General features: G+C 29.1%; 2 protein-coding genes and 2 non-coding genes across 5 annotated transcripts; 2 read left to right on the forward strand and 2 right to left on the reverse strand.

Annotated features, from left to right (window-relative positions):
• Positions 1–116,752: 116,752 nt before the first annotated feature.
• Positions 116,753–116,825, forward strand: TRNAF-GAA (transfer RNA phenylalanine (anticodon GAA)). The gene has a single exon. It is a non-coding gene; the product is annotated as a tRNA-Phe (tRNA).
• A 144-nt stretch (positions 116,826–116,969) lies between these two features.
• Positions 116,970–117,042, forward strand: TRNAF-GAA (transfer RNA phenylalanine (anticodon GAA)). The gene has a single exon. It is a non-coding gene; the product is annotated as a tRNA-Phe (tRNA).
• A 32,927-nt stretch (positions 117,043–149,969) lies between these two features.
• On the reverse strand, positions 149,970–407,941 carry sif (guanine nucleotide exchange factor still life). Of its 2 annotated transcripts, XM_088184510.1 has the most exons (40): positions 407,831–407,941; positions 401,640–401,787; positions 397,191–397,375; positions 390,179–390,297; positions 389,727–389,854; positions 388,127–388,194; positions 386,707–386,865; positions 385,723–385,862; positions 381,979–382,182; positions 381,739–381,832; positions 381,372–381,573; positions 379,436–379,679; positions 379,205–379,370; positions 379,081–379,137; positions 378,898–379,018; positions 378,718–378,789; positions 378,275–378,328; positions 376,524–376,778; positions 376,329–376,461; positions 241,257–241,405; positions 213,836–214,115; positions 211,802–211,933; positions 194,111–194,293; positions 190,279–190,479; positions 177,403–177,627; positions 163,529–163,715; positions 159,799–159,913; positions 157,993–158,144; positions 155,248–155,348; positions 154,937–155,116; positions 154,670–154,864; positions 154,254–154,362; positions 153,997–154,176; positions 153,789–153,926; positions 153,553–153,710; positions 153,237–153,424; positions 152,969–153,161; positions 152,679–152,901; positions 152,449–152,605; positions 149,970–152,377 (listed from the first exon to the last, which is right to left on the reverse strand). In XM_088184510.1, exons 2-40 carry the CDS (start codon positions 401,744–401,746, stop codon positions 151,384–151,386), a joined length of 6,948 nt encoding a protein of 2,315 aa, XP_088040636.1. In that variant the 5' UTR covers positions 401,747–401,787; positions 407,831–407,941; the 3' UTR covers positions 149,970–151,383. The 2 variants fall into 2 exon arrangements, with proteins under 2 accessions (XP_088040636.1, XP_088040635.1); XM_088184509.1 differs by lacking the exons at positions 379,436–379,679; positions 381,372–381,573; positions 381,739–381,832; ... (7 more) ...; positions 401,640–401,787; positions 407,831–407,941 and having other exon boundaries at positions 149,973–152,377; positions 153,553–153,713; positions 378,907–379,018; positions 379,205–379,364.
• A 71,165-nt stretch (positions 407,942–479,106) lies between these two features.
• On the reverse strand, positions 479,107–512,449 carry LOC148236022 (protein lin-28 homolog). Its single transcript, XM_088184130.1, has 5 exons — positions 511,920–512,449; positions 489,636–489,784; positions 487,844–488,016; positions 487,245–487,365; positions 479,107–483,193 (listed from the first exon to the last, which is right to left on the reverse strand). The coding sequence occupies exons 1-5, from the start codon at positions 511,957–511,959 to the stop codon at positions 483,080–483,082; spliced, it is 597 nt and encodes a 198-aa protein (XP_088040256.1). The 5' UTR covers positions 511,960–512,449; the 3' UTR covers positions 479,107–483,079.
• Positions 512,450–544,270: the final 31,821 nt, after the last annotated feature.

A 544,270-nucleotide genomic window follows, 5' to 3' on the forward strand; every position in this document is an offset into this window, starting at 1 on the left:
AATAATAAGCCATCTAGATAATACTATCACTAATGGGCGTTAACTTTTAGCGCGTGATTTGAAGATCATGCGATTGTTTCTTTTATATACGTTTGCCATTCGTCAAGAAATCCTAAAAGCATATGTATAAAAATCAATTAGTTACGTTCACACACGTTCGCCATCGGAATTTTACGAGTTCTATAAATACCGCAATTTGTTTTGATATTAATAAATACTTAATAAATAGCTGTAGCATGAAAATTTATGTTGAAAGTTTTATTTACATTCGTTGTACAATTGTATTTGAGATGTTAAAAAAATATAGTAATACGTCAAATTAATAATAAACTGTTGTTTGAAAACTTTCATAAAATCAAGTTAGATTGGGTTAATTCGCTAAGGTTAGGTTTTTATTAAAGCAGGAAATGGACATTTTGCAGCTGTAAAATTAAGTGTCACTAGCACTCATTAGTTAATTATATGTTTGCTAGTAGTAATATAAATCTAGCGGCAAAAGAGTACTTAGATATAATTTCACTAAAATGTCAGTGATAATATACCTTCACTTAAAAATATATATTATATATAATAAATTAAATATAAAGTTTTGTATGTCTGTTTATAGGTATAAGCCCTTGGAACAAGCGATTGGGTTAATTCTAGTATTCCCGGATTTTGAAAAGGAAGTTTTATTATTTTATTTCAATGCCATAAAAACTTTTAGGCTTCGATGTAAAAAACGAGTTAAACACCAATACAATACTTTCAACTTGTGTTGCATCATTATTACCACATATGGTCGCAGGTTGTTATGAAGAGAGACAATACACTTTCTGTTCATCAGTTTAAGTTTCATAACTGTTCACATCAACGTTAGGTTAAATTTGATTGCTATACAATTTATTAAATATACCACCAATCACAAAGAAGCCCAAGTTTAAAAACGATCAATTAATTTTGCAGCTGACAATTGCTGAAAAACTTTAACGTTGCGTCTTGATACCTGATTGTATAATTATGAAATTGTATTCGAATATGCTTCAACTAAAACGCAATTGTTAATATAACTTCACTAGTAATACATATAATATGATATTTTATGTTAATTAAGTATTACGTAATAATATAAAGTTATTTTCTAACAACTTCATATTACGTAATATATTATTATTTTATTTTTAAGCAAATGTATAATTTGCATTCTTTTTAGTTAAAATAATTGAAAACCCTACTGTATTTTTAAAATATTAAAAATATTTTTTTGCATATATTTTTCGTTACTAACGATTAAGCCTAAATATTTTTTTTGTATTGTATTAATTCAGTACATTTATATACACAATGAAATCATTTTAATTGTATACGTGGTATTACACACGTATGTAGTATATACACATTTTAAAATAAACGTACTTACATTTTCATTAACGTTTCAGTAAAGGAATTTGTAATTATTTACTAGTTCAAACCTATTCCCTTTATGTATTCACTTTAATAGTTACCACATGTCTGATTTATTAAAAATTTGTATTCTATATAATTTTGTTGTTTGTGCTAAGTATAGATTATATATAAATAGTATAGTTTGTTCTAAAGAATATTACTAAATAACTACGTAGATATTTATTTTAATATAATTATTTTACTATTTCTTAATAAATCAAAAATATTATTTTATCGCAAAAGATTAGGGGAGTTTAAAGTGATAATTAAAAAAAAATATAACAATATGCTTAGCAGCAAATTTTAATATTAATAAATTATTCATTGCAAATAAATAAAAATCTTACAACTATTATAGTCTGAAAATACGTATTAGTTTAAAATATAAATATAATAATAAAAACATAATAGTATTTAATTAATTTATTAAAAACACTCAATATATTGCATATAGTAATTGCAAAACAAATAAAACAGTTAGGCACATTTTGAGGTAAATATTTTATTAACCCTCCATTTTACTATATATGAAAACCATTTATAATGATCAATTAAAAGTGTATAGCAGTTTTATATTAAATTGTAAAAATATAAAAGTTTCTGCCTTTAATGTGAACAAATAATAAATCAATATTGTGTTATATTAATTTGGGTAACATAAACTAAGCTTGCTTGTTTTACCCATAATTAAAGGACAACGGTAACATCTGGTTTAGTAACTAATTAACCATGAGCCAAAGTTCTTCTAAATTGTACTTTGTTTAATTATTAACGTATTTTAGTGAAAACCCACGCTTTTCAATAATCAATACAGTAAACTAAATAGAACGCATGAGTATTAAAGGTACATTACAGGAATATTATACCATACGTTTCGAAATATATTTTGCTTTTCAAACGGAGTAATATATGTGAACTACAAGAGTCCAATGATGCATTACATTTAGGAGTAAATTTCTTTGAATGTGAATGTAATACTATTTATGTGGCTAATAATATTTATATAGATATGTTTTTCTATTTTTAAACTCACGATTTAATAGCATTATTTAAAAAAATTGTTAGCACAAAAAATATTGTTTAATTTCTTAGATATCATTGGTAAAATTTACTGGTCTTGAAAACTTTTTATTTAAGCTAAGTAAATCGGTTTTTATTATATTTAACTGTTATATAATAATTTTATATTAATTTAATATATAAAAATAATTAAAAAATAAATTGTAAGAGGCTTGATGTGTCGAGATTGAGACTGTCTTAAATATTTGTATAGCTTTGATCAATTTTTGATTTATTTTTGGTAATGTATAAACAACATTTACAAAATAAAAAATAAGAATAATAATAAGTTTATATCTATTTTAAAATACTACAATGCTAGTTACTAAATAGATATTATAAATTGAAAATAAGTTTATTGCAAAGTAATAGTGCAAACTTCTTTAATGAGTTAGTAGTTTTCTTATTATTGTTTCAGCTTTGACTTTATTCCTACCGAGTTCTGGATAGTGCAATATTGCACTGATTGTATAATTTGCGGACATCGTGCAACTTTCTGAAATTATTTTCTTATGTTTTGGACAATAAAATACAACGAGTGAAAAGTAATTTATGTAACTGCCGAGTAACACGTAAAAGCATTTATGACTGGGATTTTAATCGAGTCCTATGCATTTTACACCGCATAGTGCTTATTTAAAAGTTCTATTTAACAGTTAACGCATTATACAATATAATGTTAGAAAATATATTTAGATTTTGCAATAAGGCTTATTTAAATACATGCTAAATAAACACAACTCAGCTTAATGTATGATATTATGTAAATTCATCGCTATGTTTATTATTTCAAATGGTTATGTTTAATTAACCGGCAAAAATATGAATGTAATTCTATCATAATTTAGATTTTATCGCGGCAACTCGCCTTTTTATTTGTGTGTTCGTAATTTGTTATTACGATTGTATACACTTTTTTTACATTTTCTTAATGGTCCAGAAATAATAACAAAATTCGATCGAAAGACGATAAACAGAATTGGGGTAATGTGAACATCGCTTAAAAATGTTTTATTCAAGAACGTCGCTGTGGCTCACTTTATTCGTGAGCGTAATTCCAAATTTAACCCTATAATTAAACACGGCATAGATAATAAATTATTTCCTTTGAGAGCACATTAGCTGAGCTTTAATGGATTGATAAACTTAATAACACAAATAATTAATTAATTAAACATAGTATAAAGCGATCGCCGGGTTGTAATTAGTTTTGCAGGAAATTTTGAAGAAGCTACTACACTAATTAAGTTAAAATGCGAGATAAGAAATCGCAACTGCTTTTGATTTAACGATGTTAGCTTACAAAAGCTGTATGTGTAATATATATTTTTCATTTTGCTTTTATAAAAAATATCCAAAGATTCACAGTGTGTATTAGTTTTATAAACTGCTTATTTTAATATATAAAAATAAATAATTTAAAAATAATATAATAAAATATTAAGGTACTCATAGTCTTACATACACGCTTAGACAACTATAGATATTATGTAGAGCGTTGCACGACATTATTGGTGGCATACACGCAACCATTTGTACGTTATTATTGATTATATACATACATGTTTCCAACGTTTTATACACACTAATCAAGCAATTCTTCATTGATGTAATTTCCGTCAATGCACGGAAAATAACAATTTAATATTATTTATACAATATAATATAATATCCACTAAAACTATTTTCAAAAGATATTCGAAACTCAATAAATTAGATTTTTACACAGTTGGTAACACTGCCATTTCAGTTAGGGTGCACGTAAAGTGCCAAAGATTTAGCAACTTCGTGTTTGAAGTGTGTGCATAATATAGTCATTTAATTTTATTTATGCTTCAATATATTTTAGATCCGTTTCTCTGTCTAGTAGGAAACTGTTGAAATGTTATTAAATTATTTAATACATACGAATAAAAAAAAAAATTTAATTTGCTCTAAAAGTAAGTTTGTTATATTAATACAAAAAAATAAAACAAGTAGAGCATAAAAAATTTTTTTTTAAGAAAACGTTTAAAAATTACCAATGTACATTCTAATTAATATTTATATTTTGATTATTATAAATATTTATTAAATTTTATTAAATAATAAAAAAAAATCCTGGGGCGCTTTTTTTAGTGTGACCATTATTAAAAACAACAATTTATATTAATATGTATAGATTACATATATAGATTACAACAATTAATATATATAGAATCTTAGTTAAAGTGCTTAATAAAATCCGATTTTTTAATGTGCGGTTCAATTTACCATATTCATGAAAAAATATTTTGTAATTATACTTGTATGAATATTAAAATTTTTTGATTTCTCTGTGTTTTTTATTTTTACTTTTAGATTTTCTCAAGAACTTCTGAGTCATTTAGATACATAATATATGTATAGTATGTTATTATAATAATATTTCAATATTATTGATGAACAGAGAACTGAATGATCGTTGAAGAGAATATGTTTTAATTGAATGATGAATTTTTATAATGGATGTGAATAATCGTAGGACCACAACGGATCGTTCTACCTCGATTGGTTACAGAGCATCAAGTTACAACAAATTTTTGAGCTTCTGTATTTATATCCTAACCGTAAAGAAATTTGTAAATTATTTTAAACAATAAAAAACATGAAAAACCTCTTTAAAATATTAAAACAACGAGGTATATTTTATGGCGTAACTTTGTGAAAAGCCACATATTTTTACAATCTGCCGATTCTCATGCGGAGCGGTTTCTACTTATCTGAATAAAAATGTAGTTTTTAGATTACCAAAACAAAAATAAGGCCTATTAATGTAGTTGAGAAAATCCGAAACCATTTTTTGGCATTCAAATACTGCCGATCACTATTAAAAGCTTCTCTTGAAAGTATTCATGTTTTCAAACATATGGCACAGATCTTTTATTTTTTATGCATTCGTATAAAAAATTCAGGTAATGTGAAACATTAAAACATTTGTAGAAATTTTATTTTCGACAAAAAAGGCTCCATAAAAATCTAGAGTAATCACCAAATTTCTCGAGAAATGAGAATTGTTGATATACAATTTTACACTAAAAATCCTGGAGTAAAAACAGTAATCAGTACGATATACCATTGTTATATGTCTTGAATAAAATAAAAAAAACTAGGTTTGAATCTCATATAGACCTTAATTTATATAGTTACAACATATATTTTGTAACTATTATACATAAATTTCGACGTTTTATCTAAAAGTCTACACAGCTCAGTTATTTGCATAAATATAGAAAGGGAAGAACTCTACGCATTTTCACTGTTTAATTTAATAGAGAACTTTGTGTTTTAAATAGTATTACTTTATTTTTGATATGTGAAATTTAAAAAATATATATAATAAACTGTATTTTTATAAGAAAATAGCAATTTATCAACAAATGTATTTAAAAATTACAACAGTAATTAACAGTAAAAAAAACAGTTTATTAGTAAAATATTTTTATTTTTACTGTTAATTTAGCGTTGAAATTTTCTGTTCAAATTACTGTTTATAAGTGATATAACCCTCATTTAAAAATGTTGTTTCTGATTCACGTACTAATATTTGTCACATATGTAAGTTAAGTATGTTATAAGCATTTTTAAAATATATTTTAGTAATATATAAATCTTATAAAAACTATCTACTACAAATACAATATTTTAAATGGCCTTACTTATATGTTTTAAAAACAAAATTACGGTTGTGAAACGTACAAAATGAAACATATTTATTATTATGTTACACATAAGGTCAAAATAGCGTAGTCTGTAAGATCTAGACCGATAATACAGAGGTCACGAGTTCAAGCTACGAAGGCAGTCTCGAATTTTTATTTATAAAAATACGCTTTTAATAAAAATCGGCCTCAGTTTGAAAGTGACATATTGATTTTTAATTAAAATACACATATTTCTTTAATTATTTATATATATGTCATTGATAAAAAGACATAAGTATGATTATGTCTTACTTCGTTCAAACGAATGAGTTATGTTCGCCTGACGTAGAACACTATTTTATATGGACATTCTTTTAAGTAAATTAAAAAAAATATATTAAGAACACGGTCGTACGTTTAAATAGCGCTATATTACACAGTCGTTTTATTAAGAAAAGTTTTATCCAAGTTTGCCGTATTGCGACTTTTGCAGGTTGAAAGTAGAACCGTGTCACTTTTCATCAAGCCTGAGCGGAAAATTCACGGTGTGCCACCAAGAAGGCGACAAGCGAGTGAAGGATTGTTGCTCCTATTAAACCAAACAAGGGTCTAATTCCACAAGGCCTTAATGCGAAATCCATGACGCGAAAAATAATATATACTCCGTGTTCCAATTACGTTTTCGCAATTTGATAATTACACTTGCCATTCTCTACTTTTGACTCGGGTGGTATCTTGGGCAATCTCGGGCCGGTCGGAAAAGCCCTCTCGATTTTATGGCACATTCGCAGCCCACGCAATCGACCGAGGTCCAATCGTGGGGTCCCCCCGGGGCCTGAACATACATATTTGAGAATCGCCAACGAGCCAAAAATTAATTTGAACTTCTACACGGTTCTCGCTTTGAACGTAAGCTTTTTTGTGCATCGTTCTTTTTTTCAACAACAAATAAATAAATAAATAAAAAAGAGGAGAACAACATATACTGAAACAATTCGTGTTAGCTCAAGCCCGCTCTTATGAATATTAATTAAATTAAAAAGCAGTAGCGATTTCGTATCCCTCATTTTAATTTAATTAGTTAGCTGCGTGTCAGTGCTATGTAACGCAATTGAAAAAAAAAAATCTACTTAGGTACATAAGTTTTCCAGGTATTTCCTATTCCAAACTTTTTTACATTTGGAATTAAAAATAATAAGAGATGAAAAGAATTTTAGACAATTTTGTATTATAAAACATATGATCATTATTCAACTATTGCTTACATTTTATAATTTATATTTTTAATATATGTATATATTTTTTAAATTGCGGTCAATATTTTTTTTATTTAATGCAAAATATGTTTTGTTGTTTAATATAAGTCTTAATTTAAAATAAGTCAACAGCCAGTTCTATTAGGTAATAAAAAAAGTTGAAATGCCATTATCACATTTCCCAAGAGTGAATAAAGCCTAATAATAATTGAGGCTATACATAAGGGACGTTTTAAGACCATTGTATTGAATTTTTATAATTAATTAAAATTCACAAGAATATTCTTACTTTGCAAACTTTTTTTGTTTAATATTTCTTTCAATAAAATGATTAAGTATAAGTAAAATTGGGCTGTTTAAAATCAAATAATACATCTTTTCGAGCAATAAAATTTATTCTAAATTAGACCAGATAATTATTATTTGCTTCAAATATATAAATTTAAATTAAATAAAACTTTGAGATAATTATGATATTTATTTGGCAATAATCCAAAATTATATGTTTTTCACTGGTCACTTTTAAGTAAAACCTTAGGTTTACTAGGAGTTACAATATAAAAGCAATATGGATTACTATTGATTTTTACTAGATATTAAAATATTTAAAAAATACATACATATATATTCTCACTATTTAAGTGCTTTAAGATTATTGATCAGGTCAATAAAAAAAAGATTTGAGTACTACGCTCTTTGGATGCTTCGCCTTTTGGGTGCATTGTGCAAATTGGTTTACCTGTGGAGATATTGTCTTCAGGGACCCAAAGTATTATACTCCCCAGGCAAGGTTAGCAAACTTTTGAGTCTGAAGAGCTTAATATTATAATCATAACGGGAAATAATTATCTCTAGAACCTTACTACTATATTTAGAATTGTTATAGGCACGCAGCGCCTATAACAATTTGTTTGGGTAGTACCCTCTTCATGCATTTTTTGAACCGTTCTTAAACTTTCGTTTGGCAGCACAGTATAAAATATTTAGAAATTTTTCTACAAAATAAAATTTTACATAAATAAAATATTAATCTGTGTTTAGCCATTAAGTCAATTTTAGAAATTTGATAAAAAATTGCTAGAGTGCTAAATAAAATTAAATTTTATATTGCGGATTTTCATTTACTACCATAAATAATGTTTTACATTTACCATTATGATTATGTATGTATTATATGTATATATGTACTTTTTAATTGCTTCAATCAAAACATTATGTCAGAATCAATACAATTGCCAGTTTCTACAAACTAGGTGTACATTATATACTCATTTTTATGATACAAATGTAGCAATTAACCTGTTTTTTTCCATTGAGAATCAATATAACTATGTATGTATTAATCACGCATTATTAAATTGAAATTCATTATTGTAAGTATCTGCACTTAAAACTAAGTTTCTAATCAAATAATTTATTTTCTATACTTATGCAAACATGTCAATGAAGTATTGTTATATAATGACCCGTTTCCTGTGTGTAAGAATGTAAAACAATGTAACATCTAAATAAAATATATAATAATTATATTTGTTTGTACATTTATTATTTAACTATATTGGCGGTTATGTAATATCAACTGCTATGTTAAATTACTCAAACATACATGATTCATTGTTGGTAAGGTAAGCGGTATTTGTTATATTATTTTTGAAGCCATTCATTTAAACTGCTCTCGTAAAATTATTTTAACGCTAGTATTTGTAAAACTATAGATAATGAGGTAATATGTTTCGTGTTTTTGCTTTACGAAACTCCTGTGTGTATAAACATATATATATATGTAATATATATAGGAACATACATATTACAGGAGTTTGGCGTTGAAAGGGATCGTTTTAAACGTTTATCTTATACATTCGTTTGTATCGGTATAAACGAGTAGCAAGTTTTATCAGGGAATAAAATCGACACGAACGTGCGAAACGATTAATATAGTTCGTTTTAAAATCGGACTCATTGTCGAATTCTCGCAAATCATCGTATCGATTGCGATTCTTCCATATAATGGAAACGGTGAATTTGCGTTATTCATGATCGTTTTTCGAGCAAACCTAAACTTCATACGTAGTACTTATACGTACATATGTACGTATCGCAACACAGCGCAGTAATGTGAAAATATTTTTTCAATCAATCTTAATTATGGATGAGGTCTGGCAGTAAACCATAGACGTGCCTTAATTGCGATCATTACTCATCCTGAAAAAATTATACCCACACTTTAGTAATTAATTTTTATGGTCGTCCTTTATATCGCTTACACACGACACTGCAAATTGGAAAGCGGCCACTCGAAAATAATTTAATGACACATTTTAAAATTATATTCCTATTGAAATAATAAATCACATATGCGCGATTTCTTTCGATCAAATTGTATAGGAAACGGATTTTTATAACCGTTTATTTTGTAAATTGATATGCATTTAAAACGCAGATATTACTCACTAAAATACCATTAGTCATTTTATTTAATTGTACGATTAAATTAACTGATTATATATTGCGACTCACGAATATTTATACAAAAAAATGCGAATTTTTATTGTTTAAAATAGTATTTTTAAGATATTTTCTATAACGCATCTATAACTTAATTTAAATTTTACACAAATTAATTTCAGGTAATCTTGAAATTAATGTTGTTTTTTTTAATGCAACAAAAAATAATTTTATTTTGATGATTCAAAATGTTCATGCGGACCGTATGCCCTTATCTCTCACTCACTCTCGTCACTTAACACGCGAGCGAGCGAAAGGGAAAATATCTCACCGCACGCGCCTAATGTACACTATATTTAATGTATATTAATCTTCAATAGAATATTAAAATTAAAAATATTTTTGATTGTGATTGTATCAAATTTTATAAAACATGTACATATAGAGAAAAAAATTATATTTGTAATGATTTAAAAAATATCTATGCAACGTGCATAGGAATCTAAAATTGTATATTAAAAATAAAACGTTTGAGAAGCGCTTTGTGATGATTGCAAATATTAGATTATATGACACATATGTCAGTTTTATTGCGTTTGATCAAATAATCAACATATCCGATAGTCCGAATAGCAAACATTGCTATAGTAGTTGTACTAATTGCTGACTATCTCAGCTTGCCAATAAGACGATTGACATTGTATACAAAATCATACGAAGGGATGTTTTAATTTTATATATATATTAGATCTTACATACAAGCAATTTTAATATAAATAGATGACCTAGCAATACGAGTTGTATTATTCAATAATGAAGCAGGTGATATGTAAGTACGAGATAATTTTTTTATGATTAATGTTATCAAAAGCTAATTTAACTAAATTATATATTTTTTAGAGTAATTTTCTGTAATCACCCTGTGTGTTTTATATACATACATATATTGTAGATCTAATTATATAGGGTTGGTTAATTTTGCGGATTATCTTTGCGCTAACAATGGTATTTAAAATTATGTACGCGGACGCTTCATCAAAACGACAGTAAAACGCTAAATGGAGAGTTAATTAAAAACGGCAGGTCCATTGTTGGTTTTGCCAAATGTCCTGTTGTACACTGAGATTATGCACATTAAGACGGGATTGAATGCCGCTCTGCATTATCTTTATCTATTTTTATCTCTATTGTTGCGGAACATCTCAATGGGAACTCTTCAAAAGTATTTTAATAGATAAACTGAGAGACAAAAGGAACTCGCAGATACTGAGAGCAGTGTTTCGTCCTTAAGCAGAAAGCAAAGTTCGAGCGATGATGAATGTATACGGAGATATAATAAAACGACAGAGATTTTTCAACAGATAAACATAGATAATTACAAATATATATTGTATATTTATATGTAAATCGTTGGAGAAAATATTGGGCAGAGGGAAAACATATTTTTTAGTTCAAAACATCGTATTTTATTGAGATTCATAACATAGATAAAGGATATCATATACATTTTACTTTAGTGATAGTTGTTGCAAAGATCTTTACTATTTTATAAATTATGATAAAATACAATGTTTGAAATAGATACCACAACAGTTGTATCATTGAAAATAAAAATATACGTTGTGTTTGCAATGTATGTTTAATGTAATTTTTAATCCCTCCAATTGCAATATACGTTCAGTGATCAGTTTATTTTGTGAGAAAGAAATTCATCATAAAAATTCTGTTTATGGCATAATACAGTGATGGCGATATGATGACACACGTGTTAAATGTGACACGCCAATACATCTTAGGTGACACGTCGTTTACAAACGTACTACGCCAGGATTCACAGGATAAAACGATTTAATGTCACGTGTAGTAAACATAGTAAATTTAATAGCTGCTCAAGCCATTCACAAACAAGAATTTTCTGCGCTTTTATAGGAAGTTAATTCAACCAACAGTGGACTGCTAATGTTCAATAATATGAGGTAGCTGAGCCAAGCAAAAGTACTTAAGTGAGTTTTGAAGTGCTTTGCAGAAATTAAGATATTTCTTGAGGATAAGAATCTGGCAAACTTTTCTTAGCTCAATAAGCGGGTCAACACATTCATGTTTTTTACGGATCTCTGTGTTCATATAAATTAAATAAACCTAAAATCACAAAGTTTTCGCAAAAGTATTGACGTTATGTTTGAATATATAAAGGATCTTTGGAAGTTAACTTAAAATTTAAAGTATTTTTTGTAAAAGAGTGCATGTAACGTTCCAGCATACTGTAAACTTGTTACTTGACCAGTTCGGCGAAAGATTTGATCAATTCAAAAGCTTGGAACAGACAAATAAAATACTTAGGTATCCGAATATAGTAATGGATGCAATTGATGACTTAGAGATGTGACTTGTAGAATTTCAAGACAGCATCTGGTTTTAAGAATTGTTTGACTTGAACATAAAAATATGAAGAAGAAAGAATAGTGCCACAACGAAGTGCTTCGAATCGATTACTGGACACTTTTGGCATCATGAAAAATTCAGCAATCGCTTCATTTAAAAAAATTTTCTCTACGTACTTTTGTGAAACCTAATTCTCGGCGTTAAGTAATATTAAAACCAATAAAAGAAACCGACTCATATATGAAGTTAGTAACACTGCTTACTATTTGTTATCATTATTTTAAAACATGTAAAAATATCAGTAATGGCAGATGTTTAACAATTATTTAATTATATAATTATTTTTTATGAAGCAAAAAATTGGGCTATCAAAGTATAAGTTAATATAAAAATAAATTGCATTATGAATTTATTTTGAGTTTATATAAAGTAAAGTAATAGCATAAATTAAAAATTAATAATAAACTAAAGAATATCGAAATTAAGTCATTATAAAACAAAACCTATTATTAATTGGTTATCGGAATTATAAGCTTTAAACCTACGTCGTTGCACCCCCCAGCCGTCTTACGATAATTTTGCGTGATAAAGAGTGATCAATATTATGCAAGAAAAGTAAGGAAATTGGTTTAATTAAAAAGCGTTCTGGAATATATAGGTTGAAAGTGAGTAGTACATTTAGGTCGAATTATATATGTTGTTCCTACGAGAACGTTCAAAATTTTGTTACCTGTATTGTTTCCCCTGGGATTTTAGCCTTTATGTCGAATTTATTGTAGAATCGGGGCATTTAGGCGTGTCAGGGAATTTCATACAAAATTAAACAACGATAACAATCGCAATATGGCCGTATCCGAAGATTGCGATCGAAGGCGAAACGGGCGCTGAAAATTTTGAAAGCACATCAAACTGAATTGAACGAACGTAGAAACGTATCTACGAAAACTTTCAATTTTCCTTGACAGTTAAATACAGAGGTGTATTGCAAAAGAAGATTGCAAATATTCTCAAATTTAATTTGGTTTGAAATATTAATTTAAATGGGAAAATAAATAATGCGGCCCCAAGTTATTTTATTAAGTAAGATAACGATAAATTTACTAGTGAAAATATATTTACAATCTTACATATGAAGAACATTAAAAAATATGCAAAATAAAGAACAGTTTACAATGACCGAATATTTCGAATATTTAATAATCAATATTGATTATTAAGTGTGTTTATTCGTTAAACATATACAAAAGTAACTAAGTCTTCAATTTTTAAGCGAGTGACAGTTGTATGGCCTTACCCTCATTTATTTAACATAAACGTCACTAGTTTACCCTTTTTACATAATTCAGTAGCAAAAAAGTTAGTTAATATATTTTTCTGTTATTAAAAAACTCTAAAGCTCGACTAAATAAATACTTAAATTATATAAAATGATTAAATTAAGCAAAAAATGTTGTTGTCAATTTATTTATTTTAGATATTGTATTTTTAATTTTTAAGGTATAGAACTTTAATGTTAGAGAATTTTAAATACGTGTACTAATCTAAAATGTTGCTTTCTATTTTAATAACGTATAAACTATTTAATAACAAATATTTTAAGACGTTTATTAAATTAAAAATACTCATCTTATGATGAAAACTCGACTGATGAACAAACCGATTGAACAAACTAAAACACTGCAGCAGCTTTCGCGCTCAAGGGAATTATAATTAAGGAAAGCTCTTGATCCACTTACCGTAGCGTCGATAATTAGATAATAAGCAGTCGGCATTCGAACTGGTAAATCGACTCGACTGCTTATAAAGTATTGCTTCATTAAACAGAAAGCTTGTTTAAAATTATATGAAACATAAGCTTATACTGCCTTATTATGCAATAAGAGATGACGTAAATAAAAAAAATGCAATTCACCCTAGATCATTATTTTTTATTTGACTTTTTACTAACCACTTTTATTTAAAACAATATTTTGTATTCAACCAAATAAGAAATCATAAAGTTACTCAAGCTAGTGCAAAGCTTAAAAAACTTGAACCTCTTTGTACATTTTGTTTGTACAATCAAAGATACATAGTAGTCAAAACATATAAGGTCTAAAACAAAAATTGGTTTGATCATCATCTAATGCAAAGCTAATTAAACGGTGATCTGTGGATTGCCACATGCTTTTCTGCATATTGTTATATTAAATTAACTACTACGTTATATATATTATATTTTTAAACTTTTATTTTATGAAGCATTTACAGACGAAAATCTGCGTGCGTTAGGTGCCGATACATAGAAAACAGACGCAATAATGTAATAAATAAAATCATTGCTAGGTTCAATTGAACCCAATGGTGTCTATATTGAAAAATAAAGAAAAGGTTGTTTATAAGACCCGAATAACACAATTGAAACATATTTTATAGACTTAATTACTCATAAACCTCAAAAAACAATATTGAATTATACGATTGTGCCGATTTTGCAAGCTTAAGAGTAATATAATTCGGAATCTTTGCAATCAGAGTATGACCTACGACACGCCTTTTGCATATAAGATTACGGATTTTTTTTAAACACAGAGTAGCATACGTTACACACGTGAGGTAATAATAAACCTTAACACGCACAAAACAACCTTAATTAATTAAAGTTGATAGCGGTCAAAGATTGGGAAAGCGGCCAAGGCTCTGAGAAACCAAAGCTTCGAGCGGAAAGGGCGAAAGAAAATGGCAGATTGAAATTTTGATAGGTCAATTGAAATGTAAATTAAAATTGAAGGATGGGTTTGTATATACGTATACTGAAATATATTTTATAATTAGTACGCTCGCATAGATGCCTAAGGTTTTAATTAAATATAATAAAAAAGTACATTAGCATTGTTAACAAACGAAGCAAGCGTTCAAGTTTCATTAGCAATTAGCAACAAAATATATTATGGTGCCTATGTATATAAAGATTTTAATGAAGGTACAGGGAGTCTCCTCAATCTCTTCGCTATTGAAGAAAATATTATTTACGACTTACTTATTGTTCGGAAATGCGGTTTATCATCCATAGAACGAGTCGTAGAACATTATTAAATATTAAAATACTCGTTAAAGTCTAAAAACAAAGGGACGGAACGCCGTTCCGGTTGATCACTTGCTTCGGATTGAACGCTTTGTCATTCAGTCTTTGATTCCTCGACACTGATGATTTATTTTAGTCGTTCTACGAATCCTTTTGCAATAAGAGTTTTTCGATTCTCTGATTACATTTTTTTTTCATTCAAATACCTTTTTTGGTACTACAGTTTTATTATTGAGCAATACATTTTTTCATCAAAATAAAAATGAGATACTTCCATTGAGACAATAATAAAATATAAATTGCTACGATATTTATAATGTTTTATTTTGCGATATCAAATATAATGCATCGTATATATTCACGATACGAAGCATGAGATATTTCAACAACTTTTAATAATTATTATCAGTTGTTTCGAACATTTTAGGGATAAGCGCGGCAATTAAAGTTTAAAGGAAGTGCGAGGGCGGAATACGTACATGAAGGGGCCGGATCATAATTTTGAAAAAAGTTAAAGACTTGCAAAATAAAATTATAAAGTTTTTAAAATCGAGTTAATCAAATTTTACTGCTTGCGTACTTTATATAAATTTATATTTCGCACGCATTTTAGACAATCGATCATAATTATGTATATGTAGATAAAAAAATATTTATGGGTCGTTAAATCATCTACATCAGGGGTCAGCAATTTTTTCAGATTCGCGAGCCGTATACATCGGTGATTTTTGTATATTTTATTTTTACTTAAGAGCGCAAGAGGTCTTTGTATATATATATATTACAGGCCGCTGGTTGTTAAACCCTTTTATTTTTAATATATGTACTAGTTTGGCTAAATTAAGTTCTCAATTCACAAGACAAAGGTTTTCTATACCCTTATAAAAGTGGGGTCGGTAATAATGCAGTAGACAAAAAATCTTGATTCTGTATTAAATATTTAAATAAAATAAAAGCAGCAATATTTTTTCTAAAAGGATAACTATAATTATATACTTTTAAATATGACAAAGTTTTCAATTCAAGATTATTGTTATGTATTTCGAAAGTTATTTTAGTAAAATATTATATGTCAATCTATATTATAAACTTTACTTAAATCTTTTATATAATTTAAAATGATAAATATGTTATATGGTATATTGAATTTATTCCTGTGTTCTACAAAAGTTTGTTTCTCACATATTCCATTAAAATATTCTCTATAATAAAACATGATAAAGAAACTACCATGCATAATTTGTTTTCTCAGAAAACAGTTCTCTGAAGCATTCGATCCATAAGAAAATGATTATAATGTATTAGCGATTACAATTTATTTTATTTAAGAATAAGAAAAAATATTATTACATAGTAACTTTTTCTTACGAAACGAAATATTTTCGAGATTTTGATTTAACTTTTATAATCACCGCCCTTTGTAATAATAACAAAAAGTCTCATAAAGTTTAATAGCTCTAGAATATAATTAATATTATTGTTATATAAAGTAATTTCATTGCCTAGTATGTTAGTGTACATTACTTAAAAATAACATAAGTAAAAATAAAAGATATGATATAAAGTAAATTAAAACTACAATGTAAGTAGAATTGATTTAAAAGCAACTATATAAATTAAATTAAATTTAGGCATTAATGCTACTAATTAGTCCACATAATTATAAAAATACATCGCATTAGTTTATTAAAGGTATACGCAAATAAAAATATAAGAAAATTGTTTGTAAGTTTGATCTAATGAAGCGTTTGTTGAAAAAGTTTTACTAACATTGACAGTGCGATTCGATACTAATTATACAGGTATGCGTGTGCGTGAGTGTATGTTTATATATTAAAAAGGTAAAAAGTTACGTACGGTTCCATAAAATGTCACTTGGCACGAAAATGTATTATTAAAACGTATTAGCTCGAGGTTTAAAATGTTTTTAATTTATGTAAGGGAAAATGTCGCTCTCTTTTCCGACACGCCTCCGTAGCCGTCACAGGTAGTGCTACCCCGCGACCAACCCCTGCGGAGCTCGAAAGAGAACTAAGCGGCGAACCCGCTACACCCCCTGAAAATGCGCCCCTGCTTGCTTGCCTGGCCCGAAGGCGGTGGCCAAAGTTTGGAACGCGTGCCACTTGTGGCACCAGACGGTGGTGTGTATTTCGTCTAAATAGACACGCTAAACTCGTTCGGAAAATGGATATGATTGATGAATGCGGAGCAATTCTGGTGTAGGTGTATGTTTTTTATTGAAGATATAAAGTGTATTTTTATTTTATAGGTTTTATAGAAAAAAAGATGTTCGAAGTACATTAATGTCGCCGAAATGGATGGCTTATCCCATTAACCCTACTTAACTATCCAAGCATATAAAAGTTTTAGAAAATGTGCTATTTCTACATAGTAAATCATTTATATATAACTAGCTTTCATACCTGCCTTTGCACGCGTTTTGTACCTAGTTATATCGTATCCTTCAAAACATGACCATAGATGATGTTTTTTTGGTTATTTTTATATACCAGCTTAAATACATGTACAATAAATATAAATTGGAAGGTATGACTCTCGCCTTGATAAATTTCGATTATTTTGTGTTATTTAAACATATCTGAGTATATAGTAGATCTTTGTATGTTTTTATCCCCTCTAATTCAGATTTATTTATTTATTACGACTGAAGTGTAAATTTATTAAAAATTTAAGCTTCTAAAAATGAAGCAGAAAATTGGAAAATAGATTCTGGAAATAAACACATTCAAGCTTTTAATTAGTTAAGACCGATACCTTAGTCATACATGTGTTTTATGCCTTTACGTTTATGCGACGTAATATGGCTTACAAATTTAAAAGTAAGTTTGTGCTAAAGTAATCTAATACAATTCAAGGAATCTAAGAAGTCTACTGATTAATTAGTAGTTTATTTTTTGTACAATATCTTGTAATTCAGATGAAATGAACGTGCTGTAACAGACACAATTTCTTCGAAAAATTTATTTCATAGTTTTTCTGAAACGATCGAACAAAATAATAAGTGATTTTTAATATTTGATAGTAATAAATATCTGGGTGTTTTATTAATTCAAATTAATTAAAGACAATTTTAATGGTTCTCGAGTTTTAAAATTAAAATATTTCATAAATTTTCTATAATTCGTATATATTAAAAAAAATATGCGGTATATATGTTTTTTTTTTAATTTAAAATATTTTCATGAAAAACGCTACGATGTTTATGTAAAATAAATAATTTATTATTTCGATATAACATTAAGCCAGTTGAGCCAATTTTGATTGAAAAATGTTTTCTTATGTAACACATGATTATTGGGTTCTTTTCCCAAAATCCTCACATTTTTGAACTCGTCAACCTTAAATAAACAACTGAAAAGTAATTGAAAGGGAAAAAGTTGTCGAGATAATACATTAATAATAAACGAAAAAGTAAATCGTGTGGAAAAAATTCAATTTGTGCCGATCTATTTTTATACGCAAATTCTCGCCCACTTTTGTTACACGGATGAAATATAACAGAAAATTCTCCTCCATGCATAGTTTTTCTCCTATACGTGAAAACACACAAGAAAGAATACATTTCTGATACGTATAACGGATGTGTAACAATTTGTTGAAAAGAAAAACGTGGGAGAAAGGATCAAATCGGCGCTGTGGCAGAAGCCGATGGTTTTCTTGTGTTACACTATAAAAATATATCAGAAACACGAAAGATAAAAGAAAACTAACATTTTCTGTATTAATACATCTGGTCCGTTGCTTCGTAAATATTAAATTATCTCTTAAATCGTTTAAATTTCTTAGACGACCGTTTTCATGTATTTTTAAGCATATTAATTTTTCGTTATATTATACATGAAATTGTTTAATTTAATATCTGTTTCATATTTAACAACGTTATTATACTAAATATCGTGTAACGGGAGTAATGCTTTTTACTTGTTGAATTTTATTATATAACAAGTATAATAAAAAAAAAAATGCTTAATTGCTATTGGGTACAGTATTCTTAGATTTAATTTCTCCAGACGTTTCAAATTTATAAATTATGCGTCTGAGTTGCAGATTCGCGAGAAAAGCTTTTTAGTATGCTGATTTTTAAAGTAAGTAAGATATCTATGCATAATTTAGAATGCGTATTATAAAATTACCATATTATAGTTTGTGAAAGTGAGCTTATTATTTGTGTTTTTGTGGACTAAATTGCGAAATAAAATATAGCATTTTTATTTGTGCATATAATACAATGTTTCTGTTTATGTTTGGTTGTGAATACTTAATGTTTGGTTGGTCTCCATATTGTTATGCTTTATATGTTGAACTAATTTAACCGTTAATTTGAGAACTAATTTAAAATTATTTTTAAGTAAGCCCTTGGATACATAGAATTCGCTACCCTTTCTCTAAGCATACATATATAAAATACCTGGTGGCGTGTATCATTTGGAGTCCATAAGTTAATGGGGTCGAGCTTCTCGTTCGTGAATTATTCTCACGTAACACCTTCTTTGCAGCCTCCGCGGCCGTTTTTCACCGGCATTAGAAAATAAAGCCGGCTTATGGCCTTTAGTTTAGTGCACTCGTAGCATCTAAGACACTCGTTCGCATTTTTTACGACGTTATAAATTTGTGCCGGGAACAGAGTCGTTACATTACATAAAACGGCAATATTTGCAACGCGCCTCTGGCGATTATGTAAAGGGAAAATATTGAATTATTTACGATTATGATAATCGTCGGCCATTAAGAGAAAGGCAATCCGGCTTTGTCGCCTCTGCCCCGGTGCTGCTGTGAAATAAACGAAAGGCACATACACATTCATATAAATACCTATCGGAGAAGCGCGAATAAAACCGGAGCGCCTTCGGCTCGTAAGACAAGATTTATACGAGTTCAGTCATCGGAATTTAAATTTATACGCGATCGATTATTTTAAGCTCACGCGAACAGCTTTCGCGTATAGATATGGCTTTATATAAAGTAAACCTTAGGAAGAGTTTGGAGCAAAAAAATAGGCGCAAAAAGTTGATTAACCGCTACCAACTAAGAGTTAATTAAATACAGCGATTGTCTCGAACTTTAGATCGAACAAAGGGTACCTATTTATTCGCATTCAAATACTCTTTTATAAATTGCGATCAAATTAAATCTCTTATTCGAAAAACAAAGTTTGATCATTCCATGATTATAAATAGAGCCGTGTATTTTATTCCCGCAGACGAATCAAATTTTATTTATATTATAAATATTAAGACAATAGAAATGTAAAAAAATACTTTGAGTTGTAAAGTAACACGACTAGAGTTAAAAGTTGAATTTATTTACTTATTTAATGTATTATATGTCTTCTTTCGCAATTTTACGGGCGTTAGTACAGTGCGTTACAATGAGGTAAACAAAATAAACAACAAATAAGTAAGTAGTAAGACACCATACTAAAATCAAAGTCAGTGACATTGATTTTATTAATTAAAATCTATTATTACAGCCTTAATTTAATATATGTCAATGCATAAACTAACTCGATTTTAATTTTAATTAAATAACAATAAATATCCCGCAATCTAACAAAAAAAGCTTTTCGAGTCTAACCACTATAGCAACATTTAAACCATCGCGAACGAATACCACAATAAAGATACGTTATATATTAAAGAAATAAGAGATCTATTACACCCGATATCATTTGAAATGGTCATAGAATTTATTAAGAGCTACGAATTTCAACTTGAAATATACAAAAGTAGTCGAATCAATCAAAGTGACATTTATTAGCCTGAGAGTAGGAACCGCTTTCACTTTAAGCACCCGCTTTGGTCCAACCAAGCAGTCGTTTCAAATCTCCAAGAGTTAACCTAATCTTCAAAACGACGAATGCTTGCACTACAATCTCTGGAAGTTGTCCGGCAGCAAATTTCATATGCCGTCCAGACGGCGGCCGTGAGCGACGTCCGCACGGCGACTGCTGTCACGTAAAGCTGGCATATTTGCGCGCGATCGAAAAATGTGCCAAATAATCGCAATTTTTAAATTGTCATATTAATAAAATTACGCTACTGATAATTATAAAAGTTTGTGTGGGCACTTACCAATACAATATCAGTTAAAACTTTTCGGTCGTAAATATTCAATTTACTCAAAATCTTTGTCGGCTTTTGCAAAATGCCATAAGGAATAAAAATGATACTTCAGAATACAATTATCCTAGAATTTGTCGCCATCGATTCTAAATAAAAATTCGTTATGGTGTAACATTTATATAAACCGATCTAGGAAAATACATATGGATATTCGAAACGATTTTTTTAACAAAATCAAGTATCACTAATTGTTTTTTAATTATATAATTTTATATGAAAAAAAATATAATAACGATATCTGCTAAAAGAATATACTATAAAAAATATAATTAATCCCTTTTGGTGCCCTAAAATATTCAAAGATGTCAGTTAGAGTCTGTTGAAGTACCCGATAAGCATGTGCTATTATAACTTGACCACGTGACCACAATGCAGCGCTCGTCATGCGTGTTGACCATAGGACGCCTACGCGCATACTGAAATTGAACCGAGCTACTCGTTCTATCTCAGTTTGCGAAACACCATATCATTATCCCTCTCACTCTCGTCACTTAACACGTGAGAGAGCGAAAGGGGAAGTATCTCACCGCTCGCGCTCGAAAGAGCAGCTCCGACTTCGGTCCGTTTGCCGACAATGTTCGGAAGCGCTCGAAGCCGGCCAAGTCGACTGAATTACCCCCACTTTACCTCCCGTTCTCGGTAACCTCGGACAGCTTCCGAGAGATTTTAGAGCGGGCAGAACCGAACTCAACCGAAGTAGCCCCAAAGTAACCCACTATATTCTCCGTCCTTGGCCAACCTTGGCCAACTTCCAGAGAGTGTAGTGCAGGCATAAGAGTCGATAACGATTTAACCATCATCAGAAACAACATATATATTATTTTTTAATAAATTATTGCATTTATTAAAAATTTTAAATGCGCCAAAACAGGAATAATTATATTGCAGGTTTTAAATTAAGTATCGGTAATAAAGTAGTTTAATTTTGTATCAAATTATTGTTGAATTTATTTTGTATTTGTATGTAAATGTTTTAGCAATAATAATTTATTATAATATTGTACTATTATTTGAGTTTTACAATAATAAGTTAATTTTGTTCATAATCCTATTTAATTAACCATTTATAATTAATTAAAAAAACAATTATTGCGAATTTAAATATAACACTATAAAAGTAAATTTTATTGTGAAATATGGAATTAATTATGGGTTAAAATTATCACTTAAAAATATTACATTGAGAAAAAAAATCATTATACTTTTATATGTTTAAATGATTCATACTTAATTGTATTAATTGTAATTGATATTTTAAAGCTTATTGTTTTTATTTCTAAAAGATTTATAAAGCGCCTTTAAGATTTTATATACTATATTAGTTTAGAAGTTTTCTACACAGAACATAAACGTGTTACTTGGTTTACTTCAATTTAAAATTAAAATAATTTATAAATTGTCATTTTCTTGCAAACCTAGCATTTCGAAAAAATATACTTTTTAAAATTCAAAATCTCTTGAATAGCAAATATTCATAAAAAAATAAATTTTGCTTGGATGAACTGATTGTAAAATAATATAAATCAACTCAATAATTTTTAATATAAAACTATTATTTATGCTATTGTATTTAAAATAAACTATACAGTTTTATGTCTTGATTACTTTACTATAGTAAAGTTGACATTTATGAAGCTAGACAATTTACACTGAAAGCTATAGATATGCATTTAATAATTTATAACTTTTATATTAAAAATATTCTCTGTTTATTTTTCAGGTGCGATGCTAGTAATAAATATTTGTGTATAGTATAAATAAGGCATAAAAGAAATATTGCAACTGTGAAAATATATACCTATCATTTTTATACACGTAATATTTAGTTCATTTTAACTAACTTTTACCGTTCGGGACGATGCAATCTCGGAGGACTCTAGATTTTTATATCTTTTTTCGCAAAGCTGCAGCTCGACGTTCGCTCAGAACCCGAGCATAAATTATATTTTCGTTCAAAATGAATTTTCGCTAGAAAAGTGTTATTAAAGGTTTCAAAGCGACGATATTAACGCAATGTATGAGCAGCAATTTTAGCAGTTGAATATCAGATACACAGTTTTCGGTCATCAGCCTTTTTATTTGTTTGTTTGTTCTTGTTTCAATTTAATATTTTTACATTAGTTTTCGGGTTAGAATCGACCGTGGAAATTATCCCAGCAATTATTCTAACGACGCACGGTATTGCTGTTTTTATGAAAGTTTTCGGTCGGTAGAAATTTATTTTGGATTTGACGCAGTTAGAAGTTTCAATTGCCGTCGATTAGTTTACCGAGTCAGGGTACACCGTGCGCCAAAATTATTACATTACGTTTTAATTTCGAGTGCACACACATGTAGGTAGGTAGTATATAACGCGCGCGTGAATCGTGTTTAAATTTCAATATAGCAAACTTAAGATATAAACTTGGGCCTTTGTTGCAAAAGGAAACTCTTACGTGTGGGCCGGGTATTGTAAAAGGACCCTACCAGTTAACTGGTGCGGAAACGCCGTTGTCGGATTTATATTTCAACGGCTTATCAGAGGTCAAAAATGATCACAAAATTCAAATGCCTGTCGAGTGTTTTGTTTTTGATTGATCAGGGGAGTGAAAAATGAGTTATTTACATAGAAAAAAATCGAAGCTAAGTAATATCAATACAAAATAGTAGCAAATTCAGATTTATGAATTATATAATAATATATATAATCTCATTTAAAACTCATTTGTACAGTTAAAATATATGCATTTCACATAAGAAATTTGACAAATTAAGCAACCAGATTATTTGTTCATTTTATAAAACGTTTCATACAAAACCATGATAAAACATAATTTTATATATCATATAATAAATTTTATTTTTTTATAGTCATGTCAATATGATACAATATTAATTATAATTAAATACTACAATTAAAAGAGCAAAACTAGATACTTATTTGAGTAAAATAAAAAAAGTAGAAATAAACCAAAAATCATGTAATAAATCCGGCACCTATGAAATGTGTGCTTTTAAACCAATATATGCTTTAATTCTAATTCAATATTCAATATTAATTATTAAGTGTGGATACGCGAAATATTTTTATTTGCCATTAAGAAAATAACAATGCTCTTTATTAGTTGGAATCTTTTACTTATTATAAAGTTGTTTACGGTTCGAATAAAGAGGTGTGTTATAATTGCGGTTGACTTTTTATTCTTTAGTACCTAACCTTTATATAAATTTTTATATTTATATTTACTCGCTTAAGTGTCTATAATAGCTTTTTAACAGGAAGCACTAACTTTTATTATATTATCATTAAAATAAAAAATTAGGGCAAATAAAAAACCGCATTAAAAAATTTAAAACCTAATTTTTATTTATTATTTTCTGTATACAAAATTGCTTTTGTAATTTTGAAAATTTATTTTCACTTATGTATTATCGATATCTTTTTTACGTAAAGTACAAATAACGTACAATATTTTTATAGATCATACATCTTTAGAATTGCATATAGTGCATCTTCTAAGATTATATTATTCTATTCATTTTCTAGCCCTCTAAATTTCTTTATGTGTAAGAAAATATTACTGAGCAGTGTCATGAAGCTACACAAAGATAATCCATTATTATATAAGGCTATCATAACACTTTTTTTGCCTGTATAACGTCATTGTCATGAACATTTACAAATTACAGATGTATTACCCTAATACCCCTTTTAACAATACCAAAGTTAATCACAAAATTTCATAATTGATAGCTCGTTTAATGCCTAATAAAACTTGCTTTAAATTTACAGCACTATTGTCACATTTTGTTTCTTTGTCATTGATATAAAAAGAAACAAGTTAGAGATAAATTACAGCAAAAAATCCTTTTTGAACACAGAAGAAATTCTACACATTTTAAATACACACTAGAAGCACATCTACAGATGTGTAAAAATCGCTTCTGTATTAATTATAATTGTATCTTTAATAAATATACTTATTATTATGTGATTGCGTTAAGTAGCTTATTTAATTAAAAAATACTTAACATCGAACGGTTAATTGGAATCAATATATGAAAATATGACGTTTTAAATAAGCCACTGAGAAAATTCGTATCTGGTGAAAATTGAATTTATTCAACAAAATTACTTTCAGTTCAAGTTTTCCATCCGCGTGTAGTATTTTAATTTCCGTTTTTGCCATTATTCACATCACAAATACACGAATATTATTTGCATGAGAAATTTTTGTATAACTAACCAGATTAAAATTCACAATGAAAAAATACACATTGTGAATTATTTACGACTCTATTCTTTCACTGTTATGCCATTTATATGTTTGTAGTTTGACCTTAAAATAATAATAATAATAAAATTATTTCATAGCTAATTCATTGCAAAAATAAATATTTACCAATACAATTTGAAAGTTTATAAAATCAATATGTAAACTTAAATATTGTTTGCAATTTGAATATATATAAGTTTTATATCTTTAATAAATTAAAGATATTAAAATGTTTAAATTATTTTTTATTTATTTTACAATAAAAACAAATAAGTACTTTTTATTGTATATAGAATTTAGCTCTAAATTAACGCTCAAAGGCGATTTATGTTACAAAATAGTATTGGGTTAATTATTTGTACTTGCATTTTTAATTCAATATAGATTCTGATTAAATATCTTACGATACAAATCCTTCATAAGCTTAATTCTGAGTAACATTTTAAAAATATAACGTAAAATTTTCCTATTTGCTGATACTATTTTACTATCATTTAATTGTTGTTTAGAAAATGTATAGTAACATATATACAATTAGGGTGCAGCTCTACATTTTTACCAATTTATACAATTTTTTTATAATTTATAGATTTATGTTTCATGCGTCATGAAAAATTGAATTTTGTAAACAATTTATTTCTGTTTGCAATTATTATTATTATTTTTATTATCACGGTGACTAACAAATCATGAGCCTTAAATCTTTAAAAATGGACAATCTAATGTTCAAAATATAACTAAACATGTGTCATCGAGATAGTAATATTGTATCTAATATTATACATAAGAAGCAATAGAGTTTATTAACAACATATTACCGTACATTATGTTATAGGTTAAGTGCCATTATATTTAAATATAAAACACATAAAAGTATACAATTACTAATATTAAATCGCAAATTTTGTCGTATTTAGTATTATACATTTTATTGCTCGATGTTTTTAATTAAAGTCAAATTTAGACAAATAACGATTTTCTCTGACAGTTTCAATGGATATTCACGGGCGCTGATTTTGCAAGCGAATTTCGCGGTATTTATTATTTCAGGTCGAATGTTATGACATATAAATTTCAATATTGCATCCATTCCGTTTGCCGTATTATATTTCAGTATTTAGCGGATAAGTAAGACGAGGCGCACATACACGAGCGATAATCAATGTTTATTTCTGATTCGGTCCACAGCCCCCTAGAGGCGGGGGAGTGTTTTATTTTCCAGGTTATATCCGTTGGGAATATAGCCAGCCCCCCTTTAGCCCGAAATGCCCTCGACGGCTTTTGTCTGCTAACGATTGTAATGAAAATTGTTTTCCGAAATGTAACTGGACAAGTTTTACACTGTGTAGAATTTTCTGGGACGCCTATTTAGAAGGAGGGACAACGAACAAATTGACGCCCTAACTATTTGGGTTAAACCAATGTTAAATCGATTTTTTATATTTATATATATTTTTTACAGTTTCAATGAACTCTTTGCATCGAAATAAATGGTGAAGCATTTAAGCTTACATTTAGAAATTCATAATAAAAGTAATGTTTCTATCTATTTTTTCAAAACGTTCGAGACATTTGTGAATAAATGTGACCTTAAATTATCAACTATTTTGGCGATGCCTAGATGGAATCCTTAATCAATTTAAAGCAGATAAGATTACGACATTTATGCTCTGGGACAAGTTATCATTTTATATCAGGAATGGCCAGACTTTTAGTCCCCGCGGGCGACTTGCTACTGAAATAAGTGATGGCGGTCTAGCAGTGGCGGAACAAATGTAACCCCTGTGGATATAAAAAAATATACAAAAAAATCTTTGTTTGTTTTATTTTATGTAAATATTATCATAAAAAAATAATTTACATTAATTGATAAAAATTGCTACATAAAAGTTCTCAGGCAATTTAACACTATTGATATAGTTCATTTTTCATTTAATATAATATCTGAGTTTATGAAACCGTGTAATGGAGAAAATGGAATGTTTTTCTACTAAACCGTGAAAAGCAAAACTATTTTTTTAATTATTTTTTCATCTATTTTAGGGGTAGCTTAAAAAAGCCTTGAATAATTAAAAGGTTTTGTTTTCCTAATGTAAATATTAAATTTTTGTAAATACCGACACTTTTTTAGGTTTATTTTATTTAGAAAATATTGCCCTGCATTAACTAACGTATAATTGTATATTTTTTGATTATTCAAAATGGCTTAAATTAACAATTAAAAGTTTTAATAATTAATTTAGAGACTGCGAAAATGACAAATGTCTTTAAACAGCAAAACATAAATCTCAAAGACGACAATAACGTTGTCATTACTGTTAACAATATTTTCACGAATTTCACGAGACTTAAGAAAAGGCATATCTTTGCCAGATGTTTGAAAATATGCATACTTTTTTTAAAGCTTTTAACAGAGGTCGAAAGTATGTGAATGACAAATTTTTTTTAAGGGGCCGCAATGCAGAAGTACTTTAATGATTTTGTTTGCAATGAATCACTAGCTGCAAATCATTGTTTCTGCTTAAAACTAACTTTTCACATATATTTGCGGAAAAATATTAACTTGTTCTTTGTATTATATTATATTTTATATATAGTTATATTAATAGTAATATTAAAAAAAACAGATTTATTATTATAATTGAAAATGGTAAAAGAGCAATCAATTACTGGCTTCGGCTTAGTTCCATCGCATGAAAGCTTTACACTCATTCGACTAATTTAACTAGCCGCAATTAAATGGGAATCGATTATGTAAATTATTGTTAACAGATTTTATCAATATTATTTTTCACCTTTTATTTACGTATTTGCAAACCGTACCGTTTAGTACGCACCGTAAATGATGAGCTTTGCTTTGATTTATGACTTTTTGCTTATCGTTTTTTTGTAGAGGGGAACAAAACCACCTACGGCTTGAAAAATGATAGCCGGTATACGTTCGCTATATAAATATTTATCGTCTGTCTTTATTCACTAGTGACCCGATGAAAAATCTTGTCGTGATTAGCGCCATGATTAATGTAGTCCGCGATAATGTATCTAATATCCGACGGATGTTCGGTTTGTATCTTTTAACGTAGTTGTCCGACACGAATTCAAGATATAGCTTCTTCAGATTCACATCGAATTTCATCGCTCATTATTCATCCGATAACAGATCAGAATTAACAAGGGCGGCCGCGTATTCAGCAATTTTTCTTTTAAGGAAGTAAATTGGAGAAGTAAATCTGATGTTGTACAAAGCATTGCTGGTTTATAGCAAATAATTTAAAAGTATAAGGTTAGAATAAAATAAAATCATATTGCATATTGAAATAGAGATTTATTTTTTTATTTCAACACAGCAGCTGCACAATCGTACCAAATTTCTAATTATACACAATGTAAAAATATAGTATTAAAACCAAACACCCAAAAGAAAACATCAAACAATAATAATATTAATCAATTCAATAATTACATCAACACAATGTTGAGCGAAAAATAAGATTTATGTGTAAAATTACATGCTGATGTACAGATTTTTTTACAATATTGTGTTGCTTTTTAATAGACAATTTATAATAATTTTGTAAAAAATTATCATTTTTTATTTCTGGCAAAATACACTTATATACAAATCATGTTTGTAGGGACCTATTTATATTTGTATATATATTTATTTAAATTTCATTATGGCCAAAACTTGGCGGCATTCTAGCAACACTGGCGTGACGGATTCTCTCGACTGGCAACCTCCAGCGAGGCTCGCACAATTGCGGGCCCGCGACCCTTTCAATCGTAAATAACCATGTACACTTTATTAATTCCCAATAAAATACTACTGCAGCGGCTCAATCTGTGTCTAATTGCCACCAGTCACCAATTTTTAAATATTTTTTTGTGCTTTATTATAATTTATTGTATATATATGTATATAATATATACTTCATTTAAAGTGTTTGGGATCTAGATTAGTATTTTTCTCGAGAAATTTGGGATAACTCGATGTAAGTATATTTTTAAACGTTTTACAACTATTTTTATACCGCTGCATAAAAATAGGGAATCCGTGCCAGATGTTTAAAAATATAAATTTGATTCTTGGAAGCTTTTAATAGAGGAAATATTTGAATGAAAACAAATGTCTTATACTTAAGAAATCTAAGAAGTCATTAATTAATATTTGACAAATCTAGAGTATTTCACCAATCAAAAGAAGAATGACTATATTTTTAAGTCAGAAATGTGTAAGATAGGTAAAGACAATCAGTTCATGTTATTATATGACTCTAAAGATTCTATGGACTCCTCGCGAGTTATAGAAAAAGTCCACTAAAGAAATCAAACATTTATCATTAGTATAACGATTTTTAAAATAAATTATATCGAGAAAACTTTTAAAATATTTTAAAGAAAGGTTTGTTTAATGCCCTGTTGTCGATTAAATCAACATTGACGGAAGTTCTAAGAAATCTTTTCACGGCCAAAAATTTTTAAACAAGAATTTAATTAAGTTATTTTATATTTAATTGCTATGAATAATATAATTTACATACCTAAATATTGGCAAAAACTATACTATTATAATTAAAAAAAAAGTTATTACACATATTTTTTTATTTATAAAAATTTATTGAGAATTATTTAGAAAGTCGAAAAGTGATAAAACAAATTATCTTTTCTCGAGAAATGAAAACATCGAGCAACTAAAATGCCTAATCTAGATTATATTATAATAATATATTCGAATAGATAAATATGTTGTATACTATAGAATAAAAAAACTGGTACTTAATTAGTCGCTATATATTACTGTTAAGGCCAAGATAGAAGTTTAACGGTTACAAGTCCGTTGTTGTAATCGGCTCTCTTTTTTTTCGACCATCTAATAAAAGTTACAACGACGCTTTTGAATTTCACTGCCCTCAAAATCCGACATGTAGGTGTGAAATAGTACGCTGATTTCAAATATGTTATTATTATTTTTTTCAAGGGAGAAAAAATTAAATATTGTTTTGTATTCTTTAAGCAGAAAATATAAGTTGTAGTATATTATATAATATATAAAATATACCGCCTCGGGCTGAATGGGCTGGAAATCTGTCTTGAATGAAAGACTCGAAACATGCAAAGGGGTTAACGAGAATAAACCTGAGAGTAAAAGGAGCTTAGATAGACCGCTGTGTTGGTTGCAAGGAGTAAAGGATGGATCAAGCGCAGATAAAGCCATTTAGGTTAAGGATGATAATTGGTTAAACTATGGTGAAGAATTTTTATATGGTGAATTATAAAGTAATTGGAGGACTATTTTTAGGCGTATTTTATATATGAGGAATCACGACTTTTAGTGATGTATAAAAACACATTAAAGAAGAAAGAAATACTTGAAGTCACATCAGGAAAAAATTATTTATTTAATAGGTTTTACTGCATAACAATACAAATGCAAGTTATTTTGTCAATAAAAAGCAGTATAATATTATGTGGCATAAAGCATAAATAACCCATATGTGCATTCTAGAAGCGGTCAAAATATTACTACAGGCGTTAAACTACTAAAGCAATCATATTATTCGACATAAAACTGCACCACGTAACTCATGGCTATAAACGAGATTAAAGCTTACCGAGGAGTGATACGGTTATATGACTATACTTAAAAAATATCAAATAAAAGCGCTAGCCACATTTTTTAAACCACCAATGGTAGTTTATGAAACTAGCGCACTTCGCAAACTCAATCTTAAGTTTGTAACTCTTCAACTTATCCAATAACACACATGACGCAATTATTTTTATTTTCTTCCTTTTCGACGTGTATGCAATTATGAAAAGGTCGTATGAATACATTATCCACTTAGCCGACCTTTTTAAAGGGCGTACAAATGTACGTATGTATATATTTTTCAGGTGCTAATATCTAATTTTAATAATCTAAAAAGCAGAATTTAATCATAGTATTGTAACGCGACAAAGACGAGTTGTTTAGCTGTGTTTAACTATGAAAGTTATAATTGTGTATCAGGTGTGGTCTGAGCGCGGGGCGTATACGATGACCTAATTGGACCCTAAATGTGATCTAATTACGGATTAAGTATAATTTTGGGCTTATGCTAGCACAGCTAATTATATGTGACTCAATTACGCAAAGGCCTAGCGTTGCATGCGCTACGGGTTAGGAGTCAAATTTAATTATAGCCGCCGGCTAACTATTTCGACAGACGAAGTTAACAATGGACATTTTTAAGTTTGCCAAAATGTGCAAGAACACTGACATTTAAGTAATTTTTTAGTAGTCAAATTGGTAAGCAAGCTATTTCGTTTTACAATAAATACCAGGACTTTATTTAACTTGACAAAGCGCTTGTTAAAAAGTAATACATTTATATTCTAAAAAAATATATAAAGCGTCTTTGACCTAAATTATACCAATATTTTAGTATTATTACAATGACTAGAACATTAAAATAATAGTATTTAGTATTTATTATATACTATGTAAAGTAAATAAAAGCATTTCTATATTTTTTAAACATAATCCTTGTTTTATCGGCAAAGATCGAAATTATGTGGTATTGTAATGATTTATTTATAATATGAAATAAATCTTAATGATGATAACGACTTTTGTTTGTAGCAGATAAATATAAAAGTGTAGATATTTATATGTTGCTAGAGATAGGCTTTCGATTAAATAAACTAATATTATATGTTTAACTAATTATAGCAAAGCAAATTAACTGCAATTCTCCTTGGGAGCAGAATGTATAACTTATGGTTAGATAATTTCAAAGCTTTTCTCATATACATTAATACATATATTTGTATGTGTATATGTGAAGTTAACAGTGATGAAGAGTATTTGCAATTAAAACTATGTGTGTCATTAGCAACAGATTTGTAATAAAATAAGTTTTTTTCTAATTTTGTAAAAATTAAAAATCTTTATCTACACGGACTACGTAGCTTTTAAACGTTGTAAATATTAACTAAAACGAATTGAAAAAGTGTTATTTTGTTCGACTTAGAAAGTTGCAAACTTATTCAAATTTTACTGGATAAAAAAAAAATTGTATCTAACTCAAGTTATATAAAATTTATAGAGCTCATAAATTCCCCACAATTTTAAATAATGGTTAGTATCATATAAAATTATTTATTAATTAAAAATATATAAAAATTGTACAATTTTCTCAGAAATAATTACACGTTCATTACTTAAAGTACTAAGTGAATTTTGTTTGTGTACTATATTTATGAATTCAAAAGGATAGTATTAAAGTGGTTATTAACTCATTATCAATTAAAAACTTTTTACATTCATAAAGAAATTGAACTACTTACTACCTACGCGAGTTAAAATCATTTAATACAATACGGTTTTATATAATTGAGCTCCACTTAAAGTTTTATCTAATGACTATTACAAAAATTATAATTTTATATTAAAAAATATACTAAATTCTATGAAATTTTCAGTTATATCATATATGAATATATGTATATAAAACACAATAATAAGTGATAAGTGAATTGAAAAAAATTCTACTCATTCTAAAAATTAAATAATGTTTTTTTAATATCATAGTTATTCTAAAATATTTTAAATTCAATAAAATTATTTTTTAGTATTTGAATATGACGGTTAATCTAACAAAATTATTATTGATTTTCTAGGATCAAATATTAAAATACAAACAGTAGTGACTTGGCAATAAAAGGTATACATACCAAAGATAATTAAGCATATTACAATGGTAGTAATAATAAAAAAAAGAAAAACTCACTTTTCGGCCTCGGAGCTCGTCGACAGGAATTCAAAATTTGAAGATTTCAATACGAAGGTTGTTTTATGATTGTTAATCTAGTTTATTAAATGTATTCTTTTAATCCTTACACACATTATGTATATATTTCATTTTCATAGTTATAACATACCTAGTTAATTTGTAATCCGATTATTTATATTCAGTTAAATCGAACAACGCACATCCCAAAATAATGAAAATTATTGTCGCGTAGCAAAATTATTTACAACCGTTGTCACGTTACTGTCGGCCATCTTGTTTTATATTTAAAAACGACAACAAAAGAATACATCAGCAGAGGTTCGAAAATCATCGTGCCAACTCTATTTTTATTTTAATTATTATAATTAAATATATTTCATTTGTTTACGGGTATTATTATACACCGTTCATACAAAATGATACGATTTACAGAGTAAAAAATAAACGAAAAATTGATAAACATTAATAACACCTACAAGCACATAATTATTATAATATTTATATATTTTAAATAAAAAAATAATTTTAAGGAATAATTCTCCAGAAAAAATACTTACTAAAAGACGCATCTTTTAACACACCCATCAACTATTAAATCAACATTCGTGAGCATTGTTGGTATAAAATAAATTACCGGCAAGTTATCTTATTGTCTTTATAAATGAAAAACATCTTTAAAATACAGAATACAGAACAAAATCAAAACAAAATCGTTTCGTTTCACAAATGCGCCCAAGCGCCCTAAATTTTCCCCTGGACCCCGCAAGCTAACAATGCTGCAAGGGTACCTCTCTGTCAAGCTCCAAGTTGACATTGTCGTGGGGGTCTCTCTCCAGCAATTGTTAAGATACAATTCATTGTATTCTTGAAACAGAGTATACACAATGAAGCACTTTCTGAAGTTACTAAGGGGTGGCTTTCACAATCCACCGATGCTGGCGGTTGTGTTCTTTATTCCTGGATGTCGCATACAGGATGTCACTGATTGAGAACTCGTTCGATACAAAGATGTTTTCGGGGATATTTATAAAGAGCTGGTTTCATTTTTATAGAATTTTATTAATAAACATTTTTTATATGATTGTGTATAAAAAATACAATAAATTAATATAATACAGAAGTAAAGTAATAACCACTTGTATTTATTATGAACACCACAGAGATAGTATTTACAATAATCACAAAATCTCTAAATAATAAGCAATATACCTTCAAAAGCAGCAGTTTCACTCTTTTCTATACAATTGCAGATCGATATGTTATTCAAAAATAAATAAAAATAGGTTTTTACTCGTCAAAAAGCGTATACGTATATATAATAGTACGCGATGTTGTGTATGTGAACACAAGTATGCATACAAACGATCGTATTTGCGACTCCCTTCACAGACGCGCATAGGTCTTCTGCGCGAGGATTCTGGCGACAATGGCAGCAACCATAAATGTTCGTTCTTTTCACAAAAAAATTCGCATATATAAAAATACGCATATTTGTGTGTATAATAATATAATAAACCCGCACACTCAGTAGTCGTACGCAATACAAGAAGCCTTATCGATTTTCACCGCTGATAATGTGTATGCGTGAAAAAAAATTGAAAAAGAAAATCACCGCTTTCCTCACAAACACAATCGCGTTGAGTGATTTTCATGTTCAATAAATCAAAATTAATTATGGTACCGATACCATCGGGCATATTTCCATATACTATACACACACTTGATATACGTTCCATTAATTTCGAGTGTGTTGATAGCTGGCACGTAAAATTTCAAACTATTATCACTCTTGTGTATGTGTTTTTGTGCATTATTTATTACCGCGCGATATTTTATTCCTCGATTGATTCGCATGCAGAGCGTCTCGCTTCATCCGGTTTCGATTTGGTATTGTTTTGTGTATTTTACGGCGTTTTTATCGATTTCGACGGTCGTTTCGGACACTCGAGGACATTAATGGATTATTCATGACGATAGTGTTGGAAAATGAGAAAATGTATAATGCGGACACGGCTCTAACGACATGAATGAATTATATAAAAAATAATATCAAGTAAAAAACCAACAATCGCATGTATGGGCACTTTTTACACGCACTAAATTTTCATAATACAAAGTCTAATAATAAAATATTCATCGAAAGTAATTTTTACTTATATCATACAAAAAGCGTCATTTAAAATGCTAACTACGTTGTAATGGCTAGGCAGTTTACCACGATTCGTCTATGTAATGTATATTTATAATCTTTTTTGTAATAATGTTATGTATAAGGCTTGTTGACATTGTGAGCCTTAGACTGATCTTTGTGTAGTTATTCATTTGCAGTAATTGCAATCAAAGCCGTGCAAAGAAGAAGCTGCGCCATGGGAAAACCCTGAATTTGTTTCTTTCCCTCAAAAAAATAGTACTGATGTATATATATATATATATATATATATATATATATATATATATATATATATATATATATATATATATATATATATATATATATATATATATATATATATATATATATATATATATATATATATATATATATATATATATATATATATATATATATATATATATATATATATATATATATATATATATATATATATATATATATATATATATATATATATATATATATATATATATATATATATATATATATATATATATATATATATATATATATATATATATATATATATATATATATATATATATATATATCCCAGCTACAGCAGGTCGTAGAAGAGGCGCTGCAGGCGATTCAGAGCTGGATGGCCCGAGTTGGGCTCGCACTCGCGACGGAGAAAACAGAAGCTGTATTCTTTACGCGGAGGCGCAGGTTACAACCGCCCAGGATAGCGATCGACGGCTTTGAAGTGCCCTTCAAGAGAGAAATCCGCTATCTGGGTGTCCAGATAGACGACAAGCTGCGCTTCGTCAGGCACGCCGAGGCGGCGGCGGCGAAGGCGGCGCGCGTAGCGGAGGACCTCGCCAGGCTGATGCCGAACATCGGAGGGCCGAGGCAAAACCGGCGACGACTGTATAACGAGGTCGTCCACTCGGTCCTCCTCTACGGCGCCCCGATCTGGGCGCAGGCCATGATCATAGAGAAAGCCAGACTCAGCCTCGCGAGGGTACAGAGAAGAAGCCTGCTGCGTGTAGCCTCCGCGTACAGGACCGTGTCCGAGGACGCCGTTCTCGCTCTATGCGGCACGCCGCCGTTGGATCTCCTCGCCTTGGAGAGACAGGCGATCTACAACGGCTGCGAGAAGGTGGCTGCCAGAGCTGCGACCGTGACGGAATGGCAGAGGAGATGGGACGCGTCCACCAAGGGCCGGTGGACGCACAGACTCATCGGCGATCTGTCGGCCTGGGTCGGCAGAAAGCACGGTGAGCTTTCGTACCACCTCACACAGGGAATGACCGGACACGGATGCTTCGGTATTTATTTGAAGAGGATCGGCAAAGTGGCGAGTGCCGAGTGCCTCCATTGCAACGCCGGAGAAGACGACGACGCTGAGCACACACTCTTCGGATGCTCGGCGTGGGCAGCGGACAGGATCGCGCTAGAAAGGATCATAGGAAGGTCTGCCACAGTAGACACTATGGTCCAATCTATGTTATTGAACCGAAGCTGCTACGAGGCATGGACGAACTTCGTGTCGGCCGTGATGCGGAAAAAAAAGAGCTGAAAGACAGTTCAAGACAGCGGCCCTAACGGGACAGAGTCTCTAAACTGGACGAGCCGAAGTGCAATATCGGAAGATAGTACCGGCCGTCCAGGAGAGGGCTGGGGAGAGGTTTTAGCCGGTAGGTCGCTGCTTGCAGCGGAATCCGGCACAATCACTAGCAATCTGGACGCTGGTGAAGTCTTTAGAAGATTTCCTCTCCTCACAACAAAAAAAAAAAAAAAAAAAAAAAAAAAAAAAAAAAAAAAAAATATATATATATATATATATATATATATATATATATATATATATATATATATATATATATATATATATATATATATATATATATATATATATATATATATATATATATATATATATATATATATATATATATATATATATATATATATATATATATATATATATATATATATATATATATATATATATATATATATATATATATATATATATATATATATATATATATATATATATATATATATATATATATATATATATATATATATATATATATATATATATATATATATATATATATATATATATATATATATATATATATATATATATATATATATATATATATATATATATATATATATATATATATATATATATATATATATATATATATATATATATATATATATATATATATATATATATATATATACATCAGTTGTGTGGAAAAAATTACATTGTCAAGTAAAAATAAAATGAATTCGAATATGAAGCTTTTAATAGTTATGCCGATTTAAATTTTGGACCTCGAATAGAAATATAAGAATTTGTAAGATTTCTGTAATTAAATAGTAAAAGCTCGATTTCCATAAGCTACCTATTCATAATGCCTTTTTGTTACGATCTTCAAATTTAAAATAATTTATCACAAGGAACCGCAAAACAATATTTTAATATCAAATGTTTTTTGGTTTGGAGAGTCATCTGTAACAAAGAATTTACTTTATTTTAAAAGTTATTTTTTCTCTTTCAAGAAGGAAAAGTCGTCTATAATTCAGTCTACATGTAATTTGTGTTTTTAATATAAATAATACACAAATTACTGAGTCTAGCATGAGCTATTAAATATCTTAAAATGTTGTTGACAACTTTAAGTTTACTGAAGGATCTTTCTGCTAAAACGACAGTTACTGGAATAGTGAAAATTGTAAATAGTTTGCTTTCGTAAAATAAATTTCGGATTTTTAAATGGTTCATTTTATGAAAATCTTCATCCAAAGATTAGTTTTTGCACTAACTAGCTCACTTAAAAATCTGATTTGTTTAAGTTTCTCGTATATTTTACCACAACGTCCATATAATGTCAGATCAGCTCAGTTTCATTTAACGATAATATATTTGAACCAGTAAAAATACCAAAATCTTGTAATACCTTTAAAAGCGAATCTCTAGTTTATAGTATATAAATAATATATAAATTGCCATAATAATTAAAAGCATTATATTTAAATTGCTTAAACATTTTTCGTTTCCTTTTTTCGTTAAATATAAAATCTACATCCAATGACTTAGCTAAAAAAAAATTCTTAAAATGATTATTGTATTTTTTTTTGATTTTTCATAGTGAAATATTGACCCTGTTTTTTATTACCAATATGTGTTTTCACTCTGTGAAGCTGCAGAGATAATGAAAATATTTTAGTTGCCTTAATTTTTTTGCGCTCCTAATTTTTCATTTTTTCCTTATTTTTACAAAGTTATTTTAAACATTAAAGATACTTAATACCTGTTGAAACACTCTAGATACAACTTTTTAGACGACTATTGAGTATTGCAATTTATTTAAAGACAAAGGTCAATTTTACATGCGTATTTTCCCTTTGAGTAAAACAAGAAAAAACAAATTTATTTTCTACTGTGCCAAAAAATGTCATAATTTTAAACTCAATGTTACGAACAAGTTATAAAGTACGTAAAAATTTATTCGATTCCATAATTTGAGGTTGGACTTTTTCATATTTTATAGCCACATGACACTGAGTTCTGAAATATTAAACATTAAAGTTGTTAGCCTGCAATTTGTCCAAAATTTATTAAGCCACTCTCTTTATAGTATGCTGTTTTGATATGATATAATCAATGAACCTTTCTGCGATGGAATAATTACCATGTTTTGTAATTTATAGATATATTATAGTCTGAGACATTTACGAACTGTGAGCACTCTGTAGTGCAATCAAAGAAAATATAATCGTCCTTGTGAATTTCATTTAAAATATTTTTCCTCACTTCACTGGCAAGTAGAGTAACTACTTAATTTTAAATATTATTCTAAGTAAGTTATTTTTATTTTTGAATGGTTTTCTACTTACACATGGCAGTCTATTCATAGATAATTAACAATTTAATTATTAATTTTAACAAAAATGCCGCAATTTTTACTGGCAATACTATTTGACGGTCAATAGTGTTTATTATTGCCTGAGTCTTCAAATGGTGACTGTTCATTTGTGACACTTGTTCTTTAATATTATATTTTGAAGAAACCACAGATGATATAACCTTTCATCTTCAATCTTAGATGTATCAGTCGAATTACCACGTCTTTATTTTATTAAAGTTCCTGTCGTGTCGGCCGGGCTCAGGCATCTGAGTAAAAACAATATACGCCATCACTATCATCCACATCAGGTGCGATAATATAGTTCTTATTTATCACCCGTCTGTTAATATGAGGTCAAACATGTTTGATTTTTTACGTGGTACACCTATTAACCGCAGAACACTGGTGCTCCGCGAAACATAGTTTGGGAAACCCCACTTTAAACATACAATATATTGTGGCTAGAAATAATATATTATTTTATGTACCATGCTAGAGAAATATTTTGTAAGTACATAATATAAAATTATTTTTATATACTTGCAAATTTATTATAAGCTAAATTTTGTTGCAAATATTAAATACGACTTTGATGAATACTAGTACCTGTGTTTATTTTCAATATATAATTATAAAAGTAGTAATAAATTATTTCATAGCGTTTTACGTTATATGTAAATAGTGTATTTTAGAAAACGTTTTTTATAACTTGTATAACTAATGACATACTATTGTATAAATATAAATTAAGTATTGTATGAATTTGGTGTGTAAGGACTAGTGTAACATACAAACAAGATTACTAAAAATATATTATGGTAGATTTTTTATTAAGCTTCGTATACTTATGTGGTATGTCTTTTTGATGAAATTATTACTTTATGATTTCACTTCGATAAAAAGTTAGGTCGCACGGTCAAAAATAATAGGCGAAAAAGATATTCGACCCCAAAAGGTCAACACAAAAAATGTATGTATGAAATAAGCTTTTCTATTGCGGCCAAGTGTTGCCACTAGAAAAATTTAGGGTTACACACGTAGCAAAAAGCGAAAACCTGAAATTGGATAACATAAAAGATGCATCCATAAAAATGTTTCCAACCAAATGAATTTTTTCCCGATGAAATACTGCAAGGTTCGCAACTGTTATGTATTGGCGACCTTTTTGTCCGTCAAGAAGAAAAAAATGTTTATTGTCGTAGCTGATCTATCACCGATACACAATTTATGAATAGATCAACAGATGTATAGAATATGATATATTTTTAGCATTTCTCTGTTACACAAAAACTTATACGTGTAACTTCCCAGAAGTTTTATTATTGCAGAGGTCTTTATAAAAATAAAATACAATAAATGTAAACAAAATTAAATAAACATAAAAGCCACTATAAATAGAGAAATGTTTACTTTTTCATAAGAATTGAGAAATATAATGTAAGTGTGCTAATTTTAATTTCTATTTATGAAGTATTAAGATAGCGCATAGTGAATTTATGTTGTCCCATTATATTGAAACGTTTTTATGATTTCCTGTTATTTAAAAATATTTTTATTGCATAACACGTAATAAATTATAATAAACGCTAAACCAAAATAATTTATTATTTTATGGACTTTATCACTAATATTGTTCTGGGAATTGAGCAATAAACCAGTGTTTATAAATTCACGCAGTATCTCTATAGTTTGTTCACCAGTCTTGGTGTATTTTGGGTGTATACATTGTCTTCTGCGTATTGACATATAGTTTTATCTCTTCAGACACCTTCTGGAGGTCATTAAATGCCTCCAGTGCAGCTTGTTTTGAGCGTCCTATAAATAATTTATATTATTCAACTCTATCATAAAAAAAATATATAACAACTTAAATATACATAATCGTAAAGATTTCCTAGTAAATCTCGATCGAAAATCACAGGATAGTATTCCTAATACATACAGACCATTTATAGGCACATTCGCGTGCCCGAAGTAAAATAATGGCAGTCACGAAAATTGATTAAGGAATGGTCGTTTGCCGTCACACCAAGTCGGGCAGCAAAGCGGGGGCAAAGGCGTTCTCGTCTATTGCCGGTCATAAAAAATAGAGGAAATTGCCAAAACAAACAGAGAAGCCAGCCAGCACCTAGAGGGCGGGGTACTGTCGTAAAATTTTCACTTTCGACGCGGAAAATCGGCGCTTTGATGAAAATTTCGCTTATTGGCCCCAGGGATGGCCAAACGCGGCGCCCATACTGATTGACGTCGCCGTCCATGCGATAAAATTCAATTTGACGTCTATCCTCATAAAACACCCGATGCATGTATGTATGGCTATAGAAACACGCCCTTATCATTTATATACATGTATTTTTAAATATGTTCGCAAACTCGAGTTGATAATTTGTTGGTAACTAAATTTTGCCTGTAATGTATCAAAACTGCAAGTATACTTATTTTTATCACATAGTTATTAATAATTAAAAATATTTATGTAATTATTTATGACAACAGAATTAAAAAAAAGCACTCACTATTTATTCTAAGATTAGCTATAACTCTGTTTGTTTGGTATATTTAGTATCAGCTTTCCTTGAATACTAAAAAGAAGTACGAAAGTGTCTGTGAATGTGAAATTGATGCTGCTTTGAGGCTTTTACTCCTTTTCAGTCACTTTGTTAGTTTTGTGGTCGCAATGAATGAAAACATTTCGGTATTTAATTTGACTTATACACAAAATAAACCAAGACATTGTTTTAGATTTTATTGATGTCGTTAATATTTCAATACACACTAAAGAGATTAATCTTTTTCAATTTTAAATGTTTTGTTTTTCTCGAGATGTAAAAAAATATGATTTTGAGTATTGAAAAAATATTTGTAATATATCGTATGTATTTATATTATATATATATATATATATATATATATATATATATATATATATATATATATATATATATATATATATATATATATATATATATATATATATATATATATATATATATATATATATATATATATATATATATATATATATATATATATATATATATATATATATATATATATATATATATATATATATATATATATATATATATATATATGAAAAATATTATAACTGATTCAAATTACAATTTTTTGAATCAATATTTATGCATGTAAATTATATCATATATAATATTATAATTGTTAATTAAGATATAAATAAATTCGAAGAATAATAAAATAATGCGAAAATCACTCGACAAACACGCCAATTTTATTATGAATAAGAATGCGGGTCTTTTAATGTTAGGTATAGAAAAAGCTTTCGACATAGTATGACATGACAGTTTGATTGATAAACTATACAAATACAATACTCCTGACTATCTGCTACGCTTAACACGCTCATACCTGAAAAGTAGAAGCTAATGTTTCACTAAATAATGAACGTTTCATAAAGTATCAAACAGGTTTAGTTCCTATACTAAATGTGTTCATATTTTTTTTTGAAAAATTAACGTGATTAAAGCATGGTAATGCTATATATGTTAGACAAAATAGTACTAATTTTTATTTATGAAGAGAAATTAGTGTCTTATGGAGTACCACAAGGGTCTAAATTAGGACCATTGTTATTTGTTTTGTATATTAATGATATAGTTAATAACGTGAAAAAATGTAAAATTCATCTATTTGCGGATGACACATTAATGTATTGCATAGGTGATAACATTAAAGAAATTGTAAGTAATTTAAATAATGAATTGGGTATATTAGAAATATGGTTAAAGAATAATGAACTTAAATTAAATGAGAATAAAACTAAATGTATGTTTATTAATTATAAAAATGTGTTAGATAATAGTACCAAAATAGTAATAAATAACTCTAGTATAGAAATAGTGGATAATATAAAATATTTAGGAGTAATTGTTGATACAAAATTAAATTTTAAAGAACATTGTAATTACATATTAAAAAAAATTAGTAGAAAAATAGGTTTATTATCTAGATTAAGAAATATATTAAGTATAAATACAAAAAAAAAATTTACAATAGTATAATATTGCCCCATTTTAATTATTGTGCAACACTATTAAATATGTTAAATAAATTAGACAAACAAATGTTGCAAAAATTACAAAATGGGGCAATGAGAGTAATCTCAAATAAAAATAGATTAACTAATTGTAAACGTAGGATTGAAAGATTAGAATGGTTGAATGTTCAAGAAATATTGAGTATGAATGTTTTAGTATTTATATATAAGTTAGAAAATAATATGTTACCAGAATATTTTAATAAGTATTTAATAAGAAATAAAGATGTACATAAATATAATACTAGAAATAGAAAAAATTTAAAGATAATTAAGTATAAGAAAACGAGTACGGCTAGGGGAATTATGTACGGAGGTTTTGATTTATATAATAGTCTTTCAAGAGAAATCCGAAACAGCAAAAATATAACGGGTTTCATAAATGGAATAAAAAAACACCTTCGTACATATAGAAATAAATTATAATATTAAGTCTTTATTATTGTATATCTTTATTTTTTTCTTCTGTTATGTATTTTTTATATATTTTTATATATGTTTACTAAATTTGTTAGATGTAAAGATTAGCTATTAAGCTAAATAAATTAATAAAATAAAATAAATAAATATATGTTAAATGATGCGGTCGAGAATGTCCAATAAGTTTGCCAGCTCTGCTTGAGAGATTTCTTTTTCAGAAGTTTACGTTCTGTATCTAAGTTTTTTCCTCACAGTTAGCACATTGTTCCGATTTATATATAACATGGCATCTTATATCACAACGAATTATAGTAATTTATTGCGATATTAATGGAGTAGAGTCTGCAATATAGTTGATTTTGGTAAAATTTTACCTGCACGTCTTTGATAAAAAAAAATTATCATAAGTCAATAAATTAATTTAAGCAACGCATATTACGTAAACAACGCATAGTCGTTGAAAAAAGTACATATTTTAATAATTGTTTATAGGGTTGGCACTATATATTTGTTAAATAATTTGTGGGTCAAGGGTTGAAATTAGTAATGATTATTGTTACTATTGCAATTGATCATTTAAGATTATGTTTTCCTAATTTCAGATATTGTTATTGAAGTAATTAATTAAACTTAGCTATGTATACTATAAAAGTGATTTAACAAACAACTATATGTAGTTTACCTTTATTAGTGTAAATCTATCCTATGTTATTATTAGTGTAAATGTACCGTTGTAACATGATAAGCGCTAGCATTACAACGTAGTACCAATCAACATTTACGAGTACGTGTTAACATACATACATAAATACTCGCATTGTGAATACCAGACACCAGACTAAAATCTGGAAATCAGTGACATCTAATTTAAGTGGATTATTGTATGATTAATAGTCTCACAGATCTGGCATTTTATCTGTTTTGACAAGGATTGAGGCCCAATGTTTATTTATGATTCAAATTTAGTAAAAGGTTACTTGTGACCAAAATCGTCCTTACTCGGATACCCTTAAATTATGTTATTCACACTCTAAGTAAAGTAAAAAGGTAAAATATGAATATAAAATAAATAAAAAACCGTAAAGGCAAATCTGTCATAAACTTTCTAACAATACGTGGGTACTCATCAATTTTTAAGATTTACGTTTCGGTGTTATTCGGGAAAGGTCATCATGAAAATGTCATTTATTAGCGTAGCGCCGCGGAACGACAACGCGTCTTTTTCAGAGATTTTTTTGTGCCCCCCCATCATTTTTTAGAATGTCGTTTTTCGGCGCTTGCCAAAAGAAAAAAAATGAAAAATAGGCAAAACGGCGTCGCGACGACCGGTATGCTATGGCCACGAAAGGTCATGATTGATGGCCTTAGCTCGTGCGTGCGACAAAGCAGCGTCACGAACTTCTTGCAGCACACACCTTCATCCACAATGGAATCTTATCAAAAATATCATTAAAACCCTGACCGTAAAACCAGGCACCGAATGACCTGTCGTGCGGGTTTTTATGACGTATGCAATTACAGATTATATATGTATGTATTATATGAACATACATGAAATATACTCTCCAGTCAGATTGCAACGATTCTTACCACCTCATTCTAGATTGCAGCGATTATAAAGGTTTTAGCGTGCAATAGCGATAATCTACATTTTTATACGTTTTTGTGGCGATTCAATTAAGCGCTCTGCTGCCTTTTGATCAAATATCATATTATCTACATAAGATAATTTTTTTATATGTATAATACTATATATAACTATTTTATAAATATGTATAATAACGACTAACTTCGATTTTTGCGAACGTTTAGTGGATCTCTCTAATTTGTAAGTATTTATTTTGACAAATAAACCAATAAAATGCAAGATTTTTACATACCTGGAATAAAACTGAAAGTGTTACTGTTGATATGGCCTGCAGAACGTACGTACTGGGTGTTTAATTAGGCAGAAAGGGTGTGACTTTGCAATCAAAATAGACGCCGGAAAAGCTGTTAAAAGTATATTATTAATTAATACAATTTATTAAAGCGAAATAGTGTAGAGTTGTAAATATTTTGTAGACCTAGTGCTAGTGATGAAGTGATGTCTTCTGAATAATCCGCTGAGGTATCTCGTGTTTTGTTTTTATTTATTTGTTCTCGGTCTCGGTCTGGTTGTCTTTCGTCTCGATGCGTGTGATTGTTTCTGACCCTTTCGTCTCGAATCGCTTAATTGTATCAGGTATTTTGCAATCATGATTCGAGCCGTTTCTGTAAAATCACAAATGCTGATGATGTTCCTTGCTCAATTGCATCGCTTGCCTATTTGATCAAAAAAATGTATTTTTATATATTTGAATAAATGAAACTGCAATATGGAATGATTTCTAAGGTCGTTAATGCAAGGGGTAGATTACAATAACGGTTCTTATCTACGTATCCTTCAGGCACCAAAAAGTTGTACTTAAAAAGTATTTTTAACGGTATTTTTTAAAAATAAATCTGACTACTTTATTATATTAATATACATTTTAATATCTTAGTTTAATTAATATTTTCTAAACATATTTTTTTCAAATTTATGTGATCATTGTTAATTGCTAGATTTTTTAATACAGGCGCAGTTATTGCCGATAAAGTATGTTTCTGGACCTACATAAAACATAGCTAAATTAAACACCTATAGCATTTGAAAGCACTTGAATAAAAACAAATCAATATAATCAGACACTTCAGAAGTTTAATAGCCGTTCATTCAAAATACTTGAAACAATACTCGAAAACGCAAGTGTAATTAGGTGGCACATAAAAACGAAAAAGCTTTTCTCAGAATTTTCAGCCTAAATGTTATGAATCATTTATTCTGGGTACACTTCTGTCAGATAATCTTAATTATGGAGCACATCGCTAAGTTCATGTTTTAAGATATTCACTTGGAATATTTTCTTGGTTTATATAATTTACAATTCTAAGTCAAAATATGACAAAACTGACATTTTAGATTGATATATTTTATTGCGAGGCCATCAGTCCTTAGAAGGGCAGCTACAAGTTTATTTAAAGCACAATTACAGTCTAGTTAATCACATATAAATTTTATAAAAAAATAATATCACAAAACCTGTATATCTGATATAATAATTCACATACATCTCCGTTCTTTTTTATTAAAGTATTTTTTTGAATCTCCTACTTTTCGTACATACTAGTAGCAAACCTTGTTTCGTGAAAATTTTATTATAATAAGTATAATTGAATATGTATTGATTGAAGCATGATGAGCTTAATTTCCTTATAAAATTTAAAATGTTAATAATTTAAACGTACCTAAGAGGTTGTAATTTATAATATTAATTTATATTATATTATATATAATTGTTTTAAGACGTCGCTGTCGCTTCCGCTTCCGGACGCGCAAACCCCGTTAGCCAGCCGAACTGGTATCTATTGTGTTGTACGTTAGATTAATAATTCTAGTTCATTTTCTCGAATGACTTGCGACGTTTTTGAACTAGCCAAAGCGATCCACCAATAATATTTTATTTTATTAAATACAATCACTTCGTACACGGCTTTCGGTCCAGTGATGTACTGTCATTTCAATAAAAACGCTCGAATGTTATATGATTAAAAACATAATTTTATTGATTAAAACTGTAAAATATGCAGATATAAAAAAAAATTCAATTAATTAAAAATAATAAATATCTAATATAATTAATAGTATATAATAAATTTATTTAATGTTTTGAATAAATCATGTTTTACCTATTCAATTTATATGATACGTTTGGAAGCGCAATAAAAACATGTTAAAGGTAATATTACAATAATATAGTATGCTTGGCAACAAAAAAAAATTAAAAAAAATTCAAAATGATATTTTCTAGAAAAAGAAGGCGAAAACTTCAAAACCACAAATATTTTTAAAGCACAAAATATCCCCGCTCACAAGTATTTTTTTGCCTGGATTTTTAGAACAGGTAAATAATAATAACAACATTTTTTAACATCTATAACAAACAAATTAAACGCTTTATATTAACCTAACCAGTGAATGTCGATAAAATATATTATGTAGAAATGCCTTTATTTCATTCATAATTCACCATATTCAGAATAGCTAAAATATATTTTAAATATTTAATATCGACAATTAAAAACTAAAATATATATAAAAAAAGTCAGAACGAATCAAAAATAAAATAAAAAATTCAAAAACTTGAGAGCCCGGTATATATACACACTCACTAGCTGCGGTACCTCACGATAGTGAGATACCAACAGCTAGTAATTTTAAATCTGATCGATTACATCTAGAAAGGTAATTCTATTTTCACAGAAAAATAAACATGTATATATGACTTGTAAATTATAATACCATAATAAAGCCAATAAAAAAGATGAGTCGCCATAAGATGTATGCCTTTAAAGCAAGAAAATATTATACATTTACGTAATCCATAGTTTACATAAAAAATTTTATGTTACGGTTACTAAGTAACCTATCATGTAGCGACAGATGACGGTATCCTAATAAAATAAAAACATGTAGTTTAATGTCTGCATTTCTCGCAAAGATGCAAAGTTTATTCTTTCGCTAGATTTCCCTATATACTCACCTTACCTTTTATATGATATTTTAGTCATTCCATCCTCGTCCTTTATTCCACACGTCCAGGCCATCGTAACATTATGTCTTTCGCTCTCACTATCACACTTTTCCTTATACAAAATTTAAATTATAGCTACGTACGCTGATAAATTCATACGTATAAATTTTATTGCTAAGCATATATTTTGGTATGATTTTTTAATTTGTGAGTGCTTTTTACTTTTCATAAAGTACAAAACTTTTTTATTTCAAGGTATGTTTTCTTAGGAATCGATTACAAACTTTTACGGGTCTGTAAACAATACATAAGTCGGAATTTAGCGGCTCACAAACTTTTTATTAAATTAGGTTTACAATCTAAAGTATTATACAAACAACACTTAACATTTTCTTAGATAGGCAAATATATTAAATCATCTATATATTTTAATTATGATTTCCAAAGTTTATCTAAAATAAAACGTAATACTATAACACATATATATATATATATATATATATTTATATGTATTGTAAATGTTTTCGTATCTAAGGTGGATGCTATCTACACTAAAATTGTCATGAATATGCCAAATAAATAAATTCACTGACACGTTAAATATTCCTAAGCGACAAATCTTGTTATAAATGCTCTTTTTTATTTTTAGTATTTAATAAATAGATTAAGCAAGTTGCAGCAATTAAACATTGATATTAAAAGCAGAGCTTTCTATAAAAAATTTAGTGAATCTGGTATTTAATACAATACTTACTCAGTTAGTACAGATTTACTTCGTTGTAACGCATTAGACTTACGTCTGTCAGGTTACAGGAAAAGATTAAAAATAAATTAATAAATAAATGTGTCTGATTACTGAAACTAAATTATATTTAAAGAGACAGATCTAGGTAAAAATATTGTGTTTATATTATAAAATTTGTATGTGAGTGTGTGGAATTTATGTTTTATGAGCGGTTGACTAAGCCGTTGCATATAGATATTTATAAAGAAATAAATACATATATTTCAAATGAATCACTGAGTGGTTGAATATGAGTTATCTAGTGAGTTTATTCCCACAAAACCCTTAATGGCTCCATTAAGGCCGTCCATAAAATTATAATACAGTGACCCTTGAATCTTATCGCGGTCGTTCGATAAATTGATTGAAATAAAACGCTTATTCGTCGCAAAGTCGACGGAATTCGGGGCAAATTCGTCGAAGGCACACACAGGTTGCTTTATTAGACACATGGCGCTTTTACAACCCAATTTAACCCGGCGAATTTGTCCGAGGTGAAAGGCGAAAAGGTACTCTTTTGATACTCTCCCGGGGCAGGAATCACGGGCAAACTGTGTGAGTGGATCGCACTTTTAGAGTCGGACCCAGATTTGGACCTGTATAATTTGGACGGGCAAATGGCGCACCCGGTTTACTCGGGGGTTTGTAAATTTGGAAAAAGAGACCATCGTTACGCTTATCGCGGCTTCGGATAAGACTACGGTATTGGCGACCGTTACAGCCGCTGTCGGGAAATTTATATATAATTTCGCGATCGAGCCGTATCTGTTGGAAAAGTTTTCGCGTACCCAAGATAAAAAAAACTGTATAAACCAAATAGTAACATAAAACTAACTTTATCGGATGTTTGACGCAGAGCTGAATAAATTTTAATTTAAATATTGTATGAAATAGTGTGGTTGAAGAATAGGTATTGTTTTTATAGATGGCGTAACTCAATAGTATATTTCATCAAATATTATCATGAAACGAAAAGCAATGGATTATTGATGCTCCATGGTAAAAAACCTTTGATACCGTATGGCACGACGGTTTAATATATACATTATTTAAATATAAAGCCCCCGATTATCTTCACCACATAATAGGCTTCTACCTAAAAGGTCGAAGCTGTGTTGTTTCGATAAATAATGAACTCTTGATATCGTCAATACCCATTTGAAGTCCGCATTGAGGTTTTTCTCTTCATTTTATAAAATAATGATATATATATATTTTAAATACTGATTAAACAATGTAGCCCAGCATATTATCCATTTTAAATTGAATTACTAAATATATAATAAAAAATATAAATTAACCAAAATAAAAGAGGACAATAATTTAAATGAATAATATATAAAATATTTTTTATATAAAACGAATTGCTTGTGCATTACTGTTGGACAGATGTGCGAGCGAGCATTGATCAGAACAAAACAGAGCAATGGTCAGAACAGTAAATAACTTTCTGTAACGAATCCTTTTCAGAAGAAAATTATTTAAGATTTACCTTATATAAATGCACAAAGAGTTTATTCTATAAAACAAAGTATGTATTTAAATGCACATATAAAAGCACAAAATAGTTCACCGGTAAATCGCATCCAAAAGAAAATAGACAACATTTACTTTTGTCGGCTATTATACTGATATTTAACAGAATAAGTGTGTTATAAAGAAAATATTAAATTGTAGTAGAGCAACTGATGATAATACCGATAGTAAAAAGTATCGCTAGTTATTTACTTGCGGTACTGTATACCGTATATAGAGTTTGAAATACCGGTATTGAGGCCAAAATCAATTTTCGATACTACCGGTATTAATAAATGAAATACTGGTAGTACCGAAAAAATCTATTTTTTTCGTAAATTTGTAATTTTTTTTGTTGAATACAATATTTTCATGGCTTAGAATTACAAATATATTAATTAAAAGCAGAACATGAGTAAAAATAAATAAATATACGATAAATCTATAAATAAATAAAAATACGATTTCTGAATCCTTAAATTTTTTCGCAAAATTCGCAAACATGTATGAACATTAAACAATATATTACAACATAAACTTAACAATAAAACATTTAGTTTGACTTTTAATGAAGCTTATCTAAGAATATTAACTACACCGATATACAGATCTAAATCACGGGGTCGAATAAGGAAAAGTTCAGATTGATAGTGTAATCTGTGAATTTGGAAAAGTAGTGGTATCTAGGTTGCTTGTTTTTAGCTTTTATATAATCTAGGGCGTTATTTGGACTTTATCTTACTTAGTCACTACAGACTCCTCAGCTTCGTCGTTTTTGACTCGATCTTGTGTTTTATTATATTTTCGTTTGTTTGTTACTAAGCGAAAAACAAGTGTATTAATTTTCAAATTGCGTTGTTTATATAAATTTTGTTAAGATTTTATTTAGCTTGGTAACCGGTAACCAAGCATCCGAAATTGATTCCGCGTCGTCTTTTTTCCTAGTCCTATTTTTATTTTAATTGCTTCTCTAAAATTGTTTACAATTATGTTTTTAATTTTTCCCAAAGTTTTTATAGTATTAAAATTAATATTGTGATTTTCACCCAAGAATTGTATTGCGTTTTTTTGTTCTATTTTTATTTGTTAAATATTACGGTTTGTTTGACCAATGTAAATTTTGTCACATTTGCCACAAGAAATTTGGTATACTCCTTCTGATTTATTATTAATTTTGTCTTCTCCATTCAATAGAATGGTTCCTATTTTATTATAATATTTAAAAATAGTTTCAACATCCTCTTAGCAAAGTACCCATTTTTTCCGATATCCCTTGAACGTATGGTAAATGTAAAATACAATTATTTTTTTTCATTTTAATCTATGTATTTATTATAAATTTTCTTTTACTTACAAATACTTGTAAAGCCATTTAATTTTAATGCTTTTTTGATATTTACTTTTTCCTTAAATTTATGTTCACTATTTTGTATGTTTAAAGTTTGTCTGCTCTATGAAATAGGGTAGCTGTATTAGAGTTTAGTTGTAAAGAATGATGGCGAGAATTTGCGTTTAAATGGTATTCGTATGTGTTTCTTCCCTATGAATTGTGCATTAAGTAAGTATAAATTAGTCTAAAAATTGTAGATTTGTTTTGTTAAATTTTCATAATTAATGTTGATTATTAAAAAGATTCAGAAAAATGTTCAATTCGTCAAAAAATTGCGACCATATAACAAATATTTCGTATACATAGCGGAGCCAAATGTTTTATTTAAATTCAGATTTTTTAGCACTTTAGTTTTGAAATTCTCCATTAAAAAGTTAGCAATTATCTGATAAAGATGCTCCTTTACTTTGTTTATAAAATTGTCTAGTGTAAAAAAAAATAGGTTAAATTTAGACAGTGGTTTATGAGATCTAAAATAACTTTAGATTTTTATTTGCAAATTTTAACTGTTTCTGAATATTTGTCAAAAGTGAAGTTATGGCCAAACTAAAACATCTTCATTTAATCATTTTTTTTTGTATTTTATTTTTATTTTTATTTTTATAAAAAATTTTTTAACTTCTTTAACAATCCAAATTAAACAAATTTTTTTTAGCTGTCCCGCTTTAGAGCTTCACAATTTAGGTAAAGACATCAGTCACATTCATAATTTAAGCTTCTTGCTTTTTTCTGTGGTAAAAGGCATAATATTTATGTAGAAAGTTTATATGCTACAATATTTTCTTAGAATAAAAAAACGCTCTTGATTTAGTCCCCACTTCCTAGTTTATTTTTTTTAAATATTCAAGAAAAGATTGGTAATATGTTTTTAAATATAGTTTGAAATATAAAACTAAAAGCATAATTATCGAAGCCTTAAGAAATTTGTGCAGTCACCATATTAACAGCATTTTCAGCATTCAATCCATAGTTAAGCAGTAAGTGTTACAATATTTTTGTTTCTCTGGTTCTTTTCTTGGATATATTTTTAAATAACACACTCAACGTTTTTTCATAAAGCAATAATCACTATATTCAGTTTATATAATTGAATGAAAAAAAGTTGTTTGCACAGCAAAACTTGATGGAAACGTTTCCATTCATTTTTCCGCGCAGCCGCTTATGGTGCAGACAGGGCTGATTGAAAACAAACAGGGGTGGGAAAGTTCACACTACTTTATGGTATTCGCGTAGGAGGCATCGGGTTGGTTGGGAGGGGAGGGGTATTTTTTCACCACCCCACTATAAAATACATATAAATTGGACGCGTGACAAAGACGTCGAACGGGATTATCTTTTCGTGTTATTTTTTTCTCTCTCTCCGACCCGGAGACCCGCTGCAAGTAAGTGGAGTCCCAAAATCGGAAGGCGACTCTTCACCGACATTTGATTCGTTTTCGAAAACGATCTAGCTTCTTGCTTTTTCGTAGTGTCATTTCGCTCTAGCTGCCATATGTGTGTCACCTCGCCTTTGAAGACAGTTTGCGAGAAAGACATGCGAAGTCAATAAAAATATATGAATTAACTCAAAATGCTTCAATTGAATATGATATTAAATATGGAACATAATGTTTCATTTAAAAAAAATTATAAGTATATTTGCTCTTAATATAAACCACAACTTAAATTGTTAAAACAATTTAATTTCAAAATGTATGCAATATATGAAAGATTAAAACGTTTTAATGAAATTCCTTGGAATCATATACCGTTAATATAATATATTCACAATGTAAGCATTTAAATACAAAATACCTTATTTTCTATTTAAATTAATATGAGATTGTTATTGAATAATTTAAATATCAAACTTTAATATATAGTGAAGAATGAAGCAAAGGTACGCAAGTTTTAGATACCATATATTATCCTTGTAAAATAGCTACAGCCTTAAGATATATTACATTCATGAACGCTTTTATTTATATTTAAAATACATTTAATGTAACATTTTTCAATAAATGTCAAAAACGGATTATTTTTCTTAAAGTACAAATGTAATATCAACCAGCATTTTTTTAATTTTTTTTTATATCGAATTTAAACATATTCTGTTTCTTTATACATATTTATTTTAACTATTTTAGAAATAAAACTAAGTGAAATAAAATTTTCATGACCTTATGCGACTTATATATTGAAAACCACTGATAAATTATTTTAACACATGTTAGTATTTACAGCAAATGGACGTTTGCATTTCGTCAACTAATCCTAAAAACCAGATTTTTTATTATATTTTATTTATATTGACAGTATTACGTGGCAGGCGCTGTGATACTGAGCAAGTAACAAACAAAATAAGTTTAAGACCCTGATTATGATATTGCATTATTTTATGATGCTTTTCATTGTAATTGTGTTTTCTTATTTAAAATAGAGATATTATGATATTCATTAATATTATTGGTATTTAAAAATTAGTATTATTTCTTAATTTTTTCTAGACTTATGTTTTTTCATTGATTTAGGTAATGCATCATAATTTAAATTTTAATTAGCAGTGAAGATAACTTTAGAATCGATTAAACTCTGACGCGCTGGGTTCGAAGTGGGGTGAGATCGCGTGTGTACTTTTCCCCACCGTGATATGGAACTTTTGTCCCATGAGACAGTTTCTCAGTTATCGGAAAATATTGCCATTATGATTTTCTAAACTAGATCATATTTAAATACCAGTATATTTTAAAGATTATTTAAATAATTTAAGTTTTTTCATGATTTATTTTAATTTTTCACTTACTAAAATAGCTATTCGAGTTTTGAAATGGTTTATGTAACTTAATTGCGATTTATTTCAGACCGTTATAACGGTTGTTTTGTCAACGTATATTATTAAGTAAGTAGTTTTTAAAACGGGAATATTATTAGTATGTAAAATGAAAAGGTACGACCCGAGAATACTACCTTGCGGGACTTAATAAATATAGAAAGTCATGCGGTATCAAAAGTTTATTATTTAATGAAACAACATAGCTTAGAGCTCTCAAAAATAAGCGTATGTAATAAGTAGTTTTATATGTATATAACAATGTGAAAAAAATGTCTATTGTCAATCATAAATAATCTTATACTGAAATTAACGTAAATGTGTTCATTTTGTCTTACAATCTGGTGGGTAGTTGAAATTGTTTATGATTTTATACCTGAGAGATCATTTTTGCAAATATTTTACTAAGCGAAGATAATAGACTAATAAGACTAAAAATAATCGGAATGCATTTTTTTAATCGGATGAATTTTGACTGTTTTACAAATGGTGGAGAAACACTTGATAAACACCATTAATTATTTTAGAAAAGTAGTGCAAGTTAATAATAGTCTTTTTAGCAAAATGTAGGCCAGAGATTTTCTAATAATCATTTTTTGTTACATAATTAAGAATTTACTACGTCAATTATCTGATTATCTATCACTAATTTGTTAATTTTACGAATCACACGTGTGACTTTTTATGCGTTTGCGGGTGGGAATGATTTTATGTCAATGTATATATATATACTTTAATTTTTATCGATGATACGTATATCAAAGACTTAATTTTTAACTTTTATTATTTATAAATAATAAAGTAATTATCAGGTTGATTAAGTTTTTTTTATTTTTTTTAACCATGAACATGTCGTTTTTTATTATTAAAAGCTAATATATATAGTCAATATTTATTTATTACAATCTTTAATTTCTGCTTTTTAATTAAATTTGTAATTAAATTTCATGATTGATTTGTTAGTAATATTTTATTAGAATTACGATTATAAGTTTGAACAAAAAGAGTTGAGTTTCTACGTTATTCGTTCAAATCTGCTGTAACTTAATCTGACGGCAGTGTCGCAATACATTGCAGACTAAACTACATGGAAACAATTTAATATATATTGCGCACTTTTAAGAACTTTCTTTATAACTTAAATATAACGTAGATAGATGAACAGATTTTTTTTTTATTTTTAATAATTTTTTTTTTTTAATGCCTACGTTTGACTAGAAATATATTTTATTTGTGTGGAATGAATGTTTGAATCATTATATTATACGTAATGTGCGTTCAATACACTAATTGATAAAATACTGTGTAATTATGAAAATTTACAATATTCGATTAATTCGAGTTTTATAACGACACGTGTTCATTATAAGGCTTTCTCTAATTTTCATAAAAATTCATTTGCAACAAAGGAACAATGCGATATTCATCGCGGAACGGATAAAGTTTTGCGAATCAACTAGGGACGGTGTAGTCTCTTCCGGAATGTGTGACTTGGGATTGGAATCCAGCCGTTTGGACTCCGTCAAGTGGGAAATAAAGTTTTCAACGTAGCGCGAAAACGCTTTGTTACAATAAGGACTTTCTAGGCACCATTGTTTAATTATTACAAGAAGTTCGCCAATAGTGAGAATATTTAATGGATAACGTCGGCACGAAACGTTTGCTCGCCTCGTTGAATGGTTAAAATTTTCGAGAGGCCCTTGGCCAAGTATCGAAAATCGATATGCGGTGAATTAAATTTTTACCAGATGTAACTAGCATTTAACATACTAATACATTTAGAATCAATATTTCAAACGTAATTATAGATACTTAAAATAAATCAGAATTCATTAAAAACATTACGTATTTTTATTTGTGTATAAGAAGTGATATAAAAATATATATTTTAAGATTATTTAATTTATTTTTATTTTGGGATTGTTTATTTATCGCAATGCATTTTGTGATCCTTGTAACTAATATTTATTTTTAAAAATTATTTCTTAAAGTTTTTTTGAGAATAATGCTAAATGAGAAATTTTCTTTCTTAACAAATTTTCGGAGGCTTTTATTGTTAAAAATTGAATTTTTACAAATTTTTATAACACTGAATGCATTTTTATATTACTTCACAAGAAATTATAGGTCCGTGCTAGGTGCTTTAAAATATGCACGCTTTATTGTAAGCTTTTAATTGAGGTTGGAAGTATTTGAATGGCAAAACATTTTCTTAACTACTTGAATTGTCCGTATATTTGCTTTACTAATCTAAGAACTACAATAAAAATCAAATATAAAGAAATTGCTCCACAGAATTTCGCCGTGAAATTTGCTTATCGGAGAACTTAAATCTCATTTTTTCAATAATCATTTACAAAATATAAAAAATATAAACAGCTAATACTAACATAATTATAAATACAGGAGCCCGAGATTTTTCATATCTCGACGCTCTGTAATCAATCGGAGTAGGTCGATCCGTCCATGAAAACAAATAATCATCTTATCGTCATCTTCACTGATCATCGATTTCTCTGTTCATTAAAAATGTTAATACAATAATGTGATGTATTGTTAAAACCACATATCATATATATATATATTTTTTTACTTTATTAAAATTTTCCAAAAATTCTCGAAAAAATCGAGTAGTGAAAATGAGAATTCTCATTTTCCAAAAAAAAAAAAACATTAATAAAGCAAAATATCTACAAGTACCGTCATAAAAAAAGTATTTGTCTTGTAATTAGGTACATTAAAATATTTAAAAATATATTTCTTCTTGTAAAAAAATATTATAATTATTATTTCAAACTTATAATATTTTATAAAGAATCATAACCTTAAACATAAAAAATATTTAATTTAAAAAAAACTTTGTATCTTTACTTTCTAGATAGATAATATGTATACAAAAAACATGAATTTTAAAACTGAAATATATTTTCAGAATATTATAATACGTTTTTTTTAATAATCTTTAATACATAGGTCTTCCACGACTCTTTGTAGTTATTATACCCTTTATGAATTTTCGCCTGTAAAGAAACTACTGTATGCATAATATAATTTTCTTATAAATATATATATGTATAAAATAGGGAAAAGCATAGGTAGATACACTAAGAGGCTTTAATTCAGGTAGAAAAAAATATGGAGACGCTCTTTACGCTCGAGATATTATTATATTTTTTAATATAATTTCACATAAAAATCGTGCAAATATATTAATTTGTGTTCAATTTTTTTATTGTGTATATTTCACACTACAATTATATATTGCTGTTTATATAGTTTATTTTTTAGAAAATGCGCATTAAAAGGAAAACATATTTTTTTTCTATATAAACAACTAATAACATAAGATCGGTAATATTATGTTATTACGTGTTTCAATTTTTACTGAGCTCCAAGTTATTCAATATATATGTATATATAAATGAAAAAAAATAATAAAAACACACCTTGCTATACTATCGTTAAAAAACATAAAATAAATTTGTAATGCAATTAATTAAATAATATTGTTAATAATCATACCGAAAAGTACTTTTGCAAGACCATATTAATCCACTTATTTCTAGAACGACAAGATCACACTTAAATTTAAGTATATTTATAAAATGTCTTAATACATTCCACTTTCTCAATATTAATCTTAATATTTAGTGAAGAAAATAGTTATAATAAATAACTATTTGATGTATTTTTAATTTACTTTGTAAAATAATTTTGTGTTTTTATAATTTATCTTATCTTGTTATTACTATAAGAAAATGGTTGTAAACATTTTTAAAACATAGCACAGATGTATAATGCTTAAAAAATATTTGGTTAGTTGCTTTAGTTTTCATTGAAATGGTAATAAAAATAAATTGTGTTATATGGTATTTAAAACGATATAAAATGGAATGTAAGGCAAAGCAAAATATGTTAATGATTATTTAATTATAATTTATTATCAGTGAAAATACGGAAAGTATTTATTAAAATTTAATGTTATATTTAAACTAAATGCAAGTAAAAACGAATTTATAATTAATAATTATAAATTCTGATGGATAACAATGTTGAAATATATGATAAAATTAAACATTTAGATACTATGTTAATAATTTAACAAAATAAATACATCATGGTTAGTAATATATTGAATATATATATTTTTATATAGTAGGTATATCTATTCAATTTCATTAAAAATTAAAAAAAATAATACATACTAATTAATTATATTTGCTTTTTAGTGATGCACATAATTAACCTGTATGTACTTTTACTGCCCTCATTTTAATATATTACATACATACATACTAGATACCTTTCATAGAAAATATGTACATTAATAATAAGGTACAATCGATTATTAAATAAATGTAAAGTACGTCTGATTTTTATAAATTAATATAATAAGATACATTTTTATTTGTAATATGTTTTTGCATATGCTACATATGTTGTAAAAAATCCTATAAGACGTTAAAAATAGATATTCAGACATAAATTTATTTTCTCTAAAATGTAAAAATCTATATAATAATTATCTAGTATTAGACAATTAGTTAAATATACATTGATTTATTTGCATTAACTGCAAATCAAAGCAATAGTATATGTAATACTTGTATTAGTGTTGTCTTTGTGGCTGTCCAATCTTCGACATAAAACTTTTACATTACATCACTTCAAAAGACCGTTTGACTTTTTGACTCGTCTTTCATTAAAACGAGCAAATGAATATGTTTCATACATTTTCTTATGTGTTTTAGGTTTAATATTTTATATATTAATAGTAGACATATACAATATATCGGCTATTATTTGTTTCATATTATTGACGGTTCATGATATGGCAATATTTGAAAATAGTTTCAGATCTAATATTATTTTTTTAATAAATTGCCCTTAGACTTGAAAACATTCACGAAGCAAATGATTTTTAGCTTTTAATTTTATTTTAATAATAATGTTTCTCAACGCCTGTAAAATTTTCTGAAAGTAACAATTACCTAATAGTATTTTTAAACATTATTTAAAACTTTTAATATTCCAAACAACCATCTTTAAAAAATAATAAGAATTATTAATTGACATTTTATTAATAGATGTAAATTTAATAAAATACTGTATGTATTATTTAATAATAATATGAATAATTATCATATTGAAAAAATAAAGTAAATGAGCTTATCTTTTAAGCATAAATTAGTAACTCTTCGTTTTATTGTGGATGACGCCATGCGAAATGGAATCTGAATGCTTTTCCGCTTATAATATTTTGTTTAAATTCAAGATAACCAGTCACACAAAAATAAGATGAGACAAATGTTAATCGTGTCTTAAGTGCGATTTCATGTAGCTCCGTGAGTTATATTTACACTTTGATCCATAAACAGTCAGACAAAGTTGCACATTAATTTAATTTTTAACCTTTATTTAACAGCCAAATCAAAATAGCTTATCTTAACAAGTAATATCGCCATGCAATTATTTTTTTCATGAGATAAATAAATGCCTGATACCAACCCGAAAGTGGGACAGCAGTTTAGCTGCAAAGTAATGTATTATTGTATGTTATTTTAAAAGCAATTTATATTATTAAAATTTTATTCAGAAATCTGCGGCAATGGATCATTACTTTAGTACTAGTATTTAAAATTAGTAACAACTGCTGTTTAATTTTTTGCTCTGGAAGGCGATGTTGAAGTCATCCCTGAAATATTTTTTGACTACGGAAGAGCTGACTGGAAAGGTTTTAGAAGTTTCATTTAATGTCGTCTACACGGCGCTCCACAGATATACACTTTACAAAACACCAGGCAAATTGACGATGATATTAATTTTTTTACAAATTTAATCGAGCAGGGTAAACTATCATTTATACCGACGCGTAAAAATATACCAAATAAAGTAAAATTAACTCCAGAAATTATCGAATATATAAAAATCAAAAACAGAATGAAAAAGCTATGGCAAAAAAATAGATCACCCCAGCTTAAAACTTTATTAAATAAATTAACCAGTGATATCCGCGTAAAAATCCAAATAATTAAAAATGATTCATGGTCGCGTAAACTGAAAAAACTAAATCCAGCAGATAACTCATTATGGAAAATCGCTAAATCAATTAAAAATAAATATTCAGACATTCCGCCGTTAAAAAATGGAGACGACATAGTAACCTCGAACATACAAAAAACTGAGGTATTAGCTAATGCATTCTCTTCATCCTATGTGCTAACACAAAATTATACGCATCTAAAAACCCAGAGTAAAGTTGATCGTTCAATTCAAAGACTTGATAAAACTAGAATAGATAAGAAAACTATTAACGAAATTACCCCGTTCGAAATTTATAACATTGCAAAATCACTTAAAAATAATAAAGCTCCGGGAATTGACCGATTAGATAACATCTTAATAAAAAACTTTCCATTTAAATGCTTTCATTTCCTAACTAACATATTTAACTTTTGCTTATCTATTGGGTATTTTCCAGGTATTTGGAAAGTTGCAAAAATAATTCCGATAAAAAAACCCGGTAAAGCTGATAGCATCCCATTAAATTACCGACCGATTAGCTTACTACCGTCCCTAAGTAAATTATTTGAAAAGATTATCTTATCACGTTTAAAAGAGTGTCTAAATAGTAAAATCATTGACGAACAATTTGGCTTCCGCGAAGGACACTCAACAACGCATCAACTTAATAGACTCACGGAGCACATTTCTGCGAATTTTAACAGGAAAAAAAGCACAGGATTTTTAATGTTAGACGTAGAGAAGGCATTTGATACTGTGTGGCATGAAGGGCTAGTATACAAACTAGATAAGTACAAAACCCCACACTATCTGATACAAATTATCCGATCATACCTCCAAGATCGAAGCTATGTCGTCTCCTTAAATAACGATAATTCGACACCGCGTAAAATACCAGCCGGGGTTCCTCAGGGGAGCATACTTGGGCCGTATCTTTATATAATATATACAAACGATATTCCAATTTTAAAAAACACCAGTCTCTCTATTTACGCGGACGATACGGCCGTTTTAACTAGTTCATATGGTCTTAAACCAATAGCAACAAAACTACAAAAATCTTTGCATAACTTAAATAAACATTTAAAAAAGTGGAAAATAAAAATAAACGATGATAAAACTGAGGCAATCATTTTTACGATGCGCCGGCAACCGTTGCCTCCGCCTTTAAAAACCGAGCAGGGCAAAAACATTGAATGGAAAACGAGTGTTAGGTATCTGGGTCTTCACTTAGATTCTAAATTAAAATATACAAAGCATATAAAAGAAGTACGGTCTAAAGGGCTTGCCGCCATTTCAGCTCTGAGACCCATTTTTAACAGAAAAAGCGCGTTGACGATTAAAAACAAAATTTTACTATATAAACAATTAATACGACCGATATTAACATACGCTTGCCCAGTGTGGAGTAATACGTGTAAAAATAATTTTAATAAGTTACAAGTAATTCAAAATAAAGCTGTAAAAATAATTTATAACACCCCATATTATACTAATTTAAAGAAACTCCACACTCGATATTCTATACCTACAATTAAAAATCACATTATTACTAATACGATAAATTATTACAAAAATATCTCGCGTGAACATAATAATAAATTAATTGCAAAAATTGGTAACTATGACAAAGTCACACTAAATTTCAAGTATAAACATAAAATGCCTAAGCACATAATGCTTTGATAGCAAATCTGTAACCACGACTTCAATAGCCCCAGTTCGTAAGTGTTATTTTTAATTATGTATCTTATATTTTATTTATTTTATTTTCTTTTTCTTATTGTATAAAGGTTTTAGTATTTTCTCCTTAAATTTTACTTATTAAATATTGCATATTGTTGCCTCTATTTTTATTTAAACTATTGTAATTTCGCTTGTAAACATGATAATGGCTAAAAGCCAGAAACATGTAATTTATAACTTGTATAAAACTAAATTATTTTTGAAATAAACATTTAAAAAAAAAAAAAAAAAAAAAACTGCTGTTTAAGTATTCTGGTTTAAATGATACTATTATGATTATAAGTTATTATATTTTATTATTAAAAGCAAGTCTTTTAAATATATATTAAGTTTTAGTACAGAATTATTTAAAAAAATACTTTAACCATAAACATTTGCCACTGTTGCTCCACAGTGAGTAAAATGGCATAATATGAACAGAAATATAAACCATACACACCCCTCAAATGTCTGAGATCTCTGCAGTAACTACGTACTATGTATTGCATATATGTATATACATTGTTTAGTACCGTATTTTTTAATATTATTATTTTTAATGTAAAATACCATATATGATATTTTTTTAATAATAATAAAAATATAACCTAATATTATTATTAATAAATTTATAATTCAATTTTACATAATTAAAAATTTATGTGTACACATTTACATTTAATATATAGTTTTCAAGGTGTCGTAGAAAGTGCTTGGTTTGAGCAAATTGTACTTAACACTTAAGCGACGAGTTGGGTAGTACCTACACATACTCGTCGTGTTTGCTGTGGGTAATCTACGAATAAGGTAGAATCAACTTTTTTTATCTAATCTTTAACCAAAGGTTATGTGGTATCTATCCACAACAACTAAAGCTTATTGTACTATCATGTATGGAATGAATGTTTAACTGTATGAATACATACATATATTACGACTATATTTTATAATGCAATTAAATATGTGCTTTAAATATTATACTACAAATGCGATTTTTTAATTATTGTTAGGTCGCTATATCGTACATAGTTTTTTTAGTATAGGGTCTTGATTTGAACTGTAGAAACACAGTGAAAATTCGGTTTACGAGCATAATTCGTTCCAGAATCGTGCTCCTTATTCAAAACACTCAAAAATAAAAAAAATCATAATCAATATTGAAAACGCAAAAATATTTATATAAAAATGATTAATACAAAATACAAATATAATTTGTATATTTTTAATATCAAAATTTACTATATCATTATTAAATTTATTACTTATTATGTTGGGACCATACTGGTTATCGTTTGTGGGGATCTTATTCTTGAAACTCTTGAAATTACTCTGACCAAAAGTGATTATTTAGATAATAGTGCGATCACACAAGACCTCTAAGAATTATCTACTGACAACATCCCTGCGTCAGCTTTTCCACCACTGTTCGGAGAAGCTGGCATATGTAATATAATCAAATATAATTCTCACTAGTTTCCAGCAGCGACTTATTGGCTGCGAAGTCATACCCCTTAAGGTTATCAAAACCATAAAATTATATCACTGACAGCTCAATTAAATCTTTTTAGTAAAAATTTGGTAAACGTGTGAAATGACACTGTCATGAAATAGATAGTGCTTTTCTAGGATTTTTTTACTTTCTTGTACATTTTACAGATATCCTTAATTTAATTTGTGAAGGGTTTCTCAGCTTCTTTCCCTTCCTTCTCATACAAAATCCTCTCTGTAGTCTTGTGCTGTTGCTCGCGATGCAGATATATTAGTTCTTCGGAGGTCAGCTTCCTCCACAAAATCTTGAATATCGTTCTCATTCACCTCAAGTCGCATGTTCTTTTCTAAGAACACATTTTCACCAACAACTGGCAGCTTCTATTCACGGCTGAAATATTAAAATATATATTGTTAACTACAAGTAAGTTTGCTAGACAAGCAAGCAATTTAATTATTATAAAAAATGAAAAAAAAATAGGTAATGTTGAAAATATTTAACAGTATATTACATTCATATGTATTACTATATATTACATCCGTATCATCCGAATTAGACCTTTTCGCCAACGAGAAGCGACGCTTTCATATAATTTATTACGCAACACTCTGATCTGGCCTAAGCTTTATTACCTTGCCCCCGTTTTAATGGGTGCTTTTTTCCCGTCCGCTTTTAAAAAGTATTTTAGAATGATTTGTGCCGAAAGGAGGTCCCCCGGAACCGTCACACCGGTTCGCCTCGTTTTCCAGCGAATCGATACCCCTGGAGGTCCGTCCACTACATTGCGAGTTGCGTGTATGGCTTTCGACTTTGGAAAACCTTTGGAAAGCCGGCGGAGATGTAGCAAGCTGTTACGGCATTAAATAAGCATAAAACAGCGCCGGCTCACCCCGGGAGATACATTTGTTGCAATAAAATGCTTTCTCATATTTGGCCCCGACCACATTTGTGTGCCTGGCTATGCAGCAGCGTACGTACATAGTTACAGCAAACTCCTTACGTATTTGCTGCCTGCCGGTCTCTAGGCGGAGAATTTTTCCGTTATGGTGGCGGGCGTGTAATAAAGAAGCTGGAAAATGGTTTTCGCACGAGCTTCAAATAAATCGTAGATACAACGAAAAAACATCGTACGTAAGGTGTTTGCGTAGCTTCATCGTTAAAGCGTCTGAAGTAATATAATTGTTTTTGAATGTACTCCAAAAAAGAGAGCAAATATAATCAAACAATGTGCCGTATACATATAGCTAAGCTACTAAACGTTCGTATTAGAATAAATTAAATTACGAAAGATGTTTACATAATTAAAGGAATCTGCTTGTAATTTTTCAATTTATTGAAATTTCTTCTAAATAAATATTACATTTTTCAATGTAATTCCTATTAAAGAACATGCATTATTGATCTTTTTAAATTAGCTTTTTTGAAGTAATGTTTTGTATTATATTATATTATATAATACTTATTCATTGCATCGTTTAAAGACGTACAATGGTCGCTCCACAGTGTTTTTTCATTTATTCTAATACGATGCAGTATTGTATTATCTAGCTGCATTTCAACGAAAGGTGCAAGCTTTCATAGCGTTTTTCTAATCCCCGATGTACATTTAATACATTTTTTGTTTTAAGATTAAAATAGGGTGTTAAAGTTTAAGCAATAGTGATTCAACGTTATCGGATTTTCCGATTTGTTCTGCGCAACGAGCAGAAACTGCATTTACTCTGAAATGATTATGCATAAACTTTTCTAGAACAAGTGCTACTTCATTTAAGATTTTTACACATGGTCACTTTAGCTGAAGCAGCAATATTTTCTTGGTTAATTTAATTATTTGGTCGACCGTTGCGCTGCGCTCATTATCTTGTTCTACTACTTTTAAATAAATCAAACCATGGTACATTATATTTTTTGATTTACCCGACCCAAAAAAAAGCTAAATGATTTATGAGATTTGAATCTTCTTTAATAAAATAAAATTTCTCTTCCCTAAAATTTAGATTTTCATTAGAATATTTATAAAACAACTGGAGAAAATTAAATTATATTCATATTTAGTAAACACTGATATCGAGTATGCCAATATGTTTTGGCTGCGTATCATATATGTATTTTTAAGTGTAATGATATATTCATTAGTAGAAATATAATTTTCTTAACTTGGCCAGTAGACATGTATAAAACAATTGCTTAATAATTTCACTAGTCAATATCAGTAAAATTATATTGTTACATGTTCGGAACATTTTAGTCCTAACCAAGTGATGTGTCGCTGGCCCTTCCTAGATATAAATACGCCCTCTGAACCAGTGGCGTAGCTAGGGTATGTGCCGCCCAGGGTGATCCTTAAAAATGCCGCCCTCCTGCCATACATTTTTTGCAGGGTCATAAAACCAGCATTTTTTTAAAATAATAAATTGGTTAATATTAAGCTCTTATTATTCGTGGATTTATATATGTTTTAGTGCATTCAGGGTTAAGAACCACACTAGACGATACCATCGCAAATATACCGCCCACAAGCAAGTGCCGCCCGGGGCGGCCCGTCCCCCCATAGCTACGCCACTGCTCTGAATCAAAACTAATCACCACTAAAACAATGTGTTCAAAAATATCAAAGCAATAAATAGTAGTAATAAATAAATAATTTTATTATTTTTGGTATGTATAAAAATATTAGATGGGACCCAGTCCAAATGGCTACTAAAGACGTGCTGCGCCTGGAGCTATCTGTTACATATCTTTTTTATCTGGTATATCGTAGATTGTTTATTTATAAAACTGTGGCGACCACCTATTTAGGCACATTTAGAAGGGCGATTGTCTCATTGTTAATGACTGTGACCAAAAACGTTCATTCATTAACAAGAGACAAACATCATGGCACAAGAGGGATTTTTTTTGACCACACAACACGGGTCGTTAAGAGAATCCCTTTTGTGACAAAACGGTACGTACTTTCCTTAGAGCCAAGCAAAAAACTGGCTTTCAAAATACACATCCGATTTTTTAAATTCTTGGAAGCCACTGCAGCGATTGGTTAGGAAATCGATGCACAATCGCGATTGGCCAGCTAGCGTCCATCCCTCTAAAGGATATAAGCCTGGACTCCGATGAGGAGAACGCAGACGATCCGAGATACGAGACGGCTCAAGGCAGACGGTCAAGAGACGGCCCACGGAGACGGCTGAGGCACGAGACAAGAGACGTCATCAGCAGAGCCAGCGACGCAATCAACCAGAGAGCCAAGATCTACCAGCAGCCATCTGGAGGAACCAGCCACGCGCCCTCACCGTACACTCGCCGTACGCAGCCACAGAGCTTTGAGACATCATCACATGTCACGCCGTTATCGTCCATAGTTAAAATTGTAAGTATAACTTAATAGACAATCTAATATGATTCACCGAAGAGTCTCATTGGCCGCGAGGTCAACCACCCTTAGGGCTACGCCTCTTTAAAAAACTAAATATAGCACAATTAGGTAATTTTTAATTAATAAAAAAATAAAAATTATGTAAATTAGATAATAATAATTATTGTTATGTAATTTACATAATTTATATTTAGCTTAAAATTCTGCCATAACGTAACAGTTTACGTGCATATATATATGTTCATAAATTTTTATAGCAGTATCACACTTGTAGCCGTCAATGATAAACTATATATCTTGTAAAAAAATATTTTACAGTCTTATATATATCACTAAAATAAAAAAAAGATTAATAACTATTGAAAACTTATAGTTATATTCTAGAGCTTAAAACTCAGCTATAACGATATCAAATATATGTTGGGTATTAAGGGTCTATCGTAATACAATATACAATAGAAGTATATTTTAAAATATTTCGCACATTCTTGTATATATGTATGTATATAATATATATTGTCAAAGCAAAACTGTTAAGACTAAAAAAAATATCAAAAAATAAAATCTGTTTTATGCATAAATAAAACGAAACCTTATAGGAAAGAAAAATAATATTTATATATGATTTTACATATAAATTGAGTTATATCATTCTTGTGGTAAAATATTTCATATTATTCCATATATGTATCAATTTAGATGATAAATCTAATCTTACTGACAATTTGTTTGCTGATTTCAAGATTATCGAATAACTATTCGATCGAAAGGCAACGTATTGGAAAAATATGATTCTTCGATCGTATAAATGCTAAACACATACTAACATATTTTTTGTACGTATAACCGAAAATTCATGGTTTGCCTAGGGCGCCAAAATCCACAAAACAGCCTTCTATATATCTTACAAATACACGTACGCAAAACGTTTATATGTGTAGCAACAAAAAAGGGGGATACATTCAAAGTTGTAGAGCTTCCGCGACGCCTGAGGGAATTTCGCCGATGATGAAAAATTACAACCACGAAAGTTGTAAACTTTTCCACATTTTTACGATCTATGGAGTGTAAAGAATTGCTTTGGGAATTTCGAATTCGACAAAAAAAATAAGATTTATATATTTTGTACGTATGTTTACAAGAAATATTTGAACTTAAATACCGGTATACGTGGGTGCATTTATTATGTAATAATGTTAATATACTCGTTTTTAGCCCGCAGCCAATTTGAGCACGAATGTGTGTTAAAATTTTAATTTTCAATTTTTCCCCTTCGGTACACAGAAATAGCGAAGGTTAATTTTCGCATTTCCAATACGATACAGTGTTCTCGGGTGCTTTCACCCGTTTCCTCAGGTCATGTGTAAGCCATTAGCAACCCTTGAGTACAATTGCTTCCTTTCAGTTATGATGGTCCACTGCCAGTCCACTGCTCAATCTAAGTCATCCAGGATGGATGACCATGATTGGTTTCCAGATTCAGAGCAACTGATGGTATTCCGGCATCATTTTATTTTGTTGGAGACGGAAGAATGAATAAAAATAAGGGGGGTAGGGGTAAAGGTCAATGGGATGGTCGCGCTCCGTTGTCCTTGTGTCTCTAATAGACGTTCACGATTTTGTGCACGTATGTGTGAAATGTTGTTCTTGCAGAGGGCAAGCTATGGACAAATAAAAATAAAGGGAAAATTTGTGAAACAGAAAAAAACTCGTTTGTTAAATGATATTTTTTTCAATACTCATTCCAAGGAAGACTCTTTTAGATGGCCTTGAACGCAGAAAATTAGGTAAGGTTGAAAATCTATATGAGAAGCTCATCACGAAATACCTTACCTTCATGTTCAAAACTACTAAAAAAATCATGAACGATCGTAATCTATATCTATGTACGCTAACGACAGCTATATTAATGATACAGTCTCAAATAGCAAGTAAATTACAGATACTCTGAATACATTTTAAATAATTTAAATTCATTAAAGTAATTTATATTACAATTATTTAAAATAACATATGCAAACGATTACAAAATACTAATAATATAAAAAATATTATATGCAACCAAAATAGCAAATTTAAATATAAGCCCAGTTTAACATTATATTCCGATTATTTTTGCTGCTTGCTCATGTTTTTTTTATATTATTTTATAAAGTACCATACAATATCTAACCTTAAAGTAGTTTGAATTCGGCCATTTTTGCTACTACGGTCAAGTTTGTAGCGCGCTCGGCGCCAGAAGTTCAACGCAAGAAAAGCCGTAGGTTAACGATAGTGTTTAGGGTTGTGCTAAGAGTACGACGAGGTTAAAGTTTATCTTAAGTCATTAAGCCAGCCTCGGGGAGTATTTAAGACGTCCGTAATGAATATGGAGATTTATTAGCCGCGGAGGGAGGACGCAAATGCCATGTTTAACGTCTAACTCCCCTAGGAGCTGGTCTGAGTCGGCTTAGGCCAAGTAGAGATACGGCCCTGTGTGGATTGTTTGATTTCCTCGTTTAGGCTTGGATTTTTGTTCAGCCACTGTCGCCACACGCACAAGTGCGGCCCATTAGCGCATTAATATAGTACTATTGCGAAGTCGTTCGAGCGGAAGACGACGCCTGAAGGGGTTAACCATAAGTTGATATCGAAAGTTTTGACGTTTCATTTCGCTTTGTTAAACTACTTGATGCGGCCACAATGAAACTAATCTTAAACTAATATTAGAGCAAGAACAAAGTATTTACTCGTTTTTACTTATTTGGGTAATTAAAGTAAATTTAACATGAAAACTATATTGACAAAATTATATAAGCATAAATATGGAATACTAATTATCAGAATTTGGAAATCGAGACTTGTCTCGATTTCCAAATTCTGATAAATATAATTTTGTCAAATCAATGTCAAGACATTGATTAAATCACGAGAAATCTTGATAGGGTAATATAATACTATTGTATATTATATAAATACATATGTATATCATCCTTGATATTAAACCTACTTTTTTGGATTATGTACTTACAATGGTTTTTGAAATTTATTTGTAAATACCACTAAATATTTTATATTATCAACAATTTCTTTAAAATAGTTATTTATAAATGATTATCTAACATATTTTTATAATTAATAATTATACATTTATTTTATTTTAATTTAGTTAAGGTACATAATTTTCTATCAATCTTTCTATTATACTTAATTCGTTATTTAAGTTAACTGCAATTTTTTAAACACTATCACATATGCAATAAATTAAAGTGTCGTCTGTAAACTGATGTATTCAACATTTTTCTATATTAATAATAATATCAATAATTGTAAAAAACATATGGGGTGCACCGGGAGATATTTGTTCATTCTATTTAGAACAAGCATAATTTATTTTAATTTTTTGCTTTCTCTTTTTAAAATATTTAAAAAGCAATTTGAAACATTTTCACTTATACCTATAATTAACAATATACTGATATTCCCTGTTCCAAAAGATTTTCTGAAATCTGAGAAAACTGCTCTAATGACTATCTTCCTTTTCAACAACTAATAATTTATCACTACTTGTAATGCAGTTTCTGGGAAATGTTTTTCTCTTAAACCCGATTGTTGTTCACACATAATGTTTTGTGAAACAATAAAATCTTTTAATTGTTATATTACTACTTCTTCAATCACCTATTCTATATAAGGCAAAATGTTTTTTATTATTATTTTAATTTTAGATACGGGTATATTAGTAGCAATCTCTATAGTTTCAGATATTTCTCCTTCGGAAAGTACTTTATGACATACTATATAAATACATATTATATAATATACACTCTTGTAGTAACGTGTTAAATTTGTATGTTATAAGCTTGTGAATATTTTTGTAACTTACTGTAGTTATATGGAGAATAAGTTAAAAATAAAAATAATAATATTTTCAATATTTTCTATTTCAATATAATTTAGAACTATAATAAAGCTATAATAAAGCTATAATAAACCGGTATTGTATTTCGAAAATATAAAAATACTTTTATTAAAGTATGTACCTGTAATTAAAATAGCAACGCTGATTGACATTTAAATGAAATATTTTTTTAACATTGCAAATATTTTTGTCAATAAAATTATTTAAGAGAGGATTTTTTTATTGCTTTTTAAAAGCTAAATTAATACATTTTCAATTATGTTTTACGATAAAAAATATAATTAATAAATTGTGAATTTTTCTACATATTAAATATAATAATCATTATGATTGGTAGTAACTTAACCTTATATAGCAATTTTAATGTATAAATATATTTTCTTCTTACTCATTATCACTTAATATTATATATTCAAATAATTTGAATACATAATTGAATTACTAATATTAATAAATTACCTTTAAAAGTATTAAAAGACTCGTCTGTGCTAAAGATTCTAAAGACTCGTTTTTGTAAAATATTTAATGTAAAATTCTTTAGCGATCTGCATATACGTATATATATATTAATATAACAAATGAATGTTGAAATTTATATACTGTACATCAGAGGTCACATGTGACAATGAATTATTTTGCAATATCGTTTTCTATCTTGTTAAGTTAAGTTTCATTGACATAGCAATTACAATACGTACGTATGTAAATACTAAGTATTGTGCTCTTTGATGTCACAGTGTTTTCTATATAATAAATATAGATCCATTCATCTCTAGAGTAAAAATATATTATATTAATTTAATAAAATCGACGTTTCAATGGTATTATGATTAATCATTTATATACTAATTTGATACGTAAGCAATCGTCTTTTCGCATAAATTTATGTTTTATGTTTTGGGTTTCTCTAAAAGGTTTTTTATTAAAAGTCATAAATAAAAAACACGCATTGTGAGTATAAAACCATATTATAAAACAAATAAATGATAGATAGGTGTAAACTCATATAGATCTATAATTTTTAAAGCATGTATCAAAATTATAAGCTTGTTGTAAAATATATAAAATAAGCTTAAATAAAAAGCTGTATTTTTTATGACAAATTAGACTCAAATTATAAATGGAGACAATCTGTTTATAATATGTATATAATATAATATGTACATAATATAACGCATAAAGAAGCCGCGAGTGATATATTGTATTTTAACTATGTTCGTGAATAACTGTAATGTTTATAAAATTATGAAATTTAATATTAAAAGTACATGCGTGTATATTGTTTATTTAATGACGTATTGTCTGATTTTTTAATATAAAATAACACATTATTATTCCCTTTATTAGGTGGGATTTTAGTATGAAATACGACAAGATCAATATTAACGATTGATTGATAATTGATTGAGATTAATACATTTTAAAATTAAATTAAATGTTTTGTCTAATATATAATATTTTTCCTAATTCAATACTTTTATGCACTCTCCGTTGATTCTTTTACACGTGCTCTTATTAATTACTTGTACTAAACAATACTTTTTTTATTTTTTGCTTATAGATGCTTACAATATATATAAAAATCTATGTGTAATAATGTAATAATAAATAACATACTGTGCGATTTAATATTATACAGCAATATTATTTTTACTCGTGGGTTGATTAAAAATATTTTCTTAATAAAATATATAGCAATATTTGAGCAGTTGTTTGCTTTTAATATGTATAATGAATTATGTATATTCTTTAATAATATAAACTACAGTTATATACAAATATTTTTTAACGAATGTGTTTCTAGTCATATTTAGTGTGTGGTGGAGTCATAAATGGGGACGTCCGGCTAAGAACGAAAGATTGGCGGACTCAATCCAACAAGCCATGGGTTTAAGAGACTGGCTACAGGATCAAGAGTAAGAAAATAGTGATCATTATTTAATTATAATTTTTATTGATCATCATAGATTAGGTATTCGTGAAATTTGAGTGAATAATTGTGCATAGTGACATCTACTGATTGTGTACTTTAAAATTAGTTTTTAATTAATAAAATATATGTGATTTATTTACAGACTGTAATTGATATAAGTCTGGTGTTTCACTTCTAATTTGTGAGCGAATGTCACGCTGAAACGAAAAATTTACAAAAAATAATATGTTTATAAGATAAATATAACACAACTAAGCAGTGAAAGTATATATACATAAAGTTGCGATTTTTTGAATGATTAAGATATATGTATGCATATGGAAAAAATAAATTATATTTCCTTTATAATTCACTCTTTCTTCGTCAATATTTTCTCAGAAAGAAAAATCTAATCACCATATAGAGAACTGAAAAGCAATGTCATTTATGTTTCATGCAGCATCCAATAACAAAAATGGAATATTCGTACGCCCGCATATTAGGGGTCGAATCGAATTTATCTGCGCATTTTCGGATATGACCGCGGAAGACAATCCCGGCTTATCCGTCAAATTTGATCGAAACCAATAATTCGAAGGAAGTGTCGCAGAGTGGGGCAGGTTGCGGGAAATCGATTAGGGAACACCAGGACTATGGAATTTCGAAGGGGCCAGGCGTTCCTAAAATTTAACAACGAGCGCCCAAAAAAATGAGCTGCGTTAATTTAGCGTTCCATAATTGATTTGCATTTAGTTAGCCCTCGCTTTTGTACTTTGCGCGAACTGTTTTGAGAATGCCTCCCACCGGGTGGCTTAATTGCTTATTTCACAGTTTTGTAAGCAAGGTAATTTAGTGTAAAAAATATGCAAAACACGCTCGTGCGAAAGTGCTACGCGACGGGCTCAATTGGAAATTGCTATTTGTCCTATTAATTATCTATTGTGATATAGCTAAATATAACATTTGGAATTTAATAGAAACATTAATAGACGTGGTAATGAAAGCCCATATTTGTATGTAGCTTTTATTAGAACGGCAAATATTATACTTCGTAGGCGAGAAGTGATAATTAAAAAAACAATTATTTCTCGATGGAGAATGGTCTAATATAGAGCGTAATTATTCATAGAATAGATTTGATATCATATTTAACTTAAGACAATTAAGTATGTGGGTGCATTTATTTATCGTTTTCATATTTTCTAAAATATTCATATATTGTATCAAACTTACACACTTTTATATTCAGAAATCTTCCTAATTTTTTAACCTTTTTGTCGGACGAAATTTGTAAACTTGTAAAATTAATATTTTAAGAACTAAAACAAAAATGTACCAAGATTTAAATTATATTCACATTGAATTCCTGTCAATTTATGGTAAAAAAGCTTATCAAAATTGGTTTAATAAATAAAACAACGTCTGAAGCAGTGCATATACATAAAAGAAATAAACTTTGAAGGCTATACGTTGTAAATAAACATCAAAAATGTATGTAATAAAAGTCCGAAAACTTTTTGAGCAGCTCACGTACATATATTGCCACCTCATTCAATCGAAATAACATTTATTGACTTTTTATGTTGATTTGAACTTTTGCTTTTAGGTAGCCATTTTTGATATACAGGTGCTGTCAAGGGACATAACAATTCTCAAAGTAAGTAAACGAACAGCTACTCGTATGTACACTAGATAAATGCTTTTATTTACATTCTAAAATTTAGAATTTCGCCGTGTTAGCCGCTCGTACAAACACGATACTGTTTATTTTCCGCGCATATCGATAAAAATATATTTGCTTTTCGCTATCGGCTTTCGTTCAGATATTATTAAACGAAAATTATATCGGCCTTTTCTTATTATATATACGCTGCCCGTAAGTAATGACGTCGCATTATAGCCGCATTGTACGTTTGCCCAAGATTGAAGAGATAAAAACTGTGTAACCAACCCTTCCCTTTGGATGTTTTGTTCGAGGAACAATCTCGGTAAAAAGTCAACCCCTCTCCGAGGGCATTACGAGGGCAACGCCGGTGCCGCTTACAGGGTTGAATTGTTTTCCAGTTCACGCTAAGGTTACCCCGCGGGGTCAAAATGGCATCTCTCCCCGGAAAAGCTGTCTGTCCAACGGTTAAACTCAAAGACGACACAAAATAACACTTTTTGGCGTGTCTTTTTTTTCATTTTATTTCATCATGTTGTTCCCTTGTCTAAATGCTTTCGTTTAATTATTTTCTGTTCTGGCATTTGCATTGTGGTTGCCGCATTTGCGTGACATTCAAAAATTGTCGCAGCTATACGTTTCAAAGTGTCGCGGTCAAGTAATATGCACGCGTTGGGTATAATATAACTATGAACGATAAACATAACCATAAAACGGTTCGTTTGGATTAATACGTAACCATATACTATATAAGCACATTTTTTCGCGTGACGAAATTCTCGTGAGTTGTGTTTATGTTAATTAAATTTCAAGCGTAATCGGGGACGATATGTGAAACGAGAGTGTGTTGAATAATATTGAAGGAGCGATAGAAAAATCTCTAAAGCTTTAGAAAATATCCTTTCGAAACAGTTATTATATTTTTTTATTAATTAATTAATAAGAATATTATTTTTCTCCATTAAAAATATTTTTAATATTTTACAATGTGTAAAATGAAAGTAATAAATACAATTGCCAAAACAGAAATTATTGAATAATATATCATAAAAATTGACAAAAATGTCACATGTATGTATATGCTTTCTATTGTAACATACTTAACAAGTTGTATAGAATTTCTAACAGGTAAAAATATTTTATTGATACATTATCAATACGTTTACCGAAGATACAATAAAATAATGTATTGATTCGATAGAAAACGTTTTCACGTCACACATATGTTGACCTACAAAATTTTTAAGTGAATCCATTAATTAATAATACGATTTTAAAATAAATATATAATTCACTATTGAATTAATACATATAGTAATAAATTATTAAAAAATGCCTCTGATTTTAATCAGAGACATTTCTAAATAATTTATTTAAGTTGGAAATCAATACATTAGCTTTATTGTATATTTTGTAAACGTATTGATAATAATTTAGCAACAGAATATTTTTACCTGCTACGAATTCTATACAACTTATTACTTATGTTACAATAAAAAGTATATATGTGGCATATTTGTTGTTTTTTATGATATATTATACAATATTTACTGTTTTGTCAAGTGTATTTATTATATTTTTTACTATCGCTATTATTTTAGTCACTATTTTTTTAACTAGTTTTTCCTGGAATTTTGCTTTTAGCACGTCATCACTTCGAAGATTACCTACTTTTAATTTTAGGTAAAGTGAAAGTTTCTAAATTATACAGAAATGTATCAAATATCCAAAAACGCTGCTAGAAATAAAGTTGAAACTTTTTGTAGAAATAAAGATTTTTTTAATTTTTGCTACAAAAGGAAAATAATAAAGCAGTACATCAACGCCATTTGTCGTCAAAATGACTGCATTGCAGTGTAAGTTTCATATATAAACACTGTTTTTCATTATAGTTTTAAATCTGATTTGCAATGCAATTCAATATTTGGCATTAGTAGCTAATTTCGTTGAGAAAAAAATTAATTGCGCCTCTTATTATTGAAAAAAATTATTAAAACATCATCATGGTTGAGACTGCTGTACAGTATATTTGCAAGTAAGGATATTCAGCTTCCATTTCAGTTAAAAAATGTCACGGAACTGACGGTTTAGTAATCGTAACTGGTTCAATAGCACATGATAGATTGAGATGTTTCCCACAAATTTCCCGATGGTGAATAATACAATCAATAATCAGTGGCTACAAATTTTTCACATACATATTTTAATCACCATCAGATGTGACACACATGAAACTTACTTAAAAACCCATTTTTTACATAAGCATCTAAAAATGGTTACATACTACAATTTTACCTAACCCGTCAACTATACAAAGTATCTGCTATTTCGCAAAATGCACTTATAATTTGATATAGCGCGCCTTGGGAAAACCTGGATTTAATTTAAGTCTAAAAAAATTGAGAACCATTGGACAAAGTCAAAGAAAATATTTTACAATCATTTGCTTTGCTATTAAATTGGCTCTTGATGTTACTCACAATGTACTAAGCAGCTATTCTCACCGAAAGCCTGATTGATTGAAATGAGGTTGCAACATTCATATATGGCTAGATTAATTTACCTGCGGTAAATTAATTAATTGTTTTAGATAATAAATGAGCTACTTTAGTATGAGCCTTATTTTTATTGTTTTATTTTAGTGAAAAAATCCGTTGTGATATAAAAAAATCGTAATGTTAATAAAAGTCTAAATGTTTATATTTTATGTGAATATGTCATCTAAGCGGTTTAGAACGAGATAATTGCGTCTTTCGAATAATATTTACAGCACCAACAAATAATATGGAAAATTCTCGATTGAAGCTATTTGGTAATTTACTAATTCTTTATTTTAAAAACTCAGTTAATTTTAATTATTATTTAATATTATATTTTCATAATGTACCGTTTCGTAAACAATTTATTGATTCTGATTCGTAAATAATATTTAATTTATTCATAATAACCAAACAAAATTCAACACGACAAGATAACGACGCGATGTAAATGTAATTTGAATATTTGACAGTTCGATGTACACACAACGAATATATATTTTCTGGGATGCGCCATGTACATTGTACATATACATACACATTGCTATATAAATGTATAGATGTACGCATTGCTTCAAGTACAAAAATTGTTTGTTTTTGAAAATTCAATTTGTGTATTGACTCCAATTTGACGGGCGCACGTTGAATTTGCAATATGTGGTGTGATTGTTTTTATATGAAGTCAATTATGACGTACGTCAATTACGATCTGCCCTACATACTTTTATGTGGAATCATTATTAAAAGCTACCGGTTTTTATATCGTGTGTTTTACGATTTACAAATAATTTAAACACGGGTTGTATGTGTATACATGTCAACAAATAATACAAAAAAATGAAAAAGATAGTACATTTTGACATATTAAAAATCCAGTTATATTGTTTTATAGCTTAATAGTGTTTATATATTTTTTTATGAATAAAAAATATTTAGATATTTAACATCAATTAAAATAATGAGGTAAAAGCAATAAAAGTGCAATAATATCGCATTATATTACATAATTACATGTTATTGAAAAATAATATTAATTCCTATTAAGTTTTTTCCAAGCAAAAAGTATTTTTTTGTCAGTATTTATGGAGATTAACGTCTCGTGATGGATGTGCTACCAAGTGGTCCATGCAATATTATCAATAATAACGCAATTGCTTGGTTACATGATCTCTCTTTCATTGTTGTGAATATATGTGTGGCATGAGACTTTTAATTTTTTGTTTCGTTGTTCGAAATAAAGACCGCTAAATTATAACTTATTATGCTGGGGTTAAGGCTACGTTTTGAAATATGTTAAATAAAATCTACATATAATCTATTGTGATTTAAATACATTGAAAAAAAGGGGTTTTAATTATTTGTATTGCATAAATTTGTTTAAAAATTTTTTTCTGGTAAAACTTATAAAAATAAAATATCACAGTTACAATTTTATTTTGTCAATTTTAATGCTAAAAGGATTAGTTAAAACTTTACATCAAAAAATATATTATTAATAGCCCATCTGCTCCTATTTTGATATATAAAGAAATTAATATAATACAATTATTTTATATTTTCAGATTAATTCGGTTTTGGTTTTAGTTGAAATTTTAAAAGGCGGCTTCGCTTCGTCTCTATTACATTTTTACAATTTTGTCAATCAACTCTATTTATAAAATTTAAAATAATATTTCATGTAAATAATATATTTAATGGTCCTTACTCTTAATGATTTGTATAAATAAATATAACGAATCCGGTATTAAATAAACAAAATAAAGACAGCCTTTGTGAATATATTTCTATAATGATCAAAATATCAAAAGGATTGATAGATTTTTTAAAGACCGTTATTATGCGTTACCGGCTAGCTTTTGATATCAATCTTTTATTTATTTAAGATCCGATCTTAAATCTGGCGTTCTTTTGTATTAAAAACACATTAAGACGATCAAACAGTGACGAGAATTTTCTCACTCATATTGAGCTCCTGGTGTTTGCAAACACGCGACCCCCTGGAAATAAACAGCGGCCGGGGAGGATTTTCATTTACGTTTTTGTGAAATCTCTATTAAGCTCCGTCAGACGCAAGCGGTTCTCAAACTTTGCGGGAGCACGCACCCATCCAACTACTATTTTTCCTCACTGTCAAAAACTTCCCCTCAAATACGAATTTGGGTGGATATGGGGGTTGAAAAAAGAGATTTTTTTATAATATCCATCCCAATGGACACATATGGTGGCCTCGATTGGTCCCTAAAACTTTTAAGGCTTCGGCGCTGAATATATGTGTATGTGCGTATTTGTTTTCAAAATGTGTATTTGTCTTGAAACTGACGATTAAATATATGAAATTTGAAAAAAGCATTGTTTTTTCGTGTGATAAAGATTCCGAAAATATAATATATTCCTTATATTTACAATTTTAAGCGGCGATTTGTATCATATGCTTATAATAAAAATTGTTTATTATTATGTAAAAGAGAATTTATTAGATGTGTTGCCTCTGCGTTTTATGTTCAATTCTGAGAAGCTAATTTATCTTGTATCGCAAGGGATGAGTTTAAAAATTCAGTTTTCATTACATCAATCCGATTTTCGTTAAATGTTAAACATGTAAAAACAGTTTGCAGCATAAATTATAAAATAAGGTTGTGTTGCGTTGTATATATACGACGAGAGGGATAATCCTCGAGATATATCCTTAAAGCTCCCACGTTCGTAAGTTCATAGGTCAGACAGCTTCCAGCTACATGACCGTTGTTTACCCCGGCGTGTTTATATTTCTAAGATAATTTGGAGGTTTCCTCTCTCATAATTAATTTTAAAGAAAAAACACTGACACATTTTGAGAGGAGCTGCTTGAAGAGATATCATCAGCAATCAGCCGAGAGACAACCGGGAGAATGTCTATCTTGAAGTTAAACCGGAGGACCCGAATTCTATTCAAGTTTAGGGGTGATTTTTCACGTGAATTCGCGCCATTCACGTGAATTCCACATTCACCCCGACCATAAAGGGGATCTCGCCATTCAGGATTTTTTTTGAGGAATTTTTCACACTTTCTATGGCCTGTTGAAAAATGTCACAACACCTCGTAATAATCACGCGTTCTTTTGAACACTGTCTTTTTTAAATTATATTTGCAAGAAGATAAATATGAGTTTAATTTCATCCGCTTTTCATGAAAGCTCTAATGCAATTAGCGGTCAAATAAAATAAATTGACGCCTTTGTGAATTTGACCCCAAGGGTAATTTCGTTCGAAATGTCTTTGTTCGCGACGAGTTTTTCGATTGTAAGCTTCAATTTATCTTTATTTTTTCAAATTGTGGTTGATTATTACATTACATATAAGTCTTTCAATATCAAACAATATTTTTCGTATTGGTATTTCGATGTGTTTAAAATAATAATTTAATTAAATTAAAATAGAAAACAATGATTTACTATAAAATGCTAAAAAGCTATATTAAATATATTTTTTTGACACATTTAAGATTGAAATTATATATGTTAATCAAGTAGTTAAAATACTACAAAAAACGAACAGTAGATACAGTGTCAAAATGCAATAAATCAAGCAGTAGGAAAGATACCCCCTGCAGAGAAGATTGGATTTTTTCGATGAAGAATGTGCACAATAACAAACCAAAAATACATTGCGCACAAAAAGACGCTGTGAAGTCATTGCACCCAAGAGAACTATCAAAATAAACGCAGGAAAATACACGAATACAGCAAAGAAAAAAGAAAATATTTGCTAATATTGAGCTAACGATTTTCAGCAATTAAAATTTAATAATAAAAGCAGAGCTTTCTGTAAGAAAGTTATTATAGCTCGCCGCAGTATCAAGCCAAGAATATTTGCATGCAGAGTGTTAACAGTGACATTTTGAATGAACCAAAGAATTTCATAAACATTTTAGATTTACCCGTTTGTTAAAAATCACTAAAAACCTTGATAAAAACAGTGCTGACCTTGATAAGCCTGATAGTGCTGGAAAGGAAAATTGTGAGGTAACTATTTGGCCCAGTAAGCAAACATGGAACCTGGCGATGACGGTACAACCACGAGCTTTTAGAACTAGACATCGTCGGGTTCATTAAAATCCAAAGACTCGTGCTCTATGAAAGCTGAGCGGGACACGTAGCCCGCATGGAAGATTTAATAATACAGAATCATCTGAGATTTACCAAACCTGATGGTCGGTGAAGAGTGGGTAGGCCAGGACTTGGGTGGCTGTACGGAGTGTGAAGACCGGTTGTCCTGTGCCCTTCTTCTCAGGCTCTGGAGGAGAAAGGCACAGAACAGGCTGGAGTGGGAAAATCTTCTGTAGCCGGTTAAGACCCATCCAGATCTGTAGAGCATAGAATAACCAAAATATTGTTGTATTTTTACGCTTTCAGTGTTGTATGTTATTGTAATTAATCAAATCAATATAGCTAGAAGTGTGAAAAAATATGAATACTGATGTAATCTTAATTTAAAAAAAAAGCTTTGACCTCAATTTTTTTATTTTCATTGAGGGTAGGAAGTAACATTTATTTTTCGAGTTTTTAATAATTGACTTGTAATTTAGAAAATATATTTTCTGAACACAATATTTTTATTATTTAATGATTTTAATCTATATAATCAGATCTATACACAATCGTTTGGTTATGTAATATTAAAATGCGAATAAACTTTGTCTATCGCAAATAAAAGGCGCACGGAATATATAAATCAATAATATTATTGCATTTCGAGTTTACTTGTCGAACCAATTATTTATTAACTAAAAATATAGTATATTAAATCGTTATCCTGCAGTTTATTATATTAAAATATTTTTGTATATATTATCAAAAAATATTTATTTTTAATAATATTTTAAATATTTGATTAGGCTACATATGCTTCTTCCTTCAAGTTATATATATAAGGATAAAGGATAAAGAGACATGAATTATATATGATCATACTTTTTTTTTATGTATTAAAAATATAATATAAAATATATTTATTGGTATAAAAGGAAAAGTAACTAACGAGTCTAAATAATTATAAATAAACTGTTATTATTTATTTATAAAATAAAATTTAAAGTAGAAAGTATGCGTATGGTAAAAGTAATATTTTAAAAACGTTGTGGGGTCATATTATTATGAAAGTCACTTTCATAATGACAAGACCCTACAACGTAGCTTTATAAATGTATGTATATTATACATGTATATAATATATAAAGCAAACTATTATTAGTTCTATAGATACCATGGAAAATTTAAATACTATTCTAAAATATACACTAAATATATATTTTAAAACTTTCTGCTAGTACACATTACATATTTTATTTTTAAGTAATACAAAACTATAGGCATTGCTTGTTTCATACAACACTGCAATATGGATGTAATAAATAAGTTTATTACATTTTAACGTTTTTTAATAAAGTGGGATATTAGTAGGATAATCATTAAAAAATTAAATAATTACTAGTTTATTTGGCGAAAGCAGAGTAAGAAAATATTTTTATTGAATTGTGACTAATTTATATTTCTGATTAACCCTTTGAGCGGTATCGCCTTATATGTACAGTGGTCGATATTTTACTGTTTTGAGGTACCCCAGATATTATATTTACGTATATAATAAAAGAAATATGTTGAATAAATTAGCGAAATTTATAGAATAAATTAATTAAACATACTAATATAAAAAAATAGTAAAATAAATCAAAGCAATAAAACGTTGAAAATCACTGATTTTTTTATAATTTACCATTTATTTAGTAAATTTAAATAAATAATAAGTATGGAAAATTACATTATATAAATCACTGACAAGTGCTAACAAATTAACAAATGTGTATAAATGAATTCACTATTCAAAGGGGTAATGTTTGGTGACAAAAATGAGATAACGAAGTTTATTGGAACCAAATTTTAAACTGATATTAAATGGTTCTTTATACTATTTAAAAACTGCTTTTCGAGAATGAAAGCGTTGACTAACTATAAAAATATATATAACGGAGCCAGCTTTACAGTATACTACGGACTAAAATATTATACATATATGTACATATGTTTATAATTTATTTAGGCAATATAATAGTATATTTTATATGATATGATTATTTTTACTATATCTATAATAATATTTATATTTAACACAAATGATAATATTGTATGCATATTTGATAATAATGCATAAATAATATTAATCCATAGCAAGAACATATTAAAATAAATATCTTACAAATATATACATTTATTTAGTCAGCTTTTCAGTTTATTTAGATTTAAACACAAAATATATAAAATTATTATTAATTATACGTATGTGTATATAAGAATTTTTATATTATAATTTAATTTAAAAATAAGTAAATATTAATTAAAATAATAAATGTGTTTAATAATACTAATCAATATTTAATAAAAAAATCAAATATTCTCTCGACTGAGAATTAATCTGGAAGACCTATACAATAACCTAATTATTGCGAACGGAAAATTAAATTAATATTATGATTCCTCGTATAATATAAAGTCGGTCGGAACCGCATTACATCCCATTAAATATTCAGACCCTAATTTAATTGATAACGGCGTTTCGTCTCAATATTAATGAAAGCGTACTATAGAAAGTTATATTGAAAAGAATAATTAAAAATAAAATATAGTACCAGGTTCAAATCAGTATATAAACAAAATTCAAGTGAAATAATTTACCTAATTGGTAATACTGACATTTTTGCTTTGATTTGCTTTTATGGTGTTTAAAATGTGTATGTTAATGCTTATTTATTTATCACGTAAATGATCGATAAATTAGCGAATAACGATACGTTGGCACCAATCAACTCATTGAAAAATTAAAAAAAACTTTTAATGATCCATGTACATTATTGGTAAGGTCAAAAATAGCACATAGCTGTTCTTTATAAAACGCCTGTCAAAATATTGGGTTTTTCAAAACTGCTTTGTTTTAGGCTTAGAAAATGCTTAAAGTCCGTGATGACTATGTTGATAAACTATCGATTTTGATTGATAATAAATTTATTATTGGTATTTGCAACTTTACTTTCTGAATATCCATTTTATAAATTATAATATAGCGTCGTATAAATTTGATATTATAACGTATACATTTCATAAGGAGTATCGAATATACCTGAAAAAAAAATCATTTTATTTCGCATTGAGACACCATACTTAAAAATAGATGAAGGGAAAGCGATCCTTGCTTTCTTTTTTTAATCGTACTTTAGGTCGTATTTCAAATGGTGTAAAATAATATATAAGGTGTATAAGATAATAAGAGATCTCTATACGCGTTCTTGTTCCGAAGGAAGCCCACCTCCTTCAGTGGTGAAATTGAGCGGAAAATTGAACAGGCTTTATTTGGCTCGCGCAGTTAAATTTGCACGCGCATTGCGGAAGTTGTTTATTGCGGTATCAACTAGAAGAACGAATGTCGAAAGAAACAAGGGGTAAATCTACCGAACGAACCGAGTTTACCAAAAACGGCCAGACATTCGTCTTTAATTTGCGACGTTTGTGTTCGGCGAATGCCAAACTTTGACGTTTCTCGGCTCTCGCGGATATTGCTTTGAATGTTTATTTGCCGTACGCTTTCTTTGACTTTCAATTTTCGAGTGAAATATAATAATGCCTACGATTTACAATAATATTGGGTAATTGCTATGGTAAATATATTAAGATTCATAAATATGTAATCAATGGAATAAATTTTGTATTTAAATTGTGTTTTTGTTATTTTAGGTGTTCTGTTTGATAAATTAAAGCTTTTATCAGTAAAAGTATACAAGATAAATATTTATTGAATCGATCAAAAACAATATATTACTCAGAAGTTTATACAGAATGGCCACAAATTAACTTAATAATTTTCATTTCAAATAAATTGTATAAAACAATAAATGTTTATATATGATATGTACAATTGTACATTGATATATACATACATAAATAATTTATTAAATCTTTCAATTATTTCTGTAGGAAAATGTCAGAAAAATGACACCATAGAAATTTGGGTTATTTCAAAAGCATTTCTCTCAACTTTTATTTTTAAAATCAGGCGATATTTAAAATCAGACAGACAAAATGGAAACAAGATATTTCGGTGTTCCGACCGTTGACAATAAACATACTAAAATATCACGGACTAAACTTTGAATTTAAATCTTTAACATTAACAATTCACATTATGTATTATTACATGAAATTATATATATTAGACATATCAATATAGTTAAATACTTATTTCGTGAACCTCGTCATCATATGGTACTGTTAGTAAAAGTATAATCCATCGATCAAGAATGATGGATGGAACACATTGGACACGCATATATAATTCTATGACTTTTAAACGATTAAATAGTGCAAACCAAAGATAATTAATTAATTAAGGATGTATAAAGATGTAATATGTTTTATCAGTCTATATGTCATTTGTATAATTATAACGATATTTTTTCATTTAAAAAAATTTACACAAATTTTGTATTACCCGATAGGATTTGATTTTACTGCATTACTTCTGTTTAGTAATCTGAAAAAGAGTAATATGAAAATTTCAGTCACTCCTCGTTTCATAGATTTATTAAAAAATCATTTTAAATATTTTATTTGTGGACGTTATGTCATTAGACCAAATGGCGTGTGGACCATTTGTCGCGTGGAGCTTTTGTCATGGACGTTAAGTCATTGGATCAAAAGTCCGCGGAGTCACGTCTGAATCCACATTGGTATTTCCCTACTATTTTTTATCCATAGGGTTGTATGCGGCTCCCTAAAATATTAAATAATATTTTATATGCTGTATGTAATATTTTTTACTACTGTAGTTTGAACATATCAATGGGTCACCCTTCTTATGTATTGAACATATAATTTATTTATTCTAATTAGAGGGTATGTTTTCATATTACCCAATATTTTTAATAATTTTATATATGTGTTGTAAAATAGTTTCTCTGTCTATTTTTTGCATCTCTGCAAAAATATTGTCTGTATCTGGTGACTTTTTATTTTTAAAATTGCTTTGTATACTTTCTCTAAAGAGGGTTCATCACTACTTAAGATATTTGTTTATCTCTTAGTAATAGTATTTTTCTTGTTCTGAGTTTCTCTCTATCGTTTTACACGTTATCGAAGTACTTAACCCATCTATTTATATTTTTTTCTTTTTAGTTATAATGGTTACTTCTTTATCTTTACAGCAAACTCTCCAAAGTTGGTTAAGCTTACGGTAACATAATCTATTGTTATTAATCTCTCTTAACTGTCTAATCTCGTTCATTATGTGTTTTTCGCTTTGTAATTTTCTCTTCCAGTTAATTAGTTTTTCCTCCATGCGCAGTAATTTGTGGTTTTCAAAAGATTTTATTTTATATGCTAAGTTTTCTTTTTGGTTGTTTTTTCGCATTCTGTATCGAACTATTTAATTTTTCCATTTCTTAATGCCTGCCCTAAAACATTTGCTCCCGCTGACGTAACAACATTTTTACAGTTTTTATATATTTTAATATGCTTCTGGTTCTTCTTGTGAAAACTCTCTTGTATTTTTTTTATAAACTGTATTGCCAAGTCTTCATTTTTTAATAGTTCAATGTAATATTTTCTACTCTGCGTTTGATTCTCTTTTTTGGTTTAGTAATGGTCCATAGTGAGCAAAATAAACGCATCACCTTAAAAATTATCATATTTTGTGTACAACTAAAATGTTACATTTTTAATAAATTTGTATTTTTTTGTAAATCTTTACTTGTTTATTGTGTAACAAATAAAAAGCCATAAAAAACATTTGTTTAAATAAATGATAAAACAGGAAAGTTTGCTTGGGCCTTTTCATTTTATCTTGTCTACGAATAATATCCTAAATCTACATACCCTGAGGGTACAGCTGCTTAATCGCGAATAAATTACAGAATTTTTTTTAAATTAAAAAAAAATATTTTAAGAGACTAAAATTTACCGCTAAATATCTAGGTTTACACCTGGACTTCAACCATAATGTATTAAGCCCATTTTAATACTTCGTTTTAAAAGAAATGCTACTTAGACCAATATTTATTATTAAGAGCGCGCTGACCACAAAAATAAAATCTTAATATTCTAATCCCTAAAACTTTATAATAGCCTCAAATATTTACAATTAAAGAGCGTTGATATTTTTATACTAGAAAATACTATCGTGTAACTCATTGACTCACTATTTTTGTGTATCGGAGACTACAATGAAAACAACTTTTAATTTTAATATAAGGTCAAAATACTTCAGTACCAGATAAATAAAATATCACGTGTATAAAAATTGATCCAAATTAAAATAGTGGTTGATATACTTTATGGCCAACCAGTAAATAGCAAAAGAATAATTTATTGTAAAATATAAGAAAATATATACAATTTTCTCAAGGATTTTATGATTTTTTTTTAGTATGTACATGTAAACTATACTAGAATAATAATATTATTATAATTTGAGTATAGTTTCATAATATACAATATTATAAAATCAAAGAAGTTGAATAATTTATTATATATATTGTAGGAAAAGGTCAATCAAAGTCTACGTACCGTATAATATAATATTAAGTTAAAAGGTCAATGGATATTGTTTGCAAACTATTATGTCAAGTTCAAAGACTGACGTTTTATTCTCAGTTTTGAAACTTTAAATTAATTATTAATTTTCTTTGCTAAAATAACGTATTAAGTAGGTAAATTAAATATGTTATAATACGATTAAATAAAATTAAATGATGAAATATACATATAATGACCAAAGATATTTTTTATCACACAATCGTTACAGAAAAGCGACGTATATTTTTATATAACAAGGCATATTTTTGTTCTTCTTAATGTAGAATTTCTTAAAAAAATAACAAAAAAAACATTATGGATTAATTTTTAAGCTAGGTCTTACAATTTAAAGCTCTTTTGGAAAATATATATTTTGGAGATTCAAATCAACCTTCTGAGGCGCGATGGAGAGCAAATTTATCGTTCATATAAAAAACCCTCATAATCCAAAAATTTAATTAGCCTAATGTCATACAGCTTTAATATAATAATATAGAAAACCAATAAAAGCTAATTATATACAATAAAATAGCAACTAGAAATTTGTCAATAAAATACTGCCTCGAAGCAGTCGCAAATAGCATTCAAAAGTTTGAAATTACACTACACAATTACTAACACTGAAGTTCGAAAGGCTTAGTTCTATTCAGTCGTCTTTTCACATTGATAAGATTGCCAGCCTTGATATTTCGTTAAAGTAGAAAAAATATATGAAATACCAATTAAATAATTTATTGCATGAAATAAGCTTGTAGCACAATAAATAAAGTGTATTATTGAATTTAACAACAAAATGCAAGATAAAAAGAATAGACATGTTGACATAGCAGAGCCATTGCAAGCCAAATATAATTGCTGTCATTCATTATATATTGGTCAATGTAAGCCTATGTTAAATATATTTATATCAATAAATCATGATTTCATCATCAAATCTTTGATTTTATTTTTGTACATATATGAAAGTATCTATTCTTAAATACTTGCATTTACGCTTTTTCAAGGGCCAAGGATCAAGAAAAAATTGAAATGCTAGCATTTTCCTTTTATAAAACGAAGAATTCAATGCCTGTAGTTTTAATGCATATTTTCTTAAACTCTAATCATGATCGATTTCACGTCAAACAATAAGCAGCCACTTTTGCACACGCGACACGATTATCTCTTGTCGTTTTGCGCACCGAATCCGAAATGAAAATATATTACACATCCGCCCGCGGGCAAGCGCCCGGGGGCGAAATTGAATGAGACGTGTTTTTGACAACTGAATACGTTATTCTTTTTTCACCGAACCAGTAGATATACAGTGTGGTAAAAAGTGAACGTAATTCTTCAAATGCCGATATCTCACGAACCGGCAACGAAAGAAAAAATATGTGTTATGATAATGTCCATTTCAATCATTATATTTTTAAGATAAATTATTAAGTCAATATTAATTTAGAAATTAAGTTCAAAGCTAATCATAGAAAGGCAGTGCAATGCGGGTACGTGGAAATCGGACATCGCAGATCATATTCGGATAGATTTTTCATTCAACTCCGAATTAAATTGGGTTTAACTCAAAACTCTATCTGCATACAGTTTTATCTTGTTTAATGGAAATTGTTAAAATATCATTGATATTTATTACCTAAAATTTTTTTCACATACAAACATCTACATTTTTTAGTTATATTTTTTACGGCTTAGTATGAAACGTTACCTAAAATAATAATTTAAGATTGAACTTAAAAAATATTTAACTACAAATATTTATTTTAGCATTAATGCACTTATTTCAAAACTGTCATCTTGGCATTTATATTTTTTTCTAATAATCAATTTTATTTGTATGCATTACTATACGTTTTGTTTAGGTTTAATCTCAGCAAAATACTGAAAATATCTAGATTGTATCATACAGACAAAGAAGAAAACTGGTTCTTTGAAAGCCACAAATAAATAAAGCAATTAATTTTATGGGCTCTAGTCTCTGCGAATAATTTCACCACAATAATCTGGGATGTCCCTAGAGTATATAATTTATTTGTATTGAAGATTACAGATCATTCAATTTTACAGTCACCCTGTGTATGTTGTATGTATTTGGGTTCTCGGCTCACGCGTTTGACGTCGGAAGAGACGTGACTCGCTCGCTTCGAAATGAAAGCGTTCGCGAAAATGGAGCCAAGAATGCCTAACCATTGAAAGCACATTTCAATTTAACGCACGGAATCACTCACGGGACATTGATAGGTGAGCGCATTCAATTAGGTCAACCAGTGGATCCAATTAAATTTTGGAACGGGGGCGCCACACTTTCAAAGGGCGTTCGAGAGAAAAAGCATAGGTAATGCGATAAAAAAAGAAGCGGAGGGGTCTGCCGCGAATTTCACGGTAATACTGATTTATTTAGAGATTTTAATTAAATCGATGATAGCGCGATTTATTTTTTCGTTTTGTGATACCTTGTATGTACAACATTATTGGTAGAATACAGCGTGATTCATTAATGTTAGATTAAAAAAATAAACATAATACACGAAGAACGTGTCGACACAAATAGAACTTTCTGAATGTACATACATATATTTTCCTACGTTTGCCAGGTTTTAGTTGGTTTTTATATTTATAATTAAGGCCCGGATCGCGAATGCTTTTTCTCAGAACGCGGGTGCTTTTGGGTCTAACGGTGCTTATACCTGGCTAGAATTACACAATTCTTCGCTCATCTAAATCCGGTAATATAATATATTATTTTTATAACATTAATTAAAATATATTTATGCAATGTGTAAAAGACGACAACATGCAAAATATCTTAGATATAATTAAAACAGTAATAAGATTTTTCGGGTGCCCTATATATTAAAGAAACCCAATTTTACAAAAATTGACTTAAACCAAAAATGATCCACAGAAAAGCAATTAATAATAAATATATATTTTTTTTAATAATTTTTAAGTCAATATTAAGAAAAAAATATTTTCTATTTATGACAATTTTATCGAGAAACTGAATGATTAAACATTGACAGTGTTGAAAATGCCGGAAACGCTTAAAACTTGTCAGATGGCTTTAGTTTATTTTATTGTTAGCCCCGGAAACTGATAATGAAAACATGATATAAAAATAAACTAATATATGTATCTCTAAAATAGATAGGGAACAATTATGTAGGAGCTGTAAAAGCTGAAAGAGATTTAAAATATACATATCCTAATACAAAACATGTTTGTCCAGTTGGGCTAAGGCCATGATCCTATAAAAAGGGTTTCTGAAAAAGTACGGTTAAATTATTTCAACGGAAATAGCTTTATTAAAAATATAAAGTGTTTTTAAAAGTCTTCGGTGACTTACAATATACCGAAATGATTGTTATTTTAACAGCTAACTGATATTTAAGCTAAATAAATGTGCAGCGGGAAAGAAATAAAAACCGATGAAAATCAGCAAATATATTAAACAATTAAAGAAAATGGTTGAGATATAAACAAATCTTTTTCTAATTTTAAATAACTATGAATTATTTTTGTAGCGTTCTTTGTGGTTAAATAAAGCTATTGTACAATATTAGTTAACTATTTTAAACATACATAAAAGTATTACAAAAGGAAACAGTTAATTTTAGAATGAATGAAAATTCGCGATCGATTGATCTTTATGACCTTTTGAAATATGCTACATTAATATCTGTGGACGTAGAACGTTAATTTTCACATATAAAATAGATTTCATTTTCATTGAGACAGAGAAATAATTTAGAATAAAAATTCATATTTTTTGAAAATGCACACAGTGGAAAAACAATAAAAGTAAATCAAGTTTTATTCTTCAATACATTTAATATAAGCTAAAATTTATCACATAAATTGATAATACACGATAAATCGGTGCCTGATACCATAAAGACCTGGTTTAGAATCTCATATAAATCCTTGTATTTTTTTTAATCTCTATCGTGTGATCGGAATAAAAATTATTATATAATTTAAAATTAATAAATAAATATTGCGCATTGTCATCTTTAAAAAATTAAATTTAAATTTAATATTTTTTTTATGTGATACTTTATTTATTTATAATATTAAGTACCTAACCTACAATAATATAATCTACAATACAATATTTTCAGTCTCTTAAAATTATAATCTTAGTATAGATTATTATTATTATTAAATATTTTCACATTGTCATCTTTAGTATATTTTAATAATATATTAAGCTAAGTATATAAAAACTATTATATTTCCAAACCGACTTTCCAATTATAAGGGTCAATGCTTGTTAGTACAAATAAACTAAAATAAAAACCAACCAAAAAAATCAGAATCAATAGTTTGATTAGTATCAAAAGCTTCTAAAATAAATATTTTATAAAAGCATATCGACTACTTTCCTAGGTCGAGCAAAAAGCCGATTGCATATTTTATTATATCTACTGTATAGTACAGTAGAACCTTGGTATACAAGTATAATTCGTTCCGGAAACGTGCTCGTATTTTAAAGCACTCGTGTATTAAAGCAAATTTCTCCATAATAATCACTGTTAGCTCAATGAAATATTTTTATTTTCGTGGAAGTTTAACTAGGTACCGATCCCATGACATTTGCTTTGGCCTCTTCTTGAGAATTTTGCGAAAACGTGACATTGTATTATCATTGAATACATTCATAGCTCACATTGCTATAGCTTTACTAGAGTGGTACTTTTCTACGAATTTTTATACTATTTACCACATTTTAAAGATATCCCCAATATAATTTGAAGTTAGGGGTTTCTCAGCTTCCTTTTTTTCCTCCTCAATCAAAATATTCTCATCCCGTCAACACAATAAGGTTACAGTTTCCTACAAGCAGAATTGATAATTCTCCTATTAACCCAACCCCATGCCTTATCGACGATTTTGAGGCAGCTCACGTCGTGGAAATGATTTTTCCAAAATTCTCTGAGGGTAAAATTTGTTCTTCAGTCACTTGGTGCACAGTGATTTGGTGTACTGATACTTTAAAAGTTCAAAATGTTCCGCTGATCTTTGAGCTAAAGTAATGAAATAGTGTTGGGAGGGAAAAACCTTATCTCAATGAACTTTAATTTCTCCAGTAAGTCGTCTTCAGTGTCTGGGGCATGAGCTGAAGCATAACCATCAATTACAAGACTTTGAGTGGCAAATTATTTTCCAAGAGAGATATATTTCAGTCATCATTGGTGGGTGAAAATGAAGCAATACGCACGTTTACAAGTCAAAATTTAACGAATTTTTGCTCATATTGCGAAACACATATTACTTGAAATCCGAGATTCCACTGTATATCATATTACTCGAAATCCGAGGTTCCACTGTACTTTAAATAACGAGTTTAGCTTTATAACGTAACTATGGACTCTGTCGAATACACACATATTTTTCGCAATTTTCAACAATTTTGTCAATGAAAAAACAAAAATTGTAATCTCTAGAGCAGGGTTTCCCAAACTTTTTCAGCGACGGAACACTTCGCAAATCCGAAAATTTTGGCGGAACACTTAACTTATTTTTTTAGGCTGGGTAATTCATATTAAAATAAAACATGTTATTAAAGAAATGTTATTAAATTTATTTAATAAACATAAAAATGCAAATAAATAAAACTACTAATGACATGATTTTGGGTTTTTAAATAACAATTTTTTTTTTAAATCAGGCACAATTTTGGTTAGTTGTATTTTCATATCTGCCGTGGCGTGGAGTCTATTTTTGTATTTTGTTTTTGTTGCAATATACTTAAAAAATCCCACTTCGCATAAATACGTCGTGGAAAACGGAAGTAAACAAACCAGAGCTTGTTTTGATACCTTGGGAAACTATTCAGTCAGACTCGCCCAGAAATCATTTAATGGCTGATATTTTTGTTTCAAATCAGAGTCATTAACTAAATTCTCATAATCTCTTAAGCCCACTGGTTTTACTGTCACGGAAAATGGATTCCGAACCCAGGAATCGTCCTTACTAGTTTTCGGAAAATATTCCGAAAGAGTTATTTTCAAGTAATATAGGTGTTCTAAAAATACTTGTGAAACTTTTTTATCTACTTGAAAATTCAATTCATTTAAACATTCATATCCAAGACAGGAAAACAATCAAAAGTATTAGATTCAACCGATAAAATCTGAAATTGTAATTTTTTATCATAAGATTAAATTTTATCTCTCATATTAAAAATTGTAATACTTTTTTCTTGTAATTATAAGTTAATATTATTTCGCTTTGTAAAAATATCCGCCAGATATGCAGATGTATCAACCAGGAAGGATTTGTTAAAAAATTTATAAAATGATGTTGCAAATTATTTTGTGCTTTCAAGAAGAATAATAATTCATTTTGAAGTTCATATAGTCTTAATAGTACTTTTCCTCTGGATAGCCATCTCACTTCAGTATGTAATAAATGTGCTTAATGTTTACTACCCATTTCATCGCACAAAATTTTAAATAATCTGGATTGAAGTGGTCTAGATTTTACATAGTTTATCATTTTCACGGCTACTTTATAACATTTTTTAAATTTGTGGAAATTTTTTTAGTCAACAGTGCATGCCTATGCAAAATACAGTGACTGCTAGTAGCATATCTAGTCACATAAATAAAATTCGTATAACAAACACTAATATCGTGTGATTAATTAACAAAAAAAATATTGTTTAAATACGATAAAATTTTAAAGTTAAAAAAAACAACACCGACTTATGAAACTTTTCCCTCCAGATTTTATACACATCAATGTTGAATATTTAACACATATTTTCAAGCTTTTTTGTCAGATTTATGAACAATTTATATGTATTAGCAAGACTAACAATTTTTTTAATCTACTCTAAATTTTTGTGAAATATCTATTTAGGCTCCGCGGAACATCTATTTTGGATCCGCGGAACACCAGTGTTCAGCGGAACATAGTTTGGGAAACCATGCTCTAGAGCCATGTCGACCTTTAATAATAAATATCATTATTATGTTACATGATTTTCGTAGATATAATGCCACCGTTACTTTAAATAAATTAATTAACATTTTAAAATATAAAATTATTAGGCACAATCATATGGTAAATTAGAAGTTGACAATTCATTAAACTATTACATGCTTATAAATAAAGAGGCATGTACATGTTTTATTAGTAAATAAAGTAGTTTAAAAAATAACATTAAGAATATTAAATCGTCAATGATACTTGAAAGTTAAAAGAGTAAAAATAATTATAAATTTGTTAGTAAAAATAAACAGGAAATATTAGAAAAACACTTTTTATTATTTATAGTGCAATTAATGTCAATTAACGAATATTTTGAAATAATTTGGTTTGGGTGTTTGCAGTCTAGGTCGGGTTATTAGGTTGTGAAAGTATAAAATATTTCGTATTTTTGTGGACTATTTGCATTATTTAAAAAAATAAAAGTAATGGTTATCCAAGGTATCATTTTCGAGTCCTGCAGCGTAATCGATTTTTATTAAAAAAATCATTATAAAATATTCTTAGGCAATGGAACAGTTGAGTACAACACCTTTAAGGATTTATCGGTAAATGCAATGTTTATTTATATATTATTTTTTTCCTCTGCGATATGGCAAATATCTTCAGGTGTATTGAGATATAAGCAGACTGCGTCGCGGTAAAGTATAATGTGGCTATAATATAGAAATTTGTTATTCAAGAATATGGATTCAACATCAGATTAAAATATTTATGTTATATATTTTGGAGATAATTTACATATTTTTTTTATTTTTTATAAGAAATATGTAATACTAAAGTTACAAAAGATAAAAACGACAAATGTGAACCTTAAGCGAAAAAGGTCGTGATGAAGAACGTTTGAACCATCAAACGAGATAACCGATCCAAGATTTATTTCATTTGTTAAAGCTTTCTGGATTAGAGCCTTGTGCTAAGATTTATAGAATACATTGTTATGTAAATAAATAATATTTTCTAGCCTGTATTACTAGTAAAAATACTATAAACGAATTATTAAATAATAAATTATAGGTATAAGTACAGAGCGCGAAGAAGTGAGCAATTGTTTTGCAAATTAAATATTTGTATCCGTTCGGCTGTCTCGGCAAAGACTTTTTCTTGTCTACGTCGGGATTTAATGAGATCGCATCGAAACAAAATTAATCAACGTAGGATTAATTATACAGATTCTCCGAGTTTCGGAGTTTGCCAAGCGTTTTGTGTTATTAAGTAGTGGGAGAAAGAGAAGGAAGGAGAGTGAGCGAGAGAGTGATTGTGCTGGGATTGTTGTGTAGAACGCAATTTCCCATACTATTATTTTACGCGAAATTTATACGCGGTTCGCGCAAGTTTACAGCGCGTCAATTTTTTTCCCAGATTCTTTTTGTTATTTTGCAATTTATATTGTGTAATATATTTTTTTGGTGATTTATGGCGCTGAACTAGGAAAAAATCCCTTTACGTTACGAATGGCAACTTATTGAAAATCGTGTTGCGATTTATGCGTACGATTTTCCCGTAAAACGTATTGTAAAATGCTTTTCCTGTACGTGAATTTAAAAAAAGAGGCAATATTACGTTATTTGATATTATACTGTGATATTTTATAATTTAGTTTGTGGAGCTCATAATATGTTAGCAAGGTACAAAGATAAGTGCATATTTTACGTGCATCAGTTAACGGAATAATGTGTACATGCATGACATAATAAACCAGAATAATGGAAATAGTAATTGTGCAAAGTAGGTCATAAAAAATAGACCGGGTATAACGAAATTATCGGCATAAAATACTGTTATTGATAACAAAAGCCTGTCGCTGCCCAGCGTACTGAAAACTAAATAAAAAAATCCGGAGTGTATTTTAATGAATTTTCATAGTGTCCTTTCACTGAAATTGTTATGCAAGTAATCATTTGATTACTCAGGTAGTTCTGACTGTCAGATCTCACTTTGTGCAATAATAAAATAATCTCAATAAGCCATATAAATTCAATCTACTCTTTAATATGGGTGGAATGAAAATAATGTTATTAACATAAAACTAACGTTCTGACAGTCATTTAAAATTTTTCGGTACAAAAATTGGTTTGTATTTTTTCAAAAATTACAGGGACCGGCTAAAGAAGATAACTACATTTTAAACAAATGGTTAGCAACATATTAAACAACACGTCATTGACCGTAGACCAGCTGCTTCCAGCTCACAGACCGGTTCTGGTCCACGGACCAGGATTTGAGTAGCACTGCCCTAGTACTTGATTTAAACTACTAGTGTTTCATGCAAACGAATATCATCCGTTTTAGCTATATGCACTGCTCATTTCAACTGTCAATATAAGCACACTAATTTAATGATTCTCTCTTGGAATTTATTTTTTAACTAAAGTCACACCATCGTCATGTTAGCATGTCAAGCTTATGTAGCTTTCAAGCAATATGTCAGGCTAATTTAAAGTTAACCGCTTTGCAGGCTTTTATATATTCAACCCATCTAACGACATGTGAAAAAACGCAGCTTTAAACTTGTAAAGTTCACTCTAAGTTTCCATATTATAAAAGTAATCATATTAAATAAATACAAATATATTTAATAGTGCCATAATTTTATAATATATCTGTAACTCAAAATTAGTTAATAACGTAATAAATAAATTTAGAATTTAGCTTTGTTAAAAAAAATGCATTAAAAAAATACTTATCATTAAAAAAATTACATTTTTAAATTTATCCAATTATATTAATACAGAAATACTAAATTCCGTAAATAATATATTTTTATATAAACCTAAAAAGTATAATATTTATTTCTAAATTAAATGTTTGCAAGAAAATCATGTGATATTCCATAGCCTTTCAGGAATCCTGACTTGACTCCAGACTTTTTTCTTTGGGGATAATTAAAGAGTCAGGAAAAACCTGTTGCGACAGTCCAATTGAAAGATAATATTCAAGAACAAATGGCTGCTATACAACGCGCAATATGCCAGCGAGTTCTTACAAATTTAAGGTCCAGATTTATACAGTGTTTGCAACGCAATGGTGCACATCTGAATAATGTTAAATTTAAGATATGATTTTCCTAAATGTGTACTTTACTATGAATTTAAAAAAAATTCGAAACGATTTATAGTTTTGAAAAAAAAATATTCTAAACCGCTCATCTTTATTGCCCACCATTATAAATGATCCAGAGCTACGTGATGACAATCTGCGCGGTCTAATATTACTTTATTAATAGATTATATTAACCTTACTTTTATAAAATATTAAATCATTTTATATAGATGGTTATTATAAAAATTAATCTAATAAAACAGTAGCAATTTTAACATTTGCCAAATTGTTCGGACATATATCGCACAGAGAGAGCGACAATATGAAACGGTTTTTCATTATTGAAAATGTCGATGAAAGATTGCGGAAAATGTTTTTTTTTTTTATAAAAGTTTATATCTTAAATAGACATAGGTAAAATAGCATACAGATATATTAAATGCACAATACTGGTTCATAACCATTTACATTGTTTACAAATTGTTAAGTTATACAATAACATAAAAAAAAATAATAAATTATACGAGAGTATACTAAATTAAAGGAAAAATACATAAAACCTTTTACAAATTAAAAAATCAAAAAAAAAAAAAAAAAATTTTGGAAAAGAATGAAGCAGATGAGAAAAACAAATTATACAAAATACATAATATACAAAATAAAACACATACAAAGGTAAATAAACCTAGCCCTGTAGACCTGAAACTGATGACACTGCGATGAGCTTAACTGCATCAAAGCAATATGTGCTTAGGCATTTTATGTTTGTATTTGAATTTAAGTTTTGCTTTGTCGTAATCACCGATTCTTGAAATTAGTGGGTTTGCGTGGTCTCGCGAGATTTTTTTATAGTATTTTTCGGTTTGATAATAACAGTATTCTTTAATGGTAGGAATTAAATGTTTGGTGTGGAGTTTTTTAAGGTTAGTATAAAACGGTGTATTATAAATTATTTTTATGGCTTTATTTTGGATAACTTGAAGTTTAATAAAATTACTATTACTCGCGTTACTCCACACTGAACAAGCGTAAGTTAAAACAGGTCTGATTAATTGTTTATAGACTAGAATTTTATTTTATATTGTAAGCACACTTTTTCTATTAAATATTGATTTTAGAGCCGCAATGGCGCCGAGCCCTTTCGACCGGAGTTCAGTTATATGTTTATTGAATTTAGGCTGGAGTCCAGGTGTATACCCAGGTATTTAACGCTCGCTCTCCATTCAATGTTATGCCCTTGTTCACTTTTAATGGGTGCAGGCAAGGGTTGTCTACGTTTAGTGAATATTATAGCTTCTGTTTTGTCTTGATTAATTTTAATTCTCCATTTCATAAAATATTTTTTTAAGTTTTCAAGGGATTTTTGAAGTTTGACTGCAATAGGTTTAAGACCATAAGAACTAGTAAGGATTGCGGTGTCGTCAGCGTACATTGAGAGTTTAGTATTTTTTAACATTGGAATATCATTAGTATATAGAATGAAGAGAAACGGGCCAAGTATACTTCCTTGAGGAACACCAGCTGGTATTTTACGCGGCGTCGAAAATGTATTATTTAGCGAAACAACATAGCTTCGATTCTTCAGGTAAGACCGTAACATGTGAATAATGTAATAGGGAGTTCCATATTTTAAAAGTTTATACATTAATCCATCATGCCATACTGTATCAAAAGCCTATTCCATATCTAATAATAAAAGACCAGAACTTTTTTTCATATTAAAATCGGCAGATATGTGCTCTGTTAATCTATTAAGTTGATGCGTAGTCGAGTGATTTTCGCGGAAACCAAATTGCTCATTAATGAGTTTGCTATTAAGAGATTTCTCTAATCGAGATAATATAATTTTTTCAAATAATTTGCTAAATGCGGAAAATGTTGAAAACGATTGTAGACAAGGGCAAGAAAAATAAATAAATACACTGATGATAACTACATAAACAAATACGCCGCTCATTTCATTTAAATGAAGCCCCTATACTTATCTAAACAATATATGATTCGTTACACATATGATGTTGAATGTAACGTCATTAACCATGATAGTGACGATTGAAGAAGCCGTCGAAGAAATCAATTTCGCAACTGTCGTCGGAATTTGTCTTGCAAAACTATTCTAGTACAGCACACTGGCCGCATAATTTATCGGCCTTGTTTTAAGACTGATTTATTGCCGAGGCCCTTTCAATTCTTGGGCTGGTGGAGTCCTTCTTTCATTGGGAATAGTTGCCGTGATATATGTAAAGCAGCAGACAGCAGACTTTAGTGCTTTATGAAAACATTTATCAATCCCGGACCGGGATTTGCCTCGCCCATATTTCATTCGGACTCGCTTTTTAATTTTGCCCACTGAAAAACAGACTCGGGTGTCACACGATAAATAATAAGCGACAAATTAGACTGTTTGGAAAATGTTTTATTTGTTAAAGTATGTGTTATGCGTACTTTGATACAGTGAAAGGTCTTACAATGAATTATATTTTATGTATATACAATTGTTGATAATTAAAATAAAAAAAAGATTATTTTAATCATATTATATTATATGAATTCTTTGATACATTGAAATAAATTATTAGTAATTTTAATGTCACACATCTAAAATTATTGGCAGATAAGAAGCAGCAAAAATTAGATTTTCGAATTTAAACAATTTTTTTCACAAATTATTATATTTTGGTTTAAAAAATAAAATTTTAAATACAAAATCAACTTGTATATACAAAAAGTATAAATTCATTAGTAAAAGCGTAATATTATACATTCTTGTTGAATCATGTTTCAAACTTTCATCAGATCATTTGCCGATACTTATAAACAAATTTAATCAAAAAACAACAAACCTCGACCATATTTATTCATAAAACTGATTTATTCAGAGAAAACTTAGACCAAATTATTGAATTGAAATAAATAAGCAGATCAAACAGTCGAATACTTAACAAAGAAAAGCCGCACCCAATCTAAATACAAATAAAAAAATATCACTCCGTAATATTAGCCCAAAAATATCGAAATAATCTAAGCTACGCAAAACATAGCAACATTCAAGATTTCCAAGCGACAAAACAAAATTCCATTCAAAATTACTTGAATAACTTGTCAGCCTCAAAAAACAACGATTACACGCTATAGAAATCCAGGAAAAAGCTAAAGTAAGCCATGAAAGACTCGCTGCCAATCAGAAACAGAAACAATAAATAGACTAGAAGTGATAATGAAAAGGCTGATACATTTGTAGCTCATTTGAAGGAGATATTCATATAATACGATCCTGCGACATAAACAACAATAGGTGCGATAGAAATCGCAGATTATCTGAAAGCGAGTTCAATAATTTAGATTTGAAGTTAAAAAAATAATACGAATAATACTAAATCAACAAACTAAATCCAAAAAACAACTCCGGGATTTGACTTAATATCAGAAAAATTACTAAAATAATTATTGGAATAAGAAATTCAAATTATTACAAAAATATTTAACGCCATACTAAAATTGGAGTACTCTCCCTTGTCCTGAAAAAAAGCAGATGTAATAATGATACTAAAACCAGGAAAACAACTCGAATAAACCAATTCCTGTGAAGACAAAAATATTCGAATATCGGTTACTTCGACGAATATTTAGGAGAAAATATGGTCAAATATTACAACAAAAAGAAGAGGGCAAATATATTTACTAAAAGAAAACAATTTGGAATTTAACTTCGAAAAATGCACTGATTGGTGGTAAAAAGTTCCCAGATAACACTGGAAAACAATATATTAATGTACAAATCAATTATCAAACCATGATAGACATATAGGATTTATTTTTGGGGTAATGCCTGTGGTTCCACCATTGCCATCATCCAGAGATTCTAAAGCAAGGTTCTACGACCGATAGTCGACGTTTTATTTTATGTTCCTAATGACATTATACATGATGACTTTAAAAAGGAATCCATTAAATACATACAGAGACATAATAAAAATCCACCCAAACGAAATGGCAAATGAATATATGATACATGACAATAGATCTGACGATAGCAGATGACTTAGATTTAGACCATCTAACATTTCTGACAGACATGGCTATTAATTAATTAAAAAATTAGCCATATTATTTTTATATAAATTATTAACTGTAAAAAAGTAGACAAAAATAGGTTTATCGTTCTGCTGTTGTGCCTATTCCAAAGATTTTATCATTTGAAAATAGTGTATTGAACTTATCTTTGTTTGTATTTTTCCATATGTTCATTTATAAATAATCTTTTGATAAAGTAGCAGTTCCGTAAAAATAAAAACTTATATGTAAATACGTGAGCATTTTTAAAAACATACATCGCCATATCAAATATGTGGGGGAGTAAATAAAGAAAATTTCATCTAGCTCTCACGTTTCAAAAAAGCTTTTGTGATTTCAACAACGTTGGGCGAACTTTGACTAAAATAAAACTTTTTATATAGAATTTAATCTCATACACTTTTATACGATTTGTAAAATAATATAAATTCTAGAATGTTTATGCTGGGCGTTTTAAATTTAGAATTAGGCTTTGAGCAAATAATTGAATTCTCCGGCGAACAAACACAGACGAATTAGTATTATAATTTGTGTATACAACACATACATATGTCGGTTGAATACGCATAAGCTTAAAATTACACACATGTATTTTACATACACATGTGTGTTATTCAAAATGTAATTTGAATAGATTGCCGTACCGAAGATTTCGAATGGAAAACAATTGTGAAAAATCTGTCATAGCGGCATCGTAAATCATGTCGAAACGTCACGAGGTAAAATAATCAAAATAAAATTTTTACACACAGTGTAGAGTACACGTGTGTGAAAATATGTATATAAATATATCGCTATAGTGGGAGATTTATTTTGATTCTTTTTCGTACGTAAAACAGAAACGGCGCACTAAAAGTATGGCTGCACGTGAAGCCATTATATATCCATTTTTGTGTACAAAAAAATTATATTATATATCTTCATACCCATTTTCTGACACGAACTCCATTGTGTGCTTTATGTGTCAATCATAACGTGATTGTGTTGTTGTTGTTGTCGCTGGTGATGTACAAAATGTTATACGTATATTATGAAATCGGGGTCGTCAATTATAACGTCGATATCTGATATAATTTTATAGTCTCAAAAGTAAACTGTTTAATATTAGTAGTTAATCTGTATATTTAATCCTTTTAACAAGACTAACTAATTGGACCCACTGGTACTATAAAAGTCCACAAATTTCCGACAATATAGATTGTTCATACAGTAACTACTTAAGTAAAACGGTCACGTTCAAAGAAGACACTTTAAAAAAATAATTACGAACTTAAAATTACGCAATTAAATCTTAGGTTAAATTTTCAAAGCTAAATATAATTATATGTAACCGAATTTTAGTTACAAAATATTATTTTATAATTTACTAAATTGCTTCCAAATTGTCGACTGAAAATATTAATGTTTTTAATATTTAAGTTGTAGGCAATTATAGTTATTTTAAAAATAAATATAGCAAACGAAAATTGATGAAATAAAAAATATGATTCTGTTTTTGATTATATATCATAATAAAATGAAATGTGGTTAAAAATATATTGTTATTACAGTATAATAAATTTTAGTAATATTTTATATTGCAATAATATTTATTCTTAATTATGTATATTAAAAATTCAACATTAAAATTGAGTTTACAGTAACAATAAATAAAATTAAGGCGTATCGCTTTCTTAGGGCTCTGTTGTTGTTTTTCCATGAATTTGTTTGTAAAAGATTTTTGTGAATTTTCATAGCTTGGAGAGCTCAAATAAAAACAATTCTAGACATACTCTCAGATTTCGTAATAATCAAGCCTGAGTGTATCAATATCGAAGCCTTTCGAAATTGACTCAATCTTTGTGGTTGATTTTCTCAATTCACATGAAACAACACTACATACGTAGTATATCTACAACACATATATAATAATAATATATTTTTAATACATTTTATTAAATACATACATATAATCAAATTTTATATTATATTTTTAATTAATTAAACTAATACTTAAACCATGAGCAGCATTTATATGTCGCTGACATTAACTAGTCTAAAAATAGATAATATTCGAGCTAATTATACTGCTTTTTTCGGGTAATGAGTTGATCTTTCATTAGCGCGAAAAATTATGTCAAGATTTGGGTAGCCAGGAGACTAATTTAAGTGTTTGTTCAAAGAACTGCACTCAAAAATAAATTATAAGGACAACGGGAAGCATTTATACAAAGACAGTGCAGTGTCTTGATCACTATATAACTAGTGTATATTGTTTTTCTATACTTAATCATTACGATGTCTTTGCCTGAATAATATATAAAATTGAGTTGTATCAAGAGCCTGACATCGTTAAGTATATGAAAATTTAAGGTCTCCTGTGGGCTGGACATCTGTTCCTCATGGATGACTCAAAACTCAAGGTTGACCGGATAAAATACAGAAAATTCACAAATATTTTCCAAGACACAATATATTTAGGAATATTTTAGATGAAGTGCTGTGGGGGCTGAATTATTTGGCCATAAGTTAAGCGGCATACTGGCAGTACTAACGTGGCAGCGGCGAGAACAAAATCTATATATTCGCTAGTGAAAAGAAGTGAGACTAGAAAGATAAGTGAAGACTCCTTATCTCTCTTCCCGGTTGAATTTTGAAATTATAAATTGCTAGGAATGAGCACCGTAAGAGGAAATTTATTTCATTACAAGCTTTGCGGATTGTGGCAACACTGACGTGGTGGAAGCAAAAGCGACCTCTCTTTGGTTTTCCATGACGAGGAAACGACGACTGGCGGCGCTTCGTCCACCGATATCATTCATAAGAATCAATAAATATGTAGCTATTACCTATAAACTATAATAAACTTCTACGGCAGCAACTCAAATAATAATAATTTAAAGATGGTATTTAAATTAAATTAAAAGAATTTCAATTCCTATAGTATTGAAAATATTATTTATGACAACCCTTACTCTTGGTAATTTCTCTATCGCTTATATATTATTCATTACATTAACATAGTATTTTCTGGTCTATATAAGAAAAATATATATTATATCATAATAGTATAATTTTTCATAGATGATATAATATCACCTAACTAAGAAAAATAGTAATTTTATATAATAATATACTAGAATTTTTAAAAGTGATTTTAATTCAGAAATTTTACTTTTTCTGCATATTTAAAAAAATCAAAGCCTAAAAACAAGCTCTTAATAAATTAAACGACTGTTTGTTTACTAAGCAATATAACGTTTTCTGTAATTTAATTTTTAACTGCCTTCCTATGTTTCTACGTTTCTTGGAATTATTTTTAAACTATTTTTAGAGAAATATATCGTTATTATAGCATTTAAAAAAAGATAATGTGAGTTTATCAATTGAAATTTTGATAGAAATAGTTTCACGTATCTGAGTGCTTTAATAAAACCCCCTTCCTTACAGTGAAATAAATAGTTTTGAATCATGTCAGGCAGTAGATCTTAGGTTGTCGTTCAGAACAAAGAAGTGATTGCACTTTATTTTTAATTGATCTGACGCCAGGTTTCTTTAAACCTTCGCCTTGTCAGGCCATCATTGCAGGCTTATAACAGACGACCATTCTAGTAAACCACCATGCTCCAAGTCTTTGGCTTGCCGAAGGTCGTTTTTTGCTAGCTTTATGACAAAAATTGAAAACTTGTTGTTTAATGTAATTACTGTTAAAAGCATCGTCGACACAGTGTTATATTAATGGACGCTAAAACAATGTAAATTTGTCATGCAATATAAAAGTTAAAATGCAAGACTGTCGTCACGTGCAAATTTTAATAATATTATATCACGCCGCAAAACCTCATCAGTGCAAAAACGCCAACAATCATATACGGAAAAAATGGCACCCATACGTTAAAATATTTTAATCATAATTTCAACAGCGCGTGGGTTCAAAGCGACGCCTTAAATTAATGCTAATACACGTACATACATAACTCGCTCGTTAATTAGACAGCTATTAATCGTATCGTTTTGCACGAGTTTAATAATTCTAATTGAGCCGCACGAGCATAATCTTTGCCTTTCTATCTATTACAAATCCGGATAATGGAGGTCCATTAAATGGTTTGAAAAATTGTTCGGCGTTCGGCTAATCCAACCTCGCCGTCCGCCGCCCCCTTTTATACCCCAAAACCACCTACTATCGCCAACCCCCGGGACACAGCCTCGCTACACAACCCCCGTTCGTGGCCAGCGGTAACTGCAAGTTATAAATGGATTGTAACAGGAGCGATCTCTTGCCAAATAGCTTGTCCGGCCTCAGCCGGGGGTTACAGCCTCCACGATATCCGTGCGGGAATTTACCGGGCACGAATTTGACCTAGCACTATGGCAAAATCACAATTTTCTCTACAAACCTAACAAAAACGTGTATACGTACAATCACTAATGCAATTAAGTAGGACAAACCAAAAGCCAACGGATGGCTTTATACAATTTAAATATAATACAAGGTGTCACGTAAAAAAATCATTATTGTTTCCGTTATATTTTTATAGTCAATGTATCTAACGCATTAGTGAACATTAGTGAACTAAAATATACATTTGATTCCATGTAACAAATATAAGTCAATAATTATATTATTATAAATAAGCAGCAGTACACATTTAAAATGCTATGATCTTACTATTATGTGCTGGTGATAATGTTCAGTCTTTCATTTTGCATAGAATGACAACGAAGCTATTACACAAAAATTTATTCATTTTAATAAAAGCAATACGACCCTATTCTATTATAGTGGTACAATAAAAATAGACGGGTGTAGGATTCAGATAACTGGTCTACGGTTTTGGCTCATAGAAATACCTTATTGTATTTTAAAGTAACATTTAAAAAATATCATATTACTGTTAAACGCTAAAATATTTTATTCAAACGTATATGATATGGAAATATGATACCAAGATTTACATTGCTAAAGATAGATTAAATTATATCAAAAGTGAAACAGCATTTATTTGCTGAATTTTCGTTCTGCTATGCTTATATTACATTCTCTAATGAAACTCTAATGAATGATGTTTTGCGCAGTGTTTGATTGAAATAGAACGAATCTAAGCCATTTTCAGTCAGACCTCTCGTTATCGAAAATTATTTCAGAAATGACATCGATGTCAACTTCCATTGTAAAAAAAACACTGAGTGTATTAATGACATTAATTAACCAACCGATACTTTACTTAAAGCAGATTACAGATTTAATTAATAAATAAATAAAATTATATAAATTTTATATATAAAATAATTAATGAACATTAATTTAAATTACAATTATTTATTTTTAATAAATATTTAATAAATGTAAAAAATTAATAAATTTAATATTTATATTTAAGTAAAGCTTTCAATATATTCGAATTTGTTCTTCGCTGGTATTTTCAACAAAAGAGCTTAATAATTTGTTCATCTTGATAAAAAATATTTAAAATAAATTTTTAAAATATTTTATAATAAGAACGCAAATACTTTAATTTATTTTCAAGGTTTGCAAAATATTTGATATATGAATCTCTAGAGTTGCGTCGTCGTGTATATCTGAAAAATTGTGTACCACATAACTAATAGTGCTCCCATCTTACAGTATTGTTTTTATGAATGTTTGCAATGACTGAATTTTAAAGTATTTCTTTAATATAATCTGTTAGAAAGTGTTAATATGTATTGTGGTCTAATTTTTTTTATATATTATATAGCATATTCTTTTTGTCTTAAAACTACATAATAGATAGATATTACCTACTTTTATATAAAATATGTATTTTTAACACGATCCAATACGGATTGTTGGAAACATTGAGAGCTCAGAGAAACGGAAAACGAACACATACGAACCGGTCAGAATTTACTCGGTTTCGGCCAAAACAGAGCCGCAATTTTGCTTTAAAATAGGTAGCAAATACTTGGCGTCTCCTTTTATTTTTGCCCGGGAGCGTTTCGTACGATGTAATTTACAACTGCACTTTGAACAAATATATTGAAGCATCCGGCTCTTCAGAAATTCGACGAAGACCACCGCTGTGTTTACGAAGAATTTTATTACGGTCATTAGCGGTAGTATTTCGTTGGTAATCTCTTTTATATATTTATCCGAACAGTTTCCCACGTTCGTGTGGAAAATTATAATCAGAAACATGTCCCTGTTAGAATTAAACAGTATAGAATATAGACCTAATATATGGTTATGTTATGTGTAATAATGCGTTTCATCGTCACGTGTTTGGGATTAGAAATACGAGTTTTAGGACAAGCATTATTGTCGCATCAGTAGATGCAAAAGTCGCATAATGTTATGCATGAATTTTCCGGTTAGTTGGAAAGTTCCAACATAGCTACCGCAATGCACCCGCCACCTAGCGATCGTGTCATTTATCTTTTCACCTAAAACCACCCTCTATAGAACTCCCCTCTCTTGTTTGCAATAAACTGTGCTTCGAACTGTAAATTTAACGTTTGTCGAATTTAAATAAAGTCATTTTAATTAATGGGATAACTTATTATAAAAAATAATGAGACAATTTATATTAATAAAGGTATAATATAATTAATAATTGCATCACTTTTTTTTATGATAATTTTTCATTTATTCTAAAAAAAACTACTAAGCTTTTTGATTTTATACCGTTTTTATGAAACATATTACTATTGAGCATGGGAGGACAGTGATAACAACAATATTATAATATAATATATAGTTAATAAAATAACTAATACTAGCGAAATCCACTCAACACGTTATCGCCTCAACTGGCTAATATAGTATATTCTCCGGTAATTAAAACATAAATGCACATTGTTATTGCTGCCGAAATATAAAATTATGACATCTAATAATTTTCCTTCATTTTATACTACGATATGTTTAAAAAAATATTACTGATTTATAAAATGACGAAACCATGACGAAAAAGCTAGCATAACAATCTCATTGTATTCGAATGCAGAATATATTCACCTTTTTTTAACTATTGATTATTAGTTTATATTTGTAGTAAAATATTTAGTTATTTAAAATTTCTAAAATATAGTATTAACTTTAAATGCATAACTATTTTAAATTTTTTCCTTAGATTTGCTGCTTATTTTTTTACAGCCCAATTGTACCATCATTTTTTTATAACATATATTTTTTTATGTTATTTATATTAGCTATAGCCATAACAATTAATAACCAAGAAACATAATAATAAAATTTAACTCATATTGACAGATTAACTCTTTACATTCCATGTACGTCATATGGTGACGGGTAGTGAGTCTGGTCACCAATGCGAAAACCATCAATATGATTGGCTCGTAAAATCATACGTTTAATAATGAAATTAGCTGAAGATACTTGTCCATATAAGCTTATTTATAATGATTATAAAGTCATTCGACTTATTTGTAAACGAATTCATCATCATCATTATTATAATTTGAGATTGAATAATGTAAAATATAAATATGAAGTGAAGCATTTATTTCAGTGGTTCGAATGTAGTGCGAAAAAAAAGGACGTCACCGTGTTGCGTCACTTGTGACTGCCACAACAAAATTGTTACAAACTTATCTGAGATATTTACAAGATCACTTTATAAAAAAGTGATTATGCAAATACATAGATGCAAACTGATTTATTAAAAAAATATGGGCACCGTTGACGAAATAAATACAATGCTCTCTCTACTTTATTCGCGTTAACACAGTCAGTTAGAGAGCTATCCATTTCATCATTATTCATAATTGAGAAAGAGAATGCAAATTTGGGTTCACTAACTTAATCGGAGTTGAATCGAAAAAAAAAACGATTTATATCGGTTCGGTCCATGTTAAATATTTGAAACAAATTTTAATTTTTAATATAATGTTAATTTTCAGAGGAAACTCACATAAATATACGAATTTGCTTTATTTACATTATGTTTCGCTGAATAAATTATATTGTTATCATGTATAATATGTATATTATATAATTGTAGCTCTAATTTTTATACCTTTTATTAATTAATTTCTATTATGATATTGTGGTATTAATATATTTTGCTTTTAAATAAAATGTAGAAATTATTTTTTTAAGCAAATAAAAACATTTAAAAAATAATAACTTGGGGCTAAAACCTAAAACCGTGAAAACCAATATTTATTTCAGAACGAAAACTGGATCCGAACCGTTAAATATATTTTTATTGAACCGGAACTAAAACTAGAACGAAAAAAATAGCAGTTCAATCCCCTGGGTAATAATTATACATAATTAAAATAATAATTAGGCATTATATCAGATTGTACCATTCACTGGATAATTCGAATATTGCTATTTTTTATTCGTGTCATATTATTTATAATACGTATCAAAAAAGTTTGTGTACAGATTTATTTCAATTATATATATTTCTAACTTTATAATTTTTGAATCATAAAAATTTATATTTTAATTTTAAAAGCATTTTAAAATATTTTTCTCTAAAACTCAAAAACGATGAAATAGTCACCGCGTTACAGGACTAAAGGCCGAAATTGAGTGCGGCGTGGAAAAGGTTAATATTTTTCAGCTGTGGACTTTCTCAACGGCTGATATTGAATTTTGTATCTCTTCTAAATCAATGCGAATAATTTATAATGGCAATATTTTTTGAGTCTACAGAGCTGTAATTTTTTTATTTTAGTAGCAGGTATAATTGAAATTAAACATGAAATTCCTTTAAAATAAAAATAAAGTTTTTTTTATGACAAAATTATGTATGTACGAACCAGTATTTAATATTAAAACTGTTTTTTATTAAATATATTTAAATATTAAAATATTTTATCGTTTACTATTCGATATTTAAATAATTGAAAATAATCGATAATTTAACACTCTAGTAAGTAAGTACAATTTAAATGTGAAATATGCCCGAAAAGTCGATGTTTAATTTTATCAAGCAGACAATATTTTTGTATTTGTTGTGTAACGCTATACCAAGTATTTTCAGTGGGCCCAGAAAAGTCGGACAACACTCGTGTGCAAAAGTAGAATTACAATGTCTGGTATATCACGAGTGCTCCTTAACTTCATAGTGAAAGTTTTACGAATTCAAGAAGCTCGGGAAGCTGCCACTCGAAATGTTTTATAAAAGCAGCAGGTAAAAGACGAATAGAGTTCGCTCAATCCGACGAGTTAAATCCAGACGCTTAATTTGCCCGGATAACGTGTAAGACGGAAATCTGGATGAATAATTTAAGCGTTGAAGTAGCAGGCTGAACGGAGTGGATGACAGGCCGGCGACAATGGCGCATTGTAAAAAGTGACAGTTGCAGATTGGATAGGCGCACAAGATTAATCTGTCGTATATCAGGTTAAGCAGAAGTGTCTGCGGCAATAAAATATTAAGTACGTATTTCTCACGTGTTTACGCCGGGGCCGAAAAGCCATTTTTCCAGCTTTCAACTAAGAGACGTGAAAAATGCTCCCAGGCCGAGGGGAGGAAGGAATTGGGGAATTGGCGTGGAGTGGGCCCCAAGAGCCTCGCCCTGCCGCATCTGGGCCGAGTAAGTGTTGCGCATTTCTATTCATGATAAAATTACCATAAAATTTAAACGACTTCAAAGCGTCGGAATGAATGTAAACCGTAAGACCTTAACACCTCCATGCTGGAGCACTCCTCCCGTCGAAGCTCTTAAAAGCCCTCCACTGCTCGAGCTCGAGGAGAGCAAAGGCCATGTGCCCGACTAAAAATTTGTATACATGTGGTTTTACAACATCCGACCTTAACGTTCTTAGCGCCGCGATAAACTTCCGCCTCCTTTCGCTTTCGTCTGGTGTATCATTTTATGGCCGAATTTATTTGAGTGCATCGTGTTTATTTACTCGCTTTATGGACACACGCACTCTTTCTGAATGAATAATTGACAATATAAAGAAAATCAAGATTATGAAGATTGAGAGTTGAATAGAAAAGGTACTGAAGGATTCATATTATATTTTATTTAAGAACATTTGTTCGAAATAACATCTTAAAAATTTATGTCGAACACTTAGCAAGCATATATAACTCACGATTTAAAACAACGAAAATATTAAATTTTAATGCCGAGCTCTGAATGGTAGATACTACATCAAATAAATTATAACATATTTTTTTATTAGCGAAGTACTTAAAGTGAGATTTTCAAAATTAGCTTTTGAAGAAAAAAAAACATTTAAATCAAAAAATTTAATCAAAAACATGAATAATAATAAACTTGGTTTCTTATATTGGGTAAAAACTTACAGCTACAAAATATGACAAGCGTTGTTTATTTTCAAATTCGGAATTAATCAAACATAAAAGCCCTATTTAATTTTTTCATTATTAGTCAAACAACCAAAAATACTAGAAACACCAGAAAACATCAGGATCAAGGATCAATGCGGGCCCTCGTGTCTGATGCATAGGAGTCGCTACACAAATAACTTCCTTTTTTACAGAAGCAATCAATATACTCACATCAGATGCATTATTTTGTCATTAATAACTAGTTCGTCAATCCTAAGCATAATCCTAAGGCATAATTTGAAGGGCAAATAATAAACTTTTAATTTTAAACGAATGAGTCTTAACGCGCCATGAAACTGTAGAAGCCGAAAAGGCAAGACAAGAAAATTGCTATGGTAAAGAAAGTTCGCTAAAACCTATATTAATAGCGTCTAAAATAGAGGGTTTTATTCAATCTAATCCCATTTGGTATGATACTTGGCATTTAGTAATTCTGTTACAAAGGATATATGATTGTTTAATCATATGACATTCGCTTATAATTAAATAATTTGCAATTGATAAAGATTCCTATTGCTTAAAAAGATCGGTGTCTTCGTTTGAAAATCCAGGATGAAATGCTAACATGTGTTTTTTTAAATAATGAAGGTTTCATCGAATTATTTGAGAACATGCTGAATGAATACTCCTTAACGTATGCTATTGGTAAATCCATATTTTATAAAAGTTGAATTATATCTTAAAATTAATAAAAAATCAATTTTAGCTAATAAGAAGAAAATAATCCAAACAAATTAGAAGTACATAATGACAAACAAACCTCCTTTAAGCAGTTTTCTTTGGTTCCGTATTAACAAAACTATCACTTTCTATTGATGTAGAAGAAAAAAATTGGTAGTTTATTTTCAATTTTGAAAAAAGTCACCATGAAAAATTGTGAGAGTACCGAATCCAAAGACAGTTTTCTGTTAACTGATACAATAAAAATTCGTACTACAGTATTGCATTGGCATTATTTTTGTGAATGCATTGTTTACGTATACAGATGTATGTGAAGTAGAAGCGATAAATTCATGTAGGAATATTTGTTATCTCGCTTGTTTTTGTTGAAGCGGTAATGCTCATTTCAAGGTTTTTTGTCTGTGTCACATCCGGATGTAAAAAAAATATTTCGCAAAAAATAAATCAAAAACTAATATACAAGTAATATCACAGTAATTGGTTGTCAACTCCCACAGTATGCTTGTGTTAGTCCAGCGTACATGTGTTTTGGATAAAAAGTGGAAGCTGTGACGTTCACTGATATATAGTTTGTTTGTGGTATTTTTTGTAAATTGAATAAAAATTTAAACTTAATGCTCTTTTTTAATTAGTCAAGAAGAAATATGAGTAACTAAAACAAATAAATTAAAAAAAGTATATTATATGAGACGTTAAGAATAATAAGAACTAACTAGGCTCATAGGCCTAATCAAAATATATCACTCGTTGCGTCATTGTTTGTTTTATTTATTGTAAGTCTTTCGTTTCAACATTATGACAGGTATAAGCCCAATGTGCTACAACAGGGTAAATACAGTTAATACCTATAAGTAAGATGTGAAATATCAGACTAAATTAGTCACATGTATTTGAATAATTATTAACTAATATTACAGCTTATAATCGATAGATGACACTATGTACGATTTAGCTTATTTTTATTATTCATTACTATATTCATTCGTGAGATTAGAAAAATTAAGGAAAACGGTTTATGTGACGGTCGATCGGAATTATAATTACTGTTTTAGCTTGAATATAACGTGATCTAGCAAAATTTGAAGCAAGATTTAAAGGAAAAAATTAAATACAAAATAAAAGGTAATGACAATTTATTGCAAATTTTTTTTCGATTGAATGATTACTATTCGAAGTATAAATGACATTTTCCCTTTTCTATAAAATGTCATCTTCACTTCCATATGTATTGTTTGAGGTGATCAGATTATTGTGCAAACGTAAATTGCAAACTCGAAAATTCTACATAGCACATTAATTAACAAAGTTTTTCTACCTAAAATTCTGTGTAATATTGCAAAATTAAAAAATAAAAACGTTACGATATATGTAGATAAATTAGATAACACAGTAATCAAAAAACTGGGTGATGGTTATTTTGAAATTTACTCACTATTTGGAAAACCGCAATGATTCACAGATTAGGAAACTAAGGGAAAAAAGCTACAATTCGGATAAATTATCGCCGTATTAATTTATAGCCGTCAATAAATAAAATATTTAAAAAAAAATATTATTGCGCTTAAAAGAATCTATGAGGAATTAAATCACGAACGAATATTTCGTGTATTATTTTCATTCCTAATATAATATGTATGTTTCAATTTTTTGTTAAAAAGGAATTATAAAAAATATCCATTTATATTATAATATAATTTGCACTCACCAAATTTTACGGCGTCCGTTTTCTGCACACAACTGTCACAAGCACATTTATTTTCATAATTACACTTATAAACTACACTATATCCTTATTTTTTATTTATTTTTATTATTAACACTTTTTTATCTTTATCAATATACAACTGTCACAAACACATTTATTTTCATAATTACACTTATAAACTACACTATATTCTTATTTTTATTTATTTTTATTATTAACACTTTTTATCTATTTCAATACATATTTTTTTGAGTGATTCGTATAAAAACACTAGTCAATATTAAGAGTAATTTCACAACTTCTGCAAATGTATGCTGTACCTTTCTTTATTTCACGTACGAAACAAACACGACATTTTTTTCTCACATATTTCTATCCACTTTTTATTTTTATCGGCTAATGATTTTTAAGCTTATCCGAAAGCCTTTCTTTTTTTAGAAACCGGTGAAATATCCTCAGAATCGATATATCCAACTGAATTCTGCATACATCCTTTAGCCTTACTCAAAAGAAAGTCTTTAATTAAATTTTACTGTTATGATTTAGACTTTGCTAGACACGGAACGAATTAAACAATGCGTATGAAAATAAATAAAAAACTACCTTTTTTTTATTTATTCCATTGTTTTTTGAAATATGTATTTGGTAACTAGGTATCGATCGACGCAATCAACAAGTTTTCATATATTTATTATAGTCCATTATACATTGAGGCATATATATTGTAGGGCTGGTCGTTCTGTTTCTTTTTCTCGTGTCTATCATCTGGCTGTTTTGCATTTTGAAATTTTGTTTTCCGAATTTGGATAAACATTTCATCTATTCTGGCATGTTTCATCTGCAAGGGCCTTAATTTAATTGCAGTATAGTTCCACAAAGTTCTGTTTTCTGTGAAAATTAATATTTTGTGAGTAAAACGTTCCATTCATATTTAACACAATGATGCTATTTAACTAGAAGCAAAAATGCGACTGACCACAAAAATGCACGAGTATTGATGTTGTGGTTAGTTAAACCTTTTTGTTACAACACATTTGATTAAAATAGAGTATTGTTTTAATATTTAAAGAATTATATAATAAATAAAATTTACATAATAAAATTTGCTTTTTATCAAGAAAGAATTCTTTAAAAAAAATGCTAGTTTGTGTACAATTATTTTATAAATCTGGGCTTTTGAAATGCAAATATTTATATTGCATACAACTGTGTCACTAATCGTACAGTTGAAACATAAATTCAATAAAATATTGAATTTCTTTGACTATGAAATTAAGTCGATTGATTTAATAACACAGTATAATAAATATTTGATATAAATAACGTCATAAATGAACGATTAAAATAATTACTAATGTGGTTCGTACCTTAATCCACGTAAAAAAGTATTGTTTTATTTCTCAGTATAACCATGATTATTTTATAACTTTCTGCACCAAAACTTGTTAATTAACTTAATTTCGGTATAAATAGTTTATTATCAATTTTGATTATTAATACGACTCATTGATAGTTGTTAGTATATTTTTAAATGTTTATCTCTTTGATAGTAACTTTTATCTACACGCTAAGAAGTACAAGGCTAACGTGTGTCATTGTGACTCTTATTTTAGAAAGCAAGACCACCAGCCGAAATAGCTCAGTTGGGAGAGCGTTAGACTGAAGATCTAAAGGTCCCTGGTTCGATCCCTGGTTTCGGCATATCTTTTATATATATTATTATAAAATTTATTTTGATTCTTTTTTGTGTTCAATAATATTTTGAATTATTATTATTGATTTTTTAAAAAAAAACTAATAATATTATTGTGATTCTCACTGCTATTTTACGCTTAACTCTGACCGGCCGAAATAGCTCAGTTGGGAGAGCGTTAGACTGAAGATCTAAAGGTCCCTGGTTCGATCCCTGGTTTCGGCATTTATTTTTTTATTAGTAAAGAAAATTGTTTTAATAATATAATTATATTGCAATAAATTTTATTTTTGCCGCTTTGTCATAAATTATTCTAATTTTCTGAACCTACACGCATGCTACGTTGCATAATATAGTATATATACATATGTTCGCATACGCACAGTGAAATATTGTCTTAATACTGAAGCATCTGCCGGTCGGAGTCGAGTGCTCCTGACAAGCTATTACCAGTAATCCCGCAAGATGTGGAAATAGCTCGAGTAAGTAATCTTTACGCTATCTCTAAAAACATTGAACTGTCGAAGTGTTTTATAATGATTATTGTCTCGAATTAGTATTTATTCGTTAATACTACCTTTATTTTGTGTAATATACATTATCTATAAAAATAAATTCTATTTATTAATATTGTGAATCATTGACCGGAAAAACGGATTTCCGCACGTAAACATAAATTAATTAAGTAACACTCAAAAGGTCTCGTTTTGTATTTGAGGTATATTTATATAATAAACAAATATACCTATTAAATAATAAAATTATGTTATATAATATAAGAATTTATCGAAACAAATAATTTGGAGCATAATATTTATGGTTATACATTTGTATTATATAGCACGTGCTTCGTTTTATTGTTAAGCATAAAATATAAATACTTATATTAGCTAATGTATTTACAGATACGTAATAAAATATTATATTTTAAACAGTTGCCTTTCCCATAATTATGTACGAAAAGTATTACGCTAAACTTTGAAACCCTAGAACTAGTGAGAAATATTTTTGGACTACGTTTATTTGGATTAATTTTGATTTTTTTTGATAGTTGTTTTTATTTATTAAAAATATATAATATAAAACAAATATGCGATATCATAGTGAAATAGTATTAGCACACCTAGCGGCACATACACACCTGGCGGCGAGCGGCATAAATAAATATATAAATAAATTTGTATTACATAATTCTTATGTTAGGAAAAGAACGTTGTTTATTAATATTATTGGAATGTTAGATTTTTACTTTATTTAAAATATTTAAAATTGACGATCATAATTACCGATTCTTTTTAAATTTTTATTGTTCAACAAAATATTGAATCCCAATGACAAGAAAAGAGAGTGGAAGCACTGCATTATGAATATATACCTCCACTGTAACGATGTAACAGATGGAAGCGTCGCGTCGAATAGAAATACGTATTTAAGTATTTTTTTTCTATTTATTTTATTATTATTATTATTAAATTAAAACATTTTTATTTCACAAAATATTTTTGTAAAACATACGTCTCGCCAGTTCATTAAAAAAACAAATTATTTGCATTTGTTTTACACATATGTGCATTACATTATGCATTAAAGTAATGGAAATATTTATGACACACAAGTATCTAAATGTATTTTAAACGATGACATCTAACGCAAATATATACCATGTTTTGGAACAACTATTGTTCGTTTGCAAACAATTGTAACATTTTTTAATATACGGCATTTACCATTGAAGTTTCATTAACTCTTATTGACAAGAGGAGAGGATTTGATTTTGCGTTATTATTATTAGGAAAGATAGTCAGAACTTGGCGTCAAACATTCAGTTTAATAAGATCAAGTGCAGACAATCATTATGTACAAAACGTTATCGGCTCACATAATAATATGGTAAAAATTAAATCAAAAACGACATGTTGATATTGCAAATTTTATTACTAGGTTTTATTTCAAGAAGACTGTTTCATTTTATCTTTGAGTTTTTAAATGAGTATACATTTTTGTTGTTAAGGGTCTAAAAATGCTAACTTACCCTAAAGTTTAGGCTGGAATTATCGAAGGCGTGGGTCATAAGATTTTTCCCTGGGGAGATTTAAAAGCAAACATTGTAAAAACCATTGACTTAGATGCTTAAAACAAATATACTATTAGTGGATTGTACATATATATTTACTGTTTTTTTATTATTAACATAAAAAGTTTATTTCTGATTAGAAATATTATTTTAAAGTACCTGGAATGTATGATATTTTTTATTACATAGTAAATAAGTATATATTATAATATTGGATCGCTGTGGTAATTACCAAATTCACTCAAATTTGCCATTTATCGCAATCGGTACTTACATACTACATTGTTATCATGAACGTATCTAGTAATCTGACGTGTAATCAACTAGCGCCGAATCTGACCTAAAAAGCCGTTATATATTATATAATATACATAATACAACCACCCTACATATCTGCATAACCTAAAATCAACACACGATTTCGCTCCGCGTCATATTTATTTAATAAATGTTCTTTATGAATGCATGTATATTTATATTATATATAATATGTACGTATACCTACGTATTACGCAAATGCGATCGCATATCTCATTAAACATGACCTTTAAAGCATTAGTCGGCAATTTTCTTTCACAGTATCTTGTCTTTATTACCGTGTTAAATTTGTTTAGTTTATTTGCATAATATACATTTTCGCTTGAGTAATTTAATAATATTTTTTGATTTAATTAAAATTATTATTGCTAGCGGCCTACGTGGTAAATGTGCATTTGCAGAGTGTTTCTCCATTATAACTTTGATTACTTTCGATTCGAGCGGATATTAATGGCTTCGGATGCGGCTGTATGTGGTTATGGCAAGTGAGAGCTTTCTTACACAATTGAACCGCTTCAGTAACTCTGATTAATGATATTGTTCGGATAAATGGATCCGGTTAATGGACTAAACTTTCTTCGCTACCTTGCATTAGTTTGCCGGTAGGTGAGTTTGGATACTTTGCTAGTTTATGCACAGATGCAATAGGTATACAACAAAATGGACGATGCCAAACTCACGCTGGCTAACTCAAGTACTTATAATTATTCAAGTAAAAGTATGCAGCTTTAAATAATTAATGAAAGTTGCATTGGAGTTGGAAAATATATAAGTATAAGTTTAAAATATAACATTTATTTATTAACAAACTTATGTATTGTTTTGTAAAATTTAATGCTTTTTTTTAAATTAATTGCTTATAAATATTGAAAGAAGTTTAATCAAGCATGTATGTATAACCATTTTGATCAATTAACTTATTTTTTTCTGATACTTGAAAATCTCTAATTAATGCATAGTCTAAGGTCTTCATTAAAACGCGTGGTTAGGCATTGTATTGGTGAAACACAATTGGCAGCTTTTTTATGTAAGTTGCTTGTTTCAGTTGGGCAATAATAGATTCAATAGTTTGATTTGCTGGTAGCATTTCGTAGTATACGATTCTCTTCCAATTCCACCATATATGTACATAAAATGACATTCTTTAGTTACAATCCAGCCTATACTGTGATTTGTATTGGCTAACCCCTACTGTGACAATTATATTTTTTGACTAACTATTTTACTGAACCCTAAGAAAAAACTTGTTTTTATTGCGTTTAAGTAATGAATCATATGAATAATTTTATTCTACTACATTATTGTTGTTTTGTCAGGTTCATAAATTGAACCACTCTTCTATTCACATTAAAGTGATAAATTAATGCTATTTAATCATGAACAAAGCCAATTTGGCAGGTAATAAAATATTTGAACCGTCTAAGAAAAAATAGATTTCTTTGTTAAAGTGCGAATCCTTCGCGCAAAAACTTTTGATAGATTAAATTAAAAGATACTTGTAATACATCAGAAAAGACTAAATTATCCGTCGCATTGAGAAAAGATAACGCGTGCATTCGGGTTTTCCCTCAAAACGGCCGTTCGTAATCTGTTTATCGGGCAGTTTAAAAAGACTCGCCACTCTTTTGTAATTGGTCATTTTAAAAAAACAACTTTCACTCAAATACTTTGTTTGAGGACTTTCTATTAGCACTTTCTTTCATACATTTCGTCTGAGAGCTCCTCTGAGACTTTCTCACAAACATTTCTACTGTAATTTACACTTAAACATTCGCTTTGGAGTTTAAAGCATCAGATTTTCAACCTATCCTTCCACTGAGAGAAGGCCAACTTAGTTTCAGACCAAGATTGCAGAAGCTTTGCATCTAGACTACAGAAATCTAAAGTTCAACCTACACTTGAAACACTACGGACGCACCCGCAACCAATACCTTTTAATTGTTGCGCAACATATTAAATAATGATCCATATCCTAATAAAAAATAGACCCTCCTGGACAGAAAAAAAGGCACCCAAGTATCAAACTTGACCATCTCAAGTTTTTGTAATAGTTTCAAAACATTAGTAGCAGTAATGTTTAGTGATGATCGAACAATAACAAGTGTCTTCAAATGGCATCTTAATCATATTTGCGGTGAAATTTTACTTCTCCAAGATGCATATTTGACGTCAAAATTTCCCTCTAATTTTTGTACCATTTTTTATTTTTCGTTACTCATGACCGTTTTTTATAAAAGGACCATTAGTACGGTTTAATGTAGTTGTCTATTATTTATAAAAAAATAATTTGGTGGAACTTAAAAATGATAAACAAATATTTATATATGAAACTGATTTCGGCTTAAAAAATACGCTTAAAAAATGGCAATGCTTTTAGTTTTAAGGTCATAAAAATTGTTCCATTATCACGGAATCCGTATAAAAAAAGTTGAACTTTGAGATATGAGTTGTACGTTAATGTTATAAAAATATTAAAATAATGTCTGTATCAAATACTTTCCATATTATTATATTTCATTTTAATATAATACAACGCATATAAATAAGAATAAGAACAGCTTCTTAATATGTTTTATACGATCCTTTTAGTTTTGAAAGGTTATTTATAAAAAATATGATTTATTATAAGAAATACTTTAAACACAAATCAAAATAAAGATTTTTTATCCTATTTTTTTTAATGTATCATACATTAGAATAAATTGTATTTTTACTCACGTAATTGCCATCTTTCGCATGTCATTCCGTCTGATGCCAATTTTCGAGAGACGTTTGTCGAATAAAATATACATATATGAACTAGATAAACTTTTTCTAAAATCAGATGATTCTATGTATAAGTAATGGAATTTAAAGTCGAAAGATGTGTATTGACAATTTAAATATTGTAAATGTCATTCTTATTAAAATTTAATATTTTCACATAGTAAATAGAATACAAAAATATTTGGTATCAATCAATGATAATTTTATATTTTAGAGACAACTAAAAATATTTATTTTATTTACAAATTGTATACTGTCACAAATATATAGTTTGTTTTTTTATCACTTAATTCAATTGCGAGCTATGGGATAATTTAGCGATTTAACTATCAGTTAAGAGTATTAATATTTTTTTTACGCATATTGTTTGTCTATTATAAATCAGATTTTTAATATTACGTATTTTGCTTACGTTAACATTTTTTCTAAGTCGGTCTCATCGGATTTCTGCTATACAGCTTTTAGCCTTTTATGGTAGACCCAATGACTTAAAAAAATACCCTAATCTAAAAACTTAATATGGTGATTAAATTCCTGATTTTATTTAATTGTTAATATTTAAAAACACACTGAAATAACTTTACAGTCCATTACTTCTAAACATGCATTTGCTGAGTTATCATTTAATAATCCTAACGCCTTATATAATATAATAAAAAATATTTTAAAATTTTAGCGCAAATAGTAGTATTTCACAATTGTAGTTAGGTGAAGTTATAATCTATAATAAAACAAAGATTGCCTTCAATCGAAATTCGGAAAAAATCAGATACATTTTGGTTATTCAGTATTTTTCCTGGACTGTTTAACTATCAACTAATCAGATTGCATACTGGACTTATTGTATATTATGCGTTCTATATGAGAGTTATAGCTGATATTGCTCATCTTATTTCACGCTGCGCCCGATACGTGCAATCTCTGAATATAATATATGAAAATGATACTACCGAAGGAGAGACTGCTGCGGCTGCGACACCTAAGCCACCCTCTGAACGGTCGTGGGTGGCTGAACGAGCGGGTGGCTGGTGATGAATCACTTTTTTGTTTTCTGCTTTCATGATGAAGACGGAAATTAATGCCGGCGAGGGGCTGATTTATTATTTTATACAATAATGGCGGGACGGTTTCGTGTAACCGAACGGGCTGATGGCGAAAAATAAATAACGAGGCGGCGGCGTCCGTCGCCTAACTTAATTATGAATCAAACGATGACAAAACGCGAGTAATGAACGATACGCTTGTTGCAGATCGAAGGGGATTAATTATTGTGAACTGGGGTTTTGGATTACGGCATAGGATTGTAGTTGTGCGCTCATCGGTGACTTGTTTCGCTGCGTTGGACGAACTTTCACGTCGATGGGTTTTGCGACATCTAATGTATAGTATATTAATTAATTATAAACGACCTCAGCCAAAATACTAGAGTACTCTGACAAATGCTTAATATTTTATATATTATGCATTTTACAGCAGTTTGGAATACTTACGGGATCTCAACAGAAACAAATTTCTTTACTACATAAATTTGAGATTTAGATATATCTGTGTGCTGTATGATTTAAATTTATCAATCTCAGCAAATCGTATAACAAAGTTTCTGAGAGAAAGGTGCTGAAATACAAGAACGGATAATAAGCAAATATTCTCATATAAAGATATCTCAAGAACCTCTTCTGAATATTTTTGGATTAAGACGAGGGATTTCAAATCATAAATCATGATTCAAGAATGCTGTGAAACAAAGTTCCATATAGGAGATAAATTAATGACGGATAGTCAAAGTGAAACGCGTTCCTTATAGCAAAGTAAAGAATCTTGAAAATTTTTTACTTGTAGAAGAATCTCCACTCGCTCTCAAAAGTAATTCCAAGATCTTTAGTAAAATTTTCTCCAGATAGGACACTTTCTCTATTATATCTACATGGTAAAATAACCACACGGTAAAATGTCCACATAGTAAAAGGGTCACTCGGTAAGATGTACACGGTAAAATAACCGTAAACCCTTCAAGATATAGTCTCAACCAGCTCCACCTGGCGAAAGAAAAAAAAATAAAAAATAAAATATTTATTATTTACATACTTTAATTTTGTTTTAACTAACACGTATCGCAATGATTCATCATTTAGGTAACAACATAAGGTACCTAAACGTATTTTAAGAGACGAACTTTCAAATAAGTTTAATGATCTGTACCCAGGTGATTACTACTGTGATACCTGTAAGTCTCAATGAGGAAAGTTAGGGGTTTAAATTATTGCATTAGTAGCGATTTCAATCTTTGTTTTATTGCTTTTTTTATGGTTGCATTTTCAATTTATAGCTTTTAAATATGTGTACGTCGAAGATTCAGATGAAAATATAATATATAGCTGATTGCATTACACATAAGGTAAAATTGTATTTTAAAGTTGAATTTAAAAAACAAGGATGTTGAAAAGTAAGGTTTGTCATGTCAAAATATATGCTTATTTGACCGCAAGAACTTTCGTATATGGTTAATATTAAAAACATAGTTTTATAAATAAACATAATAAATTAAATTTAATGGTTACTGTTTTTATTACAATTCAGACAGCAGTCTAGTCAAAACCGAATTATTACAGTTTCTGCAACTCTAGTGAGCTGATATGCCATCAATTGGTAAAATTAGAAATAAAATTGAAAAATAAAAATAAATATTTATTTTTTAACTGTAGAGAGTTTCCTATAAAATAAGGCTTTTAAAGGTTGTTTTTTTTCTTTACATCATGGCTTGTATAGAGCTTTGTAATCTCAAAATCTTGCTTCCTTAATCCTTCTACTAACCGTTTGTGTTACAATGGATTGCTCCCATTTTTACCAGCCAGCTTTGAAAATGTCTTTCATCGGTTTTTAAGAGACCCGCAATGTCTCCCTAGACAGTTGGCATTCGCTTTCTTCCAGTTTCAGGTCTAGTCATGTTGGTAAAATATTCACAGAGACATTTTCACGTATTTATAATAATTAAACATTATTAATTTGCGGACTGGTATATTAATCAATTTTTGAAACAATTAGCGTGAAAAAAATTGTTATGCATTTATTATTTTAACACATACCTATAAATATAATAAAGTCAAGAAAAAAAGGCAGAAGATATTTTATTTGGAATTTATACTTTATATTTTTAAAACTAAATATATAGCCGAGGGTCAATACATAAATTCAATACCGATACGGCACGATATCTCATTTTATTCTCCAGGGCGCCTTACGTATTATACACACCTATCCGCTCGACACGTACTTTGTTAACTATATCTGGAAAATCGTTATAGGAAAGATTATTCGCAAGTCAACGGGTTATCGATGATATCCAAAGGACGCCTTCAATATATGTCCACGAGTCTATGATGGCGAAATTCCCAAGGTACGCTCTCAATACATTTGAATGAAACTCATTAAAGAGAAATTGCCTTTGGTAATCTCCAAGGAGTGCACCTCTTTACTTTCTCTCGAAATTATGTTCGAAACGATGCCATGCCGAAGAAGATAAGGTGAGACTGCGGCTACGAGATCTCCACAACCACCCACTTGCTCAAGTGGGTGGCGGTGATGGATTACTTTTTAACTCTCGTCCATATGCAAGAAGCTTGTATAAAAATATTTAATAAAATAAAATAAAATTCGTAACACCAATTTTAATGAAGTATTGATTTCATTTCTAAGAGCGTTGTTTGACAAAAAAAAAATCAAAATTTTCTCCTACAAAATTATTCTTTTCTGATATAACCAAGTCTTGAATATTTTTGCAAACTGATTTTAGGAGTTTTATTGCGATATATTTGATCGATCGTAGACACTTTGTAATCTATGAAATAGTATTTTATCTTTTCGGGGGTTTCTCGATATTTCAACTTAACTCTTACTCTTTGCGTTATTTATTAATGAAATAAATACTACAATTCGTGACCTCATTTAATGAAGATGAACAAACACAAGCTAAAATATTGTAATTTGGATGCACCCTTCATACTGATTATCATTTATTCAGGGTCATTTAAAAGTTGTTTAGATAATAAAAAAATTTAAAAAAGGACACGGTAAAAAAGCTCTTAATTTTTTTCATTCAAATCACAGAAATTAAAATTAATTTGCATGAATAAGCTTCTAGAAAAAAGAGAGTTTTACCTTTAAGGTTTTGTAAGACTAAGAAATGTACCTTCGTAGCCAGTGAGACGCAGGTGAATATGGTTGGAGTTTTATCAGATTATATTACAATTGCGATAAACAATATGTTTTTTCCGAGCAGTGGTGGAGAAGCTGGCGCAGAGATGATGTCCGTGAAAGATCCTCAGAAGTCTTGCCCCTTGCTGCGATGATTGTGTTTGGGAATCTTAGGTCACCTGCCATACGCATTGCTAATAGCTTATAGTGCTGTAATTAAAAATATGCAGAAATAACTACAATTTAGACATTTAAAATGCAGTTAATGGTCTGATAGCTTCGACGCTATGTTTGCTAGTAAACGTATTTTATCTATTCAAACCGATCTATAGAGTTTGGATACCACAGCCTTAATTCATACCTATTGTTGAAGGTTTCGATTCTTACAATGCGTATTTTTAACTTAATTTTCTCTAAGGCTCCTCAACCCCCACATTATGAACTATATAATCCAAAATTCAGCTCCATAGGCTTACGGGTCGTATTCCGTTCAAAAATATGTTTTGATGCCTGGAACAACGTTCGATATTCGAGCTCGGGATATTTCCACTCTCGACTCGTGATTTACGAGCGTCGTATAGTCGGCGAGCGTAACGCATTGTCGTCCGTCGAAAATTTCCATGAAAAATAACCACGGCGAGGGAGAAGAGGTTTTTAGTTGTTACAGGGTGTTCCCGGAGTGTCCCCGCAGAGTGGAAGACGTTGTTAGCCGTAAATTCCTATGTGAACTAATAAACATTTTTACGGCGTTGGCTCCTCATTCGCGGGATGACATCATTTGGATTTATGTCGCGTTTCGCACTTCTCCGGGCGCCGAATGGATTTTCGGCGTAGAGCAACGCGGATCGGCGGATCTCTTGCCCTATCCTTCTTATGTATGCGTATGTATATTTTTCATAATATATCGTGGCGGTGGAGCATATTTCCATTCTAAAAATTCGCCAGGATAAATTTTTGACAGCTTTCTTCGACAAATCCACTCTCGAAAATGACGAGACACCGTTTTTCCTTCACCCCGCTGATATTCATTCCACACGTGAGTTTACTGTCGAAAGATCTGTCAAAAAATATTATTTAAGCTAACACAACCGTGCAACTATCGTGAAAAAGGGTAAATTTCAATATTAGTGATATTTTATCAATATAGTTTTATTATGACACAAAAGTAATAACAATTAATTTTTATTGTAAGAAAAACGTTTTTTTAAGAATAGCAAAATTAAAAATATATTTTGTATGAAATCGGTATGTATCAGGAATATTTTTTTTTATTTTTTATTACAAATCTAATTGATTAATTAAATTAATAGGTTTTCTCAAAGTGTCATGATATTTGTTTTACAAACAATAAAAAAACGCTAGAGTTATAGCTGCGATATGCTAGAATAAGGGACGTGATCGTGACTCTCTAGGACAATTTAAAAAAATATGATGTACACCTAAAATATATGATAACCATCTCACTTAGGATTTTTGTGTCGAGCTGAATGATGATATTCGCGATAGAATTCAAAGCGTTAAGAACGAAACGTTATCACGTTAAATGAAAAGCTAAAACCAGCAAATAATTTATTATGAAAAGTAACTAAATCGCTTAAAAATAAATACACAAAAAACTGAAAATATCATAGCTGACACGGATCAGCGTAAGGCTTTTTTTGTATTGTACGAACTTTAAAATGCTTTAAAACTAAAAACGCAGTGAATATATCGATGAAAAAATAATTTTTAATATTATTTTCAAGTAATAATAATATTTATTAATACTACTTAAAAATAAAACAAGTCCTGGATTAGATAACACCTTCTTGGAATTTGCATTCATTACTGAACAAACGCCTACTTATCATTTGGGTATTTCCTAACCGTTTAGAAAACCGCTAAAATTCGTCAGTTAAAAAACAGATAAGGATCCTGCAAATATGATTGATTATCAGTTTATTACCATCATTTAGTAAAATATTTGAAATAGTAATTATTTTGCGTTTAGAATAATCTTTGGGGAATAAAATTATTAACGAACAGTTTGGTTTTCACGAAAATCACTCGACAACATTTCAACTTAATAGTTTAACGAAGCATATATTCGAAAACTTTAATTTTTACTTTAATTTTTACGGGTCTTTTAATGCTAGTTAAAGAAAAAGCTTTCGAAACAGTACGGCATGACAATTTGATTCAAAAACAAAACCCCTGACTATCTGCTACGCTTAAATGGCTCATACCTAAAAAGTAGAAGCTGTTCTTTCACTTAATAATGAAACCTCGTTCCCGAATAAAATTCCAGCTGGAATTCCTCAGGGAAGTTTGCTCGGGCCGTTTCTCTTTATCTTGTATACAAAATATATTCCCAAAATACACGTTTATTTATGTACGCTGATGATACAGATATTTTAACTAATGCTCACGATCTTAAAGTAATCGCGAATATATTACAAAAATCTTCTGACATCTTCAATAAATATTTTGAGAGGTGAAAAATTTAAATGAACCGAATTAAAACAAAATAAATTATTTCCAGAAAACGTAGACAAACTCCGCCACCACTTTTCCTAGATGAAGAGACGTTAAATATCTGGGCTTACACTTGGTTTAAATTTAATAAACATATTTAGTTACTTCGCTCTAAAAAGCTTTCTGCCATTGCGGCCTTTAAACCGATATTAAACCGAAATAAAGTAATATAACGAAAACATATTTTATATTTATAATTTAAAAAAATATTTGAAACCTCTGTATCGACATAAAAAATATCTACAAATCCAAATAATATGTGAAATAAATTAACGAAAAAATAAATATTAAAACATACTTATACAAAAAAGTAGTAAAACAAATCAAAGCAATAAAAAGTTTAAAATTGCTGATATTTTTTCTATACTTTTTTACTAATGCAAAACAAAAATAATTATGAAAAATTAACTTACTTCCAGGTGTATACTAACAAATTAACAAGTGTGTAGAAATTAAGTCACCACTCAAAGAGTTGAAGCGATGTTCCAAAATGTGTTTAATAAATTAAGGCTTGGAATTCAGGTGTGCACTCAGGTATTTACCGCCTAATTTTTGCTTTATCCTACTACCTTGTTTACTTTGATAAAGCGTTGGTATAGATTTTCTATGTTTATGTAAATACGATTGCCTTTGTTTATTCCTTATTTGCGATTACGTAAGCCATTGTTAATATGACTGTTGTTAGGGTATGTAGATAATAACGTATTATTTTTAGTTTTGAAATTTCATTAGTGTATACAATAAAATATAACGATACAAATCTGCCAGAGAAACTCCAACTTTAATTTAACAATGTAATTGTTATTAAGGGAAACGAAATAGATTTCACAGGTATAATCATAGACAGGGGTCTTATATTTGTATAGTAAATAAAATCGTTAATAATTATCAGCAGAAAATATTGAAAATAAAATTGACCCAATTAAGAATATAACCCAGCACTAGTGTTGTACATACACATCTAGCCGTATATTAGTATTATATTCAATTCACACAAATTCAATATATGGTTTTCAGTAATGAACGCTCCATGAATAGCATAGCGAGAGCTCTCCGTCGGCTCAATTGGGAAAAAATGCTTCCCCGTTTTTCATTTACCGCTTGAATGTTATCTTTTATTAAAAGGTTAAGGGTCTGCACGCATTCGAGATGCACAAATATTTGCGGTCGGTCCCGTATCGCGACTCATTAACCGGCCCATTATAGAGATGCAGGTCGACTTGTTTGATAAGGGGCGCTATCTCTGGCCTGTTTGGACTGTAAACACCACTTTGCCAGAGTGCACATCGCTCGCGAGAAATACCGAATGCGAAATGCGCCTCTTAATATTCATCTGTGAAAAGCGAAAAAGAGCTGGTGATCGTTTGAGCTGGATTTGTCAATTTTCAAGTGATGAAAAATTTATGTTGAATCATATTTGAATGAGTCTTAGGGCGGGTGAAAACTTTTCTTTTGACTCGAGTATAACTCTTAAAAACAGTGTAACTTGAGTATCGCTTTTAAAAACAATGGTTTTTAATATTGTGATTTGAGACTTTTTTTGAACGATAGACTTTCGCGACTAAAAGGTTATGGTATCTTCTGAAATCTCAAGGCGAAGATCAGATTGTCTACGTAAAATTTAAAATTTTCAGCAATGATTCAAAACTATTAGGCTGAAAAATAATTTAAGGTGAATATGTTATTCCAACTAGATGGTTTTGCATAGGTATTATGGTTTTACCATGTTTTAATTTTTTGAAAAATAAGAATTCTCATTTTCAATTATCGATTTTCTCGACAATTTTTGAGACATTTTGATAAATAAAAAAATATCCGTTATATTTTTTTTACCTTTTGTTATTACCTGACAGGCCTCATTAGCTCAATGGATTACTATCTGTGCCTCCTGGGTCAATGAGACATAATGAATACCTACAAGTTAGTATTAACCACCATAGTTTTTAGATAGAGAATCGGTGACATTTATATAATTAATTATAAATTATTAAGTGTAATATAATTTATAATCAAAAGTTGTCTCTTTGAATCATGGGACGGTTTTTAAAAATAGTGCATTTTAATAAATAAAAATTCGAGTCTGTTCCTGTGGCTCGAACTCACGACCTCTGGGTTACTAGTCTGAGACTTTACGAACTACGCAAAATTCTGACATTATACAGCATTATATGCTGAAACAATTCAGGGGGATGGTAGCAAGTTTGGGTGCAATTTCATAGCTAACTAACAATTGCAAATATAAATAAGCAAAGAGTAAATAATGCCATTAATTAAATATTTGCAAAATAAAAAATCTGTCAAAAATCAATAAAATAATGACTTTTTATTTTTTTTAAGGGAAAATGTGTAAGATTGGGAAAACAACTTTTATCAGAAATTTTAATGACTATGAAAGATCATAGAAATAAAACCTGGCGAGTTCATAGAATATTTAAAATACATTGATTTCACTGTAGAAATCTAATATTTATAATCTAAGAAAACCAACATCTTGCAGATTATTGGAGAAAAAATTCAAAATATTTTAATCGACGATAAGAAAAAAAGCAACTGTGCTTATTTAGTGAATTGTTGCAAAACAAAAAATCCTTTTCCACGGCTGAAAATTTTCTACCAATAAAAAAAATGGCCTATTTCACTTGAAATTTAAATCTTATTATTGTCAAAAAATCATTTTTACATTAAAAACAGTAATTTTAAATAAATTAAAATGTATTATGATAATCACATAGCAGCTATCTGTTATTATTTTTTAAAAATGATTTTTGCTCTTTATTAAAACATAATTAAATATAAAAATAATGTATTTTATTTACATTAAACTTAAAAATCAAAACGGAATATGTTTAATTTATTATCTCATAGAATATTTAAAATACATTGATTTCACTGTAGAAATCTAATATTTATAATCTAAGAAAACCAACATCTTGCAGATTATTGGAGAAAAAAATTCAAAATATTTTAATCGACGATAAGAAAAAAACAACTGTGCTTATTTGGTGAATTGTTGCAAAACAAAAAAAACTTTTCCAAGGCTGAAAATTTTCTACCAATAAAAAAATGGCCTATTTCATTTGAAATTTAAATCTTAATATTGTCAAAAAATCATTTTTACATTAAAAACAGTTATTTTAAATAAATTAAAATGTATTATGATAATCACATAGCAGCTATCTGTTATTATTTTTTAAAAATGATTTTTGCTCTTTATTAAAACATAATTAAATATAAAAATAATGTATTTTATTTACATTAAACTTAAAAATCAAAACGGAATATGTTCAATTTATTATCTCACTATATATACATCACTGGTATAAAATTTATATTTTTTTTTATATTTGCTGGTTAATTAACTATAATGTATAATTTTTAATTTTGTTTGTTTTAAATCTTTTGTATTAAGAAAATTATTTTATTAAATAGTTACGATTTAATTTATTGAATTAAATCTTAAATATTTAAATATTTTTAATGACTACATGTTTTTGTGATTCAATATATTAAGCTGCATAGTAAGTAATTTATTGATCTATTACGAAAACCGCTAATGTATAGAGGAATATGTATACGCAACGAAATATTCCAGAAGTTATATTGTATTTAACCTAAATATCACGATATACTCGTAAGATATTCGCAGTTGTGAATCTTATATATAATTGGTAATTACTCTGCAACATTCATTGCTTACCCAAATGCGATACTAAGTGAAATATTTCGCAATAGTTGCACGGTGGTATTTTAAATTACTACTGACTTCAAAGGCGCATTCTGAAGCGCAATCTACATAGAGTAACAAATTGCGCTAGACATTTACAAAGTTGATACTGCATTTAAACGAATTTATTATAAAACCGCTATATTAATTATTCAAAGCATTTTTTAATTTTAATTAAGAATTTTTATATCAAAAATATACTCTCTTGTATTATTGTTTTTTATACATCCTTATACAATTGAAATTCCTTCCATGCGTGAAAGTAAAAAGAGTATTCCTTATGCAAAGTTGTTCTGAAAAAATGAGAATTGTTTCTCGTGTTCAAGTTTGTAACAAAAAATATGCGAAACATAATCTCAGACTGAGCAGGTATTTAAATTTCGAAACGAAAAAAAAGTTCGCATAGCTAAGTATCACAAATAAGTTGTGTACGTGGGTATTATGAATCTTTTTTTCCATGTCGGTAAAAGGAAAACGCGTTTTGTGCGGTTTTAAGCCTGTTGGGCGCGTTCTAGGAGAATAATAGTCCGGATTAGACGGTAGTTTTGCGACGGTGAAAAGGAAGTATACAATGTCTTTGTAGTGGAGTGGACAGAGAGCGATGTCGCAAAAAGAGATTGCACAATATAATGTCTGGAGGGATTTTCTGGGGAATGTGGGAAGACAGTTTTCCGGCGGCCGCTGGAGGCGCAATTTTCAAGAGGAAAACTCGGAAAAGTTTTAATGGTCCGATTGACTAAGGACAAATGACGGCTACGCTAAAAGCCAACCTAGCTGGAAAATCTAGAAAAGCCAATTACAGTCGTTGAATTATGTCTCTCAAAATATTATTTTAAACAGATAGAGGATAAGATACCATAAATAAACCGACTATATCTTGTGATATCTCATGAACCGGTAATGCAACAAGAGAAATGGATAATTATAAAATAAAGGTAATTTTAGCTTATTTTATGCATAATGGTTAACAAGATATTATTAAGTTATTTTAGATATGTTGATAAAATTATTTATGTTGATGACAAAAATAAAAGATTTTTTACATCTATAAATTTCACATAAATTTAAGAAAAAATACTTTTGTAAAAGCTTAAATTAAAAAACCTTGTTCTGAAGTATTTTTTCTTTTTCAGTAGTAAACAGAGTTAAATATCTGTATAAATTATGTCAAAAATTAAATCACCTAGAATAATTTTAAACCAATTTTTAAGAAAATTAGTAATGATAAAATATTATCGAAAATACACAAAAGTAAAATAAATTAACAGGAAGCCTAAGATATTTGTTATCCCGGTTAAATATTTTTGTATTACACACATATATACTTTACTTTAAAATTAAAAGTAACTACACAAATGTTGTAATTTATAGCATAGAGCAATATGAATATATACTATTTTTATCAACAAACAAAAAAAAAATACTCAGTGATTTAGCAACCATCTGAAGTCTTCGAATTGAAAATAACTTGTACAAGATCCGTTATACAAGTTATAAACATCTAATAGATTCTGATGCAAAAACGGTATTTTAGCGGAATACTAAAAAAAATATTAAATGCTATAGACCAGAAAAATATTTTTTCCTGCGCAATTACCAATAAAACACGATATTTTGTGAACGGCACATGTAAAAAAATATTTGGTTATTTTTTAATAATAGGTCACCATTACTCAAACATAAAAGTTATTAGTGAGTTTGTTATGTTTATATGGTATAATAAGTCTTTATTAATCAGCTAAATTGAGCTCATAAAAATATCCCATATTTATAAAATAAGAATCCATCGCCAAACTGTTCTACCGAACAGATAATCACACAATTCCTAGATTTATAAAAACCAGATGCAATTTAAAAATAAATCATCAAAAATAAATTATCAGCTTCAAATCATCCATGATTATTCAAGGACTCGGGAACAATAAAGATCGTTGATCTCCTCCCATTTCCCCGAATATATATCCTATAAACCAGAACTCTGCCATAGAAATACTACTTCACAGACTTTCACTACTACTATGACCAGAATTAGTACTTGGACTCTTACTAAAACCATTAAAAAAAGCCAAAAAAATATTAGAATAAAACATTTTAATATCTTTATAAATGTCAAAAAACAGTACGTTAATGTGTATTTCTGAAAAGTATTTCATAATAAATATAGATGTACATAATAATTTGATAAAAAAATTTAGATAATTGCAAGTATGGTAAGTAGGTGTATATTTATATATTAGTATCTTCAAAATAATTAAAAAAATTAAATAGATTTTGTAAGAGAAATAAAAAATAATATTTTTGTGCTTAGTTGTTTATTTTTTTTATTTTGCTGTTAAATTTAACAATTAGTTATAAGCTTATATTAAGTGGTACAGTTGTTACTATTGGTCGTAATTTTCTTTAATATAAAATATATTATTTAATATCCTTGACATATTTTTAGATATATGTATGTATATTTTTTCAATAAAGCTTTAGTTCCTTCGTTCATTTTATTATTTGACATACTGTATGTTCCTTTGAAAGCTTTAGAATAAAATCTGAATTAGCCAAGAAGGGATATTGATAATTTATGTCCATTACGAGCGCCTTTATGAAAATTTGTGATTGAAATGAAAAACTGCTCAAGCTTATCTAGATTTATGTAGGATAACGCGCATATTATCGCCGGTCGAGATCGATTTGGTGGATAGAAAAAAGAAAGCAACACACATAGATAATAACACGAGTGTAATCAAATAGAAAAAGATCCGGCTGGTGGCAGTGGGCCTTGAGAAAAACGGTCGTTATCCTTCATAAAAAAAAATCCGCTAAATCGTCTTATGGCGCTTGCTGGAAAAGCAGACCGAGATCTAATGCTGTTTATGCCCAAGCTCATGACAAAAAAGGTCATTCAACATTAGAGGCCAAGAGGAAAAGGTCAGCCTGAGCTTATCTATCTTTCGAGTTTTGCTTTCTCAAAAAGCTCACAATGCGTAATGGGCGATACATAGATTTTTTAGATATTATTCCGCGGGTGTTGGAAGCGATGTATTTTTGTGCCTATTAGGATAGATTTTCATATAATATAAATAATATTTACATTTATATAAACAAATAAATTAAATATTATTATTTTAAAAGGCAAATAATTATTACATTTAGCTCATAAGCGGTCAAACGGAAATCAGAAATGGTTGTACGTCGGATATATTTAGATCTAGATTTACGTTCGCTAACTAGTTTAGCATGTCCGGGTTAGAATGCAAGTGATTCGTAGATAGCAAATAGTATTCAGAGTAGTCTATTCACACAGCGGAGTACTAAGCCCTTCGGAAGCATCAGAATGAGTACAAAGGGATATATCAACGAGTAACACTACGTCGGCTCCCATGCGAATCACAGCTTCGTTGCTTTATCAACCTTATGTTGTCTTAACTACATATGTACGCATATGTATGTTCATATTGAAAGTACAAAAGGACATAATTGTTTAATAAGTAATGTGGAGCAGTAGAATCAGGAGTGTGAGATTATTACGTGGAGCTTAGTAGCACACGAAATGTATGTATAATAAAATTTTAGCACTAAATATTTTATATTTTTAAATATAGTATTTTACACTTAAATTTTCAAAATATTCAATAAAATACTTATGATTGACGACCTTTATATTTATTACCCTATCATACCTAATAGATAACAAAACCGCCAGATACCTGTTATAAAAAACTCAAGAGGGATTATAATAATTATCAAGCAACGCATGTATAAAGCTTGAGTTTTCTTTTTTAAATAATTTTTGCCTTGGTTTTAAGACAGAATTTCCAGCAAATTATAAAATAATCTAAACCTACCTGCGAAGCAGCATTTTCAGTGTAAAAAATAATAAAATAAAAATATTGAGATGAAAAACTCCTGAAAACGTTGAAGATGCTCTATGTACTGCAATATATTCAGCTCATTTTTTTATGTAAGAAAACAAACGTATCCATTACATTAGTATGCAAATATTTTTTAACCTTTAATATATAATTAAATAATAAATATCATAGAATAAATAAAAAATAAATTACTTAATTAATAAAATTAAAATGTGTAACGCTAACATTTTTCTAGTGAAAAGAGGTTGCGAGTGGAAAAAGATTAAAGCATAACAAGTAAAGCACGTTGTAAAAAAAACATAGAATCTGTTTAAGATAGCAATAATAATGTATTTTTTATTATATCATAATTAATATTATACTAAAAAGTATACCTAGTAAAGTATTTTATTTGGCTCATTCATTTTTATGCTTAAATTGCTAAATTTAAAACTATATATGTATTGTTCTCTTTTAGATAGAAATCTTGTAGATCCCTCATAACATAATTTATATAAATAATTAAAATAAAGGATAAAACAATATGGCCATTGTCACGGAACGATTCGTGCAAAATGCATATGCAGCATGCCATAGTGCACTCGTCCGAAACACCAAAACCTCAACGCAAACTAGAACACGAATGAATATTCATTTGACACGCGCACAACAGCTGAGATGTTCAAACTATAATTAAATGTTTGCTGAATAAAATTAAAATATTAATAAAACATAAATTAGATTTTTTATTTATTTTTTTATTAAAAAATGTCGCTTTCACGATGATAAATAAATGTATAAACATACACTTAAATAAAATACAATATATTTTTTTCTATCCATTATTATGTTTACAACATAAATCAAGAAAAAGAAAACTTTATTTTTATAAATTTTAAGGGGTTTCATTTATTATATAAATAAGAGAAAGAAGAAAACAGTACATTAAAACTATTTAAGATATATTTAAATAGAGATCTGGAACCATGGAATGCTTTTTTAAGGCAATATATATTTTTAAGAATTAATAAAAATAACATTTAAGAAGTCTCCCACTAAATGCTTTAAATCTATTTTTGGGTGTGAATTACTCTGAGCATATAATAATATCTCAATTATCAACTGCGATTTTTATCAAACTCATATTTAATTAACTTCAATCGTGCTTAAGAAGCAAAGTGAAAAAAAAATATATTGAAATGTTGTCCTGTGTTCTTAAAGTGCTTAGGTCAATAAATATTTAAATAGCTAGGCAATCCGTTATCCAAATTATTTGACTATTAGTGAACTGCCAGTGAAGGTTAGTTGCTTTAAAAATCGTTAAATTTTATTTCAAAATATATGCTATAATTTATATATAGATGCTCGCTCAAATTGACAAGAATTGAATCAAAAGATGAATGCTCGTCTCGTGTTTTTTTTGTGTTGGAATGTCAGAAGCAGAACACATGAATAGAATCCAACAAAACATTACCATAGATATAACTGGCAAAACCGGATACAATAACTAGTGTAACATTAACATGTTTTATACATACAACTTTGAGTGTTGTATAGATAATAATATTATTAAAATAATAAATGGTTGTATTAATTTTGCAGTATATTACTGAACTGTTATAGTGATCGTGTGAAATATGAAAGTTTATTTTACGAGACATACATTTGGAAACTAGCGAATTCCCATGCCAATAATTATTAACTCCGACTTAACACAAACCCACACAAATACGTTACCGGCTCTCATGGAATTCTAAATTAATTAATGAACATGAGCAGGTATTATTTTAGCGATAAACTCAACATCGACGCCGTTTCCCGACTAAACAAAGCAAATTTATGTAATCGCGATTAAAAATTATCGACCGTCTCGTGCAAAGTTGGTGAAATAAATCAAAGGAATACAGTGGGCAGAATATTTATTATTGAAATATAAATTTAATTAAAAATATATATTTTTGTGTACTGTTTATTAAATTTATTAAATCGCTGTTTATTAAACTGTATTCAAAATAAATTTAAAATTATTTAAAATATAAACAAATATGATCATAAAAAAATTAAATTAAGATACGTGTTTAACAATAGCTGCCAAGAACAGAATAGCTCTACAAAAGCCATTAACAATTTGGCTGAATTAGTTTGATTATATATATGTACATAACAATATAACTATGTCATTAATACAGAATTTAGTATAAATCATTTTAATTATGAGTCTATACTGATTGATTAATATTTTATGATGAGACTTGAAATTCTACAATATAATCGATTTAATAATATTAAAATATTTTTTTAAGCCTGCTATAATTTATTGAAAAAAAATGACAACAATAAAGAGAAGATAAATATTATTAAAAGTTAATTTATTAACCTTTTTTATGCTATCCAATATCGTCTAAATACTTTTAAAATGTAAAAAATCTAGTTTTGAGGCTAAAGGAGTTTTGCAATCAAAATAGATATTAGTAAAACTAGTAACAGTTTATTTAAAAAAAAATATAAATAACTAGATGTAGATGCAAATATTTTATTGTGGTACTCTTTACACTTAAATGCTTTAAAAATGTAGTTATTAAAATAATTTATATTTTTTTAATAAGCACTTCATAATAAATCACTGTTTATCGTTAAAATTTCATGCACAAATATATTATAAAAAATATAACTACTGTACAATACTATGCTTTGTAACATACTTAGTGACGAATTTATTTTACTACATAAGAAAACAAATATTAAGCTCAAGGGATATTCAAAAATTAAAAACATCAGACTAGTGAAAATACAGTAACGCTATTATTTTATTTTTTATGTTTTGAACAAGCAAAATGTGGCAAAATATTTATTGTAAATTTAAAGCAAAAAGAAATGTGGTTTATTATTTTTATTACTTACTATGAAACATATGGTGAAAATACATACAATGTCAGTAAAATAAAATAGAAGTAAAAAATGAACGAAGTAGTATTTTAAAAGCGTACATTAAAAATAATTTTATATAAATTGCTTTAAAAATATTTTATACTTTGTAGTTGTGTTTTTTAATGTCCCACTGTCACATTGTAATCTGTACCATGTACAGAATAATCTCGATTACAAAGAGTAAAGCGGTATTTAAAGTAATTATTGGGCGCCAAACATCCGATTGAAACGCTCGGGGTCGGTTGATTAGTCAATAGAAAAGCTCTTGAATCCTGCCCGGGCAATCGGTGAAGTGTGTGTGTGTATCAGGGATTTATGGCCGGGCGAAATGTATTTATGCAGGCCGATTGATAAAACGCCGGTCCAGTGTTTCCCAAACGATGGATTGCCGGGCCACGCATAATGTTTGCCTAAGTGGCCGAGCAATATCGGAGAACCGGAACCGGCAAACAATGCGGCCTGTGCCGACGCTTGATTGATGACCCTAATCTAGGCCCATTGTCTTGATAAGTGGTTGCCTCCTTTTTACTACCCCCAACACAACACTACACACAATAAAACGAATTTACATATCAATCATGGGCGTAAAGATACGTGTATTGTGCGAGCACATCGATTAACCGGGCCGTCCGAGGGGAAAAATAGGCAGGTCATTTTTCTGATGGTCACAATACACGCTTTAGTAAAAAAATCTGAAAATAAAGGTATTCAGAATATTATGGTTCAAGCACAATATAAATATTTATAATATTTTATACAATAGTTAACTGGCTGCTTATATTTTAAATTATCCCATTATGTAAAGGTTGTTTCTTATGAAGTGGCTGATTTTTTTACTGAGATATGAAACGCTATATTTTTTAACTACAATTTTATTAGCTAAAATATGTTCCATTAACAAAAATAGCCTTTTACTAACGATACATATTTAACTCTGATTATTAAAATTGGTTTATCAAGAAATAATTCTATTTGTTAAAAAATGTAATAATTTGTAGAGGAAAGGAAAGAAGAGTATAAGGAATTAGGCAAAATTTTCATCCCTAATTCGTCTTATTTTATAACAGTAATTCGTGAAGTATGAGGTATTGCATTATCATGGAGTAATGTCGCTCCATGTCTGTTTATCAAAATCGAATGTTTTATGGTAGTTTTTTAGGCATACTTTTAATTTTCCTATAATATGATTTTGCTCTAAAAATGAATCAATTAATATTTCTTTTAGAATACCAGCAATGGTTTATTACAAAAAAATAAGTACCGGAACGCTACTCCCGTTTGTATGAACCTGGAGATGATTACCCTAGTTATTTTTTTTCTTGTATTATATTTAAGTTGTACATGGTACAGTTTTAAATAGTGCTGTCAGTAATTATTCAATACATTTTGATAGATATTATAGCAAATTGTACTGGTCCCACTACATTACTGAATACCACAATACTATCGCCATATTTTTTTCGGGCGAAAACTCGATTATGAAGCATTTTTGCTGTCTAACTACTGTCCTTACATATTTTGGCTATCCTAAATAGTCTATTTCTCATTGTAGCTAATGATTTTCTCTAAGAATGAATGTCTATTGTTTCTTAGAAGTAACAATACTAAGAATTTCCGACAAGCCAATCTTGTTAATGGATCTTTTTTATCTATTTGAGATCTACTAATATCTTTAATTGCCCGATCTACTTTAGTTAGCGTTTTTTGGTCAATGTAATTTTTCGTAAGTTAATAAGATGTAGAAAAAGCTTCAGCTAAAATGTCGACCTTCTCCTGAATTGTGTCAGCTACGCTGTTCCCGGTTTTAAAGATGGTATATTTGAGTTTTTATTTTTAAGCGATTTCATCATTCTCTATTTGGAATTGTCTCCCGATTTCAATTTACGTGACTGCAAAGCGTTTTTAAAGTCTGACTGAATAAATAATTAAATTTAAAAAAATCACAATCCAGTATATTCTTAAAGAAGTAAAAGGATATCAACAACTGTTCGTGTGGCTTCTTTCTTTGACCAATCATATGTGATTGAGGTTGTAACTGGAATTACCTTTTTTATAGCATGATTGAATGAAATTCGTTGCAATGACGACACAAATAGCCACAATACGACGAAATAAAAATTTTAAGTATCAAAAAACTGTTTATTTAACACTTATCCTAAAAATCTCTTATGACTCTGGTATCAAAAAACTTGTTCTATGCTCACCAAATGCACTTATGTTGGTTTATAGTGAATATAAAGACAAATAAATAAAGGTATTATTTAAAGTCAAATCTCAAATATAGTGCTTTTATAATTTTCTAAATGTATATGTTTTTTTACTGATTCAATCGTATTACACATTAATCCAAGAAATTTCACATTAATCCAAAAAATTACATTTGAAAATCTTTAAAATTTAAAATTTTTAACCTTAAACTGATATGTAAAAGATACAGCCAATTTAGTTTTAAAAGTATGTAATAAAAAATAGCCTAACGTAATTTTATTAAGGTTTTAGTAGGTTTAGCAGCACAGCGTGAAAAACGTAGTTAGTTGAAAGGCGCTAATGTAGTTAGAATGACACTTTGATCCAACATGGGATGAATTTAATTTTAGTATTTAAAATTTTAAAACGAATTTCCGCCTAATGTATAAAATATTAAATAATTCAGTAGTATGGTTAAACTATTCCTTGATTTGAAAAAGTGAAAATTGCTAGATTAGAATAATAACCTCTCACTTATCTGACTACGTTCGTTGACTACGCAACCATAGTCAACGAACTACTTACTAGTTTTTAAATATGGTTGTCTTAACTTGAATTAAATTGCAAAACTTTTTTTTTTAAATATTTAATAAAATAATAAACAAAATTAACATTATTAAAATAAAAGTCATATTATTTTAAACCATTAGGCAATTGTGCTTATACATCTTATATGTGAACTGGATATATTAATAATGTGAAGAGCGAGTATTCACAGAACACTTCAATATATAATTGAAGTTCGATCTTAATAATATTATGGCTGATTTTTAACAGAAATTTTTTATCATTTATAAACAAGCATTTTTTAGACCAGTAACTTAGGCGTATGTAGATTAAGATCAACAATGTTATGATCTCTATGACCTGGGTTCGAATCCCATACGAACCTTAGTGTATTCTATTGTGTTTGGGAGATCGGAATTAGTGATTATTATATAATTTTAATTTTAATCTATCATCACATTTTAGGTATACCTAGATTTCCTAATCTCACGGATGAATATTGTGGTGATTAATTAAAATCGAACTAGGTGGTACATATTTGGTATTGAAACTTCTCTAATAATGAACTAATACAGCTCATAGAGAATATATTATATGTATTAAAAATAAAAATATAAAAAAATAATTGTCAGCTACAGACAGATGACAAACCGATCCTTAAGTATCATCCCAAAAATACACCACGACAGATCCCAGCTGCTCCTCAAAATCACAGCCGGTAATAATACGATTTGACACGCCAGAGAAGACTCTTTGACTTTCAAGACCTGTCATTTCAACTTCAACCACCTGATAGCGTCATCTGAATTTCTCTATATATGTATGTATGTTCATAAAGTAAATTGTTCTAGCCTTTTTAAAGCCTATTTTTTCCGCAAAGTCACACCATAATGCCTCATAATCCAAAGGTAACTATTATTATTTAATGGTTGAAATTCGACATAATATTTGAGATTTTAAATTTTAGGAAAAATGGTTCAATCTATAAAAAACTACCTAACATTTTTAGTGCATTTAAAAATAAGTTTACAACTTAGCTACATATTTTCAGAAGATAACATTCTATATTATTTAAAGTTATATTTAAAACTTATATATTAAATGATAAAAGTCATTTAAGATTAGGTTTAAAACTTAGCTAGATAACAATAAAACTAAACATTATACAGTGAAATCCCAGTATAAAGAAGCTCACGCGACCGAAAAAATTTTTTTATAAAAAAAAATTTGAGGGTCTGCGAAACACATTGAATGTCGCATGTGAACACTTTCGGAACACGGCAAGTCAAGGTCGAACTGAATTCGGAAAAATATGAGTATAAATAAAAGTAGGTTTAGAGTTTAAATAAATAATAATAATAAATAGCATCGGCTACACATTCGCTCAAAAATATGATTAAAATATGTCAAATAAAAGTCATTAATTGTGTTTAAAGGGCTCGTTTTAACGTTGCATATAACACAATTTAACATAAATTAAAATTTTTGTAATAAGAAATTTTTTCAGTTACACTATAAGTTACTTTATAATTAAAAGAGGTTGTTTGTATGTTTTATGGGTAAATATAAAAGTCAGTTTTTAATTACATTTACGAATTGAAAAGAAAAAATAAACTGAAAATATTGAGCTCTTAATCAGTTACTTTAGACCAAAAGTGAACAGTAAGCACAATATGTGCTTTAAAAAATTTAATAATTTTGAGACTTTTGTCTATTTTTATTAAAAAATATTTTGCAGTATTTATTTTTGAAGTAAATGTTTTTTACTGCGCAGCATTATATATTTTAATAATTAATAATACTTTTATTAGCATTTATACGGTTTGATCGACATTAACCTCAATCTTAATACGTATAAAGTATATATTACATGTTCACGTTTAAAACGTACACGGTTCAGTCAAATCTAACGTATTTGTGCATTAAATCGGAAGCAATGATAATGTTTATGTATTATAAATGGAAAAACTCACTTTGCGGCCTCGAAGCCCGTCGACAGGAATTCAAAATTTGAAGATTTCATTACGAAGATTGTTTTATGATTGTTTATCTAGTTAAATCAATGTATTCATATAATCCTTACACACATTATGTATATATTTCATTTTCATAGTTTTAACATACCTAGTTAATTTGCAATCCGAATATTTATATTCAGTCAAATCGAACAATGCACATGACGAATTAATGAAAATTATTGTCGCTTAGCAACATTTTATTAATAAATAATAACTATTTAAAACTGTTGTCACGTTGATGTCAGCCATTTTGTTTTATATTTGAATGCTTATTTTTCATTGGTCGAAACAACTGAAAGCATTACCGGCGGCTTGAAAATCAATCGGAGCAAATTCAAAGTTATGAGCGTCTGGAAGCGGCTTATATTATTGATACCTTAAAATTACTTTAAACATGCAGTTTAGGTAAATTTTCATTATTATGATTATTGCCTAGAAACTTACGGAGTACGCTATTCTGACTAATATTGTATAATACTTGTCTTTAAAAATACTAAATATTTTTAGAGACATCTCTGTATAAAAGTGAAAATTAATATTGAAATGTAAAAATATTATTTATTTATTATTAAATATTATGAGGTTCGATTATCGGCTTTTTGAAAGCATCAAACTTTAGTATCGGTCATTATCATTTTTAAGTATTGTAGATGTTTCTTCAGACTATTTGATTCGATGTTAATTAGCAGGTAAATTCCAGATGGCCCCTTTCACAAATTATTTGTATAAGAAATGTTGTTAATGTTTAAATCACAATACACGCTGCATCTGGTACCAACAAATTATATTTTTTATGTCATTTAATTGATAAAGTCGTAATTTATGTTTATTTATATATATATATATATATATAAGGATTTTTGTATATTATTATGATTACAAACAAAAAAAGGTTTAAATAAAACTTCGGTTAGTTCGATATATTTTTTATTTGTTAAAGCTGTAGGTACACCCATACAAACATACACACAATATTTACAAGTCTTTATTTTTAATCAGTTGTCACACAACCATTTTATTTATTAAATATAAATTAAAAATTGCATACATTATTATATCAAAACATTCCATTAGCAATAATTTCTAGTGATGAAAGTTCTAAAATAAAAAATCCATACAATACCCATTCTAATAAATGATTTTTAAGTTAAGCAAATAAAATTATATATAACACTTCCCTCTCTGCCTCACCCATTAGTATGTGAATCTGAATTTTAATTTTTAACATATTCTTTAACTGAGTAATTTGCTTAAGTGAGTATTTTAGAGTATAGTAAATTGTACTCAATTTGCTTTTTTATATTTACATGGAATATCATGATATAATAATAAACTGAATTAATTATATATGCATATACATATTTATATATACATACATAATATTTAAATAAGAATTATAGAGTAAATAAATAATATACATAATTTGAAAATGGTTATATGATCGATTTTATCGTTAGACTGTATTGTTAAAAATTAAAATAATTATATTAAAAATAAATCGAAATATAACATAATAAATTATTATCTTCTGATACTAATTTGCACGTAGGTTGTTTTATACGCACATAATAATATCAGAGTTTAATTTTAAAGATTCACATTTTAATAGAACATAATTTTCGCTTAAACAATATTGGCACAATCACCTCATTCGTATAGTAATATTCAATATACATTTCTTGATGCACATATGTTGTTTTTTCTTTAGTCTTTAATATGCATCTAGTGAAGATGGGAGTTACAGTTAATAAGGGAAGATATACATAGTGGGCAAAAAATATCACTAGTTTTTGTATTATCTCAAATAATAATGTTGCAGTTATAATATTGTTATTTTATCGTAGTTTTTAGAACGACCCATAGAAAGGCGCTAAACTGTATGTATACTACAAATATTCTTTTATATAACTGATACATTATTTTTAAGTATATTTTTTAAAAACAAGTGTCGTTTTTTGTCCACTGTCGTATAAATATATATATATAGTACTATGTATACTTAATATTATATATATTTGTATAATTATAAGTATAAATATATACAATACTATGTATACACATTTATAATTTAATATATAATTTATAAGGCTACCATATTTTAATGGACAAAATAATTGTTAAAACTGTACCCACTCGCAGTAAATTGTGTATTGTTTTATATAATAAAAATAATGAAAAGAAAAAGATTGCCACCGATTTTATAATTATTTGTGACAAGGGTTCCAAAACTAGGCATTATGGTAGCCCTATTATATATATATGTATATATATTTTATATAATTCATCTAAATTGTAAACATTACATATGTGAATATTTTGGGCATACAGTAATAGTGTTTACTTCAAATAGAGTGCAAACATATATGGAATATTTAAAATTATTAATACATTTTTAATGACAAAATTGAGTATGACAATAAAATCATATTGTTCATATTGTATATACAATTTATTGAACTAGATCAACGTATTGAATATAATTTTTTAAACAGCAACTGTAAATATTTTTTTGATATATGTATTTTTTAAATTATATAATAAACTCTTTGTATATTAACATTGCTGTAAATGTAAATAAATTGTGTATATAATATTTATTGTAGACATTTAAACCAATTTTTATTATATATCAACAAATATAAATAACGTATCTTGAATATAAATGAATGCGATTAACTTGTTTATATAAGAGGATTGAGATACACAGTCAGATAATACATTAAAAAATGAAGAGTGCGCAAATTGTGCTAACATTAACGACTAAAGTAAACACTTGTATAATTTTATATTGTTTATTATTTTTTCGTCAATTCAATAATTTAACTATCACCCTTGTCATATAAATTTTATAACAATATTAATTTCGACTCGGCCATCTTTTCATTTTCAATATAATGGTAGATAGGCAGTCCCTAGTAAATTTATTATAAATCATCATAAAATTATCTAGTTTACATTTCACATTATTATCTAAAACTAGAGCAGCACTCGTGTGCTTGTTGACTTTATTCATACTTTAAAGAATTTGAGCTTTAGATCATATTCAAAATATATAAAACGAGGAAGAAAGTATATAAAAAGATTACTGCTTCATATAAGCAGAGCTTATGATGTTTTTGTTGTTGTAATTATTGGTGTTATTGATGTTCAATTTATAATATATAATATTTAATCGATCGTAAGTAAACTTATAAAGTAATTAAAATTTAATTTTAAAAACAATAAATTAATAAATGCATCGGATAGAAACACATTGAAAATATTTAATATGTAATAACACACTGAAAAAAGCAATTAAATGTATTTTGGTCCAATTACTAACTTCCATTTGATTTGGCATCGAATAATACGAACTTGCTACTGGTCAGCAGTCAAATCTGAACTCAGTAATAACCCGTTTCATTGTGTCTGTAATAAATTATATTTACTAAAGTAATTAATAAAAATAGCATAAATTAACAAAGGCAAATCAAATTGTATAATAAGAAAAATTAAGTTATTGAACGAATATTTATTATCATCAGCATTTGTCAGTCAATTCTAACTAAACGATACAAATCATATCAAATGATTTAATAAATTAATAAATAAAATAAAATACATTAATATATTGATTGAACGATTATTATTTTAGTTAAATTTTAAACTTTTTATTTATTTATTTATATAAATTACCTTTTTCAAGTGCAGAACTTTGGCATCAACAATTTAGTGTTTACTGTAATTTTCCTAAAACCTTACATTAAAGTGAATAAATATTAAATATCTAACTATTTATCGTTATGGAATATCATGAAATTTTCTAAGTGGAATCAAGAGAACGCCTGAGAGTCAACGTTTCGTCGCACGCAGATCACTTTCATAGATAGATTTTCGCATTTTCACAAACATTTCTGTCAACATTCGCAAAAAAATAATGCGACAACAAACAAAAACTTTGCAATCTCAGCCGCCCTCGGTTTATATAAAGTGCATCATAAAGGTACAATATTTTTATGGCTTTATTTATGAAAGTATTCTATTTTTTTTCGTTCGATTGTATTCCTTAATGTTACTAATTTCATATTTTTATGATCTTTATAAATCAACCGTTTCGGTTATAATCTCGCTATGCTGCGCATAATCATTACGACGCAGTCTCTCAGTATATTCTTAACCTATAAACTCTAAATAATTGATTGTGAATAATTATTATTAGTAGTATGATAGTGTATAACTACATAAATAAAAAATTCAATAGACAATACAGAAATATCTCCCACAAACATTCTCTATGCAGTAACGGCAAAGCCGTATTTTCAATCAACGGTTCTAAAATAACGCTCGGATGATAACATTTCATTAGCTGGAATTCGTTTTTGTGTAATGAGTGTTTGATATGAGCATTGAGTCAATGTTCTTTTCATAAATGGAACATCGAAGAAAACAATTGTCAGGAATATATAGTACAACATCAATATCTCATATGTATGTGTTAAATTATTTAAAATGTTGACACATTCTATAAAATAAATATACATAGATCCATTTCAAAGAATAAACATATTGAGCAAAATTATTTAATATGCATATTTCGAACTACACATATCTATAATCGAATACCCAAAAAATTAAAACTGAAGCACGCCCATTCAAAATCCACAATTGTTTCTTTAAACTCTGTGTTTAAATATTACTTTAATAATGCGAATCTTTACTCAAATGTTTTGGTTAATCTGAATAAAAACAAGAACTTACAATCTATTACCCATGTGAAAAAAAACAATACGGTATTGTCGCTTATCTATCAACATGAGTTATAGGAATTAAGCTATGATGAAAGTGGTTATTTATTTTGGTAGATGAACTTTGAACGTTAGGCCAAATGTGATAAAATAATCATTTAATCATTTATTCATTGTGTAGCTTTTAAGTGTAGAAATTCTCGCACTACCCTTTCATATCCACAATTTAATTAAATCAAAATGTTATCAGCGTTACTATTTGAAACAATATTTTTTTTGTATATATATAAATTAATATATATATATATATATATATATATATATATATATATATATATATATATATATATATATATATATATATATATATATATATATATATATATATATATATATATATATATATATATATATATATATATATATATATATATATATATATATATATATATATATATATATATATATATATATATATATATATATATATATATATATATATATATATATATATATATATATATATATATATATATATATATATATATATATATATATATATATATATATATATATATATATATATATATATATATATATATATATATATATATATATATATATATATATATATATATTATCGATGAAATGCTATCATTATTTGATATTTTGTAATCAAAGGTTATTCAATCTAAACGGTATACAAATTGAAGTTTTTATTTTGATAAAGCAATGATATACCTTGTAATGTAAAGTTGATTGAGCTTTAAATCACAGTTATTGTGTTTTTTTTTCAATATCACAAATAAGGTTGTACAAAATTATGATATTATCATCTTAACGGTTACCAACGTGTATCTATTTTATTTCGGTTTACAGTTATAAAACGTGTACACAATAATAAAAAATGTTAATTTCATTCGATTACGTCTCGAGATCATAAGGGGGTGTCAATTAATCATTTTAATAAATCTATCTAAAAATGATGTTACGATGGAGTTTCAAAGTGGTGTTTTTTTATACTATATTTTTATAATTATTTTTTAATATTAATTATTTAATGAGTGAAAAGTGGATGTTTGTGGATGAATATGGTTGTTAATGATGGTCTGGCTCTAGTGACTTGCGACCGGCCGCCATCTGCTGATTAGGTCTTTGGCTCCGTGGTAGAGTGGTAGAAGTTGTGGGCACGATGCTATCGCCCATCATGTCTCGTGGTTTCCACACGGGTGAACCTACAACACACAAACACCAAACTCTTTAGTATTCTTTTAATAATTAAAAATTTTGTATTAATTTTCAACATTCGATATTATCTCTAAACAGAAACCAATCCATACATTTATATTATTGTGACTTTTTGCACGATGCTATTTTTTATATGTAACTCGATTTATCATCGTTTTCTTTATTTTAATAATACAAAGAGTTGAATGTTTGTTGATAATCGGTACCATCTAAATATATATAATATATCCTTCGAAAATTTAGTAGATGCATAATGGCTATTATTTTTTATTATATAAATATTTAAAATCTAACGTTTAGATGCTGGTTAAATAGGACAAGGGGCATCTAAAACAGATATCTACGATTGTGTTAAATATACATAGCCAATAAGGATGTGCGTGTGTAAACCATTAGACATTCAGGGGAAGAGAGTTTAGTGATTATTAATTTCCACTTTGTCACATATTTAGTTTTAGGAAAATTAAATCGAAAAAGATGTGCAAATCGGTTACGTACTTATCACAACTAACATGCAGTGACTTATTATAATATTTTATAATATCCTCAATTATGTACAATTATATTCTATAAATCTTCAATACAACCATTATATCTTGTGAGTGTGTGATTAAATGTGTGTTAGGGTGAATCCTAGGGTGTTAAGCATCTGCAGTGGAATATAATATACATGAACGATGAATCAAGGTGGGACCAATTACAGTGCAATTGTGCTGTTACATGTGGGAATTAACAGATTGCATAATCCAAAATTTACCTAATTCAATTATCCAATACCAGTTGTATACTTTCCTCAGCAATTCATTATGCATATAATAGTAGTAGTATAATTTTAATTATAATATAATATAAATGACCCTGTTTTAAAATAATACATGATAGACCTTGTGCTCAAGTGATTTGGACAGATGATTTATTATTAAATAGAGTATTAGATAGAAAGCTTTGATATTGATTTCATTGCATTTAAATAGAATACACACATACAATTATATTATTCAAGTGCATATAATAATATTTTTGTGAATTAAAATTATCATTCTATATTATTACAGTGCGATTGTTTTTTTCTTTCTTCTTTTACATTAAACGTTTTATATCACATGTATGTTTAACTTATTGTGGTAATAAGTATCATCAGTTCGATTGTGTTTAAGTTAACATTTAATTAAGGTACACGATCAACAAATTGTCAATTCAACTCTTTTTTTCGTTTAGCTTGCGTGATTTTAAATACTTTGTTTTAACATCCATTTATTTTACTCACTATGATTTACACGTGTATTTCTTCGAAGTCACTCTTTTCGCTTACAGTTCCTCTCATATACTCGAACTTTTCGTTTTCCATCTGGCAATATTCGCTCTCTAATGTTTCGACGCTGCACCGATCTGAAGAAGATCTGTTTCCGAAGGTCGCCTTCTTTTTATTTTTGTGCGAACGACCCCTGTTCGCACAAGCCTTATGCTAGGAATTAGTGTCTTTCTTTTTATTCGTAAGGTAACACTGGACGCAAGTGGGTCTTTCAATTACCTTCGCTATAGACTCCGTCGATTTAGATACTACGATGCCTAATTTATAAGCTTTATCTTCATACCCTGCCATTGGAGAATAATGCGACGCCCTGTCCAGTGAATTAGTGCCCAATTTAGCAAGTCTATCTTGAGAAGATTTGGAATATTTCCTTGCTAGATTCGGCGATCTGTTAGGCGAGCGTTCGAAGCTAATCTGAGGAGACCTCTCGCGCAAGATTCCCTTTTTCATGCAAGATTTAGACGGCGATTTAGAACGATCGATACTGCTATGAGGCGATTTTGAACGCCCGTTGGGAGACTTGCTCCTATCGATACTAGCTTGAGGAGATTTCTCAAAGCTCGATTTATTATTCTTTCCTTTATCACTAGTTTTCGGTGATTTAGATCTGCCTCCCTTAGGGGAACGATCTCTTTCAATAATTTTAACAGGAGATCGTTCTCGGCTTATAGATTTCCCTTTATCGACGCTTCCCCTGGGAGATCTATCTTTATCGATGCTGTTCCTTGGAGATTTGTTCCTTTCAAAACTACCGTTTTTGGGCGATTTACTCCGATCAATAGTATTTCTCGGAGAGACGTCTTTATCGATGCTTTTGCTCGATTTTAGACTGCTCTTTCTTGGCGACTTGTGAATGATCACTTTTGTGACGCAGTCTTTATTTTCGAAATAGTCACCGTTGTTGGTTTTATCAGGTGATCGCTCTCGGTTGATATTTCCGCCGCTGTTTGATTTGATAACTTTGACTTTGTGCTCAGGCGATGTAGTCAGATTGGAGTTTTTGTTTTCTGGCGTTCTTAGCGAAGGAGACGAATGTTGCTTACCTAAATCTTTCACTAACACTGGATGATACGTTGCTGGTTGATGAGAAGATTGAATGAGACGTGCTTGACTACCGGTACTGCCCGCGCTTAGCGTTGATGTAGTACTGAAAATATTTGTAAAACAAAATAAGTACCTCAATAAAAAAATATAATAATTAACAGTGCAAATACGTACCTAAGAGTAAGATGATTTGGTGTTCTACCTAAACCTTTTTTATGAGTTATGGTTGTAGTTTGCGAATCATCTTCACCCTCCGACTTCGTACCAGGATCTGAGCGCTCTGGTTCAGTAGTTCGCTTTGGTTCAGCAGTGCTTACTGTAGTTTCAACACCTTTTAATTAAACATATACATACATATAAAACACATGATTTTGCATTAAATAATTTTTTTTATTAATATTTACTTTTCCCTGCTGTGTCTCCAAACGTTTTACTTCTATTCCTAAATGGATCTTGAGGCATTTGAACCGTTACATGACTAGTTATCTGTTCTGGCACTTCTCCATCTTGAGAATTTCCTCTCGATAAGCTCTCGCATTCAATATTACCAGCTGAATGACGCTGACTAGGTTGTTTACACGTCTTTTTCGTTTTTCCTAGCGTATGAGATCCTTGCATCACTTGTACCTATCAAAATACACATGTGAGTACACGGTTATAATTTTAGTAATATATTTTATTATTCAAGACAAACTTGTGGTTGCTTTGGCCTTTCTAAAGTGTGACTAGAATGATGGGTATCTTTGTGCGCTGATGAATGAGAATGTCCCGAACCAGATGAGTGCAGAGGGCCTAATCCTTTCGTTGAAGGGATAGACATATTGCGAACACTCTCTCTGATTATTTGCCTTATAGTTTTAAGGAAAGCATTTCTAAAATCGGCGGTACTGAAACACATAATAGATTAAGATTCACCAAGATAATTTTGCTTAAATGAATAAAACATGCATAAAAACTCATACCTGTTTGATAAAACATATACTTTTTCAGACCTCCTTTGTAATTGCGATCGCAAATGTATCAATTCCCATAAGAAATGACTATCCATATCTTTGGCTGAAGATGCTCTTACTTGAACTTCCGTGACTGGTATCAGCACTTGATATCGTATGATTTCAACTTCGTTAGAGTTGCTCTTTGATGACACGCCCTTAGTAACAGATTAAAAAAAATAATATTAGCCTATAATTTTCATTTTTATTATTATTTGCGGACTGTATTAGTGATAATTTAAATATTATTATATAGTAGTGTAATTAATAGTTAAAATCATTATACCATCAACTTTTTCTTTTGTCGTAGTCTCTCTTTGCATAAGAATACAACTGCAGATTTGAATACAAAGCACATGGCATGTAACTCTAATCCTTTCTTGATCTTTCCGAGAAAATCTGATATATTTAACCATTCCACGCCTCCATAGTACAAAAGATCACCTGCTTAGATACAAATATATTGTAAATATAATAAACTTAAATATCTAGTATTTAATAAATAAAAATAATGAATCAGACCTGGACTTAGATCAATTGGTTGCTTACAAGACTTCTGATGCTGTCTGAACAAATGATCGAAAATCGCTCCGTACTCTTCGTGAATTCGTTGCATTTCATTGATATGTTCGGCTACCTTTTCCATACCCTTCAAAGCCTCTGTAGATGATAAAAATATATTTCAGAACACATTATATTATCGAAATATTGTATTTTTCAGTATACATACCTATAAGATGCGCATGCTCGTCTGAATTCGGATCGGTCAAATTTCTCAATTGCTGTAAAAGTAGTGGATACTTAAGTATACGCTGAATCGGTTTAATTAGATAAGACTCTAATGTGCTAGAATGTTGTTGTCTCGGATTTCTTGCAGCCAGGAACTCTTGCAACGCTTGGTTGCCTTCGTCTGTAAGTAATGAAACAAATTTTAATTAGTGTCTTAGCTATGATATAATTGAAAAATTACACAAGTTTCCAACTCACTCGGATGTAAAACTTTCTGTGCTTTACTGTGACTAGCACAAAACGAACTGTACAACTTGAAGTGATTTACATAATATAAAAATGCGCTTCCGATTGAAAACAGTACATTCTGTAAAATACAATAAAATATAAGTTTTATATTAATATTATATAAAATACATATATAAGCTAATTCCATAATCGTAAATTTTATAGATAATATTAATTTAACTGGTTTCTTTCAATCTTAAGTTCTTCTAGGCTTTGATTTAAATGAATTTGTTAAGTTTTCTTGACAAGATTTTTTTTTAAGATATCTTGTAATTTTACGGATGTATAATATTTTCATAGCATATTTATTAATTTTTACTCAAAAGTGAAGTTAGCCAATTTACACTTAAAGGCACCTATAACTAGTGAATGCATTTATATAATACCTTATATTGACTAGAATGTTCGAATTGATGGAAATTGGGCTCCATTTCGATGGCTTCGTCTAAGTTTTGTAAAAATTGTCGCTGGAACGTGACAATTTCGTGTATATTACCAAATAATGCATTTATTTCAGCATTAGATAAGAACGTTTCTCGCTTAAGAGGTTCTAAATAGTTTTCTAAAAGGCTATTGAGGTGCTGTAAAATAAATATAATCGTTAAAGCATTTCGAACTGTTAATGTTATTTGATCGTTTAAAGACAATGTTACCTTAACATAGGTTCTTTCCGTATCAACAAGCTCGAGAATTACTTTTCTAAGTTTTTCTGCATCAGTTAGATGTCTACTTGGTGTTAAAAGAGCGGCACTGGCACTCGCCACGCTGCCAGTTGGTGAAGACTTTCTGGTGTCTTGTGGTGATCGACAAAATCCTGTAACTTGCTCAGCACTCTAAAATAGATAAAGCAAGATTAAAAAATATTATTATTAAACAGTATAAAAAAACCCTAAAAATATTATTATTAAACATTATAAGAAAAAAAATCTTATTATTAAAAAGTATTAGTTGAAATATATATTACCTTTAACAAATTTTCAATTTCGAACGAATTGGTGCGGGATGAAACCTTGGCAGATGATGATCCAGTATCGTTTCCAGAACCAGCACCAACATCACCCCCCTCTGCAAAATTGTATAAATTTACTATTTATTATATAATAATGAAGAACTCGTATATCATTTTGCGCATTATTAGTCTTTTGCGTGTACATATCTATTACTTTTACGCTATATAAAAGAAGCAATTTATATCGCAAACGATCTAGTTATTCTTTTATTTTATTTATTACAAACTCACTAACAAAATAAATTCGCTGAAAATATATTCAAGTAAACCACTGCAGTCTTATTCCAATGTACCTTTCTTTTGAGCGTTTTTACGCTCGGTAAAAAACCACTGCTCTCGACGGTGAAAATTGTAGTTCTATATAAGTTTGAGTGTTGTGTTATTTATTCAAAGCGAGAATCGCGGAGAAAAATAGCTTATTTATTCCTTCTGGCTTGTTTCTGAAGCTTTAACGATTAAAACAAAAACTCTATGGCAAAGCATCTGGAAATTTACCGGGGCAAAGTTCGAAATGAATAAAATGTGTTGTTAAAAAGTAAAGAACCTTCTCTATCGAGTAAATTAAAATAATATTGTGCTTATTGTATGTAAGTATATAAGCATGTGCTTTTTGTGTATATTTATAATTGCATAAAATTCTAACTAGGCTACAATTGAATTTTAATCAATATATAATATTTATATTGTACTACCGGTTACTTTACGTATATAACGTATTATATATAATAGAATGACACGTTTTTAAGAAAAATCACACATATATATAATCATATTTAACGTCAAAACGACAGCGAGAAATAGCATAGAAATAAAAATAAAATACTGACGGATCATCAAAGTGAAAAAGCGAGCATCTTGAAAGATTTTTGCAGACGTCGTTTACGTGTAGAGGGAATCTCCATTTACTCTCAAAAGTGATTTCGAGATCTTTAGTGGAAATTTTTCTAGCCATAAAATTTCCAGCGGGAACGTAAGAATATTTTTATGGTGAATGGGTTCGGAAAAAAACATAACTTAACATTTTACGACACTAAAACGCAGACGACACTAAAAGTCAGAGGCATCTACTGTCAAACAAAGACCCATCATTACAGATAATCAAAACCACTATTTATAGAGACAAAGTTTGAAACAGAACGAATGTATCTGAACAATTTATAATTTTCGGTATACAAAAAAAAAATGGAATTTATAACTGCCGTATTTATGTCATTAATGAATAACGAGAAGAGCACAGGATCCACATTGGACTATTAAGGAATTCCCAAAGGGGTGAAAAATTCTTTCGGTAGTCGACCACCATAGGTTTCGTATTATCTACGATCGCTCAAATAATTGAGTTTAAGCATCTGAGCAACTAAGGTCCAACAATTTTGTTACTAATAACGCATGATAAATCTTTTTTAAAATAGGTATATTTAGCGTCTAATTCTATTCCCAAATCAAGAAATGTCATCGCTGTTTTAGTGAAAGTGTAACGGGTGAGATTAAGTTTAAAAAAACTTGCTGAAAATGAATGAAGATGTAATAATAAATAATTTAGCAGGATCTGACAATACTAGTCAATAATTTTTCATGCACAATTTGAACCCTTTTTATGAATAAAGTTGACTAATGAAAAAATAATAAAATCTGGAAAATCAGATAAAAAAGGAGTAGCGAGACTGATTTCGCAGCCTTTCTAAATTAAATTGGGAACCAAATAAGACCCTAAAAGACGTTTTGTTTTCAGTTTCTTATATCCATATGTAAAACGTGAGAGCTTAATTTTCTTGATGGTCAATACTGAAAACTATAAGCGGAAGGAAAAATGAATTAATCGAAAACAATACAAAAATATTACGCGAAACTATTTTGTAAGCCGTTCAAAGTTACATAAATTTAAAGTTCTTAATATAAATGTATATAATTGCATAGTAAGTAATGTCCAATTTCCGCCCAAAAAATATTTATAACTCCTTGCTGTTCGTATCTATGGCCAAATGTCGTTCTCTGAGTAAGCACAGATTAACGTTCTTAAAAAGATTAAAAGGTCTCAGTGGTGGTCCGATAAGTTTAATGAGCAAAAGTGCTAAGATTGTCTTTGGAAATGGTATTCAGAGTCGGTATCAAATACAACAGTTTTCTGTTTTTTCGAGAATATATTCAGGGAATTCGCGAATCATTTCTATTTAATTTATTTTGATTTTTATAATTTCCATTTCTTAAAATGTACCTTCAGGCAAATGTTTTTGATCAAGTACTCATAGTTTTTGTGTTTTTTGTAGACAATGTGATATTTCCTTATGGACCTTATGGAGAATAATTTCATAAAAGATCTTGGGATTTTATTTAAAAATTTTTATTAAAAAGTTTCATATGAGCAATAAATATAATATGGTCTCAAAGATGCTGGAGTTTTTAATGTAAATCAAACTACTATATACTTCAATGTTGTACCTACATTTTGCATGATATAAATAATGCTCTGAAATATAATATGTTTTTTTATTAAAACAGATGTAGCATTTTTAAAAAATATTTGTATTGAAATAAATATGATTTTTTAGTATTGAGGCAATTCCACAGGGGTTAGAGAAGCATCATGCATTATATTTTTATATTTTTTTCCCAAACACGTTTTTACGTTGCGCACACTTGACACGCACTCCTTCTAGTATGTCAAGGACGCCATTTGGCCTATGTATTATTTTTACTTACTCCATCCAGGCGCAGGCACTATGAGTCCGGATATCATATCTTCCGAGATGAGGGCCGGATCTCCCGGAGGTGGAGGGCAAACCAGCCTCTCAATGATGTCATCTGTAGCGCGAAGCAGGCCCGCCAATTCTGGAGGCTCCGTCCTAGACGACCTGTGTAAAGATCGAAGATTAACTTAAGAATTCATAAAGTTTCTTTGATGTCCCGGGAGCTCCACAGCCGCGGTAAATTTTTAATCACAACGACGCAAACTTGCGTGTTAATATGAAGTTTGCATGTGGGTAGGGCTCGTTAAATATTCAATTAGATTCGCCTCCCTTCATTTTGGTTTCGTTCGCGCGGAAAAATTCGATTGTCTGCAATAAACTCTGCGCTGGAGAAATTTGAGAAAACGTCTAATTGTTTGCTTTCGGTAACTCTAGAAGCGGTTCGATGTGATCCGTGCAAATTAGGCGAGTTTGCTAAGGGGCCTTTTGGTGTTTTCAAAGGGAAAGGTTAACGTCTTAGCGCGTTTACCTACGTATTGGAGGGATTTGATAATCTGTAGTTTTATTGCCCGACACCGCAGAGAAATTATAAATTTATAGCCGTAAGTTTGTCGGGATATAACAAGCAGACTCGATGGCACGATCTGTTTAATCTTAACAAGAAATACTTGTATATAAATTATAAACTAAAACAGAAGCAAGTTTAATTATAATTCAAGTCACTTTCTCCGTGAATGTTTATTACAAAGAGAAATGTGAATAATATAATAATATTTTTCATAACACCAATGTATAACAAGATTTCAACTGTGTAATTATTTTTTCTATATAATAAACTTTGCAAACTACCAAATATAATTTAAATTGGGAAATTCTCAGCTAACACGCGTAAAACTTTCTTTGAGTTTTAATCTTTTAAACCGCTACTTTAAGTACAAGTAGATCCATGTATTTATAATATAGTATATATGTATGTATAGATACAATTCAAATATAATACATAATTTTATTTAAATATAAAGGGAAAGCATAAGTAAAAATTTAATCCACAAAGATTAAATAACTTTTTATTGACTTTTTCTAGAATATATACTTTTTTTGTCGGAGCCGATTTTATCAATAATACATAACGCTGTTAACGAAAAAAAAACACAAGTTAATAAATAACTAATATCAAACACAAAGCTTAAGCATACATATAATAATAAAATAAAATTGAATTTATGAAAAAAAAACTTTGTTAAAAACAATGTTAAACTTTACTAGGATAATATGTGTTTTTCACTAGAAGAATTTTACGGGATTTTTTTCGCAAAATATTAAAAAATACTATACATCTTTGACGTTTCAAGGCCAACTAGGTTACCGTACTTGACTGCTTTAGGCTTTTATTAATAAGAATATTAAATATTTAATATCACCATTGATCAAAGAAATTGGAATATTTACATTTATTTTTGTAACAACATTCGTTATTATTCTATGTATTACATATTATAGAAATCCCTTAAAATAAAATAAATACCAGAAAGGTAAGCGTTTAATTCAATATTATCAAATATAATTATTCAATAATAACAATTAGCAACATTTTAATAATTTGAAATTCCAAAAAGTATAACTTTAAAACAAGAGAGAAATCAGTCTATTTGAGAGTTTCGTAAAAAAAACTTCTCGCCGTGGAAAGTTTCTTTGTTGAAGTTTATCGTACTTCTTCTCTGTAAAACTCTCGCGCTCTTCTCTCGAGTGACCCAGAAATTTTAATCGTTGCATAGCTTTTATATTTAATATAGATAGGTATTTAGAAAAATATTCATACCGCATCATCATGCAAAGCGACTGCTCTTCCTGTAGTACCGATTCCAAATACATCATGTCCAGGTCGGACACTATAGCACCATTTATCACCATTATCTCGTCGCCCTTGATTATACCTGAAATTTAAAATAAATATCAAAATTATATACATAAAATAGCTTCCTAATAAAAATTGGTTGCAAAGTGCTCCATTAGCAGTCGGCCAAAAGACGCTCTTATCTCCATCTCTTAATTAATAAATAAAAGCAGCGACAATGGCCGGCCATTACTGTCATGGCGTCGCATAAAAAGGCAGGGTCTTTATTATCCTTTATTAACCCTACACCGACCTTATTGGCAATAATATTTTTATATTTTGTGAGAAGATATATATTTATATAGTAAATGTATATTATTATGTTTACTACGGGTACAATGCGTCTTGTAATTTTGTCATTCTTCGATAACTTAGTTCTAGAATCAATATTAGCTATTTTGGATAATCAGTATCTATTGGAGTCTAAAGTTTAAATATTTTAATCAGACAAATTTTATATCTTATTTTTAAAATCGTATGCTACTTAAAATGTAAATGTATCCCATAAACAATTTATAAAAAAATAATAAATAAAACAACAACATTGCATAGACAAAATTTTGATAGTTGACGCTACTATAATACTTTTGATTTAAACAAATATTTTATACATTAAGCATCAGTAAAGAAATTGGTTAAACAATTTTCTTTATTTTTTTAATGTTATGTAGCTTATTTCGATTTTAATTTTATATTACGAGATTAGGCTAGTTAAAGTGAGAGTTCTGCTTTAATTATTTTTCCGAATTTTATTTTGTGAATACAGAGCCTAATCTGTTCTTGTATCTTAGCGCCTTTTTTTTAGGAGCGTTGGGATACGATTTGATGAGTTCTCGTATAAAAATATATATCGCTAAGCAATTTTTAAACTATTCAAGGATTCTGTCGAAAAATATTTTTAAGGAATTCTAATTTTGGGTTCCGGATTATCTTCGAAAATTACGATCGCAGCTTTTTATGATGTTTTTTAGATCCAGGACGTCTGCATTAACCGACTCTTATGGCTGTCACTATCCAGCTCCTCGATACGCTGGAATTGCACATCTGGTCCGGTTCGTGAAATTTCATTTTAATATTTTGTGATTTTTTACTTTGCATTTGTGTTTATATAATATTGTTACACATATTTATTTTTAATAAATAAATATTAAACAAAGACAGATTTATATCAGTCTTGTTCCTTAATACTTGTATATTTTGATATGAAATAACTGTTTTACCCCGTTATAACACATTGAGCTCATGCATGTTATGTTTCAACGAAAGAGCAAAATAAAATAAAAATTGTTACATTGCTGATATTGATTCTAGTTTTTTAATATTAAAATGATAATTTAAGTGTATTGGGATACGTAAAGCAAATATAAACAACTAAACGATTCTTCAATGTTTTAGCAGCATTACTTACAAATTTACGGTTAAAACAATAAATTCACCATTAAAAGTGTGTTGAAACATATTTTTATTTAAAATATCAATCAATACTGAATTTAAATAAATTTAACTAGATATCGCGTATGATTAAATTTGAAATCAAATTCCAAATGTAATATGTCGGGATGCATCGAAATTGGGTAACTACCTATTGATTTACATAAAATTATTACGAATAGTCGGATATATTCAGTTGAATTGTAATTTGAGGGTGTATTATACATACAATATTATTTTTCGATATAGTCCCCACACCCAAAATATAATATAAAAAACGAAGGGAACGGATGCCGACGATGGGCTTTATGGCCGAAAATGTTTTAATTAAATTTCTAAAAGGTTTCAACGCGCGCATTTGTATTCAACGCGGCCGCGGTTTCTGAATAAATGAGGTCAAAAGAAAAGCAAAACCCCACCGGGCGCCTTTTTTGACGGGGCCCGCCCGCAAATTTATGCAAAGTCTGATCTTCAAAAGATTTGTACGGATAATGTCTTAATTTTATTGACATCAAAGTAAGTGCTCTTGTCCGTAACGAAGAAACGGCTGCGATACAACGCCCTTTCGCATACATTATTCAACTTGTAAGAATATATGCATTGTAATAAAAAATAAATAAATGTATGTCCATATAGGTATATTTGCGTGAATTTTAAAGTAACTAGAGACCCTGAGAAATGGAAATGTTAACCGATATCAATGTCATTTTGAAAAGTTTAGACATTTGCAAATGGTTTTATATATTATTTATATTAAAAATACAATGTTTTATATACATATAGATCAAATATTAAACAAAAAGTTACAACAAAAAATGTCTGGTTAAGAATAGGTAAGTTATATTTTAGAATTTTTTTATTGACAAAAATTAAATTCAATTTATTCAATTAGGAATAAATTTATTGTAAACATGCATTTTAGTTAAGAACTCTCATTTTTTTAATTTAAAAATTCTCAAAAAAAAAAGATAAAAAATATAAGTAATATTATAAATTCTTATTACATGTGATTTTAATAATACAGTATATTATTGTTTAATAGATAATTGAATGATCGTTCAAGAGAACAAACTTCAGCAGGATATTGATTTATTATAATGGACACATATAATCGAAGGACCAACACGAATCGATCGATCACGAGGGAATTTAGGGCTCCCGTATTTGTGTGATTTAACAGGGAATTAATGTAAGAGATATGTGCATTTGAATAAATACTTTGTTCCATAAAACAAATTGGGCATAAATCTTCAGAAGGGGATTCGTTCATATTGTATTCACTGTTCTGACCAATGCTCCCTCGCATCTAAACTGCACAAACAATTTATTTTATGGAACAGTTATTTTATATATTGCTCATTTAAATTGTCGTCTTTAGTATTTATATTCAAATCATATTTCTTGTCAATAACAGCTTTTGCTACAAAATAGAGATTTAAGTTCGCCGACTGGCAAATTTTATGGCGTAACTCTAAGGGAGGACAATCTATCAATTCCTACGTAGAGCTGTTTTTGTTTAATCTGTTAATTATTGTGGTTCTTAGATTAAAATAGCATAGATAAAGCCGATTAAATTAAACATTTTTTGCCATTAAAATACTTCTGACCTCTAATAAAAACTTTCAAAAAAGCATGAATTTATTAAACAAGAGTTATTGAATATTAATATTTTATCACAAGCAAAATAAACATATTTATGTATAATATTTATATAAATAAATAAAAGCTAACAGTATAAAACTATTACATATTGTAAAATAATAATTAACTAACTAAAGTTATTCGTCATTTATTAATAATTAAAAAAAAAATAATCATTCAATCTGAAAATAAAGTAATCTTGCATACTTTTTATATTATAATTAAATTATAACATTAATTTTATTTAGCAGAAATTTTCTAAATTGGAAAGTAATACACTCTAAACCTTACAAAAACGATCCCAATCCCAGTCATAATATTATGTAAATTACGCCATAAAATTTATTATGTATATAAAGACCATTCAAAATACATTTATTTAAATGAGATATATGTAAGGTTTATTATACATTGAAGAATAGTGAAAGATTGAACAGTGTCGTCGTTAGCGCAGATGGCTTTTCAAGGCGCAGGTTTTAATAAAGCATTAAAGCTTTAACATTTGAGAAAGGTGAGCTTTTAACGTTACTGTTTCGCAAAGGAGGCATATAAGGTAGACGTGTTATTGTTTTTATCGACTTACCGTTTTGCATGGCGACGCTCTTGTCTTCGACTCGACTTACGTAGCAGCAAAGCTCGTCTTGGCGTTCAGCGTTCTCAGTAAGCTCAGCCTCCACACTGAAGCCCCACATTTGTTCCAGAGCACTACGGTGGAGTTCCACTTGATATAGGATCTTGGCGCATACTTCCACGACTTCGTGTGTGTGTAACTGCAACAAGTCGAAAAAGAACGAGCTTTTACTATTATGATGAAAACGGCGCTTTTCAAATGAAAACTTGCAACGGCCCTTCTGTGTATATACATAGGTTTTTGTTCTTTGATCGTGTGCGCGTTCGAAAACAAACGAAAATTTCTTATTACAAACAAACCTAAATACGAATGTGGGTTATGTGACGTAAAAATAGGTAAACAATGAATGTACTGCGGTTATTACGAAGAGCTTTGTCGACACAATGCTAAGTAAAGCTAGGATCGAATATTGGAAAAAATGTCAAGGCAGATCACTCTACAAAAGCTGCATTCATATTTTATTAAACATGTTTTTTATGTACAATATTTGTATAAAAATATTTATGTGTAAGTTTTTATACATATGTATTTACTATATTGTAAAATTAGCAACCGTAGCAGCGATCAATATTTGTCTGTAGCTATCGACGTGCAAACTAAACCACTCACCTTAATTATCATCACATGTACTAGGTTAGGACGTGTAATTTATATGGACAACCTTAACCTGAGGGCAATTGTTTAGTTGAATATAAGAGCGTGTAAACAATTTAAATTGCGGTGTGTTTTATCTATATTTACAATTCATTATCGTTTATGAATAATCCAGCTATTACCGAACGTTCGTGCATAATTATTTATGTTTGTCAGGATCAAAATCTATGTTAATACTCATTGAAAATTTAATCAAAAATATTACAAATGTGTACATGTAAATTTATATATGAATTTACAGTATTCGTAAGCAGAAGTTGACCATAAAGTTGATACACGTTTACGGTGATATGCAAATAAAAAATATATACCACAAATAAAAACCAGCAATAAAAACATGCAGATAGAGCGTTTGCAGTGAGCGTAAAAAATATATTACGTCTGTTTATATCTTTTGTATTCGAATCACGTAGTGCAAAAAAATAAATCTGTGATGAACGGTGAGCTTTTCATGTGAAATATGTACGTTAAAATTTATAAACATTCTTTTACTATTCATATGGTATACATGTGGGATATATGCTTAGTAGGCTTTGTTAGCGTAAGAGTGAGTGTATAAAATAAATGACCGTGGCCTACTTAGTGGCTTTGCGAAAAATTTCCCTTTAAACCAGCATCCGCCCCCTCAATAACACTTTGCTCAACGAGTGCTATTTTGAAGCTATAATCTCTCGGACGCCGATGTGCACTTAACGATAGAAAAATATACTAGGTATGATAAAAAAATATAATTATTTATTGTATCGGATCAATTTGACCACTGTTTAGTAAAATAACGCTCTTTCAAAATATTTTTTTTGTTATGAAATATTCAACAAATCTTAAAATTTATTGTTATTGCTAAAGAATAAGCCATTTACATAAATATCATAAACATTTTTTAAAAATAACTAAGCTACTTAATTTTTGTATTTCTGGAAAACCGTTTATTGTCCTAATATGTAATAAAAAGAATAATATACATTCGTCCTGTTTATTAAGTGTTCTAAAAACCGTTTATTTATGTATTCAAAAATGAGTTTATTTAATAATTAATTTTTTTGATTCCTGATTTTTCGGTGAAAAACTATATTAAGTAGTTTTAATGGAAAAATATATCTTGGTCACTTTTTTTTATTTTCTAAAAATATGTTAACAATATGCTAAAAATATTACACTATTTAAAAAAATTGTATACTTATTGTTGATTTTTTTTAGCAATGCAGATATGTAGAGGATGTAAAACGTACAGAAATTTTACGAATTAAAATATATAACATAAATATTGTGCGCGTTTCGGCGATTGCTGAAGAAAAGTCAGAGTCAAGAGCTTGTAAATTATTACAGATTTCTTGACGCAAGCTGCAAAGCAAGCATTTATTATGTACCGTTGTTTGATCCAGTTGGGATAATAATTTTATCTCAAAGTTTAACAGTTACGTTTGGAATACTCTCGGGCTATATTAAAACATCGCAGAAAATTATAGGTGACGAGGCACAGCTTCATTTAAATGCTTTCGTGAATATGTAAAATTATTCTGGGGTGTTATAAATCAATGACAACTACATAAAAGATTTTAGTGATCAAAAGTGTGCCATTAAAGTTGAATGCAACTTCTTTTTATAAAGCAAATCTTAAACCAAGTTCATAGAACGGCAATTGAATAATAAGTAGCTGAACTGAAATCAAAATCTGTAAATCAGTGACATATCTTTAATATGTTACAAACTATTAAAGCACCCGAAAGCAATGTCGTTTTTATTATTTAAATTTAGATAACATTTTTCAGTATTTTCGATTTTTGGCTATTTTTTAGATATGGTCTCTTTTCACTCAATGCAATACTCAATTGAGTTAAAAGTTTTCCATACACTTTTGGCATCACTGTTTTACCTTGTTTTAAGATTTTAAAAACAAAGTAAAACTTTCTGGGAGCAATTGAATTGCTTTTTTTACGTGAGATAGCCACTATTATTTTTAGTTTGAATAAAGGACCCATTTTTCACCACTAGTGTTTTGATTTTTGTGAAATGGCATACAGTTCAACAAGATTAATTTAAAGATACTAAGAGCAATGAGGTTGTAAAAATTAGTATGTTTTACTAATAAACTGGTATTTTTAAAATAAATATTGATAGTTTTTTTGTAAATTGCTATTTTTTACTTGCAGATCATAATTTTTTACTTTTATATACTTTTTGCATACTTTTTGTATACTTTTTAATGAAGATATTGTTATAAAATTTACCATTATTTTAAAATTGATGTTGACGTTTAGCCACTGTCTCATTGAGATTACCATTATTATTTGTGTATATCTAAAAAAAAATATACCTATAAAATATCATTACTTTTTGCAATAATTTTATTGCCGAATTTATTTTCAATTACTTAAATGTATTTTCAAAATCTAATCTTGTCTTGAATTGTAAATTAATTTTTACATGCCATACTCGTAGGCTTTCAATATGATGAAATGAATTAGATTATTCGAAATCATGTTTGATTTATGAGCATCCAAATTTGAACATGTATGCATTAGTTGTAATTTAAATCTGCTTTAATTTTTTTACAATCAAAGTTTCAAGTATTCAGCAAAATCTCTTAATGCCTATGTATTCAGAACGTACCGAGGTCACAGCACAATAAAAAGACAACAATAAAAATGCAGGGTATCGATGTAAAATTGCTCTCGAGTGCAACGCTCTCTAGGGATTTCATGCTGCTCTAGAGCAGCAGCATCCCAGTGACGTCATTCGAGCTGGGATTTAGGGTTGGGAGATCTGAAAATGGAACGGGGTGGCGAAGATGGCTTCGTATACCACTATTTTTAGATGGGGGTAGTCCATCCCTTCTCGACGCCTCGTTGCACAACGACTGGTATGTGTCTCTGTCATTATTGTTATCGCGTACAGACACTTATACATGATGTGCTATACAATATACACGTAGACTATAGATTGTGCGACTAAGAATATCTAGATCGTTATCAATTAAACTGTATAAAAATATGCTTATAATAATCAATGACTATGTGAGATTACAGAACATGGTAATTGTTCCATTGAGGAAAAGTTTATTGATTTTCTCGAAAGAACACAGAACACTGGAGAGGGACCAGCACAATGAAATTTTGGCAAACTGCACGCTGACATCTTGGATATTCAATATTTCAGACTCCAAATGAATTTGCGTATTATTTATCATTTTTAATCATGATTCAAATAATGTAATGCTGCTAGCGTGTCACCAAAACTTGCCCAAATCTGTCCAAAACTGATTTGATTTTTCTTTTCTTTCAGATGTCAAATTTACCTGTCTTAAAAAAAAAATACACAGTGGTCATCTAAAATGCTGTATCTACAGTGTACAAAAATGTGTTAAAAATCTTGAATATTTAATAGAACCTCAACATAACAATATAGATTAAATGATAAATTTAGAGAGCAAAAAAATAAAGCAACTAAAATATCTGCAGCTTCATAGTGTGAAATGACGTTTTGGAGGAGATAGACAAGAGCAATATTTTACTACAGACAAATAGAGCTAAGTTGTTGGATGTACATAGAAAATATATTTATGGAAAAAGGAAAACGAAAATTTTCTAAACAGTGTGTTAAAGTTGTTTAAAACTTTTGATGAATATGGAAAATTAAATGAAGTTGAGAAATTTTTCAATAAATACATAGAAGCTGTTGACACATAACCGAGCAACTAATCTGAAGATTCGGAAAAATACAGAAGGTTTAACAAGATTTTAGTATTTTTTACTAGTGCAAATATAATATCACTAGATGAAACTAAGTTGAGTAGATATTCTATGGATCTTGTGATCAAATATACGTGAGATTTGAACGGATCTGAATTTTTAAGTAAGATAGTTGTGAGAATTTACAAAAAAGTAAATATTTAGAAATATTACAATTTAATTTAACAGAAATTAACGATTTAATTTAGCAGAAAACTTTAAAAATTGTAAAATAGAATATAGATTTTTTATCATTTCAGACACCGCAGCTTTAGCGAGAATATCCTTCTATAAAACACTTTTTAAGATCTTTAATAGCTCATGACAGACTGAGAAATTTTATGTATATTTTCAATTGAAAACAAAGTAACACATAATAAAGGATGATTTTTTCTTTTAAGTTAGTATTATTTATTAATATAGAGAAAGATTTTGTAGTGAAAAGTGATTTTGCGTGTGATAAAAATACTGTACTCAAATTTTAACAAGAAGGCCTGCAATAGATAAATTATAGAAATATACCTTATATAATGGATACAGATTGAAAATCAGCTACATATTTATTATCTATATGTGGAAATAAAATTAATGGACATTAACAATTAGTTGCTTTTTGTGCTTAATAAAATATTTAAATTATTTATTCACAGCTTATTATAAAAAAGTCAATAATAGTGATGAAAAGCAAAACTATTTGTAGAATATTCTTAGACTTTCTAAATATTTTAAGTAAATTTACATAAAGATATGTGAATTTAATATAAAATATTATTAAGTGTATTTAAATGATTGAATTTATTTTTATTTTGCTGTAAATAAAAAAAAGCATATTTTTATGACGTAATTAAATTGATTCCCATTAATATATATTATTTACCTGAAAATAATGAATAAATATGTAAATATTTTGAACCAAAAATTTATTTACATATGTTTATGTTATAAGTATATTGTAAACATGTTTTTCATTACAAATAAATTAATTCAATTTATTTTTGAGTTAAAAGGTAACTTGAGCAAACAGTTTATTTGTTAACTGAAATGGACAATATTGTCTTTCTTACATTATATTTTGAGCTTGTGTATTATATGCCTAATTTTTATAATAAAAAATATAAATCTACATTAAATCACTGCATAATATTTATTATAATTTAGTGATAGATGATATTACAATAAATTTAATTCAAAGTAAAGTGTTGAAAAATATCCATCCATTTATTTTTTCAACCTATACGACCATTCCATAAACTTTTATGTCACATTAAGTACACGCGATACGTAAAGTATGCATACGTAGAATTTCACGTGACTTTCAGCAGTAGATATGATTTATCGTTGGAAAGTGCGACGACCCAACTGGAAAAATCGAGATAAGGGATGCAAAAAAGACAATGACGTCGCTCGACTACCTCAAACATCGACGGAGCAGCGAAAAAATATTATTACAAATAAAGTCTATGTAATATTATAGTATATTATTAAAATCTGATGTTAACGTACCAAAATGTATATTAATGTACATACATTCATATAATATTTCAACTCCGCTTACAAGAACAATGCTTTCAGTCGGATAATGAAGCTCATTCGGGCAAAAATAGTATTTTAAAAATATAATCAACATCAATGCGGTTTATACATTGATATCAAGTTACATGTTCTGTATTGTGATTATAAAAATTAAAATTAATCATAAAACTAGGTTACATTTGCTTAGGTTAATAAATATTATAGATTTCAATTATAAACTTAATAATATATAAAAATATATGTGATGTAAAAAAAATGTTAGTCGTCATTTGATAAAATGGTGAGTCCCACATTATTTGATCGATTTACTCTCGATTAGCTTTTTCCTTTTTTCGGTCGCTAATAGGAAGCGATCGGATAATTCCATCAATTTTTGTGAATTACCTCCAATCAATCAAATCCCAAACGAATCAGATTTCCAAGCTTATTCACTTCAACAAAAAAATATTATGGATGAAATTCGTGGAATAATTTCACAATATTATACTACATCATTACCTACCAATTAAAATGCCAACATGAGTATCAAATTTTCAAATTGGAGATCAAAATTACCAATTAAAATAGATATTATTACATTATAAGCAGTTATTTTTATAAATAGTTAAAAAAATATTATATATACATCGAAACAACGAAGCTAATAAATAGTGACTGTTTCCTATCTAGTTCATCTAATATTGTAATTGTGTTTTTTTTTTATATTTTCAAATAGGGACTTTATTAAGTACGATTATTTAAAAAAAAACACAATGCACGCGTGGACTACCAGAATATTTCTGTAATCACTGAAAAACAGTGATTTAGAACATAGATGGCCAAACTTTTAAAAATAATTTAAAATTAATAAAAACTATTTTCTTTAAATTTAATACAAAAACATTTTTATTATATAAATAAAAATAAATCACATGTTTGTAATACTTTAAATGTTTTTTTATTTATATTTAAATTTTTAGTGATAAATTTATGTAATTCGATGTAGGTGACATTATCTTTAAGCATAAATGCATCTTCCTTTGGCTTTTAAGTATGATTTATTTTAAGGCTTTCGCTATATAACTAAAATATTGTTAATCATTCTGTATAAAAAAAATTGATGTTAAATTTGGTTTGTTGATAAATAATATATGCATTAAATGTATCTTTGATTTTTGTTTCAACAATCTATAATATGATTCAATACGTAAATTGATTAAATTTAACAATTAAACCACCTGTCATTGCCAACTACCACACTATCACGAATACAGCGTATTTAACATAGCACCACTACACCTAATTTGTTTCTAAGAAATTTATATATAGATTGAGACGACCAAATGAAGTAAAGCATAACGCATTTGAAATAGCAATTAACCGATAGTACATCCTACCCAGTTCAATCCTAATTCTTAACGCTGGTCTCCACACCGAGTAATAAATACAACACACGACCAAATTGAACGCTATCGCCGTCGAGACAGATCCTTTGGCTCGACCAGCAATTTAGTTTAGCGAATAGCAACCAGCAGCATCCAGAGTGCAAACAATGCGGACGTGTTTATCGTGCACAATTCAGCTCGACCGTACAGATTCGAAGCTTCCTTCGTCCTAATTGGCCTCGGGCCGGACGTCGACCGTTAATCCTCGGGGTGTAAACTGAGCCCTTAAAGTCTTGGTTTGTCGTCATAGGCGAATCGATATGAACGATTCTACCATACGTGTATACAGGCTGTATCCCTAGCTTAACTTTTCTGCTCAAATATATTCCGCTTTTGCGGGAATCTTATAAAATGTCTTCATCTTATCTTAGAATAATGTGAGTCCAATTAAGTAAAGTATTTCGGGAGACTATTTGAAAGTAAGAGAGAGAGAGAGAGATGTTACAGGGTCTTGGGAATTTTGTTAAGCTATTTGAACAAAAGTACAATCGAATAATTATTGACATGTTTGATTAAGGACATCTGTAATTAAGTTTGCTTTAATCGTTTGCATACTTATGCAAATAAAATTTTATGCAAAAAAACATCAAAGACGCAGGAAATTTATAATGAACAAGGAAATAAGATAGCAAAACCTCGAAAATCATTAAATATTTATAAGCTGCTTGTAAAGTCAATAACCATTTATTGTAGATAAAAAAACAGCCTTTAAGACATAAGCGCAGCGGTAGATTTAAAGCTGCAGTCAACGAAGAACATTTAATGGCAATAATGGATAATGCAGGTTATTTATTATTTGGGTAGCATCATTTTTTGTAAATATTGGTATTTTAGGATTGTTAAGTAATAGTGAGTGTTAAATAACTTCTGAATTAAAAGAAAATTACTAATCTGATCTACTTACTGTGCCAATATATAATCTGAGCTAGAAGCGATCAGGAATGTTGCACGCATAGTATTAATTTAACTATTAGAATAATAAATTTAATGCATTTTCAGCTTATTATTGAATGAAAAGAACGATGAAATATATAAAAGTTCCTTTTGTAAAAAATGCATAACCTTAATCAATGATTACGCTGTAAAATATTGTTTAATTAAAATTTTATTATAACAAAATAAATTGTATATAGCTCGCAAAATCTTTAACTTTATAATCCCTATTTTGTGCTTGCAAAATTCCAAAATATAATTGGATCATTCGGTTCTAGGGATTCTTTTTATTAGAGCTTGATAAAATTACATTTTGATACATCATGAGACTTTCCAGAATTTAAAATTTACATATGTACTTTATATCACATAAATTAGGATTTTTTATGTGATTAAGTGCAAGAATAGATTTTGCGTTTAATTTTTGTTTCACTTCATAATTCATAAACATAATATTATTGTAATATAAATAGAGATACATATTACTCAATGTATATTTAAATTATTATTCTAAAAAATATATTTGATAGTGAATACACTCTTTATACATTAGTATCATATACTATGTGTATTTCTCTATGTGTGTGGTCTCATTGCAACTACGTGCCACGTTCCAGACCACTGGACTGAGGGCGAAATTGCCCTCGAGCAAAACATACAAAGGTCGCTCTTCTAGGTTCGTGGATACATGTACATATGTATGTAGGGCATGCGTGTCCGATTGATCCCTAGAGACGTTGGTCATCAAGGAAGGTTTTGGAATGGGTGCTAGCCACGATGTATTTATCTACATTTGTATGTGAGCGATCGATTAGAGTATTAAGTTTATTTACATCTAATGTTTGTTAAAACAAATAATACAAGATAATTAAATTATTCGCATAACTTCATCAAGTAAATAATTACAAATTTATTGATAAATAAATATGATAGTTTAATTGTAATTGCTCAGAACTAGGTCCACGGTTTAATCAATCGAAGCAGGTCAAATCGAGTTTCAGCTCAGATTGCTAGCTAGCACTATTATAAAGTAAATTAATATTACATCATGCTTATATCACAGAAAATATGTGTTGATGCGTAAGTAATTGAATTAAATAACTATGTTTGACTCTTTGTATATATAGTGTGTTAACTAAACATATTTTATATTTTTTTTTTATATATTTATTAACAACAGTTGTATGACTAAACAAATTAATATAACACGAATTAGTATATGAGCATATATTTTATTTATTTTCAATTACCATACGAACATAATTTTTAACTTTAATAAAATATTTTCTAAAAAAGTAAATGGTGCTTTAAATATTATTTACATGAATCTGATCATAAAAAGTTCGTCTAGAATTACTTTATGTTTACAAGTTTGGAATGAACTAGAATCCGACATGATTTGACACCTGCATGTAAAGTCATGTGCTTTGATACGTATTCACTTTAGTCAGGTTTCTGGATACTGGACGAAATGTCCCACACTCTGCCAATTGTCTTGCAGATGAAGGCTAGTAAACTTGATATATCAATGGTATGTATATACTATATATAAACCACGAATGCTTGTGTCGGTGTATTACGCAAAGCAGTGCATCCCATATGGAAATTCGAGGGGTGCTGTCGAGTTATGCTGTTAATCAAATTGCTATGTAGCATCGCAATTAGTGACTGCATTCACATGGTTAACCTATTGCGGTCATATCAATCTTTGTCAAATTTATTCAATTTCGAAATATAGAGTTTTGATTTAAAGTAGTTGATAACACGCATGCATACCAATGTTGGTTTATGAATTTAGCAATTTATATTAAATCTAATATTTAAATGTTAATAAAATATTACAATTTAATAAATTCATATAAGTAAGATATATTTGATAATATAAAACAGTCTCGTTATTGTTTATTTTTAACCCAATTGTTGTTAATAAACGAAGCAAATCACTTTGTTGTTCATATTTGCCAAAAAACTATCAATAATATATTAATGTAAAAGATTAATATATTTTTTAAGTTTATTTATAATTCATTGTTATTCTAAGAGATTTAAATATAATTACCTTTATACTTTTTTCTATGTTAATTTACAATGCTAATGATAAAAAAAACCCTAAGATACAAATACAAATACGACTAAGTACTTTTCTTTAGTTGCATTCTAGATAATGGAGCAATATTTAAGAACGCTATGATCTAACGTGTCGTACAGAACGCGAATCGCCAACATATTATTGAAATGACACTTGGAACGTAGCCGAGAATTCTGGACGCCTTATCAGAAACTTTGTCGATGCGCATAAAAAAATCTCCACTACTGCTCGAACGTCACTCACACATCATCGACAGTATTTCTGCTTAAAAAACCTCAGCCGAAACCGTAAAATAGTTCAGGCGGGAAATAATTTGTGGCGACTGTCGACCACCATGAATAGTAATGGACAAAAAAAGGGCAATTGTCTCATTGTTAATACCCGTAACCAAGAATGTTCACTGTTAATAATGAGACAAACATCATGGCACAAGAGGGATTTCTTTTGACCACACAACACGGGTCGTTAAAAGTATTCCTTTTGTGACTAAACGGTGCGGATGCAATTAATCATCACAACAGCAAACCCTTTCCGTAGAATTCGAAAGTCGGAGCAAGCAAAAACTCGCTTCCAAATATGCAACATCCGATTTCTCGAATTCTACGTAGCGACTCCAGCGATTGGCTAGGAGATCGACGCACAAGCGTGATTGGCCAGCAAGGGTGCATCCCCTAAAAGAATATAAGCCCGGACTCCGACGAGGAGACGGCAGTTGATCCGAGTTGATCCGCAGTTGGTTCACAAGACCTTGGTAGAGGGCCCAAGGCACTTAATCCACGAGAGTCAAGCAAGAGACGAGTCGCCAGAGAGCGGAATCAGCGGCAAACGACGACCAGCAGCCTTCCTGAGGAACCAGCTACGCGCCCCCAACTGACACTCCTGACACCTGTCGCATGCAGCTTGAGCCATCCTGAGCATCATCAACTGCACGAACTCCGACATCACGAGAAACGTCACGCCGTATTCGTCCATAACAAACTTGTAAATATAAAATAATAAACAGTCTAATAGGATTCGACCAAGAGTCTCATTGGCCGCGAGGTCAACCACCCCTAGGGTTACGCTCCCTAAAAATTAATAAGCTAGATATTTGTTAAAAATTTAAAATAGTCTGTTATGTCGATACTGTCACTACTTCGCTTGCACTAAAAAGAACAACGAGTATCGACTAAAACGACCAAAGCTTTGAAAAAGCAGCCACTTTTCAATTCCACGTCACACTATACAGTCACCTGAATTTTAAGAGTTATACCAAATCTTTAAGGCATTTTAAATAAAGTCCAGTTGCAAGATTATAAGTTATCTATTTTTTATATCAATCAGTAGATAAGAACAGGCAACAGATAGATAAGATTAGGTCTAATGAACAAAATGTATTTAAAAAAATGATTCACGTAATTGATAATTAAAATAAGGCGCTATTTACATCAATAAAAAAATGTGTATTGACATACTTGCGAATACTGCTTTTTTAACATATTTTGCTAATTTATAGTTCATATTATATTACTATGCGACAAGCGGATATTAGAAGTATGTATGAGAGAATATCAACAAACCAATTGGATATTTTTTTAGAATTTCGAATGTATAAAACGAATTGACGTCACAGATTGAGCTCGATTTTCCTCGTCGTGTATTCTTCAGTGATTTGCGAACGCCTTTACGTAATTTTCAATATTTACGCGAACGGACTTTCTGGGTCATGACCCAAATAGAAATCCCCCCTTTTCCTGTGACGCTTTTCAATTTTATTAATTATTTGTTTACGTATCTAAAACAACCATAACATTTCTCGGAGCAACAATAAGAGCCAGTTTATTACAGGTGTACATTCCATAAAATAATTGTTTATCGCAACTCTTTGTATGTAAAGTAATTTCTAATTCAAACATTTTTTTGCTATTAAACATAAATATATTATAAAGTAACTTAGTTTACCGTATAAGGTTAGTGCGCTCTCATGGTTTATTGAATCGGATCTTTGGCACGGTATCATACATAATGTATATGTTATTTGAAGTTTTGCTTTAGGCTTCCGGATTAGAAGAAAATAATGACAGACACACCCTTCGAGACGTGGGGTCAAACATACTGTCGCAATATTTTCCGTGATTTATTTATTCGAACAAATTGTTCGTTCCTCAGCAAGGCGTTCTGAGAAGGTGGTCTCATTATGCGACGAAGAAAAGACATCGTTATTCTATTTTTGGCAACTTATTAAATGCATCAGTGTTTAAATCCTCAACGTATCATATTATATATTTCGGTATAAATATATCATATATGGTTGTATTTAATTGGATCGCTGCACACTGTATAAACATGTACATACATACATATGTACATTTTATGTACCTATGTAGACTACGTCAATAATCCGAAAATTTAATTTTCGTCGGAATTTCAATGGTTGAAAAACTCGGGAAATAACGAATTTCGTGTTCAAGATAAATACTGTATGATGAATATATTTTTTAATATTAAATTTATGTTATTCATTTTTCATTTTAATTAAAGTATTTCAATACATATTTGTTTATTTATTAAAATGCAGTAACACTTTAGCAAATAGCATAAATTATTTCTTATTTACTATGTTTATTAGATGTTGATATAATTAGACGTTGAAATTCATTTAGTTTTATCAACCTAGAACTTTTTATAAAAAATTTTGATTAATTACAAATAAAAACTTTGTTAAATTGGCTACAAAATTATTTTAGTAAAATATAGACACGAATTACAACATTTGATTATTATGAATTTACGATTGAACGTTAGCTACACTGATTTAATGTGAAAATAATTATATTATACTATTCGCTTTGATAGATCAGTTAAATATATTGCAATTAATTGGAAAGATTTCCCATTAACCTAGAAAATAGTCAATTAAATATCTGAGTGGTTTAAATTTAAATGAATAATTATCTCTAATCGACCATTCTTATTTGCTTTTACTAGCTGTAAACGCAATTTAAAAACGATTACTAAGCAATAGAGCTATTAAAATTACATTATATAAATATCAATAAATAGTTATAATATTTATATTACACAATTCCACGTTCTTAAAATATCTCTCAATATTCTTTATATATTTTTTTTCGAGTAGAAAGCAACACGAGAAACCACTACGTTATAAAGCCATTATCTAGTATGCTTACTGTGTTACTGTTACAACGTAAGTCGTCTAACATCTTGTGACTGGTGACAACACCCACTTAGAGTTATAAACTTAAGATTCACTGATTGAATTCTAATGAATTATTCAAAAGTTTATCATAAATTTAATAATGGTTTACATTCAAAATAGTAATTAAATAATTATATTAGTTGGTGCAAAACCCTTTGTTATTAAATTGTTTAAATTTAAAATTTAAGGGTTCATATTTTGATTTGGTTAATACATTGTTGCAAAAGCATATATCTTAAAAATACACAAAATAAAAATGTACTCACATATGTATCAATGAGATCGCTACGATGAGGCACGAAATAGTTATGATCCTCCATATCCCTCCGCTTTTTCACCCTTACGAAATGTTCCATAGGGGCCAGCCCCTTCCTAGCACAAGCTGCAGCCAGGAATTCTTCGACACTCATAGCTTCCCTCAGAACGACTGCAGCATGAGCGCTCTCTGGCAAGGACACTTTGATCGTCTTCTCAGAATCGTCTCTAGACATCTAAAAACAAAAAAAGAAACGAACAAATTAAAGTTGCGTCAGACGCTTCCCTTTTATGCATCAATAGCATTGAGGGTTTTATATTCTCGTTTGAGTATTTATGTTTTTGTTTTTTTTTTTCCAGTAAGACACCAATCAGGCAAAGTGCCACAGAGACCCATGGGCTTTTGTATCTCCTTAAACACGATAACGCCCTTACGATAAATTCCCTGCTTGTTTTGTGTCCCAAAATAAATTTTATGTATAGTATATCTACATATGTATATATATATATTTATATATTTTATTAATAAATTCGGAAATGTAGCTTTATCGGTCAATCAAGAAATAGTACGACATAAAAATCTTTATTAGGCTGATGTGTGTAAAGATTTTGAAAGTAATTTGTATAAGCAAATATATTCTACATACCTATTATTGATTTTATGTGTTTTATTTTTGTTAGAGAATAAGATATACTGAATGTAGCAAAAGAATAATATGATGTTCGTATATAAGACACAAACCTAGTTTCGAATAATACGACGATAATCCCGAGGCAATTATCCTTTATATTTACACATATAAATATGTATCATATATCCTATATACTACAACAAATATTTATCTATAAATTGCGAGAATTGAAATTTATTAGGGTTTATATAATACTTAAAAAACATTTAATTCTAAAGATATTTCCTTCGATTAGGATATTAAAATTAGGAATATACATAGAATTAAAGTATATAAAATATTCAAATGTCATATAATTCAACGATATATACTAACACTAACGGGCACTAACAATCAATTACGACAGATTTTTATTGACTTTTAAATACCGGCTTTAGAATAATAATTATTTTAGATGTAGATGTAAGAGGCGGTAAAAAAAACAATTATAGATATTTATTATGAGACAAAATGTTTTATAATAAACTTGATAAAACATTGTTAATTGAGAAATAATATCGGTGAAGAAATTAAAATATGACTCTTGACAATTGACACTAACTATGTATATATATACATTATTTTTAATTTTTTTAGTGTATATGATCTTTCATATAGTGTTATGAATAATAGGGAATATTAAAGAAATAAACTATATTAAAATATAATAACAAAGTAAAAATATAACCACAAAGCACAATTTATATTTAACCGCGAAAGTCCCAAACACGATATAAACCTAGCCTTTGAAATGGTACAAAATTAGACTCTTTGTTCGAAGTCGAAAATAAAATTAGAATATCTATTAAACAATAGTAAATCAATTACTAAAATTGGCTATTTTTTATTATTATGTTTTCACATGTCTCAGTTTTCTTATTTTTATCCAAAAAAAGTATTTTTATGTACTCTTATAATTTAGTGTATTTTTAAAACTGAAAAAATAAATATGTTTCTAAAAAAAATTAATTTCGGTTTTGTGTGATTTTGCTTACTAAATAGGTTATTGAAAATTATTTTGAGCACAAATTATTGCATGGCCTTTTAATGGCAAACATTGCGTCGACGAGTTCAGAATAAACGTATTTTAATTAAATCTACTTCGGCTGGTTGATAAACGCACCCCAAAACGATATTAATTGTTCTATTGTTCGCGCCCTGACAAGTAAAAATTCTAATGAGATTACTACCGCCTGTCATATAAAAATAACATACATATGTCTTGTATGATATATCATAAAAATCATATTAATATTAATATGTGTACGTATATCAAAGAAAATTTAAAAACTATATCTTCAAGACGCTTACATAATGTTGCACTGTTATGTGTGGTTGTCTTTTGAAATTAAATAATATAGTAGCTAATCAAAGATCAATAAATAGTTTACATAATACTATTGTAGTTGTATACTATGAAACAATATTCAAATAAGCGATTATCGGCTCTTATTGAAATTTACGCATTGCTCATAGAAAAAAAGCGTTAAAAGCGTAATAAATAAAATGCCGCTATTCTTTACAACCCGCCATTAATTTACCTTTACCCAACTTGGGACCTGATAGAGTTTATCTTAGCTTACACCAAGTGGAATTATGGCACACAAAGACTTTCGAGAAATATAAATAAAAATATATCTTTGCGTCAACTAGATTTTTTACATCATAGCTGGATGTGCAAAATTTATAAAATAATATTTATACGTCTCTAAAGATAGGGTTTACCTCTAGAGGTAAACCCTATCTTTATTATAAAAAATAATAATTTTGAGCGTTGTTTCGGAAATTTCCAAGCGTTGTTTCGGAAAATTTCAATTAAACCGTTTACACAAAAACAACTTGCGCTTCAAACCATCACTAATGAAAGAGCACAGTTACGAACCAAAAAACTTACTTCAACGAGCCATGGTTAAATTTTAATCGTAGCAGCGCCCAGTCAATTGTCAAAGTCAGCAATTTAATATCATATTAATGCTAGTGTAACTACGCGGCAAACCGTAACATGGTCACCTCATATAATATATTCCGGATATCGGAAACTTTGTCGCTAATCCTGTCACAAACAACCGTCCCCTCGGAATATTGAAAGTTTACTTTGGTGCCGTAATAAATGACGCTTGTTTGCTTGTGTGTATATCATGTGCGATTATGATGTAATTCCGTGTTTGCAAATTGGGTTATTTAGTTAATTACAAGTATAGTGGCAATTTTCCGATTATTACCAATTGAAAATAGACACGAGAGACATAATAATGCAAATGTGTACACATCACACGTGTTGTGTAAAGTTTATAATTATCTGTGTTATGCTTAATAATTGCTTAAAGATACAGGTTACAAAAATATGTATGTACAATAATTGTTTATTGTTATATATTCTATAAGCTAATATTGCTTTATAAAGATTCAATACAAAACTTGTACGGGACGCAGTGATTTTATAAATATATAAAAAAAAATGTATGATAAACTTAAAATCAATAAATATTTGATTAAAATGAACAAACCTTTTGTCTGTTCGTTCAACACTGTATCCTTTCTTCCGACAAAGGGATTTGTTAAATTTAAATATAAACTATTCACCGTGAAAATTTATTGCTTTTAATATTCGTACACATAATAATATGTTTTCCTATGAAAATTTATTGCCTCATCCCCTGTGTGTGCATGTAAACGTATTATATTTCACAAGTATCCATATTGTGTTTTGGAATAATAAATTTTTCGACCGTCGAAAGAACAGATTGTACATTAATAAGGACATCCACACAAAAGGGGTCCTTCGGCGCTCAGACCCCAGGGCTTTGAGGAATTATTATTTAAGGCTGTTTTCGACGCCATCTTAACTCTTAGCTAAAAAGGAAAACATTCCGCCGCGGGCCACAATAACTCGGGAAAATTCATCGCGATGTACTATGTGATGATTTGAGCATGAGAAAATTCAATGTAAATTTTTTACGACGCTCTCCCGGATCCGAACGTGAACGTAATTTGGCTGCGTTTCCGTTCACGTTCACGTTATCGCGTATTATTGTTGCGAAAAGTAATAATGTACGCCGAACGCAATTTTGCACGGCGTTAACGATTGTTATAAAATTTGCACGTCACTCGCGTTCCCGTGTTCTGTGTTTTGGAAAACAAAAGTTTCGATGTAACAGGGTAATAATATTTTTATACGTATTGTTTCATGTTATAAAATTTTATGTGAATAGGATATTAATAAATGTATACAAATTATTATTAATAAATATATATATGATATATATATATTTTGGTTTGCCTCATTTAGTTAATTTCGAGTTAATTGAGGGATCATGTACAGTTTTTTTAATTTTCTGTTATAATCTTACATACGTAAGCCCAATGCGTTACAGCGGGGTAAATCTTTGGTAACTGGTTAAATTAATCAGACATAATGAATGATTTTATGTAAGTATTAATTAGACTTTTAAGCCCAGGAATCTTTGACATCTAGTGAATTATTATGTCATCGCCTTAATTTTTTAAGTCGTTTTTTTGATATTATTACGTTAAATTACAGTAAATAAAAATAAGAGTTTAAATTAATAATTTTTATCTATACGTAATTAAATAAATGATTTTCCTAAGCTTATAAATAAATAAACAACAGCGCAAACGCTTAAAGTTGTAAAAATATATGCTAATAAATAAAAATTGAATTTAATCAAAGTACAATTGAATTAACAAATAAAATTTTTTAATAAATTTAATTAAAAAAATCAAAATAAAATACATTTTTAATTACATAATGTACAAAAAACGTATCTATAGACATATACAATCCAAAATATGGCAAATAGCTGATATTATTTATTACTATATAACTATTTTATTCATCGTGATTATATATATAAATTAATTCAATCCTACAAATTTAGATTTAAGAATAAATTTAATAATAATAACTAAATCTATACTAAAAAGTAAAAATCACGTTTTCCAAGTAACCACGAACTTTCTAAAGATACTAGAAAATTAACATATTTTTTTTATACCCTTTTCAATTTTTAATCTTATTAGCTAATAATAATATTTTCGTTTAATATTTTTTACTTGAATGCGCATTCGAGTTTATATTAAATCAGTTAAAATACCCATAAATACAAGTGTGAAATGTAATGTCATAATCCTTATAATGAATCCTTATAAATTTTATTATATATTTTCGTCAAAAATGTTAAATAAAAGAATTGGTCTATAAAATTTGCACAAACAAGAAAAACTAAAACGAGCTTAATAGACAATTTGGCTTTATGTTTAAAAAATTGAAACTCCTAAAATAATCGATTTTAACTAGCAGTTATTTAATTAATCTGCTTTTTTCTATAAATTGTTTTCGAGTATTGTATAATTTTTTCGTATACCAAGTATACACACATGTGCTCCTTTGTAACTGTTGTTATTATTATTGTATTACTAGATTCACGTAATCAGATATTTATTAAATCCGTTTATTTTGTTAAATTACCTATTTTAAACGCAATTACCAGGAAGAAAGGAAAAAATATGGTTTCACATTATTGTTAATTTAAATTTTGTGTACAATTATTGCACATTGCATTATTATGAGAGACTTTTATAGCTTAGATTATGTCAAAAAATTCGATTAATTAAATTTGCTTGTACATAAAACAGATAAAACGAAAAAAAAACGTTATATTAAAAAAAAGGTAATAAAACGTAATAGGAATAATAGTTTTGTTTAATATTATCCCAATTGGTGTAGAATTCGTGGGATAATAGAAACGCGAATCTCCTTCTATTTCTATAATTATTTATTACTTCTCAAAACATAATATGTGAACAACAATCGGGATTCAGAGAAAAGCATTCGACTGAAACTGCATTACAAGTAGCGATAAATGATTGGCTGTTGGCTAAGGATACAAACAAAATCATTGGAGCAGTTTTCTTGGATTTCAAGAGAGCCTTCGAAACAATAGACAGAAAAATAATGTTAAAGAAATTGGAGAGTATAGGTATAAGTGATATAGTTTTAAGATGGTTTAATAATTACTTATATAAAAGAAAACAAAAAGTTAAAATAAATAATGTATATTCTGAAGAGAAATTAGTGTCTTATGGAGTACCACAAGGGTATAAATTGGGACCATTGTTATTTGTTTTGTATATTAATGATATAGTTAATAACGTGAAAAAATGTAAAATTCATCTATTTGCGGATGACACATTAATGTATTGCATAGGTGATAACATTAAAGAAATTGTAAATAATTTAAATAATGAATTAAGTATATTAGAAATATGGTTAAAGAATAATGTACTTAAATTAAATGAGAATAAAACTAAATGTATGTTTATTAATTATAAAAATGTGTTAGATAATAGTACTAAAATAGTAATAAATAACTCTAGTATAGAAATAGTGGATAATATAAAATATTTAGGAGTAATTGTTGATACAAAATTAAATTTTAAAGAACATTGTAATTACATATTAAAAAAAATTAGTAGAAAAATAGGTTTATTATCTAGATTAAGAAATATATTAAGTATAAATACAAAAAAAATAATTTACAATAGTATAATATTGCCCCATTTTAATTATTGTGCAACACTATTAAATATGTTAAATAAATTAGATAAACAAATGTTGCAAAAATTACAAAATAGGGCAATGAGAGTAATCTTAAATAAAAATATATTAACTAATTGTAAAAGTATGATTGATAGATTAGAATGGTTGAATGTTTAAGAAATATTGAGTATGAATGTTTAAGTATTTATATATAAGTTAGAAAATAATATGTTACCAGAATATTTTAATAAGTATTTAATAAGAAATAAAGATGTACATAAATATAATACTAGAAATAAAGAAAATTTAAAGATAATTAAGTATAAGAAAACGAGTACGGCTAGGGGAAGTATGTACGGAGGTTTTGATTTATATAATAGTCTTCCAAGAGAAATCCGAAACAGCAAAAATATAACGGGTTTCATAAATGGAATAAAAAAACACCTTCGTACATATAGAAATAAATTATAATATTAAGACTTTATTATTGTATATTTTTAATTTTTTTATTTCTGTTATGTATTTTTTATATATTTTTATATTTGTTTACTAAATTTGTTAGATGTAAAGATTAGCTATTAAGCTAAATAAATTAATAAAATAAATAAATAAATAAATAAATAATCGTATATAAATCACAAGTCTGCCACAGGAGACTTTTAGTCAGCATTTAGAACAAAACTACCACTAATATATTACACCATTTTATCGACTAATTGTAGGACTATATTATAAACTTTGTAATTTTAACTAAAAATAAACACATGTATGGAGATAGGTACCACACAGTTAAAAATGTCATATTTATTTTTCATTATTTCTATTGCCATTCAATGTGATAGGAATTTTAGTTAAACTATGAATGCTTTTCCTAAGATTAATTATACACCACAGTGTTAAGAGCAGAGCATTTCAAACACATATATAATATATATGTACTAGAAAAAAACACATCAACAAAAAGTGTCTGTTATTAAAAGATATTATATAACTAAAAGTGAAATATTTGGTCAAAGCTAGTACTTATTATAAAATAAGGATTATTTGTATATAATTATTTTTACATTGAAATTTCTTTTAATATTTTTTTTATGTTTCATGTTTCTTGTGTAAAATCGAATTTTTTGCTGTTGAATAGTAAAAGTTCGATGCTGTGCTGATATATCCCATTTCCGGGCTTTACGCTCTCTCGCGTCCGACACGCTTCTTTTTCGCTTCGTTAAGGAGTGTTTTTTTATATATAAAAAATTGAAAATAAGCCAACTTTTACGATGTCCTTTTGCGAGATAACGGTGCGCGTTCATAGAGAATATTTCATCGCATATTTAAAAAATACCGTATCAGAATGTCGGAAAGAAAAGGGAGAATACAACGCGGAGTGGTTGAGAAAAAAGAAACGTTGCCGATAATTTACACCTTCACAAAAGGAGCGGCGAGTGGTTGGTTGATATACGCAATAATATAATACACATAATATAATACGAGGGGTCTCCGGGAACAAAGTTGCGCGCGGAAAGAAATAAACTGTGGCGAAAATAACGACGGGATAAACAGGGAATAACAAACGTATAAATAAAGTGGAAAATCTTTTGTGAGCACTGCTTGCCCCCCTCATCCACTGAGACTCGACGCCGTATATAAATAATATAAGCCGAAATGGCATCGTTACGGGATTTTCAAACGTTGCGACACACAACAACTTTGCGGTTAATGTCAAATGAATAAACTCGCTCTGGGGGAGTGGCGCCAGTTATTCTTATCGCGATTATAATGTAACAGCCGAACGAAATGCATTCGGAAATGGGGCTTTGACTACAAAATCAGCAGGTGTAATTATTTATTAGCACGATGAATAGGCATGGTCTGATCAATCTGGAAATTTTGTATTAACAGTTACACATTATTATTCATGCACATGTGTCATTTAAAAATATACAAGTTGAAGAGCATATTAATAGAAGATATTTTTTTCTTTAAGCAACATAATAAAAGAAAGATAATTTAGAAAGCTTGTATGAATAGTATAGTTATCGTATGATGCTAATGAGTATATTTTGTTATTCGCTTTTTTAGCAGTAATTTTATAATTGTTTTTAAGAAAACGAAGATTACGGTTACGATGGAAGTAAAAAAATTTAAGTCATATATTCATGAAAATCTACAAAAAAATATTAAACAAAGATTGAAGCGTTCTAGTCGTGGGTAGTTGCTTAGATGTTTTCGAGTGCGTTGATAATGATTCGTGAAGGACGCTTGTACAGCAAACTATAGAAAGTGACCCTTCTGAAAGGCGTCAGTGCTTGTCCTGTAGGTGATCCGAGGTCGAAGGTGACCTCACTTACAACACTTAGTGAACCATCCCCCATAAACACAAACGCCCACAAGCTATCCTAACCCACCAACTACCAATCACATTTCCACCGATTGCCTTAAATCCAATCCAACTTTAATTTAACAATCATCAATAATCAAAGAGCCAAAAACACTAGGAACACCAAAAAACATCAGGATCAAGAATCAAGGCGGTACCTAAATCTGGGGCATAGGAGTCGCTACACAATTAACTTTCTTTTGTACAGAATCAATCAATATCGTCTTCACACACCAGATGCATTATTTTATCATTAATAACTAGTTCGTCAATCCTAGGCATAATTTCAAGGGCAAATAATCGACTTGCTTTTAATATATCGATTAATGGACGTTCAATATCAAATGACAGAGTTTTAGAAGCGGTAGAAGCCGCAAGGACAAGACAATAAAATTGTTGTGCTAAAGAATCGATAGCGTCTAAAATGGAGGGTTTAACTAAATCTAATACCATTCAGTATGATACTTGGCATTTAGCAATTCTGTTCAAAAGATATATGATAGTTTAATTATATTAAATTTACCTATACTTAAGTTATTCCTAATTGAAATAAATTCCTGTTGCTAAAAATAATTGGTGTCTTCGTTTGACAATTCAGGATGAAATGTTAACATATTTTTTTTAAATAATGAAGCTTTCATCGAATTATTTGAGAAAATACGATGATTAGTATATCCATATTTTATAAAACCAGAATTATATCTTAAAATAAATAAAAAAACAATTTTAGCTAATAATAAGAACGTAATCCAAACAAATTATAATTACAAATAAATCTTCTTTGGGCAGTTTTCTTTGGTTTTGTTCCAACAAGACTATTATTTTCTAATGATGTACAAGAAGATTGATAGTTCATTTTCAATTTCTGAAAAATCACTATGAAAAATTGTGAGAGTACCGAATCCGAAAAAAGTTTTCTGTTAACTGATACATTAAAAATTCGTACTGCAATAGTGCATCGGCATTATTTTTGTGAATGCATTGTTTACGTATACAGGTGTATACGAGGAAGAAGCAATACATGCGCGTAAGATAATTCGTTGTCTCGCTTGTTCTTGTTGAAGCGGCAATGCTTATTTCAAGGTTTCTCCTTTGTGTCACACCCGGCTATTTAAATGAATATTTCGGCCCATTTCGCACAAAATAAATAAAAAAATAAAATATATGTTTTATGACAGTAACTGGTTGTCAATTCCTATAGTACGATTGGGTAAGTCCAGCGTGTGTATGTTTTGGATAAAAAGTGGAAGCTGTGACGTTTACTGATTTATAGTTGTTGTTGCTATTGTATGGCAATGTATGCCCAACCGCAAGCAGGCTATTGAAGAAAAATTGCTCAAAATGATATTTTCTTTCCAATTTTTTGAACTACCCAAATGATAATCATACATAAAATATTTCAAATATCTAGAAAATGCTAGTAATTTTTTTATCAAGATCTAACTAAACTAAAATATTTTTATTTTATTGCTACTTAATTTATTGTTTACTGTGCCAACCACAAAACTCGAAATAATAATATATATTTAAAATATAAAACATTACCCTATTTATTTAGTTATAAATTATTAAGAAGTTTTATTAATATAAATCACAAAAACAACTGCTTAAAGCTTAGACATCGACAGTGCCCCCCCGCTCGGGCTCATGAATCTTTCACAGGTTATAAATCAACCAGTAGTTCATCTCCGATATACCAAAACTTGTTTCGCTACCACAATAGGGTACTTTACACGCCACATACTCGTTTCGGTTACTTTCAAGCAATTCACAACATAAAATATTATTTTTATCTGTACATAGAAAACTAAAATATATAGATAACGTAATTAATTATGTATCAAGTTATGGTAATGAATAGCAAATTTAATTATTTTATTTATTTTCGTATACCTTAGTAAAAGTTTTTTAAGCCAAAACCGCCACTGTGTATACGCTCAGACACGCATAAATTACGTGTTCGCATAACGTTATGCAAATGCTCAGTTCTCATATGGGCTTTGCTTAATGGCTCGCACGCACAAGCTTTCGAAACGCAAAAAATGTATGTAACTGTTTTATTAACGAAGCGTCGTATATTTCACGCGGAAAAAAAAACGCGTCAAGTAATTAAATCATTTTTTTAAGGGCGTTAATGTGAATTTTCGCAGCACACAACGGAGAAAAAAGGGCGTCTTTAAAATATTGACGTCGTTGGGCCGAAAGTATACGATCGTTCAAGTGCTGGGAGAAAGGTCGGTTCAACACAAAAGAAAAGTGTTCCGGGGCGTTCAATTTATTCGAAATAGCAACAAAAGGGAAAATTAGCGTCGTCGTGTACACGCCGAGCAAATGTGCCGAACGGCGTTGCGGGAATAATAAGGGCTGGTGAGGCCGGGACATAAATTAAGGGCATCGGCTGAAACAACGGGACGCTGGATGCTCATATGGAAAATTATAGCCCTTGGATGAATTCAACGCTCGAATGTTTTTACAGCTGCTAATTATTTTTAATTGGGATGAACTACATAGGACGTTTGTGGCTATTTCTTTCTAGCAACGGACTAATAAAAGTTGTACGACTTTTACTAAGTGCGTTTAGAGTTTCTTAATTGCTTTTAGCTCAATACACAGCGTATCTTAGAGAACCATTTAAAAATAAAAATAAAAGTCTTCCTTGGAGTTTTTTTATATTTATATACAAAGAATTTTAGTAGTAAAGATACAAGCCCCAAAAAATGGTAACAAAGCTTTATTTTGAGATTGAATAATATAATTTGGCATCCCGAGTATTATAATACTTTAAATTGAAAAATTCATAAAATGTTTTTTATATCATATTTTGTTATTATTTTTTTGTATCACAGAACATTTATTTTTGGAGCGTTAAGATACGATTCTCGCAAAAGGTTGTATATCACTAAGTATTTATTTAAACTACTGAAGGGTGTTGTTTTAAAACACATTCAGTTTTGGGTTCTGGAACGTCTTTGGTTGACATCATACGATAACCTAAGTATACATTAAACACATAACATACCGTTGACTCACTTACGCGTCATTTGTAATTCTAACGTTAATTATCATGTAATGCATACTAATTTCATTCAATTATGTCAACGTTAACATGCCTATTTTTGATTTATATTATATAATAAAATTTATTTAATTCGTCATTAATATTTTATAAACCGCATATGAATACAATGAAATGTATATATATTTACTCTCTACACTATCCTTCACCCTTTGACCGATTTAATTCATACTTTTTAGGACCCTGCTCAAAACATTGGTACTCTTCCCCACCCTAAGCCACCTTACCCACTTTCCCTAATATACAGGTGTTTCACATTGAATGTGAACCGTTCCAAATTTTTCTCATCTGTACTTCAGGACCTTTATGAAAATATAGTCATCTCACCCCACCATTGGACATTTCCCCCTAATTTCGATTTTTGTTTTTATTTCTTTGTTACATCTCTTTGACGCTTTGACGTTGAGTAAGGTTAAATTTGTATTCTCTTTTTAAAGAATCACCCATGCGTATGCAAATATACAAGAATGCCTCTATCTTTATATTGATTGATTATTTTTTTTTTTAAATTATTAAAAAAAGAATAATCATTTAAATATGACTTTCAGCTAGTCCTTTATTAAACCAATATCTGTATAACTCATCTTTTCTTTACAACCGGAAGCAATATATAATCATAGATAATCTAATACACGAGACCAACATACAAAACGATGCCTTTGTTAAGTCTCACAGTCATAGATACCCCTAATTTATTCATGGTAGCAAATTAATTCTATACAACCACAACACACAAAATGCGAGAGAGAGAAAGATTGTGGGTTATATCGCCGCTTTTAATATCTGACCGCATTCGTATCATAAAAGAGCCCTTAAAAGGTAACCTGGAAACTGCAGAGTTAACTTAAAGAGAAAAGTGGGAAGCGCTAAAAGCCACTGCGTACTACAATTACAGCTTCTCCGTTCTGAACTATTTTTATTACAGCTCCATCACAATACAGAAGATTGAATTAAATTAGTTTTTATATTTCAATCTCTTTAAATCTCGAGCAATATTTGAGAATGTAGTAATAGAAAAACGACGAAAAGGTAAGTGCTTTGAACTAAACATGGGATACAATTAAAATTAAAGTCAGGCTGTCTGAAGAGAAACCATATCATAAATCAGTTAATTGACGTAATAAAACTAATTTAGAGAGTTTAAAAGACTAATGTCACTCGAATAAATACAAGGTTCATATATTTTTGTATTATAAATTCAAGACTCACCTGCAAAGATCGTCGGCTTGATCCGCTGTTTGAGCGAGACAGCATCGGAGGACGTCTCTTTGTGGCACCTCTGCCTGCGAGTAAGTTGTTCAGCAACGATGGACTGCGGGCGCATATGAAGGCGTGGAACGACGAAACAGTGAACACACCTAACTTATTTAGGGTATTCTTGGTGGCTCGAGACACGTGAGTTAACAACGACTGTAAAAATAAAAATTTGTGGTTAAGCATATTGTAAAAATATGGTTTACATAGTTAAATTTTAGTGTATTGTACAAGTTAACAATTCAATCAAGTGCCATACACATAATATGCAGCTTTAGCCATAATAATAAGACATCCTTAAATATTTTGCGTATTAAACGGAAACTAAATGAATGCGAATCCCTTAGAAAACACTGAAATATTTGCAAGAGGAAGACAAAAGTAGTAGCTTTAAGAACATTTTTCGGTGTAAAAAGTATATAAATACAAGCGCATGGCTTGGACTGAGGAAAATGCGTCAAAATATGTAAAGATGATGCTGTAAGCATGACTGAATATCGCTTGGGTGTAGTAAAAATAAAAACAGTTGCTCATCTAAAAATGTTGTACATTTACAGTATGATTTACAAAGAGCACATAGTTGCAAATAAGTTTTTTCTTGGAGTAAAAACAATAATAAAGGACGTCGTTAGGATCATAAATAAAATTTACAGTCGAGTCATAAACTCTAGGCTGTTTGCGACACTGTACAATATTATAAACTTGCAACACCAGCATCTCCTTCTACAAGCAGGAGTGTGCGATATGCTGAATTTTCTGAGGGAGTAGAACTCGGCTGTAAGGGCTTGTTAGTTGTTAAATGTATGCCTGAACTTGCATAGTACATGGCAGATATGTTTAGTCTTCTCAATCAACTTATTATTTCTCTCTGGGGATTTTTTATAAATATTTTTATATTGAGAATTAAGATAAATTCGTTTAAAAAAGACTTTTAGATTTTTTTTCAATTGCTGCTAACGCAAGCTGGACATTTAATTTAAATACAAAACATAGTTGCTTCAAATTTAAGAGCTTTAATTATAAACGTTAATCACAATCGCCCTGATAATTAAAAGGCATTAATTTATGTGCACTTAATGTCTTTTAATGCCACTCATGACATGAAATAAAAAAATGTCTTAGTTTTAGATAACACTGAAAATATAATATACATATCGTAGTTACAAAACCAAAAAAATGTTGTCTTTATTTTCAATATAGACTCTAAGCCATGTCAGTTATAAAACTCAAATGAATGCAGCGCAAATAATATATTAGTATGTAAAAGTAATTCTATCTATAATAAAGATTTCTGAATAATTTGCTACTTATTAAATAAACATGAAGTTTGAGTTTTAAATTAAAACTAAATGAATAATTGTTTGTGAACTTTATTTCATATTTATTTAATTAATTTAGCCACTTTATTGCGATTCAATCATTTTCAAGCAACTTATAGAACCATATATATTTCTGGCAATTTAAATATTTCTTACTGCAATGTTTTCTTTAATTCATGTTAATAAACCTGTATTGTAAGTAAGTAATACTAATCGTGAGTACTTTAAGGATGCTGGTCAATCATTATATTTCTAGAATAAACAAATTATTGCAATAATATAAATTTACCACAGAATCTCTTTGAGCATACAAAAAGGATATATATGAATAATTAAATCGCTACGTTTATGGCGTTAATATACGCATACCCCATTATCCTGAAAGCTGATGGAGCCAAATGACGGTTACGTTTATGATACGCAGAATTATTTATTATACACGAAGAGTAATCGTGTCACAGATCTAAATAAAACCGTATCAAAATTCTTAACGATCAATTATTTTTTTATATAATATTTTATATTTGTCCGTGATGTCTTAAGCGTCACACCGGTCGGTCCCATTTCTGTTCGCCGGTCTTGAAAACAAAATTTAAATTTGTAATTTTAAAACGCTTTCCGTGTCGGGTGTATGTACACGTTTTATTTCCGTGAAAGCTACCAGTGAAACGAAATCAATTTGTCCCGGGCCGATTCGAACGAGAGTGGAAATAATATAAAAATAAAGATTTTAACAACGCACTTGTAGATGATGATAACAATGGAGAAGAAATCCTATAAGGGTTTCATTTGTCATTATCTCTTGGCGTCCGAGCACTTCAAGGAGATGATTAATTCATCAGAATGAATTTTTAACGCGACGCTTTTTATATTTCGCCACGGATGCATGTATTATTTATAACCGAATAGATATAAAAGCCTCTCTCCCGTCAAGGCACTCTCCATAGTAACTGTGGCAGCACAAAAATACATTAACCTTTAAAACGTTAGTTTAATAGCTCGTTTCGGGTTACGCCTACGAGTTTAGGGCGCGAGACGTGGGAAGGAATTAATTTAACAAAGGTGTGTCTAGCGATATGTTTTTGTGTACCTATATACAATTAATTGATCAGTATTGTTTATATAAATACAGTGTACTATCAATTACTATTTCTAAAAATTAATGCTTATTAAATTCTAGATGTTCTTGTGATATTTTCAAATATGAATGTCATGATTTTTGTGACTACAATCAACAAATTTTATACCAGAATTAAATACATATATTATAGATTCTGTTCCAGTATTTCTTTTGAAAAAATCTCGAGAGAAGGGTTTTAACGATATATTAAAAATAATATAATAAGCAAATCAACGCGAGGTAGTTTTTATATTATACGAAATATGTTAAAGTTTTGATTTGAAAATTTTTCAGGAAACAACGAATCCTACGAGTTCATGTAATGATTTATTTATTAATAATACAAATTTTAATTAGGAAAATAAAACGATTGTCAAGAAGTAACATAGTACAATTTTGCAACAAATAGTAACTATGTTATGAAATAATACAATGTTGGGTTAAGGAAAGAATATCAAATATCGGGAATAATTGGATCACGCACCCGTATTATTAACGTCTACGGAAAATAAATGTTTATTATCCACGGCAGATATATTTATTAAAAAAATAAGATGAAGACCTCAGCTATTTCATTAAATTTGTACTAAATGTATTTATGTACTGTAACTATGGTATGTAAAATAAATTTGATGTTTGCAGGATTATTTATTTGTTTAAATATATAAAAAAATACATAGAACTAGCATAATTATTATTAAATATTAAATATCGGTATTTTTGAGAGAAAACTAAAGTCCACTGCATAAAAAAACTACGGCATAGTAGAATAAAAGCGTGATCAGAAGAGTCAACAAATAAATTGAACAGGCTATCAATACCAAGACGGGACAAATTATTTAGTATAATAAGTTTTAATGTTTTTTTTAATACATTAGTATTGATTGTGTTCTATAAGAAAGTTTCTCAAATTTAACTGTGAGAAAAATTGTAGAAAGAAAGGTGAAACTTCTCTGTGTCCATTTATAAGTCAATAATTAATAGTATGCTAAAAAGGGTGATGCTTTTTTAAAGCCAAGGTGGTAACTTAATGTATATTAATGGTGTACTTTAAATTATTATTCTGAGATATAAATTTTTTGTCCAATGCTGCATATGCTCATTATTTTGGAATATAAAAGCTGAATAAGGTGAGCTTTGAGCATATAAATCGCAACTGCAATAGTGTTAAATCAGCATAAAAAATCTAGCTAGTAAAATACGTTTTTATATACATTAAGGCGCTTAACAGCGAATATGTATGTACATATGTTAATCTACAATATATTTAAAGAAATGTTTGCCCTTGTTAAAATATAAATATAAATAATATAAAATCATATAATACCTACACGTCGGTCAAACTTACTTTTGGATTCGGTAGTTCACCGCTCTGCAAACTTGCCATGTAACAGCGTAGTCTAAATTGCTCGCAATGCAACCTCTCCAAGTTTTCCTCCCATTGGACAACTTGAGATGTCATCTGTTGTCTAGCTTCGGCGTCGGCCAAAACGCTCTGCTGAAGTTCCGCCATATGTTTCAATTTGTGATCCTGTAACAATGAAAGAAAATTGTGATTTAATCTCGATACGAGCTAATTTTGAGTTCATAACACGAAGTCGAGCCTAACGATCATCACACACGAGTTAAACTTTCTAAACTTCACACGCGCATTAATTAACAAGTTTGACCTGACATTTAACGTTAATGCTGCTAAAACTGTTAGAAATTAATTATTTGAAAATTTAATTACGGTCGGCTAGAGTAAATAACGAGTCAGATTAGTCGGAAACTTAAATCATTAATGACAGGCGTCTAAATAGAGGGTGGTATGAAGATATGTCTATTGCCCCAAAGAAAACTATTTTAATGTGTACTTTTTAGGATCATTTATACTCCGGCAATTCAACAGTATAGTAATAAAAATAACACTTTTAATAATAAAATAAATCATATTTTAGTTAAAAAAGTCTTAATTTGATTTTCATGTATTTATTTTTTCAATAGTATTAACGGTTCATGAGCAGTCAAATATTTTATTTTTTGGGCCACCTTTTTATATACTATGTACATACTACATACATATACACATATGTATATAAAAACAAATTTAATTAAAATAAACATTACCATATTTTTGTATATAATGTACTTCGTAAAAAATATTTGTGTTTACCGGTTCTGCGGTACAATACATAAATTTAAATAAGGGAAATTTTCGCTTTACGTTCGCTTAAGTAAAATAAATCAAATCGTTAACAATGTGTGAGACACGGTACTGAGAAGGACCATAAATCACCTGACCGCTTTTGAGTGTAACAATTGTTTGGGGATGCAAGATATATTATATTTTCTTTTTTTCGCAATAAACCCGCCTCGAAGCAAGTAATATAGCATTTTTTATATTACAAAATTGACGTTTTGCTCCTATTCGAATTTGACGTCGCGTCGTGAGATTTTTTCATAAATCAATAATTTATTATAATCTAAGCATTTTTATTAACTTACAGTTAACATTATTAGTATCAAGTCAATTAGACTGCTTTATTTCTAAATTTGGTTCATTTATTTTGATATATTGTTATACATATACCTATGATATTTGTATTTTAGGATTGACTTATACTACCTTTAAAAAACGCAATTTGATTTTTATTTTAACATATTTAACCCTTTCAACATGAAGTTCGTCATATTGCACACTTAATAACAGGTTTAATACCGTGTGTGTTTCGTCATTCAAACACCTTTTAATAAACTACGATTTTACTGTAGTATATTTATTTAGTCCTTAAGATATTTTTTTACTTATGTATATCATAACTACAATAGTTAAAATATTATCTTTTTTGTCTCTATGTAATAAGCACATATCTAGTCCCCTTTTACAAATTTAAATCATATTACCATCTGTCAGCCTAACTATACCCATTCATCAATTGTTTAGTTGCTAATACATAATTAACACTAAAATGGAAATGACACATTTAAAGTAGGTCAGTTATATTAGCACTTATTTATTTTATTCCACAGTTTGACTTTTACTGATTTTACCATTTAAAATAAACATATTACAGTCATTAAAAAATGTATTCTAAACTTTAAAAATATATTTGCTCCTAATTATCGCAAAGAGTCGCAGTATGCAATATATTAAAAAAAACTAAAAGGTTAATATAGTCTTTACAAATTAGTTTGACTAAATGAAATAAACAAATTTAAATAAAACAGCCCTTATCATTGTAGTTGTGCGGTTGGAGTGACATTTTTGATTCTGTCACATTATTTATAATACAATTAAATAAGTTTGTTATACTTTATTATATAAACCAAATGTTGTTTTTACTACCGTATTTCCCCGAAAATAAGATCCGGTCTTATTTTAATTTTTGCTTCAACATATTGATATTTCATTCTTTTTATGGGATGACTTATTTTATATGTAAAATAAACAAAAAATATTACAGTACAACAATCTACATTTATTGAAAAATGGTCATGTCATTTTCCTATGAAACATCATCATAACTCATCTATTGATGAATTGGGACCAGATTTTTTGCAACTCTATTTCCTATAGAAACGTTGGTCCGAATCTTTTATGTCCAACAATATAGCTCTTCTCAAATGGGTACTTATTATCCAAGTAGGCTGCTCGTATAATGTATTTGTAGCACTACTGTCAATTCTTCACTTGTAGGCTAGCCTTCACAAAGTTTCCACCCAGATTTCCATGCATAAATGTTTTGATTTCCATGCATAAATGTTCATTGAATGGCTTATTTATAAGCTGAATCTACTCTTGGGGTACGAGCTGAATCTCGATGAGTCAAACAAGCGTCGCGGTAAAAGGGTTAAAAGTCGCGTTTTTTATCGAAAATTATTGCTTGAGAATCCCTCATGAATAATGCCAAATCAATATTTTTAATTTCACAATAAATTTCTTCAATTTTATACAGTATTTTTAAGAAAATTTTATAAAGCATAAAAAAGGATCTTTAAAATTATAGATTTGCTTGAAAAATGTCATAATATTTTTTTGAGTTAGCATTAACAGATCACGAGATATCAAAATTTATTAAAACCGTTTACGATTCACCCTTTGTACAAGATAAACTCCTTTATTTTCTCTTTCTTATATCATGCCTTATATAACAATGTTTCGTGGCATTGCATGACCCAGTGAGAGCCTGTCATATTCTTGTCAGATTTCACGAAGAGCTTACGAGGGTAGCTTACGCGAGATCAAGATAAAATTGCCAGTCAAACTTAAAATGTACGAGACGGCGCATAAATACCTCTGTTGCCACCGTTTGACAGCCGCTATGTGTAATAAAAATTATTTCCGTCGAGTCACGGTACAAAAATAATAATTTGTTACACTTTTCATAAAATATATTGCGTGCGAAATGTCACTTTTCATCGTCGTTCCATCGAGGGTTTCAAAAGCCTTTTTACTTCAGTAACTACCGATGACGTGCTTTGAGTCGTAATATTTCTAGAGATTGTAGACGTATGTTTTGTGATGTGTTTTTTCTTCGAGAATTAATGGACATATGACGCTTAGCAAACCGTGGAAGCGAACATTTATCATTTCTCTGCAGGCTAACAAAAAGCTCGGGACGTTTCGAGGAAAACTTCGATAATCAAGCGCAAATGTTGAAGCATATATTATGTTGTGAGTGATGCAATATCTCATAGATATGTTAAAAAATACCTATTTTTCAAACTAATTGTGATAAAATAATAAAGCTCCAAAAGGATACAAATATATATAGATACATTAAAAAAATATAAAATTTTAGAAATTATTTTTCATAATTAAAATAATAATACTATCAGCAAATATATTTGAATATACTGAAAATATTTATACAGTAAAAATACAAAGCTGGATTCTTTGCTACAAAGACATTTTTTCTAAGAAATCGTAGTAATGTGTTCTTTTAGTGATCTGTTTTTTCTCTGCTTAATAAAAAAAACTGGCAATTTAGTTTATGTATTTATTTATGGAAATAACAGTATTTACAGGCAAAATGCTGTCGTCAATATAAAAAGCAGAAGAGAGTAACTGACTATCCATTTTATCTGATCAACTTTACAAACAATATTAATATCAAGATGTTTGCAGGACTTTATTTAAAAAACGCATTTCCATGCTCAACGAATGAGTTAAGGCATTTCAATATTAATTGTATAGTTTTACGTTGATTTTATATTATATTAGCATATTAAGTCTTATTTCAGATAATAATAAACTCGTAAGGGCATTTTTTTTGTTAACATAAAATAATATATTTGATATGTTCAATAACCTTTGCTAAAAGCACTATGTTTCTATTTAACTTTTTGTATCCATTGTGTGTGAGACATGCTTTATCTATTTCGATGATATAAAATATCTTTATATTTGTGTAGTGCTGGCAAAAGTCTGGTTTGGACATAAAATGATTTTATACAAAAAAAATCCGAAAGATTTTCAAATATTATCTTATAAATTATTACTATTGAAAAAAATATCAAGCATAGTGTTAATATACTTTTATTATATAATATTAATTTTACTTTAATATATTTAATTTATACATTTAAAAATTACTTGAAATTTTCATCCTTGAATATATACAAATCCATTTCAATTACTTTAAATAACCTAACCACTTCAGATTCAAAGTCGGAATTGGAATTGCAAATGTAAAAGCATCGCTTTCATTAACTATCGAAATAAATTTATCTCGGATTCGATGTATCAATTTACAACACTTAAAAGCAATTAGTGGTCAAGGGTGAAGCTAGATTTAGTAATTGATTTAAAAGGTAGTTTTTCAACTAAAATATATTTAACATCTGCTTCGTATTTAACTGTAATTTAGTTGTAATTAAACGTATAATTTTATTCACATTCAGAGTAGCTTGTTATAGAACAAATATTTCCAACAAAGAATATTCTGAAAATAAGGATACAAGATTACTAAAAAAAAGTGAAAGACCATCCATTGTTACTAATGAACTCATTTAAATCGTTTTTCTATGCGTTTAATTAACAATGAACTTTATGAAGAATATTACTGAAAAACATTTTTTGTAAATCGAGTAAATGAGGGAAGGCATAAGACATATTATATATTAAATAATTTTAAGTCTCTCTTTCAAACTTGAGAGGTGTCATCAACTGCTTAGTAAGTAGTGAGACAGCAAACTAAAATAAAATATGTACATCAGCGACATTTTGGGTTTTCGATGTTTTTTATTGCTCGAGAAATAATAATTCTCATTTTTACTTCTTGATTTTCCAGATTTTTTTTGAGAAATTAATGAACAAAATAAGTAATGTGATTTTAGAAAGTCGTGAAAAGTTTGCTAATAATGGATCTTCCATTAGTAGTCTCGATTGTGTCACTTTATAAATTTAGGTTATCAATGATAAAAGTATTTACAGCGATCGGATCAAATGAAGAGCGTTTGGTCGCAATATTCCTTGCGACGGAGGTCTATCCTTATCTCGTAAGGCGATTTCATGGCTGGCTAGCCACTTTGATGTACTATGTGTGAATAGGACTTATATGTGGGGCTCTGACACGTAAATACACGACAAGCTTATATTTATTGACCCTGCCTTCCCTTTGCGGCCCTCTTTCGTTTAACAAATGCTACGAAAAAAATATTCAAGTCGTTCCTTTTTATTGAGACGAAACGTGCTTTCGATTTGCTCGACTGTTACGTTAAAATACTTTTTACAATTTTATAAAACAATAATAATCATTGCCATAGGTAAAATACAGTTCAGAATTTATTAATTTAAGCACTAGTAATACTTGTATTAAAATATATCAATATAATGTAAATCATGTTATGTGATATAATGTATGTAGGGCTGTACTTTCTCATCAAGTTATTATTATTATATTAAAATAGTAAATTTAATCCTTTAGGATACATATTATATTTTGTTATATGTAAAGCACTCATGATTAAAGGGTAGTGAATTACACTATCAAAATGCTGAACATTTCCAAGTATTAAATATTTAAATTACCTATATAAATAATATGCAATATATCCTGCCGTTTCTAGATATAACTATGGTACAAGTTGAAAGTATGGTACGCTCTTGGCGGAGCTATTAGTTTTATCTTGAATCAAATAGTAATTTTCCGTAATAATACTCTCGAGGCAAGGAATTAAGTTTTTATGTCCGGAGCGCAAAATTAATCAACCCTAAGGGCCGTTGCGAAGATTGCGATTTAATATTTGATATAAAAAATATTGGACAGTGTGTGATCAATGGTTATCTTAACGTAATTACAAGTTAGCGTTAAAGTTTCACGCCACGTCATTCCTTAATCACTTTGGCGTCGGTCCCCGAGGAAGTGGCCGATTTAACCGGATCTTCGTCAATCCTGCAGACACTTATAAAACTGTAATGAAATATCAGGTATCTTAGAAACATAGAGGAGACGGAGAAGAAGAAAAAAAGCTGACGATTCGCTCCGACAGAGGATAAAGCCGACTAAGATAAAACGGAAGGGTCGGTTTCCATGTCAGATTGGATAGGTAGGTTTGGGGCAGCACTGGAACATATTGATCAAAGTGTCACTATATCGGGACAAACAGTCAATATAATAAGATCGTTTAAAAGCAATGATCTTGATTTACCTTGACATAAAAAACGCATCTCTTTAAACTGAGAAAACGACAACTCACCCCTTTCATATTCTTTTAATCTAACATTAGATACAACTTGAATAAGTGTTTTAAAGGCTCGCTTGTTAACTAATAAAAAGCTTCTTGCCTTTTTTTTCAATATTATATATATGAAATTTTGTTGATAATGAAAATAAACTATTTCTAAATAAATTCGATAACAAAATCGTTTTATTATAAATTAATGAATCGACTTTCATATAACTTTGACCTGTAGTTAAAGTATAGTTTATTTCATAAATAGATTTGTTAAATTATATGCACAATATGCTGTCTAAAGAAGAAAGATAGGCAATCTTTTTTTTTATTAAATGTTTTAAATCGAATTTAATAAAAATATATTATATATAATAACACATCTTTATAATCATAGATTATTGAATAACGAGTCGGTAAACATTATTAAGCTCAAATATCGTTTTCCTTTTACGAATATTCTCTTTGAGTGTTCATAAAGTACACAGACTCTCGTAAATGCTTATCCTACGTGAATAAATGCAAATATTGTGTTATTTTCAATATCTAAAGAGTGAATTTCTTCAGTAAATATCCTGACGTTAAAATAATAAATACTGTCTCACATATACAAAATAGTCAATGCGCCATTTGCTTACAATGCTAATGGATAAACAAATTTTAGCTCTAGCTAATGGATTGTTAAAAATAATAAATATCTTTCACTTTTTAAAATTAACCGACAAATAAATCTTATAATAATAAACATATTTTTCGTAATATTATATTAATTAGCGAGTCCCTATTTTGTATATATGTACAATGCAGAAACCTTTGCGTAAAAGCAAACAAAAATGTAGTAAAATCCTTATTCAAGCGTGCTTATTATAACAAGCGGCAATTTCGCACAAGGATTATTTTTACATAAAATATAAAGTATACGTACATATATTAACATCTATATTTGATTATGCGATTTGTATATAATTATTTTTCTTCCTTTTTTAAAAATATATTTTCGGTTAGGTTCAGATTTGCATTGTAGTAATAAATAATTTGCCTATTTACTATAATACATATCAAAAATATATGTAGTATATTTTATTATCATATCGAAGCCTTTCAGAATAAAGCTTAGAAAATTATTAAAATTTTAACAATTATATCACAATATTTATTTTATATAACTTGAAAATATTTTCGAGCAGTTGAATGATATTTATAATAAATAATAGCTTACATTATTAGTTATTTACTTTTTTACTCATTAGAAGAGCATACAAAATTTTATAAATTATATTTAAATGTTTGACTAAATTTCATTATTATGTCCTTAGATTATATTTTTTTATTAAAATATAATCTGTCTATTTGCACAATAATCAATTCTATTTCTATTCTTTCTCTACAACTTCTTTCAAGAAGTAGGCATTTAAGAAAGAAAAAATAAAATTAACATGTGTGAAGTCTCCCCCTGGAGGCTTCCTTAAAATAATTAACGTAAAAATTAGATTAGTAGTGTCTATCTTTCAGGATAGATACTTAGAATTTTGTTATTAAGAAAAAAAAAACTTTTTGTAGAGTTGTCCAGAGTGTCACACTTTGTTAAAAGCCTGAGTTAAGAAATATTTGTTATTTTTAGCCTTCACTGATATTGCCAACATTGTTTTTAAGACACTGATAAAAATAACCTTGTGAAGCTTATAATTTTAGCTACATTGTAGTAAAAAACAGATAATATACATAAATAATAATATATTTTTATCACCATGTATATTATAGTATAATATATATATTTTATTATGAGTAATGTTAAAAGTTTCATTGTTGAGTCGCCTTTTTTATTATAAAATTAAGCATCTGCCTGTGCCTTGCTATCTCGAGCCCTCAGAGTTGTTAAAATTGGATATTTATATTTCTCCTAAATAAAAATATTATTTTATTAATTATTAAAATTATTAGAACATTAAATCAATCTCGCAGATTGAGACAGAATTATTATCTATCAAATTATAAAAATAATAATGGAATTCATAGCTTAGATTCGCAATCTATAAACTAAATACCAAATTCAACTATTCCTATGTAATTGTGGCTTATTTCTTACAAAACTTCAAGCCCGATGAATCTTTATCGTTTTCATTCAGCGGAAAATAGTCCTGCGAAACGTTTCAGCGATTTTGCACAGAATCCGTAATCTAATACCCGTTATTAACCTAGTTGTTGCGGGAGAATTGCATAAATTACAGTCGCTCTTTTCAACGCCGGTCGGTTTAAACGTTTCCCAATAAAAAGGCAATATGAAACAAGATTAATGGCGTCGAAACCGGACGGGGGTGATTTATTATTTCGAGCCGGTACTTTCGGTTATTTAATTACCTCTTACTAGAGGAGTGGGAGGTACTGCTCAATTAAACGTTCGATGTATAAAAAAGTCCTTTTCGTCATTTTTTATCTCTATTGGGTAATGGGCGCAGAAACGGAGGTATTATATTAATTATTATATTATTGCAAAGTATAATAATTATGCACTTTTTCTAAAAGGCTAGATTAACATATGCAGAATTTTTGTAAGAAAATTTAAAGCTGATATTTGAAAAATACTACTCAAAAGAATGAGAGAAAATCACTTTATACAGCCAAATAAATAGGTACATTTAAACATGTCTGCTATTAAAAAAAAATCGTAGCTAATTTCGTGTAACATACACTTTGTACAAAACTCAGTATGAATACACACAATGTGTTATGTAATAATAAAATAAAAAAAACATAATGAATCGTTTTTTGTATATTTTATGATAAAAGTGTTAAAAGAGCAATAAATTTGAGTTTTCAGAAAAAAATTACAATGTGTAAAAAACTTACCTATTAAAAAAATAAAACAAACAGACAAATATAAATATATAGTGCTACTTAAAATTAAGTTTACGTTTCTACAATTATTCTTGAAGATGAACATATTTATTATTATTCACCGCGTAAAGCTGTTACGTAAACGTGTATCTCGCGGGATAACGAAATGTAATGTTAAATAAAAATATATATGCGTATATGAAATGCGAGGATCTTCGGTATTAAGAGTACGTAGACGAATAATTGGAACGTGAATTGGAGTTAGGATAAAGTCAACACAACGGAAATGCTCCAGAAAACGGAAACTTAAGCGGCAACCAAATTTAATATTTTACCCAAATTATATACGATACAATATACACTTTTGGTTCATACCTACATTCGTTGTGTAAATGAATGATCGTTTTTATTTTATTTTATTACTTTCCTACTTTGGTGAATAACGACAGAAACGGGGATCGTAATTAAAATTAATGTAAGAAAATTTATTGCCAGCGCAAAAATAATTTAGCCCGAGGCGTAAAAGAAGCGCGCTTGTATAAAATATGAATCCAATTAGTTTACAGGTTGGAAATTTTCCACATTAATCCCGATACGCGGACATCAGTAGAGAAATTTCTCGCGAGGATTCTTTCCACGGAAATTGTATTACACAAGTTCTATGACAAAGGAGGGTTATTCAATTTCACGAAACGAAAAGTTTCATAATATTATTACGGCGTGCGATGATATTGCTTATTTAAATACAACAATGCGACTGCCTACTGTTTTCTTTTGGCACAGAGTGAACCTAAATAACTAGAAGTGATTTTTAAATGCTAATACCTAAAATAATATAGTACAATTCAAATGTTTGCTGCCATTGCGACCCTTAGACCGACATTTAAATAAAGAGCGCGCTTACCACAAAAAATCAAATCTTTATATAAAATTATAATATTCTAATCAGACCCATCTTAACATATTTCTGTCCGGTGTAGAGTAGAGTAGCACTATTAATACTATTTTTTCTGAAGTACAAGACATCCAAAAAAAGCTATAATAGTTTTTTAATAACAACAATCGAAAACCATTGTCATTTTCATATTAAAAATACTATAAAAATAATACGCGTAAATACACTATTCCACTAATCTTATGTATCGGAGACTACGACAAAAACAAACCTAAATTTAAATAAAAGATTCAATTGCTTATTGATTGATTGATTTTATGAACAATGTTAAAAAATGTTATTTTTGATTCAGAATTGGTAAAAAAGAGAAAAGGTGCAAGTCTTATATTAAACGATATATTAATCAAGAAATTAGTTTCATTGATTATGTTTAGAAATACAAGTAAAAACATATTGCGTAACTTTATCATTAACTTAGATAGTATCTATATATTTACCAATTAAATTGGTAATAATCTATTTAAATAATTCATTTCAATGGGAAAATTGATTTGCAATTTATTTAATTTGTGACATATAAATATATTTTTTTTGAAGTTTAATATAAATAAATATTTGCACTGATATTTTTTTACTGTCTCATCACTTAACAAGTTACCTATATCGACAGAAATAAAATTCATGAGAAAATATTATGTTTTTTTTTGTGCGAGCTATACGTTTCCATTAGATTAACTGTAAAACGTATCGCATAAAAGTTTACTACCGTTTTTATGAAAAAGGCCTTGGAAGTCATTGGCAAAAGTAGTTGTATATAATATAAAATATTAATAAGTTCAATGCAATAATTCGTTATCTATGCTACAATTTTTTAATAAGATAAATTAAACAGTTTATTTATATTTACTTTTATAATATAATATATAGTAATAATTTTTATTTCATATTACAAATATCAGTATAAACTTGACCTATTTTTCCTGCCTCGCACATGCACCGTTAATCAGTATTTATTTCGGAGGTTTCATATATCTTTTGTATTAATGCATTTGAGAATAAAAAGTATATATGAAAATAAGTATCTTATTTCTTGAAAGCAGTTTTTACTAACATATAACAAATATTGTAAATATGTACTGAGCTTATAGAATAGAATGATAAACTAGATTTTAGTTTAGTTGCTCAAATAAAACAGTAGATAAATCTGCTTTCAATAGAATTTGAAGCGTGTACTAAAATATGAAAAGACACGATTATAAATTTTCACAACAAAACAATAAATTTATGTACATTACTCTCGTATTATATTCTGGTTTATTTTGATCTTATTATGAGCACGATAACTTTGCGTCGAGAAAAACTTTGCACTTTAACAAGATTAGGTTTCATATTTCGTCTTAGAAGTTTCGGGTTCAAAATTTGCATATCAACGCCGTTTTATTATACACTTTGTAATTCAAGTGAAAAAAGAAAATAGGCGTGTATATTATATTATAAGATACATATTATAAAAGAACGATGGCAGCCATTGTTGCGAGCGATCGAGTTTTTCGTCGTGGTAGCATCGATCCGAATCCTATAAAAAGCAGGCAGTAAGGAGCTTAAAAAGCCTTCGGTTCGTAGTCTCAAGCTAGTTGTATGGCCATCGCTTGAACTACGGGGAAATAAAGGAAACATTAAGCTCGACGAATAAAACAAGTGGCAAGTTACTAGAACTAAACTTGCCTCTAACAACCATCGCCCGAGTACCAAGATCCTGGAGTAATTCCGAGAAAGTAATTGGAACTTTTGTAATGACGCAAAATAATGCAGGGAACGGTTTCAGCACGTACGTATGCAGCAGTACGTAGAGGTATGTTTGCATCTAGAATCCGGGAACACTACAATTAGAATGCTTCAATCGCAGATGTAGACTTCCTAGCTCGTTGTATTAAAACTTGAGTTTCTCGACACATATTTTACGGGCGACGCAACAAATAATGGGTTTCTGAGTAGTTTAAAAAGTTATTTTAAATAATACAGTGAACGGCTTGAGTTGTTGTAATAGTTTAGTTTGTAAAAACAGAAAATATAAAATTAAATAAAATTTGGTATAACTTACTAAGCAGTATTAATTATTTTATTTTTTTTATACTAATTTAATTTAGATTATATTGCTTTTTACAGACTACAAGGACAATAATATTGTTAAGTCCGGTGCAATCAGAGAAATGAAGTAATGGTAAAATTTTGTCCTTTTTATATATAATAAATCACCTGATTAAACCAATGAAATAAAAAAAAATATTTTCATATGATTTTTTTAATAATGCCAAGTGGCTAGTTATTTATGGAACAGGTACTGCTAATTTGGCTATCATAAGCTTTTGAAATGTAAAACGTGCTCATAAATGCATTTTTGTGAATAAGTTAAAAAATAAATAAACTAGGACTATAAATATATTATAAAATAATTTTGATATTTTTTGCACTTAATATACGTTCACAAAGAATTAAATATATTATTCATTCATTTACGTATCATGTGTCACACGCTACATAAAAACCACATTCCAAAAATCTAGTGATCTGATGATTTAAATATAACTAAAACATAAACATAACCATTTTCTAATGGTATTTGAATATTAAAAGTACTTCTATATACTTCATGTATATTGCGAAACGTAATAAACATCGCCGTAAAAAATCAAAATTACTTCTCCATCATTTTCACGTTCGCCGATTGCCGCCCCAATATAACTGCCTAATTTAAAATTGATTGATATTTTATTACGATTCGCTCCCAATTCAAAATTGCTATTTCTGTAAAGTATACATCATACGATTCGAAATCAATATATAATTACCGCTGTGTTCGTACTACATAAATACACACAGCATCTGTCCGATACGGTAAAAAAGGTTCCAACTAATCACAGAATCGCTCTTCTTCAATACGTCCGTAAATTTTCAATTCAAAGTGAATTTTTTTAACATAACGACTTCCTGCCGAAATTCCAAACGTTCCGGATCCGTTTAGGACCTTTCCCGTATTTCACTGACCTCTATCCCGAAACCGTTACTTTTTACTGCTAGTCCTCGAAAACCGCTCGAATCTTTAGCGGTCGTGCGAAATCTTGACAAATTTATTTATATATCCCGCCCGTTGAATATTATCGCAGATATATTTTTAAACGCAGCTAATACCGGCTTTATGACACATTAAACCGAAAAAATGTGCGCTTATCTCTCATAAGCATTCGCATAAAAGCGATTTAGAGCAAAAGCCAACAATGCGTTGGGCTTCGATATGAATTATATTTAAAACATACAAGGAAACATATATGCTATTTACGATAAAATTATAAAGAGAAAATATTATTAATAAAAACAAGTTTGATTCGAGAACGCTTTCTTGATAGTTTGTGTGATTTTAATCCAGCTTTTGACCCCAATACGCCTGAGGGATTCAAATAGAAATTGAGAAAGTTTCTGAATGTCGGTTTGCTACTCCGTTTTGTTTTGTTAATGTTTTTTTGTCTTGATTAAAGTTAATAGTTTCTTATACAATTAGAAAGTAACTAAACTATGTGCTAAAAATAAACTATTAATTGAATTATTTATATAAACCGTTTCGGCTTAATACGCATTTATTGAAATTATTTTTATATTCATAGCAGTGATGCTTGAAACACATAAGGCGTATTAATCTACTTGCGAAAAATATTTTTCATAAATCCAATAGAAAATGGTACTACTTTGTATTTGGCGACGAAAAAAATAATCGTATTTTATAAGCTTTATGCACCCAAATGTATTTGAAAAGTAAATAAAAAAAATATTTTCCTTAAGAAAATGGGTTATTTTTACAACGATTTTATTTTTAATACGATGCTATTTTCAACTTTTTCTTTTTAAATATTCGTATAAAAACATCATACTCATTTTTTTAAGGTGCAAAAATGTATAATATGTTTTAAAGAGGGTAAATATTAAATTATTATTAACGCTAAAGTAGTAAAGTTACATACCTTTACTACTTTAGCGTTAAATAATTGAAATAACTTTTGCTTTATGTATAAAATGTATTTCATTTGCAATCGTTTTACGTATTTTTTTCTGTCGATAAAGATTATTTCAGAGAAATGGAATTAATATATATTACACAGGCTGCAAAAAATGTCTGATAATAAAGATCTGAAGAAAGACGTTATAGATTCGTCGACAAGAAATAATATATTGTAATATAATTTAAAAGCAAGACTTTGAAGGAGTTTTTGTGCCAATCTCTAAATATGTATGTCTCCAAGAATATGAGAAACAACAACATAACGACATATATATAAATGTGTGATATAATCAAAGCAAAATCCAGAAAAGTTTTACGAATTAGTAAAATTATTAATGAAATGGTTTTTTATGTATCTGTGGTTAACCATTTTAATTCGCCCTTAATAAATTCAAAAGTGATATTGCTTTTGTAGGGGATGCAAACATGAATTGAATAGTTTTTAAAAGTGGAGAGCATAAGCAGCTATTGTCAATATATAAACACAAAAGGTTTTAAAAAATATTTTTAATATAAAAGAATATTCAAATTAATTAGATGTTTAATTTATAAAAAAGAATAACTATAATATTAAGAGAAGTACTTTGCTAAGATGGATGAACTAAATTAAAATTTAAAAATTATGTGACATTTTGAGGGTAGTAAAAATGGTCGTAAAATCAGATAGAAAATTATTTTTTTCAACTCACGTTTTTTTTCTAAATATATAGTATGTCGTTATCCACGATCACAAACACAGATTTATGAGTTGTTTTTTTTATTACAATCAATACATTCGTACACCTACGATAAAAAATATATTTCAGATATTTTTCATCATATTTTTTCCCATAGACCCTTCCAGTACATAACTACAACTACGAATCCACTCTACGAGTGATCAAAAGCGGTCGCGTTATTGCCGGTTAACACGTCACACTTTTACGGCGCCGTTTCGCAAATCATTTTCCATTCCGACCCGTAAATCGACCCGACACCGAAAGTGTCCCCCAAAAAAATACACGGACCCATGCTAGACATTTCCAAATTTCACCGGGCGATCTATAAATACAATATATATTTTTTTCGCATGTTTACACACTGAGCCGTTTGTTTACATTACGCGAAGTTTATGTCCCATCGCCGGATGGAGCGGGGAAAATTCGATACCACCGCCTGATTTCGAAACGGTGCAGATTTATTGGGGTAACCCCGACCACCTAATTTATGGACTCGGCTAGAGAGAGGAAGCTCCGGGAAACTATTTATTCGGCGTCGCGACGCTGCGGCCTCGGATGTTCCGGGGTGCGTGCGCACTATCGCCGACGCCGCGAAAAAGTTTTTCGAATGAAAAGTTTCCGAGTAAACAAATCTCAGCACAAAACATAATATGTATAATTCATATTTAATTATAGAACTATTTGGAGTTGCTGTCCAGAAAATAAAATATTTCTAAACTACAAAACAAATATTACGTTACAGATCAACTCGTTACTTATAATAAAATAACATAAAATACAGTAAAATTGTTGTGTATGAAAATACTGTTTTTAACATTTTATTTCAAATAGGAATCAGGTATTTGTTTTTTTTTAAATTATTTCATGTATTTTAATGACACTTTTTAATTCAGATTACCATTTTATAATTTAATTAAAATCGTCATTTACTAAGCAAAAAAGTTCAGAGTTTGATGCAATGAATTGTCACAATTTCTTAATTGACAGGCTTGTGTGATTTTATATAATATATCACATAGAAGAGATCAGTAAATTGGTACTATAAATCATGACATATTTTAATTAGTGTAACATACCATTTTTTTGCTGTTTCTATTTAAGATAAAATAATAATATTAGCACAAGCAGGCCTATCATTAAATTTCATTTAATAATCTAATACTATTTTTTTACTGGGACATTTAAAGAAATCTGCGATTTCTAAATATATTGTCCACTGCAAGAGTCTCGAAAGAGAGATGAAATAATTACGGCTGAGATAAACGTATAAATGCGTTATTTAAGAAACAACAATATTTTTATTCTTTTAAAATAATAAAAAACTACACATCGCCAGACACCATTATTTTTGTTAAAAAGGAGTTGTTAGAATTTTATTCTACATAAAACGTTTAATTTATAAATTTTCATATCGTCAAAAAAGAGTTATATATTATGAAGTTAATCAAAAAGGAACCAAACTTTTTCTAAAAACTACTGCCTTTTATTTATTTACTCGATAATCGTAAAAATAATATCACATATTAAAGTAATTAATGTGAACCTAAAAAATATGTATTACTTATGCCAAGTTATAATATATATACAAGACAACAATAAAAATGAAATTATTATTTTTAATATAAATTTACCACTAAAAAAACTATAATTATATTTCTACAATTAATACTGCAGTAGCCACAATAAAATATGTGTGAAAATTTGATGAGATATGTGTGTAGTTGATTTTAATAATGGACCAAGTATTATATACTTCTGGTTTTGGGATAAATCGACTTTTGTGTTTCAAAACATATTTTAGTAAATATTTATTGCTCTCATGATCCACGTTTATAAAAGTTATTATGAAAATGTGTTTTTTAATTGTTGTTCTTAAAAGCCACATTATTTATATTTAATATTTTGTAACAATAGTAATATTTTTTTGTAATGTAATATTTATTGTATAAGTTTTAAATATAAAAACTATATTTATGACAAATATAAATGGAAATATTAATTAAAATATAATATTTTTTTAACTATTAAATAGTCAGTAATATTTATAATATTACATAAGAGTTAATAGGAATTTAATGAAAAATATATGTGCAAATACTTATTTATAATAATAATTTGTATATTATATATTTAAATAAAAAATAATATATTGAGCAATGCTGTATTTGCAGTGTTGCGTTAAATTAATTTACTGTGAATTAAAGTACTGAAAAGTGCATTTTAAATAAGTGTTACTAACTAGTTAAAAATTACTATGCTCATGAATTGAAAATAAAATTATTTTCTATTAAACATAAATAAATAAAAAATGAAATTTTCTATTGCACAGATACTAAAAAAGTGTATATTTGGTATTTTAATTAACCTATCAAACCCTACTTTATTATGTATCATATATTTTATTCCAAGAATATAAAACCACGAGGTAATAATAAAAACTAAGAAATTGTAAGCTAAAATTTTCTATACAGAATTTATTCTCTCAAGCTTACTATATAAAATATTAAAAACATGTCACAATTTTTTCAGATTGTTGACTGTATAAATAAAAATTAAAATCATATTAATTTTTATTTATTTATTTTCTATTTTACCATTGCGACGACTATGGCGCGCAAGCACCTGATTGAGCGATATATTCAGAAAGAGATACGTCACTATAAACTGTTTTCCACCCTTTTAGGTACCACCCTGGACCGTTCCCCACATCCGCATTGCACTCTTTTCGCCCTTTTGTGTGAGGTCAGGATGTACCTATTGTTCTCTCTTCGCGGTAACGATTGATAACCCCCAAGCTTTTGTTTCCCACAGATAATGCTTAGCTATTGCCTGAGAGAGTTTTTTACATATATTTTTATTAAAAAAAGCATGTGTACTTACAGACTCTATAGACTTTTCCAGGCGGAAGATCTCCTCCTGCAAGAGATGCAGAGTGCCCGTTTTGCCGCGGTGTCTCGCGAAAGCGGCGGCGCAAGCACTATGAATGCTGTTCACCCAATTTTCCAACTCCACCTGAGAAAATATGTTATTTGAGTACTTATATAATGTCATATTACATGTTTATTAATTTTATGGAAAAATGTATTGCTTGTTTGGTAGTCGGCAGTTGGTTCTGCCTGCGTGTAAGCAAATATTTGTATGTAGTTGCGTTTGACGTGTTCATACGTTTTTTTATAAGCAAACATGAATGTATAGAGTTTTTACCATTTGTAGCTAAAAATATTTGCTCAATTGTCTATTATAAACGTTTGTTATAAATAACACATGTTGCTTAGTAATGATTTTTGTTTAATAATCAATAATTTTCAAATTATGTTACTAAAAAACTAACAATATGATTTGTAATAAAACGTTATGTAACATATAAGATTAGTACTTAAATAATTATTCATACTATTTTAATCTAATGCTCGCAGAAATATTTTAATTTTATTTTTTAATCGTTAAAAATATGTTTCCATGATAAATTAAAATATATAAATATAATACTTGAACCAATGACTTATAAACAAACAATATTTGTGGATGTGATGTCTGTTTCAGCCCCTTTATTTTCCTCAATTGACGAAATAATGGATAAAGGAAAAACTACATGTTATTTAGTTGTGTGTTGCATCATTGTATACTATTTATTGTGATAACGCAAAATAATCATATTATGTTGCTCAAGAACGTAATTCAGATTACGATTTTGGATCTAGCTTATTTAAAGACAGGAAAGTGTTTATTCTTATATATTCTAACGATTTTTCAGCTTCAAGATTTACATTCTTGTCTTTGCAATAAAAATAAATAAGTCACTCAATATGACATAAAATGTTTTAAGATGCTTTTCTCATGTCAATTTGATGTCCCAAAGCACATATATAAGCTGACAGGTAAACGTAATTAAAAAAAAAAACATCGTCATTTAGCAAGAACAAATAACTTGAAAGTTAGTTTATTTGTATAAAGTAAGTATCGAAAATTTAAGAAATAACTAACTTGCCTATATACAACTGAGCTAACTGATAATTTTTATTCAATGTCTGTTGTTTAAAATGCATTTAAAAATGATGTAAAATTGTTTTATTTAAAGGGGCCGATTTTACTCAATCGAAAACGAGACATGATTGGAATAAAAGTGTTCTTTACTTTTCTTGTAATTTGCAGACATACTTTTTTTAATTTTTTTGGGCCTCGATGCAATACGGTGTTGACAAAATATTAACATTTTAACTTTAAAAATAAGCCTTTTAAAAGACGTATATCTGCTGATGATAAAAATATTAAATATCATTGTCGAAGAAAAATCACAAAAAAAACTGTTCGGAAACTTGTCGCATACTTATAAGTTTCTCTCAAAACCGTTTAACGGCATCTGGGTGACATAGGAAAGTTTAAAACAATATACAAATGTGTACCACATCAACTAACTGAAAGGTATACATAGAAACGTTATTATATGTATATGTTCTATTATTATTGATCGTTGGTTTCTTAAATTAAGCGAGAGTTTTTATTTAATATGATATATTTGTTATTTATGTTTTTCATTCTAATCAAAAAATTTCAATATTTAGATATAAATTAATAACTCAAAAGATAATGTAAAATGTCTGATTTTGACTCTAGACGTCACAATTATGTATTTCATAATATAGGTATGTAATGTATATCTATTATTATAAACATAACTGTCGTACAGCGACAGATAAAAATTAGTCTCACGTCACTTCGAAATATTAATTAACGCTGAAATTTCAACCACAACAATTTCGCCAAACAGTTGTAAAGGGATGATAAACGAGCGTACCGACGTGAGAAGGATTTGCCACGCCGCTCTGTATAACAACAGTATGCTTTATTACGGTCAGCAAGGGTTAAAATTTAATTTACATTTTGATACGGCTGGTCTCGATAAGTGTTAATTACCTGACAAGGAGCTTGAAAGAGGTACGCGTCTCCAAAGGCGGTGCTGAGGCAGAATATATAGTCCCTCTTCGGATGTTCCGGTATCGGTTGCATGATGGCTCCGTCGACGATGATGAGATGCTTCGGAGCAGCTTCCACAGAACGACCCTCCCGGGAATCGCAAGGGTAGAACAGAAGGGTTGTTCCTTTCAAGCATACCCAATATCCTTTCCAGCCGCGCTTGCGGGCCAGTTCGATCTGATGTTTCTTTCGCAGCAGCCATTTCTTCACGCTCAGGAAACTGTGGAAGATATGAAATAATAAAATTAGATATATGGTTATGTTTTTTTGTGAGTTTATCTCATATATATATAAATGGATTTAAATTATTTATATAACAGTCGACTTTAAAAAATGATGAATTTAATGATACTATATTATTTATTTATTAAAATTAAGATTTTTTAGATGTATCTACTTATCATGTGTCTTATGTGGTTTTTACAGAATGTTTATAGAATTTTATATTGTAAATTACCTAAATTAAAATGGTATGCCGATGATTTTAAATAAATTTTAATAAATTAGTTGTATTAAAAAATTATCATGTAGTTTTTTTAATAATATTTTTATTGATTTATTTCAATCTAAAACACTTTATTTTAATTAGAATATTCTATTATCGGTCTAATGAACTGTAAATATTTATTATTTTATTTATTGCAGATTTTCTGTTGCAACATCACAAGCAACATTACTAAGTAAATAATGAGACATCAAAATCAAAGTCTGTATAATATATCTATTAGCGACTACTAAGTTTATTACCTAAGCAGCTTTGCATAGGAGAGATATAAATTATATACTCATTATAATTATTTGTATTTATTCTGTTCTTACAAATATATTTTAATATTTGACTTTATATCGTACAATATTTTTAGTCTCCTGTCTTCGCGTATTGCAGTAGCACGCAATCGGTCGTCAGCACGTCATTGTGCATCTTAAATTTTAACTTAAAAGTTAAAAGTTGAACTAGAAATACCAGTCAGAAGTTCTTGTGACGTTACACAAATATACAGACGCATGTAATTCTATTTTATTTTTAGAGCCTACATATAATATATGTCACTATGTACGACCTAGCTCTATTTTCTTTTATTTTTTTATCACAAAATTCATCCCCGATATTAACAAATCTAGGAAAGCTTTTTCTGTGATGATAGTTAAAATTAAAATTATATAATAAACATTGATTTCGATCATCCAGATACGATAAAAAGTAAAACTTATAGTTCTGATCTTTAAAGTATTAGACATTGACTCATAGTCCTGTTAAATATCAGCTTTAATTATGCAATAGCAGCAAACTCTTTTGTCCTTTATTTCGTAATATGTTTTGTTAATTTAAGCTCAAAGTCCAGATGTACCTCTTTTGTGCGATTTAATTATCAGAGACCATATTTTATGCACATCTCAATCTCCGGGTCTTTTCTAGAAGGTGAGCATAATTGAGTCTCAGATTTTTGCAGCGCTTTTCCCGGTAATTACGTTGATTGTAATTGTTGCAGCGTAACGAGAAATTACGTAGGGAGGTTTCGCTTCGTTCATGCCCTCGAGCCATCGCAAAAATAACCAACCTTTTTCGCTAACCCCCTTAATTACCAATTAAGTTTTACAAGCTTGGAAGACCCGCGGAATTCGAAGAAAGTATACACAGAGAAAGAGAGAGCGAGAGAGATAGTTGTATGAAATATTTTTTTATAAAAATATAAATATTATGCAAAAGCACGACCGTCATATTCTTTTATTACAGAGACATATTACCACTAAATTGTCAGATAATGGTTGTTCATTTGCATGGAAATAATTTGGCAGAATTTCAAGTGTGCTTGTAATATAACAATAACATTTTGTTTAGATAAATATTGTATGAGTGTCCATGTAAACAAGAGTAAGTAAGATTAAAAAATAAATATTAATTTAAGCAAAAGTAGCATATTTGAAAAGTTAATCTAGAAGGCAAAAAATATATTTTTTATACTCAGCTTGCAAAACTTTAATTTCAAGTTAGAAAAAATATAAATTTATCTTAGCTTTGTATCAATAGATCCATTTAAAAAAAAATTTAGTCGCCTGGACAGTTCTCACTTATGCAACACCTAATTATTAACATCAGAGAATATTCATTATAAATGTTGCAGATGTAAATGATATTTAACTATCACAATTACATAAAGTGTAGGAATTATATGTCGTGGAACACTTTAATATAACTTTTAAAGGCATATATTTATAACACTGAGCTATACTTTTTTTCACAGATAAGTACTGATTAAAATATATAATACATGTCAATACCGGCAACTTAATGTTTCTATTTGATTTTAATTCATCAAAAAATCAATCATATAAGTACATTTTTTAAATCATTACATATTCAAAAGAAGAACTGACGTTTAATAACAATGGAGAATTTGATTTATTCTTTATTTGTTGCGGGCAATTGTTAACAAAGGGTAACAAAAGGTATTGAGAGTATCATCTCTTTTGAGATAAAAGAGAGAACCCTTTTCATTGTACTTCATCACTTTTTTTACTTTAATTTTAGTCTTAAATATTTCTAATCTACGAATGTACTTAAATATAAATTGATGCCTTTAGAATGTGTGACATTTAATTAGCTGCTTTGATTCATTAGTGTTAAATAAAATCTGTAGCGTAAAAACGGTACTGCAGTATTGTTTGTCATTCATATTCGATAAAAGATAATGTATAAATCAAATGTGATGCGAATGTGATTTGTTTTTCCGTCAGAGCACAAAGATAAGATTTGTGCTTTGTTTTCGTCACATTTGATTGGATGTAGCATTATGATATTAACACAACATCTGTGCTGATATTTTTGCTTATGTCTCTTATTTGTGATATAAATCATGTTTGGCGTTAATCCATTACATATTGTAAACTGCCGCGAACCCTTTGCTTATGATATGTTGTTTCATATATTTTAAACAAAGACCAGGATGATTCGTTAAAAATTCGTATTGTATTTTTCAACCCGGCCCCAGGATCATAAATGAAATATTTATTTTTCATAAAACAACCCTTGACCTAATATAATAATAAGTACTGAGACGTCTCTGGAGGCGACACTATAAATTAAGGCTACAATGAAAAACTCATTAGTGTGAAGCTTCAAAGGATGACAATTTTAATATCACGGTATATATAAGCATTATTTTAATTAAAATATAATAACGTAGTTTCATTATTGTGCTATATTATCTAAAGGTATCGATACTATATAATATTTAAACGTCGATTAAATATGTGACGTGAAAAAAATGCTTTACATTTTTTTTAATATAATAATTGTATTAAGTTTTTTTCTCATTCTCAAATAATGTATCCGTCTTATATGTATCAAGTTGCTAATAATACTAAATACTTTAAATAAATAATAAAAACAGTGAAGCTTCTTTTTATCTGTATCTCTTATATGCGGTTTATATTTAATACAATTTTTTAATAGTAATTTTTTTATTTATTTCTCTTTTTGTTATCGTAAAATTAAAATGTTTATTTTGCAGTTCTTAATTGCTTGTCTTTGTATTATCATAATCACTGGGTCAATACGGCTCTATTTACTAAATAAAACACTATTAGTAAAAGATATGTACTATATAAAGCAGAAGGGTTTTGATTTTTAAATTTTATTCATTTTTGACAATGCATCAAAAACTGCATTTGTGTTTCTACCATAATTATTCAGCCATTTGATAAAAGCATAATTGAAAAAAAATAAGAGGAGCACATATAGATAACTAAAACTAAGGCATTAACACTAACTGACTTTTGAAAACATTTTCTATTTTATACTGCTTAAATCATGTTTTAAATAAGACCACAAACCCTGGATGTCAATGAAACCATCAGAGCATCAAAAATATCAGCATAAATCATTAGTTTGGCGAATAAAATTGTTAACAAAAGTTCTGATAATTATAGCCTAAATTATATCGAAGAATTACTTTCAGCTATAGACTTAATTTATTAATGTAACTTTAGATATCGGCAACGAACCAAAAAACGATAATAAAGCAAAAGAGAATTAAGTACCTTTTACTGCACATATAATTCTAGACTAAAAATAGATGCCATTTAATGATATACCACGAATCTTAATGAAATCAAAATATTAAAAAAAACGACCACTGACTAATCGCTTTTTGCCCCACTGAAAAAGCTGAAATGACGTACCCGGTCTGAAGCAAACTTATAAATTATGATTTAAAATACTGGTGTATATAAAATTAGCACTGGCCTGTCATTCTTAATCATAGATTTGTTTCCCTTTTTATGTGTAGGAGTCACGTTCATAATTTGTCATACATCAGAAAAAACACTTTTTTTTCATTGAACGGTTAAATTAAATAATAAAAATATGCTATAAGATCTCGCAATTATTTATGAATTTTTTTACTATTTTTTCAGATTTTTTCAGACTTTCCTAAAATTATACGGAAGGGAAAATTTTTTTATGACAATAAAATTATGAACAGGGTAAATATGAAAACATTGCGTCATTGGTTTAAATCTTGATAAAGTGACATTTACCATGATAAGGGAATAAAAATATTAAAATATATTATTTACCTTTTTTTAAAAAACTGTTACCAAAAAATTTGACTATCGACAAAAAATACTTTTAGAACAGCCTTTTACAATTACAATACAATGCATTGTGATTGTAAAATACTGTTTTAAAAGTATTATAATTAATCCCAAAATGAAATGCTTCATAAATATTTTCTAGGCACTGTATTCTCATTTTCTGAATAGCTCTTTTATATAGCATATATTATATTATAAAAGTAAGCATAATAGAAATTCACCAAATGTCGACCGTTTGCTCGATAGTTATTGGCACATATTAATGCGATGGCGCACTCGTCAACGGATCGATGCTTCTTCTAATACAACTGTTTGTTAAAGAAGCCGAGGGAGATCAAGTGCCCTTAGTGTTCTTGGAACAAATTAGATTATTGGAGTGAAAACGATTCTCGGGCTCGAGGGCCAAACGTTTCGTAGCGCAAGCGCCTTCGCCATGGTAAATATGTACCCGGTTAATGTAGGCACCCCCCGGGCGTCCGTGCACTCTACGCGCTAGTTTCGTTAAACGAAATATGAAAAAAAAGCGTTCACTTCGAAGCTTTTAACTTAATGTTATTAAAAGGCAGAATAGTGCCAACTCATTTTTTTAGGCAAGTACTAAAAATATATATCGTTCCAAACAATCGTTTTTATCATCTAGTAACGATTGATATGTAATATAAACTATTTAATAATAAAGTTCACAATAATTTTCTCTACATAATTTGATTATAATTGGAAAATAGGAGCTACGTTGTTTTGCTAAATAATTAATGATTTAGCTAAAGTTGAAAGAGCTAATAAAATATATACTGTCCTTTTATCTTTATTTTAACAAATATTTTTTTGGATAAAACCTCACTGTGATTTATAAACGCTGACGACACAGAATTTTTAAATATGGTTCATATAAGTCTTAAAGCAATTTAAATTTAATTATAAAAAAAATTGAGAATAGAAATATGGGTATAATTCACAAAAAAAATTTCAAAGACAACCAAAAACAACTATAAACGATTTTTAAAAGTAGCAGATAATATTTCAGTGATGCTCTGTGTTTCTTTTAACCAACGTATTACTAAGAGCCGCGTGATCAAAACCAAGTATAGTGAAACTTCGACTGACGAGCATAATTCATTCTGGAAGTTTTATATTAAAATTATTAATACAAAATACACCTTAAACTATTTTAATTTATTATTTATTCATATTGAAATCACTGTTGTCTACCATAACTTATAGCTGGCACTGTTACTGTCCTACTCGAGTGGTGCTTTTTTTCAAAAAATTGCACTATTTCCAACATTTTACAAATATCTCTGATCTCATTTAAAGTAAGGGTTTTCACTGCCTCTTTCTTCTCCTCCTCCTCTGATAAAATCTTATTTATTTTTGGTGGTCGGCTCATGGCCATGTTCCTCCATCAACTTTTGAATAGCGTCCTCATTCACCTCCAGTCCCATGTTTTTCCATAAGGTGGCAATTTCATAGACAATTGTCAGTTCCCGTTAATGAGCAAGTAGGTCACAGTTTTCTAACCCCAATCCATGCTTTATTGATGATCATGTGGCAGCTCACAACGTAAAAAATCAAAAAAAAATGCGTCGTGCTGCTTAATACCAATTTGTGCGAAATGTTTATGAAGAAATCCAAATCAGTCTAATTTTATCCTTTGAATAATATAACACCTGACTTTTTCTCCACCCTTTTATTTTTTATGCCATTCAAGGTTGCGTCCATATTAATATTCTTTCAGCGTTTCTAAGACTGTTCATCGCACGAGAAAAAATAAGTAGCTCTGACATACATGACACCATTTTGGGTTTCATGTTCAAAAAAGTACGTAGTATTTTTCTTATCTATTATTAATGTATCTATCTATCATTTTATATATAGCACACTCATTTCTTGCTGTATATATTTACTTATAGCCATTCACAACGGATACGTACATACACAATTTTGCAACTGTCGTGGAAATTTCATATAGCCGAAACCGGAAAATAGGAACACGGTTTGGGGGTATTGAAAAAACCGTTTTTCATCAACTCTTGTTGAATTGGGTTGGACTGCTTGACAGGTCGAAAGGAAATTTTATTATGAGAAGGCTCGGCAATGGCGCTATCCGGTCGTTTATACTAAACAATATAAATATAAAAAACAGTCATGTTTGACCTTAAAATATTATTTTGGGAAAATATACATACACAAAAATGGCATCAGGTGTGCGTCGAGTTAAAACTCTTGCAATATTCAGATGGACATCAAACGTTTAACGGCGAGTTTTCAGCCCCTATGAAAATTCCCTTAAGGGGATACACATTTAAAAGCTGGTATTTTTTACCAAACGAGATCGTAGGTAAAATGTCAATTCAACGGGTACTCGTGATATATCCCAGGTGTCGCTTTGTACAAATGTAGAAGCGATGTCGCCCGCGGAGCAGGTGGGCTTACGGGTCGCATGCCAATTTATACACTATATAAAAAACATACGGAGGGGTGTTTGAGACACCCCCATCTCTGTGAAGAAATCGTGCAAATGGAAATGATAGGTCGTAAAATTGAATGGACGCATATATCTGGGGACGTTTCTCTCGCTTTAACGGTGCGGTCGTTTATAGTACACGCTGCGTCGCCTTAGGGCAGATTAATCAACCGAATAATCTTATTAAAGTAAAGGCTATTTGCTAAATGTAGTACATTTGCGATTGCTGCTGCCACTCTCATCTGCTCTGCTGAATTTCACCCGAAAGCGTCGTTTATTACGCTCGATTTGCCACTTTGGACACCACTGTGTGTGCTTTAAGACTTTTAAATGTGTATTAGGGGGGTTTTTATTTAAGTTTTTCAGGTAATAAATTACTTTTAATAGACATCGATAAAGTCGCAATAATGGGTGATAAATATAGGCTGTCCAAAAACTTTCTGATCTTTTATTTAATATTTTTTTGGTACTCAGTATAACTTATCAGTTTTACCGCCTTTGTAGTACGTTCGTATAATATATCAAAGCCCTTCGTACATAAAATACGAAGGGCTCAAATTTATAATTAAATTTAGTGTCAAGATTTTATATTTTCTATATTATACTCATTAAAATTATTATATTTTATCATCGTTATACCAAACTATAATATATATCTACATGGCATATGGCGTAAATTATCTATTTTTACTGGTCGGTATAATAATTTACATCTCCATTGTCACGTAAAATAACACTGCATTGTGTTTAGGAATAATTAAAAAATTTTATTTTCGGACCTTTATGAATTATATAATATTTTTGGATAAACTGATAAAATTTTGGCTTGGTAAAATATTTTTTTATTAATATTCTTGCATTTAATTTTACATGTAAAGATTAAAATAGACCACACCGTTAGGAAAAATAGTTTATAAAAAAATATTAGAACGAGTCGGTGTTATCGTTATAATTATTTATATATTACTATGCCTAATATAATCTACATGTAATAGATGTCACTTTGCAGTTTAAGTTACAAATCTAGACTTTGCAGGCTATTATTAATAATTATAAAAAACATACAAACAACAAATATTTTTATAATATAAATTTACACAGTTAAGAATATGTTTTTTTATAAGTCACCTAGATAAAAAAATGTCGAAATTTTTAGCATAAATTCAGTACATACATATGTATGTTTTAAATATTTATATATATATGATAATAATATTTTATAAACAAATATAATTTTACAATCATATAATTCATCCATCAATACATATAAAAAAATGTGAATACTAATTTAAAAAAAATTATTTAGACATCAATAATGTATTATTAATGGTTTAAGTTATCGGTACATATGCTTGGCAATATTTTGTAAATCGTTTATATTCTGAGAACGTTGATAAATGTAAGAAGCGTTACACGCTCTTAAAAACCCACAAATAATTTGATTGCTTTAGAATGATTTTTAAGAACATCGATTTTTTTATTTATTATTCTGATTTTGAAAGACACATAATATGCATCGAAAGAAAAATATTAAGAGTAATCATTAAAAATGTTAATTTATTCATAGTAATATACATATGAACATACATAAAATTAAATTAAAAAGATATATGAATAAAAAACCACAGTGAGTAAGAACCGTACATTTATAATTGCATCGATTATTGGCTCTCCAAGGTTAGTTACGAAGAGCGTTCGGAAGCCAGAAGGAAAGTGCTACGAATACTAATGCGCCAGTCACCCTCACCTTCGTTTCCTTCGGTCAAGAGAAACGAGGAACTTCCATCGCAAACATATGCCACACTAATTCCAACAACCCAAAACTGTGATATATGCGAGAGGCGCAATCGTAAATTACACCGTCTCTCAATCGAACACCCACTACCACCTATGAAACATTTATTCACGAGCTAACGGTTTAATTAAAACACGTATATTCTACGTCACCACATTTACCAGAAAAACGAAAATTTATATTTAAATATCAATTTGAAAACAATCATTATAACCATAAGATGGTATGTAACTATATATTTGCACTTTGCCCCGACGAACAAGTTGAACACAGTTTCGATAATAAATACTAGGACATTCTGTACGTTTTATTAAAACCTCATACAAAGGGAAAAGTTGCGCTCGACCGAATTGTTTGTCTGAATTATTGCGGCTTGCGTCTCTTTCATACGTTTGCCTTTCAACACACACGTATGTATCTTTTATGTATAATATATAGATAAGCTCTCGGAACTGTGTGAATAATATAAAAATACATTTTTAAATTAAAAACGCAATACACAAAATACCTTTGGCATTTCGAGTGAAAAACGTGTATCTATTACAAATCATCCTTTCAAAATCTGTTCATTACGTTTGCTGGTTATCAGGAAAAAAATTATAAAATTAATTTCATGTAACAATCTATTTATTATTGAGTATATTAAAAAAAATAAAGATCTAAGAATATCTTCTTAAAAGTATTTTCTAATATAATTGTTATATATCTATATATACATTTCCTACCCTTACAATAAATTGCTGTAGCTGTGTAAAAAAAAGTTCGTGCTCATTTTTGTAAATGAGAATGTTTTACCTCGGTCATTGAATAATCATGATTTCATGTGAATATAGTATATATTACCATAACTAATATCGTTATTCATAATAACTTATATCTAGCAATGAATTATTTAAATTAAACTTTGGTTTGTATTTTTTGCAGTTTTTTGAGTTATAAAATTATATTGTAGCAGAGTTTATGACGTTTTCCCCACAGAGCTGATAAAAAAAATATAGTAAAAATACATTTAGGACAACATATATCTAAAGAGTGAACCTTAAAAAAATTGTAAAAATTAAACGTTTTTGAAGAAAATATTAATGTAATAAGAAACATATTTTTGCTACAATGAAAAGTTTAGCTACGCCCTCTTACACACTAATTTAATATTTTTTAGCATGTCTAGTTTTTTTTAGCGACAATATATTTATAATATTAAACTTTGTATAATAAATAAAAATGGATTAAATTAATATTATATGAAACAGTTATTAAAATAATATTTTAGTTTCATATTATATAATAATAAGTAAGATACTAATATTTCACATTTCCAAAATACTACAGATTGGCGTATTTTATACTTAGTCATATTCCTTTGACGTCAAAATACGATTTAGCTTTTTTTATCAAGTGTATATAAATATTTCATATGAATCTTTCTTGGACTGTCATAAACAAAGACTTTGTAGTCGATATTCGCTATAAACGAAAACCGGTTTATTACGAAACGTTTGTTGTATAATATAAACGTTGACGTTTTCGTTATAGTTTTCCATTAAAAATAAACCCAATGTTACATATTTACTGTACACATTTACCACAAAATATGTAAAAATATTTCAAATTGAATATTCACGAGATTGCCTCAAGTACCTATATGTTGTTGTACCTGAAATGTATCTCTTCGTGCGATGGTCATGTATGGATGTAAATATAATATTTCTCATATTGGAAAGGGATATGTGTATACTGAAAGGGTTTCCATGTGTTAAGAACCTTAAAAATACACCCAAAAACCTTTTCTTATAAATATTTGCTCACTGGGATAAATCAAATTATATTTTGTCGCATAAAACGGCCCGCGCGGAAGCATTGCGACAGCAAATCGGCTTTTTTTGATTATACATATACAAAAAAAAAATATGTGCCGCTATATTTGTATGTAATACATCCATAAAAGAATCAGTGTATTATTTTGAGTATAAAATAATCGATGGAATGTTATATTTAGTATACTTTTGTACGGAAGTGCGGTCAATTGAGATGATCAATTTACGTTGGACTCAAATTGAATTTCCTCTTATTTCTTTTTTATGTTCATAATGCGAAAAATCTTTTATCCGTAGCTTATTGTAGAATTATATTACTTAATATATTATTTTTCTGTTCAATTTATTACGCAATTGATTAAAAAGTATTTTTTAAATACAAAATTCACAAATATAAGTTGAAATAAACGCTTTTTGTCAGCATTTAAAAAATGCATACCTCTAAATTTATTTTTAAATGGTAACCGAACAGCTTCAATAGCGTTTTAAAACCTCAATAAGAAATCCAGAGGGTCAGCTTGAAAAATAGCCTCTCGCTCAATATTTATACCCTTCGTCGCTCGTCGTTAAGCCGAGCAAAAGTATATTGCGGATTAAAATCCGCTTTTTTTCCTCTGACGTCCATATTTTAGGATTATAGGTGCAAAAAATTGGGTCAAAATGTACACATGAATAATGTATATCCAGATGAATGCAAAAATATGTATAAGGATCTGACGAAGAGGGTCGGATTCTCACTACAGTGGACATCCCTTGGGAAATATGCAGTGCCATTGAGTGACTACGGGGGTTGATGATACTGCAACCCTTTGCTGCATGCACCATTGACGTCAAACCACTCGAAACGATGCGCATAGTGAGACCTGACAAATTTCATTTAACTCTTAAATGAAGAATGTAGGTCTCTGAGAGTATATATTATTTTCGTTTGATCAAGTGTTTTTATCATTAATTTAATTACTACCTCAGATTTAAATTCGCTAATCTTATCGATTGAGCTAACATTTAAATTGAAATGGCGTTTCGTTTACAAATCCGTTAGCTTGTCAAAGAAAAGCTATGCGCAGAAAATGAAAACCAAATAGAGCTACCGGTAATACAAATAAGAGGATGATAAACGAGAAATCAACAGAAAAAAAATTCAAGAGAAATGAATAAAGAAGCGATTGTGTATCTTATATTGACGTAAAAATATTATATGATATTACGAGTGATATTCTATAGGTAAAGATACAATAGTAATACATTAAAATAAATCATAAGCAAATTTTTACTTTAGCAGCACGGTTTCTGTTAAGGTCCGCGAAAAGGAACAGAAAATACAAGACCCCAGTTTCAGTATAATTGTACTTGCAATGGGTATTCAAATTGTTTGCATCGATTACAAATCCGAAAAAGTGCGAGGTTTATTTGCTGATTTTATTTTCTTAACATGAAAAAATAGGGTAGATAGACATTTACTAATCAAAAAACTTACTAATAAAATAATTATAGTGTTAGGGTATCTGCGCGCGTTAGGTGCCAAGAAAGAAAGAAAACCCGAGATTTTTATGATTCATTCCTGTGCGAGAACTACCGAAGAACCACACCCCTAAACAAAGGATAGAAAATACTGTCATATATACTTTTCGACAGACTCCTACTTCACACCTCCTCGATTTTATGAAAATATCAATGCGGACAGATGTTTGAAAATAAAACATGATTGAAATATTAACACTTATTATTTGTTTGTGTATTTTAAACAAGCATATAGTAATGTAAAGAGAAGCAAACTCTATTAGGTTCGTATTCAGCCCTTATTGCTTCTTTCCGGTAGCAGAAATGCTGTCAAAAAAAAGTCTTTATACTTTTTACTGGTAGCATACCATTTGATTCTCTCTGATATTTTAATGTTTTTTATTACTATTTGATATTAAAAGATTTTAAAAATATGAATATTTACTCTACTTCTTAGTATAATATACAAAATTTATACAAAACCTATTTAAAGTAGCACCCTTTATTATATAATTTTAAGCTGAACTATATTGTATATTAGTGATAAAGCTCTCCTCAGTATTATTAATAAAAGCATTAATATTACGTTAAGGGTATTTGAATTATATAAAACGGTTTTTGATGTACGTTAAGCAAAGTTTATTATATTAAAGAATGTAAATTTAACGATGTCTAAATATGAGAAACGGGTTTTAGGCAACAATATGACAATTCAAATTGCTCGCTACTATAAACAATTAGCAAAATAAAATATGATAAATGATAATAGGTTTACTGACTAATGGTAAATGTATATTTGCTTATTTGTTATAGAAAAATACGTCACAATATTTGAATTAACCTTACAGTATAATATTATTAGACTTTCGTTTATTACTAAATAACATACTATAGCCTTTTATAAAGTGCTTTTTAGCTCATTTACAAAATATTTTCTAGCCGTAGTGTCTCAAGTATATATTTGAATACTGTACCATAAGAACGAAAACTGTCTCTAGTTTTGCTAAAAATATCCACAGCTTCGCTTAAGGTTAAAACTTTGGTGTGTATTAGCGTGCACGAGCATTTCCAGTGCGAAGTTAGAACTTTCCGGTTCCGGCGGATGATTACGTCGGTGAGACATTTACGATTGGCAAACCTGCCATTTCACGGTTGGATATTGCCGAGTTTGACGGTGAACCGCAAATAAACGAGGCGAGGCTAGGGAAAATGTTTCGCAGAAACAATGGGCCGCAGAAATGAAAATTGACACACACAAAAGAAGCTGTGCATAGTACAATTAAGTAATTCAAATAGCGGTTTTGCTTTGAAGCTTAGTCATACAAGATACTATAATTATTATTGAAACTTATTTGATAACAAAAGTTGCAAAATATGAATGTATAATAACGTGATATTTAAGATAAATATATAAAAAGATCGTGTTAAATTATTGAGATATAATTTATTTAAATTAATCAAGGATTAAATATTAAATATAAAGAATTATATTATGTGTCATCAAATTAAAAGCTTTTTCTGAATGCAAAAAACTGTAAGATATTTACCGTCTATTTATATCTATCGGTTTTCCATTTGTAGATTTACTAACACGAAATAGACTAAAATATTTATTCCTAATGTAGAAAAATGTGTGTTTGTATAAGAGCGAATGTTTGCGAACACTTTCCAACTGTCGTCCCACGGGACTAGAGGACACTTGGCTTCCCATCGTTTAGTTAATCCCAAACGGGATATACTTCTGATGGGATTCGTTCAGAATCCCGACTGCTCTGAGCACTGCAAGACTCGCTCGCATCATACGAATTGCATCGAAAAATCTCGACGCGAGATAAATCCCTGCGTATAAAATGTGCAATAAATATAAATACACGTAGTACAGAGTTTACCATAAAAAAATATACATAATATATTAAAAATATATGTATATGTGGACTCAAGTATCTATTATAAGCATTTATATGTAAATAGGAGCTGGTTTAATTCCAATGGTTGGATGTCTTTGGTATCGCCAAAATTAGTCTTATTCAGAAATATTTTTATTAAGTAATTTTTCATTCAGTCAAAATATTTAAAAAAGCGTGATTTATTTTCTCTGGTAAAAAGAAAACAATAAATATAATATTACGCTATTATATATTAAGAAAGATATTCGAAAGGATTGTTTTTTTATTAAAAAATATTTTTCAGTACGAGTCTCTGATTTTTCACAAACATTTTATGAAGAAAAATTTTGCCCGCTGTATTTTTAGGTTCTGAGGTCAAATAGGTGTGACTTTGGAGCCAAATAGACATCGGAAAAACTAGTAACATTTTATAACAAACATATAAATTAGCTCATATATAGAAAAATGTAAATGTAAATGCAAAGAAATGGTTCAGATGGTTACTGAGAAACGGTTTAGATGTAGTCCCATTTTCGAGAAAGGGTTGTTTGTTCAAAAGATTGTTAAGGTTATCTCTAAATTGTAGCAAATTCTGCTGATAATTGATATTACCACAGATACAAATCAATTGTTAAACAGTTATCGATCTTTTTATAAATTAATATTAGTTTTAAGTAATGGCTTTTCATTTCTACTTTTCACATGTCACAGTTTTTCATTGTCAATAAAAATACTAATAAACCAATCTAGAAAATTTACACGGTTATTTTAAACACACACAATATCGTTTATGCGGATCTTTAGTGTTACCTACCAAGTAAAGCAAATCGGTTCAATTTTACTAGTCATATATATTTTTCTCTGCGAATATCCCTCGTATATATGTACATATATTTTCTATATTACTCTTTTGTGTATACAAAAGACTACCAAAGAATTTTGCTATATGAATTTTTCAAAAATACAAGCCCCAAAAATATAACCACAATCGCAAATGGAAATTTAATCTTAAATTTTCACCGAACCCGGCACTTAATCCGACCGCAGGAAATACCCTTTGAAAGCATTACTTATTACTCGTGCCTCAATGGCAAGCCCTCGAACGTAGCGAACGTTTAACTTATCGTTTTTTTCACTTCTTCGATTCATAATAAATATTTTTTTCACGCGTTAATTCTGGTGACAAATTGTTTTCAGGTTGACTTCCATTTGAGCGTCGCGAGTGGAGTAGAGTAGTAGTAGCAATAATATAGAAGGCACAAAGGCGTCCCTTTCCTTTTCAGGCTGCTGGAAAAAGCAATTATTGTAGCTCGGGGCTCTTTACTTGCGGTGAAATGAATTTTAAATAACGCATACATTGTGTCGTCCCCTGTCACACTGCACTTCACCACACTACACCACACACTACATCTCGCAAAGGTATACACGGAGAGCTCAGCCAACAATAATGATCACACTGCTACATAGCTGCACTATACTCCATATTATCTAGTCCTCCATTCAATATATAATTCAATTTTCCTTTTCACAGATATAATGTACATATGTATATATGACAATATATGTGTAACGGATGGTAATTCGTGATGGTCTACTAATTGTACACCTATATCTGAGCTTTTTTTGATAATCTCTATCAACAAGAGTACTGGGATTATAGACAATGCAGCTATTATCAAAGACGCTACGAACTAGCTAATCGTATAAAACGCGAAATGGTCATCAAATGTTAAAAAAAAAGTAAAACGCGCTCCGCATAACAAAGCCGAGCATCCTTGACGCTTCATCACACACTTTAGCGATTTGAATAAAAATCTTCATCTGCTTAAAATACTTTCACGTATATTAAAAAAAAATCCGGGCACGGAGATAAAATTGACTCAATAAATAAGAAGTTGATTAAGAGTAAATATAGGTGAGAGATTTTGTGCCACACTTAAACGAAATACCATTTTCATTTAATTTTAATACCACCATTTAAATTAATATATACTTATATAAGTTCAATATTTCATTTTTATTGAATTAAATATAACACATAAGCACGACTGGCCTTACATCACGTTACAACACAGTCAAATATAAAAGCTATATAAGATCAGTTACTAGCAGCTTGGCAAATAATGTGATTGATAAAGTCACAAGTGCAAGCTTTATTTTATCGGTTGGTGTACGTAGTAATCACCCGCCGGCTGATATTTGACATCGTACGGAAACGCATTAATTATGAGTCACCCCAAAAAACGGTTCAATAATTATTAAATAAATACAAATATCACTAAATGAACACAAAGTTAAAAGCAACGTCATATTTGGGTTTAACTATTAAATGAAATATATTTTGGTCAAATAGCACTTAAGATATATAATGTTAATTTATAACTTTCTCCAATGATTAAGTTATTCATCAATAGCATTTATTTTTAATAGAATTATTTTATCAAAAAAATATCTGTATCTTCTGATTTAAGACCATGTACTTTATATATTAAATTATGTACATATACACTTATATACAATATTTATTTATAAAAAGTTATTTGTTTATATTCACTGTGTACTCTAGTTTTATGTTCATTTTTAGCTTCCCTTTATATTAAAATACTCATGTTCAATATCTTTTGTATTATAACAAAGGCATGTATCTAGGGAAATTAAATAAAAATATAAAGATTTTATCGCTGTGTATGTATGAGTACGAATATAATATAAAAAGTATATAATTTTATATAAAAATATTACAAGAATATGTAAAATCAAGATTGTAATAATAAATGATTATTGTTTAAAGTTAGTCTATGTGTCTATTGCCTTTTTAAAGAGCTTCCGTATATTTTTTTAATAAAAATTGAAAGGAGCTGATTTTAAACGTACATGACACATTTGAAAGGCTTGTGCATTTTTTTTTATCTGCTCCTTGTGGCTCTTTACCGAGATCCATGAATCCAAAATGACTCCTGGGAAATCTTTGCGAGTTATTCATCCATCAGCGCCGACGTCAAAACACATTCCTTATCGTTCGAAAGTAAAAAAAACGAGCGCCACTTTTAGTTACACAAACGAGAATCACTTTCAAATAAAAGCAATGGTATCGAGTAATATATTTATGTAGTAACAGTGTACGTCACATTAAATTCGCCTATCGAAACTGAAGCGGATTAATGAAATTTCAAAGCGTCCGTTAAAAATTGAGTTTGCTTAATCTGGATTAGCAGTCAATTTGTATTTTAATTAATGCAATTGTAAAGCTCTGCTCCGCTCTATAGCTTTCAACCCTTATACGTATATACGCCTTTAATTATACACCACACAAAACTTATCCATACAATTTCCTACAGAATTCATTGATTGGACCCTACGAAGGGCTCAAGTAATTTTAATAATAATTATATTAAACACGATACCCTAATATGATTATTAAACGTAAATTTTGTCATGTTACATACGACCCGAGCGGTAGGAGCTTTGAAACTTCGACTTAAAGCGAATAAAAAACGTGTCGCACTCGAGACAAGCCGAGCTTTCCTCAAGTCGGTCTGAAGCTTTGCTTTTTCTTGCTCTAAGCTCTTGATTAAATTCAACAACAGAGCGGTATAGTCGCATAAAATACCATTTTATATTCCAATATAATAACATGAGTTTTTAAACGTTTGTTACGTAAAACAATATATGTCAAACATTTAGGGTATACTGCAATACGTCTAATATTAATTTGTGGGAATAATAAAAAAATGAGAAGATTACATTAAGACTTGTTTTAAATCTATTGTTATCTCTTAATATATGATGTAAAAACATATACACAAAAATTCGCGGTAATAATAATTTTTGTATGATTTTTATTAATAAAATTTTATTTCTCCATTAAAGCAAAAAATAAACAGACCATAAAAGTCTACAACTCTACGACACTACAATTTTAGCTTTTATAGACCAAAAATGAGTTGATCTGTGTAAAAAAGTACAAGTTAAATCTAGATTTTGGTAATTTAAAATTAAAATTCATAAGCTCTACATTAAAAACTTTGCAATTATCAGATGAGTATTACAAAATTTTATTTGATAGATGCGCTTGAATGTGCTTTTGCAAAACTTACAATTTTTTCGAAGCTCTGCAAGTAGCTATATGGAAACTTCGATTATATATTGTGCTTAAAGCAATGCAAGGTGCGACAGAGGATCACGATTTAATGAGAAACTAAAATTAAACTGCCAATTTTATATCACATTTATGATTTATTAGCGCAATTTAAAGTATAGAATATGCAAGCCGCATATAAAATTTGCCGCTTAGCTGTCGCAGCCGTTTGAAAACGTTATTAGGAACGAGTTATGTCGTTTCGGATGTCGGAAAGTTTTAACTCTTTCCAACTTGAAAAATTTCAACTCGGTTACGTAGTTATTTCATTATGTGCAAAGTTTTTAATGTGGGCATAAAATTTTCTGAATGAATTCACAAACTCAAGGAGAAGTCGGTCTTGCGTTAGTAATCTGTGAACTGCTCAGAAACCCCTGTGTAGTATATATGCACGGCTAGAAAATGTTCCGAACAACAATTATTTATGTATTCCAAAATGATGATCGACTTTTGAGAGTTTCGACGAATGATGTGTTTCAAACTCAGCCATGTACTAAATCAATGCTTTTCCCTCACGCAAAGTTCAACCTACATAATCCTTTGTATGTTTACAGTTAAATTCGATATGTCGAACACATTTGCTTTCCACTATTTTAACCAAATATAAATAAATGTATATTGTGATGTAATATAAGTTAGATTGATTAAACTTTATATTTATTATTAAATCAATATTTGACATCGATGAGCAATCTATTCGTAATTGAATTTCTTCGTTATTTCTGAGTATTAAACTGATGTTCGCTTGAAACAATTTTGAAAGTATCAGAATCTGAAATCTTACATGATCTAAACTTTTGTAAAGAATAACAAACATCACAGAGTATTAAATAACAAACCGTTTGGAGAGTTTCCAAGACAACACAAATATGAATAATGGTTATAACCTAACGTCGATCTTATAAGAAACATTTTAATTAATATATTTTATGTTTTTTAATATTTAATAACTTATAAAAATGCTTTTTACAAATGTATGTTGTACATATCAGGGAGATTATATTATCAAAAAATGACAAAGAGAATACTTAGAAATAGTAGTATTATTGGATAGCATGTTTATCCCAAAAAATGCTTACTGACTTATCGGTGAAATAGAACACAGCCACAATGGATTTAAACGGAAACATAATTTAGATAATCCGCAGGCTCAATGCGGAATAATGATCGACGCTATTAGATTGTAGGTCGAAAGTAGGTTTCGCGACTGTCCGATAATCCTGGATGGCAATATAAAGGCACCCTCGTGGCTTAGGCTTAACAAATCCTCAGTAATTGACGGCAATCTCAACTCGAACCGACGGGCTTAACGACACTCGAACAATACGTCACAGTTCAAACACTTTGCATTTCGTTATAGATTGTATTGCAAGATTAGTTATGTCTAAATTTAATCTGAATACTGCTACCAAATGAGCAAATTTTATTGAAAGGCAATATTGAAGATATATTTTTAATTAGAAATTATTTAAAAATAAATTTTCGCAAATAGAGTAAAAATTTACATTTAAGTGGTTGTGGAGCCAGTATTTTAACTTACGCTTTTTGTGATATTTCTAAAACAATCTCTCATTTTTTCTAAAATCGATTTACTTTTAGCGACAGTAGAATAAATGGACACCCTTAGGGAGATAACGATTGCAAAGTCAGCGATTCTGAAGCGTTCGATATGCCTTTGTGACAAGAAAAAAATACATAGATATGTACACACAAATATATTTACTGACAAGCAATTTTTTACAATTTAAGGTAATACAATTATGCTAAAATTAAATATTTTATAATTTATTTTTGCAGAATGAAAAATGAAACCAATTAATATAAATATTAAAAATGGAACACGTAATATGATTTATGTTTAGTAACTAAATTTAGTCTCTTGAACATTTCTAAATTTTTTATTATTTATTACACGAATGCGTTTTTTATGTGTTTTTTTTTCATTACAATCTATAGGACTATCACAGCACGAACTAATCATTAATATGCTGCTAAAAAAATATTATTTACATAATCCTATTGATACCTAACGATTGGTTTTCACTTTTTTGGGAATTATTTTTGCCATGATGCTAAATAAGTCATAAGTACAGTCGCTTATTGTGACAGGAATAAAATAAAATAATACTTTTTTAATAAAAAATTTCTGTAGATACAGTGTGACAGATTTTCAAGAGTAGGGTTCGGTAACACTATCAGGCTCACGATCCATAATTGACTTTAGATTTAATCATTGGGTCTCGAACGTAAACAACCAAAACCAGACAATCCTTGCGATATGTGTTAGTGTGTCTTTTAATTTATGATTTTAAAAAATTCCAGAGAGAGAATGGTGGATATTAGAATAAGAACATCTTTGTAATAAATTGCCTGTCTAACAATAAATCTTTAATATGATTGAATCAACTTGTTAATAAAGGTATTAGATATTTAATATATAGGCACCGGTGTGCGTTTCGTATGTATAATTTTATATGGTTTGCTTGTGGAAAACCAGAATTTGGGCTGTCACAATGTAAAGCGCCTCTACTTCACATTGTGACAGGGTATTTGCTTCCACACGCAATAAACCACACATTACCCTCGAGAGGATAGCACCGACCACCACCGCCGATGGAAATTGTGACGTAAAACTCTCATTCCGACCTCGCATAACATTACCCCCGACAAATTAAAAGAGAGATACTACCGTTTGAATAAAGTGATACGGACGATTTGCTGCAAAAAATGCTAGTGAGAGAGAATTGAGAGCGAATCTAAAAAAAAAGTTTAGACCACCAGATAATACAATATATTTTATTCATCTGAAAATTATATAAATTACTATATACATACATATTAAAAACAAGTTACTATTTTTTATAAGCATAACATTTTTAATAATATTAACAAACAGGTTTCAGCAGAGTAACTAATCATTTCTATGTGCCATTTTCAATGCATATTATAATTTCCAACAATCTGCATATTTCAGATATATCGCTTGCGTTAATTTATTCATAATTTAACAAATCTATTTATACATTAGTAAAAATGTTTATTATTATTATGTCAAATGTCGTTATTTTACCCTAAATATCGATCAAAACATTGTCATTTTCGGCAAGAGTTTTGTGAATATCAGCACAATACAGCCATTTTATTAATGATATATTACATGCTTGAGTTAAACTTGTAACATTAGACGGTAAAAATTTTGCAACCATAAGACCGTCGCTCGTTTTTAATGCTCATTTTCATAAGCATGGATGGATAATGATCCATCCATGCTTAATTTTGCTTATTTTTTTATTTTAGTCCCCTTCTTTTACTACACCGCTTGTTTCATATGAAACAACAGACGCGCATTCTTAATAAAAAAATGAATTTATTTTAAGTGCGGGTAATCCGTACCCAGATAATTGAAAAGACACTGTATTTATAAATACAGTCCAAAACTTGGCCCTTACTATCATACAAAATTTCTGTACTAAGTGTAGATTAGCTAACCTATAATTAGTGGGCATTTTCATATAGTTCTATTGATTTTTTTACTGGGAATATATTTTTTTAAATATTGTATACTTATCGGAAATTTGAATAAGATAAGCACATCTGTTTTATATCTAAGGCAGATGACAATTTTTTAAATCAAAGTTTATAAACTAGTGTTAAGAAAGATTGCTCTATTTTATTTATAAATAAAACCAGTAAAAGAATATATATACACAATTCAATTTCAAATATGAGTATAAATATATTCATACTTATTTATAATTTTTAATTTGTAAAAAGTCTTTAACTAGAAAAATAAATAAAAAACTGCGTTGCAAGCATTTATAGTCGGTAAACGAAATATAAAGAGGAATAAATTAGTGAGTTAGCAGTACTCAATAAAAAAATTCTGAAGCAGATTCAAAAAAGTCTTGTTCGGAAAATACAGCACTTGGATGAGGATAAGGTTGAAAAAAGTAGTCAAAACATTAAATAAATGAAAAAATACGGGCAAATTCCTAGATTTTTGTGAAATTCCTTGTACGTTTTATTTATGCTTTGTATCAAATTTTGACTGTAAAAACATTATTATTATTTTAAAATAATTTAAAAAATAAATACTAGTACAGAACATTTTCTCAGTACTAAATGCTCTAGTGTAAGGATAATTTAGTCATTTTATGTAACCAAGGAGCTGTTAAGAGATGTACTGATTTCAAAAGCTTAAGAAACCCAGCATATGCTTTTTTTTAAATAAGCATTAAGGCGAAATAAAACCATAAATGTTTGAGAAACTGTCATTAGAATAAAGAAAACATATATTTTTCTTATATTTAGTAATTTTTATGTATTATATAAACATATAATTAAACAATATATTTTTCAATCTTAAGGCTTATATATTATTTTTATGCATATTTCACAGTTACTTTTATATTATATCATATTATCTATTATATATGATACTCAAATTAAAATATCTATAATTATATTTCTAAGTTTTGTAATGGAAAACTTATTTAAATTATATTAGTCATTATAATATATCTATAAGAATAGGAAAATCTAGGAAAAAACAATTTAAAATGATTAGTCAAAATTTTAAATGTTAACAATAATTACCGTTGATTATCCAAACGCGATCAAAATTTTTTTATATCGCAGGTTTTTTTAGCATTTGGACCCATAACCTTAAATTTATTAGCAATTTCTTTCATAACTGCTTAATTATCTGTACTATGTACCTTACTTAGTGAGGTACATAAGACAGATAAGTAAGGCTTACTATACATATTTCATTATTACAGTTATTATTGCATGTCACAAATATTAGATTGTAATGCATTATTCATTTTCCATGTATACGAATACTATTACATGTATGTAATATCAAATAAACGAATAAATGGACAATATAAATAATATTTAGATATGAATATCGAAAATAAATTATTATATCATATACGAAACTAAGTGTGTTAATTAAATCAGGATAGTGCGTGAAATTCATTGAGTTTCGCAGGTGCGGATATCTGTTCAAATGGATGACCCTTGATAATTCATCGTCGAGAGATTTATTGGAGCTATTATTAAAGTATTGAATCATGCGATTAATATAGAATGATACAGTAATATATATATATACTACAATAAAATATCGCTTAAAACGAGAGAGGCTCAAGAGGGGAAAATATTATTGAAAAAATATATTGCAAATTAAATTATTTTATTATTACAAATAAGATAATCTAATATTTGTATCTTATTGCTAATTAATTGGTAAATATCAACATAAAATACAACTTCTAATAATATTAAAATTTCCATATAACCCCAAAAGATCAATACCGTTTAAATTATTCATAAGAACCTCAGGTGCAGCCAGGGTCGACGAGCAGCCCTTTTGAAAAGCCAGGAGACTTTTTTACATCCAACAAAATCGGATTCCCACCCACGTGTGTCAGGGGTGTCAAAGGGGCGCCGTCTGCAAGTGGCTCTCAACCCGTTCGGTGCTCGGTCATGCATATTCAACAGCGTCGGACATTGTTTGACGACAGCTGTCGCTTTTCACGTGGACCCCTTTCCTATCGGCGAAACAGTGGCGTCAAGTGACTGATTTCCCTAGATTTTTCCGAATAAATCAATTGGAGCGAAAGTTAATTTTTATTTTTTAACAAAAGGTCGAATACGGTGTGCGAATGGCGACTAGCGAATTATTGCTTTTTCAGCATATTGTGTCCAACAAAATTTAAGTCAAAAACACTCTAAGCTCTATCAGATTTAAATCAAAATAAAGTTTAGCCTAATGATGATATTAAACACTCATAACAGTAAATATATCGTTATTAGGAATTTTCTGTATAATAAATTGTCAGCTTTATTGGTAAGACAAAAATGTGGTAGAATCAAAGATGTTATTCTTATAAGGCTTGAGGCGTAAAGTCGACCTAATTATTTCATATAATGACATCGTCTTAAATAACATATTTTTGTTTATATTTTTATTTTTCTTTGAACTCTGAACAAGCTCGGTATAATTGCGAGTGTAAAATTTCTGGGTATTAACATCGAACGCGGTGCATGCGCATTTTCAGTTTTATTAAATTTGCTTATATTAAAATAACCAAGCACGAATTAAATTTTCGTTTCAAAAGAACAAAAGGGCTTATGTAAACATTAATCTGGGTTTTATATGAGCATTATCAACGGTGATTGCTCTTTTTTATGTACAAAGCTGGCAACAGACGTCATTCAGTGTGTAAGTAAAATAGGACTCGGTGAAGGCAACATATTGCTTCATCACATTAATATACTGTAATAATTTCTTTGAAGGAAAGCAGTAGTAAGTTTTTAATTTTAAATGTAAATATATGTGTTAATGCAAAAAGTAGAGACCTTTAATTTATGATGGCAGAATTTTTATCAAGTATACAATTTATACGAAATTGCATGTTACGGTTACTAAGTGATACATTATATATCCAAAAAAAACAAAGATGAAAAATTACGATATCCTAGATGTGGAAGAGCAGCAAAAATAAACCACGGTGTTTTGTCTGCAGAAATATTAGTATAAATTACTCAAAATATAAGTGTATGGGTTCCAAATAAAACAAGTCGACTTATATCGATGTATCCCAAAAGCTTCTGGATCTTAAAGCTGAGTCATTCAAGTAGAAAAAAGTATCTCGAAACCCGGGTTCAGAGTACAAAAAGTTATTAGTGAATTTGCAAAGGGAGTGTGCATTACGAAACTCTTGAACTTGGCCAAATAATAACAATGATTTTCTATTTTGATCAGCTGGATCGTTTGAACAAGGAAGTAAGAAATAGGGCTATACTTAGCAACGGAAGTTTAATAGTTCTACAACACGACAGTGCGCGTTCCTATGTGGCGAAATTGACTCTCGAAAAAATTAAAGAATTTGGCTGAAAGGTTTTATTTCATCCTTCTTATTCTCCAGACTTTGCTCTTACTGACTACGTTTATTTTAATCAAATTAAAACTGTGTAAATATCGGAATATTTTGAACCAATGTGTCCAACATTTTATGCTAATGAATCAAGTGTTGGGTAAAGGTTATATATTTAAAAATAAATTTTATTTTTAATTATTAGAAAACACAGCAGTAAGTGATATTTAGTCATTCAAAAAACAAGGTCTTTTCAAAATTACCTAATATATTCGTCAGTAAAAATATAATATATATATTTTCCTTAAACATTAATAATATTTTAAAAAGACAAGTCAAGCAAAATAAATTTTAAACGATAAATTTAAATACATTAAATAAAAATAAATCAGTAGTATTTTTTTAATTGTGAAAAAGACAAATATTTGTTATTGTTATATGAATTTTTCTGAGAAATATGTAAATGTGACATATTTGATTAGAGATATTACAATTGTCAATTACGAATATTAAATAATATAAAATGCATAAACAATCATATATACCCAACAAAAATACGCTGTCAAAATTACCTACCAGCTGCCACTCAACCAGTCAATTTAAATATATAACAACAACAAAAATAATCAATGACCTATAAACCTAAATATTTAAACAAATTGATTATGCTATCTAATATCAAACATTTTGACGAGTTCTATATAATATACAAACAAATCGTTATGTATATTTTCTCTAAACTATGTACTGAACCGCGATTTCAATCTAGCGTTAAAATAAATCAATTTTACTAACATTACCTTGTAATATATTTTAAGAAATGTGTTTAATAAATGCAAAAAAGTAAAAAGTAGGTATTCTGTTTTTTTAGATATTTTTTTCTTAAAAAATGCGAATTATCATTTTCACTATTCGATTTTGCTATATAAAAATATATATAATGCATAATATGAGATAATAAAAGAGTATAAATTGTTAAAAATTATACTATTATTGAACAGAAAACTTGATAATTGTTGAAGAGAGCAAATTTTAATATTTAATAACGCAAATAATCGAAGGATCAGACTGGATATATCTATCTACATGATCAATTTAATCGATTAATGATAAAATACGCGTTGAGTTGCGAAACAAACTTAGGCTACTGTAGTTATACTTGAATCGTAGAAAAAATGATTTATTATATCTGTTGCTATTTTTCATAATTCGAACAAGATAAAGCTAAAAAAACGCTTTCGATTATTAAAAAAATGAGATTTAATTTCGCCGACTAGTAATTTTTATAGCGTAACTCTGTAGAAAGCACACATACATTTTTGCATTCTGTCGATTCGAACGTTGAGCGCTTTCTACTTATGTGATTATCAATATAATTGTTTGAAAACCAAAGCAAAGAAAGGGTCAATTAGAGTAGTTAGGAAAATCTTAAAAATATTAACGACCTTGATAAAAAGCTTCCAAAAAGTCATAAATATTTGCAAATATCTGTTTTATGCAGCAGTTTAAAAAATGCAACACTGATTGTAAAACATTTAAAGATTATCATACAAATGTAATTTGTAACAAAAAGTCGATGAAATTCTCGAGAAATCGCTCAAGAATTTCGTACAGAAATGAGAATTCTCGAATCGACAGTTTACTCTAAAATTTTTCTACATATAATTCTCGAAAAAAAACACTAGTTTTAATGAGAGTTCAAATTAAGTAAAAGTAGTTACTCCAATCTTTAAGAAACTTTTTCTTATGGTATATTGTACAAAATAAATTATTAAAATACTTTGTTCTAAAAAAAATTAAATTTAGTAATAGTAGTTAAATAAGTTTTTAAGAATTTTTTTTGTATGGTATATTGTACAAAAATTAAATTTTGATAATTTAATTTAAAATATAAATGTATGTTTTAAGAAGAGATAAAGGTTAAAATATTTAAATTGGATAAATATTAAAGTTTAAAGGTTTTACCAGAAATAAAGAAAATATTACAATTAAGAAGATACAGAATTGTCTATATATATTATATATTCAATAACCGAGTAAGTAAATACAAATTTCTGGTAAATATTTTTGCAAAGATACAAAAATATAAACAGGATAGAACCTCTGTATATATAGCATATATTAATATTTCATTTTAAGTAAATACTAATAGATCATAAATATATTGAAGCTATATTTATAAAATATATAAATAAATTAGATCACAATCTAATCTCTCTTTTGTATTAATAGTTTTGATTTTTCACATATTTAATATAAATAAAAAAAATATTGTACTCACCCGGCCTTACGCACGGCACCGGTGCAATTGAAGGATGCTGCTGCTGTTCCTGTTTGTTTGCCCTTATAAGGCGAGTTCATAGCGCTCTCGCCACCGTCATCATCATCGGATACGGCAGTCGTCAGTGACATGCGATCATCATCGGAAATCTGCAAGAAACGAAAAATACAACTTAGACGCGATGTCATCGTGACAGCCGTAACAAAAACTGATGTTTCAACATAACAAAACGAAGTTGGCGCCGATTCATAGACAGTTCATACGAAAATATACCTTAAGTTAATAACAATAAGGTCTAAGATTAATTAAAATGTTATAATGTATATTGTTACATTGATATACAATATTTACATACATTGTTATAATTATCGCACAGATCACACACTTTATCATTACACAAACATAAAGAACTATAAAATCGAACCGAATGTAATTTATTTATAGCTGCTAAATAATTAATATTTTCTTTCGTAAATTCAATGCTGATATCCGATTAATTTGATGATTTGAGAACATTTTATATTATGTTTCGATTTTAAGTTGATATTCGATGATCTATTTTACCATTTGTTATATTTTTTAATTAAATAAATATATATAATTGTGTCTTTGGACTGAAAAGTGTTAACACAACTCGTGTTAAAAGTTTTCTAGTTTAAACTCAGCAAACTTTAGTGCACGTTTTAAGAGCATGTGAAGCCACTAAAAAGCTTTTACCGCACGAGGTGATCTCTGACAGAGTAATAAATTGATTTTATTGTCTGATTTATTTCGCAGTAGTATTTAATGTTTAAAAAGATAAAATTTTATACATTTTTTTTATATATTACCTCTTCTAAATCTGCTTTAACGGTTATCACATAAATAATATTTTATAGACGCATTTTCAAACTAAAATAATAATCTAAGATTTATATAAATAATGAAAATCTCTTTTAAAGACGCTTAGTTCTATCATATTTCACATATAGAAATATTTTATCTCTATTATATTAAATATGTGTCTTTGCCAAAGTATTTTTTGCTTTCTCAATAAACGCATTCGATTCAACGTTACTATGATGTATCGCAGTTATAAATCAAAAATATATTGCTTCAATAATAAAACTTTACGGTAAAAGTATATTATATATTTTTAAATTTTTGTAAATTATTTATGCACCGTATTTTTCGCTTTTGACATCAAACGTCCCATAATGGGACTTAATCTGAGGTCGTTTTTATTTTCCACACAAAACCGCCCTTTGCAAAACTCCATCCCAACGACTTCCGAACAATAATAAAAAAGAGTCCCGAATCTTTACACTTTATGCCGTCAACGTGGTGAACACTGAAAATAAAAGTGGATAACTTGTTGAAAGTTAGCCCCTTAGCCGAAGGAAAACTTTTGATTACGTTGCCTTGTTTTGCGAAAAAAGGTAAGCTGCAATTTGTAGATAAAACGAAATCAATCGATAAATTGGATAAATATATTTTCTACCATTTCGTACAAGAAAGAACGTGTGGTTTTATGTGAAATATTTTTATTGTTTCTATTAAATAACAAAGTAAATAAATAGACTATCATATCTTTAAATTAAATTTCACTAAGCTTAAAGTTAATGTATATAAAAATGAATTTCTGCTATTGTTGATTAATGTTAAAATGATTTATTACTACAAATTCTATAAGCAGTATTTCAATAGAGTGATGAATTGATTCGCTCGTTTCAAGTTCCTTTATATACCAACTAAATCACGTTAAAACTACACAGTTTATATATTTTTATTAAATCGTTTGCATGAGATGCAGTTTAATTCGTGGACTAATCCAAGAAATTAACTGCATCTCATGTACAATTTATTAATATACAATTTTAATATTTTTTTATTAGCTACATTTTTATAATAGAATATTTTTTCGGACAATAAAAAGCGTACGATTTATACTGCAAAAATCCTATTACCACCAGTGTAAATTTCAGTTTAGCGAACAGTAAATTCGCTGTATTAACCGCTGACAATTTACACATACCGAATTTACATAAATTACATTTATCTCAGCGCCGTACACACATATATAAATCCGAAGCGCATATTCATCAGCTTGTATTTTCACAGCTCTACCAAGCTAACGGATGGATGATATTATAGTCTACCACAAACCGTTCCGAACTGAAGGTTTCCATCTTCAACTCTTCGTGGAACCTTTCTATTGCAGTACCGGTAATATTTTCCCCATACGAATCCCTTATTCTGTCCACGGCAAAGCTTTATCCGGGGCGCCGAGGTTTTTTCCGGTACGCCTTCTCAGGAAAATATTATAGGTGAGCGCCTTTCTTCAACTCTTTCAATGTGTATACACACACAGCAAATGTATATATGTATGAGTATAGTGAGTCGTGTTTTAACGTTTCCTCGGCCGGTGATAAATCTCGGCGAAGGGGGAATATTCGCTCGTAATGGTGGGCGCATATGCTGTATTTATAGATTTAACCCCTGCGAGAGAGAACTCATCCCTGAGCGCAAAATAAGAAAAATCTCCGTTGAAGAGGCGAAAAAACACGTACTATAAAAACTTTTGCGCATACCAATGACGAATGTGAACTATTATAAAGAATACGCGTCATGTTGTAATATGTTAAGTTAAAGATACTGCTTAAAACAGTATAATTTTTGGTTTATTTTTTTCGAATCAAATTTTAAATAATAGAAGGGCAAAACAAGATTTGTTTTAAAATATCCTATTCAAGTTTTTAAATATGCAGCAAAATAAAATTACTTAATTCATAGTTCATATTTGTCTATAGAACAGTTTAAAAATTCAGTTGCACACAATATTTTTATATGCTTAATACTTATTAGTAAACAAAGCGATCTTTGTAATAGTTACAATATAAAAACTGCGTTATCATGGGTATTTTTTAAGTTACTAGATATTTAAAATCACAATAAAATCATCTTTATTTTTATTTTTTTGTATTTATTAGAAACTTTTATTCTACGTAAAAAATATTATAGCTTAATTTTTTACAATTTCTGCATTCTAATTTATTAAAAAAAATACTCGTAAAACCTTATTTTTTTTTATTCAATTTTTGAATTTGACTTTTGTAATTTAAAATCGCCCTAATAGACTCAATTTTAATATTTATTGGTATGAAATAAAACACCCAGAATAAGGAAAAAAATATCATTATTAAGGAAAAAAATATCATTCTCTCTGATCTAATTAGATTATTACTTTTTTAAATAAAAAATAATATTATTATATAAATCTTCCTAAAAATGTTTAACTAATTTAATTGATTTTTTAAAGGGCACTAACATCATAATATTAATGAATATATTATTTTGTGAAAAAATTATTATTTCTCTTGTAAAAAAAAGATAAACATTAATTACATATATAATATAAACTGATTTTGCACTAAAAAATTGTTAGGTCCTATTTTGTATTTGTATACAAATATTATTCACGATGCAAAGATCTATAACTATATATATAGCTGATCTTGCCATAAATTATCTAATACTTTTTAGACGGACTTTGGTATTATTTTTGTTTATTGTGTAATTATAAAAGTTTTATAAGATATTCTCTAAATATAAAACAAGCTAAGGTTATTGTAAAAAAATGGTATTTTTTTATTGGTATTGTAAAAAAATGTACATAAGCATGACATTTGATCAGTCACTCGAACCACTCCTTATTTTCCACATACACAATCACAGACGATGGTTTTGAAGGAAGTGCAAAAATATATTCTCATTTTGGAGGCTGTGTATTTCAATTTTCAAGAGGGAAATTCGTCGTTCAGATACGTGAAAAGAGCGACTTTCCGTGTCCAAGGCGAGCCCGGATGCTAGCCACTTAAAAGTGGGACACTCCTGAAAGCAGATCATACCCTTTTGTGTATATATTATACATATATAAAAAAAATGCGTTATGAGACCTTGTGTGTAAAAGAATGGTATTAAAGAAAGAGCTACTCTATTCAGTAGGCATAGATACAAAATCGAAATGTGATTCTGTTTAGTTTCGGCCTGCTCTCATAATTTAGATGTAATTTTGCGCCAAAAATAACTAATTATCGAAGTTGCCCACCAAAAACTTTGACGAACTACGGGGTGAAACTTTAGAGGTCACTTATTCCCTCGTCACATAGACAACAAAAGGGAAACAGCGTGACAGCTTCTGGACGAGCGCACAACGACCTTTGAATATTAAGCGTCAACATGCTACATGAAGATGTTCAAATTACCCATTCATACTATTTAGTAATAAATGTCGGCAGAAAAAGAGCAAACATTTTTATGGATACATATAACACAAGTAGTTAATGTAATGTACGACACGTTTAAATACATATTATATATGAAATGTTCCATTTCTAAAAAAATAATTTCACACATATATATTTTAGATACATTTTTAGTTATTAAATGAAAAATAATATTCTATAACATTTTATCTCATCTAGTATAGGTTTACATGTATATTAGATGTGCGCCATAGCTTTTCTTAAAAAAATTAATCTTATAAAAAAATATGTAATTATAAGTTTCTATAAATATGGCGATTACAGATTTTCTGTAAAATTGAACTATTTATGATGAGTATATGAATTGAGAAAAATATTTTTTATCCCGTTGGGTATAAACATATTTTTTTAAATAAAGACAGGGTTACGACAAAAGGTCAATATCTATACATAAAATGTTTTTCAGTTCAAACTTTTACTTAAAGTAGCAACAAAAAGCAAAAAATCTGAATCAATCACCTGCTCAATTTGTTATAATTTAATGGTAATTCTAACGATCATTTGCAACAAATTAAACGTGATATCAACCTGTCTAGAAATCATTTTTAAAACACAGTATATTCAGAGCAATTAAATTAAGATCTTATAACCAAATAATTGCGTTAATATTGGAAATAATATTACACGTGTCACATTCATCTCGAGACGGTAATATAATTACAACTCATAAGTACCAGCAAAAAACACACTATTTGTTTGGAAAGGACGCACGCTAGACAATATATTCTACCTCGCGCATATTACTATGTTTCTTCAAACTCTTTCGTTACCAATTGGACGAAATACCCATATGGTCCATTTTCTCTTTAATCTGTAAGCACATCTCGGGGGTGTGTTTAATAAGCGATGCATTTGCCCCGAAAAAATTTCAAAAAGTTGTTCAGAACAACATTATAAAATATTTTGCACTTGCTCACAACGGGAGAAATGCCAGGGAAGCGATACGGAGTTATATCAGCAAATACGAATCGTACAAAAAAAATATTACGAGAACCCATCACGACAGATCCCAGCTGCTCTGCAAAATCACAGCCGATAATAATTCAACTCGGAACGCCAGCAAAAACTCTACGACTTACGACAAGACCTGCCATTTTAATTCCACCTCCTAATAGCGGCATTTACATTATATTTATATATATATATATATATATGTTTATAAAACAAAGTTTTCCGGCGTCTATTTGGTTGCAAAGTCACACTAATTCCGCATCAAAACCCCGAAAAAAAAATAATATTATTTAGCTAAAAATATTTAATTATATATATTTTTTGCCATTAAAAATAATATATCTATTTATACTTTGTTTTCATATTATTAAAAGTATTGACAACACATTTTCTATAAATGAACACAATTTTAGATTAAATCCTTTATAGGCTATAATTTTTATACACGTGTAACTTTATACAAATTATATTTTTAGAATATCAGAGCATTTTATCCATTATTTTTAGATTTTATTTCGCAGAAAATCTATCTCTTTCTTATTTGCGATTTTTTCTATTTCGTTTCGCTTGTATTCATCAACATACAGCTCCAACTCTACAGAAATAAACATTAAAAATCTCACGCATTTAAACATCGCATGTTAGACTTTGTATGGTATATATTTATAATATTTAAACCATGCATTTTTTCAATATCTCAGTTGAGCGCACAATAAAAGTGGATTTAGATTTAATTTCCAGACTGGTAGTTTCGCGCCTTATACTTTGAACATTCTTACACCTGAGTGTAATTCACGAAAGCACAAAGGATTCGCCGGCTTCTATTGTTCAGGTGAGACAATAGACACTCACCACCATTATATATACATACATTTTAAAATAAACTTATATTTTTTAATAAATTTCACACGTGAAAAATATAAACAAGTATCACTTTAAAACAATACTACAAAAAATCGATGTTTCTAGCTTAGTCCTAGCAATAAAGCTCCCACGCAACATGATGGATGGTGCGTTATCAAATTTTCTTTCTATGAAACTATCCTTCCACACCATCTGACAAGACAGATAACCGTCTTGATGTATGGTGTATACAAAACGTTTTGTTCATTATTTTTATTGTATACATATATTCCATCTAAATCGGCTCGCTTCCGCGATGAACGCTTACGTACGTGAAAGTTTTATTTCAAGCTTTAAACTTTGGATTCACAAAAGATTTACATACTTAAAAGTCTTGAATAATTACCATATCAATGCAAATTTTAACTAGCTGTATAATAATTATAAAGCAATCGATGTTAGAAGCAAAAACACACACTCAAAAGCAGGAAGCTTTATTCCGTTCGTTATTTTCGCCAATATCGAAGGGTTAAAGCCTAACAAGCGGTAATTTAATAAACGCTTATATACGATTCAATGGGAGTGCTTGAAGGGAAAATGTCTTTGGCCAAATCTTAGAACAAACAAGGGTGGAAAAAGAGATTTTTATTTTATGTGCCCTAATGTTCTTTGGCTCTACCTATATATTGTGTGACTCCGTTTCGATTCGCTAACAACGCTACGCTCTAGTATATTTTGACCTTTGTTTGTAATTGGAACTGGTTGCAAAAATAATAATATCGCAATTTTGAGTTTCTGCTCAATTTATATTTAAAATGTCATATCAAAACATTATTCTGTAAGCTGACAGTATAATTTCTAATGATTTTTAGAGTATATATATATATATATATATATATATATATATATATATATATAATATAGCAGCAATGTTGATGGACCTAGCCTTTTTAATCTGGACTTTGCGAGTATCTTCCAATGGGTTCTCCGACTTTTTTCGCCCGTCAATTAGGCTTATAAAGCTTTTTCGGGCTTTTAGTTTTTAGATGACATTTGGGCACCCAAATTGAAGGTATACGGGGTTCGTCCTAAAAGTACTAATAATGCTTTTTTACGCTCCCCAGGTAAGCTTCGTATGGAATGTGGGGTTCGTGGTAATCGGGGGAGAATATCATATATACATAAATATATATATATATATATATATATTTGGTAGAAATTCCATGGTTGAGTCCGAGCCTTTAAAACGGTCGGTACAATATAGAAGTGCACCCTCGATGTTCACCCTCATCACGGACGCAAATCTAGAGGAGCCTCGGGCAACGTTACGCAATTAAAATTTGCGTGAAACTTGAATAAACGATATAGATGTTGGAGAGAGTGTATGAGGAGGCTATGTTGGCATATCAAGTTTTCAGGTAATTCAAGGCCTTAAATTATGGACCTTTAACGTTAAATATGGCCGTTATCAGTTATGTTTTAAATAGGGATAAATTTTAAATGCCATATTAATCCTAGATGAGAATATCAAATATTGAATGCAGATATGTTTGTAATTTTTTTCTTAAAAACTTGCCAAATGAGCATAAAAATAACCGTTTGACTAATTATAAAGAGCAGTTGGATCACGTCCGGCTGTTTGCATAACTAATTAACATCAAAAGCCATATGAAAAACAACACTTTAGTAATATTTAAAGCATCTAGATAAACGCGTTGAAGGCTTTGAGCTATTTCTCGGCTACGAAGAATTACAGCTTTACTGGAATCATTTTGTTTAGTCACAAGGGATTTACTTATATTATATTTCACTGCGGTAAAGATGTGTTATGGAATCTCTTTGAATTGCAGCAATGTGCCTTCGTTAATTTTAGTTATGGTCCATTGGTAAAAACTTGACTCAATATTTTTGGCAGTATTTTAAACCGCTGCATAATAAAGAGTAAACAGATGTTAGCAAATATGCATGCTTTAGAAATATTTTATTGGCAAAAAATTGTTTATGATTTCTTCAACTACTCTAATCACATAATCAGATAAGAAAAAACTGCATCACGTATAAATTAGCGGATTGAAAAAATATATGGGGACTTTTCACAGAAATATGGCATACAATTTGACTATTGACAAATTAATATATTCATTAATCCGAAGAAGTTTTATTTTTATCTTGTTCAAATACATAAAAAATTAAACAAGACATTTTTATCTACGATTTGAGTATTTTCACAGTTTTATCTATGATAAAGGAGCCCAAAATTTCTTTTAACTCGCTTTATAATTAATCGAAGTAAATCGATTTGTTACGGTCCTTGAAAACAAATCATCATTTTATGAAGTATGTTCTCTTTAAAGGATATCCAATTATCTGTTTATCAATAATTTAAAGATATATACAATAATATATTGTATTATTATATTCATATACAATACATTATGTATATTTTTATTTAACAAAATTTCTCGAGTATTCTAAAAAAAAACCGAGAAAGGAAAATAAGATTTTTTCTCGAGAAATGAAAAACAACGAGAAACCAGAATTCTTAGTACTTTATTTAATATTGGTATTTCTTTATAAATTTTATACCCAAAGAAATCATTTTAATTTAGAGGGCATATTAACTCTATCCTAAATCTGTGACACACTTTCCCCGTTTAATTTCTATTCTAGCTGATTAAATTAGCAATAGCGTCTCTCAATGATAAATACCCTTATTAAATATAAAATTGTTTGATATGACAATGCACGCCAGTCACCTTTACAAGTTTACCTAAATGGAGTAGGAACTTCGTGGTATGTGCGAGAATCTTCTCGATGAGATTAGGTATACTAGAGTCGATTACGATAGTTGAGGACTTTAATTGAACAAACTTTACGTCCAATCCGTAAACTGTTTAACCTCTAAAAGGGAACTCTAAAATTAGGAGTAAGCTTTAATAATTTACAATTGTGTCATCCTGTAGCCGTGGGAGGCTGCGCGCAGAGGTTCGGTGACTTCGCTTGCTTTTCACCGGAAAATAATTAATATTCACATTGTTTACGCAATAAATCCTGAAAACTTGCGACGTTCAAAATTGCTGCTACAGTACGTGATTTGAGACACAGTCTCGTAATTAAAATAGCAGATACACACACGCGCTACGGCGTAGCTTTCGCTACTACAGGCGTAGTCAATATAACCGCCGCGTCCGATAGAACGGGGTTTTTGGGTGTTTTCTTTGTAAATTACGCCAATTTTGATGGTAAATTGTGTAAATTGCGCCCTGGTCGCTCCGGATGAATATTTATGATTTGTGCGTTGGAATAAAAAAAGCTATGTAGACATAACGAAAGTGTGCACACATTATTCGTTTTATTATTCAGAGCTGTGACGGTCACCAATTTGAAAGAAAATATGTGATTTTTATATTTGTTAATATTATCATATACAAAAATAGTATTATATATATTTTTATTATTTACTTTTCGATAATGTTTATTTACAACATGTAGAACGTTTTAATATGACATCAACTACAAACATGGTTTTAAAAAACAATAAAACAAATATTTTTGTATATATAAATTTAGCTATAAAAGTTAATAAAGGACGTTTATTTTGTATTGCATGCTCTCAATTTAAATTGACATCGCTTTGGCGTTTTTATGTGTATATATAAACTGAAAAATAATTATCTCGTCCGTTTTCCAATAGAGCTTTTTTCGTTAGCGAAATACCGCTTACACCTGCTTATGTACGCAGGTTTGGATATCAATTGAGTCAAAAACGTCGCATACACATGTGATGGGTTCGAAAGCCGTAATCGATACGTTCTCCGTTGGGATTTTTGCACGAAATTGTATTGAAAGGTTTCAAAAATACAAGCACCTGAGATCCACCCTCTTGAAATGGGAATAAGGGAAGCATTTAAATTCGTATACAAAATACACCAAACTTAGTTCGAAATATATTTTTTTAAATCAATTTTGCATTTCAATAAAATATACTCAATAAAGGTGAATACCGTAATGCGATATTATGTGAATGCGTAAAGTATATTCGATTCCTTTAAAGCGAGTTTAAGTTAACTGACTAACCATCCAATGATACCAGAAAATGTTAATATGTTATCTTTTATATTGCACCTAAATATATATTTAATTATAGTATTATGTTATAAAATGTTACTTTATTTAGCAAATCCGCTCGCCTCTGAGTCAACGTAATTTAAAGTGTAATATAACAATTTTGTAACGTAAAATCTTAAACGCGGTTTATAGCGTTTTATCACTTCTTTTATTACCAGTAAAATTGAATACTACATTTTTAATGCGAAAGTCTAAGTAAAATTGTTTGTTGAAGGCATACAGCATCCTCGAGAAATCGAGATACGAGTCAATTAAATATCCAGCTATCTCTCGACGAGGGTGGATCGTTTAATGGAGCCGACAAGGTGAAATTACATCTGATAATACACACCAGACGTTTAACATCTTTGTAATTATAACTTTTTAAACAAAAAATATCCTCTTTATTCGAGAAGAAAAATTAAATATAATTCAGTACTAAAAAACATGTATAAATTACATCTAGGGCGCTTTATACTCTGAATAATTACTGAATTTAATGTTTAAGCGCCAAAATATTATTATTGTATTTTAAGTGTTTTTTTCAAACGAATAATTTGTATGTATTTTTTGGCTCAACCATAATTTTTTTTTATATCCTTCGCAGATTGATTATAGTTTTATTTATAACTTGTATATTAAATCATTATTAGAAATATTTAAAAACTATTAAAAAAATAAACATGAATAGCAAACGAGGGTTAATTTCTTTTAAAACATTATAGTCTTAAATGCTCATTAAATTATATTCAACGACAAAAATTATTAAATTATTTAATTGAATCTAAAAACAGACAGGCTTTTTATATACTTAAATATATAATATAATTATATTATTGCAATAAATGTAGGAATGTAATCAGTAATAACATATTGTATTTTACAGATTATTTATTAGCACCTTCTCTATGTACCCTACATATGTGACGTAGGACTACTTTCTTCATTATGAAACCGTTTTTTGACCCCTTTAGTGAAAAAAATGTTGTCTATATTTATTACTAAAAAGTCCTGTTCACAATATTTTTTTTTTAAATGACTATAAAATATTCAGCCGTTGTAAAACATTCGTACAAATTTAATTTTTAACAAAACATGGCTGTAATAATTTTTTTAAGAAATTTGCTAATTTTTGAGATTGAGATTGATATTTTACAAAATACAATTTATGAGTTAACTCATGCATGACCGGGAAAGGGTAATATAATTTATGAATAATATTAGGTAACATACAGTGACATACAAATTTTGATATTTAAAAATAAATTCTGAACAATAACGAGATATAGGATTTGTTAATGTTAATTGACTTTTGATTTAGGTATCTATGGATGTAATACATCTATCAAGAATGATCTGATTTGATATTAATATTCCTAATACACAAATTTGCTTTTATTTAAATTACATAATTTAAATAATTCGCTTCTCGGTGAAGATAAAGCGAACCAGAGAGAAAGAGGTTCGACGCTCTATAATAATCAAGCGTTTCAAGGGCCTTTATTTAAATAGTCCGTATTTCGTTATCATTACGTATTCCAGAGTCATTCCGCTTGTCCGGGACAGATAAAAAGCAACCATTAATTATTATTTCACAGCGATAATTTTCACTTGCTAGGGAATATTCGTCCGTGTGACTCCGCGTTATTTCTTTGATCCTCCGACGCCTTCGGAAAAGTTCATCTAAAAGCTTAACAAATCGAAGTTTTGCGAGGGCACAAATGGGAGTGCCATTTTTCATATTAATTGGACAGGCCATGGGCGGGGAGGCTCGAGAAAAATTCGACTTTATGAATTTACGATTCGTATCCGAAACGGCTGTGACATACTTTTGAATCTACATAATTATTATTAACGTAATATTTTGTATTTCTAATTAAATAACAATTAATTCAATTTGAATAAATTATTAAGAAAAATATTGAAATTTGTTTGATAGATGAAATTCACAAAGACAACAAAAATACAGTTAACGCACTTCAATTAGTTAAAGTTAACATGATGATTAATGCTTATTCTGTATATTTTAAATTACTTTACGTAGTTATGATTTCAAGATGTTTTATTCAGATAAAAGTATTCGCTATTTTGTTCAATGTTTCGGGTAGAATAAAAACTACATGGTAATCGCTGCGGGATAAAAGTTTTACAATTTTCTTCAGAAACATTGACCTCAAAGGATATTTCTTTACGTCAAACTATCGGCAATTTTTCCCAACAATAGTATATCAAACTATATTTAACAAACAGGATCGTACTTTTCGAAAAATCAACAAAAAGTTACTTAGCGTACAATAAGTATCGTTGTCAAAAATGTTTAGTAGAATAAAATATATTTAAGAAATGACAAAGAAAAAATTTAACTTTTAAATGTTAATATAATGGTTACTGATTTTCTGTATTTATTGACAGTAAAAATATATTATCTTTTTTAGCAAGATAACATTTTATTATTTTGTATTTTTAATTCCCGATTATCTATTAAAAAACAACGTAGTTAAAATGTGACTCAAATTAAAAAAAGTATATTGTATATCCATATATTTTTTAAATATACAAATATACTATAAACTAATGTAAAAATGTCCTAGTGTTATATATATATATATATATATATATATATATATATATATATATATATATATATATATATATATATATATATATATATATATATATATATATATATATATATATATATATATATATATAAGCGACTTGTTTTGTCACAATCTATAATTTATTTTTTTATTTAACTCAAATAATACGATCGATTACTTTAATTAATATTGTTAAAATACACTTCTCTCTCTATAAAAAAATATATAAAAAAACTTCTTGCGGTAACTTTGAAGAACAAAACCGATTATTTCAATCTTGGATGCTCACTTTTTAACCACCCTCTAGGTCCCCTAGCGCAAATCGTTAATTCTGGAGCTGGATTGGTGAGATTTTTTCCTTAAACACGTTTACGGCCCCATCGATCCAATAAAAAGCTGTGTTCTTTGAGCGTGAAGAACCAACCAGCAACGCGGTGCGAAAATAATAATAAAACCCTGAAGCGTGACTTTTCATTTAATGAAACAAAGAAACGGAATGTATGACGACGACGCTTCGAACCGTGAGCGCTCCATCTCGACTGATTGAACCTGGTACGAGCGCGATTATTACCTTTACTACGTGAGAAATTTTTGCGATGAAAAGAGAAGAACCACCCTAAAATGCCCCTGTTTCGCAAATAGAGCATTCGTTCTCATGACGGCGACGAGGAAAGTATGTGTATGATGAATATATGTTGGCATAAAAGTGACGGACGTGTGTGGATGCGTGATTATTTTTTCAGGAACTAGACATATTAAAAAATAAGCTGTCAATCGAGCGATTTTTTGTAGTAAATTTTTTAGTTAAAAACCTACAAAGGGTATAAAATATATTGTGACACATATTTTTTTTGAAAATCTAATAAGCCTTTGACGGCTAAAAGTATAATGTGACTGATATTTTAAATAAAAAACTAAAAGTATCGTGTTATATAAAGGGTGATTTAGTACGAGATGCAAATTTATTTGCCTGTCCTGTGCTATTCAGCGATGTTTATTTTGCTAGCAGTACGTTTCATATTCTAGTAACAAAATTTTGAAAATAACATGGCTGTTAACCAGTATTGTATATAATAATGGGTTTCTAAAATTTATCATATCATTGAAATCAACGTTTTATAAAAAATATCATGCATGATACTTTTTTAAGTTCAATAATTTACTACTTGTATTTCTAGAACGCTAATAATTGGCATATTTTCGGGAACCATCGACTTAGCAACCCTTAATATTGAAACGTGTCGGTCGCAGTAAATAATTTAGCTATAATATTTATTTATCCTAAAAGTACTTATTATACTATTTTAGACAAACAACTAATTTTATATTAAGCACAATAAAGTATAATAGAAACAGAAGTTTTAGAATAGATACTTGAAAATTAATTGCGAGAAAGATCTTACTTTGTTGTAATTTTGAGAGAGCTGAGATTTTTAATGAAGGTACCTTTATATAAGTTTCAAGAAACCAAATTAAAAAACTGCACTGCTCCTAAAATCATAAAATTAAACGAATTTTAATTAAAACCACCTTTTATTTTTTCTTCAAATATTAAAATTTAAAAATCCAAATGAAAAAACCAATTAATAATTAGAGTGATAATTTAAAACCCTTTTAGCTTTTGCAACTAAAAAATATTTTTTTTATAGATAAACTAGTTTTATAATAAAACTTAGATCATCTAAGATATTACCATGCTTCTGAAAATCATAAAATATCTTAATAGATATTTAGCTGACAGATATTTTTAATTATTATATATTATTGTAATTTAATTAATCTTAATCTGTAAATGATTATCATATATATTGTAGTTATAATGTACCAATATAATAATAGTACATATTATACTGCCTCGGAAGGAAATAGTGGTTTTTATTATATTGAATTACTTTTATTGCCCACACAAATATGATACAATAATTTTTATTTTTTAAAAATAAGGAAACTAATAAGATTTCAGATGCCTGTCCAATACATTGCATTGACGGGAGGTAATGCGTTTTATATGTAACAATCAGAACCCATATATTACATACATAAAATCTTATTAGGTACTGCTATAGCGAGCTCACGCTTTAATAAACTTTTATATAATATACTTCAATAGTGATATATAATAAAATTAAAAATAATGAATCTGATATTAGAAGATAATGGGTAGGACAAACCCAGGTGGTAAACAATTGAACATCGATGACATATGTTGTGAAATATAAGCCGCCAAGTTCAGATCTTATAACACAAACTTGATATATTACATTTTCTCTACGCCTTTCTATTGAAAGGAAAAAGCATTTTATCCACCCTGTACATATGTCATATTATCTGAAGAGAGAGAAAAGGGCTCTCAAGCTCAGATTTTATTTTCTCTTGTATCAAATATTTTGCGGCATAGTGTGAAAGAATGAGCTTTCTCCATCGATCGTTCGATACCAACTATGCTTGATATTCGGGTCTGGTCATGGCCGAAGATGAAATAGGACTCAGGCGAGCAGGTCCTTTGTCAGGGACAGGGCCCAGGGTCTGCGACATCTCGTCCCCGAGTGTCTGTGGCGTAAATTAGTGGCTTAAACTGCTTTCTAAACATCTTTGAGACCGCCATCCCTTATGTAATTTAACCGAAGCCTTTCAGCTGCAAACTCCCACGTTCCCTCCAGGCCGGAACGTAGTGGTACTTTGCCAAATTATTTCGTTTAATTTCTCATTAATTATGCGGTAATTCGGCGGATAAGCGTCGGGCGAAGGCGTGTTTCGTATTCAATAACGCGAAATTTTCTGGCGCGTTCCTGCCAAAAAATTATTAAAGAGGAATTTCGTACAAGATTTACGATCAGCGTTTTATAATTATAGTTGGACCCTGAGAGAGATATTATTTTTGTGTTATACAATCAAAGGCTATTGGTATCGTTTCCAAAGTACACACATGAAAAGTGATTGCATGTGTACACAGCAAATATCAATCTAAATAATACATGTATCATATTGTCAATATTTCTAATAAGGCATCTCAAATTCTACGGCTTTCTGAATCAAATAGTGAGGCAACTCCAAAATATAGTGATTATATGATTGCTACTTATCATATTAACATATTGATCGGTTTTATGTAAACCTAGTACGATAAAATAATATATTTGTATCTAATGTAAATTATTATTCCACTCATATACTCTATATTAACCAAGCCTTACACATTAAAAAATCGCAATTCAATAGCAAATTGTGAGAATTTTATAAAAAAAAAACATTTAAAATGTTAGTTTCCTTTCATAAATATATAAAATTTTGACTGTATACGAAAATCATTTGGGATAGTTAATACGTGAAGTTGTTTTTTTTTGTTATACTAAAAAGAAAACATTTACTTTACCGTCAGGGCAAAGGCCAAAAATGAAATTCTCTAAAATAAATTAACTTTGTATTTTTGTACAAGCGAATACCTACGTATTGACAATTTTGAACAGTTTTCTACCTTATATTTAAATTTCTCAATATTATTTAAGAAAGATATACATATTATATTGAATAATATTGAGAAACTTAATTTCTCAATATTGTCTCATACAAAAACTAAAAAACCTGATATAATTACTAATATAGACTAATAAATAAGGGTAGCTATATAACATAAGAACATCCTGATTTCTTGATGTTTTTTATTCCTCGAAAAATTAGAATTCTCATAGTTAATTTCCGATTATCTCTAAATTTTCATATAAAAAAAAATAGCTGTAATGTATAATATTTGAATACAATAGAACAGTATATTATTGAAGACATATATGATATTGATGAACATATTTCTGTATGATCGTTAAAGAGAATAAACTAATAGGATGATAATTTGGACGCAAATAATCGAAGGACAGAACGGATTAATCTTCTCCGATTAATTACAAAGTGTCGAGTTACGAAGAATTTCGCACTCCCATACTTAAGCCCGAATCATAAAAAAATGTTTAATAACAGCTGTTGCTCATTTACATTTATCATAATTGAAACAAAAAAAAAATACCTCTTCAGATTTTTGATTTTTTTTAAGAAAGCTTTTAAGAAAACATACATATTTTCAAACAATTGGCAAGGACCTATCCTTTTCTATGCTTCGATTTAAAAAAATGTAGCGATTGTTTAGTACAAATTTGTTTTTTAACAAAAAAAGTGTTTTATAAATATATGAATTTTGATCTTGGCATCTTTTCGAAAAATTTTTGAAAAGAAACAATTAGTTGAACGTTATTAACCCAGCTTTCTACAGAAGGTTTATAGCCCATTTTTCTAGAGACACATTTAAATTTTTTCGTTTTGTGTTTACTAAATTTACATATTTTACGTGTATACTATTATATGATATATAAAAAAATGTTATATTTATATACATATAACCACAAAGAGAGAACTACGCAATAAAAATCCACATCATACATTTTTATTAGTAATTATTTATTTGCATACGTCTTTGACCAAATATTGTATTTAAAAAAAAAAATTTACTGTTATGTAGTATGTAATCTATAAGTTCAAATAAAAAATATACTCATTCATATTTGAACCTTTAGTAATATATTTACGGCTGTTTATTTAGATTAAAATTGCTAAAAAAAATTTTTAATTTATAGTTCATATTAATAAAACATAGCATTTTTCTATTTATAAATATTATAAGGCGAAAACCTCAATCTTGATAATGCACCACAGGATCATTTTATGCCTTCAACGGGAATAAGTCTCCGATGAATGGCAGTCGTTTATGAAAAGAGTGAATTAGGCGCATAAAAGAACACTTTTTATAATGACTACGACCCCCGGGTCCGTCTCTCAGAGGTATGGGGACACCAGGAGTATGAGTCGGAGTATCGCCGACAAAAGAATGATAATTACGACGAATGTCGTCCGCCTGCGCAAAAAGTCGGCCATTTCTCGGGTGTGTCAACAAACAATTCGATTCCGATTTAATCTGGAGCTAGGGCCGTCTCATTCGTCAATCAATAAACCAAAAAATAACATAACCTAAATATTTTATGGGTAAACTTCCCTACACTAACACTGCAAATTTTCTTCTCGAGGGAAAATTATAATTTGGACCGTATTATTCTAATGAACGTATTCTATCGCTTTGTGAGCAATGTTAGGAAATATTATATAAGTCGGCGCTGAGTGTGGCACGTTGATTAATGTACATATGTGGTAAATGTGTACATAAATATTTTTATGGATCTGATCCTAAATTATAAGGGTGATGATTCATTGCTATATAGTAGCAGTGCTACAAGTTATAATCGTATTAATGTGTAATGATTAGGATAAAACAAGGTATTTTTGTTTTACAGAATTTATACTAAAATGTTTGTAAAAGTCTCAAATATTTTTTTTAATGTTCAGTGCAATATTAAATTTGTAAAAAAGGTAATGCATTTTATAGATACTAATATGTAGTAAAAAAGTTTACATACACTTCAAATATAAATCTGGATTTTCAATTTGTTTTACTTATAACAATAGGTTATTGCAGAAAAAAAAGCAATAGTAAAAATATATTTACACTACCGTTTCATAAATTTAGAGATAAAAAATACTGAACATATAAGTTATTTATCATTAATAATGCTTATCACAAGAAAACCATATAAATTTAAATTAAAATTACATTACCTAATTTCTCTGCATTTAGAAAAACTCGTCACATCAGTTTCCCATTTAATAAAAATAATTATATTTTGGGCAGTAGGAAAAAACTTTATATTTGGAAAAATAAATATTTAAGTAATACGTTTTAAATTCTAACGTTCCATTTTTTTATTTTGAGCTCTTAAATAGTTTTACTTATAATTAAAGCTAACAATATTTTTATAAACAGCAACGTTAGCTTCACACAAAATCAGAAATATTTTCTGTTTCGGAAAATTTAATTGTTTTGAACTTTTGTGATACAAATAGATAAAAAAAATTCTACAATATGCTACTGAAAAAAATAATTAATAAATTCGTTATTGTCTCATATGATTATATATTTATATGAGTTAAAGATTTGTCTATTCGCAATCTTTTTTTCACAAATTTAGATACGATCACATCGTCTAAGTTTAGCTTCAAGAAATATTTGGTAAATGTACAGCTTGATATTAATTAAATATTATAAATATAATGTGTGAAAATATTCTGAAAACTACACTTATTATAAAAAAATATATGCTATATTAAAATAACAAAATATTTTATAAGATATTATGAATATAAAAAAATAAATATAAAAATGACATCATCATCAACAAAAATATACACAACGACTTTATGCTCAGCTACACGCGCACTTTGCGTCCAAATTGTGAGCACGAAATTTTTTATATACAGTTATAAAGTTACACAGTGAAAAATTACACGACTCGCTCGATGTTTTCGCAGAGGAAAATGAAATAACAATGAAAAAACACGCATTTAAAGACCAAATGAGCTTAAAGCTCTCGGCGGAGCGCACTCGCTTCGAAGACGGCAATTTCCGGTTTGTTTTTCACTACCAGACAACATTTTAAACTCACTTTTGCCGAGACGATTATGAAAATTGCTGACGATTAATCAAATAACTGTGCGTGTGTAGACACTAGCCGCCACTTTGACTTATGACAAACGATTACACGCGTCATTTATCCGGCAGGCGAATAAATCCGTCCGCGAAATTAATACACTAGCATTAATTTAGTATGACGAAAATCTTGTTCGCCCGAATGAAAAACGATCCATTACGCAGGGTATTTATCTTGTGATTTAATATAATATACTATCGTATAAATTTACCCTGAAAATCCATCTTCTAATATATGATCGGTCGAAAAATCTATATATTATAATTATTATATTCTTACTTTTTTAAATTGTAATACTAAATATGGTACGCGATTATGCACACGCAAAAAACAACTTAATGAAATCAATTTCTGTATTTAGTAAATGATTTGATGCTCGTTGATTTTATGCAATTTATAAGATCCAAGAAATCTATCTAAGACACTGAGCACATTAGTGATTGAGGCTAATATCCTATGTAGTAATTTGATTTTTGATTCACATAGCATTGCATTTTGCATTTGGCATTACAAATAATAAGTCACAAAAACTGTCACTTAATAGGTCATAAATAAACTCCAGACACAAATGCTACTCCCATGGACTAGTTTATTAGAGAATACGACACTTGAAACGATAGTTATTTTATATATTACATCAAGCCGATTTTTAAAAGCTACTCTTTTATAAATATATTTAAGAAAATGTAACTAACAAAAAATATTTAAAGGTTATAAAAATAAGGTTAGAGTTTGCAACAAAAAATATCCATGGGCTTGTAAATGTAAATTGGGTTACTGCACATTTAGATTGCAAAAAGTCTGAAATTTCAACTATTTTCATAATGAAATTTTTCAGATTTTCATTTCAAAAAAGTCTTGGTGTATCATACAATGAACTAAATAGTTTGAAAAAATACCAAGAATATGGTACCATAATTTATATTTAATAATTTTATAAAAGCAATATTGTTTTTTCTATTTAAATACAATGCGGTATATTATTTATAATTGTTTAAAAGCTATAAGACACATACAAAATATAAAAAGCAAGTTTTATTATGTTTTACTTAATAGACAACGATTCCAGTTTTTAAATGCAACCATTTAGCCGTTAAGAAGAATTTATGTTACTTTGCCATACCGTAATTCCGACCCCATTACTAATTTAAAAGATTTTTACTTGATACTCAAAAATCCAACTACAACAAAGCTTCAATACTAAAATAAAAATTAAAAACAAAAATATGTTTTTTTTTTGATATTTTGATTATTTAACCTTATTCTGATACTTAAACAGTCTTAAGAAAAAAATAGTTCAATCGTACTAAGGAGCAACTAAGATTCGTAATTCAATTTTTCAACCTGATTCTAAAATTATTTTGTACAAATTTGACGAATTTTTCGTAAGATACTTTTTCATATATACATACTTTTTACATACACAAATTGTGATTATATAAATAGCTACAAAAAATATATCACGTGAACATTTAATGCTAATGAAAAGCAAAATGTTTTTCGAGCATTATGTATATATAAAATTTGTATTATCGCTTTGACATTTTTCCCAGTACTTTATTCAATTTCCGCAATTTTGATTTGCGTAGACAATGCAAATAATGACTAATTTTGTGTATTTTTAGGATACAAAACATGATTGTGATATACAATATATAGTAAATATTTTTAGTAATATAATTTAGGATTGTATGAAATCTTAAATTTCAGATGAATCGCCTCGTAAAATACTTTTTTTGACATATGATTTATGTTTGCTTTGCATTGTTTTAATTTAATTTATAGCCTACCATATAATTATTTTAATGGCGATACACACAATATTTTGTTTTACGATATACATAGCATATTTAAAAAGTACAGATACAATTTTAAGATAAGAATTTTAAGGCATTTAATTAGAACAGGATTTTAATGCATTTTATTAGCTTGGAAACGAGTATCTTGATTTAGATATCATAGAAATGTTTCCGTTTTTAACACCTTTTTGGTATAGGGTTTTAAAACTTATTGTTAGATCATAAGATCATAGACAGGTAAACGATTATCAAAAAGTCACAACCTACGGTATTCTACCCCCCTTTTGTTTTTATATTTGCATATAATGATGTATATAATCATCAAAATTAAAAATTGAATCGGATGTTTTAAAAACGCACTTGAAGCACAACATTACTGCGACTATAGCCTGAGATTTTAATGATATAGAGCATATTTTTTTATTTTTTCTAACATCGTATACCTTTAAGAACATAATTGGAATAATAATTAATTAAATTTATTAGGTATATATTCAATTTAACCATTCCTAAGTAGCAATAACAACATATATTATATAAACTTATATGTATTTTTATAAAAAAACGACTCAATGTAATAATACATCGCGATTTACGTCGAATTTTTTTTCCATCATCACTTAGCAAGACTTTATAAAATAATGATGTTGTAAAAAGTACAACATTAAATTTCTGTTGTTTTCAATAACAAAGATGTTCATTTTTTTCTTTATGTAACCTAATTTCTTATATATAAAAAATAAGGTATATCCATACACATTTTTATTTGTCAAATTATATATACCTATATATAAATGCCTAATATATCGCGTTATCTTGGAGAGGCAGTATAAAAAAAATCTTTTTACTCTCTCGCAACAGATCTAATTTAACTTGAGGCTCTAGGGAAAGTTATAATTTAGGTATAACCGACAATGTGAATTTTACTGACGCTTTCATTGAAGCTATTTTAGTTTTTCCCAATGTCGAATTCGAATCGATCATTTTTATGTATGTGTGCTATATTGTTTATGTGAAAATTTAGTCGTGAGAGAAATTTTTGATTTTATAGATCAAAAATTTATTTATGTAAATCTTGATGCAAGGGTGTAAAAAAGAGAGATGTAGAGTATCCCTTGTGGCGCTTTCGCAGAGGCGTCGGCCCAAGATTTGTTTTGTTACTTTTCGTTCGAAACAATTCCAGACGCGAGACAAAAGGCTTTATTATTAAAGCGAGGGAATTCTCCAAGTTTTATGCGTCTATTTTTGCTTTGCCATATTTTTTTAATTAACATCCGAGTGGCTTTGGATAAATTGCTTCGGCCTACCGCTTCAGGGCTAAAATCGTACTTTAAAAAGTCAATAATTCTACTTAATGCAAAGCGCATTAATTTTCCCAAAACCATCAATCTCTTACTTATACGAGTCCTTTTGTGAGGATTGTAAAATCGTGTCGCAGCAACGAACGCGTAATTGAAACGGCAGACGGATGTTCGTATTCAGTCCTAAATAAATAAATGGTACTGTTTGACGACTCGTTTTACTATGTATGGATAATTTACGTTTTGTAAATACAAAATAGTCATACACAATTGTAACAAATAATATACTTTAAAATATATTTCGAATATATAATTACATATGCATGTTATGTTCTAATTTAATTAGAACATATACATGTTGTATATTATGCATATGTTTTTAATTTGATAATATTAGCGCATTCGAGTCAAAACAAGATGTTTCAATTCAAATTATATGGTTTACAATAAGCGTACGTCTATTAAAATATGTAATAAGATATGCCTGTCTCATTCAAACTCTAATACAAGAATCACCACATCAATACTAATTTGCTAAAATATTACAATAAACTAAAAGCTCAATCTATATAAAATAAAGATGAAAAAAAGATGTAATTTGTTTTCTCTAAAGATATATTAAATTAGGATGACATAAAATTATCCAATTGTGGCATTATATATAGTGATGTTGCTAAAAAAATGATTTTTATATGCTAATACGATGTGGATAAGTTCGCAAAATTAGGACAAAGAATTCAAGTCCAATTCAAAATTAAATAATGTAGGATACAAGGTGAGTTTTGTAATTCAAGCTATCGAGTGTTCAGAAAGTAAATATGTGTATTCGAAATTGAGAGTCCTTAAACCATTGCGGAAAAGCCAGTCGTCTACTGGGACTGTGTTTCTTTTAGAAACTTAATCTTCAAGCGATTTTAACTCATCAAACATGGACGGGATACTTTAAGAACGACTACCGCTCTAAAAGTACTATTTTTTTTATTTCCTAAATAATATCTACCAGATACCTAGAATACTTAAGACATTTCAGAAGCAACGCTGAGTAAGTTAATTTTGGAGTTGGGTCAAGCACATCCTGGCAAAAAATAAATTTAATATTGGTTTAACATAAAGAAATTGAATTTGAGTATTATATAAGTTAATGCTGTGGCACAGAAGAAAGCATCATTAAAAAGTTAAAACGTTCTTGTCACATATTTTTGGAAATTAGAAAGCTCCTGTTATTAAATAAGTGTAATATTAGGCTAATCTGTAATTACACAAATAAGACTATACATATTTATTATAAATTCCAAAGTTAAATCGATTAAAAACGTAATTTATCATCGCTGTTATCTTATTAAAAAAAAATATTTCAAAAGTATCAAAAATAGCAATAGAATAAAATTATTATGAAATTTAATATGTAATAAATAATAATTACCTAATAAATTAAGTATTTATGTGTAATGGTGTTAATAATGTATGTATGTATATATTTTATATACACATATGATTGAATCATTAAAACATTTATTTACTATGGAATTAAATAATGCCTGCGACACTGCAAATTTTATAAATATGATTTTATGATTTAAATTAAACTCAATTAAATACTTTTTTCCTTAAATAATAGATTTAAAAGTTTAAAGATTAAATATTAAAATAATTAAACAAAACTTTGAAGTTTACTGTAATATAAATCAAGTGGAATCATTTTATTTAAATGTTGATAAAAAAAATATATCCTATAAAAAATATGTATAATTAAGAATTTCTTTTAAAAAATACAGATAAATTTAAAATTACATTGGGGAAACTAAAAGCAAATGTTTATTAATAAATAAAAATAAGAAGAGGGGAAGGGCTCGTAAATTTCAACTGTCTGACTAAAATTTTGATTAAAATTGATTACAACGGCGGATAAATTTATTGTTTGTTACAAAACTATGGATGATAAATTTATCAGTTTTAAGACATTTGGAAAGTAACGGATAATCAATTTGCTAAATTTTATTACGCCGCAGATGAAAATACTGTAATTTTTGTAGTATTGTATCTAAAAAACGGTGTAATTTTAGTCAAAATATATAAATTTTAGAATTCACAGTCAATGTTAAATTTTGTCATAAAACCAAAGTAAGCAAAAAATATTTTAGATTCACTCTTGTTTTGGGTTTTTCCGTAGCGTGAGACTATTTTAATATATGAATTCGATTATCGTAAAAACACGTTGAATAGCTCACCCGTCCCAATATATTGTTGACAGCAAAAATGTGTTTCTACTATGAGTCAAAAGATTAAGAGACCAAAGTTTGACTCATGAAGTGTCAACCATTGTGAACTCTCGCGGATTATAAACTTGAAAGCATTATAAAATTATGAATAAAAACTGTATAAACTTCTATTTATGGATCACTTAATTGTACACTACATGCAGAATTTGCTTTTTTATATATGAAAAAGTGAATAGTAAATATGTTTAATTACTTCTTGTATGATAATAAATATTAATTATATAGTCAAATAATTTATTTTATGTAATTAATATAAAAATTGCATTGGAAAAGTTTTAAAAAATCTGTGCTCACTATCAACCGATGAATAACGAACGAGCAGGACTCAAAAAATCATAATTTACTGACGGTAATTAATAACAATAGACTTAAATGTGTTTTTGTGTACGGTCGTCCTCCGATTATGCCGTGTTTATTTTTTGCAAATACTCGCATTTTTTTGTTAAGCGGCAAATATTTAAGGATGCCAAAATGAATTGTGTCATAAAACTTACATTGAGAAATAATACTTTCGGACTGTTAAATGGGGATTTTCTGTCCCTTTTTGATACATCGTTCTCACTAGCCATTTAATCTCTAAATAGGTTTTGCAAAATACAAGAATAGCCGGAAAATTTTGCATTTTAAAAATTGTGTGAGATATATATTTCTTATAAAGAAATGAAATATCACATTGAAATTAAAATGACCGTTAATCCATTGCATTAAAAACATTTATAAACATAAATTAGTAAATTTTTTTGTAGAAAACGTGAATTTTTACTATTTAAAAATGTGTCTGAAATTTTTCTTTAACTTAAGGAGGAGCACCAATAATATACTGCATTAAAGATCTTCAAATATCATTAGAGGAATACGGGAAAGATAATTTTGGCTAAAGTTGCCCACGTGTAACTTAGAGTTAGGTACAAATGAGTTAACGCCTTACCTTTCTTAGGAACATTTCGTTGCACGCCTGTGCTGTGCCTTTCCAGTGTACATGCCTATACCGAACATTGCCTAACAACTTAGAACCGCTCAATATAGACACGTCGTAAACGATTCTTCTTATATTTAAAATGTTCGTCCTCATTTTATACTTCCTAATCTTTTTTCGGTTGGCTTCCCTCTCATCGGGCTCCGAGTACTCTCCAGTGCTGGTCAGGCCTTCCTCCGCAGCCCAAGCACTGAGCACGCTCTCTATGAAGCTGAAGAGCTGCTGAACGTTGGGTTCCAGTTTGCTGGGGAAGCAGAGGTAAGGCGAGGGGCTGGCAGACTTTTTGGTCTGTTTGACTGGTACGATGGCCTTTGATGACGAAGCAGAAGACGGATGAAGCGGACACGTGTGTATGTGGTGGACGCTGGTGGACTTTTTGGCGTGGCTCAGAGTTTTGAGCGGCTTCTTGCCCTTGTCCTTGTCGACGGATTCAGCTCCACTCGAGTGGGACTGGGAGTCGCTCCTGGAGTGTTTGTGGTGTTGACGGGAGCGGTGTGTCGAAGGCAACGTGGTCGGTGTGGCGGCAGTCTGTGAGGAAGGCAGAGCAGGTAGAGAGGCTTGGGCCAGGCAGCAGTGGTGGGCTAGACAGCAGTATCTGGCGCCGGGGCTGCGCCCTCCGCGGGGCTCGTGGCAGAAGCTGACGTCCGGGAGGCGAGGACCCAGAGCAGCCAAATGAGCCCTGTTTGCGCACACCTGCATCAGCAGATTCTCGCCGAAGTGCACGGTTTTGTGACGCCGACGACGCCCATGCAAGGACAGCGCCCCCGCACCGGTGGCGCCCCCGACGCCCTGCGCCTTCGTCATCAGGCTACGATGGTGCGCTGAAGCCGAAGAGGTGCGCGAACATTTCGGCAGTGACGCGTGGTTTGATTCCACCATTATTCCACCACCGCGCCACTCCCTGTGTGCTCCCGTGTACCGCGATTGTGGCCGCTTTTGCCACAGCACGCGCGCATAACTCGCGCGCGCACCATCGCTAGCTCACCGTGATTTTCTTATACGATATTATTGTAGCGATTCTTTAATTATTATTATTATTATTATTATTGTTGTTCCTCAAGATCATTACGAATGCTTAATAGCATCGCCGCACGGATGAACACTTTTTGATACGCTCGCATGCCAATGCATGTGTGCTTTTGATTATGAACTAATTATTAATTTTATATATCACAAATGGCCTTGACGGTGATTAAGTTGTATACATATTTTTATGTTTATTTATATCGATAATGAACACATAATTATTATCCTAAAAACTGTAACGAGAAACATGGACTTTAAAACACAACGAGATGAACCAGATAGTCACGCGTGAGCGTCATGGACACTTTAATTAGCACTGGATACAATTTATTGAGTTAATATAACTTATTTAAGGTAAGCAAATGGTACTTTTATATTCACATATCTATCCTATACAATTAAAATTTATTTCGCACTGTACAAAATAAATAAATATTAGCCATTATCAATTAATAATAATACCAACATATTGATTTCGAACCGAATAATATTTTATAAATAATATTTAATTCATCATTCGCAGAATCAGATACGCTATTTCATGTATTAAAATTATCAATACGTCGTAGTAAAATTATCAATATGTCGTATTAAAAGTATCAGACTATGTTTGATTCTCTCATAATCACGAAATCAATAAATAAAATAACAGGTATTATAAGAAACATACAGATCCCTGTAAAATTATGAACAAATAATATATTATTAATAATGTTTAAAACACTATTTTTTTAATATGTAGATCTATACATATTACGCGATTACATAAGTTTGTGCCCGATTTGAAAATAAAATTCAATATTTTACATTTTTTCTATTTTTTCATTAATATATTTATTTTTACCACATATAAGATATTCTCTATGATCTGTATTTGCTGATTATTAGAGAATATTTAATAATATGTATGTACGATTTTAATCATTCATCACGATATTCAACCGTGAGATTGAGAAAACCTGGGTAAATCTAATCTATGATAATCGATCATAGTTATATAATTATAGTAACTACATTCTAGACACGATAGAAATTTAAAAATACTAAGATCCATATGGGATTCGAAACTTATACAACTTGTCTATTGTGCTGGTCTATTCACTCGTCTATTTTCATAAAAAATGTTTTATTAATTAATTATACAGTCACCATCATTCTCTACAATTACTTTCCGTCGATTCCATTATTGTAGAAAAAGCTTGGTTTTTTACAGCTTTAAAAAAATTAAGATTTTTGCCATTTAAACTATTCTGCAAAGACCGGAACAGGTGAAAATTTTAACTCTTACAGTTTTGGCAGCGTATTTGCAAAATAGTATGAATGCCACAGAATCTTAATTATGTGGACGCTGAACACAATTTTATTTTTCAAGAATAATCAAGCTACAAAAATAAAACTAACAAACTGAAAATATTCTTATAAAAGAGTGGTAACTGTATAACTGATAAATAAGCCTGTTTATATCAATATATAACTTATTTAATTTTATTTTCAAATCGGGCAAATATGTATTTATTTATTTGCAATCTAAGCATGATGATTTTAAAGGTTTTTGATGTACCGTTATGGAATGAGGAAATAAGCGACAAGTACAATAGATCACATCACCAAAACCACTTAAATAACTCGAAAAAACAACTGACAACGAACAAACTTTATCTAATGCTTTTTAAAAGTCGGCGTAAACGATATTGACCTAGATTTTAGTATCAAGAGATTTTGTCAACACCTTTAGGAAACATAAAAGATTAATGATGAAAATCTTGTTGTTGATTTACTAATGCCTGTCAACGGTGATTACGGATATACTTAACGAATGTCAAAGGGATAGCACCGGTCTAAAGTTTTATTTAGACCAGTGTAGATCAAAATGATTTTCGCGCATCTCTACCAAAGTAAGACACACAGTTGTCAGTGATAAATTAAAAATATTTTGTAGAAGAGCTCTTGATAAAAACCGTTTCTAATTATAAACCATATTTAAATACATAGACTATTTAAGTATATATTGACAGTAAAAAATATTTTTTTTGAGAACATATGATACGATATTAGTGTTCAAAATAAATAAAAATATAATAATGCCTTAGACATAACAGCATAATAAATAACAATAATTATCTATTTTAAAAGTATATGTTTATTCATATTTTTTTATTATGCAGTCTATAATAATATAATAGGGCAATATAAAATAAATATTTTTTTATGGATGTAAATAATGTTACTTTTTCACCAGAAGGATTTTGTAAACACCTTCAGAAGCATAATTGATTAATAACGGAAAACATGTTGTTGATCCACAAAAACCTTCCAACAGTGATTATAGATATATTTAGCCAAATGCCAAAGAAACAGCAACTGGTCCGAAGTTTTCATTAAACCAGTGCGATTTGTGGTGACTTTTCTATATTAATACAAATAAGGATACATACACAATTTTTTAAAAGAGCTTGACATGACAAATCCTAATAAAAACTGTTTCTATTAAATTACACTATTTATTTTTTATACGATAGTGAAAAAGATAAATATTTAAGAAAATGATTAAAAATATTCAGTACGATCAAAGTAATTAAATATAAGAAAAAATATATTTAACTTATCTATATTGATTATTGCTACGATGTTAACGACTTTTATATTACAGCGGTAGATTTACAATAATAAAACATTAAATGGTAATCCATTTCAGTATTTGTGTTTTTTATTATTTTTTTATGCAGCCTTAAATTTAATAAGGCAATATGGAATAAATATGTTTTATGGATGTAAGCAATGTTACTTTTGCTTTAAGATAATTATCAATTTGATAGAATTTTTAAGTAGACTTGTGAGATGAAAGCAAAATGTAAAATAATTATTCATCATTAGTACGAAACAAAGAGTTCAAAAGCTTATTGTATACAGGAACCCGCCGTAACACTGCCCCAGAAGCTCTTTCTTAATAAATTTATCCAAAATTGCGTTCTTAAACATTGAGGTTTCATTCATAAATTATTAGTTTTAATTGAGACAAATTATTTACTTAAATATTAATGATGATAGTTCAAAGGTTACACTGGACTACTACTAGTTAGGCAGCCATGTACGACACTAATGTATGCGTAGATAAGGGGATGCGTCGTTTCGTGCCGTTAGGGTGCTTTTTACGATGACGTAACTGATTAACGACTGCAACGTATTTACACTAGGGGGGTCGATTTAAGTCAGCTGCACACGAACTACGAGAACTGGATGGAGTGTTTGCAGAGTGTTCGAGTGGAACGATCATAGAGAAAAGGGGTTGCAGGCACGAAAACAAACGAGCATCGTGCAAACACCCTCGCGTCGGACAGCAACCCCCGTCGTCGTGTCATAAAGCAGTGGTAGGCGACTTTTTTGTAATTAACCCAAAATAAATTTGTATTAGAGTAGAGGCGGAACTTATTTTTTTCCCCAACTTTAAGCAATTTAGATATAACTATCATCGATATTCAATCGATTGTTATAATTTGTTTTCAAGTTCATATCTTTAAGTCCCTATTTTGCATTTTTATTGCCAATATATTTGCATTTTTAAAAGCTGCCACAACTTTAGATTTTACATGTTCTGTAATTAAATACGTGCTTCATTGTTAAAGCGAAGTTCAAGAATGTATTTATTTAGGCTTTTCTACTAAAAATATATCCATTCAATCAAGGACTACCAACAGTTCTAAAACACAATGTGCCTGGAAAAAAGTTTTATTTAAATAGACTGTTATTATTTTATTTATTAATGTTACAAACAATTATAGTCTATATATGCCCAGTGATAGAAATTAAAAGTTTTAAGTAGCCCGTGAGGCTGAAAAGGTTGTCAACTGCTAGTATAGAATATTCTTATTATTTCCATCATGACGTCGCACTCGTCGTCCTCGTAAAGGCGACACAGGAATCTCATTAAAGTGCAATTTGTTAGGTTTAACGGGTGCATAGAGGACCCTTAGCGGAGTCAAATCAACAATTATTTAATTAACGCTTGGTTTTGTATAACGGGATACAAACATATGTAATTATGTTAATACAACGAGATTGTTACAATTAAAAAGAGATACAATTTTTTATCTTAAGGAACAAAGCTTTTCCTTAAAATAACTCGAAAGGCGTATTTATCATACTTTTTTTATTTAATAATTATTTGATTTGCTTTTAAATAATATTATTTCTATAATTTATTTAACAAGTATATATTTAATCATAAGTTATGTTCGTACATATATCATAAAAAATTAAGTCACTAGCTAAAATACATTAATGAATAATCAACTTTCGAATATGTATTGGAATAAATATGCGAATACACTCGCTTTATCACAATTAAAAGAGAAGAAATATTGTTTATAAAATTGGACACTTTCATTATTAATTATAATGTATCTGTGCGGGTTTGGGTTCAGGGTTTCGTTATTATTTTATAAAAGGAATTTCATCGTAATTTAATTAAGGAGATACATTTTATGGTCGATCGTATCTCGATTATGTTTTATATAATTCTTTAATTTGGGTAAGCAAAATAAATCCTTAAATTAAATCTTATTTGGAAAACCTTTGACAGATCTATCAAATATGCCATGTGTATTTTATTGAAAAAATCTGTGACGAAAAAAAAACAACACAACTCCTATTATTATTTCATACATCCAAGTCTCGCTAAAAAAGTAAAAAGTTTTGCGGAACTTTCACATAAATTCTCATTTCTTTCGCAACCCAACCGATACGTTAAGGCATCAAGGGGAAATTTCTGAAGAAATAATAAATAATACATATTGGATATACACAGAATTATATGCGTGGGGGGTAAAAAATTCACAAATTTTCTTCTCTTTGTTTCATCAGCCAATCTTGGAGAGAAAACTTTTACGTTAAGGATATAAAATGAGCGTGGGCAGTACGTGAGCCGTAATGTCAATACGTGCCAGTTTGCAATAGAGACAAACCGTATCTGCACTGACAGGTGCGAAAACCACAAGCGTGCACCTGCTCACGGAGGTTGAAATTTGCTGCGGTTACTTCCGGTGACGTCACACGTGACTTGACATGTTTCGAGGTATGTGACTATCGTATTAGAAATTTATATTAAAGTGCAGATAGGAAATTTCTAAGCAACCACAAGACTAGAAGCGAGGAAAGGTAAAGAAACTACACTGATATTTATAGAACGAATAGCTTCAAACTGGAGCAATACTTGCGGTAAACGAATATTATTTTCGATTTAAGAGATACTGTAGTACATTAGTTGTATTTAATTAACAAAAAAAGATACAAATTAATAATATGACTACATAAATACCTTTGATCTTAATGGGTTAACACTAAGCATATTGCAATGAAACGAGGTAAATTAATAAACATTTGAACGCATGTGTGTTTGAGGCAACGATCTTGAATAAGGCAATAAATCCTAGAATTGCATTAATTCTGAGCAACTTTCCTTTTTACTTCAAGCGGGTCCATTGATAATTTGTTAAGTCAAGACCAGAAAAACAAGTTTTGAAGGATATATATATATATATATATATATATATATATATATATATATATATATATATATATATATATATATATATATATATATATATATATATATATATATAGAGAGAGCAAAACCCAGAAAAAATTTAGTTCTAAAGCTAGTTTTTGAATATTAAGTTTGTTAAGAAATTTTTGCTTAAATAATTTAAAAAATCTTACTAATGTTATTTTATATTTTAGATTATATCTGAATAGTAGGAAAGTTAAAAGAGTTAAGGAACATTTAACTTTAAGAGATTTCCAATTTCCGAAGCATGTACAGTTGTTCTTTTATGTGCAAAAAACCGATTGAAACCCTATTGTTACGTACTATTACTTTAATCTTGATTCTATTTTATTTTATCAATCGCTCACATAATGTGAATTTTAACTTAGAATATAAGATATATTATTTAAATAAAATATTATCACATTGTTTAGTACTTTGATTTTTCAATGCTCATTTTTGTGTTTATTTAATTAAAAATATAATTTTGCCACACTGAAAAGATCAAAAAGCAAATATAATTTGATTGACCTAATCAATATTATTAATTCATATAATTATTAATATCACATATGAATAACATGGTGAATATGTACATAAGACTAACCTTTTAATGTTATTGTCAGTATTCAAAGCATAATGATAAAAAATGTGACTTCGAGGATTCAATGCCCTTTCATTACCTGTGTCTTTAAATAAAATTAAATTTACATGTCAAAAATTAAGTAAGATTTGAGGCTGTAAAGAAGTAAGTATTCCTTATTGAGAAAAATGTCAAATCAAGAATTCTCATTTCTCGAGAAATTTACTTATATCTCGTGAGTTTTCGTAAAGATTTTTTTTAGTTAAGAATTAAATTTGTACGAATATTTTTAAATGTTTTACAACAGCTTCATTTTTTATACCGCTGCATAATATAGGGTGGGTCCGTGCCAGATATTAAAAATATGTATGCTTTTTTGGAAATTTTTATAGAGGTCGAAAGTATTTACATGGCAAAAAAACATTTTCTTCATTCAAGTAACATATTAGTTACATTAATATTAATAAAAAAAGCTTCGCGTGAGAATCGCCAGACTGAAAAAATGTATGAAGGCTTTCCATTGGCCTGTTATTTTATATTTATTTTGTTAGAAATATGAGGAATCTAAAGTACAAACAGCTGTTATCAATTGATGTAGATCGATCTAACTATCGAACTATCATCAAGTTTTCTATCATAAGCACATGCTATAATGTTATATATATGTATTATTTTATTATCAAATTTTTTCAAGAAAATTAAAAAGTAAAAATAGCTATTTTTGAGAGATGAAAAACTTTGAAAATCCAGAATACCTAAGTATTTAGTAGTAAAGATAGGAATCAAGCTCATGTGCGAGAATCTGATGAATACTACGTATAAATCGATGTCAAAGCATTCCTATTGCATCAAATACTTATGTATCTTAATGCAATAAAACATTTGTGGAATATTTTAAGAAAGATGGTTTTCTTTTATAACCGTAAATCACAAATTTAGCTACGATAGAAAATAGATGTAATTTAAAAAATATATTATTCATAAGTTAAGAGTATATCAAAAAGATGTTCAACTCTATTCATAAATTTGGATCTATATTTTTTTTAAGTAAATATAAGGTTGATTATTTAATTAAATAATAATATTTTAAATTACATACATTATACGCATTTACATTATTACAATGCAGGCTAACATAAACACGCACAACAGGAGAGAGACAAGAAGAATGTTATCCGAATGCTAAAGTACTTTTTGCTAGCTCAGGAATTTGGCAAAACAATACCTTGCAATAAAAACCGAAACAATGTTGTATATTTAAATTTAATCCCCGAAAAATTCCATCACATCATAATAATCTACCTTGACCAGAATTTTCCGGGATATGCCCGCATATTATATTTTGCACACATATATGTATATTATTAATGAGATTAGCAAATAAGCAACCTTGTTTGTTTTAAAAATGTATACGATGGAAAGTTTATAAGCGCACATGATGGAATTAGGATCACGGCGAAAAGCTGTAAATATTTTATATTCTGCTAAAAGGAACTTTTATTGTAATACTATACATGTAACTAGAATCAGATGGTCTCAATAAGAAATTCATGTATAAATAATTGAATACATTGACGCTCTCTGATAAAAAAATTGTTAAAATTATACGTTACAGTTAATAAAATTGAAAATTATTAAATCTTATAATAAATTCTTATTCACCATATTTTCGACATGGCAAAATTTATACATTATCCGAGATACGCTACGGTTCTTCGATCCAGGTCAAAAGAATACACGTCGCGTGAATCCAAAGATCTCGTAAATTCTTTATCTGCTAACACCTCAGACTCTTTTGAATAGAGCTCCCTTTATAAATTATCGCTTTTGCATGGAAATAACTTTAGTGGTTGAAGATTTTGAACGGTGTTTCTGTGTGAATTTCAGCGGTGGCTTATTTTTTCGCACAATTCGCGCACATTTCACAAATGTTAATATACCTACGTACGCCTACACACATAAACAATATTACGTATTTAGATGTATATATAATAGATTCCTGCATACCCGAGAGTATTCTCATGGCAAAATTCTTGCGAACATAATTATTATTATTAAAATATCACGTAATCGAATTAATTAAAACTTACAACCGTATTGCTCTTTTACGTAGTCACACACACGGGCGTAAAACGATTCAACGAATGCGAAACGTTATACGGTATTAATTAAACGGAACTTCTTGCCCTAATACCGGCTTATTTTAAGCTGTTAATCCGATTTGTGTCTTTACTCTTTCATAATTTAAACCAATGCCCAAGACACGATTAATTTTCGATTTAGCGTCGTTTACCGCATTTTTTTATAAATATCTCCAGATATAGTGTAAACATTGTGATAGGTATATAAATATGTATACAAAATAAATATCACGTATCTGGGCTTTTAATATCATGTTTAAATCAGTCTCAATGCTCACTAGAGTGTGCACCAAAATCGACCGATCTCTAAATAATGGCCACATAAATTAGAACTATCTGGTGTGCCTTTGTTTGAGTGCACATGAATCTGCGCTTCTCGAATATATTCTATATAGCGAAACCCTAATTAATATTAAATTTCACAAATTCATAATAAATATGAACAATATAAAATTTGGAATAGTACTATTATAGATATATAAAATAGCGTATATAGATATATAAATCTAGTAATCTTCACAAAAATAATTTTAACAAGATGATTTTAAATATATAAATAATTTTGTAGTGACGATTTTTTTATTATTAAAATATACAAAATTTAATTAAAAAACTAAAAAGCAGTTAAACTTTATATCAAGAAATATCCGTTTGAATGAGCCATAAAAATTTGTATTACGTTATCCCAAAACGAATGCCTTTTTTAATCAAACAAAAAATCATTTTTGTATGTTTATTTTTATTTTATAAATTTAAAATATAATTTTATTTTCAAGATATAGCATTCTCTCACCTCCCATTTATTTTTTTAATATCATTAGCATAAACTGTGAAAAAAAATTTTTATTTAAAATATTTCAATAGCCCTTTTTTCACATCGTCTGCATTTTGATTTTTTCCCGTCTAGGTAGTGTTGCATGTAACGAAATAAATGGTAGTCGGAAGCAGCAAGGTTCGGAAAATAAGGTAAATGAAATAAAACGACTCAGTCAAGTTCCTTAATGTCATCAACAGTCAATTTCGTAACATGAGGAAAAGCACTGTCTCCCACATTCAGGTATCGTAATTATCTGTTCAATTTTTTTTAATCATTTATGACATTCTCTGAAATTTAAAGAATCACCTACCACATTACAAATGTTTTTAATGGCTGTAATTGACGATTTTTTTTAGGAAATTCATAGGCCATACAATTTTGTATAAATTGTTTACATAGTAAAAATTCTACTATCGTAAATTTTAAAGCCAAATTTTTTAGCCCAATATCGGAATGTGGAGTCTAGATTTGCATAACATAAATATAACAAATCATGTACGGCTACAACATGACTGACAGAAAAAACTCAAATTTTAGAAAACATCATTCATTTCAGGATTACCTAATAATTCATATTTTATGTAGTAATACATTTTTGAAACTAAATAATTATAATATAAAGGAAAAAGTTATTTTTGTTATAAATATATTGTGAATTTTGTATTAAATTCAAATTATAAATAATTTAATGTAATAAAATAGTAAATTATTTATTAAAATAAAATACTAATAAAAAATATTAAATTTTGAGTATTATGTAGAAAAAATCTTTTATAAAGTTACTAATATGATTTTAGATTTTTAAGATATAAGAAAAAAATCTTACATACAAATTTAAAAAAGTTCTTGATTGAAATCCTTTACTATTAAATTTAATTTAAATACTTTTTTCCCTCTAGTTTGAACTCTTTAGAGTGTACATATTTTTTAATCAAAAAAATTCTGAAACTTGTCCCTTACGAAAGTTTATATTAACCCTTATATTTTGTGAGTCGCATGAATAAGATTTAATCAAAAAATCTTATAGGCAAGATCAAGTTATGTCATAATAATTTAATATTTGCCTTTATATTAAATTTTGATACTCCAAAAATAGCTCAAAACTAATTCATCGTTACATTAAGAATGTCTTAAATAAAATATTAAAATAATTAAATATAACCGTCTTTGATAATAATTACCTAATAATTATATTTTTTGATAATATCAGATTCACACGTGCCTATTAAAGAATTACTAAGATCAATAGAGAGTTGCGTCATAAGCTGTCAATTTAAAGGCGATCAATAAACAATATCGAGCGTGAATAATGAAAATTTAACTATTGTAACGTACGGTGCTCATATCATTATCCATAATGTGTAAAAATTCACTACGGCCGAATGGAAGAAGTTGGTAATGAATATTTAAGCAGAAGCGTTCGAGCCGCGAAATAACGAAGTAATCGAAAAAAAACACTTTTCCCCTGATGTGATCGAATACGTAATTTATCCGCAATGGGTTGAATCGGCCACCCCTTTACGTCTATTCGGCAAACGAAACTTGACGGGCAATATCCTGATTTCGTTCGTGACAAATCCATCGGTTGGCATTAATTTAACGCCCCGGCTTATTACCTAAGGCCTAATGTTCGGGATCAACGAGTAGCCATAACAATATATCGCTGATGACACGTGCGCATGTGTGTATATATTATCTGAGCATATGCCCAGATAAATTTGCCTGTTAGAGGCGTAGAAATGGCGAACAATCAAATTTAACGAGTGGGTATTCGCAAAATAATTATAATAAGCCTTATAATTATATATGTTGTGTACTTAAACAATAAAAACGGTTGCGATAGCGTTAGAATGGATATGACTAAAACTCATCTTGAAGGTCTCATTTGAATAAGGTTTTAACTTTGGATTGTGTTTGTTTACGTGAACTGAAATTATAGCTTACTTTATGTTTGAGATAAGGATATATCATATGTATTTTATATTAATATTGTAATAAAAGCGACTAGAAAACGTTGTATATGTTTATTTCGATAAACTAGTTATTATTTAATTTATTCTAATTAAAATATACACTTTTTGTGGTACATATGTTTAAATCAGATGACCAAAAAACAACCCTTTGCAGTCAAATGTTTTTTTAATGAATTTAAAAAAATGAGGGTTTAAATTATATTGACATTTATTTGACAAATTAGGAAAATAATAATACGTTTACAAATAATCCACAGAAAGATAGCCAAGTATTTTTTCACAAGCTTCGCAATATTACGACGATTCTCGTCTTTAATATTTGCTACATAAATAATTCCCATATTAAAGATTACTCTAAGAAATTCTCTCGTTCAACTTTGGTGATATTCGTCAAATTAATTTAAATATAAAATTTATATATTTGTTTTCTAGCTATAGTTTTTTAGACATATAATATGGTTACTTCATAAAAAAATTTGGGTGCAAAAAAAATGTATTCTAGATTGGTAATTTTCTTTATATGTTAAAATCTACCAAATGGCACAATGAGACAGACTAATTATTATCTTCACTATTGCTTGAAAGATGCATTATATTTCTTAGAAAAACTCTTTACACAGATTAAAATCCATAATATATGGCGTGGATAAAAGTAAAGTTAAGTTAGTTCTATAAAAAATATCTTAGGATATTTCATACTGTTCTAAATCTTTATCTAAAATATTTTAATAATAATTATCATCATCACTACATATAAACTTCTTTTGGAAAAAAAATAAAAAAATAATACTTTATATTAAAAATTAAACAGGGATAAAACCATTAAAACAGAGATGCTAAACTTTTAATTATTTAAAGCCGCGATGCCTGTAAAAAAAATGTCAAAGGCCACATATAGAATTTATTAATTTTTTCAGTGTATCACCAATTGGTCGATAATAACCTTACTTTCCACAAAGAAAACCGTTACATATTATTTTTAATGTAACCACTGACGCTTGTTTTTTTCGTACCAATACTTGTCGTATATTTTGCCTTTTAGTTTAACTAGTTTTATTAAAAGAATATTAAAATTGTATTGTTTATTTAATTTTTAACAGTATTGATACGCACCGCATGAGCGGGTCCAAATAATAAAGTATCACTCTATAAATATACAAGATGTTCTTGGTAATAAATCGCAACACTATAGACTATTGTACAAATTAAGCCTCTGCTGCATCGATTAAGCAACCTTAGGTGTACTATTTGCTTAATTTCAGATGTTGATTAAATGTGTGTTTGGTCGAAAAATGAAACAAATGTGGCTTTCTAAACGGAAACCTGTAGTTTTAAATGAACAAAATATCAAAACAGCTCTAAATTATTAAAAAAAAGTAGCTTGAAAAATAAATGTCGATTCCACTATGATGGCAACGACATAGAAGCTGCTGGTAAAAACCGATGTCGTGACCACCTCGACATAAACCTATGTATATGTTGGCAGATAAAAATATTTCAATAAAAAAAATCGATTATGGATATAATTTAACTAGGAACAAATATCAGGCGAAAACGGCTTCGAAATCTAGTTTGCTAATCAATGCATAATAAAAATTTACATTAATAATCTTAAAGCACTAAAAAAAGTCAATTGATCAATTAACTAGTCTAATAATTAATAATTTAGCGTGTAATAATATCTGACCGCTTTTGTCTTATCTGAATTGTAAAATTTACTTCTCAAACTAATATCGTTCGATTGCCTTATCGGATGCCTTAACTTTTATTTTATTACGGGGCTAAATCGAAAATCTAAAGATATCCCTAAAAGCTTTTAGCAGAGGGCAAAAATTTAAGCTCGGCTATTACGGCCGTCGATTTGGTTACAATGGGGTTATTAATGTGCCGCACTGAAGATGATTTTGAGATATTAACCTGGTCAGCATTTTGAACGATTGCCATAATCGAATCAATTAAATTGTTACGGGCCACTGGACTTTCGGCCAACTTTGTCATGTGAAATTGAAGCGAGAGCTTGCACGAGAGATTTATCTGGGGATTACGGCTCTTGGCAACCTAGTACCAAAAAACACGTTTGCCTATTTTTTACGTAAAAATCCGAAAAATAAATAATAAAATACGTTATAAATTATTTTAGTATAATATACATATATGTATATTGTAAGCTAAACATGCAATAAAAACGACTTTTGTAGCAATATATCTGTCTTATCCTTTCTGTGGTTTGTGATATATTATATTATAGTTATGCGAAAATGACAGTATATCAGGTCAACCATACATGGTCTGTTTGTTGACTTAATTTTCACCCCTTTCCGACGTCTAAGCTACAGTTATCTGGTACTATGGAATAAGATGTCTCTTTAGACGGTGGCACACTTTGGCATGTTTGTGAACAATTAATCATCTTTGTCGGACAAGTTTTACTATGGGGATTATCTATATAGATTAAAGTTGAACAAAGGTGTCAGTCGTGTTTGTTTTCGCACTGAACTTACAATATTTATATAGCGAGAAATTTAATATCTGCATAAAAATGAGTTATTTCACATCTGAAATAAAATTATAACTTTGCGCCTGAATGATAAACGACAAAGAAAGAATAGCTATCGTTTTATATATATGTAAATGTATTGTTTCGCATAAAATATCAATCGAAAACTTTTTCGCTACGCTAACATTATATGAATTGATAACGCCGATTGGAAGTCTCACGGTCCCTATGACTACCGATCGTAAAAAAATATTTGGTTGACGATCGCGCCGTCAACTGCAAATATTGGATATGACACTTATCCAAAGCTCCTGATCTTCCTAACTGAAAAAGAATAGGAACCCTTCCTTTCGGAATTGGACACTCGGCAGGGTCGGCGCAAACCGCTCCCAGAAAACCTATAAAACCAATAGTCCGAGAATGTAATCTATACACTCGACATGAATAATTTATGGTCGATTTCCTTTCCAGTACGAAAAAATGCCAAACGATATAATATGTAAATCTGAACAGCAAATTCGTCTATTCATACTTCCTGACCGGTTGACTTAATGATACGTACAACGCGAGCACTGTATTATATTATTAATTATGATATGCCAACTAATTTTAGTAACATACAGCATACTATGTCTATAATACTAAAAAACATCTCACTATAAGCCCTTTTAAATGGATTTGTATATAATTGCTCATGTATTAGAATGCAATCAAAGTATTTCCCTTCGAACAGTACGTTCCATTTACGCAAATTATTGAATAATTTGATTTCGCTACCGAACCGAGAATTGAACTTAGGACCTCTCGTACCATAACAAAATCAATTATTCACTGTTCTATTGCCGTCCCAAATATTTCCCTATATTCGTTACTAATAATGTTATAATAATATTAATATTTTATATAACATATGGCTCAGCACGATCGCAATGTTGTCACTGCCATTAATTATTATTTGATAGTTTGCTGACAAGGTTAATGATCTCGACACACACTTCATTACCAACAATTAATTATGTACACGTTGACAGTTAGACGTCAATGCTTTAATTAAAATTCATAGTAACATATACACATTATTGTATTTTTATACTATAAACGCAGGTAATTCGAGGAATTTTCTCGAGCGTCCGGCGAATTATCACCGCGAAGTTTTTCCCGGGAATCGGACGAAAACTAAATGTTGCATTGCAGATCTGGTCCAGAATATATGAATATATTACTGGCAGGCGTCCAACTGTTCCTTTGCCTATATAAAATCCAGTTTTGAACAACCATCGCCTACGGTGGGTATGCGCCATATTCGCCACCATACATACATTTTATTTTTTACAATATTATTCCAACGAATGAGATTTGTTCGCCTTTTCCGAGGCGTCTATCCTTTTGCTAGAGTTATGGAATTATTCATGTTTACTCGAGCAACTTTTCGCCGCATCTATAATAAATTGATAATTCGATAACTGAGCTTTTAGTTTCAAGCTCCGTGAAATCGATTTAAGTAACAAAGAGCATTCATACAAAATTAACAATATCACAAAAGGATTAAAACACGCGCATGCCAAATAATACAAGCCCCGCTGTTCTCTTGCGGTTCATTTAATAATTTAACAATGGTGTGATTAATTTCTTATTAACCGAACAAGCTTTATAAAATAAACATGCTTAATTGATCACAGGGTGCGTTTTGTTGTTAAATCCATTCACTTAGTAATTATACATTCATATTTCAACGCAAAATTGAGCTCACAAACGATATTAAATATTATGAAACTGCAAGTTTCTGTTGCGAACATATTTGCTTGTAAATTATTGCGAGCGAGCTTATCTCTGAAATACTTTATTATCTAATTAATTTCTTGTTTATTCAAAGTAATTTTCAATTAATTTGCAAACATACATTATATTCTCGTTTGCCGAGGGTTTTAATTGAATTACGCTGTTCGTTGGCATAAGCTAACGAAAATTAAAGAAGTAAAAGTTTAATTCGCCTCGCTTCTATTGATTTTTTAAACGAATGGAATAAGAAAATATTTTAGCAGCAGAAAATTATTTAAGGAAGTGTATAGTGTTTTAAGTTTTAATATTTAATAAATATATTACATATCGACTTAATGTATAATTCATAAAAAAACAATAACATTTTTCTTAAAATGGTTATTATTCTGAAGATGACAATTAAATATTGTTGCAACAAAATTTTTTTTTGGGAATGAAAATAGAATTTTTTTTTTCTCAATGAATGAAAAGCGCTGAGAAGCTATTATGTCTATTTACAATGAGGCGAGACTAGTTTCTACATATGGATATAGATGTTTTGTTGGCAAATATTAATTTGGTTAGGGTTATATAAATCATTACCTACGTTAAATCAGCATATATTTACTTTAAAACTTAAACATTTGACCTGGAAATTCACCTGATCTTAACCCAATTAAAAATGTGTCTGTAATTTTGAAAATAAAATTAAAGGAATAAATAAATTCTAGTAAAGTATCTCTTATTGATATTTTTGAAACAAAATTTTGCATAAAAGCATGTGTCCCTAGTCTTTACAAATAAAAGCCATTATATATTATACATGAATAAAAAGCTTCACTACAAAATATTATTCTCTATAAAGTTTTTTAATCATTACTTATAATTTTAATATATTTTTTTATTGATTTTTATATATTATTTGGTTTGGAAAAATATACTTATAATATATTTAGTAGGTATTGTGTATTAACTGACAAGATTTGTATATGATATTATTTAAATTATTAAACTAATAACTATATACCAAATTCATGCTTTAATATACATATTTCTCAGTAAAAGTGTAAATGTTTATTTATTTTATTAAAATTTAGAAAAACCTCTTGCGTCATATTGTTAGGTTGCCGTTATTTTTGTATGTCGTTTAACGAGCGCTCGTTACCAGAGCCGGGACGCCGTTGTTAGCGTTCCCAGTAGGTCGTTATGGGTCTCGCGTGACCTGTCCACAGCTATGCCTTATCATTGGGCTTCGATTGTCCCTTCCAGGCCGATACAACAATTATACCACAAAAATCTATTAATAACTGGGAATTTGAATAGTGTGGTAAAGCAATAAAAATTTAATCTATAGTATACTTCTTAAAATGTTATTATGTTTGAATGATATTTATTTATTATTATTAATATTTAGGCACTTACAGTGAGATACATTCCCTTTCGCTCGCTCGCATGTTAAACGACGAGAATGAGTGCGTTACATGCGTTCTGAACCCTTATCGCTCACTCAGTCTCGTCATTTAACACGCGAGCAAGCGAAAGGGAATGCTTCTCACCATACGCGCCTGGTATTAACCCAATGGGATAAACACAATTGACGCCTATTAAGTAAGTGATGAAACACCAGACTGCAATAGGCGTAAATTAGAATATGAAATTCATCTCAAATGAATTAACCAAATATGATGTATTATTTATTATAAATCTTCCGTTGCAACATGATTGGCGTGATTCCAATACGTTTCAACGAAATTAACACAATCAACAACTACTGAGAAAGTAGAGAAAAATTATTATGTCAGCTTACAATCAATAGGTGGCACTTTATTGGATTTTATTTGAATTATTTATCACGATATTCATTTGCGAGATAAAGAAAACTGAAAATTTTATCAAATGGAATATATAATTACTAAATTTATAACTGGATTCGGATTATTTTATTTTCAACTTCTAGCTTTAAACAACTAATTATTAAATTATAAATTATAAATTTAGGTATTTCGAAAATTTTGATCACAACAAGTAGATATATATAAATATATAAAATCTAGCTTTCCAAATATATAATATTTTTTGTAATAAATTTATAAGCAAAGATACTTGCGCTATTACATATATAAGTTATCGATTTAAAAGAAAGTTCATTTGACCCAAATAGTAAGATAATGGACTAATAAGAACTTATCAAGTAGTTCAGTTGAGTTCTTAATTTTCTGAATTTAATTTAATACCAAAGTACTCAATAACTCTCAAGCGTGATGGCTCTATTTTATGGTGGTAAGAAATTTGGATCTAGAACATTACTTGGTTAAGTAATGCTTTAATCGCATTTATAGCAGATGAAAATAGATTTTTAAAAACTAGGTGCGAAATCTAAATTTTTTAAACTAAATACAAGCCGTTATCATTCATTCAATCATCTAATATCAATATAAAATTTATTATAAATCAGCAATAAATAAAATAAATATATTTATTAACCATTAGTGCTACATAAAACAGAGAAATAAGAAATAGGGGTTCAAGTATTACACACTTTTAGCAAGTTCACACAGTATTTTAAATAGCTAACAAAACGTAGTATTAGCGGTTTCAAAGATATACATACATAATATTATTATAATACTTTTTCCTGCTAATCGAAATGTATTTGGAATTAAAAACTATTCATTAATAGATAGACATTAAAATTTTTATGGCCCTCTTAATATTTTTTAACATATTTAACGTGGAATTCGTTATGGAAATAACGTCAGAGAAATCTCAATTTTGACATTTAACTTGCGCGTAAAATTTACAATGACCTATTTTATTGTTAACCATTCCATAAAAAAAGCTTCTACCATACAATTTATTAATTGTTGTTTGCCTCATAGTTTTGTCTGTTTATAACGCTGTTGTTATAAGTAGTAACAAGTTGGCGATAAACTTAAAACATATTTTTCTTTTACACAGTAAAAACACGTTAAGTTTGACAGAATCAGGAATTGATATCTACATTTGTAAGTGATACGTGAATATTAACAAAAAAGCAGTGAGTTAAATGCTTGTATATATACTTTCCAAATATATTTCGTATTTTCTATAGAATACTTATATATATATATATAAGTAACCACAAATATCTACACACAGATGCCAATCAATATAATTTAATTAACATACAGAACAATGAATTGTTGGCGTTTGCCACACGTCAGATACGTTTGGACACATATAGTAATATTCATCAACATCAGATAGAAATCATGAGTAGCATAGCTGATTCAACATTTAACAACAGTTTACGTAGAAGCTCATCGATCGCCATACCACAACACATACACGTTTGACTATTTCGCATATAGCTAAAAGCATTCGCGCTGCGGTCGTGGCAGATTTCCAGAGTAAATTGACGTAGTTTAGTATTTTGAATACGTTCACACGTTGTGTGATAGAACTTTGAATCGGGCCCCTCGCTCGTTCGATCTGAATGCAATCAATTGCAGACGCCATCGCAATTCGAGACTCGCACTCGCATTTTAGCTCGGCATTATATTAATGAAAACGTCTTGTGCGGGTCGAAGCCCAACAATATTATGATGTTTAAAGTTATCTAGACGTCATTAGCATACGCATACTATGAAGCCGAAGATAAATCTATAGACTCTCGCTTCAAAGCTCTCTCTCTATCCCTCCCCCACCCTTCTCCCCTAGGTTAATTGAAAAGTTTAAGGCGGAGCGTTTAACGTAATTTCAGTTTTGGAAACTGTTAATCCTATTTGTTTAGTCCATTTTTTTACTCTGCGAGTCTGCGCGAATAACCTAATATTGCTATTACAAAGCAGCGTCAATGTGCGTGTATAATGTATTATGCAAAAACTTGTATTTGTGTTACTAAATTAATGTATTAAAGTGGTTGATGTAAACAACATATAGTATTCTGGAAAATAATTATAAAATATGTATTAAAGTGTAACATTTACTTTATCATGTAATAAATTCAAATAAAATAATCTATATTAATACATTTAAATATTACAGTAATGAATAAAAAACGTTAAAGCTTATATTTTAGACAGATCTATAGAAATAATACCCTTTGTAAAACGTAAATATACAAAACATAATAAAATCGTAATGAAATATCAAATTTAAGCATACAATATATCATATAAAATTTGTATTGCTTCAACTTTCTTAGAGATTCTGTGTATGATATTTTTAGTTACATTGGATTGATATAATAATTATAAATTCAATTATAATTATATAACTTCTCATCTTATTTTATAATATTACGGTTTAATTCCGAGATGGTTAAATGTCAAACTAGATCGCTAAGAAAATGCGATGCAAAGCAAAAAAATATATTTAAAAAAATCACTATAGAAAATAGGTAACCATTAAATTGTAATTTATTTCTTAATTCGTTTAATGTATAACTGTAATTATTAAAAATTATATAACGGGGCAATATTTTGATAAAATATTCCAGACAAAATTATAAAAGGCTAGACTTCTGTGTAAATATATTTATTTGTATAACAGTAATATTCACAAATGCTCATATTGCGGGTTTGAATACCGCATGAGTTTGTAAATCAGGGGTGTCAAACTCGCGGCCTAAAAAAAATATTATTACTTAGCTACGCTTCTACGTAAAAATGTAAAATATACGACAAAAGAGCGTGTCATAAAAAAATTAAGCGATTTTTTCAATGAAAGAAAATTTTTTGTTCAAAGGTATTTTTGTCTCAACAACTATCCGAAAAATGACTTCTCATTTATTTAAGGCAAGTTATGTGGTAGCAAATTTAGTTTATATATAAAGCGTAAAATGGGAATAATTTATTAAAGTACGTTTAAAAGCATAGCAGAAAAAATCTGTCCTATAAACTTACAGATAATAAGTCTTATTCCATAGCTTTGGATGAAAGCACTGATGTTACTGATACGGCTTATCTTATTTAACAGAATTTACAACAAATTTAATATTACCAAAGAACTGACTTTTCTAGCTACCATTACAAACAAGATCTTTGACATATTTGTAGCACATGTTTGATAAAGAAAAAACTATCGAAACTAGTTGACAACGATGCAAAAAAGATCAATCATTACATTCTACAATAATAAAGTGGCGTTAAAAATGAACAATAATATAATCATCGTCATTTTAAAATTAAATTGAATAAAAATTAAAATAATTAAACTACCATTAATTTTAAATTATTAAATTCTCTGTTTAATTTACTGCAGTAAAGTGACTAATTCAAAAGGAAAATCTGCATTTGAATTTTAAAATGGCTGATTAACCATTTCTTAAGCATTTCATCATACATTTAAATGAATTAAACATACATATTCAAGATAAAAATCAGGTAATAAATTAAATGTTTCAAACAGAATTTGCGTTAATCTAAACATAAAAACAATAACTGAATTTAGTTAAAATGAAAACAGAAAAAATATACAGTTTTAATTTTTATTTAATTACATGACTTTTAAATTTTAGAAGACAGCTGTATTTCAGTATATTTGCTACTCTGTTTTTAGTTAACATCGATAAATTGCATGCGAATTTGCAGATATTATATATCTGAAATCAGATATGTAATTTTTGAAAAAACAGCTGCAGTGATAATAAGTATAATATGTAAATTTTTGACGTAAAAAGTTAAGTTGTATTCGATTTATTGTATTATAAAAAATTAATAATTAATTCTATATGCGGCCCTTGATAATTATTATTTTGAGAAAATTAATAAGCTACGGTATGATTTAATTATATATTGTTTAATATACAAATATTCATATCCATAATGTATCATTTAAATTTATTAAATATGTATGCAATAATTATAGCACAGTGCAAAATTATAAATTTAATGTTTTATTCAATAATTTACTTCAGCATCCGACTCAATTAGTATCGTATTCCTGATTCAATTTAAAAAGCGACGTGAAGTTCCGTGCCACGTCATCAGGATTTCAATCAAGTTACGTCACGGGTATCAGTTACGTTCTTTCAGAGCTTACGGTAGATAGACGTTACACCAATTTAACACTGATAAACGATAGTGCAATCTGTTTCGAGCAGCACGCCAAGACTCTACCGGGTAGGAACTAATTCTTTTCATTCAACCCAGGCAAAACACGTCGGATCCCTTAGTTGATAAGTTTATCAGTTTTTCGCTGTTGGAGAGTAAGTACAAGTTTAATTTGGAAAAGCCTCTTTTTCCGTGTCGGTGTGTTACGTAAAGTTTCGCCGACGAATCGCGCTATCAAATTACGTTCATTATATGAGCGTTCGTGCAACTTCAGTTATTTGATTAAATATTAAGGTGGCGAAGATGTAACAGCAATGAAATTTGGATAATATAACACTAAGTTTAAATAACTTTAAACGGCGATGCACCGACTTAAACTGCAATTTATCAACATATATGTAAGTGTTCACTCACATGTATTAGCTGAAGTGCACTATTAGAGGTAGAAATACTAGAATAGTTTTGTTACTATAGCATTTACTCAGTAAATGAATTTCTGTTTATCTGAGAATCCAAATTGAAGTTGGAAGACCTTATAACAAACAAATATCATAAACAGAATCAGTGTATAAGATCTAGCGTTAGCAATTGAAGTTTCTATGCCGCACTCTTCCGAGAAATTCAGCAAGATGAATATTAATCGAAATACACAGATAATAAGAATTTACAATCGTTTTATATAGTTATTGTACAGGTAAATTTTATATTTGCTTCGACAGTTACTGCTCTAGCTCTTTGTGGTATATTTTAAATATGTTTTATCAATAATAATATTGCTTTCGGAAAATAACACTATACGACAAGATTTATTGCAAAAAGTATATTGTAAAACACTTGAATAGTGTAAAATACTTGACTGTAAAATATTGTTTTTATAATAAGCATATCTTAAAAATATATATGACACTAAATCAGACCAGTGTGAAATAGTACCAGTAGCACTATTTTTACCTGAAAAAATAAGCTATGCTGCTTTACTAAATAATGAACACATGATACCGCGTAAAATTCAAGCTGGAGTTCCTCAAGGAAGTTTTCTCGGGCTGTTCTTATTATCTTGTATACGAACGATATCAAAAAAAAATAAACTGTACGCTGACGATGCAATTGGTTTAGTGATTACACTCTTAAGCTAATCGCTAATAAATTACATAAAAATATATTTTTTCAAGTGTGTAATTAAAATTAACTAGAATAAAACAAAGTCAATTATATTTACGAAGCATAGACAAACTTTACCACCGCTTCTCCAAAATGAACAGTGCAGTAAGATATAATAGAAATTTAGCGCTAAGTAAATGGGTTTACACTTGGACTTTAAACTTAAATTGATAAAACCAAATTGGAACTTCGCCGCCGAAGACTTGCCGCTATCGCGGCCTTTATACCGAAATTTAATAGAAAGAGCGCGCTTACAACAACAAATAAAATATAAAAACCTTTACACAGGCTTTTATTAACATATGCTCGTCCAGTGTGGAGTAACACTAGTAATACCATTTTTTCTATATAGCAAGTCAACTATAATACAGCTATTTTTTTATTATTGCTTGATTTTCTACAAAAAAGTTATAAATATTTTTCGGAACTATAATATATTTTGTTAAAAAAATAACTAATCCAAAGCTTAAATTTTATAAATATACACATTAATTGAGCATGTACTTTAAGTCATTTAAATAAAATATCTGCAATAGTTCATCGTATTTTTAATTAAATATGATATATGTAGATCGATAACGTACGACAAAGCTTTTCTAGGGATCTCTAAACAATTTAATGAAAATTGCGATGCTGGGTATAAAGTATGGCTATTATAAGTCATTGTATCATTAACTAAGGTCTATGTTTTTATATTAAAAAAAATATATGTTGTAAAACACATTTTCTATATATTATTAATTTATATACAACTAAGCAATTAAAATATTTCAAAAAAGCTGTTTACTAAATCATCTACTACACAATATATCAAGGAATATTTTACATAAAAATATGTATCAAATGCCATAAAAGGTAAATTATGGTACCGTATTTTAGAGAGAATTTTATTTTAAAGATTGTCTATGCAATAAATTTATACATAAAACAATTATTAAATGTTGACTTATAAGAGAAAACCAATAAATATATATATATATATATTACCGCTTAAAATATATAAGTATCCAGTTAAGTTTATTCTTAAATTTAGTATGTAATATAATCATAAGATTATTTAATCTCAAACCTAATGTCGGATGTAGAAAATAAATGTCAAAGATGATGAAATATGTCAAAAAATTAATTAATATTTTCCCAATATTACTAAAAAGCAAAATTGCCATAATACATCATACCGAGTTTTGATCAAACACTCGCAGCGCGGATGCTACATGTAAAAGTATCATATAAAAAATAAAATATTTTATCATCGGTCTCAAATGAAAATTTGCATGATTTTTCCATTAAAACGGTATCAATACGAGACCGTTACGCAAATGCGTCAATTATTAAAAAAGTATTTTGGTTCACATACACAACATTCGTTAGGCGAAAATTCGTTAAGGCTTTGTAGAAACCGGTCATATATAACGAGTCTTTTTGTTCGTAATTAACGAAATTAAAGTACGGGACCCCAGAACAGTTTACGTCGCGGGGGCGGGATCGTCAAAAACCTTTTTGTGTTAACCACACCTGCAAAACGGCCCGAACAAAGTATGTGAATATGTTTTTCGGGGAAATTCGTTTAGAATAACACACGTACGGTCACACGTGTGTCGGCGACGAATGTCGAATTATATTGCATCCGGAAAATGTCTTGTAACACACGACTTTAGTGCGCATATGTACATAAAGGACTTATGTATGTTCAAATGCTCATATGTTTTATATGTACATAGCACAAACGGGCATATCCATAAAGTCTCATCTATTTTATAATCATATGACGGACATAATGTATTTACAATACGTGTAAGACATTATATACAACGTTCAAGTTGTGTAAGAGAATGTTTAACTATGTGTATAATATGCAATAAATTCAATTAAGACGTGAAGCTAACTAAGAAACAAGGCTAGTTAAGTGTAGGTGAACTTTATGGTTTTATGTGCTTTTATATATCATATAATACATAGACTGAGGATGTGCTATAATACCTATTTTACCTACAATTATTAGGAATTTAATTTTATTTTATACGAAATGTTCAACCGAAATTCTCATTTTTAAATTTAACTGGATATACTTGTTTATTATTTAGGGATAGGAATAAAATTAATTTAATGTCCTATCTTAAGAATCACGGTATTTCATCCCTCTTCTAAAATGTTTTATGAGCGATTTCATTAATTTTCAGGGTTTAAAGGCAATAAAGTGCTAATTTTAGACTTTTTAAGCCTATAAGCAAAGGCAAATAAAATAAAAAAATAATAAAAATTACCCGAATGGTTCAATAAAAATTGAACAAGTATTTTAGGTGTTGATTTATTAATTTTCATTAAATTGTACTCTATATTTTTTGGCAAAAAAATATAATTTTAGTATTTTTTTGGTAGTAAGTTTATTTATGTTTAAGACTTATAAAATTAACGCATATAATAATAACAATATTAATCAATTCTTTAATCTTTCTCGACTCAATAGGATAAAATATATATATATATATAGAACTACATCATTGATAATTAAAATTGTATTTAGATTTTACACACTAACTTATTTTTTACAATGAAATTCACTTCTTGTAATTTATTTTAAATTGATTCTACGTCCTTTGAATATTATATAAAGGCAATACAGATAGATACGAACAAGGTCGTATACACATATAAAAATTGTTCTTATAAAGATATATTTGAAAAGCTTATAGAGATATTTAGAATACGATTTTTTGCAATATTTCACAGAAAAAATGCATTGAACAGACACATATAAAAAACCATAGATTAGTATAAGTTAGTTTATATTTTTTTTTTTACTTTAAAAAACTGCTTTACTTTTATTTTAAGCTTAAAATTTTCTACGCGGTCGGAATTGCTTACTTTAATATTTAAAGAATATATGACTATACATCTAAATTGTCAAACTATGCATCCAAATTGCTAAATATTACTTTAATTTTAAGAAAAATATTTAAAATTAAGTATCGATAAACATTTAGAGTAAACGAAAAAATCATTGTACGTGTGTTGATAAATGTTCATTTTGGATATGATCGAGATCGACACAAAGGATTATTCCACACAAACGCTTCGATTCCAAACGCATTTCCATCACAATTGGAAGGCTCATAGTCAAAATTAGACCGATGTGTGCTTTTTCAAGCTGGCTTATTAAAATTAATCATTGTAAGCGTGTGTGCTTTGGCGCTTGTGAGTGTTTCCTAATTCGATTTCCAGCTCCGCGGGCTAGGCGTAATAATTTGAGAGAGAGCGCGCACTTTGTTATTACTACACGTGACAGGTGAGTGTGGGCCACTGTTCAAACAAAACGTTCACAGATAAGACCTCATTTAAATATATTTGGACCTCAAAATCGCTATTCGGCGACAGCCGTGCGCGTTCGCGCAGAAAAACGACGCTTAACGAGCGTTTAAAGAGCTTTGAGCTATCGTGAACGATCAGATTCGTGTAGGAAAATATGTATGTATTACATTAAATAAATATGTATGTTTTAAAAGTGAATGTATATTACAAAACAATAGGGATTATTAAAAAAATAGGAAACATAGAAATATATTTTACATAATACATAATATAGTGACGTTTTAATTGAACTACCATTAAAGCTTACATCAATCACCTGTTTCAAGAAACACACGAGCAAGCTTACGAATTTTATGATACTTCGGTTTATTAATAATAGTTATTTATGTTAAAATGGTAAACATATTGAAAAAAAAACATGTAACGATAATCACAATAATATATTTTTTACAGATCTTAATTTAATATCATCTAATATTTAAGAGGTTGTATCAGAAAAATATTTACTAGTGCGAACATAAATTTATGTTATTAGCGTGATAAAGATACAGATACAGATTTATGTAGGTCTTGTAAAACTTGGGAATTTGACGCTCTAGTGATATAAAAAACAATTCAGTATCAATAAATTAATAGGTCAACTATATTATTTTAAATACTTATTTGAATAGTTAAGAATAGATTTTTTAGATTATTAAGTTAAACCATATATGTTTGACCTATTCGTATACAATGTATTATGCAAGAACAACAAGCTATTTCATATGTTAATAATTGTAAAACCACAACAAAAACTAACTCTCAGGGTTAGTAGATCAATTATCTTGTTGATGAAATTTAACGTAATATTAAAACAACAATCCAAATCCCATTATTGCAAGTAATTTGTTTTTTTCACTACAAGCAGCTTTAATTAAAAAATTGTCTTTACTATGATCAGATAAATATATTTAATTCAAGGGCATCCAAAACATATATTAAATCTTGAAGTAGACAATATAACTTAGTACATGATAACGAAATATTGTTATTAAATAAAAATACAAGAATAACATAAATATATGTACAATAAGCATAAAAAATACTAGTGACAGGTGATGAAACATTTTTGCAATGTTAAATATATTTTTAAATAAATATAATTAGTACTTTCTCTGAAATAATACATAAATATTGATATTCTAACAACTTATTGGAAATCTATACTTTGTAAAAATGTATAAAAAATTCCATATTCTGCCTTCTTATTTAATTTTAATAAATGTATAACACATTAGCGTTTATTAATGATTTTTAGTCTTGGAAGTGGCTCATTACAAGACCCACTATTATGCATATAGCCTTTAATGTTGAGCCCTAATGGATTAAGTCATCACTTTTACACAAATGGCTTTGCTTATCGTGATACTTTCGTAGAAGTCTTAAATATAATTCCTGCATAAAATCCAATAAAAAACATTAAAAACGTTTCAAATTTATCTTTCCTTATTCCAGACACAATTGGAAAAAGTTTTGATTTCATATTTTAATAAGTTTACTTTCCAGGTCAGTTGAATTTGCAAACATTTTTCATTAGCTCACCGACTGCGATCGGCACGACCGAAATTAATTAGGCACTTTTTCTCCTTTCTTACTTCTTCAATGAGCAATTGTAAAAAACAACCTTTTTGTATATACGAAAAGAAGAAGTACACACTCGTCAGCCTTGAAAAAGTAACCAGCCGGAGAAGAATTAAATTGTTAATTCGTCCGAGGTATTCCCAGCGCGCGCGTTCCAAAATGTAAATCAAAAAAGTTTCGCCTCAAACAACAAACGCCTCATCGAGAAAACATCGAATAACCCGCTAATTTGCCGCGCGGTATTGTCGATTCTCTAATTTAAATTTGAAATTAAAAGGAGGAAAGCGGTTTTAAACTTTTAAAGGCGATATCATGGCCGAAGAGTAAATCAGCTCAGACAGACTCGTTTTGCTTTAATTCTGCCCTGGCCATAATTATACCTTTCTAAACGAACCCTACCTTTTGGAAGGCAACTATTTATTTAGCCAGATACCGTTTCGACGTGATTTGTTTAGGCTAAACATATACAAATTAATGAGAAGGGGTGCGTGACAGTTTTATTGCCCGGGAAACTGTCTTCATTTTATGTATACGCATTTTGCGCACACGTTTAATATGTTTTCATCAACGTGAATATATATGTAGATACATATGTGTTGTACACAAACATATACAAGCATTCAATAAGTAAAAATAAATAAATAAATAGCACATTTCCCTACATACATCAACAATTACGATACACAGGAATTAAACTGAATGAAAAATGAACGCCAATTACTTTGAATAACAAGAATAGTTTATCTGACATTTTTCATATATAATTGAGGTTAAAAATTAAAATAAATTATTTATTATACATCCTTATTAAAATAGCGATAAGATATAAAATAACGTGTCACTTAAATCGTCGTTGTTATGAAAAAGTCATTAGCTACACTTTTTCCTGAGATTGACATTCTGGCATATTTAATTACCGTGTTAAAAAAACTCAAGTTCTTTAATACAATCTTAATAATTGATAACAAAAATGTCAAATAAGACTGTTATAAATCGTAATTAAAAATACAAGATCGACAAAAGTAAATGATATATATAAATAGCAAACATGACCAGAAAAAGTGAGTGTTTTGCTTATTACAAGACATATATGAAAGAAGTCTCGAAATATAACAAGAAAATTTTTAGTGCGAAAATTGATTTAAATCTATGTTTCTCTTATAAAGAAATGATTTTTTCATAACAACTATATATTTGCTTTAAGTAAAGAAATAAAAATATAACTTGAAATATCAAGAAAAAATATTTGAAGCCAACTCGATTCACCAGTGGTTTTGCCAATGACTAATATCCAAAAGACCTGGGTTCAAATCCCATAAAAACCTGTTTCTTTTAATTCCTATCAAGTCTGAAAAATCAGAATTTGGTTTTATTAAATAATTATAATTCCATCGAGCAACACAATTGTGTTTTACTAAATTTTCTTAATCTCACGGGAAAATATCGTGATTATTAATTCGTATCGAGGTAAAAACTCAAATAATGAGCTACTTCAGCTCAAAGAGATTATATACGCATATCTAAAAAAAGATTAAATTTATTAGTGTTGAAGAATTAATCAATTAATTTAAAATCATATTTTATTTAACCTAAATATATTTATATATAAATATTAAAATATAAAATATATTTTTTTAATAAAAAACTTCATCAATAAAATAATTACGCTACTTAAAAATTTTCTAATTTAGAAAATAATAATTCATTGATATGAGGCAAAAAACATATTTAGATTTATTTGGTTATTTTTACGTGATCTTAAAGTAGTCTGGATATTTTCACATAGAATTTATTAAAATAACACTATTTTTTAATCTTATATTTTCATAATATATGCTATTTACATGAATATATTTTATTGAATATATATTAAGATTCTTTAATTGTAATTTTGCAAGTCAAAAAATAAATCCATTTTCACCTGAGTAAATATTTTTAATATATACATGAATTTACTTTCGTGAAGAATTAATCTTCAAATAAAACATTCGTGTAATATTAACAACATAACGTAACGACAATATGTCCTTCAATATTATATAGGCTAAAAAGTCCCTGAGTTCTTATTAGATATATTTTTTAGAAGCTGTACAGTAAATAAAATGTTTTTTTTTCCATATATGAATCATTTCAAATATACGTCTGTTATATTATTTATGCCACTTTATTTTTTTAAGGTAGTAGAATTACACGTTATAATTCCTTGAATAATCCAAATAAATGGTGATATACCGCATTATGCTAGTAGACTACGACAAAAAACACTATCTGACATTTATAAGCAATCTAAGCGCCGAGAGACAAGCGATACGATCGGAGGATAAAAAAATCACGCGAGGTCAAAGTTGATCGATCGGATTGTTAACGTTCGTAGCGATTGAATCGAGGTTAAATTATCATCGACAGGTACCACTTTGATGTTAATCAAAGTAAATATACGTTCACGTTGTGACAATCTGGTTCACCGCATGATCACATCACTTTTACGTTTAAATAAACACTGCACTCGTGTATTTATCGAATATACCTTATATATACAATGTCGCGCATTATTTCGCGATTGTTTGCCGAATGACGATGTCACATTATGTGGTAAAACGATTAAACTTAGAAGGCACTGCTCATAACACTGTGTATGTATATGTTAAATGTCAAAAGTGGACGCCGCAAGGGGTCGTCGGCGGGGGTTGGCGAGCGAAAGGCGTCCGACATATTGCAGTTTTGCGGCTTCGCGAATGTGGCGCGCGGCTCGGAAACCGGTCGGTGGAGAAGCCCTAGCAGCCCTCGATAGAGGGTGTGTTATGTAGCGCGTGGGAAAGGGCCGTTATGTAATAGCGTCGGGCATGGCAAACCGGCTTCCGCACACGGGGCCTGGCTACAACTGGCCCGTAGCCGAGCGGCTACGTCACGCGAGCGTAGCGCTTGCAGCGTCGGCAAAGCTCGGCTCGCGTCGGTAAAGCTCGCCTACGTCAGCCGGGGATACGGCTACGACGCACAGTGGGATGGAGTCGACTTCCAAGTGATATTTTATCATTTATTTATTTATTTAACCCAAAACGCCGATAAACAGGCTTGTGTTGACGTGAGCTGTTGTTATGATTTTTTAAATCTGAGAGGCGTTTGTCGATTTTTTATTATTTTAATTTATAAAATATTAAATTGTTACATTTTTAACCTTTGAGTTCCGAAAGCTAAAAAATGGAATCGAGGATCGGAATGGGCTACATTTTCCATTCGAATTTGTAAAAGTTATTGGAAAACTATTTTTATTTTCGTTTTATTAGGATTTCTTTATAAAATAAAATACATATCATCTAAATATTATTTATATTTAACAAGAAAATTAGGGTTCATATGTATTTTGTGGATGGAAAGGTTAAAGGGGAAAACTAAAAACCCTTACCAATTAGAGTAAAAGAAGAGACAAAGGATTAGACTAAAGATCTGGAATATTTTAAATGTATGCCTCTAAAAAAATACATGCATGAATTGTATGTAATGTTATTTTTATCGCAGTCTTCATTATTTAAGATTAGTGGATTAGTGTAGTTACGCCAAATATTTTCTATTGTGAAAATACCAATGTTTTTTATAAAACGTTTGCGCTGTTTTTACCTTGTATCGGTTTAAAGTGCGCAATAGCGGCAAACATTTAAGAGCAAAGTTTCGAAATTTAAATAATTTATTTATTTTTAGGTAACACATAACGCTTGTCTACATTTTATTTTTATGATAAACTCAATTCCAATTCGGCGACCTTGAAAATATTTGTTTTTTGTAATTTACTCGCGATTGATCAAAGGCTTTTTTGTCAACTTATATATGTATTTTTGCTATGTTAAAGTGTTATTTGACTATTAGATATATATTTATGACTGCGGGAATATGATTTAACTGATCGGCGCCAGTGAAATTATATACTGCTCTAAAATATCTATGAAACTGTCAGAAATACTCAGTTGCAAAACGTCTATTTGCTGTTCAAATCTAAACCAAACTTGAACCAATAAAATTTCTAAAACAATTAGAATTCTGTTATTCGCTTAAGTTAGGATTGGGTTTGAACAGCATATGTACTTTTTGCAACTACCAAATTGAGTTTTATAGACATTATAGATTATCAGTAAAATTTCACTAGCGTCTATTAATTTAAATATATTTTTAAGTAAGATTGTTTACAAAACGATATAGATTGTTCACATATAAAGCATTTTAGAATCAAAACTAGAAAAATAAATATTTTAAAAATATCGTTATTTCTAACGGAACTAGAAAATATTTAAAGTGGAGAAACTTTTCTTTAAAAAAATTGTTAACCACGCTTATATTCAAAAAATAAATAACCCGCATTTTAGGTGGTTAAGGAAAAATAAATTGTAATAAATATTACAGGTATTATATTCAACATAAAAACTATATATGATTTTGTTCCTATAATAAATTGTTGTTCACAAAAAAAAATTAAAATTTTTAGAAATATTTTTTATAATATATTTGCTAAAAAATGCTTGGCATTTTTTTTAGCAAATAATGATTAAAAAATGCTTGGAATACACTGCCTAAATTTGCTTGGCACGAAAACGGTTGAACATATTGTGTTCAAAAGGATTATTAAGTAAAATGCTCAAAAATGTTGTACAATTTAAAAGCTCAAACATTTAGTGATGTTTTACAATGTGTAGTACAATCTGCAATTAAATCAGTAATATTTTTTGTATATTTAAAATAATTACTGTCTACAGCGTAAAATATTTTATAGACATTAACAGATTCAAAGACAATTATTTACATAAGAAATCCTATGGTAAAAGTATGGAGTTGCTACTAAATTAAATAAAAAGTATCCTAATAGTATTGTTAGGCATTGTTTGAATTTATAAAAAAATAGTTCAAGAAATACAAAAGGTCGACTATTTTTAATATTTCTTAAATATAATTTACTCTATATTTTATAGTCAGCAATACCTAAACTAAATTAGAAGACATTGTAATAAAATAAAAAAATATAAGTTGGCGCTTAGGGTTTGGCTGGATAGTTGCAGCTTAAAGCTTAAAATTACACATTGCTGTGTGGTTAACATATTCTGCATTATATAATCATAATACCTAATTTTCTGAAATATTTATTTATAGACACTGAATTCAAGATTAAGCTCTAATGAGAAATATTGAGAAAGAGCTTGCAAGTGAAATAAAATTTGACATGAATTATTTTCTCACAGATTAATTTATGACATAGCACACCCAAATGAATAAATGTATTAGTTAGACTAATAAACATTGGCATTTAGATATAAACATTATTTAGAAGAAATTATAATTAAATAAAAATCACTTATTTCCCTATCATGCACATGATACGTATTTTATTAATATATCAAAAAACGATTTATTTTTAAATATAATACAATCAAAATACCATAGAACTAAAAAAATCTATATCGGATGATATTAGATTTACGTGAGAGACTCTGAAATTTGATATTTTCAGCGATACCTTATCTTCTACCTATATAAATTGCTGCATTCTAAGCTTGACGGAACGTTTTAGAGATAAACGATATATTGCTTTGCAATTCCGTAAAAAATCGAGATAAATACATATTGTGAAACCTACTTTTGCAATTAAAAAGTGAAGCAATAATATTTGACCATGGGTGCTATTATTTAGTTAGAAATAATTATACTTGTAGAGCATAATTCTAGTACGGCGTTGAAACATTGACCCAGCTCAGACTGAAAAGATATTGGGTTTCAAGGTGAGACGGGTCAATAATGTTATATACATATATAGAATAATATAACACTTTATAAACTTGAAGAGCTTTCAGATATTAGGTCTTATAAAATGTACAATAAATTCACCTTGTGTATCGTATAATATTATTATTAAGCTCAATTTAATATTTTTGTACCTGTCAATCAATAATAATAATCGATAAAAGTCAATAGCTGTGTCTTCAATATCTGATATTACTCAGATGAACGTTTCTTGCGAATTTATGCCATACATAATAAATGTCTTAATTAAAAACAATATTACGTCCCTTTGAAGTATCCCAAAGGGAGTAATTATAATTTTTAAATCTTCCTTCGCGTCAAGAAATGGATTCGCGACTGTATCGTTTAAAAATAAATGATTTCCCTTAGCGCATTTAGTCCGAATTGAGTTAAGCGATGCGGAGCAGTTTTCTTTTCGACGATTAATTTTTAATTACTCGAATTTTTTCCAATATTCACAAGCGATTGTCAAAATCGAGATTATGAATGATAAACGTACCTTTCGTATTTGTATCATAGTATAGAAAGCTCGGCCGTTACAATTCATCAATTTAATCGCACTTGCGCTATTTAGCGTAGATAATTACATTTTAATAGAGCAATAAATAAAAATAACACTGGCGTGTTGCCGGCAGGTGGAAACATTTGCAACAAAATAAACCAAACCGAAATAATATATCATGTCTGCTACAAGTTTTGATATAATACTGAAACACTCAGAAGCTCAGGTGTTTCAGTCGCCATTGCTGTGCCTTTTATACGTACATACAATGTAAGAAGATGGCGATTTTGTTTTGTTGAAATATTATTTTAGAATAAACGTAATTTAGTATAATAAATTATTTTAGAAACAGTCAAACGTCGGTGGAACGTTAACGTAAAAAATATATAATTTGACTTAACAACCGCAGCTTTAATCCCCCGACTCGTGAAATTATGTTAATCTTGATTTAATTTTCACTAAGAAGAACTTTTAGGCGAAATAATACTTAGAGACGATTTCGAAATAAAAATTCACCTTTAAGATTCGCACGAACAAATCGTTGCTATTCTTTTTATATGAATATAAATATTATGATTTTTTTCCTGTCTTAAATATTTCGAATTTAAATACATTATACTATACAAAAAAAATATTATCATATAATAATAATGGCAAAAAACTCTTGGTGATATTAAAATCAATTATTAAAATAATTTAGTTATTTGCAATTGAAATATAAGTTATAATTTAAAATGATATATAATAACTTTCTCCTCGCTTAAATAAAGTTTTTTAAAGCTCACATACAATTTTATTTCAATCATTTATAAAAAAATACTTTTATTTACATTTAATATCAATTATTTGTATAATATAATATTAAATTGATATATTATTCATACAATTAAAGTCTAAAATCATAGATATGTCGTATTGATTTACATTATTTATTACTTTTTGTGGGTAAAAATGAAATAAATTTTACTGAACCTTTTTTGACCAAATATTACACAATCAACATAACAAGAGATATACTAAAACAACTAAAATCTAGCAAATTATAGTCACTATTGTGACCATACGCTCTGATTGCTTGTATGGGTTTAATATACCATTATCTGTCATAGATTTAAAGTAATGATAAACTTTTTCAAATACATTGACTAATATAAAGTTGTAGCTTGAAATTTTAAGACTAAGGCTTAAAGCTGATAGCTTTAAATTTAGCGATTTGAACTTTGATATTAAAGCTTTTAACGTTAAAATTTTTATGTTGCACTTGGGATTTAAAACTTTAAAGTTGTGCATCTTTAATGTTTGTGGTATATTATGAACCAGAGCGAAATGTTTATATACATTCCAAATTTCACATTTGTGTTTAATATAAATAATAAATAAAAGTTAGCAATATCATACTTTCCATAGATGTATGTGTTTATGTGAAATAGTTTTAACACAGCTATAGCGCAAACTTTTGTAAACTCGCCACATGCGGCAAATAGTCGTTCTTCATCAGTTTTGCGGGCCAACATTTTAATAATATTTCGTTTATTCGACATCATGCCGCGAATATAGATGTAATAAAATCCGAGCTTTCGACCATAACATCTTATAATCACTTTGACCTACTTGATTCCCAGTTTCATATTGTAGTACACGAACTATATTTTAATCCTTTCTTTTCTTTCACGTAACACAATAATCGATCCAATATTGGCGAAATAAAATATTCTCGGCACACCGGTGATTCTGAATACCTGGTGCCCTCGAAATTGAGTCACTTCTCATGGTCAATCAAAGAGATGGATGTGAGCCAGAACGTGGATGAATTCCGTGCTACATCGGCGGATCTGATAAAGCCGCAACGAATGCTTGTAAACGCTCTAAGGTCATAAAAACATACGGGCTTCGGTAATAAGCTGATATATTGGTTTTACGTGTTGCTCCTTTGGAGGCCGCCGTTGGCGTTCGCTCACGTGACGAGAGCTTTTCATTTAAAGTTCCTCCCTGGTTCGAGATTCGAAAGACGCGCCTCTGAAGGTTCGCCACTTAAAACTTTCGCCAATGGAGTGGCGTTTTCCAGCGGGAAAATTCTATTGTCTCGATGCGTCCGTTTTGCCGCTACGACGACGGTGGCGAAACGATAAATCTACGAGGTGTTTGTATGTGTGTGTGAGAGTGTTTGTTCAAGTAGATATAATACATAGAAGAGAAGCGAAAGTGGTGTGGGCTCGGTTTGCGGTTAGGAAACATTTACGGTCGTCCATATTTCATTGTGGGTTGGTACTTTTAGAAAAAAATTAGCTTTTCAATGCTGGTATCTTTGGCTCCAAGATTTTTTTACCGCTCCTTTGTTCGGTCGGCCCTAATGAACTACAAGCGTTTTTATATATCGAAATATAAATCTTAACATTAACGCCTAACTGTGCAAAAAAATATAATATACGATTGAACTACAAAGTGTATTCAAAAAGTACAAATAGATTTAAAAAAAAGTATTTTATTTTGCGATTGATTAGCAACATAGTACATTCATAACACCTCTTGCAGCACTTAAGCTGAGTAATCGTTTTATATAAAACAATTCTAGATACTAACATCGGCTATAAAGTTTATCGATCGTTAAGCGTCCATTAAAACGATATCCAACCGAGTAAAAAAATCGCTTCCATTTTTACTTTACGAAAATCCTTCGTAAAATAACTTATAAATACCCCTCTAAAAGTTGGTTAAAAATTAGAATTACTCCGATGCTGTCCAAAGCTTTCAAAAACCGACGCGTCGTCACGTTTTCAAAAGAAAAGTTTTCGCTCAGCAAAATATTTAATGTTTTTTTCGTTTATATTTTAGGTTGACATTTGTTTAATTTGTTCATTTTGGTAAATGTATAATATAATAAAGTATTACATTTTTTGTAGAATATTTAATAAATGTCTACGAATGGTCCAAAAATGAACGAACATATCGTAATTAGTATAACTATTATAAAACATTTTATATTGATTTAAGATGTTATTGTAATAAGTTTGGCAGTACATAAATTGTATTACAAAAATCTTTCATCATTGAACCGGAAAAAATATGTTTGTTTCAGATTTGCATAACTTGCTTTTAAAGCTATATTACAAAACATCTATAATAAATTATCATTATTTACAGAATAGCATATGTAAATATATAAAATATATTTTAAAATGGATACGCGTTTTTTTACAAATAGTTTGTGCAACTCTTTCAATTTGATTAAATACTCAGTAATTCTTTCAGTACCAAAGACTTGAATCGAACCGTTTCGTGCTTGTTACATTCCATTAAAGGCATCAATTGACAATTTTTAACGAAAGTAGAACGTCTCTGATTTATTTTATTTGCAGTTAGAAATGTTCTTTTCACGTTGCTATTTCTCAAGATTTTAAACAAGATAATGTAATTGGAATATTGTACTTCCATATTTGAATCAAGGTAGCACGTAAATAAAGTTATGAATTAAAATCTAAAAACGTACCTAATCCCTGTATCGCACGTTTAAGCCCTTAAGCTGACAGCTAGATTGCGTTAGAAAGAATTTCCCCACTTTGTGTAACATGGGATTTAATCTTCGCTGCGTAGTACGCGGATACTCTATTATTCTGCCCTATCCTGAGGTGGTATGTAATACATATATTATTATATGGCAAGTTCGTCGCCCTTCAGACGTCTGTCTTCATTACTCCTTTGTTTCCATTATATTCAAACGATTAAACGAGCAACGTGTACATTATATTATACCTATTCCTAGTTCGTTTTGTTCGTGATCTTTTATTCATCTCATTCTTTACTGCCGCTCATTGTTATGTGAAGTGATTTAGTGAAACAATCGTCGCACTAATTAAATCACAGATTCGCTTGCTTGTATACGTACTGAATATTAAGAGAACTATAAGATAAAATATATTCTTAGATTGCGATAGAGTCGACAAAGGCTTGTAACGCACGTTGTTGCAAAAACAGATATTTAATTGCCTTTTATGGTACGTTGCACTATTAAATTAATTATCTGATTCAAGTCTTGATCATATTCTATTCTCCAAATATGCCTTTGAGTATCTCAAACTATAAAGTTCAGATAGCATTAATTCAGAAGCACATATTTTACTTAACTAACTTTGGAACGCTAAAACTATCTGCTATATGTAAAATATGCTATATAGAACTAATATTTTCAAATTATAATAGTGGTATAAAAAGCTGCAGGGTTAAAATACAAAAAAATATTAAATGTCTAATAAATCTAAAACCTTTACAAACATAGTTATTGCGATATTGTTTCACCGCAGTTGTATTGAATACGTTTAATACACTAAATGGCATTATAACTAAGTCATTTAATTTACACAAATAATTTCTCAGTCTCTCTTACGGGAAATATACTGGTAAAATATAAATTATGTTAAAGAATAATATTGTGGGTGGATCGACAGTTAGTTGTTATTACACACAGCTAACTGATATCACTTGCAAAATATATATTATTTTAATAAAGCATCGATTTAGAAATGTTTTTTATTTTCTTGTGATGCTAGTCAAAAAATTTAAAATAGATCAAATAATGAAAAAAATATCTGTCGCCTTGAGAAAAGATATCGTGTGCATTCGGGTATGCTCTCAAAACGGCCGTTCCTAATCTGCACTAACGTACAAATTGTAATTGGTTATTCCACCAAAAAAGAGACGCAAGACACTCGAATTTCAAAGTCTCTTTAACTTGGACTGTAACCAAGAGTGGGCCAACTGATCTTCAGACCAGCGGAAGTCGCGAAAACCACCGCTTCCCTCTTCGTATCCCTCTGTTCAGCTCGACTATGAGATGCAAAATAGGAATTTAGAGTGAAACGGCTGGAGACAACGGACGCACACACGATAAACATTTATCATTTTTTGCATAACAAATTAAATAATTTTATCTTTGCAACCATAAACTCCCTGACTTAAATATTATTCGTTCATTACTCCAGAACTTTATTATTTATTTATTTAAGTTTATTATACATATAGTGGTCGCATTAAGATGCAATAAATATTAGCAACTTTACTTATCTACTATTCGCGAGCCCCGCTTTTGCCCGCTAGGCAAAAATTATGACCGGTAGAACAGCAATTATCAGAAATGACATATCGCGATTTTGACGCTAGTAATTAGTTTTTTTTCTTATAAATTAGTGAAGTTATTTATGGGCTGAATTAGCTCATTATTAAATTTTTTGCCATATATGCACGACCTAGCTAGATTTTAATTATTCATTACGATGAATCTAAAAACTAAAAAAAAACATTATATACGATGATTGATCGAAATTAAAATATATAATAAGCAATTCAATCTACAGGACTCGGAAAAAATTGAAAAACTCAAAAGTTCATATAGATTTAACTCATATTTTTTTAAGTAATATACATATACTTAAATCACTGATATTGTGCTGGTTACACAATGGAAATCACAGCAGAGAATATTAAAAATATATAACGACCTTCACTTAAATCTTTATCTTAAGGTCATAATTCACAATTATCTGTTTGACAGTATTTTACTTAAATTCAAAAAGTTTTAAGGAAAATTCAACCCAGAATTTAAAATAAAATAAAGGAATTTCTAAAGTTATTTGCTAAATATTTTTTATTTAGATAAAAAGAATAAATGATATTTTTTTATATTGCTATATTTATATAACACAATTTTCTATTCGTTTTCCTTAAAACATACACTTAACTTTTGCTTATTTTGATTTTAATTTTAGTTTTTCGTAAGTGTGTCGTAAATGATAATGATAGTAAATATAATTAAATCCTGTGAACATATTTATTAAATTAAATGTAGCAATTAAACTTATGATAGAGCTTTCGTTTTCTAAGCCTTAAAGGTATCGCATTTCACGCACCCTGTATGGCTTTAGAAGATTTGCATATTTTGTAAGACATGTGAATTTAGACGATATTCTCGTCACGTCGAGCGTGGAAACATCACGGAACCAAAAAAAGCTCACCTGTACGTAGATGAGACTTGAAAGCTGCTGTGCTGCGACAAAGCACATTGAAGTGTTCCGGTTGCGCTGATTTACAAGCACATTTTCCCTTTGTGTGCGAGTATATATGTCGTTTATACAAAAAAAGTAATTTATGTTCGCGTTCGCATCGGCGATATATTAAAAACTGGAATATAATATAAAAAAATTCAAATTTCCTCCAACACAAATATTGATACTTAGCGCTTCAGAGAGCATCTCTAGGTTTGTCGCAGCATCGGCCAGAGCAATTCCAGGACCAGTTATAATGGTTCAATTGGCTATATCGTATGGTCATTTATTATTCAGGGGTCATTTAGTAACCTTCGGACTCAACCAGCTCTTTTTCCCATGGGTAAAAAATTGTCGAAATTGTATTGTGACGTCGAAAGATGGGCGGGTGTTTATTTATGGTGAAAAAATTGACATTACATGTTTTAGAGCTCTCCCTCTATTCCCGGGTGTGTTTTTTTCCATCTCGTTCGAACGGCCTGGCATTGTTCGAGTATTTCGCAACGATGGTTTGCACATTCACATTAATCACGTATCACCAGCTCTGATCAAACAATTAATCAAACGTTGATTGTTCTGGGCGCGTATATGTGTACCACGTATCAAATAATTTATACATAACAGACACGTATTGGTACAAGCACTTTTTGGCTGAAGTCGAGTCTCATAAACATTAGATATCGATAGCAAACAAAATATCTAATTTAGAAACTTGATACTGAATTTTAAGAACAATGCCGTACATCAAGTGCTCCAGTAATTTATCTGTGATATAATATATAATAGTATCACAGACAAAAATGAATTATCAAAGACTCTTTTGTGTGAATCAGTTCTCAGAACAATATCGCACGAAGGAGAAATAAAAGGAAAATCGATTAATTGTAATGTAATGTACATATTTACGTATATAGAAATACTTCAAACAAATATAAAAATACACGTATTATATAGTATGTGTAATGATGAAAACATACAAATGAATATTTTTGCGAAGCGTGACCAAGATTTCTGCTTCGATGGCCTGAAAGAGAAGGGAAACGGGGAATTGGGGTTTTTGAAGCGGGTGAGATGATAAGAAAACGAAAGTCGTATTGAAGCTTTTCAGATTGTACGATATTTTTGATATAAGAAAATGAAACCTGAGACACAGGCCAAAAATAAATTTTAATATATTATGTGAGAAATTTTTCACACGATTCTTATTCTTATTTTTAGTTAAAAGGTTAAATCTCTGTATTCGGTTCATTCGAATCCTTAAATCTCACGTACAGCAAGAGCTACGCACAATGTTAATTTTCATCGTAAAGCTAAAATCTATGCCTTTGAAGGAATTATACGTCTCGCTTATCAAATATTCTGAAGAAATATATAATTCTGAAACCCTCAATAATTTTTTTAAGTTGGATACGAGAGACATAGTAATCTTCTTTCAGTAATACGACAGTCGTCGTTCTATTCATACACTAAGAGACACATTTCGCAATCAATATTATTCTGAAACTTTGGATATAAATAAACAAATCATACAATATGACTATTATTATGTTCTGCGCTCAAAAATGTACGTCTGGGTATCATTGGCTTAAACCCTATCTAGCATTCTATCTAACTACTTGTCAGAAGATCAACATAATAAATAAATCTAATCTCCTCTAACCATTTGTACAAATCAATTTCCGTTTGCGCTTCACGTACTTATTCCTGACCCAGTTTGTTGTCCGCGTTCTCTAGACAAGTTTTACAATCGCTCCCCGGTTTATACGTTATATATGTATGTACTTGTCGTTTTGCGAATTCCGCATTTCACTGAAAATATGAGCGATAAATAGGTATACACACCCATCCGCCCTGTTTTCCGTGACGTCATAGTCGAACAGATATATCTGGGGCGCCAACTCGTTACTAGGTCGATAGTCAGCATCCGTGGCACATTCCAAGCGCCACGTTCAACGTCCGCATTTATCCCGCGGCGATGGGAATGTGAATAGGAACGTACAGAATTGACCTCTCCAACAAGAAAGTAGCTACGTAATGCGCGAGGGGTTGTGCGAAATTTACGCAGAGAAAAAAAACGCTCCGTTTTTCGGAACGATGAAAACCTACCGTTTTAATAATAATAACAATAATAATTCTAATACAACGAAATATAGTTTTATCTAAAAATCTACTGATAATACATACTATGTAATACATAAAACTTCAGAGTTTAATTTTACAATATATCTATGGGTACCGTAGATACATTTTGGTAACATTTTGAGGGTAAGATTTATAGTACGATTATTATATCCTCCATTTATACATTATGTACGTTTACTTCCTTATTACACACTAGCATTAAGGTCGGATAATATCTCATTAGCATCTGGCGTTGCGTTTCCTCTGAGAGGTAACAATTTTCATTTCTACTCTCGTCTTGCTGATTATGCTTTAATTTTGACATTGCGAGAACCACTTTAGATATTAAAAAAATTGAAAAAATAAATTAAAAAAAAAAATACTTGAAAAATCGCACACGCTTCCCAATTTCAATTTAAATGAACGTTAATCTAGAAGTTAACATAAATAATATTATACAGTACAATACTTAACTATATATTCAAAAAGTCAACAGTATGTGTTTTTGTGATTTCAAACCAAACATAAGCATTTAGTCATTTTAAGTAGGTAACTTATTTTTTGCTGGTTTTGAAGTTAAGCGAACAAACTTATATGATAAACGTCAGGTCTATGTGTAAGTTTCTATGTAACTTGGCGAAGATCACCGAAGTTTTCAAAAAGCAACGAGTTTCTTTCAGTGAAATATAATGGAAGCTTATCAATATTTTACTAGTAATATTAAAAATGTATCTTTAATTTAAATTGTTATTAATAAAAATAATGTTAATAAAGTGTATCATAAAAGTTAACGTACAAAAGCCATACTTGCTAATCGCAAATAAAAGCATTTAAATATTTGATTCACTCTTATAGTTCTAAAAATTGTCATAAGAAATACGCACAAATACAAAAATATATTGCGTATTTTCAAGAAGTATAATTAACTATCTCCAAAAAATTTTTCGCATTTTCGCACAGTTCACGCATTTTATAGCTAATATAAACCGGCGACGACAAAAGGAATTCGCTATAGGTTAACGTCATATTCAACAAGCAAACCAACGCCCATAAATATTAATGAATTTTATTAAAACCACATTACTTTTAACTCTTATAAAATAAGGTGGCGAATTTATTTTATGTCTACATCAAATTCAGTTTGTGAAGTAAGAACTAGTACGAACTTATTTTTCTCAATTACATAATTTTAGAGATAAATTTGATTGCTAAGCAGCACTTCAGCTTCACTTTGGATTCGATTTAAAGCTAAGACATCACTAGAGAACAATCGTGACAAACTCAGGGTTTACTAAGACCATATACTTTACGATGAATCAACCAGCAGTTTACGCAGCGCTACGACACAAATAATGATGACCAGAAAACTAAAACAGAGTCTGATTAGACATCTCACAAATTTTGATCGAGGAACAGCCGAACACGGATTAAAATTAAATGTATAAAAAATAAAATACTAGAGTGAAACCAGAAGGAAATAAGTAAAAGAGTATAAAAAGAAAAGAATACTTTAAATAGTAAAATAATATATACACTACTGAAATAAAATATAAGAAAAATTAAAAAGACCCATATTAGCCGGAAGCAGAGAATTTATTGCATCAGAGAACTTAAAAAACTAATATATAATAATAAAAAATACTTAAAATAATACCATCATACAACCAATTGTTACCTATGAGGCGTGGAGTCTGAAATTTGGGTCATCTGTTCAAAAGAAAAAAGTATGATTTTGTCAACCAGTCCAGGAATAAGAGGAAAATGGCACATATAACGTTCAGGGATACATACAACTGACCTGCAACGACCACATATTGCTTAAGTGTCGTGCTTCTAAGAACGACAACACCAGAGTGCCTCGTCGATCACAGATAAAAGATGGCGCGTCGCCGAGGGTCTGTGCCCCTAATCTGTCTCTCGTTTTTTACGTGCTCTAGTGTCGTCAATTAGCAGTGCATGACTAGTGTTTTATTTAGCGTATTTCTTGTATGCTATAGTGCTATACATAGTATGTATATTATAATGTAAAACTTATATTTATTGAAAGTGTGCTTTAAAAAAATCTCAGATGGTATTCCAAGACACCACTATTGTTTAGGAACATTTGGGAATACTTAGGATTTTTTAAAAGCTCGACACCAAGGTAATACCAATTGAACGATATAAATTCAGTGGATTGAATTCGACATAGGGTATTATAGTGGTGAACTAGTGTACCACAAATAATAAATTATATAATTAGAAAAGTATTGTATAAAATAAAACACACTGAAAAAATCAATCGACAGAAAGAAGCCAGAGCTGACCAATAAAAATAATATTGTAGTAATAGAGACTTTGCAATACCAGTTGCAAGAGGGTTTATATGTTTGTATAGATTGTTTAGAAATAACTACATATATAGTTGGCTTAGAGATATGTAGGACTATTATTATTCTACTAGATTTGGACTTTAAAACCACTTTTTTGTCATCAGTTTTTTGCTAGCAAGTCACAATAATTATTTAAGAAAGGAATCCATAAGTTATTAGAAATATTTAAAAAGATCAAAGATCTTAATAGTACATACCTAATTGATTAAACCTATATCTGAATACTTAAAAAAAACTTAAATACGTACGAATGTACATACATATATGTTTCAACCCAATAAATAAAACATTATTTTTTAATTTTTAATTGCACTAAGATTGTCAGATTTTGTACATAGGACAAAAATAACACACATTTTGGACTAAACAAAAATCTGGCTGAAAAATATTCGTATATATCAGAAATTAAAACTGAGTAGATATTCTGAATGAATACAAAAAACTAAATAAAATGATAGCTATACATAAAAGCTTAAAAGCGTGTGCTTAAATTTAATTTTGTTTAAAATTTCAATTATTTATAGGAGTATTCCCATTAGGTGTGGTCAGCGCTTTCTATATATTATAATAACACAGATACGGGATTCACAATGGCGTTAAACAAAATGGCGGTAAATATGCGTGTGATGTATATACATATATTCCACATATACATATATTTCACGAAACGTGCAAATCTTCTCTCGTAGCAATGTTTACATCAGTGTAAAATAAAATAAGGCGTACACAAGTTATTTGTAACCGAGCTTCGCAATCGGGCCGCTAGATGGCATGGGCGGGCCGATCGATGCGATCGCGCGCGGGCGGGGGTGTCTATTGTCATCTCGCTCTATCGCACGCGCTTTTCCGAACTGCGAAGGTGCTGTCTCGCTTTGCGTTTGCGTTGCGCGTTAAGTTCGTGCGCACACACACACGCTCACGTGTTTATTTGCCTGACGTATCGTATGACTGTCCTTGTCGCACACTAGCATTTTCCGTTATACATATTCATCCATCTCATTTTCCCGGATCGAATGGATGCAGCGTCGATATGTTTTTTAATATTCCATGATTAACAATTATTAATAATAATGTCAAAATGGTTACCGCCCTACTATATAGCACTGATTTATAAGAAAATGTATATTTAGCTGCGTTTTAGCCTTAAAGTATTATTTATAATTAATTTAATAACCATTAGCTGGGAACTCAAAGTTGGAATCGGAAGAAATTTACTATAGATGAACAACATGCGGTCCGTCAGTTGTTTAAATACGGCCTCGCAAAGGTTGTTCAATTAACAAAATTGAAAGAAGTTTTCAATTAACGCAATGAATGAATTTATATAATGTTTTCAGTACAGATAATGTGATAAAAATCAGTCTAGTGAATATTGAACTTCTATTTTTTTCTTTTCTTTGTAGCGGTTATTATTAATTAATAACAAACGCGTACTTATAAATTATGCAACAAGAATTATTAGCCCGCCAAAGAAGTCATAAAATTTAATGCAAAATTTTAGAATTAGTTCTGCATTTCATGAACATCGAATTTAGTTTTGTTTAATATTTTTGCTTCAAGATAAGATTTTGAATTGCAAATAAAAACTGAGTGGTCAAGCAATATAAACCGAACATACACAAACAGTGTGTACTTTGACGACAAACTGAAGACTCATAGAAATTCGAAAGCCTACATAAAAGCTGGGCAAAAATAATCAGACAGGTATAAAAACAAGCTTGATAAATGAGTACCGCATGAAATAATCACCATTACGATGTTTGTTTTGCACTTATTTTACACATCATATATTATCCATTTACTGATCGTATTATATTTGTAACACGCAACGAAAAGTAAACGCAATTAAATCCTTAAAGCATTTCGCGAAATAAAACTTTGTTGAAGCCATAAGAAATTAGAAAATAGGCCAAGAACTCTAATAGCGTCTTGCCCTCAACAAAGTAAACAAGTTTGGTCTTAAAACATAGTAATTTCGATAACTTCTTACTAGGTAAGATTTTCAACAATTCAGCTGCTGGCAAAAAAACCCTTTGTAGCTATTTATTAGCTGGTATGTGTGGACTACTCGGCCGTGTGAAAAGCACTTGATTCAAATACGCAATGACCATGAGAAAATACCTGTCGCGCATACGTGTTAAAAACGCAATAAACCAAAATGCTATATTTGCACGTAACGATTAGAGATTTCGAGGGATTAGCAACCCAAATATCAAGAATTTGGTTCTTTTACATATACGAAATAATAAATATTGCATTGATAAGCCTGTGTGATGCATTACCTAGAACAACAAGTGCAGTGTTCTCAAATATCCATTTCTTCACACTTCAATGGTCACACAACAAATTTTCAATTGGTGCATGCATCGAAAGCTAAAAAAAGAATCTTTATCTCAAACAAGCGTACTTATACTATTAAAAATGCACCTCTGCTGTAAAATTTCATCAAGAACTTTCCCAGATACTCCTTACTTAGAATTTACGAGAGTGTATTCGAACTATTTATCCAAGTGGAGCTACGCAAGACATATAGACCAAGAAAGCAGCCGCTTCCCTTTTCACGTCAATTTTGGTTCAGCTACGGCGTCAAAAATCTAATCGAATCCTCAATGACAATTGAAATTTACTAACGAGAACGTCACATATATATAGTTATCTTACAAATTGTATGTGATGATTTGGAAACTGTTTTTAATTTAATAATATTTATATTACAAAAATATAAAGACAAATATTTAAATTTCAGGGTATAAGCCACAATTATTTTTCCGACAACATTCACAAAGCAATAGTTTTGGAATAAGCCGCCGAACATATTTTCAGTGCTAAAAGTATTTATTTTCATCAAAGTACATGCCCTAAAGTAACGAAAAGATAGTCAAATGATCCGACACAAAAAAGTATATTATATATAATATATATAATATGTATATGTATTATTTTGGTTAACTGAAGATTTTTTAAGAAAAAATGCCTTTTAAGCCATCCTAGACAAATTGACAAAAAAAACCTAGGCAAGTTAATTTCAAATTAATAACTTGAATTGATTGTCAACAAAAAATGAATTCCTAATTTCATCTGACACCATACAATCATTTATTACTTTACTTTTGTTGAAATAGCATTGTTTAAGTATAAAATATATTAAGTATAAAATATATTCTTGGTTGTTGGAAAAAATTAAAAAAATGATTCTACAAGAAGGAATACGGGTCGTAGCAATATTTGTATTTTTGTATCTTTTTGATAGCATTTTAAGCATTTGGATGCAATTTACTGCATTATTTGCGTAGCGTCTACTAAATAAACTAAAATAGTAAAATTAAAATCATTGCCTCAAAAAGTTGCTTTGTATAAAACAGCATATGCTTTATTAACTACATAAAACTCCATCTCATACAAAACAAAGTAGTGAAAATTATTAACAACTCTCGACTACACATGAATCTCAAACGCCTACAGAATTCTGAAAATATATCCTCCACCAAACAATATTGCCATACTCAAACACAAAACTACTATAATACAAGGCAATATCTAGTATCCACTATACTATCAAGTATAGGAAATTATGAATAGACATCGCAATAATTCAAATATATAAACACGTTACAGAAAAACATTGGTTTAAAAAAGCACATGGTCAATGTCAATTTAAACAATTCATCTTCATACATTTAAATTTAATTAAACCGTTAGATAGTTTAAAGCGAGCGTTCTGTTAACGGTTAATGCACTGTCAGGAGTTTGCGCTGTTGCAAACTTTTTGCGTTCCCGCATTTCCATCCAGTTTTTGTGGTTAAAAATCTTGCGGTCTTGAACCCTTTTGTGTGTGATATGCGGGCCCCGGCAATTAGCCGACGGCCGCTCTTGATGACGTTTTAATTTTTTTGCGCACTAATTGCCCACACCGAGATGCATATACGTTTTGTTAGACCTATAAAATTATTTCCGATCTATTTAATCCGATCGCTTAGACGACAGCGAACGTTAAGACGGGGCCGTTAACCGATATAACGATTATTGTTTGCGAACAAAGCCATACGAGAAATAATCTGTTTTCGCCCTATCGCACGACTCGTATCAATTTGGATTAGCGAGCTCCTCTCCGATTATATTATGCGAAGGAGCCGAAAAAAATGTATACACAATTTAACGGATGTTACGAGCGGACATTTACGGGGTTCAGTATAAAGGTATATTATGTGATTATATTGAGTATATTCCATTACGAAAATAATAATAGAGTGAACGCATCACATATACATTAAAAAATGTCTGAAAAGTTATTCATGAGTGGAGTTTTAAGCATCTATAACATCACTCACTGTTTCACCACAACAATACATCCGCTAACACCGCAGCATGTACTACATATTATATTTTATATTTAAAAAAGGGTTGAAAAAATCTGGGTTTCATGAAAAAAATAGCCAAGCTCATCAGGTTATATTACAAACATATCACGATTTTATTTTTTAGAATTTCCATAATGTGAAATCTAGATTATTTTAAATTAATACAAATAACAATAAGTTATAATTGTAATATAAATAAGAAAATAAATTTCGCGAAATAAAAAGGGCACAATTGTGCTGTAGACAATACAGCGGTACGTCTAAGAAAAAAGTAACGCATAAACGTATAAAACAGAAATGTGTTTTAGAAATAAAAACAAAAAAAAATTCACTACAACATATATTTTAATAACGTATAGTTAAAAAATGAGAAAATATATTCGGTATTCGAATATTCGAATATTCTCTCGAAAAGTCTACTACTCATTCAAGACATTTACAAACGCTTAAGATATTTTAATTGCTTAACACTTAAGAGCTGCATTAAAGTATTACGATTGTTTACTTGAAATGAATATATTATTTCTCTAACAACTTGTCACTTGTGGTAAAGAGTGTATTCAGTAAAACAATGTTACTCTATACAAACTAACAATTTTGTATTAAATCCAATATTTATTTATTTTTAATTTATAAATACGCCTACTTTATTTGATATTTTTTTGGCAAACTTTGTTAAATTCAATTAAATTTTTATCACCTGTTGTTTGAAAAAAATTGATTTTTACGTTGTGAACGTGATCTTATAAACTCTATAAGAGCATAGTCACAGCGGGATGAGGCTGAATTGCATTAAAAATACGTTATATGTATCTCTGAAGGCTTAGAAGGGTATTATGTACTAAGATCTGCTGCTATTAAACCAAAATATCGATTCCACTAGGCGCTGCTCACAATTAATCAAAATAATTAAAAACAATTGACGAAAATAGGCCGATTTCATTAACATATACGAAATTAAAACTGGTGTGTATTAGTGCAAAAATTATATAGTCAGAATATTTTATTTAGAGCTTTACAGAACCTTTTTAATAATGTAAATATTCCAAATTTTAACTCTTGTTTTTCTTTAGCTATATTAAAGTCACAGAAATTCTTCAATAGGGGAATTATTTTGCTTAGAAAAGTGGAAATAGGTTATCGATCTATATAACATAATTTTAAATGGGTGCAATTTGACAGGGAATTATTTAAAAAAATATGTGCATTTAAATAAATACTTTGTTCCATAAAACGATTTTTTGGTGCATTTATGTAAGGTAACTCTTTGGATTTTTCTTTCGGAAAAGGATTCGTTGCAGATAGTTATTCATAAGCTGTTCACTGTTTTGAACAATGCTCGCTCGCACCTAATCTGTCTAATGCACAAAAATTTGGAACAATTATTTTATATATTGCTCATTTAAATTACATTCTTTCTCAATCTACAAATAAACTTTTTTATAAACACTAAAAAACTAGATAAGTATTTTTTTTTAAAAACCTAGTAGGAAGTCAATCTAATCCTGATTTAAATCCAGTGTCTACCTACTTGTGTTTTAAATATTCTAATATATATATATACATATACAATCATGTAAAGGCTTAAGATAAAGGGATTCAAAATGGTTGTATTATTAAAAAAATAAGTATGTTAATCCTAAATATCTAAGATCTTTCAACTTGATATATGTGTTTACATATGTTTGGATCAATCTAACCCAACCGTTCAAGTCACTGAACAAAAATACACCTCCCGTTCAAGGGTTAAATCCAAAAGCCGCGGAAAGCTACCCGGGGCCGGAGTAGGAGGCAGGTTGCCAAGCGACGCAGGCAGGAGCAAGGAAGGCAGTCGAAGGAAAGGGCGAGCCGTCCAAAGAGCACAGCCACTACGAAGAAAGCGGCATGGGATATTCGCTACGAGAGAGAGCACGGCGAGGGTCGCTGCAACCCCGGCCGCTGGATGAAAAGCAGCCGGTTTTTGGCTTTGGCGCGCGAGTCTATTTTTAGACCCCTAGGGGTCGTTAGCGACGCCTAAACCGCGGCGTTTCCACGGCGAAAAGGGCGTCGCCCCTGGCGGCCGGAACACCTGACCGTATTGTGCGGTGCACCGAAGTGATTCAGGGGACCCAGGGGTCCCTCACTCTCTGGGTGACCTCAGAACGCCTCGTTACACCCCTGGATAGCTCGTCTCATTAACTTTTGCCGAGAGCGATGGCCTACGGAAGCCGGGTTATATTTCAACCTGACTCGATGCGTAAACGCCTGGCGGCTAACGGCATGACCTCTGATTTTTCCAAATTTGCAATTCTCTCTCGAGCGAACAAATTTCATGCGAGAAAAGCAAATTGGATTTATAACGAAACATCCTAACAAAAGTGTACCATGTCCATCGCGCACGAGACTACTTCTAGGTGCTGCCAAAGTCAATTTATAATGATTTACGTACCTGTATTCGCAAAACGCTAAAGACATTTTAAACCCACTGATGTGATTTTCCTACACCGTCAATCTTTAACGTTTACCTTAAGAAAAAGTTAATAAAGTAAATGTTCCTCATTTTTAATCAAACCCTTTTTTAAAAAAGCATAGCGATTTTTAGAAAGCTTGTCGACGTACAGGAGCCATAAATTCGAAGCACAAATTAGAACATATCAATCGTGCAAAAGCGCTGATTCACCCCCCTATGGCTATATACCTACTTTCACATATATACATCCCCTTCTTTTCTGTAAGACGAGAAGATATATAGTGGTTTCTGTAAAATAAAATATGTGACGCATCGGATAAATTTGTTACGCAAAAGCATAGAAATCGTACCCACTTATATAAAGCACATAAATTGTTACATAATTGATTTTGAACATGATTAATGGCGTAAGTATCTCGAAAATCTAAATATCACCTGAGTAAAATGTCTTGACAGTATATACGTAACTACATACATACAAGTGTGTGTCAAATTTAACATCGGAACATGCTCTTAAGCCTTTGAATTAATTTGTCGTGATATACACACACTACTGTATATTTTACAAGCTTGTATTGTATTAATGTATTCCTTAAATTAAATATTTAGATTTATATGAATAAATAATACATATAAAGTTATAATTCATATAAAGAACGGCTGGTTTAAGATCTGGTTAAGACACATGTTTTTATCAAATCAATAAGCCGTATATTATCGATTAAATCGCAATATCTTATTGTAGCATTTAAATGTAATAATCAAATTTCACAAACCATTACTGTTAAATAATTCATGTAATCTGCTCCTAAATAAGCATAATTTTTACTTGAGACCTTTATGCGGTCGTCCCGACAAAATTTTCGCAACGTTTCGCATTTATTGCCCGAAAACTTCGGTAATGGCTGCAGTTAAATTTAGCCATTTCCATATTTCTAATACAAACTTTAGAAATAGGCGCAAATGAATTCGATTTAATTTACTCAATGGTTTTCAATGAATATAAAATACATAAAAAACTATTCAAGATTCTTTTATATTTTTTAAAAAACGTACGTTAATTGAATGAGAAACACATCATTAAGGCGGGTTAAAAAGCTGTGCTGAAATAGGATTTTTTTATGATACTAATTAAGGCAGAATGTGAAAAAATATAGCACATGTAACAACCCAAACTAAATACATAGATATAGATATATTGTTATTACATAAAATTACATCCTCGTCTATGAAACGTGATATTTTTATTTACCTTTGGATTAAAGTACGCTCGATTGGCGTAAAATGAAAACCCAATAATCCTTTTGATGCGTTAATAAAACAGTCATTAAAACCACTAGCCAAAGTTTACCCACCGAATGCAATCAAACGAACGAAACGTGCCATTTGCGTCGTTTTGCAAAATCTACCAAAACGTAGAGATTACAGTACAAAAAGTTTATTATGAGATTTTCTCCGTGTACGTGCGCAGGCCGAGGGAAATGAAATTATCTAACTCTGACAGAGAATTAAATAAACAATATTAATAAATGAATTACTCCGAGCGCAAAAGGTTAAGTAAAGAAGCGAGTTGTTTTTTCTACTCTACGGGATTCCGTAACTCGTGTAAATATAGCAACATACGAATGCATATTTATAATTAATAAGCACGACGGAAGAATTCTTAGATTGCCTTAGATACAGCCTAAGATATTTAGTATGTATGCTGGATAATAACAAATTTTAAAGAAAATATCCAGTATTCTTTAAATAAAATGTATTTAAAAACTAAATTAGACTAATTTTTCAGTAAAGTAAATATCTATAAAAAATATTGATGCCTGCTTAATATTATATTTAAGTAAAAATAATATGTACATATTTAACCTCGACAAATCAAATTTTGCATAATTACTCTTAATGACCTCACTGAGCACACAAACATCATTTCCTACTTCTCCCTATTAACCATCCTCTCTTATGTATTACGTTGAATGTCATCTATTACCAATTTACTTTAATACCACTTCAATAATCTAAGGAAAATCTGGTCAACTTCTTCTTCTATATACATATGAGATCGTATTCAATTTATTTAAATGAAATCTAAAACTAGATTATACATACTCTTTACGGATATATTTTTGGTAATAACTCCTTTTTTATACGTCCTTGATGCTTTGACTTTGAGTAAGATTATCATTAGTTACACATTTTAAGTTGAGTTATTTACTACGAATGACTATTTATGTATAGTTATACATAACTAACATTTAATAAAAACACATATGGCTTACGACTATAGATTAAGCAAAATTTTTTTTTTTTTAAATTATAAATCTAAACAACATGTGTTATGAAGGCTAATTAACAATAAATGCTTATACAATTGAACATTAAAAAAACAGTTAAAATAGATGAGCATTTTATTTTGCTCAAAGTCACTCCCAAGCCATCAACGGAAATATTTTTGCTTAAAACACCTCCGCCTTAATTGTAAGAGAATTTTGCCAGGCAAGGGGATCAGGAAAATGTGACAACTTGACATTTGTCGATGATGAAAAGTAGTCGATTGTGAATCGACCACCTCAAAAGCGACTCCAGGTCTTTAAGTAAAGAGAGTGAATTCAAATTTGTGCGATTACTCTGAAACACTTTGAGGTCATCAGCATATAATAAATATTTCAGATTATTAATTGCCGCATCTATGTCGTTCATTAAAATATCAAAAAGAGCAGAGATCCCTGCAAAAAGTATAATGATAATTGGCAAAGTAAATATGTGGTTAATTTGATGAGCTTTTTTTATTGTACTCTCAAAACATATACCCAAAATTATATGTAGCTGTTTGAGTACGGAGATGAGCACTGGTAAATCTGGTAAAGAATAGAGAGACGTTTCAGCATTACAGAAAAATGAAAACATTTGCGACGGGCGAAAGTGAGCTGGGCTTAACGTAGATATTAAAGAGACCAAAGCTCTAGATGTAGCCGACAAAAAGCTTTTGCGCGTTTTGTCGTCGGCTAAGTATTATAACGTATGTATAATAATATTTTTGTTATTATCCACTATGTTGTGTGTCAAAATACAACGCGTCTATGGTCGTACATTCAGATTAGGGTTCACCGCAGCGTGCCAATGGCATTGCTTCGTATTACACAAAGTTTTGCACATCGATTAGCCTCTGGCAAATTGCTTCATGCCTGTGAAATTATGCACTTGCGTGGCATAGTTTCGCCGACTAGCCTTCCGACTGCAAGCTTATACGTGACGTCAATGGGAACAACTAGCGAAAAGAATGCTAATGTTGCAACTTGGGACGACAAGCTAACTATAGCAATAACAAGCTTTAAACGTGTAATATTACTACATGTTTTTATATGTTAATTTAATGCTTTTGCAGCTCCGTTTTTGTAAAACTAGGCAGTAAAAAGTTTGTATGTAAACCTATCTAAAAGGATTAAATTTGGATTTATGCAACGTATTAATATTATCATAAAATCTATATATACTAAATATATAAAACATATAAAACAATTACATTAAATGCATAAAAAGTCGTGAAAAAGGATTGACTAATATGTAATATATTCAAAATACACTTCTATTTACTTGTGTGTCTCGAATAGTCTTATCTTTCGATAATCGTTTAATGTAGAATAGTTCTAATCATACATTAACAAAGTTTATTGGTCGTGAAATGTTAATAGAAACTATTGCTTTCTTTAATATTTTAATAAGAGACAACTAAATGCCTTCCACGACACCGTTTTACTATATTGTGCATGTTTATAACGAAATTTTCAATAAAGTAATAAATAAGCAGACTAGAATAGCTTCATTAAAAAATGTGGTCCGTGCCAGATTTTGTTAAATATGCGTGCTTTCTTGGAAGCCTTTAATAGAGGTCAGGAGTATTTAAATTGCAGTATTTACGAGTATCTAAAATACTCGAATCGGCGTTATCTTTGCTTTGGTAAGACCTATTTACACTAATAATTAGATAAAAAAAACCGCTCCGCGTATATTTATAGGGAATTTCTATAAGGTGTTTTTTTGACCAAAAATTTCCAAACAAAGTAAAACAAGAATGGCCAATTTTACTTTAAATTGTATGTACTTTTTAAGAAATTATTTTAATAATAATGTGCGATAATAGACCTACTAACATGTTTCAATAAAAGATAGACTTCTACATATTCTTAAAGTTATTTTATATTTTAATTACTATGAATAATGCTTAAATATTGGTAAATAATTATTACGAATTGAAAACACTAAAAATATTTTACACATACAAAAATAACTATTACAATATACTGTTTATTTTTATTTGTCAAAATGTTTCGAGAATTCTCATGAAAATCGAGATTTAAAATTTATTTTTAGACAAATAAAAACATCAAGAAGTTGGTAGTGTAGGAACTACCCGAAATTGACACTTTGCGATCAGCTTGTACAAGATCCATTAAACAAGTCATAACAACTACTGTATTTTTTCTGATGCTCACGCGGAAAAACAATAATTGTCAATGGACAAGCGATGTAATTTTTTCTGGGGCAATAACCGCTAAAACTGGTGTATCAAATGTTGCTTTTAATAAAACCAACTTTTTTACAATCATACAAAAGGCCAGCAAAAAACCGTTTTTAGGAGCAGGTAGCGTAACCAACAAATTTCATTCTTATTGTATTGACGCATACCAAGACGCACAGCAACAGTTGCCCACTTATAGAATATTAAAAGATATAAACGGATAAAACAGTTTCGCTTTAAATACTTATGTTTAGTCAAAGATAAGCATTGATTTCTTCCCAGATCCCGGCCGAATATTAGCCGGAACACTGCATTAAAAATACGCCAACAAAGAGACGACACCGTGGAGTCCAGAAAAAAGCAGCCGCTTTCATTTCGATTTTATTAGTTCTGATCGAACTAAACGTATTTGAATAAATTCATTAAACTAAGATTTTACGTCAGAAATGCGGTACAACTAAATAGTGTTTCGTTTTTCAACTTCTGCGAGTCAAAAAAAAAGGTAGTACTTTAATTCACTAAATTTACAGCAGCATTCATTGCGAGTAGTACGGAGAGGGGCAAAGATATCAGAATAAAGCTCTTAAAATATTTGGTTATAAATATGAATATAATATGAGTTTTATGACCGACTTTAAGAATTACTACTAACAAAAATTTTCTGTAAAAAAATGCAAGGATCAATGGCTTAAGAGTAAATATATTATAAAATTTGTTTTCTGGATAAATTAAACATAAGTCAATGTTTTCATTTAAATGCAGAAATTTTTACTGCGATAATTTTAAGTACTCATTTTGTAATTTTAACGCAAAAATTAAACGTATAAAACGCATTGGTACTATATAGTTTAGTATATTTTTATATTTCCATATTTATTAGAACGCTGTAATAGAAACACATATTAATAAATTCTAAAAACATTAATTAACAGTATCATTTAATAAGGATAATATTTATTTATATCAAAGAATAAGCTCAACTTTATTTCAAGTCAGAATATCAATATTATAATATTATTAAAGGGCTCTACCTTTTTTAGTTATATTTATTTGTATAATATGCACATAACAGAATAAAATGGCATAGAAAGATGGAAAGCTTATACTTGTACAATAATGCAAAGTCAGAGATATTCACAATATCAATTTGGTCCGATATCCTTTTTTGATGAAAAACGACGGATATGTGTGTCCTTTGAAAATGTTTTCTTACAGGGACAAATACTTTCATTTGGTCTTAAGCCTCACAAAGTGGCCACCTGATATGGATTTTACGATATCCGGCATTAGATAGACCCTTGAATATAAATTTGATAATATATATATAAAGCATGCATCATTATATTATGTACTTATTCGATTTAAATTTGATCCACTAAACTATACATTTTATAAAAATGCAAAATATTTGATAAAATCCTGAAAAATTTCCATTATCTGTGTTTGTACTTCGTTTTGGTGTAGCAAAATTTATGGTTGGATGGTCACGCATCATTAATGGCAGTAAACATAAATTTAATAACGTCGCATATTTTTCTCCCTCCACCACGGTCTGGTGAATCCCCACGGACGTATTCATTATTATATCGCGAAAATCTACACAGCTTATGTACGTATGAAAAATCTGTAACCGTCTCACGTTTTATATAGTTTTGAGTCGGCAAATGTTCAATCTCTCGGAATTGCTCGAATATGTGTATATTTTGAGTAGCATTCGAGTGGATTCCACCATAACATATTCTAAATTTTGGAGACACTTTTCCGAGCCGTTGGTGCACCTCTATCGCTTTGAAAAATTCCAGAAAGGTAATCCTAAGCCAGAATTTTATTACGGTTGAATATTTCCCCTTTCGCCCCTCGATAATAACTTAAGGGATTCGTTATTAGACGAAATCCATTCCGAATTCAATTTACTTTATTACCGTAGAAACGTTTTTCGATCACCGGGAAAAAAGTGGAACCCCATAAGTCAGGCAATGGATACGAACGCCTCGCGGAAATTACGAACATATATTTAAAATCACCGATTTATTGCTGCAGATAATTTTTTACAATTCAATACATAACTAGACAATGAAACGAATAGTACATAAATGTATGGGGATAATCTTAAAAATGTTTTACATGAAAATACTTAAATATAAAACAGAGACATCTATGCGAGCGATATGAAAGCTTTTATGAAGCTTTCTCCTGAAGTTGCAAAGCAAAAGCTTTTAGCAAAGTTTTGAACCAGTATTAAATAATATATTGGTAAAACAGTGTCCTGTTTTAAGTATTTAATAAATTTAAAATAAATATTAGAATATAGATAAAAATAAGTAACGTACAAATTACAGAATATTAATCAAATAATGAAAGTCCATACATTATATTATATTAGGGGGCGATACTTTATTGCCTCATTCGATAATATATCTTAAATTTATTAGACAAGAAGATTACATCATTATACAGTAATGAATAATTTATTGGGGTCTACAAGATAGTGCTTTATATAATATATTTAATGAGAATTAAAATATAAAATACAGCTAACTGAAACATCTACTTAGATAATTTAACATTGTATATTGTATGATAAAATATTTTTTTATCTTATAATTACTGGACGATCCCAAAGGTGAATTATCGTTATTAACATAAATATGGGACGGACCAGTACAATCGTGACTCACACAAAAACAATTTTATGCTTTTGCGAGGGTGTGCTGTGGGTTGTTGTGAAAAAGGTCAAATTGAAAATTTTATTAAGAAGATTTATTATGTACTCGTACGATTTCACAAAAGCGTTCAGTTAAAACGAAATTCCCCCAAATTCCCGAGAGCGACAATACATACCGTTTGGTCAGATTAATTTTGGTCTCACAATTCTGACCGGACGGTTATAAATTTGCCTTATTCTTACCCCAATGAAAGCTCAAATGATGGCTATTTTAATTGTTATCACCTGTCCGCAGTACATAATGAACGTCGGGTAACCGTCTTTAACTATTTGAGTAATTTCAAAGATTTTATATGTTCTAATTTACACTATAACGATCGAATCTAATGGAGGGCTTTCAAAATAAATGCTTATAAACAGGCCAACGCCCATTTTTACAATGATAAAAATATACTAAATTTTTATAAGCAAACGTAGAACGAATCGAAGGGCTACGTTGCACATTTTTCATGCTTTTGATACCGCTCTCCATTTACGAAGGCTTACCGTCGAGCGTCTGGCACTTTATGAGGTATTAGTTGTGCCTCACTTCATCATTCTAGCACTAACCTAGCACTAACGATTTTCCATACAAAATATTCATAATCATAATAATTGCATACAATATTAACATATATTTTATTATTAAATACATACTAGCCTTATAAGAAAATTCATAGCAAAAATATACATATAGTGATTCATCTTTATTGATTCGCCACGTCTGGTCCTTGTCATATATCAAATCAAAGCAACATTTAATCAAGTGATATATTTTCACTTTTCGCCTTTGCTGAATTATTCATTAATCTCACTCACAATGGCTTATACAAAGAAGATATTCCTTAACATTATCTTTGAAGGACAAGATAGGTCCGTTATTAATGATTTTATTTCAATTTTATATTATCAAATAATATATTACGAATAATTTTATTACTTTTATTAATTTTGTTATGGTCTTAACGTCAAGTATCTCAACTTATTAAGCTTAAAATTTCATAAATTAAATTTAAATTAAAATTATATTAAAATGCATGTATTATATAAATTTATAATTATAAGTTTTTTTCCAAATGTATAATTATACATACTTGTTTTAGTAATAAAAATATAATTTCAAAATTTATATAATGGCTACTAAAAACATTTCAAAGTTAAAAAATATGTATTAGTTATTATAAAAAAAAATATCTTTTGCTCAGAATTGTAATATTACAAAATATAAATCATTGACTAATGCAAATTGGTGAATTTTAATTGAAAAATTGTAATAAAACACTTTTTTATATACAAAGGAATTACCATATAATATATTTAAAGCCATAATTTTTAGGTAGTTTGAAGTATTAGGTAGTCGTTTTAAATATTTTCAAATAACATAGTTACTCATAAATTTGATTGTGTCATAAAAATAAGTTAAATATTGCACTTTATTTATTATTATTATTTTACTAACTTATATAAGTAAAATAATAATAATAAATAAAGTGCAATGTTTAACTTATTTTTATTTAATTTTTATTATATAAAAAATATACAAAGTATATTAAGGGTAAACCAAACATAATATTGGAATAAATAGATGAGGGTTGAGTTAGATAAGTCAGAAAAGTTTTTAAATATTTTATGCGAAAAATGTACCTAACTAAAAGGGCGAATAAGCCCAATTGACTTATGCAATATAAAGTTGTTTGATTAAGGCCATTCAGAATATTCAACAATTTTATGTAAGATGATTAAAAAATATAAAATAAGATAGCTTTATAATAAAAATTTAAGTAGGCATATTAATATGCATCCCATTTTCGAAATATTTGTTATATCAACTAGATACTCAAGATTTACTGAGTTGAACTTTATATATGATAATGCCACACCTGGGACTTGTTTAAAGTAAAGAAAAAAATCTAATTAAATTGAAGCGTAATTATTTTTTTTATTATTAAAAACACACGCCTACAGAATCCCATATATTTGCGTTTCGCTTCATCTTTATGACATTTTTATTTTTTTATATATTTATAAATTATATCGTATGATCATTTCTAAATACCAAATCATGAAATATTGATTTTAGTTATAAAATACCAATTAAAGAAAATCAGTTGATGGAAGTTTACTTTTTTTTTAAGCAAATTGTATTGTCTATGCACATAATATTACGTTTGTATATATTTACATTATACTATGTTTTATAAATGTTTTGATTAAATTGATCCTTTTACGTAATATTTCATAGAAAAATTATGTGTTTTTTTTATCAATACATAATCAGTACTTTTTGTCATACAACGACGATACAGCACCATTTTAAAACTGAAATCAATTTAAAATGGGTTGTATTCTTAATTTTACAAAAGCGTATATTCAGCATTGTTAATCATTAAGTAAAGAAATGAGGTAGAATGTGGTTAAAGAAATTGTTGAATCTAATAATAAAATTTCATTGATATTCGATTAATCAACCACAATAAGTAAAAAAACCTTGGAATGAATTTACAGATAAGCTTGAATGAACGTGAAAACCCGATAGGAGTGTTTATTTCCTTACTTCAACGTCTTTACTCTTATGGGATGACAGAAGATTATTAAAAAAATAATAAGTTTATCTGGCGTGAGATAGCGCTGCTGTGATGTTAGGGTCTAAAAGCGTAGTGAAAAATTCCTGTCAGAACGTTTTTTATTATATATTATAGTTAACCATTGTGCTAATCACAGACTAGAATTATTAGTTGGTGATGCTATCAAGGAAACTTCAAAAATAAATAGATTCAAATAATTTATCGATAGCCTAAACGTCAAAATTACTTATGACTGAGCAGCTGAAAATTGAAAAAATATTATGTAACCGATGGGTGTCATCTAGTTTGCGTACAGTTTTGGCTGTGTGTAATAATTTTGAACCGCTTGTGTATCATTTTAAATAAACAATGCATGATCCTACAAGAGTTAAAGCTTATAAATGCACTTATAAATTAAAAATCACATCTACACATTTCTATTGATCCTAGGATTGCTGTGTATTGCTCTCCAAGAAGTATAAGAATTAAGTTAAGACCTACAATACCTCAAAATTAATATGTACAAAGCGAATGAGAAAATTTAAATACTGGCACAAGTTTTTGAAGAAAAAAGACAGAACTCTGGGTTCTTTTATTAATGCGCTGTTGCTGTTTCGTGATCTTCTCTGTCATGTTTTACTTACTGAATAATATATAAGAAAGGATCCTACCCAAGTACATTGTAAGAAAAATTGTATCAAAGGCGTTGAGTTGGCGTATTAGTATGTCTACTTGATCATAAACATTGGTCTGAATATGTTAATATTTCGGGAAATGGAAGTTTGACACTTGTCAATCATACTGAAAGTAAATGAAAGAAAAATTATTCGTGAAATTATCGCCGTGAATATATTTTCGAAAAGATATAAAAAAAACTGTTGCGTTTAATACGGACTCTGAATAGCATTCTCATGTCAATGTGTACGCGGGTTTTCGCAGATGAATCTAATTGCCACCCCAGCAAGAGCTTCGTTCAAGACTAAGACAATTTAAGCACTTTTGTTCATCAAACTTGTCAAACCACTTTTAGTTCCTTTAAAGTACGTTGATCTGTGGTTACTCGGAGGACGACTCAGAGTCGAGAAGATTTGTCGGACGAGAATTACACAAAACTTTGGAATTTACTATTGACTGAGCATTTGCCTTATATACAATAAATTAAATGTATGTTAAGAACTATATATATATATAAATATTTTATTAAAATATTATCAAAATTTGAGTTGCAGCACATTTTTCATATTAAAAAAGCACTGATAATATTTTTCAACAAAATACAATGCTTTATAGCATTTAATATACAAACTTCTATTTATCATTTTTAATAAATATAGGTAATAAATAAAAGTTTATATTGAATTTGATATTCCTAATAGGTTTTAGTCTATATAAATTGTGGCTTTTTAAAATTAAAATAAAATCAATACATCATATAAATTGTAATTTTATGGTTGTATATGACTGACTTATCTATCTTTGTATATGCAAATATAAGTTGAGAATAATAAATGTAAAACGTTTCTTTTTATTAAACAAATTGCTTAGTATTTATGAAAATGATGAATAGTAATTAGATTCGTTAAACAAAGAGCGATATTCGACAAAGACCTTAATGCTATGTTGATTAATGTTGTTTAACAAAAAAGAACATGGCAATCCAATTGTTTGTTAATATGAACGAGGTGAATTATTTTTCGGATATTGCCACGCATGGTGTACATTCATTTCCCAAGGCCGTTCAACGACAACAGATTTTCATCGTATTTCAGTTAATGGCAATGAACAGGCAAAATTTTATCGTGAATTTGAAGCACGTTGAAGGCCATCCATTGCCAGCGATAAACTCATTACAAATGATGTTTATATAGGCGATTAGTGATGGCTGATAAATAAAATGTTTGTTAAAAGACTAAGCTATGTGAAGCTCTGCGTGCGTTGGGTGCCAAAAAAGTCTTATGAAGATTTAAAGTATTAGGTTATTCGGAAAAAATTGTCGTTTTTTGTATTAGTCTGTTTGGATAATTAGTCGCGCAGAGCTTATCCTTGTGTTAATGCGTGTATTGTTATTTTTCGGTTCATTACCATACATTTTATCAAAATAAATAAAAATAAAAATTTGGCAGATGCAGATGGCAGAATTTATACCGACCAAAGATTTCTTAAAAAATAGCATATTATTTGAGTTTTTTCAAAAATATTTGTAGCTCCCTTAACAAAAAACATTTATGATAAATAAGAGGACGTATTAGATATTCGTAAGTGATATATACAATACAAAAAAAATCGGATAAAAAAATTCGATATTAAAAACAGTCCTGGATGTGGAAAACCTGTAAAATTTGATGAAAATTTACCACAGATACTAAAATAATTCAACCCAAATTATTCATCTGCTGGCAGAGAAGCTCAGATTCTCGAAATCTAACATTCATAATCATATGAAAAAATCATGAAGAATTGGAGGCAAGTCGTATGGATTCCGCACGAGCTGAGTGACGAGAGCAGCGTGTGCGCACTTGCCAAGAAAAAAAATGTTTTAGCACCATATGGTGATTGGAGACAAGAAATTAGTGCTATTAAAAACAATTGCTTTTGTGTTTTTGGCAGGATAGCGTAATCATACACTAGAAAATTCGTCTATCTAGTCAAAGGATTACAGGAATAATGTATTGTGAGCAGTTAGAACGTCTAAGGGAGCAATTAAAAAAAATCCATCAGTTATCAATAGAACTGAAGTGGCGTTACAGCATGACATTGCGCGACCACATGTTGCTAAAGTGACGATGGATAAAATAAAGGAATTAGGCTGGAAAGTAAAACTTCACCCGCCATACTCTCCCGATTTTCCTCTTTCCGATTATCACCTTTTCCGGTCCATGCAACATTATTTGAATGAAAAATAATAATAGTGTAAGTGACTTGGAAAAAACACTGTTGAAATATTTTGATTCAAAAACCGGGAATTTTTACAAAAAAGGTGTAGAGGTGGCTTAAAGTTTTATCTAACGGGAAATTATTTTTTTGGATAATAGCATTTTATTGTTTCATTTTCAAAACAACAATAATTTACGAATAACCTAATATTTCAAAAATACTTGGTACGTTGATGTTACAGTAATGAAAAGATTCTTAAAAATCTGTCACAAATCTGAGACTACGTTAAAATAAATAAAGAAGTGTTATAAAAGTTTCATCATAAATAAAGCTCTTAAAAGATATTTCTTAAACTTGATCTTTACTATACAAATGTCTGCCATTTAATAAGGATTCGTAAAAACGTATTTATTATGTAAATAGGTAATAAATACACAAAATCGTTCATTAATTTAAACTATATTTATGTGTTGTTACATAAAACATAATAAAAACTAAAACATTTTAGTTATCACCTCTTAAATGGGACAGAATATAATAATAAACTTAGTTACGTTAGTTCATTATATTATACATACATACATATGTTGAAAAAGGTGACTTTTTTGGCACGCCTTTCCGGAATTTGGCAAGCTCTTAAGTGGTTAAAGCATTTTCCATGGAAAATTCACCTACTATCAGGACTCAATCGTGCGTACGACCATCAACACCGTCGTTGGCGTTCAAAATGAATAAAACGAAATGGACAGTCGGATGGAAATCCATTTGCAATGGCGTACGGGAAATTGAAACACGCTATATTGTGATGAATGGCCTGTAACAACGACGCCCTGTATTCGACACTAATTAAATTTGAAAGCTTTCGGCGCTTCCTTGTCAACGTCGAACCGAGAAGGATCTATATCTAATTTGCAAACATTAGTAACGTTATCCATCGCGAATTACCAGATGTACATACATATGTATCTATAATATATAGTGAGCGGTGGTAGTATTCTGAAGTCTGAAAAAGTGTCGAAAGAAAAAGCTTTGAACTATTATTAAATCAACCACATCCATAGGTAGCTACATTTATAGCCTAAAATGCACATCAGCACTAATTGGAATCTTGTATCTACTTTGAAGGTTGTAAGATTGAATAAGTTTTAAGTAGCCCCCAAAAGAAACGTAAACGAAGATACGGATATTTAAACCACCCACTTACATAGTCTTATTGCTTGATCAAATATTTTTCAAGCTTTCGGAATATGAATATATATTTATTATATATGGTAATGTACAAAATTTGTCAGCGAGCTAAAATTTACATATTTCTGAAGAATTTCAGCTCGTCAGTATTAATTTAAAAAGTAAATGAAAACGGAAATCGTTCGTCGATTTTAAACTTTCGTTATAATGCCCTTTTGTCATTACACACAAAGGGAATCGCAATTATCATCAAAGGGAAAAATCGATATGCGCAGTCTGTCCGTAAGATATTCGTAGGAAAAAGGCCTTACAAATTTGAGTAACCTGAAAGGAAACTCTTATTGTGGATAATTTTGACATATTTATAATAAATCTATGATGAATTGTTTTTACATATTATAATGTTTATATAGAATTAAGACAACAAAAATCAATTTTACTCTACAATTATACTAAAATATATATATATATATATATAATAATGTTTGTCTGTGTAAATGGAACAATTTATACAAAACAAAGGTTTCGGGTATTCTATTTATGTTATGTATTTTCTTTGATAAACCTATAATTAGATTATTAAAAAGCGCTTTGCTAATCAGAAATAATATACTTTCAGTTTAGATATTATGCTTTTATTGTACTTATTTTATAAAACCTCTGTTCCATAGATAAATAATGAAAAGCGAAACTCTGTGTTGTATGACTAGCTCCTAACACACGTATTCTACTAGTTCATATCAAAGTTTCAAATAAAGCACTGAAAAGTTTTGATTTTTATATTACACTTAAGTTTAGTAACTTATTTTGGGAAAAATTGCTTTGTAAATATATTTCCCTCGCAATAAATTCACATAAAATATGCTACGTATATATATTTTCATTTAACGGAATATTGTGAATATTTTACAGTACACATATAAATTTATATCCATCACTAATATAATATGAAATTATAAAAAAAAGTAAAACAGCACATATAAAACATTTTATTGTTCCACTATTATTACTTTCTCAAGCATAGCACTGTACTATTCAACCCTAGAGTACTTCCTTCCTCGCGATATCGATTCGGCCAACATTTAACGTGTTTAACTGCGATAACGTTATATCTCTGTCATCTATAGTCCATTTTGATAATCTACAAATGAGAAATTTCATTGTTTCCAAGTGGCCCATTGTTTATACAAAGTACAATGTTGGTTTTGCTCACTTCTGTGAATATATGCGCTGTTAGATTGTGAGTAAAATCAGTCCTACCAATTAGTCATATTCATATACAACCATTTGATGTAAATATTTTGTTAAAAAAACTATTAAAAGTAGCATCATAGAGAATAAGTCATATTCAAATTATGTGTTATATACATACATATATGAATAAAATAAATTGATCTTGCACATTATACATATGTAGTATGTATAAGTTGAAGAGAAGATGTTTTCGTTTTGTATGCTCTATGGCTGCGGTGTCTTATGCAAATGCAATAAAATCCAATGGGTGACACTGTACGCAAGACATTGCATTTTCTACATATTTATATGAAATTCTTTATACATGTAGTCACACAGATTTTATATAAAGCTTCGCTTAAGATGACTTTATGGTTTGCAATTCCACTTTGATGTATAATATTAAATTTAAATTTAGATTGCTACATCTTGATAAATAAAATCAAATATAGACATATCATTATATATTAAACTTTATGTTCAATATACAACATCAGAAATATGTATATATTATATTTCTCATGTGATTTTAAAAACTAGTGCTAAAATCTATATAACAGTGTGTCTTCATTTAATTATTAAAATATGGTTTTAGACCTTAATATGCATTACCCTGTATGTAACATAACTATAAAATACAATACTATAATTTAATTGTTAATAAAAAAATAAGTATTAATTATGCTATTAAGTGTATATTATCTAATGACATAATTGGCAAAATAAAGTGTAAGGCAAATGTATGTTTTACTGTATTTTATTCTCTTTTTCTTTCAATAAGCAAAATATTGCTCAGATATACAAGTCAATGTAAATGCCATCATATGTGTAAATGTTTTTAATCAAAAAACAATTTATTAAATTAGATAGATTTAAGGATCACTAGTTGTATCCTATAGAATATTAATATTATAATTAGGTTTAATGAATTCTTGCCAGCTGTATTCCATATCAAATACAAACTAAGGAAAATGCTTCTCACTCTGTTAGTGTGTGTCATGAAAGATTAGACACTTTGAATTATTCTCCATATATGTAAGCATTTACCGATGTCTCATAAAGCCAAAGTTTACATATCACGACAATACAAAAGTACATACGCAAACTTTGCTAAAGATGAACTGAATCAAGCGTATGCTTTATTAAAATTCTTCTTAGAGCAGTGGCAAAACTTAGCTTTTCTGACAACATCAGACTTGTATCAAAAAAAGAAAAATCTTTAACAAAATAATTACATGTTCATCTTCAAATATTTATTTCTTATGCTAGTGCTATTTATCCATATTGATAATAATTTCAGTTTTCATAAAAAAAAGTAAGCGTAAACAACGTTTTTCTATTAAAGAGACTCGAGCTGATAAGAAAACTAAAATTGTATCATACTCTGCAGAGGCGTATATACATACACATAAGAGTGGTGGCATGAAAGATGTTTTTGTTAAAAGGGCAGAGTTGATTGAAATATAGCGAAACGTAATTTTCTAAAGTAAGTTATTATTACATTGAGTTATACATAGTATATGCGAATTTTTTCATACATCATACTCAATGTGTTTTTAATACTATTAAAAAAAATATAATAAAAAACGTTTTATTTTTATTTTCGTAATCAAAATAATAGTGTTAAATTTTAATACATAAACATATTGTTTATTAGGTATATACATAGTTTGGCATAATTATCAATTAATATGTCGTAGTTAGTTTGGTATTTATTTAACAATGTATCTCAATAATACAAATTGAACAGAGAGATGTATCCCAAAGGAATGATTCAATAATTTAAGTCACATGCAAATCTCAATAATTCTATTATCTTATACAACTCAAAGCCCAAGATACCCAAAGGTCTACGTCTATAGGTCTCCGATGCGTAATAATCCACTCAAAAACAGTTTATTTATGACTCTTTCGCTTTTCTCCAGCTCTCCAATCACACAGAGTTGTCTCCCTTCACTTTTGCGCGAAAGCTATCGCGGCAATTTTCCCGTGCGGTTTTTCTGACCTCGCGCCCAGAATACATGATTGATCGCCGGAGATCCTTTCCGGATCAAAAACTGGAATTGCGTATGAGCACGATCGTGCGTGGAGAGGTTTCGCGATGAATGGACACAATGTACCGTGAAAAGAATTACACCTCATTCATATTCATGAGCCAAAGATCGCAAACAGAAGCCCCGAGCGCGTATGCCCGGTGATTTGTAAACAAATACACGGCGCTTCTGAACGATATGAACGAGGGAAAGGAAAAAATATGCGGAACGCATGCCCTCTCTTCCAATTTGGATGTATTTGGGGTGAAAATCGACGCAAAAGTGAACCATCAATATTAAGGATTTATTTGAAGTAGCTGTGTTTGAAATCAGGTTAGAAATCGGCGAAAACCCAATTAAATCTATTAGTTTTGAACAAAGTAAATAGGTCTCTCAAAATCTATCCAAACCAGACGCACACACACGATTGGCGGTTCGATTAAACTTGCCGGTCGGAAATAAGTCGCTTTATATATTTTAATTCGATTCTGATCAAACATTGATTTTATTTCAAAACAAGGTGACGTTACCAAAAATAATAATGAATGAAGAGAATGACAAAAAAACTTTTTTACTTATAAGATTCCCTGGTGGCTCCCCTATAACTCTTGTTCGATTAACTTGTCTATATAATACAAATAAAAGTAATTATATTATTATTATATTATACATAGAAATAAAAATATATTTAGTTTTAAAAGTAAAAATAGTCAATCATAATCAGGAAGTTACATATATATATTAAGAGTGGCAGTAGTGCAGACAATTAATCATTGAAACAGCAGAGTTCAAGTTACAAGTACAAAAAAACTTTTACAAAAATAATTAAGCATCAATATATGTCACAATTTAGGTTAAATAATTAAATTTAGAAAATAAGTTCTGAAAAATAGAATACAGGATAAAAGGATAAAAAAAATTATTACCAGTAGTGAAAAGACAAAATAAAATGCTGTGAACACGGAATTTATATATTTATTGTAAATTTGATCCTACTACCCGGCTTAAAACGATCTGCTGATTCATGGGCTGTAGTAATAAAGTAGTAATGTGAATAAGAAACTTGATCTTAATGCATTCAAATTTTTCCAGTAAGTCGCTCTCAAGGTCTGGAAAATGAGCAGAAGCATTATCCATAACCATCAAAACTTTGGGTGACAAATTATTTACAGATATGTATGTCTTCACTGCCAGAAGAATCATCTACTATTGAGAAGAATCGTCGGCTCAGTTAAGGGTAAAGTGACGCAATACGTACTGCTTATATTGTAATATATGGCTAATTTATCACGTCAAAATTAAGTAAACATTTCCTTGTATTGCCAAACACTCATAAAGCTAGTTACTTGCAATCCTAAGCTGCACCGTCTGCGTAGCGATATTAATTCGCAAGATAATCACAATTTAGGATAAGCAAATCTGTGATGATCGATAATATAATAACTAATCCAGATCTCCCGGACGCGACAGGAATTAAAAAACATTAGGGTTCATATGGTATTCGAACCCAGGTCTTTCAGACTTATACCTACCGCTGGTGTATAATGATAATATATAACATATTATAAAGTATCTAAAAATCAACTTTTTTTAAAGTTCAATAAAAACTGACTGTATTCATTGCACAGCTGATATCCCGAAAAAATCCACATATGACAAGTTTCAAACGTGTTATTTTTAATACAGATACATTTGAGACTCATTGATTAAGATAAAGTAATATTTTATCTATGGTGCTAATCTTGTGAACAAATACAGAATAAAATATTACTAAATACATTCAAGAAAGTAGTCAACTTCATTTATTTGCGATTAATCAAACAGATATTTTGCCATAATTATATTCTATCCTAATTATAGCCTAACTCTAAGGTCAAAACTAAAACCACTAAGTTGATAATTGTTGTTTGTTTCTTGCGGCTATGAGATTCGTGGAATCACTTAAGAAGAAAATAATCTGGCTCATAACTATATTTGGATCAAGGGTAAAGAGCAATACAGCATTCGGTAAATTCTCGAGCTGATGGACATCATTTATGGAGAGACACTTGTCGGATTATATTATTCAGTTGTAATATAATGAATGATGATCGGCTAACTAAGCATATAAATAAATGTGTTTTATCCAAGAATAGGGCACAATGTTGGGCAAATAAAAGATAGATAGATTGTGTCGAGCAAGACCTGAAATGACTAAAAAATATTCAATACATAATATTTGTATTATTTTAATATTATATAACTTTATAGGCACACACTATTATTATATTATAAACTTAAAGTAATTTAAACCAAAATCAGATCTTAGTGGACTATTCCTAAACAGAAAATACAATAAATTGGTCTTTCTTATCGAAGCTAAAATGATGACTCTTCTAGTCTAACTAAAAAGCTTTGTCAATATTACATTGCGCTATATTTTGCATATGAGAAATCTTCAAATAGCTTGTCATCATCTTGTCATAAAGATAAGCTTAGCCATTCTGTAATTTGAGCCCCATTAGTAATTTCAAAACTTTTTACTTGATTTAGTGAGCGCTTTTAGAATTTTTATATTAACTTCCTAAACTATAATGCAAAAATTGAAGCAGTAGACCCTACATAAATAAAATGATCATGAAATGAACCTTCATCTGAATCTGTTGCACTATTTGCACAAATATAGCTTTTATGCTACCGAGGAGGCAGCTAGTATCCGTAATGCGATTCTACCCCTATGATAGAGCTTCCATCTATATGTATGTAAATCAATCCCTTTCAAAAGCTTTTAATAGAATTGGACGAGTTTTTCAAGAGACACCTCCCAATCTCCGACAAAATACATGAATGGTGATTTATATCGATCGCAATCAAGATAAACGCTGAAATAATCTCTTCATTATAAAATAAAACTGCACATTAGTAAAACGAGGATGGTACTTTTAAAATGTTAGGTACATTTGTTTAGTTTGTAGGGAAACATTATAATTTTGAATCAAATGTACATAGTCGTTTAATTAAAATCTGTGGGTGGTTCTGAAGGAATCAATATGGTATTCATTAATTATTTAAGAGCACGAAAAACCGCACTAGAACGGTATATAGATATTATATTGATAATATAATATAATAATAACACAGCAATAAAACTAAACAACGTTTCTTTATTTAGTATATTAATTAAATTGTTAATTAATACAAGAGATATGCAATGAATATTTTATTAGACAGATAAATAAATTTGTGATGAATGTCAAGTAATAATAATTTTTAATGTTAAATAATTGTATATATGTAATTTTAACTTTTTTTTGCGAGATATACATATATTCATGATCAATATTGGCTACTGATGTAAATAGTTAAATTCATTATAATTATGTATGTATTATCACAAAAATAAAAATGGCAACTACATATGTATATAAATGAATAAACCTGTGAAATTTAATTAAAGAGATTATTTATAGATCAATACACAGTCAACGCTGAAACTGTCGCATGTCGGACAAAGTACACCGTAAAATAGAAGAGAACCGGTGACGTCTAATGGAAGGTATGCCTCTGGAGTGCGAGAAAACAAAAAAAATGGAGGCAAATAAATGACAGCTGTCACGCTAAAATGCAACCCCTTTCCGACGGTTCCAAATTAACTACGGACTTGCTTTTGCCTGCTTGCGCTGCTTGCTACCCTTACATTTTACGAACGCGAATTTTTCTATTATATTTCATGAAAGTGGTGGGTCATATTGTGATTTTTTTACTACGCATAATTTCACAGTGCCAGGGGGCTTGTTATTAATACTGGAAAACAATTGCATCAGGCTGTGAACATGCGAACTTATGTTTTAACACAAGTTGAGATTATTAAACCATAAGAGAGCAAATCAATATAATGCTTGAGAGCTTCTTAGCAGTATAATTACTATGTACGTAATAAATGTATCCTGTAATTATGCTAAAGCTAAATAATAATAAACCTGATTAATAATTACTCGTTTGAAATCTCATGATAGAGAAATACAATTTCTATAGACGATTTCGTTAGCTGATAAAGTTTTCATTGATTTTGTTTAATATAGCAGATTAATAAAGATATGTTGAATTGGGGTGTAGCTGAATCACTGTTTATGAATTCGTTTTTGAGATCATTATAATATTTTTATATAGTACACTAAACAATTTATGTTTAAAATTCTTAAATATTATATTTTTATAATATTTTCCATATAAAAAATATGTAACATTAAATTGAATTAAAATAGTTATTTATAATTTTACTAAGAATATTTTTTTATCTCAGGTAAGAGTACTTACTAATAACATTAAATTTAGTGCATAATTTTTTATATGATTAATATTATGGCAGAAAAAACTAATTACAGCAGTAGATATTATTTTGTAACAGATTTTTTACTATAAAAATCCCTGTTTGTAATCTAGAGTACACAACTTAGCTTAAAATAATTTCAATGTACGTAATATGTTAATCATATCGGTATCGCAAAGTTTAAAATTCGATTATTATAATCTGTAAGACAAAATCGACTTGAAAGTTCTATACTATACATTATGTATAATAATTTATTTGTGTAGCAATTTGTTTACATTAAGAATTTATATTAATATACTAAAGCTTATAAAAGAGCTTATATTTAATTTATTATGTAATAATTTATTGTGTTGATATAGTAAAATGTAAATTTATTTAACGTTTTTCGATATTTCTAATAAAATATTTTATTTAGAATGGTTCACAATAACTGAAATTTAAAAGACCAGTAGTGCTTTTAACATAGAGACCAAAAGACCAGTAGTGCTGTTAACACAGCTGTATTAACTGCAGGCAGTCAAAAATGGACAGATTAATACTACGAAAATATAGTCTGTTATTATGAGTTTTATGACCGACTTTAGGAACTACGATCATTTTGTGTTAACTGCCTTAACATTTTCTGGTAAACAACAAATTAAAAATGCTCTTAGTAATAATTATAATATTACGTATTTGGCAAGAATTTTTTCATGTAAATGCTATAAATCGTACAATAAGGTGTCGTCAAAGGGTTAATAATATGAGATTAAACATTCAATATATATTTAATTTAGAATTAAAATCATGGCTCATATTCGATTCTATATACTTTACAATAATACGTATAGGCTTAACATTTTAATAAAATCAAAATTCATGGCAATATTTCCTCCATTTGAAAAAAATGTATTTAAAAATTGTCAAAATATGGTAAAGCATAATCCAAAAATACTAAAAAATATAAGTATTCATAATGACAATTACAGGTTATTAATATATTTGCTGCAATTATAAATCATTATTAACTTTAATATTGCTCTCAATAGTTTGATTGATTAAATTATAATAACAGTAAATAATGTAATTTTAACTGTATATAAAAAATATTATTTTTTATCATTCTGATGTTATAAACTTACGGGTAGTTATAAGCATTTTAATGCGACATATTATATCGTATAATTAACTTTATTTCATACTTCTAAGGATATTACATTATGTGCAAATCTCTCTCGTGGTTTCCGTAAGCTCGCGCGCGCTAATTACTCCCAATTAAAGCATTATGAATTTATCGCTCACATATACCCACATATAAATATTTCTATGTTTGTAATGTAGATACGTATAAATACGCCTATGTCTGCGAGCGCGCGGGGTTGTGATTTGTATTCCGAAGTTATCCCTTATACAATACGAATTGAGTTTCGAGTTCTCTGCGAGGGAAGCCGGGAAGAGAGGAAAGTGTACCGAGTTTCCAAAGATGGCGGTCGATGCGTGCCCGTGATGCGGAAGTGGGTCGTATAAGGATAAGTAACTGTGCCAAGGACAAGGCCCTAGCCCTGGGTTGGCAATGCACTGGAGCGAGCCTGTGGCCCTGGATCGGGTGCTGGAAAATGGGGGATGAAGGACATTAACGTGGCACCCCTAACCGTACAGAATCCACAGTATAAATCTTGGGGCTGGACGACGCAAATGCTAATGTGACCCAAATCCACAAGCCATGCACGTTTGGTCATTATTCGTACCCTTGATTTTACGCAATGTGTTGTTGATATTAACGGTTATTAAGGCTGCGCCATTTGTGTACATAAAACAATATCGTTATTAAGTTCGCAACTCAATTTACAGTAAATTGAATCTATATACATATATTATTGTGCCATTATTATAAATGAAATGCAAAAAAGAAATTAATTTAAAACTACTGCTTTTATGCGAATTTTTCGTTTCGTTTTTAAATATTTATTTTTAATACGAGTCTAAATAATAAAAGATTCAATATCACATAATTATTTCGTTAATATAAAGATGAATATAAATTTAAGAACATCCGTACATCGATCATGTACGAGGGATATTTAAAGAATAATTATACAAGTATGAATCAATAAATATAGAAAACCCTTTTATTTATTAACTTTGTCTACTCTCTTTTTCGGAACCTAACGCGCATAAAATTTCCGATAGATTATTTTTTTACTACACGTATTGCAAGAAAAAGTTTTTAAGACTTATTGATATTGTTAAATGTTTGGTATTTTATATATTTTTTAGTGAAAAGTGATTCGCTATCATCAAAAACGTTACAAGCCTTTTTCCTTCTTAAATTTCACCGCTTTGCCATATTTGGCCTATGTTTAACGTCATTGTTTTAAACAGAAACCTGGTAATAAATTTCACTCAGAAGAAACGAAACCTTTAATAAGCTTTGCATCTGAGTCATTTTAAAAACACTGCGATTAAGATCTAGTAATCTCTGCTACTACCTAGCGACTTAAATCCGAATATTTACATAAGAAAATTCGCCCGTTTCTTAACTAATATTTTATTTAGTATGATAATCTTTTAAATTTTAAATTTTTAAATACACCAAAAAGCGACTAACTTTAAAAACATTATTTTTTTTTAATTTCTGAAATTCTAAAATTAACTTATATTTCCAAGTTAATATTTTGCAGCTGTGGACTTTCTCAGTGGCTAGTACTGTTTTTTTTTATTTTTTTAAATTAATACAAAAAAAATAGTGGTAGTATATTTTAAACAATATTTTTTTTGGCAGCAGTAAATTAAAATTAAACTTTTTCCAATTTAAAATTTAAAACACAAAGAACTAAGCTATAATATTTTAGTTATTTTTATTGTTTCTTAATAGCATTATTATTTATAAGAATTATGTGTATATGAACTTGTATCTATTATTTAAACTGTATTTTTCAGTTCTTCGTAACCTAGAAAACATATTCGTATATTTTATCGCTTACTATTCAATATTTGAATAGTTAATAATTACAAATATTTGTTAACTCTATATGTTACATAATAAGGAACTTGCGATGCCTTCAAACCATATCTGTCAATATATGATTTAGTGGCTATATCTATGTAGCAATAAGAAAGCCAATCACTTGAATAAAAATACCATGAATATGACTTGTAGTCTTATCATATAAACAAAAATGCTTTTAAAGCATTTACAAAAAAGTATATATTATTACACTTAAATTTATAATATTATCATTTGCAATACAGTTTATATTTATTTTGTGTTTTATTAATTCATTAATTTCTGTAAAATTATATTTCCATTGATTCAGGATCATAACAATAGAAGAGAAAAAATATTAAACAAAACTACACTATAAATGATTTGTCTGAAAAAACGCATTCCTAAACAAAGCTTCAGTTATACAGCAAAAACCAGAAATTGTATAAACAGAAAGTGAAAAGAATACCAATACTCTTTTCCCATATTCTCAAAGGTCATGAAAAACGCGTAAGAGCTTATATAGGCAAACTTCAACATGTCAGGTATTTTCCCTCGTGTAAAAGATGCGAGGCCGCCGAGAAAACTAAATCTCGATGGTAAAACATTTTCTAGATTGATCCAATTAAATAAATGTACATCTATATATTGCACGTATAGTATAACTAATATATGTGCATTAATTTATATATTTATATAGAAGTTTCTCATTTTGAACGTAGAGAGCTTCTCACTAACATAAACACGTAAGTGCTTATGACGTATAAAATAAACATCTTTACACCTTCGCGTTGCAAATTTATTTATATATTTTCTAATGAAAATTAGCCGAGATCTTCGAAAAAAGCTCATCTTCGATCTAGCGTCTCGACACCAGCCGCAAAGAGAAAAAATGGAGTGGAACAAAAGGTAATAACATAACGTCATGAAGATAAAGAAGATAAGCGTCGCGGCTCAAACCTGAGATGCCCAACATTTCTTTGCATTATTTTTATTAAAATTCAGGATTAACCTTGTATGGATGTTTATAAAACAAAAAGTCAACTGGGAAGTCGAATTTATACAGAGATAAAAAGCGACGCAAAAAATAACAGAGGTAACAGTTATAAAATATTCAGATGATTTATACGCTCAAGTTTGTAATGTATTACGCACTTTACGTGGCTCAAATGTGTCTTTTGAATAAAAATACACATCACCTGAGTGTAGTGTCATCGAGAAAACTCGAAATGAAAAGGCATACTTCGGCATTAAATCATTCGTAACATTGAATTTGCAGCTTTGTTCAAAATATATTTAAAATACTATCAGATAACAACATGGTATTAAATATAACTATTATTGTGTGTTGATAAATAAGAAAATATATTTTTAATTCTAGCTTTCAATATAATTTTGACAAATATTTAAACTGTAGTATCACAAAAATCAGACGAAACATAATAAGTAAAAGTCATAAAAACTAGCAAAATACACACCTTTTATGCAAACAAAATAAACGTGTATAAAAAGTAGTCTAGTGATCGTTAAAAGTTAACATGGAAATTTATCATGGAAGATTGGCACATTATAAACTTGTTAAATAATTAAAAAAGTTAAATCTCAGTTACAAACATATAGGATATACATATTACAGTGAATATGACAAAATAAATGTATGTAAGTTTAGTTGTAAAACAAAATGATGTTTTTAGTAAAAGAGACGAATAAGCCAACTAAATAATTACTTTTATATAAAATAGCTTAATATAAATATATATTATGAGTGTGTTGCTTTATATATTCTTCTAAAAAATAATTTTAATTTTAAAATTGAGTCAATTTTTATTTTTTAATAATTCAGTTACACAATATATTATATAAGATATGTTTTTATTATTATTATTATATTATACTTTAATCAGAAATTTTTTTTACATATTAATGATAATAATAATGTCCATCTGTGGTTTACAATAATATTTAATTTAAATAATTTTTATATATGTATATAAAAATATACTAAAAATAAGAAGGTTAGAAAAAAAGTATTTATATTTTTTTAGCACTAAAATGCTAATCCTGAAATATCTCAAAACAACAATAAAGTGACTTGAACCACATTTATACGGGTCAGATAATAAAATTATACCATTTGACGATATAAATATTTTAAGCCAAATAGTTTGCGATCTAAAACGGGCTAAAAAATATATTAATTAGCTAGTAATATTTTGACAAGTGTAGGTATATATTTTATTTGTTATAATGCCCAAAGCATAAGAAAATACCGAATAGTATAAAAAAATCTTATGTATTGTAATTAAGTAGATATGTATATAATTAAGTATTTTTACTTAAGTCAATATTTATTTTATGATTAACGAGAGATTTTTTGACGGCTGCGAATTGAAAAAAAAATATATTAGAAAAGAGCACATGTACTTAATTTTATCTTGGTTTTAAAAACGTGTGTTGATTAGCTAATAAATAATGACTAAAACTTTGCAAAAGAAAAACACTTACATTGCCAGCACAATTTGTTTTTAAGAACACAGAAATTTATCTTGCATATAAAAGGCAATAGCTGCAAATTTATTGTAACTAATATGCTTCTTAGAGTAAATTAAAATAAAGCGTATTGCAAAAATACATTAATTTGTATATTATAATATGGTGAACTAATTAATATATTTATCAATATTATTAATAAAAAATTGCGTGCTTACTTTATTCAAACACAATAGATAAGCGACTTTAGAAACATCTGTATATTATTGAAAGTAAAATACTTTCATTTGGAGACGTCGACAGTCTGCAAACAATGAGTTCAATGAATGAAGGATTTAAGAAGAAAACTTTTTTTACGTCTGTTTTTATGTAAACTAATTATTGAATTCAAAGTTTAATAATTTTTTTTATAAAAAAATAGTATTGCAGTTTGATAAATAGTACAGATAAGGAATTTGTTTAATATATGATACTTTTTACAAATTTCTGTATTTGTTAAATTTAAATAATAAACCACGGGTTCAATACAAATTTGTAATAAGGTGCTACTATACTATCTAAGTAGTATTAAAAAAAGAATATATATATATATATACAATATATAATTTATAATAAAAAAAACTCGATTAATTACACAATTAAAAAAATAAATGTATGGACAAAGCTCCAAGTTTCTATAGCACAAAACTCAGATTATAGCAAAATCACTTTGTTACATACATACCAATTTCCTCCTCCCGCTATCAACTTGACATCTCACCATCGTTTAGCGTATTTCACCCTCAACATTTCAGTTACGAAAACACATCCCAATATTCGACACAACACAATCGTACTCGGAGCATCCGTCTTGCGTCGCTCAATCCGAGAGTGGCATTGGCGGTCTATCTTGTCAGAGGCTCTGTCAATATTCGATATCACCTGGACGTATTGGAGCGAAAGTAATTCCGGCTCGTGCCAAACTCAGCTGATCGCATCTGGGCGACGAGATAAGAGCGCGCGCCGGAAGCTGTGTGACGTATCTGCGCACGCTTCGGCAACGCCACCTGCTACGAGGCGATTGGCAGAGTCACGTGTGTGATATGCATCACTAGGTATGTACTAAGGTTATCTTGTTGCGTATACTTGGTTGCGGAAAAGTTTAAATCGAGCGTTATTAAATCGTTCAAAGAGATTCCGGCACTCGCGAGTCTAGCGAAGAGCGCTCTACGTAGCACTGTAGAGATGTGCCGGCGTGAACGGGCCCGGACCCTCTACGGGCTACGAACCAGGGGTTGCAAACAATCCGTTTTTTATTTGAAGCTTATATATGAAAGGAATTTTTCATGCTAATTAATATTTATTACTATGTTTTTATACAAATATGGAATGTTTCTCCAAAGATATTATAGATATTGACAATCTAATATATTTGTTTAAATAAAAGAAATAGAAAAATACATAATGTTATAACCTTAAATAATGATAATACGTAAACTTATGGTCAATTATACAACTATTGTAGTGGCAGTGATAATTCACAACTACTCCATAGCTTTAAGAGCTCATTTATTTTGCAAAACATTACATTAAGCAATTCACGAAATAGTTCAAGTTCGTTAAAAAGCTAGATGGCTCATTCAAGAAGAGCGTTCTCATGCGCTGTCGTCCTTACCGCGACGGTTAAGAATAAAGGACGCGATCGCGACTCTCTAGCAAGCATTGCTCTCAGAACATTGATGGATTGTCAGTTGAGCACAAAAAACTATTCCACATATATTTTTTTTTCGATTTTTAAGAACAACTTTATAACGTATATTATCATCAAAATATAACTAAACATGCAATATTAAAACATAAAATGTAACGATAAAATCATACTTATTAATAAAAACTTGTATTATGAATAAATACAGGCATATAAATAAATTTGATAAAATTGCATTAAATTACATTTTGTGTTATAAACATCTAATAATATTTATGTTTAAGTAAATGACATTGTTGTTTATAATGCCTACAGATTTTGTTACTAATCAATTATGCTTTTATTCTTTGTATGTATTATATTAACCAAAATTAGTATTATACCAATATATTCACTTACACATCACTACAAAAACAAAAATGTTTTGTAAAAAAAATAATACTAAAGCAAAAATTTTGTGACAAGTTTTGAAAAACCATCATTAAAAATTTTCAGTTATAAATTATATGTTTAAACTTGGTTTTGCTCTTTGTATGCCAAAAGCTGATTTTACAGTGAAATAGTAATATTATATTTATACAAAAGCTAAACTATTTTATAATAAAAAAATAAATATTTTATGAATGTACATTAAATATCAAGTCACATATTTCAATATCTGCAAATTCTATTTATGGACTGTGAGTCAGAATTTAAATGTTAAAATAATTTGAGTTTATTCTATTTGTCTTATTGTATATTTTTAATTAACTTTTGTAATTTAAGCATTATATTACAAAAGTTAATTAAAAAAATACAATTTCAGTACAAATTTAGTATAATGTTGGTTATAAACTAGCATTATACTGAATTTTAATAAATTTATTTTCATGTATTATTTATCTTACAAAAAAAATGATTATATTACAAAAAAACATAATAATATTTTTTTCTTATAAATTCCTTATTATATTTAGGAAATAATACAACACGAGCGACATATTATAATATTGAATAATATATAATGCTTTAATTGAGTATAAGAATAGCACACCAATATATTTGCAGTAAATATTACTTGTTGGACTAAATAATAAGAAAACTAGAGTTAAACAGTCAAAAAATATACTTAGTGGAAAATTGTAATTTTAAATATCTATGTATTTAAATTAAGCTTAGAATGAATATTAAATATTACAAAATAGTGCTATATATACAAAAAAATCAATACGTATCCTTCACACACACAAATTAAAAAGTTTTTTGAAATATAATACATACATGAAAATACATATTTTCATTAGACTTGAAATTTGATAAAAGAAGTGAAATATTATCCTTTTAATAAAAGTTTTCCCATTCACTACTAAATTTAAGCAATTCAATTATGTTTAGACTACACATGACAAAAATATAACCTCTGTCTCAGTTTTGGCAGTAACTGCCCATGATAACTCAATGCCGAAAGGTTACATGCGCCCAATGTCACTCCAAGGTCACATCTTCGACTGCGAGCGCCTCAAAAAGCTCCTTGATAGTTAGACCTCAGTGTACCACCGATACGACGGAGTTATCACCATCGATTAAGTCCGGTTGGCGACCCCTGCTCGCAGATCATAGTGGTGGAGGGGCTCAAACGGCGAGATACCCACACACGCTCGTTATTAGCGGTGGGCAAAAACAGAACAACGCAAAAAATATTTCATAAGCAAACAATAATCTGTTGTTTCATATTAATATTATTATATTAAATAACACTGACGTAAAACACTGATTAAGCTTTGAATACTTTGAGCGCACTACCCGTCATTTGACAAACCTTAATGTTTTAATAATATTGGTTTTCAAACAGTAACATTTTTCGGATTCCTAAGATTGTTTTAAAACTCCTGAATTAAATATGAAATATACCGCTGTCAATGCTATTTTATTCTAATTCATAAAACGCGAACAAATTGAATTCCGATCGCACAGGGGTGGCATAGCCAATAAACGAAGACAATAAAAACTTTAGATATATAACGCTGACCTAATTCTCAATCGCAGATTTATTTTAATCCACATCTATTCTCTTCTCTGATTTGTATCAGTTAATATCTAAATAAGGAACAAATTTAATATATTATAATATTCACAAGAATAGTATTAGATCCTAATCGAAATGCCATATATATGTATATATAAATATATTATTTTTGTGGGTTTGTACTTAGGTTGTGGGCGAAAAACTTGATTATTATAATTGCGGTCTTAAATTTGGAAGTACAAAAAATACTATAGCTTTTTAAAATATATTTAAATACCTCTGAATTAATTAATTCTATATTTAAAAAAAATTTAAAGCCTACACGATGTTAAAACATAATAAAAACATATATATTTAAATAAATATCATAATGTTTTATGTATTTTATGAGTTTTTAAACACTTATGTGTATTATATTACATATACATATATTATTTAAATAACATTTAGCTAAAATGTTAACCATCTTTCAAAAATAAACTACTAATTTCTGGTTATTTTTTAGTTGCTAATTATAAAGTAAGGCAATTTACACTTAATGTCGTCTATATAATTTTTATGTTTATGAAGCGTAGAATGGCGGTTCGTCATTTTTTTAATTATATACTCAATTATATCAAATTAAATTTGCATTTAGATTGTTAAATCGTACAAATTTCAAATTGTATATTACGGCCTATTAGCGTGCCATTAAATAATCAACTTCGATATTAGAAATAAGATATATAATTAAATGCTCAATTCAAATATAATACATATATTTTAAGACTAAATTCCTATAAAAAAACATAAGAACAACATCGAAGTTAAATCAATATGTCGCAAGTGTAACAGAAAATTTCCCATGAAATATCCAATTTCGATTTAGGTAAAAGTACTTTAATTTCAAGCGTCGTCGCCTCTTATATTATTAAATATGTAAAATTAATCAAATGTTCAAATATACATTTAATTCAAGTTTAATAATATTAGTTTTGGGTAAGCACTATACATGTGCAACTATAATTTAATAATATATAAACTCACTCCATATGTTCATGTGTGTGATTTTACTTAATCTTAAATCAGTTAATTTGTTTAATTAGGTCTAAATGCGTTTCATACGCAAAAAAAAACATAATCTACAGTTATATTGCAAATGAAATTAGTATACCCATATATTGTATAAAAATTCTTGGCATTTAAACGTATGTACATACATGTTGAGATTACTATTTTTTATCGTACGTGTACGATATAGTTCTAATTTAATTAATCACTCAAATATTTCTCTATTTATTCTAGACAAACTAGAAAATTTATTAAAATATTCGTTCATTTTTTTTTAACGCGTTATTAAAATTAAATTCAGTACAGGTTTAATTTATAAAATAGATTTTGAGCTTTGAAGCAGTAACTAGAACAAATTTATTATAATAATTTCTTTTGTATAATCATTGCGTAATTATATGTCTTATAATATGATTTATTTCTTATGAAATATTGAGTTCGAGAAAATATCACTTATTATTTTTCCAGTGTCTATTCCTAGAAATAGTATCAGGTGTTAGCTGTCACTGTTATATTGATCACCCAACAACACTTCGTATAGTACAACATATAAGAAAATCGGAGTTTTCCTTGATAAATTTATTTACAATTAATATGTTGTTCATTGTGTACTTGCAATTTTATTAAGATATTTAGGGTAGATTAAAATATTGTTTATTTGCTAAGCCAAATAAATATAAAAATCATATATAGGAAAACATATCGACAGTTTTATTTTAAGCATAAAAATTACCGATATTCCAAACCTTCACAAAAAATCATTTTCATTACACCTAAAAATACATTTGTATTTTAACAAGAATTTAGTTTAGGTGTAAATAAATTCAAAATATACTGCGCCTAGTGCTTATTAAATTTAATTTCTCCAGAAATTTACTGGTTGTTGACAATTTTCATTGCAAAATTAACAAAAAAAATATTTTTTCAACTACTCTAATCAGTCTTAACTTTGGTTATCTAAGAACTATATTAATAATCAGATAAAAAGAAACCGCTCCGCTTAGAAATCGGTAGATTGCAAATATGTATGGCAGCTTTCAACAGAGTTACATGATAAAATTTGATTGTAAATGAACTTAAAACTCGTTTTTGCAATAATCCAAAAAAGTTTTTTTATATTTATCTTGCTTGAAGTATGAAAAATTTAAAGCAATAATTTTCTATACAATTCAGGTAAATACAAAAGCCTAAAATAAATCGATCAGATCGGATCGATGTAGATAATGGAATTCTTTGTTCGTCAGTAATATAAAGGTATTTACAATAATATTATAAGCACATATTTTTTTATTAATCAAAATTTTCCAAAAGTGTCAAAAATTATTGCTCGAGAAATGAAAAACATCAAAAATCAAGAATGGCATAATAATTATAAAACGGACAACAAATCATATTTTGCTTAGGATCAGATTTTCCGCTTCATTTTTAAATATATAGCAAATTTACGACTTTTAGCAACATAAAAAAATTAAAACGTTGTTTAATTACCTATTTTATTCTCTAAGTCAATCTAAATTATTTATTTTTTTAAATTATTATTAATCAATGTTAGAAAACAATGTTTTGACCAACTTCTACTAAGCGATCTAATCAAGGATCTAAAACTCTCCAAGAATTCTCTAGAATTTCTTTCCTCTAGCTTTATTAAAAAGTGTTGACTTTAATCTTGTACAAAAATTACGTTTATTGGTAATATTTGCTTATTAATAAGTGTTTTGTAATAATTTGTATCAGAATACGTGCAAACGCTCCAAGCAAAATCTACATTGTCTAATATATATGAATCAATTTTACGAATAAGAAAAATATTATAATACAATCGCTTTGGTCTTAAAAATATTAAGTACATCAATTTGTGTAGTCTTAATAGAAGCAAGCTTTCTAATTAGACATTAAAGTGGCAACACATCAGTGCTTTTTAGTGTTAAATAAGTGCACCTAAAATCTAATATTGGGTCTTTAGAAAAAACAGTAGTAAACACTTAATTACTCTATATCTTTTACATATACTACTGTATGTTAAAATACAAAATATATAAAAAAATAATCAACAAATGTTTGATTGATAGAAAAAAAATTATCCTGCCGCCATTGTCCTTAAATAAAAGAGCTCGTGAAAGATTTAGTTTTTATTTGATTTGTTGATGCATGTTCCTGGTTTTCTTTAGCTAAAAATAACTTTCTGATAACACGTAAGTCAACTGGTTAAAAACATATTACCTATATTTTCCCCTATGATTGTAACACCAGTATTTAGTCATTTTGGTAAGTAAAATTTTAAACTGAAAGATATATTTTAGTATAATGAAATAATGGTAGCAATAAAGATGGAATAATAATACCGCATAAGAAATAATGATAGCAAATTACTGCTGGAGGAATATTTTTAATGTTTTAAAGTTATTTTTTGATAAACTATAACTTCTTTATTATATGTAAACATAATAATTAGCATAAAAATAAATATGTTATATGTCAAAACTAGAGTTAATAGATAAAATCTTATCAATTCCATAATCAGCTTATCAGTCAATAATTTTAAGCGAAATTTTGTTATATATAACCAATCATAAAAAATTCAAACACGAATTCTTTTTAATGTCTCACTAAATTAAAAGTAAAAAAAAACTAATAAAAAGTCGTATAGTACAACTAAATTTAACATGTAAAGGGAATTTAACGTGTAAATCGATTTATTTTCTGTGTGGCAAAATTCTTGCTGTACAGTGCTACTATTTTCATATGGCTTTAAAATTGCATTTTCTAATTCTAAATTAGGAATGAACAATCATTATTAATTTAAACCACTCCTATAATAGCTTTGCGCAACAAGCTCTAAAGTGCACAACGCATCTGCTTGGCATAAAGCACGATTAGCTGTTTTGAAAAGCTCGCCTTTTAAAAAGAGATAACTCTGACGGTTGGTAGCTAAAGCTTATATAAAATACAATGTGCCATGCATTTAAAATTTACGTTTTTCTTCTCGAACCGAGGTCGATTGTTCGCCATTTGGGATTTTCACCGCTCGCGGGCCTTTCTTTAATTGTGTGCTCACGTTTTCCTCCTTCACGGTTCATTTGGGATGAATGCGAAAATGAAAGAAGCGAAATTGCGGTGCAAATCCTCGTCAATTATTCACGCGTCATACTAAGTTGGCCGTTTCAAAAATTCGGCTCAAAGTTCAGCGTGCCAAATGAGCTTTGCATTATTCGGTTGAACCGGCCGCCGGCCGTAACCGATACACTCGACGTTCAGTTAAACTATCGCAGAAACAATTTGACGAAATTCAATTAAATTCTCGTTTTGAACATACAGTATATGATGTTTATTCGCACAATGAACCATAAATGAATTTGTAATGCAACCAAACATTGAAATTTAGCTTCATAATATAACCTAACATTAATTTAATATATAGTTTTTATTTATATTAGCTAATTATTCACTGAAATACACTTAATATACATAACATTCACTCTCCCAAATAATATAATAACACAATATGTTTTAACTAGGTAGAAGTGTATTCTTACTGAGAAAAAGGTCAAAAATTTCTCTTGAAATTAGTTATTTTCCGTTGCTAGGAAAATATTGCTTTTGGATCAATAAATTCTGTTTTATTATTAGTTTAGTATTAATTGTTAGTAATAGCATTTTTTCAATGAGTCCATAATAGCTAGTAAAGCAGTAGAAACTACTCGAAAACTAAACAATGCTGTAGTGGTTTTGAAAAAATCGTCATAAGCGTTTTTTTCAGTTTGCTAAAGGATCTGAATAGAACCACATAAAAATCTAAAGCTTGAATAAAAGTTAGGTTTTAGTATAAAAACAGCTATGCAAAACAAAAACGCCTGCCAAAAGTTGTTATGCGTTTCCTTTATGTAACAGAAACGATCAATTTCTCGATCATATACAAACATGCTATGCAAAGTGTAGCACAATGTCACAAAGCATTTCGTGAAAGCAAAATTATTTTTTTAAGTTATTTCAATGATACCAATATTTTTTAATTTATAAATTATTTCTACACAATGAAAATTAGGATGTTAATATGAATGAGAAACGTAATATAACTAATTTTTAGACAACACAAAAAATACTTTTTAGATTATTATTAAATAAATAATTCCGTATTTTTCTATTTTAAATGTGATTTTGTATGCAACAAGAATTCTTCTCATACAATGTACAATAGCAACGTGACATTTGCACATGTCATTATAGCTGACATTTATAGACAAATTGTGCTATTTTAAACTTCCAAATTTTTAGTTTAAAACTAAAAGTTAAGCTAAACACTGACATGTTGTTGACTAATTACGTGTTATGCTGCAATTCGTGCCAATTAAACCGTTAAAGAAACTGAACAGAGACGTGCTTACGATGGATTACGTGCTACTGCAAAACGTAAAGGCAAGAGACTAAAAAAATTGTATGCATTTGTAATAGCAGGATGAATAAAATTAAATATAAATAACAAAGAATGAGGCATGCTGCTTTATCTTATCAAAGAATTAAATTACTTCATCATAAAAACAGTTAGGTAAATTTAAAAGAAAATAGTTTAAGTAATGTAAGAAAATATGAAGTAAGAGTGAGTAAGACGTCCATTTTCAAGTGTATTACACCACTTTAAAAAAAAAAATATATATATATATATATATATATATATATATATATATATATATATATATATATATATATATAATATATATCCCACTGATGATTTGGTGCCAGAAAAATAAAAATTCAAGCTAATCTCGAGGCTTATATGGCTAGATAGATATTTGCTTTTAAATTCTGGTATTATAAATAAATTTTATAAATTTAACAATAATTGCATACAAAAGTATACTAAAATGTTTTTTAAATGTTTTAAATATTTATAAATATAATTCGTGATTTATCTGAATAATAATAATTTATATTAAAAGCATGAATAAAATACAAATAATTACTTACTTGAGCAATGATACTAGATATTTTTGACAACTTTTAATACTTGCTCATAATTTAAATATGTATGTATAGAATATTTTTAGTCATGTCAATCATTTAATATATTACAAATTAAAATTAAAAATATTATATTATATACTTATAGTTTAATATATTGACGTAAATAGCTTACCGAAGCGCATAGAATTTTAGCAGGACTGTAATGAATTCCAGCTATTTTATTTAAATATGGGGATAAAATACCTTCGAATAATTGATTATGTAAATACACAGCAATTAGGAGAATTTATTATAATGCTATATAAAATGTATTATTACACATAAATATATATGTATATAATTACAATTTGTAATTGATGAACAAAAATATTTAATCAAGTTAGATTTTATTGTGTGTTTTTTATCTCTAAATGCTATAACATCAAATGCATGCAAAATATAACATTTTGCAAACGTCCGGTTGAAATTAAATTATTTTTTTCACCTGTAACATAAAAAGGTTAGCTAACGATGGCCTTTAATGAAATTTTATGCGCCACTCTCTCTTCATTCCCAGAATATTATTTTTTATTGTATTATATTAGGGATTCGATCCGAAGGGGAGAATTAATTGCAATGTTCAAAACAGTCTTAGCAGTTTCATGGAATTAAGTTAGCGCCGTTTCCTCTGCATTCACAAATTTTGCTTTGTGCTGTTCACTACTTCAGTTATGAATATCGTATTAATTGACCAAACTTTTGCAGCTAGTTTTGCGCTTTCCTTTAAAAAGGTGTCGCTATAAGCATACGTTTCTAAAATATTTGATTTAATGCTTTCATAAAAAAATCGGAAGTGTATTATAAACATTAGCATTTCACGCAATGTCCGGTTATATAAAATGTACTATGTTAAATTGTTCGTATTTACTCGCATGCCCGCACACATAGGAAAAACAGAAGAAGCAATACGGTTAACGGGAATGCGAATGGGACTTTGGGTCACGCATCGAGTGGTAGAAATAAAACGGGTAAATAAAGAGGTAATATCGTGATAAAAGGGCTAGATTAACTGTTCTGAATGAGAGTAGATTGAGTACTGTTAGAGAGACGTTTATTTTATTATAGCTATTAAGGTTTTTCTATATTGTTTGCTGCTTTAAAATATATAAATATCTATATAATTAAAATAGTATATGATATAGCAGTACTTTAAACTCCAGTGACACAAATAATTAGGACCATTTATTAGAGTTATATTTGTACTCAATGATTTAAGTAGTAATTATAGCCTTAAATTCCATATAAGCCTCAAATCTGTTTTTAAATGAAAGATCATAATTGATTATAGATCACATAGAAAATTAGATTAAATACGAGAAAAAGCAATCCCGAAAAGTTTTCGATTTTTGATCGACCAGCTCCATATCCTAGACATTAAAATTATATGCCATTTTATAATGTTTATATTATATATTATTAAAAATCAATAAACAAATAAAAAAAATTATAACGACAATCAATCGAAATCACGAAACAACATAACGGTAACTTAAACAAGGCTGAACAATTAGACCTGCAATCACTTTTGAAAACTCAAGTGAGCAATTAAAAACGGCAAATTCTTTTGTATAGTTCTCAGAATTACATTTAAAACTAGCTGCTAAAATATTTTGGTCAGACTTCACTTGTAAAAAGTTACACACTATTTTAAATGGTGTCCCATTATTAAGGCCAAGGCTGTATATGTATATGTGTATATATATATATATATAAATAAATAAATAAATATATATAGATATATATATTTATTTACATATATACATATATATAAACCTAGGATTGAAAAATCGATCCGTTGGAATGACATTTATCACTTTTGTGATACAAAACAGTGGGGGCACGCATGAAATTCAATAAGAAGATATCAGGACCGACTCGAAAAACATTTTTCTCTTCTCAAAATATATAATATTCCGCCAGGAAAAGCTTTGTACCTATCGAATGTTAGTGAATTATAGCAACAGTGAAAATCTTGGAAATCTCTTGTCCTTCTCAGTACGGTGAAGGAAAACATACATTATATACTATATATAAATATTATTAGTAAAATTTGTAGACAATACCTCGTATGGCAAAAAAAAGTATTATTATTATATATTATTTTAAAATACATAATATAAATCAGTTCATAAGAGCCAACTGCAAGTGTCAACATAAAGAATACACATTTCACTAATATTAACTCAAGAGATGATTTCAGTTGCATGACGTCCATTTAACTAGATTAGCAAAATAATAGACAAGAAGAATCTATCTTTTATCCAGTTGAATTATTAAATACACTGAGTTATAGTAGATTATCAGAGCATAAACTCTCAAAGTTAGTAACTATTTTGCTGCTAAGGTATTTTGATCCAATGAAATTGCAATGAGGCGCAGTTGGTTGTAAATGCATGGATCCTGAAACCAATGTGTTCATTTTCAGAATTACATTGATTTCTAGTAAGCCTTTTTAGCTTTATGCGGCTTTTAATACTCTTTGCTATTAGTGAAAATTACAGTCGCTCCATGTGATATACTTCTTTTACTGTCAAATACAAATAATTGAAACATCTGTGAATATACAAAGTACAAAATATAAGAGATAATCTAGAGACTCTGATAGCTAAACGTTTATTTGCCTATTTTATGATGTTCCATAAATTCATTCAAAATATACTTTACGTTCATACAAACGCCCGAATGCCTTTTTTAATCACGTAAAAGGCGACTGTTTATGAGATTTATGAGGCATTTTCCGGCGGCGACATTATTGCACTATTGCTTTTGGGCAACCCCCATTCATATTAGAATGGAAAACGCGGGATTTTCCTCCGGGGCAGGCAGTGGCTGAAACGTCTTTTGTGATGCCGGTGAAAGGGTACTTGCTGACATAAGCTCGAAAAGGGTTTCTATTATTGAAGCGCGCACAGATACATGTTTACCTTGGCCGTGTCGTGATGGACGGCTTTCAAGATTTTACACTGTTGCCAATAAGCTAACACTCGATACTTTTTTCAAGTATAAATATCGCTTCTTATGTGTAAGTGTTATTTTTTTAACGACAATAATTTATAAAAAACGAAATAATATTGGAAATTAAATAAAATGTGAATGCATTTGAATGAAAGATTTAATATCAATTGATTGATAATAATCTAAACTTGTAAATGAGACAATACTTAAGTAAACAGAAAAATTATAAATATTTTCTATGACTTTTTAATATAGTTTTTTCAACCTACAAGCTAATTGAATCAAGATAACCAGAAGAAAATCATAAATATATATTTTAGTAAAAATTTACTTCTCTAGATTTTAATTTTTGTAATTAATATAGAAAGTGATAAAAAACGATAATAATAGTTTACAACGACATATAATTCAAATACAGGACTTTTTATACAATACACTTATTTTTTAACCAATTATATTCTTAAACATTTATTTCAGAGTAAAATATAAGTTTGGCAAATATAATATAAAAGTTTATTATTATATAAAGTACAAAGTCATATCAAAGGTAATATTAATTAAACTGATTTCAAGAAAAATATTTGTTTTTAAACAGTTTTACTTTGACAAAGTCCTCAAAAAGCATTTTACATTTAATTTTTATATTTTTATTTGTTAGACTACAGAATACATATTTATTTTACATTAAGCTGAATTTTAAACTATATAAAACAATTATGAATTTAAAATAAAAAAAAAGATTGTTCACAAATTTTTACATACTTTTACGAATAAAAAAAGAGCATTTTATATTTTATTTGTGTTTTTTATTTAAGTTTTAATTTGCCACTTCTAATATATTATTTTAAAAATATGTTATACTATATTGCTCTAAATATTAAATATTGTAATTAAAATACTTAAAATTATTAGCTTATTAAACAATAATCATGGGGAATTGTTTTGTATAAATATTTATATAAAAAATTATATTGAACTACATTCTTTTAAAAGCAAATATTACCGAATCTTATATTTTTATATAAATCAGATATAACAAAATATCATAGCATATCTTATGTAAAACCATAATTGCTTTGAATTTTCTATCCCTTCTGGGAGATTAGAAATTATGATTATATTTAATAATTAATTCAATCAATCACCTCATGTCGAATTTTCCTAATATTTTCCAATCTCATTAACCACATTGATAATAATTTATTATTAATGTGGTTAATTAAAATAGATTAAGCTATTACAAATTTGCTAGATTTCAAACAAATAAATAGTATCATTACCCTTAATGCATAATAAATTTAAAAAATATGTCATATCAAAGTAATAGCAATAATTAGTTCTTTTCGTAACGAAAAAAGTATTGTATTGCTAAAAATATAATAAATAAATAACAAATTTGACATAGGCTATCCCGAAATTAATGTCGCTAAATTTAGGTTTACACAGTCATTACGTATTTTGTTAAATCTATATTGGTGAGCATCTGGACTCCACATTTCGATATTTATAACAAAAATTGGGCTTTAAAATCACGATAGCAGAATTATTATCAAGTCAATAAATAATAAGAAATTTCAAACATGCAATTTCATATAAATTGTTTAAATTCATATGAATTTCTGTATAAAAATCATTAGCTACGTACACTAAAAATATTAGGTAAAGTGGTGAGTCAATCATTAGATATTCGTAAATGTCTAAAAAATATTTTTTAAAAATTCGAACGGGAAATTACGATATCAAGAATAGTCCTGGATGTGGGAGAGCTGTAAAGATAGATAATGTTGTCCTAACTGCAAAAATGGCAGCAAATAAAACTTAAACTATCCAGAAGCTAAGCCAACTCGATTCAATAGTGCATAGACACGTTAAGAAGATTGGGAAGGCTTGAAGGCTATGTGTATGGGCTACACAAAAATTGAGCAAAGAAAATAAGTCGGTGCGTATCCACATATCACAAGAGTTTCTGTATCTTGCAGCTGAGTCGTATTTTCTCCATCATTTAATAACTGGAGATAAGAAATGAATATTCTAAAACATTAATCGTCGGAGAAGACAGGATTATTCGAAGGTTAAGTAGCGAAAATTTACATCGAAGCTCGGACTCCGAGTTTTTTTGGGTGTAAAAACTGGTTAAACAATAACAACAATCTTATATTGGGATCAGCTGGATCTTTTGAACGAGGAAGTAAAAAATGGCCAATGTCAACATAAGTCAAATCGTTTTACAACACGACAATGCGCGTCTATTCGTGGCAAAATTAACTCTTGATAAAATCAAGGAAAATTCCTGGAAAGTTTTATCTCATCCATCTCATTTTCCAAACCTTTCTTCTACCGAATACCATTTATTTTAATCGATGCAACACTTTTTATATGAACAAAAAAATCAAAATGTAGACGATTTGAGAAAGTATGTATCTATGTATCAGAATATGTTGAATCAAAGCTCCGAAATTTTATTTTAATCAAATTAAAAGATGATTGAAATGGGAAATAATGTTGTATATTTAAAAGGAAAATATATTTTGAACCATTAAAATATAAATTAACTTCTAAAATTGTGTTTTTTCTGTTTCGTTTAAAAACGACATTTATTTCATGGTCACCTATATATTAAGTACTGTTGTTTTTTATTATAACATTCGTGCCTTACCCTGTACATAAAACCGAGACAATTCGGGTTAATTTGGGACAAATGACTGGCCTATAAAATAAAATGGGACAAATATTAACTCTATATAGCAACTCAACAACAATCATTAAAAACACGCGTTCCCAAAACAACTAAAGAACATCTTGTTTATACTCAAAAGAACATAATAAACCAGCATTCCTCCCTTAGTACGAACGCGTTAAAAACACAACGCAACGCGGCGGCGGTGATTTATGAAGTTTTCCACATTTGTTATACCCCGGTTTCAATTACACGTTTCACTATGAATTATTCAAGCGGAACCCTCGAAAGCAGAAACGACTCGAAACGAGCAGTTTCATATTCTTGAGACGCGCGCTACTCTATGTTCTTTATTTTTTTTTTCCTCTTTAAAGAACACGTATCGCCGTACATCGCGTCGCACGTGTTTATAGGGGTGGTTGAACCTACCAGCCATCGAAATCAAACCCGACCATGACATATTTTCACGGGAGGGTCCACGTCCTAGTGGTACTCGTTACCGGTGTGCCCTCGGGAGGGAACTCCTCACTTTTGGGTCGTTAATCAAGCGAAATTTCTGGCTCCTCTGTCACGGGGTGGAAGAGCTTTAAAGCATCCACCCTCCAAGCGACGAAAATGAGTGTTTAATTAATTCGCACACGCGCCTAGGTGAGTTTCGCGTGCCACTTTTTAATATTATATTATGATAAACCAACGTTTCTCAAAAATTATGTGGTCCACTCTAATATATGTATATAAAACCAAAAATGTCCTGCTAATTTATTTATATACATACATGTGCATAGCATAACAGCTTTTCGTCAAAAAATAATAACCATGTCTAGACCACAATGCGTTTATCAACTGCGAGTATTTGGATGAAAGCAAATCGATACAATCTTTCAGATGGTTAAAAAGTCGGACAACTGTGCTTATTATAGGAGTTGTCTAATACAGCTGTTGCATGAAGTACTTCAAACAATACTTGGAACTCAAGTGCTGGTAATTAGCTAACACACAAAAACAAAGTTGTTATAAAATTTCCAGATTGTGTAAAACAACCAGCTCAACCAGCAGCTTAAAGAAGTGTACCTTGATTCGCGTCAAAGTACACTTATCGACACGACTCAAGGAAACAATACCCTAGTATACCTCGTAGAAGTTTTGTGATAAATAAAAATGAAAAATTAAACTAAGAAACCTTTTCTAACATTTTCAATTATAAGTGAGTGGATTGCATTATTTAGCGACTAGATCCGAGATATTGCGTACTAGATAAGTATACAAAGCATAAAGTGCTCTCGAGTACCTCATATGATGCGCGTATCACAAGGCAAATTCCAACAGATTAGAGGCTTTATTGCATATATTTCCTAATTGCTGATATAGCCTGTAGTAACTTTAAATAGTACACTCAAATCACATTTGTGCAATGAAAAAAAACGTTAATCATTATATGAGCAAAATTAAGTGATGTTTTTGTTTTATAGATAATTATAAAATAATATTGCTTAATGTTAAATAGTAGTTTATTAGCGTATGACCACGCACATAATTTTTAACCATAAAATTGCAGTTATTTACATTTTTCAATATATCATAATTTTTTAAGCAAAAAACAATAGTATATTTGCAAAATATTTTGAATTTTCGCGTCTTTTTTTTAGAAAAAATGTTTAAGATAAACTATGCGTAATAAAAATTTACTGCTCCTATTTTTTTAGTATTATTCATATACAAAAAATAGTGCCATAAGGATATGTAGACCCAGCACTTTAAATACGTATGTATAAAATTAGTTATGCGAAATAAGTGAATTCATAAATGATACACACTAAGAAATGAGTATTAACAAAACAAGTGGTATGTTTTACCCTGACTGCGTAATCTCAGGTCTTTCAGTTGATAATGAAAAGCAATATAGAAGGCCGAATACAATAGTTTGAAAAACACTATGTAACTTACAGGGTGTGCCTAGAAACACGTCAGGCAATAAAACGATTTGCGTGTATTATATATTCAGTCCACTCATAAACTTCCTTTACATAGAAAGTATCGCGTTATGATTTCGGTTTTAAATCATGGGTAAGATTTGCAGAAATTAAAAATATACATACATAGAAAGTATTGCGTTATCATTTTGGTTTTAAATCATGGGTAAGATTTGCAGAAATTAAAAATATACATACGACTGTATTACGAATTGTGTTTAATGTTGCAAAAGCGACATCAAACGAATAAGGTCACGCCTAGACCTACCCGAAGTCGATAGCGCCAGATGCGAGTCTCCATTTGACATCGCTTTGGAAACAATCCAAACTGAAAATGCGCATACATATGCAAGAAAATGATTGTTGAAACTACACAACGGTTAGTAATGATTTATTGATCAAAAAGCATTTTTTGTTTCAGATAGAATTTTATCTGGGAGCAAAATTTTAATTTTGTTACAAATATCCGCATAATTAGCATTTTTTCAGCTTTAATAATTTGCTGATAAGCAGATTTTTTACAAACACTTACGATAATATTAAAACCGTCTTAACAAGATAAATTATTACAATATTTTTCACTCGTGTAAAAAATATTTGATTTCTGTTTTATTCATCATACAAAATAATAATAATATTTTAAATTAAAATGTGAATGCTAGTCTTAAAAATCAAACATTAGTTATGATTCTTTATATAGTTTTTATAATATAGAAATTAGTCACATAAATTTAATCTAGTGTGTCAGCATTGTAAATGTATTATTTTAATACAGTTACGTTAGTTAAAGTTATGCTTAATTAATATATTGATAAACAGTTTCGATTATATTAGTTTGTATAATAATATTTAAATGTATTGAAATACCATAAATTTACCTTGTTTATTTATGCTTTAATTAATATTTGATTATATTATATAAACTATTAATCAAAACATGTTTGTTTTAATAAATAACTAATTGTGTTAAATAAGTTTAATTTTATATAGTTAAAATAAAATAAATATGTTGTTAGCATTAAGTATTATATGATAAAAAATACATACACTATAATGATACATATTTAGATCTTACATACCCAAAATAAAAAAATTTAGAGATCGATTATCACTGAAAGTTACACTGCAAAACGTCTTATGATAACTGACCTATCATTTCAGAACGTTTACATTTATGAACTGATAAATCTTGATTTTATTACACTAAAAAATATGTCAGTTTTATAAGTATGAAATCAAACAATTTACATTTACGTAATTGAAATATTATTCATATTGAAAATAATAACATGAATTTTATTGAACTAGGTGTTTGACATCAGTCAAAAGTTAGATTACCTTATAAAAGCAAAAACACAAATATTTACCCTGACATAAACGATAAATATAAAGTCAAAGTTGAAAGATACAATAATGTTTATTTACACATCACTATGAATGAACGCACCCTAACCTCAAACGTCTAACAACGTATACCCCACTCCTTATCAATCAAATTAAGCAAAATTTCAGATTCACCACAACCGCAAATCGACCCAACAAATTACACCAACGCCAACAAAGCAACTAGTAGTGACTTACCCTAATATGAAATCCTCCATGTTTCGACCTAGTCACCCCCATAAATGCAGATCAGCACCAACTTATGCATAGTTGAGTTTATTATTGTCAAGCACTATATGTTATAATTATTTATATGTAAAAACAGCACTATGTTTAGGAACAGTTTCAGTACAGGCCTTTGTTCAACCCTTAACGATTACGGTGCGAAGGTCACTCTGTGAGGTCGCGGGCGGTTATTGTTATCGCTGTTGTCACTACTGCTCCTGGCGGTGTCAACACAACAACCGGAAGCGGAAGCAGCGGACATGGCGGGAGAGGAAAAACCGGTGCGGCCGGCTCAGCGCGCCGCAGCGGTGTGCGCGGACAAGCAGGTGGTTTCGGCGATGGAGGAGGCGATCCGGGCGTAGGTGAGGCCGAATATGCCGCGGGGCCGACATAACCTACAACGCCAGCTACGGCGGAGCCCTCTGCCGGCCCCGGAACGTGTGAATGTGTGCGTGCCAGGGTGGGGGCGCAGCGGCGCGCGGGTAGCGGGGAGGAGAGGGCAGAGCCTCCCGCTAGCGGTTAACGTGACATTGAACGGTCGTTACGCGGGAGCGTTTCAATGAAACAATCGCCGCCTGAAATCGCGACGCGCGTTCAACGTTCAACCGACGTCGTGGCGGATGGATGCAAGGGTGGGTGATCGAAATCGATCCTCCTATGCGACCGAATGCATCAAAAGTCGCGACGGGCTACCTTTACTGGCGCCACAATCTCTAAAGTTAAACTGCGAAAATAAATTACTAAAAACAAATGTGGTCTATTGTAAAACAGATTTTGGGATGGACTCTACAAATGCTTATTCGTTCGTTGAATAGATTGATTATGAGTGGAGATTTCAATAATACTGAAATTTTCAATACCGGTATTACGGGTATTAACAATATTATTATTATTATTATATTTGATTGACAGAAAAAATGAACCGAGTACCACTCTAATGTTTCACTATGTTTATTGCTTAGAAAAACCAAAGCATTTGAATACCTTAGCAATTATTGTTTTAATATATTAAATAGTTAAATTGCAATTTCATTAATTGTAAAAAAATAAAACTAGCACAACATCGTCTTTGACAAAATATCGTCATTGATCGACAACTTCTGGATGCCTCCTAAATTTTCCTCCAGTGGCCAGAACATCACTCACCAATTTATTCCAATAAAATATAATACTTATTATTTTTTGCCAGTTATGATATGATTATCCGAAGTGCGTAGGAAATTGTAAATATGTTTGATCTAACTGCGACATATTTTTTTAAAAAACAGATTTTTATGAGTATGATAATTGTGATATTTTATTATGTAATTGTTTTATTCCAATTATTGTACATTTACTATATATTTTAAGATATCTCGATTATATTTATTTTCGAAAGAATAATCTCTCTTTCCTATTTATTTAAGTTCATGTTAAAAGTAACATTTTTCCAATTTGGGTTAAAAATGTTTATAAATACGTAAATAATGCATAACCCTTTTAGTCTCAGACAATTTGCCCCATTTTTCAAATCATTGATTCGAATTTTTAAAATAAATTATGTTATACGTGCGTTTTAAAAACTTGAAACTTTTTTTGAATACTCCCAATGATGTAAGGTAATAAAAAGCAATAATATTTAGTTATTAAAACGATAAAAAATAAGATTATATTTTTCATATTTATTTACTTAAAAAAATGAAAGTTTGCTGTAAAAAACACCCGTCAACCCATTAACTTATAACTTATTTTAATATAACCTATGTTTAGTGAAGTAAATTTGTATATTATTTGAGTAAAAATATATCTGGATGGAGATAAAAATGTACAATAATAGAAAAAAATTAATGAATGCAATACCTGCTTTAGTTTTTCCTAGCATAAAAAAATAAGTTGGCATGATTACTAGGAACTGCAAGGTACCGTAAGACTTGCCTGAGATAAAGCAAATGTATTCCTTTTATGTTGACACGTCGCGCATATCGTACAAAAATATCGATTCAAATACAAATATTTTCGGTACAACCGGTATTTCATTTTGTATTACCGGTAGTAGCGAAGGGAAGTTTTTGCCCTAATACCGGTATTAGCGGTATCTGTACTACCCATATTGCAATCCCTAAACAATTTTCTATATATACATTGTTTCTGAACTTAGACATCACGCAAATTACATATGGCTTTAAACAACAAAAAAGAGATCTGCCTTACAAAAGGGTAGAGCAAAAAATAATATAGAAATCGTGCAGGACACCCAGTATTGCACAATGACCACACACTTTCAAAATACCTTCATAAAAAAAACATTACAAGAAGTAAAGACACGCATCGAAGACAATACGTTCGCATCATTTGCCATTAATCTCTCCGATAAGCGTCAACAAATAGATATGCGTTTCTGAATATAATGCAATTGTATCTCAATTATTCTAGTCAAAGCTTTATCTAAGAATATATACAAAAGTTGTGACACTACTAAGACTCATAGACCAGAAGAGTAATCAAGAGATCACGGCATCACAGACTGTCGCAAGTGATGAGAAAAACATTGGTTTCACCTGAACAAACGATTGCCACTTGACACACTAGCAGAAACTCTCAGATTTTCAAGATTTAAATTCTGACTGATACCGACATCTACTACATTTCTTTATATACAAACGTGGTAAATTATTTATAATAGTTTCTCAAAATAAACGTTAAGTGTCTATAAATAAATGTTTAATGTTAGAAAGATATTAAGGAAAAATAAAACATACATTGTTTATTTCGTTTTTAATACTTTATACGCCTCATATAATATACATATATGATAAGTCAAGTATACTGTAAGGTTTAAACGTGTGTCTGTTGTCATTTATGTTTTATATAATATTTTATTATTTGCTAAATGTAGAATGCCATGTATTACGCATATAATATGTAGATACATATATAGTTTCAAGCATTTATCTAGGAGAAGAAATATAATTTATAAAACGCATATGTTTTAAGAACTAGATTGCTATGAATAAAATAAAGTGTGTCAAACGGCTTATTAAGATTTTTTCTAGCATAATATTTTTCATAATAGATATACATAACTAAGCAAAGATTAGTCCTGAAAATACATAAAAATACCCTTTGGCTATTCTCTTTCAACTTAAAATACCAAAAAATATTTTGGTTATTTTTCGAATGTGTTAAGCTTTGTTATATTTTGATAAAATTACACCTAAATTATAGTTACAGCAGTTGAATTTTAAATATGACCTACCGTCAAAGTTTCCGGAAAATAATTAATCAAATTGATATTGTTAATTAAATGTAAGTATAAACATAAAAGTTTATTTTTAATAAATTTGACGTTTTATTTTGTAAGTAAAATATCTACATTTTTATCTTACATGTATCGTGGGTAGTCCACCAAACTGCGCAGTTAACGCTAAGGTCATTCAAACAAATAAAAATGATATAGCAACGCGTTTTGAAAAAAGAGCTTATACCAGCCGCATTAACCCCTCAATTAGCATCATAAAAACAAACCGTGAATAAAGGATGCAATAGAATGCGTCTACCAGCGTAAAAACCGCTATTGAAATATATTCTTTAAATATATCACCTTCAGAATGTATTTTAACTTATTCAAGGCGTGAAGATGTGTCGTTGTTCAAATGTGCAAGCGATGCAATTGGCCAACCAAATTTTGCATCTCTGATTCGACAGAGACGACTCGAATCAAGAGTATAAAAGTTCCGACATTTTGTCACATCACGAAACGATCAACTAACTCGAGACAATATGATCAGAGACAATTACACAAATCGAAACGGCAGACGAACACGAAAAACTTCAGCATATCATTCAGAAGACATCACTTCAACTTAACTGAATAAAGTGTTATCAGCATTCTAGCGTCTATTTTGGCTGCAAAGTCACATCCTTTGGCTTCAAAACCCAATGTATTATAAACATATTATTTTCGTAAGTAAAATCGTGTTCATTTATACAAATTAGTTAATAGCAATTTTCGAGTAAAATATTAAGAAAATATTTGAACTATGTGATTTGAGATTTTATTTAAATATACCAAGAATTAGGGTTTTACGGTCAAAAACATCTGGATAACTAAAATATAAAATTATTACATATCACAAAAAACGCTATGCAGTTTTTTTTTTTAAATAAAATACAGTCCGAAAGCATAAAAATCACACTATTAATAAAAAATATCCAATTTACAATGAAGCCATACTAAAGTCGGAGTATTGTCAGAAAACGGAAGCGGAAACGATGTGATACATTGAGCGAACTTATGTTTTGTTATAAAGGTAGATTTAAAATATAAATACTATATATACATATTTCCAATCGAAAACAAATTATTAAAAAATAACCTGGTTGCCATAGATATATTTATATCTCACTTCCATCACCTCTTTCTATGCCATGTTATCACTGAGAAGTTAAAAAAAAGTAAAGTAGTGTAAATTTAATATTTAAAATATTTTTACGCACTCTCGTGTGTTACATCTGTTACACCACTGTCACTGTATTATAATTATTGTGAATCTTTTGTTTCAACATGCTAGGTATTAATTAGTCCAATACGTTACAGCGGGGTAAACACAATTTACAAAGACTTAGTAAGTAGTGGGACATTAAACTTTAATCAGAGTCTGTAAATCAGTAGCATATATTAAATGTATTATCACAGTTAACAATTAATAAATGTCACTATACACGACCTATCTTGATTTTATTTTAGTTACATATATTGATAGTGATACGTGATATTATAAACATTTAGGAAAACCTAATCTAATATATATTATTCAATCGAAATTAAAATTATGTAATAATAACTAATTCTAATTACACAGACACGATACAACTGGAAAGCACTATGGTTCATTGGGAATTCGAACCCGTGTCTTTTCAATTATTATTCACTGACTTATACCACTGATATATTGTGCTAGTTATATTTGATTTTATTTAAAAAATAAAACATCGCAATGTAGAGAATACAATTTTATAATATTAATAAAAACGCCCATAAATACATAGCAATGATAACCTATATTTTGTCAAATAAGTATTTATTATGTATGTTATTTAAAAAAAGCACTGTCACTGTCTAATAAAATATCTAGAATTTTATATTAAAAGTTAATTTATACCAAAATCACGCCGATACACGCACGTATAAGCATCGGCCTTGCAAAAACTTCGTAGTATACGTGCCACAATGTCCAGAAAGCACTTTTAAAATACCTGATTATATCGCATTCCGCTTTTTAACAAACCGCCACGTCATCCCGTCGAATCATTCATACGATCACATAATATTAAATTTTTTAATATAAATATTTCCAATAGATCAAACCCGATAATACGATCGCCCACAAAAAAAAACGCCCGTTGCCTAGAAGCCGCGTATAAATAATTCAATTACATCCACAACCCATCTTTGATTCGCAGTTACGATTCATTGATAGTAGAACCTCCATGAATTCGGAGGCCACTCAATATTGCACGACTTACGCACGTGTATGTGTTCATTATTGAGCAAAAAATCTTGTAACTATGCCATAGTTTTTATCGTAAAGGTCTTGAACATTTTTCAAAAATTAACAAAATTTTTAAAATGCACGAACATGGAAAACAAGCATTTTTAGAACAGTTAACAAATAGTTACAACATATGAGAACAAATTTTGAGTAGATATCATTAGACTGATTTATTACATTTCAAACCCTAAATATGATAATCAAAATTTACCAATTAAAAAAATACGAAAGACTAGTTAAGATAAACCAACTCTGCAAATAAGCATCTTATAATGTCTGTGCACACTATATTACGCCACTTACTATGTATTGGTTTTTACTTTATGAAATTGCAACTAATGATATATTATTTTTAAACCATGTTTTTTTAGTTTCAATTTAAAAATAGTTTAAGAATTACTACGAAGATTTTTCCAAAAAGCATGCTCTTAATTGAAGTAGGTATTAAGTTATTAAGTGCATAACTTATAATGCACAAAATAAAAAAAAACAATTATACTTTCTTACATTTATCAAATGTGTTTTCATCTAAAAACGTGACTAATGCTCAATGAAATAACATTAGAAGCCTTGGAAAGCACTGGCAATGTAATCCAATAAAGTCTAAATCGTTAAATTAAATTTATAAATAGCTTATTATACGGCCTAGCTATTTAATATATATATATATATATTTTAGCATATAATTCTGTGAAATACAAATATAAAATGCTTAGTTTTTTATTACACTAAATTATAGTAAAAATAACAATATTCTTTAAAGTATAATACGTATTTTGTTAAAATCATAACGAAATATCACCGGTCGTTCACACTACGACGATCACATGATATTTGACAGAACTTTTTTTTTGCGCTATAAATATTATTTTTCAGAAATCAACACATCACATCAAAAGCGATATAATCGTATTGATATAGTGTAACGATCAAATATATGAAAGACAAGCATTTTGTATCGAAAATATTTTGGCAATCAACATTCGGCGATCCCTAACCAATATATCTTATAAATAAATGCATATAATGATATAATCAACTTGCTTTCTTGATGTATTTTATTTCTTGAGAAATGAGAACTCTCATTTACACTTCTCGATTTTTTTTCGAGAATTGCTTAATAAAAAATATTTTGAATATTTAATATGTGATTATAATAATAATATAGTATTGTTGATATCTGTTTATAATTATTGATCAGAAAACTGAGTAATCTTTGAAGATGGAAATTTTTAATAGAATGATGATTTGTTTTAATGAACGCAAATAATCAAAGGACCAGAACGGATCAATCTACTTCGATTGATAAAGTTAAAAGTGTTCATACCGGCTGTGGCTAGTTCTCACTTTTTATATTTCTAACTGAAAAAAAGGAAAATACTTTTTGGATTATTAAATTAATAGCTGACCGGGAAATTTTATGGCTCAACTCTGTGGAAAACCCGCATACATTTTTGTAATCTGTTAATTCTAACGTGAAAAGAATTTTCTTATCTAATTATTAATATAGTTTTTTAGATTACCACAGCAAAGATATGGCTGATTGAAGTGGTTGAAAAAATCGTCAGCAATTTGTTGTCATTCAAATACTTTTGACCTCTATTAAAAGCTTTCAATAAAGCATGCATATTTTTAAGCATCTAACATAGATCCACTCTTTTTCATGCAGCGGTTGTCAAACATTCAAAAATATTTGTACAATTTAAATTTGTAACAAAAAAATCTTAGTGAAAAGTCAACAAATTTCAGGAAAAATTAGAATTTTCAATTTAGAATGTTTCTCGAGAAGAAGTACTTCTACATGAAAATATAATGAGAGCAATGTGTATTAAAATTTTTCCGACATTTCACTTTATAAGCTCTTAAGCAAACCATGCATATTTTAAAAAATCTGGGTTGGACCCATCTTTTATTATGCTGTGGTATAAAAAAATCAGCAGTTTTAAAACAAATTAAAGTTTCGACAAAAAAAGGCTCTAAAAAATATGCTGATTTCTTGAAATAAAAATGTTTGATTTGCCATATTTTTTGCGAAATTCTTAAGGAGATATAATAATCGAGTAATTATATTATAATAGTGATATTTGTCTTTATTTAAAATTTATTTTTTGGTTATTTTTTATATGCATTCAATTATTTCTTATTTTACAAAACTTCAAGAATATATTCTAGAAACGATTTTTTTTACTAAATGACGCCTCATAAATACAAAGTAAATGATTCTTGCAACAAATGTGTTTTTAAATTTAGCTCTGTAAGTTTGCGCATATTATTTTTATAGGAAAACTTAAAAGAAAAAAATTAATCTGTTCCGTTAGTTTCGCAAAAAAAAAACGCAAGCCAAAATGTTTTTTTTGTAAATGCCATTAAAGAATGAAAGATGAATAAAACTTAGATTTTGTCACTAAGCATAATGAACATGTTTAAAAAATTCAAAATTATAATGCAAACAAAGATCAGTATTTTTTTTGGTAAAATATATTAATGAACAATCTCTTAAAGTAAAGTATTTTTTTCCAGAATATATCCAGTCAAATACTAGTTTTGATTTCGTTATCAAAGGTCTAAGGATAACATAGAATCTGAAAAAATTGCCCACCCCTGGTATAAAACATCCGCAATGCAGCTACGCAGAGTATCTGTTTAATACACAACCCTCAACTCTCACATTACTCGCTAATTACTAATTGTGTGTTTAATATTTCTTTTAAAAATACCGGATTTTTTGGCAAGAGCGATATTTTTGTGAACTTGATTTAAAGATATACTATATGTGATCTACCAGGGCCGCATTTGGTATATACCCATTAAGCTTTCAATAAAAGGATCGTAAGTTTTCATCTCAGTCGCAATTTCGATTCGGCGAAAAGGGGCGCCCGTAAATAGAGGGCGCCGCGCCCGTGTGTTTGTACACACTCCCGCAACATCTCAGCTGCATCCTAAGAGACCACGTGACGTCATCCCGATCGATATACCGAGCCTCCGGGAGGTTTAAAGGGACACCCTCGGACCTGCTCGCATCCCGCTCACACGCTATATCGCCATCTCTCTCCCGCCTACTGCGACCCGGATATTTTCCAATTTCCCGGAACTCGACCCCGCGCGCTTGCTTCGCGCTTTCCCGCTTCCCGCATCCCGCTTTCCCGAAAGGCACCGTGCCGTCTCGCTAACGAGGCGTTTCTCTCACTCACTCTTCTTTCTATCTCTCCCTCTCTCTCTCCTCTCTCTCTCTCTCTCTTATTCTCCAGCTTTTCTTCTCGCCGATAGAGCGCGACGTTCAAATGATTTAACGCGATGGCGAACTCTCTAGGAACGGAGTCGTTTTGTGATTTATATAGGGGACTCTGCATCTTTATTTGGCCGAATGAGGACCGTTTATCAAGAGAGATCTACGCTCATACAGTACATTATATAAAATAAAATATACTGCTTATATGAAACATATAAACGTAAAATTATATTTTACGCATTATTTACACATCAATTTGATATAAAATAACCTAACTCTAAACATTAACCTATAAGATTAAGACATACATAATACAATACAATACAACATCGATAATTGATTAATTATGATAACAAAAGGCATAAATACAAGAACGTGTTAACTGACTTTTATTGGCAATGCTTAATAATATAGACTTTCCTTTTAGACTTTGCTACTAGACTTTGCCACTAGACTTTCAAGATAAAACACAAATTGTACGATACAAATTTAATAATAATACAACTTATAATGCATTGAGAATATTAAGAGCGAGCTTAACAAATTCATGTTACAAAATAATTTAATACAAAATGTAAGTCTAACTAAACTCATAAATCAAACCATCATAATTAGAATAAAAGAACTTTTTAATTTTAAATCATAGCGTAACTATAAATTATTTCTTAATTTATAATTTTCAAGCAATTTAATATTGTATAAATTTTCACTATATTACTTTTAAGGATTTCAAAAATATTATTATAAAATATTAACAAAAATATACTTAAAAAATATGTGTGTATAACTTGGTGAAACACAAAATTATTAATAATTAATCTTATTGTCATAAAAAAAAAAATATTTATTAATGTATTTCATATGGTATAATTAAATATTGTATTTTAATTTAAAGAAACCAATAAACAGAAAATATTATTACATAATTGCGGTTTATCTAAGTTAAAAATGTATTAATTTTAATATCTTTAGAAAACTTAATATCCTATTTAACACGCTTTTGCCTTATGATCTTTCATTATTTAATGATATAAAAAATACTACCTTTTTTACAGTATTAGCACTTTTTTTATTTCTTCCATTAAAAAGTAAAATAAGACTTTTATAAAGTTTTAAAACTTTTTCTAAATTGCGCAAGATTATCAATACTATATTTACGTTTAATAATTTGAAGCATTTAAATCATGCTATAACTAAAAATATTCGTCTAAATTCAAACGATCATGTTTCAACTTATGTTTTAAATTAGAAGATATTTTAAATAAATCTATAATTTTTTTTTTATAAAACATACATTTTTATATTAATCTTTTAAAAACTCAATGATAACCTCAAATTGAAACAATCAAAGAGCATCATAATTTTTATATTAGAAAATACTATAAAAACACATTAATATAGTGTATCAAAGATGACGATAAAAACGATATTAAATTTAAATATGATCACAAAATGCCAAAGCACAGATTGTTTCAGAGCATGGAGACCACATATTAATTGTTCCAAATCTTAAGCTAAATGTAACTAAATTATTATTTAATTAATTGTTCAGAAGTATTTAGGTTTTTTTCTCAAATTTAAACCACCTTCGTTTTATTTTATATTATATTGTAGCTAATAGCAAATAGTAAACATGAAGATCGGTATACACTAGTAACATTTAAAATATCAATATTTTTATCGAGGTTGTATTGTATTATTATCCCACTAACCTTTCGACGACCCTGCATCTGTTTATGCTGCCTTTCTATATCCTGTTACTTGAAAGATAAACCATGCAAGTCTATATCAAGAAATCTTACATTTTATCACAAGTAAATGCTTGATATGATATCATTCCTTAGGCAATTTGCTAATATTTTTTATTTAAAATGCATAAGCTTTAAACTGTTAGTTACAAAAAGTAACATTTTATAAATCATTTTAAATAGTCTATCTAATTATTATTTTTGAGGTTCAAAATTTATTTAAAATAAATTTTGTTGGTATAAATTGTGTTTTAGTAGTATTCTATAGTTAATAGTATTTTTTATATTTTAAAATACAGTTTTCTGCTACTTGAAATTAACGTAAATCTTTAATAATTTAATAAAAAATGTATGTAATAAAAATTTTACTGACTACACAATTCCTAATAAATATATTCGTATTAAGGAAAGATATAAATAATATAATTAAATTAAAATTAAGCTAGTAAGACTTGAAATGGTTTAAATTTTATTAACCAATTTTCTGAACATCAAAAAGTATAAAATAGACTTACATAGTTTATCATATTTGTATACATAAATTTTTACACGCAAAATTACAAAATTAAAATCATTTGAATTAATACGCAAACTTTTTAATCCTTCCTTTTTTGTTTTGATATGTATAATAATAAATATATAATATCTTTACTAATGAAATTACGTTATTTTGGGAAATTACTATTTTTTATATATTTTTACGCCCCCAAGAAAATTATATACTCTCCAGCCTATCAGAGTGGATTGCCACCCAATTCCCTGTGACACTACAAATGCTAATTTAACACAACATATTTGAATTTTAAATATTAGCAAGAATTGCAAAAGGTGATATTTTTTGCATATTAAAATAAAATAACTAGACGCCGACTTCGCGTTTAAATTAAATACGATTGTCAAAATTGACTTACCTCGCTGGATGTCAAATAGCACAATCTGGAATCAGTACTCTCTATAGACGCCTGCTGCACCATTCCATATCGTTGAGACTCTCTATCGCTGAGATACTCTGATCGTAAACTATCTTGACGATCGAAAATGCCACTAAAATAATAAATTATATTTCAAATCTTTTTCAAAACCAATAAATCTAGTCGCAAACTCACCGTTGCTCAAAAGAGTCAGCTCTATTACTCTTATATCCGGAATCATTGAGGCTTCCTTCGTGACGAAGACTTGGCAACGAGTCCCAAGGTGACCTCCTTGGTTGACTACCTGGTCCAACTCCAGCCGGTCCTCCAGGACCTCCTGAGTTCACATTAGTACCAGTTGGACCAGTACGCCATCCGTCAGAATGTCGGAACCATTGACTCCTCGCCGATTCCCCGATACAAGAAGCGCAGCGAGAGTTCGAAACGAAGCTAAAAATATATATAATACGTTATCAGCAAAAAATCGTAAAATAGCAAATTTCTTACTTTATGCATATGCGCTGTAATAATTAAAGCAATATATTATAAGGTAATGTGAACAGTTATCGCAACCCCTAAGCCATTTATTCAGTCAAAATATGCAAATTCTGTACATAACATTGATTATATAAATATAACGTATCTTTATAGTGGTATTAATGCTAACGTTTATATTCATAAACGCTGGGTTTGCGCAATTTTAAAAAATAATAATTGTACGGCACGACTTAACCTTAACATGTATAAGTAAATCAAAATATATACGTATATATACATATGTCTATAAGCTTTATAATTTGGTACAGAAAAAAAATATATAAAATAATAAGTCAATCAATTTATTTAATTAAGTTAAATGATTGTATATTTTTATCTAACAAATCAACATCCGAAATAAATACTTAAGTTATTTTTTTGTTGCGAGGCTTATTTTTGTTGGTCATTGTTTTGAAGGCACGACTTTATATAATATATATTGTATTTTAATGATTTAAATTCTGATAGAAAATATTAAATGATTACCTTTATTTCTTTAATAAATTACACTTTACGAAATATTATATAAAAATTATCTCAAGCTAAAAAGATTTGATCGCATTTTAATCATTTAGAAAATTGTGCTTCTATCCAATTGTACATTTGCTTTTTATTTATATTTAATATTATCCATTGAAAAATATTTGTAATACGTAATTCAATGTGATAAAGTGGATGAGAGTTGTTGGTAAGAATACTCAAAAATCAAAGTATTTTGACAATAAAAAAAGCTTTTTTTAGAAAGCTTGTGGTTAAATTTTTTTGATTTCTTTTTCCAAAAAAAAATATTAAATTATTTTTATTTTGTTAAAAAAATCCATAAAAGTTATTATAAACACATCTAGTGGTCATAAAAATCTTATTTAAAGAATCAAAGCTCATTCCTAAGATGTACAACTATTTTTAAAATTGTTTCATTTTATGTACCGAGCCCACCATGTATTATTTAACTAATTTTAATCATTTTTTATATATAAAGCTCAAACTATAGGCTCAAACAAAATTTTCTTATGAAAAAATATAATTTAATTATTTCACCTGTTCTAAATACTTTACTTTCTTTCTACTTAAATCAAATCTTGCATACATCGAATTAAATAATTTAAACGAAGAAGCCATTTAACATATTTTTTCTTGTTATTTATTTTGCCGATTAGTACCCACGTGTCATTTAGATATTTTATTTTAAAAGGAATAATTGCGATGCTTGAAAAAATTAATTGCTTAGACATTGAGTAAAGTAGTATTTGTCTGCACCACTTTTTGAAAATCGTGTTTTAAGCTATGTATGTATGTAAATATAAAAGGTATGACTCTCTAAACTAATCACATGTTTCTTTACGTTTTATCTTATTCATTGAAAACGCCATAAAAACCACTAATTAGATAAAAATAAAAAACATATTTACCTGGAATTGTGATCACTCATGTAACCTTGATCGCGTTGATCTCTAATTCGTTCTCTAAAAGTAGAAAAGATATAATTAATAATTATTTATATTTTACATAATTTAATATAAGTGTATTTTAATTGATTATTTTTGATGTATTACAATATCAAAAGAGCCTGATTTTATATTAATAAGCCATTTAATATAAAAAAATCTGAGTAAATATTATACATTTAAAGGTTATTGATGTTTTGGTTATAATTACAATAAGATGTTATCTATTTATTTTTATAAATCAGTAACTTTTTATTTAAGTAAATTAAATTTACCATAATATTTTCATTTATATTATGTTATTTTTAAAGCTTTTCCCTTTTAATAATATTTATATAATTCATATTACACAATCCAAATTCAAGTTATTTAATTATTGATTAAATTATAATATATATTCTATAAACCTTGTATTGTGATCGCTAAGATATCCTCTCTCTCTGTCTCTTTCTCTATCTCTCTGGAGTTCATTTCGATCGCTGTTAATTACAAAAAAACATAAGTAAATACATTATCAAGCATTACACGCATATATCAATAAAAATATATATTTTTTCAACTTTTTACAAATTAAAAAAATATTTTGCCTGTAATACCCATCCCTTTCGGGCCTGTCCCTGCCGACGCTCGGCGGTGGTCTTTCAACGCTAAGACGGTGCGGAAGAGGCAACGTAGAAGATTTAGGACCACTAGGCGGTTGAATAGGACCTTTAGAAAGCAATTTAAAATTTAATGAGACTCCAAATTTCATATAATATATAAATAATTACGTCTCCGTGGTGGATAGGGACTTCGTTGGTTAGATCCGGGAAGACTTTCTGCAAATTCTACATAACAATCACATTCATAGATATATTAAGATTTGAGCTACAAATAAAAAGAACTACAGTGTACCTAGATTTTCCATACTCTGCGATAACAGTGCTTCGAATGTGTGCAAGCTGTAACTCTCTGCGTCCATTCCTTTGGCTAAGGTGTTCCTTAAATGCATCTCATATTCCAAAAGCAGTCTTGAAGTGGGTGACCCAGGTGTTGGAGTCGAGTTTGACTGTTGTACTTGCTAAAATTAGAATTAAGAAAAATTTAGAATTTTGTAAATTTAATATAATATTAATGGTACCATGCCTGGTGGTGATGTCCACGTCTTTGGAAGTGTTGCGGTTGATCTTGATCTGAGTTACCGTTTGAAGAACTTGGAGTGGTAGCGTAGCATTGATTGTCAAACATTACATTATCGGATGGCGGAGATAAATCTCTCTCCAGCTCGAGGTATAATCCTCGTCCAGGATATCCTCCAGCGCCACCAGTCTGGCTGACTGAGCTAGTTGTACTCTGAACAGATTGCTGACGACCAATTTCATGAGATGATCTGAAATATATTTAATAATGGCAGTAATTCTTTTAACATAATTTTATTGACAGATTAACTCACACAAAATTAATTAACATATAAAATTATCTGCTGTTTTATGTTATATTATATGCTATTTTAATATTGCCATGTTAGTGTTGTATTTCTTTCAAACAAATTCTTTTAAACAATCAAAGCTAACCGATAAAAAATATTTAAGAAGATATATGTTATATTTATGAATCATTAATAATACAATAAAAACAAAAAAAAACTTCTGTCAAGTCTTTTTCGTTGATTACTTTAAACATTTATTACAAATAACTCCGTTTCATTTTTCTTTATGAGGTCTTGTCTTAAAATAAATAATTTTAATGATCATGCCTTTTTTAATATTTATTTAAATATCAAAATAAGTTTTTCTTTTTTTTTAAATACAAAGATATGTAGTACTAAATTATTAGCCACTTTTTTTATTAATATCATGTTACGAGTATTACAGCTAAGGGCAAGAAAGAAAGTGCGCGGTCAGAATCGGCACTATCCTTTTCCGACCGCATAATGTATGTTTAAAGACTGATTAGTCGACCAGATAAATACAAAATATAAAAAAAATATATTATTACAGTAATTTTATCATACTGATCTTTAGTTTTTGTTAGTATGTATATTTTTTCTATAGCTGATTTTATAATTTTACAGCTTCGTGTTAAAATATTACATAAATTCAAAGAGATTTTTACACTAGATTTTTCTATGTATATGTATGGCTGATGTTGCTATTAATAATTATAATGTTAATCAAAAATACACAAATTTTAGTAAAAATGTATTTTGTTTTTTATATGTTCTATAATATTAGGAATATTTTAAAAGAATTTTGATTTTTATACCGGAAAACTTATTTCCTACTAAAGTGTCAAGATTTGTAATATCGGAATTTTAAATTTATTAAATATTTGTAAAAATAATTTAATATATATTATAACATAATTAATCAGAATTTTTTGTTAGAGCAAAAGTATTACAGAACAACAATTTTATCACAAAAAAATAAATTATAAAATTTATAATAACTAAAAAGATATATATAATATATAAAAATATGTATCAGATATGTTTTAGACAAATTTAAAAACCGCTTACAAAACATTTTTTTAATTTATCTATAAAATCGTATTAGCAAATCAATAGCAGTTTTTTATTTTATTTTATAAAATTAAAATCATAGAGCTTAAGAAAAAATATTTAAAATAATTAAAGAATGTTTGCTTAAAAAATATGATATACATATATATAATATGAAATTCTATTGAGTTAAATCTTGTGTGTAAAATCAAAATTAAATGTTTTATTTTTTTATATGCTAGTATTCTAGAACGCAGTTTATTTTAAATCAGATATAATACAGTAATAATTAAAAGCAAAAACTATTTTTAATAATCGGAGCTTCTTAAAACAATCATATTTTACCATGCACTAGTACGAGTCAATATTGACTATATCGTCGTGGTAACTGCAATTGGTTGTATGTCAAGTTTATATGATATTTAATTCATATAATCAGCCGAGAAGATGAGGGCAAAACGGGAATGTTTTTTGTCTCTCCTGTAATGTATAATTTATTTAGCATACAACCTATTGCAGTTACCACGACGATATATACCCTTCGTTACTTTTTTTTCATAAAAAATATGTTTAATTATTTACCTAGATCCTAAAAATCTCCCCGATTGCGAATTTTGCCGACTCGCCGTGTTGCTAGGCGGGGGATGATGATTCCCGTAGGGGCCGTATGGTCCGTAACGCCTACGGCCCACCTCTGGTGACGTCACAGGGCTCTCTGTTGAAGGCATTGGCTTCAGCATCCTCTTTAGTGTACCGGAATCCAGCGAAATTCCGTTTTGAGTGCCTGTAAGGCGATACAAAGGATCACTTAGCGAATTTCCACGGAAGGAATTTTAAATGTCCCTTTTACACAATGTAACTATTATTTCCTCGTACGTATTTGAATTTGCTGAATTATAAATTATATGTATTTGAATATGGTAAATATATAACATAATATTTTACTCACCGACATTCATGTCTTCGGTGCTTTTTGATTTTGACCGTCTAGATGAGCTGTTCATCATACTGTGATGCTGAGCTCTCATTTCAGCTTCACGAACCTGTAATAATTAAAATAAATTTGGGGTCATCAACAATATCTCATGTTTTGTTGTCAAACTTAAATAAAAAAATATGAATTATGAATAATCTAAATATTATATAATTTAAGATTACTTCATTTTATGATAATATTATATTTATTTACCATATCAATATCGCCGTAATCAATGCTTTTTGCAGACGTTAGTACATGATGCATGTGATCTTTATTGGAACGTAAAGTTCCAGAAGATTTTGAAGAAGTTGAAGTTAGAGTTCCGCCAGCTTGGACGCCCTCCGATTTTAACTCATTACCACCTGCTTGACTAGATGCAACTTGAGTTGCTTGAGGCTCGTCGTTTACACCAATCTGAAACCATTATTCAATAATTTAAGAAACTAGTTGAAAGTCCACTGCCAACAATTCTGAAGGCTCATGTTTAAAACTTTAAAAAATGTCAAAAAATGAAGAGATGTATATAAATTTTAATTTAATTTAAATTACTGGTGTATATTCATGTTTCTATTAGTTTGCATGTTTATGAACACTAGGATAAAATAACAATAATGTTAAAGTAATAATAAAATAGATTAAATAAAACGCAAGAATATTTTATAAACTTAGAGCTATTTCAATTTAAATATATGTCTCTGAAACAAGAAGGTCTAACCAGTCATAACCAGTTCAAGAGATTAAAGGATTAATGTGGTCTTCCGTAATATGTATGTTTTTTAGAATAGTATAATAAGCAGTTTATATCTTTTTTAAATCCAGAGAACACCCTTTTTGTATTTAATATTGGTCTTATGACCGCAATAGTGGCAGATCTTTTGGATGAGTTCAGTAAATGTATAATATTATTAACCAAACATCTCTTTTTCAAAAAAAATAATAAACATCCATATCTAGTATAAACCATAACATAAAAACATAAGTATTACACATTTAATAAAACACTGTAAAGGATTATAAACCAAAGGAAAGAACTAAAGTTTATATGATATAAACATATATTTGTATATACAATATTAGTTTAAATAATAAAATGTAAATAAAATATTTATAAATTCATAAGTATGTACATATATCTTTGTTGTTTACAAAAAAAAAACAAATTGCTCTAAAAAAGTATTTCTTAAACTGAATAATGTACAGTTACAACGAGAAAGTTAATTATAATAAAAACAACAGTTAGGCTAATATTATTATTTTAAATGATGTCATTAGCAATTTTAATGTAAATATCAAAAATTAATTTGTGAAGATAGGTATTTTTATAATTAACTAATTTTTATTTTACGATTTAATAAGAAATCAATTGTGTCATTAAAATGCATCGTTTATAATACATATTTTAATATTAAAAATTAATATATAAAATTATTTGCTACACTTTTTTCAATTAATTGAATTTCAGTTTTATATTTTTAAAAAGCAATAATTTATTAAATATCAATAATTCATTATCAAGTATATTACTAAAAATGAACGTATGTGTTTAATATTGTAAGCATATTATGTTATTTAGATTATTTAAAAGCTCTTATAGTTAAAATAAATATTTTTTTTTCTTAATGCTATTAAGAAAAGTATTTTAATGTTTTTTTATTAAAAAGTATGCATAAATCTGTAACATAGCAGTATTATTAGGAGAAAAAATATTTACGTTATTTCGTTTTAAAATTCAAGAAATTTATTAAACAGAGTGATCCAATTCGAGTTTCTTATGTTGGCAGCATTATAAATCTGACAGCTGGCAATAACCACGTGTGTTCAAAGTTTTAAATGCTAGTTTGCAACAGCAGAAATATCAATTCTCTACGAACTGTGTATCAAAATTTACTGAAAAATTATTGTCAGTTTCATCGTCCTACTGAGCGAACGATTCGCAACGTAATGAAACAATTTTTAGAAATTAGAAGGGTTGGAGATAGAATGAGACTTCATCGTCACAATGATACATCATTGTGACGCTCGTTCAGCTCAGAATATTGCCACTGTAAATAAAATGTGTCTGAAGACCCGTTAATGTCGATTCATTAGCATTCGCAGCTTTTAGGGTTTTCTTATGACACTCTTTGGCGCAATTTGGATCTGAACTTGCACCTACACCCGAATAAAATTCTTATAACACAAGAAATAATGCCTAAAGATCATGAAGAATTTACGCAGATTAGGTGTTAGAGCAGCAGGAAGTTGATGCTGATTTTTCAAATAAAATCTATCTGGGTATGTAAATAAACAAAATTGCCACATATTTTCATGTGATTCACGAGAGACATGCTCATAAAGTGTTTGCATGGTGTGCATTGTGGTCAGGCAGCGTCGATAGGCCTTACTTTTTTTAAAACGATAAGGATCGAGCTATAAAAGTCAATGTTGAGTGCTATAGGCGCATTATGACCGATTATTTTTGCCACAAAGTAAAAAATATCGACGCGGAAGACACGTGGTTCCAACAAGATAGTGCAACTTGCCACACATCGGATGCAACGCTGAATGTTTTGCGTGAAAAGTTTTCAAGTCACATTATTTAACATTTTGGTGACGTCAACTGGCCGCCAAGATCATGTGATTTAACGCGGTTAGATTTTTTGGGGTTTGTGGTTACGTTAATATCGTGTCTACGCCGATAAACCCGAAATATTTGAGCACCTAAAAACCAACATAGCCAGGATAGAAAATTACATCGAAAGGACGGCTGCTGCAAAAGGTCAGAGGCGACCATTTTAATAATATTTTTTATAGAGGTAATTGAATAGATCAAATGTTAAATTAATAAAAAAACTCCGAACATATCCTAAAATTTTTTGGGTTATAATACATTTTAACAATTTAAGTTTTTAAATGTAGCAATCTACTTTTTTTTTTATAAGAAACAGCTGTTTCTTACAAAACGATAGTATGGTTTTATTTAATTATAACAATAAATTGTATTTATAAGTATAGTTTTTTAAGAAATATTAAAAACAGTACTCAGATCTATATAAACAGCAGCAACGTTAAAGTAAATGCTTTACAAATAATATTTAATAATTTAATTCAGATTAATGCAAAAGCAGTTGCCGATTTTTATTGTTAGTATACTTATTAATATTTTAGAAGTAGCCATGTTTATTTAATAAATTATATAAACTTTTATTATTAGATATAACCTTCTTTCACCTATTTTTAAATTTATAATTCTATCTCTTTAAAAATCTTTGAGTTTTTGGGCGAAACATCTTCAAAAACATTTTTAAGGTGTAGGGATTGCAATAAATGTCCTGAAATATTATAAGTCTTTCCATTTCCAGTCAAGCAATGTTTTTGTGTGATGAATACCACATATGATCTAACATATTTGTTTTAAAAAATAGCACTATTTCTGAACATGAAACGCGGCTGTATTTCTAACAATTACTGGTCTAAATAATTATAAGCATTACTTTATTACGGCGTTTTTTTATATATAGTTTTTCAAAACGAAACTCGTTGAATGTTTGAGTTTTTAACACATTTTAGTCTCAGTAGTTACACTACTTCTTTTGTATAATTCATTAAGCATGCAATTTTATTCTATTCTCAGCCATTAATCATTTTTATTTTAAAGTTAATTATTATCCGAAAATTAAATCGAAACAATAATTATATGGAATTAGGTTAAGTAAAATATTATGGTTTTTATTATTTAAAATAAATAAAAAAAAGAGTTTAAACTGTATGAACTCTTGCATCAACCTAATATTAAACCGTCGTTCCAAATTTTAATATTTAGCATATTGTGCTCCTTTTTATTTAAAATTTGACGGAGATGTGCTCTGTTAATTGTTGGTTGTTAATGAGTGGTTAAATGCAGTTTGTAAAAACCAAAACGCTTTGAATACTACATTATTTTTTCTTTCACCTTAAAATGAATTATTGACTTACGTTATTTTGCGTTCCCACTGAAGCGGTGACGGTCTTGGGAGCCGTGGGGGTGTTTCCGGTCATAGTGGATGTCTCTTGAGACTTTGTCATCCTTGTGCTTTGCCCTCCTTGACTGGTTATTTCGCTGGGGCGACTGGCACCTAAAAACAACAAAAATTTCGCTACAATATGTCAAAGCATTTAAAATGCGTGCTTATAGCACAGTATGATGAAGTGCCGAAGTTATTGAGGATTGTACATAAATTAAAGCGAAATGAATCAGCAGTATTTGCTTATAAATAAAAAATACAGTTTGCTTCAAAAAAACTTCATAGTTTAATCGAACAGTCCAAAAATATTTTTTAAATGATGGATTGATGTGATTTTGTATGATAGCAATAAAATAAAAACATAATTTATTAAAATATAATATAAAATGTTAGTGCATAGGCTAACACAATTTAACGGTATAGATATACAAGGCGTTCCAATAATCATCACCATCTTTTGAAGCAGTTGTATCTTTATGTAACATAGAATTTATAGTACAGTTAATATTTTGAAGGGAATTGCCAAATAAACTAATATTTAAAATGAATACTTGTTAGTATAGGTGTACTACTTATAAATTAGCTCGACATTAGTAAAGGTTACAAATTAAACTCAAGTGTATGGCACCTATTTTTTAAATGCATCTATAAACTTACATTAGCTTATATTAAAACAGATTTGAAAAATACGACAATTTTAGTGCAAAACTATTACTACACAATCCTTTTATTTAACCAATAAATGACGGCAAATTTAAAGTTTTACTTAAAGCAACTTCTATTACAGATATAAAAAAAGTATGTTTTATTCTAAGCCGTAATGTAGACAGTGTTTCTGTGCAAATCGTGTCTAGATTCGATAATTAGTAATGCTAATAATTTACATTTGTATACTATAAGGTACAAATACTTCGGTTAGGAGACAATCCACATTTATTATAAACCCCTTGCTGACCTGCCGCCGTTGTTGTCATCGTAGTTCCGCTAACATTATCGTAGAGGGACGTACTTGAAGTGGCCGCAGCAACTTTGTCGCCCGCGGGTGCTCCTGGCGTAACTGTTCTTGTTTCGGTCTCTGTGCCTCTGGTGGTGGCTCGAGGCAGAGTTGAAGATCCTGAAAATAAATATTTACAATTACTTAAATATTTATTTTGGTATAATAAGTATAAGCTTTCGTTTTATTTTTATAATATATAAATGTAAGTGATAACTTAATCAATATTAAACCTTACATATTTTATAATATTATTTACGCCAAAAATATTTGTTCGATATTTAGTAAATATTAGTAATAAATACTGGCATTCTCCAACCAAAAAAAAATATATTTTTGAAAACGCTTTCCCACATTACTACTTTTTAGATACTTGCTTATGCTACACCAAGTTAATTGGTTATTCTCACAAAATTAGTAGAATAGTCGGTACACAGTGGAATTATTCAGTAATATTTAACCGTAACTAAAATTATCTAGTATATTTAAGACCAGTGTCATATTTGTATTCTGTTTCCTAGGTTTTGATTTGGCTCATAATCATTTTTCACTGTTATTTTAATTTGTTCAGATCACTGTTGAGGTAAGCGTTCCATCTTTTTTTTTGTTCTTTCCCTAGCTCATTTTTTTCTGTAGCATCCATTTTGGTAATGTTTTAGGGGCCCTGAATACTTGTGTGGGTGTTTCAACCACCACTGCACAATTAGATATATATTAGAGATCATTCTAACGACCGTTTTAAACTAATAAAAAAAAAGATTCGAGCTTCACACAGTATTGTCACAACAATAGATCACCAAAAAATTGCGTTAATAATTATAAATAATTCACTGACTACCTAATAGTACGTCCGTTTTGTTACCGATCGCTTGATCTGGACCGTTTTTATTTTAAAATATAAACACATTTTGTGGAGAGAACCAAGAAGCAATGCAATTGGACCGCAAACATCCTTATCTGCGAATTGCCAAAGCTGTCTCGAACCAGCATTATAAAAGACACTTGAGAATAGTTAATGTCTGGGTTCCAACTTAAGATAAATCTGCTCTTTTTCGGCACCCAAAGCGTGCAAAATTTTTAATTGAATAATCGTTTTGTTGATTAAGTTCAATGAAAGTTAGGAATAATTCAAAACGATTTTTTCTTCAATGACTTGAATGAGTTTATTAGTGACAACAAACGACCTTTCACTCATTTTTATATAATAAACTATATATTTTGTTACTTTTAGACAACATTTTGTATTGATAGCTAAGCTTTCCTAAGACACCTGTTACATGAACTATGTAGCTTATAATTAATTATATTTTATTTTTGTAAGTCACTCTTATTTTAAAAAAATAAGTCAAGAAAATATTTTTGAACCATATTAAATACTCACTATATCGTGGATCTTGAGCTCTTAATCGATTATATTGTTCAGCCGTCATGCAAGTGCATTGTGGTTCTCTGAAACATAAAAATAATGCAAATTACCATCAACGTTTAATATTATCTCCTCATAACTATCAGCGTTCATTATTAATTAACAAAACACATGTTTTGAGCGGTTAATACAAGTCCCTAAGTAGTCGAGCTTTAGGCTTAGATACTCGCGGTTTAAATATTTACAGATCTTTCTTCGGCATTCTTCCATTCGTGAATATTTCAACAGCACCGGCTGAATGAAGCTCAGGTGCTCGTATAGTATTCCGATGTGTGCGTAAGTGAATTTTTAAATAACATATTAAAAACATATTTCATGAACGCCCTGTTGTTCAGCATTATTTATTCTTCGGCGCTTTTATCGTCGCCGCCGAAAGGTGAGCTTTATGCGCGCGAGCTTCGTTACTTTGGAAAGTAGTTAAATTTGAACTTTGGCGATTTCAGCGATAAGGTAAGGAACTCGATCGTTTCTTGCTTGTAATAAATACGCGCTGTGGCAATTTCGAGAGCGGAGGACCGAAAGAAAAATGACGAAAAGTAATACATTTTGATACAGAGCGATTCCAAAATCGTACATTGGAAATGGTATTATATTGTCTTAGTAAGATATATGTATTTAATATAGAATGTATGATATAAAATAATGGGGCACACTATTTTTAAAATGTAATAATGGTTTATATATTTTATTTAAGCATATTTTAACATACATTCGTTAATTATAACTACAACCTTTTTTCCCATGTCCTTAGTTAATACAAGTCAAGATCAGTAACTGCATTCTAACACAATATGGTGGCAGAAAAAACTATTTAAAATTATAAGACAAAGTTTAAAATGAAATAGCCGCAGTATAAAAATTTAAGTAATTTGATAGAAACAAAAATATATTGATCATAGACCAAAGTCGTAATACATACTTGACAAAAATATTTAGAAAAATAAATTATCTTTTGAATTTAGGGATCATAAATACGATTGTTCATCTTGAAACAATTTTGTTGCATATCAATAGACGTGAGTCGAAAATAAAAATATGAATCAAGATTATTAAATAACGCTTCGAAGATATGAAAAAATCGTAGTATTTTTAATCAATTTGTATTGTATAATTTGTTTTTTTATATATCTTTTATCAATTAAAACATTTAAAATGCTTTTTAGATGTGGTTATTGTAAAACAATACAAGAACGAGAATAGACTGGTAAGAACTGAATAAATAGACGATAATATATATGAAAAGAAGTCTACCCTTTCAACACGTTGTCAAAAGAAAAAAAGATAATTTTCAGAGAACTAATCAAATTAATTCTAAAACTGACCTAACTATAAATGAAAGCTCTTCATACGGAGAAGTGAGAGATTAGAGTTTAGTAACAAAAAAAAATTGTGATCTTTATTTTTATTTAGAATAACTTGCACTAATAATTAAGTTGATATCTTTATTTATGGTATTTGCATGCACTGATAAAAATCTCATTAAAAATAGTTATATAATATTTATAGATAGGTTGTTTTTTAGTTATTTCTATAAAATATATTTTATAAATTATACCTGGCTCTGTTGGGGCTAGCCGGAGTTGACACTGGTTTCCTTTTAGCTTTAGGCTTTTGCTTGCCATTAGGCGCATCTTTTAGGCTGTAGCTGGAAGAAGCCTTTCTTGCAAACTTGAACTGCGGCGACTGCAATTCGTCACGCTGACGTTTGAATGCAACACCAATTTCTTTACATATAAACAACGGCAAGGGGGTGCAGTAAAGGGTTAAAATATTATAGGAGGGGTCGCAATAAGTTAATAACAATAATAATAATCGGTGTAATGCATACAAAGTGCTGGGGAATCTAGTTCACATGTCGACATACAAAAATAATATATAAAAAATTGTATACGATAAATAAGTTTTAAAAAACTAAATCAATTCAAATACACATTATTAATATTTTATTTCATACTTCATTTTTTATATTTCATTGATTGAATATGTAAAAAAAGGTGCGAAACTTACACAGCATTCTCTAAATTGTTTTGCGTCTATGGGGGATGTGAAATTCAACCCCCATGTGTCGTTGGTCATTGGGTCTTTCCAATACACAAAGCATTCTGACGCCTGACCAATTCTGGTTCCTGAAAAATTAAATTAAATAGTTTATTTTTATTCATCTTTATTAGCACTTAAATCACTAGTGATTTCAGAAAAAATATTTAATAATATATTTTGTAATAAATCTCACAATGACGTAACGACCTAACCATTCACATTTTATAAAGGTCAATTGGCCCATTGAGTTTAATTCCATACTAAACATTAAAATTTAAGCAACGCGTTGTTTTACTTAATATATAAATATACTCATATGTATAAATTAGTTAAATTAAATAAAAGCTTATTTTATATTATTTATCTACATATTTAATGATTATGTGTCACATTTTTTCATGTGGAGTTTTATTGCACATTGTAAGGGGTAAATATAATTAATTATAATTTATCTAGCATTATTAATCATTCTCTAGAGACGATTAATCTCGTTTGGTTTTTGTTTGTTTGTGTCAAAGAAAACTTTGAGAACATTAAGCTGCGGTCACATACTATAAAATACGACGGATCATTAAATCTGACCAAAGCTGAGAGAGGGACATTAGAATTTTAGAGCACGTCTGAGTGTTTGGGTAAATTCCCAATGCACTTTCCTGGCCAAACAAACCATCCATCCATACAAACCATGGTTGGCGAAAGTAAACACAATTAACTGCTTCTGCCAGACTATCGTTCGATTCACATAGATTTGTATCCTAGTGTTAACTTTTTGGGTGGATGCGATTTATATAACACGTATTTTTTTAGTATTAAAATAGGCGACAGTTTACGACTGAATCTGAATTATTACTATTTCTAGTTATTTGAGCTTTGACTAAAAAAAAGACGAAACTTTCTCCCAAGAGCATTAACATTCCGATATTAGGGCAAACATTTTTATGTGCGGAGCGCGGTGATTAAGTCATTTTCCTATCAATATTCAAGTCGTAAAAATGAGACGAAACGCCATAAAGATTGCGATCTTAACGTCAAAGTCACTCTTCAAAACGATCCCGACACAATTTTACTACTGGAACATGGCATTAAAATTTAGATTACGAAGAAAATCCGTTTTATTTTAAGGATTTAAATCGCCACTTTTTCAATTTGCTTAGCAGTTATTCTAATACATATACTATAATGACTTCACAAAATTACAATAATAATAAAAATAAATTATCATTACAGCAATGGCAATGATATCGAAACGATAACATATCGATAATAACCCGATTGCTTCTAATAAAATTAAATATTTTTTACGGGTAATTTAGTGTTTAAGAAAGATACTGAGAGGCTTATGAAGAAAGAAAATAACGAATTGATTATAAAATATTAATATATAAGAATATTCCACCAGTTTTTCGGATAAATCGGTAAATCCGTAATTACTCTAATATTTATATACATAAATATTTTGATTATATCCAGTCAAAAAGACATTTAGAAATATGTCAAATATATATTCACATAGATTTGACTTTTTGTAGTAACTTTCTGCACAACTAATCACATTTATCCCTTTAAAACATCAAACCATCCAAAGTAAAATTCAACATCTTGGTTCATTTTTTGTTAAAAAAATTCGATTCTGGGAAAATTCCTCTCGTTTTGTATTGATCTTGGCTTAATCGACAACAAGGCTTCAAATAGGCACTGTAAATTACTCTTTCTCTGGCTCGTCGATTTAAATATTTTAAATATAATACTTTTTTAATCCGTAAGATTTTGGTATTCTTACACTACTCTATGTAAGGATCAAAAAAATTATTTCTCTTATTGTTGTGCCAGTGATAAATTTTAAAGTTTTATCAATGGATCCAAATAATCTAATGGAATCACGTGGGTTCTTAGAATTTGTCGAGACATTTGTAAAGTAGAAATATGTAAATTTGTCTTAATTTACATATTTCTACTTTTGAAAAATAACTATAGAATTCATTATTTTTTTGACTAGTAAAAGATTCTGGATTTTGTGAATATTTAATTACTGAAATTAATGTCTGGTTTCTTCGAATATATAATTTATCTTTATTTGCCCGTTAAAATTTCGAGCTTAGCTCTGAATTGATATTTCCTAATTGTTTTAACGAAAAATTTAAGGCCGTTTTGGCTGTCAATAATAATCATGAGACAACTGTCAATAACAGCTGTTGCTACTATACAAAAACAATATAAAAAAACCTGTTTGAATTATCGAAAAATAATAATAACCCTAAATCGTTTTGAATTCGGCATATTTTTAAAATCGAAAAATACTAAATAGACAAGTACAAGAGTTCATTAATGCTAATAAATAACGTTTTAATATATGTCTTATGTATTAACTTGAAGAATTAGGATAAGTTACTTAATCCGACTACAGAAAAAAATTATGTAACACATTTCTATTAGAATATGCTTTTAATTTAAATGATTATTACCTGTTTATAAAATTATAGCCTTTTAAATACTTTTAATAAAATTATTTGTGCGATGAAATTAATTTACCGTTTATTAATTAAATTTACCGTGCGTTGAAGTTATTTAACGTTTAAAATGTCTTTCTTCCTATAAACGGTAAAAAAATGAAAAAAATAGGAAGATACAGAGTAACTAAATCACTACCTAATTTACGTGTAGCGAGAATTAGAGAAGAAGATTCAAGAAATCGTCAAATCAATAGTGCAATAACGATACAAATTTTCCTTTACAGGATATATTATTTCTTCATGTTCTTACTACATGAAAGTCAAGTTTTATTATGGAAACAAGTATTTTTCAGTTGTGCTCACTTCAAGAACCAAAACACATTTTACTTCACATGTTAATGTATATGTAAATAATAATATTAATTAAACGCTAATTTATTTAGATGACTACAGATATAGTAATAGTGTATAAAATTCAGATTTTCATGTAATTAAAGATGTACTTTATTGTAAGTAAAACTTTGTGAATATCTGCCAGTTATTTATAAAATGAATAGGCCCAATAGGAATTGTAGTACAGTGGAATTTATTTGAGCGACGCAGTATAATATGTCTACATAATAGGTTATGTATGTGTGCGAGGGAAGGAGTTTTGGCACATTTAGTCGTTGGAAGTTAGCTAGGTATATTCTATCAGCAAGCACATGCATTATACACGACCGCCTCCCTCGGGAACGCGTCCAAGTTTCCTTCGAAACAACAGCACAACACAACGACGACGACGTGTCTGCAAATTCCAGGAAAAGACGTCGCCGACTTCGGCTTGGGACTCGTAAATATTTCATAGCCGACGATAATTCGGTTGCGCGGAAAATCGCCAGGTGCAAAGCTGAGGGTGTTGCGAAAAATTATGGTGCACTCAGAATATGACAGGTTCCATTTCTGTGAAACAATCATGAGAATATATGAAGAATAAATGAGGTATAAGAGCCAAAACTCCAATATGAGACAGAAATATTATTCAAAGCCTTAGTCATAAAAGTAAAGCAGGAAAATATCTCAGATTTAATTTTAATTTATAAATATTGCAAAAGTTAATATTTGCTTAGTAAGTTAATTTAAAAAAAATAAAACCTAAAAATCACTAATGTTAAGTGGAGTCTTAGATAACATGTTTTATGTAAAAGTAAAGAATGTATATTTGTAACTAATTTAATGAAATCTAAAAGTTTTTCAAATTGTATGAATTTTCAATATATGTTTAACGCAAATCTGTACAGCAGCAATTCGAAATTATTTTTTGTGTAAGACAGTCTTATATAATATTTTTAGACGCGTTGTAGTAACTTTGACCTCATAAGAATCTGTAGTAGAATATTTACAGTAAATACGCAGTATAGGTGTATTGCTATTAGTAAATTTAATAACTATTTAGGATATTTTATAAGCTTTTTAACCAAATATAGCTAAAAACGTGTTTTTATTAAAAAGTATATTTTTTTAAATATAAAATATCTAGCAGAAATTTCAAACATGATTACTATATAATGAAGTACATTTATCACAAAAATTTTACCGTTTCTATTTATTTAACAATTTTATCTTTTATGTGATACAAAGTGAAATGAGTACCAGAGAGTTAGAGCCTTAAAACTGTTCAGAATTTACATAGGAATATACAGTAATAATTTAAACGTGGAAATCTAAAGTTCAAAAATTATCTGTGAAACCTTGAAATTTAACATCATCTAAAGAGTCATGTGTTGCGTAAATGCACCCAGAACTCAAAAAATTAAACTTTTATGGATTGGAAAACAAAAAAATCTAGATCATTCAAGGGGACTAAAATAAGAAATCTTCTTCTTGATTACTATAACAATAAAATGTCATAAACGGATAGATAGTTCTTCGAAGAATTATTAAAAGCTGTTTGGGTTGCTGAATTGAGAGATTTTTAAAACAGTTGTAACAAAAAGTAATATTGTTAATAGATATTTCTCCTTCTTATCCGAATAAAAGTATATTGCCTACGAATTTTTTTACCGCCTGATATTACAAGTGTAATTGAACCCTTGGACAAAGGTGTTATAACATCAATAAAATAGATATACAGTGCTTCTCTTGTTAAAGAAGATGATAGCATGATTAATTTCTAGTGAAAAAATTACGATATTGAATGTATATGGAATAGCATAATATTGGGCAAAAGTAAAGTCAGTAACACTTGTTTTATCGTGGAGAAAGAGTCTTTGATCTTACGTAGAATGTATTGGATTCTGAAGATACTAAGGCAAATAATCGATTTGAATTTAAATTTAAAATATTAAATTCTTTTATAATGTCGATCAAGAAAATATCAAGAAATAATCCGGGTTTTTAATGTTTGAATGAAGCATATGTTGTTTATATTGTCTCTCAAATATAAGAGAAAGACAGTTATAGTGAAAATATAAGTTACGAATATACTTCAACTACATATATCACAAGAAGGTCCTGACTTCTGTTGAAACTTTTCTAGACTTGATCGACCAGATGAGTATTGAATAGAGCAATATTATAGCTTTTAAAATAATTCGTACTGATATTAAAAAAATATTGAGAGGTATTTTAAAATTAACGAGAATCACAGATTTTCTTATTAAATAAAAAAAGTCAAACATATTTTTAAATCAAATAAAAATTCATAGTTTAAAATCTAATCTGCTTATTTTTAAACATTAAATAATAATAAAATGCATCAAAAGTAGCCCAGATAATTGAGAGTATATTGTATTCTGCAATACTTAAAACTTATTTAGGTAAATAATTATTCTATTGCTATTATTACATTTATAACTCTTTATGAAATTTCATAAGCTATTCCATTTTTCTTTGAAAATATTAAATAAGTACTTTTGATACATTTTAATATTATCTACAATTTAAAAAATAAATAAAACTGTTTAGGAATAATTAAATTAGAAACGAAAAAATCTGATTTATTACAAACGTACACTTTTTTAGTATGCTACAAAATTATAGCTATCCAAATTATATAAATTGATGAATAAAATTAGATCCTAGTATTAGGAGTTCAACAGCTTATATAAATTGTGAATAAAATTAGAACCTAGTACCTATTAGGAGTTCAAAATAAGCAATGAAGCGATTTAATATCTTGATTATAGATTATGTGGAACAAAAATGGTTTGATATTTATTTAAATAAATCCCTTTGCAGCAATCTAAAAGTTTTTTTTCAGGCAAATGTGGCAAAGAAACTGCCTTCAATTTGACTGTTACATAATGATATATATTCCACATCCTGAAATTGCGATCTTGTAATGAAAAAAAATACTGCAAAATTTATTTATTTGTAACGTTATTGCTGTTAAACTGATATTGCTATTATTTAGAAGGTCATTTGCCGATATTTTGCCACAATTTTGTGCTTCAATGTAATCTGTAATTTAAGAAATCAATGTACGCCTGGTTCTAACATTATCTTCTTGATACATTGAAACCATTCAAACACACTTGTGCGACATAATGTGCACGTAACAATTACCATATAAGGTGTCCCTAATATACAGTAAAATTTAATATTGTTTTATTGTGGTATAATTTTTGACTTTAGTGCTGCAGTGTTAATATGTAAATTAAATTGGCACACCTTTCACGTAATATAATAATATATGTTATTTATTTAAAGGACTAGAATTTCTTAAATAAATAATATCGAAATAAAATTAATTTTGTCGCACAAGCAAACACCAGCAGTACATAACTACTAACAATACGAAACCGCGTCTTTATGCATAAGTAAACGTTTTCGTAAGACCGCCAAAGATTTATGCGGTACCTTTTCTACTTTGATGCTTAAGAATTTTTAATATAAGATCTTTTCGTTATTCAGAGACCAGACGCAAGACTCGCGGATGTTCAAATATTCAATTATACGCAATACCGACCGACGTAGTACAATACACACACGAGAACACAGCGTATGTGGATTAAACTAATAAAAAAATCTTTATAAACCGCCATAGTCATTTTTTATACCTACATATTTTAACTGAGTTTTCAATATACTGTGTGTAAGACCGACTGATGGAAAAATATGAGTAACTGACCCGACGTTTTTGTCAGTCCTTAATCTTAGAGAAAGGAAAACAGTTCAAACACATACATACGACACGCTAATTAATCAACCCTTGGCCACAAATACACAATTGTAAATCGGTTTTGAATCCTTTATTGCTCCATTTGATATCACTATTTAATAACGGCCAGGGTCACCATTCGTCTTGCCCCTGCCATTCAACAGATTCCAATGTCCATACGAGACCATAAAATGACGGAATTTTAATGCACGTGAACAATTTTATGTTGTTATGTTATGTTGTGTAAAATCATTAAAATCGTCATTGCTATGTTGTGTAAAATCTTCTTTACATTAAGTATTTGTTTAAACTGTTTTCCTTATTTGATCATAGCTGATTTTATTGAGTTTCACATATTCTAAACTTGATTAACTTGATTTACTCATACCTGGTTGTAGCAATCGCACGTCTAGTATCTTGTCCACCTGAGAGTTGTAGGCCGTGATGTGGAAGACACATTCTGGCGAATCTTGGATGCAAGTGATGTTGACAGGGACTAGATCTTCGGACACCTGCTGCCATTTGACGGTACCGGCTCCACTTGATGACACGTGGAACACTTCAGCCCACAGTCTGAAAAAAAGCAATGTATAAAGTTCAGTGTTTAGTCTAGACCAATTTAATTACCATTAATTTTTTATCTGTACATTTAAAAAGAAACTATTAGATAAACAACGTTGTTTGTACAACTTATTCAAACTATTTCTCTTTGGAGACTCTGAAACCTTTTTGGTTCAATGAATACCTTAATTTGCTTATCAATACAGTATTGTGTTGTCATTTATTTTTCACTATATTTATATTTGATTATGATAAAAAAACATAAATTAGAAAGTGCAGATACACAACTCGTAAAATACGTTGATAGGTTTTTTCTGAGTAAAATTATAAATATAAGCAATATAAACTTTATTCCAAATCAAGAATTTTCTTTTTAAATTTTTTTAGGACCTTTTTTATTTAACTATTATAACTGCCGCATTTTTTATTCCGGAGTGCTAGTTCGTGTCATATGTTTGCAAATATACCTGCTTTTAATATAAGTTGAAATATTTAAATAGCAAAAAATATTTACGATTTTCTCAACTACTCTAATCGGTTTTATCTCTGCTTTCGTAATTTAAGAGCTACATTAATAATCAGATAAGAGAAACCACTCCACGTGGGAATCAGCTGATTGCAAGAATGTATGAGGGCTTCCTCTATAAAATTACGCTGTAAAATTTGCCTGTCGGCAGTTTTATTAATTCTCGTTTTTTTAATAACTTAAAGAGGTTTGAAATATAAAAAAAAATTAGTAGCAACAGCTGTTATTGACAATTTTCTTTTCAATTCGGATATAACTACAGGAACTTGAAATTCCTTCGTTACACGAATACGATCCGTTTTGGTCCATTATAACAAATCATCATCCATTTGATGTTTGTTCCTTTTAACGACCATCAAGTTTTCTGCTTATTAACAATACAAAGATGTAAATAATAATATACTGCATTAATAATAATAATAATAATACAGACACAACAAAATTGAATACAACGGAAATTTTTAATTTTCAAAATATGAACAAATCGAATAGCTTAATTTTTTGAAGAATTTTCTATTGACCGTGTTTATTACTTTTTAAAGAAAATGGCGTGTGGAATAAAAGTGGATTTGCGGACCTTAAAAATTTGGTAACAGCACAGAAAAAACACGTTCAATCATTTTTTTCCCAAAAAATGTTTGGAAAACAACGAATTGAATTGACACGTAAAGCTGATATAAGTCGACATTATGAACATGTTAATAAAAATAGACAAATATTAAAACTTATATCTAGGAAAACAAGAACCACCTTTTTGATGTTACGATGAATACAAAGATTGAATTTTTAAATGCACTTTGAGAATATGTTTCTGTTTTAAATACTCATTTAAATATTGCATGCGTGGTACTAAACTATTAACACAAATGATATAATTGAAGCAATTACTAATGTAATTAAAGATTATATTCAAAATAAAGTGAATTTAGCTGCTATGATGAAACTTCAGATATAATGACAAAAATATTGATGAAACTTCAGATATAATGACAAAAGCACAGCTTTTAACAGTTTTACGTTTTGTTTATAAAGGTAAAGTTCACGAACGGTTTGATAGTTTAACATATGTTAGTTCTGATGACACAGCGAATGGTTTATTTTGCTACGTTGTAAATATAGTTGAAGGATATCAAATTCAAGACAAATTGTTTGGACAGGCTTATGATTGGGCATATAAATTGTTTGCAATCCAAAGTTCTCGAAGTTTACCCTTTGACTATTTTTACATACTGAATGCCCATGTTTTGAATTTAATATTACAGCAAGTCCTTTCTATTGTAATATATAATATAAGAGTGCAAACTCTATATAGATTTTCTGCATTATTTACTAGATTATTACTAGATATTAAAAGAAATTATGTTTTCAAGAGTTTATAGCTAAAAGACTTTCTTCGGTATCCCCTACACCAATTATACATCTTGATTAAGTAATACAGTACAATAATACAGATGTGAATTAATAGACATTCTGGAAAAATGTGAATTATGGGATTTTGATACATTTTAGAAGATTTTCAAACAATCAAACTTATTGGAATAACTGATGTATTGTACAACATTTAACAATCTGAATCTTAAGATAATATATATTGCTGTAAAAAAATAATGACGTTTTGCAACAAGTCAAATATAAAAAATAACAGTTGCGACTAATTATGGATTTTTATATATCTGAAAACAAAATGATTTAATTATTGATAAAAAGATTGAATTTAATCAGTTATACAGTAAAATAGGTGACAGTATGAGTATGTAAATTAAGTGCCGATTTTCTGTGGTCTGAGCTAGAATATATCTATCTCCATGCAAAATAAATATATACGCAATAGAAAGAAAAAAATTCAGATGATTGAATTATTAAAATATAAGATTTTTATAAAACAATGATTGATTAAATATGTTTAAAAAAACGAGCTTACTGTTATTTTGTCATGCATCAAATTTTCACACCTGTTCATGAATTAGTTGATGAAAAAAATAATCTTGAGTCAGCTTTTCAAGAAGTATACAAATTAGATATATTGATATTAACTATTCCAAGCAGTACTGCTTCAAAAGAACGATCATTTTCTGTTCTTAATATGATAAATACCTGTTATCAAAGTACGCAATGCCAGGAAAGAATATGAGCCTTTAGCTTGATTTCCATTAATTAATAATTGATAAATTTATATCTCAAAAGAAAAGAATCAAATGAATATATTATTAATACTAAATTATTTTGTTTTCTAAATAAAAATCTTTGTTTTTTTTTCAAATAAAGCACACCTAGCAACGACATATAAAATATGCCACTGATTATTATAATTATATATTATATATTACATTATATTTTTTATTTATTAAAAAGTATTTTTAAGAAAATCGAGAAGTGAAAATGATAATTCTTATTTCTTGAGAAATTTAAGAGAGCAAGAAAACAGAATGCTTACAATCAATCAACCAGTCTTAATAGATGTTTATTTGGGCCATATTTTTCTAAAACACTTGACTTTATATAATCCATTCTATTTGTTTATATAAATTATTAAGGGACTTTAGAACTTGGATTGCGAAGATATTCTCTATATAAAACGTTTGTATTTTTCATCACGATACGATTAAATACGAAAGGATGAAATTTCTCCGTATTTCGATTCTCTGAATCAATACGTTCTGGTCCATTATAACAAATCATTATCCTATGTTAATTTGTCATTATCATTAATGATCATCCTGCTCTCTATTCGCAATCATTTAAAAATATCTACAATGATACTACATTAATATATTCGCATACCTCACATATTAAATATATTATTTATTTATCAAAATCTCTCAGAAAAATCAGCGACTTAATTTAATAATTGCTCAGCAATTTTTATACAATACTGTTTATTTATACACATTTATATTTTATTAAGCGATTAAATCAAACATGATGTTTCTAATTTTTTCACATTTTCATCAGTAGGTATATATATTAGGGCGCTAATTTCTCTGTTAGAAATACGTAGATCATTTTTAAAGCCTTTGTCTGGAAACAGTATTTTCGCCAATAGTCTTATTCAACATTTGCACTATTTCACTGCACTTTAATTTATTTTTAACACAAAATTCAAAGTTAAGAAATTGATGCGCGTGATAATATGGATATTAAACACAAACTAAACTTATGCTTCCAATGTCATACCACTGACAATGGTACAAATACGAAGGAAAAGAAAAGCTCAATCTAAAATTATATTACACCTCGTATTCCCCAAAATTTCCTGCTGTGTAACTAAATAAATTTTAAGAGAAATTCTAATACGAGTGTGAATATTTTGTTTCAGATTTTGGTTAATATTATTTTTAAATTAAAATAAAAACAATAATTCAAGTAATTGCCGACTTTGAGTAGCTATGCTTATGTAATCAGTAAAGTATATATTGCTAGCAATATTTTTTTCTTCACATCATATTTCTTTTGCTTTTACAATGCAATAATAAAAAATGTATTCTTAACCGCTATTGTACATGTATTGCTTTTTTCCGACTTAATATTTTTAGTCTGAATTTTTTTATGCCAAATAAATCAGGTTAAAAATAGTATAAAAGTTTAAAATCAAAATAATCACAAAGGGTATATTTCCAAGTATAATTAAGGTCGATCCGCCTCCATTTGGATGACCCACTTATTGCTTCCTGGAGGATCGTTTACATAGTTACAGGAACAGGGTGTTACACGGACGGGAGACTACTTGTGACATTAGCGTTGAAACTTTACCTGAGTAGGTGTCCATCGCGGCGACGAGAACTCTGAAATGGGCCATCTTCGTAACGATAGGCCTTACGAATTAGCGGCGCACAAGAACAGGACAGCTTATTGCCCATAACGCCGCGCTGACCACACTCGCCGCACGTCAGAATACCCCCTGAAACAGTCAAGAGTGGCTTTAATAAACTGCTCTCAAATTAATTCCCCGTCGGGAACGGTGTTAATATAAGGACAGTTTTACACATTCAAAACGGATGGATTATTGAGAGTGTAAAAAAATACAGAAAATTAAAAATAAATAATTAAAGGCAAACGCTGTACATGATATTATTACAATATAATAGCTTATACTAATTTATCTATATATATTTGATTATTCACTACACATAAATAAAAACAATAATAAACACAGTTTTTTGTAAATTTATAATTTATTTATGAAAGCTTTAATTGGTGTCACTATATACATATGCACCTTAAAATAAAATTGTTCATTTATGTTTGTTCTTCATTCATATTTTTTAAAACATTTGCAGTATATCCTTGATTACCCGTGATAATTTTTTTTTTTTTAATTATATCAATTTTTATGAAAATGCGCGCGACATGAAATAAATGATGTGGTACGTCTTGGGACTGAAATATAAAATATTGCTGTTGAGTATTTTAAACAAAAATGAGCATGGATAGATAACTGAAAAATGTGGAAGTGAGAGATTTTTACCAAATTAAAGAGTTGCCACAGAAAGTAAAACTCTTATGGAATGTTTAATTTCTGAAAAAATATAATAGCATTGGATGCTATACATCGAATAGCACAATCTTGGTCAAAAGTTAAGCCAGTAACACTTCCAATAAATAAAAATTCTTTATTGAATTCTGATGAAATTAATAAAAGTGATATATCTGAAATACGCAAAATAATTTAAAATGCTTTGAAGATCTTGATCGGAAAAACATCTAGAAGTGGTTCGATATCGATTTAAATGATCCATGTTTTTAATGCTTGAAAGGAAGGGAGTGATAGTAAGAATATAAGGAAGTAGATATTATCAATTATATTAGTCACAAGACGGCATTGAATATAACGATATAGAGATTCGTATTGGTATTCAAAAATTATTAAGAGATTATTAAAAGCAAACGAGAATCTCAGATTTTATTTATAAATAAAAAAAAATGTTTTAAAAGCAAATAAAAATGTATAGTTTAGATTTTCCATGCCCTCTCTTCCCAGCATTAGCCTTGATAATCGAAAGTATACTGTACTTTATTTTAATAAATACATCTACAATCATAGGTTTAAATGAAGTAAAAGTTACAATTGCAATATTTTTAATTTAAAATAAAAAAAAAAATATTTATAACCAGAATAAATAATACTAGTGCATAATAACAATGATCTTTAATCGTTGGTATATATTGCTAATTGTATAGATTAGTAGAAAAATGTATTGAATATTATTTTTGTTGTATGTAGCTTAGTAAAAAAATAGAACAGATGTTATTCCACAACAAAAAAGCATATCAGAAAAAGTATAATTAATCGTCCATTTATTGAAAAAATATATTTCTATTAATAAAACAAAAAAAATATATAAAAATATATATTTATATATATTTCTATTGAAGATGGCAATGATGGCAAATCAGCGTGGAATTCAAGTGATCACCCAAGTATTTACCGTTAAATTTTCATTACAGTTTACTACTCTGTTTACTTTGAAATAGTGGTGGTAAAGTTTGTGTACGTTTCGTAAAAATAATTGCTATGTTTTATTTTGATTAATCTGTCAGAATATTTCAAAAAAATATATTTAATTCAATAAAGAGAAATGGCCCAGCTGAGATTTTAAATGGTATTAATGGCTCATTAACTATGGAAACAACCTAGTTTCTAACTCTAAAATATTATGGTTTAAGTCGAACAGATCTTTTTGAATCTTATATTTGAATAGTTTATGAATCAAAGCATAATTTTACAATAAATTATTATCATTTCTTATAGGTTTTTTGCAAATGCTACCAAGAGTTACAATAAATAACAATACTAATACTATTTTCTTATAAATTTCAAGTCATCTAAAATATAGCAATAAAAATAATACAAAATTCACTTTTTTTTACTTATCATTAAAAACTTCATATTAATCAACAAATAAGGAACATTGCTATTTTTATTCTAGAAGACACTTTACAAATATTTTGGGTTAGTATCGTAGATTACGATGGAAATAGATTTAGAGACAGAAAAATGCTTTTTAATAGCTCCAATCTTAGCCAAATACTTGATTTATTGTAGAAATATTAAAGGTTTTAGTTTTCTTTTTAGATTTTAGATTTTGACGATTAATTGTTTCTTATTTTTTATTATATTGTATTAAGTAACATAATTCTAAACGTAATAATGCTAATAAATTAGTAACATGTATAGTATTATATATAAAACTAATTATTACATTTAAATTAACGTTTTAGTACTGTAGTACAAACCATGACTCATATTATTATAAAAAGCCTTATTTGTGAACTAGACACGGATTAGAGATTTTAATAAACACATTCTAACCACTTTCTTTGAAAGAAATTTTAGGGCTTAGATAAGCATGTGTCTTATCTCAAACAGATTCATAAAAATAAAAATAACTTTTCTAGATGAGTGAAAAATATATGCATCTATCATTTTTTGTCTGCACCACAGCTAGATATAATAGTGGGAGGAAAGCTAGAAATAGTATTCTGAGTTAATTTTTTATTTTTAATTAAAAAAATCTACTCAATTGCATAAATTCTATATGGCGATAATATATTTACATATATGTACATTTATTGCTATTATTATTTTAATTTTAATGGATTTCAATTACCGCAAGTAATAAAACTATTTTATAGTTTTGTATTTATGGCCAAGTTCTTTATTATCACTATTCTAACTATTGATATATTGAAAATAAATATTTGTAGTACCTTAACTATTAAATTATTTGTAAATATCTTTGAATTTTTCTACAAATAAATTAATAAATTATGATATTTAAAATTAAATAAATAGATAAAATGTTATTGCTTGATTTTTATCAAACACAGTGTATATAATTACACAACGTGATTTTATGCAATTGTGTTATTTATAAATTAATTTAAAGAAAATAAAATAGTAAATTGTTATTTGATTGCACTAATGACAATGGCGTTATGTAGAATTTGGCTAACTTTATACTTTTTTACAATAAAACTTTTTAGCCACTAATAATACACAAGTTATAAAAATCTTACATCTCCAATACAAGTAATTCATAAAAAAAGTATAATCAAATGTCTAAAACTATATTTTTTTGCTAACGAGCATGTTAGAAATTACATAAAAAAAATACTATTACTTAATTTCTGTGAATTAAAGTAAACTAGTCAGTTTTTATCTCTCGATTTACACAATATGTATCTTAAAAATAATGTACTATCTATTGTCGTTTTGATATTATATACAAATCTAATAATTAAATATTATTAAATAAAAAAGAGCTAGGCAGCGTTTCACCATTACATAATTAATCGATGTTTTTCCCTAACAAAACACAAAAAACATAACAATCAATGAGAAAGGGGCTCGGAAAGGGTGTGATAAATGCATATATAACCGCAACAGGGTTCGGATAGGGTTCTCCCAGAACCCTTGTTACATTGTTCAAAATAATGAATAGCTTTTTACGTCCCTCTATACAAGTCTTTAATTGCGTTTTCTTAACGCTGATAAGAAAACTTGGGGGGCGGTCGATATTTTGTAAAACAACAAACAAAAACTCGCTAAAACAATAAATTAGTTTACGTTATGTAACACTTTACTTTATGTGTATCGATGTAATATCGTAATAGCGGAAAAGAAATAAACTACTAAGTATTCCGCGGTAATTTTCAAGAAGCCCAATAAGGCTCAATCGAATAGCAGGGTAGTCCATAAATCAAGTCGGTTGTGTACGATCATATCTTTTTCGGATCAAAAGACTACAGTCTGTTTTATATAGTATATTTATCTAATACACGCACTTATAGCAATTGCCTAATAGACTATCAATGAGTAAAATATTATATACAATAAATAAACAAATTTACATTAATTTGCCATTAGTGTTTTGAGTTAAGACAAACATAATACTCTGTTAATATGATATAATGTATCTAAATATTTAGGTTTTAATAAATTTTTTTATTACAAAAATTTACTCGAAAATACTTATTATACTATTTCAATTAAATAATAACCTAAATTAAAATGTATAATACTATTATGCAATATTTTATTTCATATTTAATTATAAATATACAATATGCATATTATTTTTACTTAACTAGTTACATTTATACTTTTAGTATCTGATCTTAGCATTGATAGATATCTGATGGTTTAACTTGAGACTTTTGAAAGACATAGACATTTCCTCTTTTAACTCACATATCGCCACGTGTTTCTTAACATATTTTAAAATAACTTTTCTTTTTAATCTTTATTTGTCTAAAACATGTGGACTACGTTTACTCTATTTAAAATAACAATATCTAGTTTACTATGCTTATATGATATTATAAATATGTTTAAATAGTATTTATAGCATAAGTTTTTTGTCTAGCTCTAACATTTATAAAACAATTCAATTATCGTTATTATTTAATTATTTTAAACATTACGTTTCGAACAAAAAAAATACATTTTAATATACATATTTACATACAGCGTCGGCCTTTTTCAGTATAATAAAGACATCGTGTATTATTTTCAATATTTAGTTATTATTTTAAATAGTTTTAACAATTATATGATATACATACAATGAACTACAAAAATAATATATTATGTATTTATTCTTACGTTGCAACCTAATAGGCGTTAGCCCAATGCATTACAACGGTGTAAATCTGTACAAACTGGGTAAGTCTATCGAAACCTACAAATAAGTATTAATCAACAGACTGCAGATCTGTGAATCGGTGACATCTATATAAATAATTATAAATTACTATATGTATTTTAATTTAATAGAAATAGATGTCACAGCTGGGGCCGGTTTTTATTATTAGCGCATTTTTATTAATTAAAATATCAACGATAATAAAATGTTAAATGCTAATAATGCTTTTAAAAAAAATTAAACGTGTCATGATTAAAACACAATTACCCAATTAGCACAAATATAAAGTGTTTAAAATGATCTTTCTCAGATATTGATTAAATATTTTTATAATTATAGTAAGCCCTTAAAATGTTCTTAATTTAAATTTATTATATTGAATGTGTGATTCTTAAAATTCTTTAATTTTCCTGTAGCATCAAAGATTTACAAATAAATTAAGAAACAATAAATAGCCATTGATCCATATATATCATTAGAACTGCGGCTTCTGATTGTTTTCATTATTTATTTATAAAAACCTTAATAGTTAGAAGAACTATAATAAATCACAATATTTAATTTTGCATATAATATTTTAATTTATTTGTAATAAATAGATGTTCTTTCTATGCAGATAATTATAGTTTATTAAGCTTTAGCTGAATTAAAAAATTCAAAAAGTAGTAAAGTTAAACATGACCACAAATCATATATTCACACGAAAAAATCCCTTTTTGTGTTGGAGAAAGAAGCGAATAAGATGTACTTTAGTGAAAAAACCCAAAATCTGGCAATCATCTGTTTTTTATATGATAGCTTTGAACTCATACGAGTGTAAAAATATCAAGAATTTTACATTGATGGAAACCATAATTATAGATACAAATAATGTTAAAGTAAAAAATTACCATATAGACAAGATTGATTATTTAAAAAATGTGGATATATCGACTACCGTATCAATTAATTATAAAATATCCGATTGTAGTGGGTTAATTGACGATTAAATAAAAATGTAAAGACCCAAATTAATATGGTTGAATGGTATATGATAAAATGAGATACAATAATAAGTTTTTAATTATAGAAGGCTGAAATTCAATAATGGCTGTACATGTAATAGTAAGGATGATTAACGCTTTATTATATATTTTAAGAATCCATTTTAGATATTTTTTATTTAGTAGCTAAATAGCTTTGAGTAGAATATACATTATATAGAAATACATTTCATTTATATTTTTATTATTGTTTTTTTTTTTCAATAGCATAACAATTATTAAAATATGAGCAATAATTTTTAATGAAAATTACCTGAGGTCCCGTGGTGTCACCACATTCCCTCGGCCCTTGATAAAGAGTGGCCGCGGTTGAGGCTCTGCGAGCGTTGAGCCCCGTGCCGATGATGGTGATGATGTTTGCCACCGTGCTGAAAACATGAAAAAAAAGTCGAATCAGAGATCGTCAACCATCTCGCATACAACCCCCATCCCATAGCCATCGCCGAAGCGCCCAATACGCCCCGCGGAGGGTACTACTTCGCTGGCGAAATTCAATTTGCAACTCGAAACAACAAAATCCAGCGCCGAATCCAAAATTGCCCCCGATACACGAGAAGAAAAAAAACGAACTTCGCCAGCGCTTAATTAACGCAAACATTCAGTCTTGAACCGGAACCACTTCGATTCCGTTCGCAGAGCATTAATAATGCAAATCCAAGCAAAAGTTATTAATTTGATGAGCGTTCAGTTTCTAAATATAGCAAGCACACATGCACATGCAAAGAAAGCTTTATAAAATACAATATCCGTCCATATATTTGTATCTAATAAATCTTACATATCTTACATATACAAATTTAATCTGGAAATATTTTTAAAACTTTATAGGTGACATATCTGGATTTTTTAATAATACAGATATAATCTTAAAATGTATATAGTAATAATAATAAAATATTTTCTTTTAAAAACTTAAAAACATCTTTCTGTTCGTAACACCACTCGATAGCATTTCCAATCATTTCCTTGTCATTATTTTGTTTTCGATCATTTTTTAGGAATAAAATATAGAAATATAAAAAAGTATCTACATCAGATGAAAAACTAGCTATTGCTTATTCAGATTGTTTTAGATTTTCCCTATCCAAGTGAATTAATAAAGTACAGACTAACCCTTAAATCTGATTTTGCTAACAAATATTTAACTATCAAAACATTATAGTGGAACGCTGTTATATGTGAAAACTTTGATTTGTGATTAAATGTATGGTTACCAGAATTCGAAGATTTGCTTTTCATATCAAACGAGACTTGAATTTTTAATTCACCATACTAATGACAGAAATTTACTTTAAAGATGTTTATTTTATGTATACAACAGTTTTTTGTTCATATAAAAACATATCCATAGACAAAACTATTGTAAGAAATTATGGATGTACGTATAATAAACTTTTATATATTTAAAATCTGTAATAAATTTGTAAAATTTCTCGGAACCACTTTAAAACTGTTTTTATGTGAAATATAGAAAACGTTGATTTTTCAATTAAAATTTTAATTAATCGCGCGTTTCTAAGTACTTTCAACTAATCATATTTTTTCAGGGATATCAAGAAATTTGAGTCACGCCGGACAGTTGAGCGTAGATTATATACAATAACAGATAAACAGCGCACTTCTTGCGCTTTTGCCGATTATTTTTTTACTACTTGACCAATCGAGCTTTTCATAAAAATCTTTTCAATGAGCCGTTATTCGCCAAGCTTTCGAATTTGTCTGGCCTTTCACATTAAAGGCATCTCTTGGAAAGAGCCCTCATTAAAAATTGCATACTACAGAGTTGCCTCTACAAAATTTACCAGCTCGTTTAGATGATCAGCCAATAATCTGCAACATTTTCTCCTGTGGGACGATATCAGAACGCAGCGCTTTGAAAAGAGTTCTGCGCCCCCGGATAATGTGCTCCGTATTTTAATGTAATTTTTAGAATAAATAAAGTGACAAATTTGAATCGTATTTTTTATTTATTCTTAAATTATCTGTATCGTCTTTATTTAATGTATATGCTTAACTTGTAATAGTACAAAAATTATTAGAATCGACTTATTTTGACAAAAACAAATAAAAATAGTAGTGTCACGAACACAACCAAACTTCATAAATCAAAAGTTAATAATGTGACCAAACGTTAATAATTTCATAAATCAATAATTATTATTGTGCTTTTTAATTTTATTTGTGTGACACGTTGCCAATTGAAATAACGCACAAGTATAACATGACTTTTATTATAAAAAATGTAAAATATGCTTAATTGTATCTTTATCTTTATAGTACGTAATATATTATTAAATAGTAAGCAAATCATTCAGGCAAAATTAAAAATATATTTTTATAAAATGCTTAATGATATTTTTAAGCACAACTTTGATTTTTATGGTAGATTACTACAAAAGTCTAGATAAAATAAATCGAGTTTCTTACTCGCATCATGTTGTGAATAGACAAAATGTAACATGTTTGTCTTGAAATAGATAGAAAATATGTGACGATCATTGGTTGAATAATCGTTTAAAAAAATTAAAAAATCGTTTTCGTTAGCGTTTTACAATTTATGAACTTTATAAACGATATGATGAAGTTTCTGTAACCGTTTTTTATATAAAATGGTTTTATGTAAAATGATTTTACGTGCTTTTCTTATAATAGAGGACGGGAAATTTAGGATTTGAGAGACTTTATTTTAATAAAGAAACAAATAATTTTATAATTTACAAACTAACAAACTGACCCAAAAGCTCTCTACAACTTTTCATCAAGGTTCGTTACATACAATCTCTCAAACCTCCAAAGTGAAATGATGATTATAAAATCGACGTGCTCGTGTATGCGGCCTAGTAAGTCAGAAATAGCTTGCATTACTCTTGATACACGTATGAGAGCGTTAACTTCATTACTCTCAGCCCGATGGGAATTCGCAGAACGAAGTGGATTAAATTAAAACTTCCAAGCAATTGGTATCCGAAGTTGGTTTGGCGGAATGCGAAGACTCTTTCGCACAACATACTACACCTCTATTCCCTAATTTTAAAATACTTTATAAACATACATATATAATGCAATTCAAGTGTTTGAAAGTATGTGTTTATTTTTTGTAACCGGTTAAACACAGCTTTCTACCGGTCGGAGGAAAATATAATTGAATCAGTCGTCGGAGAGGAAGCCAAGTTTGCTTTGATTAACTGCTCGTCGCTATGAAAAGGCTTATGCGACAACGCGAAGCGAAGTAAAAGTGCGCCCCAGATTAGAGACAAAGGGCTCATTATGTCTTGCTCTTCTTTGAGAGACTTATCAAAGCGGATCGCTGACAGCGTGTGAGAATCGAATAATTTTCGCCTACTTTTAATTTTGAAGACGCCTTGTTTAAACAATTGCAATATTGAGTTAAGAAAATGTCTGAAACAATTGGACAATTGCTCGTAAAATATAAGGCGGTCTTGTAATAGACTTTAATATTATATACAATAAATATCAAAGTACTTCAATAAATTAATGCTTATTTACTATGCAAATGTATGCGCCTTACACATAAGTATTTGATATCATAAACAATGCTTTAAAAATATACTTGAGAATACAAACCCTGGTGATACTAATAAGTTTTTCTAGTATCGTCAGGTTGTGTATAATTTTACCAGCAATTTAAAGAAGTACTCTTCCAGATATAAATTCATATCTGACTTCAGGACCATTAAGCCTAATTACCCAATCTATTAATATAAACATGCAAAAAAAGTCGCTTATTATGACAGTAATAGACTTGCTAGGTAAACGCTTCTCTCGTTGTCAATTGTGTGTTGTAATATTACTCGTTAAGCATCCAAAATACTGATGTATATGTGCATATATAGTAAGACTATAATTAGAAAAAAAAATAATGCAAAACACCAATTAGACCTTTTATGGTGAAAATATGCACAAGTACAATTAAAATTTGCCAAATTGAAAATATGTTTTCATTACGATGAAAGCAAATGAAAATTTCCAAATTAATATTTATTTCCTCTCATATCTCTTGATGAGCATCATTCGCGAGTCAATTTACATATCTTCATAATAAATTGTTGGACGCCAGAAAGGAGGTAATTGACAGCGTCGAGATATTTATTGACATTCATAACCGACCAAGTGCCAGCCACGCGATTTTCAACCTTAATCTTTATGGATCACCATCGTGTTAAATTAGCTGCTATGTTGAGTTTTGCTCGCAAGCTAAATGCATAAATCTTGCACAGGAAAATGGTTCAGGTCTGGGCTAAATTTATTTTCGCCCAGCGGCGATACACTCTTAGCCTTAACCCACACTTCCTGAGGAACAAAGATAATCAATTATTCAATTGATACTTCTGTGTATCACAAGGAATTTCGGACACTTCCTACGATAAAATTAGCTGTGCTGAATATCATATAGTAAAAATAATTGATTATGCAAGACTAATAATAGAAATATTCAACATTCTATATCTATATTTTTATTAATTTTATGTGGGTCAACCTACTCAAAAGAACTAAATAAATTATCACATTTTTTCTATGTTGTAACATAAAATCCTAATTTGTCGGTATGAGAGAATTTCTGAAACAATCAGAGCGCATTGCATTCCGTTCATTTCTCGATGTGAATCTGGTATTTCAATTAAGATCGAATCGAAAAATAAACCTGATACTACTATAGGATATCATTTAACAATGTCGGCTACAGGTGATCGCCTTGATATTACAGGTAATCTACAGGTGTGTGGACTGTCACGGCCGGCATTATAAAAAATGGATGGTATGCCACCATACGACAATGAAATTTAATAATACATTATAAAGCATATATATACAAAAATATTTTTTATTGTATAAAGTGAAATAAAAATCTATACCATAATTCTTAAAGTTTGTCGTTTTCTTTGACTGTGTCTCTCATTGAAACTCTATCGATGAAAATTTCAAACGTCAAAAGTTTATATTTAGTAAGATTAGGTACGTAACTTTTTAGATAATTATTTACATTACGACACTATAGTTTATTTTTATTTAGTGTAATAACACATTAACTAACGTTTAAAGTTATATGTAATATCAATTTTCTAATGAAATCATTCGAATTGCTCTAAAGAGACTGAAATATATAATTGGTTGTAACATATATTACTACAGGTACTAATCATTACTGCCATTGCTCTTTTAAGACATTTATAACAGCATGGATAGTCAAGAAGCTTTTTACATGAGTGATACATAAATAGTGAACTGAATTTTCGCTTGAGATTCGTTACTAAAACGCAATCAAAACAATTTTTTTCTCGAACAAATATTCACTGGCAGTAAAAAATAGACTTGCAACAAAGAACTGCTCACATTTAATCAACAGGAAGAGGCAAAAGAATAGACATGGCGTTTCTTAATGTTAATGCCACAAAGGATGTTATTTTATTGGAATTTTTTTTACATTTATTCTCATCCTGAAGTAATATTCAATAATAAGAAAGTCAAGGCGAACTTTAATTAAATAATCTGCTAACTAGCTATGTATTTTAACAAATTCTTGCAGTAAATTATATATTTGACTCTTTTAAAAAAAGAGGAGTTAGCATGTCTAATTGTTTTGGGTTGAGTTGAAAAAATACATATTCGTCCTGATATAAAATCATTTTACTATCATCCTTATGGTAGCTGAATATTTTTTTCATGTGTTTAAGTCTTGATATAAATTTCAATTTGGTAAATTTATGGATTTTAATTAGCAGTGAATGCGTATTTTTTAGTGAAACTATGTTATCATTAGTAGAAATTACGTTATCGCTAGTAGAAATTGACAGTTACGAAATATCAAAAATATATAAAAATATATAAAAAATAGGTTTGGGTCTGAACATTGAGAGCAAATTAACATTTTGCAAGATATACAGTAAAAGTTATATATACTAAATAAATTATTAATAAAAAACATTTTATAAATTTTTTTTTTTTAATTTGATTTAAATTAAATGATTTTGATAGATATTAATACCAATAATTTAAAAATACAAAATAAATTAACATAAAAAAAATATTTTATATGAATTTTATAAAAAAAAGTAAAAGCTTATGAATTAATATGAAAAAATTCACGAAAGCCGAATTTTATATTTAATAAAAAAAAATATGTAAAATAAATTAACAAAATTTAATAATAGAAAAGTGTTAAAATATTTTTTTAAGACATAGGTATACAAATAAAATAAATCAAAGCAATTAAACGTTAAAAATCACATATTTTATATAATTAACTATAAATTTAATATATTATAATAGTATTTAGTAAATAAATTAACAGAAATAATTTTGGAAAAATACGTAAAATTTACTCACTCCCATGTGTAAAGCAACAAATTAACAAATGTGTATAAATTAGCTCATTACTAAAAGTATAAAAAGGTATTATGCCACCCTACTACTATTTTTTGAAACAAGAAGTGGGATTTACAACTGTTATTTGCATCACTTTTTTAATACGTTTTACGCCTGGCAAATGACAGCTTAAAATAGCAAATAATTTTACTAGCACCTGTCATATTTTTACTAGTTTAAATACAAATCTACCGGTATAAAATTATTTAGATGTGACTGCACTGAAACAGATATTGAAATTTATTTAGTATTAATGATAATATACTTTTACTAAAAAATAAGCTAAGTCTAAAAATTTACCAGATTGAAGTTCATATCAAAACTTTAAAACCTTAAAAAATGATTCAGCTACCATAAGAATGAAAGTATGATGATTTTATAACAGGACGAATATATATTTTTTCATCTCAACCCAAAACAATTAGCAAGTTATGAACATGGTAACTGCCTTTTTTTATTGGAATCAAATGTATAATTTACTGCAAGAATTTAATAAACTACATAATTAATTAGCAAGCTATTTAATGAAAGTTTCCTTTTGCATTTTTTATTATCGAATATTACTTAAAAATATAAAAATATTACGTAAAAATAGAGGTAATATATGAGTTGAATTATAATAATATATTAGGTATATACATATCATACACTGCTATCATAAAAAATCGTAAGCTTTGCCTATCAATAAACAGAATTCCATCCAGAATAATTTAGCTTAAGTTTAATATATCATGTTTATTTATTTCTAGTATCTCGATGATTCCTAGTCAATTCTGCTACAATTTTCAACTCTTTCTTTTCCACGGTTATAAAATAAATAAATTATAAGGAATATCTCTTAAAATGACAGAAGTTGACTTGTTAAATATACTTCTAAGAGCATCCACAACATCTATGTTCCATTGCAGACAAAAATAACTTAACAAAAAACATTGTTGAAGTATACGATATAGTTTGGAATTAAAAGCAAACCAATAATTATATACAAAAAATGTAAATATTGTATTGTCTTTTTTTAAAACAACAACTGTATTAGAAGTCTTTTAAATTCTAGTCATTTAATTCATTATAATTATGTATTGAATGCAAATTGTCTTGATATTAAGCTGGAATAATTATTAATTGCTAAAGCAACTGCAGTGACGATATTTAGTGTTCAGTCTATTGAAATTTCTGGGCATTTTCACTTAGCAACTGAATTAAGAACACCACTATTTGCTGTACACATTTGCATTACTATTATTCAAATTTATATATTTGATTATTGGCAAAGAAAATATATAACTCCATTTCTTTTTTTGTCAGCATTCGTGCCTCACGCTCAATTTAACATTGAATCTCAAATAGCTTATTATTGATTGATTTTGAACACTGATAAAATCAACCGCTAACAAAGCGATCGCGGGATAAATAAATAAACATCCTCCAAGATCGTATTCCCACTGAGCGTGTATCCGATGGTAGCGAAAATACAAACACGCAAACTTTTTTATTTGTTCCGAATTATTTTTTGCCGGTCTAACTACGATTGAGGAAGTTCTCAACTTAATGTAAGTTAGTTTTGCGGAATTTCGCGATATCGGTGAATCGATGCAACTTTTACAGCGAACGTTAACAAACGCCCATAAAAAGTTTCGTCCGGGGACTCGAAAGCTCTTCAGGCGCTTTTCCTGCCGGAAAACTTACAATTGACCCGACGACTCTCACGATAAATATGTTAACTTTGACGAACGTTAATTGACCGTCGAAGTATTTTTTTTCTCATCATATTTATTTAATTTTGCATCATTAGAAAATGTGTTGCATTATAATAAAAAATAACATATCTTTAATTTTATAGAAAGAAGGAGTCCACAACAAATCGAATGCATACAAATAATTGTAAATCATCTGCATACAAAAGAAAACTTGAATTTATGTCATTAATGAATAACGTAAAGAGGAACCCCCGAAGGGGTGAAATACTTTCAAATAAAACCAACCGAGGTCCAACAATCTATCAAATACTATAAATATTGAATTAAAGTATGACTTTGATATCATTTAATAAATAAAATAGTTTCTATTTTATCATAATTATAAAATACACATTTTATTTTAATTTTAAAACTATATTTTTATTTTTGATACAATGCTGCCAATAAATATAAATGTTAATTGCTATAAATTGTTTATTGAAAGCATTGTTTCAAAAATAGGTTTAATGCTTATAAGCTGATAGCGATTGATTTTTAATAGATCATGAAGAACCAACTTTTTGATTTCCGTATGATGAATCAGTCTCAAAATTTCATATGATGTATAAGCAATCAACAATATGATCAATGATTAAACTAAATACACATCATACCACGATACTATTTGGAATACTATCAAATCAAACATAACGAGAGACTAATTTATTATACAAATGTTTTCTTAACTTGAAAACGAAAAGCACTAAAAGCGTTGTTCGTACTATTTTTAAGAGTAATCTACATTTAATTTTCGTGTATTTCAGAACAGAAAACATGTATATTTTTATAAATTTATTATTGCAAATATATATAAGTTAAAAATATTTATGAATTTATAACCAATATGCAGATATTAGATATCATACAAATCTTTCTTGAAGTTTCCTCTTTTGGGGTAAGTTTTACATATAAAATCAAAATATTTTTATTTCATATGATCACCAGCTTAGGAACACTGCACTTTTCACTAGAAAAACACACAGAGCTACATCGAATTCCTTTTTATTTTATTATTTTTCCGGCGCGTAGGGAATGTTTATGCAACGGTTGAAATAGACTTCCACGTGTAGACAATGACGTCACAGGATGACACGTGAGCGAGTGACCGTCGTCAAGCCGCGGTCAACACTGAATCGTCAATGGACACACGCCGTTGATACATCAGAGCAGCCAGGAGTCAAAAACCATTTGCTTAACTAATTATAGTGGGCGACTGATCAGTATCTAAGGTCTGAGAATGCTTACAAATTTATAAGGAATGCTACAAAAAGTATTTTTATATATTGTAGGAATTTATTATAGAAGTATATGTTTAGCTATGAATATGAATACAACGCTAGTCTATAAAAGCCATTAGTTCTTTTTGAGCAAATCATAATATTTTTAATTAAGAAAATTAATAGTATTCAATAATTAAACAAAATTGATTCGATGAAATCTCTATTGACTGTGTTAATAAAAAAAATACCTAGATTTGTGCAAAATGTTTTTAATTTGATAAAAAAATTGGTCTTGAACGACAACAAATATCGTAGAAGACAGTGATTATCAAACTTAAGGTAGCTAAACCTATCTCTAAGTCATTATTAAAAAACTTATTTTTATTATATGGTGGGATTGTAAAGGGACTGTGCAATACGAAACTCTTCAACCAAGCCGAACAATATCATAAATATTTTTTCTGATCAGCTGGATCGTTTGCACGTTATACAACACGACAATGCGCGTCCCCATAAGGCGAAATTTACTCTGGATAAAAGCAAGGAACTTGGTTGGATAGTTTTATCTCATCCACTTTTTTTTCTAGCCTTTGCTTTTTTACTTTTATTTATTTCGATCGATACTTCCTAGAAACATTTTCAAAATGCAAAAGATTTGAAAATAGGACTATCGAAATATTTATAATCCTCTAATATATTAAAATTTATATATATATTTAAAGCATCCAACATAATATGCTGATAAAATTAAAAAATAGACTGAGAAGAAAAAAGTTAAATATTTAGAAGGAAATTATATTTTATATTATTAAAATATTTTTTTTTGTTTTATTAAAAAAACTAGAATAATTTTCGGATTATCTAATATATGAAAGGTAAGTTTAAAATGACAAAACTTATTTTAAAAGTAAGGAATTGCTAGTATTTTTTTATGTTAAATAGTTCAGTATTTAGTGATTGAATATCGTATATTATGTTTAATACACCAGGACTTATTATAATTACTATTAAAGTTAATATATGTTTATATTTTTTTACTCAAATGTTCTCAACCTCTGAATCATATGTTCCGCGTCTCCGCGTCTTATTTATACCAGAGAGACAGATTGTCTAGCTAAATCTCTAACTTACTTAGCTGAAACTTGACGTATGGCAACATTACGAATAAATATGTATATACTTTGCAGAAATCCATATAATTTTTACAAAGCACGAAAGTAATGCCGGTCATAACTCAGCGGCGGTGCTTTAAAACGAAAAAAGGACCTTTCGAAGAAGTGAACGAGGAGAAAATAAAAAAATACGATATACATACATAAGTCAATTTTTTATATACTCTGAAAAAGACGACTACGATTTGTACCAGATTTACAAGTCATGGGTAAATATGAATGAAAGTGTCTGTCGGATGCGAAGGCTTCAGCCGTGACGTCATTGATTTATCGTCAGGAGCCAAATGGAAATAGATGAGTGTATCGAAAGCCAACAAGCGAGAATGAGATGAAGCGGCTGTGAAGGAAATTTGCCTACTACTACTTTAATAAAATATTTTACGAGCCATTTCAATGCATTATGGTTATTAATGTGTATTAAATTGATTGCTAATAAATTAATGCTACTTATTACACACTGAAGCATAGAAAATTCAGTTAACATTATGACCTAACCTATTCATTTTAATTGCCTTTTTTCCAGCTCATAATATCCAATTTTAGAGCAAGTGTATCAAATTCCATTTTGACAATTAGGTAATTAGTATCATAGAAAAAATATCCTACATACCATCAATCAAACCTAAACGTCCTATTTGATACTCTATTTTGTAATTATTATTAAAAAGGCATTGAAATTAATATATTTATTACAAGGCTTCTCGGTTTGCATAGCATCTTTTATGATAACCTGCGCGGTTCGTTGAACCTGAACCGAATAAATTTTGGAACATGTCAGAGTATCTAATGTGTTTGTACACAATATTATTATATCCCATATAGGCGTACAAACGACGCAGTCACCTGGTCGCGGTGAGAATGAAGATATATCCCAAAATGGAAAGTTGCTCAGTATGGTTTTGCAATGGACCGCAAGTTTCTAAGAAGATGAAAGCCATCGGCGCGCAACCGTATCCTATTTCTAAAGTCATGTTCAAATAAGTAAAGATATAAGAGTTTAAGTGGTGGCTGTTAAAAATTTGCATCACGTTTTGCAGCGTGGGTTCAAATCTAAGATTTAATTGCCCATTGAAAATAAAATGTAAACACTATTGTTTATCATTTGAAAAGAAATCGTTATATAAGGTATAATATATAAGCAATTAAAAATTGAATAACACCTTGAAGTTTATATTTGTGTTTTAAGCAAAACAAAGTGCAAAATAAATGGTGTTTTCATAACAACATATCGGTAGAGTGCTTACGTTTTATAACTTAATGGACTATGTTCAATTTCATTAATAATTTTAAATTAACAGTATTTGTAAACGATCAGTAATTTTGTCACGAACAATTAGTATAGCTGTAGGCAAATAATCCGTCGTAATAAAAATAGCAGAAATAAAACTATTAATTTTTGTATTTTTTTGAACCAATAGTTTCCGTCACTAAAGCCGAATGGTCACAACAACATTGACGAAATCTCCTGATGCGGAAAAAGTATGCATAATATAGAATATATTTCTTGTTTTTTTATATATGTATATAATTGATACCATATATTATTTTTTGATCATCGTGACGCATTACCAGAAACCTGTTAGATCACGATAGAGTTAATTTAAATAAATAAATTAGGTTACATATATGAGATTTATAATTGAAATATTTGGTTGTTTATTTTTACAGAGCTATACTAATTATTTATGCAAAAACCAACTATAAAATATTAAAAACTTAATCTCTAATTGTTTATAAAAACTGACTATCTCATACAATAACTGTCTTTTTAATTAGTTACCGACAAAAATAACTGTCACAGTAAACACAGCATATTATAAACATATTATTAACAATTTATAAATAGTACAAATATAATTTTATTGTTTTTTTTTTAATTTAATCTTTATTTTAAATTTTGCTTTTTTCCTAAAAATATTTTTAATTATACTAAAATATTAGATATTACTAGTTACTAGCAGCCATGTATAATATATAACGATAAAACAATAAAACTACTTACAGTTTTTATTAATTTTCAATTGTAACCTGATAGGCGTAATCCAAATGAATTACAACGGGATAAATTTATACAAACAGGGTAATTCAATCAGACATAATGTATACCTGCAAGTAAGTGATATAAAATACACTAGACTGAAAGTCTTGGAATCGGCTACATCTATATATAATTAAATATAAATTATTATGTGTATTATAATTTATTATCAGTAGATGTTACTTTGCAGCTTTAACCGATTTTTGATAATAGAGCACTTTTTATAAATAAAAATTTGAGTCTGCTGCTGTAGCTCGAACCTGCGCCCGTCAAGTTACGAGAAAATACCTTACGGACTATGATATTTTAACATAAGTTAGTTCAATATTTATAGATAGAAGTGAATTTTAATAAATTAAAAAAAATTGATCAGAATTTATTTTCGAGAATTTTTAATAAAAATGGGATAGAAATTTCACAAGTTAAGTAAAAGTTTAAAGAACAGAATTTCAAATAATCATACATAAATTAACTAAACTAAAATTTAAAAAATCTAACTAGAAACATATCAACGGAAATACTTACATTTATTAAAAAAATGTTAATATCATATATGACATACATAAATATAAAGTGCCTTGTAATTCAAAAACAATATAAAATTAAAAGGTCTAATTTATTTTAAGAATATTGATATATAGGTCTTTAATTAAAGTATTTTAGCCACTATTTTAAGATATGAGCAATATTTGTGTCATATGCACGTATTAAGTATATCTAACTAATTATGGGTAATTTATAATTCAGACAAGCTAAATGTACTAGTATTAATATACTATATGTATGTATGTTAAGAAAAATTCTGCTTACAAATCTAAAGGTAAATATAATATAATATTTGTTTACACTCATTCAGAAGAATATGAGACACTCGGTTCGATCCACCATATCTGACGTGATCTTCTCGCATCAAACGGTAAATCTAGCCGGATAAGACGACATTTATCTTCACTTTCCGGTCGTTCCGCTTAATCCCGGCGAGATTATCTCACTCGGGAATTTAGCAACAAGAGAGCGGCAAACGATTAATTCCCGGTTCGTGATTAATCAATTTTCTTAGCTAATTAAGATACATTATGTATGTGTACACGCGCATATATCACATTAAAATAAGGGGTGCTTTTTCGACTCATGAATTCCAAATTAGCACAGCCAAATCCGACGATAATACGTTCGGCTCGCATAATGGGGTTCAATGCGAGAGGAACTGCCTTTGGTGCGATATTTTAATTAAAAAGTAATCCTGAAATATATGTGACGATATGAAACTAGTAGGTTTACATTCGCTCGCTCGTGAAAAATACGTTCTAATCTTGCGGTTTGGCATCAGCAACTTTTCGCGATGCTGGGAAAATTTTTATAAGTGAGATTCTTGATTTTACGTCGGGTGGCTTTTTAATTATTATGTAATTAAAACACGTAAAGGGTAAGATAGAAATGTTCCAATAAAAAATTGCAAACCTATGTTACTTGATATTATTATTTTTTAATGAATAAAGATACTGGAATTCTAACACAAATTTTAAATATTAAGAAGAAGAAAAAACAGTATTTCTAATCGGTGTAGTATTTATATGTCAATTTTTGCTGCAATGGTCAATAATTCAACTGCCCGTTAATCTAACACATTTAATACAATTGCTGCAAAAAATCTGATATTAAACTTAGCTTCGAATATATCAACTTTCAGTTAAATTAGTATTTAAAACTTTAATTAAATTGTTTTTATTATACTATTTTGAAAATTCATTACATAAAAAAACATGTACTATTGTTACCCAGCGTATCTTTTTTATCTAGACATTGCAAGTAAAAGTTAACAGAATTCAACAGAGTAAATCATATTTACAAAACGTAAACAAACGTTATTACCGCCTTTTCAAAGCGAATAGTGTAGCAATGTAATATGGAAATCTATGATGAAAATCTGGACATATACCTAGATTTAATTTATTAAACACTTTGCAGACCTTATCTTAGGAGGTTTATGTAGCTTATATGTAATTGAATCAATGCATTAATTATATAAAATAAATTTGAATATAAAAGCAAACAATCAATTGCTCGGTGTGGAGTAACTCCAGTTACAATATAATTTCTTAAATACAAATCAGATAATAATTTACAGTACATATTTAATTTTATATATATATACCATATTTTACGTAGCATACTAATATAAAATATAAGCATCCTCAAATTTATATGTAAGCACAAAACGCCAAAGCACGTATTGTTAAAGAAACAGAAACTCACATTTTAATGGCTGTTTATCTTTAACTAAAGGTATTTAAATTAATGCCTAGTTTTTTCACTAAAAAGTTTTTGGTTTTTTCTTTAATCGCAACTACTAACGTTTAATATTCATTTGAATCAAATTATATTAAAACAACACAATTGCGAGCATAAAAGTGGTTATCTAAAAGTATGTTTTTAATTTTAATTAGCATATTTAAATAAACGTTTTATAAAAAGGTTTTTTTTCAAATGCAAGGTTTTCAGTAATATAAGTAATAAACATTATAGGTAATCCTTAAATAAATGTATTTTTTTTCAAGAAAAAAAATCACCTCTAAATGTTCATTTTTGTTTTAATGATTGAAAATATAATTTTAAAGATATTATCTTCTTTAAAAATTAGAATAAGTTAATATTATACAATAAAAAAAATTGATATGCGCCACAAATTAGGACAGTGAACTACAATAAAATATTTTCTCTGGCGTCTAGGATTTATAATATTTGGAGTTAATAATTGTATTTTTTCAGAATTTAAATAGATAGGTTAAGGGTGATGAATACTTGAAATATTTGAGAAAGAATAAAGATCAGAATTAGTAATTATTATATAATTAAAATTCCGATCGATCATCACAGATTACGTTCCTTCAATTTTCCTTATCCCGCGGATTATTATCGTTATAAATAATTAAAATAAAATCGAACTAGATTATTCAATCTAGTTATTTCAATTTATAATAATAGTTTATTAAAATATATGTTACTGATTTAGAGACTTTTTAGCAGTTTTTTGTGTTTACTTCGTTGTAAGGCATTGGGTTAACGGCTATTATACGAAATATTTATAGTAAACAAATAAAATAATGACAATATGATAATCTACATATTTCACCTCAGGTAATGAGTTGATTTTTTAGTAAATGATATGTTAAATATATAAAACAATTAAAACATACCAATTCGAAAATAAACGTACTTGTTGTTCCTCCCTTAGTAACAAACAAACAAACAAATGAGAAAAATAACGAATCGCAAAAACAAAAAAAACAACTCGTTACAATTTTTTTATTTAATAATTTATTTTGGATTATATAAACATTTAAAAAATGCAAAAAAACGCGATTTAAGTAAAGCTAAAACAGCGAATTTAATTTTATTGCATTCGTATGGACTGAATCAATCGTAAATTAGTTAAAACATGAATTGTTCACCATACGCTGTCCAAAATTATTTGAAATTGTTCAAAGAATGTGGTTCTTATAAATCTAAGCCAAAAACTAGAATAAAACGAAGAAGAACTGCCCAGAAAGGTCGTATCTTAGTTCTTGAGTCCCTTAAAAATCGTCGATAAACATCTTCATAGCTGGATGCTGAAGGCTCAACGATGTGGGACTCAAAAGTTGTAAAGCCCGACACAAACCGCAGCTTTCATAAATAAAAAAACTCCAAAGTTAGAGTGGGCCAATAAACATCAAGATTAGACATCTGAAGATTGGGTGAAAGTCATTTGGTCCAATGAATCCAACTTTGAGTTAATCTAAAAATTAATATTGGTTAATATAAAAACATTCAACACTTAATTTCTTTTTAAATTTCTAAAGCTATAATTTTATAAAATAGTCATACTTTTTTAGGTTTTTTGGACTCCTGATGTAGTATAGGTTTGTTGAAGGGTCTGAGAAGAATATATAGCTGATTGCGTAGTACCCAAAGTCAAATATAAAGGCGGAAGTGTTATGATCTGGGGTTACATGTCAGCAAAAGGGATAGGAAAGCTATACTAGTCATATTTAAATTTCAATGTTGGAACACACTTTAATGGATTCCTACATGAAAATATCTCCAAGCACAGACCACAGGAAAACTATACACCTGTAAACTGTAGTATGAATAGTGACATTTATATTTCAATGTTGGAATTAACTTCAATGGACTTCTACAAGAAAATATTTCCAAGCACAGAACAATCTACCAGCAAGACTCCGTGCCATCAGGGGTTGGTTTGCTTCAAAGAGTTTGACGCTTTTAGAATTCCCTGCATGGTCACCAGATCTAAATCCTATAAATATTTTTTGGGAAAAATTAAAAGGAAAGGTTTTGCAACATAATTTCAAATCCAAAATTGAGTTGTGAAAAAAATTACAGATGGAATAGAAAAAAATTTCTCCGTTCATCTGCAAGGCATTAGTATGCCAAAAAAGGTTGCAGCTGTAATTTAAGCTAATGGCGGGCCTACTAAATATTAAAAATAAGTTTAAAATAAACACTAAGCAACTTCGATCTGTTTTTTATTTATATTAGGTGCCTCATTATTATGGCTATGCCTGTATATATCGAGGAGACTTAAAACAAATTGTAAATGGTTATATTTAATCTTAAACATATTGCAATATTTCTAAGGAATTATTAATATGTTGGTATGCATGCTGTACATGCATTTAAACATTTTTAGAAGTAGTTGTGTGCCTAATATGTATATATCTATTGATCAAGGGTACTTGAAATATCATTGTAAATACATCATATGATTTTCATTATCACTAAAGAATTAGTATTATGTTTGTATAATATATCCATATAAAAATAAGATTATTTTTGCTTGAACCATATTTTGAAACATGATAATTCATCACAATTTATATGTATTTATGCAGATTGAAGTATTCTTGTACGGCATCAGGGGTTGTGGCAAGTACCCAAAGTTGGTTGTGCTTAATAGTGAACGGAGAAACTTGCAGTCCAGTGAACAGGGCATCCGACCGGAACATAGAATCATTATAACTTTCCGGCCACAACTGCGCACAAAAAATAACCTTTATGCAGCTCGATCGCTTCATCTAAAGATTTTAATAATTATAATTCTGTTACAAAGTTAAACTAAACTATTCTAAATGAGTTTCACTAGAAATATTAATAATTTTTAATAAGCACATAATACATTTCTTTGATGCAAGATATCTTAAATAATAAAATGTTAGAAATACGGGGTGTAGATTGAAATCTCGTAGAGATAATCGTCGGACGAAAATAGCATAATCGTATCCCATACGTGTCAGAAGACCAAAACATTATTTGGTATTCTGAAAGTGAAAATAGAGATTTTATATTCTCGTTTATGATATCCAGGCGTTATATTTTACACGTGTTAATATATTGTGAAGTATTTACGAGCGACGCATATGAAAATATAGTGTTATGAAGATATTTTTACATAGGCATAAATTAAAGAGCACAAAACCATACATTGGTTTATATTTGTATATAAAATATCAAATAAGTAAGAAAATGTTTTTAATAATTATTTTAGAAGTACAATACTACTGTAATATTTACGTAAAAAATGGATGTAGAATATTAATTCGTACAAACTAGTTTTTTTTATATATTTATAATATTTAATTGCTTATAGGTGTACATAAACGTTATCCAGTATTCGAATACTCTATATAAGTATAAAAGTAGGTCATATTCAGTATATCTATATCTAATATTTCTAAATATATATTTAAAATAATAATTATATTAATCTCAAACCAGGTTAGTAGACTGTGTGGACCTTAAAAAGAACTCGTATTATCGATTTCGATTTGAACCTCTGCTGCTGTCAAATAGCAGACGTTCACAGGACCCGCCCACTTCCATCACACAGTCTCGAAATTTTGTTATACAACACACACACCGACACAAAATTGTTCAATGATACCAACTTAATAAGCAGAATCGACTTTGATTTACGGGCACGAACAATTGCGTTACACACACACACACACACACAAAACGAGACCGTAAGGAGGAAGAATATAAAAGTCTACTCAATAGACGCTCGTTTTTATTTATTGTCTTGCCGGTGCAAGTTTATACGTATTCTTCGAATAAAATTTATCCATCTGGAAAATGTATGGAAATGTGATTGAATTTGCATTACGGACAGAAAGAGAAACACGCACACAAACATGTATTATCATATATACATACATACAATATCGAAAATATTTTCCGATTAATAAATCCACCCGGCCGGACATTTAATCGGAAACAAATTGAAATTATACGGTCTAATAAGCATGCTGATTTTTACTCACCTTTATTTAATAATAAATACTACTAAATACATACAAACATGCAAAAGCGGTGATTATACAGGATGTGCAAAATCGTTATTGAAATGATATTATATACACAATATTTCATTCAAGACCATGGGAGTGTATATTGCTAGATGAATTGAATTGAACGCTAAAAATAATTCAATGACCCCGTTCTTTAAGCATTTAGCAGATCGATATAATGCATCTCGCTGCAACGTACGCCCCTTTTTAGCCTCACAATATTTTAAAACGCTAATATGATAAAAAATATATACTGTTGCTCCCATAGGCCTGCATTTACATTTACTGTGGAGCGTTTTTATGACGATCGTAATAGTATTTTATTGGTAAACATATCCTAATATTTTTTTTTATTTAATGGTTATTATGCTAAGTGTATATAAATACATATTTATATTTAATATAGATACACATATGTATTATAAATATACGTAAGTGCACAAACATGTGTGTATTTGAGCATTCCAGGGATTAATATATATAATATATAATCATAGGGTATTGGTATTATACATAAAACTGGCAAGACTATCGACGATATATAAATATATGTATCAAAAATATACATGATACGAACCTCCAAATTATTCCAATTTTGTGCTGATATTTTCGCAGCTTCTACACTTCCCTTCGCTCCCATCTTAATTTATTTTTTTATAATTAATTACGTAAAATTCGATCTTCTTCGAATAGCAACTGATTAAGAACATAACACCAAATACATTTATTAGCATGAATATGATTTATGTGGTAAAATTTTAACGCGACTTTTTCGATTTGATTTTATTTTTAAGCGGCTCTACTACGAAGCGAATCATGAAACCTGAGATCTATGATTAAATATGCGTGTATACATATAGAAAAATGATTTTTGTTTTAATTTGCATCGAATACGTACCTAATGTATTTAAAAAAATCCGATCGTCTCAGGTTTCAACTATTCGTTTACGATTTAGGAGGCTATCACTATTAATTTTAATATTTAATTAATGCAGGTCCTGCAGAATTAGCGGCACACTGAGATAACGATCCGCCCGTTCACCTGTCAATCGCGAAAGCTCACACACAACCACAAAACACAGCGTAGGTATCTGCAGAAACTGGGCGTTGTTGGATGCTGGAGCGCGTACCTGCAAAGGTACTACGGATGCTTAGGGACGAACGCGGACTAGAGATGCGGATCCTTTTCGGAGGATACGGCACATATAGATATATAGATCGTGCGGATGGGAAATTGCGTGTTGACACCGGTGAGGGGGGCGCGCGGGGGAGGACGGGGTGTGCTTGAATAAATAATGCACGTTATGCGAGATCCTGATCCGCGCCCCGCAAGGTTAAACGGAATCGAACCCGAGCACTGTTACCGAATCGGCACGCGAGACTACGCCACCGTAGACGCCGCGCCGGCTCTATGTACCGCGCTGCTACGGCGTAGAGCGACAAACCTATCTCTGTCTACGCCGGACTGGCAGAGATGGAGAATCTACGGCGCGAGATGAGCGCTCGTGGCGCAGACTGGTGGAGGGTAAACGAACTAGATGCGCCAACATGGCGGTGCGAGAGACTCGCAGCATCCGCAACACAATCTGACCCGCAATTTTATCTAATAAGCACACATGATCAACGAGCGATACTTAAAAAACTGATATAAAATAACGTATTATCTAAAAAGCTGATTTTTCAGAATCAAGTGCGATTTGCGCATGCGCGCGCCGGCGGTTTCGATTTTGGTCCAGCGTGTCAGAATCCGTGAACGTTTTTCTGCGCGCGCTAAGGTGTAGCACTGCACGCTTATGCATCAATGCATCGATCAACCCTCGTAAAAACCAATATATAACATAAATATATATATATATATATGTCACATTTTCACTCACTCACATAATATTATTATCAATTATCAATTAAACACTTTATATGCTAATTAAACTCGAAATCGATCGGAAATCTGATTGAAATCGCGTCTGATTTAATCGGATCAGAACGGAGACCTTATCGGCCGCGCTCGCGACGAGCAGCACACCACCTGTCAGTTGGTCCAAAGTTAGTCACTGCGCAGCATCATCCCCTACCCCCGCCGAAGGCTCCACTCCCCTTTTCTTCATAGCCTCGCACCCCGTAGGCTTTAGTACTCCCACACGATTCCAGAACAACCCACACACGCACCGCACAAAAATACACATTGACCGATGGAGCGCCTTTAGGCCGCCACGTCTCTGCGTTTGTTTCAGCTGCAAGAATGAGAGGCGAACGGATTTATATATGCGTCAAGGGGTGCGACAAATTAGCACTAAATAATTCTAAACTATTTTTTTTAATTTTCAATACAAATATAATAAAATATTTAATTAATATTAATTTAATAAGGACAACAATAAAATGATTTAAGACCAAGTATATTTTTATATAATACTATATATTATAAATCAATTAAATATAATTCTTTAATCCAATGCTAAAATAATATTTTTAAAATATTTTTTTTATAAAACAGTTTTTTATTTTTATTAATAATAATATTAATAATTTTAAGAAATAACAAAATTATTTAATCTTATTAAAAATATTATTTCAATATATTGCCTAAATTTCAAAACATATATTTTTTATGATTTACGTTATATTAGAGACACCTGTTGTTGTAATTTAAAAATTTTAATTTTATATTTTTCTGTAATTTTAAAATATTGCAATTATTTCACTGATAGTGTTTAGTATAAACATTTTCTTTTTTAGTGAGAAAAAATATTTTTTTAATAAAAAAAAAATATTATTTAGCTTATCTGCTTACAGAACCGCAAATCGGCTCGAGTTATATATTAAAATTTTAACGACAATTTCGAAAACATGCAGATAAAGTTTGCTAAAAAAACTAGGTAATATACCTTGTATTAACGAAAATAGATCAGAAAAATCTGCGCGTCACAGTAGCAATGAGAACCAATGTTTATAAATTGGAGGTCGTAAGTTCAAGCGTCGCCTGATTTATTTATTAGAAATCTGACCATCATGATATTTATACATTTCATACAAATTCATATGTAATACATATTATACATCTTCTATACATCAACTATTAATAAGATATATGTATTTGGTATCCTTGGATAGATTTCAAGAACTCTATTACGCATTGTCTTTCTAAATATATTGTTTTTTTTTAATAATTACAGTTTTCGTGATAAAACAACAACAATTGTAACATATAATCACCCACAATAAAGTTTCAACAAAAAATTCTATATAATTTTGTAATCGTAAATTAGATTATGGAAAAGACAATTTTTACGGTTTATCAGTTAGTGATAATAATCAATCATCAGTTCAATTTTTTTTTTTATTAAATATCTAAATGGATGCAATAAATCAAGTTAGAGTAAATTTAATTACCCTTGGTGAAGATCGAGTAATAATGGCCAGGGCCGACCCAAGGGGTGAGCTTTACAGGCGGTCGCCCGGGGTGCCAGTTATTCAAACATTCGGATATGATATTTGAACAAAAAAAATTTTTTTTTTTTTATATTTTTTAGCTCTCACGGCAATTAGTTTCCTTAAACAAATACCCCGAGATAGTATTTACGTTTTTTCACTCTCCCAGGAATTGATCCTCCTCATTAAAAAATCTGAGATAGTTTTTGAACAAAAATTTCCATGTCGACCTTTTTTTAGCTCTTGTGGCAATCCTTTCTCCGTTAATCTAAAATAATAAAAAATTTCATTGTGACCTTTTTTTAGCTCTCTCAGAAAAATTTGTCTTTCTCAAACAAAAAAAATCCATTCCCAAATAACCTTTGTTTGTTTTTTTTAGAACAAGCCTGGGGCGCTCTAAAAAAGATTTCTCAAGCGTTGACGTCCTGCTCGTTACGAACAAGAATAATGGATGTAATCGCGCAACTCTAAGGCACTCTATAGCTTACAACTAAATTTTTTTATGCATTGATTTGATTGTCTACATAGCCTTTGGGGTGTAATTGAGGTTGTAGTAATTGATACATGACATTAATCAAGTATCCATAGATCTAGCATCCATTGAGAAGCACGCCGCATTCTTACGACCTCCTTCAACGTGTATACTGCGGTACAAAAGTAGACTAAATATACTCGACACCACTACGCATTGACGCTCGGACTACTACTTCGCTCCAATGACTTATCCGATCACGGATTTACGCCTAACCTCCTGTTTGAACATCACCTCTAGGACACACGCTTAAGAACAAATACCGATAACCAACTACCAACACAATAAAAAATCTACTATTGAAGCAACTACGTTTGATCTGTATCCTTTATTTACCGACTCACTCGAATATCTACTAGTCTAGCGGATATAAAGTTTTTTCTGACTCCGCACTGTGATTTGATAGCTTGCGTGAAAAACCTCTTGCTGTTAGTTGGATCCATAAATACAAACAACATTGAGACAAAGACGCTTAATCTTTTGTCACTCTACTAGAATGTGGCAACGAAAATAAATTATTCTTTTCCCTGCACAAGACGATAAAATTGAACCCGAAAAAATCTACCAGGCTATATTTGGACAGATTCAAAGCCAGATACTTGAGGATTTTGACCGGAGCGTACACGACGCTATGTGCAAGTTGGTCTGTCTTGGCAGTAAGCTTTGTGTCATTTACATTAGAGCGATAATTTTGCAAATTGAAGAGTTTTTAATACTCGGGAACGCAATCACTGGCAATTAAATGACACACGAAAACATTTTTTTCTTAAATCTCCGGATTGTGTATATATAGCAACTTGAAGAAGTGCTTTTTAAAGTACACTCTTCAATGGGACTCACTGAAATCATATTCAAGCACCCATTGTTTGAATTTTATGGGTAATAAAAATTGATAATATTTATATTCACTAATGTAGTACATGTACTTTTCTTAAAGCTTTTCTAATAAAAATGAGTCGGTTGCAATATTTGGCAACCAGACCAGAAAAATATTTTAAGGGTAATGTGCACTATATGAATATACAAAGTACACAGTGCCCTTGAGCACGTAACACGATACATATCCCAACATATTGTGTATTTTTATAAGTTAATTTTCATCATTTCTTTCTGCTTTAAATTTGCGTAACCATTTTGTCTGTTCGTGACGTCACTAACTAAACAAAGTTTTTATTTTCAAAGTAAGCAAAGACTCACTGCGAACACAGTTTAGCGAATGGTTGGTCGTCAAGTTTGCAGTGATACACAGATGAACCATTGCAGAAGATTTATTTACGGTTACAGGATAATAGAATAATTAAGATTACGGGACAGGCAGTCGTTCTCTGTGTCTGTTCCTGCAGCCAGGAGACTCCAGGGTAGCCAACTTTAATCAGTCCCCACAACAGCTCTACTATGATTGACTAAAATCATGAGTACCCTTGAAAAAATGATAGTGTTGCTAATAGAGTAAGAAATCGTCTTCATTTTCAATAGCCTTATATCTCTTATCTCCAAATTTATATCATACCAATAAAAGGTTAATTTTAAATACTTTTAATGGGTTCATTAAATTTTATTATTATCCCTTATTATCATTTAAAATTTTCTCATTCCCGTATTTTCTACGACACTGTGATAACTCAACTTTTCCCACCGTCTACGCTGCAAGCTAAACTGCTTACAGCGCAATAGCTCGTTACGGGAGAAAGAACGGAGAAAAAATGTTGTTTTTTTCTCCTTGCCGGCTTATTTCCTGACAAATTCTCCCTACGTGCATGCCCTTTAACGATAAACATGCTCGAAAAATGTAGGTTAATATCACGCGGAAATAATTATCGTGCCATCAAATTTTATTCGATACTTTACTTTTTATAACCATATTTTTTAATAAATTCGATATAGAGAAATCGCCAGCAGAAGTTGATAAGCTCGCTGTGTTTTTATTCGGATTACAAAACTTGGTGCGCAGTATCGATCACGTTTCTCTACAACCGAAAACATCTAAACTATAAAGCTAAGAAAATTATTTAAGACGAGAAACATAATACACACGTGAAATGTTTAAAGCAGTTTCTTTACGTGTAATATACTCTTTAATTTATTGCTAAGCAAATAATAATCTAATGTATTCAAAACATGGTAAAATTTTCTTGGAAATGTCCAGCCTCAAAAACATCGTCAATTTTAACCTCTGACCTTGAACTATTGAAACCGTGCTCTACTAAAATAAGTGACCTATCTAGATTGTCCTTTACTATTTTTTATTATCAACGCGATGAAAATGTGTTTTCAAATACACGTTGATAAACACATCGCACGGTTTACGATCACATTTCGCATTATTTAAAGATCACAATTTTTTATGAAAAATAAAATTTAATCAGTTGATAGCTTTTAAAAATATTATCAATTATTATATAACGCTTAATAAATTGTAATTCTTTGCTGCTAAATCTAGCATCGCATTTATCCTAATAAAAATATTATATTTTAACTTGTGTAACTATATAATATAATACATAGACTTTATTTCTTCTCAAGAGTCAGTACATAAAAACAAATACACCTATAATTAGCGTGAATCTCGAGAATAGAGCTGAATTAAAACAAATAAAAACATTTTTTTAATAAATAAGACAGTATTAATTTTATAAATAAATTAAATTAAAAAAGTACACGTAGAGCAGGGCAAAGATAATGATAAATATAACTATAACAATAGTGAAAAGACTAAAAGATAATATACTCGACAACCATACCTTAAAAACAAAAAAATTACAACACCACCGTGTATTACGTATACCGGTACCACCTAATCACAGGGGCAGAAATTTAAAAGACAGCAATATAATAAAAACACAACTGCAATGCAAGTCCTTTCAATTAATAAAGACATAACATCATTATATTGGACACATCTGTCGTTTATCTCGTATATCGATATTGATTAAAAATAAAAATATTATGTTTTTATCATAGACATTAAGGCATTTTTTATAAATTGCTATTTTCTTTATATTTATTTATAATTGGTCGCGTAGTAAAAATATATAGTATGTGAATTCTACATAAAAATAAAAATTAAATATAGTGGTCGGTGAAAATCCCTATGGATTACGCGCAATTGCACGTAGGAGGAACAAAAATAGTTAGTTGTTGACATTTATAGCAGAACGATAGACACACGAAAGACCTGAGATAGAATTTCATATGACCCCTAGTGCTTTTTAATTTTTATCGTGTTTACTCTTTAATAAAATAAAAACAGCATTATATACCAGTGGTATAAGTCAATGACTAATTTCTGAAAGACTGGTTCGGATCCCATATGGATTATTATATCGTGTTGGAGAATCGGAATCAATAATTATTATATAATCCAGATAATCACAGATTAGGTTTTCCTAGATTTTCCTCATATCACAGATAAACATTGTTATTATTATTAAAAATAAAATTAAGCAAGATTGTACATAGTGATAATATTTAAATTAAAAACTGTAAGAATAGTTTGTAATTAATATACATATACATATATTATTGATTTATATATTATACTTTGGTTTTAGTCTGGCATCTCACTACTTATTTATGAGTTATCGATTATTTTTACTTCTTTAAAACGCATTGGGCTAATTCCTGTCATATTGAAACGGAAAATTTACATTGTAAAAATTTTGACCTAATTTATATTTCTTTGCTTAATAATTTTTCTCTGATAAACCACTTAAGCTCCTAGGTATATATTGCATCGATATCTATCGAAACATAAATTACTGTTTTAAATTACTTTTACCAATGTATCAATATATTTTTATAATTATTTTCAGTGCAAATTTAATTTCAACTAAATATTTAGCTTAGAAACGCATAAATACTTTGTATAATATATTATTTTATTTTTTACTACAAATATGATTATCATGACAATACAAACAATAATTGCATACTAATACTTAAAATAAATGAGCACTATCCTACATAATTTTCTAGCTCCTCTTAGCTCTCGCCGAAATTATCCTTGTGTTTTACAAGCTTGTTGAGAAGCTGATTGGCTAATGCAAGAGTAGGGTTCTCAAGCGCTGCTGTCTTGGCCGTAACGGTCAAGAATAAGGGACGCGATCGCGACTCTCTAGTGCGATTTTTAAATAAATCTTTGCATAATATTTTTTGTTTTATTTTTTTTATTTTGATTCAAAAATCTAGCGGAATATCTACTTTTTTGCAATCAACATCTTGTTTATCTCTGATATATATTATAGAAGAGACTTTGAAGTATAACTTTTGAGCTAGACTTTTAAAATTAATGTTGCTTTGCCCTTGAAGTCAGACTAAGAAACGTGCCGAAATTAAAGTATTAAAATAGTATACAAAAATATTAAGATTGATAAAATATAATACGATATTGACATTTTTAATTTTATATAGATATGTCATTGAAACTAATTGGTTTGAAAAATAATAATTTCCCGGTCGAAACTTGTGTTCGTTTCCGCAGCAGGGGTAGCAAAAGTTTCGCCGCTGCATCGACGGCGTGGGCGTACCGCGTACAGGAGAAACTTGCGGAGCTCACCGTTTGTTGTGTGCCACGCCCTACTGGCAAATGTCATCTGGTTTGACCGCATGTCACGCTTGACAACCGCTGTAGCTGGCTGTAGCCGACAAACCTTGCCATATTCAATTAACGTGGTACAGGTGTAATTGCAAAAGCAATAAATGCCAAAAACAATTTGATTCGTTTCAAACATATATTTTTAATATTTAACTTTTAAAACATACAAATTAGATAAGTATGTATGTATATATACAGTAAAAATAATTATTTTCACTCTATATTTGGAATGTACTGGGTTAGAATTATCACAACAGAATCGACTTGTATTACATATACAAAATATATTGATAAAAAAAATCGGTCAACACTTTTTGAGATAAGAGTCGATTGAAGCTATAATATAAATAATTATTAGTTTAATAAAATAAATATTCATCAATCCTAGTTTCAATGATATTAAATGACTACAAAAATATGTCCAGTTAAAGCGTAAGATGAACGTATAAGCAAATAAATTGTATTTACAAATATAAACTATCAGTGAAAATATGAGATTATTAATAAATTTTATTGGTGCAAATTTTTTTAAATATTGAGTCATATAATATAATTATCATCAGCTCAATCAGGACTAAAACTAATGTTACCACAATATAAGATATACGATAAAAATGTGGTAAAAAGAAACCGTAACAAATATATTATAAAGATGTTAGGTTTTTTAACTATGTGTAAGTCGATGAACTGTTAAATATTACTAACCATTGTGATTTATATTTTAATATAAATATATTACATCTCCAATATAGCAAGTCATGTTAAAAAAAGCGTCTCTATTTTTTTAATACTCCATTGACAATAAAAACAATACTTACAAATATACCTTCACTATTTTCCTAGCGATTATATTAGAAAATAATACAAATTGATGAACTAATTCACATTTACAATGTAAATTGAGCAACAGACTGAAAGTATTTAGATAAATAAAAAATATCGTAGTATTTATTAATTTTAGATAAATATATATTTTTTTAATATGCATTTTATTTGATTTTGCAGTATTAGAAAATCCCTCGATTTACGCGTTTACACGGTTTCACTTTTACGTAGTAAAGAAATAACTTTTTTTTAATTCTTCAACCGAACCACTTCTCTATCTATGATTGGACGGAAGGAGTAACACATATCATAAAAAGGCCACTTCCACTTGCGGTAAAAGTATTTTTTACCATTGAAGAAAAAATTGAGTTTTGCGTTTAAAAAGAATCACTGTTGGGAGACCAATTAAAGGATTATATATAGCACCAATCTTCATAAATTATGAATATCAATCACCTTGAAACTATATAACGTACGTAGCCGTTTCCAATCTGCCTTATTGGCCAACAGAATTTAATATTCGTAGAAATTCACCACCGTTATATGATTGGTCGTCCCTGTAAAAAGGAGTGGACCACAGAGTCTACCATATAGGGTCTCAAACGGTTCGTCAAGGGACTTCCACAATTACCACCAACAATTAAATATTGTCTGTATAAAATAAATACTCCTGACTTAAAGTAAAGCATATTTTGTTTCACATGAAAAAAACGCATAGATTAATGGCTTACTCCTACTTCTTGTACTTGCCAAGTGCAAGAAGTTGAGTTGTATTTCGGAGTGCACGCGTATAGGTAAAGATTTTTCTCGTTTACTTTATAAGTAAAAGAAACGTTAAACGTACTCGTAAATACTATTAGATCATTTTATTACAAATTTCGTTATATATCTTGATTTATGTGATATTTCCTGGAACGTATATACCGCGTAAATCGAGGGATAAGTGTATTACTTAAATATAGACTGTTACAATGTGAATTTATTTATTTTAAATCTTTCGATGTAACATGATAAGCGTTATCCAAATGCATTACAACATGGTAAACATAATCAACAACAAGTAATTAGTTAGACACCAAAATAAAGTCTGTAAGGCAGTGACATATATTTTATTACTTATAAACTATTATTACAGCTAACAATCAGTAGTTATCACTATGAATGACCTATGATTTTATTTAATTATTTATCAAGATAAATATTCATTAAATAAAAAAAATCTACAATAACTTAATCTATTAGGATCGAGCAGTAATAAAAATTAAACAAGACTTTCAGGTCTTTCATGTAGTAGTCACCGACATTTCACTGTTTATCAAGTAATATGATATAAAAATCTCATATCTCCAAATACAAGTATAAAATTGCATCTATCAGTCACTAAAAACAGCACTGAAAATTGTTTTTTCACCATTTTCATAACAGATCTTTTAGAAAAAAAACAACATAAACTAATTGATATTTTTTTATACAAAAAATTAAAATATACGCACAATATTTTTTTTCTGTTAACCATGATTTTTTCTGTTAATCCAATTTTATTTAAGTAAAGGTAAATAATAATATATTATAAATACCATATTAGCATTTTTTCAAAACATTCATTAACTAGTAGCATGAACCTGTGTTGAAATTAATAGAGGGTGTAATAAGAAGTATAAATTAACAGAATTCTTTAATCATGATCCGTGTAACATAGTATTCAATTGCGAAAGTGGTAATTTAATATTAAAAATTTTGAAATTACTTAAAATTTACTAGAATAATATTGTTTTATATTATAAATTCAAACAGGTAGTCGCTAATATATTTTGATTTGATGTCATTATAAAATTAATTTATTTTATTATTTTACATAAATGTAGCCAACTATGATCGAATTTAAATAGTAAGCAAATAAATTAGTAAATCTATTACATTATTATAATTGTATTATTTATTCGCAAATACATACACCCTTTATACTATACCATGATAAAGCTTATATGTAAAAAATCTTAAAACAGATTTTTTTAAAAAACTTTTCACACTATTATCATTACTTCAATATGCACCAAGTTCAGAATTACGAAACGCTGTAAAAAAATCCAAGTAACGTTTCAAAAACTCGCAAAATCTCTTAAATTAGCAATGAAACAATTAGATCATTACAAGAGAAAAAGACAACATCAAAATAAAGAGGAGATTAAAGCGGAGGTTGCTAAATTTATTACCTCTAGTGCTTTATGTCTCACAACATTTTATGTTCCACCTCTAAAGATACAACGTTCTCCTGGGGAATGAAGATGAGATGATTCTGCCGCATCTAGTTTCCTCAATTATTGACTGCTTACGAAACAAATATAGTAAGTCTTTGTCTTAAGGATGACCAGGTGTGTCCCTGTGAACACTCTCACAAAACATTTAAAAAATGTTTTATGGGAGTGCCCACTCTTTAGTAATGAACGTGCTAATCCCCTAATGAAGAGAAACCTCCGTAGTGCTTTTAACGGGCGGCATTAAGGGTCAATCTATGAAATTACTAGTATATGTTTATGATTTCATTTATGTGGGTAATATATTCTGCAAGTTGTTAATGAAGATCATGTTGAACTTTTAGATTCCGGACTACTTAAATGGACCAAGTCTGACTTTAAGTGGAAAGCGGCTGCGCTCTCGGTCTTTTCTTTGCCGTCTCGGCTTGGTGTAAATTTGGTTGTTTGATTGTCAAAAGAAAAATAGTAGAAAAGTCAAATTATGACTTGTGAAAGTTTCTCAGTGAAAGAGCCGTGTACTTTTAGGGGACGTGCTTCGATCATCTTATTCGTGATATGTCTGGCCATAGCGATGATTTGGAGTGGAAGTATACCATGTTGTTGTTTGTTTAATATCTAATAAGAATATTATTCAAAAGCTCTCGATTTATCATTTTATCAGATTCATTTTGAATGTGCATTCTGCGACTGTTTTTAATCTGCACTTGCGCTTGTATAATTCCGACGAAAAAATATAACTGTTATTAGCAAGACATGAATAAACAAAGCTTTTTCGAAAGTAATTGTGACTAATTTTATCCCAAGCTCAATGTTTGCTTACTACAGGTTTTTTATGATCAGTTTATCAATTGGTTCTCCCTCATAGAGAGAATAAGTTAGTATTTATCGTAAATGGACGATTTTTTATCTTTTCTTCTCCTTATAATAAATAGTTTAACACCAATTTATCCGACCGCAGCTGTCACTAATGACAACCTAGGTAGGAGGTTGCGTAGTGTACTACGCTCGGGTGGAAACACCTAAATATTATGTGAATGTGAAGGCTGATAATCTACTCACAAGATTTTATAAAAACAGTAAAATTAAAGTTGAAAAATGCTGTTTATATATTTTGGCGCCAAAGAAGGGTCAAATAATTATTTTTTAACCGTAACTTACTTTTATAATTGAAAATTAAATACATACAAAATATGTTTTTTGATCAAATATATTTATTTATTTTTAGTAAAAATTCTAAAGCCTTTTTGATATTGAAATTAAAATTTGTATTTTACAAAGGGGACAAATTTTATGTTTACCAAATAAGACTCTGGGCCTCTAGCACTGTACGTCAAAAATAATGGGTATTAAATATACTTGTGAGATACCAGATGATGATAGATCAAAAAACGGTTCCTGTAATTTTATTAATGTCTGTATTTTTAAATTATCACTAAAAGTATCAAACTAAATTGACATGACAATAATGTCAAAGGTTATGATATTAAAAGAGAAAAACATATTTTATTGTGTATTAATTTAAGAAGATGACGAAAACTAATTATCTCGTTATCACCTGAGGATTATTACACTTTCTTTTTAATATTTTGCTGTAACTTGAGAAGCGTTAGCGTTACTACGGAATTAATCAGTTTCAACTAAGTAAGTCAATCATACATAAACAATAAATACAAGTAAGTATTAACTATCAGACTGAAAATCGGTTACATCTATATATTAAATTAATAACTAGTATATAAATTATAATTTGCAATCAATAGATGTCACTTTGCAGTTGAGGCCGGTTTTTAATAAAAAATAAATCGAGTCGGCTGCGGGGACCCGAACCCGTGGCCTCTGGGTTAGCAATCCAGCCCTTATTAAATATGTATTCCAAACTTATAAGGTCTAAAATTTACAATTTTTGGTAAATGAAATTTTTTTTGTATACACATTTTTGTATACAATTTGATCAGCAGTTAAATATAAGCTTTTTACAAAAGTCGTTTTTATATAAACCCTAATTATTTTAAAAGAATATTTGATGGACTTTTGTACGTTTACTCTCTAAATATCTATCGTATATTATGTATTTAAAATATAAAAAAAAAATTAGTAATATTTTTATTAATGGCATTTTATTATTATTTTTTTTGAAATTTTAAAACCCCTGCCGTTTGCCGGATTCCGTCCACGCATGAACAATTTTTCAGCAGCGGCGGCGAAATTTTTCGCTAACCGCATCGAAATTTATAAGGCGTCCGCCCGCTTTCTAGTGGCGCATCGCGCCGCTAGAGGGCAAGGGGATCGCGCGCGACGGTGGCGCCACGCGGCGGAAAACCAAACCACGATAGGGTCCCGGGAAAGGGATGAGAACGTGGGCCGGAGGGGGAAGGCGGTTTGCGCGGGAGGGAAAAACTGCATCGCGCTCTAGAAGGGGCGTTGCAGCTGTTCAATATTTGGATTTGAAATTCTTTTTGGCAGTGCGCGAATTGGAACGGCGTGCTCGCGAATCTCGGCGAATTCCGATCGCTACTTTATAAATTTGTAATAAATGTTTAAGATACAAAAGTAACCTTAATGTGTCATATTTTCATATTTCAAAAATCATATTTTTATATATATACATATATAGCATGATATGAAGTGTGTTGAATATTTAAATCTTACATACTAAAAAGTTGATTTGTGGTAATCGAAAATTATCAAAAACTTTATGAATATTAAGGGCCAACTCAACATGAAACGCATTCTCCATCACATCGGCCACTAATGAATTCAATCACGTACATTTTTTATTGCATGAATCACGTGATCAGTATGTATGTTTCTGAAATTTGGGAGTATTTGTTTTTTTCGATTATTAGATTGTTTGAAAAATAATTAATAACCCCAAAATTCAAATACATTATTTTTAGTCAACGACTAATTTTATTAATTTTAAATAAGCATCGTAAAAATCAACAAATTTGTCAATTAATTACATGTTTATTTATTCCAGTAATGTAAAAATCTGTTGTCTTGAGGGTAATAAAATCTCGAAATACATCTTCTTGAAAAAACTTGAGAAGTTGTCAAAATGATTTAACAAGTGATAATCTGGAGAATTTGGTAAATAAAACAATTTTTCATAACGATAGTGTAAATGTGTACATTGTCGTGCAAGAGAATTGGACCTTTTCCATAAAATTTATAAATAATAATTTTGCCAAAAAAAAAGAATGCACATTATTTATTGTTATGTAATTTCGCTAGATGTTACGAAAGTCCCAAAACTCAATCTAATACTTTATTTTAACACTCTGATGTCACCAATAACACGTTTTTAATTGCTAATTACAATACACTCGAGAATTGGATCATTTCTATCAGATAAAAAAGCACAGTTTGGTTAATAAATCATGCTCCTTTTTATCCAAGCGAGGACTTAAATTTGTTTAAGTTTAATTGAACCCGTGGACTAAGGTGTTAAATCATCAATGAAATGGCTTGAAAATTTTGATATAAAATGACGAATAGCATAATCCTGGTCAAAGATAAAGTCAGTAACATCATTCGATCGTGGAGAAAGGTTCTTCTAATGTGTAAATAGATGTATTGAATTCTAAAGAGGCTAAAGCATGTGATATGCCAAAAATATTCAGATTATTAAAACACTTGAAATGCTTTAAAAATGTCGATCGGGATAACATCGTGGAGTAGTTTTATTGCAATTTAATGATCCAGATTTTCAATGCTTAAATGATTCGGATATCGCTTCTATTGTCACTCAAATAATATATGAAGGGAGTGATAGTGTGAATATAAGTAAATAAGACACTAACAATTACATTATTTATGAACCGGCACTGATTTTCATTAAACCTTTACTGGACTACATTGACAAATGGAGATTCGAACATAGCTTAAGGAAAAATTCATATTGATATTCTAAAATTACTGAAAATTTTTAAAAGCAAACGGGATTCACTTTTTTTCTAAATAAATAATAAAAACAGTTTTGTAAATACATGACAGATAACTTAAAACCAAATAAAATGTATAGTTTCTATTTCCTAAATTTTTCGTATTCTTCCTCCACAGCATTATCTTAGATAATCGGGAGTGTACTGTATTTCATAATGACGATTTTTATTTGGTTCATGCGGCAACCATTTGTAAAACTTTTTGATTTTTTAAGCTATTTTAAGCTACTGATGAAAGTCAAACTTTTGTTGATACTGTTGAGTTTTGTGTAGTTTTCCTCAGTTCTCCAGAAATGAAAAACTGATCGAAATTTCCCGAGTATTTTCGATAAATTTGTACATATGAAAATATATATGTAATATACGGCATGTATTTTTTATATATATTTTCAACAATTACTACATAAATGGACCGATCGCTTCCGACTTTTGTTCATTGTTTATAGGAAGCAAGAAGTGTAAATTTTAGTCTCAAAATAAGAATGAAGACATAAATAAGGAGTATTAATAAAACAACCCTATGAAACTTTACTATTTAATAGAATATCATGGGTTTGAATCACACAAGAATATTATAACTTGCAGTTTATTGATTTTAATTTATTTTAAATCTAGCTAGCTCGTAAAGTATTATAATTTGAAGTATTCTGTAATAAGTTAATAAATTCTTAACTCAATAGAATATTAGTTTCCAGTAAAAACAATTTTTCCATACTTCATTGCAAACGTAATTAAACAATATTTTAGTCTGTTCGAGAGCTACTTTTACTGAAAGTGGAAGATGTCTAAAACAATATACTTTTAGAAATTGTTTTTATGTAATATTTTACGTATCATACTCTTATTAAAAAACTAGTGAATAGTATACTATAGCGATCGAATATTTATATAAGCTTCTACGTTAATGCTTTTTCAAATAAATTATCTCGATAGATTATTAATTTAGTTAACTATGATATATTAAAGATTTAGTTACAAATTTGAAAATAAAACTATCTAGGTAGGTAAATAATTGAAAAATCTTACTTTTTCGATAAATAAGAAATCATAATTTTTCTCGAAATAAATACTAGTTGTGCTTAAGTTCAGGCCATAATGCCAACGCAAATAACGAAAGAATATGCACTTTAGAGATAAAAGCTTGACACAATTCAAAGACGAGTATCCCAAATATCGTCACCAAACAAGCAGTTGCAAGACTTACACAATATGCCACAATTGCGCCTGCTCCAATGGACCAGAAAGTCGTATAATGTGTTAATTAAACAAAAACAAAGTCCAATACTCATTGTATATTGTGTATATAAAAAGATTCGCTACGTTGTGAATCATTTAATGAATCTGTTAATGGGTAAATAATATTTCTATAAAATATAACACTTAAAAAACTATTACAAATTTTATCATTGCAAGACTCTATACTCTATCAATCTGTATTTATTAATCGTGAGTTTTTAATAACATATTTTTAATCACCACATAATTCCTGCAACTCGCAACAATATTGTAAAAAATAAAATTCGATTCTGCTGCTGAAATTTAGCAATGTTTCTTTAGTAGTAAAACCACACCTTTCCTAATCCACTAATACAGACACTATATATGATTTGCATGCTCAATTAATTTCTTAGTGATTTTAACTGTACACAGATAAATATAGATGTATCAAGATGCGTTTAGTTTAGTTTAACTCTAATGTCGTGGAAAATGTTTTCAAGAAAAAAGTTTCTGTATCTGTCCCTCGAGGGTAGAAAGACAAATGTCAACAAGGGTGGTGAATGTGGTGATATTAACACGTCTGCGCACGTTTCGTTAATGTCACGCGCGTGGGTGGTCAAAAACAAAAATAAAAAGAGCGAAAGCACGTTTTTATCTTTATAAATAGCTATAGCAAAGCTTATCATTTGCTAACATTAGCCACGAGTCCAATTAAATAGAAATATTACATTTCGATCCATTTTTATTAATGGATATTTTCTATGTATGACACATGTAATATATAATTAATACCTATTTAAAGGTTAATTAATTGCGTTCGTAAAACCATGTTAAAACACTTTAGATTTTCTAGACATTGTTAACATATAAAAACAGAATTATTAGTATAATGATTATTGGAATTAAGATGAACATATAAGCTTCAGTTGAAACCATTTTTTTAAATGGCCGTGTCAATTCACGTTTATAAAATTAATAATTAAGCAAATCTTGTTATCTATGCCTGATAAGTACGCATTCGGAACTTGCACATAGTCTTTATGCGTACGGTACGGTGCTACATTTTTTTACGGAAAATTATACCGAGATACGCCCTTATTTAGAACATATTTTTTTAAAGTCAAAGTAGATAACACTAAATTTTCTGTGACGTAAATTTAAAAACCAAGCCATTTTGTTCGTACACATTGCTTAACTATGATCTGATGTTATCTGATAATGTCATAAGTATTATTTTTCTACGGCAATATCGTTCATCTGCGTGATCAGAAAATAATAACCCTTGAACGAGCGTTTATCGTTGATAGATAGACGCGTCGAAAATTGTTGTTGTTAATCGACAGTAAGTATTATTTAATACATGTTTTTTTAGGCAATCACTTTATCTGATAATGGTATTAATAACAATAAAAAAAGTCGCAAAATGGTACCGATAATATGATATAAAGCAAGAACAAGTTCATGGTGAAAAGATTAGTAAAAATCTATCCATTATCACTGATAAGACTGAAATATTTTCAATAAGAGCATGCGTCGACGTTGGAATCAAATAAACTAAATGCATTGGGGTATTGTAAACATATTATAAGTTTAAATATATTTTTTTCATTTTTACCTTAAAATATACAGTGGACCAAAAAATATGCCTTATTTATGTTGCTAACAATATCACAATAAATATGATATAAACCATTAACATTTAAAAAGCACATGAATTATTTTGCTCTACATTTAATTAAAATGGATACTATAATGATTAAACACTGTCTGAATACCCTGTTCTCGGTTATCTCAGCACAACAGCGAGTAAACAAGTCCGGTAGCAAGGGGGCGTGGTGCCGGTTTGAGATCGCACTTGATAAAGCGCTGTCAACTTGCCAAATCGGACTAACCTAGTACACGGTGGTCAGATATAATCGATCCGACTATCCATATCATTATCAATTTACTTAATGAAAATAGCGAAAACAATACGACTAAAATAAAAATAAATATGTGCATTATTTTTATTTAGCATGGACTGTATTAATTGTGTAATACATATAACTAATTGGATTACTTGCGTCATATTTGATAACTTACATGGCAGTAGTTGCTTACAGATTAAATGTATTATACGAGAAAAACATCTATAAACAAACTAAAAAAATATTTGATTGGATATCGTTTAAAGAATGATGAATTTCATGTTTTATGGACATTGTTGGGTAATCATAAGCAACTGTTGTTTATGAATCGATTACTTAAATATTAGATTTCATGTAGTGTTGAAATAAAGAAACACGTCATCATACCCCAAGATTTAAAGGCATTGAGGTACAAATCAATCCTAAAATTAAATGATTTATATAATTTTGCCACTGAGTACACTATGTAGATAAAATAGACATAGCATATTTTTATAAATTAATTATTTTAGTGAATATGCAACCAAAAAATTTAAATTCCGTCTAACGCGTCGACCATAAAGAATCATAATAATGAACACGCTTATTTATGCGAAATGACGAGTTAATCAGCAGCGGTGGCAAATTGCTAATGACGTTTCGCGAATGTTAATGAAATGCTTCCGCAGCGCGAGAGGGGTGTGTTTCAGCCTAGTTTTGCCGAGCGTTTAATCATCCCCCTCGTGTCTTTGCACATTATGTACACACAGTGTGTAGGTACATAGGTACAGTCACAACGTGTAAATCATTCCGTCGGCAAACATTTATATATCACTGTCTTAGCCAGGAAGTCGAGTCTGAGACGGCAACGACGTGTTCATCCCGGGGCTTCTCAATATTGTGTCTGAATACTTGGGAATGCCGTCAAAAAATATGGCATGGTAATCATAAATCATATAATTAGAAGTAAGATACATTTAGTCCGGCGTAAAATCTAGCAAAGAGTTACTACACCTAATTTGTTTGTTAAGAAAACTCAAATCTCAAGGAGTTCAAGTCAAAAAAATACGTCTAAAATATATTATTTTTGGTTAGACTTATCCATTTGCTTAAACAAGTTTCTTGAATCCTATGTCAAAGATTCCAGTGTCCATCTATTAACCCAAATAACTTTTTTTGCTTACTAATTATCGTCTACTTTTATGTTTATAATGTTCTACTAGGCATTCTACATAGATTCTTGGTGTTTTTCATTTCTCAATAAATGAAAATTCAAAGTTTCACTTCTCAATTTTCAAAACATTTTTATAAATTAAAAAAGATGTGATATTAGTGGACTGTTATATAAAATAAAAGTGGAACTTCCTAATAAAATGTATAAAATATTATAATTTTACATAAGATTGCACGGAGTTGAAAGAGATCAATTCCGTAGGTATGTGTATTAGGACCGGTACTGTACAGCTGTTCTCCCAAAGACAGGTTCAGCAACAATGGCGTCATTTGTAGACGATACAGTTGTGATGGTTTCCCACCAGAACCCAATAAAAGCGTCATAAAGCTTCCAGAGAAACCTTAATGAAATCAAACAATGGTTGAAAAATTTGAGAATAAAAACAATCACGACTAAATCCACTCATGTAATGCATACTAAATTTCCAAATACTAAATGGACAAATACACAAATTAGATGTCAAATACCTGGGACAGACGACTCACATGGTGGAACACATTTTCACCAAAAGGAAACAACTCTGAATTCAACTTCGCCAAACTTGTATAATCGCCATCATCCAGAAATTCAAAAACAAGTTTCTGTAAATAATAGTCGCTGCTCCCTGATATGTTCCTAATGTCGTTATACATAATGACGTTAAACCGGAATCCATAAAAGATAAAATAACTAACAAATACAATTTACATACCTCTGAATTTCAAGAATAACTAAAAAAGTCGTTATTTTTCGACTGGTGAAAGATTCTGGTTTTTGTAAATATTTGATCAATGACATCAACGTCTGGTTTCTTCGATTATATATTTTCTCTTTAATTGCCCGTTAAAATTGATATTTTATAATTGTATTAACAAAAAAATTAGGGCCTCTTCGGCTGTTAATAATAATCGTAAGACAATTATCAATAACAACGGTTGCTACTTAACAAAAACAATAAAAAAAAATCTTTTTGAAATATCGAAAAACATAAATAGCCCTAAATCGTTTTGCATTCTGCGTAGTTTCTTCTTATCGGTACGGGTCCTTACATCACCAAAACAAAAATAAATCTGGGTAATAGAAAATCGCAAAAAAATGGTGTTCAAATACTTTGGATCTTCCGAGAAACTATGCATATTTTTAATTCTTCCGAGAAAGTATGCATCTGGCACGAACACATTCGAATAAGATTCCTGAGTAAAAATTTCCTATTAAAAATAAAAAATAAAAATTTGTAAACAATTTTTTGTAATTCCCAGATCTCTATTAATACCATCTAAAAATTATACATATTAGGCATGAACCAGCCTTCAGTTATGTAAACCTTTTAAAAATATTCGTATAAATTTAATTGTATATAATAAAAAATGCTTCATAAAATTTCTCGAGAAATGAGAAATACCGATTTGACATTTTTCTCAATAAACTCTCGAGTAGAAACACTACATCTGACATATCTGACAGACATGGCAATTAATAAATTAAAAATAGTAAATTGATATAAATAAATCAGGGTTTATACTAATAAATATAAAAAAGCATTCAATGGTATGTTTTCTTTACTTGCTAATATTGTAATAAAAAAATTATTTATTGTTAAATAAATAAACAGTTCATGGCTTAACTCTGTGGAAAGCCCCCATACATTCTTGAAATCTGTCGACTTTAGCTCCCACCATGCTCAAATCTCCCAGAAGACTAATAATATGACAAGTTCAGAGGTTTATATTTAAAATTATTTTATTAGAAATATTATATAGCTTTCATCTCCTTTCTATATCATAAAAATCACAACACAATTGTTATACATTTTACATGTTCATAACGTTTTGTCATTAAGATAATCTAGTTGTCGATTAATTTCTTTTGTAATAATTTTTCGAACAAAATTTTTGTATGTATACATCTACGTAGTATTTCTTATTTCTTGTTAAATGAGAATTTTTTCATATCAAAAATAATGTAGTATATAATATGTATTGATATTATTATAGTATATATGTTTTAAATATTTTTTACTGCTTTTACTCACAAAAATTTAGGTTAATATTTATCGATGTAAATTATCTTATAATTAATAATTTAAATATTGTATTAAAAACGCAAATAATTATAAAACAACATTAAAAAATAAATAAAGATATAATAAAAATAGAAAAATAATTAATCCATTAACGTTAGTTTTCATTACATGATAGCTTCTCTCGTATTTTTTAAAACATTCAGCCGATGAACGAATCACCGCCAAAAATATAATTATTTTAAAGTTATTGCTCCTTGTATTTTTAATTTTACTGAGCTGAAAATATTCAAAGAAGTCATACCAAAATATCGTAATTCCTAGAGTCGGTCATAAACTAATATTTTCAAACTAAATTTTCTGTATCTAAGTTACTGTACTACAGCACAAAGCAACCCTGAAGGTCGTTAGTTCTATTGTGCTATGGTCAAGTGACAAAGTATCCGAAATAACTCATTATTACCGAAATTCAAGGACATAGTTAAAATCGATAACTAAATATATTATTTATTTTATTTAAATACATAACATACAAATGTGTTTTTTATGTATTTACATATTTATAATAAGAATAATATTTATTATTAATAATTATTATAAAATTAAAGTTTCGCTTTACCAAGCTTTATTAGTGTGAGAGTTAAATTAAGATGTAATTATAGTTTGCTTCTATGCAGATTATGCAATTTCAGATTTAATGGGAACGTTATGAGAGTTCTGCTATATCTAGCAGCACTATAAATGTATATATTAATATATACGAAATACACAATATGTCTGTTATTTAATATAACATGATATCAGTTTTAGATATCTATACATAATTAATTTCAAAATTTATTTAACTTTGGATATCTGTGGGAGTATCTGATAAACTTTGTCCATTATAAATCAGCCTCGTCCAATCAAGCACATTTGCATTTATATATTATGTATGTGTTATATATGTATGGAACGATTTATGTTTATTCGCAATGTAATACATCAAATGCCATTGTGTTACAAAAGAAAGAGCTTACGTGCATTTAAACACGAAAAGGTGAACCGAGAAATTCGAAAAATCCCTGTGTGAAATCGTTTCGCGATGGAGGAAATCGGGGTGAACGTAACTCCCAGGAGTAGGTCAGCAGTCGCAAGTATTAAAGCTAGCAAAGTAGGCAACTTAGATAATAATGAAAAGCTTTTGCCAAAATTGCAGGCCAAACTGGTGGATCACGAGAAAAATGGGCATGTACTTACTCGACGAGCGGAAGAAATATAAGATGTATCGGTAAGATTTTCTGTATGCGCTCAAGAAAGCCGGGTGCACCCTGATTATGTAATATAGGAGGTCTCGGTAGCTATCTGCTACAATTTATAGACTTTACGATATGATATATGAGTTGGATGTGGACTGTGTAAGAATTATCTTAGTATGCTAAAATTCAAGTACTGGAAAACTGTGGTTAGTTATGGATTGGAAATTTTTAAAATACATAAAAAGTATTATGTGTCATCAATACACTAATTTGAGTTTATTTGCATGACCCATATAGTTTTTTAAATGACATGTTTCCTAAAATTGTGAAATGTTTCTTTAAATTGAATACATTTTTAGCAGATTCCCTTTTCCATTCTAATATAATTTTGCCTTGTTTTGAATATGGTTTGTGGGTTACCGATCCTAGTGATATGCTTAAAAGGTTAGCAGTACAAAAACATAAATCACTTTCTCCTATTGTTACTCTTTTTGTAAATATATAGAAATATAAAAACAGGTAAATATTTTTTTTTAAATATAAAAATATAAAAACATAAAAATAGGTCCTGTCATAAAATACTTTTTTTTTATTTTATTAAATTCACAACTATCTTAATTGATAATTATGTATTACTAATGAATTTAAATAATATTTTTATTTAATAATTTTAAATACATATTTGCTATGGCAGTTGATATAAAAATAATTAATAGTGATAAAAAAAATAGATTGAATGCTTTTAATTACATTATATTCAATTGCATTTAAAGCATCTTATACAATTTCATGTGATAAAACCTAATTGGCACGAAGCTCTTAAAATAGGATAGAGCTCTAGACGGTTGCAAAGAAATAGTGGCTAAAGCGAACTACCTTAATTTTTCTTTGAGAACATTAAAAAGTCAATTGCAAACCAGAACGGAGAGTGCTAGCTCCGTATAACCTCGGCTACCTTTGTATACATCTTTGCAATCGGATTTGCCCCGTTTTTAATATTACTTTATTTCGTAAGCACAAAGGTATTAGGATCGTCAGAATATTCATACACATACACACGCAGAGGAGTGTCTTAAATGAAAATCCCGCTCATTTTTCCCTTAATACCTTAAATGGTTCAGAAAACACGCCCCGATTTTTTGCGCTGACCCAGAAACACACAAGTGAAATTTGCGATTTTCCCACCCATGCTTTATAATAATACCGCATAGTTGTACATTAGGTTGCTTAAAATTGCTTCGTCAGTCATACAAAATTAAAGACAGTTATACAGAATTTACATTATATACACAATTTGGCGCAAAAATGCCAAATACTGATATCTTAACCCTATCGTATAAAATAGTAAATGTAGATTTAGACAAATATCTTATCCATACGATCTTGTTTATTTATTTATAATAAATCTGACAATCATGATTTGACAGACTTCTTCGATGCGTCTCAATGGATATACAAATACACACACAAAATAATTTTTAAAATTATTTTGTGTGTGTATTTGTACATTACCAAACTACATTAATTGTTACAGCACCTCGTAGCTATCGTCAAAAACATCATTGAGTTTTTGCTCGTCAAAAATCAATGATGAAAAAAATATCAAATACTAGTAAAATAGCGAAATATAATTTAAATATCAAAATTTATATTCATTTCTGTGACGAAAGTAGGGACGAACAAGAGACAGCTTCTATAGCCACTAGATGGTGTGGCAAGCAACGCGACGCAAATCGCGTACTCTCTCAGTCGACTATCAAACTAACCGCACGGCTTGCAATTTCCAATACAGATTCAAACATAAAAAATCATGAGTTCCTTGCATGCGCATACTTTACATAAAGTTCGTACAATGAGAGTATTTATAAAGCGCAAGTATTTAGTAAGTTCATGTCCCACAAAGAATTTCCTTTTGAAATGTTCTTAAATAATTTGTTCTGATAGATTTTTTTTTAATTAATACATTTTTAAATTATTACAGGAAAACATATATTACTGCTGATTAGATTAAAAGTTTTAAAAAAATTAAATTTTAAATTAAAATTTTTAGACATTCCAAGTTTCTGTTTGAGACTATTTACCGATTTCTTTTAAGATATTTTAAAAATATTTTCAGATTAAACTGATTTAATCCTTTTTCATATTTCATCAGTCGATCATCACTTTCACGCCTGTCATGTTTCAACGAAAGGTTTACATTAAATATAAAAAAATAGTAAGCTTTTTCAGTTCGTTCCACATGCGAATTTAAAATCAATTCTTCTACTTACGAACAAAGTTGTTACTACTTACTATTCTGATACATACACTATTTTTATCACATTTGTATGAAAATAGTAAGATGTAATTTCCTCGTAAAAGTTTAATAATCCGATTTTCGCTTAATCATCGGCTTAATAAAAATTAAGGTAATGCGATTTCAATAGCCGGTACTGTATATTAGCATATGGTTTTATAGCTAAATCGGTGTTTTACGTCACATGGCAGCTCTAACATTCCTAGATCGTTATTTATAGCTTGACCGAACACTAAATGGTTCCCTGCAAAGGGCAAATGTTAAAAGCCGCACATACGGATTTATGCAACCGTTAGTACATTTGGCGCCTTGCAGCTTTCCGGGCCGATCGAAGGCTTTATTTAATAAAGCGATTTTGTTTATGAAAAAAAATGTATGTATATATGTATATAAAGGCTTGTCCGTGTTTCGAGATGCCCGAAACTGGCGCGGCAATAAATCATCTGAATGTACGATCAGGGAGAAATACACCGGCCAGGAAAATAAGAAAAAAAACTTTTGAAGACGCCGTATGAGGAATCAATATCCGCCACGGGGTTTCAGATGCTGCCGGAATAGTTATTCAATGAAAAATGAGCGTCCAGGTTTTGGAAAACCAGATTTTTTTCATACTCGTAACGCGCTAAAGCCAGGGATTGCCAGCATGTTAATCCCGACGGCTCTAACAAAATTCGAATATACTACATGGGAGGGAGAAACTCAAATTAATTTCTTCACGCCATTATATGTACACGTGCTACAAATATTATGTTTTCACATAGTCATTTTTTATTATTTATTAATAAATTGAGTATTTTTTTAAATTAAAACAATTATAAAAAATGAAAGCACATTCATATATAATGTATTTAAACAATAGATAGATATGAACTAAGTAATAATTTTAAAATATATGAGTGCGTGGAAAAACATGTTTCTATACCCTATTATCTACTAAGACGGGGCTTGGCAAACTACGTCCCGCGAGCTAACATTATTATTTTTGAATTTAAAGTATGCGCTATAACTTAACATCTTACCTTCGAGCTAGGGTATTGCGATACATGACCGTATAAGGTGCTCCTATTGCTTCGCATTCCAGTGCTACGTTATGCAGTTATATTTCGAAAGCGTTTGTAGTACCAAGTGATACGCTTTTCGTTCTTGTTTTCTAATCCGTGAATATTTATCATTTTACTATCAGTCAGAAAAATAAAGATTAGCAGACTTCGATTGTCGTAATTTCAAAGAGTGAAGTGTGAATTACATTTTTCTCGAATTAGAAGATAAGGCATCTTCTTATATATATTTGTTGGACGCGCATAACTTTAAATGAAACATTCTCTACTCTGTAAATCGTATTGCTTCGTATGAACAGTGTATAATATTACACGTAAACAAAGGAAATATAATTAATTATAATAATAAAAATAAAAATTGAATTTCCTTCATTGCTTTCCGAGGCACCGGTAATGCGTTCTGTTGTTTCGACCAATGAAAAATAGGTATTCAAATATAAAACAAGATGGCCGACAGTACCTTGACAACAGTTTTAAATAATTATTATTTATTAATAAAATATTGCTACGCGACAATAATTTTCATTAATTCGTTATTTGACTGAATGTAAATAATCGGATTGCAAATTAACTACGTGTGTTATAACTATAAAAACTAAATATATACATAGTGTGTTAAGGATTAGTAGAATACATTGATAAAACTAGATAAACAATAATAAAACAATCTTCGTAGTGAAATCTTCAAATTTTGAAATCCCGGCGACGGGCTGTGAGGCCGAAAAGTAAGTTTTTCCTTTTATAAATAATCGGATTGTAAATTTACTAGGTGTTATAACTATGAAAATTAAATATATACATAATGTTTTTAGGATAGGAAGAAAAAATGAATTAAATTTAATAAACAATCATAAAACAGTCTTCGTAATGAAATCTTCAAATTTTGAATTCCTATCGCCGAGCTCTGAGGCCGAAAAGTGAGTTTTTCTTTTTATATTACATAAACATTATCATTGCTTTATGATTTAATGCACATATACGCTAGATTTTAAAAATTGCAAACAAACCAAGTATATTTTAAACGTGAATTTATAATATATTCTTAGTATGTATGAGGATTGAAAGTTAATGTCGATCAAATCGACGCTGTCGCAGTGGGAACGCTATATATATATCAGCTAACGCACTATTATTAATATTTATTTAAACTGTAAACCTACTTTTAAATGATACAAAATGTTACGTTTTAATACTATTTTTTATGTTGAAAACATTTTGGTATTTTTTGTTTTATTAATATTTAGTTTAGTTACAAACCTATTTTAAAACGTTACAGTGACATCTCTTTGTAACGAATTCCGAAATATTGAAATTCCCAGTATAACGAATTTTCAATTTGTCCCCGATAAACTTTCATACAAAATGTTTTCATTGTAACGAAGATTGATCTCACTATAACGAAATATATTAATCCGAATTTAAGAATGACGTTACAACTTGACAAAATATTTTTTCGAATTCAGTTCTTCTATGACTTGGCGTATGCCGGATGTGTTCACAAGTGACATTCAAGGTGTTTCGCCGACCCTTAATCTTTTTTTATAAAACATTTTTTTACAAGATTTATTGTGTTTATTGTAGTATCCTTAGAAATGGACAAAAAACGATCTGTCAATCTTATAAAAAGTTATTTTGATGCTGTAGTAATATGGTAATTAAAAATAAATCATCTTTCTTACATTCAATATAACGAATTTTCAGTATAATGAAATTTATATATCCCGTGAGCTTTGCTATACTGAGATTTTATCGGTACAATGCTTAATTTTAGTATTATTTAGCTAAGTTTTAAACTAATTTATTAATGATATATACTATTTAGATTTATCATAAAATATCTAAGTTTTAAATCTAACGTTAAATAATATAAAATGTTTTCTTCTGAAAATATTTAGTCAAGTTATAAACCCACTTTCAAATGAATTGAAAATATTAAGTAGTTTTTTATAGATTGAACCATTTGGATTAACATTGGAAATCCTAAAAAATAAGGTCTAATTTGAACCATTCAATTTTAAGATACATATAAAAAAATCAGAACGAAGCAAAATTAATATTTAAAGCCCAAAGAGTTGAGGGTCCGGTATTCGCCCACTCGCTAGCTTTGGTAGTGAGGTACCGACAGCTAGTTATGGTAATTGTGTGATGACCTTATGTCTGTTCCAAAAGGATATTCACAACTCACACAATAATCGCGACAATAAAAAAATAAAATGAGGCTATACCTAAAGTCTGTTGATTCGTAGATAAATTAATAATTAATAAAAAAGAGCCATTTACCAATGATTAATTAATTAAATCATTATTAATTGCTGTAGATGAATAAATTTGCTCAGTAAAATAGATTTATTTCAATCTATCAATTTTTCGGCGAGAACAGTCGCTAGAATGGTTAAGCACATTGTGTGTAACATCAATAGGCTATTAAATATTGAAGCAAATGATTTTATATGTTTTTTGGCCTCACACAATGCTTTTCAAACTTTTTTAATTCTCAGCGTCCTTTCAAAATTTTTTTTTTATTTTAATATTTGTTTTATTATTTTAGGCTCACCAAGCCTAAAATATGTACAATCTGTTTGTTCACAAAATAATTTAACGGACGAATGTACTAGAAAATCAAAACAGGGGATCTGGAGCATATAATTGATATGACGTAGCGTGGTATTAGTATTACATTATATATGTATCTTTATGCAATCTGTTCCCAGCTACATACAGTTAGAAACAGATCATAAAATCTATCGTCAATTTATTATATATATATATATATATATAAAATAACGCAAGCACGTCTTTTTTCCGTAATGATATACATAGTTAAACTGTGATATTGAACTGTATCTTGTTAATCTGTTAAAATAAAAAGATACACTATTTTTTTCCAATAATTAAGGACAATAATTCACAGATATAAATACGCTATTATCTAAACGGTTTTATTATGAATTAAACCCTTACCTATCTGACTATCCAAACTTTTTAATTTAAGATTGTTTATCATAATTTATCACATATCTTTTTATACATATATAATATAAAAACACTGTTTATACTCATTGTGGGATTTTATTATATGAAAAATACATTAATAGTAACATAATAATATATCTTGTAAACTTGTTTTACCTTGTATACCTACATAAATTTTCCCAACTTTGCATCAAACAAAAACTTATTATTGCTCGGTTCAACTTGTTTAATAACCAGATGTGTCCGCTTTTTAATATCGGTTGCAATTTCTGGTTCGCATGCAAAAACACACGCAGCTATCCCACATGCGAGTTTCTATCCTCATTTCTTTGGAAAAATCCCATGAGATCAACGAAACACCTGCTTGCCCCATAAAACTGTGAAATGACGTAAATAACGCGCGGGTGCGTCGACGTCGTCTGAATTCCCGAATGCTCCCGATCAGCCTGTATTCTTATTGATTTCTCAGAAGAGCAAATTTGCCACTATACTTTTATAAAAAACGTTAAAAAATAGCAGCAACATAAAACTATAGACGGCTTTATAAAATTTAGTTAAAATAAGCAGTTGAAAGTACACAAGTATTATTTAAAGGAGGCATATCACGTGAACAATCAATTATTTACAACTTTAAATAACACTATACTTAATTTAAACAAGGGAAATATATCATGTCCTTTATGTGCGCAATGAATAGTTTTATACAAAACGCGTGCTGTATAGGTGTGCTCTTAATTTGGGTTTTTTCTACTCAGTTGGGTGATTTAATCAATGATTATTATACGATATATTAATAATGATTAAGTTTCCTTAGATTTTCCTAATTAAATGTGTAAATATCGTGATTTTTAATTAATATTTTTTTTTTGATAAATATGTTACAGTTTAATTTCATTTAATTTAAATTAAAATAACCCAGTTAACGACTAACTACTGTGATTTTTTTATTCACTGTATGATATAATATAAATTTATAATAATACCCAGCATATGATAAAATATAAATCTAATGCTTATTTTATTATATAACAAATAACCTATAATATAGTAACATTGCGTTTATTAAGAGATTTTCATATGTATGTCCACGTACGTGAGCACGCATTCGCGTATGTCAATGCTTGAAAACGTGATCGGAAAATGGAAAACCGCAGGAAAAACTCCACGGCTAGCATCCACAACTAGGGACAGATAACGCCTCTCTTTTTCCCTTTAAATATATATGAGAATGTTTCGATCGCAATTTCGAAAATTAGATACGGACATTGGGGTAGAAGCTCAACGTATGACACAATTTGTCTAATTTGAAGTATGACTTGAATAATAATTTAAAATTGCACGGGTCGTTATGTTTGCAATGGATTTTTATTAGGAGCTCGCCAACTTGATGCACGCGATTCGATAGCCGTAAAAATATTTTATGAATTCAATATCAGTAAGCTGAAAGTCAAACATACATTTGCTCCCCTCAAATGCGTACCTACGCACATTCGACGTAAAAACGCCCGCCGTTATTTAATAAGGCGCGTTAAGTTAACGTGGTGCGGTTTATCAAATAAATTATTTTTACCTTTTGGCATGTGAATACAGTTCACGTATCATGATTATTTTAAATTAAACTCCCTTAACAAACATTGCAAAAATGTCATAATAAATACTGAAATAACCAATATACAATATTAGTATTAGTTTGAACAACTTCTAAACTTCTAACCTACTTTCTGTCACTTAAACTAGCTTATATTTAAATTCCTATTTCTCTAAAAAGCTTCTGCTGAAATTTATCAAGAAAATAATATCTGTTCTAATGACGTTATGTACAAACAAAATGTGACCAAATGCTGCAAAAAGAAATAGTAAAGGAGCTAAAAATATTTTTCATTACTAAAATTTAATTATAATGTCAATAAGTATTCACAAATTGCGCGCGGTGGGTGCCAAAAAAATGTGCGTAAGAATCCAGCAATTTGTTCTTAGACTCACGAAATGCACTAAATTAAGAAAATAGTCTTGAAGACCAATTCCACTATAAAATTCTTTCTATATTTCTGTCAATATTTAAATTCATTTTAATAGTATCATTGTTATGTAATATTTTTTATTTTAAAAACCTGTTGTGATTCTTGCATTGCTTATTAACTTACTTTTTTACCTTATTTTTTCTGTTTATCATAGGATATCATAGTGTTTTAAAACTCATTTAGTTTTTTAAGCTATGTATATAAAGTAAAATTTTGGCTTTCAATATTTTAAAATTTAAAATTGGTTTAAAACATAAGTTGTGAATATTAAACCTATTTAAATATATTTTTAGAAAAAATCATAAATAACTTGAATTAAACTTATTTTATATGTATTACATACTGATGTGCCTATTAAAGCAGAGCTTATTATTTATAAGCTTTATTGTTCATTAGATATCAGCAATTAATAATAAAAAAATATAAATTTCACATTTTAAAAAACAAAATAGATGAGCACCATCCCATATATTTTATCCGGCTCCTCATACTTATCGCCGAAAACATACTTGTGTTTGGCAATTTCGTTGAGAAGTTGGATGGTTCGTGTCGAGAGGAGTATTCTTAAGCACTGACGTGCTGGCCACAACGGGTAAGAATAAGGGACGTGATCGTGACTCTCTAAGGCACTAAATCTCGCAACCAAGCATTGACGGATTGTCGACATTATCTATATATAAAATGAATCCAAAGAAATACGCTTACGATTTCATTACAAAAAAATAATATAATTACGTTACATTTATTTATTTATTTTAAATCTTCTGTTACAAATTAAGAAGCGTTAACCCAATGCGTTACAACGTGGAACATAATTACTAAGTATGTAGTAAGACACTAAACTAATATGTAAATCTATAAATAAGTGACATCTATGCTATTAATTATAAACTATTATTACAGCTTACAATCAATGTAGTATATCACTATACACAAACTAAATTGATTTTATTTTAAATATTTATCACAATATTCATTCCTCAGATGATATGGAAAAAGAAATATATGACGTTTGATTGTAATTATAATTATATTTTTACCACTAATTTTTATCTCAAAGATACGATAGAAATTCAAAAACAATAGGATTTAAACCCAGATCTATCAAGTATTAGTCACTAGCTTACAACGCTAGTCTATCGTGTTGGTAAAAAGTTGTAGGTATATAGGCAATAAAAACTCTTTCACCTAAATCTGGGTTCTACACTCAATTGGCAATCACTTTAAAAATATATCTCTTAAAAAATATTTTATTCGTTTAACGATACTGTTAGATATAACTTTAAAAGCTTGGCTTTTACAAATGCGCTTATTAAAATTTCTATATTTTTATGAATTTTTTTTCATATCTCCTAATAATTCTAATAATTCACTCGTTTAGTACTTGATGCGTTTTAGTTGCTTGCTTGTCACATAGTGCATTTTAATTTATTTTATGTTTGAAGTATTTGGAATATACTACTATTTTATTTATATTAATAAAATGTGGAATTACGCATTTTAATACTACTTTTAAATAAATAAATTAGAAGCATTTCTTTGATATATTGATGAGAAATGAATGCAAAAGTATATAAGATATAAGGGTTAACTTATGTATTCTTACTTCTATAAATCTCCATGAGTGAAGGGTGCAATCCACAGTAAAAAAATAAGCGTTTTGTCACCAGTCGAGTGAGGCTGAGACCTCCGGAGACACTCGCCGATAACCTTTCGCCAACATGGAAATTTATTGGATCGGACAGAGCTTTCTCGTTCATATTGGATATCCCAAATCCCATTCTCGCTCGCTTCGAGGGGCGAAATCTGAGGATTTTACAGAATACCGGAATTTACGTACAGGCGGAAGTGCGAACCTATACACGCACTATTATTAAAGCGTAGAGCCAATATTCCATATATGGGAGAAAAATATGTTTGATCCGATTCAATTTTTGCGCATTCGAAAGTTTTAATTTGCGTGAAAGCTTCCGTGAAAACGTCGAGGTTTCCAGAGCAGGTCATATTATGTCATCGATAACGGTAATGGCAGTCAATTTTGTTAAATACGAGGGTAGAATATTTAATCCAATAGTCGATACCGTCAGTATGATACAGCATGATACATTAAGAAGTTCATATTAAATATTAGTAATATAAATAATTTTTAGGTGAAAATGTTTTTTAATATCAATCTTTTCAAATCAACTAAAAAAAGTAAATTTTAAAAAACAACACCGTTATTAGTGAAACTCCAATACGCCTGACAAGCGTAAGCCCAATGCGTAGCAACGGGCAAATCTGTACCAACTGAGTAAGGCAATCAGACATGTATACCTACAAGTAACTATTAACCACCAAACTGAAAGTCCGGGAATCGGTGATATCTATATTATTAATTATAAATTATTATTTGGTATACAATTTTATAATCAATATATGTGACTGCAACTGGGGCCGGTTTTTTTTTAACAATAGCGCATTTTTTATAAATAAAGATTCGAGTGCCGCTGCTGGGGCTTGAACTCGTAACCTCAGAGTTACTAGTCTGATACGTTACGGACTACGCTATTCCGTCCTTATATACGACTTCAATTATAAATTACACATCTAAGAGAAATTTAAAAGATACGTATATATATATATATATATATATCATAAAAAAATAGTTATGCTAAATCTGGACCGATTATGGAATTATTTGCACCTACATTTTAAAGCCGTGTATTATTAATTTAGTGAGTCCAATTTCAATAAGCGATTTCAACAAACTTGTGCAAAATATCACATAAGAGAGGTATATTTTTTATATTGTAATCATATACAAACCTTTAAAATAACGTATTATAGTAAAAACTCAATTCTAGTAAACGTTTCTGAAGGCTTATAAAATAATAAATAATCTTACATTACGGTTACACTGCGCCAGATGGATAACCTAAATTGACCAAAATTCTACAAATATTATAGGCAAACTTAACACGCAAAGCTTTGCCTTACAACTAAACCTTGGCGGTGACAATGACTAGGCACATGCGTTTAATTAGCCCTTTCTCTAAAATCCTTGATGAAATTTAAGTCAATTATCTTGAAAGTTGCATCGGTTGAGATGCTTCTTATATTTTTAACGTCACAATTGACCTTCCATGCGTCTAGACTTTACACCTCTATTGTTTATTTATATATTTTAAAAACAATTTTTATAGATAATGTAAATTAAGCCGACCCTATGTTATTATTTTAATTGATGACACGCTGGACCAAATTATTTTGAAGTACTTTTAAGTCTTATACATATATAGCGTTCTTATTAATTTAATTTAATTAATTAATAAATCAAACCTAGATTAACTGAATATCCAATATACATATAGTTTATGATAAATGAGATTCGATATCTCTGATACGTATGAAATTATCAAAACCTTCCCTCGCCGGTCTACGAATTCAATAGATTCTCCCTCTTGCTGGAATACGACTGTAAACTCGTATTTTTTCATCCCTTTGATATATTTACTTGTATATTACCACGTCGTTCTCGCCTTGCAGCACAATGACACTCGTCATATTCAAGGAAACGACCTCATTTTCGCAACATTCGTCAACCATACACTTTTAGTCACAACAACATATGAAAATATACTATACAAATAGTATGTCAACACGAATATAACGTGTGCCGATAACAGGTATGTAATATACAATAATTGATTAATATTAATTTAATATGATTGATGTATAGTATGCTTTCGCCTAATATCCACGAAGCATGCAATAACAGTTTTTTAACTAGTATTTAATGATCATTAAAACATTAACCATTACGCTGCGGAAAACACACACTCATGGACGAGCGCCCAGTGCACCGAGAAAAGTTTACAGCAGCCAAAGGGTTAATGTATGATGAGGCTATTGATTTCCCTGCTTTTCGGGAAAGCGAATGAGTGAATCCCTCTGCTGAACACAAACTAAATGTTGTTACGTGGACTAAGTAATATAATAAAATGACGGAAGCTTTTTTTTAATAATCGAATAACAACCATATCATGTTTTAAATGAAATCATAAAATGATGAACAGCGAGCTTCTACTGTATCTATGAGTAAAGATAATAACAATTAAATCGTCTACTATCCACGTCTAACAAACTTACCGTTTCTACATACGATTTAGTCGTCCAATTATTACTGCTTTATTTAAAAGCACACCCCCCTCACATTCTCAAATTAAATGTGTATATATTGTATATACATAATATACATATAACCTATGATAATAAATATAATTTAATCCTTATTGTACGAAAAAATTTGATTTGATATCACAATATTGATCACATTATTTAGACACTTTGCGGATAGAACACATCACGGTTTTTTTAATTTATTCAATTTAATATTAAGCTCTTCGTTAGGTCCGTAATCGAGTATGAGCGATAAAGCGCCCGGGTAGTTTTTCACGAGGTTGTAAAAAAATAAAGAGCAACGTCAGACGGGGTCGTAAACGCCCACTAAAAAAGAGGATGCAATGCCACAACGCAATCTCGGGTTGTGTGTGTTTGTGTATGTGTGTGTGTGTGTGTGTGTGTGTGTGTGTGTGGGTGTGTGGGTGTGTACGTTCTAAGCGCGTCACTGATTGTCACTGTGGTCACCGGTGCTGTGCGAACCTAACCTGTTTTGGCCGTTAATTTAATTTTCGGTTGTAACTGAGCACGCGTTAAAGCCTTCTGTTAATTTATTAGTATTTTATTTAGTAGAGAATACGAATAAGATTGTATTTGCGAAAAGCGCCCGCCGCGTGAGGTACGCGTCGCGGGCGATGCTCTACGCGGAACTGATCTCGGAGGAACCGGGGGCAGTTACGTCAAAAGCTCCAGGGGCGCAAAATCGGGGGCCCGGGCCGGGACGGGCGCGGGCAGGCAGCTCAGTCGGCCGAAAGGGCCGCGACGGCGGGGACGCGCACGCCCCGGGCGCCAACATGTGGGTCACGCTCCGACCCGGTGCCAATCACCTGACCCTGTCTGCGCGAGGCAAATTTCCGAAGATTTGTCAGATGAGCTACGACTTGGACGATCTAAATCACGTTTGAATGCCTGAAAAGTTGACAGCTTGAATTGTTTCGTTATTTTGCGCCAGGGGTGACTATCTACAGAATTTGATGAATTTTATAAATTGACACTTGTTTAGGTGAAGATAATTTAATAACGCCACATTGCTCTCACCATTACATATTGCCACATATGAAAATCTTACACCTTTAAGTAATTATAAAAAAGTGTCTTGTGAAAAATTGACAACTAGACTACCACTAAAAACAATTCTGCAAAATGTGTACCACTTTTTTAAGACAAAGAATACATTTATTTGTATTTAATTTTCTGTTACGATTCGCTTAAGACAATTGTCGCAGGGATACTTGTATGACAAAGAAGATCCAATAACAAGCCGTTCAAATATCAATATCGAAGCAGTGCGTAAGAGTGTTGGTGAAAATCTCGGAACATTATGGACAAGAATTGAAAATTTCAAGAAGCTCTTTAGAGCGTATACTCGCAAAAGATCTGTGTCTCCATGCTTACAAAATTCAATTAATACAACAACTGAAGCCTAATGACCATGCACAGCGAAGAGAGTTCGTTGAATGGATTATTGAACACCAACAAGTGAATGCTGATTTTTCGAGCAAAATCATCCTAAGCGATGAAGCACATTTTCACTTCTTTAAATGCTTCGTTAATCGCTAAAATTTCCGTGTTTGGGGTTCTAAGAACCCACATTTGTTTGTTGAAAAAGTAATACATCCACAACGTGTCACTGTTTGGTGCGGATTTTGGACTAGAGGCATCATTGGACCATACTTTTTTGAAAATGAGGCTGGTCAAGTAGTAACTGTTATTGGTGCTCGATATCGTGACATGATAACACAGTTTTTTTTGCCAAAATTGGATGATATTGATGTGGCCAATATGTGGTTTTAACAAGACGGTACCACTAGAGTCTCCAATTACTCGAACCATCAACTACTCGAGTATCGAATATTAAAATTTTAAAATACTCGAGTGCTCGAGTACTTTCGAGTATTTACCAAATGTACCATAATAGCTATTATTCAAATTCGTGCACATATAAATAAATAAATAAAATACTTAGTATGTTAATTTTTACAAATATTTTAATACGACGAACATACTTTTTAAAAACAATAATGCAAAAAGTGTCTCGAATTTAATATTACTGCTAACCTTTGGTTTTATTATTCCCGTTATGGAAAAAACCCTTTCCGTTGCTGTTGATGTTGGTCTTATTGTCATTAACGCGTTGGATAAGGCTTCTAATTTATATCTGTTCGCTTTTTATAGATATAAAATTTTTTGAACTCTCTTTTTATGTTCTCTTCTTTCATTCCCGTTTCTGCTTTTCTCTTATTTCCTTCGGCTATTGACAAAATAGTATTTTGTAATTCTTCTTGAATAGATTTTTTTTCTTAACAATATACAATATTCTACTCCTTCTGATTGATGCGAAGAATTTAAATCTATATCCTTCGAAGATGTATTTGGGTGAATCCCTTTCACTCTAGAGCTAAACGGTTCGCAAAGAACTGACTTTACTTTAAATGCCTTTAAAACACACAATTGTTTTGATTTATATTTTAAGCTGAGGGATTAGTATAAACAATTGACAACACTTTACGCTACAACTGCATAGTCATAAAACCTAAAAAAAATTTTGTTGATATTTCATATTGTTTATTGCCATAAATTAGATAAGTCGGGACTGTCGAACAGAAAACACAAAAGAAATTTCTCCGTCGTACCCACTAACATAGCCGACGACCGGAACTATGTAACTATGGAACTATGAAAAAATTATACCTGATAGTAACCGCTCTAACTCGGGACTTAGGGCATAAACGCCAAATAAAAGCAAGACGTTAACCTTTACCGGACCGAGTTAAAGTTATTTTTGTTTCTGAAATATTTAAAAAAAAATTTAATTTCGAGTATTAATCGAGTAATTTTCAAAATACTCGATTATCAAGTACTTGAAAAATAGACAAAAATACTCGAGTATCGAGTACTCGATTACTCGAATTGGAGACTCTAGGTACCACATGCCATACACCCACATCAGTCACCCTTTATATCTTAAAACCATACAAAAAAATATTGTTCAGATTATCCGTGCCTTTTCTTATCAGCATTAGCATTAATAATAGAGAGTATACTATACTTTATTTACCAATTGAAATTGTAGTGCGAATATCTCTCCTAGTTTTGAAAAAGTTTCACCAAATTATTTGCAAAGTGTACAAAAAATTATTCGACATAAATGCAATCTTACAGAAATACGTTTTTCAACAAAAACAAAGGTAATTATCATTGTTTTTGAATTTCTTAACACATTAGAGTTTTTAATATCTATGATTGAAAGATTTTTAAAAATAAATAATGCACACATGGTTTGAAAAAAAAATTTGGTAGTAAGAGTACTTTAATATTATTTTTTTAAATAATAAAAATGGCATACATTTTTACAATTCTGTAGTAGGGTTGGATAAAATGCATTTATATTGGCGAAAATTAATTTTATTAATATATTTGCATATTATTTTTTTTCTAGATTGATTTATTGATGAAATAAAAACATATGTATGTACATATACGAGCTATTAAACACTGTACATTTTTATATAACAATCGATTGCTAACTATCTTGCTTCACATTTTAATAAAATTGACCAATTATATAAGAGTATTTTATTTATTTTTACCAAGATAGTACTCTGTTCGATATTAAAGCGAAGAGTAAATAAAATTTCTATTTCAAATTTTCGCTTCAGGGGATTTTTCAGGCTTTCGTCGAAGAGGTCGTCGCAGGGCCGGATGGGTGTTGCCCACTGCAGAACAAGAATGCACTATCTGGAATTAGGTTGGCCGATGCACTGGTAGCCAATATACAACAAAATTTACGGCCCTGAGGCCATAAAGCGCTAGACGTGGTAATACCGGACTTTACACGGCCATCAGATATGTTATCAAATACCTGTACGTTGAACGAGACTTGATACACACCTCCCATTGATCACAAAGCACCGAAACTCTATTGTGCATTTAAATATGTTATCGCTCAATGTGGGTGACATTTAAAGAAATATATTAATAATATATCACACAAAAGTAATCCTTCCGTTACACAAAAAAAATTTTACATTCAAAAAAGTATAATCTGTTAATATATTGCGCTGTAATGTTTGTTATTAATATTATATGTTTTTGAATAAAAAATATTGTGAAACCGAGTCCTTCACTTTCAAACTTTTGCAAAAAAGTTAACTGTTAACTTCTAATGACATCTCGTGGGGATCGTTTACTAAATTAGGTAATTCATTCTCGTACTTTTTCGTGAATAAAATAATATAACATTGTACAACAAGTTTTTTTGTAATAAATACACGATAATAACTGATTTATATGTAAAATCACGCGCTTATTTTTATTTATTTTTTCCTAATTAAATATTATATATTTATTGCGATACTTTGACATTATTATATCACAAATTTAATCTTTAAAAAGATAAAATACTTATATCTCAGAGTATCCTTTAATATTTCATATACACAAAAAAAAATCTTATTTCAAAACTACTTAGTGATTTCAATATGTTTTTTATATGCTTCAGAGTGAGTACCTTTATCGGGTCGATTTTCTTCTCTAATGATGCTACATACATACATTTCAGTTGTGGTAGCAAATGAGACGTAATTCAAACCTTAAAATTTAAACATACTAAAATATGAAAATAATACGGTGCTACCTTTTGAGGGAAGCGCAGTATCCGAGGAGTTCAGGGCCTCTGGTAACGTAGCTTCTGGGACGCACCAGTTTCGTCGATCCACATAAGCACACTTATTTTAGCGTTGAGGCGTCTCCTTCTTTCCCCCTTGAAAAGTCTACTGCTCAAGCAATAGTTACGTCACTAATACCATTAATGACTGTTATGACTAATATTCTCTAGTGGTGATTTTTGAAAACGGACTTTGATGAGTTATCCCTTATCTCTCTGGCACAATGAGCCAATTAATTCCATTACTTCTTATCTGTAGAACACATATTGACCGACAAACAGTTACACGTTTTGCAAAACAATACACTTTAAAAAATCTTTTGAAACATCTACACGTGTTTTAGTGTTACGACCTCTTCAATACCACTAATGACGACGGATTTTTGGGAACAAATTTCAGAAATTTGGATGGTTACTAAATCTCGCTAGCTCATTACGCGATTTAAATTCTGTTACTCTAAGTCTGTAGAACAGATATCGGCTTGCAAACAAGAACATTTTTTTCTCTGAAAAAATATCTACACTAAAAAAATACTGGAAATGTATGATAAATAAATAAATATATGTTTATGAATCTAACCTTTTGCTATTTGTTTTAGTAATTATTTAATAAAAAACTTAATGATAACATAATACTTAAAATTTTAAAACATATAATGATTTACCAATATCAACCAGAAATAACTTTAAAGAAATAAGAAAATATTTTTTAAAAAAATTCATCGAACTTTAAAAAAAAAATTAAAAAAAAATAAATAAAAATGTGTGTATATGTTTATGTTTGTATATTTATATGTATATATGCATATGTATGGATGTATATATATGTGTATGTACATTCTTATAATTTGTTATACTTATTATTTTGATAAGAGTTTAAATACTTTCTAATGTATAAGTTTTTATTTTTCATATTTAACATAAAACTGTAATAAAATGTAACCGTAGAATGAGTAATTTTATACTCATGCGGAATTACGTTATTAAATAAATTTAAAAAAAAAAAAAAATTAAACAGTTTCATTTACAGTACGTCCAAAAAATTTTTTTCTCATTTTTCATTGAGTTTATTAATCTTGATCCATAAAAACGTTCTTTCCCTATTGAAAATTCAATTTAATAAATCCTACTCAAAAGATCCCATTTATTTTAAAATAGGGAATTAGTTAGTACAGCAATGATAAATCTATGTATCAACTATATTTTTTAAGACAAAAATAACATCATGTATTATCAACCAAAGCAGTGAAGTCAACAATGCGTGTCAGCACTGTCATGATTATAAAGTATTTTTAACTATTGTTCAATTTAAGCGTCTTTCAAACAAACTTATATGCTAAATAAGCTTCATTGCGGTTTTCCTGAAGACTTGACAGATATTATGGCTATATTTCTGTCTAACTTTATAAAATATATATGTATAAATTAGTAGTTTCAAATAGATATAGTGATTTTAATGATGGGTTATTATTTTAAATAATATATTTTTAACAGTAATAAATTTGTGAAATAATCAGGTTAACTTGTATTATATTAGTATTTAACTAATACAGTTCTTTCTATTTATAAAAAAGCTCAAAGAGTTCGCCGTTTTTGTTACATTGACTTATACCTAATTGAACTTTTATGTTATTTATACATATATATATTATATATTACTACATTCAGCTTGTATACGATCAATTAATAGTATATATGCATTAGTATAACTTGACCTAATTTTAATTTGTTAAAATTATTTATTTATAAAATTAATTTACTTATCATGAAAGTATTTAAGCACCATAGAAGCATTTTATTATACTTACATAACTCATTATTATCATCCACTTTGTATCAATATTCTGGTAAGTAATATACACACACCACCTCTACATGCCCTATGTATGTAATCGATATCCGCGTAAAAAATAACTTAGGAAATATTTGTACCTTATGTTGCGTCATGTTTAAAGTTTAATTAACTAATGGTTGACCCGCCGTTGTATTTTTCTCTCTGGAAATAAAAAAATGTCTAACCCTACAAATGGCTATGCATCGATTTCCTTGAAAATTTTGACCGTGTCGCAAAAGTGTCGTTTTTCTTTCGCTAATTAAATTCTTCGACGTTCCAGCAAAGAACTTGATGGAATTTTAAATGTGACAATTTTGAGGGGTTGGGGCATCGATATCAACCCGACACTTATTGGACTTCAATTGGGTAAAATTCATTAAAGCGAACGTCGCAATTGCATTCGAATACGCTTTCGATCAATGCGGTGATTAATGGTTAACGACCCCAAAGTATTTGTTCGAATACTGTATAATATGTACACTCACGCAATATGACGTTATACTGAATAAGCAATAATGATACCTGTTAAATAGATTTTAAAATAACCATATTTATGCCTATAATATAATAAGATTACAACTTAAAATTTTTGATACATTCCTAGCATACGAAAATGAAACACTATTTATAATATTAATTATTTCTTTTATTATTATAAAAAATGAAAATTCCTAAAAACCTTGCTGTTCAACTTCATAATTTTAATATTTACGATTAACCTCTATGCAACGCATGTGTACCATCTGCCGTTGTTGTCGTCGTTGGGTAATTAAAAATACTTAAATTATAAAATATAAAAATATAGGTTTGCTTTAATGATATCTACTTGTTTCATAATATTATGGATATAACCAAAACTACAATATTGCATTGCTATGGATTAATTTTGTGTGTAACAAATTCTATATTCAGGGTACCAGAACTTTAATTTGGACCGAAAAATTAGTTATAGAACAGCAATAAAAATAACATAGAATAGTACTTACGGCAAGACTGAATAGAAAAACTTGCATACATAATCTTTAATGTGCAATAGAAATGAAGAGTAAACATATTCATACCTATTCAAATATCAAACTTTCCATTTAATCGATTTCTTGAATTGATCGTTTCAAGTGGCTGGAGTGGACTTGAGTTAATCTCCAAGCTTTCGTCCGTCTCTGTGCAAATGTTTTACTCTGAATGGCGAATCCTAAGTAAATGTGCTGATCTGACGATAAACCTTTTATCTATAAGATATAAACCCCTTTCCTTGCCGGCTAACGGTACTCATGCAAAGAAGTAATTTGTTAGAAACAGTAATTTTTGGCGCTTCAAGGTTTATTTTCGATTGACAATATATATCCATTTGAAAGCGATAGATTTTTATAATGTATGATTTCGGGTATAAAACATTTGAGAATTTAATAATGTTTAATGTTGTGAAAGTACTACCTAGAAATTGGGTGCTTTTGAAGGCAATGTTCTGCTCCCTTTATCTCTTGTATGTATAAAAAAGGCTCAAGAAACATGTACTTGAAATACATCAGTACATACATCGCAAACATTAGTTCACATTCATTATTTGGGATCGGTTTTTACTTTTTTTTATATATATATATATATTCTTGCTACGATGTTTTCCAGAGTCGAACCCCTTAAGAAGAACAGGCTCCGGAAATTTGTCCCCTCTTCCTTTCTCTCCGCAAGCAGATATTCATTATATCTGGTTGACTTATCCAGTTGTAATGCATTGGGCATACGTGTGTCAGGTTAAAACGGAAATTAAAAAAAATAGTGAAATATTGATATGTGATCTATGGCGAAATATAATAATTATAGGTACCAGTCCAGATTTCGGCCGATCAGGTCCACAATCGACCACATTCACTCCATGAAGAAAATACGTAAGAATATAATATGGCTTTTCATTACTTGTTCATAGACTTCAATCAATCATTTAATAGCATGTTAAAGACTAACATGATAATGGAAGGAACAGGAGCTGCAATCAATGTACAGAATGGCTTAGAGATTTAGTCTGGAGGAAACAGCGTTATGTGCTTTCTAAAGTACGATTTCAACTTTGATATAGAAGATACAGCAAAATAAAAATATCAGGAATAATTAATTATAATACTGAAAAATATGTGCATATGCGGAAAATATATTTATCACAAGTCTGCCACGAGAAACGTATCAAACACGAAAAAATCTATAAAGAGAAGCGCATTGTTTGAACTTTACATAAATGCGGATCAAATTGTTTTACCAAAAATTTTCATAATATACATATTTTTTAATTATTGCATGCCAAAAATTCTAAGTTATGTTATTATTACTAAATGCTGATTTTAAAATATTTACTGCTTCGACCTCTGAATACATATTTATAAGGTAAAGTATTTTAGCAATTTAATGATGTTAGTCATTTTGTTAGTCAACAAAGTTGCATATATTATATTTCATTTACATAAATTCTTATGTACTATAAAACGTCTATAAAAATCAACCTGGTTAAAATGCAACATTTTTGGCAAGGCTATGGCAATATCATAATTGGCGAGCTCGGCCTGGCGGTCGTTTGTCGGGGATAGTGCACGTCACGCCATCATAAGCCATCATTACCCACTAAAAAGGGCGCGAGTGTATTTTGATGTATGTTCGTTTATAATTTGTTAGGTCACCCCCGGGGCTTTCAGCGTCGACTTCCTTCCAGCTACGGAGGCCATTGTCCCGCCGCTGGCGTAACGAGCTTTCGCGTCAACAATGAACGAACAAAAAAGCGCCGTGTTGGTCCAAATAATGAAGATAAGTATGCACTTGTTTAAAAGGGCTTTTGTTTCGCCCAAAAGGGGAACATTTCCGACCGACGGCGTCTAATTGCGGAAAACGCACGCACAAACGGCAATTCGAGGCCGCGACTATTCTACGAAATATCTAAACATCAATAGCGTGGTTTTTTATTCGTTGTTAATTACGATTAAGTATTGCATTATACTATATGAAACATCTAGTTGCTCTGTTTTACCATTGAAGAAGAGTCTATCACAGTACTTTTTATCGATGAATTTCGACTGATTTAAATCGAGAAATATTTTGAAGTGCCTTCTGGCAAATAAAATTATACTTTCAATTTATTGTAATATTTTTCAAAAATAAACCACTAATAAAACAAAAGAATATTTTCATGACAGATCACAACAAATAAAGCAGATAGTAAATCGAATATATTAACGTGCAACGCATCGTTCCGTTTCTAGTGATCCTACAAAAAGACGCACACAGTCCTCAAAAAAACAATTTTGTTCTTAAATCCAGTAGAGATAAAAGTGAGTAGTACACATATATGCTCTTTGGTTGAACACTTGTATTTGATGTAAAGAAAGATCCATTTCTAGTCTCTAAAAAATAGCTGCACTTTTCAGTCTGAGCCTCAATGGAAGGAAGGGTACACTTTCCTTGACTATGTAAGCCTCTCTGCCATTATGGACTAATACCAAGACTGTACTTCAGCTAACTATGCACTAAAGAATGAACGACTGAAACAGTCGCCGAAAAGGTACGTTTAAAATTCCCCTCACCCCCCCCCCTTTCAAAAAATCTCAGTAAATAGACAATTTCGTTATACTGTTACAACTTTTACTTACGACTCTGCTTAAGTTATTAGCTACTGTGTTTAAAAAAATCTTGCAGCTTATTTTGAAATTTCGATCTATAATGCATGCCACCATTGTGGCCCTTGAACCCATTTTTAATAAATAGAGCGCGCAACTATTTATAAAATATTTTTTTTAAATCTATAAACAATTAATTAAAATGGAGTATCACTAGTAATACTAATATTTTTAAATTGCAATACATTCAAAATATATATAATACACCTTTTATACCTATCTTAAGAAAATTAACTTCAAATATCAATGATTAAAGAAATCTGTCATTTTCATACCAGAAAATATTAAAAAAATATATTGCAAAACCACATTAGCCCACTTTTTTCGTGTATCGGAGACTAAGATAAAAACAACCTTTAATTTAAATATAAGCACAAAATGCCAAAGCACATGTTGCTTTAGAGGCTGAAGACCACATTTTAATGATTCCAGATCTTTACCTAAATGTTCTTAAATTTTCAGTCTTTGTTTTTTCCTCATTAACTTTTTTTTTACATAATTTGTAAAAAGTTCTCCTTTTTTTAAATTTAAATTATAGCTACCACCGATTTATTTTTTTAATATATTAAAATGTTCATAAATTTGTAGCATGTATTAAAATAGTATGCTTTTAAAATTAAGTACAATATTAAAATAAACGTTTAATAAAAAGTGGTTGTTTCAACAAATACCAGCCAGCTGCAAATATTTATATGAACAAAACTCGTTTAAAATTACTGTGTTTAATGTCTTGCCCTGTATAATAATTTCTAGTTTATAATATTTACATGCTATAAAAAATATCAAATCTACATTACAGCTCAGAGCGTAAACAACAAAAACACGGCTTTACACGAAGGGAGCCGTAATTCATAATGAATAACGCAAAGATCAATACGCACCGATAAAACGATAAGGAACGAGCCAAATCCTTATCTATAATTGGTCCAAGTTTCAATAATAAAAACGTCACATTATATCGCCGACGATCGGATTCGCGAAACTTTTTCTTTCCACCCGTTGTTTATATTGCAAATGAAACGTCGTTGAAAATTACGTACGCGGCTGCCGCAAAATCCCGACCTGTAAATCTGGCTGGTGATGGGAAAACAAAATAGACATTCGCAATATCCGTTTACCTTCGTAAAGGGATGTAACTGGAAGAAAGTTTACATTGTGAAGTTATGAGTGGAGAGGGAAGCAAAATCTCTATACTAAACACCCAGTCGAAGTCAACTTGCGAAATGTAACACCCTATGATGAGGTGAGTAAACTATGTTCGTTGGTAAATGTGGAACGCGATCAAATTTTTTGTTTGTAAATATCGACAGGGCCGGCCCTATGTTATTTAGTGCCACAAGCAAGAACTAAATTTTTGCACCCTACCCCTATTAATACTTTAATAACTCATTACAAAAGCTCAAAAATGTAATTCAAATTTAATAAATCTAATATTTTCTTTTGTATAATCTAAAGAGTACACATTAAGGTGTACCAAAAAAACTAATCTCTTTGGTGAAACACACAATGAAAAATGTCAAATGTCAAGTGAGAGTACAAAATTATATATTTGTGAATACTCAACAGCCTACGACAGGGCAATGCTCTAGACTTTCAGTCAGACTAAGAACTCCATATTATAAGAGGGCTCGCAATTTTAACTTTAAAATGAAAAACCTAACATGCTTAACAAACTGAGCAAAAATAAATATAAAATTTATTTTAAAAAAAATTTAAAATGTTAAAAACTGCAGCAGTGATCGAGTCTTAAAAACAAATAATTAGCCAAAATGTAAAAAAAAAAATTTTTTAATTTTTAATTTTGCTTTTATTTTTAAGATAAAACGTTTTTCCTTTTTTTTATAAAATGTTTTTTACAAAGATACGATTTTTTGAAAGTGCCCTTTCTTTCTATTAATTAACTACATATAGGAGCAGTGACAAGGGCGGTACAACAAAGTGCAAGGTGCAAGGTACCAAAGTACCAAGGTTCCAAAGTATAAAAAGTTGCAATTATTAAAAATTTAATTATTTAATTTTTATAAAATCTTTGGAATTTTTTTTATACATTAGTTTTTTTATTAAAATAAATTAAACTTCTTGTACTGTGGAACCTGAACACCTTGTACTTGTTGCACCGCCTTTGTAACTAAACATATATGTAGATAAAAACATAAAAAGAATTTGCAATTTAAAAAAAACAATTAAAAATTTTAATTTTTATAAAAGGTTCAAAAAAATTATTTTTAATTAGACCCCCTTATAATATGCAGCTTGGGTACCTTGCACTCGTTAAACCGCCCTGGTGACCGCCTCTATGTGTACCAGATGGTATAAAATTGAGAACACGTGTACCTAAATTTTTATTTTCCCTTAAACAAAAATCTTTTGAGTTAGGCTATGTTAGGTTATGCTACGATAAATCGTAGCACAACCTAACTATCGTAGCATAACCTAACATAGCCTAACTCAAAAGATTTTTGTTTAAGGGAGAATATAAATTTATGTACACGTGTTCTCAATTTTATACCTTCAGGTACACAAGGAGGCGATCATCAGTACGGTGCAACGAATGTAAGGTCCCTAGACTGCATATTATGAGGAAGTCCAATTAAAAAAAAATTTTGAACCTTTCATAAAAATTAATAATTTTAATGTTTTTTCTTTTTATTAATTTATCTAAATATAAATCTTAGATAAATCGTAGCATAACCTAACTCGATTCTTTATAAAAACACATTTTTCCTAAAATTAATAGGTTTATATATGAAATTTACTTATAATTAAGTACACGATAACTATCGCTGCTTTTATTATATCAGCATATTTTTTTGCTTCAAAATAGACTTTGTCAACATTTCAGATATAATTGTAAGCCAGCTATATTTACCATTTCGTTTTAAATTAGTGGCTAATAAAAATTTAAAAAATCGTATCTTCGTTAAAAACCATTTTACAGAAAAAAGTAAAGAGAGTAAAAATATAAAAAAAACTTTTTTTTCATTTTATTCAATTATTTGCTGTTACGACACGATCACTGCCGCAGTTTTAACATGTTAATTTTTTTCTAAATTTAATTTATATAATAATTTTTGCTTAGTTTTTTAACCATGTTAGTTTTTTTTCATTTTTTACATTAAAATTGCAACCCCTCTTATAATATGGAGCTTGTGTGCCTTGCTGTAATAACGGGGCACCTCTTAAAATGATATGTAAATCTTTACAAGTTGTTAGTCTCACCAAAATATATTAGCAAGTAGTTCTAGCCATAATTTAGCCATAATAGCCACGGTGCCCCACAAGATCTACCGCCCCAGGCGATCGCCTGTATTGCCTGCCCATCAAGCCGGCCCTGTATATCTAATATAATAGTAAGCCAAGATAAGTTATATATATATAAAATAACATACATTATGATACTTCTTATTCTTCTTAAAAGCTTTACAGCCCTGTATGTGCTTCAGCTTCTCCAGAACCTGACAGAGCTTCTCCACTCCGTCTAGTCACCTTCGCTGACCATCTAGTTTGGTAAATGTCAGACGCTTCTGCTGTATTAAAACTTTTTGAAATTATTAGAATTGATCTGTGAAGAAAATTTCGAGCAGCTAGGGTCAAGAACGTCGGCTGTTAATTATCCAAATGTAATTTTAATGAAATCATCTAAATTCATATTTTTTTAGTTACTATACCATGTGAACAGAGTACATTTGTGTCTCGCTCCGCAGCGTGATATAGTGACACTATACAGAGCCTTCTTCTCGAACTATGATCACAAACACACTCAAATATACTTCAAATACGATTTTCGCACAGTTACATTATATTTCTATATTATACAGGATGGAGCATATGTCATAATCTATTTGATTTGACATAATTTATGTTTAAATGATTCCAATTGGCAATAGTGTGATAGTTTTTGTATGTTTAATGTGTGTGTTATAATAACGATTCTCAACACTATTAGTGAAATACTACATGAAATCAAAGTGTCCAAATGTGTCATTTAACATCACAATGGCAGAAAAATATTTATGTGAAATCCGACCAATGAAATAGAGGAAAAAATCTCATTACAAATCCATTGATACCTCAATTTCCGGAAGAAGGAAAATTCGACGGAGGTGCGTTTATACAACTGAACCGGAATCAAATGGCTTTTACCGTCTAGGGGTGATGAAGGTCAACATTGAGGGGGTGAGTTATGTGCTAACATAACACAAATAATATAAAACGTTACTATGCCATCTACTTGCTTGTAATATTACAATATATAAGGGTTGATCAAAAAGTTACCGAACTAATAAAAAATTAGCGCCTCAGTAGCGTTGGTTAGTTTCAATCTTAAACAAATAACCTACTAATTACCGCATATTGTGATACGAATAAGTTATTTTATTCTACAATATATGTTTCGCAATTATCGTGCGTATCTCTGATTTTAGATTTATTGAGTTTTATGAGCAGTAAATCAAAATTTTGCGGCAAACTTGTTAGATCGACTCGACTTCACTGTATTTTTTTTGTTAGTATATTAAGTTCTGAAATGTCTGCGATATAATTTTAAACCTAGCACTTAAGATGTTATGTTGTAAATAACCTTAAAAATTAAAATATTTATATTTCCATATACGTATATGTATGTGGCAAAGGCATGAGTTGTAGATTGGAGGATGTAATCGTAATAACCCCTTCCTCTACTTTCTCTCTTTTATTTTAATATGAACATGCAGTAGTAAAATCAAAATATCATTTAAATTGCATTACTTTTAAAAAATTAGGCAATATCCGATTTAAATTAGTTCAGTATGTTATAAATGTATTTTTTACTGATTACTAACATGTTGAGTCGACATTAATCATTTCGTTTTTCGACTCAAATAACGGAAGTTCTAAGAGCGCAGTCTCAGGTTGAGGTCTCTGGGTGTCATCTGAGGAACGAAGCTCTAGCGGTGGCCTAGCGTGGACGTCATGGTCTAACTTTTAATCTTAAAAAATACCTATTACTTCCGAATCTCTGTCTTGATTTTTTTTCCTGACACGGATTATTAGCTTATATGTACAATATTTCTGTCATGAGGACTCGGAAAATATGTACTCCACTTATCCATGATTTTCTTAAGCTAATGGCTAAATGCGAATTATTGGCTGGTCGATGGTTTTGATTGACAATTTTTTTAGTAGATAATAAATTATTAATTACTGAGAAAGCAGCGTTTCCACGGCTTATATAGATACAACCCTACTACTATGTAGGTATATTTCTGCATATGTTGAGCTATTTTTAAATTCAGATAACGTTTTAGTATGATTTGTTAAAATATCTGTTCATTTAACCAACAACACATTTTAATAACAATACACTGCATAGCTAAACTATAACGCAGCAAACAACATAACGAGGGTAATCGTCTTCGGGTTCAGATAAACTGAAATCTTGTTGATCACCTTAAAGAAGTGTAACGTTGCAGTACTTATTTTATTTTATCAATATACCACTAATTATTATCGCTAGTGCTTAAATTTCAAAACACGAGGGATTTTTTGTGATGAACAACGTGAAAGCAGCTATATGCTGTCAATCTTTACACTTATTAGATTAAATATCATATTTATATTTTTCTAAGTGGATATGAATCAGGCGCGTACGATGAGATACATACCTTTTCGCTCGAGAGTGAGTGAGATGAAGTGGGCGTGTGGAAAGCATGTAGCGCACACCCTTATCTCTCACTCACTATCGCCACTTAACACGCGAGCAAGCGAAAGAGAATGTATCTCACCGTACGCGCCTGATATGAATGTAAGTACATACCTATGTATAATATTATTCTGTACACATCGAATCAAACGTATAAAACAAGCAGGTTTGCAAATATTTCTCATACTTAATGTACGTACATTTAATATTACTACAATCATGTTGTGTGTAAGATTAGGCTTTTTAATATATGGTTAATTGTCGGTTAGGTTAGCTTTCCCTTATATATTCAACGGGTAAAAATAGCCATTTCAAATAATAAATATATTTTTAATGTAATTTTATTTTGAGTATATATGTACGTTACGTAATGATGAAGCTCAGTTCTCGAACAGCTTGTATATTAATAAATGTGAGTAATAAGTCACTTTGTTATTTAAAAATTAAATAACTTCTTTGAAGTTACATATTATTTTATTTTTTAATCAGATTCTTATAATAGAAGGTTGGAAAATATATTTGAATAAAATTTCCAGCGAATCAACGGGTAAAACATTTTATATTTTATTTTTAACTTCGATGCCTTATTATTCTTACTGGGTATTTTCATCCCATGAAGTGAAAAATCTCGGGTAGTGTGGATTAAAATACAGTAACAGTTATGGACATTAGATATCATGTTAATGTTAAATAACTATTCATTCAAACTAAAAGTCCATGTAGCTCGAAGGGAAATTATCGTAAAAATAATAATTTACAGAAATTATTTTCATTGGTCGTCGCATTTCCTTAATCTCGATCACCAAATATAATTTAGGAATATTTTAAAAGACCAAGTGTTTGTCAATAAGCATCGATCTCTTCTTGAGCCGAAGAAATCTGAGCAATAGAATTAAGCATTTTCCATGCAATTATGAAGAGCGTCGTTTGTGAAATTTAAAGTAGAAGTGATTTAAAATATTTTGTAAGAGATAAAGAATAATAATAAATAAGAAATTAAATGTTACTCAACTTTAAAGTTGTAAGGTGACTTTTGGCACAACTAAATAATAATGTAAAGCATTGGTTATAACATAATATAAATAATTAAAATACATATTCTAAAGTAAATTTATTAAATCAATTTTGGTACATTTATTTGAACATTTTTTATAGTAAAGAAAGCAACATCGAAATTAATTTTTATTGTTTTTTTTATATTAATTTCAATATGGAATTTTTTATTTACTTCTAATGGAGCTATTAACATTTGTTCATCTTTTCTGATTTCTTGTTTTTTTTTGTTTAAATAGTAATCATTGACAAGGAATGTGATATATCAAACGAAATATTCCATGTAAATTCTTACTATTAAAATGTTATCATAAATCATTTTTAATATTAAAAAAAATTAAAACTAATAAAAATTTACACATTCGTAAAAAAAATATAAAATAAAAATGTATATGTTACACATATATTTATATAATGTATAATAATAATATAATATAAGACTTCTTCTAAAATGAGGTAGTTCGTATAGTCTTTTCGTTGTAACTTAAAATTAAGTTTCTTAAAATATCATTACGTATTCCCACAAAAAAATACTTAAAAACATTTATAAAATAGTAACTGTTTCTTTTTTTTATTGTATGGCTAAATAGTATAATAAATAAATTAAACAATATTCTAAGGTTTTTTAACTGAACTACACTGCGAATCTCAGACAAAAATACGTATTTTATTCCACTTTGATGATTTACAATAATTATCAGTTTTATCTATTACATTTCAATCATAATTATAAGAAAATCCAAACAATGAATGCATAAATAAAAAGTGGAATGTATAAACACATACAAAAATAAATGTATATTATAAATATTAGTATTTTCATTTTTGTCTTATTTTTGGCTTACTTATTGACTGTAAAATGTTTTGAATTACTAAAAAAAATATTTCAAACGAAATACAGTTATTATTAAATAAATCTATGTATTTTTATAAAAACTAACATCTAATCATGTTCCAATCGCACACATATTACATATATCTTAATGATATGCAAATTTTCAAAACAATATTTGTCATACACAAAAGTTTAAAATAAACATTAAAATCTAAAAGTGTTACATTTACATGTAGTTGCCATTTTTAATTTACATTTTTGGTGTAATTTTCTTTTGAACCGCCCTTAGTGTAGTTTATAATATTTCTCAACTAAAAAGTGATAATATAATATAATGTTCAAAATCTCCTCATAAATGTTTTAAAAATAGCTCAAACTCCTTTCAGTATCCTTTGAAAGAACACAAATACCTAATTAAACATATAAAAGATACGATAAACCTTAAGACCGGATTAATAGAATTTGCAAAATACTCCCAAAATAATGTTGAAATAATAATAATAAAATAATAATGAACAAATGTTTATATAAATATACATTTATAATTTTAAGTAACAAATTAAGGTACTTCTTTTCTCAACATTGTTGTTCTACAGTAAAAAAAAAACATAAAATATTAAATAAAAAATAAATAAAAATCGAACCCCTAAGGTTATCCACTTTTTTAAAGTGATTTTCATATAAAATTTATATTTTTTGATAATATTTTGTACACGCAATCTTTAGACATTGATCTTATAATAATAACACTATAAGCGCCCAAAGCACAGTGTTCACATTTTTTTCTTTATAACGGACGAATTCGGGAGAGATTCAGTCGATGTATATTAAATATTATTATACATACATATAATTTATATTCCCATATAAAGTAAAGTGAGAAACAAATTATTATAACATTTATGATTTATAACAAAAGGTTATATTATATGGACCTCGCTGGGTTTTTATCTATTTTTTCATCATTATGGCAACTACGAAGGAAATGGCAAAACAACTTAAATATTCACATGAACAAGTGTTAAGGGTTGAAATGAACCACGAGTTTTCACTCGGTGAATTCATTTCATTCCTCAAGAGCTCATACATAATCATATAAAATTAACAAAAATAATAGTGTATAAAATTACAAGCCTTTGTTTAATCTAGCTGAAATTTTTCAGTCTTACGCGGTGACAAAAATAAATTACTAATATGGACATTAATATACATACATACGTAGATATAATTACTATTATAATAAAAAAAATACTATAATTACTTGGGTTAATTGCTAGTTCATGAACACATTATTACATTGACGTAATGTCAAATAATCAATACAATCTATTAAATTCATTAAAACTGTATTTGTACTATAAAAACATCCTTAAACAATAAGACTGCACTACATTTATAAAACTTTACCATTAACCACGATATTCAATAATTGGTACAATACGGCATCAGCAGTTAAATTTTGTGGATTCACTAGTTATAAAATCGTTTGGTAACTCAGAACTTAATATTATAATGAGTAACGTAAAGATCCTTTTAATTTCTGTTTTAAAATGGTGGTTATATTATAACACAAAACAACAATTTTTACTCAAATATATCATAACTTTAAATACGTACATACAATGTAAAGCATTTGACTGAACAATGTAAGACCATAGAAGATAATATAACATGTATTAGTAAGCAAGAAATCCCAGTAAATTATTAAAAAGTATTATTAAAATCAGATGTTCGTTTTGATCAAAAAATTTCTTTATAAATCTAATTAAAGCAACCAATTCAAGATTACTGTGATATGTAACTAAGACTATAAAAGCATGTATGATTTTTTGTTTCAATTGCTGCTAGGGATTTGTGTTACGGGCAAAAATGAGCAGAAGAGTGTATTAAATTTGCCAAAAACATTGTTATATGCAATCATAGACAAAAATAACCCATAAAGATATCAGCACTATGTGAAGAATGCCACATATTTTCGTTTTAAAGATGGCTAAGAGAACTGGTAGAGGCTCGACAAGTAACAATCGAAAAGTATACTACTAATGGAAATTTGTTTAATAATAATCATATTTACTTCAGTACAATCAATTTTACATTATCAAAAGAGTTTAAAATGCTTTAAAAAAAATCATTTAAATAAGTCCGTTAACTTAAAATTTTGGATGAATATTTAAAAAGAGACTATGCTGTTAACCATATAGGTACACTACTTTTTTTCTGGGCCAAGGTTTGATATCTTTTGATCAACATGATAAAATGATTTTATAAAATGTTCTATTATATATTAAAAAATATTACAACACACATTTTAATTTAACTTGTCTATAATATTAAAAAATATATCCTAGAACTTGTAAACCGAAAATCAGATTATTTGGTAATTTTCTCAACATTAAAAACATACACCAATCATAATATTATTATATTAAAATATATGTATATTTGTCCATTTTGTACCCGTTATACTCCTTAAATAAACTTGCAAGATTCATTAGATATAATTAAATAATTATCAATATCATATATACATAAATAATATTGTAAATTTAACTATTTATTGTACTTTAATGAGGTAGATATGTTGCAACACCAATACAACATAACAAAAAAGGTTTTAATCGTTAAATTTACTATTAATAGGTTGTTTCATTTCCTCCCAAAGTTGACTGAAACGTCTTCACAAATGACTGACCAATGAAGTACAACATACATTTAAATTATCAAACATCTACTGTAAATGATCTAAAAATATGACCAATCTGTCAATACAACCTTTCATTCCAAAGATTTAAGACTGTTAACTGACATTGACCTCAAAATGAATCAAACGATATGAGACTGTATGTACATAGTTCCATACATTTCAGTTATCTAAATTTATAACGGTTTGCAAGAATTTCATTGGATTAATGAATTATGAGCGGTCGTTCTATGAAAGCATTTCATTTCCCCGTACTTCATCAAATAATGTTATATACAATGCAAACAATGATTGTACTTTAAATAACTTTATGTGCTTTATATTAAAATAACTAATATTAAAATTGCACCGAACATCAATTCATAAATATTTGGCACTTACAAAATGTCTTGTGCGTCTTACGTCTTACTAAATATCTGGATTATTGTTGTAAATGTGACTACTGTTGTAAATAGGTATTTGATTTGATATCCATTAATCAATATGAAATTTCATGCAAAGTATATTAAACATTTTATTCGATTCTAACAGCGCTAACCGTTTCTGTTACGCTTTCTATGGACTGATCGCCATTATGACCAGATATTGACTGGCTGCCTTGTTCGCTTGGAGGTTTCTTTCTTTCTACCTGTAAATGTAAAAGTTTCAATTATTATCAATGTGTAAATGTTTGTATATAAGTTTTTAACTTAATAAATAATGATCAATTCTCATTTCATCTTTTTAAACCCATGAAAGAATGAAAAAGAACAGATTAATAATAAGAATAACAAAGTTTCTTAACAGATTTACTGTATATTGGTTATTTAGTTATTTTAAGAGTGCGCGATTATAATTTATTACATATCCGTACAGAAGAACTAGATATAATCAATCTTGCAAGAGCAGCATCTGATGTTACTTGTTTCATTTTTAACCAGGGCTGTGGAGTCGGAGTCGGAGTCGGAGTTGGAGTCGTGGAGTCGTGGTGTTTTGGCCGGAGTTGGAGTCGGAGTCGGAGTCGTGAAAACTGAGCGACCCTGAACATTTTTTATATAAAATGGATTTTTTTAAATTAAGAAATTTAAATTGCGTAATGATGAATGTGTATAGCGTATGAATATAAAACGCGTAGAAAAACATCAAAAATACCTGATAAAATTAAATTTTTTTGAGTCGGAGTCGGAGTCGGAGTTGGAGTCGGAGTCGGAGTGGAGTCGTGTTATTGGTAAATATCGGAATCGGAGTCGGAGTCGGAGTCGTGTTTTTTTTAAACGACTCCACAGCCCTGTTTTTAACAGTTTGTTGTGGATTATTAAGTAAGAAATTTGTCGGACCTTGGTTGCTCAGATGATCTAACCCGATTATTCCTGAGTTATTTGAGTGATCATAGATAGTTCGTGATCTACGGTGGCCGATTGTGATAATAATATTTTAGCCCTTCAGAAGTTCTTAAGGGTCCAACGTGGGCCCTCTCTTTTTTCTCATCATTCATTAATGACATTAAAACGAATACAATTTCCAGTTTTCTTTTGTATGCTGATGGTTTAAAATTCAATCTATTGCAATCTGGTGCATTCAATCAGTTGTGGACTCTTTCTCTGTACATAGCAATTTAGATTCTCAGTGGAGATGGACTTCCGTCAACCGTTTTAGTGCTGGAAAATGTCATATTATGACATTTTCCCAATCTCATTCACCGTCAAAATATTCCCACGATCTTGTTGGAAACGTTATGGCTAAAGATCTCGGAATCACTTTTGGGCGCAAGTAGAGGTTCTCTCTTTACACGTAAACGACATTTGCGAAAAATCTTCTAAGATGTTCGGCTTTTTGATGAGGACCACATTTCACTTTGACGATACTTCAAAGATAAACGTGTTTTTAGTTCACAGCATTTTTAAATAAGAATCTATAATTTGCAATCCCCGAGTAAGCAAATACTCCGTATTAAATAACAAAGTTTAGAAAAGGGTCCTGAGATACCATTATATGAAGATATTTGGTAATTATAAATTCTTCTATCGAGTGTTGGGATACAATTCGCTGAGTTCTAGCAAAAACTTGTTTATCACTAAGTCTTTCTTTAAACTACTGAAAGGTGCTGTTGACACGCCAACTATTCTAGAAAAATTACAGTTTTGGGTTCCGGAAGGTCTTTGAAACACCATCATGTCCTCTACTGATGCCCGTTAGAGTCAAGAAAAGTGCACTAGTCACTCGCCTATGGCTATCGTCATCTAGCTCACATTGAAATATTTAATTTCAGCTATGAGGAGCTGGTCCGATTTGTATAATTGAATTTTAATATTATTTTTTTTTTCTTTTTCAGTGTTTTTGTTGAGACAGATAATTATAATTATAGAGTATTTATATTTGTCTTGTAACATCCTATTATCTAGTGTTTTTGCAGATCGTAGTAGTATTATGGATTATTTTTTTAATATAATAATTTTCTTTTGAGCTAGAGATTTCAATTAGTAAATAGCAACAAAACATCTCCTTATCGCACACCTACGTAACTGACAATATGATAATGTTGACCAACATTATATTATTATCCGCTGCAAAAAGTAAGAAATCAACGTTCATCGTCTTCTAAACCCAAACTTTTCTTGAACGATAAGATCCAGCAGTTGAAACACATCAAATGTTACATATGTATTAGTAGAATAGTTTTCTACTTTAAAGTATCTAGTTTATTTTTAGTCTTCTTCATTTGCATCACATAATTTTTGTAACTGATATGTATACATCTGTACACATATTTTAAGTCTACGCTCCTAATTCATACAGAAGAAGAAAGAACACATACTTTTAAGACTTTTGCAAGATTCTGTAACTTAATTACTGAATATATATATAGTAGCCCTTCTCAGTTATCCAGCATCAGCAATGTAGTCCGCATCGAATGCCATGTGTTTTTATCAATAAATTAGGATTTTTAAATTTTTAGAATGTTTGGCTTATTTATATGATAGTATGTTTTAAAGGCGATCATACACATTACAGTACACGTGCGCAGGTTGACTGGAGACCGGACAAGCCCGCAGATGCTTCGGAAAATTTACCGCCATCTCAGTTAATTGTCAAATGCCATTGAAGGACGATGCGTTAGCATTGGTATTCCTCGCATTTTTAATAAGACATGTATCAAAGTCTTATGTGCCTGAACAATGTTTTAACAAAAGTAAAGGAAGACTTCATGAACTACTTTGTCAATAAATCGTAATACTACAGTTGTGGCCGATAAACATCATCTGACGATGGCCCTGATTTCATGGAATTCGCAATTTTTTTTCTTTCTTTATGTTACTTCTTAAATTATTATGTTTTTACAACTGCAGCTTTAATCGCATACGGCTCAATTTCTTTCAATTTTTCGATTAATCTCTTGTAAACACCTTCTGTTTTTGGTCGATAATGGTAGACTTTACTCTTCACTTGCCACAGACACGGTTCACTTTTATATATATATCGATAAATTCTTCAATAATTTTGCGTTTGGGCTATGGTGACACCATTTTATTACAGACAGATGAGAGCGAACGTGACGTACTCTGAATGCCTTTGTCGAGGCCTACGACAGAACTGAGAACATACACAGGTCGGGCGGGTACACACGCTCTGGTCTACTATAGGGCCAAACTCTAGCGCGGGTAAACCAAATCGTTTTTCGATTTTGCTCCAGTCGCCTGTACAGGTCATGATACTGCGCAGTTTTCTCACACACACCGGTCTACCTGTGCCAGTCTGCCTGTACAGGCAAACCTGTCAGATCTACCATAACGAGTATGGCAGCCTTAAGGTATCTTTAGTTTGGATCCTTTTCTGTTAACAATAAAATCCTTTTGTTTTAGAAAATTAAGGTTGTGGTAAGTGGATTGCTAAATAAGTTAGTTGCAAGTGTAGACATTTTTTAACTCTTTAAGGTTTTCTATATGCTGATCTGTACCTGATATTCAAAAATATTCATATGTAAGCATACTTGTTTTCAGTGTAGCATCTTATTATTGTATTGTTCAAGTTCATAGTTTTGTGGTCTTTGTATTGGCATGATCGAGGACAAAATATGACCCTTTCATATTCTTAGCTATTATACATAAATCTAATCTGTCCTAGCAATAACTGCCTATTGCCAACAGACATTAGCTTAGAATGAGAATGTTTAAGATGTAATGTTTCTCCTAAAGTCGTGTACACTCAAAAATAGGGCTATCAAACGGCTAGAAGCTTTTGAAATGTGTGCAGATGCATTCTAAGTACCACTTGAGTGGATTGAGTGACAAATATTGTAATAGTGTTGCAGATGTGTAAAGATCAAGATCTGATTCAAACAATTAAATAAAAAAACTACCTACTATGGTATGTGATATAACATTCCAGAAATATACCAACTTTTGCACCATATCATTAAAAATAAGACATTAGTTTGGAAAAAGTACCACTTCTCAAAAGTAACGTCCTCTAAAGAATAAAGCATAGCAAGGAGAATAATAATCCCAATGTCCTTTTCATTAATGTTAGTTTACCTTAATACTTTTATTATGATCTTATGTTAAACACAACCAAACAAACATTTATTTTAAGATGTGTAAAACTTTCCTATTCTGATTTTAACCGAAAAAATTGTAGATACAAAGTGAAAATGAAAATCAATCATTATTTCATACAACAGAATAATACAAAAAGGATCGTACTTTTGTAGGGCAATCTGCGATTAAATGATCTTCACTCTTGCAATTGTGACAACGCTTTGGCTGAGGTCCTATTACACATTTAGCCGCTATGTGATTGGCGAACTCTCCGCAATTGTAACACCTAAAATCATATGATTAAAAAGATTAATTATTTAATAAATTTATATATGTAACATCTAGAATACATATAACACATGTCACATTTATGCATGTTAAGAAACATACATTTATTTATTTTTTTTAAGATGAATTAAACTCATGAATTAGTATTTTAAGCTGATTTTTATTTGAATATTTACTATGAATGTCTGAGAAAATAACTAACTTTACTAGAGAAGGTAAAAAACAATCAAGATAACAACCAGTGGTGTAAAATATTATAATCTAATGGCCAACCATATGGCTAAACACTCCCTTCTGTTTGATTGTCTTTAATTGTCTGCATCTAATATAACTTGGCAAACATTGGCACGTAAAATGATTTACAACTTTAAAATAATTTTCTCATTTGCTATATATTTCAAAATATATATAAAAGAAACATTAAGAATAGATATGTCTAGATATTGATTCTACATCACATGTTTCAAGTAATATACCTGATTTTTCTAAACCGCTTCTTATTAGTAGGACGGCGATTAGATCCATGGCAGTCCACAGCCGAAGGTCCACTGACACGCGTAGCTTCGAAACCCTTGTCAGATATTTTACACTCAAATTCTACCAATTCTTCATCTCCCAATGACCGAAATCCAGGCATTTGGATGACGCTCTGAAAAAGTTTATTCATAAATTAAATATACACACCGACATTACCCAGAATTAAAATTTAGATTAAATAATCACGCTTTTATTTAGAGTGAATCGTTCTTGTTATATTTATGTATAAAGATCAGTAGACGATTCTTCAAAAAGTGTACACAAATATAATATTATTCAAAATAAAATGGGAAATAACCAAGGAAATAAAAGATTAATATTCGTTTGAATTATAAACTGTGTTTCATACTTAGTGTAACCCAGACTCTTTAAGAGTAACAGAGTACACAAAATTTGGTTCCAACTTTGGTGAGAGTGAAATGGTAGGGTGAATTAGAAAAACTGTTTTTCTCTAGATCTTAGAATAGAAAAGAAAATGTTGAAATGGATGGCATTTAATATAATATATTAATGTACATTCAAATTCCAGGGGCTAGGAAAAGTGTCAGAGAAGTGCATATGTATGACCATATTTTCTTAAAGGTCTTCAAGTGCAACTGAGCAAAACTTGGAACGGATGGCATTAAATATAATATATTAATGTATATTAAATTTGGGGGGAGCGAAAAGGTTTCAGAGGAGTATGGTTGTATGACCATATTTTCCTCAAGGTTCTTAATTGCAACGGAACAAAGTTTGGAGCGGATAGCATCCAATATAATACATATTTATATTAGAGGAGAAGCACGGAGTACTTAAGGGGAGATGAAAGAGTGTTTATTTTAAGCAGCGTCCTATAGACTAACTGCAAAATTTAATTTAGCTCTATTAAAGGGTGTAGGGTTGTATAGAGAGTAATCATAAACTGGCATAAATATAGTTTCCAAGGCCATAAAACATATTTAGGGAAAGTCAATAGTTTTTGACGTCTGCATTTTAAAAAGCTTTAACACATATGCATATATTTTATTTTTTCTGCAAATATGATGTATAAGAATACTATTTTCTCTTTTTCACAAACATGATATATACTTATGCTTTCATCTACTATGTATGTCTTTCTTTAAAAGTTAGCAGTGTGTAAATAATTTTATAATTTAAAAGTAATTATAAGCAATCTATCCGGCAGTTCTCTTATTCAACAACAATCAAATAAAATGTTGTAAGCATGTTAATGTTATGCCGGTTACACTGCTATAAGATATTGAGATGAATTTCTGTAGGTTTCACCTTTTAGCACAAGTGCAATTTTGCCCCATTCATTTAATTTATGCTTTTAAGTATTTTCGCCGCTTTATAGGTATTGATTTCTTAATGATTATGCGTATGAAAGTCTAATTTGATAATGTGTATGAAAGATGGTCGTATTTAAATGATCTTATCAAAAGCATTGAAACCAATGCAACTTTGATAACAAACACTTTATGCATATAGTTCACAAATTACATATTATGTTCAAAGATAAAAACGCGTTACAATTCCAATTTATATTGTTATTGTGTAATATTAAAATTTAGATACCCTTACACATCCGGAGGGCATTGATAAAGTTTTTCGAAAAATTACTATATTTTTATCTACAAAATTTTACATAAACAACGTTAACCATTTGATTCATAACTCTTTATCTAGAGAGATTTATATATTACATTAAATAATATAACACATTATACATTTCGTTGACTGCAATACCTGATGAACGAACACGTCTTGCCCTCCATCGTCCGGTGTGATGAAGCCCCATCCTTTTGCTACATTGAACCATTTACAACGTCCAGTTCTGCCACCGCCTGTCGCACCGCTCGTAGTACTTCCTTGACTACTGTGACCTCCCGGTGAACCTATAAAATATAAAATTTACATATTAGTCACTCCTGAATTCGGTAATCATACAAAACTTGTAACTTAGTCCTACGCTATCAGCATATCAATCTACGAACATTACGAGCCGATAAGCATTTCCTCATTCATCGTCCGGTTGATAGTGATCCAATGACCTTTCATTCATTACTTTTTGATAATACATATCAATATTTACAAAATAAAATGTTAAATGCAATGTATTTTTATATTTACTAAAAATTATATTATTTTCAAGTTTTATGCACAGTTTACCTAAGTATGTAAATACATGGTAACTATGGAACCAATTTATATTAACTGATTGACGGTTCTGATATATTTGAAATATATTCCTTTATATGCATCTGGCGATTAGTGGCTATTTACAAATATATTTAATCTTATCCTCGTTTACTTTGCAGCACATATTTCTTGCTACTTGGTTTATACAAGGAAAAGCTTCTTTTAGCAACGGCTAAAAGATGTTGATATTATCTACATAAGCAAAAATTTGAAATGATTTAATAGGGTGCCAGTTTAATTACTTTTTCTAAGACGATGTATTAATTTATTTATTGTAAATCTTCCGATGCGACATTACAGGTGTTATCCTAATGCGTTACAACAAAGTAAACACAATCAACAACTACTAAGTACACCTAAGTATTGAGAGAGTAACTTAAGTCATAGTCTGTAAATTAGTGACATTGAGCTTAAATCATAGTCTATAAATCAGTGACGAATTGAAAAACACTAGGTACATGTGTGATTAGAAAACCTTTTTAAGTCTTTCAGGTTTTAGAGACCAACCTATTCCACTGAGAACTTTAAATGGTTGATAGGAAACATGCTTAGGCATTAATATTCCTTATTCTATATTTGATATATAGATATCTATAAATCTATAAACAGACAAATATTTAGAAATACACATAAAATTGAATGTATGCCTCTCTACATACATATTCTTATACACTTGTAAACAACTCAACAGGCGTGCGAAGATTGCACATAAACATATATTTATAAACGCTAATAAGTAGCTGTCAATAGTTTTAGGTACTTTATGGAAAATCAATTTCTTAAGCTTTTTATTAAGCATCTAGTGTCAAAAAGAAAAAATAATAAACATGAAGCATAACCATAGATTGAATATGTTCAAGCTAATATACATATCACAGTAAAAAGATCTCAACTCAAAAGAACCCGTTTCCATATTAAACTTAAAACTATAAATCCTAAAAGTATTGGTATTGGTATCTTAAAAGGAAATTGCTTATAACGTTTGGAATAATTTGAATAATATAATAGATTCGAACATCGGTAATTGTGTAATCATGTGGTCACAAAACTATTTTTTAAGTTTTGTCGTTATTCTTGTTATTCTTGTATGTCTGACTTTAAATATCTTAATTTTGGTTCAATGTAATTTAGTAATAACAATTTTATATTATTTTCAATGCTTTACCTAACTTTACTCATACTAATTTGTAGTTTATTTACTACTTAAGTGACTTGTAGTCACGGATATTATTTAAAAATATTTATCATATATTAATTTCTCTTCATAATATATCTTAACAACAAGTAGATGTCACTATACTTTTTATGAAAATTTACCTGTAAAGTTTATTGTTTTAACTTTTATATTAACAATAATTAACAATAAAATATTTCGATTTTATATATCTATTCTGTTATGTATTTTTCTTATTATTAAACATGTAATTTTTAATTATTAGACAATATAATTAAAGTTTTATTTTTTAAATATGTAAATAAATAAGGTAAAAATGTATAATCATTACTTACCTAAAAAAAATAATATCCGAGTATAATTTTTTTTAATAATACACCAAGTTTTGATACAATGATTTTATATATGGTTTAAGACTTGACTAAATAATTTGGTTTCGACAAAAATATTAGAAGCTTAATATTAATAGTTATCAATATATAGTTTATTATAAAAATAATAATAATATATGTCAATCTAACAATCGATTATATTTTAAAATGTGATTATAGCTTATTAAATAAAAAAAATACTTCAAATAATAAAGAACATAGTTTATTGATGTTGGAACAGTTGTTAATGATACACTACAATAGTAACCATTTCATAACAATCTTTTTATGAATGACAATATTTATAAAATGGACAACAATGAATTGTCATCTTCTTATAATAAAACTCAACACACTTTCCAAATAAAATTTATTTGCTAGTATTAAATAAAAAGTAATATAATATAATCTAAAATAAAATCTGATATTACTGTATACTAATTCAATTACGTTTCCTGCCATGTGACAGTGAATGCACTCTGATTGCATCTTTTCTGAGGCCATTGTACTTCCTTTTTTTTTCGACAGTAGTCTCACGCCCTTTGATCGCATATCCTATGTCTATTTAGGATCCCTTTGCATTATGATAATTTCCAGGAAAATCTCTTTCCTAGACCATTGGCTGAATTCCATTATGCATTCAGAGCGCCGCAACCGGTTGGGTTAACTTAGAGGAGATAAAAAAACAGAAACCGGTACGAACCAGAAGAACATTTCCTCCGATCAAAAGCTCATATTCAATTCTAAGGGTATGAATGGAATTGCATATAATTTGATTCGATTGCAGTGAAATCGACAAGGTGGATTATTATTTGTATATATTTCATTCTCGCTGTTGTCATTTGCATATTTATATAAATCCAAATTGAGCATTCGAACCCATATTATATAATCGGATAGATTTCGTGAGAACTTGTTGCGTGTGCAACGCGACGCACATTTTTACCTGTGCGCTTAAAAAAATGCATACCCTTTCACGTTTAATTGCATTCGAAATAGATGCGACGCAACAAAAAAAATGAACCCCTGTGAGACCAAAGGCTTCTCAAACTGTTTTAATAAAACATTGTAATAAATAATGATTACAATTATTTTAAAATCTTATTAAACAAATATGACAGCAAAAAATGTAATTTTTCAAGTTAATCAGGGAGAATATTGTTATTGCTCTCCCTTTTTCCATATTTTATATTAGCCGTAACCCTACCATATAAAAGTACTTATCGAGTATCAATTGAACTTCTATTTCTGTTCAGAACTTTTCACAGTGGATTTTGTGTCGAGACTACCCGGAAAGTACCAGCTTTAATGCTGTCTGTCTGTATCCAGGGTCATCAATAAATTAACACAGTAGTTGTTATAAGTAATAAATAAATATAACAAAAAATATGTTCTTACAATAATATTTTATATAATAAAGCAATATGTATGCTTTTTATACAAATATGTATATACGAACATTTATTGAAAGCGAAATTTTTGAGAAGCTTTTAAAATTTAAAGTAGCACATTGCGATTGTAAAGATTTGCATGCATTCAGATTTTATTTAGATGCATTTTTTCATATTGTATAATATATTTACATTGAAATACAGGTACGTGTAATTTTAATAATGTATGAATTATCACAAAACCGGCAATGAATCATCGTTATATAAGGGCTAAGCAGTAATTTGATTCCTCTCAATTAACTTGAAGAATAATCGTGTTCTTCTTTATTATCTACAAGTGTCTTACGTACACCGGAACCGGCAAAGAAATTATACAAAGCCAGGCAAGCGTACAAGAAGGAAAATATTTTAAAAGGGAGATGTTTATGGCACCCGTTGTGATGATCTTCAAATATTTTATTATAAACATAGTGTATTGTAGAGTTAGTGCATTCCTGCAAGTGCGTTTTATTTACTCTCACCATTCCGTTCATTAAAAATAAAATAGTGTTATACATATGCTGCAAGTCGGTGAAAACGGTTCTAAAGCGTGGAATGCAGTTATTTAATCAACCACGACTTGAATTTGTTATGTTTATACAGGTGTACTTTTTCGGAGCTTTGTTACCTGCGCAAAGAAAAAATCGGTTCACCGAAGCTTTAAAGCTGTGGATTTTATGCAATGTTTGGATGAAATCGTTGCGGCAATGCACTGTTTTTTTTTATCGTCCACAGGTACTATTGGGATCGCTAAAGAATTTATTACACACGGCGGTCCGTTCACACGGAATTCCTTCAATGAAATGGAATCTTAACAAACCAGTTGATGATGGCCAACGGTACTTCAGTTACATCCTCAACTTGGTACAAAACTCGGTTTAACTCTTTAGTCCGCGTTTGTGAATACTGAAATGCGATGGAGGAAGAATGGAGCATCGGTGTCATGCAAGTGCTGCTCGCGACGAAGGTATAACATTCCTAGATATTTTTGGTGCACACAAACAAATCAGGGGTTCAAAATCTTGCGTCGAAATATGCGTAAGCTTATGTATATAGGTAATAATTTCAATATATGATAATGTACGTTTAATAAAGGGGAGGTCATCAGATGATAATGACTGTGCGATGATTTTTAAACTTTGCGTATGTAATATGATATATATATTTTGCTAGGCTTTTTTATGCCTTTGTTTAATGGGTACTATTCTTAAATTCATATAATATTACTAGCACGATATAATAAGTGACTAATATCTGAAAGTCATGGGTTTGAATCATACATGGACCATAGTGCTTTTTAATTCATATTGTGTCTAGAGATCGTAAATATTATATAGTTATAATTCTGATCAATGATCGCAAATAAGATTTTTATATTGTTTTCTAATATCATGAATGAATAATTAAAATAAAATCGAGCTATATCGTGCATATGAGTTAATAAAATATATTTTACTGATTTACTCCCATTGTAACGCATTGTGCTTACGCCTGACATGTTTCAACGGAAGATTTTCAATACATATTAAACTCGAATTTGCAGTCCTCTGAAACATTAGCTAGCATACAAAATACCACATCAGAAATATTAATGAAATACATACCAAGTATTTTATCTATATTAAAAAGTCAGATAATATTTATTAATTTAATTTTTATTTTTAATCATATGCTGTAATCTGACAGCCGTAAGTCCAATGTGTTATAATGGGGTGAATCTGAAGCAACTAGGTAATTCAATCACACATAATAAATACCTACAAGTAAGTATTAACCGCCAAACTATTCATTCTGAGAATTAGTGGTTTCTATGTAATTATAAATTATTATGTGTATTTAAATTATTAATCGATAGATGTAACTTTGCAGCTGAAATCGGTTTTTATTTAAAAATTATAAATAAATATTTTAGTCTGTTGCTGTAACTCGAACCCGCAGGCTCCGGATTACCAGTCTTGACCTTAAGGACTACGCTATTCAAACTATTTATTATATATTACGTATTATATCTACTTCTTTATATATTCCAAAACCCTACTTTTGAATAAAAATTGTTTCACAATGCAACTTTGCTATAATACAGATATTATGAAAATCTTATAATCTCACAAAAATAACCAGGATACAATTTTTTTCACTACTCTTTTAGAAAATCAAAAATTTTTAAAAAAATAGATAGAAAATATGCAAATATGAATAAGACATAGCTGTTGTCCTTCCTTTAAATTGACAATTTAAATTACTACTAAAACGCATAGTTACATTGCAAGCGAGATTTATTGTTATATAAGCATTGGATTTAATGCATCTAATTCTTCATACACATCGACATTACCTAAATACTAAAAACATTTCACACTTCACTTAACACATAAGATTTTTGTTATTTAGCATCAACAGTTGCATACCACTGTCCCCCAAAGTAGTTCAGTTGGTTTAGTAATAAAAGTCTAAGAATCCGGATGTGGATGCACCGAATAATCCCGTTCTACAGCTTCTCTTTCTCTTACCGTTTTCTAGCGACGCAACACACACGTGCACTACGCATCGGGCACATAATATTATATACGAAAACAAAATTCCCAGGAGACGTGTCAAGACGACACATAAAAAGACTGCGCAGTAAAAAGCATGGGAAAAAGGCCATTCGCTTTTCCGACGCAGATCGGTCACTTCTGTCATAATCCGAGCCATTTCCATAAGGTGCTAGGAAAGAAATAGAATCGGTTATATCGCGCAACAAGGTTATCGAGTCGATGTTTTGTTTACCTTCGCATACCTGTACACAAAAATAGTATTACACATATCTTTCGATGTTTGAGTATACAGGGGTCTAAATAGAATCGAATCAAATAAATTTCTTGAATTAAAAGTTTTACCTTATTTGTGTATCAATGTGCTATACAAATCACGCTCATTTTAATAATAATTTAATATATAATTGCTAGTTATTAAATATTTGGGTACAGACGCATTGGGTATTTCTATTTAATTAACTGTATAGAATTCCATAAAGTGAATTTCCCGACACAACGTCACTACGTATTTATGTTTCAGTCAATGAAATGCGGCACAATACCGGAATTATTTTGAATACCTGTAATTCAGTATCGTTATTGTATGTTACATGTACATATATAACATAATACAAAAACATCAAAATGTTAATTATACATATTTTTGTACCAATAAAAATAGTTTTTATGTATTCATAAAGATCTTATAAAATAAAGCTACGAGCACCACCTCATATTACTTATCATATTCTATTTATAATTCCTGTTTGTTTTTACTTTAAAAGTTTATAGATTAAATTATGGTCTTCTTTTTAATTCCCTAATATTTATTACAGCTGAAAAAATCAAAATGCAACAGTATTTGCAAAAATACAAAAAAGGTGTATTATAAATTATATATTAGGCATGCAAGCAAATGGTAAGTGTTGTTATTTACACATCTATCAATTTGAGTCGTATATTATACAAATAAATGTTGCATCCTCCGTTCTTAAATTATATATAAAGGCATACCAAGTAGAAAGAAAATATTACATTTTCAAGTCGCGAAGGGCGAAAGAACTATTTGGTAGCAAAAATGACCGTAATATTTCTGTTATACATAGTAAATTAGTTAAAAATTATAAATTTCAAAATACAGATATTTCCATCGAATCAATACCAGTATTTTGGTGGTGAAAATTTGGTTGGAATACCTCTAGCCTTAGGAACAACTTTTTAAGAATAATATTCTTAAGCTCTACTCTCCCTCTAGTGCGCGTACAAATCCCATAGCAGTAGTTTATGAACCTGAACAACATCTGAAATCTAGAAAGTTGTTTACAACTTTTTAAGAATAATATTCTTAAGCTCTACTCTCCCTCTAGTGCGCGTACAAATCCCATAGCAGTAGTTTATGAACCTGAACAACATCTGAAATCTAGAAAGTTGTTTACGACAGTTAACCAATACTCTATTAGTATTACGACCAATAAATAAGTACATACTGGAAACATCAACGGATATTTTTTTTATTTTAATATAGTTATTTCGCGTTCAAATTATTTTACAATCATTAAACATTTATGCGTCTCTATAACTTAATATTTTACTCAAACAACTTCATAAAAATATGCTAACATTTTTCTAAGCTCTCTGTACTTGTATATATGCGTCGTGCGTGTTTTGTAAGCGCGCGTTCTACAAATAAAGTCCGGAAGATTCGGTTGAGGAAATAAACGGCTCGGCCCAGATAAGCCCTAGAAACGATCACGTTATACAACATTTCAAAGTCGCATGTAAGAGCATATAACAATAGGGCATCACTAGTGGGCCAATGCAGCATTGTCCACGAAAAGGGTGAAGACACAACGGCAGAAGGGAGCACCGGCCCTACAGACAACGCTCGGGGTCTAAGCACGTAAAGGATACCGATATAGGAGAAGAATAATAATGAAGGAGGAAAAAATAGCGATTGTTATCTACTTGTATGTGATGTGTACACATTCGATGTGTGATTATTTAATTTTTTACTGGCCATGAGATACCTTATGGCGGTAAAAACGATGAAAAAATCTTTTTTTATAAGTATACAGTCACCAACCATTATGATCTAATAATTAGAATAGAATTTTTAATACTATTTTATTTTGCTATGTACATATGTACGTGTACTTATATATATATACCAGATTACCAGATAAATCATATTTTTGGATTGATCTTAGGGGTAATAAGAGTATTGAAATATTTAACTCAGAGACGTATTCGCCATATTTTTTTTTACCAAACTCTGTATTTGAACATATTTTATAATTAAAATATGTTATTTATTCGTAATATAAATCCTTGTACCAACTTGTTCTAAATTTACAATAAATAATAATAAATTTATTAAATAATAAAGTTGGAATGGAACACAATTTCTTGCTTTCGTGCCATAGTTATAATATTATTAAAATGCGCAGTCTTATGAATCTTAATATTTTTTAGTAATACCTCTTGATGAGTAAAATGTTCCAAAGTGTTGTGCTATTTAAAAAAATTGAATTCCCTACTTTTGTATAAGAAAATAAAATATTAATATTTTGCGCAAACACATCTAGAAAGAAAAAAGTATAAATATCGTTACGAAAATAGAAATATATAATACAAAAATCACTCGCACTCTAATTTATGAATAAAAATGTCAATTTTATAATTTATTACATTTAATAAAAAATACTATTTTGATTTTTTGCTTTATATACGAATATATTTTTATAGAGCATATATAATTGTATTACTCAAAAGGCATATGATTCGCCTTAAACATAAATGATTGATTTTTATATATTAATTTAATAATTAAATAGAAACTAGAAATTAAAGCAGTTATATTTTGCATAATAGAATGAATATACATTTTTTTACCTTAAATAAATTTATTAGAATTTTCATGTATTTTATATATCAAAATAGTTTATAAGCTATCATATTTCTTTACAATTCATACTATAAAAGTATATAACGCCTTAACGCACACGAAACACACGGAAGAACCGCGGCGACAGTTTAAAGTTCACTTCGTATATATTTTTAGTTACTAAAATATAAATTTCGTCGCACCCCAAGCGAACATCCAAAATATATAGTATTTTTAGGCGTGGTCCGATGCATTCAAAAAGGAAGGAGGGTTAGCCATTTCTGGTTATTTCGAGTGCACCGAAGTCCCCCGAGAGAGCGGAAGAACTATTTCCTTCTAATTCACATACTCCAACCATAATAATAAAATATAATGTACCCACCACAGTTGAAAAACACTGGATTGAGTTGTTGTTTTTTTTCCTACGAATACACGTACATATTAAAACACATTCTGCGGTCGGCGCGTTCGAAACGGACCAACTACTTCCTTACATCTCTCTCTTGTGCATTTGTAATGAACGAATACGAATCGTTCGTGAATGCGGTGTGAAAATTAAACGAAAATCGTAAACAAAGAGTGAACTTTGATGCACTTGTGTGTGCATTTCGACACCACCGAATTCATTACTGTCATTAACGCACTAAATTCTCGCTGTAATGAATGCGATAGTTTGGGGCGTTCTCGCATATTAATCAAGCTAATTATATTTTATGAGTGTTTAGGTTATTTAAAAAAAGTGTAATAGTTAACGCATTCATAAACTAATAAAAATCGCACTACTTAAAATATGTACACGTTAAATAAATTCAAAAACATATAATTATTTTTGTAATTATGGGGGCCGATCCCCATATAATACTAATAATATGTTTGTGTTCAATCACATTCGTTAAATTATAATGAATTATAAATAAATAAAAGACATACAGCTACGTAGCACAACACATAAAATATATACTAAGGATTCTAAATCTCAATTTGTTTTTAATTTTTACATAAATCAGAGATGTAAGCATCGACGGCCAAGGTAGGCCAAGGTTGGCCAAGGACGGAGAATATAGTGGGTTACTTCGGTCGAGTTCGGTTCTGTCCGCTCTAAGATCATTCGGAAGTTGTTCGAGGTTATCGAGAATGGGAGGTAAAGTGGGGATAATTCAGTCGACTTGGCCAGCTTCGAACGCTTCCGAACATTGTCGGCAAACGGACCGAAGTCAAAGAAACCGAAGTCGGAGCTGCTCTATCGAGCGCGAGCGGCGAGATACTTCCCCTTTCTCTCTCTCGCGTGTCAAGTGACGAGAGTGAGAAAGATAATGGTATGGTTATTCGCAAACTGAGATAGAACGAGTAGCTCGGTTCAATTTCAGTATGTGAGTAGGCGTCCTATGGTTAACGCGCACGTCGAGCGCTGCATCGTGGTCACGTGGTCAAGTTATAATACCACATGCTTATCTGGGACTTCAACAGACTCTTACTGACATCTTTGGCACCAAAAGAGATTAATTATATTTTTGATAGTATATTCTTCTAACAGATATTGTTATAATATTTTTTTTCATATAAAATTAAATAAATAAAAAATAATTAGTGGTACTTGATTTTCTTAAGAAAAATCGTTTTGAATATCCATATGTATTTTCCTAGATTGGTTTATATAAATGTCACATCATAACGAATTCTTATTTAGAATCGATGGCAACAAACTCTAGAATAGTCACAAATGTGGTGTTCGTATTCTGAAGTAGCATTTTTATGCCTTATGGCATTTTGCAAAAGCCGACAAAGATTTTGCGTAAATTGAATATTTACGACCGAAAAGTTTTCACTGATATTGCATTGGTGAATGCTCATACAAACTTGTATAATTATCAGTAGCGTAATTTTAATAATACGACAATTTAAAAATTGCGATTATTTGGCACATTTTTCGATCGCGCCAAATATGCCAGCTGTACATGACAGCAGCCGGCGCGCGGACGTTAATCACGCCTAGAATCTTTAATGATCAGTAGAGTAATAAGCAATATTTATACATAGGCCATAATACGGATTGTAATACTGGTTTACTGTAATACGTTTTGGAATTACGAAACACCGGTATTTCGATATCTGAAACTGCAGCAAAATCGAAATGTATTCATTTATTCTATCGCAAACATTTCGGGGGCCAAAATTTATTTTGCTGGTGGGAGCCGAAAAAGTCACCCAAATATTTTTGTTTGATTTCAGCGTAAACAAACCAAAATGACTGAGGTGATCTTTTTTGGCTATTTTATTTTTCTTTTTATAATTCCGGTATTGATATTTAATGACATACCGAAATACCGGTATTGATATATTTGTCTGGTATTGCAATCCCTAAGCTATAGCATAAATAAATAATAGAAAAATATATATTATTAAAAAATATTTATTTTTTAGTTAGAATAATAATAACCATGATAATAGTCTTTATTTAGAAAAACAAATATCACATGCTATTAAAATTTAGTCTTAAATAGAAACTTAACTCTAACAAAACAAAGGTAACAAAAAATCATCAAAGTAAAAACTAGAAAAACATAATTTTTTAATCAAAAAATCTATTAGTCTATTACATACAAGTGGGAATAATTCAATTAATTAATTATATAATATATTTTTCGAGACAGTGAAAATAGAAAATAAATGAACAGACTAACCTTCCTCAATATTTGTTACCAACGATGTTCAATTTTATCCACTCAAAAAATTAAGGGTATAGGAATTGAACTAATTTAAAAAAAACTACATTTACGACCCTCTAACGCCTTATTATTTAGCTTTCTATTGAATCGTAGCAGCTCACAACATATAATACAATATCAATAATTTATTAAGCTAAAAACTTCTGCCTTCTTAAAAGATTTTTTTCCTTTAAATTTCTAGCTGATTATAATTTTTTTAATATTGAATCCTACTTCCAGGTGTGCTTTAAGTATTCATGGTATTATAATATATTTCAATTACTTTTTATATATATCGTTACTATTTTTCTTTTATTTATTTTACTTTATAATTATGGACACCAGCGTAGTCTATCCTAGATAATTATCAATAATTTAACTGTTATCAAATGACTTTGAAGAGTTTCTAAAACTATCGGAATCACGTATATTAATCGCGTTATTTCAACAAACATCAATGCTCACGAGATGTTATATAATTATTATTTAATTTAAGCGCAAGACACAGAGCTGAATCGTAAACAAAATTTTCTTAATGCGCAGTAAATATGGTTGGCCGATCCAAATCATAGAGAAAAAGTATGTTTACCAGTATGGCGGTCCCTTTGCGTTTGGGAAATTCGCCGCAGAATCGGTTTGGGGAAAAATCGGTCAAACTCGAACTAATTGTGCGAGTTGTGTCGCGTCGCGTCGCATAAATCATTGTCGAATTGCCCGATCCGGCAACGGTTCTCAAACGTTGCGCAATGCGAGACGAACAAGTGGCCCTATAATCCTAGACCTAGATTGTTCTCAATAAGGAATTCGCCGCCAAGGTCGACGAAACAAGGAGAAGGGCCGACGCGGACGAAATGCAAAAATTCTATTGTTGAATTGCTTACAATGATTTTATATCAAGAACGTGAATTTCCCATATATCGAATAAATATTGGCTCACATTTGGCAATTTGAGACATACGTGTGTATTTCTGTGATGTAATAATAATATGTGTGGACTGTTTGTGTTTCTTTATTATAATTACGAGCTTTGTGGCGGTCGCAGAAACGAAAGGAGGTAGCGCGTTACATGTAGATAGAGAGTGTTACTACATGATCCATTGCTTAAACCACTGCCGTTACCGGTAATAGGGCCCTACGAGACCAACCCAATGGGCGGCATCCAGCTCTTACGGACCAGAAGAGCGGGATCCATCCCCCGTAGTACTACGTTATTTGTTAGAATCTCAGTAGTGTTTCTCCCGAGCGTTATTGGGAAACGCTATCCTGACCACCTGCAATTCTGTTGCATAGTATTAGCGTTACATGCCCCTGCATTTCTATGCTTCATCCTTGAACATCACTTTCATGATGCCTCAGTTCCAGTATTTGCTCCCGGGCCCTTATTAGCCTGCTGGTTGAAATGCAGTGCTTTGCTTGTCATTGGTAGTCCAAGGGATGCTACCTCGGTTGGGTGCTCAGAGTTTACTTCCTCTTAAGAGCCTGGGGTTTTTCAAGCTCAAAAGAGGTCCCTCACTCTTTCACACTGTTGACGGCGAGCTCCAGCGTGTTACATGTAGATAGTGACAGATCGTTATCGACGTAAAATTATATTATTTTTACATTTATGAATAATAATAGATCAAGAAAGGTCCCTACTTTATTAATAGAATTTAGTGAATAAAAACTTAACAATGTGCAACATCTCACAATGACGATGTGTCATTAGAAGTAGTGCCTCTATCTGGACCGTGATCATTTTGAGGTATTACTTTCATCTTCTCATCCTACGAAGTTTCTAACGGATTGCTAGGATTTGGTTTTTACTTCGGTGGTGTGTTAGAATCGCCTGTTTTTCTTTCTACTATATGACCTACCCCCTTGAGTCTTTGAGCTCTAGAATAAACTAATAGAAGGATTCATATATATAATATTATAAGCTCTATTTTTCCGTATGTTTATTTTTAAATTCCTAACAGCGTTCTATCTATAATTCTAAGATCCTTCTCAGAACCTTTTTCATGAATCTGCTGGGACACAGTTTATCTCTCCTTGACAGATAAATCATAATATATTATAATAATCAAGTCCATCCAAACTAAAGAATAATATTGTACACATGTACAAATTGAGATTATATTCATAAAATTTAATATTATTCTATAAATGTGAATTAGTTTATATAAACTGATAATATAGTTTTGGAACATGATGCTAAAATATAACTACAATATTATCTTAATTCATGTCTTAAAATGTATTCATTATATTGACAAATAAGTGATAATTAAATAGTTATATAAATAAATTCATTATAAAATATATGTATATATGTACTATTTAGAGTCTCCAATTCGAGTAATCGAGTACTCGATACTCGAGTATTTTTGTCAATTTTTCAAGTACTTGATAATCGAGTATTTTGAAAATTACTCGATTAATACTCGAAATTAAAAAATTTTGAAATATTTCAGAAACAAAAATAACTTTAACTCGGTCCGGTAAAGGTTAACATCTTGCTTTTATTTGGCGTTTATGCCCGAAGTCCCGAGCTAGAGCGGTTACTATCAGGTATAATTTTTTCATAGTTCCATAGTTGCATAGTTCCGGTCGTCGGCTATGTTAGTGGGTACGACGGAGAAATTTCTTTTGTGTTTTCTGTTCGACAGTCCCGACTTATCTAATTTATGGCAATGAACAATATGAAATATCAACAAAATTTTTTTTAGGTTTTATGACTATGCAGTTGTAGCGTAAAGTGTTGTCAATTGTTTATACTAATCCCTCAGCTTAAAATATAAATCAAAACAATTGTGTGTTTTAAAGGCATTTAAAGTAAAGTCAGTTCTTTGCAAACCGTTTAGCTCTAGAGTGAAAGGGATTCACCCAAATACATCTTCGAAGGATATAGATTTAAATTCTTCGCATTAATCAGAAGGAGTAGAATATTGTGTATTGTTAAGAAAAAAAATCTATTCAAGAAGAATTACAAAATGCTATTTTGTCAATAGTCGAAGGAAATAAGAGAAAAGCAGAGAAGGGAATGAAAGAAGAGAACATAAAAAGAGAGTTCAAAAAATTTTATATCTATAAAAAGCGAACAGATATCAATTAGAAGCCTTATCCAACGCGTTAATGACAATAAGACCAACATCAACAGCAACGGAAAGGGTTTTTTCCATAACGGGAATAATTAAACCAAAGGTTAGCAGTAATATTAAATTCGAGACACTTTTTGCATTACTGTTTTTAAAAAGTATGTTCGTGAAGTTAAAATAATTGTAAAAATTAACATACTAAGTATTTTATTTATTTATTTATATGTGCACGAATTTGAATAATAGCTATTTTGGTACATTTGGTAAATACTCGAAAGTACTTGAGTACTCGAGTATTTTAAAATTTTAATATTCGATACTCGAGTAGTTGATGGTTCGAGTAATTGGAGACTCTAGTACTATTCAAGTGATAATCTCGATCGGAAGCTTTCCTTTATAACCCAGTTGTCAGTATATATATATATTTAGCGAATAGGATAATCGAAAGTACATAATTACACTGTATTAAATAATAGCTTCTCTAATATATTAAATTACATAAATAAATATCCCTAAATCTTAATACGTTTTAAAGTGGAAGTAGCCAGCAATATTACCATAAAGTCTAAAATTCAAACCATCTCCTAATCGAGCGGAAGTGAAAAAACCGACATTTATGACTGTTGTTCCAAATCGAGCTACCGAAACCGGAAATTTCCCATCGGCGCCGGAAAACCGACGCCCCGCCGCGACAGCCATATAAGAAAAGCTTGTAATTGAAGAAGACTCGTGCACGTGTCAAACGCACAAAAATAACACCGCGGCCGTTGTGGACATTGAAAAACAACAAATGCAGTTTGGTATGCGACGTTATGTCATGACGAAACAGCACAATAACCCAAATTCCTGACACGGGCATGTGTGCCGGACAGACGAGGACGCATGCATGCAAGCCGCAAACGGTGTAACAGAGAACAAATGCTCTCGTATTTACTATATCATAAAAAATTTAAATTTGTAAACAAATCCAAATTCTTTTGAAATGTTATTGAAAATTTATAGTTCTGACATACAAGTACGTGATATTTAATTCGTTAATTGTTTCTTGAACAAACACATAAACCATCTGCTTTTATTATTATATTCGAGTACCTAAACCTTCAATACGTAAGGATTAAAACTTTACCTCTAAGACAAAAGGGTCTCTACGCGGAAAACCAAAAGTCTGAGTAGACCAAACGGCATAATTTTCACTTTAAAATGATTTATTTAATTTAATTTATTTTCAATTTTTTATAAGTGATAAATATATTTAAAAGACATTTATATTTATTTATAAAATATATATATAAAGGACAGGAATTATAATTATTCATATTGTTAGGTAATTCTAAAAAAAAAACAATTTTTTAAGATATGATACAATAGCTTATTTTTACACATAAAAATTTAACATTGGTTAATATTAGCATTAAAAAATTCTAGATTTTACATTTACATTTTACGTTAACAACCATACGTTATCAATAAATCTTATTTTGTAATATAACTCGGACACTGGTCTATATTTTATATAAAAAGAAATTTGAACAGAAATATCCACACTTTCATGTACTATAAAGCAGTGAAATGCAGATGCTCTAATTTCATACATACTCTCAGCATTTATACCCGTATTTATGCATTCGAAAAATTCAAAGGCATAATTTTTATTACACCAAGAATTGAGAATATTTAGATATTTTGCGATATAATCATGTATATTTTCTACAGACAACATTGACGAATTAATTTATATAGCTAGAATTACGTTATCTATTAAAAATTTAATCATATTTGTATCAGCTTTTTTTCTTACTCTTTTTCAAGTCTAATACATATAACGATTTCTTTTGATTCTGACAACAACTTCAATATTCCACAGTTATTTTTGTTTTGAATAGATCTTACTTTTTTTATTTAAATTACTTAAAAAATAAGGAATTTGAGTAACATCAAGTTTTTTTAATTTAAATAAAAAAGTGAGATCTATTCAAAACAAAGTTCTGGAAATTAGCTAGTTAAATTGTTTGAAGTTTTAAATAAAAAACTACACTTATCAAAAATATTTCCAATAAACAGAATTTTACTAAAATGCCTAAAATAATTTTAATTATGTTTTATACACATTCAAACGATGCACTCAACGTGGTTAAACAACATATTTATATGAAGTATAAATACATATAAATTTAACACCCTAATGTTAGAAAAGCAAATAATAAAAAGAAGCACAAAACTTACCAAAAACGTTTCGAAATTAGAATTATTTGAAAATAAAAATTTCAGAAATCAAATCTTTGTAGGCTCAATAATATGGCAAGGTGCTTTATAATACTATTATTGCCACATAAAAAAAATAATCACTCTGTATGAACTTAGACTATAAAACTATAAATATTGCAAAATCAAGAAAAGGGTTTTATTTATTTTTTGTGATTTTATAAAAATCACTTCTCATTTTTTTTCTTTAAAACATTTACAGAAAAATATTGTTATTTTTTCCCTTGTGAGCGCAAAAACGAATTGAAACGAATTCAGATGTTTAGTATAGGAGAAGATCAGACTTAATATAGCAATAAAAACGGAAGAAGAAATAAATCAAGTAGTTTCAGATGTCACAGGCACCATACAAAACGCATCTCGCAGTGCCACCCCGCAACGTAAAATGTGGATACAGTCAAGAGAAGAAGTTATTAAAACCAACTTCAATAGAGTCGCAAAAAAATTAAAACAAACTTAAAATGACATAAAGAATCAAGCAAAACAGGGTTATCTTGAAAACTTAACCGTGAACGAAGCCACAAACTAATCTCTTTTATAGCCAACAAAATCAGTAAAACAGCCGTAAATGCATATGCATTTTCAACCCCAATAAAACTAAAAAATGAAAAATAGGCAAGAAACAGTAAAGAAAAAGTTACAGCTTTGCTTAACATTTAAGTAAAGGTTTTTAAACCATTTCCTGCGTCATGCTCAGAGAACGAAGAGAGGATGATACTATCTTTTCTGGAGGCTCCGTATCAAATCGATGTGCCTGTCAAGAAGATAACAATGAGAGAGGGCAAATCTGGTGTTTAAAACAAATTGTTCAATGTCCCATAGATACAAATTTTTCATATACAAAAAAAATCAAATTTAAAGCAATAGCAGGAGACAAATATTTTTTTTCGGATGAAAAAATATTATTATTGTTACTATATTGTATCACCGAATTAGCTTCAAATCAAAAGTCTTAGTTAATAATATATAACTTTTATGTGTTTTTGAAGTATACAATTATTTCAATTTAAGTAAAAAAAAAACTTTTTGAATATTTTTTAAATTCTTTAATTTTCGTAAAAAAAATTCATAGAAAGTAAGACTTTTAATAATTGCAATAAATTTAAAAACATATTTAACGTATATTTCTCAATAATATTAAATAAAAAGGACAAGAAATATCTTCGTTTCCAATATTAACTTAAAAACAAAATTAAAAACTTGATTTTATATGGTATTTTTGACAAATTGACTGTATAAATTACAAACATTGGATGAAGAACGATTTATAACTCGGACCAGATCACTACCGATTCTAGCTGAACGGAAAATAGCATGATGGTTCAATAAATAAGCTTTCATATATTTTCGCATCAACTTCAGGTCTTTCTGTAATTAGAATAAATCCGAATCTGTGTGAATACTCTGAAACACTTTCAGATCACCAGCAAATGAACATTCCGAGTTATTTATTGCCATATGTAAGTTGTAATAAAGATAAAAAAAAGAGTGAAAGACCCAGATTGGATCCCTATGGTACTCCAATATAAACAACATACTTATCGGAGCGAAGATTGCCATAGCTCACATACTGATCAAAACAAAATTCACGACCAAATTAACCTCGACTCTCCCAAAAATAAATTGCTATTTATATATAAAATATCTAAGAGAAGTTTTAAATGTATTTTTTACACGTAAAATGATTATTTATAAAACACTATTTATAAAAATTTCGTCTTACCTTTATTTTATAATAAATGCATTTTTTTGTGATTTTTTTAAATTAAAAGTTGAAAATAGTTTACTTGACAATTTTTGAGCTCTATTGTAGTGCATACATATTAATAACACAATAACATCTAAAAAATAAAAATAATTGTACGTATATTATCGAATAAATCTAGTTTAATTTTGGCTTAAGGGTGTTTATACCATTTTTAGCAGAAACGATAAAATTCTGAATTCAAAAGTAATGAATTCAGAATTATATCGTTGAAATAAAAGACCGAAAAGAGATTATAAACTCAAGCTGTGATACCAATAATAAAAAACATATTTTACATTACGTGTTTTGTGGAAAAGTTGAATTTGCACAATTTATGTAGTTAGAATGCAAATTATGACCTATTTCTTATGGATAATAGAAAATAGTTAAAAACCTGTTCAGTTCACCAACAATACTTCATATTCTAAAAGTAGTTTTATGGGAATTTTATGTTAACAATACAAAACTGACACATTTTTAATATTCTAAAACTTATTTTAAACTTAGGGTTGGATAAACTCGTTAAAAAATAGTATTTACAGCATTCTAAGATTCTGTATTTTTCTTTATGCTTTACATATACAATGGATTTTGTAGTTTTGCGAATACCTGTTTATGTACTGAATGCTAGAATGTATAACTATAATCTTGTATTCAAAAATAAAATAAATTATGTTCTATTCATAAATACATTGAATTTGACTCTTTAAATCAAAAGCTTCAGTAGTAAATAATGGTATTTTTTTTCATAAGCATTTAAATATTCTATTGCTGTAATTTTTAATAATAAATTAGATATTTTTATCTATATATTTAAGTATTCATTTAAAATAATTTTAATAAATTATTTAAAAAGATACCAATGAAAGATTTCAAAATAAATAGGTACCTTTCCTCAAGACATATTTCAAACTAGTTGAGCATTTCCGCTACACCAAAGTCTTATAGAAAAATATCATCATTGAATTCTCATAAACCATTGACTACATCATGAATGCCGATAGACTATACCTATATACACAATGCAAACCCTATTCGAAAACATTAACTACCGAGTCAATTAAAAGGTTTTTTCTCATTTCATTAGACCGCAGTGTGAGTACGTTAATGTGGGCCGATTAATTAAAGCGACATATCGCTTGGGGTCCGGGCCCTCAAATTTGGTGATAGGTGGCGTTGTAGTACGTTCATCGTGTTTGTAAAGTATGTACCTAGTGCACACGTGTAAAGTGCATACACACGTAGCGATATACGCTCAGATATGCATACGCGTACATAACCGACACGTGTCTTATCACACGTGGGTTTTCAACCGTGCGATTTTATAAATATTATTATTGAGAACGCATATATTATTTTTCAGATGCATCTACAAATATACTTTTTTTTGGTGCCCCTAAAATATAGGTATTGGAATCCTCAATTTTTCAAAACCATCATATATTAATAAAAATCCATGGTATATTGTAAACTGCCTCAAATTCTAGTCATTTAAGTTTTAGTAACAAAAAACAATATCAAGATAGTAATAATTCATAATAAATAATAAATTTTACATTAGATAAAATGCTTGTGAATACATATGTGGGTTTTTTTAAACTGCTTATCATTAACATCTGAGTTTATTTAAACTAAATATTTTAGGCTAATAGTTTTTTTATAAATAACAACTTATGACCATAATAAATATTTTACCAGTTCTTTATAGTGGTGATGTTTGAAAATTAGACTAGTAATTAAGAATCATCATAGAGACCGCAATTTTTTTAATATATGTATGTATATAAGATTCGTTTAGCTTGTGTCAAAATATATAATATTTGACATGTGCTAGCCATTCAGCACATTACAACGAAGTCCTAAGAGTAGATATTATAACAACATCGAAATGTATGAAAATCGTTGACATATATTTTAATGTAGCTTTGAATCGATTAAAAGCAGCTTGCGCCAGCTTATAGTAATAGCATAATATGTACTATACATTTTTTCCATTCTGAGCCGCAATTTTTACCTCTAACTAAACGAGATTTTGTATATCTTGGGGACATAATCTTTATATTTTTAAAGTTACAGATTTTTCACATTAAAAGCTTACAGATCATTTATAAGTACCGATCCAAATATTGGTAATGTTGATTTATTTATAAGACAATATTGCAAATAAAAATATATCTATTTAGGAAATTTCCAGCTAATAAAAGGGTTCATATCATATCAAGTATTATCTCGATTATTTCGATAAACGAGAAACTTGGAAAAATATATTAAATATTAGGTTTATATTATTATATTATATATTTTTATTTATGGAAAATCTTTTTACTGATTGTATTTACAATAATTTAGATCAATATTTATTAATTAAAATATAAACAAATTTAGAGAATAGAAAAAAACATTGTCTTAAAACAAACTAATACATTATTAATTTATACTATTTTTTTATATGAAATATTGTTATAAATCTAACTAAAATATCACTTATCATCACATAATATTTTTCCTTGTATTTGGCAAAAATCATATAATTTATACCATTTATATTAAATACAGTTATTCTTAAGTCATTGATCTTTGCATTGTTTTTTTTGTTGACCGGTAAATATTTACCGAAGTCAAAACAAAATATTTTCTATTTGTAATTCTTAGAGTCTGTCATAAAACTTATATTGGCAATCAATATTTTCGCAGTTTTTCAATCATAAATATCTGCTCTTTTTGTACTACCTGCTCTGAATGTAGCTGTGAATTTAGCTGATTAAACAACTATTTTTCTTTAAAATTGAAATGGTTGTAAACCATTTAAAAATATTTAATAAATTTATTTTTTAAGAATAATACAATTATTCTTAAGTCATTCTTATTTTTTTATTGATCGAAAAAAGTTAAAAGAAGTCGAAAATAAATATTTGTTAATCTTAATTCATAGAGTCGGGCATAAAACTATTGTCATAAGTATATTATTGTCAAAATAATTATAAATGTAAATCAAACAATGTTATTAAATAATTGTTAACATGAAATATCATTCATTCCCTTTTCGCACTACCTGCTCTAAATGAAACTGTGAATTCAGCGGATTTAATCCACCATGTATCTTAAAAATTGCAGCTGTTGTAAAGCATTTAAAAATATTGGTATAAATATTTTTAAACAACAAAAAATATAATTTATGAGAATTCTCGAAAAATAAAAAAGCAGCATTTTGCTTTTTTCCTTAATATTTTTTTGAGAAGAAACACTGCGTATATCTTATAATGAATATATGGCATTTATTTTTAACATAGATCTTGGAATTATACGCAATATACATGTATTTTAATATTAAGGTATATTTGTTCCTTCCACATTTAATTTATCAAATACAAAATTATCATTATAAAATATTCACTTACGCATGGGTCTAGTCACCGTCTATAAAGATTATTAATTTACTCTGGACTTTCAACTATGATACTCTTCAAAATTTGGGAGAATATTATTATGAAAAAAAAAAGATCCCACCTTGTTGAGTTCGCCTTTAATATTCACAATGCTTCACATATTAGTTATGGTTTATTATACTAAAGAAATTAAATTGTATCTATTTAATACACACAACTGAACACTCTTTAATAAATCGCTTTATATAAAATTTAGAAAATATATAATAAAAAATTAATCACCTGTAACATGTGATCCGTTTCCTCCCTGCTCGCCAAGCATTTTCCAAATTTTCCAATCAAACTTGTCTAATTTCCATTTTCAAATGCAGCAGATAAACCAATAATTTTTTTTTATATATTGGTTTACACTAAATTAAGCCTAGATTCCAGGCAGTCAGGTGAATCACGAGGATCGAATTGTGAGTTGGAGAAAAAACCGCTCAGTCATAGGCGCCGGAAATGTTTGACATTCTGCTAGTGTCTGTACCCACGTGGTCAAAATTGCCGCGAATTTCCACTACGAAAACAACCGCAGATTGTATGAATGAATGAGTGATTCACACGGTGCCCGATGCGACGCAGCGAAACTTTCCTAGCCGCTCGGTAGGATGCTGCTGAGGGCGATGGGAGTCCTGGAGATGACAACGTATCCCGATCGAGACGGAATTTGATGGGATAAAGAGTTCGAGATTGACGAGATTCTCGTCGCCACAGCGCGAACGCCTGCACCGAGCGACTACTTCTCCTGAACTGAACAAACTTGTCTACTAAAGTTTTTATCTAGGAATGTGAACTTAAGGCAGCGGTTCTAAAAATTTTCGGCGCGCCCTATGACCGTTTGTTTATCTGATTTTTTTGGGCACCCAGATTACTATCGCGTTGTTTGTTGACATTTTCGAAATGTTTTCGTGTTCGTTAAGAACACACATTCAACACGTATTCAAAAGTAACACAACTAAATAAAGTTTTCGGTATAACTACTATTTAAAAAAAATAACTTCTGCGCCTTAGATTTTATTGGGTTACAAACCAATTTTTATAAGCAAATTAATTTTTAAAAACATTTTTAAACTCGATTTTGCAAACTTTATAAGCAAACTATATTAATTGATACAATGATATAATATAAATAATAATAATTAATAATTAATTATAGGTATAATAATTAGAACTATAAGTATGTATATAATATATGATAGCAATATAATTAATTCAACGAAACATATCTAAACAAAGCAAATTCGTATATTCACGGTTGAAGTATACAAGATTTCTAGGTATAATTATTTATAATTAAGAAATATAAAAGTTTTCCCTAATTAATAATATATATTCAAATGTATTTTCATTTAAATTATTTCGAATGCTTCGCAAAATAAACTTTAATCCAGAGAAAGCATTTTAAACACTAAACTTGTGTTGCTGGAGCTCCTAAAACCACCATTGCAATTTTGTATAAACGGGGATATGTATTTTTATTTTCCTTCCAAAATTCTAAAATGTGTTTTTGTACATGGTTTAGATTATTCAATATGAATTCAATGTCCACATCTGTAGACATATGAAATCGATATGTCTCTATTGCCAATTCTTTACTTTAAAAAATCCTCTAAATCGTACTGTTTCACTAAATTATTGTGCTTGTTCATTTGTGATTAAAATTAATTTCTTTATAATTTATTCCTTTTATTTTTCAAATTTTTCAGAGCACTTGGACCGAACCGAAATAAACCGATATTTTTTTCGGTTCTCCAGTATCGTTCCTCAGAAAATATTTGAAGCCCTGCTTTTTATTATCGCAAGACTTATGTGACTGCTGCTCTCTTTACTGAATAGTTCACGAATTTATTTTTACCAAAAGTACAAAGATATATGAAACATAAAGCTCTGGATTTTAAAGTCTTATTGATTATCGACAATGCACCAGGGCATCCGCATTTAGAACAATAAAATTTTTAGTTCAGCCAATTAGATCAATATATAATAGCTAATTAAAAAATAGGGCACTTATCAATGTATTGAGGATAAAATAAAAAATTATGCAAAAACACTAACTGACATTTAAAAAACGTTTTCTATTTTGGACTGTTTAAATCATAATTCATCCGCTATTGCTGAAATATCACGATAAATTCTAAATTCTTGCTGGAGTTCAAGATATGGATGTGTTATAGTCAGTGACACCATTGAAGTATCGAAATATCAGCAGAAATCGGTATTTAAAAATATTAGCATAACTTAAGATATCGCCGAAGAACCAGTAAACGATAATAATGAGTGGAAGAAAATCTAGTCTCCTTTACTGCCATATGTACATATAATTTCAGGTAAATTGAAAAATTGTGCTCTTCTCAATGACACAAATTTGAGCCAGCCGGTATATCTGGATATCGGGAACTGCATAAAAAAATAATCATCAGAAAGATCATCAGAAAGTTTAATCAACTTGCTAAAGGATAAAAATACACAGATAATGATAATGAAAATGACGCTAATATAATTGTGAAGAACTTTACTATATATATTCCCGCGATAAAAGCATTCTGACCAATGTTATAAAGTAAGAATTCTGATGAAGATATGTAATAAAATTCTTACTTTTAACTAAAATTAAATGAATAAAAAATTTCGATGGAATTTTTTAGACTTAATAAATTTTTAATACGACCCTGGATATTTATATATTTTTACGGACTGTTTTAGAGTTATATGATATTGGAAAATTATGGATCGCATCCTAAAATTTTCAGCGTAAGCCGTGTTTTTTTTCAAAACCACTATTTCGTCTATTGGGCTAAGTGTTAGTCTTTCCATATATATTAAAAACCATGCATAGATTAAAACTTCTCCATTATAGAGAATGATACTTTAATGCATTTACCATAATTTACTGATATTAATATAAATAAAATATTATAATGAATTTAACACCACATATTTTAACGTTGTTGATTTCCATAAAATGAGTTAAAAATAATACCAGGAAATATGATAAGTATACAAAAATAAATATTTACACTAATCTTATCAATCATTTTTTACTTGTACACTTTACATATCGTCAGCGGTTCACATCCGAATAATAAATAAAACAAACATATTAGAGATGCACAATAAATATAAATAAAACATATTGCAGTGCCACCGATAAAAAAAACATTTTATAATCGCTGTGTTCTGAACTTAGGCCACTACGCAATACTATTACTCTACTGCGTGTTTGTCGCTCGCTGCATTCGTGCGTCATCTCGACACAAAATCTGGTTTCGTATATAGTGGGGATTTAAAAATATACGCAACGAATCGAATAGACCAATTAATTTCACTTTGTTAGTTATAATTAACGATAATAAGAAATATAATTATTTGATAAAAAATATATTCGCCATCTGCACAGTTTGAGGATCGGCGGACACCGACATAGGGCAATGCCTAATAAGGGCCCGCTAGAACGGAGTCCATCTTGCGCGATCGGCGTGTGACGACAATCGAAACGCGTACCACCGTTTTGGCGCTTCTGAAGTTTTTTTCCATAATGTACTAACCAAAAGATGCATTTTATTTACTTCGAATTAAATTTTATTTATAAATTCTAAGAAAATTATGGTAAATTCAAAGAACATCTAAACACAACTGTTAACTAATGGTTCTCAAGAAGGATAAATTAACAATACTTAAATATTTTATTTAAGCAAATGATTTATTTGTATATAGTAGTATATTTTTGCTGAATTTGGACGATTCAGGAGCTTCGCACATTAAAAAAGTTGGTACATTTTTTTATTAATTATGCGAATGGTTGGAAATATTTACACTGTACAATAGAAAAATTACTACATTATCAAGTTAAGTAAAATAATATGATATACATATGCACAATTACGGGCTTTTTTTAAGTTCGTTTTTTCTTATCCGTGAGTCCGTTTGTGCTTTTTGGAAAATACTTTTGCTTTAATGATAGCTAAAAAATATTTAAATTGCGTTTTTATTGTTGCTTATTATGATACATATTTAATTAATTTGAAGCTGTGTTTATCTCTATAGTAAAATTAAATATTATAGTTTTAAAGTAAAGTGAATTTTCGGTTTAAGAATCGCCATAACAAATGCTAGACAATTATTTTATCGTAGTGGTAAATGCATATAATATTTACCATAAAAAATATTTAACATAAGAATACAATAAGCTGACTTCTTGCTTGATTATCAGGCATGGGCTTATTTTTGTTTATTACTAAGTATTCGTTCAAGGAGTCTTAGTGTTTGTTTATAAAATCGCGATTTAAGATTGTGGTACATGTCCCAAAAAAAATATATACATATTATTTGCACATATTTAGTGTAAAAGGCAGCAGAAACGCTGTCTTTTTTAACTACAATTTTTTTTTCATAAATATTCTACTCCTAATCCTTGCTATATTAATTTGTTGATATTTATCGTAATTATAATGTTTATTTAAAAATTTTCTCCATGCGTTTACATATATGTTAAAAAAAATAAGTCAACGCCTATAACTTACACTAATGTAAGCATTTAATGATCCCTATCTGTATATAAACTCCGTAGCTAAATATAGCCAGAAACGCTATTCAAACTATGCAACCCCAAAAGTGATCCTGATCGATGTATTTTATCTCGCTAAGTGCATCATTCCGATGTTAATTGACTGAATTTATTATTAATAATATTAATTATTATAAGAGCAAAAGCTCATGTCATCTTGTATGAAGAAAACGAATCATTAATCAAATATATGAGCTATTTATTAATACAACATAACATACGTTGGCCAAAACATCTAATAATAGCTATAATTTGATGCACCTGCAATAAATTGTATACGAGTGGTTAAAAAGACCCTTTTGGATCGTATCGCTGATTTCTAATTGATAAATATTCATTCTATTATATATTTTCAAGTTTAATTATTTTATGACTGTAAAAAGCTTGTACATAGTATATCCATACAATTGATTCTATAGAATACGCACTCCCTAAAATCATAGTTGAATTGAACAATCGCTCGCTTATTGGAATTATTGTGATGGTTGATTCTTTTTAGAATCATAATAGAATAATTTTTAGATCTTATAAGATTTTTCTTTTATGTAAAATTTAATTTTAAATATATGTTACGTATTTGTAAGCTTTACAGAATAACAAAATTATACGCAATTGTAATGGAAATGAAGGTCAACGTCATTTTAAAATGCGCAAAATCTATATCTGCTATGATTTCATATTTTTTTATGATATAAACTGTAAACAAAACATAATCTACATGCGCAATTATCCCATAAAAAAATATATTTTTTTTATAAAAATAACTGTATTAATTGCCATAATTAATGTTATCGGAAATTACTTGAATTTTTGGAACCATCGAAATGATTCAACGATGATGCAATATAAACTTCCGAGAATGTTGATTGGTATTTATCTAAAATTTAAATGACGAATTTAACTGTAATTTTCAACAAAATATCTAAGTTCAACATTTTAATGAGATGATTAATTCATTTAATTTTATTTATGATCATTTAATAAATTTATATCATTATTTATACGATACAATCACATATAAACACATATTATACGTAACATCGATAAAGCAGGTATCGTTTTTATCGTTTGAAACTTTGAAACTGCATCAACAGATGTCTATAGAAATACATCCGTGGAAGCTTATCTAAAGATATCAATCAATGGATGTACATAGTATTTATGTTATTTTATATAGTATATTAAAAAAATATATTATATAAAATAAATAATAATGAATGTCGTAAAAATGATGATAAATTATAATAACATTTATGATACGAGATGAGATCTTTATTTTCCGCATAATGGAAACACGTAATATAATGTGTTATATCTTTACACTCAACAGTCATGCTAAAGTAATAAATATATATGATTTATATTTAATGAAATAATTAAGTAGGCAATTAAATAATTATCAAATATTTATCAATAAAATTGCATATATAACACGTCGTATTTAATTGTTTGTCTTTAAAGGCGAACAAGTAATAGGAACCATAAACAAGTCAGTATCGATCATCTCTTTTCTCCTTCCCTCATCTCTTCACCATTTTTGCCAATTCTCCCTTTTTTACGCCACGTCATTCCGCCTCCTCTGCTCTAGGAGTTTGAGTCGGGTGGTTAAATGTTATTAAAATGTCAAAAAAAAACTAACAGTTATTTCTAGAGAAAATAATTGCATATTCAGCAATCAGGTCTATAAAATTTTCTACTTTAAGAAAAATTAACAATTGATTATTACCCAATTTACTCATTAAACACGGGAGCTATTTTTAATATTGAAATATATCACAAGCGACTAATCGCATTTTTATAATTTATATTATATTTCGCTCGTTCTAAAGTACCGCAGGGATCCAATTTGGGTCCATTGATCCGATGCGAATATTAGGAATATTAAAAGCGTCACTGTGGATATGGTTGATCAACAACCAGTTAACATTCAACATTGTTACATTTTCCAGATGTCTTTACACAGCAGAATTCCCTTATACATCAGGCAGAAGTGTTTCAACTAGAAATGCTTCCGTCGATGACTTGGAAGCGACATTTCGGAAGAGATTGAGATTTAATACGCGCATCGACAAAGTTTTCGATAAAGTCGTAAATGCTCAGTTCGTTCCGTAGAGCGCCTGTTACGGTGATTCACGTTCCGTATGATTTCCTAATTTGAGGCGTCTTTGAATATGAAATTCCATTGAAGCGAAGTACTCCTTGTTGCTAGAAAATATTTAGAGAACATTTCTATAATATCTCTACAAGAAAAAGTACTAAACGTATCTGTATTGTATTTTTGAACTAGTGTGTACACAGATAGCACCTTTTGAAATTACTCGAAAATTCGCCCAAAACCATGATTTCCCATAACTCTTAAATTTGCTTAAATGTTACAGCTTATGTGACATCTGGCAAGCCCTCGCTGTGCGCAGTTCGGTGCAATTAAATAAACAGTTAAATATGTTACAATCACAGAATTTTTCTTACAAACTGTTAATTGAAGATGATTTCAAATTATGTAGCACTTGGAATTATAGACAATATAATTAAAACTATGAATTATGAGTGTGCTAGTAAGTGTTTGGTTATATGAATAATATATCATGGTTATTCTAACAAAATTACTATTGAATTTATAGGATTAAATATTAAAAAACAAACAGCAGTGATTTGGCAATTAGAAGTATACATACCAAAGTTAATTAAGCATATTACAATGGTAGTAATAATGAAAAATCTCATATTAGTGTTAACAAAAAGTTACATTTTACCCACTATATAGTATCATTTACAGTTAATTTTCAGAAGCAATGCAAGATCTACTAACTTTTACTTATGGCAAACAATTAAAATATGACGTACAACTTATCAGTTAAAGAAGTGATGCCAATCTACGTGTTTAATCCTCTACGGTAACTTCCGTTAATTTTATTTTTCAGTTACCGTTTAAATTTCATTTATAACTCTTGATAAATGTATTATTGTTTGTAATAATTTTTCAGAAACAATGATAGAACAATTTGATGAGATGATATATGACGACAACGTAGAATTGGTATATATGAACAAAAAGTTGAAGTCACTGTCAGCAAGTATTATCTTTTTATAAAGAACATACTACATAAATTTGATCTCACTGAATATCCTGAATTTGGCTTTTCCAAAAGATAAATGATTGTACAGAAGAAAATTTGATAAAAAACCATGACGTAAATACATATTTTGCTACATCGGAATTAAAAATAACCCACGCTTAAATATTTATTTTTGGTATTGATTATTCCAGATTTGCAATCACATATTTATAATCATTGTAAAATGTCCAAAAAACTACACATTTATAAGCTGTCCTTAGGCTGATATATGTATAATATATAGCGTTCCCACTGAGACAGCGCCGATTTGATCGACATTAACTTTCAATCCTCATACACACTAAATATATATTACACGTTCACGTTTAAAATATACCTAGTTTATTTTAAATTCGTCAAATCTAACGAATATGTGCATTAAATCAGAAGCAATGATAATTTGTATGTATTGTAAAAGGAAAAACTCACTTTTTGGCCTCGGAGACCGTCGACGGGAATTCAAAAATTGAAGATCTCAGTAGGAAGATTGTTTTATAATTGTTTATCTAGTTTAATCAATGTATTCTTATAATCCTTACACACATTATGTATATATTTCATTTTTATAGTTATAACATACCTAGTTAATTTGCAATTCGATTATTTATATTCAGTCAAATCAAACAACTCGCATGACAAATTAATGAAAATTATTGTCGCATAGCAAAATTTTACTAATAAATAACAATTATTTAAAACTGTTGTCACGTTACGGTTGGCCATCTTGTTTTATATTTGAATACTTATTTTTCATTGGTCGACAACAAAAGAATTCATTAGCGGAGGCTCGAAAATCATCGTGCCAACTCTATTTTTATTTTAATTAATTATAAATAAATATATTTCCTTTGTTTACGTGTATAATACACGTATTATATAGAGTTAAGAAACGTTTAATTTAAACTGTATTTATATGTTTATAAGTTCAAGCTTTAATCAATATAAATATATAGATGTCCGAAAATTATGTATATTATTATAACACATTAATTAAAAATGTAATACCATTAAAATATCACTTTGGTGAAACTTTTTTGGACGAAGGATAAATGGCAATTCAACGATAGAAGAAGAACCATTTATATGATAAAACTTATATGATAGCTAGTTATCAATTTATTATTGGGACATTTTACCAACGCGATATTTGTTAAAAAAAAAACATATCCATAAAACCCTATCCAAATACAAAGTTTGCCATATATATATTTGGTAAGAAATTATATCATTGCTTAATGTTTATGGTTATGAACATTTAATTATGGAAAGTAACTTTTAATGCAGGTTTTAAATTAAGTTCAAAATAAATCTAATCAGTCAGTAATTTTCAGTACAAAAAATTCTTAGTGATTAAAAAAACAAGTGATATTTTGAGAAAAAACTATTTTTATAAACACTATTTAACATTTGTTTGTAAAAATATTTAATTATGCCAAGTTTAAAGATTTTATAAGCTTTTAATAACCATTAAGCTTTTTTATTTCGTGGGTTTTTTAATCATTTCGATTTAATCGCTAGTGCTAAATATTTGTGTACAAATTTACTATATTTATATAATAGTAAATAATATTGTTCACACACATCAATTAACGACGAAGCAAAATAGCTTAAAATTGTATTATTGCTCATCTGTTTCTCTTTGATGAGGATCGCGATTTCACTAAAGGTATACATATATCAATTTATTAAATTGGCTTGTAATATTTTACATTTTTTGGCAGATCTTTCTTATCTGAACAAGACTTTTGTCACAATATATTATGTGTTCAAAGAACTATAGCATTATCTTCGTTCTTATTGCCAACAATCATTTTTGGAAAATAATTGTATATAGTGTTTTTCTTTTTAGTGGTTAAATCAGTAAGCGGCAAACTCCATAAATTTAAAACAAAATAAAAACGTTTAAAAAGGATTATGAGCCGACCTACTTTAGACGACTCAAGGCAATTTTAGGGACAAAAATTCGATTGACCTTTAAGATAAGTTAGGGATTGATGAATGTATGTCGGAAGGCTGACATATGGTAACGGTATTTAATAAAAAGGAACTTGAAATGTGATTATTTCCTAGAGACAAGGGTAGCACTAAGAAACACAGGAACTGAGGCAAGAATCGGGTGCAGGGCTCTCCTCAATAAATAGTAGTGCAAGATTATTTATAAATGTATGTTTTTTATTTAATATTATAATAATATATCGTTTTTTACAATATGTGTGGAGTCTTATTCTTAAAATTTGCGTTAATTTACTGTGACCAAAATGATTATCCATCAACACGGAAATAAGATAATGGCGTAAAGGATGGGACCACACAAAAGCCCTTGTTACGACCAGAAAGAATCACATAAATAAGAGTTCTTCCTGCAAATATTCTTTGAAAGAATATTTCTTTGTTGCGAAAAGATCACGGGAAACAATGTATCTCCGGATTAACAAGATTCCCGTTGCAATATCTGACGATCGAAGTTAAAATGTTGTTTTCTCTTCAATCTGTGTCTAATTACCACCCGTCACCATCCAATAACCAAAATATCGCGAAAAGAATAAAAATCACTTTAACTCGTTAATTAAAAAATATATATTTCGAAATATTTTATTAACTAAATAAAATGAACTAAAATTATAATGTTAAAATTTTCTAAAAAATTACTCATAAATAGATAAATAAAGTTAATCAGGTAGATGGCGTAAAAAATAAAATACACTATATGAACATCTGTAACGTTGACAACCGATAAACAAATATTTTTACTTGGAAAACAACTGAAATAACTGCACGTGTTTCAAGACCACTTTGTTTTTGCAAAATCCTTAGAATTATAAATTGATTGGGAATAAAATAGGCACCCTGTTTTATCCAGGTATGGTGCGCTTAGACGGGCGTTACGTGTTTTTTGTCGAGAAAGTTACTTGACGCGTTTTATTTTCAGAATTCAATAACAAAAAAATATTTGTAAATGTAAAAAAATCGTCCGTGGATTCTTAAAGTACGAGGCCCAAGGCGGTTGCCTCGCTCATCTTGCCCTAGCGCCGGACCTGCCTATAGACAAAGGAAATGAAGAGGAGGGTATCAATTTCTTAAACTATTTATGTAATATGATATTGGTGAAATCTTTAGCCGAATAACTAAATAAATACATTACAGAGATACACAGCTTAGCGTGTTTAATCAATAACATAAATTTAAATAGCATTTGCCAGACAGTTTTAGATGAAAATCGTTCTTTTTCTCAAACCTATATTTTTCGATAAATCTCAGATAAGTGATTGCCTCTTGATTAATCGTAGAAATCCGAACGCACACCTACGTTGTATAAGTATATCAAATGAACGAAAATCTTTTACGACCCTTTCGAATTGAATGCGTAAAAACTAGGCCACGTTGTACTTTTTTTATTTTACATCTAACCATTTCAGCACAGTTTCCCCTGAAAAACTCCCGCGTATCCCCTCGGTAAAATAAAACCTACGCCGACGCATGAAACATGTATTATAACCTTTACCCGCCCCTGATAGGTGCGCCCTACATCCCCCCTTTTCACTCGCGAATAAAAGTGTTTCGAATTCCAGTGAGGTGGTCCAGAGGGGTCGGGAGGGCCCGGGAAGCTGGGACACAGCGTGGGCGGAGGGGTGGGTTAGAAATTTGTGGAAAGATTTCTGCGTGTTGTTTGCAAAGGGGTGAGTTTGCGGAAGGGGGTAGCGGGCGGTGGCAGTTATATTAGTTTTTATTAAATTTTGCCCGGCGCTCTCTCTCGTTATTTATATTGATTTATTAACGTGCGTGTGTGTGTAACACTTTATGAGCATGCTGTACATGCGTTGCTGTTTGCAAAATTGCTAATAAAGTAATGCTGTAAAATATGTGTCGGGTAATTTAATGCTTGAAGGATTATAACGAATTTATGCAAATGACATATATATTAGCAAGAAAAAGCAGACGAAAGATCTTGTAAATATATTTATAAATACGTATACTTATTTCAATAGCTTTGTATATATAACAAGTACTAATGATATTAGAGAGAAAATATTATTACAGTTTAGCAAAAGTATTATGATATCCCATAGAACAAAATTACTAATATATAAAATATTAATCAGACACGTGTACATATGAACGCGAAGCCTGACGAGCTTTCACTTGACATAATCGAGATAAAAATTCTCCGCAGGATCTATAGACCAATAAAATAAAGCGACGAGTGACGTGTCGTGCGTATCGCCTGTAAGACATTTCACGTTCCCACGTTTCGGACTGACAGCATCCCGCAGTAACATCACAGTCGTTTCTGCCGTCGGGATCCTTGATCATGATCAATTCAACGCTGCAACATTGAAATATTAATTTTAAATATTATTCAATACTTATGAAATTATTATATTGATCGATATTCTCTATAAATTAAAATTTTGAATAATAAAGGCAATAGATAATGGATCACGTGAATTTCAAAATGCTCCAATAATTGACTCATCAATGAAAGACTCAACTATGTATCGTAAAAGGACATGTATATTTTAGACAAGCTGTCTGAAAAGAAGGGAAATTTCATAAATGAACTATGACCAATTGTGTGGAAGGAAAATGAGCAATAAAGTAGTCCTTAAAAATGGACTGGCAAAGTCAAAGAAAAGTATGTTGCACTTAACATGACGTAAAATTGAGATAAATAGAGTCGTTTGGACATGGAGAACACGATTATTCTATATATGATAAAACACATCAGAAGACGATTGAGTAGAACCAATTATTTTTAACGTTGAATCAACATGATAGTATTATATGAAATATTATGTATTAACGAAAAATTCTTTATATTTTTTACTTTATTTTAAACATAAAATTAAACTAATATCAACGAACAATAAAATATATAACAATATTCGGCAAAAAAAAACAAATTTAACAGCGTAATATGTATTATTTCTCCTGCCATTAACTTAATGCTATACACGTGGATCTGTGTGTTTCTTATATTAACGAACATATACTTAATATTAGTGCAGAAAAAAGTTGTTAATACTAAATTGAATTAATTACATATACTTTTAAAATACTTGTATGTACAAATTACGCAAAATATTATATTTATAAGTGATAATTATCTATGCCTATATGTTTTATACAAATATTATGTGCTTATAAAACGGACTGCGCAAATTGACATTTTATTGGTGCCTAAGCTGAAATACTGACTGATTAAAAATTTCACGGCATTCTCTACTCTGTTCAGTAATCACAGCCAATAGGCAGCATGCGGATTATGAGAAATAAATTGATAAGATTTGACAGGGATTATTATTAAAAATATTGTCAGACGTCGGTTGGTCGGATAATTTATCTCGGTTATCGTAGACAGTTTGTAACTTATCGCGGCTGATTGCCGAAAGTATATTTCAACCCTTTGGGGGTTCCTCAAGGGATAAACCTGGGCCCTCTGCTCTACACGTTATTTATTAACCTCTTCCTGGTCATGCCCAAGCTAACTCAAAAATTTGTATTTTGTGAATTCTTATTTCAAAAAAATTTTCATACAATTTTTTTAAGAAAATATATTTTTTTACTAATATTTTTAAATGTCTTACAACGGCTGCATTTTAGTTTACTGCTGCATAGGAAAAGGTGGGTCCGTGCAATAAGTTTTTGAGTCATTTTTTAAAAATATACTGTGACCGGGCTATATTATATTATTAGTTATATACCGGGTTATATATATACGGCAGTTACAAATTCATGATTTCTTCTGTATACAGATGATTTTAAATTGTTTAAATGCATTCGATTTTTTGCGAACTTCTTCTATCTACAGGAGAAATAATACATATTACGCTGTTAAATTTGGCTAATTTTTTTGTCAAATATCGTTTATATTTTATTGTTCGTTGATCTACGTTACATAAAATATATGTAAAAACAATATTATTTTTAAAGTATTCCTATTGTATTAAAAAAAATCATAATGGGCAAAATATAGCAGCGATAAAAATATTTTGCGTAACCATAATAACTGACTAATATCAAGTATCGGGTATTAAAACTAACTTGAATTGAAATATAATCACAAAATTCCATAGCGCAGCTTTAGAGACAAGAGTAGATTTCAATGGTACTAGAGGTTTAGCTAAATATGTAAAAGTCATAAATTATTTCTATTTGTATTAAAATATTAGAAAGGTTAATATACCACTGTGGTATTGAAAAAAACTAAGCAAATTAATTACGCATATTAAGACAAGCGAGAAATCGAACTTATATTTATATAAAAAGGTCAAAGTCGGAAAATTTGTGCACATCAGCCCTTGTATAAAATAGTACGTATGTACATACACACGCAATACACATATATATCGCTTTCGTGTAAAGCGCTTTCATTTTTGCACCACCCTCCCCCAGTCCGAGGCTGTCATCGCACGCGCTTCCCCTGCGCCGCCTACCCCGCTTCCGACCCGCTAACTTGATTTTAGTTTTCGAGGGTGGCGGCCAAAAGTGGGGTGCGAGTTAGGGTGGTGGGTGGAGGGACGTGATTGGCTGAAACTGACAGGGTGGGAGGGTGACTACACGATACGTTATAAAATGTTGCAGCCGTGAGGGGGTAGATTTCGCAAAAATAAATATTGTCCGCCATTCCGGAATTTTATTTTAAATTTTGCCTTAATATCTATTTTATAATTATTTAATTAATTTAAATTAATGTTGGTATTAAAACATAGTTTCATTTCTAATAATCAGTATAAATGATTATTCAATGAGTCAAACTATGATGGAATTTGACAGACGTTGACATGTTTGCATTATGTATATTTTATATAATATCTTTACCCCTATTTATTTATTTATTGTTCAACAATGCGCGTAGTGAGCTTAGGATAAAGTTTCTTGATTATTTTTTGGCATCCAAGGCGAACCAAATTTTTAATAATCAGACAACTTTCGGTAACCTCGGCTCATAAAATTCAAAAGATTTTTTATTAAATATTTTGAATGAGTACATCAGTGACAACGGATGGCCTTTCACTTATTTGTGCACACCTTCCTATTTTAAATTCATAACACAATTTTTCCCAAATGTTGTAACTGACACGGCCATTTTAAATGCACACTTAAGTGCATAATTTGGTAAACTATGTTGCTAGCCGAGTAAAGCAATATATATTTTATACATAGATATTAAACAAGTTTGACAAAATTGATGCATTAATGCATTCTTCATCTTTGAATTTATGTTTTTTTCTTTTAAAATTTAAAAAAAGCAATGTTGTACTATTATTCACTTATAAAATTAAACATGTGTATCAGAAATAATGCAGTTTTAAGCATATTAAGCACAAGCAAAAATAGATTTTAACGCAATTTGAACTTATTACGCACATCATTAAACTATTAAACAATATAGAAATTATAATTAATCGCATAATAATTAAGCAGTATCAATTAAGAGTAACCATTTATGATTAATTAAGCAAAGTAAAGCATTAAAAATGGATGTTTCTTATTTTTGGGCTAGTAATTTATTGATGTTGGTTTTTCATTTTTTTTATATTTTTATTTTCTCTTGTATATAATAAAATGATTATTAAATTACTTCTTGAACTTAAATTATAAGTATTAAGTGTGTATTTTTTTCTTATTGTAATAATCGATTATATACGAAAAGTACATACTTGATGTTTTTGTTAAAAAATGTAAATAAAAACATTAAAATTACATAAATCACTAGATAATGTAGTTTACTACCAGTATAAGTAAAAGTTTAAATTCTGACCGTTTTAGATTTATTTCTCTAGAAAAGTCACAGTTATTTAAATATATTTTAACTTTTATTTTAACGTATTTATATACTTACATGCATTATCGGAATATCCAGAAATTTTATTCTTAAGCATAAATAACTATTGATGTTCATTTAGCTATATAATAAAACATATTATATCACAGTCCATAAAAACACAATCATCAATACGATACGTAAAAAACGTCACCACATAACATAATACATACCCTAACAAATCGACTGTGAACTCTGCACCCGTAAATATAAATCACCCCTTCGTTTGTTAAAAAAACGTTTAGGGGCTGGTTCTTTTTTTAGTCATTATTATGTTGTAGTTATATCCATAGAAATTTACTTCCTGTCTGCGACAGGTATCGTGTTTTTTTATAACTGCAGGTCGACAGTTCAACAAGTTGATATTGATGGGTACCATTTTTTTAGTATGTTAATATATTCCTCAAAGTAAGGTAATTTTAGACGCGTTTATATTTTTAAGGTTTCATTTAATCTTAATTACACCAAATATTCTATGAACGTATTTTAATCACATGCTTATATTGCATATAATTTATTTTTATTTAATGGTCATTTGCATGAGAACATGTGCAATTTTCCATAAATCAAATTGCATAAAACACATAATATAAAAAATGAAGCAAGGTGTCCGCGTTGAGCACGTGGTTATATATATTGTATATACATACACATATATGGGAATTATAAAATTTAGACTCCGGAAACGATTTATCTATAAACACCTTGAACAATTCCTAGAATAGCATAAAGGGACGTGCGCGCGTGTATAAGATCCACGTGTACAAATATTATCGAATATATAGTTATGTATATAATGTTTTTCAATTACAATAAATCATTTAATATTATATAACGTGTGCTATAAAATTGATTTTTATTAAAAAAATCGTTTTATTAAAAATAATTAAATTTGTGACTAAATTTTTAAATATTTTTTCTCAATTAGAATAAACTTTAATCAAAAACCTTTTTACGCTATTGTGTATTATTCATTCAAGTCAATGCTATTATGTTAAACTGGGAATCAATTTTTGTTTGTTTCATATTTTATTAAAGATCTATCCACCTTGTTGAGACAGTAAAAAAATAGATTTAAATACTAAAAAAATATGGTTTTATATTCTAGAATTTCAAGTATTGATTCGAATTATTATTACATTATATAATAATTAAAGAATATTTCGTCATATTTTTACAGATTTATCCTAAAATATAAAACAGTTAATAACTGGCGTATTTGCAGAATATATGATGTTTATATACACACATATATTTTTAACTTATTACTAAAATATTGGGATGATTTTTTATATTTATTTACAATCGGAATTCCGGCCCTAATTCATCGTAAATTTAATTAAAACACATCTGCCTTATATTACAGTAAGATAGTCATCGCGAACGCGTTATAAACGGTTTGATATGCACTTCCGTTTCCTTCTCATTTACACAAACACAAACGTACAATTAATACGCATTTGTATGCGTTAATTTTTATATAACGATATCAAGAGAAACACTTGTTGCATACAAAATAATTTATTAATAAATTACGATTTAAAAAAATATATTCATACACAAGAGCTTTCAACACATACCATTAGCTTCTTTGAATTTTTGAGCGTTCAAGTGAACGACGTCATTTCCATTGGTCTCTTCGTGCGACATATGGCCAGCCATGTTGCTATAGCTTTGGCGCCAAAAACTGTACAAAAACTACACTGATTATATCACTGAACATAACATTTCATATCGAACGGTCCAATTCAAACATTTATAAAATATAATATTTAAGAGTATATTTTGATTTAGTTTCACACGCGCGTTGAATACAATTTATTTATTTTTATCAATCATATTTTCTTGTATTTTTATGTAAAGTTAAATTGTATTGCTTAATTATTTATGATATGTTATTTGTTAATTATTATAGATTGATTGAAATTATGGTTTTGTAAGTTTGTTAACGAAGCCGGCTTCGCCCTCCTAGCGGACCAGCGATGTACTAGCTCCTCATATCGCGACCGAGGGCTAACTTTGGTACCTAAGCAGGGATGATTGTGCCGTCTCTTTCGCACCGATGCGTCAGTATTACTCTGTCTCGCTCGGAGGGTGCTAAGGGCGAAGGCAGCCCTCCCCGGCTTCACCCCCGCGAGCCTTTTTGATCACAGGAGATGCCCATTGGCGCACATGAAATATGTGATATGCGCCCAAGAAATATTACTCGGTGTTGGTATGAAAAAAATAATGAAATTAATATTGTGGTCGCAAAAAATGTAGATTTTCTTTGATAAATGAAAATAACGCGACTTTACCTTCTTGATTAATATGTTGATATATTTATTATTATAGCATAGTAAAATCAAAGACGTAGTTAGGTTTTTGGCGCCCCTGACATATTTCTTCGCCTTTATGCGTATATTTTATAAATTCATCAATTATAATAATCTAATGAGCAATAATAAGAAGTCGTACATATTATTGTTTATTATTATTATTTTGAAAGAAATATTGAGATAAATGTATCAATTACCTTACATGTAAATTTTCTAGCTCTGTGGTTCTTTTCTGGAAATATAAAAAAGAGATGGGCAAACATATTAATAAGCCCATTCACTTCTGGATTACCTAATATAATGTAATACTTTTTCTATTTATATTTTTGTTGTATTAAAGAGTAGGAAAAACAATGATTCCAGACCTCATGACAAAATGGGCATTTTATGTATTTTTTGAATACCGTAATATATTACCGTAATCAAATAAATATAAAAATAAGCCACCGTTGCGACATATTTTCTGAAATCATATTTTAAGCGAAATATTTTAATTAGGCATTAAAAATTATTAAAAATATCTACTCATAATATTTATCTGATAATTAGTCGTGTTTTTTTGTTGCTTGGTATTGCTATATAATGAATTATCAGTTGCTTTTGACACGAATTTTTGTCTTCTGGGAAGTGATAATTGTTTTTTGCGCTCTCCTATTGACTAAAATTCGGATTAAAAATACTTTAATCAGCTATCTTATATTAGAAGTCCATAGTAATATCGGTAAGGATAGCTATCATATTTTTAAAACATAGTGTAATATCGAAATGTAGACAAACTGTACGTGAGATGCGATGTCTGCCTGTACTTATTCTTCCGCTTATTTTTCCCTGAGAAATGATGGCTTAGTTTGTATTTTGGACTTGACCTCATAATAGTTCAAAAACTATAAATGGTTTTAGAACTTTCATTTCGTTAGGTTTGGGTTTGAACAGCAAATGGACGTTTTGCAACTGTCAAATTGAGCTTTATAGACACTTATATTAGCACCTATCAGTTAAATTATATTTTCGCTAGTAGAAATATTTATCTACTGGTGAAAATGTATTTGAACTTTACTAGTGAAAATATAACAATACACATTTGCTGTAACATTTATACACCGGATGTAAATAAATAATGATAAGTATGTTAATATATATATATATATATATATATATATATATATATATATATATATATATATATATATATATATATATATATATATATATATATATATATATATATATATTACTACATATAGGAGCATTTAAATCATATAATTTCACTACCACCTACCAGATAATTTATATTTAAAATTTATAATATTATATTAAAAAATGTAAAAATATATCTACTGGTGAAAATGTATTCCGATATGAATTTATTGAGATAACATATTTTAAAAAATATTTTTAGGATTGATTCGAGACTGTTTTTTCTAGATTTTCTTTCAGGAATAACTACAAGAAATTGAGTGAATTATTAATTTATTTTGCTACATTAAATCTAGTTGTCAAGTTACCGATAATACAATTTATAAAAGCTATATACATCAAACATCTCAGGTATCTCGTATCTCCGTCTCTATGTGTATATAAAAATGGATGTGTTTACGTTCCAACATAACAATGGATAGCCTGAAACAATTTTAACCAAACTTACTATCTAGAAATAAAAATACTGTGGGATTAAATATCTCTATGTTTCTAGGGATGGGGGGGTGACATGTAATAAAACTAAACCAACCGATATTAGTGTCGAATCCATCATTTTAGTGGTCGCTGAGATGAATAAAGACACTCCGGAAGCAGCTTAAGTCAAAATTATCCCCCCTATAGGCACGGAGGGTGAGAAATGAAGAAAAATAAACTGTCAAAAATGCCCGAGATTAGTATCAAATCAATAGTAAAGTCCAGATGACATTCATGCCCAATTTTATTATTCCTTTTCTTCTCTGATTAGGATTGGGATCAATAAAACCTGGATAATGCCGATGTAATCAGGTAGTTGATTATATAAGAAAATATATATTATACTTAATTTACATGGTATGGATATTCGGTAAATTAAAAAAAAATAAAAAATGTAATATTTTTGTATAAAAATCAAATATTTTATACATGTATATATGATACATATTTTTACAAGTGATACAGAAAAATACTAGGAAGAGCAAAAAGAGTGTTTGCTTTTATATATTTAAGCTTTAAATTGTAATATATTGTGATTGTAATACAAAGGCTTGATAGTTATAAAGATAATAGTAATTCGGTTCTATTGACATATGAATATAAAAATAATTTTATTTATTTGATCAATCATTTTAATTAAATTAGTGAATATTTTTTTGATTCAATGAGCGTTTTTTATATAAACTTAAACAAAGATAAACAAAATGTATGTACACTATTGAACCATAAATTGAGAATCGCAATAAGTGTTTTTTTTTTAATAATTCAATTGATTTTGATCCTTCTTGTTAGTATATTTTTTTAGAGTCTGTTAGATAAATAAATAGCCCAAGGATATATTTTTTCTCTTAAATTAGTATAAATAAATTTATATGTATTTTTAGCGTCAAGCATAATCGAACATATTTCCAATAAAATTATAATATATACAATTAAAAATTATCGTTAAAATAAGTATATGCACGTTTACTATGCGCCGCCCTTGAATTAAATTCGTAAAAGTTTACCTTGCACTTATACCTGAATTATTACTACAAAAAATGGCACTCTGTAACACTTTCTATCAACGGTGTTTCCTTTACCTGTATACCTGCATATTGTGTTAACATTTTGCACAAATATATAGTTACAAATCAACATAAAACATTTCTTAAAATAGTAAATCTAATGTTTAATAATATAGTACATAAGTAATTTTTTCTTTATTGGTGAATGGCTTCTTTACATTACAATGGCGAAGCCACACAAGTCTTAATTTCTATTATAGTCTTTTTAATACTAATACTTTATTACAGTATGAAATAACAAAATAATTATATAACATTACATATTAACTTATTATAATTAATAGTTACATACATATATGTATGATAAAAATATTATATTATATAAGATACACGTAAAAAAGTAACGTTTATTAAATATTAAAAAAATATAATTTTTTCAAATAAATATTTTAAATACATTTATTAAATAATTAAAAATATTATTTTTAACTAAAATTGAATTCTTTATTTCTAAAGTCGTATATAAATAATATGAATCCGTACATAGTGCGAAATCATCCCCACGCGCTACTCTATAGGTAAAAATCTCTCCCCTCTTTGTTTGATAAAATATGAGGGCTTTTCGAAAAGGGATCCCTCTTTTTTGAGGGGATCCGCCCCTCTGGATATAATCAAGGCTCCTTAAAAAGAGAACTGTTTGGCACGTGCGCAAAGTCTGCATTTTTTTTCATCGGGATTACAAATAATGAGAAAATGGCCACCAAAAAAAATGGTGACTGACATTCAAATATATCATACGAAACAAACATGAATAAATAATCAATGTAAAAGGAAATCCTGGTTTTAGCGTGAATTTTTTAGTATGTGTATTTCTTGTATATTATACACATTAAAAAGCTAAAAATAAATTATAAAACAAATTATTCTAATAGCTTGCGAATAAAATAATATGACCAACGCTTTTTTCTTAGGTAATTTTACTAATTGAAATAAGCACAATTAGAATCGATATATATATCTACAACAGAGGGCCTATCGTGCGATATAGGGATCATGCATTTTCGTGCAAAAGAATTGAACCTTTTCGATTGACTAGTGCGGGTTCTCGACTAATTTTGTCGATTCTTGGAAAACAGTTTTTAGCCAGAGCACAAACCACTAATCAGTACTCTGCCGCTTCATTTTTATTTAACCATTATATTGACCAATTTTTATTGTAAATTTAATTACAATCGAGAGATAAAACGTTCATGATGTATAAAAGAAACAAATAAAAAACTTGGTAACGCCTATTTTTTGGTTTTAGTTAATTCGTACAGCACCCACTTGTCTTTTTTTTCTTTTTTAAGCTTTTTTATCTTACTTGCTGTTTTTAATGGTCTAGAACAGATAGACCAACTTTTATGCAAGCTTTACAGTGGTTCTGGTTTAACAACGCCTTCAGTTGGTCAAGATAGGAATGAAGCCCAAGACCATATGTTAAAAGTCTCAAGTCTCTCGTCCCAAGCACAATTTTTTTTTGACCACAATTGCACCATTTTTTGATGATTTACTACTCGTTTTGAAGTCGTTTAAAAAACTATATTATTTTCATATACCCAAGTTATTAAATAACCGAATTCTATGTAATCAAAATAAAAATCTAAAATTTATTTTAAAATGATGATTTAATAAACAAAATAAAGACGTAAATTATTTTCCTAGTTTCCTATCAATAAATGTAAAGTTCTTTGTGTCAAATGTGGAGTTAGCAATTTCACACTTTAAACGATCGATACTTATGTAAACCTTAACTTAAAAATATTGATTAATTAATATATGTATACATACATATGTACAAAAAAGGTATTTTATTTTACTTTTAGAATTTCTTACTTTTAAGATAAAATACGATTTTGGTACTGGAAATCAAACCGGTACTTGGTTTTTTAAGAACTACGCTAATTCTAGCTATTAATTCTAAATTAAATTAATAAAAAGCTATAATTTAAAATATGTATTTAATGTTTAACACAATGTTGCGGAGATCTATAGAATCTTATTTATATTCATATGCTTTAATTATTATTATTATTATTATATATTTTTTTTAATAAGTCTTGTCTAGAGCACACGATAATAGGACACGTCAATCACTCGCCGAGTCCAGTTCCAATTATCGACGAATTTTGCATTCGACTTATCGCCATCGAGGGAACGAACAATGGGTATGTCCATGATATGGGACCTATTTGTGAAAATGCTCGCCGGCGGGTCACAAAGACCCCATTGTGATTCGGGGGTCAGGGTGAGGCGACCAATCACGGACAGCAGGAAGTGATGGATAATCACAAAGAGCGCGTGCGCGCATACAAATATCTACATGCTTATGTATATTTTTTATACATATTTCAATTAATGACCATAGTCATGAACAGAACCTCAAAAGCAAGCATGGATAATACAGCAATTAAATATACAGAGTGAACCAAAAAACAAACGATATCAATGATGATAATAAATAGTAAACACTTAATACTACAAAAATATATACTATAATGAACTATGATGCTAATGTTATATTTTTAACGATATCTCAAAAACATTTTCTAAAGTTTTTTAATTAAGAGAGTATTTAGTTATTCGGAGATTCTAAAATATACATCCTGATTTAAGAATGCTGCGAACTAATGTGTCATATATGCTGATGGATCGACAAAATGAAACGCGCTCTTTATAATAAAGCCGCAAATCTTGAAGATTTTTCGCAGTCAAAAGTAAATCAGAGTTTCTCGAGCCACAACGTAAAATCATATAATATGGCATTTTATGTCATTAAGAGACAGACAGTGGTGGGAACCCATCTCCACGGAGAATCTAAATTATTCTGTAGAGAGAATTAACATGTAGCAGATTGAATACATACAATAGATTACGAATTTATTGTTTTAGTGTTTTGGTAAGTTGATGACAGTGAAACGGGTTGGACAAAAGCCATACTGTTGGTTCAATTAAACTTGCTAAAAGTTATCAGAAATGCAATTCATTTCTTAAAAAATATTATATGATTTATATCGTGAAATTGCTTTGTATGTTTTAAATCTTATGAGCATAGCTAAAGAAGCATATATTAAAAAAAGACTTATGTAAAAGGCACGTCGAGTTACTTATATATTCAATTATTCTGTGCATGAGTTTCGTAGTTAAACCGTTTTAAATATCCGGATACGATCATTACGTGATTCAATTTTGATTTTCGTTTATGTTTGATATTTGAAATTTAAAAACATGATCCCGGTAAGGTCATGTTAATGTCATATGTGTATTAACTTGAGATACAGGATACAAGTTTTACACACTTTATCTAGACACATGAATGAGTTTCGACGCTAACGTTAACTGAATCAGATAACACCTACTGTCCCACAAAAATATTTACAGATACAAAAAATATCAATGTATATAGAAATGTTTTGATACTTAAGCAACATATGGCGTTACGATAACGAAATGCATACAATACAATCGACTATATCAATATTTGAACAACTTAACAAATTCTCCGTATGAGATATTGATAATGATTAGATATCGAAAACCCTTATGCATTTCGTGTCAGCATTCAAAAATGTCTATCATATTAAAAACTTCAACAAACCATTGTCATGATAAGTTATGTATACATAGTTTGCCCCGCTGCAAATTATATATTTCGCACATGGACCAAGTTATTCAAAGTATCGACTAGTAGCACATGGCGATTTTTTTTATGTGATTCTTCCAATTTACAATTTTGGGGCATTTCATCTGCTGGGGTCCAGCCGACAGCTGCAGTGTCCGAAAATGCACTCAAAGGTCCACACATGCATCTGATGTGCAAATACTTTTATTCACAGCGCACATAACGGTCAACATGTACCGTGATGCGTGCAAATGAATGAGAGGCGTTATTAAAAATTATTTTGATTTTTTGATCAGTATTATTATCAGTAATATCTGTCTATGATATAACTAATCTTATTATAGTTATTTTACAATTTATTTATTCTCACGTTTTTGATTAGTAAAATTCTTAATATTTGTTTTGGATACGAGTGACGAATGCAAAAAAACGGTTTAATGAAATTTAATTATATTTATTTTTTTATTATATAAATCTCCTCTTTACAATTTTACAGAAATACATTTCATCTCCTATATTTAAAAGTTACCAAAATACTACAGCACGAGACCATTTACGTCACTACAATACAAATAGGCGTTTTGTAAAAAATACTGTTTTCTTATGGTAATCTTTTTACGATTATTTACATTTTTTCTTTTTAAAAAATTATAAACTTAACCTATAGTTCAAAACTATAGGTTAAGTTTATAATAATAAATAATAAAAATACAATTGAATCTATTGTTTGTAATGGTACTTTAAAAACAAGATTAAATTGAAAATAATAATAGATTAGAACATGTTTCAATGGAATCTCATTTTTGTGAAAATGTATGCTATATTACAAATATTTCTAAAATACAAAAAAAAATAGAAAATTAGTTTGTGAAACTGTTTCATGAATGGGTAATTAATCGCCTACTTGTTTATGTTTATAAACTGCCGATGTAAACAGATACAAATTAAAACAGAAAGAAGTTAAATTTATGATGCAGATATGAGGTAAAACTTTACTAACAATGTCATTTCAAATTTTAAGTTATTGGGTGTCGAACAATAACAGGCACGTGAACACTTTCCCAGATCCATAAAGTTCAATAACAATTAAAGAGGTGTTATATATTGTATGCATTATATGTTAGTCCCAAATAAATCCTTTACAAAACTATCTATGTTTTTCGGATGTCCTACGTAATTAAATCCCTAACATATTTAGAGCTCAGTGTAATGTTGTAGATATGTGATAAAAGTATCAATCGAACTTGAACAACTTCACAAGTTCGTCTTTCACAAAACTTTTGACAAATTATATTGATTGTGTCATTCGCACCCGCTAAAAACGTTGAAATCGTGTATACCCACTAAATAAATTAAAATCTGATTTATTAAATAGGCAACATATCCGAATTTACCATTAGTGAAAATATTTTTGAAGTAGCTGCTAACTATAGATTTAACACCAATAAATTGTTTATTTTGAAATATCAAAATAAAGTAATTTAAGCCAAAAATTTACAGTTCTTTAAAAAAAGATTTTATATTTTCAATATTCTGGTTTCGACTGCAAACGTTGGGACGATTTTTTTTTCAGATTTTCCGAATGTTTTGCAAAATATGATTTTTATAAATATGAAAATATTATGATCTGTATGATGCATAGGAGAACGGATATAACTAATATACGTATTTATTTATTAAATAAAATTGAGACATGGTATATTATAAACTTTAAAAAATAGTTTGCAAAACGCATATATTTTTTTATTTTAAATATACATACCTTTAATGTATATAATACATAAATATTTATATTTCTGTCTCCATTTCAACATATAAGCATAATCAAAATTAATACGATAAGTCACGATCAATCAATCAAGCAAAAGCCTCTTTTAGGAATAAATATTTACAATAATTTTAATAATATATATAATATAATAAATTTTAATATATTTTACATGAAAATATATCATTTTTATTAATGTTTCTATTATTGCCCATAATTTTGTACGCGGATTAAAGGTCAACGCGTGTCGGCAAATACACTAAAACGCGTCGATAAAATATTGCATGTAAAAAACCGGAAATAATGGCAATTTGTGTGTGCAAAATATTATAATAGCAAAAAAATGGATCTCGTTTTTTATTCAGATAACGACGGGGAGGCCCGTAATCTCGTGGCGATTTCGTTAACAATAAATCTGCGCAGGGGACCCCAATTAAAATACTCGTTTCATCCCCAAATAAGGCCACTGGTCAGCGCAAAAAATACCATTCAAATTGCGAACGGTTACTCTATCTGCTCATAAAAAAGCTTTCCTGCGGAAAAAAAGCTTTTGCATTATCCCCAAGGCGAAAGCTCAATTTTGGCTCGTGCCGCCCTATATAAACAGGACAGAGAGGAAAAGGGCGAATATTCACGATTTCGTTAAATCAGAATAATAATAATTATAATTATAGTAAAAAAACATATATTGAAATAGAGTAATAAAAATAGTATCTTAACTAATACCTCATAAAATAAATTTAAAATATTTAGGCATAATATAAATATAATAATATGAAGTCAGTTTATGAACGAATATTATATAAAAGGAAAATATTATTTTAATACGATTGTGTGGGCTCATAAGCTCATATTGACAAATACAGCCCCTCTAAAAATGATGCAATAGAGTCTTCAATCAATCTGTCACTGAAATATGAATAAGCCCACTCTTATAAAGTTTGTTGCGTCATCCAATCTAGAATAGGCTCTGAATTGTATTATAAATAAAATTCTTTGTGCCCATTGTCGACGCCCTCTACATCTATAACGTGGCAAATTTTGATTTCGTCATAGTGATGTTGACACAAATAATTTTATAATAGATGTTCACGTAATTTGTTACATAGAGTTTTTAGAATATATTGAACATAAATAGTGAATAAAATTTCATTAAATAAATGTGGCCTGGTTTATTTTTTCTTAGTATTTTATTAGCATTTTTGTATTCTATTCATGTTTATACCAATTATTGGATAAGTTGGTGTAATGAGAAAGATAAATAAATGAATTTGTGTGCTAAAATATTAAATTTTATTTAATTACAATACTAATTAAACATTTATTAATGACCATAAAACATTATTGTAGAAAACATCTTGAACCTCAGATTTTACTAGCAAATATCTATATTTATTTTAAATCAAGTTTTAATAACAAGTTTTAAGAGGTTAATAAAACAAGTCTATTCCATAATTTGTTTTAAATTAAACAATACATAAAAATATTTTTTAATGTATGTTAAGTTTGCAGGACATATATGAAGAAAATATATAAAAAGCAGTCAATTTATTTATCAATATTTATAAAGATAATTTTTTAAAGAAATTTAAATTTACTTTTAGAAATTATTTTTACGTATTACATACATATATTTTAAAAACAGCTTTAAAAAAAATGTTGTCTATAAAATCAATTTTTTTTAGTAAATCATATCAAACCTCAAAAATTGTAGTTTGAAAGGAACTTGATCAGGTTGTAAAGAAACTGAAGTATTTGAAAAAACTGCAATTTTTTTACAATTTTAGATTCATTGGCATACCATCAGATAAAATTAAATAATTGACTGAAAAAATAATGCGAGCACCGCTCGCAAGATTCGCCATGTTTATTGATTAGTAAAACCAAAGCATTCGAATACCCTGGCAAATATTGCTTCAATATGTTTAATATTTATATTAAAGCACTTCTATTATTTATTCCAATTAAATATTTTTTCATTATTTTTTGTCAGTTACGATTATCCGAAAGAACCTTATGAAAAAGGATTGCATAGAAAATTGTAAATCTGTTTTTTCTAAATGGAACATATTTTAATAAAAAACATATTTATATATTTGTGATATTTTTGTGATTGCAGTATGATTTATTTACATTATTTTATTTTAAATTTTGCACATTTAATATTAATTTTAAAATATTGCAATACTATTTATTTTGGAAAGATTTATCTCTCGTATACTTATTTATTTCTACTCATGCTAAAATTAACATTTATTAAATTTTAGTTATAAATGTTTATGTAAATATTATAGAATAAAAGTAAATATTATAAAACAAATTTTTAATCCCAGATAATTTAACCTAACATATGCGATTTTTATTAAAAAAAATCATTGATTTGCATTTTTAAGTAAATTGTAACTTTTTTGTACAGTCTCAATGATATGAGACAATAAAAAACAATAATATTTAGTTGTTTCATAACATCACATTATTTTCCAATGAAAAAGTTTTTTTCGAAAAAAAACATTCAGCGCAATTTTTTCAAATTCATTTTATATTCAATATTTAACACCAATGCTTAGTGAAGCATAAGAGATAAAAATGTACAAATAGTAGAAAAAATTTCGTGTATGCAATATCTGGTTTTGTTATAATTTCGCCAGCCATCCCTATCATACAAAAGAGCGCGGTCATTTCTCTGTTAGATACATAACATAGTTATCGTTTTTACCAAATAAGATGTGCGGATTGATGTACAAAAAAATATTTTCGGTTCTACCGGTATTTAATTTTGTAATACCAGTAGTACCGAAGGGCAATTTTTGCCCCATTACCGATATTACTGGTATTTTAATCCTTATGTGCTACTCATATTTGGCTCATTAGGTCCAAGAGTTAGCTGACCTGCAATAGACCGTTTATTTTGCTATAACAAAAATGAAATTAGTAATCAGTGCACACTTTTAAATACTTAAGTTTCTTCAAGGCAGATAAATTTCTAATTCAACTTACCTTATATAATTCACATTGCGTTTTAAGTCAGTTATTATTTTTCTTAGCATTTCTTTGCTGAGGTAGGTAATTAAAAAAAAATATAAAGATTCATCATTATCATACTGTTTACACATTATTTGCAATGTAATAAACTTAAAAAAATCAATCCATGTGCCGATTTTACGTCAGTGCTAAAAAATAGTTCGGTCGCCCATTTTGTTTTATTCGTAAAAAACGGCGATACGCGTACTTGTATATGTATGTGAATGTGTGCGAGTTTTTTTTATTATACGATAAAAATTTACATGCGCGAGGGAGTTCCCCTGCGCGTCCAATGGCGAACCTCGTTCGCGGAACGGAGGGGAACTTTAGCAAATGTTATTTCGCTCCGATACAAATTTTCACCGAATGCGCGTATTGATTTTTAACACTACAACACGCGAACCAACACCAAATAAAATATATAAGCGACGGGCGTAGGTATACATATTTCGCGCGTATGACACAAAATGAATTACGCGCGCGCACACACGCACGCACACCATCTTATCTTATATAATACTTACGCGTGCATTGATACCTGTGAAATCTTTTTTTTTCAAATTAAATAGATCCCATACCGACTTAAATTAAAAACAAATTAAAAATTCACGGCAAAATCACCCAAAAAAAAATCTAAAAAAAAAATTATATTAAAATAGCCATTATCATAATAGAATCATTCACTATAATCAACATATCAAAGATTTCACATCGTGAACCAACAATAGTATAAAAGATCATGATTCCATCCAAATTATTTGCAGAGAAAGCTGAAGCAATACTTGTTTTCATAACCAGTGCACATTTAATTCTAGTAAATTAAAAATAATTAAAAAATAAAATTAGGTTCTAAACTTTTTGGAGTTAGTAACAATTTCATAATAATAAACTAAATCAAATAATTAAAACCATAAGTCTATTTTTTCAAACCAACAGTAAATCTATTAATAAAAATAAATAACTAATATATAAATCTATAATAACACGTGCCATATTCTATGTTTCTCCTGTTTATAAGATGACAAATCACCCTCCTTTAGGTAGGACAGTCCTTCTTTTGAAAGTTCCATCCTCCATCGAAAAGTGTCCTCTTACATGTCCTTCTTTTCGATATTTGAAGACTAATCTGTAAGTTTCAGATTACATAAACACAAATTTTGGTGGGTGAAGACGCAAAGGGGTGAATTATGTGTATGTGAAATTACAAGATTTACTCCAAAAGAAAATACTAGGAATAGATTGTATACACATATTTTGGCAAATGCAATCAATACGAAGTCATGTGCCATACCAATTGATTTAGAAGTAATAATAACTACAATTTATTTGTATTTTAGTCGTTTAATCGTTCGTGTGGCTACTTGAAAAAAAATTTTTAAGGAGCCAATGTTAAATACAAAAAACTTTTATGATATTCAAAAGTTAGATGGCTTGCTCTAACATTTAAGCCTCTCCGTTCATATTTTTTAAGTATAGACAAGTGTCCTAAAATCCTGGAATCGTTTTTCAATAATGAACTATTTGAGATATCAATGTATTTTGTATATACTCAAGCATCTATTTTTCACAAAACGTTTAAAGTGTATAGATAATGGTGATCACATTTCAGCAACAGAAATTAGTTTTATTTTGAATGACTATTCTTCAATATAAATCTCGATTTAAGGAAACTTTCTTTCTTTAATTATAAAAAGAATATTGTCAGACTAAGAGGAATAAAATCCGGGCATAATGGAAAAAATACTACCAAAGAAGTGTATCATTGTTTTCAGTATATCGAAGAATGGTCTGAAACAAACATCACGATAAATAACAGTTTTTAGTGGTGTTTTTTGACTTTATATTCATTAAAAAATTAGTAGACTGAACTCTTTTAACTTGTCACATATTCTCCAGTAAGCTACTTTTATAATTATTTACTCGTCATAGTAATAATAATAAACTGTGCTACAGCGCACAGTTTTTATTATTATTGTGGCGACTATTGTGTCGGAAATGATGGAAACAATGATTTTTTTGAACCATTTAAAAAAAATTATGATCGCGTTGACTTATCGAAAGAAATTTCGTTGAGTCATACGCTTAAAAAGGTTCCGAGAAACTCATTCGCTCCGCTAGGCGCCAGGGATAGCAACGATTTTAAGCCGTCAATCGGACAGTAGAGCTTGAGTCGTCAAGCAAAACAGAGAGGCAAACGTATTTTTTTGTAACCTTTAACTGGTAAACGCAGGTTTCATCTTTGGCTAGATACATCTGCCAATTGCAGACTCTTATCCTTTTTTTGCCTTGACGCCGAACTTTAGACTTCAAGCAGTTTGGCCCATTTTTAAGGCAACCTCATCGAGGCCCCCTGAGACTATAGCTTTCAGAGCTACATCCATGGAGTAAAACCCCCTTAGAGGGTCCAACAGGAGTCTGCGCCTCACCGACCATAGCCCCAAAATGGCGTATCGCCAAGGGTCCGCACCCCCGGACACCGTACCTCAATTTTGTGTTTCCAGTGGCGTTATTTTTATCAGTGATATATAGCGCTTTCGTAATTTTAAGTCCTATATCATACATTTTAATATAATGTTCAATTTTCAATTAAAGTATTCAACATATAAATGGCTTAGATTGCGTCTGATTCACAGTAACCCACAATCACGAAATATTAATAATAATTATTTTTCTAATATTATAAATATTAGTTATAATTCAATTTTAAATTTAATCAAATGTTGGAGTCGGAGAGCTGCAGGATCTCTTTAGTAGATTTCGATAGTTCAATTCAGCATCATCTATTTATTTATATTATACACGGACCTTATTTACTTATCGCATTTGACAGATAGAGCTTTGAAATTCTCAGGCCGTACCTATTTGAATAGTTCAAAGACTATATGACATAAATAAAACCAGAAAATTGACTATGGATAATTTAATAATATTTAATAGAGTTGAATAAAAAAAATTATCGCATAAATATTATTTTTGATAAAAAATTATTAAATAAATTAAAATTTTATGAGGTTCAGAACTTTGCTAAATATAAATTTTATTTTTGCTATTATGATGTACATAAAATAAAGCTCATTATAAATTGCATTTATAAAATTATTAAATATTTTTTATGAAAATGTACACGTTAAAAATGTGATAAAATAATAATGGTATATTTAAAATAAACTGTGTTCCAAAATATGTTCAATAAAACTTCATGTATATTTTTTATTATAAGATATATTTTGCAACAATACTCTAAATAATCAGCCTTATTTTTGCGAACCACTCTTAAGTATTATAATAATAATTGCATGTTTATAATTTTTATTATTATATTATTTTATATAAATACAAAACTAAAAAAAACTTATATTCTGCGTTATATTTATATATTGGTTTTGAATATATCACAAATATAATATAAATAAAATATAACAGGATATATTTTTCATATTTTTATATTTATGTGTATTTACATACAGGCGCATTCAAAAATGAATGATAATGCTTTATAGATTTGGAGAAAAGAATATCAAATGGTTCATATATCTATAATGGTGAAACTTAACAAAACTTATGCTTTTAAACACATATCACATTTTAGAAAACAAAAAAAGATTACGGGCAACGCATATGGGGAATTTATCATGAA

This window comes from Plectrocnemia conspersa, unplaced genomic scaffold (genome assembly GCF_051122295.1).
Source record: "Plectrocnemia conspersa isolate PC_06_02 unplaced genomic scaffold, ASM5112229v1 ptg000004l, whole genome shotgun sequence".
Classification (NCBI taxonomy): Eukaryota; Metazoa; Arthropoda; class Insecta; order Trichoptera; family Polycentropodidae; genus Plectrocnemia; species Plectrocnemia conspersa.

Bases quoted from the DNA above. Each gene is read 5' to 3' on its own strand.
- sif (XM_088184510.1), bottom strand. From the start codon at position 401,746: ATGGGCAATAAGCTGTCCTGTTCTTGTGCGCCGCTAATTCGTAAGGCC. The intron at 177,628-190,278 runs GTGAGTCTTGAA...TTTTGTTTTTAG, and splicing joins CAAGCCGACGATCTTTGCAG to ATGTCTAGAGACGATTCTGA. The intron at 154,865-154,936 runs GTAACATTGTCT...TTTATTTTACAG, and splicing joins CGGAAAGAACCTATGTTAAG to CACCTCAATAGCCTTTTAGA.
- LOC148236022 (XM_088184130.1), bottom strand. From the start codon at position 511,959: ATGCTTGGCGAGCAGGGAGGAAACGGATCACATGTTACAG. The intron at 487,366-487,843 runs GTATATTACTTG...ATATGATTTTAG, and splicing joins AAGCGGTTTAGAAAAATCAG to GTGTTACAATTGCGGAGAGT. The intron at 483,194-487,244 runs GTACGATCCTTT...TTACATTTACAG, and splicing joins TCGCAGATTGCCCTACAAAA to GTAGAAAGAAAGAAACCTCC.